General features: G+C 43.9%; 6 protein-coding genes, 1 long non-coding RNA gene and 3 other non-coding genes across 22 annotated transcripts; 2 read left to right on the top strand and 8 right to left on the bottom strand.

Moving 5' to 3' along the window:
- Positions 1–4,035: 4,035 nt before the first annotated feature.
- Positions 4,036–27,009, bottom strand: LOC125434036 (somatomedin-B and thrombospondin type-1 domain-containing protein-like). Its single transcript, XM_048499080.1, has 5 exons — positions 26,351–27,009; positions 16,732–16,926; positions 13,970–14,048; positions 11,940–12,116; positions 4,036–4,847 (listed from the first exon to the last, which is right to left on the bottom strand). The coding sequence occupies exons 1-5, from the start codon at positions 26,577–26,579 to the stop codon at positions 4,730–4,732; spliced, it is 798 nt and encodes a 265-aa protein (XP_048355037.1). The 5' UTR covers positions 26,580–27,009; the 3' UTR covers positions 4,036–4,729.
- A 29,466-nt stretch (positions 27,010–56,475) lies between these two features.
- On the bottom strand, positions 56,476–61,364 carry LOC125432378. The gene is made up of 5 exons (XR_007244460.1): positions 61,266–61,364; positions 60,143–60,255; positions 59,289–59,416; positions 57,483–57,585; positions 56,476–56,613 (listed from the first exon to the last, which is right to left on the bottom strand). It is a non-coding gene; the product is annotated as an uncharacterized LOC125432378 (long non-coding RNA).
- LOC125434091 lies at positions 57,342–57,432 on the bottom strand. The gene has a single exon (XR_007244733.1). It is a non-coding gene; the product is annotated as a small nucleolar SNORD12/SNORD106 (small nucleolar RNA).
- On the bottom strand, positions 59,547–59,638 carry LOC125434089. Its single transcript, XR_007244731.1, has one exon. It is a non-coding gene; the product is annotated as a small nucleolar SNORD12/SNORD106 (small nucleolar RNA).
- On the bottom strand, positions 60,336–60,428 carry LOC125434090. The gene has a single exon (XR_007244732.1). It is a non-coding gene; the product is annotated as a small nucleolar SNORD12/SNORD106 (small nucleolar RNA).
- A 3,220-nt stretch (positions 61,365–64,584) lies between the features above and the next one.
- On the top strand, positions 64,585–75,302 carry LOC125433531 (retinol dehydrogenase 10-like). Its single transcript, XM_048498114.1, has 5 exons — positions 64,585–65,034; positions 69,773–69,871; positions 71,050–71,195; positions 73,319–73,450; positions 74,940–75,302. The coding sequence occupies exons 1-5, from the start codon at positions 64,585–64,587 to the stop codon at positions 75,004–75,006; spliced, it is 894 nt and encodes a 297-aa protein (XP_048354071.1). The 3' UTR covers positions 75,007–75,302.
- A 2,192-nt stretch (positions 75,303–77,494) lies between these two features.
- Positions 77,495–119,258, bottom strand: STAU1 (staufen double-stranded RNA binding protein 1). Of its 9 annotated transcripts, none has more exons than XM_048496489.1 (17): positions 119,126–119,192; positions 111,174–111,244; positions 105,672–105,948; positions 102,593–102,717; positions 101,615–101,771; positions 100,262–100,465; positions 98,257–98,395; positions 95,793–95,958; positions 90,846–90,944; positions 89,469–89,699; positions 87,918–88,061; positions 85,041–85,187; positions 84,139–84,211; positions 83,531–83,847; positions 80,579–80,701; positions 79,109–79,194; positions 77,495–78,562 (listed from the first exon to the last, which is right to left on the bottom strand). In XM_048496489.1, exons 3-17 carry the CDS (start codon positions 105,874–105,876, stop codon positions 78,475–78,477), a joined length of 2,304 nt encoding a protein of 767 aa, XP_048352446.1. In that variant the 5' UTR covers positions 105,877–105,948; positions 111,174–111,244; positions 119,126–119,192; the 3' UTR covers positions 77,495–78,474. The 9 variants fall into 9 exon arrangements, with proteins under 9 accessions (XP_048352446.1, XP_048352447.1, XP_048352448.1 ...); XM_048496490.1 differs by having other exon boundaries at positions 105,672–105,944; positions 119,126–119,191; XM_048496491.1 differs by lacking the exon at positions 111,174–111,244 and having other exon boundaries at positions 105,672–105,944; positions 119,126–119,258.
- An 8,107-nt stretch (positions 119,259–127,365) lies between these two features.
- Positions 127,366–160,698, bottom strand: CSE1L (chromosome segregation 1 like). 3 transcript variants are annotated; one of them, XM_048497612.1, is made up of 25 exons: positions 160,590–160,698; positions 154,046–154,141; positions 152,674–152,816; positions 151,432–151,533; positions 149,980–150,125; positions 149,736–149,826; positions 148,716–148,823; positions 147,533–147,625; positions 147,153–147,320; positions 146,931–147,060; positions 144,145–144,210; positions 143,292–143,494; positions 141,697–141,781; positions 141,043–141,104; positions 139,997–140,133; positions 139,563–139,666; positions 138,281–138,378; positions 137,565–137,715; positions 135,783–135,991; positions 134,819–134,916; positions 134,581–134,666; positions 133,456–133,537; positions 131,915–132,061; positions 131,458–131,689; positions 127,366–129,678 (listed from the first exon to the last, which is right to left on the bottom strand). In XM_048497612.1, the coding sequence occupies exons 2-25, from the start codon at positions 154,128–154,130 to the stop codon at positions 129,589–129,591; spliced, it is 2,916 nt and encodes a 971-aa protein (XP_048353569.1). In that variant the 5' UTR covers positions 154,131–154,141; positions 160,590–160,698; the 3' UTR covers positions 127,366–129,588. The 3 variants fall into 3 exon arrangements, with proteins under 3 accessions (XP_048353569.1, XP_048353570.1, XP_048353568.1); XM_048497613.1 differs by lacking the exon at positions 160,590–160,698 and adding an exon at positions 160,536–160,554; XM_048497611.1 differs by lacking the exon at positions 160,590–160,698 and adding an exon at positions 160,051–160,219.
- Positions 160,699–164,320: 3,622 nt separating this feature from the next.
- ARFGEF2 (ADP ribosylation factor guanine nucleotide exchange factor 2) lies at positions 164,321–224,879 on the bottom strand. 3 transcript variants are annotated; one of them, XM_048496913.1, is made up of 39 exons: positions 224,530–224,879; positions 216,104–216,134; positions 213,178–213,301; positions 212,548–212,694; positions 211,629–211,808; positions 210,205–210,424; positions 207,233–207,304; positions 206,785–206,948; positions 204,636–204,766; positions 201,615–201,849; positions 201,282–201,381; positions 199,404–199,543; positions 198,461–198,569; positions 197,323–197,524; positions 196,454–196,565; positions 195,114–195,319; positions 194,278–194,362; positions 193,608–193,779; positions 190,692–190,843; positions 190,227–190,355; positions 189,372–189,530; positions 187,909–188,056; positions 186,151–186,250; positions 184,617–184,657; positions 184,347–184,516; positions 182,762–182,913; positions 182,461–182,633; positions 180,459–180,619; positions 179,539–179,669; positions 179,302–179,431; positions 178,352–178,487; positions 177,353–177,491; positions 177,215–177,269; positions 176,850–176,964; positions 175,149–175,279; positions 173,960–174,128; positions 172,182–172,320; positions 170,671–170,788; positions 164,321–168,638 (listed from the first exon to the last, which is right to left on the bottom strand). In XM_048496913.1, the coding sequence occupies exons 1-39, from the start codon at positions 224,681–224,683 to the stop codon at positions 168,462–168,464; spliced, it is 5,409 nt and encodes a 1,802-aa protein (XP_048352870.1). In that variant the 5' UTR covers positions 224,684–224,879; the 3' UTR covers positions 164,321–168,461. The 3 variants fall into 3 exon arrangements, with proteins under 3 accessions (XP_048352870.1, XP_048352871.1, XP_048352872.1); XM_048496914.1 differs by lacking the exon at positions 207,233–207,304; XM_048496915.1 differs by lacking the exons at positions 164,321–168,638; positions 170,671–170,788; positions 172,182–172,320; ... (2 more) ...; positions 176,850–176,964; positions 177,215–177,269 and having other exon boundaries at positions 177,384–177,491; positions 178,366–178,487.
- A 48,622-nt stretch (positions 224,880–273,501) lies between these two features.
- On the top strand, positions 273,502–539,717 carry PREX1 (phosphatidylinositol-3,4,5-trisphosphate dependent Rac exchange factor 1). Its single transcript, XM_048496371.1, has 40 exons — positions 273,502–273,861; positions 384,930–385,001; positions 392,586–392,708; positions 400,840–400,944; positions 405,730–405,831; positions 422,648–422,809; positions 426,343–426,476; positions 431,152–431,267; positions 432,144–432,293; positions 439,026–439,173; positions 449,151–449,251; positions 450,724–450,827; positions 451,872–451,921; positions 454,284–454,359; positions 458,524–458,596; positions 462,803–462,945; positions 474,212–474,304; positions 484,887–485,035; positions 485,908–485,993; positions 486,302–486,438; positions 494,455–494,629; positions 498,412–498,599; positions 500,719–500,880; positions 502,403–502,613; positions 503,887–504,163; positions 506,585–506,791; positions 516,274–516,362; positions 517,846–517,928; positions 519,380–519,470; positions 521,691–521,819; positions 523,183–523,224; positions 523,741–523,958; positions 527,697–527,796; positions 528,400–528,543; positions 529,682–529,796; positions 531,063–531,129; positions 532,460–532,638; positions 534,519–534,621; positions 535,954–536,021; positions 538,214–539,717. Exons 1-40 carry the CDS (start codon positions 273,697–273,699, stop codon positions 538,254–538,256), a joined length of 4,980 nt encoding a protein of 1,659 aa, XP_048352328.1. The 5' UTR covers positions 273,502–273,696; the 3' UTR covers positions 538,257–539,717.
- The last annotated feature ends 36,999 nt before the right edge of the window (positions 539,718–576,716 follow it).

Genomic DNA, 576,716 nt, shown 5'->3' with positions numbered 1-576,716 from the left:
AAAACCTGGAATGGGCCCTGCTTCAAGATCTCATGTAGTAGCCCACCATCCATTACATATTCTCACAGTTAACCAATCCTTTAGATATACATAATTGTATATCTTTACTAAGTAAGAAAGCCTTGGAACATCAGGCTATTGACTTGGCTATCACCAATAAGAAACAGCCTTGAAGTTTGGGGTAGAGTTGGATACAGTTTTTAGGAATAAGTATAGAAGCAGAAATACTACGATTGCAGCCCCCAACCTCTTTGAGCCTATAGGCCCCTTTGATATTTTGAGAGGAGATTGCAGGCACTGACCCAAAATGGAAGTGAAGCCAGCCCCAAAATGGCTGCCACAGAAGGTGGAACCAAATGCAATACCTCCCTCTTTGCTTTGCGAAAGAGTTGTGTGGCCACCGGTGCAAGAGTCCAGTTGTTGCCATGTCGAGGTTAGCATCACCTGTATTTTGGATGGAAGTGTGGTCCAGCCACTGCAAGGACAGAAATCCTGGAGAAGGAGTGGGTGGACTTCTGTTCCTGCACACTTAATGCAGCAGCTCCTCGTGAAACAATCCAGCTCTTTGGACTCTAGAACTAGAACAAAGTTTCTTCCTCAAAAGAAGCTCATGACAATGATCAGTCAGGCCTGAAAGGGGAATGGAATATCTCTGCATAATAACCCTGGACTTCGCTGGTGGGCTCCCATCCAAGTACAAACCAGGGACAGTGATCTGATGAGATTGGACCAGCCAGGCCAGTGAAACACGTGCCTGACAAATACAGGAATTGGACAGATGCTTCTGGCTTCATCCACTGACAGAGGCAGCTACTTTCACACCATTACCAACTTGTAAAAGCGTTGTGCTATTGTCATGGGAACAGTGGCTAATGCTAAAAATGAAAACATAGCGGGAAGCTGGCTGGTTTGTTTACTTTAGAGCATACCGTCACCTCCCAACAATACTTAATTCCAAAGTTTCCAACATCTTCCTTTCAAATCAAAGCTTGTAATTTTTTAAAAAATTATTATCATTGTGGAAAGGACACAGCAGGCCAAAAAGGATCTCTCAAACGGTGGTCGCAGGTAAACACTTGATCTTTACAAACTTTTCCCCTCTATGCAGTCCATTCCTTTAATATATACTTTCCATATAAATTGCCTAAAATACCTATCAGGTATTTTAGCTTACAGAGCTATCTTGGCCTTGGCAATAACAGGGATGACTACTGCCCTCTTCTGGAACATATTGCTAGATTTCACCACAATACCAGTCCTAGAGACTAGGGACCTGTTTTACACCCATCACGTAGCATCTACGGACAATGAGAAGTCATCCTCCAAGCTGGGTTTTTCTGGACTGTGCAGCAGCCAGCAAGAACCCAGTGCTATTAGCAGTTTTTAAAGTCTACAGTACTTTAAATGTGCAAAAGGTATTCTAAAGCTTAGGTCTGTTCTCTTCACAACTCTGTCATGTCAGTTACTTCAATTTGCAACTGCATAATAAAAACAACACACAATTTCAGTTGTGTGGGGAGATCACAGGGTGAATCATTTTGCAGGGCTGTATCATCATGAAATGTATGCAGAGACTACTCTTCAAAGTGTGCCAATTTAAAAGTTATTGCATTGAAAAGTTTGAACCTGATATCACAGATATTAGTCTGACACCTTAACCACTACACTACACTGGCACCCCTATTGCAGGTGGCCACACCAAAACCCACCATAAGTCTGACCCAAGGAAAACAGATCAGGAAAAGTTTCAGAGGGTAGCTGTGTTGTTCTGTAGGAGAAGAGCTAGCAGAAGAAGAGCTAGTCCAGTAGTACTTTGGAGATCAACAAGATTATTGGGGTATGAGCTTTCGAGAGATAAAGATCAAGGAAAATGTTTCCTGACAAACAGCGAGCTGTTGACACAAGAGCTCTTTTTCAAACACAACAATCTTTCAAGTGCATTTTGATGCAGCAGAGCCCTGGAAGAGGCCTTCTGGAACAGACTCACAGAATCTGACCTCTCCAAGGTTCATGGTAACTGAGGAGGCAAGTCACCCACATTTACCTAGAAAGTATCCAACCAATCAGTTCTTCCAATGAAACAGCATTTGCAGAAAAGAGAGTGGTGATTTTCACTGACTCCCCCATCTTACTTCTATTCCCCTACTTTGCCCCCATGCTTTTCCTGAGAGTCCACTGACCCACCCCACCCCCAAGAATAAAATTTGAAAGGATACAAAGGGCTACAGCAGGAGGGAAAAACATGGAAGTCCTGCTCTGTGAAGTCCACAGAGGATTGGAGACATGCCACGAAGAAGGCACCAAACCTGACATTGTAGGTCAAGATGTATTTCCAAATCCTGACAGAAACCAGTAAATCCTGACAGAAACAGGTAAACTGTCCCCCTCACAAGAGAGAACTGGCAGGGATTTAACCCCTTCTCTGTTCAAATGTCTCTTTCTCGCAAGTTACTGTTTACAAATCTTCCACTTTCCCATAAGAGATGGGGAATTTTGAGCTTTGAGTGCCTGGGCTTTCCTCCTAGAATATTGCTATATTCACCAAATAATTTATATTTCTTACTCTGGCTAGATGTAATTAGATGTTTTATAACAGTTCCATTCTGTATCAGTGCATATAACCAACTTTCAAAGACAGCAAAAAGGTTTAAGGTCACTGTCCTATGATTCATAGAGATGTTCAAACTTTTAACGCATTCTATGGTCCAATTCAAGTACACACGGTTATGGATACAGCTCAACTCAGCTGCTTTATGGCCTCATATTGAAGTCCCAAGTGCATAAAATGTGCACGTAACCTTCTTTTTAATACTGGGAAAGTTGCCAGAAAAGCTAGATTGGACCCTGCGAAGGAAGGTGTCTCTATCACTAGTAAAAATAACCAAGCATAGACAGAAAGTCTTTTTAAATCATTCGTATTTGTGACTTTTCCCCTCAAAATCCCCAGTATTGAAGACAGAAAGTACTTCTAAGGGTTTCCAAGTTCCAAATTAGAGGGGGGAAATAAACATCTCACAGCTACAATGGATAAAATTTCTATTTAAGGTAAGCATTCTACGCACACTTACAGGGGGTGAGTCAGTTAAGCGGAGCTTCCTTCCAAGCAAGAACATGCAGGATCAGGCTTTGATTGCATAAAGGCCTTTTGCAAGTAAGCCAAACAGCTGGATCTCTCTTGCTTCCTTCTCACCAAATAACCAGAAAAAGAGTTTGTTTTTATACCCCAGTTTCTTCTACCTTTAAGGAATCTCTGCCTTTCAGGAGCTTATAATCCCCACAACTGACACTTTGTGAGGAGGTGGGGCTGAGAGTTCTGAGAGAACTCTGATTAGCCCAATGTCACCCAGCAGGCTTCATATGTATAAATGGGGAACTGAACCCAGTTCTCCAGATTAGAGTTGCCACGCTTATCCACTAAACCGTGCTGTAACCAGAAAGGCAGCATAGATATACAACAAGAAAGACTGATATTTTATTGTCCAGCCTAACAAGTGCACAGAAGAGGAGTTGGATTTATATCCCCCCTTTCTCTCCTGTAAGGAGACTCAAAGAGGCTTACAATCTCCTTTCCCTTCCCCCCTTACAACAAACACCCTGTGAGGTGGATGAGGCTGAGAGAGCTCCAAAGAGCTGTGACTAGCCCAATGTCACCCAGTTGGCATGTGTTGGGAGTGCACAAGTTAATCTGGTTCCCCAGATAAGCCTCCACAGCTCAAGTGACAGAGCGGGGAATCAAACCTGGTTCTCCAGATTAGAGTGCACCTGCTCTTAACCATTATACCACGCTGGCTCTGCTGGGCATGATCCAAGCCCTCATCTGGAAATCTGTAACCTCAATCACTACACAAATGAAGTACTTCTATTATTAATTCTGCTTCTGATGTTTATATAGAAGAGACAGAGGTACCTGGGCCAACAGCACTGATTAGTAGTCTGCTGCTTGCAAAAGACTACCCACCACCCAGTAGAGGGCACACTACTGTCTAGAGATGCTGCACCAGTATCTCTCTTTTTTTCAAAGAAAAGGCAGAAGGGTAGAAATACTCTGTTCATTTAATTGCTTCGAGACACCTGTTGCACCAGGAAGTAGGCCACCTGCCAGTTCTTACTGAAAGGGATTTTGGAGGCCCTTGTGATGCTTTTAGCTCTCCTGAGAACAACTCTTTGCAGTTTCACCCGCAGGGCAAGAAAGAAAAGCAGCACAATAGAAGCCCTTGATGCAGCTGAGATGTTGGGGCAGAAAGTGGTCAGTGATGTTCAGTGAGAGGAAAGAGCCCATGAAAACCTGGAGCCAGCACTAGAACTTGCATTGCCCCCCCCCCCCCCAAAAAATACGGCCAAAATCACTGCTGCAATAATAAGGACGAGAAACTTGCTTTTTTTAAAAAAAAAATGAACAATGTGCTTCTCAATGTGCAGAGTTTTCCCCCCAAACTTCATGGCTGGCAGCTCCTCTGCGTTTATGATGAATGCACACACACTCGATCAGTCATTAAGAACAGGATCTGTCAGCAGATTTCCACCTCTGCGGTCCAGAATCTTTTAACCGAAGACTCTTTGAGATAAAGGCACAGAGAAACTTCGGGTGTCTGGAAAGCTCCTTCAAAGTGGAAGCCCTCTGAACTTCTAACGTGTCAGTCAGCAGACCTGCTGCAGCTGTTCGTGGCTGAACCTCCATGAAAGAGAACTGTCAAGGAAACAGGAGGCTGAGAAGCAACTGGGTGAAAAATCAGATGAACAAGAAGCTGTGAACCGAAGGGCAGGAGCAAACGTCCAGCTGGCGAACCCGCTCCCAGGTTCCTCTGCATCTGGGGTTTCCCACTGCCTGCCAGTGTAGTTGCTGGTTCCTGGAACGAAAAACAAAACCAAGTCTTGAAGTCGTTACCGTCTTCCTTTCTTCAAAGGCTTCCTTCTCACCATTGGGTCAGTCAGGAATTAAAAACATCGGTCAAACACACAGCTAGTAACTTCAAATAGTGACAAGAGTGTAAGAGAGTTCAATGAATCCTGATTATCAGTAGTTAAGAAATCTGGAATAGGATCTGGGATAGCTGAGTCTGAATACCCTCCCTGCCATGGAAGGTTATTGGGGGACCTTGAGCTAGTCACTCACACTCAGCACAACCTCCTTCACCAAGATGTTGTGTGAGGGAGATGTGGAGAATGATGTTGGAAATTGTTTTGGGCACCCATCAGGAATAAATGAACTAAACAAACCCACAAAACAAACCTTTAAGGTTTGGTGAATCCTCAGACACATGAGGATCTTCTAGAAATTCTCTTGGCAGAGGGTTGGATACAGTGGTAGATTTCCATTACCAGAAATTGGGGGGGGGGGTCATCCCTTCTACCACTGCAGATTCACCACTCATGGTGTTTCTGGGGTGGGGGTCTCCCTTGTCCCCAGAAGCAGTATTTCAGGGAGCCCTTTGAGCTACAAGATGGGGGGTGGCATAAATTCCCATTCTGCTGATGAAAATCCCTTCCACTGAATCCAACCGAATCACTGTTACTTTGTTATGGATCACCTAGCACCATTTAAAAAATGATATTAACATCATTGCATTTTAAAGGCTGCCTATTTATTTGACTTTAAAGAGGTGCCCTTTGAAGAAAAGTTTAACTGCAGGAAGAGAGCCAACAGCAAACAAATTGTATGGAATTCTCAGAATCTACCTTTCACCTGACTGAGGAGTCAGGACCACAAGGATACAAGAGGGAGGAAAAGCAGAGGAAGAAAGCAAAGAACAATGCACCATCAAGTTGCAACCCACTCATGGTGACCCTACTCACAGGGTCTTCCAGACAAGCATTACAGAGTTGGAAGAGACCACAAGGGCCATCAAGTACAACCCCCTGCCATGTAGGTACGCACAATCAAAGCACTACTGACATATGATCATCCAGCCTCTGTTTACAAACCTCCAAAGGAGACTCCACCAGACTCTGAGGCAGTGAATTCCACTGTCAAACAGCCCTGACAGACAGAAGGTTCTTCCTAATATTTAAGTGGAATCTCTTTTCCTGCACCTTGAATCCATTACTCCGTGTCCAAGTCTCTGAGGCAGCAGAAAACAAGCAGAAAACTCTTCGACATGACATCCCTTCAAATATCTAAACATAGCTAACATGTCCCCCTTTAACCTTCGCTTCTCCGGACGAAACATCCCCAGCTCCCTCAGTCTCTCTTCATAGGGCATGGATTCCAGACCTTTTACCACTTACAAAAGACTCCTGATTAGACAGGTTTGCTCAGTAGTCCTGGTCCAGTTGTAAGAGCCAGCGTGGTGTAGTGGTTAAAAGCAGGCAGATTCTAATCTGGAGAACTGGGTTTGATTCCCCACTCCTCCACCTGAGTGGCAGAGGCTTATCTGGTGAGCCAGGTGTGTTTCCGCACTCCAACATTCCTGCTGGGTGACCTTGGGCTAGTCACAGTTCTTTGGAACTCTCTCAGCCCCACCTACCTCACAAGGCGTCTGTTGTGGGGAGAGGAAGGGAAAGGACCTTGTAAGCCACCTTGAGTCTCCTTTCAGGAGATGGGATATAAATCCAAAACTCTTATTAGTATTGTTTGTCTTGAACTGTCTGCTATCAAGTCTGGCCTCCTTCCTTTCCAAGTCAGGAGACATATGGATCACATCCATCCTGCCCCTTGCTGAAGAATGCATGATCTTCAAGGCGCACGGTTCCTTCACCCATCCTAGAGACCTTCCCACCTGCTCTCTCCCTCAAATAAAAAATCAGGATTGACACATCCTTATGCTGCCCCGTCCCAGAGTTGAATGGGTCAGTGCTTCAGTGCCTATTTCTGGAAGGAAAAGGAAGATGATGGAATGGAATATTGCAAAGAAGCCCAGTTGCGTGAGAAGCGACCTTGGAAGACATTCCAAGCGTGGCTCAGCGGATTCTACACCACTCTTTGAACTGTACAGGCAGGAAGCTAAAATTAGAGCAATCCATTAAGCCAGCTTCAAAACTATTCCCAGGAGACCTGGTAAAAGCCATCATTTGGAGGAGACTAACTTGTTTAAATACACACACCAAATAAGCTGAATGTCAGTCCAGCATACAAACCAAAACAGCCAAAGAACAAACCTCATATTTTGTTATACTGAAGTGTGAGACAAATTCTAAATGGCAATGGGAGAAATCTCTTTGCTTGCTTACAAGGAAGAAGGGTATTTGAGGAGAAGCCAGGATTGGGAGGCTCCAGCTAAAAATAAAGGCCTCAAAGTACTAAGGAACAAATTAAGAAGAACGATTGGATTCTTTAAGTGGAGTTTAGTCCAAGTCATCAGCAGTTTTAGAAAAATTCCGCCATGATTAAAGCAGCTTAGACATTTTATGGAAGGCCTGTTGGCCATGTTAAGGGGTGAGGGTGTTGCTCTTCAATTATCAGAGTTGAAAATAGATTAAGACTACAGAGGATTTCCTTTTTCTCACAGCTGCTTTTCATTTGGACCTGACCAAGATAACAGAAGCGCCTTTCTGCTGTGCATACCTGCTTTTCAATGAGAAAGGACATGTAGGTTTGGCAAGGTAATATAACAGAGTAACTCCTTGGGCAAGCAACTAGACTACCTGCACTTTAGATCTTTTCCCAACTCATGGAAATATGCATGCTACCTGCATAGCATATGTCTTTCCTTCCACATGAGCCTCCCCTCCCCTTGCCTTGACATCATGAAATCTAGCCGTGTTTTGCATTTCATCCTTTTCCCAAATAAGACCAAAGGGAGACATAGCAGGGCCTTTTTTGTTGTGGCATACATCCTTTGGAATGCTCTTCCAAGGAGCTTCAATCTCCCCTCTGTATATGTGAGCAAAGGTAGATAAAGGCTGGTTGGGCTTGATGGCCCTTGTGGTCTCTTACAACTCTATGGTTCTACAGTCTTGCAATACAGAATGTATTTACAACCCCTAATGGTTCTGGTTTATCATGGGAAAGTTCCTTCAGCCGGGGGAAAGCACCACTATTAGTGGAACAGGAAACCTGTAACTCTCAGCAGTTTTTGGTCTTGCTTCACCTCATGTTTTTATTTGCCTCCACGGCTTTCTGAAAACAAACACACTATGTCAAGTTTTAAACTTCCATTTACATTTTCTCCGTATTTTATGGCTTTTCCTGACAGTTATAGCTGTGGTTATTGCGCTCTATAAAATAAAACCAACCCCCAACAACTTTGTAGCCTTTATACATAACAAAAAGCGATGCTGAACAGCCTTGTTAAAAAGTCACAGATAAAACCCTGCAAAAAAGGCTGGGTTTCAAAACAGTAGTTTTGCTATTTAAAGTTTATTTACAGCCCCAATAGCTCTGCTTAATGTTAGTTATTAAAACAAGTTGGTTTATGTATTTAAGGAGCTCTGATACAAGGTAGCACCAGCAGACCAGGTGCTCAGGAGCAGCAGCAGGCCATTGCTTTCACATCCTGCATGTGAGCTCCCAAAGGCACCTGGTGGGCCACTGCGAGTAGCAGAGTGCTGGACTAGATGGACCCTGGTCTGATCCAGCCGGCTAGTTCTTATGTTCTTAAGGTACCCGAGAAAGACTGATACAGGGGCCCTTTCCACACAAGCCTCTAAAAATGTTTTGCCAACATTTTCAAAATCCCCCATTTGTCTGCACTCATCCCCTCGAAAATACTTCCCAGCTGTCCTTTTGTGGTCGTTCCTTTTTTTTTCATTTCTTTTTAGTTTCATAGCTACAAAGCTTCAAAGTCTCATGCTGCAATTCTCTAGGAGCCATGTTTATGAAGCTATGTAGACAAGACCCCCCCAATCTTTTTTTAAAAAAAACCTGACTGACATACAACGCAAGACAGCCAACGAAAGCTTAGAAAATGGTGCCAACAATGCTGAGAGGTGTTTTAAAGAGATCACACAGCAAGTAAAAACATTTTCAATATGTTTTCAAAAAAGGATCGCCAGGGAACAATATGCAAACAAAAACATTTTCAGGCTGGAAACAAAATGTTTTGGGCTAAACCCGTGCAGAAATTCATGGAGGAAACGTTTTATTTCCTGCCTCAAAACATTTTTATTTGGTTTGTGCGAAAAGGGCCACTAACAGTGAGAACAGAACTGGCTTCCAAGTTGTTATGGGCTAATAATTGATCTAGTTGAACTGAACATTTGTGATCTACAGGAATGGCACACACATACCTATTTTCAATGTCCGCACAGGAAGTGACAACTTGCCATTTAGTAAATGAACCACCACAATCTGGACACTTTGACACGGAGCATAACTCAATGACAGAGGACCCACTCCCCATGCAGAAGGTGTCAGGTTCAATTCCCAGCACGTTCAAGAAAGATCTCAGCTTTGAGATACTGGAAAGACCATTTTCTGCCTCAGCCCTGGATAACTACTTCCAATTAAAGTACAAATGATTGAGCTGAACGGGCCAAGAGTCTTTATATAAGAAAGCTTTGTACATATCTAAAAATGGGAATAGGAATGGTTTGGGGGATAGGTTGGGGTTCAGTGGCAGAATATGATGTATGGAAGATGTCCCAGGTTCCATTCTTGATACCTCCAGGTAGAAGATTAAGTAGCAGGTGCTGGGAAATATCTCTCTTGACCTGAGACCTTTGAGAGTATACAATACTGAGCTAGAGGACCAATGGTCTGAGACAGCATAAGGCAACTTCATATATTCCTTGAGCACCATACAGAACCCACAATGCTTTTCAGTGGAGTTTATTCACCCATTCAAGCTCTAGCCATCAAGTGTAGTCTGGTGATCTGAATGAATCAGTCCTGGAATCTATTCCTTGGGAGGGATGAAGCATAAGAATAGAAGTGACTTTCACATTAGTAGTGAACTTGGTAGAGCTACTGTTATGAAAAGAACCTTACTTTTTAATATTTTCTTTATTTTCTCACATATAAATCAAACAGACACAGCATATAAACAACTTCATTCTAATAAATACAAAATACACCACATGACACAGCATATATTGACTTCCAGCTAACTCCTCTTGGATTGAAAATTAACTCTAGGTTCATGCATATGGCTAAAACATTAGTTCAATAGTTGTTTTAGATATTTTCTAGTGTTTACAATCTATTGTTTTCTTTAGTGGGGTGTTGTGTGGTTTCCGGGCTGTGTTCTAGTAGCATTTTCTCCTGACATTTCGCCTGCATCTGTGGCTGGCATCTTCAGAGGATCTGTTTATTTTCTTTCGTTTTCAAACCCTGCTATTACTTCTCTATTTAAAGAAGTTTTCAAAAGATATTTCGCAAAAGATTTCCGGTTTTCTACAAAATTGTCCAAACTATTGTCCCTTAGTAGCTTGTCAGCTTTGCCATTTCTGAATATTCTATAACTTTCAAAAAAGGATTCTTACATTTTACAAAGAAACAGGTCTATCCTGTTTTTACTTTCAAAGGAAGCACAAAAACCACATTGTACAGAGATTAGTAAAGTACATGAGGCTTTATGCTTTTAGGCTTTATGCCATCATAAGCTGCTCTGAGCCCTTTGGGGGTAGGGTGGGGTATAAATATAAAAATGAATGAATGAATGAATGAATGAATGAATGAATGAATGAATGAATGAATGAATGAATGAATGAATGAATGAATGAATGAATGAATGAATGTCCCAGATTGAGTGGGTGGGGAGTATCAACATACAGATGTCACATTCTGTCCATCTGCCCTAATGACCCATCAACTACCAACCTTAGTAGAGATCACAGAAAATCTCCTTAGTCTGACACCCAATACTTTCCCCTGAACCCAAAACAGCTGAGTCTATTGTAGGACACACGGCTGAGAATCATCCAATATTTTATTATTGGCCTCCAGCAGTCGTTTGTAGTTGGCTACACCTACCATGGCAGCCATTTTGTGGTGCCACTCACTCACTATTCTCAAATTTCAGAAATACACCCGGGCTCTGCAAGGTTGAGGACTTCTGTCATTGGTAAGGGCAAATCACTGCCCAAATCTCTAAGCTCCAAGAGGGCTGTGGCATGGAGAGACACCCAACAGATTCAAACATGGGAAACCCAAACAGCTACCAACTTCATGGCATCTAAGGTGTTGGTATTGACCTTTAAGGCCCTTTACGGCCCTGGCCCCTGCCTGGTGGAATGCTCTTCCTCCATCTGTTAGGGCCCTGAGGGACCTTGGGGAGTTCCGCAGGGCCTGTAAAACCGAGCTGTTCCACCAGTCCTTTGGTGAGGCTGGCCGCCGAATCTGCCCCTCTTTGCTGTTCCTGTCGCTCCATATGTCAACTGCTGATTGAATATCGGCCAGTCCCCTCCCGGGGGTTAACACCGGACATCATATACTTATTTTAATTATAGAAGATTAGTGCTGCTAATGTTTTAATGTTTTAATTTATTTATTGTTTTAATGGAATTATATGATGTATTGTGTTTGATTGTTTTGTGAACCGCCCTGAGCCCTAAGGTAGGGCGGTCTAACAAACAAACAAACAAACAAACAAACAAACAAACAAACAAACAAACAAACAAACAAACAGTAAAACTGTGCAGTGCTTGTGCAGAATGGGGACAGGAACACAGGAGAGAGGCTTCAACATTTCCTCCTCCACTTGTCTAGTAACACTGTCCAAGCTAAAATAATGACTAGAAAAAAAGGAGGCAGCTGGGCCTGAGGTAACCTGAGACACTTTTATCCCTCACGCTCTATCATGAGGTAGCCTTGCCATTTCCCACTCAGACTTATGAGGGACACTTATGGCATTTCTCCCCATAATCTGTGGAGAAATGGGGACAGGTCTGGTAGCACCTGGAACCAGTATAAGATACACATATCCTCTTTTCCATTTACAAGAGACTGCCCAATTGGACTGTTAAGGCCCTATATTCCACATCCACAAGTTAGGCAAAACTTTAGTGACAAAATTTTCTGGCACAAGTTTAATACCAAACAAGAAATGATTCTAAAAGCTTACTTTTTGGCTTCACTGCCATCTCCGGAGCAGTGCAAACTCCGGGAATCCAAAGCCGGATGCTGGCACTCCACACAGACAATGTGTCCTTCGCTGAGATATTTCATCCAGTGAGTGTACGAGCTATTCCCATGCAGACAACCTTTTGTGATTGCCAGGAGCTGAAATTCAACACAGTACCTGCCACAAAGAGAAAGGGAGAACGAATAATTCTATCAGACAGCAGAACTAAGTGACAAGCCTGTTTCTAGACCATACCTCTTCAACCTGCAGACAGACTGAATAGCTAAATGCTGTTCCATATTTAAACACTTTGCACACAGAAAACTAGATGCCACAGAGAAGCATTCTAGCCTAGATTTCTCCAATATACTAGTTTAAGCACAAGAATTTGAATTTCTTTTGTTTTCACTGTGGAAATGCTGCCATGACAAAGCAACCATATGACACCCACACACATACCCCTAGCCAAAAGTAGTACAGTCCAATCTGAACATTACCTGTACAAATTAGGACTCAGATTCAATATCTGAAGGAGGGATCTTTGCATTTGTAGCATCCCATTTTAGAAGGTTGATTCCTTGCTCAATTCCATAATTTTAAACTGCACATAAAACATAACAGCGACACAATGTTTGATCCAAACGCTCTCTTCTTTTGGAGAAAGCTTTCTTCTCATACTATTCATTATGCAAAACAACCACATCTATTCTAATCTCTTTCAGGTCTGAATGAGTAACTATAGGATTTCCGAGAGGTGGAGTAGCAGGGTGTGTGTGCGTGACGCATTAGTCAGGCGCCCCTGCGTAGGTGTTCCGGGGGCGTTCCAGGGGTGTGGTGGGGTGGGACAGGGCGTTCCGGGGGCTCAGAGGGGTGCGTGGTGCATGTGTGCACCGGGCGCACTTCCCCCTGGTGCCGTCCCTGGGTCTGTCCTTGTCTCAGCTCCTCCTTTCCCAACTATCATTTCATAATGAGTTATAAAAGTGTCAGTTAAGTGACTGTGTGCTCTACTGCATCTGATGGAGATCTCACTCATGAAAACTTCTGCTGGAATAAATGTTGTTAACCTTTAAGATGCCGCCAGACTCCCATTTTATTCCGCTAGAGACAGTAAACCATGGAAGCCCAATTCAATGTAAATAAAACATGCAAGAATGCCACCTTAAAAAGTAAAGTTTTATGTGAGGAGTCTGTTCATTGTGGGCTTAAAGCAGGACTCCTCAATCGTTTTGAGCCTGTGAGCATCTAAGAACTTCTGACACATGGTGATGGACACAACTACAAAATGGCTGCAGAAGCTAGAGCCAAATGCAAAATGTCAGAGAGTAATAACTCTTCAACATTTCAGGCAGAAGTTCCATTGTTTAATAATACTTTCTTGCATACAAACAGCTTATTTTGAGAGCCAGTGTGGTGTAGTGGTTAAGAGCAGGTGCACTCTAATCCAGAGAACCTGGTTTGATTCCCTGCTCTGCCACTTGAGTTGTGGAGGCTTATCTGGGGAACCAAATTAGCTTGTGCACTCCAACACATGCCAGCTGGGTGACCTTGGGCTAGTCACAGCTTTTCAGAGCTCTCTCAGCCCCAGCCACCTCACAGGGAGTTTGTTGGAAAGGGGGGAAGGGAAACAAGATTATAAGCCCCTTTGAGTCTCCTTACAGGAGAGAAAGGGGGAGGTATAAATCCAAACTTCTCTTCTTCCTCTATTCAGCCACATAGTAAAGATCTTTTTATTGTGATGGCAGTTGCTATCAAAGAAACTTTTTAAAAAATCTGCCCAGCCAAACAGCTCTCTAATGGCCAATCAGAAGCCTTACTGGGCAAAAGCCCCACCACCTTCTAAAAACATTTGGGGAGCCTCAGGAAAGGTGGCAGAGGGCACCACGTTGGGTATTGCTAGTTTAGAATTAGGGAAATCCACATAAAGCTGAACTCTATGAATCGAGACTTGCATCGTTCTTTATGGACCAGGAAGCACAGCACATGAGCCCAAGTCCTGAAGTGAACAGCAACTGGTACCCTGGAACACTTACCCAGCTCTTTCATTTTCATTAGACGCTGCACGCTTCTTCCTTGCTTTCCCATAGCCTCCAGTGGTAATCAATGCTGGAACTGCTCACATCAAAAGGAGGAAGAACAACAGATGTGATAAGTGACAACAATGCCCCAAGCCTGCAAAACAGCAAAGATTGTGGTGCTTGTAGTCTCGAAAGCCATGTTACTTTCCCTCTGGCAACAACCTAAAGGTGGTGCTCTCCCCCATTTTCACATCTCCACAGATTATTTCTCATTCCACTGGATAGCAATATGTCTTCTCCATCCCACCCAGAGGTAGGATCCAGCAGGTTCTCACAGGTTCCCGAGAGTAGGTTACTAATTATTTGTGTGTGCCGAGAGGGGGTTACTAATTGGTGATTTTGCCTCGTGATTTTTGTCTTAGTTACGCCCCTCCTCTCAGCAGTAGCGCGCAGAACTTGAAGCAGTCTGGCAGAAGGTGCACCGGCGTGCGTGGCAGCCCTGCAGCCCTCGCGTGCATCATTGCCTAAGGACAGAACAACAGTGGCTGCATCCTTGCCACAGCCCCGCCCAGGAATGCCCCGCCCAGCCCCATTGGCGCTACGCCACAGTTTGAATCCCACCACCATGGGAACCTATTACTAAAATTTTTGGATCCCACCACTGATCCCACCCCACACCTAAGCCTTGCCAGCAACAAAATGCCTGTTTATATTTCAAAGGCGGGAGAAGGAAGCTATTTTAACAACAATTCTCAGCAGGTCTGGCAGAGAATACAACACTATTCAAAAATATACCACTTGAACTCTTCTCCGGCTCACAGATTATAGTTTGGTTTCAGCAACAGAGGGCTTTAAAACATACGCACACAAAAGAAGGGAAAGAAAACGGTATATCTTTTTACTCTAGATGACCAAATCATTGTAATATATTGTTTGCCCTACCAAAGAACCAGGGGTGAGGAAAGATGGTATGTGGGCCTTGTTCCCTCTCAGTTCAGTCAGAATGCCAAAAAACAACAGTGTGTCATTTGGGTTGTGTTACTTGGTTTTACTGAAGCAAAACTAAGGCATACAAGCAGATGAGAAGGTTTGATTCAAGCTCCCCAGCATCTTTTCTAGAACAATTACCACCATGTAAAGGACATGGTTTGGATAAAGGCAATCCAGGAAATGGCGAGCAGGTTTAACCTTTTCACCCCCACACAGATTCACAAAAAGATACACACTATAAGGTTGTGTGTGTGTGTGGTTGCCTGTTTCTGCACAGCAATTCCAATATAGCTTGGTGGTCTTCCATCCGACCCTGCTTAGCTTCTGAAATCTGAGCTCAGGTTAGCCTGAGCCATCCAAGTCAGGGCTGTGTACACTTATAGCCCTTTAAAAAAAGGCAGATATGGTAAGTTTTGTTTTTTCATTCAAAACATTAACAATGGCATGGGATAGGTGACTTCAAGTAGAAGGATTGAACTCTCCTCTATCCTTTGCACAGGTCCTCAATCCAAACCATACAAAGTGGTAAACGTGCTTTAAAAGATGCCTGGAGATTTATGATCAACCTCAACCTCTGGAGAAAAAAAAATCTAGTTCAAAGGCTGTATGAGCAAACAACTCAATTCATAAAGAGAAGAATAGATACTACAGTGTCAGAAATATTCCAGGTCAGCACAGGCCTTCAAAGGTATCCAAGAAAGTAGGAATGAGTCCTGTATTGCTTAGGAGAAGCACAAGGTAGACCTCACACCACCTCCTTACTATATTCCACAAGACTAATAAATGAGAATCTCCACTTTTAGCCAATTCACCAATTCCACACATTGAGTAACTATAACCAGAGATGTACCAGGGTAAATGGCGGCCAGAGACAAATTGTCTCTGGATGTCCCCCAGCTCCGCCCCCCGCCCTGCTGCCGATGATACATGAGCAGGGGCGAGGGTGCTGGAAGACAATGAGGCAGCAGGACTTCCTGCTGCCTCGTGGGCTCCAGGCACCCTCGACCCCACCCATGTCATTATGGACATGGGTAAAGTCTAGGGTGCCCAACCCCCCCCCCTCCCCCTGCTGGCTGGGCTTCCAGCTAGCAGCCAGCAGTCCCTTCCGAACTCCCCTCCAGGCAGGCCAGAAGAGACTGTAATCATCAGTCTTGGAGGCCTGCTTTTATAAACACTGAGGCCAGGGGTGGGGCTTGGGGAGCAGGAAGTCCCACCCCTTCCTGCTCCCCAAGCCCCACCCCCAGTCTCAGTGTTTATAAAAGCAGGTCTCCGCGGCCGAGGACTACAGTCTGTTCTGGTCTGCCTAGAGGGGAGGTCAGAAGGGACTGAAGGCTGCCGGTTGGGAGTCCAGTCAGCAGGGCGGGGGGAGTGCTGGGGGAGCACCGGGCACCCTAGATCTTACCCATGTCCATAATGACATGGGTGGGATCGAGGGCACTTGGAGCCAACAGGACTTCCTGCTGCCTTATCATTTTTGCGTGCCCTCACCCTGCCCATGTGTCATTGACATGGGCAGGGGGCAGGGGTGCTTGGAGACAATGAGGCATCAGGAAGTCCTTGTCCCTAGGTAGATACGCCACTGACTGTAACAGATAACAAAAAGCAAGAGGTCTGCACACTAATAGTTTGATATCCAAGAATGACGTTCTCTGGGTACCCTTGTGCCAATCACTGTCCACCTGCCTAAGCTACCTCACAGGGTTGTTGCAAGGACAAACTGAAGAAGGAAACAACTATTTCTGTCACCCCCTGATCTCTGAAATGGTAACTGGTCCCACCATACTTACTGAAAGACTGCTTGCATTCTTGCCCCTGCTGGTTCCAGTATTCCAAACAGCCAGCCTTCTCCTCCAGAGTGGGACAGGCTTCCCCACCGTTTCTCGGTTCCTGGATGACACGCCTCCTTCGAACCCGATAGGTCGCCTTGCAAGGCTCTGCACAGCCGCTCCATTCACTCCATTCGGAGACCACACAAGAAGCCACTGTGGAAGCGAGGCAGGAAAAAGAAAGATGAACTAAAGACTGCATATTGCCTCAATTCCCAGCTGTGTACAAGCTGCTCCATAATAGGCAGCACCCACACAATTGGGGAGACCTTAAAGTCAATATGTGGCACCCCCTTCAGACTTTCCTTCTTCCTATAGGGGTGTGGGGGGGGATTACTGCATGTGGCTCCGCCTCCTGGGGCAGCCATTTTGAGTTTGGCTCCACTTCCTATGACACCCAATTTGAGCTGGTGTTCACTACCCCTCAACATTCTAATGGTGCCCGCAGGCTCAAAAGAGTGGGCCCCTGGGTTAGGGGGCAGGAGTTCAGGGGATGGCCACCAATGTTCTATTCACCTCCATGTAATTAACCGATAATGATGATGCAAAACTTAGTTTCATAGTTGCTAAACTTATATTATTTATGGATGTTTCAAATCCTGAGATAAACAAATAGAAATCCGACAGGCATTTTTATTAAAGCCAAATAACACACTTCCAATCCACTTCCAATGCACTTTAGTGACTTTTTGAAAAGGGTTTTACCATTCCACACAGTAAAATCCAGTAGGAAAGAGAACTGGAAGTGCATAACGTTTTTCTCACCCTTAATCCAAGGAGCCTGGGATGTATCATACATGAGTCTCTGCAGCATTACCCTCCTTGTGTAACGCAGAACAACCCAGAAAGTCCAGCTAATCTAAGAAATAACCAGATAGCTCTATGAGTTTGAGGACAGAGCTGGGATTTGAAGTCAGGCCAAACCACTATCCAGCACTGCCTTGTAGCACAGTTCTCAGTTCTGGGCATTGACACGAGTTGACAGCGTAGGCGCAACTGAGCATACACAGAGTGCGGCAATAACCACTGGAGCCAGGGAGTTCACTCAAAGAAAGGATGTATTGGCATTGATACAATATATACAGTTTAAACGGACAGAGCCTTCGGCTTTGGTCCTGTCCCCAGCAAGGAACATGCTTAACTGAATTAGCTTACTTATATACACTATGATACATTAATTAGCCTATGGCTAGTACAGTCAAAGGTCACATGACTCATATATATAGCTGATGCAATCATGCTTAGTCATTCCCTTTGGCTGACTGCTAACAGGTGACTGTAGTTAGTCCTTCAGCAGTCCACTGAGGCAATCAAGGGTTTTGCCATGCAGCTGTTATACCTTCAGCTCCTGACACCCCTTCCCAGATGCTTGCCGAAACCTACATCACATTTTTGTTTATCACATTAACAGTTTCATTTACACATATATCAATTCGTGTATGCAGTACATTCCATAACATGGCTGACTTACTTCAGAGATGCATCTGTTATACCCAACAACTCTGCTCTCTTTCATGCCTAAGTAGGAGGTTAATGGCTTGCCTCAGGATGTCCTTCTGCCTTTATTGTCCTGTGAAGGTAGGAAGCTTGCCTCTCTATGAGTCCCAGGTTTTGAATCATCTGTCTGATGTTTTGATAGCGCATCTCCTATGTACTTTGTTCTTGGTCTTGACAGATTCTCATTTCTTTAAGAGACCGTGAAGTACAACTTTGAGAGTCATTGGAATAATATGCTTGGTTTTGGCACCTGGCGACCCAGGTCTTTAGCTAATTCAGACTTCATTGCATGTCTGCTGTGCTATCAACCATTCACAGTTTGCATTCGGCTCCTCACAGCTGCTTTGTGCTACTAGTTTTTGCTTAAATGATGCCCATAAAATGGGTACACTCCGCGTAGGTTATCACATACCCGGTACAAGATGTATTGTTCTCTCTTCATTCGCAAAACTTGCTATCTGCATATCCAGCAATGTTGGTAGTTTGGTCTGGACACAGCAGTAAACCTTTTAGACATGGTTGCATTAAGGTATTTCTGTAGCAATTCCTTTTACCCCAGTCCAGTCTGTTTCAGTTGGTTGTTGGCATCGCTTCTACTGAGTACGTGGACAGTGGCATGTGAAATATCTTGGTCTGCTAATGGAAGCAATATATTGCAAAGACCCGAATACACTTCTGTGGTAGACCGGAGTCAATACATTCTTGTGTCCCGTCTAGTTCTTGGAAACCTTACTACCATGCGGGTGTTTGCTTGCTGAGTGAGTTAACTACTTTGTGTTCTCCTTCCAAGAGCTCTTCTTTATTTTACCCTCTTGGTGCGGTGAAACCCTCAGCAGTTTGTACTTAATTCCATACTTAGGTAGGATTTTATTTCACCTAGATCACACACTTTAATGTGTTTACTTAAAGTCTGTCACTTTGTTCAGTTCCTTTTCGGTTTCTGTTAGTATTATGATGCCATCGACTCCATTGCACTACTAGGAACGTGCTTCAGCACCTGGTTTCCCTGTTTTATAGACACACAGGAATCAGTGGCACAACTTTGAAACCCTCTCTTCTTTCACCAACAGGTCATCTAAATGGTTTCCTCCACATATGTGCTGATTGTTTTAAACCATAAAGAGCACGCTTCAGTAACCAAACCTTATTTGTTTTACACCTGTAACCAGGTGGTGGTCTCATATATATCTCCTCATCCACCTGCATTCAGGTAGGCGGTACACACATCTAGTTGCTTGGAGACATACCCCTTTTGTTCAGCAATAGCCAAACACAACCTGATGGATTCATACCTAGCTGTAGCAGCATAGGTTTCAGCAAGTCCTCAGGAAAATTTTGTTTGAAACCTCTAGCCACTAGTCTGGCTTCTTTAAAAGCCGCTTCACCCATTCGCTAAAAGCTTTCTTTTGCAGGACTCCATCTGGAGTCCAATTAGAAAGTTCTTTCCTTTCTTTGGCATATCAACCTCAGTGAAAACATCTAGGTCGATTAGAGATTTGAACTCTGAGTTCATAGTTCAAACCATCGCTTTTGCTCAACTTCATCCCTGTGCAAAACTCCTCTTGATAATTGTTTGGTTCAGACCATTCATCAGTATTTGTACTTGTAAAACATCTACCTTCCATTCCCTCTGTTTCCTCTCATTTTGTGCTCGTGTGTCATACCCAAACCTCTGGGGTGGTTTCCTTTTAGTCACACCGCAGACCTTTTGGGGAATTGGTTCTTTCTCCTTATCACTCTCTTGAGTCTGATTCGGCTTTAACAGGGACATCTAGACTTGTGTCTTTCTACACTCTACCCCTCAGAAGAACTTTCACTTTCAGTTCTTTGTCTCATTCCTCTCAATATGCTTCTATCAGCATATGGCAGAATGACAGATGGACTTTCTTGCTTAGAAAGCAGGGAGTCTAAACTTGCTATGCAGCCGGGACCAAACCAGAATGCTTCTCAAACTCAGCACTTCTGGAAAATAGTACCTGACCATTTGGTAATAGGAACCTGAAAAGCCTTCATACCTAATTTGGACACCCACAAACTGAAGCCTTTGTGAGTGCACCTTTCGCTTTCTTTTCTGTGGTGGTGTAACAGAACATTGGCATATGAACCAAAAGTATAGCAGTGGTCTAACTTTCTAGGTGTTTTACCATAGAGCTTCCTATACTGACGCTACCGAAGCTTCGCTGAACAACCTGTTCATGACGCACGTACAGTAAGCCCATGCCTCCCACTTGCAGAAACTATCCTTTGCATTTAAGGCCTCTAGCATGGCACAGCGCACCATTTGTTTCAGTACACCAATCTTTCTCTCTGCTAAACCCTTTTCAGAATGCAGCTATAAGTATTTTCAGGACACTGCCTTTATCCTTATTCCTTTGTTTGTTTAGCCACTCAGTAAATTGGTTACTTAGAAATTCTCCTCGCACCATCAATCTGGATTATTGCACATCACATCCAGTTCGTTTACAGATCCTTGTATGCCATAATTTAAAACACATGGAAGGCTTCACTCTTTCTTTTTAAGAAATAGGAGAAAGTGAAGCGCGGTGGCATCGCCCACAATTGCTAAACACATATTTGGCACCCCCGATGGAAAACAACACCATACACCAGTGCTATATCGCGAGTGCACCAAAGTTTAAAAGGTCCTTAGTTACCCCTTTGGGCCTTTGTCTTGCCACTGGATGCGTTTTTACTCTTCCCACTCAAAACACACACACTTTGCACCCCCCAGAAAGTAATCACATTTTGGCAAATTGCACACCACACATTTGTGCTGTTTGTTTGAGTACTTTGAAGCTCACATGCCCACATTTCCTGTGGAAGTTGTGCACACAATTAGCTGGGCGCAGTGGGCTACCGCTTCTTATCTCTAATAATACAGTAGTTGGAACATCACAGGTCACAGGCGTGTTACTGTCCATGTAGTCAATTTTATAAAGTCTGTTACTTAATACACCCTGTGCCACAATGTCCCCATCCCTGCCTATAGAGCACCCTGTCCCAGTAAAAGTACATACATACCCATCCAGTGCTAACCTGGACACGCTTTAATAGATTATGCGCCATACTTGGTATGTGTAACACGTTCTGCAGGTTAATCCCCATTGCTTGTAAAACACTCCTCCTTGGGACTGTACAACAGCTGCAGAGCTGTCAGCAAGAGTCACTTCCTCCTAATATCCGTGTCCTCTTCTTCTGCAGCGAATCCTAAGTCTGCTCCTTGCTACTTCATATGTCTCTGTATGACCCGGTGTCCAAAAGCCATGTAGATTTTGGTGCTTGGGTACGCTGGGCTAAAATTCAGAAAGGCTATGCTTCCTTTCCCGGTCCTCTGCACAGCCTGTTGCTGACGTCTAGGTCACTGTCGCCCTCGCTGGTATACAGTTTAAACGGACAGAGCCTTCGGCTTTGGTCCTGTCCCCCAGCAAAGTGAAGTCATGCTTTAACTGAATCTAGCTTACTTTATATACACTATGATACATTAATTAGCTCTATGGCTACAAGGTACAGTCAAAGCGTCACATGACTCATATATATAGCTGATGCAATCATGCTTAGTCATTCCCTTTGGCTGACTGCTAACAGGTGACTGTAGTTAAGGGTCATCCCTCTCAGCAGTCCACTGAGGCAATCAAGGGTTTTGCCATGCAGCTGTTATACCTTCAGCTCCTGACAGGCATAGCATGCCCAACAGCTTCGATACTGCAAATCACTTTTTGCAGGGGCCCACGGGACAGGACAGCCAGATGTCAACACTGAAAACATCTTCATATGTAACGGATTCATTAAAAAATCCAAAAGTAGTGGAAGTCCATGCAAAAAAAATTGAAGATCAAATGTCCATTTGCTGCTAAGACAATGTTATTGGGTATCTTTCCTGAGAATTTTCTAAAGAAACTTTTTCCAAAGAACTTTTTTGCTAACAGCAGCCAGAATAATAGGGGCAACCAGTTGGAAAGCCCAAAAAAGTCCAAATACAAAAATTTGGAAGGAAAAAGAAAGAGAGTATGTTACAGTGGCTAAACAAACAAATCTTGTAATCAATCAAAATATGAATTTAATGAGAAGTGGGAATTGTATTTTTATAGGTGACTGAATCAATTACCTAAAAATAATAACAACAAAAATACCAATGGAGAATAAAATTAGAATTACAGAAAATGAATGAATGGGTCAATATGTTATTAATACGTTAGCAGTTAAGGCTATAAATAATTGTTTATTTGATAAATACCAGTGGTATTACCAGTGGTGTTAAATAATTAAATAGCAGAATGTTAGATGAAATAAGTTAAGTATGATGAAAGGTTCTCTCAAATTTTATCATGTCTATCATTTTACAGAACGTTAAGATCCATTTATTCTTATCCTGTTTGTTATATGGTTTGATGTTCTCTTTATAATTGTGTTCTTTTGGTGTGTGTTTATATACAAATAAAGATTAATTAAAATATTATTCAAAAACACTGAAAACACACATTTCAAAACAGTCCCATTAATTCAGTTGAGGTTAATTTCTGAAATAAACTCCAGGTTGATAGAAACAAATGAATCAATTTCTCTTTAAATTATTATGCTTTCAAATCTGCTAACTCTAATACTACTAAGACACAGTGGTTGACTTACTGGATGTAGAAGGTATGATCAAGTGTATTTAGTCTAAATCAGAACCAAGATCTGCTGAATTAGCAATCACACCTTTCATTTCCTATGAGTTATTGCCTTTGCTTACCAAAAAAATAAGTTAAAATAGTAAGGACTCCAATTTCAATCACAAACCAAGGTTTGAAGGTTAGTGATAGTGCTGTGATAGCTCAGTTATCTCCACAATGGCCAAAGAAGAATGCATTCATTTCTTAAAGGTACAGGCATTGCTTCTATTATTTGAGGTGGTTTTAAACTGCCAATTGCTTTTTTAAAAATTTCAAACTTTTTTGCAACATTGGAGCTTTTTTCAGGTTCATAGAAAGGTCAAGGTGTATCTAGTCTCTAGATTTAAGTATCTACAGATTTGGCCATACTGAGAATTGATAAAGTTCACTGGTCTATAGTATTGGTTTTGTATCCTTTTGTTTAAACTTGTGTTGGGGGTGGGGTGTTAATGTTAATGATGCATACTTAGTAAGTGCTACTAGAACTCAGGAATTCTAGATGTTCAGGAATTCACAATTCCCCATCAGTTTTCTTCGGGTCAGCATGGCCAATTGGCCATGCTGGTAGGGGCTGATGGGAATTGTAGTTCCTGAACATCTGGAGAGCCGCAGGTTCCCTACCCCTGTACTAGATGAAAGGTTAAGAACCATTAATGTCCCACTTGGAAAGTGCTCACAGTCTTTCATTCAAACACTGCAACTTCAGCAAAGTGTCACAAGATGGCACTACTTTAGAGCCTAGTTTTGATACTAAATCAACAACAATGAATGGGGCTTAAAATTAATAAGAGGCTACGGTGTCGGAAGAACTAATGAAAGCTTGTGTTTTGGAGAGAGGAAGCTGGGTTTTCCCCAAACAGGATGTTGAAAAATCTCTCACCTGGCTTCTTTCCTTACTAATTAATTATGAATTAATTACAGAGCACCTGTCTCCTCCTGGAGGATGTTATGGACATGTGGCGATGAAGCCAATTAAATCTTGGAGAAGTGGTTTTTTTTTCCTGCCCCAGCCAAATCCTGTATCAAGCAAATAACTGAAAAAAACAGAGGAAGTGTCTAGGTCTTGTTGCTCAAAAAGAGGCAGATAATATCTAGGTGACATTTCAGAACCAAGAGCCAGTGACAGATGTTTATTTTCATAATTAATATGGCACTACATAATGCTACTAGGGCAGTTTAATAGCCAAAAGCAAGTAAGACATCCCTGAAGAGAAACCGTTTTCTCAGCAACTGAAGAAGTAGAATACTGACAAAGCTCACAGAGATGCTGGAAGGATTTCTGAAATCAAGTGTGAGAGGCGTTTTTGAAAGTTCATCAAATAAACATCAAGTTTTGCACTGTTAATTGTGAACGGATTGTGCCTGACAAAGGCTCCCAAGGCAAACTGTCTAGTTGGCTTCCGATCATCACACAAAATGGGGAATAAGAAGAATAAGAAACATTAGGCTGTACAAAATGCATCCAGTTTACAGAAGTACCCAAAGCAGCATCCACTGTCTCTAGGTTTTACAGCACAATTCTAAACAGAGTTAACTCTAGAATAAAAAGAAGAGGAGTTTGGGTCTATACCCTGCTTTTCTAAACCATAAGGAGTCTCAACGACGCTTACAAACACCTTCCCTTCTCTGCTCCACATCAGGGACCATGTGAGGTAGGTAGGGCTGAGAGAGTTCTGAGAGAATTGTGCCCGGCCCAAGGTTACCCAGCAGGCTTCATGTGTAGGAGCAGGAAAGGAAACCTGGCTCACCTTGGTCCACCACTCACGTGGAGGAGTGGAGAATCAAACCCACTCTTAATCATTATACAATGCCAGCCCTCCACACCACATTGGCTCTCTAGACCAGTGGTTCCCAACCTGGGATACACATCAGAGGTGGGATCCAGCAGGTTCTCACAGGTTCCTGAGAGTAGGTTACTAATTATTTGTGTGTGCTGAGAGGAGGGGCTGTGTGTGCTGAGAGGAGAGTAGGTTACTAATTATTTGTGTGTGCTGAGAGGGGGTTACTAATTGGTGATTTTGCCACATGATTTTTGCCTTAGTTACGCCCCTCCTCTCAGCAGTAGCGCACAGAACTTGAAGCAGTCTAGCAGGAGGTGCACCCAGCGTGCGTGGCAGCCTGCGCCTGCGTGCATTTGTTTCCCGCCCAAGGACCGGTGCAGCAGCTGCGTCCTTGCCACAGCCCCGCCCAGGAATGCCCCTACCTTGAATGCCTCGGGCCAACCGCCCTGTCGCTACTTCCCCCCCACCCAGCGCCCCATTGGAAGTGTTGGTCCACAGTTTGAATCCCACTACCATGGAAACCTGTTACTAAAATGTTTGGATCCCACCACTGGTACACATACCCTCAGGAGTATACACCAGAGTGTTTGGGGGTATGGAAAAACAATGTGTAATGGGTTTTCTAATATAGGGGTATAATTTTAGGGAAGTGTGTTGCTGAGGGGTATGCAAGTGAAAATGGATTGGAAACCACTGCTCTACACTAAGCCCTTTGATTTCAATGGGCATAAATTGGGGTAACCGTGGCTAGGATTGGACTGTTACTTGCCTACTCAGAAAGCAACACCTGTACAGGACACAGGTAACACTTAGGTTGGAGACTAGGCTTCTGATGAGCCTTCCCACGCTCCTTAGCACTTTCTTACACTTTTATTAATGGATTAGCTCTCATTGTTTCTCTCAGAAAGGTTCCAAGTTAACATGTTTAAGTTTACCTAAAGTAGAAGCTACACTATGCAGACTTTCTTGGAAGCAAATCCAAGGAGTATCAAATTCACTTCTGAGTGAGACAGTGCTCCATTCCCAATCAAAAGGGAGACGGCAACCAAGCAATCAGGAGACAGACTGGGAAGGGAAGTCACAAAGGAGTCAACAAAAGATTTTTGAGTGAAAGAGATCCCTATCAAGTAAAACCAATTGAATTCATGTCACAGGATTCCCCATTGCTATGTAGGGGTGTGAAAACTGGGCAACGAAGAAAGCTGATAGAAAGAAACTTCATTCATTGGAAAGGTGTGCAGGAGCCGGGAGGAGAGTATTATGGGTGCCACAGACAGACCAAAAGACAAATCAGTGTGCTGGAGATCAAATCAAGCCTGAACTCTCCCTAGAAGCGAAAGTGACTCAACTGAGGCTGTTGTACTTTGATCACATTGAGAGCAAACAAGAGTGACTGGAAAGGGCAATAACGCCAGGAGAAGTCGAAGGGGGCAGGAAAAGAGAAAGACCCAACATGAGCCGGGTTGACTCCATCGAGGATGCCCCCAATTTGCAAGACCTGAGCTGTTAAGGAGACGCATGGATTTCTAGGATCAAGTCAGAAGCGACCTGACACCTTCACACACCCAAGACAGTCACCAACGTACCTGCAGGGCCTCTCCACCCGACCCGACCCCCACCCCCCAGATCCAACCGAAAGAGGCGACCCACCTGGACACACCTCCCGGTAGTCGTGGCAGCAGTCCAAGGTGTCGCGGCAGGCGCGGTCGCAGAAGCAGGGGCCGTGCGAGCCGTCGGGTCTCCAGCCGGAGCTGACGCACGCCAGGCTCCTGCCCGGGCAGCACTGGCCCAGCTCGGCACAGCCGCCCTCGGCGCCCGACGCGGCCACCAGGAGCCACCCCAAGCCCACCGCCACAGGCCACCAGGGGCGCGCCGGCATCGTGGGGGCGCCTCTCCCGCGGGCGGCTGCCTCAACTCCCGGAGCCGCGGCGCAGAAACGTCCCGTGGAAACGCGGAGGGGGGCGCGGCTGAGCCAAGCCAGGGCACCTGCGGCTCCACTCCCAGTCTGGGCGCGGAATTGGAAGCAAGCGGCTCCTCTGCAAACTCCACTTGGCCGGAAAGACCGGCAGCCGGGAGGGGGGCCGGGGGGAGGGAAAAAGCAATGCCCCAAACTGCAAGCGACCTCCCTGGCGCTGGGGTGGCCGGTTCGAGCCCCACCCAAGTCGGAACGCCCGGTCTGCACGTGGACGTTTCCGAAAGCGCCCCAGCAGCGCCAGAAATGTGGGCAGCCCCCCCGGCCCTTAACCCGCGATTCCGCGAAGCAACCGGGCGCGCTCCTCTCCCGACCCTCGTCCTTCCCGAACCGGCATTTAAAGGGTCAGGGCGCGCCTGGGAGAGAGGGCGCCTTGGCGTCGATCCAAGAGAGGGGCGGCCCTGGTGGGGAAAACGTGCCACCGAGTCCGTATTTATATTTCTGGCCCTACCGCTGTCTGTCTGGTTGGGTGGACGGGTCGCTCGCTTGCCATGAAGCATGAATGGCTGCTTACTGAACAACCACTACTCCCTACTCCCCAGGGCTTTTTTGTCAACCCCATTTTAAATTGCTCTGCTTTGGGGGGTTTTATGCCCTCGCCTCTCCCGTGTCTGGTAGATGCCAGCTGGCATGTTCCTACCTAGGCTATCATTTACTGTGCCCTAGCAGAACATCCTTCCTATACCCGAGAAGCTATGGGTGTCGGGCAGCCTCGGCATTAGGTACATCTGTGCATGCGGCAGAAGCTGGCTGAGCGTCAGTCCCTTCCTGCTGCTGGTCCTACTGATCTGCAAGTTTCCTAGACCAGGAATCCTCGTGGATGTGGCTTCAGATCACTTTAGCAAGCATGTCATTTTCTTGTTGGAATATTTGTGAGGCTAATATATGCATCAGGGTCAGGATCCAAAGATGCAGGGTGCATCCCGTCTGTGTGTTTGCCATGGCTTTCCCAGAAGGCACGTTTCTTCTGCCCACTCCTGCCTGGGGGAAAAACCTCTCTCAAAATACTTCTAGATAGAACATCTATGTTCCTTAACATATACTCGTTTCCCCGCACCAGATTTTCAAGGTTGTTAAGATTTCAGCACTTTGTTTTCAATGTTTTGCAAGTCACCTTGAGTGGCAGAATAAGTTCATCTATTAATGGTGCTTTGATCAAAATGCTCCTGAGTTATCAATCCACAGGGTTTTTCCCCCAAAAAAGATTTGGTTGTCTAAAAACAGAAGTACTAATAAAAACAGAAGTATGTTTTTTTTTAGCTTTGAGCTATTGCTCTTTACCTATGCAAATTTAATCAAGCAGAACTCATATGATTACTTGACTGCAATTTTTCTAATTAGATGGCAGCCCTAACAAACATAAGTAGTAAAAAACTACTTTTAAAACTCAGGGGTCGTTCCAAAAAGCAGGGGGGGGGGGTTGAACTGTGGAGAGAAACTGCAGCAGTATCTGTTTGCAGCCCTGCACATGGCCCACCCACCCTAGCGGAGGGAGAGGGAGGGGTGGCATGCAAGGGAGGGAAGGGGAGGGGGCCTGGCATCTGGACCTGCCCCACCCACCTTTGTGGACGGAGGGAGAGGGGAGGGAGGGGTGGCATGCAAGGGAAGGGAATTGAAAGGGGAGTGAGTGAGTGAGGGGTGGCATGCAAGGGAGGGGAGGGGAGGGTGGACCATGTTCAGATGCCGGGGGCCCTCCCTTGCATGCCACCCCTCCTTTCCTCCCTCTGCTCCCTCCCTCCCCTTCCCTTGCATGCCACCCCTCCCCTCCCTCTGCTAGGGTGGATGGGCCATGTCCAGATGCCGGGCTTCCTCCCTTGCATGCCACCCCTCCCTCTCTCCCCTTCCCTGTACAGTTATCTCTTCCATATCACAACTTTCCCTTTTGGGGTTTTGATATATTGCAGGTCAGCATAAGAAATTAAATGGGAAATTTAGGGGAGTTTTGCGGAAGTGGCAGATGACAAATGAAGGCTAGCAGATGACACAGAAAAAGTTTAGAAACTCAGAAATGCGTAAAATATATGTTTAGTACTGTGTAATATCAACATATTTTTATATTTTAATACTGTTAATATGCACAATTTCTTTTTAAAAAGAAAAGGAACAAACTGAGACTTATTCTCTGGTACGAAGGGAGGGCCCAAAATGTTTAGGCGGATTTCCAGATCGCCGGGGGTGCTTTCCCCCTAACCCCAGCGATGTAGAAGGGATAACTGTATTAGTTAAGTCATTTGAGAATCTGGGCACTGACACTAAACACCTTGGATTCTATTATTGAATTACACAGGGCCACAGGTAGAAAAGGAGGTAAACAGGCAAAACTGTGGGGGAGGAAACTGGGCTCAGGAGGAAACTGGGCTCAGAAGCACACACCCCAGAGAAGATGCTGAATATCAATTAGATTTGAGTCCAGTAGAGACCTTAGAGCACAGGTGTCAAACTCGTGGCCCTCCAGATGTTATGGACTACAGTTCCCATCATCCCCTGCCAGCATGATGCTGGCAGGGGATGATGGGAACCATAGTCCATAACATCTGGAGTGCCGCAAGTTTGACACCTATGCCTTAGAGAAAAAAAATATGGTATAATGTTTCCAGAGTCAAAGCTCCCTTCATCAAATACATAAAAATATTGTTGGTTGCTACTGGACTCTACTACTGGACTCTAACCCAACAGTTCTACAGCAGTCCTAAACAGCTATCCTCTGAGTTTAAATGGTTTTCCAGGACTGGAAGATCCTGTTGGCACCCCCTTAATACACAATCAAATGGAAAAGTTGTGTTGCAGGAACACTTATTGGGCTGGATCCAGGGGATGGGATTTCCAACAGGATGATACTTTCTCACCTTTGCCATCTTGCTGCAACCTGAGGGGGTATCTCAAAATGCTGTGCCTGAGGGGAGCATCAGGGATGAACCAGTTATGGAATGACAGGTTCACCCTGCCCCCCTGCCCTCCCCAAAAAACCCTGTTTCTATTAGTGGAAATTTATTGCTGGATCTTCTTCATGCTCCTTGATTAAGAAACAGATTTGTTAATTCATTCCAGTTTGATAGCCGCTCTTCCCAGCTGAATGAAGTTGCCTTGTTTAAGTGTAGCACAATGATGGTGTATCCGAAGATACTAAAATGCTCCTCCCTATCCCCCAGTTTGCAACTAAACTTTAGGGCATCTGTTACTTAACACCGTGATGTCCTCACTAAGGCCGGGTTACACCTTTTTGGTCTTCCAAAAAGGCAGGGCCACCTCTGTTTACTAAGAGGGAGTAGAGCCAGCGACAGCCATGACCTTGTTTCAAAGCACTGTGCTTGTTTGCTCAGACCACACCAAGCAGCGAACAGACCGTTTTATCTGCTCCTTCAGCACATGACTTTTACTGCCTGCCCCTCGGGAGTTTCCCTTCCTGCCTTAATTTGCACAGTGGTGGAATTGCCGGTGACCCAGTTCCCAGTGGCTCACTCTGTCCCCTTTTGTTAAGCTTATGGGCAGGAAGATCTTGGCGGCTGGGGACTGGAGGACACAAAGGAACACTTTTTCTTTAGTTTCTGGCTGGAATTTCTGGTTGTTAATTGCTGGTTGGTTTGAAGGTTGTTGGTTGCTACAGGCAAACTCCGCAAGCCACTCTGTTAGGGACAGCGGCATCATTTTATGCATTAGAACAAAAGCGGGCAGCTTGGTCCATTGGCAGCAAGCATGCTGGAAACGTAGCCCAGAAAATGGCTGGCAGTCAGTATTTAATTGCATGTGACACCATCGTTTATTTCCAAAACAGTCTTATAACTGTGAGCTTTTTGTCTTCTCTTCCTGAGCAATTTTACTGGCATGTACCTAATTTTTATCCTCTCCTTTCTCTAACGAGCTCAGGGTGGCATGGAGGGTTCCCCCTTCCCCTTTTGATTCCCGCATCCTCCCTGCGAAGTAGCCAGGCTGAGAGTGTGTGACCAGCCAAAGGTCACCCAGTGAGCTTTGTGGCGGATTGAGGGTTTTAATCCAGGGCTCCTAGAGAAACTTCCTAATGCAAGTTTGGAAGGCAGATACGGCCACAGGGTATTTTCACACACTTTCATCCTACAAGGCTCTGATCAGCTTTGTTTCAAACCAGTTCCCCAAAATGCGGTGCATCTTGTGTTTATTCTCTGACTTCTTGTAATCAAAATATAATTAATGTACAGTGGAACCTCGGTTTTCATTGATTTACAGTAAGGTGCAGGGGTTTGGGGAGAAAAATCACCCGGACAAAGCTGTTGCAGGCTGTGTCTGCAACTTGTTTAATGACAACGGCTTGCCCCATTTCAGACAGATCTTAAAGAGGCATCAGAAACAGACCTTTTTGGACAGTTTTCTGGTGTGACATTGGTTCACTGGCTCTGAAGCTGGTCATAAGAACATAAGAACATAAGAACAAGCCAGCTGGATCAGACCAGAGTCCATCTAGTCCAGCTCTCTGCTACTCGCAGTGGCCCACCAGGTGCCTTTGGGAGTTCACATGTAGGATGTGAAAGCAATGGCCTTCTGTGGCTGTTGCTCCCGAGCACCTGGACTGTTAAGGCATTTGCAATCTCAGATCAAAGAGGATCAAGATTGGTAGCCATAAATCGACTTCTCCTCCATAAATCTGTCCAAGCCCCTTTTAAAGCTATCCAGGTTGAGTAGTATCACCACCTCCTGTGGCAGCATATTCCAAACACCAATCACACGTTGCGTGAAGAAGTGTTTCCTTTTATTAGTTCTAATTCTTCCCCCCAGCATTTTCAATGAATGCCCCCTGGTTCTGGTAGTGTGAGAAAGAGAGAAAAGTCTTCCTCTGTCAACATGTTGTACCCCATGCATAATTTTATAGACTTCAATCATATCCCCCCTCAGACGTCTCCTCTCCAAACTAAAGAGTCCCAAACGCTGCAGCCTTTCCTCATAAGGAAGGTGCTGCAGTCCCTCAATCATCCTCGTTGCCCTTCTCTGCACTTTTTCTATCTCTTCACTATCCTTTTTGAGATGTGGCGACCAGAACTGAACACAGTACTCCAAGTGCGGTCGCACCACAGCTTTATAAGAGGGCATGACAATCTTTGCAGTTTTATTCTCAATTCCTTTCCTAATTATCCCACAGCATAGAGTTTGCCTTTTTTTCACAGCTGCCATACATTTGGTTGACATTCCCATGGAACTATCAGCTAAGGCGCCCAAATCCCTTTCCTGGTCTGTGACTGATAGCACTGACCCCTGTAGCATGTATGTGAAGTTTGGATTTTTTGCCCCTATCAATGCATCACTTTGCATTTTGCTACATTGAACTGCATTTTGCCATTTCTTAGCCCACTCACCTAATTTATCAAGGTCGGCTTGGAGCTCCTCGCCAATCCTTTGTGGTTCTCACCACCCTACATAATTTGGTATCATCTGCAAACTTGGCCACCACGCTACCCACCCCTACTTCCAGGTCATTTATGAATAGGTTAAAGAGCACTGGTCCCAAGACGGATCCTTGGGGGACACCACTCCCTACATCTCTGCATTGTGAGAATTTCCCATTTACACCCACTCTTTGCTGCCTGTTTCTCCACCCGTTTTTAACCCATAGGAGGACTTCCCCTCTTATTCCTTCATTGCTGAGTTTTCTCAATAGTCTCTGAGTGAGGAACTTTTGTCCAAAGCCTTTTGGAAATCCAAAGTAGACAATGTCCACTGGTTCCCCCTTATCCACATGCCTGTTTACATCCTCAAAGAACTCTAGTAAGTTTGTAAGACAGGATTTGCCTCTGCAAAAGCCATGCTGACTCTTTCTCAGCAGGTCTTGCTTTTCTCCACATGTTTTATAATTTTATCTTTATTGACAGATTCTACTAATTTACCAGGAACAGATGTCAAACTGACTGGCCTGTAATTTCCCGGGTCCCCCCTAGATCCTTTCTTAGAGTGTGGTGTGACATTGGCCATCTTCCAGTCTTCAGGGATGGGCCTGATTTCAAGGATAAGTTGCATATTAAAGTGAGAAAGATCAGCAATTTCATGCTTGAGCTCTTTAAGAACTCTTGGGTGAATGCAATCTGGGCCAGGGGATTTGGTAACATTTAGTTTATCAATGGCTGCCAGAACTTCTTCCTTGTCTACCACTATCTTTGTTAGTTCCTCAGTTAAGCCTCCTAAGAAGCTTGGTTCAGGTGCAGGAATTTTCCTCACCTCCTCTTGGGTGAAGACAGATGCAAAGAATTCATTCAGCTTTTCTGCAATCTCCCTGTCATCTTTTAGCACACCCTTTGTTTAGCTGTCATCTAATGGGCCTACCGCTTCCCTTGCTGGCTTCCTGCTTTTTTGATGTAGCGAAGAACTGTTTTGTTGCTGGTTTTGATGTTCACAGCCATGTGTTCCTCATAATCGCTTTTTGCCTCCCTTGCAGCTATTCTTGCTTCTCTTTTGCCACCATTTTGTGTTCTCTCTGAGTATTCAACACATCAGTTAAGTTGGACTTCCATTTTCTAAAAGACATCTTTTTTTTCCTAATAATTTCCTCAACGTCCCTTGTTAACCATGGTGGCTTTCTTTTGGACTTTAGGCTGCCTTTCCTAACCTCTTGAACACATTCCAGCTGAGGCTTTGTGACTGTGTTTTTAAATAACCTCCAAGCATCTTGGACATTTTTGACTCTCTTGATTTTCCCTTTCAGCTTCCATACGCACTATCCCCCTCATCTTTGAGAAATTTCCCTTTCTGAAGGCAAATGTAGCTTCACATTAGTAGTTGTCACTTGTTAGCATGCTGAGATACTGAATCTGACAGCATTGTAGGTAAGCTCCCATTCCCTATCGGCTCAACAACACTGACTTCCCGCACCAAAGGTCCTGGGTCCCCACATAGAATTAGATCTAGGATCCACACATCTCCCCTGGTTGGTTCTACAACCATCTGCTCTAAGCCACAGTCATTTAGCATATCAGGGAATGTTCTCTCCTTACTATGACCTGAACATTACATTTTTCCAGTTTATATGGGGATAGTTAAAATGCTCGCCCATTACCACGACATTTTTTTGCTTTTGTTGGCCTCTCTAATTTCTTTTTTCCATCTCAGAATCCTCTTAATAGCTTTGGTCAGGGGGGCGGTATCATATATTCCTAATGTTAAACTATGCTTCACCCCTGGTATTGATATCCACAGTGCTTCTGTAGGGGAATCCAGCTCCCCCTGCATTGTCTATTTTATGTGACACTATGCTCTCTTTGATGTAGAGAGACACTCCACCCCCAATAAGCCCTGTCCTATCCCCTTCCTGTAGAGCCTGTAACCTGGGATAACAGCATCCCACTGGTTCTCCTCATTCCACCATGTCTCTGTGATGTACTATATCAATGTCCTCCTTCAAAACTCTGTGCTCCAGCTCCCCCATTTTGGGTCAGATGGCTACTACTATTAGCATAGAGACACTTTGTATACTCTGTCTCTGTCCCTAATATGGGATTTATGTGTTTTGCCCTCTAGCCTTTTGTAGACACTATCACTTATCACATTGCTGTGCTTTCTTCACTTGCGTAAACTAGGTTGATTTAAAAAAACCTCCTTCTCTGTCACTGCATCCCCATGGACTCTACGTATTCCGAACCGAAGTCACCTCAGCTCCTGTCGGCTTTCCCCCAGGGATCAGTTTAAAAGCTGTTCTGCCATACCTTTTTTTAATGTTGAGCGCCAGCAGCCTGGTTCCTCTTTGGTTAAGATGAAGCCCGTCCCTTTTGTACAGGCCTGCCTTATCCCAAAAGGTTCCCCAGTTCCTGACAAATCTGAAACCCTCTGCCTTGCACCACCTTCTCATCCACGCATTGAGACCCTGTATCTCCGCTTGCCTAACAAGCCCTGCGCGTGGAACAGGTAGCATTTCAGAGAATGCCACCTTGGGGGGTCCTGGATTTTAACCTTTTTCCTAGCAGCCTAAATTTAGCTTCCAGAACCTCCCGGCTACATTTCCCAATGTCATTGGTACCAATGTGGACCACAACTGCTGACTCCACCCCAGCACTGTCTAACAGCCTATCTAGACGTAGCGTGACATCCGCAACCTTCGCACCAGGCAGGCAAGTCACCATGCGGTCATCACGCCTGTCACAAACCCAACTCTCTATATTCCTGATGATCGAATCACCCACTACAAGGAGCCCCCCACCACCCCGAGGGGTATCCTCAGTGCGAGAGTGGTCCTAGTGTTATTGTTTGTTTCTGTTTTCAGCATTAAACACTATGTTTATTCCCCCCAAAATGTGTTTTTGGTATGTTTTTTTGGAGTGCCTAAAACGGATTAATTGGATTTACATTGATTCCTATGGAAAAGTTTGCCCCGGTTTTCATCGGTTTCGGTTTTCATCGATTCTTTTTGGACGGATTCCCAACGAAAACCGAGGTTCCACTGTAATTGAAATATGACAGAAAGAACAAGAGCCTTGAGTCTGGTCAATACATGCAGAAAATAGGGGGGAACGAAGTAGTCATAGCTCAAGATGGTTTGCTCAGGCATCAGCTGTGGTCTTTTGCCACCACTGTACTTCACCTTTGTTTCTACCCAGGAGCCCAGTATCCTGTATCACACAGTGGCCAACCAGTTGCCCTGGAGAGCCAACAAACAGGACTTAAAGGCCAAGGTCGACCCCTTATCACTGCCTTTTATCACTGGTACTCAAAGGTTTATTGCAACTAGATGGGGAGTTTCCTTTTAGTAATCATGGTTGGTTATGAATCTTATTCCTTTTTAAGAATCCATGCTTGTGGCCATCACTATGTCAACTGGCAATGATTCCACAATTTAATTACTCCTTAATTATTAATAATTCTTAAACCAGAAACACAATACACCATAATAAAAACTACATTAATAGTTATTTACTACACCTACGACTGACCAAGTAACAAGTAACGACAGATGTCTACAAACATAACAAAATGCAGTCTAATCGTAAATAGCCAAAATGTTAACAACAGTGTTTACAGAAGTGTGACAAAATGTTTGAAGTAGGTACAGGAATCTGGATGTAATCTCATTTTGAAAATCTTCATCAGCCAAGATATACTGAATATATATCTTCATATACTGAAGGAATATCCTAAGATATGAGAAAGGAGCTCTACCAGTGTAATTGCTTGTGAAGATTTTATAACGGGATAAGACGACAACCTGTGGAACATCATAGGTCAAATCCCATACTGAGGATAGCTGGCCTTCAACAGCAACCCTTTGGGTCCAATCCATGAGGAATAATTTAAACCAATCCAAAGTGTATTCTCTGATACCTATTCCTGCCTCATTTCAACAAGGTAGTATGATCCACTGTATCAAATGCAGCAGATAAATCCAGTAGAAGCACCAAATAAACATGGCCTTTGTCTGCATTCAGACAGAGATCTGGGCACCCAAAGCAGGGGTGGAGTGGATGTTCATATGATGTTCATATGGAAGGAGGTGATGCTTAAGGTATGCTGGTCCGAAAACATATAGCATCCAAAAACATCCCAATACCATTGCTTTGAACTGGACTTAGAAACAAATTGGGAGCCAAAATAGATGGAACAGGACAGGAATGATTTCAGCCTCTATGTCCCATACCAGTCAACATGCTGGTTGCAGCATTCAATACCAACTGTCGGAAGACGAGACCTATCTGGGAAGGCTGGGTCTAATGCAGCTGAATATACAGGACTTCAGAGGTCTTTGTTCCAATGCCCAAAGATTGGGCAATAAGCAGGAAGAGCTTCAGCTTCTCATGCAGACAGGGGGACATGATTTAATCAGCACTCCAGAGACTTAGTGGGATGATTCTTACAAGTGGAATGTAGTAGTGGATGGATACAAGTTTTTCAAGAAAAACCTAAAGGGTGGAAGAGGAGGCAGCATGGCACTACAGCCACCAGCACTGTCTCTGTTTGGCAGCCTGGCATGAAGCCAGACTGAAAAGGGTCCAGCGGGCACAAGTTGTCCAAGAAGGCCTGGACCTGGTCTACAACTTCTCTCAAGTTATCGTACCCAACAGGACAAATTAGAGACTGGGTGATAACAGGCCATTTCAGTTTTCTGTGGGGATTCTTTTTCTAAACAGAAATCAGATGGCCATCTCTTTGAGTCACTGAGAGAAGGTGCCCCAAGTCAATGACTGACTGATGATACACATCAACTACTTATTTATGGGGTCCCTACATGGTTTCAGCAACCAGGATGGACAAGGATCCAGAGTACAAATGGCAGCCTTCATAGATCCCAGAGTCCTGTCAACATTCATCATAGGGGTTATTCAACATGACCCATAAACAAAGCAGACGGTGTGTTAAGATATTTCTTCTGGATGATTCATTATTACAACCAACATCTAAGTCACAGCATATTCAGGAGATTTTGTCAAGGAAAAAGAACCCTTTGCAAAGTTATCGCAACTAATTTCCTGTTCCTACAACAATAAAAGAGTCAGTAGATGTCAAGATAATAGTGTAGGGTTCCTTGGCATCTACTGACTCTTATTGCTGTAAGAACAGGAAATTAGCCATGATTAACAATTTCACATTTGAGTTCTTCAGACCTCTCAAGTGTACGCCATCCAGATTTAACAGTTATTTGCCCAGTAGTCCAAGACATCTCCTCTCATCACCTCCATTTGACTCAGCTCTTCAGACAACCTTCCCCAAAACACTTTCTCTGGTGTGTCCACATGTCCCACATTTTCCACAATGAAAACAGACTCAAATAATTCATTAGGTTTCTCTTCTTTCACTCCTTTCTCATCCAGTAGCAAGTTACACATACCTTTTAGGGCTCCCTGAACCCTCACAAGATTTCTCCCCCAATGGCAAGAGGCCAATCTCTTTTGACGAGCACAAATCTGAAGAGAATTTAGGAATTTTACACATTGCTTGCTGTGCTGCTTTCAAAGAGGCCAGGGGAAGTGAGGAAATAAGAAAGATTAGTCCCTCCAGCTCTCCAGTGAAGGTGGGCAGCTGGCAGCAAGCAGGAAGCGAGTTTGACACAAAACCCCCAAGTCTGCCAGCTGAGGTGACTGACTTAGGTCACCACCTTCTAAAGCAAGTTCTGAAAGGCATAATTAAAGCAAGCAGCAACTGAAAGCTGGATTCTTCCCACTCTTGCATCAGGTTGGGGGTGGGGGGGTGTCTAATATCATCCAGCCCCATTTAGCCATTACTTGAGGAGGGAAAGCTTCATTGATTAGCCCTCCTCAAAAACAGTAGTTTGAAGCCTGATCATACTGGAGTCAAGAGGACTCCAATGTTTCATTCTCAGAGATGTGGAAAATGGGTTATTTTGATATTTCTTCCATTTTTTAAAAAAAAATCCCTTCTCTTTGCCTGTACAGTGAACAGGATTCAGTTCAGTTTTCTCTTTCAGTTTTCTCAGACATTTCACTCAATTCGAATTTATCCACTCAAACCAACACTAAAACAAACTGAGAACAAATAGATAAGGAAGTCCTATGTCACAGGATGCAGTGTAACTTAGAATATTTCACTGCAGATATTAGGAGTCCTTTTCTCCATCTGACTGACTTAGAAAACAAAAGTTCTGAGATCTGCAAGATTTGGTCATTGATCTGTGCACCTGCCCTTGCCTTTTCAAAATCGCCATCTATTGAATTATCAGGTTCCCCCGGATAGAAAATTACAATTAAAAGGGGGAGGGAAGGAAAGGCCAGAGGGCATTGAAACAAAAATTCCTTTGAGTCTTAGAAAAAAATCTGTAAATTGGATTTGTTAAATAAGGCTTAGGAAGTTTCAGCATTTTCATTGAGGGCACTTCATCCACCCCAAATAAATTATTAAGGGCTGAACCGTATGAAACTGCATTCCTTTGAACCCTACACATGCTATTTAAAAGCATTTTTAGTCACTTTGTCTGCTGCCTTGCACTTCTGAAAAAGAGAAAGACAGTTTTAAGCAGGTGGATGCAAAGTTTTTGACTTTTGAACACCAGAAATATGGTTTAACACACACTTGTAGATCTTTGTGGGAAAATGGGAAACTTGCCTTCCTTCTGAGAGAACTACTGCAGACTGATTCTTCAAACAGATATAAGCCTTACTGAATTTGATGGATCTTAATCTCAAGTAAACATAGAATTGCAGGTTTCATTTTATTTTTAAAGAGCAAAACCTTTCCAAGATTCTTCAGAGAGAGGCCCCTTTTCTTTCTGTTCAGAGGAAGCATGTTCCTCTTAGATATCCTTCCTCCCCGCTGGAAAACATGAATGCTCTTTATCTAATAGCACTTTTCATGCAGTTACAATTCTATTTTTGAACTATTTTATAAGGCCCTCCTGAATTCTAGAGATAAAGAGAAAGGAACACATGCTTTTTAAGATCTGAAATTCCAAATAGAATCTGCCACATTTAAACAAGCTACTGATTTGATGAGATCATGGGTAGAGCAGATCTAATCTGCTACACTCAGGGTCCCCAACCATTTTGAGCCTATAGGCACATTTGGAATTTTGGCATGGCATGGTGAGTGCAGTAACAAAATGGCTGCCACAAAATGGCTGGGGCAGGATGTGTAGCCAACCACAACATTATTGCCACAGCTTTACTTCAGTAACCTAGCATAGATACTTATGCTGTGGTGACAGCTGCTGCCACAGTTGCATTTGAAACACTCTGCACAATCAAATTTTTCATAGTTATTCAGAAGCCTTGCTGGGCAAGAGTCCTATCTGGGCCCATCCACTTCCGAAATCACTTGGCAGGCACCAGAAAAGCTGTTGGGGCACCAAGGCGTCCTCCGTCACCACGTCGGGGATTCCTGTCCTACACCAAAATCCAACCAAGTGAGGGATGCTTCCCAGCCCATGATTATCAACATAAGGGCATGAAGAAAGTGGCAGTAGAACGTGCTGGTTTTAAGTGATGAGGAATAAGGTCTGACTCCCCCATTCCACATCTTGAAGCGGACCTCCAGGAAGAGTGGCTACTGACCAAGGAAATACAACATGGATCAAGGTTATCAGCAGTTTCTGTTAAATAGATGGAAAAACTTCAGGTAAAGGGCAGCTGATCCGCTTTTGTTTTCACTGCCATCTTTCTTTTACGAACAACTAGGATGCAGTATCTTCAGATTTGTTCCGTTGGGCTGGACAGCCTATTGACGGTTCAATTCTGAGCGTATATAGAGCTACATATCTCTGCAATGAAGAGCCTTATCTTTGATGCAGAGATTTACTCATGTAACTCTATGGTAAACAAAGCACTATCTCCCACACATGCTGTAACAAGAGCCCTGTGGTACAGAGGGGTAAGCTGCGGTAGTGCAGTCAAAGCTCTGCTCACGACCTGAGTTTAATCCCCCTGCAAGTTGGTTTCAGATAGCTGGCTCAAGATTGGCTCAGCCTTCCAGCCTTCCAAGGTCGGTAAAAGGAGTACCCAGCTTGCTGGGCATAAAGTGTAGACAACTGGGGAAATATATGGTAAACCACCCCATAAACATAGTTTGCTTGGTAAACATTGTGATGTGACATTATCCATGGGTCAGTAATGACCCAGTGCTTCCACAGGAGACTGCGTTTCCCTTCATCACACTGCTGGATGGACCATCTTTGACCTTTGCAAGAGACACATTTTTCTTGCTCATTAATACATGGTTGACTTCATTAGCTGCCAACACAGCAGCCAACGAATATAATAACAAAGTTTTGTTTGTTAAATCTTACGTTTTTTAATCATTTAACGGGATACACATGGCTTTTATTAAAATCAATGGAGGCAAGAAACTGTGGACTGAAAATCAAAAGAAGTCCATCAAGGAGCCACATGGCTTGCTCTAATTTTGGTGAATGGAAGTTTGTAAAAACTATGAGGGTGGAAAGTGCCATCAAATCACAGCGAACTGTAGAATTTTCAGGGCAAGAGATAAACAGAGATGGTTTGCCATTGCTTTCCTCTTCACAGCAACCCTGGACTTCCTTGGTGGTCTTCCATTCAAGTACTACTCAATGCTGACCCTACTTAGCTTCTGAGATCTGATGAGACTGGGCTAGCCTGAGGCCTCAAAGAAAGGGCTATAAAACTATACTGGAAGGTTTTTTCCTCCAGGATTATCATACTGAATTAACTGTACAGCATTCCTCCTTGCAATTCATGAATAGTAAGTGCAATAAATGACCATGCTGACAGTTTTCAGAACACAGGTTTCCCAACATGTGTACCATCTGTGCAAAACATCACCACACCATTTCTCCATATAAATGAGCACTGAGAATAGAAGCCATAGATGCCAATCAAATCACACTTGGAACTAATTTCCTCAGATCTTGCCATGGACATAAACTTTGTTTACCCATGTGAAAAGGCAGATTTACCCAAGTGAAAAGACAGATGAAGCAGATATGGCTACTGCTTGAGAAAGCTGAAAACTGATAAGAGTGGAGAGGTTATTTTGCCCCAAGGCTGGTTCCCTGCCTTCCTAACTGCACAATTTAGCTCAACATTTGTAATCAGATGTGCATGTTTGATAATGCACAAGTGAATAACTGTGGTTTTTCTTTCCTTCTGAAATACCTATAGCCCTTGTGAGAAATCAAATTGTCTCTTCCTGCACATGCACAAATGATACACCTAAAATTAATTAAATTGGACGTTCTTCTAGCACTTCATTATGGAAAAAGGTTAGTATGATACCACAAGTCATCCATCATTGTTTTAAACAAGCACACACAGAGAGGAAGCAAGAATCCACAGAGTAGCATCCAGTTTATCCTTGAAGAAATGGCACTCCTTTGACTATCAAAGGGGAGGCTTCTTGGATTTCTTCAGGTGTATTTATAGCACACAGAAAAACACAGTTCTGGAGATATAGGGTCAGCTTTTCCACAGTGAAAGATTTGTTACGTTCTGTACCACAAGGATGTTCCATTTCTGAAAATCAAGTTCTCTTTCACCAGAAATACTTTAACGCCGTTATGTGAAGGGGGGAAATTCATCATAGGAAGATGGATGTTCCATTTCTGGTATCTGAAGAAGCTTCCTCATCAAAGTCACTTATGGTCTCTCATAAACATTGAAGTATATCCACCAAGATTCTCCAAAAAAGCTCTGTGGAAATATTTTATACTATATATATATATAATATTCAAGGTAGTTCTTTGCAACTCCTTCCAAGTTCTGCCCCACAGAACCCACAGTTAGAGGTTACACTAGCACAAGGTATTTTCAGCCATATTAAGCAGTATGGGACTACACTGTATGCACATGTAGTGCAATCCAATGCATATTGAGTAATATCTAAGTCCCATTTCTGAGCATACATGCTTAACATTGCTCTGTAAGGAACTTTAAAGACAGCAGGCTTCTTATCATTTTGGAATTGCTATTGTACACAGATGGACAGTGGCCGCACCGGGCTCTGCCCTTTTCATAATTTGCCCTCAGACCTCAACACTTCTGGCTGAAGAATGAGTAAAATCACTGCATGTTTCATTTGCTAACTATTCCCTCAATACTGTCTGGCTGGAAGAGCCTTAAAGAAAACAGTCAAAGAAAAGATGTCAGTGACAAATGGGGTCACCAGACTTTAAATAATTACATTCAAAAAGAACTAGAGAACTTTTTAATAACATGTTAAGTGAGCAAGAGTAATTGGCATTATAGCCACAAATTGCATTACTGCACCTCTGAACAGCGTAATTCCTCCTTGTTATCTCTGTAGATAATTGGGGAGGGAGAGGGAAATCCCTGAGTCAGTTCTCATGTTGTAAGAGAGAGAAAGAGAAAAGACCCAAAGGAGTTCACAGGAACAAGCCAGCGTTCACCATTCCCAATTATTTATAGAGATTTCAATGTGAAATTTGTTCTCTGCCAGTCTTTTATTACTAGAAGTGCACTTAGAAATGGAATACAAAACATGACTTTGAAATTGTTGGGGTTAACCAATCTTCAGAGAGCCAGAGTGACGTAGTAGTTGGATTAATATCTGGAAGGTCCAGGCTTGAGTCCTCATGGTGCCCCCAAATCCCCCTGGCACCCACTTTTTAGAAAGTGGGCAGGGCTTCTGATTGGCCACTGGAGCCCACAGACTCAAAAAGATTGTGAACCCATGACCTAACCTATCTCACAGGGGTGGGGTGGGGGATGGATGGATGGATGGATGGATGGATGGATGGATGGATGGATGGATAGATGGATAGATGGATAGATGGATAGAGAGACAGACAGACAGACAGACAGACTGACTGACTATGGGTCCAGATTGGGGAAGGGGATCTGCTATAAATATTTTAATTAATTAATTAAAGTTGCGCTATATTATGGCCAGTAAATGCAGTCAAAGAAAATTCAGATCGCAGGCCATGCAGGTAAATTTGCCAACTAGATGGGGAGGGGAGAATCTTGAAACTTTAACAAATGTTTATTTAGTGTAAATTGCCAGTTGAAGCTTTTCATGGCAGGGAATTTCCTCTGATAACAGTTTGCAGCTCAAACTGAGAATAAAATTTGAGAATAAAAAGGGACTGCTAAAGGAACCAGATTAAAAATTGGCTATTCTGCTAATCTCGTGATTAAAGATTAAAATTTGGTATCTGGGGGGGGGGGGGACAATTTTGAACCTTGAGAAGATCAACTTTCACTTTGCCATTGATCCATAGATTTCTAGCTCACATGACTACAAAAATGGAACTGAAAATTACACAAATGCCTACTAAATATATCAAAGACAGGAGTAATCAAAACTGGGGGGGGCTGGGGGGGTTGGTATAGACTTTTACCTTATTTCCACCAGTAGCACAAACAAAATAGTTCCTGGACAGGTTGCAAAATCCTGTTTTCTGTCTGAAATTTGGGTTCCTTTTTCTGTTTTTTAGCCCCAAATATGTACACCCCCTTTGTGAAACCATCACAACCACCCATAATGGGAAAAAAAAATTCAGGTGGGGTTTGGAAACAGTTTCTGCAAAAGCAAAACAAATGCAGGAAATTCATCACCGTTAGGAACATCCTGATAAACTGCTTTTTGGTTATGATTCCCCAAAGATTTTTTTAAACTGAGCTCTTTGTAAATGTTCCCAATGTTGAGAAATTGAGTAGCTGGTGATTATTTTAACTAAACAAAGCATGGGAGTTGGTTCCACAGGAGATTTCCTCCTCCGCTCGCATTGGGTTTCAATAATAGCTGTGTTCCAAGCTAGATGACATGAAGATTACATGGGGGTGGCTGAGAGGCCAGATTTGCCATTGTCCCCATAAATATTCCTCCTCCTATGCAGTGCTTTCTTGAGAACGCAATGTCCTTATCATTGTGGGTTGGTCTGCCAGATCATCTCATTTCCCAGCTGCATTAAAAGGAAACCCAAACTTTGCTCTGAGTTTAGTACTTGATGTAAGAATCTTGTGTATCCCAGTATCCAAAGTGTAACACTGGGCCTTTCCCCACTTACCTTAAGCCCCGCGGTACTTGAGGAGAGTAGCGTGGGGTCCCCCGGCGCTCCCCAAGAGAGGGGTGGCGACAGCGCAGCCGCCCCGACACTGCCACTGTCGCGCCCCGTCTGCGCACAGCATCCCTGGCGCTCTTGCAAAGGGCGCCTTTTGATGACCCTGCGCAAAGCATGGGGTCGTGGGGACGCCGGGGCCCGTGCCAGGGATGCCGCGCGCTGAGAGCAGCCCGCGGCATAGGGGGGATAGGGGAGAGTGGGGAAAGGCCCAAACTCTCCTTGGCTTTCAGAAGATGTCAGACTCTGAGCAGTCAAATTTTGGGATGGGGAGAGCTCTGATCCAAGTGGATCAGAAGTACATGCATGGTCAAACTAGGAGGTGCCAAAATGCCCCCGTTACATGTCAACTAGTCAATAAGGGAAGGATTGTGGTTCAGTGGCAGAGCATGTGTTTTGCGTACAGAAAGGTTCAGTCCCCACATAAAAAGACCAGGCAATAGGGGATGAGAGCCACTCCCCAGCAGAGAATATACTGACATTGATTAAAATGGCCAGGCCTCCCGCCCTTGGGCCTGCCACTCCCGCTGCTGCTTATCAAAGGAGCAGGAGTAAATCTGGAGCAAAGCTTCCACATCAGTTCCAGCAACAACTTGGACATATCACCAGATGGGGTCATGCAACTGTGATGTCACTTCCAGGTTCAAACTGGCAATGATGTTGTTGCACCGTTGACACAACCCTTCTTTTGTGTTTGCTTTACCCAGCATCTTCCATTGGTTGCCAGTGTGTCGGCTGGCAACATTAACCTAGTCTGACTCAGTGTAAGGCCCCTTCCGCACATGCAAAATAATGTGTTTTCAAACCACTTTCACAACTGTTTGCAAGTGGATTTTGCCATTCTGCACAGCTTCAAAGAGCATTGAAAGCAGTTTGAAAGTGCATTATTCTGCATGTGCGGAATGAGCCTAAGACAGCTTCATGTGCAGGATGTTGGATTCAGTGGACCATTGGTCTGAGCAACTTTGACTTCTAAGGCAGCAAACAAAAAAGGGGACCAGGAATCTGATGAGAACGTCACATGCATCTTGCTATTACCAACTCCTCACAAGCTATGACACAGTGATTTTTGCAATGGTTCTGCCCTGGAAGCAGGTAGACCTTTGGCACCCTTAAAGTCATGGAACAGAAACCCCCCCCCCCCCCCCCCCCGTCTACATCTTTCATTATCTCCTAGAGTGAGTGGAGGGAATCAGGAGTAAACAGACTACAGGGCAGAGAGGTCAGGAATGAACCACGTTAAGATAAGAGCTTTCTCTGGCTTTTATGATCAGCCAGAGTCTGTTCTGGGAGAAGTGCTAAATGCAGCTTTGCAGGAAACGACCAGGAACTGGGAAAGGCAGAGAAATGCTAAGGATGCAAGAATTTCATGGGAAAAATACAACTGGTAGGAAGGAGAAACATGTCAGATTTACTATCACTATTCCCACAATGTCCATAAAGGCAGTCTTCAAAGCCTAAAGAACACTGCTCTCCATCTCATTCCCACGCTTCAAAACACCAAGCCAGGATGTGTTTGTTTTGCCTTTTTAAGCAGAATACAGATAACCTTGGGCTGGTTGGTTGCTTGTTTTGTGATGGTGCATTTTATGGAGCCATGTACGGTTGTCAGATCCAGCTTGAGAGACTCCTGGAGATTTGGAGATGGAGTATGGGGAAGACGGGGGCCTCAGTAGACTATAATACTGTAGAGTCCACTTTCCAAAGCATCAATTTTCTCCAGAGTAACTGATCTCTGTAGACGGAGCTGGGCTGTAATTCCAAGAGATCCCCTGGTCCCAGCTGGAGGCTGGTGTTCCTAGGATCATGTGGCTCATCATGGCTACTATTCTCTGCAGGTTATTAATAGTGATAATCACAGCTATCTTCTGCCCAGGGAAGTTAAAATGGCCCATGAGAAAGCAAGGCTGAGTGGCAGAGCCAGTACTGTAGGGGGCCACTCAGCTGAGCCCCTTCAGTACTAGCAGGACTTGGCTGTTCTTGCTGCTGGCTGCTAATGGTCACGCAAGGCATCAGCCCACCAGGAACATTCCCTGTAAGTCACATGGCAGTCTGTTCCTACTTCTGTATCTTACCTCCTTACAAAGTCTCTCGGACCCAATCCAGTGACTAAAGATACAACTCTTAACCTGGAAATAAGTCCTATTAAAAACAGAGGGGCTTATTTCCAAGTAGACATTGTGTGACAAAGCTGTAATTCTATGTATGCCTGTCTGGGGAATAAAGGCCACTGAAATTAGTGAGACTTTCTTCAGAGTAAACCTGCATGAGAAACCCCGCTTGAACACAATTGGGAATAACCTACTCATTGGCAAGATAAACAGAGTGAAATTTTGAAGATATGGACAATATATGTGGACTGGATGAAAGAAGCTGGAGTCAATGAGGAGATATGGGAGAAGAGATTACAAAGAATGAACTTACTGCTGTTTGTTTGATAAAACTATGAAGAAAATACAGGGGTGAGGGGGGGAAAATGTATTGTTTGAAAACGAATGAAGAAAAGTATTACCGTAATATAAAATGGAATATTCAAATGATACAATACATTTTTTTTTTAAAAAAGGAATAACCTACTCATGGCCTACTCAATTGGGAATAACCTACTTCAGGGTCGGGGGGGGGGGGAGATCCACCATTGGGAGCAATGTGGGTTTGCCCCAGCGAATTTTCCCTCCCTGGGGCACATGCCTGCATGTGGCTGCCACAGTCCTTCCCAGCAAGGAGTCACAGTGTGGAATGCCACGCCAGTGTCCCTGCGCCCCTGCCACTGGCATAGTGGGGGCAGTCTGGGGGTGTGTCCGAGGCTTTGGACTTAAGCCACCAGTCCATTAAACCCAATGGGGGCTTTCTGTTGGTGGGGAGGCTGGTTTGCGTTTTTAGCCTCCCCAAACTGCTAGGAAGTCCCCTCGGGGGTAGCAGGCCAGCATGGTCACAGCACCACATCTGGGCATCTCACTGTTTGGATGGAACTGCCTCTCTCAACATACTGTCAAAACTCCCAGGACCAGCAGGCCGACCTTAAACATTTATATACTCAGAAATGTCCCACTGAATTCAATAGAACTTGGGGGCTTTCCGCACTGACAGAGTTGTACTGGTTTCTATCTAGGTTCACCTCAGTGTATCCGCACAGCAACTGAGCTCAACGTTGTTTTGTCTCAGCCCCCCCCCCCCTCAGAACTGCGACTGTTGCAGTTATGAACTGCACCTGAAATAAGGTTGATACCGCTTCGAAGTGCGGACGCATCGAAACGACACCTCATCCATTCAACCAATCAGGCACCGCTTTTGTGGCATGCGCAGAACAGGAGAGTCATGCCGGGCATGTAACTGTAAACTGTAAACACTGTAAAAAAAGAATGCTCCCGTTTCCCATGGTAACACAAGCTCCAATCATGATCGAGGAGCGAAACAGGCACCAAGATGATCCTGCCCACTTAGCTCGGTTCCAGGGGGCCAAGTAAGTTGCTGTCCGGACAGCCTGGAATCGCCCCCCACTGAAGGGAACCGAGTCGACCTTAGCTCCCTTCTGTAGTGCGGGAAGCCCCTTACTGCAGACTCACAGAACTTAACAGACTTACTGCAGACTCACAGAACTTACTGCAGACTCACAGACCTTAAACTTTTTTTTACTGTACAGTACATTTATTTCAGTGGGACTCTGTTGTGATGAATGTTTGCAGGATTCAATTAAAATTATTTTCTCTGCAGCCCTTAAAGCACCGGCAGAAACTGCTTTGTCTCCCTTGCACCAAAAGATTCATTAAAAGCTCAGACCAATGGCAAAGTGTGACAAGCCTTTTTTTTTTCTCCCCTTCTAAGGGAATGCACACGGCTTCCTCAGATTTTGGGGATTTAAGTTTGTTTTGAACTATAACCCTTCCCCTCAGTTTCCAGGCATTCTACAGGTATGAGTGTGTATAGGCTTTGAGTTCACTATTGTGAGATATGTTTTGTGCACAAGAAGATTATTGAGATCACTGAGGCTGGATTAATAGATAAACAACGAAGAAGTTATTTATTTACAGGTTGGTTTTAAAGGAACAAACCAGCAGCACAGGTCTCCAGCTGGACAAAATGGAAACCTGGCTGAGGTACAACAATTCAAACTGGTTATGATTGCAGAGCGTGCTTTCAGGCACAGACTTCCAGATTAGCCACCTGGTTGGGTCTTCTCTTACACGTCGGATTCCACCCACACCTGACTGCCACAACCCCACCGTCAAACAAAATTGCATAAGGTCTGCCGGAGACAAGCCTAAGGATCAAGCTCTCTCTTCTATCCCAGAGAAAGAGCTAAACTACTCCGCCACTGTTACCAGGGAGAGCTATCCTTCACTCTAGAGACCCCTTCCGCACATGCAGAATAATGCACATTCAATCCACTTTCACAATTGTTAGCAAGTGGATTTTGGCCCCTTCCACACATGCAGAATAATGCACTTTCAATCCTCTTTCAATGCACTTTGAAGCTGGATTTTTCTGTGCGGGATAGCAAAATCCACTTTCAAACAATTGTGAAAGCGAATTGAATGTGCATTATTCTACATGTGCGGATTCTGCACAGTAAAGTCCAGCTTCAAAGTGCATTGAAAGTGCATTATTCTGCATGTGTGGAAAGGGTCTCTGCCTTGCTCTTTTTCCTGAGCTGTCGCTGCTCTCTCTCCCTTAAGCCCAACTCTTCTTATCCTGTGTTCCCTCCAGCATCTCATCCCACTTTCTGAAGGTAACTGTGGTCGATTCCCCACCCACCATTAGATGCGCGCTCCTCACGGCAAATACCCCGGGCTCCCCACTACACCAGCAGTGACAACGCAGCGACAACACAGTCACCCCGATTCTGCCGCTCCGGATCCTGGTCGGAAGTACACCTTTTTGAAACCGTGCGCCGAACACAGAGCAGGGGTCCCCTCCACTTTCACTTTTGAAGTGGGGCTGATTTTCCCTTCTAGGACAGGGCAGCCATCTGCCTATCACAGTAAGGTTAGCTTTGAAAGAATATATATTACCTCAGAGATTTTAATTCTCCAATATGAATTTTTTAAAAATCCCCTTCTGATTAATCACTGAGGTATTTATTTATTATTATATCCTTCTGTACTGTGACAAGAAAAAAGCACAACCCTGAGAAAGCGAGATTAGAGATGACTCAAGAGACTCAAATGCCTGCATCATTCACAGAGAGAGGACAGGCCGGTAGATCAGCAGAGCCGCTCAGCAAGGCTATGCACAGAGCACCCCCTGCAGACTTGTTTTTAAAGACAAAGAATTCCATTCCTGGCCATTCATGCAGAATAAAACATTTCAACCGACAAATTCTCCTTGGGGAGCGAAGCCTACTGCAGGTCAAGGCATCCCTTCAATGAAACCTTGCTTTATTTTTATCCACCCTACTCACTGGTTCATTGCCCCAGTGCCAAAGTCCAGTGCTTGAGCTCAGCCACGGAAACACGAATGAAGAGAAGCATCACCATACAGCTCGTGGCCCACCAAGCTCAGCGCATCTCGCCAGTCCATTATTGTGGGCTGCTAACTTCTTAATGGACCCCTTGGAACAGACACAGATAGTTGACTGAGCCTCTTTGCCTTGGTAGGTCTCTGGTTACAAAGGCAGGAAAGTTGCCAACTTAAAAAAAATTACCTGTACTCCTTTAGACAGCAGTGTCCACACGTTGCTGATTATTGCACTATTGCTGCACTATAAAAACCATTCACAACTGGGCTGGTTTGTCCACACAGGCTATCCAGTTGTGAATGTGCAGCATTTTGTGCAATGTTTTGTTTTTATTTCATTTAATATCCTGCCCTCACCAGCCAGGAGGCCAGGCTCAGGGCGGCTAACACACATACTTAAAAACAATCATATAATTACATGCTAATAAATTAATAGATTAAGAAGAAGACGAAGAGGAGAAGGAGGAGGAGGAGTTTGGATTTATATCCCCCCTTTCTCTCCTGTAGGAGACTCAAAGGGGCTGACAATCTCCTTGCCCTTCCCCCCTCACAACAAACACCCTGTGAGGTAGGTGGGGCTGAGAGAGCTCTGAGAAGCTGTGACTAGTCCAAGGTCACCCAGCTGGCATGTGTGGGAGTGTACAGGCTAATCTGAATTCCCCAGATAAGCCTCCACAGCTCAGGTGGCAGAGCGGGGAATCAAACCCGGTTCCTCCAGATTAGAATGCACCTGCTCTTAACCACTACGCCACTGCTGCTCCTAAGACCCTCCAATATCAAAAGACCCTCCAATATAAAAAATACATAGATGGCAATTTAACCATGCCATACCGACATCAGTCCCATTCTTCACAATTCTGGACCTTGTGGATGAGAAAGGAGGGGATATAAATTCGGGACCAAGATTTTACAATTTGGGATTGATGTCTTCAGGCTGTGGGCCTGCCAGAAAATTTCAGTTTTACAGACCCTGAGGAATTGACTAATGTCACTCAGGGTCATGATGTCCGTTGGGAGTGAGTTCCATAATGCAGGAGCCAAAACCCAGTGTCCAACTGTGTGCCCCGCCCCATGTGGAGTTCAGGGGTGGGTCGTGCATTCATACAAGATTTCTCCATTGTGGCCTCCACCTTATGGAATGGCCTGCCTGAGGAGATCAGGAAGGCTTCCACTCTTCTGCCTTTCCATATACTACAAAACTGATTTATTCAGGAGGGACTGGGTATGTTTAGTTTGGTGAAGAGAAGATTAAGAGGTGACATAATGGCCATGTTTAGATAGTTGAAGGGATGTCATGTTGGTGAGGGAGCAGGAGTCATGGATTCAAGGTGAAGGAAAAGAGATTCCACCTAAACATCAGGAAAAACTTCCTGACAGTAAGGGCTGTTCGACAGTGGAATGCACTGCCTCGGAGAGTGGTGGAGTCTCCTTCTTTGGAGGTTTTTAAACAGAGGCTCGATGGCCAACTGTCAGGAGTGCTTTGATTATGTTTTCCTGCGTTGCAAGGGGTTGGACTTGATGGCCCAATGGGGTCTGTTCCAACTCTATGATTCTATGACTTTTTGGACAGGTAAAAGAGCTGAGCAATCCAAAATGGTTTACAAACTTCTACCATATTAATGCATTGTTCACTGAAACCCATCCTGAGTCCCTGTTAGAAAAGCAGACTAAAATAATGTTAATAAATAAAATAAAAATAAATGGCAGTATTTCTGCAACTTTAAAAAATGGGGAACTTATAGACAGGCCAATTTTCCTCACTTTTGACGTACCACAGCTGCTTCTTCTATGTGTGTCATTCTCTCCTCTAAGTGCAGCGCTGCATTGCTATGTGCTATTACCTTGACTGGAGAGAAGTTGACACTGCAAACTCCAAACCCTATGATAAAGGATCTTTCCTGGAAAATACCTTGTTAGATAGTACAAGTGTTAATATGCTCCAGCTGAAGGCATGATTCAGGTTACAGTTGCTAATCAGAACAAAATCCTGGCTCCAGCTAATTGGGAAAAGCTTTAATGCACAGTAATGAATCCTGGCCCATTCTGCCCTAAAGCCCATGACAGCTATATTGGATTGACTTATCCCTCCTCCTCATCTACAGAGGCTGTTTGTTTAAACAGAAACATCAGTTAACCTCAAAACATAATTCCCCTAACTACCAATCAAGGTATATTCATTCAGTGTTCACCAATGGGCTCTAAATTAACACCACTTTAAAGGTTATGAAAGATGCTGATTGCTTAAATATTTCCTCCGCTTGTTGGCTGTTTGCTTACTGTACCTTAAAGCCAGGCACCCGCCCACAGCAGTACTTCAAAACAGAAGCCAAGCATGTAGCAGCTCAAATCATATCCTTTTGCACTCCAAAACTTGCATTATCTTCGTTACCCAGGCTGCGAAGCTGACATCATGGAGAAAAAATAAAATAGCCCTATTTAAAACTATTTCAGTGAGACCTGTGGCAATTTGCCACATGCTGAGTGAAGTATGCTGGAGATTTCCCATTACCATAGTAACAGGCATGCATTTGAAATGATACCCCCATCTCACTGGTGTAGCATATTAGGCTGGGATGAGGGCTGAGGTAAATTTGGGGACCTTCATCTCCGCTATGGTGATGGACAAATCACTCCATCACACACAGCCTCAGCTCTACTTCTTCACAGTGCTACAACTACACTACAGGCATTTGCGCACTGATCACCCCAGCTGAGGGAACAATTTTATTTACAACACATCTGCCAGGCAATAGTTTCTCAAAGTACTTTACTTCAGTGAAGAGACCTAGAAGCCTGTCCCAGGTTTACAAGTTTAAAAATACAAATCCCACAAGGGAAGGGAAATGAAAGTTGACAAGGAAGATTAGCCTAACATGGTCAGCACTGATATCCAGTCTGGTCTTCTCTTTGAGGAAGATTCTTTTTGGATGGGGAGGGCTGCTTGACCTCATAGTGGCCCTTGGACCTCTAGCCAACAAGGGGCCAGAACATGTTTCCCTCACCATCTTCATTCCCTGGCGCAGCCTTATTGACTATGCTGGCCTACCTCAGGGTTCTTCAAGAAAGAAAACATTAGGAACCAATAGACAGACCTGAATGCAACCAACACTCTGAAGTAAAGGGTTTTTTAAAGGTGGATAAGCTTTTCCAGTCTGCCTGGTTATCACCCAGGATCCACCCAGCCTGTCCACCTGCATACTTGTCACCAGACAGCTCCCTGGCAGCTGCTCATAAGTGATTCCCACAAACAATGCAGCTGCATAGTCCTGAGCTGTTGCAATGACAGAAAGCCAGGCTAAGAACCAATGGAGCACCTGGAGTCATGTATTTTATATTGCATGTGAAAGACAATCCAGATTCATCAGCTGAAGCAGCTTCTTGTAAACCAGCTTGAACCAGCCCCAGGAACATCAATTAGTTTTTCAACAGGATTTGCTTTCACGTGCAGCGGGTAAGGTAGATTAGAGGCTTGCAATGCATCTAACAAAGCAGGGTTCCCCAATCTTTTTGAGTCTGGGGACATTGATGGGTGCAGTCACAAAATGGCCGCTGCAGCTGACCCTTCAGTCACATAATCAACCTGCACAATCAATGGAATCTCCAGTGGCCAATCAGATGCTATGCTGGGAAAAAGCCCCACCCCCCCACACACACTTTCTAAAAACACTTGGCAGGTGTTAGGAAGTTATCAGTGGTTCCAGGACACATTGAAGACCCTCCACCAGAGCATTTCCATAGGTAGGATTTGTTCTCATAGAGAATGCTGTCACCTCTCCCCTCCTTCTGCATCATAAAATACCCTCCCCAAGAGAGAACAAGAGACCCAGGAACAGCATTTCATTTTTTGGCTAACGCAGAAGGGTGGGGGTGGGGGGAAGATAAGAAAGACAGAAATGCTTCGGTTTGTTAAAATGCTCTGGTGGCTCCAAACCTGTGTTGATATTTTCTTCCATTCAAGAATTCAAAACCCAGTTTTAGTATGTGAGTGTGGGAAGGGGGGTGGTTCTGGATTATGAAATTCTCAAAGGAGAAAGGCCTTCATGTGACTTCCTCTTCCTCTCTCCCCCCACCCTTTAAAAAACCCAGGTAAGGGATTTCAGAGAAATTTGGTGCAAGGAAGGTCTGAGGAAAAGATGCTTAGAAACCCAGTCCACAATATACACTGAGCCGCATAAATGCCACTAGAATGCAATTCTAATGTTGTTGGCATAAGAGTCTGTACAATGTCTGGGCTGTGCAGAAAAGGAGCTGTTGCCACGTTCAAACTGTCAGCAAGCAGATGATGGAGAGCCAGCTCCCAGTTTGCTTAGCCACACAAAACACGGCAGTCATCTGCTTACCCACCATGAACACGTGGCAGGGCCTGCCCTGCCAGCTCATGGCTGTCTTGTTCTCAAACATCTTCAGAAGCAGCATAAAGGGATTGAGACAGATAGATTTCAATTCCTTCCCCCACCCGCCAAGCAAGGCTGGGATGCCTGCTGTTAAGTGGGGATAAACAGGATCACATGTGCTAGAAGCAGTTCTAAACCAGGGGGCCTTCACGACCAGTCTTGAGCTAAGTTTTTATGAGGGGTTGGGAATCCTGAAGGACATCTGCAGCGCACAATTTTAGCCTGCCTCCCCACCACCACCACCACCCCCTAAGTTCAGTCCCAATGGAAGTCATTTGCAGGTAGCTGGCTGAAGGTTGACTCAGCCTTCCATCCTTGTGAGGTCTGTAAAATGAGTACCCAGCTTGCTGGGGGTCAAGTGTAGACAATTGGGGAAGGCAATGGCAAACCACCCCATAAACAGTCGGTCTAGTCAACGTCATGATATGTCACCCCATGGGTCAGGAGATTACCTGCACCAAGTCTCCTAACCATAATACCAGGAAGCTGTACAAAGAATACACTGAATTATCATTCCAGGGTCCCAGAGCTCAATGTATGCATTGCATATAGTGCGTTGTAAGGTTAAGTTTTGGACTACTGTTTGGGAGACCAGAGTGTGAATCTCTACTCAAGCCATGTAAGCTTGCTGGGTGACCTTGGGACCAGTCACACAGTCTTATCCTAACCTACTTCTAAGGGTGGCTGTGAAGATAAAATGGAGAACAGTTTAAGCCGCTTTGAGTCCCCATTGGGGAGTAAGGTGGGTGCAAATGAGGTAAATATAGACAAGCAGCTTATTTTATGCAGCATTTTTATCCTGTCACAGAACTCAAGGTGGCCTGCCTTTCTCCATGTTATTCCAACAACCCTTTGAGGTAGGCTGAATGTGAAAAACAAGACCCCCAAGCAAGCTTTGAGAAAGTGGCGATTTGAAGCTAGCTCTTCCAAATCCTAGTCTGAAACTCAAAACTATACAAGACTGGCTATTGCCAGCATCCTCATTTAAATAGGCTGTAAAAACATGGGCTGGAAAGAACTCCACCTGCGGAAGTAGACAGTATTACTGGTCACCTACATTAGAAGGAGACACTCAAATTATCATCTCATACAGATACAACCTGCTTAGAAAAAGACAAACATGGGTATGTTATGAGGCAGGATTATGAGCGCATATCTGAAAAATCAGGCAAGTTTTGTTTTCTTCAGTTCAGACTGCAAATTGTGCCTACAGCAAAGTCTTCTATTCTTGGTTTTGCTGCATCAACATTGAAAAATTAAACCTCTATACCCTTGAGAATTTTTGTATTTGCCGGAAATGTTCCCTGTAGTAATAACTCCCTTGTATTTATTTGTGCTAAATGGGCTCCAGAAAGGGAAATCCTTCAGAGGCCCACAGGGGAAGACACATCAGCTGAGAAAACAGGGTAAAGGCAAAAGGTTGCAAGGCAATTGGAACAACCAGTCTGTTTCTAATCTGTAAACACAGAACTTGTTCTAGGTGAGAAGTTATTCTGCCCACGCATGAATGCCCAAAGGAAACCCAACCCAAGCAAAGAGGCCATTTTTAGACCTACATATTTCATTTGTAGTTCCTCTCCCAACTGGGAGCCCAGCTAAGAAATGCAGAATCTTGCATACCTAAGAGGTCCAATCTATCCATATTTTTATTCTTTCCTTTGTTTTATCCTTAATAAGGTTGGGAGGTACGTGAGACTAAGAGCAGCAGGACCTAGATCAAATAGTGAACACAGCAGAGGGTGGGTTTCAAACACAGGCCTTGCTATACCTAACCTGGAACGCACCGCTAAAGCACACTGGCTAGATGGATCACTTTTTGCTCCATGTTCCTTCACTCGCCTGGTGGTTGACTAAAGTATGTGTACACTTGGCCAAAACCATGTGACTTCAATTAGGAACACAGAGTTCGAGACATCTGGGCAGCGGGTGGCTTGAATACAGCTCAAAAGGCCAGAGTAGTGTAGTAGTTAAGAGCAGGTGGACTCTAACCTGGAAAACTGGGTTTGATTCCCCACTCCTCCACCTGAGTGGCAGAGGCTTATTTGGTGGACCAGGTGTGTTTCCGCACTCCTACTTTCCTGCTGGGTGACCTTGGGCTAGTCACAGTTCCTCAGAACTCTCAGCCCCACCTACCTCACAAGGTGTCTGTTATGTGGAGAGGAAGGAAAAGGAGCTTATAAGCCTCCTTGTCTCCTTACAGGAGAGAAAGGTGGGGTATAAATCCAAACTTCTCTTACATTTCTTCCCTCAGCCAGCAAAAAACCAGGTAGGTAGACTGTCCCTTGGAAACCTGTAATGCTTTATATGAATACCTGGGGACTTCATTCCCATCAATCAACCCCCTCACCTTTAACTAAATAGATAAACCCACCAAGAGCCTACAGTTACAGCAACCTGACCAACCAGTGCCGAAATGCCAGCTTACTACAAATCCTGACAAGCTGTGTTTAGGGTGTGTGAGAAAGAATTGGCTTCCACCACTACTCATTAACTACTTGACTTCGCCTTGGTGAAAATCATGTATTTATTAGTGTTAACAATAAGTGCCTGACATTTCAACTTCAGGACCTTTGACATCTCAGCTACTTTCAGGAGCACCTTGAAGTCCAGGCTGGCCAACAGACAGCATCCGGAATCCTTCAACCTGTTAACAGAAACAAATGCAGTTGTGTCAGTGTAGGCAGTCACTATAAACAACTGGACAGATCTAAGAGAGTACGGATTACTTCCTTTTCCACCTGCACAGTCTGACAGCATGTTTACGTTGCCTGAGCAATGGAAGACACTGCACCTCAATTCCACGCTTGTATTTTTAGAGGTGTGATGACACTCCCCTATGCTAGCAGTTCCCAAACATTTTAAGTGTTATGACTCCCAAGTCTTTTCTTGGTATGACCCACTTAAAAGAAAACAGTATGCACAAATCAATAAACCCGCAAAAGCACGGTTCACTTTTCACATCCCACAGTTGAGAAACACTGCTTTACACCATGAATGAAGACGTCTTTCCACCAGCCAGGAAGTTAGAATCGCAGCGAAAACCTGTGACCTTATTCTCTCTGATAGCACAAAGGCCAGTCAAGTTATGGATAGCTATAATTTCAGCTTTCACAGTAGAGTCCATTCTACTGCAGAAGCTAAAATTAGTAACAAGGAGCAGAGCAGACCCCTCTAGTGTACCCCAGATATTTGGGAGTGTTCATATCAGACAACCAAGAGTTAGAGATCACTTATGCTCCAGGCAAGTATTAAGGTTCTCTAGGAGTTATCGGCTGTGCAGCCAGAGTAAATGCGCATCAGCCTCCGCCTTCAGAAGCAGATACTACAAGTCCAACTCGAGACTGGGGCAGGTGACACGGAAACACATGGGTATCAGTGGAATCAGACCATCTGGCTAGAACAATTTTGGTCAGCATTGCCGATATGATGGGGAAAAAAGCTTCAAGTCATCACGTGCCACTGAATGTTACCCTGCAGCACCGTGTCCTACCAAAATGGGCACTTAGCATTTACCTTAAGTCACCAACACCTTCAAAAGATGTTCAACGTGAAGACTCATCCAATCTCTTAAGGCAATCTTTCAAATATCCACGTCCAAGCAAGCACACCTGTACATCTGCAACACAATGGTAAGGCATATCAGACACTGCCAATCCACTAGGTAGCAGCATATTATACAGTACAGCAAAGGACTGGTGATCTGGATCTAGGAAACTCAAAATAAACTATCAGCAAACCATAACACCCTCTCCCCCCCACTCCCGATCACACTATTTCCTTCTCTGAAAAAAAAAACCCCTACATTAATTCTGCATTCTGTTGCAATTCCAAGGTTTCAGTCTCATGCACTTATTACACCAGTGGTTCTCAACCTTCCTAATGCCGCGACCCTTTAATACAGTTCCTCATGTTGTGGTGACCCCCAACACTAACATTTATCCCTTTTACAGATGGAGAACACCGATGCAGAGTCTTAGGCGACCCCTGTGAAAGGGTCGTTCGACCCCCAAAGGGGTCCCGACCCCCAGGTTGAGAACCACTGTATTACACAGAACCCAGGGAGATATCCTCCCTCAATATATTGGATTGTGTAGATTAATTTCTATTCTATCATTCTTAGTCCAGGGAGCTCAGAGCAGCAGACGTAGGTTGCCCCACACTAGGTTAGATCAACCGTGTGAAATTGGTTTGGCACAGACCAGGACTGACCCAAGCAGACATTTTCATTTTCCTAGTGCAAGTCTGACACTATGAAGTTTAGTTTCTAAGGTAATGAACTGGTGTTTTGAGTCGTATGTCCGACTGGAATAGAGGGCTCCAAATGATTCAGTTCCCTTCCAGATGTAAACATTCTTTCACCCAATACCCTAATTCCTAAAGGATTTGGGGGAATACAATTCTAAAAGGTACACCCACTGAAAAGCTTACCACCTTCCCAAACCACTAGATGCAGCGCAGCTCAAGGGTACCCAACATGTTGCCCAGGGATGCCATGCTACTGGCTAATGTGTTTCCTGGCATCCACTTGCTTCTCATGTTTTGGGGATAAACCCACAGTCTCAAATGAAAAATACAGAGCCCTGCGTGGCTTCTTACAAGCGGATTAGTAAAAAGCCATGTGACAGATACAAACAAGTTAGACTTTCAAAACCTCTCCCTGTGGTTGTACAGCTAACAGTCTTTTCCCTTTAGATTCTGAAAATAAGCAAAATATAACGGGAGTCAGCCACACCTTAGAGATGAGGGAAGATTTACTCCAGCATAAGCCTTTATGAGTCATAGCTCACTTTTAACTTAGAATGATGTAGTATATGAAATGGAGTCTTGGAAAGGCACCTCACTGCACACTCAAACACTCTAATCCTCCCAGTAAAATGGTTTGTCCAACACCTGGGTAGCCATTTTTGAGCCTGCTCCTCTGGCAGCCATTTTGTGGCAGCTTCCCTTAGAATTCCACAAGGGCCCACAGGCTTACCAAGGTTAGGCTCCTGGTGTAGTAGTTACAATTCTCAGGCTAACATCTAGCCTGACACCAGTTCATTACCTCAGAAACTAAACTTCAGAGTGTCAGACTTGCACTAGGAAAATGAAAATGTCTGATTGGGTCAGTCCTGGTCTGTGCCAAACCAACCCCACACACTGTTATGAGGCTCTGGGTGTCTTCAGGCCAGTTCTCAACCTAACCCACCTCACAAGGTTGTTATGAGAATAAATGGAGGTGAATTATGAACAGGGAGGGTCCCAAGGAAGGACACCTGCTTGCACCAGAAACTAACTCGGATTAGTCTACAATACATTAACATTAACAGAAAGGCTTACATCCATGTTTCTTTCACTTATGAGGCTTCTCAGTGGAACAGGAGGTTCTTCTTTCATGGCTTAAATTGCCATCTCTTCTCTGTCAGTCCACTTCACCTACTCAACCCGATTTGCCACTATACCCTATCCTGAAATGATGTGGAAAACCAGAAAACACCAGAGAAAATCAGGAAACTTTACCATTTCTTAGATGCCACAATGAACATTTTGCTCACTGTTTAAAATACATTAAAATCACACAGCTGTTAAAACAATTACGCTGATGTATCAGACAAGATCTGGCTAAAGCAGCAAGAATCAACAGGGTCGCTCTGCTGGGGAAAAAAGTTTTAGTCATCACATACATCAGCTTTTAATGCACATCACAGAAGGGATGCCCTGCTCAAGTAGCAAAGTACTTGGCAAAGACAGCTTTCTTCATCTGGCTTGTATGTTTAATGCCCTCATCTCCAAATGTAAGCAACAAACAGTTTTACATGTAGTTCAAAACTTGAAGAGGTCAGCTTGTACCCATGTGCCTCGTTTCCCATGCAAATAGCCCATAAGGACAGTCTGCAAAAGGCGGGTACCATGAAATTAACTCGATTCCTGATATACTCTGGCAAGAAATATATACAGGCACTGAACACAGTGCTTTTATTATCACAGAACAGGGCACAGCCAAAAATATGTCCCTTAGAAAGGTGTAGAATGTACCCCCTCATTTTTTAAAAAGACAGACAGCAAAAAAACAAGTTTGCTTGCCTTAATGTTAACTGTTACAATCAAAAGTTATTCTGTGTGAACTATGAGATTTACTGTATTAAAAATGAGGGCTTCTAAACCTGCTTTTAAAACAGGAACCAAAAACTCACCCATCTTCTCAGAAACAGATCAGCAGCAGAGGATCCCATCACGTTTTTCCCACTCCAATGCAGTCACTACAGTTCACACGGCCATTCAGCATAGGAAGGAAAACCCCCATCATCTGGAAATCCAAGGCATTAGCCATTCAGAAGACAGTAGGACAGAAGCAATCTATACCACCCCCACCCCTTGTCTCTGTTCAATGGTGTATCAGACAGATTCTGGCTAGCAGCAAAGAGATCAACACTTTCGCTCTGCTGGGGAAAAAAGTTTGTAGTCATCACACACACCATTTTTTGTAACTGTGACCAACTAAGAATCCCAATAATAATAATAATAATAATAATAATAATAATAATAATAATAATAATAATAATAATGAAGTAGTAGTAGTAGTAGTAACAGATGGTGCAGTAGTTAAGAATGGTGGAAACCCAAGTTAAAATCCCAACTCTGCCACAAACTACTCTGCAAGTAGCTTGTGCATTTTAAAACTGGTTTTAATTGTTCATTGCCTTGGGGACCCCAAGCTGGGTCGAAAGAGACATGTGTTGACCAAGTAAAGCACATGGGCTCAGCTTCCACTGGGCATGCTCACTCAGTTACACTTACTGAACAGAGTTGTAACTAGAAAAAAATGGGGGGGAGGGGAGAGAGAACGTTCCCCTATCCCACCATGCTCCTTAGAGAAAAGACAGGTTAAAATGTACCAAATAAATAAAATAAAATAATCACTAGGAGGCCCTGACATGCAAAGCAGGAGACAACAATTGATTCCTCCACGCATAAAAAGCCAACGCAGGGCAAAAGAGGGCAATAACATTCAGCAGATAAGGAGAGCGACACCTCTCCTCAGTGACTCTCTAGGGCCCCTTCCGCAAGTGCAGAATAATGCACTTTCAATCCACGTTCACAATTATTTGAAAGTGGATTTTGCTATTCCGCACAGCTGCAAAATGCATTGAAAGCGGATTATTCTGCATGTGCGGGAGGGGCCAAAGGCTCTTTGGTTGTGGAGCTTGGAACTACACAAGCCTTGGTTTGGGAGCAATAATCTGGCCGCAGTCCCGCTTGGAAAGGTCGAGGGGAGCAAAGAACAACCAGAAAGAAGCACAGCAGAGAAAAACCCACCACGGGACCGGATGGCGACGGATTGCCCACGCACCGCACTCAACCTCCCGCTTCGAAGCTCAGCAGAAAAGGACGCTCGCGTCCGGTCTGAGTCATTATATAGCCCCGGTGTGTCTTTAGTACGCATGCTCAGTTGAGGCACTCTGGGAAATGTAGTCCCAGGAGAGCCGTAGCCACGTGTTTCTTTTGCCCTGGCTAGGAGAGCCCGCGTGCGTTTTTTTCCCATAGCCAACCGGAAGTGAGTGAGGCTCGCAGGAAGAGGAGACGAAATGTTGTCCTTGAGATGTATTTATATTTTTTTTAACAATGAGACATGTTGATTGCAAACCTCGTCTGTACAAACTGAGCAGGAGCCTGCTGGCCTGAAGAAATAAGTTGATCAGGGTTAATAATAATTTTGTTCCACTTCCTAGGGATTAATAGTAAATCTGTGCAAGAAATTCTACCCTTCCAGATTTACTGTTTATTTCTTTCGAGAGATTAGAAACTAAGGATTTGTTTGTGGCTGTCTCATGCAACATCAAGAAGGACCCCCTGACTTAGGGTTGCCAACTCCAGGTGGGGCCTAGAATTACAACGGGTCTCCAGACGACAGAAATAAGTTCTGCTGAAGAAAATGTCAGTTTGGAAAAGTGGATTCTATGGCATCATAATAAAATGAATTGTGGGGGCAGGTTAATTCACCACACCGTTCAGGACTGCACTGGAGGTGTACACGTGCCCCAGAACCGAGGTTTTCTAAACACTGACACCAGAGTAAACAACACATGAACAAGTCAGTACAGTTATCTCTTCCACATCGCTGGAATTAGGGGCACAGTGCCTCCCGTAATCTGGAAATCTGTGTAAAAAAAATTGGGCCCTCCGTACCAGAGAAGTATGACTTTGTTATTTTTCTTTTCTTTTAACATTTAAAAAGAACTGTGTATATTTATGATTTAAAAAATAAAATAAGTTTACATAACATCGTGTAAATAATATATGTGTATTTTGTGAATTTCTGAGTTTCTCACATTTTCTGTGTCATCTGCTGGCCTTCAAGTGTTGTCTGTGGCTTCTGCAAACCTCCTCCAAAATTCCCTTTTGCCAACCCAAGGAATAGAAAAACCATGTCATGGGGAAAGTCATGACATGGAAGAGTTCATTGTAGATGTTTATGTGGAACGATAGTTAACAGGTAGGGAAGGAAAAACAGTGGCCCCAAGGGACAGTCAATGGGCAGTCAAAGGAGAGAAGAATGGGGTGAGAGGAGCCAGGCAGCCCAATCCTCATGGAGGGTGAACGGGCTGTTGGTGTGGTGCCAGGCTGTGCCAATGCACTTGCCCCCTCCGCTGGCACAAGGGGCACCCCCTCCGGCAAAGAGGGCAAAGGTGGTGGCTGAGCACCCCCCATCTTGATGATGAAACACGAAAGTGGGTGCCTCTGCAAGGGAATGCTGGTGTCCAATTGGATGCCAGAGCAGTGGGGTGATCCCCCCGGGCTTTCCAGCTGGGAACGCTATTGCCAGGGCTTCAGAGTTACACCAGTGGTGTAACTCCATTAAACCCTATAGAGGGCTTCCAGTTGGCAGGTGGGGGAGGGGTGTTTCTATTTGTTGCCTCCTCAAATTACCTGGATGCTCTCTGGATGCAGCATGGCAGCTGCGCCATCCTCAACCTCCTCCGGCTGTGGATTGCAGTAAGAAGTACAGCTGGCTGAATCTCATGGGATCATTTGGATAAGGTTGTGTTTTCCTTAAGTGCCTTCAACTGATGCAAAAGGAAAGCATCACTGTTGGAACAGAGCCACAAGATCCAACTCAATAACTATTAAAATCCTCTACCACCTGAAAAGCTTTCCTCCCTCAGCTTCCAGAGGAGTTTGTCCTCAATTAGAGTGCTCAAGTAAGCCTCAAAATTAGACCTCGAAATCACTTCAGTTTAGGTCCTGTGTCTACGGCTGAACTTGTTTCAAGAAGGATAGCAGTTTTTTCTGTCTCCCTCACCTCTAGGTTCAGTTCCAAGAATCTCAAGTTAAAAGACTCAGTTATGGTTTGTGTGTGTTTGCGCCCGCGCATGCACTGTCAAGTCACAGCTGATCTATTGCAACCCCATAGGGCAGGGGTGGCCAACCTATGGCACTCCAGATGTTCATGGACTTCATTCCCATCAGTCCCAATTGGCCGTGCTGGCAGGGGCTGATGAATTGTAATCCATGAACATCTGGAGTGCCATAGGTTGGCCACCCCTGCCATATGGGTTTCATGGCAAAAGCCATTCAGAGGTGATTTGCCAAAGCCACAGGTGGTTACAGCAGATTAGCACATGCTGAGTCTTTCTATATGTTGCACATTACAACACAAAACTATATTTATGTGTACATGCAGAATGTAGTCCCTCATTACTAATGATCTGCAAGCTGTGGTAATTTCACTAGGATTAGAGAAGTACAGCAGTTTCTTTCTCAGGTTACAAAACTTGGTCTGTTGCAGCAAAAAACAAAAAGGAGTCTACTGGCGCCATAAAGACTAACAGATTTATTGATGGCCATAGTAACAGATTTATCGAGCTCATGAAAATTTACGCTTCAATAAATCTGTTAGTCTTTAGGATGCCACAAGACACCAGCTGGATATGTGGGATTTACAACCCTGTTGCAGAAACTGAGTGCTGAAGTTTTAGTGCAGATCCTGGGAGGAAGGGGGAAAGAAAGAAGGAAGGAGCTGAAAACTGGGGAATGGGAGGACTGAACGATTTGGGAAAAGGAGGAACAGGACAGGGAGATGGTTTGGGGCATGTTGGCAAGGAGGGATGGAGAAATGTGTTTGAAGTTGAAGGAAAAGAGGATTTGGGGTGACTGGGTGATAATGGAGGGAAGGAGACAAGTGAAACGTTAGAAGCTGAAAGTACCAGACCATGGCCACACAGCCCAGAAAACACTCAATAGCCAATGCAGATATTGTCCAGCACTACTCACCCCCATCAGAGGCAGATTGGAATGAGGCAATGGCAAAAAATCATTCAGTGACCCTGCAGGCAGACCCCTCATGGGCCAGTACTTTGCATGTTTGGAATCCTTTACTGTTGGATTCATTTATATCACAAATTGTGCTGGTACAATACTCTAGTGTGCCCAGTGTTGAAGACTGGGAGTAAATGACCTAATGCTCCCTTTGTTATCCAAATTCCACCCACTTATTACAAGCAGTTGCTATAATCTCTTAAATCTCTATTTTTTCCAATAAGTACAGCTTTTCTGAATTTCAGATGTGTTTTCATGCACCAGCCCTCCAGAGCACTAGCAATTATTGCTGCTGTTTTCTGCCCAGAGATCGGAAATAATGGCTGTGCTTACAGATTTCCTTACTCTCACAGTTAAGGTATTTGGATATATCATCCATTCTCTGCTTCAGTGGGTAATGCAACCCCTGGAGAAAACTGTTGCTACTGAAATCTGCTTGATAACAGGCGCAGCAAGGGGTCATGGGCGCCTTTTGGCACTGGAATTTGCCCAAAGGAGAGCTACCCTCGTCTTGTGGGATGTCGACTCGGAAGGTAATGAAAACACAGCGCAGAAAGTGCGTGAGCTGGGAGTCAGGGCTTACGCTTATACTTGTGACGTGAGTCGACAGGAAGAGGTCTACGCTGCTGCTGAAAAGGTGAGAAGAGAGGTTGGAGATGTCACCATCTTAGTCAATAATGCCAGCATCATAGCTCAGAAGCCCATCTTGCAGTGCCCAGACGAACTTTTGGACAGGACTATGAGGACTAATTGTCATGCTCATTTCTGGGTAAGTGGCATCCCTTGAGACAAAAATGAAAACATTTTGTTTTTAACTCTTCCAGGTTTCTAAATTCATAATTCCCCACACTGAAATGCCTCCTAATGTAGCCATGGTGAAGAAAACCAAGTTTCCCTGTGAGCAGAAACATGAAGTCGGAGCCTACAGCTTTAAGACCCCAATTTTGTTCATTCAGAACTAGCCCAGCCTTGGAAGTGCACCTCCTTAACCCCCTGTGGTGGGTGCCAAAATGTCAGAGTGATCTGAGCCAGTTTGGGAATGTGCAGGAGAGCAAGCCGCTGCTTGATGTGGGTGCAGCAGGTACAGGGGGCACTTTATTAACAAGACTGATGTCCTGAATTTCGGAGGATTCGACTAAGAACCTCGCAATTTACCATAGACATCCAGGACACAGATTCAACTGGGATGGTACAGGCATTTGTGGATTGTTGGCATGTGTTTCTAATGTATGATGGTGCCTAAGCATGTGAATTTGGGAGAAAAGGTGGCATACTATACCAGTGGTTCTCAACATGTGGGTCGCGACCCCTTTGGGGGTCGAACGACCCTTTCACAGGGGTCGCCTAAGACTCTCTGCATCAGTGTTCTCCATCTGTAAAATGGATAAATGTTAGGGTTAGGGGCCACCACAACATGAGGAACTGTATTAAAGGGTCGCAGCATTAGGAAGGTTGAGAACCACTATAGCCCAATCTCACCAGATCTCAAAAACTAAGAAGTGTTGGTACTTGGAAGGGCGACCACCAAGGAAGACTCTGTAGAGGAAGGCAAAGACAAACTGTATTTGTTTCTCACTTGCCTTGAAAGGTCCTTGCTGGGGTTGCCACAAGTCATTTGCTACTTGATACCGTGTTTCCCCAAATATAAGACAGTGTCTTATATTAATTTTTGCTCCCAAAGATGCACCATGTCTTATTTTCAGGGGATGTCTTATTTTTCTGTGTTCTGTTCGTCGGGCATGCTTCCAAACAAAAACTTTGTTATGGCTTACTTTCGGGGGATGTCTTATATTTCGCACTTCAGCAAAACCTCTACTATGTCTTATTTTTAGGGGATGTCTTATATTCGGGGAAACAGGGTATCTATGCAAGAATGTGGTTTTAGTGGCATGTAGTATCCAAGCATCTATGGCATTTATGGAATTGACTGAATTACCTCTAGTTTTGCTCTGGGGCACACCCTTAGGAGGCAAAGTGGAGGTCTGCAGTGGGAAGAGAATTGGGGGAATTGCCACCCCCTCGTCCTCAAACAAACATGCTATTCGATCAGAAGAACTGTATGTGGTGGCATACTGAACATTATCGACTCTGGGTCAGCTAACGTAGAACACAAATAAATAATCTAAATTCTTCCAAATTAAAAAAACAAAAACCAGCATCTTGTTCAGCCCTTGACTGTTCAGTTGTTAAATACTGCACAGCACACGATGGCAGAGGCCTGCAGAGTTTTAATCCCACCAAAGCAGCAAAAAAGGAAACCTCAGTCCTATATTTATATACTCCAAAGCAAGTCTCAGTCAGTTTAATGGCATGCATTCTCTAGAGAATTGGGCAGTTGCACAGTTTAGGAACCTATAATTTAGAAATAGATTCAGACCTCTTTGAAGAGAAATCGACAGAGCCTTTTTTTTAATGACTCACTTCATTTTATAGTGGGATTTCTACTAATCTTTCTTTGCCTTCCTCTATTGTTCTCTGCTCTTCTTGTGTGGTTTCAACCTTTTTTGACCACATTCCAAAATACACAGATTGGTGTATTGTCGAAGGCTTTCACAGCTGGATTCAACTGGTTGTGGTGGGTTTTCCGGGCTGTGTGGCCGTGGTCTGATGGATCTTGTTCCTAACATTTCACCTGCATCTGTGGCTGGCATCTTCAGAGGTGTATCACAGAGGGAAGTCTGTTACACACTGTGTCTAGTGAGAAGGGAATGTTTTAGTGGTGTATAAATTGTCATGTCCCCAGTAGGGGAACCAATCAGTTAGTGTTTGGGTGGAATTTGCTATGCAAAGGTGTGGTTGATAGTATTGTATTGAAGTTGGGGTTTTACACAGCTTGGATCAGGGACTCCAGAAGGTCAGTCACACATGGTTTAAGCCCTGTTCCCAACCATGTGGTGCTTGATTCAGATAAAGACAGTGGCGTATGTGGAAAGACTTAAGAACATAAGAACAAGCCTGTTGGATCAGACCAGTGTCCATCTAGTCCAGCTCTCTGCTACCCGCAGTGGCCCACCAGGTGTATTTGGGAGCTCACATGCAGGATGTGAAAGCAATGGCCTTCTGCTGCTGCTGCTCCTGAGCACCTGGTCTGCTAAGGCATTTGCAATCTCAGATCAAGGAGGATCAAGATTGGTAGCCGTAGATCAACTTCTCCTCCATCAATCTGTCCAAGCCCTTTTTAAAACTTTAAGCTTTCCCCCTCTGCCATATTCTTAATCTGAAGCAGTCCCAGAGAAGAACACTGTTTGGAGAAAGTCCACCTGGTCCGAGGGATAATGTCCATTTCCCCAACAGGTCCAGGTGTATCTGTATATCTTCCCTGGATTGCTTCAGGTTGGGAGAACATTGCCAGGGAAGGCCAGGAATTGAAACCCTTTGCCCATCTGCATGGTGGTCTTGATGTTAATCAGGCATCTCAGCCATGGCAACTGAGAAAACCTCTCAAGCCATGAGTGATCGCTGACCTACCCTGTGTACAACCCTGAGTTACAGGGTTTGGTACATAGAGAAGTTATCCAAAACAGTATGATGGTTTGCAGTTTATCCAGCTAGTTTCTGCTTTCTAGCAAGAATGATGATTTTGCAGCAAATGATTCCAGAAAGTAACAAATCAATCAAGTCCTGACAGAACACAGAGTGGCTTTCACTAATATTTCCAAAAAGATGAAAAGACCATCAGGCAGCAGAGGATTTTAAGAGGATCGGAATGAAGGCTAATCACGTTCTCCTCTTTAGCCTTGTCACATGGGCTGCTAAACCCAAAAGCTTCCAAGAGAACTTTGGGTGGATATTTTTCTCAGCAGAAACAGGAGGAATGGAAAACATCTGGCTGAAATCAAGGCAATACAACCGACTCGGTCCATCAATGGCTCAAAACACGGTGACTGAAGAGAACCTCCCTACTGAAAGGCAGCAAACCTCTGAATACCGGTGCTGGGAGACAGCAGCAGGGGACAGCCTCAGCATAAGAACCTAAGAAAGAGCCAGCTGGATCAGACCAGAGTCCATCTAGTCCAGCACTCTGCTACTCGCAGTGGCCCACCAGGTGCCTTTGGGAGCTCACATGCAGGATGTGAAAGCATCTGAGGCACAAGTGTCAAACTCGCGGCCCTCCAGATGTTCATGAACTACAATTCCCATCAGCCCTTGCCAGTATAGCCAATGCTAATGTTGGGAAGGACTGATGGGAATTGTAGTTCATGAACATCTGGAGGGCCGTGAGTTTGACACCCCTGATCTAAGGCATGTTTGCCTTCCAGGACAACTGGTTGGCCTCTGTATGAAACAGGATGCTGGACTACATAGACTGGTTGGCCTCTGTATGAAACAGGATGCTGGACTACATAGACTGGTTGGCCTCTGTATGAAACAGGATGCTGGACTACATAGACTGATCCAGCACAGCTCTTGCATTCTTATGGATTGTTAGAGTGGCACTGAGAGTTAACGCTAGTCTAACGCCATTGAAATCAAAGAGGAATTCTGCCTAACAGTGTATGAGTAGTTGGGAGGGTAACCCTGTGCTTGGGGAATCCTTGGGGATTGGGGGATAACACCTTGGGAGGGCAGAGTTTGAAGAGGGCAGGGATGGGGATATGATGACATAGATCATGGGTAGGGAACCTGCGGCTCTCCAGATGTTCAGGAACTACAATTCCCATCAGCCTCTGTCAGCATGGCCAATTGGCCATGCTGGTAGGGGCTGATGGGAATTGTAGTTCCTGAGCATCTGGAGAGCCGCAGGTTCCCTACCCCTGACATAGATCTACCCTCCAGAGCTGCTGTTTTCTGCAGGTGAACAGATCCCTGTAGTTTGGAGATCAGTTGTGATTCCAAGAGAATTGCAGGCTCCATCTGTAAGTTGGCATTTGTAACTCGGGCTGTACCTATGGCTGCCATCTCCAGATTGGGACATTCCTGGAGATTTTAGGGGTGCAGTCTGGAAAGGGTGGGTTTTGGGGAAGGACTGCAGTGAGGTATAATGATATGGAGTCCCCCTTCCAAAGCAGCCATTTTCTCCAGGGGAACTGGCCTTTATCATTTGGGGATCTCTGGTAACCCCAGGAGATCTCCAGCCACCACCTGGAGATCAGAAATCTACACTTAAAGACGTTGCTCATGTGTTATTTGAGAATAAACTGGGTAGATAATAGCCAGTAATTCACCTGCCTTGTATTTACCAATAATGGCATTTAAAACAGAATGGGGGAAATCATATCACTTTTGCAAAACTTGCCTTGGAACATGATTTCTAAATCTGCAACTGTAACAAGCAAATGTTAAGTATGAATGCACAGTAAGGCAGAGGCATAGCTCCAAGGGGACAGGGGGGGGGTGCGCAACGCACCAGGCGCGTGCCCCTGTGGGGGTATGGCGAGGGCGTTCCAGGGGCATTCCGGGGCAGGGCAGGGCGTTCCGGGGCAGAACGGGGTGGAGGATGCACCAGTGCACTGGGCGCTTTTCCCCCTTGTTACGCCTCTGCAGTAAGGACTTTTGTTTCCTTGCAGACTGTCAAGGCTTTCCTTCCACAAATGATCAAGAGGGGACATGGCCACATTGTCACAATCGCAGGATCTCTGGGGCTGTTTGCAACCGGTTGCATGGAGGTTAGTAACTTAGAGCCAGATAAAACTTAGAGCCAGATACCCCTAGTCCAGTGGTGGCGAACCTTTGGAACTCCAGATGTTATGGACTACAATTCCCATCAGCCCCTGCCAGCATGGCCACCACGGCCCTAGTCTCTTGCAAAGTGTCACTTTGTCTGAAACAAGTCCACGTTTTGCTATCTATAGCCCTGTCTGGTTCTGAAGGTCTAGGATCACTGATGATCAATAAAAAGGAAAACCAAAAAACAGCAGTGGCCAACACCATCCAGGACATCCAAAAAGCAGGAATTATCAAACAGAAAAATATCTGAAACACATGAGCCCCAGATAGAAAAATGTAATGAAGTACAAACAAAAGCTCAAGTGTAAAGTTACTAGATCTGACAGAGTAACATTGATCCACAATTTATATGAACATGCACAATGAAAAATGCAAGATAATAGGACAGAATCCCTGGTACAAACTTGTTTCAATATCCTTCTGATATCTCCTTCAGATTGAAGAAGGACCATCACCAAACAATGATAAAGTGGAAGAAAGCCGTTAGCCCTTGACAGTCCGTACACATGTGTCAGGAAGGACAGAAATTATAATAATACTAGATATCCTCATAATAATCTGGCCTCCCGTGGGCACAAGGGGAGGAGGGGGGGGAGCCAGACACCATCCACATTTTTAATTGGGTTCTGTTTTTATGTATTTAGTATTTAAATTATGTTTTAATGTATGTTTTAACCTTGTTGTGAACTGCCCTGAGCCCTCAGGGGGAGGGTGGCATATAAAATTAATAACAACAACAACAACAACAATAATAATAATAATAGATGACAAGGTGGAGAATAACACTATATTATCTTATCAATACAGGTCATTTCCTCTGATATAAGTCAAAACCTGAGCATTCAGGTCACCTCTGCCTTCACAAGCAAGGTGGAACTGCTCTGGAGGACAAGCTGGCTTTGCTTGATGTTTGCAGTTTGCCTGAGGCACCCATTTGTAGCACAGGAAGTGATGTGACACTGTGTAGGAATGGATGAATATTTTCATACCAAGTGTTTTGATTCACTCTACCAAGCTGATCAGGGAAAGAAGGGAACTTTAGCCTTTTGTAACCCAAGTGAAGCCTGGGGAGAGGATGTCTATAAATAAGAAATGGCTTTTTTCTTCTGCCTTGCAGGGCTATTGTGCAAGCAAGTTTGCGGTGGTCGGGTTCCATGAAGCGCTGAGCCATGAGCTGAAAGCAAAAAGTGTCAACGGTGTGAAGACGACTCTGGTGTGCCCTTATTTTGGCAGCACTGGGCCATCAGGCTGTTTTGGAATCAGGTAATCACTTACAGCCCTGATTTGGATGGCCCAGATGACCTTGATGTCATCAGATCTCGGAAGCTAAGGTGGGGCCTTAATTAGTACTCAGGTTGGAGACCATCAAGGAGGACCAGGGTTGCTACGCAGAGTCAGGCATTGGCAAACCACTTCTGAATGTCTCTTGCTTTTGAAAACCCTATGAGGATTACTATAAGTTAGATGAAACTGGATGGAAGATTCCACCAATCACTTACAATGCACTCACATCCAAGCGGATCCTAACCAATCAGACACAGAAGTCGAAAGCCTCTGGGTGGATTCAGGCCACCCTTGTCTCCACTGAGTGATGATTTCAATAGACGCTATGGGATGAGAAGCCAGAGGGATTTGAAAAGACCCAACTGCCTGAAATAGAGGCTCAGTTCAGCCACTGCCCAAAACTATGGTTTACGGTAATTCAATTATGCAGTCAGTTACAAGTCATCAAATGTGGCTGCATAGGTTTATTATCCGCCATTAGTCTTCATTAAGATTCCTTGTGATATCTGAATGCCAACAGGTTGGGTTGCTTTCCAGAGACACCCTCCCAGATGACAAAGCAACACAGTTCCGAGCTCTAAATGCAAGACACAAAATCCTTTTTTCACTCAGTTGGAAGAAATCAGGAGCCATTTTCTTCTTTGCGAAGATGCCTGTAGATTAATAAGACTTGTTATGTATCAGCTTCCCCCACAAGGACACCACAGGATCTTTTGGATATCAATCAAAGGATCTTTATTTGGAGACCCATTAAAGAAAATGTTAAAGAAAGGGTGGTGTAACAACAAGCAGCCCTATATACCCCCCCTCATTTTTCTCAGCCCAAAAAAGGGATGGTTGGTTCTTAGATTTGGCAGAACTCTTCCACCCACACAATACTATTTACCGGCCCTTTTCTGTTCTATTAAACACAGGCAGGGAAGGTGCTGTTTAGATCCTGCTTTTGATATGATCTGTGTTCCTGTGTCGCTTTAACAATTCCTTGGAGCCGCCATACTCAGAACTGAGTCAGCAGATCTGCATTTAGATACCTTCTTTGGTTCAGCAGTTTCTATATTGCAGCAGTTAATCACATTTTTAGTCTCACTGTAGGAATTGCTGCCAACTGGTTAATCGACAGCACTGAAAATGAAGACTGTGCTTCACCTGATGGATGGAATGAAAATCAGAAATCAGAAAGTGGGTGGCGGGGGAGATACCCTGCCGCCACCTCAGGCCCAATCAGTATCAGTCCCAGTATCAGAGCCCAAATATGGACATTACCTCTGGCTATCAATACCCTTTTTAAATGACCAAAACCTTCTCTAAAAGGGTGTTGGTAGCCAGAGGTAATGTCCATACTTTGGCTCTAAAGACTCTAGTTTTGTTTATGACTCCAACAAGATGGCCCCTGGGAGGAGGGTGGTGGAACAATGCCCCATTCTCACAAAGGCATTGGGCATCTTGCTACCCTATCATTCCCTGAGCCCTTTTAGCCCTTTGAAGTTTTTTAAAAAAGATTTCCAGCTGGGAAAGGAGGAGGACACCAAAACTGCATCACATATCTGCTTTTGTGGCAGCAAGCTCCAGGCAAAAGAGCTGCCTGTAGAAGCCATTTCCCCTCTGATTGCTGCACCTATCAGAGCAGAGGCACAGTTTTGCATCTTTCTTTGTGTAAGATGCTGTCAAGTCACAGCCAACTTATGACAACCTCTTGATGTTTTCAAGGCAAGAGACTAACAGAGGTGGTTTGGCATATCCTGCCTCTGTACAGCAAGCCTGGATTTCCTTTGTGGTCTCCCATCCAAATACTAACCAGGGCCAATCCTGCTTAGCTTTTGAAATCTGACTAGATTGGGCCAGCCTTTGTCATCCAAGTCAGGGTATTCTGACGCAGAAGCAAGCAGAGATTCCCGTACACATTTGATGGAAGTGCTCAATCAACCTGGGATGTATAAAAAGCATTTAGAACAAAAAGTATGTTTCCAGCTTCTTAAAGTAGTTTCTAGTTTCTTAGAAAAAGTAGTTTCTAGTTTCTTAAAACAGTGAAGAAATGCTTGAAAATATGTGCTTATTCTACATTTTTATACCACTTGCTTTCTCCTTTATCCCTGTACTTACAGGCAAGAAGGTGAAGTCACAATTTCTCCAGCAAATCCAGGTTTTTGGGTGAAGTCAGCCGTGCGAGGAATTCTCCGTAATCAGCACATGATCTGCATCCCCAGAGTGGTGTATTTTGCACTGATATCAAAAAAGTAAGCTGCCCTTTTAATAACAGCAGACATGTTGGCTTCTGGCCATACAGCATGCAATGCATACATGAGATCTGCTACATTTTTACTAGTAAAATACATTCATTTTACACCAACCGTATGAAGTAGGTTTGCAGAGCTCATCTGTCTAATTTGCAGTTCTGAAAAAGGGGAATTTCAAGATCAAGGGATTAAGATGCCAGGTCTGTGTGCTTGCATCAGCTAGCAGCTGTTACCTAGGGGCATTTAAATTGTGTAGTCGTTCTTGAGCGATGGACCAGGATTGCAGAGGTTTGAGGTTGGTGTGTTTGTCTACAACAGAACAACTGGATTCAAGTCCAGTAGCACCTTAGAGACCAACCAGATTTTAAGAGTCAAAGATCTCTTCATCATGTCTCACGAAGACAGATTTGACTTGTATTGTCGAAGGCTTTCACGGCCGGAATCACTGGGGTTCTGTGTGGTTTCCAGGCTGTATGGCCGTGTTCTAGCAGCATTCTCTCCTGACGTTTCGCCTGCATCTGTGGCTGGCATCTTCAGAGGATCTGATGTTGGGAAAGCAAGTGGAGTATATATCTGTTGGAGTGTCCAGGGTGGGTGGAGAAACCTTGTCTGTGAATAACAAAGAAGGCAACCAGGTCAATAGTTGAGGGCATCTGAATAGAAGTATGAGTAACAATGAAGACTATAGCATGGGCGTAACACTGGAGATAGAAAGGTCACTGGTAGGAGCATCTGAATAGAAGTATCCTGGCCTTTGTTTCTTTTGTCTATGGTCATCCTGTGTTCGTGTGGAGCTGGTTACACACTGTCTTGACTCTAGTATTTTTCAACACTGGCAGCCAAGTTCTGTTCATTTTCATAGTTTCTTCCTTCCTGTTAAAATTGTCCATGTGCTTATGGATTTCAATTGCTTCTCTGTGTAGTCTGACGTAGTGGCTTTCAGAGTGGTCCAGAATTTCTGTTTTTTCAAATAATATTCTATGTCCAGGTTGGTTTATCATGTGTTCTGCTATTGCTGATTTTTCTGGCTGAAATAGTCTGCAATGCCTTTCGTGTTCTTTGATACGTGTCTGTGCGCTGCGTTTGGTGGTTCCTATGTAGACTTGTCCACAGCTGCATGGTATGCGATAGACTCCTGCAGTAGCTAAAGGATCCCTCTTATCCTTTGCTGAACGTAGCATCTGTTGAATTTTCTTAGTGGGTCTGTAGATTGTTTGTAGGTTGTGCTTCTTCATCAGTTTTCCTATGCGATCAGTGGTTCCCTTGATTCCCAACACTTCCAACAGTTTCTGGGAACAGATCTAGCTGACTAGGCCCTTCTGTTAACAACCCCCTTGGCCTGCTGTGTCATGCTTTCATGAAACAGAAGGGATCCTCTAACAGAAGAGGATGGAGATAGGGCCATATGCTTCCTTCTGAAGTCTAATCTATTACAACAAGCAGTTATTAAGTTTTTAAACAGAGTTGTCCATTTCCCCTTCTTCCTCAGCTTCCTGCCTTGGGATGTTCAAGTTCTTGTTCAAAAATTCCTGGGATTGGACAAGCACATTTCATGAAAAGAAGCAAACTGTATTGCAGGAAGATGAAGATACTTCCATTTCAAAGAACAGCTTTTGAAGCAATATATTTCTAATTGTGAACTCAAGACAAAAATATGTCTGGACAAAATTACTTAAAGCCGCGCAGCATTTGGCATGTGAGACTGATTGGCACATAAGTGGTTTCCAGAACATTCTTCCTTTGATCTATCAAACAGGAGGTGGGCATTTGCCACAACAAATGGGACAAAATTCAGATTGTCTTCTAAATTTGTACCTCAGTAAGAGTTATATAGCAGACAGAATAATATTGAAGGAACACTTTCTCTTAGGATTATTTTGTTTGACCAGGGGTGTCCAACTCAGACACTTCAGATGTGTGTGGACTACAATTCCCATCAGCCCCTGCTGGCATGGCCAATTGACCATGCCAACAGGGGCTGATGGGAATTGTAGTCCATTAACATCTGAAGTGCCAGAGTTCGACACCTCTGGATTAGTCCATTGCAAATTTAATTGCCATTATGGTGTAGTGGTCAGAATGCTGTGCTAAGATCTAGGAGATCAAGTCCCCATTTGGCTATGGAAGCTCACCAAGTTATCCTGGGCCAATCATGCACTCTCAGCTGAACCTACCTCACAGGGTTATTGAGAAGATAAAATGGAGCCCCTAGGATCGCCAATGGGAAGAAAGGGAGGGTTATAAATGAAGTAGATTTTAAAAATGCTTTCTAGGAAGCTGGCCTAAGTAATAAATCTTTCAAATCCAGATGGCTCATTTTAAGGAGGAATTCAACATCCCATTATCGGCAAAATAAGTGAATTGATTTTGATTAATGGCAGTCATGGAGGCAGCCTAGAAAAATGGTTCAGTTGAGTACATCATTATATAGTAATTCATTCAGCATTTTTTAAAGCTGACTGAAAAGAAAAGGAATATTGTCCATGACATTAATTCAGTTTATTAGGGAGGGATGTAGCCTCATGAATCCACAAGTTGTCCTTGCATTTTTAGCAGGTTAGAGTATACTCCTTGGGTATTATTAAAATGGCCAAAGTGACTAAAATCACCTCTTGGTACAATTGCTTGGTACAAGCAGAGGGGGACAGATTCGCTGGGACTGAGAAGGCCCACAGATGCAAACTGGATTAAATCCTAGTCAGCCATGGACGGGTAAATCAAGATGACAAGATCTGAGAGACCTGGCTGGCTAAGATTATTAATCCATCCTAGACGAAGATAGTGTGTTGGAAGAGGCCCAGAAACTGCCATACAAGTCAGCAGGAGGCTGCAGATGGGGGAGGGGGCTTCTGTGCATGCCAGATAACATTTGGATAGATTAAAGACCTCAGTGCTCAGTCAACTTGTAAACAATGGGTAAGAGAGTGTCAGTGTAGTGTAGTGGTTTAAGCATTGCACTAGGATTTGGGAGTCCCAGGTTCAAATTCCCATTCTGCCATGTAAGCTTGTTGGGTGACCTTGGGCCAGTTGCAGACTCTCAGCCTGGCCTACCTCACAGGGCTTTTGTGAGGATAAAATCGAGTGAAGAAGTTGTAAGACACTTTTCCTCCCAATTCCACCCCCCACAACAGACACCTTGTGAGGCAGGTGGGGCTGAAAGAGTTCCGAAGAACTGTGACTAGCCCAAGGTCACCCAGCAGAAATGTAGAAGTGCGGAAATGCATCTGGTTCACCAGATAAGCCTCTGCCACTCAGATGGAGGAGTGGGGAATCAAACCCAGTTCTCCAAATTAGAATCCACCTGCTCTTAACCACTACACCATGCTGTAAGCAGGTTATCACAGTACCACTTGTGGATCCCATCTGTAGCTCTTTAAAAACATTTTCAAGTGTTCCATCATTTAAGGCCCCCCATTTTGGTAACATGCAGTTCTTCCCCTACGAAACTAACATTAAATAAAAATCTAAAAAACAACCTAGAAAAGAGCAATCAAAGTCAGTCTGCTGTTTCAGTTCCAATATTTTACACATAGACCAAGGCCTATGAGACTTTATAGACTGTGAAAAAGCATGGAATTTTGTGAACAGAGAAGTTTCCCCAACTGTGTCAATGTCTGGATCAGTGCTGTGTGCGTCGAGATCTATGCAGGTTCTAGTGAGAATGGAACAAAGCCCAGAAAGCCCAGAAGTGCAGCGATGAAGGCCACCAATGACTTACCACAAGCAGCGCTGTGCCATCTTCAGCCCCTTTCACCTGTGCACATTGAGGGGAGGCCCACCTGGCTGGAACCCTTGCAGAAAAGACCCACGTGATATCCCCCTGCAGCCCCATCTTCCCCAGGCACCTCCTGATCTCAGAAGCCACTGGAGGGGGGGGGGGGTTCTCCTATGAACGAGGAGAGGACCCCCTCTGTGATCTCCGCTCCATTCAGAGCTGTTCCAATCCAATCCCATCATCTTCATTTCAATACCTGCACGGGCTAGAAAAGATAAAAAGCAGACCCAAAAGGCAACAGCTACTTTGGGAATAAAGGATGTGCCCACTTTGACTTTTCAGTATTTACCATTTATTGGTGACAAACACTACGTTTTACTTACATTCCATGGGGAGAAAAAATTCCAGCGTAAACAATGAACTGAAGCAGTACTTAAACTTGCGAGGCTATCGTGCTTTACCTGGACCATATGCAAAAACTTTTACTGCACCCATCGCTGTGTGCAATAAACACAACATCAAAAGCAACACAGTTTATATATAAACATAGGTAATTTTTTTCAGCCCTACATGGAGATGTAATTAAACAGTATAAAGCACTCAAGGAAAATCAATCTGCAGTTTTATATGCACTACACTGAGATCATATCCTGTAATGTACCGAGTTTGTGTGCCTTTATAATAGACACACGTACACAATTTTTTTTAAAACAAAGATTATCGACCATTTCAACTTCTGTTGCATTCCAGTTCCCCGCCCCTCCCCTGCAAAATATTCTAGAAATCAAAATGATCAAATGAAGTTTAAAATTCCTAAAATGTGTAATTATTCATTCAACCGTTTGATAATTAGGCCAGGCTTGTCTAAGTGTGACGTGTTCTCTTTTCTCTCCCCCCCGCCCCTTATCACTCGCTCTCTCTTTTTTAATCAAATGGCAGGCACACCGTTTGTTTCCAGTGAAATTTTTCACAATTTCATTAAAAACAAAAAGCCGAACACATACATGGATATGATCTTCCCAAGTTAGTTCATAGGTTAAGAGTGTCAACATCAGACAACAAAGTTTCTAAACTGTGCTATTGTTTCTAGGTACAATTAAGAAACTTGTTTTCAAATGAAAAATTTATAGTGTCATTCAAAACAATGCAATGAAACTAAAAATTTATCACTGTTTGGAAAAGCAACGGTTATGATTTAGATACTGCAGTGAATTGTAGCCACTGCAGTGCTCTAAAACAGTAAGGTTACATTAATTAGGAAGCGTTTGATTTTCTCTGGTGCTTTCGGGTTTGGGTCCAGTCAGCCTTTTCAGGCAGTGGTGTCCAGTGTTTGTCCCAAAGTATTTGAGCTAGCCGGTTTCAGGAGAGGGTCACTTTCCATTTCTTGCTTCACGCATCTAGAAGATGAGAAAGAAAAGAGAGGGTTTTTTTTTCTATAGGTCCACTGACACTTGCCCCTGCAGACGAGCAGTTCCAACAAGCTTGTGCCAAAAGAGAAGGCAATACAGAAAAAAAACCCTCTTGACTGCCTTCATCAATTTATTTCAAGTGTGCTGCCAGATATGAAATTAAGCAGCTTCTGGCAAGAGAAACCTGCTCTGCTAAGCAGACGCTGTATAATTTACAACTCCATCAAGCATTTCCTGAGAGTGGGGGGATGGGTGAAAGAGTATTTTTGCTTAGAGCAACACATCCGAATGCTTCGAAGAAGCAGGAATCATAAACATTTTGTCCTGAGAAGCCACCATAAGACAATAAGGACATGAAGTCAGCTCTCCCGCCCTCACCAAAGTGACGATACAGCTCAATTTTTGCAGCTTCAATGTAAATATTGAAAGTATTTAAAACATATATTTTTATTTGCTGAGTGTTACAAAATGGGTGCTGCTTTTGATTCAGAAAACACTTAGAATGAAGAAAAACTTTAACAATGTTTGACTCACACAGACATTGGTCCATTTCCTGTTCTTGGCATCTCTGTACTTTGTTGGTCCAACTCAGACAGCAATTTTAAGATGTTTAATGCAGCCTGGAGCAAGAAAAAAAGGCACGTAACATACATGCATGTTAGCATATAACTGGGACAGCACTGAGCAATGTCAACTTGAAATTGCTCAAACAAACACAAACAAGGATATTTCAACAACAATTTCTTGGGAAAATCCACTGGAAAACTCTTGAGATGATTCGGAGAGTTCATGCTAGGCAATGAATGAATTAATGAAAAGAGCTCAAACTGGCCAAGTTGCTCAAAGTCTGCTTCCATAAACCAGCATTTAGGGTCTACTAAAACAAAGTTAAGTAAAGTTAAATGAGCAGAGGTGGTTTGCCACTGCCTCCTCTGCACAGCTGCCCCAGTCCCCCCTCCAAATACTGATCTGGCTTAGCTTCCAAGCTCTAAAGAGACCGAGGGCACTTCCGCACATGCAGAATAATGCACTTCTGATCCACTTTCAATGAACTGTGCAGCTGGATTTTACCGTGCGAAATAGCAAAATCTGCTTGCATGCAATTGTGAAGGAGGACTGAAATTGCATTATTCTGCAAGTGTGAAAGTGCACTGAGCTAGTCTGTGCTATTAAGGCTGCAACCCAATTTGCCCTGTTTGTCAGGGCTTGGTAGCTCAGCAGAGTTGGCCACCAAGGAAGACTGGTGTTGCTTCACAGTGAAGGCAATGGCAAACCACCTCTGGTCATCTCATGCCTGGAACACCTTGTGCAAGCAGTCACCATGAGTCGATTGTGCCCCGATAGCACATTTCCCCCCCTGCTAAAACTACATCATGACATAGAGAAAAGGATGAAAGCAACATGTATGTTCCTACTCTGACACATATAACTGGATTAATGGTTTGGATGCTAGGAAAGATGACCATACCTTAGTTCAAACATGACAGAAAGGGGAGGGAGGGACAGTACAACAATTTGTTCTTTTCCACTTCACAGTAGTGCCTGCACTAGCCTCAACTCTAGACAGATGAAAATGTGTTGAATATGGCTATGGTGGTGCTGAATTTGATGAAGCGTCATGCTATCCCACTGAACATAACAGGACTACGTGAAGATCCCCCCCACCCCCGGTAATCAAAATTGATGTTAGATTTGGCATTAGTTTATAAGAAATGGGTTGCGCTGTTCACAGATCTCACAGGGGCACTGCATTCCAGACTGTTCCAAAATGTCAACAATATATGGGTGTACTTGATTACACTTAAAACGGCCTCACTCAAGTTGCCTTTTATTTAGCCAGGATATGTCACCAGCAATAAGATCCCAAAACAGCAAAAAACTGGAGATGACCAAGAATGATGTACTTCCCTTTAATCTGAAGGTCAAATAACTGGAGTAAATGATATCAGCCAATGAGACTGGAATCCCTGCAAGTCGGTTGAGACACTATTCCAGTTTCCTTACCATATCGTGGCAAGATTCTACGTCCTTTCCAATTCCATGGCTGATCAGGGGTGGCTGAGAGGAACAATTTATAAGAGACACAAATTCATTCTTGTTGTTTTTGGGGAAATCTTTGTATTCAACCTAAGAGAAAGCAAAAAGCTTTTAGTTATTTAGCTTACTTTAATTTATACCCCCACCTTCTTCCTCAATGGGGAACTAAAAAAAAAAGTTTAGCGAAATAGCTTCCTCAGCTCTGCTTCATCCTCACAACGATGCAGTGGAGTAGGTTAGGCCGAGAGACAGTGACTGGCCCAAAGTCTCCCAATGAGCTTTGCCCAGCCTTACTTCTCCAAAGCAAGGAGGAGGAAAGACTCCTGTGGTCTCCTTTCTCTGATAACAGGAAGCATCACCTCTTCCCCAAGCTCTCTTTGTATGCTGTCTGTAGTGCTCAAACAATGGCCAGCTCTAAGCAAGCCCAACAGCTGGACTCCTGCTTGTGAATTCACACACTGGTGTTGCTGATGGGTCCCCATCTGGGCTCCTCTTTCATGTGGAAAAAACTGCACTGAAATCCTCTCAGAGGCTAGTTTCTAATGGATCTGTTCATTTTTTCCCACCTGCAGCCTGTGAACTTGCTCACGTGTCCTTCCCATCCAGCCTCTTATGAAGAGTCATGATAGCAAAGTCTTCTCTGATCCATCCCTCTGCCCTTTCATCACACTCCCCCAAGGCACGCCACCCTCATTATTAGTTCATCACTTCCAACCTTCACTTTTTGTCTTGTCCGAAAACAGAAGCTGAGACCCTAACTATGTTTTCTGGGGGAAAGGGGGGGGGCTGTATGTTTTGGTCAATTCTTCCCTTCTACTGCAGACTCCCTTGTTGTGCCTGGGGGGCAACAATCCTCAGAGATTGGAATGCAGAGGGGTACAGGAAACATCAGGAGGGGTATGATTTTCTAGGTACTGCCCTGTTTGCACTCGATAGGAGCCAATTCAGAGCCTATAGGCCCCTAAAAACATGACTTCTAGGTTCTACCTTAAGTCCAGATTAAAGGTAAAGATAGTTCCCTGTGTAAGCACTGGGTCATTGCTGACCCTTTGGATGATGTCACATCACAGCATTTACAAGGTGGTTTGCCACTGCCTTCCACAGTTGTCCACACTTTACCACAGAAAGCTGGGTACTCATTTTACCAACCTCAGAAGGAAGGAAGGCTGAGTCAACCTTGAACCGGCTACCTGAAACTGACTTCTGTCGGGACTGAACTCAGGTTGTGAGCAGAGCTTTGCCTGCAGTACTGCAGTTTACCGCTCTGTGCCATGATGTCTAGAATGTTTTAGATGTCTCTAAAAACAGCAGTGCTTTTAGAAGCTTCTGAAGTCTTTAATGGGGGAAGTATGAGGAAGTACAAAAGCAGTAACTTCTAAATGATGGCGCTGACATTCTACCATTGTACAACATGTCCACGCCATATAGCTTAACGCATTAAGTGTGGCAATGAAAATGGAAATCTGAATTGCAGGGGACTATAAAGAGAGAACAAGTCATGTCTATCAGGAAGTCTCAGGCAGCTGATCTACAACATTAGGAGATTCAAACAGCACATCTGTTTCTAGAAATGTACCAGGTAAACCAAAAAAGGTTGAGTGCACAAAGAAACAGAAAAAAAGTAGTATGATGCTACACTAATATCAAATATTAGCACAGCAAGACACTCACACATGTATACTGGTGATTATCTGAACTAGAGATACCCAGCTGTAGAAATGTTTGAAGGCTGGTTTTATACAAGGAGGATTTAATTAACTCCGAGAAATTAATTTGGTTATCTTGCCGGTCCTTGTGATTGTTATGTCTTTTATGGTGTCCGTTAGATATGACTGTATTAATTGTGGTCATAAGCCACTGATGAAGGTTTTGTGCTGAAACACATTTAGTATTCTGTTTTATTGTCTTTGGCACTGTATGTTATTTTATTGCATATGCACAATTGTTTCCTGTTTTAGAATCCTTTATACATTAAGGAATCAGTGTTATGTTTTGTGCACGTAACTGAATTTGATCATTTACATATCAGAGACTACTTTTTCAGTTCCTTGGTGCTCTCAACCTTTTTGAGTTTTCTATCTTTTGTAGGTGGGTATTTCCCCCCCTTTTCCGTGTCTAAAAACGTACCCCTGTGTAAAAAGTCATAGCAAAGAAGTTCATTGGGGGGAAAGGCTCTTTTCTGGCTCTACTACTTTACTTCATGTGGTAATTCTCTCTCCTCAGCCCCAAACTCCTGGGGGAGCATTCTAATGGAATGACTTTGTATCCAAAATAGTACAGGTCCAAAGAGAGCTAACCAGGAGAAGAGTTTTGAGATTGATACCCCCCTGCCTGCGCTTTTCTCTCCTGCAAAGAGATTCAAGGCAGCTTACAAACACCTTTCCTTCCTCATCCCACAACAGACACCTTGTGAGGGAGGCGGGGCTGTGAGAGTTCTGAATGAACTGTGACTAGCCCAGGAGGAATGTAGGAGAGAGGAAGCAAATCTGGTTCACCAGATAAATTTCTGCCGCTCATATGGTTCTCCACATTAGAGTCCACTGCTCTTAACCGCCACGCCACGATGGCTCTCAGCCACAGAAATTCAACTGACTATGCAGACTGAGGTGTGCTAGAGAAAACATGCATGCCCCATCAAAGGCACAGCAGAACTAAGCACTTTGGATACCTACAAAGGACTCCATTTGCTTCCCAAAAAAAGTACGAGGCATCATGGCCTAAGCTACACTGAAAGGAATGGAGTCTATACCACTGAAGTGCTCCAAGGGTGAGCTGTAGAGTTTTTAGAATGTTTTAAGCAGACAACTGAGCATGGTAATCGCCTTCAGGGTTACCTGTACTTCTCCAGGTGAGGCAGCCATTTTGTGGGAGACAAATCCTACAAAGACACTAAAAGCATTCCTCACGCAGCCTCTTTACCTGGATTCCCTGAACGCTGGAAAGGTAGTCCAACTGTTCTGAGGGTCTTGCGAGTGGTCCATGGGGTACATGGCCTGAAGCACTGTTTTTTAAAATGGTCTCAGCGGTAGGGGATGTGCCACCATATAACAGCTCTCTAGCAATCATGGCTGTCACTGTAGCCTTGGCAGGATTTGGGGCTGCCCTACTGAACTCTTTGGTGTGGTGTCCTTGATTCACTCCTACAGCCTGTGCGACCTCGGGGACCATGGGAAGAATGCCAGCAGGGAGCTGCTGATGGCTGAGATAAGGCATCCTGAACTCGTCCTCTTTATTACCTATGCAGAGACAAAATTACGGAGCAGGATTGTAATTAACTGGCAATTTAGCCGTCATGCACACAAATAGCATATCACTGAAATGAAATTCTAGAATCTTCCCTGCCCCTCAGTGAGGTAGCAGCACTCAGTATGGAAGCATCGGGAACATAGATGATCTCTAAACTGCTTCTTCTCAGAGACTCAGCAGAACAAATTATGCCAATAAGGTATGGCTGGTGTAAACTTCAAGGGATCTGCCATCCACGCAACAGTAATACATGAAAGACAAATAAAACTAGAATCACTTACTAGCAGATGTTTCTTCAGAACCAGGTTCAAAAAAGGTTACTTTTCTCCCATCAACTGGCTTTTTTACTGGTGTCTACCAGGAGAAGAAAAAAGGAACAATTCCTTTTAAAAATCTACAATCCCAACCACAGAGAAGTTACAACACTGCAGAAAAAAAATCCCTAAAAATATAGTTTAACCCCGCATGATGAATCCTAGAAGCCCAAGGTCATCTGGTCAAATAGACAGATAAGATTTTCATTGGTCCTCAGAATATGACAACAGCAGTTTTATATGGTTGGACTACAAAGACCCCTTGAAACAAGATGTCATCCACAGAATGGCACAACCACCGTGTAGATAATTGGAACAAATTGTGTGGACAAAAGCCATCCCATCCCCCTTCCCCAACCAACTTGTTCCAGGTGTTCAAGGCCATAAGGAGGCAAGAAAGGAATTAAAATGAGAAAGCCATGAACTAACAGTGCAATTGTAAGGAGAGTTACTCCAGTCCAGGAGAGTATTGGCATGCTGGCAGAGGCTGATGGGATTTGTAGTCCATGAACATCTGGAGAGCCGCAGTTGCAGACTCCTGCTCCAGTCCAACTCCATTCATTTCAATGTGTTTAGACTGGGGTAACTCTGCATAGGGTTGCACTGTAAGACTCAAGGGGACCGTGGCACAACCCACAGAAGGCCCACTCCCAAAATACAGCACTTCTCAGCATAGACAAGATCAACTCTACATTTTAGTCGAGCACAGTCGTTCGGATCCACCATCCAACCCAGCTTACTGGTGGGCTTCACCCTCCATCTCCTCTCCCTTTGACTGTCTGTGGCCTCTAAGTTCTCTTGGCAACGTACGTCACAGTTTCAGCCCACATTTACAGAAGCATTGAGGCCGCCATTTAAGAACACAGTACCTTTTCTTCTGTCTTTAGTGCTGGCTTTGGGGGTTGTGGTTGAGGGACTTTGAATCCTAAGACCTCCAGCATGTTTTCAGCTGCGTTGCGCTTCGCTACTTTCTTGTTCGTCCCCATCCCGTCAGCTGTGTGCACGCCAACTTTCACCTGCCACAGACACAGACAACGTGGTCAGAAAGCCTTTTAAAAAAGAGTGTCAGCATTATGAGCAGCAGCCTAATGGCCCGATAGCCAAGTTTAACCTTTTTTTACCCCCCCCCCCCCCCCAATTGCTACAAGGGCCGCTATTATTTAACATCTATATGCGACCCCTTGCTCAGTTGGTACGGAGCTTTGGGCTGACCTGTCATCAGTACGCTGATGACACTCAGCTCATTCTGTTGATGGAGAGGGGAACGGTCATCGCCCCTGCGGCTCTCCAGCATTGTTTGGAGGCGGTTGCTGGTTGGTTGAAGCAGAGCAGATTAAAACTGAACCCGTCAAAGACGGAGATCCTCTGGCTGGGGCGGGAAGGAGGGGGTGGGGATCTCCAGACGCCGACATGGGAGGGGGCTACATTGGCACCGGCCTCCTCCGTTCGTAGCCTGGGGGTCCACCTGGATTCGTCTCTTTCAATGGAGACCCAGGTGGCCCATGTAACCCGGGTTGCGTTTTTCCATCTGCGCCAAGCCCGGCGGCTGGCCCCCTTCCTCTCATCCGGACTCTGGCCACCATGATCCACATAGCGGTCACCTCCAGACTGGATTATTGCAACTTCGCTTCACGCAGGCCTTCCCTTGCGTCTGATTCGAAATTAAAATTGGTCCAGAATCGCGCGCACGCTTGCTCACAGGAGGTGCCGCCAGAGACCATATCTCGCCTGTGCTGTGCCGCCTGCACTGGTTACCGATTGAATTCCGAATCGTTTTCAAGATGTTGGTTTTGACCTTTAAGGCCTTGCGCGGCCTGGGACCCTCGTACCTACGGGACCGTCTTGCCCCATATGTCCCAAATAGGCCTCTGCGCTCAGCAGAGGCAAATTTACTGGTGATCCCTGGCCCCTCAATGATGCGGCTGGCCTCCACCCGGGCCAGAGCCTTTACAGCTCTGGCCCCTGCCTGGTGGAACGCTCTTCCTCCAGCTACGCGGGCCCTGCGGGATCTTAATGAATTTCGCAGGGCCTGCAAGACGGAGCTGTTCCACCGGGCCTTTGGGGAGCCCGGCCGCTGATGCCCCCCCCCCCTTTCTAAAATCTGTGGACCCTGCCGTTCCCCCTCCCTCTTCTTTCCTCCCCCCCTCTTTTCTTAGGGGACTACAAGTAGGACGCCATCGGTAATTTTGATAGATGCTGCATTTTAACTTATAGAGCCATACTTAATAACTATTTAAAAATTTTGATTTTATTTGTGCTCTATCTATTTGTTTGTTCGCCGCCCTGAGCCCTTCGGGGGAGGGCGGTTTATAAATAATAATAATAATAATAATAATAATAATAATAATAATAATAATAATAATAATAATAATAATAATAATATGATTTATTGCAGGCACAGTGGCCTAAGATATACAAAACAATCTCTAGTAAAGAACTTCCTGGATTTGAACTGAACCACATCTGGGTGCACAATTTCTGCATAAATGGCATAGGCTCCAATCCCCAGAATGCGATTGTGGAGCTGACAGATAAACAGTCAATCACATTTTTGTTCTTATCAGGGTAATTCCTGGGAATTATTAAAGGTTACCAACAAAACTGATTGAATGGATAATTAATCTAGAAATGAGATGGTAAAACTTATTTTGCTCTGTCCTATTTTATAGATCAAGGCCTAGCAATATTTTGTGTGTGTAATGTTTTCAGTTATTGAATTTCAATTTATTGAATCTGACTGAGCAATATTGTGTCGTGGTTTTCAGGAACCGGTTTTAAGATTTACTGAATAATGCTTTTTCAAACATCTGCCTATGTCCTATGAGAAGGACAAGCCATAATATAAATAATAATTCAGTGAGTATCCCTCGAGAATTTTCCTTTGCTGCTACAAATAAGTTATCATTGGCAACTTTCCAGGAAACAGTGTCCAGAGAAAATGACAATGATGTATTTCAGTTCTAACGCACGTGGCAGCGGGACTTCGTGCCTTCAGTTGATGGAAGATTGAAAATGAGAGGCGTAAGAACTAACCCACCACTTGCTACTAATATTGCAGTCTGCTGCTTTAGCTACTAGTTTTTGAGTTTTCAAGGCAAAGCAGAACTTCCAAAAGACTCCATGAAGCCCTCAGCTGCCCCAGCAGCGAGATGAAACTTTCCAGTGTTCTGTTTGAGGGCTGGACCGCAGCACTCAGGGGCTGAACCCCTGAAAAACAAATTATTTGTACATATCGTCCTTCATATCCAATCAGGGAGAGAGCAAAATTCGAGCCGATATCAAAGCAGGATGACAAAGAGGGACCAGAAAAACAGGCTAACCAAGAGCCACGGACAGAATGTGATTCAGCTGCTTAGTAAGCTCTGCCTGAAAGTAAACCTCTACTGGAGCCTCAACTTTGCCGTTAGAGGAATCTATACTGTGGATTCCCTAACGGAGGACATTTGCCAGGATAGCGTCTCTATCTGCAAGGGCATTTTTAAATTTTCCAGGTTGAAAGATTATTTCTGGTTTGAAGGTGAGATACGCTAACTGCTGTGCATTTTAGAATTTTTGGGGGGCAATTGTTATGCAGTGTTTTGTTGTGACCTTATTGTAGGGGCCTTTGAGAGCCCCTCTGGCCAAAAAACAAAATGTACACATGTAATAGTTACACAACTGAACACACACCATCATCCTTGACATGGCATTTTACAGCATGAAGCCAGCGGTGGAAGTGAGCAGGGAGTGGAACTCCGTGCACAAACCTGCATAACGAACTCCCGGCGCCTGGGAAGCCCCCGTTCTGTGATGAGCATGTATTCTGGCTCCTTCTCTTTCTTGGCTTGCTGTATCTGAGCCAGTCTGCTAATGGGGTTCATACCTTGGCCGTATTCAGGGCTTCTCTGTAGCTGAGGATGGGAGAAAGAAAAGAAGAAGCTAGTCAACCGCAGCAATTCCAAGATCACAGAGTTAGCTAGAAACTCTTTACTTTGGACCTCCAACATTTGAGGCTGTCCAGACCTGGATGGCTCAGGCTAAAACAAGCATGTGGGATTCCAGAAGTTCAACCTTAGTACTTGGATGGGAGGCCACTAAGGATGGCCACACAGGGTTGCTACACAGAGGCTGGCAATGGCAAACCACCTCTGTTTTTCTCTGCTGCTCCAAACCCCCCCCCCTCCTGTGGCCATCGTAAGTCGGCTGCGACTTGGCAGCACTTTCCACTACTGTATTTGACGCCAAAAAAGGCCAATGATACCAGCCATACTAATTTCATGACATCTCCGAACACAGCTGTCACGAGAGAGTTGAACACTTACACATACACACGAACACTCCCCCCTCTAATGGAATGCCCATCAAAATTGAGTTATGTAAGAACACGTGGTAAACAGGACAGCGGCAAACACAAGTTTCTAAATGTAAACAAGGTTAAAAAACCTTGCTTTCTTGTTGATACAGGATAAATATATAGTATCAGTTTGCATACAAACCTGTCCAATTGCCTAGTCTTTTCGCAGAGCCTGTTCCCGCCAAAGAGAGATGGGGGTGGGTTGTTTTACAAATATTAGTCATGATCTTACAAAAGAATCGTATCATTTATTACAGCCTAAGCAGCTAAAATAGCCCAAATTAGCCTGGGCTCATCAGAGCTAAGCAGGGTTGGCCGTGGTTAGTACTTGGATGGGAGACCATCAAGGAAGGCCAGCGTATCAATGCAGAAGGCCACGGCCAACCACCTCTGCTCCCCTCTTTCCAGGGACACCCCTGGACGAATCACAGGCAACTCGACAGCACATTATTTTTTCCAGCTTCCGTCAGTCAGAACTCTTTTTATCAGATCCATTTGCACTATTAGCTGCTTGGATTAACATTCTATGAGAGCAAGCAGGGTGAAGTGGTTAAGAGCAGGTGGATACTAATCTGGAGAACCGGGTTTGATTCCTCACTCCTCCACTTGAGTGGCAGAGGTTTATCTGGTGAACCAGATGTGTATCCACACTCCTACGTTCCTGCTGGGTGACCTTCGGCTAGTCACAGTTCTCTCTGAACTCCCTCAGCCCCACCAACCTCACAAGGTGGCTGTTGTGGGGAGAGGAAGGGAAAGGAGCTTGTAAGCCATGTTGAGCCTCCTTACAAGAGAGAAAGGTGGGATATAAATCCAAACTCCTCCTCTTTCTTTTTCTTCTTCTATACATTGGATGAATTGAGCTCTGACTTGGCAAGGTGTCACTGGACTCCTGCCCAATCTTGTTTCCAGAGGCTAACACAACTCCCCCTTTCTCATTTTTGTAATAACTGTTGGTTCAACTCACTTTTACTATTGATTTTGTTTTCTTTTTGATCCGCGGCTTCATTTTCTCCACCGTTGGAAGGGGCGGCAGTTTCTTCAGCTCTTCCAGGACTGCTATGGCGGCGTTCTTCTTGGAGATCTTCTTGCTCTTGCCCTCGCCCTCGCCCATGAACTCGCCGACCGAAACTTTAGTCACAAAGCTCTTCATGTGAGGCGGGCCGCTTTCCCGGGTCACCTGTTTCAGAGGGAAAAACTGAGTGAAAGCGTGATAAACACTTATTAAAAATGGTAGGGTACAATAGTTGTAGCAAACTTCACTCACATGAACTACACTGTAAATCTGGAGAAGGACGGGAGCAACAGGGGTGGAGCAAATTAAATGGGGTCAGCACCGCTGACAAAAATACAACCACCTCCTGCTTTAACTTGAAACCCCCTCACAGCATTTCCTATGGTCCTTTCTTTTGCACGTTAAAAATGCAAACTTCAAAAAGGGTTAATGTGTTTTAGGGGCTTAATTCTTTGTATGGAATTGTTCAGTTAAACAAGTGGACTATACATCTCCACTCCCCCCACCCACCCACCCTTTTCATATAATTGTGTCTACGTACAAGCGTGTATAGAATATAAACTTAACGCATACTAAGTCTTGGCATGCAGCCATGCTTAGGTTAAGCAAACACCCCAAAATTAAATGGCAGGAAAGGAGCTAATGCTGCTAAGCGCTAAAACTTAGCTCCAAACAGTTCGTAAATACACACAACACACTTTCAGAAAGACAGCATATTCTTAAAAATGAACTTCTGTCAGAAGTTGGGCATTTTAGAATACCCGACTGGGATATTTAACTCTTCCCTGTCTTTAACCAAGCTGCATTCAAATTCAGCCATATGAGATAACAGCTGCAACGAAACCACATATCTCAAGCTGAGCCATTATTTCTCTAAACCCTTTGCAGGCTTGTAATACACGCTCATGCACACAACCTTCTTATCTCTGAGTCAAGAAAAGAAAAAAAATCCTATTTTATTTCTGAAGCAGTATAAACACGTAATATCCAGTAATGGATTTGAAGCCAGAGTTTGGCCCCCGGCAACCCTGCTAAAATGTCTGTCTCAACCCCCCCCCCTCCCTGCCCCTCGTACACACTTGGTCCCTGGCCAAAGGTGCACTGGGTAGCATTCTTCTGTAGCATTGTGGAATATAACTCATGTTACCAACACTCAACCTCTCTGTTCTGTTTCTGATACATTGTAAGGACCAAAAGAAGAAGAATCTGGAAACACTAATACATGGGCTTAAAGGTCAAATTTATCTGACCCCAAATGTCCTCCCCAATCCCCCACTGTTATTTTACATTCTAAATAAAAAACTAAGTTCAGAAATTAACTAAACCTACCTCAAAATTCACAGGCAAGTTCCTTTTAAGTGCAATCTCAAACACTTGGCTGATTTCTGATTTATTGAGATTTTCATCATCTGGTTCTCTCCCATTAATCTATGAGAAGAACAATGACATTGAGGAAGCGTCTTCACACCAGCTCAAGGGGTTAGTACTGCAAAGGTGATTTCTTCAAAACCCAGTTAAGTTGCACTATCAATGCTGGTTCTCAGCACAATTGCCTTGGCATGCGAGCGAAATGTCTGAAACTTACCGACGTGCCTGAAAACCGGTGTGGGAAAAAAAAGGGAGTCTAATCGCTGAAAGACTCAGGGACACTTGTTAGGAAGTCTTAAGTTCAATGTATATGCAGGCAGTTACCAGACGGAAATGTATAAACGGGACGGGCAGGAAAGATCAACCAGGATTTTAGCATACGCTATGTCCAAGATAGAAAGCTGAAGGCGGCAACCCACCTCTTTTTTACAGGTCAACAGAGGTATAGCTATCTCTTTGTGATTCTCAGAGCTGGGATCTATTGCGTCACATAGGGAGCTGCAAGAAAAGGCTGCAGACAAGAGACTGCCGTGCCAAGCAAAAGGAAGGAAGTGTAAAATCCCCACTGGGTGCATCCAAGCCCTTGGGCAAACCCAGCACAGATGTCTGGATCTCAGCTACAAGACCCAAGCACTGGATACTGGCTGAGAGGGTACGATGGGCCCAAGGTCACCCAGCAAGCTTCCAAGTGGCAAGTGGGGACCTGAACCTGGGTTTCCCAGATCATAGATCCTTGCTTTTAAAAAACAATGGTCAGAGCGTTGATGTGTGTGCCCACTGTGCCAAGCTGCTGTTATTGTTTGTGCTTGCATGGATTCTAAAGGGCTTTAAAATGGAAGGGAGGAGGAAAGGGACGTCAGCGGCTTTGGGTCTCATGGAGCCAAACACGCATGTGGTCCGAAATATGCACCGGGCACCCAACAGTGGAAAGAAGTGTAAAGAATGGGCTTCCACCCGTTTCAGACTTCCCAGATTCAGACTTCAATGACTTTCTTGAAGCAGAAAGCAGTTGCCTAAGATGCAGAGAACAAGAGGATGTGGAGACTGGAACCGTACCTTGGCCCTCTCAGAAAGGAGTCCCCCAACACCGCTTACAAGTTTCCAAGCGCTATTCCGCAAACATGATGAGTAAAACCCTTCCACAATGAGCTGCACCAGACCATAGGTTCTGAGCCAGATAACAGTGTTGCAAAATGACACAGTGTTGCAAAATGACAGAAGAGTGATTGCATAATTGGGAGTTGGTGGTTCAGAAGAACCATCTGTGTTAGGAAGGGCTGTTCTGATTAGAAGAAGAATCATAGAATCATAAAAGACAAAGAGGAGTTTGGATTTATGTCCCACCTTTCTCTCCTGTAAGGAGACTCAAGGTGGCTTTCCCTTCCTCTCCCCACAAAAGACACCTTGTGAGGTCGTTGGGGCTGAGGGAGTTCAGAGAGAACTGTGACTAGCCCAAGGTCACCCAGCAGGAATCTGGGGAGTGCAGAAACACATCTAGTTCACCAGATAAGCCTCTGCCACTCAAGTGGAGGAGTGAGGAATCAAACCCTGTTCTCCGGATTAGTATCCACCTGCTCTTACCCATTACCCCACGCTGGCTGTACTGAGCTTTCCCCCCTCACAGTTTATTTTGTTATTCAAAGATGTATTTTGCTTTTTCTGGTCTCGGGGGAGGGAACTCTGTAAGTTTCATTCATATTACAATTCAAAGGTCTTAGGTCTGTTTTAAGCAGGCTTCCATATGGTAAGCTGGTACCTTTGGAATTGGTCCCCTACCAATGTCAAGTATTTGATGGATGGTGTATGTGAAGAGTAATATTACAAAGGTGGGAGGAGAACTGGGAGGGCGCTGGTCCCAAATAGCAGAGATGGGAAGTTGGACAGCCATCTTGCCTTCAGGGTCAGCATCTCCCAATCAGCACACCCTCACCCTCCTCTTTTGAATGAGTGGCTTTAGTTAGTAACAGTTCAGGTAAACATACAGAATTAGATTCAGTTGAAAAACAAGTCAGTTACTTAACGCTCGACGTGAGCTATTCTCGTGGTGCCAATTTAGCTCAGATTCAAACACATACAAACTCCTATTAGTTCATCGAGCAAAATAAGGTTTTTTTTAGACCTAACTAAAACCATGCATGCAAAGAGGCCTGAACACACATGCTTTGCTACTAATTCATAGCAAGTGGCTCAAATGTTGATGAGGTGGCTTATGTGGACACATCAAAGCATGCAGAGAAGCCTTCCACCTACAGCATCCCAGGGAAATACGTATAACATGTAGTGATATGCAGGACATGCAACAAATAACTTTCAAATAACTATCATGCAAAATGAGTCAGCTGCAGCCAACTGGAGATAGCACGGAGGAGAATGGCAGGAAAGTTAAAATAGTTGGGCGTTCATCTACAGCACAGGTGTCAAACTCATAGCTCTCCAGATGTTATGGACTACAGTTCCCATCATCCCCTGCCAGCATCATGCTGGCAGGAGATGATGGGAACTGTAGTCCATAACATCTGGAGGGCCGCGAGTTTGACACCTGTGACCTACAGTTTTGCTAACAATAAAGTCGTAATTCTTCCTTCTATCCTATACCCAATAAGTAACCTATAGGCTCTGCTTATAATCTGGCCTTTTTATATTTTGAAATACTATAAATCATTTTTTGTGAGTACAGTGATTTTGTGCCAATCAGTGTAAAATGCAACTTAAAATCTACTCTGCCGTCAAGTGTATATCTTCAAACCTAAATTTTTAAGATTTACAGATCTGGCTGCCTGATGAAGTATTTAGGGGGAAACTCCACGGCTTGCTCACTGCTTTGAGACATTGGGGTTGGGTCTGACAAAAGGCACTGCTGTTTTGTGGGGGAAGCAGATGAACGTGGCTATATAGGTAATCTTCAGTCCTTCTTTAAAAGCTCATTTTACTGTCAATAGAAAACCAAGACTGCAGATGAAAGGGAAAGCTTAAACATCAAGCTTTCCAGAAGTGCCTGTCCAGCCATAGTTTGGGGTAGAGACTATTATTTGCATATAAAGCCCAAGCTTCTGATCTCTCGTTAAAAGGATTTTCAATAGCGATATTGGAGCCGCTGCCAGTCAAGATCAATAGGAACAGGCCAAACATCTCTGGCAGAGACCAAGGCAAACACCGCCAGAATTAAGCAATTGAAAATCCTTTCACAGATTCAAGAGAGTGATGCCAGCAATTCAGCTCTGCTGCTAGGAAGCAGCATTAGACTTCACACAGCACAAGGGTGAAACAAAACTCTCTAGGAAACTATGATTTCAAATCCACTGAAGATTTTCTGAGAAACAAGCATGGAACTTTGGCCATGAGAATGGTGCAAATCAGGACGACAGCAACTGGGTATCGCTTAAATCAGGGGTGGGCAACTATGGCCCTCCAGATGTTCATGGACTACAATTCCCATCAGCCCCTGCCAGAATAGCCAATTGGTCATGCTGGCAGGGGCGGTCGTGATCCATGGTATCCTGAACCATACCCTTAACTAAATACTATCCCATGAAAAAATGAAGGATCCTCGCACCACTTTATGATTGTCCCAACCCTGGATATTAATAATAATGTCACTTCTCTACGTTGAATTTATTGCCATTATAGCCACGATTACTGATGAGCCTTAAGTGTCCTCTTCATGACTCCAAAATGTGATAAAAAACTTGGTGCCCAAAAAACAGGGTTTAAACATGAAGCAGATATCAGAACTGAACTCGGCTTGCATTAATTAAACTACTGGGTGTCGTGTGTGGATTCACAGCAATTTTCCTGAGGCAGTGTAATTAAGCTAAACCAGGGGTCTGCAACCTGCGGCTCTCCAGATGTTCATGGACTACAATTCCCATCAGCTCTTATAGCATGGCCAATTGGCTATGCTGGCAGGGGCTGATAGGAGTACAGTTCATATTTATCTGGAAACTACGTGCTATTAGCTATTAACTCAGGCATCTGCCAGAAAACACATGCTGCATTTGTGGTTGGTTTGAGATTAACTGGAGCACAGATCTCTCTTGTGACAGAGCGAGTAAGATGTAAACACAGCACGGGAGGAGGCCAGAAATGTACAGCTTCTGCAAACGTGCAGGGGTCTACACTAGAACTTGCAGGGAACACCATTACTAATTCAGTAGCAATTTTTTAGACTCCCAATATTGTGGTTACCCAGATTTGGCCGTAGAGTACAAATTCATATTATGCAACTGCAGTTAGAGCCCTGTGGGGCAGAGTGGTAAGCTGCAGTACTGAAGTCAAAGCTCTGCTCATGACCTGAGTTTGGTCCTGATGGAAGTCAGTTTCAGGTAGCCAGGTTGACTCCGCCTTTCACTCTTCCGAGGTCGGTAAAAAGAGGACCCAGCTTGCTGGGGGTGAAATGTACACAAGTGGGGAAGGCAACAGCAAACCACCCTATAAACACAGTCTTGCCTGGTAAACGGTGTGATGTGACATGGGTCAGTAATGACCTGGTGCTTGCACAGGGAATACCTTTACCATTTAACAGCAGCTAAACTACTCTGACCAGAAGTCCTGCAACAAAGCCATTTCATCCCTACCAATGCCCACTGGACATCCTGTTGACTGTTCAGCAGCCAATGCAACAAATTCCATGGCTGCATGTACCTCCAGTTAGCTGCAAGTGCCTCTGAGTTTAGAAGGCTGAACGAAAGCTAAAACGAGAGAATCTGCTATGGAACATAAAGCAAGAGCCAAGCAACAGCTAGCAGAAATTCCGAAGGGACGAAAAAAGCGACTCGGCATGCAAGCCTTCAATCACTAAAGCCATGGCTTTTGCCCACATCTGGAAAGCAAAGAGCACGAGCGGTCAACAATCTGCAAAGTACACAGACGAGTTCTGAGTGGAGCTGGAGGATGCTTCGGAGACGCTACCTCTGGTTTCTCAGGCAGGGGCTCGTTTTGCAGGATTTTCAGTGCTTTGGCAGCTGCGTCATGCTTCGCAGCCTGTCTCGTTCTACCTTTCCCGCGAAACTGCTGTCCCCCAATAGAGAGCTCCACTTCATAGAGCCAGGGTCCCACAGGAAACGGATAGAAGTATCTAAAAATGGAAAGACTGAACATTTCAGGTTTTTGGCAGACAACGGGGATTATCTTGCCAGTAGCCAGAGCTCAAACACAGCCTAAAAATGGAAAGCCAGTACTGAACATGAGACGCTAACTACTAGTCCTCAAAGGTCTGACTGCTGGATTTCCTAGAGCTTACAGTGTTTACACTGCATGACCAGAAGTGTCAAAATTAAATCCAAAAGCCCAGATTAAGGCAAATTAAGAGCTTATACAACTCCACCAGCCTATGACTTTCCACAATCAAATTTTAAAAAGAATATTATATGCACAAGTCTGAACTATTTCAGCCTGTTCTATTTAGGCTGAGCAGCCCTAAGGAAGAAGAGTGACAGTGTTATAAAGAGCAACAATAATGCAGAGCTCCAATAATGCAGAGTGTCAATTTCACTTTTCAGGCTTTTAAATGTCAAGGCGCCAAGGCAAAAGAGGTTTTCCTGGAGGCTGTGGTGCTGCAAGGGAAAAGACGGGAGAATGGGAACATTCTTGCACAGTTCATCTGAGCACAGTAGGAAGGGGGCAGCAGGCAACCAATCAGCTTGCTTTGAACAAAGATGAAAAGCATCTTAAGAGCCTCACGAGGAAGGCAGGTGGATGCAGGAGAAACTCCCTATTTACTGGTCAGGAGGCAAAGTGCTGAGTCTTCCCATCCCCAGTCACTGCAAAGCAGAAAGCTCTGCCCAATGTGTGCATGTTTGCGCTCCGTACGTTCATTACAAACTCAGACAGATTCAGCCTCTGTTTTTGCCCACGTTCTACCTCTCCGGCACAGCGATATCCTCTCAATAGCTTGGGAGCCACACGTTTCTTGTGGTTCTTCTGAACACTGCACTATATGGCATCAGTCCCTATTACAAGGAAGTGCACAAGACCTCCTGGGGCTTCTGGCTGACATCATAGAGTCGGAAGGGGCCACACAGGTCATCTACTCCAACCACCTGTTCAATGCAGGTTCTGCCTACAGTATCCCAGACAAGTGTCTGCCCAACCTCTGCTTGCGGACTGCCAGTGAGGGGGAACTGACCATGTCCCTCGAAGTCAATTTGGGTTGGAGTGGGAGATTCAAGATGGAACAGAAATTAAGCTCTGACTAACTTTGCAAGTAAGGGCTGTTTCAATTCTGTGCAGTTTTTTCTCTGTCTGGTCGGGCATATGGATTTTGCTTTGCTCACTGTTGGGAATTTACAGACAGACTGTTCTACCTGTTTGTTTTAAGGACTACTTCACATACTTTGCTAACAATGTTTAACGGACTCCCCTGCCTGGGCTAATGACTTCTTTGGAGCCAGCTGCACTCTAGGCCCTAAAGGATTAGAGGGAGGCAATGCAGGAATGATTTTAAAAATTATTTATTACAAAGCTAAAGAGGCGAAGTTACCGAGAACCAACACTTAGCAGAAGCCAGGAGCTGATAGCAACGGCTTTGGCAATATATGTGTTTGGTCTACAGATATTTTACTGAAAACTGAAATCTGCTCAGTCACTATACAGAATAAACAGTATCTACAGGATTAAATAATCAAAGAGAAATAAACAGAACAAGACCTAACCTGTTGAATAGCTTGAAAGCTCCGGTAAACAATCAAAGCACCGGAGAACCAATTAAAGTCTGTCAGGGACGCTGAGATGAAATCAAGAAGTCAATTCCACTGCTGAATCACTCTTAATTTTTTTCCCTAATGTCCAGGTGGTTCCTTTCTGCTGTACTTTGAAACAGGTGCTGCCCGTGAAACAGGTACCTTGTCAGGCTCCCAGGCCTCATGCCAGTGATGGAAGTATATGTGACTGTTTTGGCTGATGGTAACTGCAAGCACAGCTCTCTGCAAGCCTCGGAGAGTACCACTGCCCTAATGGCTCTCTGCAATCTGTCTTTCCTCTTTGCATCCTTCCTCCCAAGACACTTTAAAGCAGGGGTATCTGACCTATGGCCCTCCGATGTTAAATTGGTTCTGATTCCCAGCAGCCCAAGCCAACATTACGAGGCTGATAAGTCGTAACTCGAACCATCAGCTGCTTTAAAGCCTTGTCAGCTCATCAATTCATTTTCATCTTCACTATGGAATCTTTGGGGAAGCAGAGTCAGGTTCTTACAGCAGCCAGACTGCACCAAATACTGGCGAATGATTCAAGTGGTGTGTGCCTAGATTTCCACGCAGGTCAAGAATAGAGTTTTCATGTTCTGGGAGACAACTGGAAATATTTCTTCAGAAACCTCAAAAAAACTGTGAAGTCCAGACGTCACTAAAGAAGAGAGAATTACTGTGCGACCTACCGTGGGGGATATGTGCCACCTCTCATACTATAGTTGTAGGTGGATCTCATCTCCATGTAGGGATCTATAGGCTTGTACATAGGTTTCTTTCCCAGCTTCATACAAAGCGCGTTCAGTTCAACTGTGGGGGTTACACTATCTAAAGAAAAGACAGAGGGGCTGTTAAAGCTGAATGTTTAAGAGACCAGTGTTATACCGTGGATGTTCAGTCCCTTGACAGTTAGCAGTAACACGACATCAGAGAGAAGCATCAAGTAAAATAAAGTAAAACATTGTGTATTAAATGATCACAGAAAACAATGCTGCAGAATCCTGAATCTAGCTACTAATCATATTTGTTAGTCAACTTACAGAAGCCAAGTTTAAACGCAAATAAGGCCCTAGGAACTTACTTTCTGCGGCAACCTGCTGCTTGATTTGCATTTGCAAACAGGGACTGAGAATAACCAACATTTGACAGGACAGCCCACTTACTGTGTATACAAAAAGTGAAAATGCAAGCATAAAGCAGACAAATTCTTCAAAGTGGAAGTTTACCAATTCAGGCAATTTGCCTTACACTTGCTTGGTTTAATCACAGTGTTTTCCAATTGTCCTTATGGTGCCATGCTGCTTGGGCTAGTCTTCTACATTCTGTATTTGCTGGACTGCCAGTTAGCTCTCTGTGATTTGTGCATTGCTTTGTACAATGTAATCTCCCTCCTGGAAAGTTACAATCAGTGGCCAGGATGCAAAAGGCGATATATGGTTTGGATATGCACACGAACGACCAGCACAGAATGCCTCAACACCATACACTACTGACAGTCAGAGGACCCCAAGAAGACACAGCTCTTGGCAGGGGAGAGAGGAAAAACACATTTTTCCTTGAGACTTGCCCGGCCCCTATGCTCCTTGAGGTACTAGGTCCGTGGTGGCGAACCTATGGAACTCCAGATGTTCATGGACTACAATTTCCATCAGCCCCTACCAGCATGGCCAATTGGACATGGGCTGATGGGAATTGTAGTCCATGGACATCTGGAGTGTCATAGGTTCGCCACCACTGTGCTAGGTCAAAACATTTCTATTTACAGACTTTTAACCAAGGAGTTTCTTCACGAGGACTATTTTATAAATATCACTTTGGACAGTTCTGTTTGTTGTATGTGCTTTTATGCTCTGACTTGTCCTGTTTTAATTAGCATATTCCTATTCTGCTGGCTTAGTTTGATTTATTGCCTTGTTTTATTGTCTTAACTGGTTTTGTTCTGCTGTTTTAGCTGCAAGCTATCTTGAACAGGTCTGGCGAGCACACACATTTCCGAAATACACAACTCCCTATCCAGAACTTCGATACGTGCAGAAAATGCTTCAGGCGGGTGCCAGCCAAACTGTGAGACTCCCAAGAATCACACCAAATGACTCTGGATTGGTTTTGCCTTGATTTAATAACGCTGCTTATATGAGATTAACGCTCACTTGCAGTCTGTTGCTTCTGTTTGGGGAAAGCGCAGCGTTTTGCCATCCATCTTCTTTCTCCCTTCACAGATGCTCTCAATCTCCAGAAAGAGGACTACTGAGCTTGTAGGGCACACATGGATGAGCAACCATGCAGGTGGGAGGGCTGTAGTGAAGCAGGGGGAACGGAGGAAGTCTTCCCTCTTTGGAGAGAGCCAGCGTGGTGTAGTGCTTAAGAGCAGGTGAACTCTAATCTGGAGAACCAGGTTTGATTCCCCACTCTGTCACTTGAATCAGATTAGCCTGTGCACTCCAACACATGCCAGCTGGGTGACCATGGGCTAGTCACAGTTCTTCGGAACTCTCTCGGCCCCATCTACCTCACAGGTTATCTGTTTTGAGGGGGGAAGGGAAAGGAGATTGTAAGCCCCTTTGAGTCTCCTTACAGGAGAGAAAGGGGGGATATAACTTCAAACTCTTCTCTTCTTCCCTCTTTCACACTCAGTTAGCACTTATGAGATACAAACCACGGTGGCTTGTACCTGGTTTTATGCTAAGGTATTACCTGGATGCATTTTAATTCTGTAAGCATCTTGGGTGATGTTTGAAACAAAGGCAGGGTAGAAATTGTTAATCTGGCTTTGTAAATCCCCAAATTGGGGTCTCCGTCTTTGAACAAAATGGCTTCTCTGTGAATAGATTTTTCCTTTAAGTCGGAGTCTCTCAAACGTATTTTTTGGAAGACCGCACACGGTTATTGACTTCGACCCTATTTAAAGAAAAATTGCTTAAATAAATATAAAAATGCCTGCATCGTTTCAGATGCTGAATACAGGACAGGTAGCAGGAATCCGCAACAGAACTATTTTTTACCCACATAACATCCCCCCCCACTTCTGACTAAGAGAGCCAGCATGGTGTAGTGGTTACGAGCAGCTGCACTCTAATTTGGAGAACCAGGCTTGATTCCCTGCTCTGCCAGGTGAGCTGTGTATGCTTTCTAGTGAACCAGATTAGCTTGTGCAACACATGCCAACTGGGTGACCTTTGGACTAGTCACACTTCTTCTGAGCTCTCACAGCCCCACCCACCCTGTAGAGTGTTTGCTGTGGGGGGAGAGGAACAGAAAGGAGATTGTAAGCCCCTTCGAGTCTCCTTACAGGAGAGAAAGGGGGGATATAAACCGAACTCTTCTTCCAAACTATAATTAATGGGTGACCTCAGTTTCACTTCTGCTACTGGAAACCAGAAAAAGGCCTGTGCAAGTAAGTGCTCAAACAGAAACATTCTGGGGGCTAGAACCCCCACCACAAAGGGCTTTGTTCTAAAACAGGGGTTTGCAACCTGCGGCTCTCCAGATGTTCATGGACTACAAATCCCATCAGCCATGTTGGCAGGGGCTGATGGGAATCGTAGTCCATGAACATATGGAGAGCCGCAGGTTGCAGACCGGTTCTAAAAGAAATCACAGCATCTGTCAGTAATTCCTCACAACTGTACCGAGAACATCTGGCTGGCCTGACAGGCGGCAGGTGCTGGCGAGATGAACGTTGCTGAAGCAGTTGGTACGGCGCGGAAGGACGTGGGCCTGGACATTCGTTTGTGGAGGACGGAACGTTTGGCGGGAACGACGGTCTTTGCGACCATCAATCTTTTCATTTGTTGACACCATCAGCTGAGAGCCACTGAGCCTTGGGAAGTGAATTAGCCCTTACACATTAGCTGCTGTTCCACTCTAGATGTTTGCCTCCTTTCTCCTGCACAGTTGCGAAAATACTTGCCGTCAAATTTTCACACTCTTCTTTTTTCTATAGCAATAAAAGTTAAAGCCAGAGCTTCTCATGATTTTAACAGCAGCCTCCATCCGCCACAGTGGAGCCTAATGCTGTTCAGCCCTAATTCAGCAGCAGACACACACCTGGGTTCTTTCCTTCATTACGTGATGGGCGAGCTGTAGGCTTAGGAAACCTCGTCCCTTCCAAAGCTTTGGCAGCAGCTGCGTGTTGAGCTTTTTTAATACTAGTTCCTTCAGCTTCCCAGTGCTGGTCCCCAAGAGTCAGCTGAACTGTAAACACCTAGGAAGGAGAAGGAAATCCTCATTGTCACAACCTTCTGAAACGTTCCAGTATTTAGTCTAAGGTTGCAACGAGAAAACTGCAACCTAAGACATGAATAAAATGGAGTGGATCCAGTGGATGGTCTCCCCAGATTTTTTTAGGGTGAAGTGTCACTGATTTTACCCCTGCAGCAGACCTCTAACTTCCCATCCTGTTCCCAGGTGTCCTTATCCCTTCCCCTCTGGCAACATTTAAGGGGGCATTTTACTCAGCAGAAGGAAGGCGGGGCAAAAAGCAGAGCCTCACAGACAGAAATGACTTCCGTCCATAGAAATCCTCCACAGTATCCAATCCAATACTCTGGCGACTTGGTAGCTATGCACACCATAGCTGTGATAACTTCATTAGGTAGAATGAAGTGTATATATCTGATTCATTTTAAGCATCTATCCTGTCCTAACCACGGACTTTGAGGCAAGCGATCACATATGACTGAATACAAACGCATGCAGTTCCAGGGTCATGACCTGAAAGCAGACAGCGAACGACCAATAGGACTTCCAGGTCTTATGCAATCCAAAAAGCTGCCTGCAAATCCTCTGGAGCAGTCGACACAAGCAGCTCCAAGCTGAAAATCTGGAGAAGCCCCACTGAAGCTGCTGCGCTTACACGGGGTCAAGCGTTTTGCACTCTGCCTTTGGGCAGTGTAAGAAATGCAACGAGGTGAAAACCAGAAGTGCCCACATCGTGCTGATCTTGCCTCAGTAACATCGTGCTTTTGGGATAAGCTTGATCTCACCCTTTCAGGAGGAGCGTGAAAGAAAAGAGGCAATATTTACCTTTGAGTGAGCCGGACCCTGCTCACTCAAAAGCTTATACTCAGGCTGAATCTTGTTGAAACGGGCTAACTCATTCACAAGACACATTGGGGTTTTCTCTTTGGGGTTTGCCATGTTAGAAGGAACTGCAAGGCAAGACAAAACAGCTTCTTTAGTATGGAGAAGTAACGTGAAACAAGGATGAACGGCGGCGGGAGATTTTCTTGATTGGAGTAAACTAGCATTGTAAACTTTTGCTTTCTTAACCAATAAGATCTCCGAACATAACAGAAATATAGTAATTCGGTTGTGTTAAAGACTGGTTTACTCATTTCATTATATAGAGAGTTTTGTATTCAATCTTTAGTATGAGAGCAAATAATATTGCTGAATTAATATAGCTACAGAAAATGTGACCAATACTAAGCGTTTGTAAACAATATACTTTTGATAAGTTAGTGGCACTGTGCTTCTTTTGTTTCAGACTTTAGTATGTGGAAATAAAACCAATTAGTGAAAGTTCAAGAATTTGCCTCTTCACGGCAGTGTTAAGAGGAGCTTAAATAGAAAGCTGGAACATACCGTGCAGACACGGTATGTGGAACATATTAATCAGCATTCCATAAGAGACGCCCAACATATTTACTCTGAGGCATGAGTACAACGGTTTCGGAAGATCTGTTCATTTTGATGCCCAGAATGCCAGAAAGAAATAACCTTATGACCTGACAGAGTGAACATTACAGTTGCTAGAACGGGCCCATAAGAACAACTCATCCAGCCAGCTTTGCAAGGAAATCTCCAGCGAGAGACTGATTTTGAAGTTTAAAGGCTGCGGCCTCATAGTTGGCCTTCAGAGCGTGCTCTGTTCAGAAGTTCTCTAAATCATCATTACTAAGTCATGTCTGGGGGGGTGGGGCGGGAGAGGAGTCAGTCCTGATTTGAGAGTCCTGCTGTTCCTTTGAGTATTCAGCTGCTCTGCATTTCTCCATCTTCTTCATTACCTATTTAAGGCTTTTAAAAACCACAGTGGAGATTCAGATTTTATGGTCCATCCCTGCAGCTTCTAATCTGACCCTCGCCACACCGCAAGAAAAACCTCTTTGAATCCTTCAAGCCAGGCGTAGAGCCCCTAGTTAAACAAGTCAACCAAATGTCATAATGTTGACGAAGGAACAGGACCCATTAGGCTTTACAAACAAGCGGGGTCTGCAACCTGTGGGTCTCCAGATGTTGATGGACTACAAATCCCATCAGCCCCTGCCAGCATGGCCAATTGGCCATGCTGGCAGGGGCTGATGGGAATTGTAGTCCATCAACATCTGGAATGCCATAGGTTCACCACCACTGTATTAGGTCAAAACATTTCTATTTACACAGACTTTTAACCAAGGAGTTTCTTCACGAGGACTATTTTATAAATATCACTTTAGACAGTTCTGTTTGTTGTATGTGCTTTTATGCTCTGGCTTGTCCTGTTTTGATTAGCATACTTCTATTCTGCTGGCTTGGCTTGACCCTTGAGCCAGACCAACCTACAGACGTTCTGCTGAGCAGTTTCCAATTTACCTGAGAATTAATTAGGCATTGGAGCTAATCTTGACAGTTCTAATGGCATGGAAAGCTGGTCATTGATTGTCTCTGGCAAAGCAGAGAATGGAGGATGCAGAGTGTAATGGTCAGTGTTGGGCTGGGATCTGAGACATCCAGGTTTAACACCTAACTGTGCAACGGAGTGACCTTAGGCTACTCTCTCAGCCTAACTTAGCCCTCAGGGTTGTTGTGAAAAAAACATGCACAGGAGGATAAGGGGCTGGATTCAAACAAAACTGAATTTCCACCAACTGCCCTTTCCCACTGCAGATTGCCCTCACAGCACTTCTTGGGGGCCCCGACCTCCCAGGAGCAGAATTTAATAGAGATCAAAGGGCTGCAGTTGACTGTGGGAGTTAGCAAAGTCTCTTTCTTCTATTGGAGAATTAAGGCTGGATCCAAGCTAATGTCTGCTGCCTTGAGCTCCCTGAAAAAATGGGGGGCAAGGCGGGAGGATAAAAACATACTTTAAAATAATATGTTGCTTTCCCAAGTGGTTACTGGACACAATAATTTTGGGCTTATCAAGAGCCAGACTTCATACATGAAGAACAGCAGTCAGAAGAGCTGCCATGTTGAAATAGCAATACCAAACTACAGAGTCAACAGGCGAATGTTATGCCTGAAGACCATCCTGTTATTTCACTGTGCTGCCTGAATGTCAACGCAGAGACCTCCAGGGGAAGGAAGAAGAAGAGTTTTGGATTTATACACCACCTTTCTCTCCTGTAAGGAGACTCAAGGTGGCTTGCAAGCTCCTTTCCCTTCCTCTCCCCACAACAGACACCTTGTGAGGTAAGTGGGGCTGAGAGAGTTCCAAAGAACTGTGACTGGCCCAAGGTCACCCAGAAGGAATATAGGAGTGCGGAAACACATCTGGTTCACCAGAAAAGCCTATGCCACTCAAGTGGAGAAATGGGGAATTAGACCTGGTTCTCCAGATTAGAGTCCACCTGCACTATACCACGCTGGCTGTGTACTTGGCCTTCCCTTCCTTGCAAATAGTTACGCTGCAATCCACCTAAAATAGTCCATGGATGCCATAAAAGGCCCATGATGGAATAAGAGACACAAGAGACCAAACTCCATGGTGCAGTAGACACTGAAAAATTTCCAAGGTCAATTAGAATGACAAAATGTTTCACAATGCATGATTATTCCCAAAGAATCAGACATCCCCAAACTGTTAGGTCAACCAGTACGGATCAAAAGTGACAGTCCCTTTGAAAGAGTTCGACCCTAGATATCTGAAAATGCTGCACTAAAAAGTAGGCAGGTTCTAAAAGCAGTGAATCTATAAATGCATGCTAATGACTGGATTTGCTCTCTCACTTTGTTCTAATTTTTAAAAATCACTTATCAATTTAGAAAACTTAACCAGTGGCTTATAAACACAACCAGTGTACAAACTGGAAATATTCCTATCACAATGTTTGACATGTATGTTTCAAATAAAAGTTCATGCATTAAGCACAGCAACGCACAGCAAGGACACTTTTGGGCTTACCTGCAGCTACACTGATAGATGTAACAGATGCAGAGGGTAAAGCAGAATTTTGAAGAGGTCTACCTGCATTTTCTGAGGGCAGAGAACTAGCGGGAGAAGGAATACTCAAAGGTTGTGCAAGAGACTGGTTCTTGTTTAGTATTTGGGGGCTGGACAGACTGGCAGAGGCGTTCTGGATTTGAACTTGAGACATGTTGACTTCCATCAAAAGCAAATCACTGCAGGTAAACTTGGCGTTGAATGCAGGTTATTTCTGTACAAGAGCTTGAATTTCTACCTTAGAAAGAAAGAAAGAGAATTAGAGGATTGCTTCCCTGCACCCACCTTTCAGATAACATCAGGTGGCGGCATCCCATTTTCTACATTCAATCATATATATTTCAGTCACACAGAATTTATGTTAGAATGCAAGCAACTCAATCATACACAGCAGCACGATGCAGAGGCTATCGTTTCTATTTGCTCATCAGTATTCTCTAATGTCTTGGTACCATTCATAAGACCACTTACAATACCGATCCCAAAATGATATCAAGCTACTGATGTCTACAGCCAAGATTTTTGTCAGATGGCATATCTGCCTCCGGCAATTAAATGTGTAGTTCTCAAACAGGTAAACATTACAATTGCTCACAAAGACAGCTGCTAGAAATATGATTGGAGAAGATATGCGATCTCTTTTTTTAAAAAAGGAGACGTGGGAAAATAGCATGCAGACTTGAAACCACCACAGCAGCTGGCTGTTTTCAAAGCTTCATTTCAAAACACGCAGTGATCCCAAGAGTAAAGGATTTATTTCTATATGTGTGTATTTGTAAAGTGTCATCAAGTTGCAGCTGGCTTATTATGACACCCCCGTACAGTTTGCAGTGCAAGAGATTAACAGAGGTGGTTTGTCGCGGTCTATTTCTGTATAACGTGCTTAAAATCTTGTGAACACCAAGCCACTTGCTTCACGATAAACGCTTAACTGTATTCATTCAGGGACACATCCTATATTTCTGTATAAGACGAATGTTCCATGCATGCAACAGGATATCCCTGTTGGTACTCTGTTGATATCCCTGTTGAGAATCATGGAATGAGATACTGATTGAATAATTTCCATCACAGATTACTATTAGAACAGAGGATTCGTATGTCGTTAACTCAGATACTATCATTTACGCAGCCTAAGTAATGGCTACCAGGGAACAGTTGTGAACAAACACCTTGTTTCCTGTGTTCTCTTACAGAAGTTTTAAAAGCTTCTCACATATACAAAGCTAGATGATACACGTTTCAAGCTTTAAGAAAGAAGCAATTGCAGTCTAGGCTAGAATCTAAGGGCAAGTAAAAGCCATTTGCTGAAATATTCTGCAGGCCTTCACAATGAAGTCACGACCAGGTAACTAAATTTAGAAAGGATCTGTCACAGACAAAGATGACTTTAGTAAAAAGCTACTACTTCTGGAAATATAAATGTGGGTATCAGGGGGAAAAAATTAAAAAATGTTCAAAACAGGTCTCTGGTGTATCTTAAATAAATAGTTCCCCAACTGTGTACATAAAAATTCCAGAGCTCCAAAAGACCCTGTTCCTCAGATCTGCAAAGGTCGAACTGCAAACAATGCTCCGGAATTTGAGAAGTGATCAGACAGAAATTCTCAGGAAGTGCTAAACTCAAGTATTTGACTGTGTTTTGACCCTGTTTGTGGGCGTCAAAAAGCAGAAACTCTGCACTTCCTCACTGTGCTCCTGTTTCTGAGTCTGGACCAGGGGATTTTCATAAGGACAAGGTACTTTGTTTTCCCAGTTCACTGCAATGCAAATTCTTCCCTAGCAGAGGCCAAAGCATCCTCTGATCATCTGACAACTTGACAGCTTCCAGTGCCACTGTATCTTATATTATGTGCAAGAACCAAGTCATCAAAGGCAGTTTTCATAAACCCTCTCAAATATTGCCTTTTTATCACTTATCCAGACAGCAAAGAGTTCTACAGTTTGGTTTTATTAAGCCCATGTTCATAGAGTGCGCAACTCACTATTTTTATTGATTCCCAATTTGGCAATAATATTTCCTGCAACTTAACAATAGTCTGATGAAGTGCAAAAGCGTAAGGCTTCTGTTCCACACAGGTCCAAACAGCTGATTTCCAAAATGATGAATGTCTCTCCCTGCAGCAGGCATAAGCCTACGAAATGTCCTAGTAAGAGAACCCACAAGTTGTATGCTTCAGTCCAGAGGCAACAAAAAGCCAGCCACATCTTTAAAGACTGCATCAGGAGGAGTTGGGAAAGGAGACAGCAAAAGCTTAATTAAAGATGCAGCCACCGAATGGGCAGACCACTGCCAACTTCAGAGACAACTGAGTAACTTTTGGAAAGTTCGTTTCTTGGATGCTCAGCGGGAGTTGATTTCTCATGAGGACCGCCCCCCCACTGAAAAGCAGTAAAACTTTTCTCCCCTCTTGCTGAGCATCACCTCCAGAAACAAATCCAATGATGCAAATTATAAAACCTTAACAGGAATTTCACAGCTTTTCCTTTGAGACTGAGCACAGTGTAATATACTATATAAAGGAAACTTGCAAGATAAAAAGTAAAACCAGACAGGTGAACCCTGGCTAAGCTAAACTGTACTTCTAACAAAGCAAAGGAATGTACTAACTAGACTGCCTAAGACATAAGTGTCAAACTCACGGCCCTCCAGATGTTATGGACTACAGTTCCCATCATGATGCTGGCAGGGGATGATAGGAACTGTCGTCCATAACATCTGGAGGGCTGCAAGTTTGACACCTGTGGCCTAAGAGAAGGCTGCACCTGCATCTGCCCCTTCCCCCAGTTCTGCAACCTTTTTCAGAAAATCTGGACTTATTCCATCATCTCAACATACAATTCATGTTTTCCACCTAAACAGCTGTTTAGAATGAGTCACAACAACACCAGGAGCAGGAGAACTGAGTCACCTGGAGGCAAAAAGCAAAACCTGATTCTCAGATGAATACTGACTGAAGTTTAATGCACTTTATCCTTGAACATCTATGAGAACCAGCATTCACAGACCATAATTTCAGCAATAATGTCCACCATTTACAAGAGTATTGCCTCAATAACTGTAAGCTTCTTTTAAAAACACAATTTTTTCCAGATTAATATGCATGGGCTACGGAATTTTCCAGTTAAGTTTGTTACTTTCCTTTTAGCGTGCAACCTCAGTTATACATATAAATATCTATTTCTTTATAGGCTCAACAAATACCCAGACAGCCACAGCACCTAGAAATTTGCACTGAAGCACCTGGTATTGTCAAAATTTATATTATTGTACTATCTCTTGGTAAACCTACCTCATATATCATCATTCGACAATATATTATGTATATATAGATTGATACATACATGCACACTATACGGAGATATACAATATATTATGTATATATTGTGGAGTGTATGGCGTTTTCAAGATTTCTATTCTTGAAATATTTCTTGGTAATACTCATCTTTTATCATTCCAAGATACATGTTTTGTTTAAAATATTGAATTTATTTTTAATAACTAAATTGTCACTGATACAATCTTTAGCATATGGGAAATCCCATCCTGGCTCCAAGTAAATAATAAAGATAAAGCTGTTCCTTGCTCATCCTTGTCTGCACACCAGGATTTTTTTGTATGTTAACTTTACACACCATTTAGTGATTATGAATTCATTTCTTAACCAGCTATTTTCCACATTGGCTCCCATAGTCAATAGAATTGAGGGTTTTTTCTTAAAGCAGTAATAGAATTACAACAAACTGAGGAGAAATTAGATTTAGGATTAAAAGTCAGCTTTTTGTTCAGGTGAGGACAACCAATGCTACCCCATATTTATTTATATCTTACAACACTTTTGTGATTACTTCAATAACAATCACAAGAAACAGTGAAGAGTTTAGAATAAGGTTTCACTGTAAAAATAATTAGAAAATAGGGTCATAAAAATGCACCACCCACAAACATGAAAAGGAGTCTGGCTCCTAAAGGCAAATAATTTTTGCCAAGGCCTGTATACGCCACACACTCCTTCCAAACACAGTTCTACTTTTTTTTAACAGGCACAAATCCCAGAATACCGTATATACTCGCACATAAGTCGAGTTTTTCAGCCCTTTTTTTAGGCTGAAAAATGCTCCCCTTGACTTATACGTGAGTCAGTGACTTCCCCCACTTCGCAACGCTCCCCCCACCCGCACTTACTTTAACAAATGGAGGGGCTTGAGAAGAGGCCTGCTGCCTGTGTTCCCTTCCAGGCTGAAATGGCCTGCTGGGAACTACATTTCCCAGGAGACCCAAGGAAATGTAGTTCCCACCAAGTCGTTTGAAGCCTGGAAGGGAACACAGGCAGCAGGCCTCTTCTCAAGCCTCCTCCGTTTGTTAAAGTAAGGGGGGGGGGGGCGAGCTGGGAACCCCCTCTGCCCCAGGGAGCTGTCTTCTCCCTAGGGCAGAGGGGGAATGGCAGCGGCGCCCTGCTCTGTGCCGCTGGCTGATGCATTTCCCACCCTCGACTTATACCCGAGTCAATAAGTTTTCCCAGTTTTTTGTGGTAAAACTAGGTGCCTCAACTTATACTAGGGTCAACTTATACATGAGTATATACGGGTAGTTTTACAGAAAATAATCAGACTCTACCAAACAAACAGCTGCCAAAAATATCCAGAAAGTGCCTACAACTCCCAAGCCTTGGGACCATCATAGTCAAGGCCCTAGAAATCAAAAGTAAAATTTCACTAAGTTTAAGATATCTCGTCCTTGTCTGGCAAATACTAACTCAACAGGTTCAAGGATAGCTGTTGTGGGTTTTCTGGGTTGTGTGGCTGGGTCTGGTAGTTTTTGCTCCTAACATTTCGCCCCATCTATGACGAACATCTTCAGAGGCATGCTGCAGTAAGATGTGTTTCTCTCCATGGAAAAACCCACAACAGCCAGTTAATCCTGACAGTGAAAACCTTCAACAATATGCAGATTTAAGGATGCTTTGGACAGGAACCGAGCAGGGGGCAAAGGAACAGCACATCTGGGTAAGAGGACTGCAACCGAACATAGGAAACATGAAGAGCAGAGAGTCCAGAGAAAGGCTGCCTGAAGGAAGACAAAGGCATGCAATGGGCTAGAAAGCAGGGACTTAAGAAAGAAGGGTGTAAGGGCAAAAAAGACCCATCATATCTATTGAAAGAAGACTATGGACTGGACATCATCTGTCACTACTACAGAGAGCAGAGAGAAACAAGGTTTGGAGCTTGGAAGACTATGATCTCTAAAAGACTGAAGTTGTGGATGAAGAAGGGCAAAAAGGTCAATTATTTCACACAAGTCGGATGCTGGATGGAGTTTTGACCAACACTAACAATGAGGGTTAGCAAACCTTTAGAAACGGAACGAAGAGGTATCACAGGTAGAAAGCAGCAAGATCCCTTAATGTCTGCCATTAAAAGGTTGCCTTAGCAATTTACTACAGTCATTACAAGATTCTGTACCTTTAGGTGATCCAGGGACAGTGTACTTTTGGCTTTAGTTCCAAGGTGATTATTAATATGTTGGAGATTGCCTAGAACAAAAGAGGGAGAAACACCTCATGTTAGAAAGCTACTTGGAGAAATTAGAACAGCACGCTGGAGCCAAACAGCTTTTCCTGTTATGAGAAAAGGAGGAGGGAACTTTCCCTGCATGGGTACAAGCTAAGCAGAATGGAGCATAAGGCTGGCTCTTCCCACCCCAATATTTTAGTATTCTACAAGTCACAACTGATTGATGGTGACCCCATAGAGTTTTCAAAGCAAGAGATGTTTAGAGGAGGTTTGCCAATGCCTGGCGCCACATCACAACCCTGGTATTCCTTGGAGATCTCCCATCCCAAAACTAGTCAGAGTCAGGGCTGAGAATGTGACTTGCCCAAGGCATAGTAGAAATTCAAACTGGGGTTTCCCAGATCTTAATCCAGCACCTTAATCACTACACCACACTGGCTCTTTCATTACTGTCAACAGTCAGGAGCAATGGACAAGTAAGTTCTTCCTAGGCAAAACTTTCAGAGCTTACAGAGGAACAGATAAGACATGTTCTTGTTATACAACCAAATGCATATTTTTTTCTAGGTGGCCAGTACAGTCCCTTCCAACTCTATGATTCTAAGCAACATTCAGCGAGCCCTGTGTACAATGGGGATAACCAAGAACAAACATGAATTTTAAGTGGACATTTTTTCGTCAGGAATACTTAAAGCATTATATTTGCACCAGACTAAAGTCCTGTACACCAAAGGTGCTGACTGAAACAACGTGCTTATACCAAACGTTGCTGAGGTAAACTGACAATATTTCATGGTTGCTGTTCAGAACCAGCAGACTGTTGATCCTGAAGAGAGAGATCAACACATATTCCCGAAACAAGCCACCCAAACATTTTTGCTCAATTCAGGTTCCAGCCTTCTTAATGATATCCAGATGGTACCTACTAATAATGCTTTCTGCCCTAATTCATGAGTTTGTGTACGTTGGTCTAAAATTCATTAGTCTTCCACACCCATGATGCACGTGTGGTGTCTCAAAGCGCCCAGTCGTGCTTCTCTCTTCAAATGTTTTGAGCTCTGCGCAGTCATCAACACCTTCCTATCTGTTCAGAACGCCTTCTACCAACACACACACACAAATGGTACTCCTGGATAGTTTCTGCAAATGCAAAGAAATCTGGCTGGGGCTTGAGTACCATTCCTACTGTGCGTGGTTATAAAAAGGGAATGTCCATAATGGAAGGCAGCCCAAGCAAGCCATGACTAGAACACACTGATACACAACTCTGGCATAAAACCTCCCCATTCTGAAAGGCAAAAGCTCAGAGTGAGATGGGGAGGCAGGCTGGAAATTTTATGGGCCAGCAGGGAGAACAAATCAGGGAAGACACAGACATGGGGAAATGATAATGCATCACAACAACTGATGCCTGCGTTCTCAGATATAGCAGAGCTACCAAGAAATGTGGATGGAAGACACTGGGAAATAATCTGATGGTTTAGTTCATCTATGCAAAGCGTTCTGAAGGTGCCACCTTGCCAATGGGTAAGGTGGGCAGCTGCCCACTCATACACTTTCTCTGTGGTGGCTTCCTCGTCATAGACAAGTCCGCTGAATGTCTGAAACATTCCCACTCTTCCAACATGCCACAAAATGTGCAAAACCAAAATATTCAAAGGGGCCGTGTCATAAAGAGATTAGAAATGTAGTAAAATAGAACAGTGCAGGAAGGTGCCCTTCACAACCGAACAGTTTCGTAGCCCCACATTGTAAATTTCGTTTTGTTTTTATAGCACTGTCTCCTATATTTGCAATTTTACTTGCAGCATTGCTTATAGAATACCTTGGTTTAAACAATGTAATGTTCTCATTGTTTCCTAGCTCTAGACATACTGCATTGTTTCTTCTGGGGTCTGACTGCATTATTTCATATTCTGTAATTCGCCTTGAGTCTTAGTGAGAAAGGCAGGCTATGGAGACAAATAAAGACAAATAAATATCAAACTGTCCAACAGAAAAATAACACTTTTTTTCTTTTCAAAATAAGTTTTTTAAACAAAGTTTCATTTAAAATTATGTAAGAGTCTTCAACGGTAAATAATTATAATACCTACATATATTGGAGACGCATAACATTTTCTAGAATATTTTTTTAATCAAAATGTTTTGGCATCAATATGCTATACTGTATTCAACAATGTTAAATGGTTTAGTGTGTCCAATGTTATAAAGTTTAACCTGACAACCAAATATGCTGGTAGTCTTATTTCTTATGACTGTATCAGAGTGCTTCTGCCCAAACAATACACTTCGTTTACTACATAACTGTTTTCTACCTTCCATTTTTATTTTTCCTGCTCCGTGAAATGTCGTCCCCCACCCCCTAAAAATGATGTGCTAAGGCAGCATAGGGAATACCAGTTTGCAACTCTCTCTGAAGCACTGTCTAAAGTTGCAATTTTTCTTATAGGAACCAAGAGAGCTATAAACATAGATTTAAGCAACACGAAATGCTCTGTTTATAACCACAAAAAAATTGGCAAATTTGAATTTAAAATATGCCAAATGCTACAAATACATTATTTCACATAATGATTCATTTTATATTGTCAAATCAGTAAAATAAGTTTCCTTTTGATAGGAAAATTCTTGGGTATATTTAAGTTTTTCCTAAGACCCCTGACTTTTTCAACAAACCCCCTCCTCCCATTGATCCCCCCCCCCCCCGGTTTCAAAATTTTCAGAACTCTGACATCTCCAGACATGACTCTGAGCATGTCTAACGGGTACATCACAACACAGGTTACACAAGTGACAACACTACTGTTTTCTTTTTGTCTTCCTTTATAGCTTATGCTTTATTTTAAAGTGTGAAGATACACAAGAGGTAAGGAGGCAAGACGCAAGAGAAAACAGCAGGAGAAAGCAGGAGGAAGAGTGGGCCCATGTTTCATACTTGACTTGAAAGTGGGTCCCAGGTATGAAAAAAAAATCAAAACATCTACGGGAAAGGGAGCAGGCTTGATGAACAGTCAGTTCATTGCTTTTCAAGTGTCAAGCTGCTGCTCCTTTCTACTAAAGACACCAAAAGTGAAAGATATACACATAAGGTAAATGTGCAACTTGTACCATAAGGTACAGCTTATTCAAAATCAACTGCCTACTAGCAGCAACATCAGAAGCTTCTGGTAGTACCGTGTTTCCCCGAAAATAAGACCGTGTCTCATATTAATTTTTGCTCCCAAAGATGCGCTATGTCTTATTTTCAGGGGATGTCTTATTTTTCTGTGTTCTGTTTGTCAGGCATGCTTCCAAACAAAAACTTTGCTACGTCTTACTTTCGGGGGATGTCTTCTATTTCGCACTTCAGCAAAACCTCTACTACGCCTTATTTTCAGAGGATATCTTATATTCGGGGAAACAGGGTATTACGGCTGTATATTTTCTGCCCTGTAATCTCATCTTTCCCCAAGGTCTTGCAAAATAAGTGTACGAAGACTTTCCTAATATATAAAACAGTTTGGAAAGTCAGACTTGATGTAATTGGACAAGTGCCTTAACATCCACCGAGTATACACGGCAGCATTTTAGTACAACTCTTTCCCGTAGCGGGCATAGAAAAGTACTGAGAAGTTCGTCAAGAAGCTTAAAGGCGTACAGATTTATTGTAGCATATGCTTTTGCGTAAGATAGCCCACATCATCAGAAGAGGATCACTAGAACCATCCATGAAAGCTTATGCTGCAAGAAGTCCATCCCTCTTCGTTTTTATAAGCTCACACAATCCGGGAAGCTCTATTGCACAAACTTCAGTGAAATGAATGGGCCACATCAATGCTTTTGCACAATTGCTATTAATTAAGGATTTCCCAAAGGAATGCATTCCATAGATGTATTAAAAAGGGGACGGCCACAACAAAATCTACAATACACTATCCTGGTTGCTTCGGCTTCCATTTTTTAACAAATGGGGAAAAATTCTGGTCTGCCAAACACTATGATAGCAGGATAAGTATATTTTGAGAGACGCTGCCAATTCCTGCATTGATTGCACACAGTAATGGTACCTGCATTAATGCTTTTGTTGTCTCATGAAAACTACTACCTAGCAGCACACAAATGGAAATGCTTTGCACTATATAAGGCTTTCCAACAGATCTTTATGCTAGCAATTCAGGAGCATCTGTAGCCAGGGGAACTGTTGCTCTCGCTCATTTAAGACCAAGTTTGCAAAAACGTAAGTGCGAAGGCTTTCTAAATACACATTTGCCCAACTTGATATACGACAAGTGATTTAACAGAAGGGGGCTCAAGCTGGGTCCTGAGTCTTTCGCACAGTTATAGGGAAGGGCTGAGGCTCAGTGGCAGAGCATTTTTTTTTTGCATGTGGAAATTCGCAGGTTCAATGTTCCACATCTCTATTTGAAAAGCACCAGTAGGCAGATGAGGCAAAAGACCTCTACTTGTCAACTCTGAGCAGCAGACAATACTGGCCTTAATAGATCAAAGTAAGTTGCATGTGTGCATATGTCAAGAGGACCACTGATCTACGCGGTCATACAGACAATTCACGTGGACATGAACCACAACTGTACACTAGTCCACATTATCACGTCCACGGTTGTAAGATCATTCCACAATACTGCCTGTGAAAAGAAAGTGCTCATGATACAAACTAACTACACTTTGTTTTTCCAGTTGCTCAGGTGAAAAAAATTGTACTGAAAGTTTTACTGAACAGCAGAAAACTGTTAAAAATGAAAAAAAAATCTGCCACACCATCACTTTCCTGAAGAATTCACACATGCCTGGGAGTTTGTAACATTTGCCAAAATTATCCAGGGGGTCCACACATTCCCGCTCATCCCTCCACTGTGCTGCACATGCAAGCAATCCATCACCAAAGAACTTTCATTCATACAATCAACAGCAAATCATCAGGTATTGTGACATCAAGAGGTAAGTAATCAGATGACATACATAAGCTGTGTGAATCAGCCTCATTAAGACCTCACCATGTCACTTCACAGTGTCACAAAAATGTCAGATCAAATAAGGTTTGCTCCTTTCTCCCAATTCCTTTTGTGAAAGAAGTATTTTTTTTCCTCCGTAGTCCAACTCAATGCATATTTTTGCTTTTGTTTGACATGACCTCACTTATTCTCACTGACTCTTCTCCCAATTCATGTTTATTTGTCTATGCATTCTGTTCTACTTATTTTTGTGTGTGTGTGTTTGCATGTTTTTATTGTTTGATGCCTTGGGGAGCCAAAATGGGAGAGAAATGAGACTCAAAAAGTGTTTTAAATAAACATTCTGGAAGCAAGTTGTCACAAAGGCTGATTTATTCAGTATGCTTTCAATGAGACTTCCTCCATAATACACTGCTTAGGATGGCAGCCTTACACGGATAAAGGTATTTCTTTGTGATCAGATATGAGTGCTTGCATAACATGGAATAAAGGGCTGATATAGCCAAAGTTGCAGAAGCTCAGCTTGCTGTGCACACTTGCTCCTAAAGTACCATTTAGTTGGTCTCCAGTTGTAGCGCAGGTAAAGTGCAAGAACTAGTCCACTGGAGTAAAGTTTGAATTCGGAGACATTTGGGGACAGGTTGAACTTTTAAATGGCCATTAACTATAACCTTACTGAGAACAAACAGTAATAACCTACAGACAAAAGACTGGGATACAGTTATCAAAATGTAAAGGTTAACTTCTAAATCAGTCTGTTTTGTCAGTTATGTCTTTTGTAAAAAATACCGTACAGTTTATGCCACATGGGCTGATGGTTTTAATATAGCAGCCACACTGGTCTCTTCATTACCAGTTATTCTGACACAAGATCTGGGCATCACGACACTCTTTAAATACCACATCTGCATGACTTCTTAGCTGTCACACAGAACCCTTTAATTGCTTTCATAGGGATCAAATGTTCTCAAAAATGGTGTCAAACAAAGTTTCAAGTATCAAGACAGCTTTATTTCCATGCAACCTGAGATATTAAACATTTCCAAGGTCTCACATTAATTGCAATGCACGGCGGCTTCCTTCAGCTACACTTTTTCCTTTGCACTCATTCACATTACTGAAAGTGATGCAATAGATGCAAATGCAAGAGGATTTAAATTTCACAAGTGATTTCAACTCTACAACTGCAAGAACACCACATCAAAGCCCTTTCTTATGTTGCTAAAGTTAAGTAGCCAATTAGATTTGTGGGTATATAGTGGGGTGGGAAACAAATCATTACAGCCATTCATTACTTGCATTAAGTAGCTGAAAGCACTGTTTGTGACAGAACTGCGAAAACTCTTCCCCAACAAGAGTAAAACGTGAAGCTCCTTCCAGGTTACCCTGAGGATTGCAGGCAAAAGTTCAAGAAACAGATTTCGGTTTTAGATCCAGCATATATTCTTCCACACCTGCAAATTCCCTTAAAACTGCTACATCAGCACCTTTAAGACTTAATGTGTTTAATGTCTCCCTGACAAGAGATCCTACAAGACCGCATGCTTGTACTTATGAAGAACACATTGTACACTATTAATGCTAATCGCAGACTATAAGCAGCAAGTGATTGGGAATAACAGACAAAAAGCTGTCATTTTACCTTTGAAACACCTTTTTGCACAGGTATTTTAAGCAATATGGTGTGAATCCCTCCCAACTTTCTTCCACCATCCCAAATGTGCCAGAGACCCCAGCTGGAATACACATTATGAAGAAATGAAATAAACATGTGGCGGTGTGGTGTGTCAAAACAAGATCTGGGAGACCCAGGTTTGAATCCCTGTCTTGCAATGGAAGTGCACTAGGTGAGCCTGAGTCAGTCACTCTCCCAGCCTAACATACCGAACAAGTGTAAGCATAATACAGAGGAGAGAAAAACAGTGTGAGCAGCTTTGGGAAGAAAATCAGGATATAAACACCTAAAACCAATCAATAAAAGCTCAACAAACCCAAGGGATGAAGAACCAGTCCAGATCTCCAAATTCTTCCCCCTTGATCCTGCCTTATTATAACCCCATTATGCCACAGAATGCTGTTGGGGGCCATTTTTGCACCGCCACCGTGCTTCTCAGCTTGGTTTACTACCAATACTTTCTCATTCTTAGGATATATATATATTGCATTCATCTATTGCAGTGGTGGTGAACCTATGGCAAGGGTGCCAGAGGTGGCACTCAGATCCCTCTCTGTGGGCACATGCAAACAGAGTCCCCCCCCACACACACACACACATCTAGGCTGGCCTGGGCCGCTGGGCTCGATTATTAACATTAAACCTAAGACCTATTTTTGGGGAAGCAGTGTAAGTAACCCTGTTAAGCGCTGTTAAACCCCACTGATTTCCATGGAAAGAACTAAAGCGTGATCCTTTACCTGGGAGTAAGCTCGGTTGCTGGCAATGGGGCTCGCTTCTAAGTAAACCCTCCTAGGGTCGTGATTCACCCGTTGGAAGAGTTGCACGGTTGCTTCAAAGCAAAGCCACCAACTACCATCAAGCTTACTCCCGAGTAACACACGCCTCGGAGCCAACCGTTTTTTCCTAAACTAAAACCTCAACATTCAGGTTAAATTGCCGTGTTGGCACTTTGCGATAAATAAGTGGGTTTTGGGTCGCAGCTTGGGCACTCGGTCTCGAAAAGGTTCGCCATCACTGATCTATTGCAAAAAACACACATGCATTTGGGACCCAAGCTAAAGTTTGGAGAAAAGGGCACGATCCGTAACTATGGAGGAGACCCGCCAGAGTAGGAGACTTGCACAAGCCCCCGTGAGCCAGCGCTCCCCTTCAGCCCGCCCCCACTAGGCCCAGCCTGAGCGCAGGCCCGGCCGAGGCCTCTCGCCTCCCCCAGCCCCGCCGCCCCTTCCCTTCCCTTCCCGGGCTGCTGGCCCTCCTCCGCCCCTCACCTGGCGGCTGTCTGGGCTGCGGCTCCCGGGCCGGCTGGAGTGGGCGGGCAGGCGGGCGGCTCAGTCCATGGGCAGCTCCAGGCAAGGGGGGCCCGGGGAGGGGGGGCGGCCAGCGAGTCGCGGCGGCAGCGGCGGACACAGGGCAAACACTAAAGAGAATGAGCGCGGCCAGCTCCGGCCGGGGAGGAAGTGACGGAACCGCGCGGGGGGGAGGGAGGAGCCAACCAGGCCTCTACAGCTATTCCAAGCACCGCCCACCGAAGGCCCGCGCCACCAATCGCAACCCGCGCCGGCTTCCACAGAAATCGCCGGAGGACTACCATTCCCAGCATGCTCGGGGACCCGGGGCCTTCTCGCTCTCTCCCCCGAACTACATTTCCCGGCAGGCTTTGCGCATTAGGGGGCGTGTCCGTGTTCTCCGGTTCTCTCGACGTGTTGTAGAACCCTAAAGTGCCCTGCCCTGCCAGTGGAGATAGATTTAAGGAAGGGTTGCAGCAGGAGTACTAATTTTGGTTTTAAGTGAAAGTTAATTTTTAATTGTATTTTGTTTAGTTTGGATTTGATTTTAATTATTAATAGCTGTTTTAATTGTTTATTAAATCGAGTTTTATAACGTTATGTTTTATTGTAAGTCGCTCTGAGTCCTTTCGGGGAGACATATAAATCGAAATAAATAATTATACTAGGCAGTCGAGTTGGGGTGAGGCGTTCTAGCTCAAGCTCTCAGAGACCCAATACGGGCCATGCAGGGAATAGGTCCGAACAAGAAGAGTAGTTTGGATTTATATCCCCCCTTTCTCTCCTGTAGGAGACTCAAAAGGGCTTACAATCTCCTTGCCCTTCCCCGCTCACAACAAACACCCTGTGAGGTGGGTGGGGCTGAGAGAGCTCCGAAAAGCTGTGACTAGCCCAAGGTCACCCAGCTGGCGTGTGTGGGAGTGCACAGGCTAATCTGAATTCCCCAGATAAGCTTCCACAACTCAAGCAGCAGAGCTGGGAATCAAACCCGGTTCCTCCAGATCAGAGTGCACCTGCTCTTAGCCACTACACTGCTGCTCCTGGTAAATGCCACGAGCTGTGCATTTACCTGGGAGTAAGCTCCCCTGCAGCACACATGGAAGCCATGCCTAGCTCGGCTTTGACTGTCAAGTCTAGTCCTAGTGAGAGTCTCAAAATTCAGTTTGTAGGAAGTTTTAATGCGCTGTCCATCATCTGTCTGCTTGGGAGTAAGCCTTGGCCTTCATATGCTGTGTAGGATGAGATCGTAATGAAGTGGCTAAGATGATAAATGCACAGGAGTAAATATTTCGAGATGCAATGTGGTGCAGCAGGGTGGGGTGTCACTAAGATCTAGGAGACCCAAATTCCAATCCCCACCCTGCGGTGGAAGCTTACTGGGTGACTTTGGGGCAGTCATGCACACTCACCTCACAGGGTTGTTGAGAAGATGAAACAGAGGAGAGGAGAATGACACAAACGGCTTTAGCCGTTTAGGGAGAAAAGCAGGGTATAAATAACTATTGCAGTAATTATCTGTAGATGAAAACTGGAACAACACAGGGAGCGTTTAAAACACAACTTGCCCCCTAATCTGGAAACTGCATTGTATTTGGTTGCAGACGGAGACTAGGGGCCCATGGAATGCAGTGGGGATCATTGCCTCATAAATGTGTATTGGATGACACTTGTGTCTTACAAACGTGTCTGTGGTTACTCAGAAGTTAATCCAGCTGTATCTTTTTACCTTCAAGTTAAATAACTCGCCTTGGACAGATAGAACAGATCCAACTGAAACATCTGGATAGCTTCAAAGATGAAATGGGGTTCTGTGTCACCTGAGCAGCTTCCAAACTTTATGCTAGCATCAGTTCTCATGGTTGTGAATCAGAGATCCCTTCCGTGGATGCACTGTACTGTACAACTGATTTTTTTAAAATATTGGCAGGAAGAAGGTGCTGGAGTGGAGGGAGATGATATAAAGAGTAATGGGTCGGCAAGGGCCATACCCAGCTGTTGTTAGATAGGAAATGTAGGATTTAATCTAGTGAAAGAAAAAAGCATACAATACGAGTTACAGAGGGACACCTGCACTAATTGACATTTGTAAGAAGTGGAATTATGCAAGACTTATGCACCTATAGTAAGTGAGGAATTCCAGATCCCTATTTGAAGTAGCACTTTTCAAAACCCATAATAAGCATAATTAATAACTTTGTTTTAATTTACTGTCCAAGACAGCAGCCATCACTTGTTTTAGTAATGCTGAATGCTGTCACACCAAACCTCTTCTTTTCTGGACACTTGTTGGATTTTTAACATTCAGAAAACATAAGCAGGAACCCACAAGGTTTTGCAGGGGCAGAATCTCATTTTCCCTTCCCCCGCTATTTCCTTTACCCCACCTTTGAAAGCCCTATAGCCCCTCCCCTGTCCCTGCTTTCTTCTCTCCTTTCCACCCAACAGCTAACCTACCTATCTGCTCCTTTGTCTTTAGCTTTCCCTCCTTACAATAGACTCTACCTAGGAAAACTGTGGCGCAGTTATCTGGAGCTGGCCAATGGGCCGGGCCCAATTGCATAGTAGGGAAGCCTCAAGGATTTGTGGGCGTACATCACATCCCCCCTCTTCCTTTTACCTGTGAAGGTTAGGCTGAAAATCACTCAGTGAGCTTCCACAGCCAGAGGGGGATTCTAACCTGGGCCTCCTAAACGCTGCTTTGAAACTCTAACCTCTACACCCTATAGGTTTTCATAGGGTGGCTTCTCTTGAACAGCAGCAAGCAGCTAGGCCTAGTTGTTATGCAGATTGGGTAGTATTAATTCCCCAATGGTTGCTTCCTGGCCTAGGGTTGCCATCCTCCAGGTGGGACCTGAAGATATCCCAGAATGACAGCTGATCTGTCCCCTGGAAAAACTGCTTCGGAGGCTGGACTCTATGGCATTATGTTTGGCTGAGGCTTCTCCCCTCCCAAATGCTGCCCTCCTCACACTCCAGCACAAAATCTCCTGACTTGGAGCTGACAAACTTAGGTCTGGCCCCAGTGATTCTCCCTCGAATGCCAAATGCCTGGTCCCTGTTCCCTCCCCCTGCCTTCTACTCACAGAAACCCAGTGCTCCTTTTATCCTTTTCAGTTTTAAACCCCTCCCCCCATTTTTGCTTGTTTTTAAAATTTCAGAGTTTTTTTGCAAACCTAAAATATTTGTTTTACCTGTTTTACTCCAGTCACCATGTTTAAGTATCCAAAGATTTGGCTGACTTCGTTATGTGATTCAGTCTATGGACTGACTTGATATGTTGCGGTTCTCTAAAGCATCTTTTAAAAAAATGTGTCGTGACATTAACATACTTGAAATTTATACCCAGAAGAGAAATGAGTAGATTGATCTGCTGGGAAAAGACAGTTACTTCAGCCATTTTTTCTCCATGCAGCTGCCTCAAAACACCCACCCACAATACCAAATAGATCATGGATTCTTGTTAAGTGCCCTTTGGGCATTTGTACACTTCTGCACCAAAAGCAACTGGGAATGCTGGGTCTTGTAGTCTCCACCAGGAAGGCCTCGAAGCCGCTGAGCTAAGCATGTTGCTCTATTTAAAGCAAGTCAGTTGATGGCCCCCAGGGGGCTTCCAAAATTGCTTATGTGGCAGTTGGGTGAGTGTTCTTGCAGGCTGTGTATTGCTGCATGTCCTCATAGTGCTCACAGTGGAAAAGGATCAGCACTAGATCCTCAACTGCCGAAGAATCTCTCTCCCTGTTTGTACATTTCAGATTCTACACGAGCCACAGTCTGGTGGCACCTTTGAAACAAACAGCATTTTATTGCAGCCAGGAGCTTTTGGACTGGACTTGCACAGCCCGATCCACAGCGCTGGGAAGCAAATGATGTGGAGACCAAGTAGTTTATTCCCTAATGAATGCACTTACTTGGAAGTAAGTGCCTCCAAATCAACAGCATGGGACTGATTTTCAAGTGAAAATTGCTTTCTTTTTCAATGAGGCATGTAAATGGTGGATAAGGGAAGCGGGGGTGTTTTCCAGATCCAAAGTCAGAAGGAAAGGGAATCCCATACTGAGTTGTTAAACCCAGCTCCAAACTCTGTCCATAGAAGGCTTTGAGTTCAATAAGTCAGTTGTCTTATGCATATTTACCTGCAGTGAGCTGTATAAAGAGAGCCAGGGTGGTGTAGCGGTTAACAGACTCTAATCTGTACAGCCAGGGTTGATTCTCTACTCCTCCACATGAAGCCTGCTGGGTGGCCTTGGGCCAGTCACAGTTTTCCTCAGATCTCTCTCAGCCCACCCAGAGGCAGGCACATTACCTCTGAGCATCTCTTCCCTTGAAAACCCCACAGGGCTGCCATAAGTCAGTTATGACTTGATGGCACGCATGCACGCATGCACACGCGCACACACACACACACACACGCCCTAAAAAACACAGCGAGACTTACTTCTGTGTAAAATCTTTAGAATAATAATAATAATAATAATAATAATAATAATAATAATAATAATAATAATAATAATTATTATTATTATTATTATTATTATTTATTAGGTTTATAGACCGCCCCCTCCCCCCCGGAGGGCTCAGGGCGGTGAACAGCATATAAATAGAGCATATATATCAGATTAAAATCCGTTAAGTATAAATTAAGCATAAATTAAGTATAAATTTATAAATTAAGTCTAAATTAGTACAGGTTCTAATAAATATAAACCCTGCCCCATTAAAAGTACACTGTTACGTTGCCTGCACGCTCACATTCATTGAAGAATGTACAAGGAATCGTGCAAGTTCAAATCTGTTCAGGATCCCGTTTCACAACCTGGAAGCCCTGGATGATCAAACAAACCAAGTATATGTTGATACTGCCTTCTAGTGCAGTTTTTGCTGCTTCCCTCTATTCACTGTGGCTATGCGGCCATTGGTGGACCTCTCCTCCCTTTTAAATCCATCTGTGCTCCTGGCCATCATTACGTTCACTGGCAGTGCAAGGAAGTCCTAATTATCTGACTGTTGCTGATTTCCAAATAAATGTGCATAGGAGATGCTGGAAGCAGGATACTTACTACTTAGATAATTTCTGCTAAAATTATCTAGTGCTTCCAGCCCTCAGATTCTTAACATTCTATATTCTTTCTCATTATTGTAAGTACCGCCTTGCTCGCATAGTCCTCTTTCCTGTGTGAACATGTTTAAAGTACACAGCCCCATAGTTCCCTCATTGTCCACTTTATGCATCTGACTTAGTTCTAGAATGGCCAGATCTTGTATTCTTAGTAACCATTCTTTGCATCAGGTAGCAGTCCAGATGCCTAGGCCAGACACCTAGCTGGCTGCACAAACTGGCCCTTTCAAAATGTGTCTGACAGAATAATGAGGGCTACAATGTTTAATCAAACTGATTAATCAATGAAAGGCCGTCCACATGATTACAAGTACTCCCAGAGGGGCTGTGGCTCAATGCTAGAGTATGTGATTTGTATGCACAGATGCACAGTCCCAGATTCAGTCCCTGGAATCTTCAGTTAAAAGGGTCAAGTAGGAGGTAAATTTTAGAATGTGAAGTGAAAGGTACACTTAAAGCAATTGGAAGAAAGAAATCAACATGAGTAAGGAAGGGGAGGAATTTGGATTTATATCCCATTTTTCTCTAAGGAATCTGAAAGTGCCTTACAAACTCCTTCCTTTCCTGTCGCCACAACAGACCCCTTGTGAGGTAGGTGGGGCTGAGAGAGTTCGGAAGAACTGTGACTAACCCAAGGTCACCCTGCCGGCTTCATATGTAGGAGCGGGAAACAAAATCAGTTCACCAGATAAGAGTCTGCCACTCATATGGAGGAGTGAGGAATCAAACCCAGTTCTCATTCACTCTTAGGCCGTTTCCGCACGGCCATCGAGGCGCCTCCACGCCAGCAAGAATTCTGCCGGCGTGGAGGCGGAGGCCGTTCGCATGCAGGCATGCGGACGGCCTCTGGAGAGGCCGGCAGACGGAGCCGCCTCTTCCCCCCTTCCCTTTCCCATTTACCTCTCGTGTCGCCGTCCTGCGGGCCTCCTCAGCCCCGGCCACGCTGCCCTCCGACCTCCAGGGGTCGGAGGACAGCGAGGGAGGGACTTAGGAGGCCAGCAGGACGGCGACACGAGAGGTAAATGGGAAAGGGAAGGGGAAACAGCGTGTTCCCGGCGGTGCGGTTCGCACCGCGCCGCCGGGAAGACGCTTTCCCCTCAACAACAACCCTTTGAAGGGTTGTTGTTTAGGGCAACCTGATGCCGCCCTGGGGGAGGGGGAGCGCAGTCAGGTCGGCGCTGCTGCGTTGCAGCAGCGCCGCCTGTGTGAACGGCGGCCTGGGGGCGGCGTTTTTACCGCCCCCAGGCCGTCGTTTTTGGCCCGTGCGGAAAGGGCCTTAACTACTATACCATGCTGGCTCTCAGGATAAATGGGATATCTAAAGAGCTATTTCAAGTCACAGAAGTAGAGTCCATCTGAATCTTAGCAAGAATATGCCAACAAATAGGTAAAACAAAACAATGGCTTATAACTTGGAAATGATCCATCTACATTCTAACTTAAAAAAAAGAAATTGTCATATATTGCAGCAATTACCAAAGCATTGCATTAATTACCCATGCAAGCAAAGTGGTGATCAATATTTTACAAGGAAGACTCTTACTACACATGGAAGCAGAAGTGCCCAAAGTTCAAGATGAATTTAGAAAAAAAGCCACTACAGATCATTAAGGCAAAGCTTTTGACTGTGTGGATCATTAAAAGCTATGATTTTAAAAGGAATGAGAGTGCCACAACAACTGACCATTCTAATGTACAACCTACTCTGATTAAGAGGCTGCTGTAAGGGCACACCATGGGGAAACAGAATGGTTTCCAATTGGCAAAAGTGTCAGACAAGGATGTACTTTATCTCCCTATCTGTTTAATCTGTACACAGAACATGCTGAAGAAGGGAAACTGGATTAGACTTAGATGGAGGAGTAAAAATTGGTTGAAGAAACATCAACAATTTGAGATATATAGGTAACGCCAGGCGATAGGCAGAAAACAGTGAAGACTTGAAACTACTTCTGAGGAAGGTTAAAGGGGAAAGGGCCAAAGCAGGATTGCAGTTGGACACCAGAAAGACAAAAGCAGTGATTACTGAGGCATTAAACAGAAGTGACTTGATGGCACACAGACACAGGAAGTGATGTGAAAGGGAGTCTTCACCAGAGTAAATAATACTTGACAGACCAACGGTCCGACTCAGTATGAGGAAGCTTCATGTGCTCACGTTAAGCTCCTTTCCTGCTCCTCAAATGCACCAGATTTTTTCTTCTTACAAGAGGATAAATAGGCACAAATCTCAGAGCTATCCTTTGCCAGAGTCAAAGCTGATGCTCACCTTGAGTAGAGTCTGGAAGACTCAGGTTCAAATCCCTGCTCTGCCATGAAAGCTGTTGAGTGAACTTGGGCTGCATTTGCCAAGAAGCCTGGATAAAGATCTCTTGTTCCTGTAATTGAGGCTTACAGCCCCATCCAAAGCCAAGGTGGCAAGGGGTTGTGACACTCCTGCGCCACCTCCAGAGGGCTTTCCAGCAGCATGGGGAAACACCTTAAACAAAAGCCCACCTACCTGAAATAAAGAGTTATAACACTCTTTTGGGTGGTGTAAGTCAACGGCCCCAACCCTAAAGCCCCGCCCCACCACATGCTGTCATCTGAAACTTATTGGTCAAGTTATTATATAATGCAGAGAGATGTTTACCAGCAGTTGATTATTTTGCAAAAGGGAAGCATTCAAAGTTAACAAGAAGCATTTAACAGAAAGTACCTTATTTATCTTATGTATGATCAGGACTGTCAGGAGAACTTGACATAGGAGGTATTTAATAAGCCATAAAAGCCAATCATTTCTCGTGTGTGTTTTACTCTGCCAAAAAACTGGGACAATTTCTCCTGAAATTTGGCACATTTAATCCCCCGCCCCATGCATGGCAGAAGAGTTCAATTTCCAAAAATGTAACGGCACAAAAAGTTTCAGCTCATGCTCATCTTGTAAAGACAAGTGTAGCAAGCTCCGCCATTTCAGCTATGATTTTTTGAAATCTCACCAGATTATCTTGCTCTCCAGATAGATTCTCTTTGCCAGACCTTAGCCCGATGGTACAAAATTGCCTGAATTTTATGATGGATGCGATCGCAGAACACTGCTGAACCAACATGCCTTCGAGTCGTTGCGTACAGAAAATTATTTTTATTCTCACCACATAAGATGCAGTAGTGATTTGCTCAAGGCCACCTTGTGGCTGAGGGAGGATTTCAGCCCATACATGCAACAACAGGTCACCTTATAAACATCCTGAATGGAACAGGTTGTGCAAATACAATCACATTATGAAACACTGATCTTTGCATGTGCAACCAAATCAAGATGGTACAATCTGAGGAAACCTTTTTTTCAGGGAATTAAAGAGATACATGCTTGCAGATTCTTTGGGTAGTTCCAACTTCTGCTGCAAATAAGCATTTTTGGCATTCATACTTCCGTCAAAACTCTTGTCACCTTTACAAAAAAGGACGAGCAGTAACAACTACCCCCTCCGCCCCACCTGCTGCACCGGTGAGCCAGCAGCAATGCTCACAGTCACAGCATCCTCCGTAGCAACAGAAATTGCAGCCAGCCACTTATCTGTGGCTGTTGCTCAATTCCCACATTACATTTGTTTATGTAAATATGTACCTAAGAAAGACTAAGGAGGGGAAGAACATTTCATGTAAACAGTCCTCAAGTTTAAAGCTAAAGCTCTGTATATCACAGGGAACTAAGATACTCAAAATCCTACACAGAGGTTCATAGTCCCATCTCTTGCTACGTGGACTGTGCTGAATCAGAACCAGCCACTGGCACTTCCTACTTTTAATCCCAAGTTCCCAGCAGAAAAGAATTTCAACATACATTCTTTAGAAAAACGGTTGATTTCTTTGTCATATTCTTCATACATGAAGAGCTTGAGAACCAAAGGCCCCCCCGCGATAGATCCACTTACCTTAACAGGATGGCGGTATACATTCACCACAACATTCAGTCGGCCTCAGGATCCTAATAGGAAAGCGACATTGTTCTTACATTCAAGGAATGCCAAACTTCTAGCTCTGCTATTTATATTGCACTTTTACTTTACAGAGAGCTTCTCGGTCTTTTCATTCATTAGAGGAGCCACCAAGAGACTAACAGTTCCTTCTCCCCCCACCCCACCCCCCGCTTTTCTTCCTCTCTTTCAAGAACCCCAAACCAAACCAGCTTCATTGGATGAAGGATACTCAAGTTTGGGTCCCCAAATTTTCCTCCACTGTTTCCAGTGGAAGCAAGGGGGCAGCCTTTTTGGGGGGTTCATAAAATTGGATCCCCTGACCCAATCTTCATCAGACTTAGGGGGTTCTTGTAAGGAGAGTCACTTGCAGCTATGCTGCAAATGTGGTGGCTCTAAATTAAAAGAAAAAACACCCACTCAAAGCCCCACCAAATGACCCATAAAGTTTAATAGGCCTGAAATTGTTGGGTATTTGGAAAAAGCCAACCAAAAAAAAAAAAACCTCATATCATTATGGGCTTTTCATTTTGATTTTTAAATTTTTTTTTTCAATCTATTAAACTCAAAACCGAAAAAACACTGGGGGGAAAATGGGTGCATACCCTTATTTGGATATTAAACTGAAACATACCAGCGAATATCAAATATAACTAAACATAGTTGCTTAACAAGAACCATCTGCATAGATTAGATTTCATAGACATTTATTATTATAGCTATGCATTGCCTGGAAAGACTCGAATGTTTCAGTAAAGGAGTGCTCCTTACACTTGTCAGTGGAAATCAGGATGCTATGAAGGTACTTCTTTAAATACAATTTTAACTTCGTAATGAATAATGTCAGGGTGGCAAACAAAGTTACACACACTGCGTATGGCATGGGGACCAGCGGCATCATTTGCAGACAGTTACAATTTATTCTAACAGAGTAAGACATACGTTGCTAGGCAGACCCGTTAAACAAAAGCTTATTTATTCACAATTCAGATAAACTTTGAAGACACAAACAGAACTAAAAATGACAAAAGGGGGGGGGGGGGGGATTTTTAGTGACACAAAATGAGTTTTGCAGCCAGTGCTCTATACATTTTAAAATGTTACCCAAAACACAGCAGATGTGGAACTCCAATCAATCCCAAAATGAGAAACTCCTATTACTGTTCCCCTCTGATAGCAAACCGGGAACAGGAAAATCACTTTTGCTTCTTTATCTATGGTTGTGTGAATGAAATCTTTCGTCGAGCAAACGATTCGGCGAAGTGCTTTTGAAGGAGCAACTTGCTTTGTCCTCTCTCAGCTATGCTTAGGAGACAGTCAGTATCAGCGGTCTTTGACACCATTTTGAAACTCTGGCACCGGAAAGGAAGCGGTCAGAGCAACGTGACACTCGCAGCCTGTAAGTATCCTTGGAGGAACTGCAAAGCTTCTGCATTCAAGCTTGTGCTCACCATTGAGGGCACCTGAAAACACAAGGCACAACTATTAGTACGCACATTCAAAACCACAGTGATAATGGCAGCTTCGGCTGTGTGCTGTACACAACTTAGCTATCCCAGTGGCAAAGCATTAAGCAACACATAGCGCGGTATTAAAATGTTTCACACGTATGGGTTTGGCCGACTCATTGAAGCATGGCTAGTTTGGATAGGTTCAATCGGTGTCTCGTTTTGTTTCCAGTCACTAATCCCAGAAGCTCCTCTGATGTTTCCAGTCTCTTCAGTGTGATGGCAGTGGCAATGTTGTCAGAAGAGTAAGAAAAGGTTAGGTTCGGACAAAAAGAGGAACAAGGAACAGGTGACATTGCATATTATACACAGTGGTTGTGCCTGTTTCTTCCTTGCCCTACTATCCAAAGTTGACCTTTTCTCAGTACAGTCAGCATCACACCAGGTGGAAAGTTATGCTGATCTCCTACTCTAAAGTAACTGAGGAAGTAGGCTAAGGATGTGACAACTGGACAGAGTCTGACACCCCCCTCAAAAAGTTACTTGGGACGAAACTAGCCAATCCAGGTGGTGACTGGAGTTACATGACATTTTCAGCCTCAGATCTTGTGCTATTGCGGCCAGAGTTTCAGACTAGGATCTGGGAGGCTCAAGCTCCAATTCCTGCTCTGCTAAGGAAGCCTGCTGGGTGATCTTGGGCTAGTCACACACTCTCAGCCTAACCTGCCTCACAGGACTTTTGGGAGGATAAAATAGAGAAGGAAATGATAAAAGCCACTTTGGTTCCTGATTTGGGGGGCAGGGAAAGGTGGGGTTACAAGATCTTTGGGCATCGAGGCATTTCCCATAGAAATTTTCTTTCTTTGCCATGAAATTATATCTGACTTATAGCAACCCCATAGAGTATTCACGGAAAGAGACATTCAGAGGTAGTTTGCCATTGCCTGCCTCCGCCTTGGGCTAGTCACAGCTCTTCTGAGCTCTCTCAGCCCCACCCACCTCACAGGGTGTTTGTTGTGGAGAGGGGAGGGAAAGGAGATTGTCAGCCCCTTTGAGTCTCCTTACAGGAGAGAAAGGAGGGGAGATATAAATCCAACTCTTCTTCTTCTGGCAAGGGTGAAATAGTCAGGTGGGCCTCCCTTTCTGATATCAATGCCTGCACAGGAATATATGGGTGGATGTGCTCTCTCAGGTATCCAGAACTGAAACTGTATAGGACTTTATAGGTTAACACTAACACTTTGAATCGAACCCCATTCATGATGACCCCAGTCTTCCCGAGGTAGAACCACCCCTTCCAGCACCGGGTGTCCCTCGTTCCTCGGACTCAGGAGCTCGGCACAAGGAGTACCTCCATCCTATTGGGGTTCAGTTTCAATTTACTGACTCTTATTTAATCCATGGCAGCCGCCAGGCAGCAATCCAACGCTCAGGCAGCCTCACCTGATGTAGCTGGAACCGAGAGGAACAGCTGGGTGTCATCTGTTTACTGGCGACACCCCACACTGCATCCAGCTTCATATACATGTTGAATAACATGGGAGACAAGACTGAGCCCTGAGGAACTCCGCAAGAGAGCTCCCAGGGCCCAGAGCACCTGCCCCACATCTCCCACTCAGTCCAGTCCCCACAACCCAGGTTGCCTCCCACCCTGACTTAGTCTTTGCAACCACTAGGTGCCTTCTGCTTTCTAGGAGAAACATAGGAAGAGATCAAATTATTTCCTCCGCAGTTCCCCTCCACAAAATGCTATCCCCCAAATGAAGATTACAGGGAAACTTTGAAGTCACTCACCCTGCCTGGACATGCAGTAGATAATTTATGAAGAGACTGTGCAAGGTGGATTTTAGGGTTGTTCACCATTTGGCCCACTGGATCATGTTCTTTTTTCCCAGCAAAAGCGAGCTGGGAGAATGCAGTCTGGTATCCGGGTGTGTCTTCTATGTCAATGAAGTGTTCTTCATCGGGCAGGGTGTCATCTTCAGGCAGCTCGAAGAGACCAATGAGGGCCTGAAGAAGAGGTGTCCTAAATGGGAGACACATGGGCAGTTCTTTTGGTGGATTTTTTAAAAAGGTTCACTCATTTGAGTCAGAGAAAAAGGAATTTCAGGAGTAAATTTAAGCAAGGGAAGAATTGCAAAATCCCTTCTACGTTACGGCTGGGTTGTCATTGGTTTTCCAAAGGCGCCAAATATTTATTGCACTACAGCTGCCACAATAATCCAATTAACTTTATCAAGGGAGCACTTACCAGAGTTTTGTGTACTCCGTGTCCATCATAGGAGGACATTCGGTGAGTATTTTCGTGATGCCAACTGCACAGATTTTCTTTTCTACCTGTCCAGACACTTTCTGTATTTCTGGTATTATGATCTTCTCCAAAACCATTCCAAACATTCTGTTAAATGACAAAGAAATACAAGAAGACAGCAGACAGAAAATTAACCACAGGAGGTGGTCAAAGACATTTGTTAAGTGACGTGTTAAAAACATTTAGAGACTGTACAAGTTAAGGTCTGCATTATTATTTACTCAAATATCTCAATAAAAATATTCAAATAAAAATGTGCAGAACATTTTTATGAAGGAAGTCTTTTCAAGCCTGAATCTACCCGAACGGACGCTACTGAATACTATTACTCTGGTCCTATATTAAGAAGCTGGGAAACTCCCACCACCCACCCGGAATACTAACGCTAGGCTATAGTTGCTGACCTCCCAAATCTCCTCTGTTCCTGGTAGACACAACAGCTTTTATAGTGAAAAGAAAAAAGTGGCAAAGTTTACAACCAGGTAAGTGGTTGTAACTCCGAACTCATATGACTTCTTGGCACAGCCTCAGCATAAGGCTTTTAAAACACTACTCCTTTTAGTTCCTGCAATCTGTTCATACTAGTCAAATTGAAACAAATGAGTGAAAATATATTGCTTAATTGTATATAATATTTTATACACAACAACTGTGGCTGAAAAATGAGCAAATGACTTTGTTTTTAGCAGAGTCTTGCTTCTCCCCACTATTAATCAGAAATATTGTTGATTACAAATATTTAATTCAAATAGTTCCCAACATGGTCACATTTTAGTTTGGGCAAGAAAAGGACTTGAAATAGAAGAAGAGTTGGATTTATATCCCCCCTTTCTCTCCTACCAGAGACTCAAAGAGGCTTACAATCTCCTTGCCCTTCCCCCCTCACAACAAACACCCTGTGAGGTGGGTGGGGCTGAGAGAGCTCAGAAGAACTGTGACTAGGCCAAGGTCACCCAGCTGGTGTGTGTGGGAGTGCACAGGCTAATCTGAATTCCCCAGATAAGCCTCCACAGCTCAGGTGGCAAAGCGGGGAATCAAACCCGGTTCCTCCAGATTAGAATGCACCTGCTCTTAACCACCACACCAGTGCTGCTCCAGGCTACAGAGTAGCTGCAGTGGAAAGATTATAAGCATTTACTAGATGCAGCTGTGAGCTCAACCTCATTTTCTCAGAAGTGGGTTTGATTTTCAATAAAGAGGGGGCAAGCACAGGACAAGTGATGAGGCCCCTATTCCAATGGACCTCTGGCTGGCAGGAGTGGAGCGAGGGGAAACTGCGCCCCAGCATGCGCACGCCCTGCTCCCCCCCCCTGGAACACCCCCTCCATGCCCTAGCTGTGGTGCCCACCTAGGGTGTTGCGCTCCCCCCCCTTCCCCGTTGGCGCTATGCAACTGCTGGCTGGCTGAAGAGGGCTCCTGAGAATACAGATATTAACCATCCCTTAATAGGAAGCAAAAGGAATTTTTAAAAAGGCACTAACTTTGGCTGTATACTGTCAAAGATTTCTTGAAGTGCTATTGCTCCATATCTTACACAGTACAAGTTGATAAAGACTAGAAAACCTGTTGAAAGAAGGAAGAGTAAATTTAAAAAAGCTGCACAGGACATTTCTAAAAGAGCATGAGAGTGTGGTGCTCATTCTCCCGACACACACTCGTTCTCTGGCAAAGCTGCTACCACTGATCAAGAGTGGCGGACAGCCACGATCCCTCCCCGGCCCATCATAAGAACTAATCCAGCACAGCAAGATTTCAAGTAGCACCCTTTCCTTTGCTTTCCAAATCCCTTTCAAGTAGCACCCTTTCCTTTGCTCCACTTCACAGCCTTTCACCTTAGGTAAAATCAATGAAACATCTTAACAGCTCAGACCAAAGGCTGAAGTGGATGCTAAGTGTGTGTGTACACACACACACACGCACGAACACAAACACACAATTACACAGGGTTTGTAAGACAGAGCTATTCCACCAGGCCTTCAGTTTAGTGGAGCAACAGAGAGTTATAGGTCTATTGTTGGGTGGCCTCTCCCCTCCCTCCTTTCTGTTATCAAATGGGGGACATACAAGAAGTCCCACCCTTGGTTAAATTCTAGTGCAGGGGTCTACAACCTGCGGCTCTCCAGATGTTCATGGCCAATTGGCCATGCTGGCAGGGGCTGAGGGGATTTGTACTCCATGAACATCTGGAGAGCCGCAGGTTACAGACCCCTGTGCCATCCATATGTAGTTTTACTGGATTATGTATTTTTATATTGCTATTTTATATGGCATTTATATATCATATGTCTATCTTGTGAGCCACTCCAAGACCGCTTTGGCGGGAGAGAGTGGGGATATTAAATCAAATAAATAATAAATGCACACATACACATATGGATGTAAGCTCTACTGCAATTAACAGCATTTCTAGGCAAACACATTTCTAAGACTGAACCATGCTTTCTGCCACCCTATTCAAACTCATTTCAGTCTATGACCCCACTAATTCCAACTGAATTAGAACTGAATTGTGCTCCAATCTCTTACGTGCAGGATTCTTCCTTACAGAAAACTGACTCAACCCAACAGTCTTCCCTGAATTACAGAACAATTGACTCAGAGCTTACTTTTGATAAATTTTGTTGTTTTGGAATTCTGAAGCCTTTGGAATAGCAGAATGAAAATCTGCTTCCTGTACTGATCAATGGACTCACTGGAAAAATAAAAGGAACACACAGAGATTCAATCTAGTACACCACTGAATTGATTACATCTTAACACCCCCCCACCTCTCACAGTATCTGGAGCCAGCATCATTAGAAATGCTAACAAGCAAAAGCAGAAATCTAGGAATTTACTACTCACGGAGGCATATGTTCTATAATACTGTTGAGAAGATAGAATCCTTGGTGGTCATTAAGTTTGGAGGCAATAAGTTTCTGGAACACTCCTAGTAGTCCAGGCTGTAGATTTAAAGACAAAAGTGTAATTTCTGGTTATTATTCAGCTACAAAGAAAGATCAGAAACAAGAAAAAAATCATTCCAACAAAAGATATTTCCTGCTAACTTTTTTTTTTTTGCTTTCAAATCACAGCTGACTAATGAGGACCCTGTAGGGTTTTCAAGGCAAGAGGCCTTCAGAGGTGGTTTGACGTTGCCTGCCTCTGCATCATGTGCCTGATACTCCTTGAAGTTCTCCCACTGAAATATTTGCCAGGGTCAAGGGTGAGAGTGCGTGTCGGGCCAAAGGACACCCAGTAAGTTTTCATGGCCAAGTGAAGCTACAAACCTGGGTTTTCTAGATCCTAGTCTGACACCTTGACCACTACATCACGTTGGCTCTGCTGTCCTCTGCTCCTGTGTCCTGAATGGCAAACTGCAGCTACCATAGCACTTGTCACGTCTAACTGCAGTTTTCAATTCAGACTAGAAGGACCAGGGCTTACCACTGTTTTCCATGCTGGACACTATGCCCAATGATTAACTACAGATGGAAGGTGTGCATTACAGGAGAGAAGGGAATGCATAAGCTCATGGCTGAAGCAGTCCAGAAAGGAACATATTTGAAGAGTATCTGCTCCAAATGTTTCTGGTTTGCTACAATAAAGTACACAGAATTTGCAGATTCTATGTTTGGGGACTCCATCTGGCATTGCCTTTTGTTTCATGGTGCACTTCAGCAGCTAAGCACAAACATAATTTAAAACATGAACTAATGCGATCATGATCTGGCTACTCAATAATACATGAGGTGGTCTGCATATCTTTTCTTTAAAACATGAAATGCAATATGTTTAGAAGTCTGGTGCTGGAATAAAGTATACGTACTATTTTGTCAGCTGCGGCAGTCGCTATCGTGTTGGCACCTCTTTCCAAGTAGGCCTGAAGGAGCCTCACCAGAGGGGGAATGTTTCCTGATCTCTCCCATAACACCGGCTGAAGCAGATGCGGGAACAAGGACATGTAGGATGATGGAATATCATTTTTATGCATCTCCAGCAGCAGAGACATCACTTGAAACACATACGGGATGAACTCTGTTGAAAGAGGAAAGGCCGTTTAAATTACATACTAATAAGGGGAGAGTGTTTATGTTAGGCACATTTACAACTTTCCTCTTGGTTGACTCTGGGATTGTGGAAGTCAAGGTTCTAGGCATGAGCGTACCTGATGAGACCAAAATGCCCAGGTTGGGAGAGATCATAAGAAAAAACAAAACAAATTTAGTGTACGCCATCAGAGGAGGCATCTCACTGCTTTGCTTCCTGTTCAGGAGTTGTGGTGGTTTCTTTTGATTTTTCTCCCCTGTGATTGTGAGCAGGTTGTTTAAAACATTCCTTGTACAGAAAGACAGTCTGGTGCAAGGGTATTGACCTAGGTTTGGAATTAACTGGGTTTGAATTTCCACCTTAGCCATGAAGTATCCTAAGTATTTTAAATCTTTCTCTGCTAAGCCCACCTTGAGTGGTAAAATGGGTGTAAGGAGGGGGAGAACTATGTATGATTTCCTGATTTCTTTGGAGGAAGAGTGGGATGAATATGAATTAGAGCAGAGGTCCCTGAGAGCCCTTATTTACAATATCTTCCTGTAGAGGAGCTGTAGCTCAGTGCAGGACTCCCATTTGCAAGGCATGACTGGTACTCAGCCCTCAAACCCAGGCAATTCCAGTTAAAAGGACCTCAGATAATTGAGGGTAGAAATGACTTTTATCTGCCCGAGATACAGGGGGAAAAAAGAGAAGAATTTGATTTATGCCCCTCTTTTTTTCTATTGCAAGGAGTCTCAAGGTGACTTATAATTGTTCCCCCCTCCCAACACACACCTTGTGAAGTAGGTGGGGCTGAGAGTTCAGCGAGAACTGTTACTAGCCCAAGGTCACCCAGCGGGCTTCATGTGGAAGAACGGGGTAACAAATCCAGTTCACCAGATTAGTGTCTGTCGCTCATGTGGAGGAGTAAGGAATCAAACCTGACTCTCCATTGTTCTTAACCACTACACCATGCTGGCTCTCAAAGCTGTTGCCCAGCAAAGTAGACAATGCTGAGCTTCATGATATGTTATATTACAGCTTCCTAATGATATTCCTAAGGATAAGGAATAACAAAACACCAAAACAAATACTATAACTCATTCCTTTTACTGGACTTAGCTTATGAGATGATATCCGGGACAGGCATGAAACACTTATCAATCTAAAAGTAAAGAATTACTCTGTAGATCGATGTGAACCAAATTAGATAAATAATGGCTGGTATCCTCAGGTGCTGTTCCACCAGCAAAGTGGCAGCTTCTCTGATGGAATGGCTTTACCATCTGTGCAGGAGGGGAGGGAGAGTTTTACCAATTCCTCGCTGCTGTTGCTGCTCTCCCACCTTGCTCCTTTGGGGCTCATCTATCTGCAGCAGTACAATTCTGGGAATCATGGGAGGCCACAGTGACGAGGGATGATGGGGCTTGGGGTTGCCTTTCTCTATAGCACAATTCCTCTTCCACTGCTTAAGATCCCAGCCAATGCTATTTGAACAACAGGAAATTTCTGCAGCACCTGATTCAAGCCATCAACCTATTTACATATTTTAACTCAAGCAACTTAAATATTTCATTAGTACCTTGCACATCATTCTGCAGAATTTCAGTGAACACCATGAACAACGCCTCTTCGAAGCTTACAACTGCTGCGGGGTTGGCTTTGCAAGTTATCCTTATTGACAAGCAAATTGATTCAAACATGTAATGATTGAAGTGAGGCTTGCTTGGATTCTAAAGACAAGAAACGAAACAAACAGCACAAGGTCACTGATGTGGTTTCACATCAAAAAGAAACAGGACATTTTCTGTACTGTAACCGCCTGGAATATGAAAACTCTGCATCACAGGATACCAGGCAGATAACTACTTAACATTATTATCCCCAGGTTCCCCAAACCATGCTAAGGTATTGCTATACAGCCTAAATCATTATCTCCTCTCTAGACTATACTATTTTTAACAGAAAGAACTAACTTCATCCATCATGTGCTGGACTGTCTTTGTTTTAGAATGCTTCACTTGGGTTGATGAAGTTACAATTCTACTTAGTTCTTTTTGCATGAAGTTTGTGGAAACAGCACTTCCCTTCACTTGAGTCAAAGCAAATTCTACTTGTGCAAGGGTATTTGCAGATCTAGCCCCCTAGCTTGGTCCTATAATAACTGCACTGTACCCAATCTGGAAGCAAGGTCTGTGGTCTGTAGAATGAATATTGACAAGCATCTAATCCGGCTGACAAAGAGAGCAAAGGATGATATCATGATTAATAATGACAATTATTTGTAGATATATTTACCTTACTGACGGCAAGGAGTTTCTGGGTGAGCTGAGTGATGAGAGAAGGGATATACGGAATGATGGCTTCCTGAAGCAGAGAAAAGCTCCTCATGATGGCTGCAAATTCAGAGATCTGTATTAATATAGGCAGGAAGGGCTGCAGTGTCCTTTTATAAATGCCCATGTTTATGCATTACATGAAATTAGAAGCCTTATAGAATTTTGTAAAAGCAAAGGAAATTGTTCGAGCTTTACTCTGTGTTGAGGTTCAAAAGAGGGTCCAAACTGAAGTCCGGTTTTGAGGCTCAGGTCCAAAAGAACAAAAATTATAAGATGTGCTATTCCCCACCTTCTTACAGTCCTCAGGGAATCGAAACAAGAAGCTCTGGCTGGACCACAGGACCACTAGCTACAGCAACTTCAAGCTCGTTCAGAACTTGCTGTCTTCAGCTTTAGCTACTTCCTGTTTGATTGACATGTCACCACACCCTTATTGATTATTATAAAAAAGGGGGGATGAAAAATGCTCTGCTCATCAAGGAACATGGTAGAAAAGTTTTACATGGTTGATTAAGTCTACAAACCTATCAAAGCTATATTGGCAAAATAAGATGTATTCATACTCTGCTCCATGACTGAGGTACAAGGGTGACCAGCTAACACACATGCAGAAAAAAAAGAGAAGATCGCGTCCAGAGATACTCCCTAAAGTTCTCAGAATGGGCTGTTCTAACAATCTGTGCCAGAAGGAAGGGAACAGGCTGGTCTCTAGAACTGGCGTTCCTCTGGCCGGTGGGGGAGAAAATGCTTCCAACCCTTGCTAGTGGACTTTTTGCAGGTAGGTTCCGAGCATTCGTTGAATGGGAGATGAGACTGTTCTGAATTTTTTTCCTTTGCATGACCCCAGGGCCACTAACAGTTGTATTTGGTAGAAAGGGACATAATGGGGTGTGCATATAGAAGCAGAAGAAGAGTTTGGATTTAAATCCCCCCTTTGTCACCTGTTAGGAGACTCAAAGGGGCTCACAATCTCCTTTCCTTCCCTCCCACCCAAACAACAAACACCCTGTGAGGTGGGTGGGGCTGAGAGAGTTACGAAGAACTGTGACTAGTCCAAAGTCACCCAGCTGGCATGTGTTGGAGTGCACAAGCTAATCTGGTTCACCAGATAAGCTTCCACAGCTCAAGTGGCAGAGCAGGGAATCAAACCCGGTTCTCCAGATTAGAGTGCACCTGCTCTTAACCACTATACCATGCAATGCTCCCTGAACACTCCTTTTCATTCTAATATAACCTCTTACCTTTCATAATATATTCATTTTCAGATGACCCTGGAAGCGTCAGAGCTTTGAAAAGGTTTGTTAGCAGGATTTCAACATACGGTGCCATCTCTACAGCTGTAATTCTGCAGAAAAAAAGGCAGTTGAGTTCAAGCATCTCTAGAAATGTTCAATTTGCTCAGACCACCTCAAGCTCTTTCTAAGGAAGGAAGTCTATTCCAAGTGGACAAGCGAGAATGAATGACTCCTTCAACTGAAGGAATTACAAGAACAAAAATTGAGAAGGTCAACTAAAAAGCCTCTCTAAACTGGAGCATAGTCAATTGTTCAGTCAGCTTGAAGGAAACTGATTTTAAAAGCAATTGAAGATACTTAAATTAAAAACAGGAATTTTACTGGAACAACCAATAAACAGATGAGCATTAGAACAGAAAAAAAACCAGATATCAACTTACAATGTTGTGTTGTTAGCCCCTTTCATTGTAAATAATCTTTCAAGGGCATGAGCTGCATATGTATGAACTACAATACTTTCTGCTTGAAGATGATTGATTAGGAGAGGAATAGACACCAGAAGCTGATCTTTAGGAACCTAAAAATAGACATACAGGTTAAAGTATCTTAGAAACAGATGGCAAAAAGCATGGAAAATTAACTCAAACTAGTCAGTCAAATCAAATCTCATTTACTATATTTTAATACCTGTACCTGTTATAAGAACTGCCTCCAAATTTCTTTACATGATAATGGAGAGAAAATACCACAGCCGTCTTTATAGACACATCTTTCCTAAACCCTTTAAAATGATAGCATGTATTCTATTAAACCATGATCAAAGTAGGCCCAAGACAAAGTAAAATTCACTTGGCTGTTGGTTATCAGCTACAAAATAAGTTACCAGGTAAGTTGCAAGCAGCAAGATTTTGCAGAAATTACACTTAACCCCTCCATCCTGACAAGTCAGGACTGTGCTGTCCAGTGTGGAAGTCACATGTAAAGCTACCCCTCCCCCCCTGAAATTAATGGTGGCTAGTGTTTTATATGCCAGATAAGACAGTGACCCATCAGGAAACTATTTGAGATCCAAGTAACACCAGAGAAGATATCTGAATCAGCAAATAAATCCCGCAGCATTAACACAATGGGTTGCAACCACAATAAATCAGCAATGTTCACAGGTTCCTCTCACCAATTGAAGATCCCACCACAAGACCCTCTTCAGAATCCCGTAACCCCCAGAATAGCATTTTGTGGAACTCTGTGGGCTGCAGTGGGGAAAAGGAGGAGGGCAGTTCCATTCTACTGATGGAACACTTAGACTGGATCCAATCCAACTGTTCCTTTCACAATAATCCATACCATATTGCAAATAAACATCCCATATGAAGGCACATGGCATATCTTTTAAAGTCCATGTGGAATATTTCACACATGGAATACTCTGTTGCATAAAACTATCCTACTTAGATATTTCAGAATTCAGACTAACAATGCAACTTACTTGGTTCCTGAAAATCATGATGTACTTGATACCATCTGCTTTAAGTACAGGAAATTCATTCACTGTAAAAACAACAACAACATCATTAGGCGTCTATAAGGCAGGATATAAAACTCAATTACATAATATAGCACTTGAAAAAGTAACTCAAATTAGAGAGCACAATTCCAGTTTACAAACAGAAGCAACTTTGTGGAGTCTCACTCCAGACACAGAAACTCACTTAGATTTATCCATTGTTAATGTTTTCTGACTTTTTTGTACAGATCTTTGCTTGATCCAACTGGTAATTTGTTGACTTGTTATTTAGTTTACATACACTTCAGCTGGCTTTAATTGTTACAATTTGTTTTACACTAGTTTTGTTAGGCGACATTTAGCCTTCAACTAGTAGACATTAATTTTAAATCCCACAATCCACACCCAATTTGCTTATCTTCACCCCTTTCTTTATTTTCTAATCAAAGAAATTATGAAATATAATTACAGCTTCTTAAAAAGATAAACCAAACAATCTTTCAATGTCTTGTTTAGTTCTGAGTTTTTCTACTGCAGTTATACAGGGATCTACAGGATCCTGTAAGCAGGATCTACAGAGGTCCCTATTTATATTTACAGGTTTGAGAGAGATAGGACATAGAATTCTAAACATACCATTAGGAGACTTAAGATCTGGTAGAATATGGTTCACAAAGAACTCTGTCAGATTTACAAGTTCATTGGCTTGTGTTATTCCATGCTACAAAAACAGAAAAAGAAAAGAAGCGTTCAAAATACTTTAAAAATAATTTCGAGATTGGGTTATCTGGGAACACAACTAAATAGGCACTGCTAAAGAGCTCACATACTTGAGTTTCTTCTTATGCACTTCCCCCCTAAGTTTCCCCCTAAGGAGAGGGAGTGAGGGGTGGCATGCAAGGAAGGGGAGGAAAGGGGAGGGGCCCCTGCATCTGAACATGGCCCACCCACCCTAGCAGAGGGAGAGGAAGGGGAGGGGTGCCATGAAAGGGAAGAGGAGTGAGGGAGGGGAATGAGTGAGGGTGGGCGGGTGGCATGCAAGGGAGAGGCCCAGCATCTGGACATGGCACACCCACCCTAGCGGAGGGAGGGGAAGGGAGGGTTGCCATGAAAGGGAAGAGGTGTGAGGGAGGGGAGTGAGTGTGAGGGTGGGTGGCATGCAAGGGAGGAAAGTGAAGGGGAGGGGTGTGAGGGGTGGCATGCAAGGGAGGGGAGGGGGCCCCGGCATCTGGACATGGTTCACCCACCTTAGCAGAGGCAGGGGAGGGATGGGTGGCATGCCCCTCAACCCAGGCAGTTGAGCAAAGTGCTAAATATCAGAATCATAACAATATCAGTTCTTTCTGACCTCTTGGAAGCACAACAGTGTAAAGTACTTTTTAAAAGGTGATTTGAACAGCTGCTCTTCATGAAAATGGATGAGACACAGATTCAGGTATCATGAACAATTATATTTTATGCTAACTATGGTCAGTTTGTGAAAACAGGATTCGGTTTAAAGATGATCGTTCAAATCCTGGTTTACCTCAACCAATACTCATTAAATTGCCTTAGCTTTTTAGTCTGGGAAGACATTACCAGGGTATAAATAAGGACATCTTGGCTTGTTAACCACGGGAAACCATAGTTAAGACTATCTGCAGTTAATGAATGAACGTCAGATTAAAGCGTGACAAGTTCTAACTAACCATGATTATTGGTTCAGACTATCCCATTAACCATAGTTTAATAAAACCATGGTTTCTCACGATGCCTTAACTTAACTGATCTCCGGCTCTCTCCCTTATGACATTTTTGGAAGTCTATGCTACTTCAGTGAAGGATGCAATGAATAATGCAATGGAGTTCCACTAACAAATATAATTGTTTTGTTAGATTTTAGAATGTGTAATTCAACCTTTGTGACTTTCTGTATTTTTCTGCTTGAGTTCTTTCTTTCCCCCTTTTTAGCATCAAATCCCCACTGGGTCATAGAAGCTTGTAGGGTGGTCTCAGGCCAATTACACTCTCAGCCTAACCTACCTCACAGTGTGGTCGTTACGATAACATGGAAAAAATGAACGGGGGAGAAAGGTGGGATTCAAGTGAAGTAAAACAAAAAAATAATGTTATATAGCAGAAGTCTAGCATTATATAGCAGAAGACACTTAATATTAAGCAATAGTTTGTTTAAGGGCCTAAGACAGGTAGCCTTTGACGTACTTCGTAATTCTTTTCAAGATCAATGGTACCTTTTGTGTCTGAGCTTTCGAGGCCAAGGACGTTACAAGGTAAATAGCAGCATCTTTATGTTTCCAGTTGACAGACGGATTCTTCGCATATTCTTGCAGCATAGAGTTAACATAACCAGAGAAGATCCCTGTCACAGGTCCTTCAAAAAATTTGCATAAACCCCTTACTAGATCACAGGCTGCTCGACGTCTGGTATCGATATCTGTATAACGCAAAAGTGGAAATAAAATGGCAGGTTACAATCAAGGCAGTCTCATCTTGATTTTGAAGAGCTATTTGGTGAATATGTGGAACTCAGATCCATTTTATTGTGAACACCAGACTAGGGTGTGCATTCAGATATGCTGAACTGAAAAAAAAACAGCTATCCAGATGAAACCAAAAAGCTGAAAGCTGATTTTTTGGGGGCTTTGTTCAGTTTTCATGTCTATCACGAATCAATCACTGATTCAGGGTGTCTTTCTTCTGTCTCTCCAACAAAGGGTTATTTGTCCATTATTTAATCACTATTGCTAGCAAAGAATGATACGACCACTCATCACATGGTTCTAATCTGCCCATTTTGGGCAAGATGATGGAACTCCAGGTCTTCCTGCATGGCACGTTTACTCTGGACACTTTTCTGTCTGGTTTCAGGCTGGGCTATAGAACAGAGATGGCACTGGTGGCTTTAGTCAAAGTTGACAAGGATCAAAAAATACATCCATTCCAAATCTGATGTCTAAAGGACAGCAGTATTTAACACACATAACTGACTGACTACTCTAGAGTCAGAAGATTTTCAATTTTCAGTATCAAAGTTCAGCCAACTGTTTCAAGTTCCTTAGTGTCAATATAAAAATCTGTGATTACCAGAGCCTTCTAAGTCTCTCCGAATATATTCTTCAGAATTATCTTCAAAAGCTTCTTCATCAGCAGCTGCAAAAAAGGTTGCAAGACATTTATTTATTTTATATAAAATAAAAAATACACTTTTTAATGAAGTTTTTAGGATCTAAGAAAAGCACTGAACTGGGGCTGAAAACCATAAATATTTGCAGCAGAAACTGGTAAAAACAAGACTCTTAGGTAATATTTGTGGTGTACCATGAGCCTATGCGGGACTTCGACTTGCACTTTCAAGAGCAGTCTCTCTTTTGCTGCACTACAAACTGCTTCTGAAAGTGAGATATGATTCAAAAGCCCTTTGTAACCAAAGGAAAAAAAATCATTCATCTGGACTCCTGCAAACAGCATGAGCCTCGTTAGCTCCTGGATTCAACTGGAAGCATTTTGTACAATACTCAATATGCTTTGATGATGGCTAAGAATAGAAAGATTTCTGAAAATAACATGCTGGGGGTGGGGGGGGGGGGGGGAACAGAATGATTCAACAACTGTTACTATAGGTACATTTCATAAGCCGAAAGCAAACAGTTTTAAACTGAAGAAACAAGGCTTTGGGGGCAGGGAAAAGGTAAAACTCAGCTTCTCTAGGCAGGTCAAGTAACTCACTGATCATGATTAACACATACAAAAAAAGGAGCGTTCTTGCTATTCTGCTCAAAATTCATGTTGTAAGCCTATTTAGGACATTGGTCAGTATGAAGCTACCACACAGGCTATTTCTGATATGATACTCGCAGTGGTGTTCCTGCCTAGGGACAGGGGGTACCCTATGTCCCCGGGCGCCCCCCCATTTGGTCACGTGGGGGGGCGCCAACATTTCAGGGTCGTTCGTGTTTTTTTTAATTTTTAAAGTGTTTTTTCACGTTCCGGCCTGCAGGGGGTGCATTTTTAATGGTAGCAGCACTAAAATTCCAGGGTACCATCCAGAGACTGTCCTGATGATACCACCCAAATTTGGTGATGTTTGGTTCAGAGGCAGCAAAGTTATGGACCCCCAAAGGGGGTGCCCCCATCCCCATTGTTTTCAATGGGAGCTAACCTGAGATGGGGGCTACCCATTTGAGGGACCATAACTTTGGTCCCCCTGAACATAACTTCAGCAAACTTTGGTGGCATCATAATAATAGTTAACAGATTATACCCTGAAAATTTGGTGTCACTAGCTTTAAAAATACACCCCTTCCAGGCACCCCAAGAAAATAGCCCAAGATTCTTTGTTTTGCAGTGACTTTGCTCCATTGTAGCTAATGGGGAATTTCTGAGTGTGTAGGCAGGCTGCACATTTTTAAAGATAGAGGCGGCAGACTTTCAGGGTGGCTCCAGGAGGGCCTCCTGGTAATAGCATCCAGGTTTGGAGACCTTTGCTTCTGGGGGTTCAATTTTATGGGCCCCCAAAAGGCTTATTTTTCCCCCGCTCCTGCACATGAAAGCCTGTGGGCTGAGTTCTCTCAGAACTCTCTCAACTCCCCCCCCCCCCACTCCAGAAGCAAAGCTCACCAAGCTTGGATGCTATTACTCAAGGCCTCTTGGAGCCACCTTGAAAGTCTGGTGCCTCTATCTTCAAAAATGTGCAGCCTGCCTCAGAAATTCCTCATTAGTTACAATGGAGCAAAGTCACTGCAAAACAAAGAATCTTGGGCAAATTTCTTGGGGTGCCTGGAAGGAATGTATTTTTAAAGCTAGTGACACCAAATTTTCAGGGTATCATCTGTTAACTATTCTTATGATTCCACCCAAGTTTGGTGAAGTTATGTTCAGGGGGACCAAAGTTATGATCCCTCAAATGGGTAGCCCCCATCTCAGGTTAGCTCCCATTGAAAAAAGTGGGGATGGGGGCATTCCATTTGGGCGTCCATAACTTTGCTGCCCCTAAACCAAACATCGCCAAACTTGGGTGGTATCATCAGGGCAGTCTCTGGATGATGCCCTGAAATCATGGTGCCGGTAGCTTTAAAAATGCGCCCCCTGCAGGCCGAAAAAACACCAAAATACCCCCCCCACACCCCAAATACCTTGCATTTGCATTTGTTCATTTTTGGGCAGGACATAATCAGACAATTTTTGTCTGAATGTGCCCAAATTTGCCCAGATTCCAGCTGAATCTGGTATTTGTTTCATCTGAATTTCCAACCCTCAAAAGTGATGCTGTTTCAGGGTGGGGGAGAATCCACCCCCAAACAGCATCACTTTCAATTTGGTTTTAACCGGGGACCCCAGATTCTCCCTTTAAGGTAGATTTAAAAGAAGAATCTGAGCTCCCTAGTTTAAGCACCATTGAAAGTGATGGTGTTTGGGGGTGGATTCCACTGGAGGTGTTTTGTGAGAGATGATGCTGACATTTGTTTGATAAATGTTTTGCTGGGGGTGATTTGTGAGAGATTTACATGCTTAATACCCACTTGCACTGGCTTGTTGTTTCTCAGGCTAACAACCTACCTCATAGGGTTGTTGTGATTAGGAAATTAGGAAAAGAGTTGGTGGGGAGAGAGCCATGTATGTTTTGATGGGAGTGGGAGGTGTTTTGTGAGCTGGTACAAAAAAATCATTGTTTGGTCATGGTGGGGGAGGGTGGCCGCCCATATGCTGGGGGGGGGGGCGCCAAACTCAGGTTTTGTCCCCGGGCGCCAGTATACCTAGGTACGCCCCTGGATACTCGAAGTACGTGAAGCCCTCTCTACAAAGTATTCGGCAGTTTCTGCTTCCTAGAGAAATCATTAAGCTTCCTTTTTTAAAAATAGTAAAAATATTACCTCTGAATTCCATGTTGGGAACAATGACTTTCTCGCAAATACTAGTCAGTGTATTCTGGTCTTCAAACAGATGTGTATAATGAGGTCTCTCACAAACTGAAGCCAGAAACTGGATTGCGTTGCTTACCAACTGTTGGACAGACAGAAAGTGAGTTTAAACAAGTACTTAAATAGTTCATCTCCATTTGCCTAGACAGAAAAGGACCACCCAGTTAAGCTCACCAAATCATATTTAACTTCTTGACCGGTCGTGACCAGTAAATTCCAGATTGCTGTGACAAAACGTGGCAGGTAAGGCTGAAATTCTTCATCATATTTTTGAGCATACAAAGCAGCATTGTCACAAATCTGGGATTTCAAAAGCTCTAGTAGACCAGCTTCTTCTTCATCCTGTTAATAAATAAAACCACACCCACAAAACTTTATTATTTATTTTTGCCATTTTTACCCTGCTTGCTCCATACTATGTTCCCATCACAAAATGTTAAGATGACAGTAATCAATTTGTTAGATAAACCTGAGCTATTGAATAATGTGTACATTAAAGAATTACATGTCCCTGTTGCATGGAAACTTTACAAAAGGTTCATGAAGTTACTTACATCTGTCTGTAAGAGTTTGTTATCCAAAGTTAAAAGGTTGTGGAAATTCATCATCCAGGTTTCCATGTTATCTTCAAAAAATTCAGGAAGGTCCTAAGAAAATTAAGATCCAGGTTTTCCATTAATTTGTTCAATTGGATAAATCTAAGGATAAATGTATTTTGGCAGGCAAACTGTTAAAAGCAAAAAAAGACCGAAGTAGTTGGAGGAAGAATACCAATGCGCTCACTTGTGGATTCATGTCTAGCTATACAGGGAAGGACAACTTTTGAATTATAATATCACTGTGTAAAACGAATAGGCCCAGCATCCGCAATTTAGCAACTCTGACTTCCAAAAGCCATTACTCGTCTTCTCCTGTTGCTTCTAACCACAAGATTAAATAAGCTGACTCTGATCAGACAGAAACAGAAGTATCAACAGAAGGAGAAACATCAAGAAATTATATTTTAAATGCCAAGAGGGAACTTGTACACTCTTCTAGATTTGCGAACACTTAAATTATGTATCCTACTGCATTTACAGCCCAATCCCTGGGGGGAGGGGGAGGAGAAGAGAATCCCGCTGTGGAGTCAGCACACTCCTGCGCCCCTGTGAGCGTCCATTCCACCAACACAAGGGAAAAATGCACCAGTGGATGGGAAATTTATGTGCGTAGCCTGGTGCTGTGCAGCTCTGTGGTACCCAACCTGGAAGTTGATCTGTGTTGCCCAGGCCCGCCAGGGCATAATGCTGCATAATGTTGGCATGGCTGGTTGAGTTATGGGGAGCAGGACCAACCTTAGTTACCCTCCAGAGCCCGGCTGGGCCCCATGCACCAGCGGAGCCACCAGCTGAGAAACACTACGATTTTAATGGCATCTCTCTATTCTGTCCTATGAGGAAATTTTCAACTTTTTTGGGCTTTCCTTGCCACCAGAAAGCCGTTTGGAGGGGGCAGAGGGGAGCTGTCCTTGCCCAGTAGGTCCCTCTGGATTGGGCTGTTATGCAGTCAGGTTTTTGATAAATTAATTATTTAATCATTTTCAATCAGTGATACCAAGATCTTTGATCATGTAGCCACGCATCAGTGAAGTTGCTGCTTGAATTTTCAAGCACTTTGGACATGTTAGGAGGTGACTTAGAAGAGTAGATCTACCAGTTACCAGGAAAAAAAAACAAATTAAAACAAAAGGTAACTTACCTGAAAATTTAAACTGTAGAACAGCTTAGCAATCAGAATTAGAGAGGAGAAGAGTACTTTCAAAGCACTGGCATCATTGGCGTGAGTACTGCAAAGCTCAATTGTGGCCTGTGAATACAATATAGGGAGGAGAAATCAGTGTCACTCTTCTCCCAGTGATGATATACAGGCACCCAACTCTCTAAAATCATTTCTAAAACAAAATGGAAGGTGGGACTGTACCCCCCCAATGAACGACAGACTTGGATGAAAATTTCATCTGAGCAACAACATTAATTGTGCAGTCCAAATGAGGGAGAAGGGGCTGAAGCCGCATTGGAAGTGGTGGAAAGGCTGTGCCAGTACCACCATGCAAATCTGAACAGATGCCAGCACTGAAGGATTTACCCTGGCGACAAGCAGCACCTAAACCTGGAAGCTGGGCCCTGCTGCAAATGGCTGGTGCTGCAAAACTCCACACCAGTGTGGAAGGGAGCACCTCTGGAGGTGGAGCCAACTTTAGGAGGCTCCCAATGTACTTCCAGCCTGGGTTATGTCCCCTTCCAGGGCGTAGACTTAAGCCACCCAAAAAAATTGCACAAGTCATTCAGGAAAATGGGCTCCCTCTCCTCTGACACTCATGCTGCCAATTCCCCATTTGGAGGCACACCAGAGAACTGTCCCTGGCTGCTGCTATATTCCCTCTCCCTTGGGATTGGGCTGTAAGCCCCCCTTATATAAATGCATTGGCCTTACAAATGTATGTTTCATGCACCTGATGAAGCAAGTTCTGACTCACAAAAACTGATGCCAGAATTAATTCTGTTAGTCACGGCTTCATTTTGCTGCTACAAACCAACTTGGGTACCCATCTATCTAGAGTAATAAGTTAACATCTTAACATCTACAAAATAAAAGTAGCAATCTCAAGGCTAACAGCAGTATTGGAAGGATAGCTGTGATGGGAAAGTAAGTGTTCACAGGTCACAGATATTAAGAAGTCAGCTTTATTAAATGAACCCCAGATTCTCCTGATTGTACCTTAAAAAGGTTTGTCAGTGGCAGTGCAAAGGCATCAAGGACAAGTTTGATTTCTGTCCACAGTTCATTTGATTTAAATTCATGACGATACCTGTAAAAAAAAGAGAGAGGAAAGTAATAATGATCGTTTTAAGGATGGTAGATTGCCAATTGTGTAAAGGAAACGAGGCAGCAATCAAAAACTACTCTTGCTAAAACAAAGCTTTTACTTCTAAACTCAGAAATTCATGCTCCTTCCCCGTACCTTTTAAACAAAGAGTGTGCTGTGCGAAGGACTCCATTAATAACATGGAAGTCTCCGCTCTGAAAGCGATTCACCATTTCTGTCAGCAGGTCAGGCCATTTCTGAGGAAAATCTTCTCTACCGATGATACTGATGGCATCGCTTAACTGAAAAGAAGTATAGACATGTAGAGACTCGTTGGAAAGTATACGGTTGAACAGACAACAGATCTACCCGATATTGAATCACACCACTGATGCATTCAGATCAGGTCATTCTACTCAGACTAGCAACAGCATTCCAGGGTCTCAGGCAGAAGCCTTTCACATCACCCGCTGCCTGATCCTTTTAGCTGAAGATGCTGGCGATTGAACCTGTTATCTTCTTCATGTCAAGCAGATGTTCTACCAGTGAGCCATAGGCTCCTCCTCAAGTTGCCGTAGAGTTATTTTAACACAGGACTTTGATAAGAAATTGGACTTGGTGCTAAATACTTATCTGCTAATGAAAATGGGAGAAATACACCTACTGGCCCCCAGACTGTTTAGAACGCCCAAAAGTCACAAGTTCCCACACTTCTGTGCTTTGTATTTTTAGCAGGTTATCAGCCCAGTGTGAATATATAAGAGGAAAAAGGAATGCCAGCCTGCCCCTGAACAAAGCTTTCCTCCAACTCAGGGGTAGGGAACCTGCGGCTCTCCAGATGTTCAGGAACTACATTTCCCATCAGCCTCTGTCAGCATGGCCAATTGGCCATGCTGGTAGGGGCTGATGGGAATTGTAGTTCCTGAACATCTGGAGAGCCGCAGGTTCCCTACCCCTGCTCCAACTTAAGTGGTCCTTCCATTGGAGGACGCATTGCTTAAGCTGGAGGAAGCTTCAACCTTAGCAGAGGGGACTGGTAGGACACATGCAATAACATGGAACCACAACCACACCACAGCCTCAATCATCCCCAAACCCACAGAAATTGGATTCTCATGGCTGTTTGTCTACAACTTGCTGAGCCAAGAAATCATGGCTTTTATAATAATGAATAAGAGTTAGATTTATATCCCCCCTTTCTCTCCTATAGGAGACTCAAAGGGGCTTACAAACTCCTTACCCTTCCCTACTCACAACAAACACCCTGTGAGGTAGGTGGGGCTGAGAGAGCTCAGAAGAACTTTGACTAGCCCAAGGTTATCCAGCTGGCATGTGTTGGAGTGCACAGGCTAATCTGAATTCCCCAGATAAGCCTCCACAGCTCTGGCAGCAGAGCGGGGAATCAAACCCGGTCCCTTCAGATTAGAATACACCTGCTCTTAACCACTACGCCATATATTTGGAAAGATACACAGATGTTTCATCTTAGTTTGAAACAATATTTTTGTTTGAACCATATGTTATTGTATCTTATTTTGAGACGAGTATTTCATACCATACCCACCCTTATCCTCTACAGGCTTCTATTTGATGTTATTGTTTCCTTACCTGTTTTTGAATTTGTTCCGGACTGCTAAGCATCAGGTGTACTATGTTGGCTTTAATGGCTATTCTGTCCGCTTCACAGATTTTGTTTGGTTCATCTTCGATCTACAAACAAAATGTTAAGTTCATTTATTTATTTAAAAAAAATATCCTGCCTTTCTACAATGCTGAAAGTGGCTTACAAAATGTAAACATAGTTAATAACACAGTTAAAACACATAAAATAATGTGCATCAGGTTAACTGCAAGGGTTACAACATACACCATAACCAGATGCCAGAGATATGCATTAGTTATTTCCACCAAAAGTACACTGAAATAATTCTGCTTTGCACCTTTAATGGAAGAGAAAATATGGGAAGCTTGATGTACCATATCCAGCAGGCTGTTCCAAACTGGGGCCACAGACACAGAAAACAAGTGTGCATATGCTGTACATGAGTGGATCCCTCCAAATAGAGGGGATCACCAAAACCAATGAACTTGATGACCTAAGTTGGTGCACAGGTGGTCCCCTCAGTGTTGGTCCCAGGCTGTGGAGGGCTTTAAATTTAACAACCAGCACTTTGAAATGTGTCCAGAAACAAACAGGTAACCAGTGAAGCTGCCCAACCACTGGTGTTGTATAATCGTGCTGGCATAAACTGGTTAATAATCTAGTGCCAGTGTTCTGTGCCAACTGAAGTTCTCAAAAGCAGCCCCACATATAATGCATTAGAATAAATCTATTTTCAAGGTTACAGTAGCATGAATCAGCATTAGCAAACATCATAACACTAACAGCATCTCTGCATATAAATGTTTTCACAGAGGACACTCTGGACAAGCTTAATGCATCTCATGCTGAAGGGGTACTCCATACAAACAGTGGCAAATACTTTACAAGGTACTTTCCCAGCTAGATGGTCAAGATCTTTGCATCAGATCATTCTCTAAGTGGCAAAAGGATGCGTGAAACCTGCCTCCCTACTTCCAATCTCTGAATCCTAGTAACAAACCCCAGCTATGCAGTCTGCCCTGGGAAAATGAATGCATCAGGCAAGATGGGTGGAATCTGCTGACCAAACCAAGCAGGGTTCTGCTTGGTGCTGCCGTCACAAAAGAGAAACAAATGCAGTAAGCTGCTATTGAACAGCCTCAGTTGTGAAACGTCTGCGGTTATCCACAAAAAAAGCAAAGGGTATTTGAAGTTCCATAGGATCCAACTCTACATTATGCATAGGAACAATTCACCAAAATACTTACAATTCTCCAGTTCCTTTTAATGTAATTCTTGAATGTGACAGAGGCACAGACTTTGATAACATTATCTTGTGACTTCTCTAGCAGCGTTAAGAGCAGCAGTGGGTAATTTTGGCTTCCTTCGACAGACTCAAGGAATTTTTCCGCTGTGAAGGAATATCCTGCAGTTAGCAAAACGTTTTCACGATTCCAGTGATTTCTTCAATTACTGGCAGTTACCAGATGCTGACAATTTAACATGGCTGATAAAGGGAGGAAATGGGAAATAGTTTCATTATATCTATGATACTTTCAGTCTGACCAGTGCTGCATTTCTGCCTTGTCAACCACAATCAGTTCTAAATACAGATTTAGCAACTGCTTAAATTCGAATGCCTACTAATTTCAGAATTTAAGCAGCTTCTGAGTCTGCATTCAGAACTGATTGTGGTTGACAGGCAAAAATATAACACTGGTCAGACTGAAAGTATCATAGATATGATATTATTTTCTATAATACAGGATCATACAAAGAATCTTCTTTTAGTTCCTTCAGACTCTGAAAAGGAAGATCAACAAAACAAGAGCACCCACCCAACTCAAAATCTTTTTTAAAAATCCTAGTTCATAACTGGCTGATTAAAGCAACACCACATTAAGTAGAGAGAAGAAAGGCAGCAATTCACTAGTATACTTGAAGTCTGGAAATGCATAGAGTTCTGCAAAAATCAGTATGGGAATTCGGATGAGGAAGATGATTAATGAAACAAGTTTTTTGGGATTAGCACAGGGCCCTGCTGGATTCCAAACCATAGCCTGATAGTATCTTCTCTCACCATTGTGACAGTTACTTTTGGCACGGACAGACAGCCTCCTCCTTTGGCATACATAAAGTTGTGTTACTTTTTCATTTCAGCACCAGGCTGCTATTTCAGATAATAATGTTTTAAAAATAGTAATGTTCCAGAACGTTTCTTTTCATATGGAATGCTGTTAGTCTTTTTACTTTTGCCGTCAAGTCACAGTTGACTTAGGGTGACTTTGTAGGGTTTTCAAAGCAAGAAGCATAAGCAGATGGTTTGTCACTGCCTGACTGTCTCACAATCCTAGTATTCCTTGGGAGTCTCCCATTCAAATATTAGCCAGGGTTAGCTGAGAGTATATGATTGGCCCAAGGTCACTCAGCAAGCTTCGATGGTGCTAGTGGGGATTCAAAACTGCATTTCCCAGGTCCTAGCCCAACACCTTAACCACTATAGTGACTATACCATGCTAGCTCTCATTAGTCTGCAAAGGTCTTATTTTTGGGAAAATACATTATTTCTAAAATAATATATAGTGAACACTTAGGCAGAGAATAGCTAAACAGACATTTGGCAGAACACAAACTGCTTACCAGGACGCCTTATAGCAGGATCAGGATCCAACGTCTTCTTCAAATATTCAGTCAGAGTCTGCAAATTGGCATCACTCAGCTCCATAACTGTAGAACCTAAAAATTAACAAAAAATCCTTGACTACACTTTTAGGTTGCTAGATCTGCAAAACAACTAAGAGACCATTTTATGTACAGCACACAGTTTTGTTCTGAGAACATTTCCCTGTAATGCTAGAAAATATAATATACAGACACCTTCCTGCCAACAAAAATGAGCTAAAAATGTAATCAAAGCAGAAATAATTTGTCATTTAAATGTGTAGCTTTCATCTGTTGCACCCTGTGTGGTTCTTTCAATCCATATAGGCATCTAAAGCAAAAATTCTAAAATGCTGCCTCCAGGCTCTTTTAACAAAAAAGAAGCATCGATCAGATTCATTGATTTATGGAAAGCAGCAGACATTCCTGCAGGTCACAGCTACCATCCACTTTAAGAACCACAGGTTTAAAGAATCATTAGCAGTATTTTTCTGTCATGGAAAACTTTCAAGATACATGTTTCCTGTACAGCATGCTTCAAATACTGTGCCAGAAGCAAGGTTTTAGACAGCCCTGAAACCAAAAACTAATTTATATTTGTAGATGCAAAAAAATAGCCACTCATTCTACTGCACAAACAGGTTTTTAACAGTTTGAGAAACATTAGTTCCTTTATATGCACAAACATCATGTACTTGAAGAGTTCTCGAACTGAGATATGAAATCCACCCAAACAAGAATATTTAAACAGGTAAAATCGTAAGTCAAAATATGAATTTTAATTTTCACAAGTATTCTTACTGTGTATTTTCAGTAGTAGAACAGACTATCACTTCTAAAAAAAATACTACTGTGAAAACTATAGATACTTTACAGTATCAGTGATATAGGTTTTCCCCAGAAAAAAAAACTGATCTAGAGAATTTTCCACTGAAAATTGATTGGGATCAGTCTGCAAGACTTGAGCAAGCTGTCAACGACAGGGTCACCATAAATAGAAGCAACTTGACAGCACATAATACCAACAGGGAACATTTATTGAACAAACAAAACTAAAGAAATCCAGAAGGAAAGATGTGTTTGCTTGCTATAGCAAAAACACTGATTCATCTTATGACACCTTGAAGGCTAATGAATGTATTATGGCATCAGTTTTCATGAGTCAAAGCCATTTTACCAAACCCCCATGCGTACATTACATAACATGTAAACAAGACTACACACAAAAAGAGTGGGAAGAAATACTACAAACAGATGCAAAAAGACTCAGCATCCAAAAACGTCTGTTAAATTACATTATAGAGCACAAGAGAGAACAAGATCCAGTCTAGAGAATAAGTGATCCAATTATATATTAGCAAGGAAGTTGACTATGGGTATATACAAGATGTAATCAGCTAGCCAAGAAAAGCAATAACCATGTTAATCTGACATCTATATATCTGACAGCCAAACTGCAGTGTTTAAAATGCCCCACCCTCAAAGAAATAAAATAAAGGAATGCTGTTTGTGCCTGTGAAAACCAAACATATATACCTTGGTTCTGCAGAACAGGTGGTGGAGATTCTGGGCAGTTCTCAGACACCACAGCCACTGCAGCAAGGCTCAAAGGTGGGTGGTAAGGTCTGGAGTCACATAGAGATCAATGATGGGATCTGCCCTTACAAGTCTTGCAGGCCCCCATTTGTGTTATATCTTTCTCCATAAAGCATAGAGAAGGCAGTTGAGATTTTGTGCATGTGTACAGGCTTGCGTTTTTTTGCTGTCAAGTCACAACTGATTTACAGTGACCTTGAAGGGTTTTCGAGGTGGTTTGCCACTGCCTGCCTCCACATCATGACCCTGGTATTCCTTGGAGGTCTCCCATCCAAATACTTGCCAGGTCAAGGCTCAGAATGGGTGACTGGGGATTTGAACCTGGGTTTCCCAGGTCCTAATCCAATACCTTAACTATTACACCACGCTGGTTCTCATATATAGGCATAACAAGGCGCCATTCCTGGGAAAAGCGCCTGAGAAATTATTAGAACTTTGTAATTGCACAATTTGACTGGTGGGGCTTCATTATGTTACCAATTAGCATTAGTTAACAATGATGTTTAAATGGAAACATATGGCATTGGAACATTTTACACATCAATTTTATGCTAATTTTATGCAGAAGAAAAGTTTCAGAATGAGGGTGTTTTCCTGGTAAACTCAGGAACAAGAGCCAAAGAGCCACAGGCAGACTAGATCCTATATCCTTCCAATACATGGTACTGGCAGTCCTGGATTTTCCCCTGTCTTTGCATTTTTTTCAGTAGCCATCTATGAGCCTCAAAAAGGTCACACAAAACAAATTCCTGTATGGGTTTAAAGCCAATGCGACACAATTTTTTTTTTCCTTTTTTACATGCATCATTTTATAGACTTCAGTCATATCCCCCCTCAGACGTCTCCTCTCCAAACTAAAGAGTCGATTTCGATTCGATTTCGAATACCTTTAATGGCATATAGATTGTTTAAGATTAGCTTAGCAAGATAATAACAGCCTTTACAACTTTACAATTTCTGACGAGTTAAAATAACACCATTTAAAAATTTAGCCACCGCTTCCAACAGCTCGTAGTTGTGGCTGTTTAAAAGATATATAACCTTCTGTTTATCTGTAATGCCTTCACTTCCATGCAGGAAGGGGATTATGTGCTTCTTCCTACCTATCTCATAAAAGGGACAATCCAACAGCATATGAGATACTGTTTCCACAGAACCCATGCCACACGGGCATTTCCTTTCTTTATGTGGGATTCCAAGGTGGCGTCCAAGGCTAAAGGAAGAAGGCAGGGCATTACACCTAGCTAAGGTGATTGCTCTACGCCACCGGGCCTCAACCAGGAGATAAAGGTACTGGGCTGCAATTAGTCTATCCATAGGTATTCCCAGAGAGATCGGGGAACAGGTTTTATTAGCTCGCGACACAATTTGTCTGGATGAAAGGAAGGAAAGCCAGCATCATTGTCACTCTTGCCTCTTCTGGTGCTAGAGCATCTGTTGATGTAAAAAGGCAGAGGGGCAATCCTGCCAGCTTTCTACTCCTAGCATGTTGCATGGCTTTTTATGCACCCAGGACCCCTTCCTTTCAGCACTGTCTCTTTGAAACTCACAGGAGGTTGCCTCACCTTTTGCCAGCAATGCATAGTCAGGACCCAACCACAAACATCTGCATTTCCAAATCAGCCTCCATGCACAAATTCCCTGTTTCCTGAAAAGCCACTTGGGTAAGCTCAGGGCACCTTGGCCACCATCTACGGCATGGCACAATGGAATAGGAAGCATGCAGAGTTGGAAAGTTCATATGTAAAAATTTTTAGTTGCACACAAGGTTGCAATACAAGACAAGTAATTACAACATACTTGACTGTTATAATGATTTCATATTAAATAAAGATAAAATAATCAACATTAAGAAGCATATTACTAACCATAATTACCTTTCTCAGCAAAGAATTCTGTCAACCTGTCAGAATATTTTTTGGAGAATACAAAAGGGACTATCTGGGGATTCTGAGATAGTGCTGGGTAATTTGAACATTCATTTCAAACTCTGGTCTGGTGCAACTCAGAACTTCTTCGTCACAATTTACCCACCCAGAGCCCCTCGGGGATGGGGCGGGATATAAAACTAGTAAAATAAATAAAAACTAAACTAATAAAATAAATAAACTTTGTGGACTCCACAAAACTATCCTAGATTGCATTCAGCCCTACATACACTTGCTTGAAGTATTTTTTCTGCACTGATCAAGGTACTGATCTTAGATCACTGAAACGGTCAGATCACTACCTGCTTAAGACATTAACTAGTGTCTGTAAAATGCTTAGGACTGACTAGGCAGGCCTGCTCTGGAGATTTATGGATCCAAATGGATACTGGAATGCTTTAGGGAATTCTGAAGAAGAGTTTGGATTTGTGCCCAGCCTTTCTCTCCTGTAAGGAGGCTCAAGGCAGCTTACAAACTCCTTTGCCTTCTTTACCCCACAAGAGACACCTTGTGAGGTAGGTGGAGGTGAGAGAGTTCTGAAAGAACTGTGACTAGCCCAGGGTTACCCAGAAGGAATATAGGCATGGGGAAACAAATATGGTTCACCAGGTAAGAGTCTGCTGCTCATATGGAGGAGTAGGGAATGAAACTTAGTTCTCCAGATTAGAGTCCACCTGTTTCTAACCACTACATGATGATGATATGAGGAGAAGTAAACAAAATTGTTTGTCCCTTCTCCCCATTTTCTGTTGTAGCCACAGACTGCAAAAAGGGACCCAAACAGCTTTAGAAACCTTGGTAGATAATCTTAACTTTTATATCAACATACATAATACATACTGGTTAATCTTGTTTGAACAACCAACAAGAACTAACTACCAAATTCTCTTGTTGGAACTACCAACAAGAATCACATTATTCTCCCAATCACATATTGGAACAACCACCGAATTATCATCACTCCAAATTGGCTTGGCACTGGATTGAAACCTCCCTTTAGATGTTTGATCAGGAGGTCAGGATTAGGAGCCATGTTGCTACCTGCCTCACTGCCAGCCTTTGTGCTACCAGCTGAGGGTGTTGTTTTTTACTAGTGTATGTTTGCTCTTTATTGTTTTTTGAAGATCTGTTGTCTAGCATCTGACTGCAACAGCAGGGTTATCTAAACTGGAAGGGCCAGCCTCTTAGCATTCAGGAGATCTTATAAAAATTTGCACAGCCCTGCCTGTAGCGAAGAGGGCGTGAGTCTGGATGATGGAGCCCCACTGCAGTAGAGCATCATAGTAAACATCTTAAGATTTATAACCTATTATTTCACTAATTAATAAGAACAAGCAATACAAAACTAGTTCTGTTTGTGGAAAGAAAACATTCCATTCAATTTTGTTTATTTCTCCAGTGAATTCCAGACCTCATCACACAGAGCATATCTCACTATTTCTTTCATAAGCTTGTAAAGCTTCCCTTAAATTAATTTTTGTTACATTAAATTTTGCAGAATGGACCAGTCTAAACAAAGTTTTATTATTTTTAAAACATTTTCTGCACTATACAGGGAACTTCAAAACAAAGAGAAAAGAAGCATCCCAAGGAACAAAGTATCCACATTTCCACAGTAGGAGAAGTAATAAAACGAGGGACATAAAGGAAGAATAGTGCACAAGTGACAAATATGAACTGGTTTCAACTGAGGATGAGGACTAAGCAATAGGAATACTTAAAAAAAGTAATTGAGGTAAGATGCCAGCTATATTTCAGTAGATAACGTAAATGTGCGCCCACACAAACAAGCCAGAAAAACTGATTCAGTACTGTGCAGTAAATCGCTTCACCAGCATGATAACTGTACTTTACAAAGGCAAGGGATTTAGGGAAAATTCAGAAACAGTCCTCTTCAGGCCCAGACTCAATTAAAGTTGCATCAAAATTAATTGGAGCCGCTTCCAAATACTATAAATGGGGTTAATGCAACCACATTCTTAAAGTTGCTACCAGTGATTATAGGGAAAACATCAATGCTGGACTGTGGTTCAGGTACAGCAGTAATGCCCCAACTTTACATGCAGAAAGTTCCAGATTCACGCCCTGGCATGGCCAGCTAAAGGCAGGAGGAAGTAGATGAAGGTTGTAAGGAAAACTTATACAAGGGGTGAACAGTGCTTTACACACGCTAACCATTCAAGAAAACGGTGTCCTCTGACCAGACGTAGGTTGCCTTTCCCTTACTACTTGGCATCCCTTCGTTTAATATGGCCTTCGCTTGGGTGCGATACGCACATCTGCCCCCTCTTGGTTGCTATGTTTTTAAGGCCACCTTGTTATTAACTGGTTTTAACGTTTGTACTTTGTATTGCTTTTCTCGTTTTATATTTTTATATATAGATGAGCCGCCTCGAGTCCCTCGGGGGATTGGCGGGATACACATGTAAAATATAAATAAATAAGCAAGCTGCACCAAACCTTTGGCCAGCTCGAAATAGGGGTGCTTCCATAAAAGCGTCAACTCCTCCACAGCTGCATTTTCAAAGATATTAAGGTTCATTAGCTTTCCTTTACACTTGGCAGAGGAAACTTAAACAACCACCACCACCACCACCCTGCTTCTTTCGCGGGAATGAAGGCCTCCCCTCCCCGCATCCAGAGCCAAGGGTTCGCTCTCCCCGGCTCGTGGGTGAGGGAAGGAAAAGGGGGCAGGAGGGAGAGAGCCAGAGAGATTGGGGGTGTTCAGGCCACACTAGCCCGTCCCCTATTGACAGTCGGGAAGGCCAATCAGCCGGGCCCTTTCATAGCGGATTAGGCTCAGGAACCAACACCCGCGCGCGTAGCCCAAAAGGGGCGGGCCCAGATGGACACAGCAAGTTCAGATGCTTTCCCTCCGCGGCGCCGTGGGCCCGCAGCCCGACCGCCACCTCAGAGAACCCGGGAACCTCGCAAGGCCTCCCTACCTCAGCTCTGAGGGAACGAGAGGGAGGTTACGGTTCTCGGCGACGCGCGCTCACCTGACGGGAGTAGCAGCAGCAGCAACGCCTCCTACAGCTCCGCTTCACATTCAAACCTCGACAAGAGGGCGCGGCGACGGCGCGCTGACGTAATGACGTGAGACGCCGCGCAGCTTCCCCCCTGGGAACCAATCACAGGCCGGGTTTGCCAAGGGGGACCAGCCAATCGCAAGCGCGCTCCTGCCTCAGCCGGACGAACCAATGAACTCCCGCTTCTTCCCAGTACCGTCCCAGAATGCAACGGAGTATGGTCAAGAGAAAGATGGCTGCAGGGAGCTGTATCCGTGCTTGACTCTGCTCTAGCTTGGCCAGGCTTGCGCAGATGGCAGACTGAGGGCTGAGGGGGATGTGTTACTTCAGACTACAGTATTGGGGGAGGGGGTATATGTAATGATGTAACTACGGAGATAGTGAAGTTCTAGCCAAACCTGTTCCTATCTTATTTTATTTAAAACGACCGTAGACTAGCGTTTCTCACTGGAACCCAGCACACGTAGCAAAAGCTAGATGTATCTTTAAAAAGATACCACACTGACTCTTACTCTGCAGCTGGCACATTATGAAGTAGGAAAGAACAAGAGCATCTTAAAGATAAGGAACTTAAGGTAGCAATCTCTGCCAGGCTTTCCTGGGTCATAGCTCATTTCTTAAGATAGTTTGAATGTGAGTCTGTCTACCCTTAAGTAGGGAAAAGTGAATTCTGACAACCAGTGTCAATAGCAGGCATGATTGGATTGGGTGTGATATGAAGAGGGTGGTGGGTAGAAATCAACATTGGTAATGAAACAGAAATCCTAGGTCTTTACTCAGTCTCAGAGAATGCATAGTCTTGAGCTTCATTATTAGTTGTAATTCAGTAGATATCCAGGTCAGGGTGACCAGTGACCCAGGAGAGTTTAAAAGATTATTAGACAGATTCATGGGGAAGAGGTCCATCAATAGCTACTAACCATTACAATGACAGCTAGCCTTCATATCTAGAAACAGTAAACATCTGAATGTAACGAGGCAATAATGATTTTTTTGCCCTGCAGGGCAACTGGTTGGCCACTGTGTAACTAGGATTCTGAACTAGATGGACCACCAGTCTGGTTTGATGCAGCAAGGTTTTTAGGATGATCAAAGGGAGAACCTTGTATGCTGCCTCAGTTCCTTGGAGGAAGGAAAGAGTAATCATGTGACACGGATTTAAAAAGTGATTGGGGGTTTTTGGTTGGGTTTTTGTGTGTGTGTGTGTGTGTGCATGCATATAATCCCAAATGATCATCAATTTACATTCTAATGACAAAATTGCCCAAATCTTTGGATACTTAAATCTGATGTTTGGAGCTGTGAGCCAACCATATCTTTGTACAAATCTGAAAAAGGCCCTATGTTTGCAGAAAAACCTGAAATATTAAAAAGAAATATGGGGGGGGGGGGAGGGAAGGAGGAAAAAACACAAAATGGCAAAAGGAATGTCTGTAGCTTTAAAAAATGGAAGCCCTTATTGGTGCTAGGCAACCACAACATTTTAGGCTTGGTTTTTGTCACTAAAGGGCAGGGCCCTTTCCAGGGCTGTTTTGATCTTTGAAGGAAGACTCATTGAGGTCAGGACTAGCAGCAACCACTGGGTGACTTAACACTCAACTGCATCACTCACCTAGGCCTGGCTGCTTGCTACTGTTCAACAGGAGTCACCTTATGAAAGCCAAGAAGTTGTAGCAGTTAGACCAGGGGTATCCAACTCTGGTGCCCCAGATGTTCATGGACTACAATTCCCATCAGCCCCTGCCAGGCTGGCAGGGGGTGATGGGAATCATAGTCCATGAACATCTGTGACACCAGAATTGGACACCCCCGAGTTAGACCTTCAGAGCAGGGTCTGGGAGACCCAGATATAAATCGCCAGTCTGTCACGGAAGCTCAGTAGATGATGTTGTGCCTGTCACATGTTTTCAGCCCAACCTATCTCAGAGGGTTGTTGTGAGGATAAAGAGAAAAGAATGAGGTATTCTTTGGTCCCCCTTGTGGAGAAAGGCAGGGTGTAAATGAGGAAAATAAAATATATAGCTGAGGACAGGAAAGAGATAAAAGACAGTTGAGTGAGTGGCTGAGCAGGGAATGAGGCAGGAAAAGAGGAGAGGATATGGGAGTTGCTATGATAAGGGGAAAAATAAGAGGAATGCAGGGGAAATGATGCCCCCAAGAACTTGAGGGTTCCCTATCATGCAAATGTGCGTGGCCCCACACAACACAACCCTGCCATAATTTTCCTAGGTAGAGGCTGTGTGCAGGAGGGGAGGAGAAGCTGAATGACAGATAAAGTAGGGTTGCCAGCTCTGAAGTCACAGGGACAGATAAAGTAGGGCAGGGAAGTTCCTGAGGGGAGAGTGGGAGACTGAGGAGTTTGGGAGACTATCAAAGGTGTACCTAGGCAAACTGGAGCCCTGGGCAAAATCTGAGTTTGATGCCCCCATGGCCGGCACCCTCCCCCACCGTGACCAAACAATGATTTTTTTCCCCACCAGGTCGTTTCAAAGTCACCATCACATTATAGAACATCCCCCAACTCACAAATCTGAACACAGCAATGGGCCATGCCACACAGCAGAAATAATTTTTGGAAAACGTTTTCAAAATGTTTTATTACTGCTATGAAAACATTTTATGGTGTTGTATCCAGCCCCCCCAATTGTGGGAAACAGCATCACTTTCAATGTTATTTAAACTGGGTCCCTCAGATTCTCCCTCTAAGGTGGATTTAAAAGGAGAATCTGGGTTCCCTAGTTTAAACAAGTGATGCTGGAATCCACCCCCAAACAGCATCATTTTCAATGGTGTTTAATCTCGGGAGCCCAGATTCTCCTTTTAAATCCACCTTAAAGGGAGAATCTGGGGTCCCCAGTTTAAACATTGAAAGTGGTACTATTTTGGGGTGTTCTCCCTCACCCTGAAATAGCATCCCTTTCAATGTTAAAACTGGGGACCTCAGATTCTCCCTTTAAATCCACGCCGCAGGGGGTGGATTTAACAACCACCACCACCACCACCACCTTTATTAAGCTTTGAGAGAATAAAAGAAAGAAAACAAGCATTGGCAGGGAGTGGATTTAAAAAGAGAATCTGGGGAAATTTAGGGGGTGCCTGTTGTCAGGGTGCAATTATTAAGATAGCAGCACCAAAATTTCAGAGTATCTTCGTGAGACCCTACTGATGATACCACCCAAGTTTTGTGAAGTTTGGTTCAGGGTGTAGCCCCCATCTCCTATTAGCTCCCATTGGAAACAATGGGGGATGGGGGCACTCCCTTTGGGAGTCCATAACTTTGGACTCCCTAAACCAAACCTCACCAAACCCGGGTCATATCATCAGAAGAGTCTCCCAAAAGATCCCTGAAATTTTTGGTGCTGCTAGCCTAAAATCTGCATCCCCTGCAGACCAAAAACACTGAAAATACAAAATCCCCCACAAATGAACCTGCAATTTTGTCGCCCACCACAAGGTGGCGCCCTGGGCAGCTGCCCACTTTGCCCAATGGGAGGAACGCCTCTGGAGACTATAATGCCATAGTCCCTTCAGATGCAACGGCAAACTAGAGTTTGTTGCAAACCTGGAAATAACCAAACTAGGTCTCTTGCCACATAAGATGATTCACATGAGTAAGCCTGAAGCACTGCTGTGTCTGAATCATACCTGAAATTGGATTCAAACAGTTTATGTAAGCTTTAAATCACTACATTTAAAAAGTATTGCTTGTTTTTAAACTTTATTTACCACCTGATTAAAGCATGGAATACAACAGTATTATATATATTTTATGTAAAAAACTTTACATCACTTTTCATATTATATAATTATTCTGCTATTCTCTCAAAAATGTATACATCCATCGGGCAAGGAATGCTTTTCATTAACTTAATGATATTAAATGCACTTCATAATAGAAGATCTCTTAAGAAAAAAGTAGCTTGTAACTTATTTTAGGCATTATAGAGATAAAACATACATTTGCACAAAGTCTATTTTATTTAAAGTTGCAAAGATATGCTAGACAAAGTGTCAAGACAATGAGGGAATTGCACCTCTCACAGATGACTATTTTGTTGTTTGCTTCAAAAGCCATGGATCACATCTCATCATTTCGTTGGTTCTAAAATATTTCGGGGAAAACTTTTACTGGCCACTTACATTGGCTTACATTAACCTCAGCACTGACCAAACTGCCCTTATAAAATACAATGGACAAACTATTTTACCTAATCTGACTCCATCTTTTAAAAATTAAAACTAAGCCAGCTTGTGTGCAAATACGCAGGGTTATGACATCTGTGGCCTGTAGTCCTGCTGTGAAGTCGTATTAAAGGAACTGTACTGGGCATTTGTTCCATGTTTTACAATTTGCATAAATAAAAGCTCCCTTCCATATGGGATGCAAAAGAATAAAAAAGTTGCTTTGTGCCACCAGATAATAATGCAAGGATTAAAATTAAAGTTATCTTAAGGGCTTCTGTCATCAACAGGTTTGTCCTCTTCTTTCTTACCTGTTTAAGCTGCCACTTCAGTATTGACAGAATGAAAAGTCTTCATGTCAGTCTGGATATTCTGTAGGTCTGTATTTTAAATACCCATTTGTAGCATGGCTTTCAGTAACCAGAACTTGTGAATATTTATTCTATTTAAAATATTAAAAGGGTACTGTGTGGCCCACTGCAGTAATGATGCAATGATGGTTAAGAGATCAGGAGCAGGCTGTGGATTTCTGCATTCTTTTCTTCTCTAGTATAAATTTCTCCCCTTTTCTGCTTCAGTCATGTTTTGCTATTACAACTGCACTGGAACTAACTATTATCTGAGGTATGTGTCTTTGATTCACGGTTTGAAGCAGGTTTGCCAACCAGGGTTAGAAGAAAGTCTATTAATGTTCACTGTGATTAAGCACAATTGTAGACACAGCCTTTAACAATGATCAAATCTTTCAAGGACGGAAAGAGAGAAAGAGGAGATTGCATTGGCCAGGACAAAGGGCACCTGTGTGTCATGTGAGCTGATGGTTTTTGCTCTTGATCTGTCAGCCATGACTACATGGGCAATGGCATTGTAAGGTTAGCAGAAATGATTTCTGGGGAGAATTCATGTCATTGTTCGTGGAGCTTGGTGTTACCAAGGGGAAAAAAAGGGGGGAGAATAGAGTATACTGGAGAAACAGCCACTGTAAGAACACACTCAGACATTACATGTACTACAGCACCACTCTCTACAAATCTAATACACACAGAAACTTTCAGAAACAGTTGGAATAAGGCTGTTATGAAGTCTCTTTCCATTCCTGGATAACACACATGGTAAATCTAGAATTTACTTCCCAAGTATCTTTTAAGTACAGCCATTTGAAAATGCGACTGCTGACTGTTATACACAGCATTCCTAAGTAAATAAAGTCATTTAACTCTAAGGCTTTTAAAAGGCTGTACGCTTTATGATCAGAATATTCTACATATAAGCAAATATCTCATATATATATAGATATAAAGCGTCACAGTATTTTACATTGCAAAGATTTGGAAGATACCATATGTATTGCACTTCTCATTCAAATTTTGAAAGATTAGTTGTAATGCTGCCACGGTTCCTCAAGCGAGTCAAATAGATGCAAATTTGAACAAGTAATGTTTGACAAATAGGGATGGGACCAAGCTACAGTTTTTACTACACATTAATAACAGCGAAAAATAAATAAATAATCCAATTACAAGAAGAATGTGGAGCAAGGAATTAAAAAATTCAATATAAAAATAAACCATTTCTTGCGTTATTTTGTGAAAGACCTCTCTAAATTCTGAATTCTCACTTCTCTAATTGGAAAACATAAAAGTCTGAATTGCTTTCCTTGCAGAAGAAAGATAAACTCCTGGTTGTTGTTTTTTACTTAACCTTTTGCCTGTAAATAAATGCTACTACGATCCATTTCTTATAAGTCAGCTGTTGCATACTTTACATGGGACAAAATTCTGCATTTGTCATGTAAAATTCTTTGGTAAAGAAATTAAATCTCAGAAAAAGTTTTCATTCATCCTACTGATGACCCCAAAACAAAAGAACTGTAGAACAGATTGCTCGGCTATAAACAAAAGTTAAGTTGACAGAAAAAGAGAGCACCAGTATGATTAAAAAAATCTAGCCAACAATCTGGCCCTCCAATATCAAGCACGCTGGCTTCTAATGTTAAATTCATTTTAACTCAGAAGCCACCATTCTTCAAAGGCATTCACTTGAAAAGAACTTTGTTTAGAATTAAGATTCATGACACCACCCATTTTAACACTCTTACAGTCCTCATTTGGAGATATGGCTAGCATAAAATATAATTGATAATACTTTTGCAATTGCAGTTTTAATACACTGGGACAGAATCCAGCTTCTTCCCCTTTCATACAAATAAAATACTCATTACATCAGAGTGGAATACAAACCACGCAGGTGCTGCCCTGCTGTCCTTACAAAACGACTATTGCCTTCAGTGGGCCAAGGATACTAAAATGCGGACTTACAAAAGAAAAAACAACAACGTGCAGCTGCAAAATCAGAAGAGCTGAAAGAACTGCACTGATAAAACTCCAAATTCATTTCCTATTTACTCCCACGCACCCACCCACCCAACGAACAGGCTTTTGTTGCAGGTACATGTGCACTTATATTAATAAATCAGGTGGTCCCAAAAAGGAACCAGATTTTTCTTCTTCACACCACCGTTGATAATCAGTGCTATCTAAGCAATTAAACAACCATCTCTCTCAGCTCCACAGTAAAAATAGAATATATCTTGATGCACATTAAAGATGTAGATTGTTCCTACCCAAATGCTACTCTAGGTAACTACTCAAAAAGGGAAAGGGGTTTGATCAGCCAGTACAAATTTTAATTCATTCCATGTGTATTTCAAAGAGTTATTTATCATTTGCTTCATGGGATTAAATATAAAGAATCAGAAGAATTCCCAAAGCTCTCAATGGACTTTCCCACTCAAACGATCAGAGATTTCAAACTGGATTAAGAGCTATGATAATGGTCTTGTGCTGTTTTTTTTTATGGGGGGGGGGTTACTTTTGTAACTATATCTCTACATGTGACTTTGTTGAACTTGGAGAATAAGGTATAGATACTTTCCCAGTATCAAGGGGTGGTGAAAAAAGAACTATCAGCTACACACTGATCCAATATGGGTTACCCAAGCATCACCTTTCTGCATGTATTCTGTAACACACAGCTGGCAATATATATGGGTGCAGAAAAAGACTGCCTTGGGTTTTTGCTGGCTCAGACTGCCCAAATGCCTTCTTGCCATGTGTTTACAGAAGAGACTGCCCCAAACCATTTGAAAAAAGGACCCGGTATAAACACATAGATCATTTTAAAATTGGATGCGGAACAATAAGAAAAAGAGAATGATTCCGGCATGATTTCCCCCATTTCTTAACTATTAATATATTTGTAATATATCACAAACCTACACGTATTTATTCAATATTATCTGTGGAAATTAGTTTCCATTCATTAATCATTTCCAGCAGATTAAGGGGAATTCACTAGAAGGCATTAAAAGAGGGAACCGTTGCAAACAGATCTGAAGAGACAAGCTTAGTGGATAAGAATGACTGGACATTTACTGATTTAAATTGTGAAAATGCTAACAGCTATTTTTATAGGGCAGCCAGAATCGGAAAAGACAAGTTTTTCTTCAGAAACACCAGCTTGATCAGTTTAACCCTGTGGCTCTCAATGTTTTTCTTCTTCCTTTTCTTCAGACAGACCTAGTAGTGATGAATTTCTCTCCTCCTGTCATCATTCTTTAAATAAATTTCACTCAAGCTTTAGAAAAGAGCAGCCATGGAGCTACCATGCAAGTGAATGGGTCCCAGTTGTCCGTAACTGTTCTTCGGGAATCCAGATTCTGAATACTACCCCTATACGCAAGAAGAACTTCCGCAACACGGCTCGAAGCTCTGGGATCAGGTCAAACTGCATTATTTCACAGAGATAGGGATAATACGTTGACGCGTGAGCTTTAAACTTGGAAGAAAAAAGAACAAAAGCGGGGAATTAGTGACCTTACAAAAGCAAGAAAAAGGGAAAAGTTAACTTCTATTAACTTAGCTGTTACAGTAAGATTGTGGCTTAGCAATAGCCTGATAAGCTCCACAGAACTGTCACCAAGTGTTGAGTCCATCACGAAGCCTATTTGCTAGTTTCTTCTCAAACCAAGATCTATCTAGCGCAGATCGGCTAACTGGCAGCCTATGATCCAGATTTGTCCTCTTTCTTTTATACATAGGGTTGCCAGCTCCAAGTTGGGAAGTACCTGGAGATTTAGGGTTGAGCTTGAAAAGAGTGGGGCTGGGGATGAGAGGAACTACAATGCCCTAACGACGATAATGCCATATAATTCATCTTCCAAAGTGGCCATTTTCTCCAGGTGAACTGATCTGTATCACCCCGAGATCAGCTGTAATCCCAGGAAATCTCCAACTACCACCTGGAGGTTGGCAACCCTAGTTATAGCCCACCTTTCTTGCTGAGACCCAAGGCATATTACAATATCAGACCACTTAAGACAACCAATAAATGATGCAACAGGGTTAGAATTACAGAACAATGTAAACAACAAGGGTATACTATAAACAACACAGAAGGTGAATGACAGGGTACAGGACAATGCTGTAAAAGAAGGTAACGGCCACAGTAATCATTCCGTCTTATCTTATTATAGTACACCCTCCTGTCCTGTTCCATTCTACTCCAGTTCTAGTCTCTTTTGCACATTTCTTGGAACAACAGAAATGGAAAGCTCCTTCGGCTAAAAACCTTCACTCCTCTCTGGAGTACTCTGACTGCGCAACCTCTGCAGCTGTGAATTGCTGCTTCTTGGCAATCCAATGATCTAGAGAATGCGTTTCCGTAGTGTTATCTCAAGATGTTGTTATATACGAATGGTTTTAAGAACAGCTTCTCACAAGCAAGGTGGCTACTTCTGACCTCATAAAAATTCAACCTTCACATCTCAATGTCCAATATACAATGTACTTATTTTAGGGGCTGGAACAGCACTGTGGTTGTCATTCATTCTGCATCTTTTTACACAAACAAAAGTGATTTGGATGTTTCCATATTTTTATTCAGCCTCACAACAGCCATCGGAAGCAGGCAACTGGTATCCAGACTTTTCACACAGAAAGCTAAAAACAAGCTGGCTAGTAAAGCTGAGCGAAGTATTTTCACTGGGCTCCATGCTGCGACCCCACACCTGAGGGTCTAAAGAAGTCTGAAGCAGGTAACTTTGACGGTGCCCATTATGCAACTGAATGGGCTGACCAGCTGCTACAGTTTTGGAAGCTTCTCCTTGGGGCTTTGAGGCCATGCTGGATTTACCTATAGGCTTGGCAGGCTGAAGACTTGGGCCTCAAAATCTAGGCTAGCGGGCCTCCAGCCGAGGTGTACAATGATTGACACTGTCACATGCCTTTTTTACACATGCTGTCCCCATCCAAATCAGACCCCTGCACACCTGAGAACAAAGTTCCACAGAAACTTACACCTGATGCTTGATTATAAGTCCCCATGGTTATAACAAGTCAAAGGCTTCAACGTCTTGAGACTGCTCCACGTCTTCCTTTTCCCAACCCTACTGTCCTGCTTGCCTTGTCTCAGGTTACTTTCCCTTCAATCTCCTTTTCTTTCTATCCAAAGATTGCTCACTGATCATGACATTCAGTTAATAAAAACTTAGCTTTGGGAACCCACAAATGTTAAACAAGCATGTGCAAGATTGTTAACATAATTCTAAGAACACGATTTGCTTACTCGTGGGTTTCCTGCATGGAGTCTAGCCACTGCCCTTGAATATTCCTCCATCTGTAATCTCTGTATGTACGTTTCTCTATGCATTATGTGAAATTAGAATCTTTCTGCTTAACCTGAAGGTAATTAAAAAAAAACCTAGGCAGTAAAACTATCTTGCATATTGTCTAAGACGACAAGAAAGACTAATGAACCAAGAAGAGGAGAGACATCTACACAAATTCATTTTTATCATTTCATTTCTTACCTTTTCATCACTGACTTTAAGTATTTTTGTTAAAAGCAGCAGTAGGAGATTAGTCCAGGCCTCTCTGTGGCTTTCTGAGTTCACGGTAATAAAATAGGCCAGTGCTTCACTGCATACACTGTAGGAACATTATACACACTTTCACTCATATGAAAAAGAACAATAAATGAACAGCCTAGAAAGGTTTTCTACCTGCCCTCCAGCCCAGTAGTACATGTGCCTTTTGACAGGCGCAGAAGAAAACAATTCCTGGATTTTGTATTAAAAATGTTCATCATTTAACATAGTGTTGCCTTTCAAAAAATCCTACTGAGTTTGCAAGTATTGTCACTGACTCCATATAGGGGTGATTTCCTTCATCTGGCACACAGAAAACTTTCATGATTCTACTGAACAATGTGAGAGGTAAAATATATACAGCTTTCATTACTTTCCAAAGGAAGTAGCTATTTTCTGCTGTTGGGGTTTTTTTCAGTAGCTTTTGCTAAAAGTAGAAGCCTGCTTAATACCTAGGGCTATCTAATTAAGTCTGCAAAATGTCCTACCTTTCACCTTAAGACTTGGGGCTTTTCCATCATGCCCTGAAACAGGGGTGTCCAACTCTAGCGTTTCAGATGTTCATGGACTACAATTCCCATCAGCTCCTGCTGGAATGGCCAGCTGGTCCTGCCAGCAGGGGCTGATGGGAATTGTAATCCATGAACATCTGAAGCACCAGAGATAGACACCTCTGCCCTAAAACATCTCTTGCCGCATCCCCCTTTTTTTCTTTTGAACATCCAGCCTTTTGAGTTCCGGAGAACTTCACAAACCTGCTTTCCATTTGTGACATTTGAGGCTAGTTAATAAAAGATAGCCAGTGTGGTGTAGTGGTTAAGGGAAGGTGAACTCTGGAAAACCTGGGTTGATTCCCCACTCCTGCATTCCTGCAGATGACCTTGGGTTAGTCCCAATTCAGAACTCTCTCAGCCTCACCTATCTCACAAGGTGTCTATTGTGGGGAGAGGAAGGAAAAGGAATTTGTAAGCCTCCTTACAGGAGAGAAAGGGTATATAAATCCAAACTCTTCTCCTTCTTCTTCCTCTCCCCCCCCCCCACCCACACACACACACAAGTAGATCAACAAGGGGACCTGTGATTATTGTTCTACTTGGATACTTCTAACAGACCAAAGTTTTCCTTTTCCATCTCCCAACAACTTTGTCTATTACACTGGAAATTAAATCTAACAGAGGTACACTGAAATGAGGGACGGTGGCCTCTTGTAGAGTAGTATGGGAGCGCTAACTGTCCTAAGCTAACCTATGTGACCTTCCAAGCTTCACATCCATTAGCTTCAACAGAAGTGTTCGATCTGCATACATATCCTTTTACATGTCTTGACTATGTTCCTACAGTGAAATGAATAAGAGGGTCTAGACAAAGAAATCTGTTACAGGCACTGAAATCCTGCAGCCATAAGCACCCACCAGCTTGTACCCGAATGCCGCAAGAAAAGAAATAATTCTTACTTCAGAAGTCTCTCTTGTATAGCATCCCAAGAGTCTCTGCGGTTTTCATCGACATACATTCGGAAAAGGATTCTCAGGCAACAAGCCAAACTGCTTGTCTCTTGTTTTAAAAGATTGGGTTTTGATTTACCTTTGAATCCTAGAAAAACGAAGGCAGTACAAAGAATGAGTTGAACTAAGGCATAATTAAGGCAAAACCAATTTCACATCTAAAAGTGAACAGAAGTAGTAACCTGGTTATGGAGACAAAAGGGTCCCACATCCGCTTTTTCAAGATTTAGAATGTTGACGTTTTACTGCAAAACCTAGCCACTATTGGCACTGAATGGCTCAAAAAATAGGAGCCCTGGAAGTCGGGCACCAAGGCTTGGATTCTGTGGCCAAGCTTCACACATGCTTAGCTCCAGACACGGAACATCACTTCATCTGCTGCTAGTACGTCCAGTGGTACCACACTTATTGAAAACCACTGACCTTGCACAAACAGGAGGGGAAGCAACCTGGGCTGTGGCCAGAGAAAAGCACCTTCTCCCTTTGTCATCCTTGATCCCTCTGCTGGGGTCCCACACCAGTCAAATAGTAAAATTATAATAGAAGGTGGGATCCAGGTACTGAATTGAACTGTGGGCCTGCGAGAGTTCTTTGCTGGTATGTTTTAAGTTTAAATGATATTTTGTAAGTGTAATTTGAAAGCATTTATAATGTTTTATGTTTTGTTTTATCGAATGATGGACATTGCCCTGAGCCTTTTAGGGAAGGCCGGTGAATAAATCCAACAATCAATAAATAAAATAAAAATAAGATTTAAGCCAAGCTCCTTTCATATCACTAGGACAGTTGGCCTGAGAGAGTAATTACAAAGCCTGCCAGCCAATGAGCAGAACCACCACCGCAAAGACTCTCATAGCCTAGATCAGTGGTGGTGAACCTGTGGCACTCCAGATGTTCATGGACTACAATTCCCATCAGCCCCTGCCAGCATGGCCAATTGGCCATGCTGGCAGGGGCTGATGGGAATTGTAGTCCATGAACATCTGGAGTGCCACAGGTTCACCACCACAGGCCTAGATTTAGGAATCACAAGTGATGGAAGTGAGCAGGTGGAAGAAGCTCAATGTCAATAAATGAAAAATCAGTGGCAATAAATTGAATCTGCTGGGTGGTAGACATACTTATAGTTAACATCTTTGGGAACACATGGCAGTCCAAAAGCTTTTTTTTAAGCGGAAAAATGGGATGCGACATCTGGTATATAAGAAATAGTTGTGGGCATCACAGAATGAAGTGGTCTAACCCTTTAGCAGTCCACGGGTTCTCTGACTTAAAGCACCCTCAAGCCGTTTATCTACCCTCCAGTGTTTCACGTAACTGGTCAGTGCAAATCCCACAGGGAGAAGAGAAACATGGGAGTCACAAGGCTTGGTTTAGGGCTTAAATTAAAATTCCATAGATGTACAGAAAAATAAGCTTGGGGGGCCAATCTCATCCCCACAGTCTACAAGGGTGGCTCTGCCACCTTCATGCTTCAGTTTCCTGGAATTAAATCTGCAGAATTCTTCAGTGACACAAGGAGCGTGAATACCTGTTGCATGCAGCCATCACCACACTAGGGTGGTAAATTTGCTGAACATTCTAAATTATATATCTAACAAGAAAACCAAATGCCATTAGATTAAGATTTTAGATTTTTTCAGTTTAAGATTTCAATCAGCATAATTTGTAGGATCATGTCACAGGGAAACTTGAAACTTTGTACTTTACACTTTCTGTGCACTTACCAGCTCTCCACAGGACAGTCCGTTGTTCGTAATTTGAATTAAAAGCTTTTGAGAATGAATGAGACTCTTGCAGACAGTCCAGCAACTTGAAAAGATGTTGTGAAGACATGTATTTGTACATTCCTTGATCTTCGGTGTCAATGTGGATGTCTGCATCTAGGGTATCCCTCTAAAGAAAATCCAGTTGCGTGAAGCATTGTCTACAATCACAAGTCGTCTAAAATCCAAATACTTTCACCCTTTTCTGACTACTTCACAGTGGTGGTATTGTGGGGGTCAGCCAAACCTTAAGGATGGGCCCCAACATCAATTAGATAGCATGCAGCTCATCAGCACCCTCTCCCCCCCCACACACCCCTGACTCTCAGGCAGCACAGGAGATCAGTGGCAACAACACTGTGGTAGAGGTCGACCATGCAGTTGTTTGAATCTATCCCTCCCTCCCCTTAAAGGAGGAGTGTAGAATGCACAAAGGAAGCAACTAAGAGTCAACCCTCCAAAATCAACTGGGGGAAAAAAGCGTTTGAAAACCAAGCAACAGGAGTTAGAACCATGTGATGTAGTGTAAGCTGCAATGCTGCAATTGAAGCTCTGCTCACAACCTGAGTTCAGTTCTGACAAAGTCAGTTTCAGGTAGCTGACTCAAGGTTAACTCAGCCTTCCATCCTTCTGAGATTGGCAAAATGAGTAACCAGCTTACTGGAGATACCTTTTTAATACCTTTTAAGAAAAACTTGTTATAGTCCAGCAGCTATGATTTAGTGCACTACTGGATGGAAGCTCTATACTCACTAAAGCAAACTAAATCGTTGTTTCAGGGAGACCATTAGAGCAGAAGAGAAAGAGTTTGCTTTTATATCCTGCTTTTCTCAACTGTAAGGAGTCTCAAAGCAGCTCACAAACTCCTTGCCTTCCTGTCCCCTCAACGGACACCTTGTGAGGCAGGTGGGACTGAAAGAGTTCCAAAGAACTGTGACTATTCCAAGGACACCCAGCAGGCTTCGTGTGGAGGAATGGGGAATTGAACCCAATTCATCAGATTAGAGTCCACTGCTTTTAACCACTACACCCTGCTAATCTATAAGACACTTTCTCTTTTTTTCCCCTTGGCTGTACTTGGAAACAAATGCTACCACTTTGGCAAACATGCAAGACGTTGTGAACACATAACATATGGGAGGTTTCTCACCTGAGCTGCAGCCAAATGCTCAGCATCTTCCTTCTTGCTAGTTGCTGGGTAAAATACTATGTTGTCAATGGTCTGAATCAGTTCCAGTTGCACCACACATTTGATGAGGAGGCTGGCAAAGAGTTTCTGGTCTGGGAAAATATCATTGTTTTAGTCCAAACACAATTTCCATTTGTACACAAAGAGCAACAGAGGTAGGAACACAAGCCACCAGACAGTTTCTTCCAATCAAACCCTTTCACAAGCATGCCGTGTACGGCATCCTTCTGCAACAGGGACCCATGAAGGCCCTGATCTACTGCCTCCCCCCTCTCCTTGAACGACTTCCATGCCACTGATGACAGTACCGTTTTATGAGCACTTCATGACACAATACAGTCTCCCTTGGAATTAAAAGTAGAAAAACCATCCCGAGCACAAATTTGCATGCCCTAGGTAGCAAGCTTTTTCTTAAAGTGATCTCGAGGCTCCTATTCAGTTTTGGGATGAGTAAGTCGGTTGACCCAAATGACCTAAAAAAGACTGGCCTACTTAAAGGGCATACTCAGGACATGTTGTGGGTATGGAATGAACCTATGGGCTTGAATCCTATTGATCATGAACAGATCAGAGATCACAGACCCAGCAAGGATCTTTGCCACCTTTCACTTCTCACTGGAGTACCTTGATATCCGGCTTCTAAAAGCCACTCCTGAGAGCAAGGGGGCCCTTCAAAAATGACTTGGGATGTGGTGCAAGAAGCCAAGATGGTGTAGGTCTCCAAGGCTGGGACTGCAGTCTCTTCTGGCCTTCCCGGAGGGGAGGTCAGAAGAGACTGCAGGCTGCCAGCTGGGATCCCAGCTGGCAGGGGGAGGAAGGAAGAGAGGGGGAGTCCAGGATGGGGTTGAGGGAAGTCCTGCTGCCTCGTCGTTTTTGCGTGCCTCGGACAGGTTCAAAGCATGTGAAAATGACGAGGCGGCAGGACTTCCTGGTCACGTGGGGGGCCGATTTTGCGCCCCCACATGACCAGAAGAGTGGTGCCTGGGGACAAGGGATACCCCTTGTCCCTAGGTTGATACGCCACTGCCTGTACAATAAAGTACAACTGTGAACAAATGCAATATTTATGTGAATCAGTAAAATGCATTCAAGCACAGCAAAGCTGACAAACAACACAAGCCTTTCCTAATAAACAATAAGAAACATCTACATAGGGAAGGTGCATTATTACAAGTCTGAAGTGCATTATTACAACAGAATCCAATCCAAGAGAATCTAGAACGAGTTCCCAGATATGTACTCGTTTTCGTGAAGTCAATGTTCACTTCTTCAGCAATATGACCTTGTGTTGTTTGCCGGCTTCGCCATGCCTGTATGCATGTTACTGCTTCACATAAATAAGGTTTTTTGTTCATATTTGTACTTTATTATGCAGCAAGGGTCTTGTGTTTTGTGATGTTTACTCTGTTGCTTGCTGCTGCGTTACAAATCAGACAAAAAGTATGCTGGCAAGATGTTGCTATTGTTGTGGATGTCTACGGCTGAGGATGCGAAGTGTACATGTGTACACTAAAAGGCCAGAAGATCTACATAAAATCATAGTGTAGGCCGTTAAGGCCTCTTCTTAGGGCATTACAGTGGAGTAGCTTGTAAGGGAGTCTGAATTTAATTCAGGTCATTTTTGCATATGCAGATGCTGAGGAAGTTGATGTGCAGACTTACTCGAATAAGGGCCACCTTTCCAACTTTCATCTGTGGGATTTGAAAATTGGCTTTGACCTCTTTCTGAAGCATTTTTATCAATGCTGCTTAAAGACTGGCGATCCAGGTCCACATCCTAGAAACAAACAGGGTCTGCGTTATTATTTCACATATTAGCCACAGCTTATTTCTGTAGTTGCTAGACAAATTATTTCTGCTATCACCAAATTCAAGGGTTTTTTTTAATCCTTTCCTTTTATTAAATTTTTATAATGAATTGAGGGTTTCTATAAATACTTTCTATTTTCATATTAACTTTTCTCAGTCACAGAGGTCTTTATTTCGCATCCTTTTTCCCAGTGGGGATGAGAAGTCAGAGCGCCTACCAAGTGCTTTTCAGACGAATCATCTTCCATTCCTGCCGGCCTCCATGTCAGCAACCTGCAAAGGAGGAAACACATCTGATTATAACAGCGATCGTGAGCCACCGGGCAATGTTCTGCCACATTTGGAATTCTACTCACACATGAGGAATTGTAGTTTTGAAAATCTCTAGCATACAATTGCAGGTCTGGTCCCAAACATCTGGACTGAATTTTTCCCCATTTAATATTACCAGGCTTTCTAGGCAGTTGGTACCTGATCGAGCCAGCTGCTCATTATCTGTTGGGGGGAAAAAACCCGGGAATTAGATTTTTTTTTAAAAAAAAATGCGTTTTAACAAGATTAACATTCATTGTGACTATGTACATATTTGGCCAGGATCCAAAGGCATTTGCAAACAATCTGACCTGAACACTGGCTATGCTGACACACAGTGCCAACTACCAGCTGAATCAACATAATACGGCAAAATGAAACCAGGAGCAATTCTCATCTCAGTCCCCACTTAATTGGAGCTTTATGTTACATAGGGACCAATACGAACCAAGGTTTCCTTGAAAAACCCCCACAAGTTTTAAAATCATAACTTGGCTTTTATAAAAATCCTGATTTTTCAAGCAGTTGTGTGTTCCAGATGCTGAGTATTGGCTCAAAAATCCACAGAAAAGTTTAGAGGGTGATTTTTGTTCATGCCAATGTTTAAAATAGCCCTAATAGGACTGTAGGAACTATTTAGCTTATCTACTGAAATTCCAACGACATGAAATACATTTAATAAAGTTTAGCATTGAAAAACCGACAGCTAACAGGTAACTGAAGGGATGAGAAGCTTTTAATATAAAATTCCTGATAAGGAAAATCAAAAAATTTAAAAAAATAAAAAAATTGTATCAAAATAATAATAGGGTTTTTTTTCCAATCCCAGGTTAGAAGCAGCACCAGAGATGGTGTAATAAACAGGCAGCTAAAAGCATCCCTTAAGTAAGGTAGTTAAAAAAGCTTTTTCCCCGCCCAAAGAGTTCATCGTGCAAAACCATCAGGAAGGGTTGGAGAAGACAGAGATGAAGATACAATGAATATATACCTTCCCGCAAGTGGTATTCATTCAGAATAATGTGACATGTATTTAAATAAGCTACCTTGTTTTACACACCAGTGTAACTGTGCAAATATGTCAGAAAGAAGAATCTCATTCAAAGCTTCGTAGAACTGTGTGAACACGTCACAGATGGCGTAAAGTGCATGATTACACGTAGTGGTCATCCATTCAGATTTCTGTTGAGAGAAGAAGCAGGTCTGAATTCTTACCGAGATAAAGAGGAAAGGATTATGAACGATCAATTTAACGAAAATCTCAAAGCAGCATATAAAATACACAGACCCCCCCTTCTGTTTCTTCTTTTGTTGTCAAAAAATTGTGTTGACATTTTTTGCTTGTATTAGTCTGTCTGTACACTGCACATAGCACAACTGAAAACCACATCAGCTAAAAGGCCGACTGAGGAACAGGGTATTTGTCATATTCCTTAATGTGGGAGAAGTTCAAGGACAAAATGGGGAGAGAAAGTCCAGGTGTCAGCATTGTTTTTGCTGGTCATTTCTTATTCATTTATGGTTTTTACATATTGCCTTTTGACAAAATTATCATGCTGGGCACTGTATCACACAAGAAAACACCAATCTCTCCATTAAGAGACCTTAATTTCATTAACCCTGAATCAGGCCAGTTCAATCATATCTAGAGAGTGAAACAGGTTAGTGCTTGGACAGGAGACCACCCACAGGGGTGGCCAACCTCTGGCACTCAGATGTTCATGGACTGCAATTCCCATCAGCCCCTGCCAGCATGGCCAAGAGGTTGGCCACCTCTGACCTAGGAAGCTGAGGGGTGCTCTCCAGAGACAGGCAATGACAACCCTCCTCTGTTCATCTGTTGTCTTGAAACCCAACAGGGTCCCCATAAGTCAGGTGCACTTGATGGCAAAATAATAAAATAAACAATTCTTCAAAAACTGGTTTTGATTCCTGGTCTGAGGAACTTAAGAAGGCTGATTTACAAGGATTCCTTTTTTCCAAGAGATTTCAGTACCTCCGTTTGCTGCTCTGGTAGCTTCATGTTATCAAATATCCTAAACACAATACGGAAGAGATCCTGCCACCAATGCCTCTCGAAGGTATGCCCGTAGCTCTTCATAATTTCAAACATAACCGTTAGGCCTCTACAATATGGGGGGGGGGGGGAGCAACAAGAATGCAAGTTAATCGGGAAGACATCTGAAAACCTACAGAGTCCCAAAGACCCAAGTGTTCCTTTTTGACTGTTTACCTTGTGCGTACATCTAGCTTACACCGATTAATAATACAAGAAAGCTCAAATAAAATAGGAAACCATCCTCGGACCCAAACTCTATCTCCAGGAGCCACGTTCATGTCATCGCTTGTGTATTCTCTCAGAACCTGTAAACATATACACAAATACACTCAGAGAGGTGTCAAAGCAATCCAGTTTAGGTAAATACTTGTGCTACTTAATCAGGCCTTGCTGCAGTTCAATAGCTTGGTGAAATGCCAAAAGTTCAGCATAAAGTGAAGTACAAGATTGAGGAACTCAAAAGAAGTCACCCTACAAGATCCACTGCATTTTTATTCTACCTTTCCTCCGAGGAACTCAGGACAGTGTATGTGGCTCTCTACTCTTCTGTCTTGGGGAACTGTTTTGAGCACGTCTACTCAAAAGAGACCCCAAATTACTCCAAGAGGCAACCTTACCCTCATAACAGCCTTGTGAGATAGGCCAGTATGAGTGTCAATAACTAGCCTCAATTTCCCCCAATGGAGTTCACCGTTGAAGTACAATTTGACCCTAGTTAGATACTCTAAGTATTACTCTGCACTAGCTCTAATTTTTTTTTCTTAAATGTTTGGTATTTAGTATCTTTGCTCTCCTGGAGATGCCAGTAATTTTAAATGTAAAACCCCAGATATTTCATGTGGTAATGTTAGATTTCTCCCATATATGTTCATCTTAGCTGCGCCTGGACAGGAGAACTATGATTTCTTAGGGTTATGGTGAACACAATATAACAGTGTCTTACTAGCAGTAACAAAAAAAAAACCCATTATATCAGAATCTCCAGTTAGAAAATTAACTCATGACCCTCTTAAAGTAGGTCAGCAGGGCATTACTAGTTTTAAGCCTCTGCAAAAGCTCAGAAATATAACCAAGGGGAAAAGAAAAAGAAATACCTGAGGTCTTTCTGAAACATATTTAGCACAAAACCGGATCAATCTAATTGCTTCCATACAGGTGTCTGGAAATGCAGCGTTACAAGCAAACTCTGATAAACATTTCACGGCATCCTGGAAGGAATCTATTGCTGCAGGAAAGTGCTGTTGAAAAATATTGGCTGAAAGGTAGAGAGAGAGAGAGAAACAATCACCACCTTTCTGACAAGGTTTTTAACACATCACTTGACTTGAATCTATTTTACTGCAGACCCAATACAGCTACTGTCTGAAACCATCTTTCAAATTTATTTCTACTGTGTTGGTAAAACCTGGTAGACTGGATGGCACAATAAACAAGGAGGCCCAATCAACTGGGCTATAAATGACATCACTACACCAGCATTTGCCCTTCTGTGTAACACGTACTGATGTGAACGTGTCACACTGTTGCAGTTCTAGCTGCTGATCAACTCAATCTAGCCTGCACAGGACTCCCCAACTTGCAGCCCAAGTATGATTGGCTGCCAGGGGCCAAATGAATCATTGGTTTTTACTTTCTGCCCAAGTGTGAAATACAATTGGGCTGTCAAGAACCCACAGGTGACACTTAATGGCTTTATTTGGCTCAGATCACATGCAGTGATATGCTTGAACTATAACAATGAATTGTACCATAAAACTACATTTGCCTGATTTTTTTCCTACGTGACTTGACTAGGATTAAGCATTTAGAGTCATGGAGGAAAACTCCAAATGACAATAGCCTCAGGGGAGCCATTTTCTTAAAAAGTTCTTCAACTAATTTTTATTCATTTATTTGATTTACAGGCTGCTCTTCCCCGTCAATAGGGCAGCTCGTAACAATTCCAACATATGACAATAAAATCAATTAATCATACACAATATGTTCACATAACCATGTTCTTGTGCCCTCACTAATAGGTGGAAGTCAACTGGGATGGAATAAGCAAACATAAAAAGACACAACCAACATCCAAAGAAAGGGAAGGGAAGGGAAGAAACGGCAGAGGCAGGGAAAAGGAGGTCAGTCAAGTTGGAACCCACTTCTGCCCTCAATCACAGGCTTCCAACCAAGCGCTATAGTTGGGCGCCAAATGTCAAAAAGGTTAACAGCAATTGCTTCTAATGACTTTCACTGTCGTCTTTAAGAGGTAGATTAAAAAGCCCCTTATTACTCTCAAGTGTTTTATGACGGCGGCAAGCAGCAACTATTGATTGGGATGTGGGAAACTGTGGCAGGCAAATGAAGAGAGGAGGAGGAGATTTTGCTAACAGGAGATTTGCTAACAGTGACCGTACAGCAAACAGCTCTGCCCATTCTCAGTATGAGCACTACCCATGCAGCATATATGAGAAGCAAAGGCTTGCAAGCTGCATCAGGCCAGAGTGGTAAACACACAACTTTGGTGACATTTCTGAAAATTGTGCACAAGTGCATTGTTGCCACAAGCACAGCTACAGTTGTGGGTGAATTTCTGAACATATGTGATGACAGATTATCCTGCTCTTTCAAGTGAGATACCTGAAAGGGAGCAGGGAGAGAAGGGAGAGGATACATTTCTCCTTAAAATTAATATCTTTGATTATAATGATAAAATTTCACCGCTTCCCATAAGAGAAGAAGAGTTTGGATTTATATCCCCCCATTCTCTCCTGTAGGAGACTCAAAGGGGCTGACAATCTCCTTGCCCTTCCCCCCTCACAACAAACACCCTGTGAGGTGGGTGGGGCTGAGAGAGCTCCGAGAAGCTGTGACTAGCCCAAGGTCACCCAGCTGGCGTATGTGGGAGTGCACAGGCTAATCTGAATTCCCCAGATAAGCCTCCACAGCTCAAGCGGCAGAGCGGGGAACCAACCCCATTCCTCCAGATTAGAATGCACCTGCTCTTAACCACTGAGCCACTGCGCTACTTGAAGCATATGCTAGAAGCAAGTTAGCTTTTGACTCTGGCCTCTGTGGCTTTCTTTTGTCCCATCAGCCATGCCTCACTTTACTTACTAACTATGTGCCCTGTTGTCTGGAATGCCAACTCCACAATATTCCCATCATGATCTGATGCTGCCTGATGAAATACTGCAAAAATATTTTTCCACCCTGAGCGGATATTAGCAGCCTGAGAATTCACCATCTGAGTGATGCAGCAAATCACCATGTCACGAATCGTCGGAGATCTTATTTTCAGAGAAAGAGAAAGAAAAATAGGCTAAATTATTTATGCAATTGTGCCTGACAGCAGAACAACAACACAATGCGCATGTAAGAAAGCAAGTTGTCCTTTCGAGCTGTAAGGGGTACTTACCTGTTTTTCTTCATTATGTGCTCAAAGGGTCTCAGAAAGTCCTTCTGGAACCGGAAGTTGGCCAGCTCTCCCTTTTCAAGAAACTTCATTGACAGCTGTCTCAATGAATCAACTGCAAATATGGCCACATCTTCATTAGGATTACAACCAACCTACCGATGAGAAAAAAGGGTCCCTTCAGAAAAGATGTATGCTAAACCCTCGATATGATTGAAGTGATGTCTCTACAACCCAATCACTAGGCAAACATTCAAAGACATCAGAGCTAACCTAAACAGGGGATTCTAAAAAAAAAAGTGAAATGAAACTCTCTCACCCTAATTCTGAGGTCTTTACCGGCAGAAGCCAGCTGATTTCAGTGGGGCTTATTTCCCTGTTTATTATCAGCACACAAGTCTACAAAAAAAAAACTTAAACTTTCACATATAAGAATTTGCTTAAGCCTTAAGGCAAAGGATCCAACTGGTCTCAAGCAAGATCACCAAAGGAAAACACACAAAAGCAGGACAAAGGCCTCACAACAAAACAGCAAGGCAGATCCAGGGTGGCACAGAGACTCTCTGCCTCCACCTGTAAGGCATAATATCGTGCTTTCTCTCCAGCTGTTCAGGCCTATTGAGGCACTAACACACACTGAGAAGTTTCTACATTGTAAACAATTTGTTTTGCCCATTTATATTTCAAACTATAAGCTTCTCAGTCTGTGAGGCCATGACACCTTCAAAATGCTAACCATTTTCATCTGCAGCTTCTTCCAACTTCCTGAAGTGTAATCCACAAAGTGCAGCGGAATAAAGCTATGCCCAGTTAGTTACGCATGCAGGAAATGGGCAAATTAAGGGCCTTGCATCACTGGGGATCTTCAGATGTCCTGCAAGATCTTTCTAATGACACTGAGGTTGTAGAGGTTTCTAACTATACATTTCCAGTCACATTCTACATATAGAGTTGGATCCAATCATGTTCTCTATGGGTCAAAAAAGGAAGAAAGGGTTCCAATTAACCACTAAAATGGTGATGTCGAAGATCATGGGACCCGCACAGATAAAAGTCACTTGGGACAGGGGCTGTAGTAAGGAGGAAAATTAGGCAAGATTGAAGAAGAAAAATAATTTGGATTTATATCCCCCCTTTCTCTCCTATAAGGAAACTCAAAGGGGCTTACAATCACCTTTTCCTCCTCCCCGCCCCAACAAAAACCCTGTGAGATGGGTTCTGAAGAACTGTGACTAGCCCAAGGTGACCCAGCTGGCATGTATTGGAGCGCACAAGCTGATCTGGTTCACTAGATAAGCCTTCACAGCTCAAGTGGCAGAGTGGGGAATCAAACCCGGTTCCCCAGATGAGAGTGCACCTGCTCTTAACCACTTCAGTAAAAAGGTTTGCTAAATCTATCAGTGTATTTTTACCTAGCACTATGAATAGCAAATCCAGTTTTTATACAACAGAACAGTATTCCACAAGAAGTGGGAACAACTTTCTGCTAGAGTGGACGGAAGCTTGAAGTTATGTGACTGTGTACACCAGTTAACCTTGGCGTCTGAAGTGACAGTGAAGAGTCCACTCATTCACAGGGTTTACATACCTTATTGAAATGATCTCCAATCACATGCCATATCCTGGACCACTGCAGCCTAATTCGACTCATATTGTAGTAGGAGATTTCAACAATCTTCTGTAAGCTGAACATGCGAGGATGGTGAGGGGAAGCCAACTCGTCCATGGAAACAGCACACAGCCATCGAACAAAGTCAACTGAATATTTTAAGAGTAGAGACAGGTGTCAATAAAAGTCAGAAAGAGTCCAATGCAACCTGCTCTTCATTTCAGTGTTTTTTTTACAAAGCGTACATACCGATTGCATTTCCATCCAGTCTTGTTGACCCAGTAAATATTCTGTGGACAGACAGTGATAGACAGAGTCAATGTGGGAAAGAATAGAATACAAAAACTTATGGTGAAAGCATGAGGGGAGGTATCTAGAGCAGGGGTCTGCAACCTGCGGCTCTTCAGATGTTCATGGACTCAGGCAGGAGGAGGACCTGAGCATCTAGGCTATGGATCATAATTCCCATCAGCCCCTCACAGCTGGGCGGCCATGCTGGCAGGAGCTGATGGGAATTGTAGTCCATAACATCTGGAGTGCCAAAGGTTCGCCACCACTGGACTAGAGGATCATGACCAGAGTTCTACTCATGGGAGGGGGCTTTCTTGCCTCCTCCTTCATGCTGCAAGCCTCTGAGTTCCATGCAAATCTGCCACTGTGGTTAGAAGGACCTTCAGAAACAGCAGATGTAGTAGAGAGGACTGCTGCTGGAGGCGAAATGGAAACAAATCATATTTGCAGGGTAGGTGTATATAAGATACTGTTACAGAAACTACACCTTCGCATACATATACTCAATACATGAGTCATAACAAAGTGAATTTCAAACTACATTCAAACAATATCTCAATTTCTGTTCCATTAGCTAACTTTAGAAATTATTTCGATGAATTCAACAGGTGAAGCTAAATTTTGAGGCTATAAAACCTCCAGACATGGTTTTATTTTTTTATCCTTTTTCAAGCCCATATAGGTTGTAATGGTAACCCAATAGAAAGCAATGTTTCACAATGAAGGCTCTTCTTAATTTCAGACCTAATGATGTTCTCTGTGCCAGCAGGTTCTAATCAGAGAGAATAATATATCCTGGGGGAAAAAGAGAAAACTATATCCAGAGGTTTTATAGCCTCAATATTTAGCTTAACCTTTTGAATTTATGGAAATTGAGATATTGTTTGAATGTGGTTTGAAATTCACTTTGTTATGACTCGTGTATTGAGTATATTTACGTGAAGGTGTAGTTTCTGTAACACCCTCTTTATACAAGCAGAAGTATCTTCTGCTCACACAAGTAGGGGTTCAGATCCAGTGCAGTGAATGTTGCAAGCTGACTGTTATAACATGGAATTTCATGCTGATCAGAACCCCCCCTCCCACTATCTTAGATGAAGGGGCATATATCCTTGGTTGGGGGAGAAGATTAGTTGATATACAGCGGTGGTCATCTGTCTTCTGTTTTCCATTCAAACTTTTTTAGCACCCTGGTCCACTCTACACACAGCCCAGGGACCAATCATGGAATACTGCTAATAATAAATATTTTATTTATATTCCACTCTCCTGCAGAGCTCAGGATAGTTTACAACAAAAAAACCCTGACCTTCAGTACAACAGATACTACAAAACACAAGCAAATATACAACTCTAAAATGCTGTATTTTGATAGAATTAAAAAAACCTTTTTGTTTGAGTCCCAGAGTAGAACATATTGTGATAATGAGGAGAGTACAGCTTCATACTTTAGTACAAAGTAAACACACACACATATACAAACTCTAGTTACCTGTCCACTGCCACCACCACACTTTGTGAACTGGTTTCTCCAACAGATTCTTGAATACTGGCTATTTGCCTTTTATCAGCTCCTCCGCCCACAAGGTTGCCTATTCAGGAAGGAAACCCCCCCACACACACAAAAAAGAGCCATTAAATTCAATAAGGACATAATAGTATCTATTATGATTGCATTAAGGTGCATCAGCATGGTGAATGACAAACAAAAATGTAGAATAAGAAGGACAAGGTCATAGTTCAGTTTTAAAGTAAGAACTGCAGAACTGGAAGGCTAAGATTCAAGTCCAGAATGTCTTTCTGCAAGAGTTACAAACAAAACCAATCATATGACTGCCAACGGATGAATTACCCACAGGCCCCAGGGAAACCATGGACCCTCCACACTCACACACCTATCGGACATAATAACAAGTACTTTGCTAGTAGAGGTGCTCTTCAGATGGTAGCAGTATGAAGTGGGCTCATTCATCCCTTCTACCATAACATTAAACAGTCTTGGCTTCATGCATGCAGAGTAAACTGACAAGATCTTTCTCACACACAGACCAGGGGTTGTTGCTCACTCACTACTACTATCAAGAACAAAAAGCATCAGATTGTTTAAAAATCTATTTTTAAGTAATGACATTTTAATTGTTTCTAGATACTATTTTATTTACAAATCAATTTGCTTCTAAAAGAGGAAGTCCAGCTCTGATTTGAGTATGCTACAGAAATGCTACGTAGAACCCAATGTGTAACGTCAACTTGCAAACAGAGCCACTTTTTGAATTGTTCTTATGCTGTCGCCACAAAAATACACTTATGCTTAAAAATGGTAGGTATCTCAGTCATGTGGACCGCCATAGGATGGAACATTACCAAATTCCTGGTCACAATAACTTTTGAAGATCAAGGTAATATTATATAGAAAACAGAATACCCAATGTAAATGAAACAAAAGTCTGCACGCCTTATTCAGGTAATGGAATTGGGATTTTCTGGATTGACAGGGAGTGATTTAGAACTGAAATACTGTATAAAGACATACTGCACACCTTGTAAAGCACCTGATATATATGGATAAGCAATCTACTATTTTATAATCTATCTTTATCCTCTTTATGAAATGCTTTATGTGATGTAAAAGTTTAGGGATCCTTTGTTCACAAATGGTGAACCATCCTCCCCACCCCGGTTCTATTAACTGATCCAAAGGACTGGTCTCTTGTTCAGTTCTTTAATGTTCAAACTAGCTGAATTTAGTGAACTAACTTCATTAAAAGTAAAGGTAGTCCCCCTGTGCAAGCACTGAGTCATTAGTGATCCATGAATGACTTTGCATCACAACATTTAGTAGGCAAACATTCGTTACGTGGTAGTTTGCCATTGCCTTCCCCAGTCATCTACACTTTACCACAGTGGTTCTCAACCTTCCTAATGCCGTGACCCTTTAATACAGTTCCTCGTGTTGTGGTGACCCCTAACCCTAACATTTATCCATTTTACAGATGGAGAACACTGATGCAGAGAGTTTTAGGCGACCCCTGTGAAAGGGTCATTCGTCCCCCCCAAAGGGGTCACAACCCACAGGTTGAGAACCACTGCTTTACCCCCCAGCAAGCCTGGTACTCATTCATGTCATTTATTATGTAATACCAACTCTCCCTGCACGAAAGGCCATTGATGCAATCTGAAATAAAGGAACGCATCATTCATCACAATGACCGAAGACCTTGGAGAAAAGAGTCAAGGATGTGCTTCTTACCTAGTCCAAGCCCCATGAACTCTTCACTTCCAGAGGTGAAACCTCTGAGGCTCCCTTCTCTTTCCCGTCCAGACCCAGAGAGGTAGCGTGTTTTCACTCCAGTGCCAATGAGTTGTGCCAGCTCCAACTGGCTGATGCATTTCAAGATCTAACAAAGTATATACAAATTCAGTACCAGTGTGAGCAACTACGAGGCTGCATGGTCAGAAGCTCCACAGAGTTCCAGTGCAAACACAAAATCCCACACATATAAGACTTCTCCATTCACTTCAGCATGGAGAGACAGGTTGATGCACATAATGCCCTTGGGAACCTGCTTGCTTGGAGGGTTTTACACTCCCTTTTCACAGCAAGTCACAGCTCTGACATAAGCATACTCCCCTGAGCCTCTCCTTGGAGTATAAAACAGTTACCACCACACGCTGGGACACTATCCCACTGGCAGATACAGGGTCCCAATGTTAACAGATTTCCAATGGTTAGTACAATGTCCTCTGAAGCTAACACTTATTTAAAGGGCAGGTAATACGTAAACATGATTCCCCTGTTCCACTGTAGTTTTTCTAGAGGACTAGCAGGAAGAATTGATCAGCACTTCAAAGACACTAACATGTTGTTACAGTAAAAGAAAATTACTATAGATCAGAAAACTTTTGTTTTTATTTGAGAAGCATCTCTCAAGATTCTTCAAGCAGAAAACTGATAATTACTTGGATTGTTTATTTGCTTGGATTGTCACCAAACATTTTTTAAAAAAGAGATTGCTAAATAAATAACACTTCAAACTTGACATGATGGCAACTTGGGAGGAATGTCTGGATTTTTAGATGCTCTTCATATAAGAATTTGTCCAGGGGACAGCAAGGAATTTAATTTCAATCATAAACTGCTGGAGTAAGTGGGGATTTAATTACTGTTATGCAAAAAGCAGCAGCCTGAATTAGCTCTGACTAAACCAGCTTGCATAAACTAGATACAAATTTCAAATCAAAACGCTAGTGATAACTCAAAAATTAGAGACAACACCAAACTTGTAAATATCAATGCCAGAAAAGTTATCCAAACCATCACACAGTTCATAGTTGAAAACCACTCTCCAAAAATCATTCATAAGAACATAAGAACTAGCCTGCTGGATCAGACCAGAGTCCATCTAGTCCAGCATTCTGCTACTCGCAGTGGCCCACCAGGTGCCTTTGGGAGCTCACATGCAGGATGTGAAAGCAATGGCCTTCTGCTGCTGCTGCTGCTGCTCCTGAGCACCTGGTCTGCTAAGGCATTTGCAATCTGAGATAGGCTGAGATTCCCTTAAAGGACATATACAAACAGAGCAATAGATGGTTTCACCAAGAGTTCTACAGCCATGGATACTGATTAAACTAGGCCCCATAAGTGACCAATTAACCCAAGGCAGAGTATTCTGGAAAACTGATAGCACAGTCCAAATCTCACATGGGGTTTACCTCATGCCAGGAATTCCCTAGATAGTTGCCATCAGTGTGAGCCACAGTAATTAGAGTCTTGATTGTATCTATGTTCTTTTGTTTCATTTCTGTGATGCTGGAACTGGCAGTCAACAAGGAAAAGCGGGCAAGAGCTTGCACGTAAGCGTCTCTTTCAAGCTAAAATATAAAAAAAGCATTAAAAACAGAAATATCCATGGGAGTGCACAGGACAAAATAAACAGGATGTAGAAATTTGAAAATCTGCCCCCCCCCCCCAGTTGTTAAATAATGTGGGGGCAAGGAAGACATAGACTGAAAACAGAGTACATCTGAATGGAGAGGGATGTCAACCAGTCATCATAATAGGAATACGTTGGAATGACGTAGTAGGGGTGGGGAGTGGGGGATCTTTTCATATTCACCCAAACTAGGCTGAAGAAGTGCTATCCCTTAGAAAAGACAATTGAACAGTACTGATGATACCAGTTCTAAGAACAGGCTTCTAGGCACTGGGTTAGACACAGATTAATTTTTCCAGTCGCAGTACTGAACTTTCCTGTTTGCTATTTCTCACGGATCTCCATGAAACATAGATCCTTGGGGATAGGCGACCCCAAGAAATGACATGGGGGGGGGGTCTACAGAAGAAAGGGGGAACTAGTAACAGTTGTCAGTTTGGTGTGGACCCATACACACCAAGTTTAAATACACATGATGCTCGGAGATCTAGATTTTTAGACTGAATTATTCTTCCTTAGGGAGGCCATTTACTGCAACTGGATAAGAAAACCATGCTTCTATAAAACTTACACAACTGAATACCATTTTGGCAATAGCAGTAACACTAACACTGGCCTCCTGCTACACACCAACCTGCATGCCAAAAATGCAGGCGATTCGTATAGCACATCGTATTCCTTCCAAGCACAAGGACGCAACTTCGGTGTCATCGCAGTTCTGAAGGCCGACACTATAAGCAGCCAGCAATGGAGTCCACACGAGCTGAAAAAGGCAGAAGCAGCAGTTGTACATTGTTTGATTACAATTACAACTACATTTTACCTTAGACAAGTACCTAATTTAGAGATCCGCTTTTACATGGCATCAATCAAGAAGTATCACAATAATTTTAACAAATGCAAAGATATCTTCCACTTGCTCTCAAGCCGTATCATTCCACTGTTTCTAGTTCTTCTTCCAGAGTAGTGAAATTCATCATTGCAGATCCTTGAATAGCTACAGGTTTTGGGGTTTTTTTGCAAATATGCCTTCAAGAGACACAAAATCACGCCATCTGGCATGTTGGAAAGTTACCCATGACTTTAGGTCCATACTCACTTTGAACATGGGCCTGACGTGGTCCAGGTGAGTAGCGCTAGTAAAAGGGGCCTTCGCATGGCTTACTGCCTCCATCAGAGCTTTAGCAGTCTTTGCCATCTGCTCCATCTCCAGGTTGTACAACAACCGTCGCTGCTTCTCGCTGGCTACATCTAAGAAATACACACAAAGCTATTCAAGTATGTCATTCAGGCAACACAGGCCTAATTTCTAGACAAGTCACAATACGGACTTCCAAACAAATGTTGCTTAGCGTATCCTAAAGCACCTTAAATGCATTCACATTTAATGGGACACGTTTTGTGCTGAGCATCAGAGGCGGAGCTACCAGGGGGCTGGGGTGTGTGTGCTCCACCAGGTGCATGCCTGGGAGGTGGAAAATCCCTAACACCCCCCCCCCCCACACACACACACACTTACCTTATTAAAACAGTGCAGGTGGAAAAGCGGCCTGTTCCCTTTAGGCTGCAAATGGCCTGGTGGGAACTACATTCCCAGGAGACCTTGCAAGCCCCAAGATCTGATGGGAAGTGTAGTTCACACCAGGCCGTTTTCAGCCTGAAGGGAACAGGCTGCTTTTCCAGGCTGAAGAAAGGTAAGTGGGGGGGGGGCAGGGCGGGGGCAGTAGGCCGCCGTGGAGGGTGAGCAGAAAACACAGTGCGCGCACTGGGTGCACTCTGGCCCAGCTACGCCTCTGCTGAGCATATAACAGTCTAAGAATATAAAGCTATTTTATGGTATTTCTCGGGTGAGTTTCAGTGACATAAATACAAGGCTGTCAACGTCAGCATAATCTGCTCCTTTGTTTCTTTTCCCACTCCCTGCTGAGAGGGTAATGACTGCCATCAAAGCCTGCCTGTCTAACTAACAGCTAGGAGCAAACAAAAACCACACAAATGATGTCTGTTGTTTTCCTCTTGGAAACTGGAATATTATCAAATGTTAGTATTTTCACTATGCACAGTTAACACTATATACAATTATTGTAGCATTAATACTTTTAAAATATGTTTCTTATAAAATAAGAGACAGTTATATTGAAGTTGCCATCTTCTCTTTAATGCCAAAATTCTTCACTTACACATAATATGAGATCCAACATGTTATTTTGCCTGTTCCAAAAAAAGTAGTTCTTGGAAACACTGAGTTTGGATCCAATTTTTCCCCCAAGTTTGTACACTCTCTCATATTATATGGACAAAAAAATCCCTGGGAGTTTATCCAAGCTGATGGGCTTGAAATAAAAGTCTTAAAATAGTAAACCATTTTCATTTTTCACTGGGACTCCAGTTTGACTTTTTTCTGTTACAGATTTCAGGAAAAAGGGGGATAGACTTCCACACCCTTGCTTTCTCCTCTTCCAACTAAGTGTGCCACTTTCATTTAGCTACAGATAGGACCAAAGAAAAATCTGCAGTGACTGAACATGCAATGGTTTCTATCAGTATTATGGTTCTCTTTCCCTGCTGGTTCCCTTAATTCTGTTCTGTGGAGACATACCAGAAGGGGAAATTAACCAGAGTTAAGTCAAGTCCATAGAATCCATACAGAATAACTTGCTTCCATTAGCATTTGTTTTGTGCTGCTCAGATCACTCAGGGGTTCTGCTGAGGCAGCAGCTGGCAGCTCGGTTTTCTAGCAGAATTACAGGCATCAGCAGCAAACAGACTTACTTCAGTCTCACTGTAATTCCCACACTTGTAGAATATGCCCCAGATTCTGATACATTGACATAAGGGACCATCGTTTATGACTGGTAGGAAACAAAAGACCAAATTTGTAACGGTGCACTGGGGCTTTCACTGATGCAAGTCTCAACTAGTCTAACACAACTTATTTCACCCAGAAGGATTGGTGGTATAATATGCCAGCTTAGTGTCCCTTTCAAATAACCGCAATGTACAGCTAACACCTCCCCCTTATCTGAGCGTCAGCCTACCTGCACATTAAAATAAAGCGTCAGTTTTATACAGCTTATATTCTACCTCCACTCCTTTTCCTCCACTGCTGCTGAGTAACAATGATTGGGAAAGTATTTCAAATGTTGGGTCTTACTCTCATTTCAATATTGTGGGAGCTTATATTTGAGGCATAGTGAGACAGAAGTCCAAATGACCTAAATATTATTTTATGTCTTGTTTAATCCTCTCCTATATTTCTCTTTCATGCATAGGAATGTATGCTGTCACAATGTATTGTCAAAGGCTTTCATGGCTGGATTCAACTGGTTGTGGTGGGTTTTCCGGGCTATGTGGCCATGGTCTGGTGGATCTTGTTCCTAACATTTCACCTGCATCTGTGGCTGGTATCTTCAGAGGTGTATCACAGAGGGAAGTCTGTTACACACTGTGATACAACTCTGAAGATGCCAGCCACAGATGCAGGTGAAACGTTAGGAACAAGATCCACCAGACCACGGCCACACAGCCCGGAAAACCCACCACAACCAATATGCTGTCACAGTTGAAATTATCCTATGCAAGCTTCATAAACATAGAATTGTAGCATTAGAGAAACATTGTTGTATGAACTACCCACTACACTGCAAGATCAAATTAAACAGCATGGCCAATCCACTCTCATTCTAAGGACCCACGATTCCTTCTTAGAGAAAATACAAGAATCAAGAATATGCATAACTTCAGCCTCATACAGTCTAAACACCTTCAGGGCTGTTGTTTGTGTGACTGGCCCAAAATCATCCATTGAGCTTAAAAACTGAGTGAGGGCTCGAACCTCAAAATCTCCCTTGATCAGGCCCAATAATTTTTATGCCAATAAAGGCTTGCTTGCAAAAAAAAAGTCCAGTAATCACTAATCCAATTCTACTGTGTGCCAGAAGTAGGTACATCAAGAAAACAAAACACTGCAAAGCCTGGGCTTTTCATATGTCAAGATTTGCTGCTGAAATCTTACTTGGTTTAGTGGATTTAGTTGCAATTGCATATTCTTTTGTATCCTTCATTGATATTTTCTTTCCTTCTATTTCATCATAGATAGTAGACAAATAATCCTCTGGAAGGTCCTTACTGTCATTGATGCCACGATTCATTTTTATGTATTGCTCTTTAGTCATCTTGTTCTTCACCTTCAAGGCAAAAAGGAACTTCAGCAGGCGAGTTCTGAGAACTGTGCAGAGACCCATCTATGCATCTAACAGCCATGTGTGCTTTGCCCATACAGTGCAGATTAAACCCACAAACACTTATCGTTGCTAAGTTTAGATATTTATGGCCCACTTTTCTCCCCAGTGGGGACCCAAAAAGGTTTATAATATTGTTCTCCTTCATTTTATCGTCATAACTGTCCTGCGAGGAAGACCAGCTCCTGGTCGCCCCTTTGGGTTAGTGAAACAACTGATCCACAACCTCTGCTTCGTGGGCAATCAGCATTAGGTAATGCTTGGCAGAGAGAACTAATACCTATAGCAAATGCAAAATGTGAGGCAAAGACTTCACCCCTGGAAGGGGTAGCTTTGGTAACAGAATGCTGTGGTGGAGGAGGAGAAACAGAAAAGCGAACAGTGAGCTAACGGGTGCAGGGGAAGCAATCTCCACATCTTATTAGTAACATTTAAAAAATATACCTGAGGACTGTGCAAGTCTGTTGTCAGCATTATAATAGAATATGCTAAAACGTAGGCAGTGTCAGCACTAGCGAAGAGAGTTTGTCTGAAAAGGAAAAAACACACATATTTTTAGAACCCTGGTTCTTGCTCAGTCGTCTCATTAGAGATTCAATTAAGAGAAGACATACATGAATTCAATTTTCTTGAAATGTTCTCAGTGGCATGAGTGTTATAAGATACCCAATCTCCTGAACAGCTCTGATGTGCTCTTTTGTGAAACTGTTGCAAATTTTATACTGGAAATTAGTAATTTTAGCAATTTTACCTGTATTTCTTAACCTTGTTTTGTTTTAAAACTTTATCCCGTTTTATATGCCAATAAAGGCTTGTGTTGTAAAAAAAAATTAAGAGAAGATATCTGTAGGAAAATTCCACTGCAGCCAATTCCTAATGAAAAAGAGGAAGTGCAGCTGTTCACCCAGCTGTGGGTAGTGTCTGCTCCCAAAGTTTGTAATGATATAGCAAAGGTCAACAGGGAACCTGCTAATTCTAAAGTTCTGCAAGGTCAGGAATTCAGATATTCATTCAACCTTAGCGAAGTCATGATATTCATTCAACCTTAGCCATGATATTAATTCAGCCTTAGTGAAGGGTGGGGAGGTGCGGGGAGAAGAGAAGTCCTCTACCTGCCAGATATAAAAATTACTTTAAATAACTACAAATGTATTTTCTGCCTGGACATTCTGCTCAGGATGCTCGTTATCAAAGGTAGCCTAAGAATCGTCTACTCCAAACTGAGATTTCTAAAGATGAACACGTTTCAATTATGGTCTGCCTGATGAGTTTCAAGTTACCCTTGGTTGCATTCAATGTATCTCGCAGCAAATTTTTCCATGAGCCTATCAATCTTCTGGGCTTCGCCAGGTAACCTAAATCCTTCCAGAAATATCCGCAAAGCAGAAACAAAGTCCTTTCCACAGAAATCAAGCTGGTCCACGTAGGAGTACATCACTTCCTTGTTAAATTTGTTGCTGTCCCCCAGAAATTCTCCCACTTGGCTCTGAAAGGAAGACAAAACAACACATTAAAAAAACCAACTTGTGAAACATTTTCAAGCAACTGACACTGATAATTTGCTTCTCGCTGACATTACAAAACATATTACAAAGCCAAGTCATCGTGCTTCACCATCAGTACCACCACAACGTTCAAAGACATCAGTGGAAATTAGGTGATGTGAAGGCAGCTTCTTTTCACATGCTCTCTGTACAGAAGCACGGGATTAATAATACAATAGCTTCATTGGAACCTGATCATGGATGTTCATTCTCCCCACAGGACTGCTCTTCTTCTTAGCCCCCCTCCCCCCCATCCTTTGAGCCTTTTTCAAATCTCAGCATCATCTAAAGGCATCACAAGTAACTCAAGAACTTGCTTTAGTAGCTTTTTCAATGTTTTACAGACTAGCAGGAAGACTAGCCCCAGACGCTCCTACCGCCTACAGAATTCCTTTGCATTTAATCCATTTCAATTAAATTTGGAAAAACACATCCTATAAAATTTATATTTTAAAAACAGAATCTTTATTTCAAAAACGGGCCTGACATTTGAGTAAAAGAAAAAAGTTGTAAAGCAGAACTGCACGGTGCGTTAACAAGCTCTGTGAGGCTTCAAGCAACAAAGCACAATAATCCCTCTAGTAAACAATGTTGCTCATGCGCCTGCAGAAGGATGTAGCTAGATATAATTAGAAAGAAGAAGAGTTTGGATTTATATCCCCCCTTTCTCTCCTGTAAGGAGACTCAAAGGGGCTTACAATCTCCTTTCCCTCGCCCCCGCCCCCACAACAAACACGCCGTGAGGTGAATGGGGCTGAGAGAGTTCTGAAGAACTGTGACTAGCCCAAGGTGACCTAGCTGGCATGTGCTGGAGTGCACAAGCTAATCTGATTCCCCAGATAAGCCTCCACAGTTCAAGTGGCAGAGTGGGGAATCAAACCCGGTTCTCCAGATTAGAGTGCATCTGCTCTTAATCACTACACCACGCTGGCTCACTGATATAATATTTACACACACAGCCACACATACACACACACATTCCTCAGGTAATATGCTGTGTGCCATTCATAGAGATATACACCACTGTTGCAAGAAAGACTCAGATGAGAGGGGGCTAATGCAAGATCCAGTCTTACAGAACAGAGGCGTTCTTCTTGGTGCAGAAACTGTGCTATATCTTCTACCGTTACGCCAAGCATTCCCTGCTCCTGTAAGTACTGCAGCCCTCTCTTCGATTTTTTGTTAAACCTACAATGAGAAAAGAAAGATCAGTCAGACTCAGAAAATAAGTCACTGGTACTTTCAAAAGGCTAAAACAAATGTGCATCTTGAAGTATGCATGATTAGAAGTTATGAAGAACAGATTTAAGACATGTGCTTGATTCCCATCAGTATGTTTCAACATCATTTCTTTAAAAAAGGAATATTACTTCTCATAGACACAATATCTCAAAGAAGAGAAAGCAGAATTAGAGGAAAGCTGTACAAAGTCAGCTCAGTGAGTTGCAATTACTATTGTATGAGATACAAGTTTTAAAAATTCTACACATTTCCCATTTGGTACGGTAAAACTAACTCAATGTTAAACCAGCTAGGGAACAAGTAGAAGTTTCCTGTGAGCTTCACCACAATCTTCAATCAGTGGCCTGTGAGAATTTTGTCATTGATTTAACAGTCTCTTTAAGCTGCATAATATAACAACACATAAAAAATGTAAGAGAGAAATAAATCTCTAACATGCCAGTTGAAGAATTTACAGTAGGATACTTTATACAACAGCAGCAACACAATCCTAGAAGTTCGTTACTTCAAGAAGTTCGTTCCATGGAACTGAATGAAAGTTATTCCCCAGTAAGTGTGTTTAGGATTCCCTGTATAACACCAATATGGGGACCACTTCACCTATTTCCTTTACCCTTCCACCCACCTTTCCATTTCACTCCAGAAAAACATACCCATAAGAAACACACTTTTCATTCTATTTCAACAGTAACTTGCAACTCACAATTCAATCCCATGTTCAATGATCTCTTTTTGTTGCTTGATAACCTCAAATTGCTCGGGGTCATCGTGGAGAGCGGTCTGGGTGCCGACACTCCCGATTCCTGAGGAGATCGTTGAGTCCAAGGAACTGGCACTGCTTCTTCTTCCTCCCATCTCCAAACATTTGCCTTCACCCATTTCCTGATCAGAAGACTTATCAGGACCTACATGTGAAAGGGAAGTAGAGGACAAATTCTTATTTTTAAAAAGTCATTAACAAAATAAGTTGGCAGAAAACAGACACTAACTAATTTTGCATAACCGAAGTAGGCCAATTATGCACAGGGCAGCTGCTGTGTGATAGGGGCAAATGTGCACTGCCGCAAGATTTCTTGTACGGACATATTTCCTGAAGCCCCGCTTTCACTTTTTATTCTCCCCGCGGCAAGCGAGACCACTTCTAGCATGAATTTAATTTTGCTTCACGGACAGAGCGGGCAGAGTTGCCAGTGAGAACAGATTTGCCTAGGACCTCTTTCCTCCACCCACAGGTAGTCTGCCTAGTCTCACCCTCTCCTCCCTCATGCTGATTTGCTCGCTCCCCCCCCCTCCCTGTTGCCAACTCCGCTTTAAATGCTTGAATCGATACACTGATAGAAACAATACAAGCAAGGCCTCTTTCTGGCTCTACCCTACCTCCCGTGCTCTGCTTCTACCTTTTCCGATGACCAAAAGGGCGTTTTAAAAACTTTCTTTCAAACCAACCGCACAGTGAATGACTACTACTATTATTCAATGTATACACTGCTCTCTCAATCGAAACAGGCTCAGAACAGTTTACATCAATCATCAGTCAGAATATGAGATACCTCAGGGCAAAAGGTACCTGTTTTTTTAATCAGGAATAGGTCTTATGCTGCAGCACCTAATCAGGAAGCTGCAGCCTATATAAGCCCCAGTTGCTTCCTGATGCACATTTTGCTCACCGCTCTTCAGTATTAGCTCTTTTTAAAATCACATCACAAAGTTTGTCCCAGAAACGATAAAAGACAAGTTTGCTAAAATCAGGCCTTTGCAACATTTTGGAAGATAGTCAGAAGATCACGAGCACCTTTATTTTAAATATGCTTTTGGATGCAGAAACCACAGTAATATCTTACCAAGGCTGGCCTGATGGTTGGGGTTCACATATAGATCTTTGCTCCATTCTACCATGCATTTTAAAATAGAGACTAAACATTCAAGGCCTTTCTTCCTTAGGCTGAGTTCCTGTAATGAAACAAAAATAAAAACACAAGTAAGAAGCAACTATACTGCCAACAGGCCAAAGACTTCGAGTACGAAGGATTAAAGGAATAGGTTCCATTCCTTTAATCAAGCCACCCATAATTGAGAGTGCAAGCCATAGTATGAACTTCCAAAAATAGAGGGGGAAAAACACAGTCTAGATATGCTTCCTTGGTTTTCTTTTTTGCATGCTTAAGGCTCTAGATTTAGAGGCCTCCAGGAGCAAGGCTTCTTAACTATGGTTCATCATCACCCCAAACTACAGTTAACATAAACATAGCTGTAAATCAAACATGACAGCATGCCAGATTCAAAACATGGTTTCTAATTTGCCAGTCAATCACAAACCAGGTTCTGCTAATGCGTATCTAATTAAGTCATGGTTAAGCCTTGGAGTTTGGCATGATGTCTGAACTGGACCACAATGTAGAACCATAACTTTTCATGGATATAGGAATTACCAATCAGCAATCCAGCAACAGACTGTGATTTTGTTATAAACATACAATTAACCTGGAGGCAGACCACACAAGTGAGGGGTGTCTACCCATTCCCCAGCCCAGCCACAAGTAATCACCATTACACTTCATCTAGTAGTCCTATTGCTGCTAACCCAAGCATGAACTGAAAACTGTCTTTAAGAACAAGCTACAGAAGTTTCCGGAAGAACTAGATGACACTAATTCAAAGAATCAATAGTGCTAGATACAAACGCCTCTAGCAGTGCAATAAACAAGGTTGCTCCAGACTAAGTCCATTAATTTCATGGGCTTTGACTGTGCAACTCTGCACGGGATATTGCTGTAAAAGCCTTACTTGTAGAGGTGTCATTCCTAATTCATGTCCACTCCGTCCTTGTGCAATTTTAGACAGGTCGTTTACTAGCCTTTCAAAAATATTAGCAGCATTCAAATCACAGTCATAGTTAACATATATGTCCACTACACATTGGGCATCTGAAACAAAAGATTACACAAGGAGAACTCAGTGACCTGCACAAACCCAATAACACTTCACAAATAGTGGGCTATTTTCTATTTTTTAATCTAGGAAATGTATGAAGGGATAAAACATACTGTCAATAATACAGAATTTATTTTTTAAACATATTTTTCTTCCGCTCTAAAAATATACTCAGCACTTAATGTTCAGAAGGATCATTTGATGCTTGATCGTATCTCCAAGACACTTTATTTTCACTTAACCTTCCTCTATTATCTGCAGAATGCTCTGAGCAGACTTCACCTACCCTCATTATCTGTCATGAGGATGAATGCTGAATGATCGTCACTGGAGAGGGAAGATTCTGGTTGAAGAGGGATCCAGCTGAGACACTGGGGGTTTGGGAACAGAGCCTGGCGAGTACAGAGACCTCAGTGCCAAACAGTCCACCCTCCAAACCCTCCATTTTCTCCAGGGGAACTGATCTGTACAGTCTGGAGATGAGCTGAAATTCCAGGGGATTCCCAAGCCCTACCAAGAGGCTGGTATCCTTATGAAGCACTCTTTCCCAGGCAGTAGACAAAGCTACACTGCTTCTGTTCTGTCTCACTCCTCTTGCACTGGACACTGTTAAGGTGTTGCTGCCACTAATCAGGATTTAGGATTTTCCTATAACTTGAAGAGGGTCCAGCTCCCTCCCACAACTAATTTCCTAGGCCACACCTCCTTTCACAAGCAGAGTGCAGCCTAGATGTGCAACCAAGCCTGTGAGGTCAAAAACCCAGGCAGAGTTTTAAAAATATTTATTAAAGGATTATATCTAACAGAAAAGAACATGCAAACAGTATTGAAATTTTAAACTAACTAAAAATTGGCCTAAACTGTAGTTATAAAATTTTCTCTCCCTGGGTAAATGGACAGAAGTCCTTAATGAGGCTACCTTGAACTGATCTCTTGTTCACCCATGTTACCTTGGTCCAGACCTCTGTTCCAGTCAATAAACCCACTGTATTAGGGAAGAGATGTTTCACCAGGCACCTGTCCCCTTTTTCAGAGTTGGTTATAATTTCCCTTCCAGAAAGGGCCAGGGCCAATCCTGTCTTCCTAAATTTCCCCTGGGAGCTTTGGGCAGGAAAAGAGATAAATTCTCCATTAGGCACCAGCCCCTTGGTTAAGGAGTCTAAATAAAAAATAAGTTTTCCTGAAGACCCAGGAAGAGCCACACAATGGCCAAAAAAGGGAAAATTACAATGATCAAAAGCCGTTCCTTAACAAATTTCATTTCTTCATGTTCTACCTTCTGCAGCTCTTTCTCAAACTTCTTATTCCCTCTTGTTTCCCTCTGCCTAAACATCCTCATAGTTCAGGGATGTGTTGTCTGGTCTAGGCAGGGCTGTCTAAGAAATACCTCAAGCACATATTCCATGATCTGTTTCGAGGATTTTACACAGGCAGTCTTTTTGTCCAACTGTACTTAGAGAGACGGACATTTATATCGGGTTGGATTCGACCACATTTTCCTCTGGTGGGAAATGCTATGCCAAGAATAATTGGATCTGTATGGCTAAAAGTTATGTGAGATGGGAAGGAGAGGATTTGGGAAAAACTGAGAAAAAAAGCTGTCTGGATCCAACCCATTGCATCTACTTTTCCATTCCCTCCGGTATTCCTTCTACATTTATATTTTTAACAGCTAAAAAATGAAAATGGCCTCTTGGTGATAGGAAGATGTTTATTTCTAAAATAAAATACCTGCAGAAATTCTAGTCAAGGTCTGAATCACCATCCATTTGTGCTCAAAAGAACTGGAAGAGGTTTCTAAAATGTTCAAGAAGATTTCTTTGAAAAACACCTGTTGAAAGCAAAGGGAAGAACAGATATGATCTCAATAACATGAGTCTACATCATCAATACCTTGCTATCTTTTCTGAGTCAGTCATCCATTACAAGAAACCATTTGCCGCTTAGTTTCAACCAAGTAATATGCCAAATTGATAAACATACTAAAACGGTAATACGTCATGTCATCTTTTTTTATACGTCAGAAAGACTACCAAGTATATAGAGACAGAAAAGCTTTCTTACCTCAATCTGCATTTTTAAATGGGTCTTAAAATTAGAAAGAAGGGTGAGGAAGATGGCAAGAGACAGCTCAAAGACATCAGGAACAGAAGACACCCCGTTTTTGGATAATGCTACACAGAGATATTGCTTGATTGCATTTATAAACATTTCATGCGTCCGGAAGACTGGGCCAGCATTTTGCAAAACTGAGAGAAGCAGCTGGAGGGACACTATCTTAGAGCGTAGCTCATGGGACCTGAAAACAGTAAAGAAGAGAGTTGTCATGAACTATTTGTGCTCTGTTATAGATTGCTTCAGTCTGACAGTGTTCTGGACTATGCCTCAGTGTTCAATAATGGATATGTTCTTAAGCCTTTTCAGTTCCATTGCATGCTATTATCCAAATGTATATGCCTTTTACTGAGACCCCATGAAAACCTGCATCCAAGAAACAAAGCAATCATTCAAGAATATCTCAGGCTCCTCCACCTTCTATCATCTATGACTATGTTAGATCCGAGGGATCTGGCCAATTACCGCCCCGTCTCGAATCTTTCGTTTCTGGGGAAGGTAATTGAGAGAGTGGTGCTGGAGCAGCTTCAAGGCTTTCTGGATGACACATCGGCTTTTGACCCCTTCCAGTCCGGCTTCCGTGCTGGGCATGGGACGGAGACTGTTCTCGTCGCCGTCACAGATACACTCCGTATACAGCTTGACCGAGGCGGATCGGCGCTGCTGGTATTGTTAGATCTTACCGCAGCGTTTGATATGGTCGATCATGACCTTTTGACCCACCGCCTGGCCGCCTCCGGAGTACAGGGCATGGTCCTTCAATGGATTGTCTCGTTTCTCCGGGGCCGGAATGGCAAGTGAGTGGCGGGGATCAAAACTCCCAGAAGTGCCAACAACTTGCGGTGTACCCCAGGGGAAGCTATTATCCCCGCTATTATTTAGCATCTATGTACGACCCCTTGCTCTCAGCTGATGCGGAGTTTTGGGCTGGTCTGTCATCGGTATAGCGGATGACACCCAGCTCGATGCAATAAAATGGAGTGGGGAGCAGCCGCCGCTTATAGCGGCTCTACAGCGTGTCTGGAGGCGGTTGCTACGGTTGGTTAGCGACAGAGCAGGTTAAAGCTGAATCCATCGAAGACGGAGATCGCGCTTGGCAGCGAGGGGGAGGGCGGGACTTTTCAGCGGCATGATTATTGGAAGTTTTGAAATTGGCGCCGACCCCCTCTGTGCGTAACCTGGAAGTCCACCTGGATTAGATCTCTTTCTATGGAGACCCAGGTGTATATAACCCGGGTTGCCTTTTTCCACCTTAAGCCAGGCCCGGAGGCTGGCCCCCTTCCTCTCCCAAGCGGACCTAACCACTGTGATCCATAGCGGTCACCTCCAGGCTAGACTACATTGTAATTAAACCTACGCTGGCCTTCCCTTGCTTCGATCCGGAGATTGAAACTGGTCCAACATGCATCGGCGGTACTGCTCACAGGAAGCGCCGGTTGGGACCATATTCAGCCTGTGCTAACGACTACATTGGCTCCCAGTAGAGTTCCGGATCGTTTTCAAGGTGTTGGTGTTGACCTTTAAAGACCTTACGCGACCTGGGACCCTCGTATTATCGAGACCGCATCATATATGTTCCACCGCGACCTCTTCGTTCGGTAGAGGCCAATCTACTAATTGGTCCCCGGCCCCTCGATGCTGCGGCTAGCCTCCACACGGGCGAGGGCCTTTACAGCAGCCCCGGCCTGAATAAGGCAACGCTCTCCCACCAGCTGTTGGGGCCCTGCTTGAGGACCTTGGTGAGTAGCAGGGCCTGCAAGACGGAGCTGTTCCGCCGGGCCTTTGGAGAATCCAACCGCTGATGGTTGCCCCTTCCGCTGGCCCCCTTCGGCTGGCCCCCTTCCGCTGGCCCCTTTGGCTGGCCCTTCCGCCGACCTCTACATCTGGGCCTATAACATCTATACCGACCTACCGTTCTCCCTGGGGAATTGGAAGAATTTAATAATATTAGGCACCGGGCGATACCTACACCTATTACTATATTTATTTTACATTTAAATGCTAATGTTTAGCTAGTTTTCGCTGCTTTTATAAGTTTTAACCTGGCCCGCGATGTTTTAAAATTGTATGTATCATCTGCTGTACACCGCCCAGGAGCCCCTGGGAGGATGAGTCTAGAAATAAAAGTATAAATAAATAAATAAATGATAGAAAGGTGGCATATACATGTTTTAAATAAATTAACATCCGTACATAACATACTCAAGTCTTCCTTTTCTGTGGGAAGCAAGAATAACACACACATCCTTTGAGTCTGTAAAGCCAAGCCAAGCAATTGGCCCCACTAGAATTTCTCAGAAAATATTTCATGGCTTAGAACCCTTGTTATTTGGAAAACCATAATTTAATAGTTTCATTATTGGGGAACGTTAACAGCACCAATGACATATCCAAGCAGTCACAAAGCATATTAATTCTAAATTGATTTCCTCATAGAGTATCATATTTTATATGGCAACAGACAGAATTCTACACTTCACATGAGGAAGGTGCAATTCTCCCAAGTTCCTCTCAACTCCTATGGCCATTTCTGACCTCTGGAGAGCACAGTCCCGAGGTCTACATGGAGTTTCGCCACATTGGTGTGTGTGTGTGTGTGTGTGTGTGTGTGGCTAGAGAGGGGAGTGACAAGGAATTGAAATTGCTCCTGCTTCCCATTCCATGCATTGAGGGGAAAGAGGACCACTGTCCTTCCTCATTCCAGTCTACAGACCACAATGTTTCTCTTTGAGGATCCAGTGACCCCAGGAGTGATCTTTGCAGAGGTCAGAGGGGACTTTAGTGAAGGAGAGAACCACAGGAAACGTGCACATCCTTTCTGCAGACTGCCCACTATCTGGCCCTTCCAAACCAGCTGCTGTGAACCCATACTTAAAACCAAGCTTCCCTCAAACAAACTATCTTGTTCTTTCATTTTGATCTTAAGTATTCTGGATAGGGTGCATCTGAGGAAGATTTATCTTTTTTTACTTGGGATCTGGTGGGCCGTCACCAAGCGGTTTCATGGAAAGTTTGCACAACGACCGGAACACAAGGAAGGCGTCCTTCTGAAGGATATGGGAGAACTTGGCAGCTGCTTGTGGTCCAGGGACATCTGTTTCCTAAAATGCAAAGCCAGAAAAACAATTAGCTGTAACAGTAGCTATAAAATATGCAGATGTTTAAAAGTGGGGAATTGTGGACAGCGCTGAGATGAAGCATGTTAAGTTTTAATGGATGGAGAGAATGCGGTATTTGTAGCCAAACAGCAACACTATTGTCAGAGAACTCAAGAACTCAGCTAACCTGGCTACAGACTATTAAACACAATAACTACAATAGCCCTTGACAGAGAAACAGGAGGGGAAAACACAACTTTAAGCAGTAATTTACTATAATTAACAGCACTACACAAGTTATTCAGATGAGGCTTTGGAATGGCTCAGACATAACATGAAACTATGATTTGGAGCTGCATGAACCAGTCCTGTGCTTGCATGTTCCTCTTCTCTTCCTCACGCATGTAGCCAGAGTCAATGTATTTTAATGCAAACCGCAGCCTGGCTCTGCATTCTAGCCATCACACTACAGTTTGTACTACTGGAATTGATTTGCAATCTAGTTTGGAGGAAGAGCAACTCATCCTTTGGCAATTTGGATGCAACACCAAACAATAAGGTGAGATAACACACACTCATTACTCAACCCCGACTGCCTAACAGGAGGGAAACCAATACATAAGCACAGGGTTAATTTGTACCTTGTTAAGTCATGTCTGGGTGCTGCATCTTTAGCTTCCAAAAAGAGCACTGTGAACAAGGGCTAACAGCTAAATAATTAGCTCATGAAAAGACTGATTTAAAGATGTATTAGAATGTGTGAATTTTAACACATACATACTCAGAAATACATTTTGGCTCAGCCCTCTGCCAAACAAGTCGCTTAACCACTTCAACCAATGAACGATCTGGTTAATTTAACCAATTAGAAATAAATATGACACACACAAAACCCTTCATGGCCTTGGATCCTTTGATCTGCAGGACCACTTCTCTTTTGGCCCTCCACAACAACTTTGCTAATCTGAAATGGGCCTTGCACTGGTGCCACCCTGCAAATGGGCATGATCAAGAACTGGCCGAAAACACGCAGTCTCTGCAGTGCCCTTCACCCTATGGCATGGCCTGCCTGGGGAGAGGTCAGGAAGGCTCCCATGCTTCTGGCTTTACACAAACTATGTAAAACAAAACAGGTGAGGAGGGCATTTTTATGAAGGAAATAAGGTTTTACCCTAAGACTGATTCTGCTACGATCTCCAAATCTCAAGAGCATGGATGTGTGTAACCAGAGCACATAAAAACCTCACCAGACTGCTCAGCGGAAGTTCGACAGATCAGGATTAGATCTGCTAACCAACTGAAACATTGAGGAGGAGAGAAGTACTGATGCAATTGTGAAATCTGATCTAATAAGATTTTATAATTATCCCTGCAATATAAACCCACGATTCCTGACCAAGAGAATAATGTGGGTGAAAGGCCACTTCTGCACAAAAATCGCCTCAGATGAATTCAGGCAATGATCCGTTTTGGTAACTACTCTTTATACATTAGCTAATGTGTCATGGTAGAATCTAGGTGTGTGGGTGAATAAGCCTGCCTTGAATCTTCTTGAGAAAGGTGGATTATAATTGCTGTACCTGAAATAAATGTTGGCATTTGATACAATAATTATAATGAAAATGCCCTGTATTAGCATACAAACCTTTCAAGCAGTATACTTTTTCAAGCTTCATACGAAAATATACTCAGTCCAAAAACTTAAGATGCTGATGGAACATGTCTAGATCTGGTTGTAATGCATAATGAAACTACTTTTAGCTAGGCCTTTCAAACATTCTAGTTTCATTCACCTCTCCTGAGCTCCTACCAATCCTTCCCAGAAAATCAGGAGCTCAAACCAGAGGTGTAGCAAGGGGGGAATACTACGGTGAACTGGTCAGATCCTCCACCCTGCCAGCGTCACCTTACCCTGCCTTATAAGGTACCTGCCCCCACAGGGAATGCGTGCCCTGATGGATAAAGCCCGAGATTTACTCCTCTGGCTTAAACTAAGTCAACTACATACTTATGAATCCTACCAGGTTATCTGTGGAAGAAACTGACTGTCTATCATCTGGAATCCCATTTGCTTGTGCATTTTCATTAGTACCACTGGGAGAGGCAGGGGCTACAGTTTCCAGTTCAGACGACACTCTGCCCGATTCAGAAACAGCCTGCTTTTTTGCTTCTTCTTCTAAAGAGGCTAAGAAAACAAACATTTTACTATACGCTTTCCCATAAATATTTATTTTTTCAACAATCTGAGACAGGTTAGTTGGAAAGCACTGACAGAATACAATATTGCTAAAGAATTAGAAGACACTTCTCTTTTATGACAGAGTTAAGAGATTACAAGACTAACATAGAACTCTACAAGGCATTAGCTGTTTTCTTATTTAACAAATTCAAGACCTATGGCTTGGGAGAAAAGAGGCTACTTCCTTAAAGGAATGAAGAAAGCAACAGACTTCCCCAAAGAAGTTTTACCTCTAACTGCTGAAGTGACCACATCCTCCAAGATTTCTTTAATAATCTGTTTGCATCCATCAGTTTCTTCTTCTGATAAAATATATACCAAGAAGTCATTTGAAAATGTTTCCAGTTTAGTTTTTTTGTTTAAAAGTTATATTCAAGTATTAAGTTACATACAACACCACTTCACAGGTGAGGTCAGCATGAACCTCTGATTAGGAAAAAACTGATCAGAACTATTTAGATCATTAATTTATTTATTACATTTCCACACTGTCGCTCCAGGGAAGCTGCCCATGGTAGCTTACAAAATATAATAAAAAGAAACACCATAAAAGCTGATTAAAACCCACCATTAAAAACGATCAGCTTAACATTAGTCTCATGCCATTCCAAGTATAAAAAGCAGACCAGAAAAAATGATCATATCCTTAATTAATAGCCTGGGTAAAAAAGGAGAGTAGTGCAGGTGCCAGGTGAGCCTTAGAGGGAAAGTCATTCCACAGGCAAGGTGCAACAAATGGCAAGGCACTGCCTCACGATTCCATATATCTCACCGCTGAAGATGGGGCCACAGAGAGCACGGCTTGTGAGAAAAACTAACAGACCAACCCAGAAGAGAGGGGGTGAATCCCTCTCTGGAGGTGGTGCAGTCTTATGCTGGTAGATTTGCCCACCCCACGGCACTACCCCAGCAGAGGAGCAAATCTTCCAGCGCCCGCACTGAGGGGTCCTGGGACACCCGGCTGTGGCACCCAGCTCTGGGTTGGCACTTCCGCATTGCCCTGAGTTGTATCAACATAGTGGGGGTATTCCTGGGGGTGGAGCAGACATTGGTTGACTTCTACTGCCTTTTCAGTCCCTTTATGCTGGCAAAGCTGGCCATGATTTTGATGGGGTCTCTCCACTTTTCCCCTATGACTTAAAAAACTTTTTTTCTTTTTACTTTGGCGGGGGTGGCAGTGCCATCCCTGCCCACCCGACAGCTCTGAATTGGGCTGTTAGGCTGGACAGTATAGGAGGCTAGATGATATAGGAGGAGATACTCCTTTAAGACCCTTGACCCCAAGCCATTTAGGGCCTTAAAACATTCGACTTTGAAGTCTGCCCAGAAACAAATAACCAGTCAGATCAATACTCTACTATTGAGGGGAAGGTTTTGGTGTCAACCCTTAATTCATTCATTGGTATTAGCTTTAAAAAAAACCCTTTTATTTTCACTGTGGTATCAAAAACCATAATTTAAGAACTTCAGTACAAATACCTGTTTTAAAGAGGTCACAAATATCAGTCACAAAGTAATTTCTGTTACCAAGAATGGCCACTAGAAATGGCCCTACCACTACACCAGTGATAGTCTGTTGCTTGTTACTATTAGAAGGCACAGTGGGCATTTGAGCATCCTGAACAAACCAATGAGAAACTCATGGAGCAAACAGTCTGGCAATTCAAAGTAAGAGCAGCTCTTTTTATTAAGTCTTCTTCATGTCATAATAGAGATAATCAGGGATCAGTACTAGCGATAAGCCAAAAACAAGGGCTTCGATCCTGCAGACATTTTCCTCTGGGGGTAATGACTGTATCACCAGCAAAGCACCTTATGGAGTGGTCTGGTACAAAGCATATTGTATAGTCCCCAAACCTGCTTTTCTACTAGAGCAAGGTGCTGCAATAAGAGGACAGGACAAGTTGCAGTTAAAGCGCAATCACCCATGAGTGTGGCATCTTGCCATGCAAGGAGGGCCATGTGTTCTACCCTCCGCTTTCCTCTTCAGTTTCATTCCAAACACAACCTGGAACGATCAAGCTTTGAATGGCAATGGCACCCAGACAGGGCTGCCTCAGTAAACTGATGTTTATTCCTCCGTAAGCCTGGATTCTTTGTACACAAACACTTAGGCACCTCCCTATGGCTATCATAGCCAACTAGAGCATGGTCATTCCAGGAAGTTGCAAACGGAACTCCACGGAAGAGAAAGGGATGCGCAAACAGGAGTGCTGGCACATGGGAACAAGTTGCACTAGTGGGCAAGAACACTTCAGTTGCAGATTGTACCAAATCTGATTGAAGCCACTGATTAACCTCAGGAGTACAGCACAGGAAGACACAAACATTAAACAGCTAGCGCCAAAGGAACAGCACTGTCACATTTCTCCTCTGTTAATATTTCATAAGGCCAATGCTTGTACATAAAAATGGTCTGAACTCTTGACTCAGTTGCTCTCCCCACAGTATTTTGTTCTATAAGTTGAGTTCTAATCCCAGATACCACCCAGATGTAATACACCAAAGCATCATTTCCACCTGATTTGTTTCATGCCTTACTGAATGAATCACTAGTTCCAAAGCTTAGACATAATGGCTTTGTTTTTGAAGCGTGCTTACCCATCTATAACCATTTCCCCTGCTAACACAGTTTTTTGTCATATTTCCAAATATAGTACTGAAAATCCAATAATAATTGGTTACGCTGGAGTAATAACATTTCTATCTTATCTTCTACTTTTCCCCCATGGCTACCTATTCTCCATGCATTTTTTTAATATTGTCAAATACTGTTCACTTCCTATTTGACACCAAAAAAGCTTGGAGGAAAATATGAGAATCTATTAACTGCACGTATGGAGAAACTGCCCTGTTTTTAATTACTAGGACAGGAGAAATAGCTAGTGTACTAATTCAGAGCAGTAGACAGGAATTAAATCTATTAGCTTACTAGTAGATGAACAAAAGTTTATGCACTGCGAAAGCTTTTGCAAGTCACAATGTGTACAGCAATAAGGATTAGAGGCAATTTTGCTTGTTCTTTGGTGAGTGGGTTTAAACTACAATAGAAGAAAAACTAACATCGTAACAATTGTTAAAATAAACACTATAAAAGCTCCGAGGTAGGCAAAAGTCTCCTGGGAGGACATGTAAGTCAGCACTCTCCATCTTAACAAATCATTTTACTTTAAGTCAGCACAAACGCCACGTGCTTATTTACCGAATGCTGGAGGAGTCAAATCGTTCTTTGGCTTCTGCTCCCCGTTTTCGGTACTTTCTGGCTCACCGTTAGCCAGATCGGCTTTTACAGGAGTTGAAGGTTTGCTCTCCTGCAGGTTATATTGCAACCGGCCAAACTTTGGAGACCCTGACGCAGAATAAATCATGGGAGAGTGGCATTTTTGTGGATTTGTTTTTTCTAATTCTCTAGCGTCTTGTATCTAAAAAAAAACCAAGGCAAAAATGCTCCTTCAGTGTACATCACAGTATATAGCAAAGCAGTTTATAATAGCAAATACTAGGGCATACCTCAAGTATGATGGGCGGGGTGGCATGTTAGTCCACTTTATGTAGCCCAACAAGTATTCTGACACCTTCATAACTTACAAATCTGTCCTAAACGTCTATCAGCCAGAGACCACTGAGTGAGGTACACTTGCTTTCCAACCCGTAACTTGACACATGGTGGAAAGGTTTCACTAGTCATTTGTGTTCGGATGCAATTCCTAGTGAGCACTATCATGGTCAGCCCAATTCAGCCTCTCCATTTCATCAGCTCTCAAAAACTGTTTAGTTTCAACACGTCCAAGATGGTAGTAGATATTCTGGATAGCATATATCACGGTTAGCCCACTCTGGACATCTTGGAAAACTCATAGCAAATCAGAAAAGGAAGGACTCTGTGTGCAAGAGGGAAGTGGAGCGAGCAGAAAAGCCCACAATATTTCCCTAGTCATCAAAATTTATTCGACTAATGGAGCCAAAATGCACTGCTAATTGAGCTGTTCTTTCTATCTTACCCCAATCAGCCCAGAGGAGATGCAGTAGTCAAGGGCCCTTTCCGCACAGCAAATTACAAGTAGTTTGCAGGCAGGATGCATGAATGCCGATCCTACTTGGCCTGCTGTTTGCACATGGCTAACGGCAGTTCACCAATGTGAGACAACCAAAGCGCATCCCAGCCAGGGTATTATTGGTGCCTTTGCACGGAGGTGTGTCTTCCCCCCCCCCTTACCTCCCACCAATGCGCAGCTATGCAGGCAGGCACACATGACCCCCAGAGCCTTCCTGAAGCCTCATGTTCCAGAAGTGCCTACATGGCTCTGCAGATGAGAGCTGGGAGGTAAAAAAACCAAAAAAGGCACAGCTGCATAACATGCCTCCCACCCAAAGCTGTTTGCTCGGTCATGGCTGCGAGGCGTATTAAAACAAAAGAATTGCACAAAACGCGATTCTTGAAAAACCTGAGTTGGGGGGAGGAAAACAAGGAGTGGATTCGCGTTAGGTGTTTGCAAAGCTCCCCCACCCCCACCCAGGGTTTTATCCTGCCCTTAACCCGTGTTTATTGGCCTGTGCAGAAAGGGCCAAATATATGTTTTCAAGATGGTATGTTAAAGGTAAATTGATAAACAGGTTACTACATACAGCTTGGTTTTCCATCCTTGTGAAAATAACATTCAACATCTGAGTGAGGGTAGCCTTGGCAGTTGTTTGATTGATGAGATTTTTACTGGCTAGATAGATATTATAGCAAGTTCTAACGGTCTGAAGAATTGTTCCCTCGTGAATTTCTATATATGGGGATGTGACAGCAGTAAGAAGAGCCTGAAGAAACAAAAAAAACACCAGAGAACAAGGAGTGAAGAACAAATCTTACATAGCTATGTGTATTCACAGCAACAGCATTAGCAATATACAGTACTTCTAAACAAGAGCACAATTTGATCCAAGTATTAAAGAAAAGAAATTCATGTCACAAAATAGTACTGGATGCACATCACACCCATCTTTCTGGGGAGTTGGGGATCGAAGAAGCACTATGGAAAAGAGCAGCCTATTGTTAGAAAACATACAAGCACTTTCGGGATATCAATAACAGGTTAGCTCTCCTATCAATGAACTTAATAGGACCACGCTATCCTATAAGGTTAGCAAGTGCCTTTTTTTGTACAGCAGTGGAATTTTTACTGTAAAGGTAATTAAGATTGATTTTGTTACTAGCTCAGAAAGAGTCTTAAAATAGTAGAGGCGAGGCTGCAGCAGGACATATAATCTAACCACTGCACGTAGTCAGTCAATATCCACTACACAATGAGAAATCATTTTGAAGAGATAAGGGACAGGCTCTGAGCAAATAAACTGGGTCCAGAAATCCACAGCACAACATGCAACCAGCATTCATATTTAGCAAGATGTCAACTCAGTGAATACATACAGCTTGGTTCCTGAAGGAATAAATTGTCGAATCTTGCTCAGTTAGCTTTGGGGATTCTCTTACTGAAATATAAGAGCTGTTTCTGCAAGCAAAGTTCTCAAATCAAACAACAAAGCAAAACCAAAGTACCTTTATTATTTGTAGCTGCACACCTTCATCAGTTTGGGGACCCTGAAAACAATTGCAGATTGTTTCAACTATCCTGTCTATCAGGCGTTTTCCAGGAGCTCCACTGTCAGGTGCATTACCAGTGATATGTCCATATGCAATGAGTTTCTAGGCAAAAAAGAATAAACTGCATTAGGACCATTTTCAAGCAGTAAACACTTTAAATCATTTAAAAGATCCAAAATGTCAGGAAAGTTTCCATAATATCTTCAAAGTGTGTGTGTGTGTGGGGGGGGGGGATGATATCTAAAATGAGCTGAAGCCACTGACAGAAAAACTTAAAAGCCCCCAAAAGTATAATCTGATGTTGCCCCATTAGAAGTGCTCATTAATGAGAGTAGTGCATGTGCAAAATGGTTGCGTGCTCGTAAAGCTAAAAGTAAAAACACTGATAAAAGCCTATAAAGACGCAAGAAACTCCAGAAAATTGGGGAGAGGGAAAGGAAAGTAATAAAAGCAATCCAACTTTTTTATCTCACATTTGTTGACCAACAGTACATATGTATACATAAATCATATTTTGTTTTATTTTGTTCTAACTTAAATAAAATTGCAGCAAAGTTTGATGGCATCTTAGTTTAAATGGGATACCTGCAAGCAGTCCAAGGAGGTGCTGACAATCCGCGGGGACTTTGACTGGCAGGCCAATTCAAATGGCAGGAAATATTTATCTGCTTCAATGAAGTTTGCTTTTGGGGTAGTTACATTGCCTTGGCTAATTAGAAAAAAATGAAAATCACTATGATTATGATTTGCTAGACAGTTATCCTCCAATTAATTTCTCAGCCAAAGAAAGGTAAATAAAGACATTTTAACCATACAATTTTAAAAGACGGAAGGCACTCTTAGAAACTAAATGTGCATAACTAGTTCCAAGTCGCACATGCAGACTACACAGAATTCACTGTACACATCTTTTACTGACAAACAAGGCCATAGACTTTCATACTTGCTTGGGAATAATTTAGTCAGCAGGCGAATGAAGACCGGAAGACCAGGGCCACAATCCCAGATGTCCATGTTTGTTCAAAAGCAACAGACACACATGCAGATGCTCTCACCATACTCTCTGCACAACTACAGCTTACTGCCAACTTCCATTGTGTAAGATGACACTCAGCTTAACTCCACCCCAAGTGTATTTGTTGGTTGAGAAAAGTCTATAGAAAAACTACTTGATTGCAGAGTTTTCAGGACCACAGAGTGTGATTAACTGAATGGCTCTCAAAGAGACAGATCAAAATTTTCATTTCATGTCTCAATTCAGACTCTCAAGGAGACATATCAGAATTTTCCTTTCATGTCCCAATTCTGATATTTTTATCACAGTGGGAATCCTTAAGTGTCGGTCAACATTATTCCTTCACCTTTTTTAGGTGAAAGATCAATAATTTAAATATGTTTATTAGTTCCAGGATAATTCGGAAAAGGAAATCTTGTATGAATCCTGCAACTCCCCATATTACATGTATGCAACATGGGAATTCTCCTGGATGTCACTACCATGCCCCAAATCCTCTTAAAACTTAACAAAAGGATTAACAAACATATCTACCAACAGACAAGCAGGAGGGTGCAGGAAGAATTGAGAAAATAAAGGTGATGAAATGTCAAGTTACCTTCAGATCAAGAACCTTAATACTACTTGTGGCTTCTGTGAAAGTGGAACCATGCCTCATGATTTTCAGATAATTTTAAGACAGACAAGGAAGTGGGAAAGCACCAACACCAATTGCAAAGGTTTGCCATGTGAAAAATGACCAACATGGTTTTCATTTGGCCTTTTTCTGTGTTACAAAAGGGCTCTTATCAAGACCCTTCCTGAAATATCATTAACCCTGCATCAAGAGCATTAAGGAAACAGAGATGCAGGAAACCACAACAGAATTAATTTTAAAAGCTGATAACATTACAGAGAAAGCCAAACATCAACAGCCAACATGGTTAATTAAATTGTACACCGCCCTGAGCCCTTCGGGGGAGGGCGGTTTAAAAATGAAATAAATAAAAAAAATAAAAAAATAAAATAAAACTGTAGACTGATATCTGATCAGGCCAATTAAATACATGCCTTGTGGCCAACATGAAAAAGAGTTACAAAAAAAAAACACCCCAAGATTTTCTACCAATACATAACAGCCAGGTCATCAACACCACTGAAAGAGAAATCCAGTTGAAAGAAAAGGAAGTGGTAAAAACAACATCTTTAGGATACATGGGAAGTTATTTTGTGTAACTGAAATAGAGTGGCTGTTTTACCTTGACCACTTGCAACTGTAAGAATTGCTTAAACCAGAACACATTCTCCACAGTCTCCCAAATGATGCAACTGCCTCCACTGCAGGAACTCTGGATGTGAACTTACCACATCCCAAAGTGTCTTTGTATTCATTCCTCAGGACCACACACATCAGCAAGACTGACATGTGTATTAGATACATCTGTAGAACATACCCCAGACAATGCATCATTTATATATCACTGGTATATTAGGCCTTAGGAAGTTACCGTATTTACTCATGTATAAGTCGAATTTTTCAGCACATTTTTAATGCTGAAAAAGCTCCCCTCAACTTATATGCGGGTCATTAATTTTTTTGGTGTTTTTACTTTGCTGGCCAGCAGGGGGCGCAGTTTTTATGCTAGCGGCACCAAAATTTCAGGGTACCCTCAGAAGACACTCCTGATGATACCAACCAAGTTTGGTAAAGCTTGGTTTAGGGGGTCCAAAGTTATGGACCCCCAAAAGAGGTGCCCCATTCCCCATTGTTTTCAATGGGAGCTATTAGTAGATGGGGCTACCCTTTTGACTTCACCAAACCTGGCTGGTCTCATCAGGAGAGTCTCTTTATGATACCAGCCAGGTTTGGTGAAGTTTGGGTTAGGGGATCCAAAGTTATTGACTCCCAAAGGGGGTCCCCATCCCCCATTGTTTACAATGGAAGCTAATAGTAGATTTTCCATTTCTGATAATATCCCTCTTAAAATCTAAGTTGGGTTACATTTGGACATACAGATGATGATGAGGAATCCAGTTTTGAAGGATTTTAACTCTTGTGTTTTAGCATGGTTTCTGGTTGAGCTAAGGTTTTTGTACTTTTAAAGTTATTGTTGAGACCATATTGTTCTTGTTGACCCTCTTTTCCACTTACAGAGCCAGTTTACTGTTTTTCTTTGAAATAAATATTCAAAAACATTTAACCTACTGATGCCTCAATTGATGTAATTGTATTGGTATCTATTTTTATTTTTGAAATTTACCAGCAGCTGCTGCATTTCCCACCCTCGACTTATACGCGAGTCAATAAGTTTTCCCGGTTTTTTGTCATAAAATTAGGTGCCTCGACTTATATGAGGGTCGACTTATACACGAGTATATACGGTACTTGAAATACCCAGATCCATGCAATCTGGACATGCCTTTGCACGCATAGTACAAAGCATATTGGTACCTAGAAGGCATGCTTACGATACTTGGCCTTTGATTCACAGCCTCCAAATTACAGCCCATACTCACCTTTGCTTTTCGAGTTCTGCTTTTATTTCATCTGGCAAAAGAAAAAAAATAGAACAGTTTATGTTGCAGATTCACACCCTGAACTAACTGATGATGCTACACAAAACAGCCAGTCAAATCCACCATGGGGAGGTGGGGGGGGGGAAGAGGTGCAGTGGCTGGGGGTGCTGTAGCTGAGCTCCCTCCAAAGAGGAATGGAAAGTGCACAAATGAGGAGGGAAGGAAAGAACTATCCAATGGCCTAAAACTTATCATTGGAGTACGCCTGCCTAAGCCACCAGCAGCAGCTAAAGGCTGAAAGCCCTCAGGAAGCTGACTAAAATCTGCTCAGACCCAGAAACGCTCCTGGAATGTCCCACTGGTACTGTCGTGGGTTCCTGTGGCTGAGGAGTGCTGGCACAGTGGCAACATTCGCACCTGGGTGCCCTGGAGACATGCGCTGGTATTAGTACCCTTCTCAACGGTGTAGGTATCACTTATGTCATCGGGGAGGGGGGATGTCACACTGTCTCCACAGCACTTTTGCCCCCCTGTGGATTGCATCCTTAGTAACTTGTACTACACACTACACAGACTAGCGGTATTTGGATTTGAGACTCATTTTTCCCAGATCTTTTTAAAGAATCCTTTCACAAATACAGGAGAGGAAGCAACAGACTTTTAAGCCTGCTTAACAGCTACTCATTAATAACTCTCAATAGCTAATGCACAGTTTTCATGACTAATTTCTCAAAATGTCATACAAGATTCTCTCAGTGCTTGCACATCTTCAACAGGAAGAACCAACTGGTAGCAATCAGCCTACAAGATTATCTGGTTCATGATGTGTGTGCTACAAATCCAGGTAGAGGAACATTATGCTATGCAAACTGCCCAACTCAACCGAGTACAGATAACGACATCATAGCCAAAGACAAACAAGACACAAACCTGTATGGCAGAAATAATTCTTCCTGGAAACTATGACAACCTATCCAGAATGAACCAATCCCTAAAAAGCATATGAATCAACACAAAAAATCATATGGGCCTTGTCTTAGGAAGCCCAGAATACCTGTGTTTGTTGCACAACTAGAAAACAAGTATTGGTAGTTTTTAAACTTTATCCTATTACAATTCTAAGCAAACGGAGTAGAATGAATCTCTCAATATGTTTTTAATGAAATGGAGCCACGGGTGGCATCATTTGATCAAGATAGGGGAACTCTGTGATGGCAGGGAGAGAAAGGAAGGAGCAGATCCACATTTTCCTTCCTTTGTGTATGCACTTTCCCTGACATGGCTATTAATTCAAATGGCCCACACAACTTTGGGAATAATCTTTATGTGATTGAAACGGAAGAGAAGAATGCAGGGGATTCAGTTTTCTGATTGCAGTTCTCTGTGGCAGTTCATCGAACACAAGTCACTTTAGCCATATCTGCCATGTTGCACTGAACTTCTGCACCCTCTGGGAGATAATATCACCTGCACTTAAGAAATATAACGCTTTTTAACACTTAAGCCAGGACTCAACTAAGCTGATAGCTTAACCAACGGATAATGCCCACAGAGGAAAAACGGCATCAGACAGAATGGAGAAGGCATTGCATAAGACTTCCTGTGCAAATGTTGGCTTCAACAGCCAAGGATGTTTAATATCACCAGTATTCTCCATGTGGCTAAACAAAGAAATTCTGGCTAGGGCAATGTAGACATATTCTTCGCGTATTATGCTAAGATCTCTACTGGCTGGAAATCTCCCATTATTTCAACTGATCTCCAGGTGACAGAGGCCAGTTCACCTGCTTTGGAAGGTGGACTCTGTGGCATTATTCCCCAGTGAAATCCCTCCCCACCCACCCCAAATCCTGCCCTCTTCAGGGTCCACCCCAAAATCTTCAAGTATTTCCCAGCCTGGAACTGGCAACCCTATGCACTGATCTTCTTAGAAGAAGGGCATGATAAAAAATATGATAGTCAACCACCTTCAATGAGTAGGTAAGAGTATAAATGTTTATCATGGCTTCCCTTTTCAGGATCTATCCTGAAAAGTGTGGGAGTATGAGGGAGGGAGGGAGGGACTGGTTTTTGTTAGGAAAAAATGGGGAAGCAGGAAAATGTGGGAACAGCCAATTCTCTGTGACCTGCTTTCTATGTACAAGACTCACTGGTCAACTCCTGCTTCTGTCTTTGCATCTTTAGAAGCTTAAAATCAAATGCTTCTCCAGCAAAGAACTACTTAGAGGCAATCTGCTTTACAATTTTAGTGTGGCTGCTTCGAATTGTTATCCAGTAATCCAGCATGTTGGTATGTTCGAATTGTTATCCAGTAATCCAGTATGTTGGTGTTAGGGCTTTTAAAGCTGTAAGTCTATTTTCTAATTCTATTTTTTAATTGTTGTGAAAGAACTGGAGTGGAATAAGAAAACAGTACCACTGATGTGTTGAAGACTAGGATAGTCTGCAACAGGCTAACACCTAGTAGGTCAGGATAATAGGCCTGTTAGTTGTCAAATATCAACAAACACATAGAGTTCAGTGGATGATAAATCATAGCAAAATGCTTTTCCAGAAAATTAATGCTGAAGTAGAAACCACTGACTGACAAACTGAGAGGCAGCCCAAAGCAAGTTCTTTGCAATAATTGTAACATTTCCCATTCCTATAAGGAATTGGGTATTTTGCTTTCATTAAGAAGCAGTTGTTCAGTTTGATGCAAACATGTTTTATGTTAAGATTCAAAAAATTCCATTTAATTGCATTTTTCTATTTACTGCCTAGAAACTGTGAAGTCTGCTTCCTAATCTGCACAAACATACACAACAGCAACAAAGACATAAATTAACTAGTTTCAAGTGAACGTAGTATCTTTGAGGTTCTATTTACTGATATGGTATTTCTGGGGTTCTATTTATGCCCTCCTGCATCCCCTTCCGAGTCCACCTGGGTCACTGCCTGTGGAATTTCGAAGAGTTTCTGTAAGTAGTTGTGATACAATTTGGGGGGGGGGGGGTCAAAACAGCAACAAACTTCAGTTGGAACACTCAAGTCTTTAAGAACACCCAAAATGTAAGATATAGCACTGTAAGAGACTTCAGGAAGGATCCAAACAGCTTTCCTTTCTTCCCTGTATCTGGAGAACTGCAAATAATACAATTTTGCAATCTCAGCTTTAAATAATGCCTTAACCCATAACTAGTCATTTGTCGTGGGGCAGAACAAAATGGCATCAGAATGGCAGCACCTGAGACAAGAAATTTTGTAAAAGTCAAGCATCTCAACCAGAGCCACAAGATCAAAGAGTACATTTTTTCAGGCCACCACCAACACCTGCTAAGAAGTTAACTATGTTAGTTTATACCCTTATATAAAGCAGTGGTGCGACCGCACTTGGAGTACTGTGTTCAGTTCTGGTCACCACATCTCAAAAAGGATATTGAAGAGATAGAAAAAGTGCAGAGAAGGGCAACAAGGATGATTGAGGGACTGGAGCACCTTCCTTATGAGGAGAGGCTGCAGCGTTTGGGACTCTTTAGTTTGGAGAGGAGATGTCTGAGGGGGATATGATTGAAGTCTATAAAATTATGCATGGGGTAGAAAATGTTGACAGAGAGAAATTTTTCTCTCTTTCTCACAATACTAGAACCAGGGGGCAGACATTGAAAATGCTGGGGGGAAGAATTAGGACTAATAAAAGGAAACACTTCTTCACGCAACATGTGATTGGTGTTTGGAATATGCTGCCACAGGAGGTGGTGATGGCCACTAACCTGGATAGCTTTAAAAGGGGCTTCGACAGATTTATGGAGAAGTCGATTTATGGTTACCAATCTTGATCCTCTTTGATTTGAGATTGCAATGCCTTAACAGTCCAGGTGCTCGGGAGCAACAGCCGCAGAAGGCCATTGCTTTCACATCCTGCATGTGAGCTCCCAATGGCACCTGGTGGGCCACTGCGAGTAGCAGAGAGCTGTACTAGATGGACTCTGGTCTGATCCAGCTGGCTTGTTCTTATGTGTTCTGTCATTTTAGAAGCCTGCTGCACCCCATTCCTATTTACCAACACTATGGCACAGTCTTAACAAAATCATATTTCTATTCTATTAAGCTTTATAGAACTATAAAGAAAAAGCATGTGAAAAAGGCACCTTTTGTATGCCATCAAGATTGACAAGAGCATGCTTTCTATCTTTTAAAGAACTGTTTCTATCGTAAAATATCCCATAGTTACGTTTACAATTTTTAAAGCACAAATGAAATAAACATGAGATGTCTGAAAACTAGCGATGCAATCCTATGCAGAGTTACTCCAGCACAAGCCTAATGAAATCGCTAGGCTCAAACTGGAGTAAGCATTGGACTGCATTGTAAATGGTCTTCGAGTAAAGCTAGATTCACACAAAAGAGAGGGGGCAGGGATTGGATCAAAATTAAGCTTGCGAACAATTTTTCTGAATATCATGACTACATGCAAAATGGCATTGAGTGCTGCTGATGTGAGATCACATGACAAGAATGGAAGTACGCCATCTTGTTGTTCTAGTGGTGTTAGACAGCAACCTATAATCAGCATACAATCTATTCTTCAATGTAATCAGCACAGTTCATTTATAAACTTATTGTACCCTCTCACTTTATAGAATATGGAAGTACTCAGAGTCTCATTAAACAAAATTTAGTTTAAAATAACCTAATAACATGAATACATAAATTTGCTCATTTCTGGGTTATTTCTTTATCACAGTATAGCATGATCAGTAAATGGAATTGAGAAGCTTCACTGACTCTCAACTATTCTCATTAAGTTCAGTAGTGCAAAATAGATTGGTTACAATCAAAATTGTGGGAACTGGATCTCCAAGAAGTCGGAAGTCTTCAGGCAGTTTTAGCTGGCAATGCAGCTGTGGGCCTGAGCGCAAACATCAACTTTAGTGAACAATTTCAGCCAACAGCGTGACCAGGACAATACAAAATGTTTTTAATTTAAAAAAGGATGAGAAAATTAACAGAGAGGATAATCAGAGCATGTTATGTGTGGGTCGGAAAAAGGTTGCATGATAGTAAAATAGAAATAAATATAAGGCTTCAGTGGTCTGCAAAAGGTCTTCTAAAAGGTGGCTGGTTTGAGAAAATACATAAAAGAGGACAGAGGACAGGGAAAGAAAACCAGGCTGCTCTAGGCAAGAAAGCAGCATATACTTGAAGTCTGCTTAGAAATTTCTGTCCCATAAGCAAATATCTTGACACTCATTTATCCACAAGCAGCTTATATATTACTATGTATACGCATTCAAACAAATTTCTCCAGCATCTTGCTGGCTTCCACAGCAAACAAATTGTTACCTTTCAGCTTTTTACAAAGTTCTGCTTGCAAGTTAAACTGAATCCTGAATTAGATTTGTGAAAGCATCTTTCAAAGTGGGTTCTAGATCAACCCAAGCCTGAACTGTCCATAGAAGATAAAATGACTCCTGAGGCTATCATACTTTGGTTTTGTTATGAGAAGACAAGAGTCACTGTAAAAGACAATAATCCTAGGAAAATTCAAAGGCAGCAGATGGATTGACTCGATCAAGGAAGCCACAGCTCTCAGTTTGCAAGATCTGCATTTTGGAAGACAGGGTCACCATGAGACAGAAGTGACCTGACAGCATTTAACACACAAACACACTTAGGACATTAAAAATCAATTTTCTTCAACAACTCTCTATCATCACATGGCAACTGCCCACAACCAACCATTTTTTCATTGCTGCATGAGTCCAAAATCATAACTTGCAACCATCCAAATAAACTTTTAGACATATTTTTACTTATCACATGGCAAATACTTGTGGCAGGAAATCAGCCCCATATGCTTGAACAATTAAGAGACCAGTTAGGTCATGTTAAAAAATTGCTTCTCTCACACATTTATGCTTCTCAAAAGCTCAACTGTTTTTCTTCCAGCTTCTCCTGCTGCAATATATCCAATTTAAGTGCCTTGTTCCCACCTTAGGCTGTCGCTAGCTATTTCTTTGGCTGCCACTATGCCTCTTCTGTCAACTATCAAATGCCAGCTCTTCATCAGCAGGATTCCATGCTTTGCTTCAATCCAGTACTTACAGATTAAAGCATTATTCATTCGTAAGTAAGACTCCTGGCTGTTGTTTTCTACCCTGTACATTATCGCAGTGACAACTTCCAGGTGGCAGGAGATACCCATTAGAAAGGAACCCTTTGGATGCTCTGGTTAATAATACAAATACACTGTCCTAACACATGCATTTTATCAACACTGACATCCCTTCTTTTTCTCTTCCCACTGTTCAAACATATGAACACAAGGGGCTGCCTTGTACAGTCAGACCACTGGTCTATCTAGGCCAGTAATATTTACTCTGGCTGGAAGCAGCTGAGTGTCAGGTACAGGGTCTGATACTCTCTGATCCTTTTAACTAGAGAGGCCAGGGAATGAACATGAGACGTTTTGCATGTAAAACCAGATGGCCGCCTCTGAGACTTAATTCATGATACAACATGGAAGCACAAATGCAGTTCTCTTTTTCTGTCCATCACCCCTGAGGCATAGTATTATTATTATTAATCCTTTATATAGCACTTGATATCCTGTACAAATACCACGATTTATTACTGAGACAATAACAATTTCTTCATATGGTAAAACAAGAATGGATAAAGTTCAGCACTCAGAATTCTTTATAGCAATCTCTTCATCCTTACAAAATTTATTTGGATCAGGCCATAATAATTCCCATTATACAGGGTAGGGAACTTGAACAAATGGCAAATTCAACAGTGATCTGCCAGAAACCAGCAAGATGGTCATAGCTGAGCTGGCACTTTAAAACACATCACAAATGTCCAAATTAACTGGTTAAAAACTTGTTAATGGTGTGATTTAAATACTTGGCCTACCTTAAACAAAATATTTCTCAACAGCAAGTGATAAAAATGTCAGTTTTTAGTGCTAGTAAAGGCACTTAATGTACTTTAACTGGAAAGTCTGTAAATTTTCCTTTCATCCCTCTACGGGAGAAAATGTAGAGCCATAATAAGTGAATAAAGACACTGGTGATAGTGTCGGTGGCAGTTTCTTAATGCTCACATCCAGCAGCTAATTCCAAGAAATAATGTTGTAATTTCTTTCATCCTACTAATCCTTAAAGAAATTATCATTCAGGATGCTAATGATAAAAGTAAACTTCATTCTAAAACAAACCAATTAAGACTGCTTGCCACAAATCATTCCAGAAAATAGGACTGGATTAATCAAAACCTCACCAGACAGCACAGTTCTCAGTTATAGAAAAATGTTTCACTTATAGCCAGTCTAATCATTTTTTATTACTGACTGTGTAACAAGGTTTGCTTCTAGCCCCAAACCCTCTGCAGAAGGCAGCACTGCTTGCTACTATCAGATAAGAAAAATGGACCTTGTCCTTCCTTTTGGGGAAGGGGAGGAACCCTTCCTGTTTCTCCTCACAAGCAACCCGGATCAAAGAACCTGTCAGACACTTCCTGTCAGAAGACAGGTAGTTAGATCACCTGCTCATAAGCAGAGGAGGATCCAACGTGGCAGATAAATCTGCCGGGCAGTAACTGATGACAAGTCAATCATAAAGTACACTCAGCTGTTTATTAACTTGTACTCATCTGGCAACTAGGAAATCTGTACATATACTATTAGAAAATGCCTGGGGGGACTGACAGGACTTCTCCAAGCACCAAGACTACTATACTAACTGTAGAAATGGTTCATGGGATTATGAAATTTTGAGAGCACAAGGCCTAAAAGATGTTAAGAACACACTACAAGCGATTTCCTTACCAAAGGAGAACAGTGGGAAAGAGTCCTGAATCCTAGGGATGCTTCATTCAATTATGTTGGGTTATGCTGCCAATGTGCTTCGGTCAAGTCAGAGATCCTATTGCACCACGTGGGATTGGACTCAGCAGAACTGATCCTTCCAGCAAACATGCTTAGGATCAGGTTGAAACTTTCAGATAATCTGATTGTACAGCTATGCCAGCAGCCCCAGCCAAATCCCCCTTCCAATGCACCAGCTATGTTATTATAGCAAGAATAATTCTGATAGAGTTTAGGGTGCCACTTGAATTCTTATTATATGTAACTGGGAAACTAAAGGAAAACATGTATTTAAAAGCACACAGGTCAGTGTGAAAGGTTCTTGCTTCAGGAGAGCAAATGCAGGCTCGATCCCGAGTTTTAAGGGGATACCTAGCTGGTCCCCCGCACCTGCTAGGGCAAATCTGCTCTTACTCTGAGGGAAGTGACCGTTGACAGGTCCTCCTCAGCGGCCTCGCTCCAAGAGGGGCGGTTTCGGGCCAGGGGTAGGAAGGAAAGGGGGCGGCGAGTGGTGGCGGCATTTGACGGGCTCCCCCGGAGGGGCCTTGCCTGAGTGAGCGCTATTCGCACTTACCCAGCGCCACTTGGCAGGCTCTCCGCAGCTGTCCGTGCGGGGGCCGCTTCGCCTCCTTTTCGGAGAGGATCTTCTCCAAGGCCCGCGACACGAACATGCTTTTGGTGCGGGTGTCCTGCTCGCGGGCCGAGGGCTGCTGCTGCTGTGGCTGCATGGCCGGGACGGGTCGTCGAGCCAGGTGCCGGTCCGCCGACGGGCGGGAAACGGCCTTCAAAGACTCCGGCCGCAGCCGGGCTCCACGATCCGGAAGAGACGCGACTCCCTCTGAGGGAGTGGACGGCGACACGGCGCCGCCATATTGGAACCGTCACGTGACCCCCCTCTGTTTCTCGAGGCTACCTTATCGAACGATTCTCGCCCGGTGAGAGCAAGTGACGCTAAGGGGCGGTGCTTGGGTGTTTAGTGGGAGGGACAGAGGCATAAGGGCGGGGCTTGGTTCCTTGGTAGAAGGGAGGATTGGGGCGGAGCTTGGGTGCTTGGTGGGAGGTAGGGATAAGGGGCGGGGCTTGTCTCATTGATGGGAAGGATGGGGGGCGAGGCTAGCTGGTCCACAGTCCCAGTCTTTGCGTTCCGAAGTTGCCGTCACGCGGGGGCAGAAGAATGCGCAGACTTTACTATTGCGGGTTAGGATTTGCACTGCTGCAAATGCCCCTCATTCAGTTTGATGCACTGAGAGAAGTCTCTCTATTGAGGACTAGTAGCGAGATGAAGCAAGTTGGGGGTGGGGGGAAGTGGTAGATTTTGGTTCAAACTTTTGCACGCTTTTACAAGCCTCAGACTTCATCCTAAACAGATGATAGAATTGACCTACTGTTTACGTCTTAGATCACCCAGGCTAATCTACCATACTGGATTGTAACATGGAGGAGGGGAGAATGTTGTAAGCCTGAATCCTCAGTAGGGGAGAAAAGAAGGTTATTTCAACAAACTATATAAATAAATAATTGTGACGATACAACCTTCAGTTCTGCTTCTGCAATGGAGGAATACACTGGCCATCATAAAGCTGGTGTAAAGGGAAACCAGGACTGTAATGTCAAACTTTAACATGATATTGAAACAATAATAATTTGGCAATGAGACAGGTTAGGGGACAGATATACACATGTGTGAGTGTCCCCTTCTGCCAGCCACTCGTGCAGTTTAGGCCATTTTGACCTCATAAGAGCTTGGCTACTTTTTTAGATCAAACAAGAAACTGACACTGCCATCTGTTCATAAGCTCTTTACTTTTGTCAGGCAGCTAACAGCACTCCCACAAGCTTCAGCCCCTGCATCACACCAACCTTCTCCCTCTTTCCCTGCTTCCTTTTTATCCCTCTCAGGAGGCTCCCTACCACCTGGGAACTCCCTGCTCCAGCCTTCTAGTAGCCAGCGACCTGTCTGTTGTGCCCTGCCAACTGGCTCTTCAGCTTTCCTGGCCTTCCTCCTTGACTGAAGCCTGGTTGGGGTTGGCCTGGCTCACCTCACTCTCTAAGGCTGCAGAGGACTGTTGATTGCATCTTGGCTAGGGCTGTTCTATCTCTTCCCTTTCCCCTGGAATCTCTGAGGCTTGCTGTTGCTACTGAGACCCCTCACCTGCCATTTTTTTTTTCTCTACTACAGGCAGGGTCTCCAGGAGCTCTCCCAGATGGCTCTCCAGTGAATCCAGAACTTCTCAATGTCTGCCAGCTTGGCCATGCTGGTAGGGGCTGATGGGAATTGTAGTTCTTGAACATCTGGAGAGCCGCAGGTTCCCTACCCCTGCTCTACAGTTTTCCCCAGCTTTTGGCTTCCTGGAGGTCCTGCCGGTTGTGGGGTGCTCCAGAGTCCCTGGACAGTGTCTGTGACAAGCAGAGGTGTGAACAGGCTGTTAGCTGCTGGGAGGTAGCCCGTCCCTGGACAACATGTATTAATTTTCAGATTGTTTTAAACTCCACTTTAAAGATTAACGGATTTATTGTAGAATAACTTTTGTCAGATTCATGAAGTTATTCTTACATTGACACAGAGACTTATACATGGGGGAAAACTGAGATAACCTAGGATTTTGCGGGAGAAGGGGTAGGGGCGAAATCAGGGAGAAAGCTATGGAAGTGGGGGCAGGAAATGTGGGAGGGTTGAGAAATGAGAAGCTGCGGAAAGCTGCGGAAAGCAACCCCAAATCACCACTGCAAAGTGAAACACAGTGTGAACAATACATAATCCAATCCACGCATTCCCTGGGACTGAATACAGACTTGTGTTCCTAATTCACTGTAAGAGTTAATTTAGGAAAACCTGAGATTTCCCACCCTTTATGGGTGTGAACAAGTGTAGCGGAACTAGTGAATGAATTTTTCTTGCTCAAGTTTGTGTATTTTACATAATTACATTTCACCCGGTACTCTCTGGATTTCACAGGCCCTTGACCCTGTTCACTGGGGTTTTTTTCAGACTTTCTACATAACTGGTCTGCTTGTGAGGATCCACTGCATTGTCCTTCCCTGGTAACCTGGTGGTGAAAAGGACCCTCACGTCACAGTTGACTTCAGCAACTGCTTAGGATTTTCAAGGCAAGAGACTTTAGAGTTCACGCCTGCCTCTGCATCATGACCCTGATATTCCTGAGACGTCTTCCAGCCAAATGCTAACCAGGGGAGCAGCAGTGGCATAGCAGGGGAGCAGCAGTGGCATAGGAGGTTAAGAGCTCGTGTATTTAATCTGGAGGAACCGGGTTTGATTCTCCGCTCTGCCGCCTGAGCTGTGGAGGCTTATCTGGGGAATTCAGATTAGCCTGTACACTCCCACACATGCCAGCTGGGTGACCTTGGGCTAGTCACAGCTTCTCTGAGCTCTCTCAGCCCCACCCACCTCACAGGGTGTTTGTTGTGAGGGGGGAAGGGCAAGGAGATTGTAAGCCCCTTTGAGTCTCCTACAGGAGAGAAAGGGGGGGGTATAAACAGGGGCTGCATCGAGGGCAAAACCTGCTTTACTGGGACAAAATCCTGAGTTTGGCGCTGGATGCATATGGCCACCCCTCTCCCCACCATGACCAAACAAACGATTTTTGTACCCAGCTCACAAAACACCTCCCACTCCCTATCAAAACATACATAGCCTCTCTCCCACCAACTGTTTTCCTAATTTCCTAATCACAACAACCCTATGAAGTGAGGTTGTTAGCCCTGAAAACAACTCCAAGCCAGTGCCAGCGGGTACTAAGCATGTAAATCTCTCACAAATCACCCCCCAGCAAAAACATTTTACCAAACAAATGTCAGCATCATCTCCCTCACAAAACACCTTCAGTGGAATCCACCCCCCAAACAGCATCACTTTCAATAGTGTTTAAACTAGGGAGCTCTAGATTCTTCTCTTAAATCCATCTTAAAGGGAGAGAATCTGGGGACCCCGGTTAAAACAAAATTCGAAAGTGATGCTGCTTGGGGGTGGATTGTCCACCACCCTGAAACAGCATCAATTTTTTTTGAGGATTAAAAGATTCAGATGAAACAAATAGTGCAGATTTGGCTGGAATCTGGGCAAATTTGGGGCACATTCAACAAAAAATTGTCCACCATTATTTCCTGCCCAAATATGAACAAATGCTAATGCAAGGTATTTGGGTTTTGGGGGGTATTTTTGGTGTTTTTTGCCTCAGCGCAGTGAGGAAAGCCATGGCACCATGATCTGGCATCATCCAGAGACTGTCCCTGATGATACCAGCTCTGTTGGCGATAGTCTGGGTTCAGTGGCATTGGATGCCCAAATGGAATGCCCCCATTCCCATTGTTTTCAATGGGAACTAACCTGAGATGGGGGCTAACCCACTATCCGCAGGAACCATAACTTTGGTCCCCATGAACTTAACTTCACCAAACTTATGGCTGGCATCATAAGAATAGTTATCAGATGATACCCCTGGAAAATTTGGTGTCACTAGCTTTTAAAAAATACATTCCTTCCAGGCAACTCCCAAGAAATTGCCTAAGATTCTTTAGAGTTTTGCAGTGACTTTGCTCCATTGTAGCTACATGGGGAATTTCTGAGGCAAGCTGCACATCATTTTGAAGATAGAGGCGCCAGACTTCTCAAGGTGGCCTCCAAGAGGTCTTGGAGTATTAGCAACCCAAGCTTGGTGAGCTTTGCTTCTGGGAGGGGGGAGCTGGAGAGAGTTCTGAGGAGAACCTCAGCCCACAGGCTGTTTCCATGTACAGGAGCTGGGAAACAAAATAAGCCCCTTTTGAGGCCCCATAAAATTGAACCCCCAGAAGCAAAGCGGTCTACAAACCTGGATGCTATTACCAGGAGTAGCCCTCCTGGAGCCACCCTGAAAGTCTGGTGGCCTCTATCTTCAAAAAAAAAATGTGCAGCCTGCCTTACACACCCTCTGTGAAATTCCCCTAATATGGCTACAATGGAGCAAAATCAACTGCAAAAACAAAGAATCTTGGGCAAGTACCCTCTTTGGGATGCCTTGGAAGGGATGTATTTTTAAAGCTAGGTGACACCAAATTTTCAGAGTATCATATGTTAATCTATTCTTATGATGTTGCCACCCAAGTTTAGAAGATATGTTCAGGGGACCAAAGTTATGGTTCCTCAAATGGGTAACCCCCATCTCCTGTTAGCTCCCATTGAAAACAATTTGAGGGATGGGGGGCACCCCCTTTGGGGGTCCATAACCTTTGCTGCCCCTGAACCAAACATCACCAAATTTGGGTGGCATCATCAGGATAGTCTCTGGATGGTACCCTGAAATCTTGGTGCCGCTAGCCTTAAAAAACGCGCCCCCTGCAGGCCGGAACGTGAAAAAACACTTTAAAAATTAAAAATCACACAAATGACCCTGAAATGTTGGCGCCCCCCCCACGTGACCAAATGGGGGCGCCCGGGGACAAAGGGTACCCCCTGTCCCTAGGCAGGAACGCCACTGGGTATAAATCCAAACTCTTCTTCTTCTTCTTAGCTTACAAGATCCAATGAGATTACCTATCCAGATCAGGGCCATGATCACCTAAACCAGAATAAAAGATTGTCAGCTTTTAAGATGCCATGAAACACTGACAGTTAACAGTACAATCTTGCCTAATTTGGACCAATACTTTTAAACTAGTTACAATCTGCCAAAAGTGTGCTCATGTCAGCCCTGAGGATCCTCAAACCAAGCCTTAATCAGTGAGCGGCTTCTGACTGGATTAGCAGAGTAATCCTATATAGAGCAACTCCTATTGAAATCTGTTGAAACTAATGGGAGTCCCTCTGCATGGAATTGCACTCATCATTTTGGCCACAAGCCTGGGGCTTTATTTTCTGCTCAGTTTTGGTTGACTAGTACTAGTCATCAATTCCTCCAGCTGGATAGCAGTGAGCTCCCTGAGCAACTGGCAATGTGATTATCATGTGCAGACCATGGCCCCTTCTGCATGGGCCAATAAACCTGGGCTGGGGACAGAAAAAACCCAGTGGTGGTGGTGGTTGGGAATTTGCACAGCTCCTGCCCCTAAAGCAAGGCTGCCCTGTGCTGTTCCCGCCCCCCCTCCAAAATGGATTATTCGAAAATCGTGCTATCTGTAAGCGAACGGCTGCCCCAGGAAGCGCTTTAATTGGTCATGCTTCCCATTTTTTAAAGGACCCCACCTCACAGCTGTGTAGCCATGTGGGGTCTCAGGGATGGCAGCATGACTGTGAGGGTCCATGCCAGCCTGCTTGCGCAGCTATGCAGCGAGAGGCAAGGAGCAAACAAAAACCTGTGCCTTCGTTCGAAGGTGCGACAGCAACCGGCATTGTTTCCGTGGGCTCAGGTCACTGCCTGCATGGAGGCATGCAAATGGAAAAACAGGAGAGTGGATTACTTTATCCCATTTGCAACCCACTCTCCCTGTACCATGCAGAAGGGGCCCAAGTCTTGCTCCCCCCCTCCCCGAAAGTCAGTATAATGAGAAGAACACCAATCCAAGGTTTTGCTCTCTTCCAGCTGTCTGTAGTGTAGGGAGGAACTGACTTTGCCTTCTGGACTCACCTTGCTGTAAGCTGGGTCCAAACCATGGCTGCTTGGACCTGGCTGGTGGTAACAGGGGGAAACCAAGGGTGCATTTTTGTTTTGGGGTGTAAACACGCCAGAGGCGTATCTAGGGGAAAATGGAGCCTGTGGCAAAATTTGAATTTTCTGCGCTCCTCTCCCCACCCCCCACCCCCCACCCCCACCCCGACAACCAGGTCTACCAGCCAGAGCCAGCAAGGCGATCAGGTCTACCACTTGGAGCCGGCGTCCAGGTCTACTGCTTGGAGCCAGAGCCAGATTCCAGGTCTACTGCCTGGAGTCGGCGAGCCAGCCTGGGCCCAGCGTCTCCCCATGTGATTAGATGGCGTGCACCTGGGGACATGGGATACCCCATGTCCCTCTGGCAGATACGTCCCTGAAACGCACTGTATCAGCCCTGCCCACACACTGTATCCTTTCTCAGTCCCCAGTTTTTGCATGGTGTTCCAGGTTGCCTATCTGGCTGCTTGTAACCTTGGCTGCAGTTCATTGTTGTGCTTGTAACCTTGGCCAGATCAGATGTGAAAGTGAGTAACCTGGCACCACTCATTATCTTTTGGCTTGACCTGATTCCCAAAGCTGGAAGGACAAAGTGGCATGGGGGATGGGAAACTTATAGGCTGCCTTAAGCACCTTGGAGGAAGTGTGTGAAGGGTGCAGAGAAGGTATAATGTAGGCTAGCAGTGTTGAAGATTAAGGAATCTTAAAATAAGAACCAATAGAGAAGAGAGTTTTATCAGTAATGGTACTAAAGATCCAATTTTATCCAAGTGGTTAATGACCAAGTGCTGAAAAATTGCTTTTAGAGTTAATATTTGGTGCAAAAGAAACTGGGAGCCCTTATGGAGTAAGTACTTTGTAATTTGGTGAATGTTTTCTTTGTGCTTGGTGTTGGAAAGATTTTGAAGCATTAATAAACATTTTTAATCCTAAAGAAAAACAAAGCAGATAACATTTCTGGCCCATTCAAGGATGTGGATAGCATTGTTTCCAAAGCGAATTTTCCCTCAGACAAGTTCAGCAAAGCAAAACAGATACAAATCTTCTTCTGAATCACACAATTGCAGTATGTAGTTCATGGAAGCTGTATTTGAACTTCTAGAGAAGGCCTTGATTTTTGTTCACAAGTACTGAGATTAGAGTTGCCAACCTCCCAGGGGTGGCTGGAGATGTCCTGGGATTGTTGGTGAGGGAGCAAGCTTGTTTTCTGCAGCTCCAGAGACTAGGATCAGCAGTAATGGGTTCAAAGTGAAGGAAAAGAGATTCCATCTAAACATCAGGAAAAACTTCTTGACAGTGAGGGCTGTTCGACAGTGGAAAATCGCCCCCCCCCCCTGCACTTACCTTAGTTTAAAAACAGCCTGGTGGGAACTACACTTCCCAGGAGACCTTGCGAACCCCAACTCCTGCAGAGAGTGGGGCTTGCAAGGTCTCCTGGGAAGTGCAGTTCCTACCAGGCTGCTTTTAAAGGCTGCTTTTAAACTAAGATAAGTGGGGAGAGGGGGTGATTTTCCACCCTCACCAGAGAGCTTCCAGTGCATGGTGCACACACACACCCCACCGGCCCCTTATAGCTACGCCTCTGTGGTGGAGTCTCCTTCTTTGGAGGCTTTTAAACAGAGGCTGGATGGCCGTCTGCCAGGAGTGCTTTGATTATGTGTTCCTGCATTGCAGGGGGGTGGACTTGGTGGCCCTTGAAGTCTCTTCCAACTCTATGATTATAACTGATCTCCAGACCACAGAGATCAGTTCACCTGAGGGGGGGGTCTGCTTTAGAAGGTGGACTCTGGCATGATACCCCACTGAAGCCCCCCCCCAACCTGCCCCCCAAATCATCAGGTATTTCCCAACCTGGAGCTGGCAACTCTAACTGAGATTAGAATGGGGTTTTGGTTATGCAGAAAAAAAATTAGCAAAGATCTTGTGATGCTCATAAACAAATGCTCTCAACTTGGACATAACCTGTCCTGACAGCCACCACTTCTTGCAATTAACCTTTTTGACTTTCCAGAGATATGCCTGTCAGGCTTCGTTTAATACCAAGCAACAACTAAGAAGTGATATAGCAAGATGTGGGAAATGACCAAATGCAGGCAGAGAAGTAGCAGCTACTACAGTATGAAATGCTGAGCACTTCTACAAGTATCCTTTTACAATTCTGAACCACATACTGTTAAATCTAGTCAATATTCAGCATGAATATTCCCACTTCCATCTCTCCTTTTCACCCAACAGCCAACCTACCTGCTTCTTTGATTTCAGCTCCCACCTCCAGTAGCCTCTGCCTGGGAAAACTATGGCCCAGTTGTGTGGAGCTAGTGACTGGGTCAAACCCAGAGGTGGGATTCAGGAGGTTCCGAAGGTTCTATAGAACCTGTTGTTAAAATTTAAAATATCACTTTTTAAATACTTAAAATGTTTTTATTAAGTATTAATATTTTAATACTTAAAATAAAAAGTGATATTAAAATATTTTTAATACTTTTTAACAGTAATTATTTTAATCCCACCACCTTCGGAACCTGTTGTTAAAATGTTTGAATCCCACTACTGGTCAAACCCAGTTGCATGAAAGAGAACCCTCAAGGAACTGCTGGGAACACATCACTTTACCCTGTACCCTCTCCCCCTCCCCCATGTGTTTCCCTTATCCCTGTCCCATACTCTTCTTCTTAGCCAATCACCAACCTTCCTTTCATCAACTTCCCATCATCAGCTATATTTAGTATTTGTTTACTTCATTTAAATCCCATCTTTCTCCATAGTGGGGACCAAAGCAGCTTACGTCATTCTTCTCTTCTAGTTGTTATTCTCGCAACAACCCTGTGAGGTGTAGGGTAGGTGAATGTATATGACTGACCCAATATCAGCTAACCATCTTTCATGGCAGACTGGTGATTTGAACCTGGGTCTTCCAGACTGTACTCTGACATACAGAGTACAGTCTACTGCACCACTACACCACACTAGCTTTCATAGAATGTCGAACAGTGGGAAGCTGCCAAGCCTAGGTGACTCATGCAAGTAGGCTGGTATCAAGGCACCCAGTGGATGCTGCCAGACCCACTTCCTGTAAGTCTTCCCTCAAAGGCCAAAACAGCCTGGAAAGGGTGTTGCTCCTCCAACCCTCTTTTACTGACAGAATCAAGCCTAGAATGCTATGGTTGCCCAGCAATGACCACTGAGAACTTCTGTTTCTTAAAGCTACAGGGACTCCTTTTATCATTTGGGTGTTTTTTTACCACCTCAATGTTTTGTTTTGTTTTTAGGTTAGAGATTTTTCTGCACACTTAGGGTGTTTTTAGCTATTAGAATATTTGACATTGATTGTAGTTAGTTATTTTACAGGTCTTTTGTGTGAGAGTTGCTTCTGTCTCAGACCAACTGCCCAATGAAGGCTGTATTGTGGGATACCAAGTTCAGTGGCACCTTAAAAGGCCAAATGTTTGTTAAATTTGCTGCATTACATTAGCCCAACTTTCTTTGCAACCTTCAGAAATTTTAGCTGTGTCTGAATCTGGTTTTCTCCACTTGAGGGCACCATTGGTCTGATTTCACTGCTCCAGTGAAAAGCCAGAGAGTCCTTTGTAGATTACATAGTGTAGTTCTACAGCTGTTACTGGTAAGTCTTATTGCAAAGGTCTATAGTCAATTTAACAATAATTATAATAATTATAATAATGTAGACGCAGAAGGCATAAGAGTAACTATAGTGATGTTAACTCCCTAGTAAATGCGCTTAAGACTACAGCATCAGGTATATCAAGTCTGAACAACATACAAGTTGTTGTTCTTAAACACAGTCACCAGTGCCTCCTTCTGCAAAGTTGTTGGTGCGTCTATCTTCTTTGGATTGCTCCAAACAAAAGATGCTGTATTGCTGTGGAAATTATGCTTGCGTGGAGTGTAAATCCTTCCATCTAAGTTGTTGTGCAGCTCATTTTGTTTATTGCACAGTTCATTTAGGGTGGACAAGGATACACTTGGTTGTGGTGGGCTTTCCGGGCTGTGTGGCCGTCGTCTGGTAGATCCACACAGTCCGGAAAACCCACTAAAACCAGTTGAATCCGGCCAGGAAAGCCTTCGACAATACAAGGATAGATTTGTTTCATTTCAGATATTTGTAACCCACTTTTCTTCTTCAGTGCCTTGCATAGTTAGAGTGTCAGGCTAGGAGCTGGGAAATCCAGGTTCAAATCTCCACTGTGCTGTGAAAGCTTGCTGGGTGGCCTTGGGCCACTCATGCACTCTCAGCTAACTGCCTCACAGGCAGAAGCGTAGTGCCAACGGGGACATCTGGGGAGGTTTGTCCCAGGTGCTGCGGGAGGTGGCGGTGCCAGGCAGGCTGCAGCCACCATTTCCCCACTGCCCAATGTCGGAGGCCGTCCCGGGCGCAGCTTTCCTCAGCTACGCCTCTGCTCACCGGGTTGTTGCGAGCATGAAATGGAAGAGAGGAGACTATTGTAAGCCACTTTGAGTTTCCTCTGGAGAGAAAATTGGGATGTAAATGAAGCTGATAAATAAAATTCTCCCCCGATGCCATTTTATCCTTCAGTCTTTAGTTACCTGACCTTCAATAACTCTTTTGTGGAAGGGGATATCCAGCAGGCTGGGTAATGACTTGAAAAAATGGTATCTAAAAGAGGATCCGTTTTCCAAGCTATGTCCTGATTTAAGACAGAACCAGCTGGAGGAAGTTAAAAAAGCAGAAACAAGCACATATCTGAAGAAGTGAGCTGTGACTCACAAAAGCTGCCCTGAAGTTTGGTTAATCTTTAAGATGCTACTGGACTCTTGCTCTTTTCTACTTCTGCAAAGCAGAAATAGAAGACTCACTTCCTCACAGTCTGAACTACACTGACAACGGGGTGAGACAGGAAAGATAGCCCCTTGAACAGAAAAAAAACGTTTATTTGGCTCAGAAGAATGTTTGAAGCATTGAACGGTATGGGAGTCTACCCTGACTTGCGTCCTGAGCCTCTGGCATGACAGTAGGGACAGCCCAGGCAGAAGTGATTTGTGTTATACCTGCACAAAAACAGATGGGTCTGGATTTTAGCCCCAAATTAAGCTGGAACTCTGCTGCACTGATGCCTGTTTCCCAGCTTGCAAGATCAGAAGTAAAACCACACCAAGGACCCTAGGGGATGAGAAGACGGCAAATGTAGCAGGGTATGCTTTTGACTTTGCACTACACATTCCATAAAGACCAATCCTACTGGTAGTATACAACAAAGATTCTCAACTTCTATGTATTCAGATTATCTTCCAGCCAGCCAGAGACAGCAACATTCTGCCAGATCCTGTGCTTTTGTTCACTTTACACTCGTCATGGTAGGAGGACAAAGCAACCGTGCAGATTGGTAGAAAGAAATAAGATTAACTGCCTGGGCATTTGGGATATCAGATACAAAAATGCTGAGTGCATTAATCCCCCTTCCCCCTGAAAAAAATCCCCACCTCAGGCATGTGCAAGACATCCCTTTACATACGACATCGAATGAACGCTTGGCTGCCTGCAGTGCCTGTGAATTGGATTTAGCAAGAGCTGTGTGCCCTGCATGCAGATGCAGCTGTGAAGAGAAATGAAGGAAGTGGTTGTCTAATACTTATAAAAGGCTGCTAAATCACAAAGAGCGCTGCGGAAACATCTGAGCTAGCCGGGACTGAAGACCAATTCAAAACAAAAGCCATGCCACTTTGCAGCCTCCACAATACCCCCACCCCCACCCAACAAAAGGAAAGAAAAGAAACCTGTTGTATCACAAAGATTTATTATAGATCCAAACTCAACTTTTTGAAGGGAAAGTCAGATGTACATCCTGTGCACACCATTTTCCTATTGTCCATATACTATTTCTCTGTTTTTATCTCACCCTTCCTGTAGGAAGAAGAAGAAGAGTTTGGATTTATATCCCCCCCTTTCTCTCCTGTAAGGAGGCTCAAAGGGGTTTACAATCTCTTTTCCCTTCCCCCCTACCTGTGAGGTGGGTGGGGCTGAGAGAGCTCCAAAGAACTGTGACTAGCCCAAGGTCACCCAGCTGGCAGGTGTTGGAGTGCACAAGCTAATCTGGTCCACCAGATAAGCCTCCACAGCTCAAGTGGCAGAGTGGGGAATCAAACCTGGTTCTCCAGATTAGAGTACACGTGCTCTCAACCACTACACCATGCTGGCTCTCCATATAAGGAGTTTGGGGGTGTCATATCTGGCTCCCCACCCATGTTGTTTTCCACACAACTACCCTGTGTGGTCCATTAACCCAAGAGAGACTGGCCCAAGGTTATCCAGTGAGCTTCATGGCTGAGAAAGGATCCAGGTCCTGACTATCTAACCATTATATTACAGGCTCAATATAGAGACCCAAAATTTTGTCTAATGTTGGTGTCAGACTGGATCTGGTTCAAATCCCTATTCGGCCAATGAAGAAAACTGAGTGATCCTTAAGCCAGTCTCTCCCAGCTTAATCTATCTAACAGAGTTCTTGTTGACCTACAGTAGGCAAGATAATTCTCCAAAAATTGCGGTCTCACCCAGAAAGTTTAGGTCAATATAAGTTTGCCAAACATGACGATTTCTGATTATCATGGGAGGGTAGGCATCTTATGCCAAGAAAGTTCCACAGATAGAACGGGATATATTCTGAGGCACCAAATCAATCGGTTGAACTATTAAAACCTAAATTTGAAGCAAAAAAACAAACAAACCAGAACTATCAACCAAGGAACTGAAAGGGTCCTAATCATCCAATCATTTCTGTTTAGAAATTCTCAAGCATTTTAATTCAGGGCACTCTGTACAGGAGATCATCCCTTTTCAGTTTTCGTGTCTGAAACAAGGATTCTTGTGGCATTAGGAACATTTTAATGGGGGTGGGGGGGGAAGACATTTTAAAAGGAGAAATCTCCCTTCACCCTCCACACAAAACCATATGTAACAGTACAGGGAGCTGTTTCAGTTGGCAAAAACTGGACTCTTCTATGCATTTCTGGGAATCACGGCTGTTCCCTCCCTGCTGTGGGGAGGCAGGGAACCCCTGTCTATCCTCCTTGCCCTACCCCCCTCTGCACCATGTGGAGGTAGAAAGTCTCTGTCTAGCTTCCTGCCCATCATGACAGAAAGTGTCTGCCCACTATGGAGCTAAAAAGAGGAAGAGGGCCCACTGAGGCTTTCTCAGGGCTGCTGCTTGTCTCAGGTAAGTGGGCTATGGGGGAGAAAGAACTGAGGGCTGGTTTGTTCCCCTTCACCTCTGGCAATCTCTAGGCCAGGGGTGGCCAACCTATGAGTGCTAGAGATAGCCTGAGGACTGTGTTACTTTCTATCAGTTTTCGCCAGCATGGCCAATTGGCCATGCTGGTAGGGGCTGATGGGAATTGTAGTCCATGAACATCTGGAGTTGGCCACCCCTGCGCTAGGTGCACCTAATGGACAGGTTGTCCTGCATTGCTTGACACTGGTTTGGTTGTCTGTTCTCTCAAATTGCACTTTTGCACAGTGTGAAAGTTGGGCAATGAAGAAAGCTGACAGGAAGGAAGCAGAGTCCTTTGCAATGTGGTGTTGGAGGAGAGTTTTACACAGACTGTCGTCTGCCCCAAAGACAAATAAGTGGATTCTAGATCACATCAAGCCTGAGCTGTCCCTAGATGCTAAAATTATTCTGCTCTAATGGCAATAGGTCTTAAACTGCACAACAGTAATGCACAACAGCCAAAATAGTTAATAATACATTCCCCTTGTCCTGTAAAACAGGCACCCAATCTCTGTATAAATTCTGCAATTTTTATTATCTCTGTGTTTTTTGTTATTAAAAAATTGTCAGGAAGGGTGAATCCCTTCTTTCCATTATCAAATAACTCAACCAGCCTCTGTCTCTTAACTTCCAATAACGGACAGTGAAAACATGTGACTTATTATGCTGCTTGACCCAGAAGGGCAGATCCAGCTGGAAAATGGAACTTTATTAAATCTGCCCTTCAACTCAGGTGATGTCAGAGCATTAAATCGGGTCATCATACAAACTCCCTTATACTTGGGAAAGGTTAGCAGGTTAAAATACTTTGTGTGAAAATACCCAAAAGAAGGTGGAGTGAACTCTTCGTGCTCTATTGTGCATACTATTGTGATGTAATAAAATCAAGCTTTAAAAAAAAATCTGAGTCACTGCTCTTCTTTTTTCAAGTTGTTTTGTAGTATTCATTGAGAACACTAGCAGATTGGCCCTTACACCTACTATTTGTTTCCACAATGACTTATAATTATAATTCCCAAGACACTGCATGTAGAAGTTGGGATGTGTATTTAGCACCAGGCTTACCCAGCGCTTAAAAGTAGAGCACCAGGCTCCCATTTCAAAAGAATTCATTGCCAATTCAGCTTGTATTGCTATATTAGCAACACATTTTGTTAAACCCATGACTTGTATTACGAACTTATACAGAGTCCAGCATACTTTGGTCACATTATGAGAAGACAAAAGTCACAAGAAAAAAACAATAATGCTGGGAAAAGTTGAAGTCAACAGGAAAAGAGGAAGACCCAAGATGAAATGGATTGGCCCTTAGTTTGCAAAACCTGAGCAAGGCTGTTAATGACAGGAAAATTTGAGGAACATTGAGTTCTACGGTCATCATGAGCCCAAAGCATCTTGATGGCACGCACGCACGTGCGCGCGCACACACACACACACACACACACGGGGGTCCTAGCTCTGTGTTGGGAAATACCTGGAGATCTTGGGGGTAGAGCCTGGGGAAGGCTGGATTTGGGGAGGGATCTCAGCAGGGTACAGTGCCATAGAGGTCACTCACCAATGGAGCCATTTTCTCCAGGCTCCATTGTCTGGGGATCAGTTGTCATAGCAGAAGTTCTCCAGGACTAACCTGGACGTTGGCAACCCATATCTTTTGGGTGCTGTTCTTTTTTGGGGGGGAATACTGATCAATCTAAACAGCTACAGCAATCAATCTAAGCAATCTACAGCAATCAATTAGATCAATCCAAACAGCTACAGCAATCTGAACAGCTACAGCAAACCCCAGATGGTGCTTCATCTATCAGGTTGTGGTGGCGAACCTTTGGCACTCCAGATGTTATGCACTACAATTCCAATCAGCCTCTGCCACAGGGGCTGATGGGAATTGTAGTCCATAACATCTGGAGTGCCAAAGGTTCGCCACCACGGATTGCTGTATCCAGCTACTAGTCCTGTGTTTGCACTTAGGCCAGACTCCTGACACTAGAGCTTTTTTTGGAGGGTGTGTGTGTTTTTAAAGTTGATCTCCACAAATTCTCCTTGCCTGCAGAGGCTGTTCTTGGGGATCCACTATCTCTTTGTATGGCAGAGTGGAGTGGGTCAACACATAAGGATTAGGATTTGGGAGAGAAACCCCCCAAAGGTGCTGGTATTCAGGATTTCTGAATGGGGATGATGGGAAATGTCATCGAGTCACAACTGACTTCTGGCAACCCCATAGGGTGTTCAAGGCTTCCTTTGGGCCTCCCAAAGTGACTTTGGGCTTCCTTTGTGACCTCCCATCCAAACATTGACCAGGGCGGACCCTGCTCAGCTTCCAAGATCTGATGAAATCACATTAACTTGGGCCAACCAGGTAAGGGCATCATCTCATAAAAGCCCTGCTAGACACAATCTGCCCAGCAGGGCTTTTTTTTACTTATATCTTTTCCTCTTTCATGCTGCATGGATAGCTAGTTGTGACACTCTGGGAAATTTCTGATCAGTTGTCTGCTGATGTTGCTGTTGGAAGAAAAAAGAAGCCGTACGTTATGTTTTCAGAAACAGGAAGGACTGATGGAATTGCTCGCACACTGATGCTGTGATATTACAATTTTGCCTGTGTTCAGTTTATTTGGTAATGCCAAAAACTGCAAAGCTTATGATAAATTTTGAGGATGTACAAACAGCAACAGCACTATTGGTGCCCAATTCAGCACTGCACTCCCCCCCCCTTCCTGGGTTATTAGTTTAAAAAGCAGAAGAAACTGAGTAAAGAAAAAAAGAAAGCATGCCTTCTTTTCTGCTGGGCTCAACCCAAACAAGATGAAATCAACCCACAGCAGTCGGAGCATCCAGATACATTCAGTAATCTGGAAAGGTGTCCAAAACTTTTGTGGCTGATTATTCACCTATACACCTACGCAGCAGTGACGTAGGAGGTTAAGAGCTCGTGTATCTAATCTGGAGGAACCGGGTTTGATTCTCCGCTCTGCCGCCTGAGCTGTGGAGGCTTATCTGGGGAATTCAGATTAGCCTGTACACTCCCACACACGCCAGCTGGGTGACCTTGGGTTAGTCACAACTTCTCTGAGCTCTCTCAGCCCCACCCACCTCACAGGGTGTTTGTTGTGAGGGGGGAAGGGCAAGGAGATTGTAAGCCCCTTTGAGTCTCCTGCAGGAGAGAAAGGGGGGGTATAAATCCAAACTCTTCTTCTTCTCTAGCTAGAATACGGGAAGTTAGTGGCAAGTGCCTCGGTTTGCCTGTACTTGAGTTGGATGATAACAGGTGGTTGCTGATGAACATCTAAAAATCCAGCTGGCTTGTTCTTATGTTCTTATGTTCTTAAAAAGCTTCACCACACAACCAGTTGTAACTTGTACATTATTCAGTACTTGAATATGTAAGGATTTATGAATGAAGAAGATTTGAGGTTCTCCAAACACTAGAGAAACATAGTGAGATTTGAAAAGGAATCAGGCTAAGGAACTCTGGAGAGTAGAGTTGCCAACGTCAGACTGGGAAATCCTTGTAGATTTGAGGGGGGAGCCTAAGGATGGACCTTAATGAAGCACAGTGCCATAGAGTCCACCTTCCAAACCAGCCATTTTCTCCAGGGAAACAGATCTCTGACACCTGGAGATCAGTTGGAATTCTAAGATACCTCCAGGCAGATATCCTCATTAGGGGGAAGATAGGGAGCAAAAGCGCAGGAGAATCAGCATGGTGTAGATCTCCAGGTAATTCCCCCATCCACCTGGGTAATTGCCTCAGGAGCAATTACCAGAGCAGCTGCACATCACTCCCACAGGTGGATTCTCACGCACGCACGCACCCACCCCCCTTCCCCAGATGGTGCTCTAAAACAGTGAACATAGAAGGGTGTAACTCTGGTTAGAATTGCACAGTAAATTGCTTCCAGTATTGCAAAAACTGAAACATGTCCAGTGGTTTCTCAAAAAAGTAAAAACTTCTTGCACTATCTGGAAGTAGTTCCTCATGATTTCCCCAGTGTACTACTCTAGTCTTTCCCCATCACCTGCCTCTTGCTGAGTCAGGAAGGGCTTCTGATTTGCGTTCTGCATTCTTTGCATTCACTGAATGCTTTGGATTGCACTGGAAATCTGTCTACTTACTGCATGTTCTGTGAAGAAACAGCCTGTAGTGTAGGTTTTAAAGCAAGGCAATAAAATACCAAATTAGGGCAGGGCTATAATTCATGCTTTGCATGGAGATGCTCCTTGATTAAATCCCTGACACCTCCAGCTAAAAACATCAGAAAGTAGGGGATGTGATGGATCTCAGCCAGAAACCCCAGAAGGCCTATGCCAGTCACATAGGACAGTATTCACCATAACAGACGAATGGTCCAGTTCAATTAAAGAAAGCTCATCTCTTCATATGTGCATGGACACTGTTCTGATCTATTGTATTTTTCTTTATTCTGCTAAATCAGGGAGAACATCCCATTCCAGATGTTCATCTTTACCCTTCTGGACTAAATTATTATACCCCAAATCATATTATAAATTAATCCTGGACAGCTAGTAGGATGGGAGTGGTCATAAAAATATTTCAGAGCACCTGTGCTTATTACATTTTAACCACCACCACCCCTCCTTCAAGGCATTCAGGTTAGTATACAGCATTCAGAGTGGTGTTCCAGCTCGGGAGGGGGGAAGGGAAAGGCGGTGGCTGCCTGCCACCATAATCACCTGTCTGTCGGGGTAAGTGCCTCAGGGGGGGCAAATCCACTTGAACGTAATGTTTCATTATATCTGATTTTCACCACGATGACACAGCATGTTCAGGTAAGACTTCTGACATTTTCTGGTCCACCTGCTTATGAAGGTGTATCTGCCTGACTGTAAGATGGGATGAATAAGGAAGCACTGCTGCAATTCTGCAGGAATAAACCCCTCTGAGAACAGCCTCCTGTCATGCCCCCACAGAGCCTTTGTTTATTTCCCCTTTAGTTTCTGTACACAGTTGCGCGCGCGGGTATAATAGCTTATGTTTCTTGTACAGTATTCAGTGGGAGGTCCCAATTTAGTTCTGTCCCTTTGCTAGAAGCCCTAGGGCTGGTGTTCTACTTGTGTTAAGCATACCCAGCAACCTTGTCTGGACTTTTGGTGTTAGGGGCCACCGCTGGAAGTGACAGCAGTGTTAGGTGCCAACGTGAAGTTGGGTGACAGCAACAAGTTGTGACAGTCCTAAGATGTTATAGGACCTCCTCAGTATTTAAGTTAAAACAGTCAAAGATTTTATAGATTCACAGTATAGAATGTTATAGTCTCCCATACAGTAGTTTACAATAAATTCCAGACTCCAGTGAAAGTTTCTGCAAACAAAGTAACTCTTTATTTAGTTAGACCCGGAGGACAGGGTCTGTCAACATTAAGTTACAATTTAAAGCCAAGTATTGAACTGTTAACTGAATCAGTGAGTCTTACATCTTGCTTTACCGGGTGCAGGCACCTCAAACAAACCACCTGGGGAGCAGAACAGTCTAACTTTGAATGTTTCCCAGTTTCCAAAAAAGGCCGAATCTGAAAAGCCTAGTCGGTGAGAAGCAAGGCAGGAGCCTTTGCAGTAAAGCGCGAACAAAAGAAAGTCTGCTCCTCAAGAATAGCAGAGATTGGTTCCTATAGTTCTAAAAGAAGTTTCGGGCATAGGAAAGTTGGAAGTCTTCTTTAAGCTAGGGAGCACTGGCAGAAGAGAGAGATTATTCCTATAAGCCCCAAAGAAGCTTGGGCATAGGGGAAAGTTGAAGTCTTTGCTAGGAGCACTGGCAGAAGAGAGAGATTGGTTCCTATAAGCCCCAAAGAAGCTGGGCATAGAAAGTTGGAAGTCTCTTTGCTAGGAGCACGCAATGCAAGAAAGAGAAGAAACTCCACTCCAGAGCCAACAAGCTCTATTTCATGTTAAATGCTGGAAATAAAAAAAGCCCACTCACCAAAATGTCAGCAGGTTTACAAGAGCAGGTGAATATATCGCAGCCTGATGCTCTGAGGCGTGGCAAGACCTCCTAGATTTTTATCAATTTGGAAATTGCCTCTGCACAAGAAGAAGAAATATTGTTGTAAGGAGATTTCCATAAAATACATTACCGCTTTTGGAAAGCGTCAGCTGTTACATGATGTCCCCTCCCAGAGACATGAATAATGCTTCAGAAGCCTTGAATATCAAGAAGACAAAGATGGAGGAGGATCAGAGAGAAAAGGCAAACTTCTTTAGCAACATTATGTGTGGTTTATCTAGTAAGTTGCAGCGGCCAAAAAAGCAAGTCAACAATCAGAGATCCAGCACAAGAAGTAAAAAAAGAATCTCCACGGAGGTTCTTGGCCATATGGACCTTGTGGTAGAAGTAGTTCCAGGAGGGGATTCACACAGAGCGCTGAAGGTTTCAAAATACAAAGACAACTAAAGCAACAGGTGAAGAAGAGACTTTGCTGGGAAATCGAGCAAGTTTCATACAGCCACAGTCTCAGCTTTCCAGGAGCAAGGACGGAGATGAAGCTGCCTTCCTTTACATGATGTGGCAGCTCAACTCAACAAAACATATTCTAGAAATAACTCTGAAAGCTTCTTAGTGAATCCCCGCCAGGCAAACAGCACAAATGTGAAAGGAGAGATTCCTCTCTTTGTAGCGTGGATAAATGTCTTGTGGAAAAAACATCCATTTTCTGCTACTTCTAATGACTTTTAACCCCTGATTTTAAGTAAAATGAAGATGGAGATTCTTCTTTATTCAGAGTTCCTGAACGTTGAACTTCAGTGAACCACAAGCAGTTTCTGAATTCTGCAACTGCAAGATTGTTAGTTCTTAGTAGTTAGTATAGAAGTTTCATATAGTTATAGTTAGCATAGAAGTTTACAGTTAGCATAGTTGATATTATGTGATTAGGGATAGATGGGATAAAGCATTAAGAGGAAGTACAAAGCTAAGAATAGTTGGCAGTATAGTTAATGGAAGTTGATAAAGGTAAAACTTCCAGAGGAAGTTTTAGGCGGGAGTGTCATGCGCCCCACAGAGCCTCCTTGAAGTTTATTTCCCTTTTAGCTCTATAAGGGTTTAAGGCGGTTTCTTGTTAGTTAGTATTCAGTGGGAGGGAACCAATTTAGTTCTGTCCCTTTAAGAAGCCTCCTAGGGCTGGTGTCTCTATCGGCAGTTATTACCCAGCAACCTGTCTGATTTGGCAGTTAGGGGTCAACGGAAGCTGGGTGACAGCAACAAGTTAGACAGTCCAAGATGTTATAGACTCCTGGCAAAGTTTGCTAAGCAACAGTCAAAGATTTTATAGATTCACAGTATAGATGTTATAGTCTCTACAGCAAGTTTACAGGCTAAATTCCTAGACTCCAGAAAGTTTCTCTGCAAACAAAGTAACTCTTTATTATTTAGTTAGACCAGGGAGGAGAGTCAGGGTCTGTCAACATTGTTACAAATTAAAGCTTTCAAGTATTGGAACTCGTTTAAATCTGAATCTAAAGTGAGTCTTACATTCTGCTTTGGCCGGGTGCAGGCACCTAAACAACCACCTGGGGAGCAGAACACCTCCAGCCTTCTTCCAAGCACTGTTTTCCTCACCTGAACAGCCCTAGAGAGACACTATTTGTCCATTAGGAAGGAGAAGAATTTGGATTTATATCCCCCCTTTCTCTCCTGTAGGAGACTCAAAGGGGCTGACAATCTCCTTGCCCTTCCCCCCTCACAACAAACACCCTGTGAGGTAGGTGGAGCTGAGAGAGCTCCAAAAAGCTGTGACTAGCCCAAGGTCACCCAGCTGGCATGTGTGGGAGTGCACAGGCTAATCTATTTCCACAGCTCAAGTGGTAGAGTGGGGAATCAAACCTGGTTCTTCCAGATTTGAATGCACCTGCTGTTAACCACTACACCACTGCTGCTCCTTATTCTTATACTGCTGCTCCGATATTTGGTCATTGACCATAAATAAAGTATTCTATTCTACTCTACTGCTGCTCCTTATCCTGTTCATTAGGGAAGCTGACATGCACGGATGACTGTGTATATGCTTTCCTAACTGGGAAAACATTTTCTCCCTGGAGTCATTTCAGGTCAAGGCAACAGTGAGCAGGGAAGAGCTTAAGCCCCTTTTTCTTGTGCACCGTGGATCCAGTCGAAATTTGAGTTCCCAAGATGAAAATCTAAGCACCAATAGCCCTTGTGACGTCTGTTTGTCCACTATGTAGTCTTTGTAACATGTATTTTTAAAAGTGTTTGGATGCTTTAGCTACAGAGCTGAAGCAAATTCACATCAGCGGCTTTGGCAAGAATGGGTCAGTCTACTGCCAACTTCCAAGTGAGTTTTCTTTCAGAAGGCCAATGAATTACAATGAGAGCCAGCATGGTGTCGGGGTTAAGAGCGGTGGACTCAATCTGGAGAACCAGTTTGGTTCCCTACACCTCCACATGAAGCCTGCTGGGTAACCTTGGGCACAGTCCTCTCAGAACTCTCTCAGCCTCCCATGGATGCAGGCAATGGCCAACCACTTCCATAAGAACATAAGAACAAGCCAGCTGGATCAGACCAGAGTCCATCTAGTCCAGCTCTCTGCTACTCGCAGTGGCCCACCAGGTGCCTTTGGGAGCTCACATACAGGATGTGAAAGCAATGGCCTTCTGTTGCTCCCAATCACCTGGTCTGCTAAGGCATTTGCAATCTCAGATCAAAGAGGATCAAGATTGGTAGCCATAAATCGACGTCTCCTCCATAAATCTGTCCAAGCCCCTTTTAAAGCTATCCAGGTTAGTGGCCATCCCCACCTCCTGTGGCAGCATATTCCAAACACCAATCACACGTTGCGTGAAGAAGTGTTTCCTTTTATTAGTCCTAATTATTCCCCCCAGCATTTTCAATTAATGCCCCCTCTTGCCTTAAAAACCCGACAGGTTCGCCATAAATCAGCTGTGTATTGACAGCACTCTTCTCCGTCCCCAGTTGAATTACAATGGGATTTTGTATATGAACCAGAGCTAGATTTATGCACAAGGTAAGTAAGCTACGGTTTAGGGTCTCGGATTTTGAAGGCAGTTTCAGAGGGTCGCTGTGTTGGTCTGCTGTGGAAAAGATAGATTCTTGTCCAGTAGCACCTCAGAGACCAACAAGATTTTCAGAGTATAAGCTTTTGAGAGTCAAATTTCCCTTCATCAGATACTATTGTCTGCTGTATAGAAACTCCAGGTGGGCCCATGTACAGACGCCCTTTGGGATTCCCAGCTCCTCTCATTTAATATCTTTGCTCTTAGGTGGGAAAACAGGAAACACCTTTAATTTGAAGTGTCCGGGAAGTTGATATAACGTCAGGGAGGCCTAATAAGGGAATCCCTTCCATAATTCACAGTGCAAGCAACTGATGGTATCATCCAGTTAAAAAGGAAACCTCTTTCTACTGTGTAGCCTTAGGCAACCAGCTGGTGCAAAATCTTTTTGAAGCAACTGTTTTTCCAAAGGAAAACCAAGTAAGCAAACTGAAACAACAGGGTTTTTATAAAAAAAATGCAAAGGAAACATTTTGTCATCAACAGGAAATTCAAATGTTTTTTAACAGGGAGATGGTAATTTGATGCATGGATACTTGGGGTGGGAGGGCAGAAGCTTTTTCGGACTCTGAAGAGGCACCATAGAAATATCATAAATAAATAAATGACACAAATGATACCCTCCACATCTCCTGAACCAAAGTAATGTTAACAATACCTTTATGTTTCAGAATCAGGGTATAAATCCAAACTGGGGTGCTGTGTGGATTGCCTGATCGCTGATACCATCCATTTTTGGGCAATGCTGGCCCTCCTGGCCTTTGGGTTGGGCGCCATCTGTGCATGCATTTGGGCATGTAATTTTATTTGTAATTTCTGAAATTGCTGCTATAATGTATTTTAAAGAATTTTAATGTTTTATCGTTATATTGTATTTATGAGACCTTATATTGTATTTGTTTTATGTCTCATTGTACACCGCCCAGAGCCCTTCGGGGGGTTGGGCGGTCTATTAAGCCGAATAAAATAATAAAATAATAATAAAATAATATTTCCACTCCAGATTTTCTAATCTGAGGTGTAACTTGAACAGGTGAGGATGATTTGACTACTTTTGGCCATGAGCTTAGGGTCTGACTAAATGAGTACTCCATACTTTTAGGACCTACAGTTGTCTGAGACAATAATCCACACAGCCCCTGCTATATCACATCGTAAGGTATTCCTTACTATTACCATTACCTTCCTATTACAGTTATTGTGCCCACGAAAGCAGCAGTTAGGACACCCACATACAAGACAGAACTACAGCCTGAAAAGACCCCCATTATGAAGAAAAAGAGAACTTATCAAATTACTTCCTTCCCCAATTCTCAAAATGGCATGATGATGATTGAGCATGCTCTGGGATCTGTACATGTGCACATGCTTCTAGTACAAAGCTACCTTTTAAATGTGCACATGCTTCTAGTACAAAAGCTACCTTGAAACCTTACTAAGCAGACAGACAGAACTATTTTAAATCAATAAATAAAACATAATATGTTTCCTTCATATCTGCTGATTAGCAGACCAGAAGGGTGAGGTTACAGTGTGCAAAGCTAAGTCCAACGTGGTGAGTGGTTAAAAGTGGTTGACATTCAGAGACCTCTCTTCCAGAAGGATAAGATCATAAAATCATAGAACTATAGAGTTAGAAAAGGCCAAACAAGTTATACAGCTCAACCCCCTGCCCATTGCAGGATTAGCCTAAAGCATCCTTGGCAAGTGTTCGTCCAGCTGCTGCTTGAAGACTGCCAGTGAGGAGGAACTCACTAATTCCCTTGAGCCAGTGTGGTGTAGTGGTTAAGAGCAGGTGGATTCTAATCTGGAGTACCGGGTTTGATTTCCCGCTCCTCTACCTGAGTGGCAGAGGTTTATCTGATGAACCAGATGTGTTCCTGCACTCCTACATTCCTGCTGGGTGACCTTGGGCTAGTCACAGTTCTTCAGAACTCTCTCAGCCTCACCTATCTCACCAGGTGTCTGTTGTGGGGAGAGGAAGGGAAAGGAGCTTGTAAGCCACCTTGAGACTCCTCCTTCTCTACCTCCTCCTCCTCCTCCTCCTCCTCATTTTCTCTGCTTTCTGGTTCTGGGCCAGAGAATACTGAGTGTGTCTAGACTCTAGAGCCGTGGTGGTGAACCTTTGGCACTCCAGATGTTATGGACTACAACTCCCAACAGCCCCTGCCAGCATGGCCAATTGGCCATGCTAGCAGGGGCTGGTGGGAATTGTAGTCCATAACATCTGGAGTGCCAAAGGTTCGCCACTACTGCTCTAGAGTATAGAGAACAAATTCAACTGGATATTTTCGAGATAAATGGCAAGAAATAATTTATGGCAAGATAAACAGAAAAATTTTGAAGATATGGACACAGTTCGTGGATTGGATGAAAGAAGCTGGAGTCAAAGAAGAAATATGGTAGAAGAGAGTACAAAGAATGAACTTGCTGCTGCTTCCTTAAATAATTGAGATAGAAAATTGTGGGGGGGGGGAAGTATGGTTTGGAATATGTTAATAGAAATGTATATGGATAATGTACAAGTGTAATGAAATTTCAAACTATACAATGATTTTTTTAAGTGAGAATAGTGAGTGTGGTAATTGTAGGACTGTGTGGAGAGACAGACGTCTAAAACAACCTTTCTTTGATTGCAACATGCAATCTAGTTTGTGAGGCAATATGGTTTAGTGATTAGAATGTTGAACCAGGATATGGGAGGCCATGGTTCAAATCCTACCTGTGCCATGGAAGCTTGTTGGTGATCTTGGGTCAGTCACATGCTCTCGGCCTAATCTCCCTTGCAGGGTTGTTGTCAGGATAAAATGGAGGAGAGCACAACATCAGCTTCTTTGGGGGGGAAAAGTCAGGGCATAAATAAAGTGAATGAATGGATGGATACCATTCTCTGGATGAAAATGGAATTAGCAGTGTCTACTAACAGACAGATCAATAGGTATAATAATGAGGCTTTGTGGTTCAAAAAGCAACTGTCATTTTAATACAACAGTTCATAGTAGGATTTAAAGACGCTAGGATTATACTCATCAGCCCCGCCAGCATGGCCAGTTGGCCTTGCTGGTGGGGCTGATGGGAATTGTAGTCCATAACATCTGGAGTGCCAAAGGTTCGCCCCCACGGGCCTAATGGGTGAGAATCTGCATTGTACAATGTTGAGTGTGTGTTGGTCTTAGACCAGGGAGACCTAAGTTTGACCCCTTGCTTGGATTAGGAAGCTAATTGACTGACGTTTGGGCCCATCTCTCACTTTCAGCCTAACTTGCCTCATCAGGATTAGATGGGCAAATGGGGTAATCCCACTCTGATCTCTTGACAGGAAGAGGGGGATAGAAATGTGAGGAATGGATGATGTAGGAGAAAGCTGATTTTTCTTTTGGTCTTTGTTTGTAGCCCAAGATGCCTGAAGCAGCAGAAGGACAGAAATGAGAATTACTTCCTCAGGTGCCTTTCAAGACCTGAGTTGTGGCACCCCGGACAGCCTGATAACAACCCACTTTGCATTCCTTCCGGCATCCAAGAGAGGTGATAATGAGACTCTCTGGCAATCTTAGTGTGGAGTGGCAGCTACTTGATAGACTCTCAGGCATCTGATTGCCAACCAGACACTTGTGAATATTTAGATAAGTTTGTTTTAGTTTCAGCCTTACCTTCCTCCTAACACACATACGAGTGTGCAGTTCTGACAGTGTGCTTCTGATGCACAGTCTCTAGTTACTCTGGGTGCTTTTTGATGCAATAATGAAGAGGAGGAGGAGGAGGAGTTTGGATTTATACCCTGCTTTTCTCAGCCATAAGAAAAGAGTTTGGATTTATGTATTGTCGAAGGCTTTCACGGCCGGAATCACTGGGGTGCTGTGCTGCTAGAACACGGCCATACAGTCCGGAAACCACACAGCACCCCAGTTTGGATTTATACTCTGATTTTCTCAGTCAAGGCTCACAAACTCCTTCCCTTCCCTTCCTCTTCTCACAACACACACCTTGTGAGGTAGGTGGGTTGAGAGAATTCTGTGAGAATCGTGAACTCATGTGCAGGAGTGGGTGGAAAACAAACCTGGTTCACCAGATAAGACTCTGCCGCTCACATGGAGGAGTGGGGAATCAAACCTGGTTCTCCAGATTAGCGTTCACCTGCTCTTAACCATTATACCTCATTAGTTCACAAGAATAATACATATCATCTTACTATGATATGCATCTGAAGATGTCAGCCGTAGATGCAGGCAAAATGTTAGGAGCAAAAGCTACCAGACCATTGGCCACTCAGCTTGGAAAACCCACAACAGCCAATAATAATAGTTAACAAGAATAATACTGGTATTGCCTTAACAAAGCCAGTACACTGAGGGTAATTTAGGGAAAGGAAAAACAAATCATTCACCTATTTTGGGACCAGCAGCTGGAACAGTCCATCTTAGCCTGGACTTGTCAGATCTTGGGAGAGAAGCAGGGTTGGCCCTGGTTAGCAGTTAAATGGGAGCCCACCATGGAAGGAAGACTGGGATTGCTATGCAGAGGCAGATGATCGCAAACAACCTCTGCTCATCTTTTGTCTTGAAAACACCATGGTCCTGGGGTCACTGTGGTTGTGATTTTATGGCAAACTATTATTATTATAGTGTGCGTCCCATAATATTCTAATCCGCAAAAAAGTCAGTTCACATGATATGCTTTTTCTACTTGGAAAGCATTCATGTGCACAAAAATGAAGGCTAGGAACCTGCCTGCAAATGAAGGTCCCTTTCAGAAGGTCTTTTGGAAGCAACTTAAGGTAGATGAATACCAAAGAAAGTCTTGCTCTGTCAGAGCATGGAGCCTTTATTGGAACTTCTACTCCACAGACATCTGCCCAGCACCAAATCGGATGGTTTTTAGGTGCCAAGCAAAGATAGAGTTGGATCATATATGGTTATGAAAGCATAGGGAATCATGGAGACAGAGATTCTCCATTTCCCCTGGGCCATGATGCCCGAGAAGGCATTTCTGAGGGCTGTGGAACCCCTAAGGTGAAAAACCACCAGGCAGGGCTGTAGCAAGGCAGGACAATGAGATGAAATCACTGTTTACCTTTTTCTGATAGAACAAGCATGGTGCAGCACTCTTTCTGTTGGTGCAAGAATGAAGTGGCACAATTTTTGCCTAACCCTCTCCCCTCATTGAAGTCTCCCTCCATACCCTAGGATCCCTGGTAATGCCATTTTAGGGTGACAGAAGGCTGCTGTGGTTCAATACTAGTAGTGCAGTGGTGGCGAACCTTTGGCACTCCAGATGTTATAGACTGCAATTCCCATCAACCCCTGCCAATGCTGGCCATGCTGGCAGGGGCTGATGGGAATTGTAGTCCATAACATCTGGAGTGCCAAAGGTCCACCACCACGGTAGTAGTACCTTTCCTTTTCACAATTATAGCATCCTTCCCATGTTTGTATTCCCAATCTTGTTGTTAAATGGTTTCTCCTGCCTTGTTCTGTATTATTCCCCTGGTGTTTTTTTTACTGTGAATTTTATAAAGCACTAGTTGTCTCTTTCTCTGCGGCTTTATATATTGTCAATTTTTTCATTGTTTCTTGTAATGGCTTTATGGCTTTTTGTATTGATTGTTACACAGCTGGTTGTTATTCTTTTGTTTCACTTTTTTAAAGGCTGTGGCAAGCTGCCTCAGAAATATTTTTTGTGATGCCAGGATATTAATATTTTAAGTAAATGAGCACATAGATTGCACTCCATATGTATTCTCGAGGAAGCCATAGCCAAATCACTTTCTCTGTGGGGAAAAGAATAATGACTGAAGGGGTTGTAAGATACAACAGCAAATGAAACCTACAAGTGACCACTACAGCGACAAAAAGAGAAAAAGAAGCAGAGTTGGTGTTTATACCCTACTTTCCTCTACCCTTGAGGACTCTCAAATTTCTTACATTTGCCTTTCTTCACCCCACCCCCAATGACATATGCCTTGTGAGGCAGGTGGGGCTGAGAGAGTTCTGCGAGAACCAGGGGGCAGGTCTACCCAATGCTTCTCAGAGGGTGTTACAGCAGTCTTCCAAGTGACTCTCGTGTGCGTGCGTGCGTGCGTGCGTGCGTGCGTGCGTGTGTAGCTATGGAAATAGCTCCTCGAAAATGTGGAAAAGCAGAGAACTTATATATTGCTGGAGTCAGCAGAACAAGTTGAAAACAACTATGTACTTTTCAGACTGAAAAGATGCCCGGGATCACAGCCTGCAGAGCAAAAATCCTGGGGCCATCTTCAGCAAATGGAGACAGGGAGAATCCCTTCAGCAATGCACAAAATGTCAGGCGCAAGCTGAGGGTGAAACTGACCAGAGAGTGAAACAGTTGGGTGAGAAAAAAGCCTCTTTTCCCCTCTGATGCCTATGCTGTCCAGAACCAAACCAGCAGCCGCCTCGTTTTAAAATGTCTCCAGAATGTCTGACTTTGGGTGTGCAAAGTGAAAAGAAGCATTCACCTCTATTCAAGATGTCCCACAGACGTCTTTTTTGTGCAGTGTGGAACAGACCAAAGATAGCCAGCTGCACCCAATTCACATGGGCCAGCAGCAATGAGAGAACTGTTTCATCTATGGCTTCTTCTCATTTGAGTACAAGTAACAACCATGTGGATGAAAACAATGATGTTGTTCCTTCTCTTCAGTGTCACAAAGCTGACTGGGGGAAGGCCACCATGTTCGCATCAGAAGGCATCGCATATTTAGCCCCACCCATGTGGAAAAATACACTGCAAGGAAGTAGCTTGCACACCAATGTTGTTGCCAGTAAGCATGAATCACTTCTGAAAGCAGATAAGGCCTAAGAACAGTTCATACCGGGCTTCTAAGCAATAATACGGCTACAATGAAAGCCTGAGGAAATTGTTGCCGCACGAGGATGCTGAGGAAGGAAGTGGCTTCTTGGCCTCCCAGAGTAGTTCATACATACAGAGGTTCTAGTCCTGTGGATATAATCGCATAGATATCAGCATTAGACTCTGCAAATGCATTTGCATTGGGATAGAGAGTTTTAATAAGATATAATTTAATTGCCAAAGTTAGTGCTCAAATTGGGGCAACACCACTGAAAAACAAGACTCTCTGCTCACTGCCTTTTGAGTCTCCAGGTGGGACCTCTGAATCTCCCAGAATTATAGTTCAGACTACAGAGATCAGTTCCTCTGGATTAAATGGATGCTTTGGAGGTAGAGTCTATGACATTTTACCTCAGTGAAGTCCCTGTCCTCCTCAGGTTCCAGCCATAAATCTCCAGGATGGTTCCAACCTAGGTCTGATGACCCTACCCACCCCACATCCACCGCTTGAGACTGCAGGATAGGCAGGACAATCCTAACTGTCTGTGATGTACAATAATCTGCTTTTCTGGTTTGTGGAATGGATCCATAGTACCTGGTTATCTTCTATTCTCCAGAGCTCTCCTCACTAGTATTTTTAACTAAATTGTGATGGAGCTATTACAACTTGGAAAGATTTTTATGAGAGCGCCGATTACGCAGCTTCTTGTGCAACAGCACTTATGTGTAAATCTGACTCATGCTTTGGCAATCCCATCTAAACCAACATTATCAAAATGAAATCAGGGGTGTCTTCAGCTTGTTGCATGGTTTGATTTACTTAACACCCCTGGTGGTGTTGAGCTAAGAGTGAGAAAGGATGAAGACTTAGGATTCATTCATTCATTCATTCATTCATTCATTCATTCATTCATTCATTCATTCATTCATTCATTCATTCATTCATTCCATTTTTAGACCGCTCTCCCCCGGAGGGCTCAGGGCGATATACATCAATATCAAATATAATAATAGCAAATATAATAATAGCAATAAAACAAATATAATAATAGCAATAAAACAATCTAATAACAATTTTACATTCATAGAATTTAAACAACAATTTAAACAACAATTTTAGCTGGAACAGGTAAGGCTTTTCAGAACCAGTTCTAAAGGTGTAGGGCCAAACAGGCAGATGGTCCAGTTTTTGACAAATCCCAAGGGGTTAATGTCTCAGGAAGTGAAGGTGACCCCAAGATGAATCTTTCTGTTGAGAATGAATGGGGCTGGAATCCTTATGTTCATACCAGCTTCAATGGACGCAGCACATGATTTGTGGGTGGAGACATCATATCGTCCAGGCACAATCATTCTAACCCAATAGTAAATAAATACCTGTCAATGATATAAAAAGTTTAAAATGCTTCTGAACTATCCCAGAAACTGAATAATACGATCCTAAGCAGAGCTATACATTCCTAAGTCCACTGAAATCAGTGGGCTTTGAAGGCTGTTATCTCTACGTAGGACGACATTGCAAGAGTAGAGAGTTTTATCTCAAAAGGACAATTCTCACTTAAATTAAGAGGATGTACAAAAATGAGAGAGATTCTGTAACTTACAAAAGCTACAGAGCTGGCATGTTTTATGTCTCGGTACCGTCTCATGATCTCTTGTGTCTCTTTGTACAAGTCCACGATGCTTCTTACTGTGGCAGACTTCGCAACCCTGCAGCATTTAATTTACTATCTGGGACTTATTTTGCTCAGGCTTGTATAAAACCTGATTGATGTGGCAGAGCTTTGTGTCGTCCTTAGTTGATGCAGTGGATTTGACAGCATGGGGTTTCATATTTTTCAGGGAAATATCTGTAGAAGGGAAATTAGATATCACTTAATAAGACGGAATAATAATAATTATGCAGTGTTCATCCCAAAGACTGTGAACTGTTTCCAAAAAGTGCTATTCGAAATGAAATATAGTCAGTTTGGTGCCACCCAGGACAATATTCCAACATTAAATAGAACATGTGCTAAAGAAGATGAGTGAAAACCTATGGATTTTCTTCACAGTATAATGTTTCCAAATGGATTGGCTAGCAGTGGTCATTTCCCCACTGAGAAATTAAAGTCAGATACAACCAGGTTTCAAAAGAAACAGCACCTTTTCATCATGGTTTCTCCCTCCCCACTGCAGCGTATATCTAGTGAAGACCTCGATGTCTATCACAGATTCAAGCAATGTAACACTCCCCACGAACACATGATCTGCTCTTCCTCATCCTGATTGGCTGTTGTGTTGTGTTGGGAACTTTTTAGAGGGGGGAAGGGCAAGGAGATTGTAAGCCCCTTTGAGTCTCCTGCAGGAGAGAAAGGGGGGATATAAATCCAAACTCTTCTTCTTCTTCTTCTTCTTAGAACCTTTTTTTTTACGCAGCTACATCATTACGTAGATGCGTAGGCAGAATTTCCCCATCTTCTGATTGGCTATTCTGCTGGAGTGATAACACTACTACGCCCCTGATTGAAAATTCATGTTATTCTTCCTCTCATGTTATTCTTCTTCTCATAAACAATTTCTCAAAATCATTATACTGTAGCTTCCTATTTACGTACCTTCGTAGCCCTGCCCAGCATGGCACAAAAAAAGGCTGAGCACGCTCTGCGCACAGCCCACTGCAATCTGATTGGCTGGAAGGTTCGAAGGGCAGGAAGAATAAGCTGCGTCTGTCCCCCGTTTCTCCCCATCGATCCGGCTTCAGAGCATGATTGGGGAAAAGGTGCATTTCAATGCAGGTTCTGAAAAAACACGGGATAAGGGAGGAGCGGCTGCCAGAACCAGGATGAATCCGTGTTCGGCACTTAAGCAGTGGGGAGTTCTTGCTTAAACTGTGTTTTTTCACGTGAGTATCACGCAATAAATTGACTGTCGGGAATTGACCAGTTTAGAAGAGAATAATGAAGGGAAAAATAGAAGGAAAGCAGACTTCTTCTTCTATATCTGAAATGGTGCTAGATCATCTTGGCTGGCAGAAAAAGTAGGCTGTGTAACCAGCAGGCACCCACTGAAAAATTGGTAATGGAAAGTGATGTCAAATTGCACCCACCTTATGGTGGGGAACAGAGATGGTTTGTCATTGCCTGCCTTTCTGTAGCAACCCTGGACTTTCTTGGTGGTCTCCCATCCCAGTACTAGCCAGGGAGGAATCTGCTTAATTTACAAAATATGACTAGATTCAGCTAGCCTGGGCCATCCAGCTGTGGGCACTGCAAAATGGCCATTTGGGTTGCAATCAGCACATTTGTACACCAATTTCTGTCCATGAAATTAGCACTGTGACCCCCACAGAAAACTGTTCCAGTACATGTGAGATAATCCTTCACACAGTCATTTGGACCTCCTGCCTCAAGGCATGATCCTCCCTGCAACTTCAAGTCATGTGTGAATAGGCCATCAGTAGATAGCATTTCTTTATCTCTTCATAGCTGCGCAGACACACAAAGTTTTCAGACTGAAGTCTATTTTTGCAGTATACACAAGAAATGGATGAACCAGCCCTGTACACATTCCATTTTATCAAAGCCCACTAGGACAAAAAAATAGCAAAATAGTTCATACTGAAACCAATGTTTCCTGGCTACATTGTTTACTACTCTTTAGCATGTTATGTGTGTACAAATAGTTAAACACAGATTTATTTTTCTTGCAGCAGCTCCAGCATGGTCCCCTTTGTCATGTCTGCTAGTCACATTAATGTAAGATGTTTTCTTGAAACCGCTGAAAAAGGACCAAAAGCAAGTAAGCAAACCGCCTTTTAAAGCACAGCAGTTTTTGCAACCCAAATAGCCACATTTGTGCTAAACTCTACTTCCTGCTTTATAAAGTATGTAGGAATGAAGAGCATGCTCTTATTTTTTTCCCCATCCAGAAATAAAGCATGGCTATTTCCATCAATTCTTAAATAGGTTCAATTTTTTCCCCAGGTTTCCTTCCTCCTCTTATTCTGCTTTGGTTCCTTTGTGAAAGGATGGAAGTCAGACAGTCAAATTTTAACTTGATTCTACCTAGAAATAAAAGAATACTGCTTGCCAATGAACAGTGGAGGGATATCTCATTGTAAGGTATTGTATTATGTTTTTATCCACCCTTCCTCCAAGGATTTCACAATGGCATATATCATTCTCTCCTTCTCTATTTTGTCTTTACAAGGACTGTATGAGATAGGTGGGACTGACTGATTGGCTCAAAGTCACTAATGAGCTTCACGGCTGAATGGGGATTTGACCTGGGTCTTCTAGATCCTAGTCTGACACTATAACTACTGCACTATTGTGGCTATGGTGTAGCTAGATGTAACAGAGTCCTTGTGAGCACCCTGAAGATGCTGCCATCATGATTGTGCTCACAGTACAGTGCTCTTGTTCATGTACCTTTTCAAGTGCCGAAACAGCTACGGGGGGTGGGGGGTGGGTGGGTGGGGGAATTTTAGCTCTTGAAAATGTAGAACTAAAGTGCCTCAGCCCCAAGGATGCTACCACATCTAGTTTTGGGGGGGAAATTATATCCCCCTTTTTTCAACTGTAAGGAGTCTCAACGCGGCTTACAAACTCATTCCCTTTCCCTCTCCGCAACAGACACCTTGTGAGGTTGGTGGAACTGAGGGAGTTCTGAGAGAATCGTGACAAGCCTAAAGTCACCCAGCAGGTTTCACGTGTAGGAGCAGAGAAACATACCCAGTTCACCTGATAAGAGTCTGCTGTTCATGTGGAAGAGTTTGTTGAATCAAACCTGATTCTCCAGATTAGAGTCCAGAACTCTTAACCATTACACCATGCTGGCTCTATGCAGTTCTTCCCTGGAGATAACTCTTTAAAGGAGAGGGGTGTGGTGGTGCAACCGAGCACGTTTTTACATTTAAAAGGACACGGGTTCTGTTTCTAGCATCTCCAAATGGAGGGTCTCAGGGAAAAGGAGTTGGAGTACTGCTGCCAGTCAGGATAGGAATGTTAAGCTTGCTGTCCCGTTTCACTCACTATAAGCATAAGCATTTATTGTCATTGTGCACGCACAACGAAATACAGCAGCATTCCTCAATGCACACAATTTCAGACTCATACCCCATTCTCACTTTCCCCTTCTTCCACCCATCCGTACACAGCTCCAAACACATCAACACGAAGCCGCAGAGTTTAGCATAGCCACAGCTCTAGAGTAGAAGCTGCCTCTAAGCCTCTTTGTCCTAGTTTTGATAGCTATATCGTCTGCCGGATGGTAACAGTTCAAAAAGAGAGTGTGCTGGATGAGACGGGTCTCTCAGAATATTTTGGGCTTTCTTTAGGCTTCGGGAATTATAGAGTTCTTCCAAGGAGGGGAGAGGGCAGCCGATAATCCTCTGTGCAGTAGTGATCACCCTTTGGAGCGCCTTCCTATCTGCCACTGTGCAACTGGAGAACCATACACAGATGCAGTAGGTTAAGACACTCTCTATAGCACAGCGGTAAAAGGACACCAGGAGTTTCCCATTCAGTTGTTGTTTCCTTAAAAGTCTCAGATAGTACAGTCTTTGCTGGGCACTCACTGAGCCCTCCAGGGGCAGGGCAGTTTAGAAGTGGAATAAAACAAACAAACAAACAAATATAAGGCAACTCCACATGTTCGTGTGTGCTGGCAAAAGAATAAGCTGTGTTTTTGACTCCCTATATTCCATTCCTCATTTTTAAGAAGCAAAGCCCTGGCTACCTTACAGACTTGTATCGGTTGTATGCTCTTTTAACTCTTTTAGCAATTGTGATGAGAATTTTCTTAGAGATACCCTAGTCACCATCCTAGAGCAGTGGTGGCGAACCTATGGCACGGGTGCCAGAGGTGGCACTCAGAGCCCTCTCTGTGGGCACACGCAAACAGAGTGCCCCCTCCACACATCTAGGCTGGCTTGGGCTACTGGGCTTGATTATTAGCATTATTATTAGAATTAGCTAATTGACTATTAGCATTATTAGCATTAAACCTAAGACCTAGTTTTGGGGATGCAGTGCAGGTAACCCTAAGGTTTTCCTTTTTAAACCTCTAATTGATTTTCATATGCTAAGAATCCAAAGTAATAACCCTTTTTTACCTGGAAGTAAGTCTAGTTGTTGGCAATGGGGTTTAAGCTTTGAGTAAGCCCTCCTAGGGTCGGATTCACCAAGGAAGAGCTGCATGGTTGCTTCCGTATAAAGTCACAGACTACAACAAAGTTTACTCCTGAGTAACGCGCACCTCAGACCATTTTTTTTAAAACTAAAACCTCAGTATTCAGGTTAAATTGCCGTGTTGGCCCTTTGCGATAAATAAGTGGGTTTTGGGTTGCAATTTGGGCACTCGACCTCGAAAAGGTTCGCCATCACTGTCCTAGAGGGACTGATGAGAAAACTAGTTTGGGGGAGGAATCTTTAATCTTAAAGCCTTCGACAATACAATAATCTTATACGTTGTTAAAAAAAACTGCATCGAGATAATGTATGCAAAGCACTATGAATGTCTAAAAGCTGTGTAAATGCTCATTATCCACAAACATCCTGTTTCTAGACTTAGATAATATTGACTTTGTGGCTGCCTTGATTTAAATTCATTCCTGAAGTCAGGAAAATGAAGGAGAACTTTTCTTTCTTTCATTAAACTCTCTTATTAATACCAATGGTGAGAATGCAAATACTCTGAGATTGAGAGAAACACACTTCATTAACGGAAACCTTATGTAATGACATTCCTAGCGTGAAGCTACAAACCGCAAAATCTGTTTACTCCAGAGAAATCCCTCTCGGCTTTGCAAAGAATGCGCAGGAGATTGCTGCAGCCTCCACTTTGACCTAAACAAATAGGGACTTTCACTATTGTGACTGAATTATTTTCTTGACCAGCTGCTTACTACCTGGAAGAAAAGGCAGACAAAGGGAAGTCTTGCCTGTTACACAAGCGCCTGGATTTCTTTACAAGAGACTGTTCTTTCCTGGGCTTAGGCCCATGTGACAAAACGGCAGGATGCACACATGCCTTACAACTTCTGCTTTGGTCAAAGTGGCATCCTTCCTATTACGAATTGCTTAGGTTTGCTAAACAGGACTGATCTAGTTTGCCTTTCAGTTACAAATGTGTTTCTTTCCATTCCTGCTCAGTCCGTTTCCTTCAGGAAGCGCCTCCAGAGAGAGCACTGAAAGGGATGGCCAAGCATCCCAAGCAGTTATACCAGGCTAAGGCCACTGAAGTCAGTGGGCTTAGAAAGTTTGTTTATTGATTTATGTTTCAATTTATATCCCGCCCTCCCTTGCAGGGCTCAGGGCGGCAAACAATAAAGCATAACAATAATACAATAAAATCAACCAACAATAGCAGCAAAAGATGGCAAAGACCCACCCCCTTCCGTACCCACAGGAGGCCAAGATGGTAAGATGGCAAGCTGTAAGTCTGTTTAGGATGGCACTGTGTCAGTCTCTTCAAAAGCATTCTCATAGATGTAATATACAATTATTTTAGATGTACCCACACTAACTAAGAATTGCTTGTCATTCTGAGTGAGGGGTCCCCAAAGTACAGCCTGCGAGCCACATCTGGCCTGCCAAGTGATTTAATCTGGTCCACAGCTGTTTGTCCTCCTTCTCACCTCTCTCTCCTTCTCCCCTATCTCTGCTGCAGCACAACTGGCGGCAGAGAGAAGCCCATTCTGTGCCGGGCTCGGTCTGGGTGGGTCCAGCTTTAAACTGTCCAAAGTCCACATGACCTGGGAGGCAAAGCTTCAGGGGTGGAGCCATCAGCATAAAACTGGCCTACAGTTTATTTCTTGGTCCTCGGATATATGTAAACGATACAAACGTGGCCCTTGCACTGAAAAGTTTGGGCACCCCTGTTCTAAATAAACATACAGGTTTATATTAATTTATTTATTTGGGTGTTTCTATCCAGCATTTTTCCCCACTGGGGACTAAGAGCAGCTTGCCCCAAAAGGCAGAAAAAATTAACTTAGAAAAACCAAAAAACAAAGCAACATACATACATACATACATACATACATACATACATACATACATACATACATACATACATACATACATACATACATACATACATACATACATACATACATACATTTACTGGATCTACAGGGCTGACTCAATCAGGACTATAGGTTGCAAGTTGTATCTAAGAGCCAATGCCCAAGATCCCTATGCCAAACTGTGCACTGATCTACTCAGCAGATATTCTTGTGGCTTCCCAGTATCAATAAATCCATCCATCCATCCATCCATCCATCCATCCATCCATCCATCCATCCATCCATCCATCCATCCATCCATCCATCCATCCATCCATCCATCCATCCATCCATCCATCCATCCATCCATCCATCCATCCATCCATCCATCCATCCATCCATCCATCCGCAGCGTTAATTAGGGCTGCTAGCTCCAAGTTCAGAAATACCTGGAGATTTTTGAGGTATAGCCTGAGGAGGGTGGGGTTTCAGGAGGGGAGGGACTTCAATGCAGTATAATGCCATAGAGCAGTGATGGCAAACCTATGGTATGGGTGCCAGAGGTGGCACTCAGAGCCCTCTCTGTGGGCACGTGCAGAGTGCCCCCCCCCCACATCTAGGCTGGCCTGGGCCGCTGGGCTTAATTATTAGCATTAAACCCCACTGATTTTCATGTGAAGAACTAAAGCACGATCCTTTACCTGGGAGTAAGCTGAGTTGCTGGCAATGGGGCTTGCTTCTGAGTAAACCCTCCTAGGGTCGTGATTCACCCATTGGAAGAGTTGCACAGTTGCTTCAAAGCAAAGCCACCGACTACCACCAAGCTTACTCCTGAGTAACACACGCCTCGGAGCCAACCATTTTTTCTAAACAGAAACCTCAGTATTCAGGTTAAATTGTCATGTTGGCACTTTGCGATAAATAAGTGGGTTTTGGGTTGCAGTTTGGGCACTCGGTCTCGAAAAGGTTCGCCATCACTACCATAGAGTATGTCCTCCAAAACAGCCATTTTCTCCAAGGAAACTGATATCTGTAACCAATCTTAAGTAATCTCCAGCTACCACCTGGAGGTTGGCAGCCCTAGCCTTTATATGTCTTGCATCACATTCACACCCTTGATAAAATGACAGCCAGACACTCTGGTCATCTTTGGAGGCTCTGCTTTGGTTGCCCCTGCCAAAGGGTTTTCCTGGTCATGGTACCAAGTCTTTGGAACTTCTTCCCTACTGAAATTCACTTCTCTGCCTCTATTGGTAGCTTCTGCCAGCAAGTGAGGCCTCATTTGTTTCATTGCTTATATCCCTGATAATGGTTATTGGCCCTCCTCCCTGATTCTGGTGTTGTTGTTTTTTATGCATTTTAATTGAATTATTTTATAATTTATAATTTTATATATTTATAATTTTAAATGTGTTTAATTGTTCCAATGTTTTTATGTGTGCTGCTTTGTGAATGCAGATGGAAAGGTGATATAAAAATGTTTCAAACAAATGTAAGTAAACAAATAAATTCAGGGTGACATTGATTAATTTGATTAGGATAGTAGATATTAAGGCAAGGAAACAAATTCTTTAAGTGTTTCAAAGTTTAAAGAACTTCAAACCTATTACATTCTGGATTTTCTTTTGTCCTTATTGCCTTGTTTTGGTAATTCTGTAATCCCCCTTGAGTCTCAATGAGAAACATAGTAAGAAATAAAAAATAATCAATATGAAAACAGTAATTTCTGTAAGTTTCTTTTGCCAATATGGAAGAACAGTCTAGTCATGAATTCATTGGAGACCCCTTGAGCCTCTTTTGTATGACTAAAAATTAACATTGACATTAAACACCCACTTGTGCACTTGTAAGACAAACAAAAATGGAAGAAACTTGTTTTTCACCTGATTCACATTCTCTGTAAATTCCCAGGACAAGTTCCTAATGTCTGCTCCCTAGCATTTATTGAATAACACTTTATAGCAGCAACATATTCCCTCCAGGACATGTTGAGTTAGTCATGCAACAGACTCTTGTTGTTCTTATTAGTTTTATAATTGTTGCTAGTTTTATAATTGTTGCTTGTTAGCTTGTCCAGCTTCAAGGCCGAACTTTATGCTATGAGCTTCACTAGCATCCTCTCTTGAAATTCCTACCATCCAAGAACTGGCAGTTCAATGCAAGAATCGTTTCTAATGATTCCCTGTGTGTCTGCTAGTCTCCCTCTGTTTGCCTTTGGCATGGAAAGGAAAAATAATATATGAAAGCTGAAAGGAAGAAGGAGACAATAGACAATGTTTGTGGAACTTTTAGTCTTTCATCTGGGAAAGAACTAACCCACCCCCACCCACCCCGAAACAGATGGAGGAACAACACCACTATCTACAGCTTTAGGGAGATATCAGTGCCTTAATAACACAGGCAGCCAATGCTCCACTCCTTCCCTTCTTCTCATATCAATTTGCATGGCCAGAAACAAAGACCTCTCATACTAAGGAAAGGGGCAAAGTCTCCTACCCTTAATAGCAGGAAGCAAAGAGTGAGGAATTCATACGGCACATCCACGCCAAACACATTGCCTCTATGTGCTGGGGATTTTGCTAAACTATAGATGGCCAGTTCCCCTGTTCAGAAATGTACACTTCCAACTGACCGTATGAATTGTTACAATGAAATTCATGGCTTTATACTGGTACAGGCACCCTGGCTGCTTTGTGGAAAGACCTCCCCAGCACAAAAGAGTTGCATTTCCAAACAAAGCAAACAAACCGGGCAACAAATGTTTCCTGTAAAACGAACAACAATTTTAATTCTGGAAAACTAAAACAGGAGCTGCAAAATAAAATGACTGTCCTTTGAATGGGTACATGATTTCCTTGAAAGTGTTTCGATTGTTGTCAAAAGGAGTCAGAGCAGGAATGGCTTTATTCTCCTGGAGCACCAGACAATACCTGATACAATAAAAAAAAAGATTCTACAAAATGTGGCATTAAGACAGCACGTGGAAGTAAAACAGACTTAACAGTGATGAACTGTGCCCTTCAATTTCTGAACATAGCGCTGACCAGAAGCTGGGGGGGTGGGGGGGGGGGAAATCTCATGTTGGCACATTGTACATTTTCCCTTTTAAAATGAAAAACATTTTGCACACACTGTACAGTTTCCAGGTCAAAGCAAGGATTAGGTGGAACCTTAGGCTTAGTGTATTGTGACAATGGGAAATAAAAAAATGTCTCTTAAGAAGGGGGGAAAAGCAGGGGAGAAATTCATTTTTATGAGTAGTAGTAATAGTAGTCGTGGTAGCATTTTGTCGTGCCTTTTGTTTAAAAAAATGGTTCCCAAGCAGATTACAGCAATTAAAAAACTCTACAATATCAATTACAACAAATTCAAAAGCTGGGACTGAGGGTTCTCGGCGAGATTTCAGTCGAGGCACAATGGAGCAATTCCCTGTTGCTCCCTCTTCTCTCTCAACCCTCATCTCAAGTTAAAATCAACCCTTTGCAAATATTAGACAGATTTTGGGGTTGTTTTTTTAAAGCACCCATCAATAAATATGTAACCGTACGCCTGAGTTTATTTTTGTTCTTTTCAAATCCCAGTTCAGCAGTTTACCAGATTCCTGAAATCCTGAACCCATTTTCTGAGAAGTGGACAACTATGCACATGAAATTGTCTTCTACTGAATCTGATCACAGGTCTGTCAAAATCAATATTAATGTATTGTTGAAGGCTTTCACAGTTGGAATCACTAGGGTGTTGTGGATGTTCTGGGTTATATGCAGAGGCATACCAGGAGGAAATGGCACCCAGAGACATCCGTTTTCTGGGCGCCCCCCACTACGCCTGAGGTGGGGCCCACCCCCGAGCCCCGACCCCTCCCGGCTGCCAGGAGTCCCTTATGTCCTCCCCTCTGGGGAGGACAGAAGCAACTGGAAGGCTCCGTGCTGGGGCCTTTGTTTTTTTAAGCTTGGGGGTGGGGCTTCCTGCTGCCTTGCCATCTTCCTGGTCACATGAGGGGCTGATTTTGCGCCACCCGTGTGACTAGATCAGTGGCACCCAGGGACAGAGGGTACCCCCTTGTCCCTAGGGCACAAGTGTCAAACTTGTGGCCCTCCAGATGTTATGGACTACAGTTCCCATCATCTCCTGGCAGCATGATGCTGCCAGGGGATGATGGGAACTGTAGTCCATAACATCTGGAGGGACACGAGTTTGACACCTGTGCCCTAGGCAAATACACCACTGGTTGTATGGCTGTGTGCCAGTAGTATTTTCACCTGACGTTTTGCCTGCCAGATGCAGGTGAAATGTTAGGTGAAAATACTACTGGAACATAGCCATACAACCCTGGAAAACCCACAACACTCTAAAGATCAATGTTGTCTACTCAGACCAGGAGCAGCTCTTCAGGGTCTCAGGAAGAGGTCCTTCACACAGAGGTGTAGCTCCAAGGGGACATGGGGGGGGGCGTGACACACTGGGTGCGCACCCCTGTGGGGGTGTGGCGAGGGCATTCCGAGGGCATGGCAGGGGCGTTCTGGGGCAGAGCGGGGGCATTCCAGGGCAGAACGGAGCAGAGGACGCACCGGTGCACTGGGTGCATTTCCCCCTTGCTACACCTCTCACCTACTTCATGGTTGTTTTAACTTGTGGTGCCAGAGACTGAAAGCGGAGGCTCTTCCATGAAACTGAAGCTCCTGTCCTCAAGTAGGCAAGTTCCATGTACAACATGATCATTCCTCTGGTTCTGAGGGCCCTGGAGAATAACAGGAGAATAACAGGTTTCTTGCTTTTAATAGCTGCACACACATGAGCATGGGAAACTGCCTTCCACTGGCTCAGTCCCTCGGTCCATCAGGTTCAGAATTGTTTACTCAGCATTGCTTACTCAGACCGGCAGCAGCTATCCAGGGTTTTAGGTAGACCTACTACCTAATCCTTTCAACCAGGGATGGCAGGGATTGAACCTGGGACTTTCTGCATACCAAACAAAACACTCTACCAGTGAGCCATGGCCCTTCCCTTTTGTAGATGTGGTAGCAGATGCTACTGGGGTTTGTATGAAGAAAAATGTCCTGGCCTTTTCGCAGAGGCCTCATTGGATATAGCAGTCCAAATGGCCACAGCTTTGTCAGAGCTTAGAACTTGGAAGATAGGCAAAGTTGGCACCTTGTACAGTCAGTACTTGGATGGGAGATCTCCAGAGAAGACAAGGGTTGCTATGCAGAGGAAGGCAATGGCAAACCACCTATGCACATCTGTTGCCTTGAGCATGCTGTAGAGCATAGGTGTCAAACTCACGGCCCTCCATATGCTATGGACTACAGTTCCCATCACCCCCTGCCAGTATGATGCTGGCAGGGTATGATGGGAACTGTAGTCCATAACATCTGGAGGTCCGCGAGTTTGACACCTATGCTGTGGAGGGCATCAGTATGAGTTGGTTGCAGCGTAATCATACCTTATTCATTAACTGAATGTTATTTAGCAAGTTATGCCATTTATCGCCATGCTATGAAAAAGCGTCTGCTGTCCTTTGCTATATATTATGCTTCTGCTAAAGAATAAGGGCATTTTTTCTTCACTTGCCTGCTGTTAACCACACAAATTTCATGCCTCAGTGCGACATGACGGCTGATGTGCTAGACTAGCATTTGGGAGGCCTCATCTCTGTCTGAGAGCTAACTAACTGGAGCTAATACACTTTCTCAACCTGATCTCCCTCACAAAGTCGTTGCAAGACTAAAGGGGAAGAGAGGAAAACAGTGAACACTGCCCTGGGCTCCTTAGAGGAAGGGTGGGGCAAAAAAACCACCACCTCTCCTACCATGGATTACCAACTTTCAGGTGCAGCCTAGCATTCTGCCAGAATTACAACTGATCTCCAGACTACAGAGTTGTTCTCCAAGAGGAAATGGCAGCTTCGGAAGACAGACTCTATGGTATACCATAGATACTACAGTGGCACCTCGGTTTTCGTTGGTAATCCGTCTGAAAAGAATCAATGAAAACCGAAACCAATGAAAACCGAGGCAAACTTTTCCATAGGAATCAATGTAAATCCAATTAATCCGTTCTAGGCATTCCAAAAAACATACCAAAAACACATTTTTTGGTGAATAAACCTAGTGTTTAATGCTGAAAACAGTAACAAACAATAACACTAGGACCAGCTTCAGAGCCAGTGGACCAATGTCGCACCAGAAAGCTGTCCCAAGAGGTCTGTTTCTGGCAAGACATTGTCAGTAAACAAGTTGCAGACACGGCCTGCAACAGCTTTGTTCGGGTGATTTTTCTCCACAAACCCCTGCACCTTGCTGCAAATCGATGAAAACCGAGGCAAATCAATGAAAACTGAGACAAATTTTTCACTGGAAAAATCGATGAAAACCGAAATCAATGAAAACCGAAGGCAATGAAAACCAAGGTTCCATTGTAGTTGCAATCCTTCCCCAGACTCCCTCATCCACAGGCCCAGCCCTCAAATATCAAGGAACTTCCTGGGCTGGAGTCAGCAGTCCTATTTCCACTCCTGTTTCTTCTGTGCCTCTTCCTGTTCATTTCAAAGGCTCAGAGTATCTTTTCCCCACTTGTCAGTATTACAGAGAAAAAAATGCATGATGAGATGAGGGGAAAGGATGCAACATTTTGCCATTTGCACCCCCTGTGAACTTTATCGAAGCTGTAAGAAGAACACCCCCTCCCCTCGAACAAACTTGTTAAAGTTAAGAAACATTCCAAAACGAAAGCAGATTTGGGCTGGCACTTGACATTTGCAGACACTGATGACAGCCACTTTAGTAACTCTACTGGATTCCCAAAGCAAAGCCATGCAATTGCTTCTCATTTTGGAATTAACAATCAGAAAGGGCTTATTTAAAAAAAAAATCCTGCAGGAGTTACTTGGCAGCAACACTAATGAAAAATATATCCATGCAAAATGGCATGGTACTTAACAAACTGCTCAAAGAGCATCCTATTGATTGTGTAATTTGACTCCTGCATCATCATTTCCTTGAATACAACTTATTTCCAGGTTTTTTTTTCTAAAGGAGAGTTGCTGACTTCTAAGTGGGGAATGGAATCACAGGAATCACAACTGATCTCCAGACTACAGAGATCTGTTCCCCTGGAGAAAATGGCAGGGCAAACTATGGTAGGCAATAGATTCTAGGTAAAATCTTTTCACATCTTCCCCTCTACACAGGCACCATCCCTGACTCTCCAGGAATATCCCAAGTTGGAGCTGGCAACACTATTCTAAAGACAAATTTACACCTGCTTTAGGAAAGCCAGGTTTCAGAACATAATTAGAGCTTGCTGTATCAGATCGGTAGTGCATCTATTTCCAGGGGTGTCCAACTGTAGTGCTTCAGATTTTCATGGACTACAATTCCCATCAGTCTCTACTGGTATGGCCAATTGGTCATGCCAGCAGGGGCTGATGGGAATTGTAGTCCATGAACATCTGATCGCCACACTTGGACAGCTCTGATCTATTCCAACAGACTGTTTCGCATAGCAGCCAATCAGTTGCCCTGGATGGCCAAACTGACAGGGCATAGAGGCCAATGCCTTCCCTAGCTGCTGCCTCCCATACTAGTACTGAGAGGTTTTTGCCTCTATATGTGGAGGTTCTCTTCAGGTACCACAGCTAATACCCACTGATGAACTTCTCCTCCATCAATCTGCCTAATCGTCTTTTAAAGTAATCTATGTTTGTGGCCATCAGAATGCCCACTGGCCGTAAGTTTTAGCGTAAGTGAGCCAGCGTGATGTAGTGGTTAAGAGCAGGTACACTCTAATCTGGAGGACCAGGTTTGATTCCCTGCTCTGCCACTTGAGCTATGGAGGTTTATCTGGGGAACTAGATTAGCTTGTGCAGTCCAACACATACCAGCTGGGTGACCTTGGGCTAGTCACAGTTCTTCAGAGCTCTCTCAACCCCACCTACCTCACATAGGGTGTTTGATATTGGGGGAAGGGAAAGGAGTTTGTAAGCCCCTTTGAGTCTCCTTACAGGAAAGAAAGGGGGGATATAAATTCAAACTCTTCCACAATTTAATTACCACAATTTAATTACCTTTTGAGTTAAAAAAGCATTTCCTTTTGTCCATCTTGAATCTACTGCCCATCTTCATTGTGTACCTCTGAGTTCTAGTTTTATGACGGAGGGAGAAAAAGCTCTTTTTATCAACTTTCTTTACTCCATGCATAGTTTTATAAACCTCTGTCATGTCTTCCCTTAACTGTTTATTTCCTAGAGACTAAGAAGTTCACTTTAGGCACAAGGCTGAAGTGTTTTGTTTTGTTCAGAAGTTGTGTATAAAGCAGAAAGGGCTCATTTGGAAACTGGGCCAGAATTTTGGAATCCAAACCCGAGTAGAAAGAGATAACGTGCATTTTTGTTTTGTCACAAGCAAAGATGAAAGAAAATCTGAAATGTCACAGCAGAACTGGGATTACAATAAAAATGTGTAGTTAAATCAAGCTCTAAGGAAACAAACAGTGGAATCAAGATTCAGATCAGACCTATTCTTCAGGGCTTGCCCAAAGTCCTTCTTCTCTGCTGAGGCCTGCAGCATAGATGTTCTCTCCTACATCCCTCACCTATAATGCAGCATTACAAAGTAAAGAAGACTGAAAATAAGCAGCATTCATGCAAAAGCAAGTTCAGTGCCCCCTTAGCTCTGGGAAAGTGCCTGCTGTCCCCGCTTCACTCAAGAGATACGCAGATGTTATCCTAACACCCAACAGGTTAGTGGTTTGCATCCTTTTGACTCCAGAACAAAACATGGCTAATTAAGGAACCAGGATATGTGCCTGGAAGCTGAGGTCACAGGGAGGCTCTTCTTATGGTACCCCCCCCACCCCGCTGAGATGCCAGGGAGGGATGGGTGGGCAAGTGGGATGGCAGTGGCCAGTGTAGAGATCAATAGTGGCCAGTAACCCAAAAGCAAATTATATGCAGATTCATACCTGTGCACTAAAACAATGGCACAGGGTGATCCTGAGTATATTTAGAAGAAGAAGAAGAAGAAGAAGAAGAAGAAGAAGAAGAAGAAGAAGAAGAAGAAGAAGAAGAAGAAGAAGAAGAGGTTTTATATTTCCCCTTTCTCTCCTGTAAGGAGACTCAAAGGGGCTTACAAACTCCTTTCCCTTCCCCCCTCACAACAAACACCCTGTGAGGGAGGTGGGGCTGAGAGAGCTCTGAAGAACTGTGACTAGCCCAAGGTCACCCATCTGGCATGTGTTGGAGTGTACAAACTAATCTGAATTCCCCAAATAAGCCTCCACAGCTCAAGCGGCAGAGTGGGGAATCAAACCCAGTTCCTCCAGATTAGAGTACACCTGTGCTGCTCCATTGTGAGGCCCTGTGTGTGCCACTTCCTAATAAAGGACTTGCAACAACCAGAGCTTGGGCCGTGGAGATGCTATGGATTGTTAATCAGCATGAGAAGCTGCAGATTGTCAGTGATGCAAATGGGCTTTTTATGGTTGTTCTCTTTGTTAGTCTCTCACTGTGAATGTTGGCATAGTTTGGCTCTTGTAAAAGCTGGCTGAGGTCTGCAATAGGTTTACCACTTCCTCTCTTGGGGAGCAGCAGGAAGGAGCCCACAAATGTGCTGCTAAAGGCACGGCACATGCTTACCCAGAATTAAGCTACCCAGTGCATGCGTGTGATTGTCTATATAATGTGAAGATGCTGCAACAAGGCAGCTGATAAGAGGTCTGATACATGGCAAGAGCAGTGGACTGCAATCTGGTTTGATCCCCCGTTCCTCCAAATGAAGCCTGCTGGGTGCCCCTAAGCCAGTCACAGTTCTCTCAAAACTCTCTCAACCCACACAGGGGGAGGCAACAGCCTCTGAATGTCTCTTGCTTTGAAAACCCTCCCAAGTTGCCATAAGTCAGCTGAGTCTTGAGGGCACGTCACACACCATTGTATGGAAACAACTGCGTTCAAATGTTATAGTTATCGCATGAACCTGGTTATTCCTGAAATCTAACTCAGTCACCATTGAGGAAATTGCCCAGCTCCTGCTTTTGGGGAGGGAGGGACCTTCAGGCAAGTCGGACCTGCAAAAGAAAGGCAACCAGAAGCACTCCCAGTGAAAGGGGCACAAACTCCCCAGGTTCAAGGCTCAACATCTCCAGTTAAAAGAGTCAGGAAGACCCTGGAGAGCTGCTGCTGGCTAGAGTAGACAATGCCAAGACTGAACATTGGGTGCTGTGTGGTTTCCAGGCTGTATGGCCGTGTTCCCGGAAACCACACAGCACCCAAGGGATTCCGGCTGTGAAAGCCTTCGACAATACAAGACTGAACAGTTGGCTAACTGAGTGTAAAGGTGGCTGCCTCAGAGACTAGGGTTGATTCCCCACTCACGATTAGATGCGTGCTCGTCACTCCAAATATCCAGGTTTCCTGCAGAACTCCCCACTACACCAGTGCCGAACGTGCATTCACCCTGTTCTGTCGCTCCCTCCCCCCCCAGCACGCGTTATTTTAGAACCTGGAAGGAAGTAGACCTTTTCAAAAAACGCATGGGGAAGGTGTGTGTGTGTGTGAGTGAATCCAGATTCGAACTACCCGCCCTAGCGAGTGACGTGGAGCCTCCCATCCAATCTGGGCGCAGTGGGCTGCGTGTGATGCATGCACAGCCCTTTATTTTATTTTTTTTATTTCACGTAGCTAGAATCCACGTGGATATGTGGCGACCTGGGGCTGTTTAGAATGATTTTCTGCAATACAATGAAACGCTAAACGTCGTATCCACGTGGATACGAGGAGACAAAACAGCACAGAAACGGGGCATTGCGTGCAGTTCTTCTGCGCATGCTCGTGCAGACGTGGATCTGAAGTGCAAAAAAATAAATTCCCGCCCCAGCACAACACAGCAGCCAATCAGGAAGCCCCTGAGTAGATCTGCGAACAGTGAGGAATTCAGCCTGGCTGCTGCGTCACCTGTAGCAGGGGTCGTTTGGCTGCAGTGGGGATCATGAAACCGCGCTGAAAAGGTCCCGAATCAAACCAAACCAGTTTGTATCCACTTTCGTTGTTCCAGTGGGAAATCCTAGGACACAGAATAATAAGTTCAAGGTGAAGGAAAAGAGATTCCGCCTAAAGGTTTGGAAGAACTTCCTGTTAGTAAGGGCAGTTTGACAGTGGAATGCACTGCCTGGGAAAGTGGTGGAGTCTCCTTCTTTGGAGGTTTTTAAACAGAGGCTGGATAAACATATGTCGGGAGTGCTTTGATTGTGTGTTCCTGCATTGCAGGGGGTTGGACTTGATGGCCCTTGGGGTCTCTTCCAGCTCTATGATTCTATGGTGGGGCGTGCAGCTGTGACACCTTTCCCCGCAAATAAGTACTGACTCATCTGTACTGCGGGACAGGGGGGGGCCTTAACCCAAAAGGTCCTTGCAACTGGTGAATGCCCTATAGGCACATGGGACACGCGCTCTGTAACTTTCCCGCAGCACTCCGCGGGAGGGGGGGGGGGGCTGGCCGAAGCGGCCTTGCAAGGCGCGCACAGTTTGGCGCAGACACTGCGGCTCCGTAGCGAGTTGGAAGCACGTGGCGACTCTCGACTGAGGGCATCCAGCGCGCTCGCAGAGTCGCCCCACATTGCGAGGCAGGGGGCAGGCGGAGTGCCCAGCCGGGTGCCCCGTTGCTCGCGCAGGTGGGACAGCGCCTGGAGCTGGTGCGCTGCGCCCTTGGTGAGGCTTCCCCGCCCGCGCCTTTGTTTCTGCCTCGGGCTTCCCTCCCTGCTTTTGGCAGCGCAGCGGGGCTAGTCCCGCTCCGCCCCCGGCCTCCCAGGGCCGCCTCCCCGGCCGGGCTCGGCCACGCCTCCGTCCCTCCCCGCTGCCCAGCTCGGCGCGGGGGCTTCCCTGCCTGCCGCCTGCTCCATTCAGCGCGCTGCCCGTTGCCGCCGCCGCCGCCGCGTCGTCGTCTCGGGCATGTCCCGCAGCGCGGGGAGCGCTTAGGCGGGCCGGGGAAGCGCCGCTTTCTGCTCCGGGGATGGAGGGCGCCTGAGCCGGCGGCAGCGGCGGCGGCGGCATCGGCGAGTGGAGAGCGGCGGGACAGCCTCGCCATGGACGCGGAGCCGGCGGCGCCCGCAGCGGCCCCGGGCCCTGGAGCGACTCCCGCCGAGCTGGCCAAGGAGACCGACCGCCAGCTGCGCCTCCGCCTCTGCGTCCTCAACGAGATCCTGGGCACCGAGCGCGACTACGTGGGCACCCTGCGCTTCTTGCAGTCGGTGAGTTGGGGCTGGCCCGGTCCGGGCAAGGGGTGGGGGGTCACAAGGGGAGAGGGGGGCGTTGGGTCCCTCCTGCATCTGCGGCACCCTCTCTTGGCACGGTGAGTCGTGCCAAGGAGGACACCCCCAGGGGCTGAGTTGGTGTAGGCAGGGGGGCGCCCTTCGCCAAACCTCGTAATTTGGGGACGGGGTCCCTGTGTGAAGAAGCACTGAGCCCCCCTCCTCCCCCCGTAGGAATGGCGTGCTCCACTTGGGGATGTGTGGCCACTGAAAGAGTTAGGAGTTTGCTGCTGAAGGTGGCTCCTAGAAAGGCGGCATCACCTGTGGATCCGAGGCTGTCAGCCAGCAGCCCAGGATGGCACTGGATCAGTGAAACATGCCATGTCTTGATTGCCAAGGGAACTGGGGGCATGGAGCCCCATAAACTATTGTGCTCTGGCAAAGAAAACCTGCGCCTTACAGTGTGCTCTCTCTTGGAGAAGATCTGGGATTTTGGGTGGCACAGGACACTCTGTCCCCAGGATGGGGAACACATCAGCTCCCGGCATGACCAGAAGACACAGGGCAGCCGACCTCAATTGGTGAATGCCAAGTGGATGATTTCCAGGGTGGGATGTCAGCACAGCACAGCAGCCATTGTGTGGGTTTCCTTTGCCTTCCTGCGGTGGTGCTGGCCACTCTTGGCTTGTAGCGGGACGCAAAGGGTGGTCTTCCCTGTGGGTGGCCGGTGGCAATGGTTGTGAGCTCCAAAGGGTTAACTGCTGAGCCTTTGCTGGAAAAATGGACCCTGTGGGGTGATCGTTGGTGTTGTGTGTAAATATCCCTCTCCGGATGGATTTGTGCGCTTGATTGTTCTGAGGTTGTGCATCAGGTATCTAAAGTCGGCATAAGAGGGAGCTCTTCGCAAACAACCGTAGCATTGTATTGGTAGGGCTTGTTTTAAGGACAAAGCGATCACACTGCATCTTGCCTTTCAGATTAATTTGCCTTGTTTCCTTTTTGAAGTTGCTTTTGATTTCTGGCCCTGGAACAGCTCTAGCAGGCCATGTGTGTTTGTGCTCTTCTGATTTCTCCTGAAGTGAGTTTTTGGCTCTCTGCGATCCTCTTGCTTTTAATTTGCGGTTGGTTGAGAAAGTTAATTTCTGTCACTTACAGCCCAGATGAAAACAGCCTTTGAAGCAGTTTTTTCCCCCTTGTTCCTCATTGTAAAGTTAAATGCAGACTCGTGTTAGATGCTGGAGGGTGCTTTTTGGTCTGCCCATTGTAGGCACAATGAGTATCCTTAGGCAAACCGAAAAGTAAAAGTGACACTAACAATCCTCCTTGTAATTTACAGCCGTGGCATTCATTAGCGTCCCACCACATTTCTGTGTGCAACTTTGCACACAACTTCTTTGTGGCTTAAGTCCGTTCTCACACTGTTCCAAAACAGAGAAGGAACAGTTAGTTTTGAGCATTGCCTGCAAACATCCACAATTGTGCTACTTTTCTAGAGGGTCTTTGTTAGTGGTGCAGAGCGCTTGAGTTGGCATAACTCCTCTGTGAATTCATCTTGTCTGCCCTGTGCCAGCATCATATGCTCTGTAGATGCAAGATGCAAGGCTCTAAGAATCAAATCGCTGGAGTGCGCTTCTGTATTATGCACTAAGGAAGTCTGAATAATTCAAAATACATTTTGCAGAGGGTGTATCTGCATTATTTTGCCCTTGTTTTCCAAATGAGGCTTTCAGAGGAAGCTAATATTGCCCTAGTAACAAGGTCAGATGGCAGGATGCCCAGGTGCTCTAAAAGGAATACAAACCCGTCTTTTTCTGACTGGGTCCCCAGTGCCCAATTCAGCCACCTTTTTAGAGCTTTTCTGCCAGTGTTTCCTGAAGACCATTTTGCAGTTACTCTACTTTGTGTAAAGTGGGGAGGAGGATTACTGTGGGGGTGGGGGGTGGGGGTGCACCTTGCCTCTTTGGCCACCTGGAATACCAGTCTTGTCGAATATGCTGCGGGACATCTGAGCATTGCTGTGTCATCAGTTTGGTGCATATGGGCTCTGTACGCATGATTTTTACCTTTAAGGTCTTAAACAGCTTGGCACTCAGGTATTTCAGGGACCACATCCATCCTGCCCACCATTACTATCTTCTACACAAGCTGTGTCCCTGCTTGCAAAAATGGAGGCAGAAGGTGATAGTTTTAAACTCTGTGGTTGTTTTATGCTGTTTTTAAGCCCTTGGGGAGCTTTTTATGGCTTGCTTTGATGACATAGTTTATTATTGGTAATTATTTTGTTGTTGTTTTCATGATTTTATTGAAAGTGTGGCCTAGTGGTTAAGAGGGGTGAAGTCTAATCTGGAGAACCAGGTTAGATTTACCATTGCTACACATGAACTTGGGCCAGTCATAATTCTCTCCAAACTGTCTCAGCCCCACCTGCCTCACAAGGTGTCTGTTGTGGGGAGGGGAAAGTGATTGTAAGTGACTTTGAGACTCCTCAAAGGTAGAGAAAAGTGAGGTATAAAAACCAATTCTTCATCACCTTGTTTTTGTTTGTGAGCTACTTCAAACAAGTCTCTGAAGAAGTAGGTATACATTTTCTAAATAAATACAGTGTATGAAGTTTCTGTCTGTTGGTATCAGACAGGAAGGTAATAACTCCCCCCCCCCCCCCCCCAGCTTTTCTCATCACATATAAGCTGGCACATCTTCTGAAATTGGCCCTAAATGTTTCAGGGACAGAAACATCAATCAATCAAACTTTTATTGGCATAATGGGATAGAAGTGTGTTCTTTAAAATGGAATATGCTGTTCCCAGAAGTCAGATTCTGTCTTTGCGCAGCCAAATTACTGTGAGAATATTTGTAAACAAGACCTGAATCACATGCATACATCCTCAGGGGCTTTGGTGATCACTTGCTTCAGTTATTGGCCATTGCCACATTCCACAAGTTTTGCTTGTTACGTTTTAAGTGCCAGTGTGCCCTTGCAATTGGCCAGAAGGAGCAGCAGTGCCAGTGTGCCCTTGCAATTGGCCAGAAGGAGCAGCAGAGGGATATTTCCACACAGGAAGGAGAGGTTAAATTGTGAAGAAAAAAAACCTGAAGATGTGTGACTGTGTGAAAAAAAGGCAAACCAGAACTAAATCTACACCTTGGGAAGAACACATCTGTTTGTACGAGATGTAAAAAAAGCAACAAAGACTGGGATGTGATGGTTGCTGAATCTTACCAGCATAAAAAGAGTCCAGCTGGGTCAGCTAGCGGTACCTCAAGTTCAGCATCTTGTTTCATTCAGCGGCCAAGAGGTAGCTCTGCAGGGCAAACAGAACAGAGAGACCAGAGCATTCTCCTGATAATACCTCCTAACACTGGTAGTCAGATCTACTCCCTCTGAAAATAGAGGTTCTCTTTAGTCACTGTGGCTACTAGCCGTTGTTTGGCCTCTCTTTCATGAATCTGTCTGATCTCCGTTTAAAGCTATATGTGCTTCCTCTTCCTGCATGGTTATTGACCAATTTTTAAAACTCCAGTGTAGAAGCACTGAACACACATTTCCCACGAGTGTGCCAACAACAGGAGAGCACCTCACATGTAAAGTCTGACTGTTATGTGCAACCCCTTTGTTTCCCTTTGTTGATCTGCACTGAAGTTTTCTTCCTCTTTCTTCTGGTACTCCCTTTTGTGTTCTAAATCTGGCAGCAGAGACTGACTTATTCACAGGGGCTAGGGAGATAGTTGCTTGAAGAGTGCCACTAATTTCAGTTTTGGTCCTCTCTCTCAATAATGGTTGGATTCAAAAGTGTTTAATCTTTGAGACCACCCCTGTTGACTGCGTTTTTTGAATTTGTTTTTATAAAGAGCCTCTTCTCTTCCACAGACAAAGCAAATCAAGTGCATCTGACCCAAGTACTGAATATGTGACTTTTATCATTCCCCAGGCTGGAATACCAACCTATGATTCTTTGCTAGGAATGACCTGTGAACATTTAACTCTGACATGTCCCAGATGTTTATTTTGACTAGTGATTGGTCCTCTCATTGTGATCCACAGGAGGAGCCTTAGAGTTCTTGAAGGTGAACCAGGAACCCTCAGAGGCAAGGAGAAACATCTTTGTACTGATGGGACTCTTTGGTGAAAGAGGAGGCTGGGTAGCATATCTGTCTAAAAGATAGCTGTACAGAGGACCAACCTCAAGTGGGGGTGTGGGCATGTGGCTCAATGGCAGAGCATCTGCTTAGCACACAGGAAGACCCAGGTTCAATCCCCTGCATCCCGAGTTGAAAGAATATATATATATTCGCAGCCCTGAGCCCTATTGGGAAGGCCGGGATATATATATATAAAATGTATATCCTGCCCTTCCCAATAGGGCTCAGGGCTGCAAACAACATAGATCAGATAAAACAGTGCAATAAAACAATGTAAACATTCAGCCACAGCAGTTAAAACTTACAACAATAAAAGCAATAAGATAAACAGATAAAACCCTTAAAAGACACCCATGGGAGATTGCGATGTTCCAGTCGGACCAGCTGGCAAGATCTAAAAGCCTGGCGGAAGAGCTCGGTCTTACAGGCCCTGCGGAACTCCCCAATGTTCCGCAGGGCCCTGATCTTGGATGGGATCTCATTCCACCAGGTGGGGGCCAGGGCCGAGAAAGCCCTGGCCCTAGTAGTAGCCAGCCGGACCTGTCTATGGTAATAGATGATGTAAAAAACCTCTGTCTGAGACCCTGGAGAGCTACTGCCCATCTGAGTAAGCAATACTGATCTTGGTGGGCCAATGGTTGGATTCAGTATAAGGCAACTTCATATGTTTATGAGTCCAGGAAGGTAGAGTAAAAACAGGAAGCAGCGCTGGCAGGAGTGAGGTATCAGGATGGTCTTGCAGGGGCAGACCATAGCAGGAACAAAGCTGGTAAGAAATGAATCCCATCCCTGGATGGTAACAAATACAGCGTTTGTACAAGGGTCACAAGCCAGCAGTTGGCTTGTGTGAGATCACCACTTGTATGCTAACTCTCCCCATGAATGAACCCAGGTCACAAGGTAAGTGTGCTTACATGTAAGCATGTGACAGGACATGCGTCCAGTGCATTCACGGTCAACCCATGACCACCATGGCCTCTTTGATTGATGCACAATAGATGTCTTGTTTCACAGATGAGTGACTGGGGCAAAACTCGCTCCAGGGAAATACTACTTCACAATGACCCATGGAAGGACCTTTTGGGAGGAAGATTCGCTTAGGGGCTTCTCCAAATGGAAACTTTTATTTTCTTTGATTCTGGAACTGCTGCCAGGAGCCCAAACCAGTCCCATCCAGGAACCCCAGAGCCTCTGCTTTCTCTGCATTGTATTTTAGAAAAATTGGCATTGCTTTCACTAAGACTGCTCCTCGGATGAGGAAGTTCCACAGGCTTTTTTCAGAACACCTACTTCCTCTGTTTGAAGAATGAGAAGTAGTACCTGGGTGGAGACCTTGCCGGGAGTCTTGCTCAGCGCGGTGTATGGACTCTGATCTGGAAAACCTGCTGGGTGACCTCGGGCAGGTGACAGTTCTCTCAGAACTCTCTCAGCTCCACCTACCTCACAAGGTGTCTGTTGTGGGGAGAAGAAGGGATAGGAGGCTGTAAGCTCTCTTGAGTCTCCTTACAGGAGAGAAAGGTGGCATATGAATTCAAACTGTTCTCTTCTTCTTGGTCAGAGGGCTTCTTTGCCTTGCCCATCGAAGTACAAGCGGTGATTGGTAATCCACATTATTATGTGGATTGTGTTGTTATCGCAGCCTACTGTCCCAGGTTCCTTGTGAAAAGCTGGGTAGCTTCAAAGAAAATTGCTTCAAGATGCAGGTCACCACAGAGGCTGAGGAAGTGGTCGGGAATCACTTCTCACTTACATGGAATGAGGAAGAAGCACAAATTCTTACATGTTTATTTATGTGTCTTTCCTTTATGGAATGTTACATCATCTGGAGTTCGCTTTCTCAGGCTGCTCATGGACATGAATGCTTTGCCATATGAAAATGCTTCTTCCACATGGAAAACTATTACATGAAGGAGAAGTCTGGGCTGGAATAGGTTTGCCAACTCTGGGTTGGGACATTTCTGGATGGGAGATTTTGGATGTGGAGCTTGAGATGCCATAGAGCCCATCCTGTAAGCCATTGTCTCCAGGGAAACTGATCTGTGTAGGGTTGCCAGGTCCCTTCTGGCCAGCGGCAAGGCGTGTGTGTATGTGTGGAGAATAGGATTTCCAGCTCCAGAATGGGAAATCCCTGAAGATTTGGAGGGGCGGGGAGTGAACCGGGGGGGATTTGGAGGGGCGGGGAGTGAACCGGGGGGGCATAAGAACTTCTGTGGGATACAGTGTAGTAGGAGCCACCCTCCAAAGCATCCATTTTCTCCAGGGGAACTGATCTCTGTAGTCTGGAAATGAATTGTAATTCTGGGAAATTGCCAGATCATACCTAGAGGCTGGCATTTCTAGATCTAGATTCCTAGATCTAGATTCCTAGATCCTAGAGGCTGGCATTTCTAGATCTAGATTCCTAGATCTAGATTCCTAGATCTAGATTCCTAGATTCCTAGATCATCATCCAGGACAAAAAAGGAGCACCATAAAAACTTTGGTAGATCGCGCAAACAGAATCTGTGAACCCCACCTCCTTCAAGATGAATTGAACCACCTAAACCGGGCTCTACAGGCTAATGGTTACTTCTACTACAGACATCAGAAGAGCTGCAAGACCAAGAACAAGCTACATGAACAAAGATAAAGAGCCATCTAGAGGGAAAGTGTTCTTACCATGCAAACAAGGGAACCAACTGACCGCGATAGGAAAATCCTTGGATGAAGCAGGGTGAGATCTACTGCATACTCATGTAGCTGTGGACAAGCTCATACATTAGAAAACCACCAAACGCAGTGCCTCAGGACACACCTTAATCAAAGAACACCGAAAGGCACTTGCAGACTATTTCTAGCCAGAAAAATCAGCAATAGCAGAACACTTAATAAACCAACCTGGACACAGAATATTATTTGAAAACACATACATTCTGGACCATTCTGACAACTACTATGTCAGACTACACAGAGAAGCCATTGAAATCCATAAGCACATGGACAATTTCAACAGAAAGGAAGAAACCTTGAAAATGAACAGAATTTGGCTGCCAGTTTTGAAAAACACTAGAGTCAAGACAGTGACTAATCAGCTCCACACAAACACAGGATGACTATAGACAATCAAAGGGAACAAAGGCCAGACGACTTCTATTCAGATGCCTCACCTAGTGACCTTGCTATCTCCATTGTTACTCACTTGCTAGGCCACTCCTATTCAGATGCCCTCACCTATTGACCTTTACTCACAGGTGTATATACTCCACTTGCTTTCCTTTCCTACTATCAGATCCTCTGAAGATGCCAACCACAGATGCAGGTGAAACGTCAGGAGAGAATGCTGCTAGAACACGGCCATACAGCCCGGAAACCACACAGCACCCCATTCCTAGATCTGTTTAGTCTGAAGATCAATTACAATTCTAGGAACTCTTCAGGGCCCACCTGCAGATGAATCACTGTAGCCAGAACCATCCTGCTTGGTACCCATTTTCCTGTACGAAGCGATTTTTTTAAATGTAGGAAGGTGCATTCTACAGGCAAACTACCTAACTGAGAACCAGCCCTCAGTCATATCTTTCTACATCCTGCCCTCTGTGCATGCTTACTTGGAGATAAATTCTTCTAAGTTCAATGGGTCATTCCAAAACCTGATTCGACTCTGTAATGGCATAATCCTGTGTTGGAGGTAAAAGGGTCTGCCTTGCCTTGTGTGTAGAGATTTCTGGATGCTGCCTCCAAGCACCTTGATTGCGAGACAATATAAAAATAATGTCAATTTAAACGAAGACATTATTTTCTTTGGATTTTCTTTATTGGTGCAAAATAGACTTCAGAGTAAGGCTTTTTGCAGTCTGGGGGGGTGGCCCTTGTGAAACATTTAGAATTCACACTCTAGACTTGGTTCTCATGATGAATAATGCTGAGGAATCCAGCCACAGAATTCAGTAAGTAGCAGTGAGGTTCTGGGCTTCCTTGGTAATGTGAAAGAATCCTCTGTGTTTGATGTTACAGACTGGCTTATAAATCAGTCTCTATTATTGGGGGCATTTCTTAGAAGAAATGTGGCCATGTTGGAGTTAAGGGAATGTTTTCTTTTGTGTAGGCCTAAATACCTTTCCCCCTTTGTGAGGTGGTTTTTTTCCCCTCTCACACACAGAGGTCTTGTTTTTATTTGCTTTGTATAAAAGGCTCTTTGGCCTTTTAAAACTTCTGCCAGTCAGAAAAGCCAAAGATGAGACAGAGTGGGGTGGGAAGAGAGCAGGAGGGAAGTTAAAAATACTGTATTTTCTAAGACCTCTATAGAAACCCCAATATCAGTCATGGTGAAGAGATGTCTTTTCTTTCTCAGCACAAATAAAGTCTGATTTAAGTACCACACTTAAAAATGATTTAGATTAGAACAGCAAGGGAAAAATATTTATTTCCCTGAATATCCTGTAGCGGATGACTCAGGCTGCATGATTTTGTATTATGAAATTGTGCAAATTTTAAAGGTTGCAAATCACTGGTTATGCTTTTAGCATGCTTCAATTCTCATGTTTTGCTGAACTTTGGATTACTCTGTGGCTGCTGGTATCTCACTGGCCTCATGGGGGGCAAAAAACACTTCTGCTTGTTCAAAAGGGTGTATGTTAGTGATTTCCCCCAAGACTTCATTCCCCGCTGTGGTGTGGTGTGTCCCTCCACTGAGACTCTTAACTCCTCAAGACTGGTTTTTGAAGGGATGTTACAGGCTGAGCATTGGGGCCTGAAAACCCCTGTGTGCATTTTGAAGGCTGTATGCTTAACTTTTGCATCCCAACTTTATGCTATCAATCATTTTAAATTATTCAGTATTTCACAGAGAATACTTTCATTGACTTTTATTGAATGGAATTTTGAAAATCAGCATAGATTGAAAACTAACATGGAACTGTGCATGTCTACTCTGAAAGAAGCCTTACGGTGGGAATTGTGTCCTTATAAATGTATTTAAGATTTATAAAAATTTAACTGCCTTCACTTACAGCCCGCCTTTCTTGCTCAGTCAAGGCAGATTACAAAATATAAAAAAACAATTCAGTCAGACAGCATAAGGCATCCGATAGATAATTCAGTAGGACTGAGATTACAAAAGGGAACCCCGTAGTGCAGAGTGGCAAGCTGCCATACTGCAGTCAAAGCTCTGCTCGCGACCTGAGTTCAATCCTGGTGGAAGTCGGTTTCAAGTGGCTGGTTGGCTCAGCCTTCCATTCTTCTGAGATAAAGTAAATAAAGTACCCAGCTTGTTGAGAGTAAAGTGTTAATGACTAGGGAAGGCAGTGGCAAACTACTTGGTAAACATAGTCAGCATAGTAAACATTGGGATGTGTCATCAGCTCCAGTAAACATTGGGATGTGTCATCAGTCCAGTAATGACCTGGTGCTTGCACAGGGAGCTAACATTACCTTTAGGATTACAGAACTGGGGAAATGATGCTAAAACAAAAGAAAACAAAACGCTTCCCCCCCTTTCTAAGGTCGGAATTGCCAATCTTTTTGAGTCTGAGAGTACCTTTGGAATTTTGAGACTGGGTGGTGAGTGCCTCTCCAAAATGGCAGCTGCAAATGCAATACCTTCCTTCTCACTTTCCAAAGAATTGCGTGGCATCCAGTTTTGAACACACCCAGTTGCCTGGTCATTAGTCTGTCAAGGTTAATATTAACTATACTTTGGTTTGTGGCCTAGTCCCGGCACTGAGAGGACAGTAAGTTTGGAAAAGGAGTGTGTGGGCTTTGTCACCTAAACACTTATCTCTCCTCATGGAACAGCCTGATTATCTGGACTCTTAGTTTATTTAATTTTATTTATGTCATTTATTTATTTACATCATTTATGCGTAATCACAAGACTAGAACATAGCTCTACTTTGCAAAAGTAGCTCATAGGTCAGGCCTGAAGAAAGAATGGCACCACTAAGGAAATCCAAGGTGTTTATCCAGCTCTCTTGATTCTCCAATGGCTGCCTTGGAAATTCTTTCATTTCGGTATAAGCAGTGAATAACAAGCCCTGCCTTAGAGAGGCCGTGGCCACTTTCTGAAAAGTTCTGTGGGGACCATGGGATGTATTAGCAATGGTGCCCATTCGTACCATGTTGGGGAAACCTGTTCCAAGGCATGACATATGTAACGTGGGTTGCAAAGAAAGAAGATAATACGGTAAAAGGAAGTTGGTACATACAATAAGCATTGCAATGGACAACAATCCTATTTCCTGGAAATCCTACAGCCCAGAAACCACACAGCACCCCATTCCTATTCCCTTTTAAAAACAGCCTCCTGAGCTGTTTCATTATAACTGCAGTTGTTATCCCTTGATAAGAATATTATTTTGCACAGTCTGCAAGATGATAGAAGTCCAGGAGTCTGCTAACATTTTCATCTTAGCCACATTTATCTGGTGGATGGTAGAATGTCCTGTTGATTTCAGTGTGATTTACTCGGAATATATTTAGGTATGCATCCCCCCCCAAAAAAAGATTTTTAAAATCCTGAACTCATCAGAATGTAAAAATGAGTGATACTTGTTTACCACATGTTTTACTAGGGTAATCTGCTTGCAAAGGAGCAGAAAACCAGTTAAGCAAAGGAATTTTTCGCTACATACAACATTTAGGTTTTGTCCACTTTTAACCAAACCCCTTGTTCGTCTTTTCCATTTCTGCAAAGATAATATTACATACATATGAATTCACTATGTTCTTTATCTTAAAAATAGGTAACATATGTTGGGAGAACTTAATAATCTTGAGTGTGGGCCAGTGGAAGATGTTTGTGGTTGCAAAGGTTCCTTTAATGCATCAACTGTTTATATTTTCAGTTTGAAATTAAGGAAATCGTGTGTGTGGGGAGCAAAAGCCCTAGATACTAATGGAGATAAAGAAATGTGCAACAGAGAAGAGAATAGGAAATGGAACAAGTCACTGGTTAAGTCAAACTTTCTGGTGGGGCAAGATGGCTTTCAGTTTGATTGGAGACTTTCATAAATAACAATAATTTGGCAATACACTGCACTGCAAAAAGATAGAGAATATGAAAGGTGCTGGAAATAATTTGGTAATATTCTGTATCATAAAAGATAGAGAATATTAAGTTCAGTTATTTTTTTTTCAAAGCTACCAGAGTTTACCATTTTGTTTTCAGATTTATGGCTGGGTTTTTTACATAATATTTTGAACTGTGCGATTTAGATCTTCTTTGCCCAAAATAAAAGGAGTCCAGTGTCACCTTATGAAGACTGACAACATTTGTTCTAACACAGAGGTCCCCAACATGTAAGGTTGCTCACCACAGAATAGCACCTAGAGATCTCTATTACACTTGATCCCCAGATGACCATGACTTGTTCCCCTGGATAAAATGGCTGCTTTGAAAGATGGACTCCATGGCATTGTAGCCTGTTGAGGTCTCTCCCCAAACCCCACCCTCCCCAGGCTGTACCTTCAAAATCTCCAGGTGTTTCCTAACTCATAGCTAGTAACACTATCTACATGGTGGATGTCCTGATGCTGTCCCACACTTTTCCAGCTGGCCAGCAAGTGCTTTTAGAAAGTGTGGGGGCCATTGAGGTTTTTGCCCAGGAGGACTTCTGATTGGCTACGTAGTTTGGCAGCTGCTGCTACCACAATACAGAAAAGAGCAAGCAAGTACAGATTTATTTTCTTGTTGTACAACTAGGTGGTTGTACAACCACCAGCACCTACACTCTTTTTCTAAATTCATTAACCTGGGATTCTAGTTAAATATCAAAATGATAACCATATTAATATCAATATACTTTAGATGTCGAATACCAAATTGAAGGTCAACTGCAATCTTAAACAGAGGCCATTTCTGCACTGCACAAATAAAATGTAGACATTTTAAAAGGCTTTTTTTTGTCCGCATAGCGCGCACAGAAAAAGTGTTTCCAGGGAAATGGTTCTTTTTCCGGCCTCCCCCCCACCCCACCCTACTAGGACTTCCTTTCATTTTGCCGCAGCTTGCATCTGCCATTTCTTCCCACTTGTTGCTGGCCATTTAGTGAAGGTTTCCCTCAGAAGTTTCCTTTGATTGCATCTCATTTGCCTGCCATTTCCATGTAAAAAGTACATTAACAAAATTAGTTTTGACTGCCAATTGGGTGCATGTGTCGTTTTTCCTTTTTTGTTTGTTTTGAGGGAGCTGTCTTTGAAAGCACGACGATTCGAAATATGCATATATTGCAGACTGTTGAATTATGGGAGAAAATGGTGGGCACAAGTGGTGGCAAAAATGAAAGAACTTTAAAATGGGGCAGGAGAAAGAAAACGTTTCCGGTTTGTTCGCACAAGCAAGCAGGAGATGTCTTCAACCTGTTTTGAGGAAAAAAAGATTGGAAGAGAGATTGCTGCTCATGGTGGGTTGAGCAGAAATTAGACATCCTGAAGACGTCTTGGCGATAAAGCTATGTGAACTTCCTCCCCAAAACACTTATTTTGATGTCCTCAATATGTTTTATTTGTGTTGTGCAGAAATGGCCAGAGAATCACCCTTCTAAGTGTGCTGAAGTTGGTGATTAGAAAGGTGTTTAGAGTTGTGCTGCAATTAAAATAATGCTGTTGCTAGCTTCTTCCTCAGTTTTATTTGATTTTAATTCTTAATCACAGTTTTCCTTGAGGAACTTGGGGGAGGGGGCATACATTGCCCTTATTTTCTTCTTCCCACAATCCTCTGAGACAGCTGTTATGATTACCCAGCATCACTAGGTGAACTTTTGTGGCCAAGTTGGGGTTTGACTGCAGCTGGCTTTGATCTCTGTCTCACACAGGAGGTTGAAATTGGTTCTCAGTTCCTTATTTACACTTACCAGCTTCTTATTTGTGAATCCAATGGCAAATATTGAGCACAGTTTAAAAGCTCTACACCCCAAAATAAAGTTTGGACCACCACACATCATATATATCCACATTCAGGAGACTCTGCCCTCCAAGAGGACATATGCTGGTTCCTTATCCAAAGTCCAGTTCTTGTGCCAGCTTCTCTCAAGACAAATGCACATACAGACACGTGGCCCAGCCACACCTCAAAACAATCTATGGACTACCACACATCACATATCGCTACACTCTGGAGATTGTCCCCTGCAAGAGAACATATAGTTGTGCGTGGTCCTAACAGTGGTTCTGGCACCATGAGCTTCTATTTGGGCCTCCACTGAGAAGTCTGCATTGCCAAGAAGATTTAAATTAGGAACTGGAAGAGCGACATGCCCTCTGTATCCAAAATAAAATTTGGACCACTTCATATCATACACCCCCCCCCCACATTATACCCATTGTGTAAAAGTGCTGTGTTCCTGCACACACTGTCATCAGATAAAACGTACCCACATCCTGCTGCCTTAAAAAAAATATTTTGTTCAGTAACCCTGCTAAATATTCAGCTGCTTGGTGAATCTGTCATGAGATTCTGATGTTTGCAGCTCTTTTATACCGCTTTTCGGCAGCATCGTCTGCTGACTTCGATCAGTGCTTGGGCCCCTAAAGGAATGCTCGTTTCAGCTGCTTCTTGGCTAGAGTTTCCTCTCCTTGTCTGTTTTTTAGGCCCTATGGGTGCTGGCAATACAGTTTCAGCTTGCAGGGGAGGTGTTCCATCTGGTTTGCGTAAAAACAAGTTGTTTCCTTTCCTGCAAGGCGGCCCGGGGAGGAAGGGAGGGAGGTGGTGAAAGAGAGAGCAGGGCAGTTTGCAGCGAGCTTTTCCTGTTGTTGTTGTCGTCGTCGCGCTGGGTCAGATGCACGTGCTTGCCAGTTGCGACAAGGTGTCTGTCTGCAAGAGTTTCTCTATCCATATGAGGACGTGCTCATTCCAAAAAGACCTTGCCTGTTTTGTTAGTTCAAGGTGCTTCCTTCCTCAGTGGCATCCTCCCTTCCAGCATTGTCTTGTTTTAAATATGGGGCCTCTGCTGACCCAGGGGAAGATTCAGCCCAAGGGAGGGAACATCTCTGGGAAGCTGTTTAATTGCGGGAGGCAATTTAGATTTCCCTTTCAGGAAAACAACCTCCATGTAGGAAATTAAACCGCAGCCAGCCATTTAAAAGGGGGAGGATGGGAAACTTTCTTTGAAACATCTCGTAGATGTTCTTCAATCGCTCTTGCTGCTAATTGGCTCATACAGATTTGGGGCAGTATTTGGAAGCTTGCTGCGCTGCCGAAACATGCGCATCCTGAGCATTTGGTCTGTATCGGGTTCTTTTGTTTTTCAACAGAAGCACAAGTGAGTCTATTAAGGCCATTCAGCAGGGTGGATTTAAGAAACATGGAACAGATTCGAATGTAATATGCTGGAGAACACCACAGTCAAAAGGGGATGGCCTTGGCATTTCCAAATGAGATTTACATGTATTACTTCAGAGTTGAGCAGGTCTTCTTTCAGATCACACAGGCTGCGCTTGTCAGTCTGAAGGTAAGAACCTGTTTCAATGAAAGTGGTTTGAGAGAGGCTACGTTTCTTAAAGCGTGCACATATTTTGTTTGTTCCACAGGTGCCTCTACTCAATCCGGTTTTGCATTTTATTTGGGGGGAACAATATCTAAATGTGCAGAATCTGTTTATTGGAGGCAAAAATGGAAACAGCATACGTACCATGACCAGCAATCCAAAGTGCCGTTGACTCTCTGAAACAGACAATGCCTCTACTAAAGTTCATAGTCAGTCGTGTGAACTAAACAAGATATGTTGGCCAAAGTGCAGCAAAGTGAATGACAGGTTCACAAGGGACAGTACCAGAGGGTTTTGATACATGCCACCTGCACAACTGTACCAATTTTGGGTTGAGAAATACCTGGAGATTTTAGGGTTGGAGCCTCAGGAGGACAGGGTTTGAGGAGGGGAATTACCGGTAATTCAGTGGCATATAATGCCGGCAGCCATTTCCTCTAGGGGAACAGGTCCAAGTTTCAACCCTTTATTAATGTATTGCTTTGTTGGGTTTCTGGCTTGGTGCTTGATGTAATAACATGAGTGGAGCATTATATAGATCTGCAGCTGGAGGGTTTTGCATGCATACTAACTTGAGGTAGATTATACAAGGCTTTGGAAGTCACTTCTGTTGATGTTTGCAGGACTTCAGATGCTTCCTGCTTTAGCTGTTGATTTGCTTCATGGCCTTAGCCCCTCATATTTGTGGAACCACCCAGATTCTTATACTCCATTGTGATAGCTTTGCTCATCAGAACAGGCCCTCCTGGTAGCGTAGAGTTGCCAGCTGTAGATTTTGGGGGTGGAGCCTGAAAAGGGCAGGGTCTGAGGAGGAGAGGGACTTCAGTGAGATATTATAGAGTCCACCTGCCAGAGTGGCCTTTTTCTTCAAGTGAGCTGATCGCTGTCACCTGGAGATCAGTTGTAATCCCAGGAGATCTCAAGATACCACCTGGAGTTTGGCAACCCTACCTCCTGAAGGTTTGCTTTGCACACTTGTGCATTCTCTCTTGTGAACTTGCCTTATGGAATGGCTTGTCTGAGGCGGTCAGGAAGGCTCCCACTTTCCTGACTTTCCACGACTTATGCCAAGAGCATTTTTACATAGATAAAAGTACTTCAAAGTGATGAAATGTTTCAGAAAGATGCTTTAGTAAAAAGATGAGGACTGTGGACTACTTTACTGTGTGTGCCTGTTGATCATAGTGTACACTTTCTGCGTTTTTAAGAGTGTGTGTTAATGCTTATTCTCAGAGGTGGGATTCAGCCGGTTCGCACCGATTTCGCTGAACCGGTAGCTAACCGGCTGGAATCCCACCACCCCAGGGCAGCCACAAATCAGGCTGCGTGCACGGTGCGGCCTGCCAGAGTGGCTTGCTGATACTCCAGCAGGCGTCCCCCAAAGGCCGTGCTGCCGGCCCAGAGGCACGCAGCCCGATCGGTGGCCCCCCACCTCCTGCAGCCGCCACCTTGCCTCGCCTCCCCCGCCCAACATCGGAAAGGGGGTGCAGGGGTGCAGCAGCCAGGTTAATGGGCGGTGGGGGGTGCGGCGGGGGAGCGAATTGGTGGTTGATCTTTTAGAATCCCACCACTTCTTATGCTCTGTTCTAGCTTTGTTTCAGCTCCCTTTTCAGATTTCTGAAAACCCAAATCTTATGGCTTTGTTTACTGGATTTCCCATCCTGTTGATTGTATTTGACCTACAATGCATTTGACTCAGTGCCTTGAGTTTCAGCAAGAAAGGCACCTATAAAAGTAAATGAATAAATTTGTCTGTCTTACTGAGACTCAAGGCAGAGTCCACAACTAGAAACAATGCAGTTGGGGGGCTGTAAGATATAATTAAAAGCGCTGCAAATAAGGACAATGTAATTCATAAAATAGCCGATACATTGAAACTCTTCCTGAACATAACGTTTATGTTGGCTTTTTTGGGGTGGGAGTGATCCATGTGAACTTCAATAGTCTTGACCTCTACATGGGTAGAGGAAGTTGGGAGAACTCTGTGTGCACTTCTAATGACATAATAATAATTATAGTACTGGTTTGCAGTCATTTCCCATATTGGCTGAAAGGCTCAATAACTTTTTATAGAGAAAGCATAGGCAGTTCTGGATTTGGTTTGTTGTGGGTCATACTGCCAGGTTTTTTTTTCAAGTGTCTGGGTTTGATTCCTCCCCGCCTCCTCTGCCAAATGGAACAGATAGCATCCCTGCCTCATGCCGTGTTATGAGCGTTTGTTAATTAAGTTTTTTAAAAGGGCTGCAGGTTTCTCAGATTAAAGGGGAGCTGGGTAATTACTGCTGTTTAATAAAGTCTCCTTAACTGCCTTGTCAGAATGGCTTTATAAAAGCAGAGGCCCCCAGCTTTAGAGAAAAGATAAAGATCAGTGTTGGTGTGTGAGGTATCCTGTGGGTTTTATGGTTTGGCTGCTCTGAGCTGATATTGGGCTGCTCTGTTTATGCCTCAGGAGATCTCTTATTTGGCCTCCCCCATGATTTAGATTGGAATGAGGGATGTTGGGTAATGCCTCACCATATTATTTTTCTATTTAGCAGCCATGTTATGAACTTTGGCAATTTACTTCTCAGGGCCCAGCCCAAGACATTTTGCTTGAGGCAGAACGTTAAAAGGCACCCTCCCCCCCCTTCCCAACCCATTAATTAATTCCGTTGTTTCATGCTGCGTATGTTATTGTTTTATCTTTTGAGATGCTGTTGTCTACCCTCAGGGCCTTATGGAGCCATGTGGTAGGATAAAAAGACAAAAGAAAAATGTAAACACTAGTACAAGGAGAATACCTTGCTCACACTTAGCCCTTTAAACCAAGGAGCTTCAACTTTTTACCACTAAAAAGCATCCAAATTCAGAGCAGGCACTTAACAAAGAGTCGCTTCCAAGAAAATCCATCTGTGTGACTACAGCTTTAATCATAATTGACATTTTGGTTGATAATCTCTATAGTTTCCTCAGCCCAAACACTGGTTGTTGTGAGTCCTTTCTTAGGAAGTGGCACAAACAAGGCTGCAGGAGAAACCATAAGTATTCTCAGAAACGCCCTCTTCAAGGGTTTTTAGTTCACATTGATCTGTTCATGGTTTGATTACTGATCTTTGATTATTGACATCTGTTCACCTCTATCCTTTCCCTTTCAGCAAACTATCTGTAAGAAGCCCTTTGGTCCTTTAAAATTTTATCCACCATTCCCTTCATGTACTAGATATTCTAAAATCTCCCCTATCCCTTCAATAGACCTTAACTTAAAGATTTGATTTCTTTTTAAAAGAGGCACGTTTGCCTCCATACTGAGTTACATTTGGCTCTACAGTCCTAAGTTAAGAAGCCCTGCTCTAGATAGGGGTATGTGGATGAAGTTTATAGATTAGGAAACTCTAATCTACTCTGATTTGTGGCTGTTCTCCCATGTGTTTGGTACATTTGCTACTAGCTGGGATATTTTTAATGAGAGTTCCTGGGGACTGAATTTGGGGTTTCCTCCTTGCAAGATGTACTTTGTCACTGAGCTATGGGTCTGCCCAACTATGAATGTGAAATGTATAATTTTATTGTAAATGGGCACACAAATATTGATTCTACTTTCTCTCTCTTCAAGACTGATATTACTTTATCTTGCATCTTGCATATTTACTAGATCCCATGAAAATGGGTGTCTGTGGGGTTAGGGTTCAAGCTGGAGATCAGACTTGAATACAAAATGTTGTCCTGAATGTGCACATCACATGTCTCTGTCTGCAAGGGCTTGTTAAAATGCATTGTATTTTGCATTTTTCCTGTGTCCCATCTGAAGATCAAGGTGGTATTTGAGCTTGAAATTCAGAATTGTGCCTTGAACGTGTGTCCCTGGCGGCATCTCAGTCTTCAGTGGAGTTGTCATCACAGTGCAAGCAAGCTGGATAAACAAACTTACACGAGGAGTGTCAAATGGGCATCTCATTCAGCTAAACTTTGTTTGGCCAATAAATAAACTAACAAGTTGCACAGTTCACTGAGGAGTTCCCCAGGATGGTTTAAGCACTGGCTCCCATTTCATTTCTCCTCGGTAAAGGACATGAACCTCTATTTTCAACTTGCTTTTTCTGTAGTTTGGTTATCTGGTTTGTCTTTCCCCAGAGCTTAGTGCTGGAATGTCTACCAAATCCTTAATCTGTATCACATAATAATAAAAAAAAGGACTCTGATCCTGCTTAAGACCGTTTCTGTTTCATCAAAGCGAGCTCCCCGCACATATCTGGAATCATTAAGCAAGTCAGAGACTGTTGCCTTTAGGAAGACTCTGAGCCACGGGCTTCTCTTTTTTTAGAAAGTAGCTTCTCCTTCCCAGTTGTTCTCTTACTGCTGTAATAGCCAACTCCACCCCCTCTGAGCACTGCTGGAGTGCTTCTTGGCTGGGTCACATTCATCAGCCATAAGTGGAGAATCAGGGAGAGAAGTGGCTGTTCTGCAGCTACCCTGGTGCCTCTGTGGCTGATGTCAATGGCAGCAGCTGGAAAAGGAGTGGAAGGGATGTGCACAGCCCCACATGAAAGCATCTTTATACTCAAGTGTGCAAAACATCAGAATGGTTGAAGATGACGGCTGATGGCTCCTTCCAAAGGAAGATAAATTTGTAGGCCTCTGTAGTCTTTCTGAGGCCTGACTTTTGAGTGTACTTCCCCAATTTAAAGAGCAGTTTATATTTCTTTATCTGTAGCAGAGCAATGATAAATCATCCTTACTGTTTCCATTAAGTGTGGCTTACTTTTGGGGTGAGTGAGGAGGGTAACATTTTATGTTAAATTACAATTGAGATCCAGTGTGCTGTGGTGGTTAAAGTGTTGGACTAGGATCTGGGAAATCCAGGTTTGAATCCCTACTCATGCCATGGAAGCTTGCTGGATGACCTTGGGCCAGTAACACATTCCAGCTTCAAAGTGCATTGAAAGTGGATTGAAAGTGCATTATTCTGCATGTGCGGAAGGGGCCACAGTAAAATCCAGCTTCAAAGTGCATTGAAGGTGGATTGAAAGTGCATTATTCTGCATGTGCGGAAGGGGCCACAGTAAAATCCAGCTTCAAAGTGCATTGAAAGTGGATTGAAAGTGCATTATTCTGCATGTGCGGAAGGGGCCACAGTAAAATCCAGCTTCAAAGTGCATTGAAAGTGGATTGAAAGTGCATTATTCTGTGTGTATGGAAGGGGCCACAGTAAAATCCAGCTTCAAAGTGCATTGAAGGTGGATTGAAAGTGCATTATTCTGCGTGTGCGGAAGGGGCCACATTAAAATCCTGCTTCAAAGGACATTGAAAGTGGATTGAAAGTGCATTATTCTGCGTGTGCGGAAGGGGCCACATTAAAATCCTGCTTCAAAGGACATTGAAAGTGGATTGAAAGTGCATTATTCTGTGTGTGCAGAAGGGGTCTCAGCCTAACCTACCTTACACAGTTGTTGTGAGGATAAAACAAAGGAGCGGAAAATGCTGTAGGCCACTTTGAGTCCCCGTTAGAATGAAAGTCCGGATATAAGTAAAGTAAATAAAGCAGACATAGTATTGCTTTATCAGGAAGGGGTAGCAAAGATTAACGTGCTGCATTTCAGCTATATTATACCAAATAGAACTGCAACATTTCAGGTAGCCCTTGTAATCCATTTGAGCAGCTGGTTGCTAATGGGTTTTTTGTGTCATTTCAGACACAACCATTTTCACTCCTGACTGCTAACAGATCTTTTTTTTTTAACATCAGACAAAGCTGCTTGTCATCTGCAATTCAGGGCACAGTTGGTTTTTATGAAAACTACTTTCTCCCATTTTCAGTTCTTCCCTGCCCTTTTGAGTTGCTCCAGTGTGAGTTAAAAATGTCTGGAGCACTTCCAAAAGGTGTGTTCTTTTCAGGGTTTTTTTTGGGAACCTTCTAAGATTAGCGCTATAGTGCTATAGCACCATAGCAGTTCAATGCTTCTGAGTGCTAGTGATGTAGCAATTCAGTACTGTATCACCAGCATTCAGATGCATTTGATTGCTATGTTGCTATGACACTAATCTTGGAATTGTTTTACATGGGTCAAAAAATGTGCTGCTAAAAAAGATGGGGGGGGGGGAGAAATGCAAATAAGGCACTGTTTGAAATGGCCGGAGCTTTTGGAGACAGCTGAAAGATAGATTGAAATGAGACAACTGTTCCTGTATTACTTTACTCAGAATCTATCCAACAATGGATAAAATTAGGTTTAGAACGGTAGTCTCTTAGGGGTCAGAGTTTTAAATACATGGATTTATGGGAGGAGCCCAATATAAGAGGGTAGAATTTGCTATTGCGGCTCTCCAGCATTGTTTGGAGGCGGTAGCTGGTTGGTTGCGGCAGAGCAGGTTGCAACTGAATCCATCGAAGACGGAGATCCTCTGGCTAGACCGCAGGGGTGAGGTTAGGGATTTCCAGCCGCCGGTGTGGGAGGGGGTCTCATTGGCGCCGACCCCCTCTGTTCAGCAGAGTTCCTGGGGGTCCACCTGATTCGCTCTCTCCTAATGGAGACCCAGGTGCGCCCATACAACCCGGACTGCATTTTTTTCCCATCTTCGCCAGGTCTCGGGCGTGTTGGCTCCCTTCCTCTCCCAGGCTGGCATCTGGCCACTGTGGATCCATGCAACGGTCAAACCTCCAGGCTGGACTATTGTAACTCGGGCTGTATCGCTGCCTTTGGCGCTTTGATCTCGAAGTTAAAACTGGTCCAACATGCGGCAGCACGCCTGCTCACAGGAGGCGCTTCTCTCTCAGAGAACACATCCAGCCTGTGTTGGCGACAGCTGCATTGGCTCCCCCGGGTTGGAAATCTCTCAATCATCTTCAAGGTGTGGGCTCTGACCTTTTAAGGCTTTTGCGCTGCCTGGGACCCCTCGTATTCTTCGGGACCGCGATCACCCCCCATATGTCCCAACCTCGGCCTCTTGGCGCTCTGCAACCTTAATACTGGTGTGGCCCCCTGCCAGCCTTCTATGAGATGCAGCTGGCCTCCACGCCGGGCCAGGACCTTCCTTTACGGCACTGGCCCCCCCGCCTGGTGGGAACACCCCTTCCTCCAGTTGTCCGGGCACCTGGGCGGGACCTGGGTGAGTTCCTCGCGAGGGCCTGTAAGACTGTGCTTGTCTCCACTGGGCCTTTGGAGTGTCCAGTTGCCCGGGACATGGTGTGCCCCTTACTGCCCTGCCCTCTAGGGCAGTTACACTGTCAGACCAGTCCCTCATATTGAGGGGGGGTCCTGGCCATCCCCCCCCATGGGGGGGGTAGGTTTTAAATTGGGGTCGGACGCCTTTTATTATGTATTATGGTTTTTTGCTGTTTTATGAGTTTTAAGCTATTTTACGGGATGGAGCCTATGTGTTTATATTTGTACGACCGCTCCTGTTGATGTTGTAGTGAATGTTGTTCACCGGGCCCGGAGTTTCTTCGGGATCGTACATGTATACACACCAAATTAAATAAATAAATAAAAATAAATAAAATAAAAATATTGTGAATTCATCTTAATGGAGAAACAGCTGGATTTGGGGCCAAAACTATGAAGTTGTGCTGTATGTATGTATGTATGTATGTATGTATGTATGTATGTATGTATGTATGTACTTACTTACTTACTTACTTACTTACTTACTTACTTACTTACTTACTTACTTACTTACTTACTGCATTTATGTCCTACCTTTCTTCCCAATGGGCCCCAAACAGGCTTACAAACTCCTCCATTTTATCTTCACAACAACTTTGCGAGATTGTGTGACTGCCCCAAAGTCACCAACCCAGCTTCCACGGCAGAGTGGGATTTCAACCTGATTTATTTAGTTATTCAGTTAGAATATTTCTTTGTCACCTCTTCAAAGTCCTTCTCAAGGTGCCTTACGATTTAAAAACACAATATTAAAACACAAGCCGTTGGACACAGGCAGCTGAAAAACTGTCGTAATAACAGAAGTGAACCATTAAAGAGCTGGTAGATAAAACCTCTAATTCTCCCAAATCCTACTCCGACACTCTATTAAAGACCCTCATGTTCTTTCAAAAGCTGCATCCATCACATTCTAAGTTATCATTAAGAAGAAGAAGGGTTTGAATTTATATCCCCCCTTTCTTTCCTGTAGGAGATTCAAAGAGGTTTACAATCTCCTTTCCCTACCCCCCTCACAACAAACACCCTGTGAGGTGGTTGGGGCTGAGAGAGCTCCGAAGAACTGTGACTAGCCCAAGGTCACCCAGCTGGTGTGTGTTGGAGTGCACAGGCTAATCTGAATTCCCCAGATAAGACTCCACAGCTCAAGCAGCAGAGCAGGGAATCAAACCCGGTTCCTCCAGATTAGAATGCACCTGCTCTTAACCACTACGCCACTATGCTATAACAGTAACTTGCTGTAACTGTATTTTCTTATGTGATCAATACAACACAGTTATTAATACAATTCATACTATAGCAGCCATACTATATCCAAAGATGCATGGTGCAGTCCTGTTGGAATTTTTCTCTGCCTTCATCATCAAATGTTACTCTGTTGTTTTGATACGTGTTCTGGAAATCAAACAGTATAAATATAAAGTGTACTTTTTATTCCTCTTAGACTTGTATTTCCAAGATTGAATCCTAACAGTGCACGTTTCAGTTGTCTACAAAAATAAACTAAGTTGTCTCTACTCTTAAGTTTAGGTACAGATATTACAGAATTTTCCACCCATTTCAAGGATATTCAAAATCTTTCATCTATTCCTTTGTAGTGAGTATGTAAAATATAATCTGCTATTGTGTTAAAACAGTGGTTGGAACAGGTCTGAGAGGACCTGCATTCAAATGTTTATCCATCCATCCATGAAATGGAATAGCTGTCATTGGCTAATCACACCATCTCTGACTAGCCTACCTCACTGGATAGTTGTAAGGATAGAATCAGGGGGGAATCGCATGCCACACTGAGCTTTTTGGAGGGAAGGTTGGATAAAATCTGATAGCATTTAATAGTTTTAAAGACAAATAAATGAAAGACTTCAAAAGCCTTATGATAACTGTCTGTAGCTGTGAGCTGAGGCTCAGCAGTGCATAGATTTCCTTTAATTCTTCAGTTAAGACACGTAGGAGGATCAGGGCAAAATATGCCCTCCCTGCCTCATTTCCTTGTTCAGGAATATTTCTTAATGCCAAATAGTGTCTGCCTTGATACAAAATAATCCTCTTTTGCGAAGATGAGATTGCTCGCAAAGGCCATTTTCTCACCTCCTCAGTGCAGCTACATTGAAGACCTGATGGGTATCTCCCCAGCTGCCTTTTTAGTTGTGCAAAATCCTGAGCCTTTTGTTTGGGGCTTTGGATGACAGGAAAGAATGTGCAGTTCATTAGTGCTGGTGATTTACTTCCATCCACTTTTGTATTGGGGTGGGACACTTAATCCGTGTTTACACAGCAATCTTTCTGTTATGTGCCCTGAATTGACAGACAATCCCTTGATGGATAGAATCAGCAGGGTGGTACTGTTTCAGAGCACATGAGGGCTCATTGGTTTAAAATGTTTAAAAGCTGCCGTATCAGGTTTTACATCCCGTTATCTACCTTTGTGGCTGTCCTGGTTCCATCTTCTGCTCTCCTCTGTGGTAAAAATTTCCCTGTAATTTGCACCTTTTGGTCTGTTGCAGGAATTTACGTCTCACAGCAGGGTTGTCAAAAGCTGTCTTTTAATAGTTTTATGGCAATGGGAAATCTGACCAGCACTAATTGTACCTCTTGAATCTCTCTGCCTATTGTGACGCTATCCAAATACATGGAAACGTTCCTTAAGACCTGCAGCAAATCTAACCTGCTATTGGACAAGAACAGAGTGCAGAGGATAACAAGCGATAGTGTTGGATCCTGAACACAATAGCAGTGTGTGCTTGGCAGTGTCCTATGTGGTAAGTTGACATCTCTAGGCACTGCATGGACAGAGCTGTTTTCAACAATTTCCCCATAACCAGTATCCCCCAGACCTGGTTGTGCATCAAGGCACCATCCCTGTCCTAACTCTGGTTGTCAACAGTTTCATATCATATATGCGGAAAGAGACTAAACCACAGGCCTTATCAGTCCGATCCTTTTGCGGGGGATGAGTGGGCTGACGGAGGCAGCACAAGACCATGCCATTGTGTTTGCCCTCTCACCAGCTTCTGATTTAATCTAAATCTGACTTTTAATAGTTTTAACTTCATTGATTTCTGTCTGATCCTCCTTGAATAGGGTGAATAGTTTATCTTCCTCTGCCTTCTGACCTCTTTTCACATTCTAGAAAACTGCCGTCTGTCCTTCTTTACCTGAACTAATCTGTCTGTCTTTCATTAGATTACACTACTTGTTGGACAATCCTGATCCTTCTCTCTGTATGATAGTGGCAGACTTTCTCCTGGAAATTACTAAATGCCAGTAGATTTCCTTCGACCTAACATTTATTTCCTATATTGTAAATGCTTTTTAATCCGTTTTTATTATTGTTGTACTGTTGTCTATGCCAATAAAGGCTTGCTTGCTTGAAATACAGGCAGAAAGGGAAAGCACTGTGCAGAGAAATGCCAATAAACTGATTTTGATTTTGAACTGTCTGTCTTTCTTTCAAATGGGGTTTCCCCATTTTATGCTTTCCCCTGGTTTCTTTCCTTCATGAATTATGGTTCATTAAAAGTCTTTCCAGTGCCAAACCATATCATTTCCTGAATTCTGGAAATTGTTATCTTGCTGGCTAGTGAACTGGTAAGCATATGAGTAGGACCTCACTTGATATCCTACACAGATCAGCCTCCTGTAGATCCATTAGAACCACCTATACACAGGGATTGAAAAGAAATCAGTGAGATTTCATTGGTCAAAAAACTTTACAGCTTATTTTCCTTCTCTTTCCCTGCCTGATATCCTGTACTCTGTAGGAATGACTTCCTTAGTGAGGCCCAGGGGGCTTTTGAACTACAGACACAGACCAAAGCAAGAGAGAAAACAGCCCCAAGACATTCTATATCCCTCCTTCGTCTGGTTGATGCAGAGACTTTCTAATTGGGAGCCTGTTTCCCCCTGCTTACACAGCTGATGGCCAGATGTTGAGGCACAGAAAACGTGTAGCCAGCAGCTGAGTGGCAGCTTTTGATAGATCATTGGAAGTTTGATGACAGAGGAATGGGGACTTGGCCTGAGCATGAGCATGAGAATCCCGCACACCATTTTAATTCTGAGGGTTTGCGTTCAGGCTGGCTGCTGGATTTATGGCAAAGAAGAATAGAACTTCTTGCTTCTTTCACACGTGTGACTGTATAGGAGTTCCCCAGATTATTGGATCTCCTTGGATAGCTGTTTGGTGGAACACAAACCCATGAATAGAAGGCCAGTTCTTTATGGACAAGCACAAATTGTAGATTGAAGCGAGGACGGGTTAAACTGTGACAGATTTTGAAAATCTTGTTTGGTAGCCCAGGCAATGGTGAGTCACTTTGCAGATTTGAAGCTGTCTTACTTAGTGAGTCAGAGGAGCTAGCTGCATACTGTCTACCCTGATGGGCAGTGGCTCTCCACAGGACTTTGAGAAATATCCTTTCCAGTCCTGAAATCTCTAGCAGATCATAAGTACAGGCTCAGTATACAAACTTCAGTGGATTGTAATACTTACCCTCACTTTGAAGTAAGCCTTGGTGGTGGAAAGTGCCGTTAAGTTATAGCTAACTTCCAGTGACCCTTCGGGTTTTCCAGGTAAGAGGTGAACCGAAGTGGCTTGCATGTTTCTGTGTAACAACCCTGGATTTCCTTGATGGTCTCCCATCCAAATTCTAACCAAGGATGACCCTGCTTAGCTTCCAAGTTTTGACAAGATTAGGCTAGTTTGGGCCAAACAGGTCAGAACAAAGTGAACCTAGATCCTGCTATACTGAAATCCAAGGCAAAAAAGAACTTCTCTCTGTTAGCCTCCTCCTCTCCTTCTTACTTTCCCTTTGGTCTGGTTAAGTTGTGGCAGCAGGGAGGTCTTTGGGGACGCCTTAGGCCTCCCTCCCTCTGTGGTGTCTTGAATGCTGCTACAGCAGTTTCCCTGGTGCCATATTAATATGCATCCACATACTCTAGCTGTTTTTTTTATGAGAGCTGGTGGAGCGTGGCTGTGAGCCATGAAGTCAGGAATTCTCTGAATCTAATTTCATTTCAGAGCTCAACGTGTTAGATGGTCACTAGTAGCTCCACCTCAGCTTTCCAGCTACCCAGTTGGGGATACCCCTACTCTACCCATACAGAGGTGGTATAAGGTATGTTGAAATAATGCAGTCAGAGCTTTGAATTCCTTTAAAACTTCAGCATGTATCTGTGTTAGGGATCATTAGGAAAGGAGTTGAAAATAAAACAGCCAATACTGTAATACCCCTGTATAGATCGATAGTATGACCTCATTTGGAATACTCATTTGGAATCCCGATCACCGTATCTCCAAAATGACAGTGCAAAGCTGGAAGAAGTACAGATGAGGGCAACCAAGATGACTAGGAGATTTGAACACCTTCGTTGTGGGGAATGCCTGAAGAATCCGGGATTTTTCAGTTTAGAAAAGAGGCAACTAAGGAGGGACATGATCGGAGTTCAACAGTTCAGCATGTGGTAGAGAGAACTGACAAAGAGAACCTTTTCTGCTTCTCCCAAAATATTAGACCTCAAGGGCAGTGAAACTGACGGGCAGTAGATTCGGGATCGGCAAAAGAAAATACTCCTTTACACAGCAAATGATTAACGGCCCAATGTTTACAACTTGCTTGTTTTAAAATTGTTTTTAGGTGTTACTGAAAACAAAATTAAATGGATATACAGTGCTATGTAAATGGTAAGCATGATGGACAGTGCCTGATAATACAGCTGAATTCGACACCTAGACCCACAGACAGACACACAGACACACATTAAAAAGAAATAAATCAACTTGGAGGAAGTCCACTTGGTAGCCTGGTCCCACATGGACTCCTGTTGTAGATTTCTGTCTTAAGAGTTTCCGGCAGTTGAGTTGCATTTGGCATCTGTGTTCTTCACCTGCTGGAGACGGAGTTTGTATTGTGTTCAGCAAGTTCAACAGCTGCTTGACAAACAGCTGGAGCACAATTATTTGCATGACCGAATAGTTAAGGCCTAGAGCTCCCTTGCTGGAGACCCCACATGGTTGTGGCCTCAGGTCACCTTTCTACTAACTAAAGCATAAAATTAAGCATGTTAAACACTTCTGTTGCATGTTCACTTGGTAAAATAGGGGGCTTAATCCAAGCACAGATAGCCTACTATATGAAATGATACTATGTGTACAGATTTCTTTTAAGGAAATCAAAAGGTGACCTTGCTAACCTTCTTAAAACAACTTACAAGTTAAAACAGTTTCTAGCCAAGAGTCAGTGGCACATGGTATGTGCCCCAGGCTCCACTCGAAGGGCAGTTCTGTCTCTGCCTGCCTGCTGAAATTTGCCAAACTTCTCCTTGCAGAAGCTGCTGAGGGGGGTTGTGGTCACGCAGGGGTGCCAGGAGCATGGGGAGAGTGACTTGGAAAGCAGTGGGACAGGTCTCCAGAGGCATAGCTAGGGAAAATGGAGCCTGGGGCAGACTCCAAATATTCCACCCCCCTCCTCCCATGGGCCTTAGCCGGTCGTGGGGCGTGCCAGGGTGAGGCTAGGCAGGGGCACACGCAGTGGCCTCCGCCGGCCCTGCTGGGGTCGGCCCCGGCAGCTGCCTCTGCCGGGCCTGGCGGGACAAGGGGGGAAGGAGGAGGGGGCGATCCCCCCACATGACCCCAACAGTGACTGCCTGGGGCGCCTGTCCCCATCCCGTCCCGTGGTAGCTACGTCACTTCAGGTCTCTCATGTTCTGTCAGGCCCGCCTTACCTTCTGCCACTGTGGACTCTCAGGGAGAGGGGTGTGCCAATGTCATGTGCAGGAGAGCAATATTAGTGCTTGCCATAGGCAATGTTTTCCATAGACACACCCCTGTCAATGGTATCTTGTGTACATAAGCTGCTGCAGGTTGCTTGTGCTCCTTTTGGTAGGTTGTTCTGTGAACCCTATAGAAAAAGGCTATTTGGTAATTTGTACAGTTCAATCTGAAGTTGTGTTAAAAGAATGGGAGGTTTAATGAATCACTGTTGAATTCTGAGGCGTTACACTGAATTTATTTTTAATACTTATAAATTATGACTTGTCATGTGCAGGGATGGCAACATGTGGTTAAAAATGGATTTTGGGGCAGGGTGTGGTATGAAGCTAACATAGGCGGATTCTGCATGGGCCAAAAACAGCGGTGTGAAAACGGTGTAAAGTGGTTTAAAATGGTGTAAAAGGGCTGTTTTTGGCTCATGCGGAATCTGCCATAGTCAGTGTAGGAGCAGAATCTGGTGAATTAGAGGAACCTGACAGACCATAGAGGCATAGGTGATAATAGAATGGGACCAAATCTGTTAGATCATGGGTAGAATTTAGCAGAATCTGGAGTTGATTGTTTATTCAAGGCCACAATACTGTTTGACAAAGGCTCATTCCGCGCATGCAGAATAATGCACTTTCAAACTGCTTTCAGTGCTCTTTGAAGCTGTGCGGAATGGCAAAATCCACTTGCAAACAGTTGTGAAAGTGGTTTGAAAACGCATTATTTTGTGTGTGCGGAAGGGGCCAAACTGAGAGTTTATGTTGAGTCAGTAAAATATAGGCTGGTTTTAGCAACCCTTAACCATGACTCAGTGGAGATTAAAGTTAAACTGCCCCTACCAAAATAGAATAGTGCTGTGAGGTGTGCGACAACTCAAAGTATATATTAGGTTTCAGATGCCCTGTGATGTTTTCATCTATGTTGTGATTAGGGCTGCCAACCTTCAGGATGGGCCTGGAGATTTCCCATAATTGCAACTAATTTCCAGACTACAGAGATCAATTTCTGTGGAGAAAATGGCAGCTGTTGAGATCATCAAACCCCTACAAAGCTCCTTTGCCTCCCCAAATGCTGCCCTCCCTAGGCCCCGCTCCCAACTGTAGTTATTTCCAAACTCTAGTTATGATGTCTGTTTTACACATGGAACTTGCTTGGAAACATCAAGAGATGGGCATACATGTATAAATCAGTTTGAAGGTCATTTCTTCTCCTCAGGCGAAGATCTGGTGACTGTATTTCTCTGGAGAGGGCAATCTGGGGGAAAAAATCCAACCGAATTCTCAGCCCTGTCACCAAAGTACAATCCCAAGATTCCTTTGGGGTGAGCATGGAATCTAGGTAACATGGAGCCCCTCTGCACTGTAGGATTCGACCTTAGTTCGACTTGGGTCAGACCCGGGTACTCCGCACAGCCGCAGTGTTGGACTTGTGTCTGACTCGACTCACCCCCCCTCTCACCGTTAAATTTTTGAGCTCGACTGGGAGGTAGAACTTCCTGGCAAACTCGGGTTGCACTCAAGCCGAAGCTGGCGGAGTGCGGAATCTCCCTCGCCTCGACTCTGCCAGCCAGCCTATCACAGTGCAGTATTTTCGGCCATGCGCAGAATGGGAGACTCGTGGCGGCAGTGAGAAGCGTACCTTTAAAAAAATTCTCCTACGTAGCTCCTACATAGGTAAATGGGAAAAAAAGGGACGCACACTCACGTTTCCTGCCATAGAACGGCAGCCAATCAGGAATGAGGAGCGGAAGACGCAAGGAGGTGGTCCCGCCATCTGAACTCGGCTCCAGAGACACGAGTCAGCTGCTGTGCGGAGAAACAGAGGAGTCGAGCTCAGGTAACGATTTCCGTGGACACGAGTCAAACCTGAGTCGCCTTGTGTGTGCGGAAAGGATTTAAATTTGAAATATAAATATAACCTAGATTTGCACATGTCCCTTCTTTCTGGGGCAGGTCATATTGTGGTCCTTTCATTTACTAGGTCTCTGATCCTTAATCAATTTATTACATTCTGTACAGTTGGATTGCCCTGTCAGGTACCTCACTCTGGGCCTGCTCTGGGGCTTTCTATTGGGCTAGTAGTCGCAAGGTCTTCCACCATTGTCCAGCATGCATCTCACATTCCACCATTGTTCAACCCACTTTTCCATAGGCTCCTCCTTTTCCATGTCTTTCTCTCCACACCCTTTTGGTGTACTTGTGCTCAGCACATGGCCTCTCTTCCAACCTCATGGGCCAGGAGTAGCCCTGAAATAGCACTTCCAGGGCAAGGAGATCTCCCCAGAGAAGGCTTTCACATGGGATCCTGGTGGGAGATAGTGAGGCAACTGATGTCTGTTCTATGGGAGTCACTTGGAAGAAGAAGAGTTGGTTTTTATATCCCCCTTTTTCTCTTCCTTCAAGGAGTCTCAGAGTGACTTACAATCACCTTCTCTTCCCTCCTCACAACAAACACCTTGTGAGGTAGGAGTGCTGAGAGAGTTTTGAGAGAACTGTGAGTAACTCAAGGTCACCCATTAGGCTTCATGCGGATGAGTGGGGTAACAAATCCAGCTGACCAGATTAGAATTCACCACTCTTAACCCCCATTCTCTGCCACCTGTTCCACATTGCTGGGCCTTGTCCAGGAAGCTGTCAATTATACTCTTCCTTATCAGAAGGCATATAGAATTAGCTCTAGGCACAGCATGAACTATGGCTGCTAAATACCCAGAGAAAAAGAATCACATCCCTCTTTCCAGGTGAGGTTAGAGAAATCTCTCCTCTTGATTCTAGCCCCAGTTGTACACCTCGGGGTGATTTCTGTGCGACTTTAGAGAGGGACTATATAGAGATAATCCCCTCTCTGTCATTACCTTTTACACTTTTCAGGGTACAGAACAGAGAAGTCATTCTTAGATGATCCTGCAGTGAAGTTTAGTAATCCGAGAGTTTGGTGTGATAATAAAGCTTATGCAGCTCACGGACATTTTATCTCGTTGAAATGTAACAGTGTGAAAAAGCAAAAAGACACAGGTTCCAGGCTTGCAAAGAGGTTTCTCCCTTGCTTGTTTGGGGCCATTTGTTTGAATGCTTTTTCAATCTTAGCCCCAGAGGATCCCCTCTCCTTCCTTCTGAAGGAGTGGTAACAGCAAGCGGTTAAACGTTTGGTCTTGCTAAAGAACAGTGGTTTGTTCTAGCCCATTAATGCTTACAGCCCCCTGAATACTTGTTAAGTATTTCAAGGTGTTGCAAATGTTCTCAGTCCCCCCCCCCCCCCTTTCATCAGTGCTCATTTTGGAAAGAGTTCCAAGACTGGAAAGGAGATGAGCCCCATACATTAAATCAGTCATGGCAAGCCAATAAATTCTATACCTTTGTGACAGTAAGCCTTACTAAATTAAACAGGGGTTACTTTTGAATAGACCTGTTTAGCATTCCTCCTTAAGACAGCGGGTGTGTGTGTGTGTGTGTGTGTGTGTATCTCTGTTGTGTATGTAAGTACTGCCAAGTTGCAACAAGTTTATGGAGTCCCCAAAGAGGGTTTTTCAAGGTGGTGGTTTGCCATTATTGCCTTCTGCAGAGTCTTCTGTAGTGGGCCCCCATCCAAGTGCTGACCTTGCTTAGCTTCCAAGAAATGTTAAGATCAGGTTATAGCATGCTTCTTTCCCTTCCACATATCCCAGTTAACAGTAGAGAAAGGGTTACTAGGCTCCAGGTGGGACCTGGAGATCTCCAAGAATTATTGCTAATCTTAGACAACAGATATCAGTTCCCCTGGAGAAGATGGATTTGGAGTGCAGAGTATATAGCACTGGGCTCAACTCTGACTTGGAGTGGGGAGTATATGGCACTGTCCCCTCCTCCACAAAAAAAGTCTTTCTTTCCTCAGGCTCTACTTCCAAATCTCCAGGAATTTCCCAAGGTAGAGTTGGCAGCCCTAAGTAGATATATATGGCAGGCTTTGCCCCGATTCACCTAGTAAGTTCAAAAGGAATTTCGGGGATCATAAGTGGATTGATGCCCATTTGTGGTGCTGTTAATCAGGAAATGTCAATTTATTGTCCAAGGCTTTCACAGCCGGATTCAACTGGTTCTGGTGGGGTTACAGTGTGTAACAGACTTCCCTCTGTGATACACCTCTGAAGATGCCAGCCACAGATGCAAGCGAAACGTTAGGAACAAGATCCACCGGACCACAGTCACACAGCCCGGAAAACCCACCAGAACCAAATGTCAATTTGTTTTTTGCTCATTGTTTTGGAACAATTATACATTTAAGCCAAACCTGCATCTTATACCGACTTGTGTACACATTAGTGCGATGTTTCTTGAGCCATGATTTACCTTGGGTGGGTGGGTGGAAGTATTGATATTGACTTCAGAAAAGGAAATAGTCTGGCTCATTAATTGATGTTTTTGTACTTTTGCCTTTCTTGTACACTGAAATAAAACACTGTATTAAATATTCAAGTTGTGATAATAATGTGTCGTATCAGTGAAGTTCAAAACTCTCTGCGGTGTATTTGAGTTGCCTTTGATGCATGCATGTACTGGCAATGACAGTTCTGGCTACATGGGTTGCACACTGTTCTTTTTTTAAATGTCTGGTCGCACCTTTAATGTAAGCCACAAATAGTATATACAGGTTTGGGGTTTTGTTATTTTTGTCATTGCTGTAGGCGTAATACACCAGAGATAGCTTTCAATCCTGCCCACAGGTCATCTGTGTCTAAATACTGAACTCAGAATATTAATTGTTGAAGAAACAAACCAATGGAGAATCCTTCATTGGTGATTAGTCCACTGGGAGTTTGGTAAGATTGAAAATGTAGTTCAAGTCACCAAGCTGAGCAGTAGTTTTCATATCTAGGTCACCTGTTTTAAAAGGGGTTGAGTTTTACTGTTGAGCAAAATTCCATATTGATCCCTGATTAGCTGTAGTTATGGTACCTCATGATGACCTTTTAAGCAGCTTCAGTCAGAATGGACTTGGAAGAACATAAAGCATCCCTTGATAGACCAATTCTCTCTGGACACTCCACTGTCTAAATTTGGGAGCTGTCTATGTGTTGTAACTGAACAACAGTCATTAGCTGTGTGTGGATATATTGGGGTTTATTGTAGACTGGATTTCCCAAGTTCTCATTGTCTCCAGTGATTGTGGGGCCTATGGATTGGGCACTTCCCTGAATTCATTCATCCCTTAGCAACAAAGTCCACGAGAATGAGTCCTCAATTGTTCGTTGTGTTTTTGCTTTGCTCAGAGTAACTGTAAGTAATTTTGCTTATGTGGCAACTTCTAAAGCAGCTACTTTGCTTCTGTTCCCTGTTCATAGTACTCAGTGGCAGAATGTCTGCTTTGCATGTTGGAGGTTCCAAATTCAATCCCAGGCATCTCCAGTATTTTAAAAATTAAATTATTATTGTTATTATTTCAATTTATTCCCCGCCCTTTGCAATAGTCTCGGGGCGGGTGAACCTAAGGGACCAGTTAGCCAGAACAGATGATATTGATTTTGGTCAATCAATGGTCTACTAGTATTGATATGGTCTACCACAGGGGTCTGCAACCTACGGCTCTCCAGATGTTCGTGGACTACAATTCCAAAATGATGGGATTTGTAGTCCATGAACATCTGGAGAGCCGCAGGTTGCAGACCCCTGGTCTACCAATATGATATTGACCTTGGTAAACCAGTAGAAGGCCGTTCATGTGCTCAAGATTTGATCAAGAAAGTGTAGAGGATTGTCAGGAATTCTGTCCTGGTTCCCATGATTCCCTGTTTTAATTCAGCTTCAAAATCCAGGCAGTATTTTTGGGCAGTGACTCTGGTAAGAGCAAATCACAATGCCCAACAGGGAGGTATGGGGTTTCTTTTTGAAAAAGAAACAACCTGTATACTTAACACCAGATAGAGTGGGAAAAGAATATTTATTCATGAAAGGCAGTATGATTATAGCAGAAATGAAGTGTGCAGTATGCTTGTCTTTCCCAGCAGCTGTTGAGGGAGGAGAAGTCCCTTGTAGAGTAAGCCCAAGTCAGGCTGATGTACCTTGGGATATGTGAACTCTGAGCCATTTAGCTAGGACACTAGTTCAATCAAGTTGCATTAGTATCTACCGGTACTTTGCATTCTCCTATGTATATGAAATCCTTCTCTGTTTTCTTCCTTTCTCCTCAGCAAGTAATTTCATACATTTTCCCTTCTTTCTCTCTTTTCCCTCATGTTGCAAGAGAGGCGGTATCACCCCCCTATAACTCTGTTGTAGGAGGACTGAGTTATGTGTTGGCGAGCTCATAACAACAGGCAGCGTGTTTAACTGAATGAGGTGTGTGTTCGTATGTGTGTTTGTGACAGAGAGACAGAAGTGGGCTTGTCAGATTCTGTCTCAGAGCTCTGAGTGAGAGGTGGTGGCAGCTGCCTGTTGTGAGTGTGTGAGCTGTTGATCCAGGGGCAAGCAGTAGCCCAACAGACTTCTGGGAACCTGGGAAAGTAGGTCCCTTTTCCATTAACTGAAGCCACCTCTTCCATTAACTAACCCTGGTTCCATAATTTCTTCCCTTAGCTAGAGTTGGTGGAATAAACTGCGGTTATACAAAGGTTGCAGGTCAGAGAAAGCTTGGCTTGCTCAAGTCCCATTGAAAGTGATGGGACATGATAGTTGTGCACTCACTTCAGTCCCATTGAATTTATGTAGCAGAACTGATGTAGCGGAAGCTAAAATCTCAGAGTGGCGCGCAGTAGAAAAAATGCTGAGAATTGGAAGAAGGAAGTTGAATGCCAGAGCTACGTGTTATGGTGGATTTGCGGCTGCCCCCTGAAGAGTCTTCCTCTCTTCTCCATAATGTTCAATAAGGCGAGTGTGTTACGTAATTGAGTTTCAAGTTTCCCCATCTCTGCTCGGCATTGTTGGCTGCTTCTTGTGAGGCTGGGAAAACTCAAAATGCAATAATGTCATATTATAGATTTTGTGCTATTAAATTTTATGAGGAAAGACAGGAGAGGAAAATGTAAGGTTGCTGGTTTTGGTCCCATCAGTTGTAACGGTCTAAGTCAAGGGGGTGTTTGAGGAAGAAGGCTGGAACAAAATGCATGAAAACTCTTTTCCCAGCAAAGTGGCTTTAATAGGTTGAGGCATACTGAATCAGTGAATAGCGTGGCTGGATGCAATGTGTTCCAATTAAGAGCCAAAGGAACAACACATGTTGCTATCTGGGAACTCACAACTAGATAGGAATGAGAGAGAAAGGATCCAGGACCCCTAGCAAGAACTAGAAACTCCTTGCTAGAGATAAGCTTCTTCTGGGTACATTGCCTAAGCTGTAGACCCCAATCACCTCTCTGAAATATAATATCAGACCTAAGGAAGGGAAAGACACCTGGAAAGGTTATCTGAAGCAACTCCATAAAACTAGCTATAACATTGCATGTATCTGCAGTGCAAACAGAATTGCTTCTGTTGAAGCCACTAGAGTTCAGACTATATAGTAAACTCAGTGGCCCCTTCCGCACACGCAAAATAATGCGTTTTCAAACCACTTTCACAACTGTTTGCAAGTGGATTTTGCTATTCCGCACAGCTTCAAAGAGCACTGAAAGCAGTTTGAAAGTGCATTATTCTGCATGTGCGGAATGAGCCAGTGATAAGAAACACCAAAAACCTTGGATATTAAACCTGACTTCAAGTAAAATAGTGTTATACATCGTATGAGCAAAAAGCCTAGCTTAGGCCATTCTGTTTAGTCCAGGACTGCCTGTTCTGCATACTTGAGTCAGCACTCAAGGAAACATCACTCAAGACCATAGTAATAACCTTTTAAAAACCTGTGAACTGAGGATTTTCAGCCACCTTTTGAAGTCAAGTTGACAGCAGAAATGAAAAATCAACCACTTGGAATTTCTTTGGAGGAAGATCCCTAGTGTGATGTTCTGCTCCTCTTAAGGCTGGTTCACACATGGATGTTTATTAGTCTATGAATGTGCCTTGCATATGAGAATGATCTCTGACCAAACACCAAAGGCAGAAGTTTCTGATCTTGGCAGGCCCTCTCCGAAAGAAATTTTCAATGGACACAGTTCAGATGTTCATCTGAGATTCATCAAGTAGTGAGAATTCATTTGATGAGGCATAAGTTACAAGATGATCTTCAGATAGAGAAGAGTGTCAGAAGAAACTTCCTAATGGTAAGGAAAGTTCAACAATGGAACTAGTTACCTAGAGATGCAGTGGGCTATCCCTTGCTGGAGATCTTCAAGCCAAGACAGTTTTCATGTAGCTCTCTTTTGGGTTTTCGGCAATGAGCAGAGGGTTGAACTAGAGGATTACCAACTCTAGGATTTTGTGCTGTCTTATTTCTTGGCCTCTCTGCCTCATATTTGACCAAGTCTGGCATTTAATGCAACTGGTTATGTGCATTCCCCAGAACAGCACAACACACAGGAAATGGAGATAAAAGGAAGCAACCTAATGGAAAGAGGAGGACTTGAAAGAGGCAGAACCCCTTTCCCTCAGTTGGGGTCTCTGGGGTGGGGGGTGGGGAACAGGCCAAGTGCAGGAGAGTCACAGGATCAGCTCCATCTTGCACTTCAGGCACTGGCGTACTTGCCTAGGGACATGGGGTACTCCTTGTCCCCGGGCGCATCGATTGAGGTCACGTGGGGGGCGCCAAAACATCCTCCTACACAGCGAGTTATTGAGCAAGCCCTAGCAAGCAGCAGGCACTAGAAGAGCAGCCTACTGCTCCCAATGCCTGTCGTAGCCCCGCCCACTCTGTACGGTGGCCTGGAACGTCCAGGGGGTGGGGGAGAAATCCCACTAGGCTCCCAGGAGCAGGACTGGGGAGCTCCGCTTCCCCTCCCTCTGACCCAGCGTGCGTCTTATTAGCCTTCAATTAAGTGTGTAGCATACTACTCAGAAGCCTTCCTCCCCAGCAGCTGGGCTGCTGGCAGGCACAGAGAAGGCAAGCTGAGCAGGGAGCCCAGCAGCAGCAGAACTGAAGATGATGCTGACGTTTGTTTGGCAAACCTTCTGATGGGGGGTGACTTGTGAGAGATTTACATGCTTAAAAGTTCATTCCCCTTGCACTGGTTTGGAGCTGTTTCTCAGGCTAGCAGCCTACCTCACAGGGTTGGTGTGAGGACACAATTAGAAAAGTAGTGGGGAGAGAGCCATGTATGTTTTGTTGGGGGTGGGGAATGTTTTGTGAGCTGATGCAAAAAATCATTGTTTGGTCGTCGTGAAGGAGGGTGGCCACCTATGCCAGGCCGGGGGGGGGGGGGGGGCCAAGCTCAGGTTTTGTTCCCGGGCTCCAGTTTGCCTAGACACCCAGTCTTAGAGGAGGGACTACCTGTTGCATCTCTGCATGACTCCTTAGAGGCAAGAGGTTGACTCCACTGACTTACCAATTTATGGACAGTTCTTCTACACTAAAACTGAAGAATGCAAAGTGCTTCCACTTGTTCAGAGAAAGGGTGCTCTCAAACATCAAGGAAGCTCAGTAAGAAAAAAAATACTTAAAAGTCTCTTATCTGCTAACTTTACACACAACCTTGCTTTCTTCCATTTTTATTGTGAATCTCAAGCTTTTCAACGAGGCTGGAAAGGAAAGTGGAGTGAACTTGCCTGTAGTCTTCTGGAAAGAAGCTGGGCGAGTTACCTTTTGCATAGCTCAGAAACTTAGCGTCTTGCTCAAGCAATTGCATAACTAAAGCCACAAACTCTGGTCAGCAAAGCATGAACCAAAACTTTACTGTGTGCTGGTGAAGGAACCAAAATTTGCAGAAAGGAAGTTGCAGCGGCCACATTTGGAAGAGCGGAACAGTATGGCGTTTGTTTTGAAATGGAGCTTTCACACACATTTTCTTTTAATGTGGTTCTGGGAGAATGTTTAGGATGGCTTTGTATCAGGAAGTGGCCTAACCTGTTGGGAAATAACTCCCCCCCCCCCCCAAAAAAAAAAAAGCTCTTGGACTTTTGACGTTTACTTTGTGAAGCAGGCTAAAAATACGGGGGTGGTTGGAAAGGAAGAATGTTCTCTGGGGTCATCTATCTCTGCATGCCTGAAAGGTAGACTAACTTGTGGGTCATAAACAAAACAGCTGGCAGGCTTGGGAACAAAGCAGAAGCCTTCATTTTCTCTCACTTCCTGTCATCGACAACAAAGCAGAACAAAGGGTAGCCCATGAAGGCAACGTCTTATTTAGCAGAAGGGTCGTTCTGTTCACAATTCTGGCAACACGTTGGCAGCCTCTGAGGTGCAGGTTGATGGTCTCAGCTGGATTCTTGGGGCCTTAACAATTACATGATAGACTTGGTCACATTTGTGGTAGAGACACCAGGGAATGCCTAGAAATAAGAGAGAGACAGCTACTTTCTCACCCTTTTGAATTGTCTCTTCTCGTTGGTTTGTTTGGAGCCTGCATTGTACAAGAAGATAATGCATTTGAAGAACTTTGAAAAGCAAAGCTACCATAGACACTGTAAGCATTATTATATATTAATGTGGTCTCTGCAAAGGGCATATGCAAACATGATGTTTTGCAGAGGATGCTGGCATGAAAAATTGCAGTGTAAGCACTTTGTTTATATGTGACTCTGCTTGTTCCAAGGCATACAGTGTAGCCACCAGCCAGTGATTTCGCAATCTGATTTAGCAAACTTCATAGTTGAAAGTGGTTTGGTCCTGTCTTTCTCACCTAGAGCAATGGTTCACAATCTTTCTGGTGACTGCAAATCCAGATATGCTTGATATGGAGACTCGCTTAAAAAAGAAACTAGAACATGCACAAATCAATAAGACTGCAAGAGTCTGGGACTCAGTTTTGAATTGGAACCCAGAGGTTGGGAGTAGTCAGTGTGACCAGGGTGAAGGTTCATAGGTATTTCTTTGAATTTAGTGGCCTAAATTTAGTGGTCATAGCAATCAAAATGGCTCAAATTGGGTTTATGAAATATATTCAGAAAGCTTCGAGGTTTAACAAAAATATTAAAAATTGGCAAATGGTGGTTCCTTTAAGACCTTCAGTAAGGACTGAAATACACCTCTCTCCCTTTCAGATGAAATACACCTCTCTCCCTTTCAGAAATTCAAAGAAAAGTGTTGAAAACAACCTCTTTTCCTCCACATTTTTACACATCTATGAATGCCTTCAACCCTTTGCACTTCCTCTAATCCTGTTATTGTTCTTGATGCAATCTTCTCTATCTTTCCTGTTTCTCTAGGGATATATCTGAAGGCAGGGAGGCAAGAGGGAGGGAGGGAGACTGGATAGCAGCAGTAGAGTAATTGCTTAAATTAGGGCCTCGGCACACCTAAAGCAGTAATTGTATTTCCTTTTTAATTGAAGAAGCTCTGTGGACAGGCTTAATTTGTGGCACTGCTTACCCCTGGTGACTTCAGGGTGCTGTTTTCGATGCCAGGGTGCATCTCTGGAGGCCTGTGAAATTAAGATGCTTTAAGACAGCATCTTTTCAGTATGGGGACTCATAAATCCAAATTTACATGGTATCATCCAGGGCTGGCCTGAGGTTTTTTGAAGCCCTAGGTGAACTGTGACGGTGGCACCTATGTAATTAAGCATTCCATTTTCTACAGTGGCTAACCAGCTGGTTTTTAGAAACTAGCCAACATGGCAGAATGGGTGCAACTTCCCACCACTGTGAACCCCAAGCAAGTAGCATTTCACCATATGCAGCTTTGATATGGAGGTTACCTTCCAGCTTTTTACCACCATCTCCTTCTCCATCACTCCCTCTAATCCCCAAGATTTTAACTTACTCTGATGACCGACATGTTTTATTCAATAAACATGTATAGACAGCGAAGAAAAAAATACTGATTGATGTCCGCCATGGAAGAGCCGGTTTCCAGGGTCAGATCCTGGTTTTGAGGATACGAAAGAGAGTGATGGAAAGTGAAGGGGCTGCCGTTGAATAACATTTTCACCAGACCCTCTTGCAGAGGCTTCACCATCCACTTCTGGGTCCCAAACCACAGGTTGGAAAGCACTGCTTGAAACTACTTCATGTATTACACTTCATGCGGAATCATATAAATATATCAGTGCTCTCCTTTTCACAAGTTGCACCCCATGGAAATTGCTGTGGAGAGGCGATTGACCCAAGCTTCTTGACATACTTGTTTTCAGTGCAGGGGTGGGGGGGTTGGAACTCTGGACTAAAACTAGGGAGACTTGGGTTCAGATCCCTACCATGATATTCATGTGGGGCCAGTTTCCTTTTTCTGTCATCCTTAACCCTATCCCTTACACAGGGTTGTTGTGAAGAGAACAAGGAGAGACCCAAGGGCCTGAGTTATCTTTTGAGGAATAAAAATGGGGACAGATAATGATACGTTTAAGTGGAAAAAAGAAGATGCATAGCATAATTTCTGACATGTACAAACTTGAACTACAAGGAGGTCAAACTGAAGTGGGTTGGAGGGAGATCTTCACCACACAAGTTGCTGCAGCTATAATTTTCCACAACTCTCTAGTTCATATGAAAGCACGTGACCCTTCAAACTGTCCTCCTTCCTGTGCTGGTCTTCACTCAGATGAACTGCAGATATAAAAGAGCAGAACAGGAATGTACAATAGCAAAAAGGGACAAAGCAGACGAAGAAATCAAAACAAGGCACTCTGGCGCAAGCACAGCCTTCCTTGGGCCCCAAATCCTGGAACATTCCATGTTACGCTTACTTCTTGCCATATTACTTGCTACTCTGAGTGGTACTTTAAATGAAAACATTTTATTTAATGCCTTGCAAATTTTATTGGAATGGTAGCGGGGGTGCTAATGTTGGCACACAGTAGTAGCTATTGGCATGTGTGGATTTGGGGGAGAGGGTGCCAGGCTAAAATGGGGATGCCAGACTTTTTTAACTGTGCCAATTACCTGTCATTTCCACCCACTCACTCTCTCACACATTAATATTACATATTAATGTTGGGTCACAGCCAACCACAGAGTGAGCTCCAGGACTAACAGGCCCAGTAGATGCTGTTGTTGCTGAGACAAATGTCCCACCTGAGCTAGGGTTGCCAACCTGGAGATCTCCCATTATTACAGTTGATCTCCAAACGATCAAGATCAGTTTCCCTGGAGGAAAAGGCTGTTTTGGAGGGTAGACCCTAAGAAGAGTTGGTTTTTATACCCTGCTTTTCTCTTCATTTAAGGAGTCCCAAAGGAGCTTACAATCACGTTCCCTTCCCCTCCCCACAACTGACACCTTGTGAGGAAGGTGGGACTGTTCCATTGTAATGTATACAGTAAATTCACCAGCTGACCATGTGCCAAGTATTAGAGATTCCTGGTAAGGGAAACCTTTTCAACCCTGATTACCTATAAATTAAGGGCTGCTGATGGAAGGTTTGTGGATTTGGGAAGGAATTGGGCTGGTGGCAATAGTCCTACACAAATTACTAAGGAATCCCACTTAAACCTGTAGGATTTACTTCATCTTAATTATAGATAGCATCAGACTACACAAACAGGGAGAAGTAAAAAAAGACTTTCATACTTCTGTATAGATCACATTGATCCCTCCCCCCAGTTAGGATGTAGTTGCCTACCATGGTGCTTTCTTTAGAGGAGTTCTAGTTGGGCGTGGTGGGAGAAATCCCCAAATGCAAGTTTCAAATACCCTTTTTTTAAAAAGGTCTCAAATTCTGATGAGGAGTCCAACTTTACAGCAAGTTCTCTTGCCACATCTTTCTTTAATCAACACTGAAACAAGAGCTGTGTTAGATGGGCATTTCTTTGCATACCAGAACTCCCAGCCTGGCCAAAATCTCTCTGGTAGTTTGATGAAAACTAAGACTATAAAGGTTTGAAACAGCAACTGTTTTTTGTCAAATTTTTTCTTTTGAGGAGAGACTTTGGAAAGAGATGTAGACCTATTCATGGCTTCTTCATTTGCCAGATTCTAACCTTTGCCAGATTCTTCATTTGCCAGATTCTAACCATTTCACTCAGAGATCACTTTGTGTTAAGATCCCTTTGTGTACTGTCTCGTCCAAAGAGGTGCATAACCCCCATCTTATGGGACTAATAGCAGCTCCAGGGGAGAAGATGGATATGTATAAGTGACAACAAAGCTGGAGGGAAGGATTAAACACCATTCCCCCCACTAGTTCTGTTCCCATCAAAATCTGGGGCTCCCCCTCCTTCTTTCAGCCCCTAGCCACTTAAAGCAACATTTCCCAACCTGTGGTTCACGATTCAAAAGTGGGTCATGAAGGCTGTAAAAGTGGGTCATAGGCTTTTGCAGTTTTATTGATCTATACATTCTCGCTCCCCCTCCCCCCCTTGGTCACCATATCAAGTAAATTCAGACAGTGTGTGCAACTGTCAAGAAGCAGGCCCAGGCCCACCGTCAGAGCTTCCCTCAGACCTGCCCAGGAGTCACAGGATGCTCACTGGAAATCCCATGGTCCTGGCAACTGGACAATGACAACAAAGAGAAATGCTGCAAAACCAGCAACACAGTAAAGCCCCACCCACCAGTTCCCAATCTCAGTAGGACAGTAGCTGCAAGAAGAAGAAATGCTGCCGTGGCAGTAACACACTACCAGTGGTGGCGAACCTTTGGCACTCCAGATGTTATGGACTACAATTCCCATCAGCCCCTGCCAGCATGACCAATGCCACAATTGGCCATGCTGGCAGGGGCTGATGGGAATTGTAGTCCATAACATCTGGAGTGCCAAAGGTTCGCCACCACGGCACTATACTATAGGCCTTTCAAAACCCCTCTTCAATCAGTGCAACGGCTGCTGGTGGTTCAGCCCAGCCAGGGCAATGGGAGAGGAAAAGAGCACATGGTTCCTCTGAGGTAACGTGGGACTGCTAGGTCTTGCGAGACTTCAGGAGACTTGACTGAGCACACGTTACTTGTTGTACTGCACTCGTATTGGGCTTAGAAACAGGCTATGCAAGCAAGATACTGGACCCTTCCACACATGCAGAATAATTCACTTTCAATGCATTTTGCAGCTGGATTTGCTTTTTATGGTTAAGAGTGGGGCAAACTGCCCAGAGCAGGAAATATAGTACTTTTTCATGCTGTTGCTTGCTGTCTGCATGAAGCAAGTCAGATTTAATTTATCTATTTTAAATCCATATCACTGACTCTCCCTTTCCTGTATGACGGGTTCTGGATTTGTGACACGTGTGTTCAGACTCTCTAGAGTGGACGGGAACATTTAAAAAAGCTGTGGAGTAAGTGGAACCAAATGACTCTATAGGTCCTGGCAGTTCTTTGGAGTCTGTTGTTTTGGGCTGCTGTGACAGTGGCAACTAGTGTATGCTCAACCCAAACAAGCCAGATATGCCCAAGCAAAAGGGATAAAAAATCTAGGTTGATGAAGGCCAAAGAATGCATGCCATGCATTTTTTTAAAATGACTGTGCGAAATGCTATCATTTCCCTTGGGATAGTATAGAATCGTGGAGTTGGAAGAGACTACAAGGGCCATCAAGTCCAACCCCCTGCCATGCAGGAACACACAATCAAAGCACTCCTGACATATGATCATCCAGCCTCTGTTTAAAAACCCCCAAAGAAGGAGACTCCACCACTCTTCAAGGCAGTGAATTCCACTGTCGAACAGCCCCGATAGTCAGAAAGTTCTTCCTAATGTTTAGGTGGAATCTCTTTTCCTGCACTTTGAATCCATTACTCCGTGTCCTAATTGCTTCTAGTCACTGCCTTGAATTTGCAGTTGGTTCCAGATTTATTCTCCTTTTGAGATGTATTAAACTATGAATATTTATTCTGTCTGTACGTCTTTTCATCATTGCTGTTGTTACCACTTAGATTTACTATGGCATCCATTATTTGAGGTAGTGAGTGTTTGGCTCATTACCAAAGATTAATATCTATTTCTGCTAAGTTTGCATAGCCAGAATAACTTCAGATGCACAGCCCATAATGCTACAAATGTAAGAGCTGGGCGGGTCTGGAATGAGTTATGAAGAACTATTGTGCATACCTTTCCAGGAGTTAATATTCATGATGCTTCTATCCAGCTGCTTCATTTTTCCTTTCATAAATTCTTACTTTTTGTGTGTAGACTGACTGTGAATTCACTTATTTGCTTCATCTATCCTTATCTCTTATGCCTGTGTGTAATTCAACGATGTGGGAGGTAGAGAGGAAGGCCTTCAGCCCAATCCGGAGAGGGGGGGAATGGGCTCTTGGAGGCGGCACCTATGCTTGCAGGAAGGGCAAACTAGGAAGTGGGCAAGTGCCATGGAGTTCTGCAGTTCCTGACCTGGAGGATCCTGTGCCCTGCAGAGCTACACAGACCTAAAACTGTAGGCTTGTGCAACTGGGGGCAGGCTAGAGGCATTCCCGGGGGTGGAGCTTTAGTTGACTTCCATGGGATTTTGGAACTGGGAGTGCCCCCCCTGGTCCAGGCCTCAAACCTATGCAACCCCAAAGGGTGGCATAAGTCCGTTTAGCCCTATGGAGGGCTTTCAGGTGACTGGGGAGTTTCTGGAGCTTGCTACCTTCCTGCGCCACCTGGAGGCCCTCTGGAGGCGGTGTGGCAGTGCAGCAGCAGCGCCAACACTGGCTGCTGGAGCCCTATGGATTGGGCTTCTAACAAACAGTCACAGGTGAAAGTATTGCACAAAGTGTGAATATCTTTGCGATGATCTGCTATTGGGACACTGGCATTGCAGAGATGGGGGTAATGATGCATTTTCACTCTGTACTTCCTACTGGTGAAAATTTTGGCTTCCTTTTATTTGGATTGTGTCCAGACTTCATTTTTCATTACCAGCATGGAACCTTCTTGTGTCTTCTTTTGTACTGATATTCATGAAATTCTGTTCCTGGAGGATAGGGGGACTTAAGAAACGACATGGGGGGGCTTTGCTACCAGAATGGGGAAATCCGTAGAGATTGCTCTTCCACTTCATGTTTTTAGGAGTTAAAGGAAAGCTGTTGAAATCGGGAGAGTAAATTATCCAGTGTAAAGTGAAGAAAAGGGAAATGCATGGCGAATCAAGAAGATATATTCTATAAAACACCCAACTTCAAATCTCCACTAAGCCATGGAGTGCATTGGGTGACCATGGACTCATCACTCTCTGGGCCTAATTTATCTTACAGGGTTCTTGTTGGGGGCAAAATGAGTTCGAGAGAGAAAGAAATTTGCCTCCTACTCTCATCTCCTTGGAGGAAGTTGGAATAAAATGTCATAACTGGTTAAGGCAGATACTACACATAGGGAAACAGCTGTTTCTTGTTTATGCTTGGCTACATGCTGAAGGGAGGCAAACAGGCAGACATGTACAGATTCATGCGGTCCACCAGTGACCTAAATGTAAAACCTCTTATGAGTTAATGGGACACCTGCCTTGTTAAAAATCATGTAGCATTAATAAGATGAGCCATCTTGTCTACACAGCTAATGCATTATTTAATATTAGAGGAGTGTGAACATCTGCTTTATGTGTTGCTACAAGATGTTACCCATTCGTCCTTTCCCCCATTTAATAGTGTGGCAACAACAACACTCATAATTTTTAATGCGTTGATATTGCTTCAATGAAGTCTTTCCTTTGGGAGTACAAAATCTACTGGACAGGACAGCTATCTCCTTCTCTTTTTCTATCATTCGGCTTCAGATAATACTGAAAACTGTGAGTTTGTCCATTAGTCATATTTCTGTTAGAATTAAAAGTGGGCATTAGCTGTATTATTCACTGCACCGCCCCCCCCCCCTTGATTTTTTAAAGCTCCAGGGTAGAAGACAGCCATTCCCTTCTAATAATTTAATAATATTTACACCCAAAGTCTGAATGAGGACAAAACCTGGGCTACAAGAATATATTTGGACTAGAAACCATACAGAACATTTTCCCTCCCTGTACCTTCTGTTTTTTCTTCTTACACTTCCCTTCTTACTCTATTCTTTTGGAGAATTCACAAATGTGATGGTTTGTTTCACCGTTAACTGATCAGTGTGTACATGATGTATAATTGCTTCAGAAATTCCTTCTGAACACATTTCTGAAAGTGCTTTAGAGAAAGACTTGGTGTAGAAAAAGACAACATGTGATTCAGTACTGTATTCATGGGTGGTTTTCTATGAGCTATATTCTTAGTTTCACAGTCTGAATAATAGTGATTAGCCCAGTGTCATCAGAGCTTGGAAGCTAAGCCAGATCAGCACTTGGATGGGAGACTACCAAGGGAGTCGGGGGTTGCTGTGCAGACGAAGGCAATGGCAAACCACCTCTGCTCATCTCTTCCCCTGAGTGGGGTCACCATGAGACATTTGTGACTTAATGGCACACAATTATTATCATATTCTTAGTGAAAATCAGTTGCTAAATCAAAAGTGAAAAAGGATTGGCTTGCAAGTCAGTCCTATGCACAGTTACAAGTACACGCTTCTAAGCCCTTTGCCATCAGTAGATTTAGAAATATCTATCTCCACTCAGGACGGCAATGGCTCTGTCTGAGGGTTTGTTTAGAATTGGTCACCTGGCATCCATTAGGATCCAGAGAACTGTTGGATCCCAGAGATCAGGATTCCAGGTAGTCAGGAGAGGTCAAGATACGCAGGACCCCGGAGAGCTCCCAGTAAGAGTATTGTTGTCTAAACCATACATCTTAGTTGAGAACTAAAAATAAGCAGCAGAGCTACCAGCCGCCATGTAGCTTTTGTCTTTTCTGTTGAGAGCTTAAAAATGGGTGAAGAGGTATTCTTGAGTTGGTAGAGATGCAGATTCTGGTACCTTAGCTGAGGTGAGGCCTCAGAGGCAGAATCAAACATGAAGCTTCTTCTAGGTGGCCTTCCTCTGGATGTAGTCCACCACTGCTGGATTACTGAAGCATCCCCTCCCCTGACCGACATTGCAGAATCTCATTGTGGCTTGGAATCATTGGGCAAGTATTTGTAGACTGGTAAAATTCAAGCTTTGCAATGTGGCGTTGGAAAATGTTTGTCTTATACCTGTTGGCTCCGTATTTGCTCCCTAGCTAGAAACAATTGCATCATTTCTGTATCCTGAGGATTTCTTCATGTTCCTGCATTGGGTTTCCAGACAGCAGAAGGAAAGAGCTTTTGTCTCACGTGCTATCCAGCCGTGCGTATTTGCTTGTACAGCAAAAAGCTTTCTGACTAATAAAAACTTTTTTATTACAAAAAAACCCCCAGTTTCCTCATTTACAGCAATGTCACCCAAATTACTCAGGGAGTTTTTAATCAATATTGTCTGCTGTCAAGGGCACGTGTCGTAACTTCTTTGGTACAATGTTATCGTTATGTCACTTAGTGATTTGTATGTGTTTGTAAGATTGCTGTGACCTTTGGCCATATGACAGTAGGCATTATGAAATGACTGACCAGTTTGGTTAGGGGCTAAATAAATTGATCCATAAGGCTAGAATCAGACAACAAGAGAGAGAGAGAGCGAGAGAGAGACAGACAGACAGACAGACAGACAGACAGACAGACAGACAGACAGACAGACAGACAGACAGACAGACAGACTTTTGTCAAGCTGATAATAGAGAAGAAACACATTGTAATACACATTGCTGAGTACATTACACAGGCTAGTGTTTGTTATTTACCCATTCTTCATGGGTAGGAACATGAGACATTTCTTTAACAGAACTTACACTTTCTGAATTGGGCTGATTTTGTAGGCGTTTTTGCTGGGTTAGCAGAAGACGGGTGTATTTGTACCCATTGTCTTGTCACATTTCTTAATTTTACGACTTGCCCTAATATATTGTATTAATTATCATGAATTTCTCATCCATTTATGCTTCTGATCTTGGAAATGGCACTTTAGGCCAGGGTAATTAAAAAAATGTTTATCCTATTGCTATGTCACCCCCCTCCCCTGGGTGCCTCCCCGAATATTAGTTTTTCTAGTGGGAGAGGAACAATAGGAATGACCAGTTGGTAATGAATTCTGAAAGGGGAGGAGCCAGCAGGGATGATGGATGCTCATGCATATTTATTATAAATGGCTACAACACAAGAGCAGCCCTGCTGTGTCAAGGGACATCTAGCATTTGGCTGGTTTGTAGGTCAGTTTTCCCAGAACAATCTCCAGGCGTTCTGCATCCTCCATATTTTGAGAAGTGGTGCTTTGGCAAGATATGCAACATCTTGAGGATATTAGTTAGCTCCACAGCAAGTCATATTTCTTGCGACGAACGTATATATATTTCCCAGCATTGATACCCACTGGTTCACTTACATCAGCCAAAAATATTTTCAGTAAGAGTACCACATCCCTGCAATTGGTGGCTAACCAGCTTCAGGGCACATGTTTAGTTTGGAATATTTCTTCCACTTAATTTGACTGATGGTATTTTATTTATTCCCCTCTATTAACTGGAAATAAAATGCATTTCCTTTAACCGGTGGCCAAGCAGATGTTCAGTTAGTGATTATAATCAGGTAGCAAACCTAGGAATGTTGTAAAGGCAACAACAATATCAAAAATAACACAAAAGAGCAACAACATATGCATCGTGTATCTGATTCTGAACTTGGTCTCAGAGTTCAGTTCAAAAAAATCTGCAAAATTGGGACAAGTTCAGAAAGGGGGGGGGGGAATGGTCTTGCAAACTTGTGCTTTGTAGAAAAATCCCAAGAGTTAAAGTAAAATTAAGAGGTTTTCAGCCCTCCTAAATGAAGAAAAGATTTTGTGCCTTTGACTAAACTGCAACATTCAGTCAGTCAGTCAGTCAGTTTTATTACGGCCATTAGGCCAGCAAAAAAGAGTAGAGAAGAACAAGAAAAAGGAGGAACAATAAACAAAAGAAAAATCGAATTTGTACTGAAATCCACGATACAGAAATCCACACAAAAAATATCATCAGCTTGTAGCATTATTACGGTCACCCTCATGTGGTCTGGCTCTTGGTCCCAACATGGTTCTTCTCTTACTATATGCCAGCATACAAAATTTAGCTACCTGCTGAGATATAAGAGAAACTCGGTCTTCCAGCAAAATGCTCACAAGAACTGAGTCGGAATTAACTCTAGTTAAATTTCTGTACTGGATAAACAATGGATGAATTAAAGCCTCCCTTTCCCCTTTATGGAGTTCACAATGCAATAAAATATGTAATACAGAGTCCACTTCCCCTGAGTTACAAACACATAGTCTCCTATGTCGTGGGATTTTTTGAAATCTGCCCATTAGATTGGCTGATGGAAAAGCGTCAAAACGGGCCCTTGAAAAGGCCCAGCGGCATTTCGTAGATATTATATTGGACAGGTAAGGGGCAGCCGAGGTACCTGTCCAAGATTTTAATGGTTTATATAATGCCGGTAACAAGGAGAAATCTGTTTGCATTTCAATATCATTGAGCCGTTGATAGACCAAGGCTGTTGCTCTGCAATGATCCAGTTCCAATAATTGTACAGGATCCAAGCCACACTGTGTAAGTTTAAGTGTTATTTTTTCTAGCCAGCTTGGATATGGTGTTGCTGCCAGTAGCAAAGGCAATAAGCCCATGGGATGGGAGAGGACTTTAAGCCAGTATTTGATAATAAGCCTCCAAAAGGTTGTCTCGACTTTAACCAAACCTGCTTCTTGTCTTAAAACTACATTAGCTGTACATTTAGGAGTGTTAAAAAGAGCTCTGAGGAAAGTGGATAGGACTCTCTCTAATAGAGTGAAATCCGAAATTATTGCCAATGGGGCTCCATGGGTGAGTTGTGCCAGGGATTTAGCTTCAAATAATCTAATTGCCGCTAACTGCAACATTCAAAGTGAACCAAAATGCTATGAGATCATACCTAACATTATGGGGTGGCCTAGTAATGCCATACAGCTGGACATTTTTTTAAAAGTAAGGAGCAGCCAGGAAGGGGGAGAAAGTGGTGGTAGGAGAGAGTAAGAAGGTGGTGGTTGCTATGATGGGCAACCAAAAGAAGAGGAAGTGGGGGGAGGATCTGACAGTAATGGTGGGGGGAGGGGCTGCAGCAACGGTAGATGCCTGAAGAGGTCAGAATGAGAGGGGTCCATGGGTTTGGGGTCCCTTTTCTGGATTGGGGCTAAGAAGGGGCTGGGATTTTACTTAATTCGTATTTATTTATGTTGTATATAGTCTGCCTTTCTCACATGGACTCGAGGCAGGGCTATTACAAAGGAGGTGCAGAGAGGCTTTCCACCCCTTCGTGTGACTACAAATTGAAAGCCTCCTCCTCACCTTTTCTTTCAAGAAGAAAAAATGATGGGCACTCATTTTTTCTGTAGTGGGCTATGACAGTGTGTGTCTGCCAGGAGCAGCTTCTATGACACCTTCTCTTTGGAATTTCAGTTATACAGTGAAAACACTTTTAATATCTGTGTGTGTATGTATGTGTGTGTGTTGTACACACTTGCCCTCCATCCATCCATCCATCCATCCATCCATCCATCCATCCATCCATCCATCCATCCATCCATCCATCCATCCATCCATCCATCCATCCATCCATCCATCCATCCATCCATCCATCCATCCATCCATCCATCCATCCATCCATCCATCCATCCATCCATCCATCCATCCATCCATCCTCCCTCCCTCCCTCCCTCCCTCCCTCCCTCCCTCCCTCTCTCTCTCTCTCTCTCTCTCTCTCTCTCTCACACACACACACACACACACAGAGTTTTTATTTCCTTGATTGCACTGCTTAAATAACTTCACATTAATTGTATACATATGTCATTGCAAAGTCAGAGAATGCCATAATGTGCATCCCAGTGAGGTTGGTAGAAGCAACCTCTTCCAATAGCTGGAGCGGCCTGTTTCATGTTTGCTGTTGAGGAATCCTGCACACCTTTCAATTCTTTGACTTGGAACTGGAGCCCACTCAACAGTTAGGTGGTACCTTGTTTATTTACCTTGCCTTCCTCCCCAAAGGAGATCCAAAACATCTTAAATCATTCTCCTCCTCATCACATCTTATTCTCTGTCAAGTAGGGTAGGCTGAGAGGGTGTGACTGGCCCAAGGCCTCCCCATAAACACAAGCTTCCATGGCAGAGTGAGGATTCGAACCTGGGTCTCCCAACACTGTACCCATTACACCATGCTGACTATCATTGTGCATCATGGTGACAATACAATTTTTCACATACCATGGACCTCTTCAAGATCTCTGTTTCTGTTTTCTTGTATTATCAAAAGGTGTTCTGTGGGTTGTGAACACTAAGAATAGACTTATAGTTTTATTACCCAAAAACCTGTCCAAATCTTCACACCCTAGCAAGTCTTACAGTGTCATTACGATGATGTCTCATTTCTCCATGAGTCCTACTAGAATCAACTCAGTGTTCAGCCCTGTTAATTGCAGTTGGATTTAAGCATTCTTCAGCTCTTTTCGATTATTCACTTTCACAGAATATGTGGGAAGACTGATTGCTCTCTGGCATATTCACTCTTCCATTTGATCAACTACATGAATCACTGTTATAAGGCTGTAATCCTGTGCATGCATACTTAAGGATAAGTCTTGCTGAAGTCACTGAGCCTTTCTTCTGAGTAAACATATATAGAACTAGGCTGCTAGCTTGTAAATTATCATTGCAGAGATATCAAGGGACAAATAAATATTATAAATATATTTCCTCATTTACCAGGTAATATTTAAGCATCTATTCAGATGACCTGTAATGAGTCAATAGATGATTCAGATGGGAGATGAGCCACCATGTTATGTATTACTGAAAAGGAGGTTATATAAGGCATGGGAAGGAATTATTGGCAAATAACAGTTTAAGAAGACCAATCAAAGTGATATAAGAAAGAAATTGGTTTCATTCTGATCTGAGTGGGTTTGATGATCAAGAATTTCCAGTAGGCTTACTATGGAAATATGCCCCAGGTTATATGGCTAAGATTTAAAAACTCATTAGTTCAGATTTTTTAAAGTGTAATAGATTAATAAATCATGATCAGAAACAGATGTTCATGGTGGTATGTGAAGATGTTTGACATTCATGTCTACAACAATGAAAAAATATGGAATGATAGAGTTGGAAGAGACCACAAGGGTTATCTGGTCCAACCCCCTGCAATGCAGGAACACCCAATCAAAACACTCCTGACAGATGGCCATGTGTTTTAAAAACCTCTAAAGAAGGAGACTCCACCACATTCTGAGACTTCCATGACAGAACGGAGGTTCTAACCTGGTTCTCCTACATCCTGGTTTCACCACTAAACTACTACACCAATGCTCCACTGTGTAGTAACCCTGTTTACAAACTGTTTTTTCCATGCTCCAAGAACTGAAGCTGACATTGCGGCTGCTGTGTTAACTGTTGACACAAGTAGCTTACTCATGCCATTAGTGTCCTACCATAAGAATGAATTCGCACAAGATTGCGTCCTGTTTTCTGTAACCACTGCAAATTGTAGGGTTCTCCCCTCCGCCACACACTGTTTTGTCATTTCTGTCTAAGAACTCCACACTTTATGAATACATTCGTAGCACTGCTATCAAGCCAGCCTGCCTGGATGGGGTTGCAAAGCTGATCCAGATGGTGCCGCTTCTGAAATCTGTTAGCATGATCTGATACAGTGCAGCAGATGCCTGGTCAATGGCTTTTGGGGAGATCTCATATTTCAGGGCTGTGGTTAGAGGTACCTTGACAGATGCACCCTTCCTCAAGAGGAAACCTTGAACATCTGCTTTGATTCATTGTTGCTTTCAAGAGTCTGTCGGCTGATGTGCTCACTCAGCAGTGCTTAAAAAGTAATAATTGAATCCTAGCAAATAGTATTGTCAAAAACTAGCTTTCCATTCCCAGAAGCTTATAATTCTGTATAGTTGTTCAAATTGCATTTTAGCTAGCTTTTTCCAATAATGTTAGCTTTGCTTCCTATACATTTGATGTAAGGGATGGCTTCACCCCCAGGACAGTGGAAGCCCATGGCTTCCAAAGAATAACAAACATTTAAACCTAATGGCTTCAAAAGGAAGAGGAGGGAGATATTGTGGGAAACTTAATAATAGAGAAGTCATCTTTTAAAAAAATGTATTCATGGTATCACTTGTTGCATCACAAGTAATATTATGCAATGGTATTCCATGCAACAGTGATTGTATTTCCTGGGGGAACAATTTTGTGGATGCAGTATTGGCATTTTGCGAGCTGTGAAAATATGACATCCTTACAGTGGAAATGCAGTCTTGTTGGTCGATGTGCAGAGTCTGCATGACAAATAGGGAAGAGAAGTGCAGTGAATGAGCAGACCGAGTAGAGAGGCTATTGCCAACTAGGTAGAAACCCATACAAAAAGACTCACACTGTAGTTGTCTGAACATCAGCTCGAAAAAGAGGCCATTTCTTTAACAATGAATGTGTTGGGGGCAAAATGTCACGATGTCACTCAGAGATCTCTTGCCCTGGACTCTCTGTGCCTGCTATCAGCTCTCACCATATTCATTTCAATCTCCTGTGCCAACTTCACTCCCAAGGCAGCTCGGTGTCTCTTTGCCATTCTCAATATCCAGCTCTCTTGCTTTGTTCTACTGTCAAGTCTTCCTGCAGCAGGTGTGAGTAGTTTTTCTTTCCTAGATCCTCCTTAACATTTCCTAATAACAATGGGCTAAATCAGAGTTTGCTTCCACTTAACACCCATCGGAACCCATCCTTACTATATTTCTATGTCACACAGTTCCACTCACTCATTTCCTTTTTATTTTGCACAGTCCCTAACATATTTGGTTCAATAAGATATGTTTGCACAGTCCCTAACATATTTGGTTCAATCAGAAATGCTTATTTGACGACTTTAGGTCACAGCACCACAGGACAAAAAAGGTGCGTCCAAATCCTCACGCAATGGTGCTTCTTGCTCTTGAGTTGGTTGGCTTAAGTTTCAATGTAATAAATAAATCTGCCACCCAAACATCAGGGAGATGTATTGTCGAAGGCTTTCATGGCCAGATTCAACTGGTTCTGGTGGGTTTTCCAGGCTGTGTGGCTGTGGTCTGGTGGATCTTGCTCCTAACGTTTTGCCTGCATCTGTGGCTGAAGCGTATAACAGAGAAAAGTCTATTTCACTTTTCTCTGTGATTCACCCCTGAAGATGCCAGCCACAGACGCAGGCAAAACGTTAGGAAGAAGATCCACCAGACCACGGCCACACAGCCCGGAAAACCCACCAGAATCAGGGTCGAAATGGATTATTTCCCTTATTGAAAACGTAAGGGTTTCATGGATTGAGAGATAAGCCTTTCTTTTATTGTGTGCAACAAAGTGTGAATGATTTCCCCCCTTGCTTTATGAAGGAGATAATGTACATCAAGAAATACATTTCTGGGTTCCATAGCAGGGACCACTGGCATACTAGACATACAATCTGAGAGATCCCTATTTATCACATTGTTAATTGTTTCTGTCTTTGCTTCCATTATCACCAGTGGAAAAATCCTCTCAGGAGGCCAACAGCATGTTCCTTTACTAGTCACCTACTTTGTTATGTAGCATGTACTTGTTTATTACTAGGAGAAATAGAAGGATCTTCTGTAAGGATACTTCTAGTTCCGTAATCAGCCTACCATTTGAGGACTGGGACTACTGGGCGACTCCCATTCTCATTTAAAACAGATGCAGATGTATTCTTTGAATGATCAGTTTGTGCAACCAAAGGAAAGCCACGCCCAGAGAGATGAGCTTTTCATCGAATCCCAGGGCTGATCTTAGAACTTGTTGCCTGTGTTGTAAATCAGACAGTATGTCTACGTTTATTTTTGGAGGTGGAAGTCTCTTGCAGGCCAACTCCTGCCTCATGAAACTGTAATGTGAGATGCGGCCTATTAAAGTTTGTTTGCCTCGTATTCTGTGGCTTTCCTCATACAACCTTTCTAAGGGGTTTAAAACCCTCTCCTTAGTCACCGTTCCTTTCCAGAGGCTAAACTCCTCTTAAACTGCTGTTCAAACAGAACAACTGCAAGATAGCATTTGCCTTTGTTTTGTGCTAAAGGTTTTACCCAAGAAGATTTCCAGCAGAGTTCTAGTGCAATGCAGTTCCCACCTCTGAATAAAACAAATGGCTCATTTTCTCAGATCTCCAACATGAATTGTGGAGTGTATTATTTAGCAATCAGCAGCTCTGCCTTCACAAGATAAATGAAATTAATAAGGGATGTTGGGATGAAAGGAAAAGAGAAAAAGAAAGAAAAAAGGATTGTGGAGAGGATGGAATGGGGGCTTCATGGGGAGAAACGGGAGTAGAAAGGAACAGAGGAAGAGCTGTTCTCTTCCCCTTTTCTGGGGGTGGGGGAAGCCATCAAATGAAGCTGAGTGCAGCTATGTTGGACAGTTAATACCCATGAATTCGCAATTAAATGTGGAAGTGACGGACAAGAAAAAGGGTAAAAGGAGATATTGTCCCAGGCAGTGTGGCAGAGGATGCGGGCAGAAACTTGGGAAAAATTGGGTGCTGGAGCCATGAATAAACACTCAGTTTCCTGGGATTTGCTGTTGGTGGGTTTGGGGGGTAGGGCAGAACGAAGGGGTGTGTGTGTTACTCTGTCATTCAGAAATGTTGCCACGGCAGAGGCCTTTTGTCCTTCCCCGCTGGACAGTGCCACAAAGGAAAGCTTTATTCGGTTTTACGCTGCCAGCCGGGCCCTTTTCTAGCAGAGGGGGGTTCCTTCCCCAAGCCAAACTCTCAGAGCCTATCTGTGAAGTCTGATTGTTGTTTGGCTTGGAAGTGCATTGTTTGCAGCTTGAATTTTTCTTGATCTTTTGCCTAGATAGCCTCCACTGGTTCCTTTTTTTTGTTATTGAAAATTACATGCACAGTGTGCTGTGGGTGATTCTCCATTGCTATCCTGCCCCCCCCCCCCTTCCATGGGATGGAGACCCTTGGAAATAATCAGCCCTGTTGCTTAGCAGGCTTGCTACAAGCCTCTTTTAATGTTGTTGTATTTTGATTTAGGTCAAAGGGTAAAAGTTCAGGTTCTCTCCCTTCGTCACAATTGGCCCCAAACTGTATGTGTCCATAGAAACTTCTACTGATGTGGCGGGCGGGGAAGGAGAGGGGAGATTCTCAAACGCTTTATTCAGGCGCTGCCTACCCTGACTGCCAGTGGGTGGAACAGATATGCTCATTGTTTGTCCGAGGAGGGAAATTGACATAGATGCTTTGCAATTCTCTAAACTGAAAGGACATACTGTGTATTTCAGAGCCTTGTCAACCAACTTCAGACTTCCCTCCCAAATGTAGGTTCAAGAATCTCAGATTTATCATGTCTTACAAAATAGAATAATTGACGGACTCTATAGAGTTCATAGTCTAACAAGGTAAAATTTATCTGACAGAATTTAATTTTATGTCTGAATAGCCTTGGTAAAGGTGTTTTAATTTAGGACAACTCTCACCCCAAGCCTGTAATCTTAGCATTGAAACATAAGACCATGTCTGTAGTTTCTGTCTGGTTTACTACTGTGGTTTTTGGCCAATTCAGACTTGAGAGCATGACTTTTAATTTTTCCTACATATCCCTGTTTGTCTTCGTTATCTCTGTATTTTGCTATTTCCCCCTTGTCTCTGTTTTTCTTTGTTTTCTTCTCTTTGTATCTTTCCCCTCTATTTCCTTTCCTTTCATATTTCTTATTCTCTCTTCTTGTCCTATTAAATGAAAGTAAAGAAGAATTTAATAGTATGAGTGCAAATGTTGACAGAAGTTGTCAGTCGGGCCTATCCAAAAGAAAAATCCAAAAATCCAGAACATAATTCACATATCCTCTGTTAGGACCAGCCAAAAGACATAAAACAATGCCACTCAGTTGGTTGGTCTTGGGGAAATGTTGCAAATTCAATTAAGGTCAGGGTGTGACCTTCCAGTCTGCTTGGTTGGGCAACTGAAGACAAGTTTAAGACAATTCAGATCCTCTGAAGATGCCAGCCACAGATGCAGGCGAAACGTCAGGAGAGAATGCTGCTAGAACACGGCCATACAGCCCGGAAACCACACAGCACCCCACTGAAGACAAGTGGTTTACAACATGAGTACCTCAGAGCAAATCTTGGAATTATGAATTTCCTGTCACAGAAGTAGAGCTGAAACTGAGGAAAAATGCTTTTCCTGAGACACAAAATAGAAACTACTGGTAGTTCACATACAGTGCCAGATTCCTTCTTCCTGCCCACTCTTCCTCACCTTGCATAGTCGTAGTTATTTAGTGATTTCTGGTTTAGCATGAACCAAACTTCTGCTTGGTAAAACCAAGCAGAGCTCTCCAGGATGCTCAGTGGAGAAGAGGAGAAGGAATGAGTTGTGGTTGACCCCCTCTGTACATCAGAGGCCTTATTCACTGGCCAAACCACAGAGGCAGAAATGGGAGACCGGACGAATGCTGACTCTGTGGAGCTCCCCGTTGGGATTCAAGCCACTGTCCTTTTACTGTTTGCAGCTTTAAAAACATAAACCTGTCAGGATCAGACCAGCAGTCAGCTAGTTGCCTTGGAGAGTCAAGGTCTTCCTCTGGTGTTTCCTTCCTAGTACTAGTATTCAGATGTTTGCTGCCTCTTAATACAAAGGTTCACTTTAACTGACTAGAGGGTCCTTCGCACTTATCCCCCTTTTATTGCCACCCCTGGCCTTCCTATTTACCCCACTGGTTTCTTTTGGGAGGGGCAAAGTTATCAGGAGGCTTAGGTTTCTCTGTATCTTTTTGCAACTGCAACAGAGGGGGATTTTTCACACAGCACCTGTGTTCTTCTCATCCCAAAGAAGAGAAGCAGAAGATCGCTCTCTTATCAATAAGCTTTCTTTGTTGTGGCAGCCGCACGTAGATTACTCATTACTGTCGACTCTTGGTTGCCTGCTAGCAATTTCTGTGAGTTATCTGCGCAGTGTGAATGGCTGGCTGTCAGTGTTACTAAAGGCGTGATGAAGACAAAGCATATAATCTGCTCTTAATTATTTTTAGTTTACTTTCCATCATCCAAGAAAACATTCCAGATGGTTAGAAAATCAAATTACAGGAACAGATATTTTAAAAGGACTCCTTTTTAGACTTGCTGTCAAGTCACAGCTGGTTTATGGCAACCATGTAGGGTTTTCAAGGCAAGAGATGAACAGAAGTGGCTGGCCATTGCCTGTCTCTGCAGACCCTCATGTTCCTTGTTGGCCTCCCATCTCGTAAGTATGTATTAACCAGGGCCGATCCTGGTATTCCTTGGTGGTCTCCCATCCAAATACCGATCAGGGCTGACCTGGCTTAGCTTCCAAGATCTAAAGAGACTGGGCCAGCCTGGACAACCCAGTGAAGTTCATTATGAATGGATACCCATTACATGAATTTTCTCCTCCACCCCTCTCTATTAAAGAAACCATTCAGAAATGTAATAAGTACATTTCTTGTTCATAGTTGGGACAGAAAATGACTCGATATAGGGCTAAAGTTCATCATAATGATAGTTGGGATGAAGGCGTTGTCATTACAATGCCATCCTATGTATGTCTTTCTATGAGACAAGTCCCATTGTGTTCACGGGTATTAACTCTGAGATAAGTGTCCATAGGATTGCACTCTTCGGAACCCAGGTTAATGTATGGGTGTATATATTGTTTTGGCAAAGGTTCTGCAGAATTCTCAGCCTAGCATTGCCAGAGGAAATACCTGATTCTGTGTCTTCAGTGTATTATCAGTAAGCCAGCAGATCAGTTATATCTGAGGCTCATTCCGCACATGCAGAATAATGCACTTTCAAACTGCTTTCAGTGCTCTTTAAAGCTGTGCGGAATAGCAAAATTCACTTTCAAACAGTTGTGAAAGTGGTTTGAAAATGCATTATTTTGTGTGTGCGGAAGGGGCCTGAGTTGTGTAGAGACAATGTCCGCACCATTCATTGCTATTGCTGTTCAGCAGGGCTTAGCAGAACCAGGTCTGAAACACAAACAAGGAAGAGGAGGGAGGTCAATATGGGCTACTTTACAATTCTGCTCTTATTTATGGTTTCTCAAAAGCATATCCGACTGTGTTTGGAGTGAGGCCATAGTATAGTGATGTAACATCTGATTTACTTGCAGCTGGTCCCAAGCTCAATTGCTAGCAAATTCAGTAAAAAGGATCAGGTAGTAGGAGGTGGTGTTTAAATGTCCAAGACTCGTGCAAGGCTTTCAACAATAGGATGTTTCAGAGGACATTGATTCATAGGGTCACGATCAGTCAGAAGCGACTTGACAGCACCTAACACACACACAGAAGGTGGAGTTCAAGATCTTTTAAAATTATTTTTTATACAAAATTTCATTTATAAAAGTTAGTATAAAATCTTGACCTGAGACCTTTCATAGCCTCTGCTAGTCCTCAGTGGACAAGACGGACCTTAGTGGACAAGTGTAAAGCAGGTTTTCAGTGAAACTCTCTCCCAAGTGTGTACAGGATTGCGGCCTTAATATGTTTCTCTGGAAAGTGGATTTGAACATAAGAACATAAGAACAAGCCAGCTGGATCAGACCAAAGTCCATCTAGTCCAGCTCTCTGCTACTCGCAGTGGCCCACCAGGTGCCTTTGGGAGCTCACATGTAGGATGTGAACGCAATGGCCTTCTGCAGCTGTTGCTCCCGATCACCTGGTCTGTTAAGGCATTTGCAATCTCAGATCAAAGAGGATCAAGATTGGTAGCCATAAATCGACTTCTCCTCCATAAATCTGTCCAAGCCCCTTTTAAAGCTATCCAGGTTAGTGGCCATCACCACCTCCTCTGTGGTAGCATATCTCCAAACACCAATGCACACGCTATGCGTGAAGAAGTGTTTCCTTTTTATTAGTCCCCCCCCACCCCCCCCCCACCCCCAGCCCCCAACCCCCCCCCCACCCCACCCCCCAACCCCCCCCCCCCCCCACCCCCCCCCCCCCCCACCCCCCCCCCCCCCCACCCCCCCCCCCCCCCACCCCCCCCCCCCCCCACCCCCCCCCCCCCCCACCCCCCCCCCCCCCCACCCCCCCCCCCCCCCACCCCCCCCCCCCCCCACCCCCCCCCCCCCCCACCCCCCCCCCCCCCCACCCCCCCCCCCCCCCACCCCCCCCCCCCCCCACCCCCCCCCCCCCCCACCCCCCCCCCCCCCCACCCCCCCCCCCCCCCACCCCCCCCCCCCCCCACCCCCCCCCCCCCCCACCCCCCCCCCCCCCCACCCCCCCCCCCCCCCACCCCCCCCCCCCCCCACCCCCCCCCCCCCCCACCCCCCCCCCCCCCCACCCCCCCCCCCCCCCACCCCCCCCCCCCCCCACCCCCCCCCCCCCCCACCCCCCCCCCCCCCCACCCCCCCCCCCCCCCACCCCCCCCCCCCCCCACCCCCCCCCCCCCCCACCCCCCCCCCCCCCCACCCCCCCCCCCCCCCACCCCCCCCCCCCCCCACCCCCCCCCCCCCCCACCCCCCCCCCCCCCCACCCCCCCCCCCCCCCACCCCCCCCCCCCCCCACCCCCCCCCCCCCCCACCCCCCCCCCCCCCCACCCCCCCCCCCCCCCACCCCCCCCCCCCCCCACCCCCCCCCCCCCCCACCCCCCCCCCCCCCCACCCCCCCCCCCCCCCACCCCCCCCCCCCCCCACCCCCCCCCCCCCCCACCCCCCCCCCCCCCCACCCCCCCCCCCCCCCACCCCCCCCCCCCCCCACCCCCCCCCCCCCCCACCCCCCCCCCCCCCCACCCCCCCCCCCCCCCACCCCCCCCCCCCCCCACCCCCCCCCCCCCCCACCCCCCCCCCCCCCCACCCCCCCCCCCCCCCACCCCCCCCCCCCCCCACCCCCCCCCCCCCCCACCCCCCCCCCCCCCCACCCCCCCCCCCCCCCACCCCCCCCCCCCCCCACCCCCCCCCCCCCCCACCCCCCCCCCCCCCCACCCCCCCCCCCCCCCACCCCCCCCCCCCCCCACCCCCCCCCCCCCCCACCCCCCCCCCCCCCCACCCCCCCCCCCCCCCACCCCCCCCCCCCCCCACCCCCCCCCCCCCCCACCCCCCCCCCCCCCCACCCCCCCCCCCCCCCACCCCCCCCCCCCCCCACCCCCCCCCCCCCCCACCCCCCCCCCCCCCCACCCCCCCCCCCCCCCACCCCCCCCCCCCCCCACCCCCCCCCCCCCCCACCCCCCCCCCCCCCCACCCCCCCCCCCCCCCACCCCCCCCCCCCCCCACCCCCCCCCCCCCCCACCCCCCCCCCCCCCCACCCCCCCCCCCCCCCACCCCCCCCCCCCCCCACCCCCCCCCCCCCCCACCCCCCCCCCCCCCCACCCCCCCCCCCCCCCACCCCCCCCCCCCCCCACCCCCCCCCCCCCCCACCCCCCCCCCCCCCCACCCCCCCCCCCCCCCACCCCCCCCCCCCCCCACCCCCCCCCCCCCCCACCCCCCCCCCCCCCCACCCCCCCCCCCCCCCACCCCCCCCCCCCCCCACCCCCCCCCCCCCCCACCCCCCCCCCCCCCCACCCCCCCCCCCCCCCACCCCCCCCCCCCCCCACCCCCCCCCCCCCCCACCCCCCCCCCCCCCCACCCCCCCCCCCCCCCACCCCCCCCCCCCCCCACCCCCCCCCCCCCCCACCCCCCCCCCCCCCCACCCCCCCCCCCCCCCACCCCCCCCCCCCCCCACCCCCCCCCCCCCCCACCCCCCCCCCCCCCCACCCCCCCCCCCCCCCACCCCCCCCCCCCCCCACCCCCCCCCCCCCCCACCCCCCCCCCCCCCCACCCCCCCCCCCCCCCACCCCCCCCCCCCCCCACCCCCCCCCCCCCCCACCCCCCCCCCCCCCCACCCCCCCCCCCCCCCACCCCCCCCCCCCCCCACCCCCCCCCCCCCCCACCCCCCCCCCCCCCCACCCCCCCCCCCCCCCACCCCCCCCCCCCCCCACCCCCCCCCCCCCCCACCCCCCCCCCCCCCCACCCCCCCCCCCCCCCACCCCCCCCCCCCCCCACCCCCCCCCCCCCCCACCCCCCCCCCCCCCCACCCCCCCCCCCCCCCACCCCCCCCCCCCCCCACCCCCCCCCCCCCCCACCCCCCCCCCCCCCCACCCCCCCCCCCCCCCACCCCCCCCCCCCCCCACCCCCCCCCCCCCCCACCCCCCCCCCCCCCCACCCCCCCCCCCCCCCACCCCCCCCCCCCCCCACCCCCCCCCCCCCCCACCCCCCCCCCCCCCCACCCCCCCCCCCCCCCACCCCCCCCCCCCCCCACCCCCCCCCCCCCCCACCCCCCCCCCCCCCCACCCCCCCCCCCCCCCACCCCCCCCCCCCCCCACCCCCCCCCCCCCCCACCCCCCCCCCCCCCCACCCCCCCCCCCCCCCACCCCCCCCCCCCCCCACCCCCCCCCCCCCCCACCCCCCCCCCCCCCCACCCCCCCCCCCCCCCACCCCCCCCCCCCCCCACCCCCCCCCCCCCCCACCCCCCCCCCCCCCCACCCCCCCCCCCCCCCACCCCCCCCCCCCCCCACCCCCCCCCCCCCCCACCCCCCCCCCCCCCCACCCCCCCCCCCCCCCACCCCCCCCCCCCCCCACCCCCCCCCCCCCCCACCCCCCCCCCCCCCCACCCCCCCCCCCCCCCACCCCCCCCCCCCCCCACCCCCCCCCCCCCCCACCCCCCCCCCCCCCCACCCCCCCCCCCCCCCACCCCCCCCCCCCCCCACCCCCCCCCCCCCCCACCCCCCCCCCCCCCCACCCCCCCCCCCCCCCACCCCCCCCCCCCCCCACCCCCCCCCCCCCCCACCCCCCCCCCCCCCCACCCCCCCCCCCCCCCACCCCCCCCCCCCCCCACCCCCCCCCCCCCCCACCCCCCCCCCCCCCCACCCCCCCCCCCCCCCACCCCCCCCCCCCCCCACCCCCCCCCCCCCCCACCCCCCCCCCCCCCCACCCCCCCCCCCCCCCACCCCCCCCCCCCCCCACCCCCCCCCCCCCCCACCCCCCCCCCCCCCCACCCCCCCCCCCCCCCACCCCCCCCCCCCCCCACCCCCCCCCCCCCCCACCCCCCCCCCCCCCCACCCCCCCCCCCCCCCACCCCCCCCCCCCCCCACCCCCCCCCCCCCCCACCCCCCCCCCCCCCCACCCCCCCCCCCCCCCACCCCCCCCCCCCCCCACCCCCCCCCCCCCCCACCCCCCCCCCCCCCCACCCCCCCCCCCCCCCACCCCCCCCCCCCCCCACCCCCCCCCCCCCCCACCCCCCCCCCCCCCCACCCCCCCCCCCCCCCACCCCCCCCCCCCCCCACCCCCCCCCCCCCCCACCCCCCCCCCCCCCCACCCCCCCCCCCCCCCACCCCCCCCCCCCCCCACCCCCCCCCCCCCCCACCCCCCCCCCCCCCCACCCCCCCCCCCCCCCACCCCCCCCCCCCCCCACCCCCCCCCCCCCCCACCCCCCCCCCCCCCCACCCCCCCCCCCCCCCACCCCCCCCCCCCCCCACCCCCCCCCCCCCCCACCCCCCCCCCCCCCCACCCCCCCCCCCCCCCACCCCCCCCCCCCCCCACCCCCCCCCCCCCCCACCCCCCCCCCCCCCCACCCCCCCCCCCCCCCACCCCCCCCCCCCCCCACCCCCCCCCCCCCCCACCCCCCCCCCCCCCCACCCCCCCCCCCCCCCACCCCCCCCCCCCCCCACCCCCCCCCCCCCCCACCCCCCCCCCCCCCCACCCCCCCCCCCCCCCACCCCCCCCCCCCCCCACCCCCCCCCCCCCCCACCCCCCCCCCCCCCCACCCCCCCCCCCCCCCACCCCCCCCCCCCCCCACCCCCCCCCCCCCCCACCCCCCCCCCCCCCCACCCCCCCCCCCCCCCACCCCCCCCCCCCCCCACCCCCCCCCCCCCCCACCCCCCCCCCCCCCCACCCCCCCCCCCCCCCACCCCCCCCCCCCCCCACCCCCCCCCCCCCCCACCCCCCCCCCCCCCCACCCCCCCCCCCCCCCACCCCCCCCCCCCCCCACCCCCCCCCCCCCCCACCCCCCCCCCCCCCCACCCCCCCCCCCCCCCACCCCCCCCCCCCCCCACCCCCCCCCCCCCCCACCCCCCCCCCCCCCCACCCCCCCCCCCCCCCACCCCCCCCCCCCCCCACCCCCCCCCCCCCCCACCCCCCCCCCCCCCCACCCCCCCCCCCCCCCACCCCCCCCCCCCCCCACCCCCCCCCCCCCCCACCCCCCCCCCCCCCCACCCCCCCCCCCCCCCACCCCCCCCCCCCCCCACCCCCCCCCCCCCCCACCCCCCCCCCCCCCCACCCCCCCCCCCCCCCACCCCCCCCCCCCCCCACCCCCCCCCCCCCCCACCCCCCCCCCCCCCCACCCCCCCCCCCCCCCACCCCCCCCCCCCCCCACCCCCCCCCCCCCCCACCCCCCCCCCCCCCCACCCCCCCCCCCCCCCACCCCCCCCCCCCCCCACCCCCCCCCCCCCCCACCCCCCCCCCCCCCCACCCCCCCCCCCCCCCACCCCCCCCCCCCCCCACCCCCCCCCCCCCCCACCCCCCCCCCCCCCCACCCCCCCCCCCCCCCACCCCCCCCCCCCCCCACCCCCCCCCCCCCCCACCCCCCCCCCCCCCCACCCCCCCCCCCCCCCACCCCCCCCCCCCCCCACCCCCCCCCCCCCCCACCCCCCCCCCCCCCCACCCCCCCCCCCCCCCACCCCCCCCCCCCCCCACCCCCCCCCCCCCCCACCCCCCCCCCCCCCCACCCCCCGCCCCCCCCACCCCCCCCCCCCCCCACCCCCCCCCCCCCCCACCCCCCCCCCCCCCCCCCCCCCCCCCCCCCCAACCCCACCCCCCCCAACCCCCCCCCCCCCCCCCCCCCCGCGCCCCCTCCCCCCCCCCCCCCCACCCACCCCCCCCCCCCCCCAAATAATTTTATCTTTAATGATAGATTCTACTAATTTACCAGGAACAGATGTCAAACTGACTGGCCTGTAATTTCCCAGATTTTAGATCCTTTCTTAAAGATTGGTGCGACATTGTATCTTCCAGTCTTCAGGGATGGAGCCTGATTTCGAGGATAAGTTGCATATTAAAGTGAGAAGATCAGCAATTTCGTAGCCGAGGCTCTTTAAGAACTCTTGGTGGAATGCAATCTGGGCCAGGGGATTTGGTAACATTTAGTTTATCAATGGCTGCCAGAACTTCTTCCTTGTCTACCACTATCTTCGCTAGTTCCTCGGATTAGCCTCCTAGGAAACTTGGTTTCAGGTGCAGGAATGTTCCTCACCTCCTCTTGGGTGAAGACAGATGCAAAGAATTCATTCAACTTCTCTGCAATCTCCCTGCCATCTTTTAGCACACCCTTTGTTCCTTTACAATGTCTAACGGGCCTACCGCTTCCCTTGCTGGCTTCCTGCTTTTGATGTACTTGAAGAAGTGTTTGATGCGGGTCTTGATGTTTGCAGCGATGCGTTCCTCATAATTTTTTTTGCCTCCCTTACAGCTGACTTGCTTCTCTTTTGCCACCATTTGTGTTCTCTCTGGTATTCTTCATCAGCAAAACTGGACTTCCATTTTCTAAAAGACATTTTCTTTTTTCTGATAATTTCCTCAACCTCCCTTGTTAACCACTTAATTTGGCTTTCTTTTGGACTGGGTGCTGCCTTTTCTAACCTGTGGAACACATTCCAGCTGAGCTTTTATTACTGTGTTTTTTAAGTAACCTCCAAGCATCACAGTTAGTTTTGACTCTCTTGATTTTTCCCTTTCAGCTTCCTGCGCACTATCCCCCTCATCTTTGAGAAATTTCCCTTTCTGAAGGCGAATGTAACTACATTAGTAGTTGCCACTTGTTCGCATGCTGAGATACTGAATCTGACAGCATTGTGGTGGCTGTTCCCTATCGGCTCAACAACGCTGACTTCCTGCACCGGAGTCCCTGGGTCCCACATAGGAATTAGATCTAGGATCACCTCTCCCCTGGTTGGTTCCACAACCCATCTGCTCTAAACCACAGTCATTTAGCATATCCAAGAATGCTCTCTCCTTACTATGACCTGAACATGCATTTTTCCAGTTTATATGAGGGATAGTTAAAATCACCCATTACCACTACATTTTTGGTTTTGTTGGCCTCTCTAATTTCTTTTTCCATCTCAGAATCCTATTGTGCACTTTGGTCAGGGGGACGATAATATATTCCTAATATGAAACTGTCCTTCACACCTGGGATTGATATCGACATTGATTCTGTGGGAGAACCAACTCCCCATTGTCTATTTTATGTGATACTATGCTCTCTTTGATGTAAAGGCAGCTCTTTACAATCGCCCTGTCCTATCCCTTCCTATAGAGCCACTGTAGCCTGGTAACAGCATCCCTGGGTTCTGCCTCATTCCATAATGTCTCTGTAATGCCCACTATATCAAAGTCCTCCTTCAAAACTCTGTATCTAGCTCCCCATTTTAGGTTAGATAAGCTACTACTATTAGCATAGAGACACCTGTATACCCTATATATGTCATAACCACCAGAGATTTATGTGCTTTACCCTCAAGTCTTTTGTAGACACTATCCCTTGTCACATGCACATTGCTATGTTCCTCGCTTGTATGTGGTTGATTTAGAAAAACCTCCCTCTCTGACTGCATCCCCATAGATACTGTATTCCGAACCGAAGTCACCTCAGCTCCTGTCGGCTTTCCCCCAGTGATCTGCCACCTTTTTAATGTTGAGCGCCAGCAGCCTGGTTCCTCTTTGGTTAAGATGAAGCCCGTCCCGTTTGTACAGGCCTACCTTGTCCCAAAAGGTTCCCCAGTTCCTGACAAATCTGAAACCCTCTGCCTTACACCACCTTCTCATCCGTTTTAGGACCTTCATAAAAAAAAAAACTCCGCTTGCCTAGCTCGCCCTGCGCGTGGGGCGGGTGGCATTTCGCAGAATGCGCGGGGGGTCCTGGGCTTTGCGACCTGTTTCCAAACACCATGACTGGTGGCTTTGAACTTCCCGGCTACATTTCCCAATGTCGTTGGTGCCATTGGCTGGACCACGACTGCTGGGCTCCACCGCGGCACTGCCTAAAGGCCTGCCTAGGCGCGAAAGCGTGACATCTGCAACCTTGGCACCAGGCGAACTTGAAGTCGCCATCATCGCGGTCATCACGCCTCTCACAAACCCAACTCTCTACATTTCTAATGATCGAATCACCCACTACAAGGAGCCCCCCACCTCCCCGAGGGGTATCCTCAGTGCGAGAGGATAAAAGGAAGGAAGGAAGGAAGGAAGGAAGGAAGGAAGGAAGGAAGGAAGGAAGGAAGGAAGGAAGGAAGGAAGGAAGGAAGGAAGGAAGGAAGGAAGGAAGGAAGGAAGGAAGGAAGGAATTTGGAGATTTCCATCCTTCTTAGAGCTGTGAGTAGTGGCTGCAGGGGAGAAACAACAGTGTGGGCTATTGCCTCCATGATCTGTCTTGACATTCTTAACCCAAAATGTAATCAGCTCAAGGGCGGTTTCAAGAAGTGTGTGGAGATGCTTGGGTTTTCTTTTGTTCTCTTTTTACTGCTGTCTTCAGAGTTGACTCCTGTGCCTTCTGACACTTGCCACCCTGATGCCAAGCAGTGACAAAGCCATCAACACGTCTCCCTGGGGTCTTCTGCAATCCAGGATTCCTGCTGAGTGTAGACCAAAGTATTATCTTATCCCTCCAAAGTTCACTGCGAAGGAAGCCCACTGCTGGGAAAAGGCATCGCTCAGGGAAGGGAGGGGGGTGCCAAGAATTTAAGCAAAAGTCACATGGGATTGTGGCATAAATTTATACCACATGGGATTGTGGCATAAGGTTAAATAATAAATAAATAAAATAAATAAATAAATAAATAAATAAATAAATAAATAAATAAATAAATAAATAAATAAATAAATAAAATAAAAGCAAGGCCATTTTGCAAATCTGCTTTACAGTTCATTGCTAGCTATAATCTGGCTACTTGCGTATATCTAGAGCAGACAATGGGTTTCTCATGGCTTATCTCAGGGCTCAAAAAACCTTCCTATGCCTAGAATCTTTCTCCTAAGGCTGTGTTGTATTCCTGCTTGATTTATTAAGGGGAGGGCTTGTGGCATCTGAGGATCAGTTGCAAATCCATCTGCAACTGGAATGCAGAAGATCCCAGCTTCAATCCCTGGCATTCCCAGTTGACGACCAGGAAGTAAGTGATGTGATAAAGCTCTACTTGAAATCCTGGAGAGTTGCTGCAAGTCTGAGTAGACAGTACTGACTAAATCCATCCATTCAGGCTAAATCTGAATGACCTAGACACAGAAGTTCCTGTGTCTAGGTCAGGGCGGTCCAGTGGAGGGATTCCAGCTGCTGAGTTTGAGTGAGGCAACATTACATCTGGCTGCATCCGTCAAGAGCCTAGGTTGACTCAGGAGTTTTCCCTTTCTGTGGAGGCCCAGGTCACCAATATGGAGAGGATCACCTTTTACCATCAGACTGGACAGCTGTCCCCCTACCTATCCCTCCCTGACTTACCTACAGTGATCCATGTGACGGTCATCTCCAGGCTAGACTACTGTAACTCACTCTACATGACTCAGAAGCTAACACTGGTCTAAAATGCAGCAGCCAGACTCCTCACCGGTACATCAGTGAGACAGCAAATGACACTAGTGCTTCAGCAACTGCATAGGTTGCCGGTAGAATTCTGAATCAGGTTCAAGGTTTTGGTTATAACCTGAGCGAACGGGGCCAGTCATATATGCGAAGCTGCATTACCTCATATTGCCCACAGAAGTTGATGTGGTCAGCTGAAAAAAACACAAACTTCCTGGTAGTCCCTTGCCCCAGGGATGTGTGACTTCAACCAGAACCAGGGCCTTTTCTGCCTTGGCTCCAGCCAGGTGGAAAACTCCTGCATTTTGGAGGAGGCTCGAGAAAGGATTTGTAAGGTAGTATAGACTGATAAAATGACAGGCAGAATATCGCTCAGTGAGCTTTCATGGCAGAATGGGGATTTGGACCTGAGTCACCCAGATCCTCATTTGACAATGTCCACTAAGTCATGCTGGCTTTATCCTGGGTAAGGGGCATCTTTTTGGTGGGTGGGGGGCTATTTTAGGCATGAATTAGACCTTATCGTGTGTGGAGAATGGCATGAAGCTACTGCAGAAACGATGCGATCGCTTTATTTTTTTTTCTGGCGTTTTTTAATTTGAGAAATCCACAACCTTGGTGTGCTTGATGGATTAATGGGCTGTGCTTATGGGTATGTTTTGCACAGCGAGGCCTGGGAACCCAATCCCTGTTGCTACAGAGAAGCACTGATTGCAGATATTTTTTTTTATAAGTCCCACACTTGGCAGGGCTGCTGACACTTGAGGCCCTGATGATGTCAGTGTTACCTCTGCTGGCAGAGGCTGTTGGGACGCAAAGTAGCAATTATTCTGTGTGGCTTTGACAGACGACTGAACAACTGTTGTCAAGTTACACGTGTCACTTCCCCCAGTCCCTCCAGATCTTAAAGTAGTAACACCTCAAACTGCATGCGTAAGCACACTAGCGTGCTGTGAAAAAGCTGCTACCAAGCCTTGGGAAATACAATAATTAAATAAATAAGATTTCCTGTTAGCTCAAAGCTTCTGTTTATAGCGGTAGTTGCTTGATACCTGGCTGCAGGATTCCCTACTTTCTAGCCTTGCCGTCTTCTGTTTAGCCTTTGTTGGGATGGCTAATTCTGTATTTTTGTTTGCTTGATTTATTTTTGTGTTGGACACACTTTTGCTATTGCTCATGCAAAGGTGCAACAATCAGCTGCCCTCAAAGGAGGCTGCCCATTACATCTCTGGTTGATGCTGTTATGAAGTAATTCTATTGCAGCTGTGTACGATATGTGATTAAGCATTCAAAAAATGGACAGAACTGTTTACTCTGAGAAAAGGCTGCTTATTGCATCCCTGTATGTTCCTGGCTGTGCTGGTGACCAGTTTTAATGCAAGAAAGAAGGAAGGAAGGAAGGAAGGAAGGAAGGAAGGAAGGAAGGAAGGAAGGAAGGAAGGAAGGAAGGAAGGAAGGAAGGAAGGAAGGAAGGAAGGAAGGAAGGAAGGAAGGAAGGAAGGAAGGAAGGAAGGAAGGAATGGTTAAATGGGTAGGAAACATGGTTTTAAAAATCATTTTAAAAGCATGTCCTGCTTTTTTAAATGAATATTGGCATTTATTTATGTGACTGAATAAGCAACAGTTTAATTCTGAGAAAATGACTGTTCAAAAATGAATTTCCAGCTATTCACTTGGCAATGGCCATTTTGTGTTTTCACGGTGTTTTGCCAGAGAAGAGTGAGTGCTGGGAGCTGTTAGGTTTCTAGGGAGGATGGATTGCATGTTAGCAGCTGGAATTGACATATATCTGAGCCACCTTTGCGGCTGTCCTAAGCATGAAGCCATCTGGTGGAACAACTGAGGAGGGACGTTTCAGAGCCTGCCCAGCTGTCTGGTCCACCAAAACACTCTCCTTTCTATGATCACTGCTCACATTTCCCCCCCTGTTTTATAATAGTAGCAATTAGCATTTCCTGAAAATAAAAGGATTTCTCTTATGAAGCTTAGGGATATTGCAGGCTAAAACCTAGAACGAGACAGTATTAGTCATAATCTGGTTTAAATACACTGGGTTGATTTCCTGATGGCCGCTTGACCTTTGATTGACACAGACGACAACTCTTGCAGTGGGCTCTGGATGCTCTCTTTGGGATAATAGTGGGAGTATGTTAAAAATAGGCAAAGGAGCTAATTTAGTCCAGTTTTACACTACAGCTGAACAGTCTATCTATTGCCACTTATTCCCATGGTATTCCAGGAAATTGCTATTGAGAAGCGTGGGGCTCTCTGTTAGAATTTTCAGCCAATTCACAAAATTATAGTTGTTTACACTCCTAGTGGGAGAGTGGGATGCATTTCAAACAGGGTTATGTTGACACTTTGGATCACTGAGACCAGGACGTGAACACTGTTATGACAGCAACATTTTCTCAAGGGCTGTCGTTTCTATAGTACATATGTCAAGCAAGTGGCTTGTTATAAAACATTAAGATATGTAACCTTCTTGTGTATCCTCCAGACGTCGCCTCTATGAACGAATGCGGAAGGCATAGCAAAATGGACTGCAGACGTGGACTCAGCGGGTGATAACTTTGGCACTCGTATGCTTTTGTTTGTTTGCCCATTCATCCATTTATTCTAGAAGAGATGTATGAGTACAAAATGTATGGTTCTGGAATATTAAAGAGTCTTTCTCTGTGTCTTGCACATTTTTATCCCATCCATCATCCAGTGATTAGACAGTTGGATGAGGATCTAAATGGGGTGCGTTTAAATCCTCCTGTGAAGCTCGCTGGATGACTGTGAGCCAATCACACTAGGAAGCCTTCGACAATACAATGAAATTATTGTTTCATGTGTCTTCAAAGCTTTCCAGTAAAAGAATCATAGAATCATAGAGTTGGAAGAGACCCCAAGGGCCATCAAGTCCAACCCCCTGCAATGCAGGAACACACATTCAAAGCACTCCTAGGCTATTTCCGCATGGGCTAATAACAGCGCCCTAGGGACGGTGAAAACACCATCCCTGGGGTGCTGTCCGCACAGGAGCATCCTGGCTGGCCCCAAGCAGTGTGAAGGCACCACTTTCAAACCTTTCTCATTGAGTGAGGTTTTTGAAAAGTGGCATATTCCCACCAGCACAGTGCGAACAGCACCGGCAGGAAGACGCCGCTTTTCCCCTCCCCTCCACTGACCTTCGCATCCAGCACTGTTTTGGAGGGCTGGAGGGACACGCCCATGCTGCCCTCCAACCCCTGGAGGTTGGAGGGCAGTGTGGGTGTGTCCCTCCAGAGCAGCGCTGGATGGGAAGGTCAGTGGAGGGGCTGAACCGGAGGCGGCTCCAATCGGAACCGCCTCTCTGGTTCAGCAGATCTTTGGGGCTGCTCGCACGCTGCTGGTGGAGGTGTGTTTCCGCTGCTGTGCGTAAACAGCCCTAGTCTCTGGAGCAGCAGAAAACAAGCTTTCTCCCTTCAAATATCCTTTCAAGCTTGCTCCCTTTAAGCTTGCTCCCTTCAAGCTTGCTCCCTTCAAATATCTAAACATGGCTATCATGACACTTCTTAACTGGTGGAAACCTGAGGGGGAAAAGACATGGTTGCTTATGGTGAGGAACCAGTATGAGACAGGAATATTAGATGGGTTACACTGCACAATGTTTTTTCAATTCACAGAAGATCTTTAACAAATTGTGAGTACCAGATGAGACTAATTTGAATGGCAGTCTGTAGTGGGAGCTGAATGTTTTTGCCCCCCAGTGATGCTACAGTGTTGACAACTTAGACTTTCTTTTCAATTATTTTGTTTAAAAATTCCAGCAACTTTATTGTTGGGAAAAAGACCAGATCTATTCCAGTGCCTTCCTGTCAGACATTATCTAGACTAGGACCTGGCATGGTGGGTGGAGCAACAAAATGACTGCCATAAAATGGCTGCTGTAAGCGGTAGAGCCAACCACAAAAAGATTGCCTCAGCTTAACTTCAGTAGCTTAGTGTAGATTGCTGTACTTTGGTAGCAGCTGTTGCCAAAGCAACATTTTTTAAAATCTAGTCAATCAAATCTGCAACAATCAATCAGCCGCCTTGTGAGCAAAAGCCTTACCTGGCTCCACCCACTCCCTAAAAACACTTGCTGGGCACCAGAACAGGTGTCAGTGAGTGCCATGGTGCCCACAAACACCAAATTGGGAACTCCAACTCTAGATTGCAGTGGTGTTCTGAGTTTTTAAAGCCGTCTTCAAGTAGAGTTAGCAGCCTGCAGGTGAGATCTCCTGGAAATACAACTAATTTTCAGATGACAGAGATTAGTTCCCAGGAGAAAATAGCTGCTTTGGAGAGTAGACTCTATACCAGCTATTCCCAACCAGGGTTCCATGGTACCCTGGGGTGCCGTGAGCATGTCCCAGGGGGTACCACGGTAATGCTACCGCCCCCCCTCGCTTTTGTGGTGTCTCCCGCCGGCACCAGCAAGGACATGGAGCTGGCCCAGGAGGCAGGGCCTGCCGCAAGGTCAGCAGCCAATTCCCGCACACACACACACCCCCGTGCTTCCCTTCACCCGGGTGGTAAGCAGGGGCACTGGGAGGGGAAGGTGGGGGGATGGCAGAGGTACCATGAGATATGAAGAGTGAGGTCAAGGGTACCGTGATGTCGAAAAGTTTGTGAAACACTGCTCTATGCCATGATATCCTGCTAAAGCACCTGCTCTTCCTAAAATCTGTTCTCCTGGGCTCCACCTCCAAAATATCCAGGAATTTCCCAACCCAGAGATGGCAACCCTAATCTTCAAATCATCTTTGACGATCTCAGAACAAGGATGGGATAGAAACCAACATGCTTGGTGTCTCACTTTCCCCCTTAATCCTTATGCGAACCTGTCAGGCAGAGCAAACCAAGTCTGATTGCCAAAGCAGATGAGGTGGTTTGTTCTGTCCTCAAATATGCCTGTGCACTGGAAACACATGCGTGTATTTCAGGCCACATCAAAAGCTCAGCCATAAATAGAAGGCGTTTCTGATGCCAGGAGAGCTAACCTTAAATTAGAGGCGTGGCAGCTTCCAGAGTTCTGCAGAACCAATCATAGGGAAAGAGAATGGCTGTGTACTTGTGTTGCATTGTTGATTTTTTTTTTTTGCTTCACTAACATAATATCTTTATGCTCTTATATAAATTGGGTCCAGCAATAAGGTGCCCAAGTTCTTTTAATGCTGGGAATGGAAAAAACACTGAGCCTGCAATAAATGCTGCAGTTTTCACACAACTTAGATCAGCTTCCCCCATTAACATGAATTTAGGCACATTTTAAAAATTTCACATTTATCAGTTGACATTCGTGCTGTTTGCTGGGATCAATGAAATCCTTTGTTCAGATGATTTGCAGGTAATAAGGGAGAAAAGTAGTGCGGAAACTTCTAATATTAAATAATAGTATTTCATCTGCCTTTGGGGTTGATAGTGCTTTGTACCCACTTTCACCTTCATTTTTACAACAACCCTGCAAAATTGACCAGGCCTAGTCTCATATTGGGGGCAAGGGATTGAGGTGGAGAGACAGAGAGGATGGTTTGCTTAAGGGTATTCAGTCACTTTGTTGTTTGAATTAGCAACCGCCCAGATCACAGCTCATTTTCTTAGCCACTATGCTAAGCCAGCACTGAAGTATGAAATTAATCTCAAAGGAACTATAGACGTCAGGGTACTTCAGTTCCCAGGATAAGAATCTCTAAGACAGTTCTTAGTACCCTTTTAAAATTACAGTTCCAAGAACCACTTTGGAGGAGTTCCACCCACTGTGTTTGTTAAGTGCTATCAAATTGCTTCTGATTTATAGCAACCCCAACAAGTCATGATTTCCCAAGCTGGCTTATCATTGAAACCCTTGATCAGGTCTTGCAAACTGAAGGCCATGGGTTCTTTTTAGGGTAATTCCTTTTCATGTCAGTTCTACCTCTTTTCCTCCTAGCTTCATCTTTTCCTACTACTGTCTTTTCCAGTGAGTCTTAGCTTCTAATTATGTGACCTAAGTGTGATTGCCTCAGTTCAATCATTTTAGTCCACCATATTTGTTTGAAACTGTTTTAAGGTTTGCAGTCAAGATATAAAAAACTGTTGTTTATGAAATCAGGTCATGTTGTGTTGGTGGAAAGTGCCATCAAGTCGCAGCTGACTTACAGTGACCCCGTAAGGTTTTTAAGGCAAAAGAGGAACGGGAGTGGTTTGCCATTGCCTGTCTCTGCATAGCAACCTTGGACTTCTTCAGTGGGCACCCATTCAAGTGTTAACTAGCATTAACCTGGCTTGGCTTCCGAGATCTGCAGAGGTTGTGTGAGCCTGGGGCCATCCAGGATCATTGTAGCTTAAAGGATCATTTTGGCTTTCTGATTCTGAACACTTACAGCAACATGTTGCTGTGAGTTTTCCAGGCTTTGTGGTTTGATATTTTTTGCTCCTAATGCTTGTCCTTCATCTATGGCTGCATCTTCAGAGGCATGTAAGATGTGTTTCCCGCTGTGGCATTTATAGCAACAGTTGTCTGGGATCGGTAGAGGTCTTTCACAACCCTGTTACCTGAGGCCTTTTTGTCACCTAAGAGCCAGCGTGGTATAGTGGTTAAGAGCAGGTGGATTCTAATTTGGAGAACCGGGTTTGATTCCACTTGAGTGGCAGAGGCTTATCTGGTGAACCAGATGTGTTTCCGCACTCCTGCATTCCTATTGGGTAACCTTGGTCTAGTCACAGTTCTCTCTGAACTCTCACAGCTCCACTTACCTCTCTAGGTGTCTGTTGTGGGGAGAGGAAGGAACAGGGGCTTGTAAGCCACCTTGAATCTCCTTACAGGAGATAGAGGTGGGATATCAATCCAAATGCCGCCGCCGCCTCCTCCTCCTCCTCCTGCTCCTCCTCCTCCTGCTTCTCCTCCTCCTCCTCCAGGTAGTGAATGAACATGAGAAATCAGATGCGAAAAACCATGCTCTGTAACTGTGTCACAGTGCCTGCTGTGGTCTTGGAGATTATTGTTTCACTTTAAATAGGATAAAGCTACTCACAGCTGTCATCTTAACCTAACAAACAATTAAAATCCCTTCAAATGCTAGGCTGGCTGTTGTGAGCCGTATATACATAGGGTGGCGGCGGGGTGATATCTCATGGCATGTTGTGGTTTGGCTGCAGATTCCTGCTGTAGAATGCTCACATTTTCATTCAGGAAAGACTGTGCTGGGTTCTGTGGTAGAACAGAACCTTTGTTTGCACGAGGTCCAAGATTAAATCTCTAGCATCCCCAGTTAAATGAATTAAGTAATGGGGCTTGGAAAACTGTCTGCATTGGGTCTTGAAGAGCAGTTGTTGGTCAGTAGTATCAGGATAGTGAGGACTAAGGAATGTTCTGATTCAATGAAGACAGATCCCCCCCCCCCCCCGAATTATTACTGATGTCAACGGAACAGCTCCGTGTGTGGTCATTCAGAAATCCTCCACTGGAATCAGTCCTAACTGTCACCCTCCCATACAAAGATACAGAACTGCCTTAAACTTGTTTAGTACTTCGAGCTCAGCAATGTTTATTGTGACTGACAGGAGCTCCCTGGCAGGGAAAGGTCTTTTTCTGGTCCTCATTGTCTGATCTCCTTTATCTGGAAATGGCAGGGATCCAAAGTTGAATTGAAAGCCCGTGCTTCACTTGAAGGATGGTCTGTCCTGAGCCATGTCCTGCCTCATAAACTATCACATTGTTATCCTGCGCTTGCTCTGAGGAGTTAAGGATGGGCATGCTCTGGATCCAGCGATGCATAGGTGGAAGTGTATACCAATTTAGCATATTTCTGAAGGCTTTCTGGGCTGTGTGGCCATGGTGGATTTTCTGGGCTGTGTGGCCATGGTCTGGTAAATCTTGTTCCTAACGTTTCGCCTGCATCTGTGGATGGCATCTTCAGAGGGAAGTCTGTTACTAGACACAGTGTGTAACAGACTTCCCTCTGTGATGCACCTCTGAAGATGCCAGCCACAGATGCAGGCGAAACGTGAGGAACAAGATCCACCAGACCACGGCCTCCCAGCCTGGAAAACCCACCACAACCAGTAGCATATTTCCGTTTGCTGAAGATTTTGTCCCATACCTAGCGCTTTCCGCTCTGTATCTTATAGCACTCTGAAACTGCTTACACTGCATCTTATGCAAGCAGAAAAGCAGTTCAGGATACACTGTGTTTAACTTAGCGCAAGGGGCTAGCATGAAGCCTTTTGCACACTTCCTCTTGCTTAAGGAACCTACAAATGTAGAAATCCTCCAACAAATCCAAGCCACGTATGGCACTTTCCCGTGTTTGATCAGAGGCGAGACAGTTTCTGCCTTCATCCTCTCTGAAGGTTGGCATCTTGTCTTCCGTGGTTTTCTGAAGTTTTCTGAATTTTCACTGGAAAAGTATTCCCTTTTTGAATTAGATGCCACTCGCTCATTGCAGATGGCGGAAGGCTCAAGACAGAAATGCTTGTGCGTGGGAACTTGTGCAAAGGAGAGACCCGTAAGAAGAACAAAATTATAAGTGATGGGGACAAAGGGTAATTCTGCCTCTAGAAATGCCAGCAGCACAAGGATTTACTTGGGGAGGCTGTTTCTGGAAAACTCTGCCTTTTGAAGATGAAGGGAAGGAAATGTGGCTCAAAGCAACCTAATGAATAATTGCATGCCCTTATTTCATTCCTGATGACTTATAATGACCTTGTGCATTGAAAATGAAAGAATGGGTTTAAAACTGTATTTGTTGCAGAGCATTAAAGCTGTTTGCTCTTTCTAACACCACTGCACTTGGGACTTAATTACCCAGGCATGCACTGAAGCCAGAAAGCTTTTTCCCCTTCCCTTCCCCTCCTTTTTTTCTTTTTCGCAAAGCAGTTTAGCATTAATTTAGTTCTGTGGCTCTAATGCCTTGGAAAACAGCTTTTCATGTGGATCGTTGACTCAGCCTCCCCTGTCACGATGGGGGAAATATCTGGAAAGAGGTTGGACTGGTGAGTTACCCACAGCCTACAGTTTCTGAGTCCCAGCGGTATAAGATGTTTACCCCCTCAACTAGTCAGCCATAGCCTTCAGCATTTCAGGGATGAAAATAGGCCACATTCAAGAGCCTTTTGTGGGAAGCCGTAATAATTAAAAGTTGTGGTATAGATAAACCTCATTTTTGAGCAGTTCCATCTCCACCGATCCCGTGACCAATGCCACGCAAAACTCACACTGAGCAATGCTGTCCAAGTCTCAACTGCAGCCATCTACTGCATTACTTTGCTACTGGACTGAAAAAGTCTTTGTTCTGTAGGTATGTTATGAAGGTCTTGGAATCAACAGTTGAAAATGAACCTCCTCAGCATAAGGAACAGCAAGTTGTGCAATAAATGGCTCCAGTACTCATGTGTGTGCATACTCATGGTGTACTAGCATCAGCAGCCCCCGCTCAGAGATCTGAGGAATGGTTTGAGCAGTTGAGTATTGCACTGAAGTCCTCATGGTACATATTGTTTTAAAGTTGATTTCCGATGTTTGGTGTATCGTTTTTTTAATATTGTAAATTGTGAGAAAATCCCTCACATTTGTGAGGAAAGGTTGTCTATAAATATTTCCAGTAAGTGAGTAAACTAGTTTTAGTCTGTATGTGCATGTATTTTACTTTTTTATTCTGCCCTTTCCCTAGGAGCTCAGGATGTGCATCTGTTTTCTACATTTTTATTCTGCCCTGCCTCCTAGGAGCTCAAGGTGGGGGACACGGCTCTTATCTTCCTCTGTTTTATCCTCACAACCACTCAGCTTTGTGACTGAGCAAGGATTTGAACCCGGGTCTTCCCAAATCCTAGCCAGTCACCCACTCTCAGTTAAACCTCCTTTACAGGGTTGTTGTAAAGATAAAGTGGAGATAAGGAGAATGATGTAAATCTCCGGTTGCAGAGAAGGTGGTTTGTAATTGAAGGGAATAAATACCCTGTCATACATCTTTTGGGGCAGTTTTCTATGGCGAGGCAGCCCTGCACTGTCTTTTCTTGCCCTTGCAGCAAGCAGGCCTCCGCATTTGCAAATAGCGTCCAAGATGCGCTCATTATGCAGGGCTGCTCCTAGCTGAGGGAACCTGTGGTCCCTTGTCAAGGGCAGCTGCGCTGGCTCATTACAAGAACCTCAGTCATTAGTACATCAATTCAAAGCTCTTAACACAATCCCTTGTTCGCAATTATAAATCAATCTAAATCTCTTTTTTCAAGGGAACTGCCCACCCCTGTCTGCAGCTTCTTAGGCACATTTACCTCCAGAAGGGCTTACTCTAGGAATGCGAGGAGTCAATAGATATATGATTTGTAACAGCTTTTTTTTTTTCCCTCGTGTAAGCGTGGGTATGTGGAGTGTTTAAAAACAACATACCCACTGTTGTATTTTTCAGACTGAACTGTGGCAAAAATATGTTCTCTGGGAAAGGGATTCAGAAGAGTAAAATGAAGCAAAGACTTAATGCCCTGAGCTGGATAGCTCAGGCTAGCCTGATCCCCTCAGATCTCAGAAACCTGGTTGACCCTGGAAAGAGTTTGGATGGGAGACCTCCAAGAAATACCAGGGTCATGTTGTGGGTGCAAGCCATGGCAAACCACCTCTGAACATCTCTTGCCTTGAAAACCCTACCAGAGGTTGCCATAAGTAAGGTATGGTAACCTGCAAGGCCAAATGTTCTTGGTATAGTGAACCATCCAGACTGCCCAAAGGTTTTTTGTCTCCCTAACTGTGACCTCAGCACCCAACTAGTTCAGCGTTCCATTTTCTACAGTGGCTGAGATGTTTGTACGAAGCCAACAGACATCTCTCAAAGGCTCGAAAACTGCTCCTGGAAGTTGTGTGCAGTTAGTGACAAAAAGACTAGCCAGTCAGTGCTATGCACCTACTGCATTTTCTGTTTAAAACTTTCAGAAGGGCTTTTGGAGGATGGAGTGGGGGGAAGCTGAGTTCTGTAAAAGGAAGGTTGGACTGAACACAGTCAGAACACAGTCCCACTGTTTGAAACATGCTGTACCTGAACATTACAGATATAGGCATATTTAACGGAGAGTAAGCCTCTTTGAAAATAGTGAAATAATTCTGTGGGGAAAATGGCATAGAATTGGACTGTAAATCTGTAACCCTATGCATGCTTACTGGAGAACTTAGTGGACCTTACTTGTTAGCACAGGGCTAGGTTGCATGTAATTGATGGTCTGCATGAGAGAAGTACAGTTTATTTTGCTTCCTCAGAAGTGAGTAACTTTCCCCTTCCATTACAATGGAAGTTGAAGTACAGACACACATTACTTTTGAAAAATGATGCTCTTTGTGTCTATTTATGGAAAAGAGACATTCCTTTGAGTAAAGATCCTTGACTCTTTCCTGGAAAAGTTAACCTTTTTATGGAAGGATTTCAGAAAAAGAAATCATCACAGGTGTGAAATATGAACTCAGAATTGGCTCAGAGACTCTTATTCCTTGAAAAGTGATAGAAACTCTCCAGCCTGGCAGACACAGAGTGTTCCTGGCAATGAATTGGGAATTTTTTCCTTTTAGTGAAGATTTAGCCTCCCTGCATCCTTGACTTGAAGAGGTTTTCAGCCCAGTGTGTTCCTATTTGATTCCACTGGGACTTGCTCAGATAGGATTGCGGTTTTCCTGCTGCAAATTGTAAAACTGGTGACTTTAAACTAGTCACAGTTTTCTTCAAACTCTGTCAGCCCCACCTATCTCCTAAGGTGCCTGTTGTGGGGAGGGGAAGGAAAGACCATTGAAAGCTGCTTTGAGACTCCTTAGAGAAAAGTGGGGTATAAAAACCAACTTTTCTTCCTTCTCTTTTTCCTGAGTCATTGAGATCTTCCTGTTTTCTTCCCCAAAGCAGTTGCAATTTCATTTTTCCTGTATCTGTTTCATACACGCAACAGGTTGAGTCCAGTGGTACCTTTAACACCAATAAAATTGTATTCTTGGTATAAGCTTTCATGTGCATGCATCAGAAAAAAAAACCTTATAGAATAAAACTTTGTTGGTCTTAAAGGTACTACTGGATTCAAACTACTTTCTGTTGCTGTAGACCAACACGACTACCCAACTGAGTCTTTCAACAGGTTAGTTAGGCGGGAGGGAGGGGGAGGATGGGGGGGGGGACTGTGTCAGATATTCAGACCTAGACTGACCATATCCTAATCGATCACTCTAGCATAGGGCCTAATTGAGCCTATGTAGGGTGGTGAGAACCACAAAGGATTGCGAAGAGCTCCAAGCGGACCTTGATAAATTAGGTGAGTGGGCTAAAAAATGGCAAATGCAGTTCAATGTAGCAAAATGTAAAGTGATGCACATAGGGGCAAAAAATCCAAACTTCACATACACGCTACAGGGGTCAGTGCTATCAGTCACAGACCAGGAAAGGGATTTGGGCGTCTTAGTTGATAGTTCCATGGGAATGTCAACTCAATGCATGGCAGCTGTGAAAAAGGCAAACTCTATGCTGGGGATAATTAGGAAAGGAGTTGATAATAAAACTGCAAGGATTGTCATGCCCTTATATAAAGCAGTGGTCGCTAATCGCGACTTGGAGTACTGTGGGTTCAGTTCTGGTGTTCGCCACATCTCCAAAAGGACATCGAGAGAGATAGAAAAAAGTGCAGAGAAGGGCAACGAGGATGATTGAGAAGGAGTTGGAGCACCTTCCTTATGAGGAAGAGGCTGCAGCGTTTGGGACTCTTTAGTTTGGAGAGGAGACGTCTGAGGGGGGATATGATTGAAGTCTATAAAATTATGCATGGGGTAGAAAATGTTGACAGAGAGAAATTTCTCTCTCTTTCTCACAATACTAGAACCAGGGGGCATTCATTGAAAATGCTGGGGGGAAGAATTAGGACTAATAAAAGGAAACACTTCTTCACGCAACGTGTGATTGGTGTTTGGAATATTCTGCCACAGGAGGTGGTGATGGCCACTAACCTGGATAGCTTTAAAAAGGGCTTGGACAGATTTATGGAGGAGAAGTCGATTTATGGCTACCAATCTTGATCCTCCTTGATCTCAGATTGCAAATGCCTTAGCAGACCAGGTGCTCAGGAGCAGCAGCAGCAGCAGGCCATTGCTTTCACCTCCTGCATGTGAGCTCCCAAAGGCACCTGGTGGGCCATTGCGAGTAGCAGAATGCTGGACTAGATGGACTCCGGTCTGATACAGCAGGCTAGTTCTTATGTTCTTATGTTCTATGGGCACCTTTGGAATTCTGACACAGGGTGATGGAGCCAATCACAATATATGACAATAAATGGCGTACAATGAGTATGTATTTCTGGCATTCTTTCTCCTTTACATTACTTGCCATAATCAAAACAAAAAACAACAACCTAAGGAAAGTTACAAATTCCATGTTCATAGGGACTTCGGCATTTGTCTTTTTCATTGTGCAATTTGAAGTAGTCCTACAGCCAGAGTTTACATTCATTGAGATTTTGCTCCTTAGCAATCAAGAACCACATTGTAGGATTCAGAAACGTCCTCTAGCAATCTTGCCTTGCTGGAAATAGAGTATCCCTTGGCTAAAATCCTGTGCAATTTGCTTTGATTGAAATATTTCTACTTGGAACGCCAACGCTGTACTAAGCTGCAGCCACCCCTCCCACCCTATGCCTTTCACATCCCAACTGATTTATAAAAAGAAGGTTCGCTTTGGATTTTATCAGAAGGACTCTAATTGTGAAGTTCTGCCTTACATAATCTCTTTAATGGTAGCCACCTTGGAATTTTTCACATTTTAAATTGTGGCATAGTATGTTTACAACCTGAGAGGACTGGGTGTGGTGCTGCCACTGCACTACTCCACAGCCTCCAGAGGGCTTTCTGGCAGCTCGGAAAGGCAAAATAATAATAATAATAGTAAGAGTAATAATAATAATAATAATAATAATAATAATAATAATAATAAAACCCTGCCACCAGAAAGCCCCCTGTAGGGGTAAATGGGGTGGTACACATCAAAGCCTTGAGCCACGGGGTACCTTCCCACAAAGCCAGGATGGAAGCCTACTGCCAGGTCCGCCCCCAGGAACACCCTGGCTTGCCTCCTCACCACACAGGCATCCATTTGTACCCTAGTACAGCTCCACAACTCTGGATTTCACCACCACGGAGCTGAGGGGTGGCTGGCCGCTTTAAGGTGGATTTAAAAGGAGAATCTGGGGTCCCTAGTTGAAACAAGTGATGCTGGAATCTACCCCCAAACAGCATCATTTTCAATGGTGTTTAAATTAGGGAGCCCAGATTCTCCTTTTAAATCCACCTTAAAGGGAGAATCTGGGGTCCCCAGTTTAAACAACATTGAAAGTGATGCTATTTTGGGGTGGATTCTCCTCCACCCTGAAAGCATCCCTTTCAATGTTAAAACTGGGGACCTCAGATTCTCCCTTTAAATCCATGCTGAAGGGGGTAAATTTAATAATAATAATAACAATAATAACAATAATAATAATAATAGGCATTTTTGAGAATAAAAGAAATAAATAAAACAAGCATTGGCAGGAAGGGAGTGGATTGAAAAAGAGAATCTGGGGAAATTTAGGGGGTGCCTGTTGTCAGGGGTGCAATCATTAAGATAGCAGCACCAAAATTTCAGAGAATCTTTGTGATACCCTACCGATGATACCACCCAGGTTTGGTGAAGTTTGGTTCAGGGGGTCCAAAGTTATGCACCCTCAAAGGTGTAGCCCCCATCTCCTATTAGCTCCCATTGGAAACAATGGGGGATGGGGGCACTCCCTTTGGGAGTCCATAAGTTTGGACTCCCTAAACTAAACCTCACCAAACCGGGTCATGTCATCAGCGACATTACCCTTTTAACTGGAGGTGCCTGGGATTGAACGCAGGACCTTCTGCATCCCAAGCAGGTACTCTCCCACTGAGCTGCACCCCCCTCACAGTGGCTGGCATTGGAATAAATAGAGCAAGACATGCATTTTCCATATGTGTGCAGCTTTGGTATGTGCAAATATTTTCCCTTAAGAACCTGAGCTTCTGTTGGAACGTACCAAGGTTGTACACGGATGGAAAGGGAGCATTTTCCCCACTGGTACACACTTTTTTAACATGTGCACTGCACGCTTCATGCACAATTTGAACAACAAAATCAAGCATCTGAAGAGGGCTGTCAAAACTAGTTTCAAAGTGGGAACATTCTGTCCCCTTTGTTTCTGCAGATATTTAGTTTAATAGAATATATGTCAGCTCTGTCATTCCTTGCTCCTCTGTTGCCCCACAGCCAACGCTCCGCTCCCGTGAGATCAAAGCATGAGCAAACTTTGCTTCTCTGGTTTTCAAATGGGGGAGGGAGAGTATGTTACCTTGTGCAAGTACAGTTTTCCACACAAAACTTTGTAGGCTGTTTTTCAGATTAAACTATATTGACAGATCTGCTGACTGAATATACATATACATAACAGCGAATTTACGTTTATACATAAGGCCAATCAGAGGCGTAGCTCCAGGGGTGTGTGGGTGGGACACAATGCACCAGGTGTCCCCCTGTGGGGGTGTGGTGGGGGTATTCTGGGGCGGAACAGGGACGTTCTGGGGCTGGGGCGTTCCAGGGTGGGATGGGGGCAGAGGTCATACCAGGCGCTTTCCCCCCTTGCTATGCCTCTGAGGCCAATTTAAAAAAAACACTAAGGAAATGATCCAATTAGAGCAAAGCTTTTTAAATATCCCATTAATAATGACTGAATGATATCTATGTGCATGCTTAAATCTTGGAGTGAAATCAACGTGAACTTGAAGTTGTTTGTATTGTTATTGTTCCTTGAATGGAGTTCTCACCTGATTTATTTGAAGCACGAAAAAGCACAGAGGCTAAATAGAACTTTACTATGAACACTGAAAAGATCAGAGCAGCAAACCCAGAAAGTTTTTCCTCTTGAAAATTCAGAGATTTTAGACATTAAAGTCTTGCAGGATGAAGGGTGGGGGGAGGCTTAGTCGCTTCTGTGTTCCCTAGAGCCATAAATCTCAATTGGTAATGATGACATAGGGTGGGCTTTTGTTCTGATTTGCATTTGATCCAGGAATTTGTGGGCCCTGCCAAGTTCCTGTCTGCGGAGCCAACACAGAAGCAAATCACTGGTTCTTGTTTTTCATGTGCAAGAGCTGAATGTCAAATATCAGCTGAGGAATTTACTTCCTTATGAGATTGGTGAACTGCTTCTTTTTCTTCTTTGGAAACTTCTGAAGCTACACAAATGTGAAAAATGTGTGACACAGGGTCACAGCAGACAAGACAACATTCTTCCAGATTGGTGATTGGCTCTTCAGTTTTTGGGTAAATAGAGGCGGTGCAAATCCTGATTCAGATTGGAACTATGGGTGGGTCGATGTGGGTATGGTTACTCCCTCTTTTTTCTGATCCCAAAACATTTTAAGAACATAAGAACATAAGAACAAGCCAGCTGGATCAGACCAGAGTCCATCTAGTCCAGCTCTCTTATGTATATATTTTGTTGGAGCTGTTGTTTTGCCCTGTTTTGGGAAACATGCAGGTTCACCATAAGGTGCCTGTTATGTTTCCCCAACAAGGTACAGAGCAGCACTAGGAAGGACCGTTTGAGGCGAAGGAAAATATGTATTTGTGTGCATATCGGGGAGACTACTTCCCTTCTTGCCTGTGACCACAGTCTGAATTGGGGCTTCCTGTGACTGGTATTTACTAAGGAAAATGCATTGTCCCCTCTGTTGTCTATACTCTGTTTCAAATAAAGATATCAGTTCAGTCATTGAGGTGCAGCTGTTGAGAAAATTGTATGGTTCCACATCAGAATATAGTCCAGAATGAAGATGAGACTTATCATTCATTTTTATGAACTGCTTTTGTCAAAACCATTATTTTGTGCATTACTGAATGTGGTACTTTGATACAAGAGCCTTTATGCCAAAATGTATTTTTACTTTCAAACAGGTATGGGGAGCAGGGCTAGGTAGGCACTAAGACCTAGGTGGAATTCTACAACAAAAAGGTCCGGCATGTGGCGGAGAAATATCCAGTCTACTGATATCTTTACGTGAAACAGAGTATAGTCAAAATCCATCAGGAAATGAGAGCCTGAAATATCGTATGACAAAATCCAAAAACCATCAATATCCAAGATGATCCAAGGAACTGTGGAGCCTAAATCAAAAAATCCAAGTGGGTTTGATGATCTAATCACAGATGTTCCAATTGAGGACTGAAATCTTCTGTACTTTTACCCGGAAGCAAGTGCCACTGAAACCAGTGGGACTTGGAGTCAATTTACTACGCTGTAAATAATGGAGGAATTGTTATCCTGTAATAGTATGCCAAAATTTGAAGTCTGAAACTGACCTACTGATAGGATCTCTCTTATTTGGTATTTTATGATTGTGAATAAAAATGCTTCACTTGCAAGTGAGGTAGCAGAAGCCAAGCCTGGCGTATCCCTAGTGGCCATGAGTTGCACAGAATCATCACTGAAACTGCTGTTTTCCACCTTTGTCTCTCTTTCCCCACTTAGCATAGTGGTACAAGGTAGAATGTGGAGCACCAGTCTGGAAGAGGTCGGAAGCTCATAATGAAGAATGTTCACATATCTTGGTCATTGTGTCATTATTTTATAACTTTCTGCAAAAGGGTACCCTTGGGGTAGTCTTGTAATTGCTTTATATTCAGAGCTGAGAATCCCCCCATTGTGCACATGACATGCACGCTTTTTTAAAAAAAACACAATCTTGATAGCTAGCTGCTGTATAATGAAACAAATAACAATAAATGGAATTTGTTGAGGAATTCTCTTTTTTAAAAAAACCTACCACCACTGCACCATAGCATCAAAATATAATGACATTTTAATGAAATCAGAAATAATCTGTCTAAACAGCCCTGGGGTATTCCGATCAGTGATGAGTAATCCTTTTCAAGTGGCTTTGGCAAGCTGCTTTATGTACTTGGACGAAACAGATTCAGGAAATAATAAAGAAAAGGATGGGAGTGTAAAAGTTAGGGTGATTAGAAAATAGCAGAAGGGGAAACAAAACCCCCAGCATTTCCTGTCTGCCTTTGTACGACATTTAGCATTATTGTATGCAATTTCTTTTAAAATGAAAGGGCTGGTTATGAAATTGTAGCTGCCAGATGAGAATTGTGGGTCTGTGCTGGACTCTTGTGTAGTAGTGTACTTGCCTGTAGTGAACTGTGTGGATAGGGTAGGAAACTGAAGTTTGGGTAGTCTGTGTACTGGGAGCTGTTTTGCACAGTGGCCAAGAAAATGAGCAGAGATTTCGGAAGCATCCATTCCAGATCTCATCTCTGCAGGAGAAAACTTAAGTGGCCTTAGCCAAACTTCTCTTTGCCATCTTCAGCCAACTTCAGCCATATTATTGAATCAGGCCAGTGGTCCATCAAGGTCTCAGCTCTCCAGGGTTTAAGATAAGAGTTCTTTCTCATCATCAACCTGCATACCCTTTAAGATGCCAGGAATTGAATCAACAAGTTCTATGCCGCTGAGCCACAACCTTCAACAATATACGGATAGCACAGACCTTACATTCCAGGAAAGCTGCAAGAATTACAGCTTGATAATACGTAAAGCACTTTGCAAGGCATCCCTGCTACGTGTTAATATCATCTCAGTTTAAGCAAACACTGTCATTGAAACATATCCTTTAATACTGTCCTGGCTTCTGTACAGAAGAACCCAAGAGAAAAGAGATAAGATGAGAGAGTAAGAGTGTAATGGAGTTTCCTTCTTTACAGTCTCCCCTTGGGGATATGGCCATCTCTGAGGTCAGTCCTAGTTTTCCTGATCCTAACGGAAGAAACCCAGTCTGCCTTATAGTGTAAATTCTCTGCCTTTTAGGTGTGATAATGTAGCACAGTTGTTAAGTGGTAAACTTAAAAAAAACTGGTCAGGGCCATAAACTTCTCTAAACACTGGAGTGTTTTTTGGGGGGGGGGGGGGATTGATGACTCATCCCCATACCTTTCCAGATAAGAAGTAGCAATCAGGTTCTGTTTCATGGACAGAATGCGGTTGCAGTGACTGCAATACCTGTGAAACCTTTAGGGCGGAAGGCATTTCTGCACGCCCTAAGTTGGGCAGGTTGTGGCTCAGTGGTAGACCTTCTGTTTAGCATCCAGAAGGTCCCTGGCTCAGTCCCTGGCATTTCCAGTTAAAAGGACCACACAGCAGGTGATGTGAAAGACCTCGGCCCGAGACCCTGGAGAGCTCCTGCCAGTCTGATTAGACAATATTTTGATGGACCAATGGTTGATTCAGTATAAGGCAACTTCATCTTTAGTTAAAAGAATCAGTGACATGAGATCCCAGAGAGCTTCCTCCAGTCAGAATAGACCGTATCGAAGGCTCTGATTGTGTGTTCCTGCATGGCAGGGGGTTGGACTTGATGGCCTTTGTGGTCTCTTCCAACTCTATGATTCAATGGAACGTAGCCTCAAGTAATTACTAGTAAATACTTGCACTTTGCAACTGGACTTTACTGTGTGAAATGCCAAATTCCTCAGGCAAATTATTGTCAAAATGCATGCAAGTGAACCGAAAGTGTGTTATTCACCATGTGTGAAAGCATAACAGGGCTCGTGCCCCAGTTGGATGTAAAATGCTAGGGACTAGGAAACTGTATCTTGGGGAAATTGCTTCACTTTCCTTCTTGATTACACTTTTATAAATCCTGAATGTTGTTATACGATCACCCTCCCATATAAGGACTCGTGTAAAGGGATAGAATAACAAAGTGCAGTGACCGGCCTCCCTGAATCATTCAATAATTGACCAGGGTATTGGAAGAAACAGAAGGAAAGCTGTGTGAATCAACACTATGGTAGTGAGCTTTTGACACTGTCCAAGGGAGAGGACGGTGGCCGAGGTCAAAGCAGTTTCCTGGTTTGAAAGCTGGCCCAGTTCATTCTGCACGTTTGTCCTAAATATCAATCAATCGTTTCATTATTACAGGGAAAGGGAGAACATATTAGCTGGTGACCAATATTGCAGGCACGGCTGCTGAGACCGATGCCCATTGGGGCTGGCAGTGCAGGGAGAAGCAACTTGATCTGCATCGAGGGCAGCAAGAGGAATGACAGAAATAGGGTCACTCATGATTGCTTTATGTGATTACAAGTTGCATGTTATATAATCCATTGAGTGGCTAGTTGGTGAGCGAGCAGCACACAGCTGCTGAATTTTCGTTCTGCATTATTGCCGTCAAATGTGAAAGAACTTCGCCAGCGGTATCCAGTCTTTTGTGACTACAGGCACCTTTGGGATTCTGGAACAGGGCGGTGGGCACAACCACAAAATGGCTGCTGCAGGAGGTGGAGCCAATTTGAAAATGTCAGGGATTGTGGTTACCCATAATTCAAATAGTAACTCTTCAACTCTTCAAGCAGAAACTTTCTTTAACTGGATGTCTTTTGCAATAAACACATGTATAACTGCTCATATACCAACACAAAGGTATTGTATTGAAATAAACACATTATTTAAAAATATTTTCTGGCATACAGTTTACATTTAACCAGACACTGAAGATCTTTGTGCTGCAGTGACTTTAAGAATCTGCACTGTCAATCAGCTGTTACGTGGCCAATCAGAAGTCCTACTGGACAAAAGTTCCACTGGGAGCTGCCTTCTTGATTTAAAAAAACCCTCTTGTCAGTCTCCAAGAAATGTGTTGGTGGGTGCCATGGGGCCTATGACTGCTATGATGCAAATTCCAGTGTCAGGGCAAAAAACTTGAAAAATTTTGAAACGTGACTACAGAAAGAATAGGGTTTGAAAAAAAAACACATACTGAACCGGTGTCTCCCACCACTTGATTATTTGTGGCTAACATATTCCCAAACACAGTTTTATAACCTTGAGAACTAGAGCTGCAGACTTTTCAGGATGCTCCCAGGACCTTATAGACTATCTAGCAATGTCTCTAGCCTCAGGAAGTTCCCATGGACTGTCTATCACCCACCTGTGTGTTCACCTGGTAGGTTTCTTTCCACTGCAACTAGGGCATATGCATGATCTTGCAGGATGTAGGCCAGCCACATTATATCGGTTGTGTGATGGTCCTGCAGGTTGCTCATAGGGTTGTATCCATTCCCAAGGCCTAAGAATTGGAGGGTTGGGGTGGGCCACATGGCCAGCTGGACTGCTTTATAAAAGCAACTGTGTGTTCTCCAGAGCTGGGGAAAAAGAGTGACGCTTTCAGTTCCGTCTTTACCAAGGCTTGGTTAATTTCATTTCTGCTCTCTCAAAAGCAAAGGAAGTAGCATTATAAGACATGTTTTGTATTCGTCTTGGCAGTGAATTCACCATAAAATTTGAAGAAGCATCTTAACTGGGCTAGCTGCTAAAATGAACTGGACAAAGACCTCCAGACTTCCTGCAGGAGACTTCTTTAAAAATAGCCATGTCAATTTCACTGCAGATTTTGCTGAATGAAACAAAGCATCCATGCAAAATCCTGAGAAGCAACTTTGACTGACAGATTTCAAATAATTTTAATTACCAGAAAAAGAGAGAATAAGAAAAGAAGGGGATTAGCAAAATTGCCCCCTGGTACTTAGCAACTGTTTGCAATGTTCAGCAAGGAATTGGAGCCATATTCATCACAATTGCAAAATAACCAGGGATACTGGCCGGTGAGGGGGGTGATATCTTCCCAGCAATAATATTTGAGTACTAGAAGAATGAGAGATATTTGCAAGAGAAATCTCAGGCCATGGGAAGATGTATGAGTTGGGTACTGTGAAACAACGGCACATTTGTTGCTTATTTACAGATAAATAAATTGTCTCTTGAGGCTTTTATTTATTTTATTTACAAAAATGAATCTGCTGCTTTAGACCAAGGCTTCAGATTAGTTGACAAAGAATCATAAAATGCCAACAAATCACAATATCCCGATTGGAGAGGTTTACTGGTATACAAGACAAACAACAGATAGATTCCTATGCTTATCCAAGAGAAGAGAAGTTGCCAGACACAGTGAGTACAGACAGATTTACCTTTCCCAAAGCCACCTAAAATAAATAAGTTTCATCTATCCTTAGGAAAGCAGGCAGGGGGATGGTGCCAAATGATTCTCCACTTGAAGGGTGGTCTGAGCTCTTTAACATAGAAAAGAGGCCGTACATAAAAGACTTGGAAATACTTTGTTATCTGGCAGATGCGGGTGACTTACAGTGCAATCCTAAAAATACTTTCCCGGTTACAAGTTTGATTAAGTAGACTTCCGTAGGAGCCTGAGTAGACCTGCTTAGGAAGGTAGTGTTCTGGCAGTCTTAACTTTCACTTTAAAATATAAACACATATTTAGTGCTCATAGTTCTATAGAATTATACCCCAAAACAAGGGCATACAATGTATTTATTGATTAATTTGAACCCCACCTTTTTCCTCAATGGGGATTCAAAGCATCTTCCAGTCTTATCCTGTTCTCCATTTTTGCCTTACAGTGAACCCTGTGAATAAGTTAGGCTGAGACTGTATGATTGGCCCAGGATTACCCAGTGAGGATTTGAACCTGGCTTTCCCAGATCCTGGCCCACCACTCTTAACCACTATTCCACATTGGCTGCCATTGGCTTTGTGACTGCCATTGGCCCTTATAATATGTGGCTGCACTCAAGCACCCTGGCCATTGGGCTCTTAATATGGGCAGGGTCTCAGGTAGGATAGCATCTGTTTGGCATGCAGAAGGTCCCAGGTTCAACACCTAGCATCTCCAGTTATGGACCAAATAGCAGGAGATGTGAAAGACCTCCGCCTGAGACCCTGGAGAGCTGTTTCCAATCTGAATGATCAACACTGATCTTGATTGAACCATGGTTTGATTTAGTACAAGGCTGCTTCATGTGTCCAATATAATGTGTAAGGGTAGAGTCTACTAAACAGGCGTGAGAAGTTTCCCAACTGGAAAGTAACCTGCAGACTTATTGGTGGAGCAAGCAGAAGCAGTGGAGGTTTCAGAACAGCAGAGATGGAACAACTGCATTATAAGCCAGTAATAAAGAGTTAGGGAAGAAAGATGACATGGTATGTTCTGATCTTGTCAGATCTTGGAAGCGAAGCAAGGTTGGAAGGGAGACCACCATCTGCAGAGGTAATGGCAAACCACTTCATCTGCCTCAAAAACTGCTTGCAGTGGTTGCCTTAAGGACCTCCTCACCAGTGCAGTTGTCCCTGACATATGTGCACCAGTGCAATTGTCCCTGACTCCTCCTCCTTTCCTCTTTGGTCTATTTCCCTGAAACAGGTTATACCCCTTGGCTGGCTCCCAGCACCACTCTCACATTGTCCCCTCACGCAGCACCCTCAGTTAATCCTCCCCAGCAGTTTGGGAAGAACAAAACAAAGACTCACCTGGCCAGCAGCTCTGTCCTCAGCTCTGTTTCCTAGCCCAGCAGACTCAATTACACCTCTGGGAGGGAGGAACCTTGTAATTGAAAGGCTCACAGCCCACAGTGTTTGTTTGCATTCTGTTTGAAATGCTCTCAACAAATATTAAATCCCATGGTGTTATGGTTAAACCTTTGGACTAGAATGTGGATGATCCAGGTTTAGATCCCTACTCTGCATTGGGAGTTGGCTGGGTGACCATGAACTAGTTACATACTCTCAACTTAACCTACCTCATAGAGTGGTTGTGAGGATAAAATATGCTGCCTTGGGCACCTTTGAGGAGAGGTTTGTGGTGGTGAATAAAAACATGCTAAACAGATAAAATTTAATCTTCAATACAGAGTAATTCCAGAAAGTATGGCATTTCCAAAGAGATATTAACTTTGGCCGTTGGGGTTTTTCCAGGCTGTGTGGCCATGGTCTGGCAGGTTTTGTTCCTAATTTTTCACTTTCATTTATGGCTGGCATCTTCAGAGACATGTCACAATAAGATTTGTTTTTCTCCATGATACAGATATTAACTTTCATGGAATCATAGAGTTGGAAGAAACCACAAGGGCCGTCAAGTCCAACCCCCGCCATGCAGGAATACACTATCAAAACACCCTTGACAAATGGCCATCTAGCCTCTCTTTAAAAACCTCCAAAGAAGAAAAAACATCTTTTTTGCCAATTTTTTTAAAAAAGGTTTGTTTTTGTTCATTTTGAAATGCATTCCAAGTTTTCAACTATAAAACAGGGTCAAGAAGAGTGATTCTTTTTATTTGATTTTTGTTTTTCTTCCTCCTGTCTCTATTTATAGCATTTAGATGTTGGCAGAGTGGAACATACTATCTCTTCCAGGTCCTTCATTACAGGCCTGTAATGAGAACCAGTCAAGTCTTAAATGACCTTTAAGATTGTATGGCATTGCATTGCCTTCTTGCAAGCGGTGCTCTCTTTAATAAATAAAGAAGCACTATAACGATGTTTGTGCACCTGGCAAACTGGAGTCAAAGCATCTGCAAGGCTGTTTCTGCTCCAGTGGCCCAGATCCATAAGCCTGTTAAGTGGTCATCTTCTGTAGGTGATCACAACTTGCTCATGAGTTGCTTCACAAGCAGCAGTAGCATAGTGGTTAAGAGCAGGCGTACTCTAATCTGGAGGAACCGGGTTTGATTCCCTGCTCTGCCGCCTGAGCTGTGGAGGCTTATCTGGGGAATTCAGATTAGCCTGTGCACTCCAACACATGCCAGCTGGGTGACCTTGAGCTAGTCACAGTTCTTTGGAGCTCTCTCAACCCCACCTACCTCAGAGGGTGTTTGTTGTGAAGGGGGAAGGGAAAGAAGTTTGTAAGACCTTTTGAGTCTCCTATAGGAAAGAAAGGGGGATATGAATCCAACTCTTCTTCTTATTCCAAATGTGCTTACAAACCTGGCCAGTAATAGCACTGCATTCCTTCCCAAGAACACTTTGGTGTTTTTCCCCCCTTAGCAAATAATTGCTACCATGCTTGTAAGAAAAAAGAACTGTACAGATAACTGGAGAAGTTTTGGAGCCTTGCATTTTTCAACATTATTGTCCATGGCTAGTCTTTAATAATGGGATTGTCTACTTGGCATATCGTGAGTTTGCAAGCCTCAAAAGGCTGTTCCACACTTTTTTTACTTACTGTTTTTCTTTCTGGTGGAATTGCAGTAGGTGCCCCCTGTGACGCTGCTGTCCTTGGTCTGATGCAGCCACTTTGTACATGAACACAGCGAACTTCTTTCTACTGAGTCAGACTATCAAGGTCAGCTCTGCTTGCTCTAACTCACAGCAGCTCTCCGGGGTTTCCATCAGAGTACTTTCACATCATCTACTATTAGACTGTTTCCACTGGAAATGCTGAGGATTGAAGCTGGCACTGCCTGCCCCATGGCAGATGCTCTACTATTTTGTTAATTGCTAGATACGCCTCCCTCCCATCTGTCCTTCCTGAAACAGGTGCAGGGAGAGATGGAGACATGAGCTCAGGTGTGACAAGAGAAAATGGCAGATGGACCGGAGGAGTTCATGTGGCTTTTGTCTTCTTTCCCTGGAGGACGTCAGGGATGCAGGCAGTGATTTGTGTTGATGTCAGGGAGGGAAAGGGTGTGGCATAGTGGTTAAATCGAAGGACTCTAATCTGGACACCTGTCTGTTGTGGGGAGGGGAATGGAAGGCAATTGTAAGCCTCTTTGAGACCCCTTAAAGACAGAGAAAAGCAAAATATAAAAACCAACTATTTTATTTCACCTTCTTCTTTACTACTTAGCATGGCTTTAAATCATTGCTCCTTCCTTCCTTCCTTCCTTCCTTCCTTCCTTCCTTCCTTCCTTCCTTCCTTCCTTCCTTCCTTCCTTCCTTCCTTCCTTCCTTCCTTCCTTCCTTCCTTCCTTCCTTCCTTCCTTCCTTCCCTTCCTTCCCTTCCTTCCTTCCTTCCTTCCTTCCTTCCTTCCTTCCTTCCTTCCTTCCTTCCTTCCTTCCTTCCTTCCTTCCTTCCTTCCTTCCTTCCTTCCTTCCTTCCTTCCTTCCTTCCTTCCTTCCTTGCCAGGCTGGGCCACTCCTCTTCCCTGTTACCGGTCCAAGAGAGCAAAGGTTTCGCTAGGGCTTCTGGGTCTACTTCAGCCACCTTGCTGAGGGCCTGTGCTTTTGGTGCTGTGTTGGGCCATGCCTGGGCACAGCCCAGCCTGCCTTCCAGAGCTCTTTTGCTACTGTGTGGCCTTTGCAGCCCAGACAGCCACTGACCCCGGGCAGGGTTCCTCCCTGTGAGCTGCCTGACCTGCAGGGTCTGTCTGCCTCTGCCTGTTGCCTGGAAAACCCTGCAGAGTCACTGTAAATTGGCTTTGGCTCGGCATCCATTTCCACCACCAAGTGGTTACAACTTCTATGCCCATCGAAGTCACTGAGTATAATTTCGCTTTACTGTTTACTGTGTGCTGTTTACACAGGATTTGATGCACCAAGAAATTGATATACGTTCATGAATATAAACACAAATCTAAATGTATTCATGCCCAAATGAGCTGAGGTATTTTAAACTGAAACGGAGCATCTACGACATTATTGAAAAAGGATAGTGTCATAAGCTGTTCTTTAGCACACACCCCCTGCTCCAAATTGTTCTTTGAAAATGCAGTTACAAACAAATCACTAGCAAGTTCCCTGCAGAATTTCTACATCCATCCTTTCTGAATTTTTTTTAGCAGAACTCCTGTGGTGTGACCCCAGCAAACAGACTCTGTCCTGCCTTTTTAAGACAGTTATTGGATAATCAGCAGGTCTTTGAGATATTCTCCATCAATGACTTTGGCCTTTTTGCACACAGGATATAAGGAAGGCAGGTCTGGATAAAAGAACCCCTTTCAGGTAGATGCCCCTTTGCTTGCAAGCTGGAAAATGCAAAAGCCTGGTAGGGTGCCTTTGAAGCAAGCCACCTAGACTGTTCCTGGCTCCAGGTCTTATCTGAACTTGCCTGCCAGAACTTCCTGCAATAGAACAGGCTATAGTCAGCCAATACTATCTTGACATGAAAGAGAGGATGGTATTCTTGAAGTTTGGGGTGAGAGGCGAGGGGGGTGGGCTGTGCCATTAAAAAAATAGTTCTGCAGCCTGGTAGGATACAACAAGATACCAGTTGCGTTTTATGGTGGATTATTAATGGAGACAAAGGTGTCTTTCTCAGAGATTGTCTGCTCTGATTTCAATGTATGTGGGAAGTGTGATTTTATTGGTGCACTTCTAGGTTCCCCCCCCCCCCCCCATTTTTCTTGTATGTTTCTGAAACCTACTTTGCTTCAGAGTTTTGGAAATATTGTAGTAAAGCTGGGATGGCTGCAGTGCGAGTGGGAATTTTTGGATTTTTCCTAGAGTTGTTTTGCTTGTCACCTGGAAGCTGCTGCTTCACCCTTCCACTAGGGAACTTTTTATTTTTTAAAATTGGGACTAAATATTGTAGTATCGACAATATACTGTTGTAGTGATGGGTGAAGAAGGTTCTCTGAATTCCCAGCTTTCATTTTGAAAAGTAAGTTTCTAGCCAGGGTTGTTGGACACTGGGGCAACACATCCCAGTACTGATCAGCTGGCCGGCAGGAGACTTACCAGCAGCAAAAGTAAACCTAAGCCTGTGTTGCCAACAATGCTACAATATCACTTTCCCAGCACACATGGGAAGTGATGTCACATTGGTGTGGGAAACACAGGGACGCTCTGGTATTTGGGCAAGAACTCTAGGGTAAAAATGTTTTTTACCATAGGGCTTCTGCTCTGCCCAGAGACCAAAAAGTCTCTGTGTCACTAGGGATGTGATGATGCCACTTCCAATATGTGAAGTGATGTCTCTTTGTTGCTTGTGATGCCATTAGGCTTCTCTTTGTTGTCAGTAAGCTCCCTCCAACCCCCTACTGGCTTGCCAAGGATTACCTGGGAGCTCTGTCTGCATGTTCTCAAGGGAAGGGATTTTTTCAAAAAGACTTTAAAAACCCCAAAAGCTGGGAATTCAGAGAACCTGCTACACCTATTTCTACGAAGATATATCAATATAATTGTATTCTAGGACAGTGGTTCTCAACCTTCCTAATGCCACGGCCCTTTAATACAGTTCCTCATGTTGTGGTGACCCCCAACCCTAACATTTATCCATTTTACAGATGGAGAACACTGATGCAGAGGTCACGACCCACAGGTTGAGAACCACTGTTCTAGTGCCACTATTTTTTAAAATTTGCAAAAAGCTGTGGAGGCTCAGAACTGGGGATTGGGTATGAATATCATGTTAGGTAACCAAACATTAGGCAAACATTCATTCTCTCTCTCTCTCTCTCTCTCTCTCTCTCTCTCTCTCTCTCTCTCTCTCTCTCTCTCTCTCTCTCTCTCTCTCATATCTTTTATGTTGATAAATCTCATGTCGTTTTTACAGTTTGATTTGTGGTGCTTTTACTTCATGAGCCACCTGGTGCAGGTCTCAGGAGAGGCATTAAGTCCATTTTCTAAATAAATAAAACAAAAATAGGGAGGGATAAAGAGTATTCACGGAGACAACACCAAACTGTTGGTGCCTGATTGAGATTTAGTAGCATTCAGTATGACATCTGAATGCAGCCAGTGTTTCCTGTATTCCCCAAATGGTTTCTGTAGGTGAAAAAAAAAGTCATATGAATAGGAAAGGTCTCTTTTTCCCCTTGTGGAGGGGGAAATCTTTGCTGAGTTTTCTTTTGGATATTAGTGTTGCTTTCTCTGCTGCAGTCCCTGCCATCTTATCAATTCAAAGAAATAGGAAGGAAGCACTGGGCCACTGCCTAGCAACCCCCTGATATCCTGCCCTATGTGGAAATGGTGGGAAATCCCAGAGACGACAAGACAGCTGCCCTTTGCTTCCCCCCCAGCTTTTATGGGTATGATTTTCAAAAGGGAGTTTTGGAAGGTGTGCAAGAGTTCGATTGGTTGAACAGATGAATTCATTCATCATCTATAGAATGTGAAGCTGTCCTGTCGGAAAGGGTGTCCGGTGCCGATCGTGCAGCAACGAACCATTTTATGGCACTGTGTATTTCTCCCCAAAAAATCTGCTTTCTATGAATGCTTTACAATTTTCCATCAAGCCTGTGAAATTATTCTAATATTTTGCCCTTATAATCCACATATCAGGAGCTTAGAGTAATATAAATTAATTTCTTTTTCTGTTCCTTTTTTTTTAAAGGGGCAATTTGCTGCACACTAATAAAAGCAATTCTTTATCACACAGGTTTATCACCCTTAGCGGAGGCATTCCCTTCAGTGTGCGGAAGAAGAAAGCATACTTCTAACATGACACCTGCTTCCCGGGCTTTTTATTTTAATCATGAAGAATAATGAAAATGTTTCTGAAAACCAGCACTGTGCTTGATTAAATCACGGGGACCTTTTTAATTGGTCGACAGATCTTTAGAATTCATGCGTTGCAATCTAGTGGTGCTTTCCTACCATTTGGGCAGGGATGGAACGCAACATTCTGCGTAAAAAGTCTGTTTATTTAACTGGCAGTGGCTAGAAGCTCAGTTTGATGCAGGGAATTCCAAGAGGCTTGATGGATGTACCCACAGTCCCTGGCAATTTTGGAGTGTTGCTTTCTTTTTAAATCCATGGGTATTTTTCCACTCTAAATATTTCATTACAAATAAAAACCCTTCTCTGTGGGGACGGCCTAACTGTTAATCACCTGAGCCTGCAGCTGCAGTCCAGAGGCTTGGGATGGCTACAGTAGATCCAGTGTGTGAACAGGGGAGTGAAGCGTTAAACCAGCTATTTGCCTTGGCCTGAGAATCCCTGGTGGGAATGCTGGGGTTGGCAACCTGATCTGGGACTTCTTTCAAGGCGGGAGGCTGGTTAAAGCAAAGGCAGTATGCAGGGAATGCCGTGTGGGCAGTAGCTGGACCGAAGGAGAGGATGCTGACAGCTTTTGGGTGGCAAGCCCCCCCACAGCGAAGTAGTATGAATGCCGGTGGTGTCGGCACCGATGGGAGCCCCTCGTGTTCCTTTCTTGGCTAGAAGGTAGGTGCTACTTTCAGGCTGAAATGAAAGGGCCACTCAAGGAGAGAAAATGGAAACCCCAATGAATGGGCTTTTAATGCGGCAGGTCAGCGAAATGGATCATTAGACTTGCATGCTTAATGTGCTTTTTGCAGAAAGCGCTGTTTTTAATGGTGGGGTTGGGAAGCCTCATTTTGGATGGTAATCCTACCTTTTAAATCCATGGCTGACAAACTGTCTGCTTTCATGGTCAAACCAACCAGTATCCAGAGACCTCAAAGGAACTTCTTGGCTACCATGTGACATCCATTTGGAGGAGCACCAGCATTTCCTATATCTTTTACCAGCTGAAATAGGAAGGAAGGCAGGTGCCGGTGCCAGTGTATAACAGACTGTGATTCACCTCTGAAGATGCCAGCCACAGATGCAGGCGAAACGTTAGGAACAAGATCCACCAGACGGCAGCCACGCAGCCCGGAAAACCCACCACAACCAGATAAAATTGGAGGTTATTTTTAAAAAACCACACCACTCCTGCTGCCATGCAAACACCGTGGGAAACGGACCAGTTTATTTTTTTCCGCCTCGCCACCTGCAGCCAATCAGAACGTCGGAAAAACGGGACAGTTCGCACATGCGCAGCGACGTCAGCGAGGAAAATGAAACTAAACCAGGGGCTGTGCAAGTTTTTCCTCCCAGCCTGAACGCGCTGATGGGCTGCCATCTGGAGGGAGAAACCGAGATAGAAACATCCCGGTACGCATGATCCTGGTTTTCCCCTGGGAAATTTTGTCCGTCTGAAAACGCCAGGGGTTCCCACAATACATTTGCACCAACATGTTCGCCTCCACAGCTACATTTGAAGGATGAACTTCTGCAGTAAATGTGGGGAAGGTTTCTTGCATTTCTCCAGGGCATTTTCCACAATCCTGTTACAGTGTCACACAGTTAGGAGCTGTCTGGACATGCCCCACTATGTAAAGGAGAAAGAGGACAACCTCCCTGCAACTCAGACCCACTACAATATCTCTTAAATTTGTTCTCTGTCCATCCCTCTCTTTTTCCCTCTCTTTCTTTTGGGCTGAGCATCAGTATCTATTTTTCTTATGTGCAACACACATACAAATCTTGAGTCTGCATAGAAGAGATATCCAGCGCTGGGTAGACAATAGGTATCGCCTGCTGCAATAGGTGCCCTGACGCATGGGCTGTTACAAATGAGGTGCATACAAAAACCTGCCAGTTCTGAATTTGCGCATACATTGCACAGGGTGTACGAGACCTAGATTCCAGACTGGCTCCAGTGAATCACAAAGGCAGGAGAGTCACAAAAGGAACTTCAGGCATCCTGCCAGGGAAAACGCAACCAGCAGGAGTTCCCAGAGCCAGGCCAAATGCATGGGAATGCTGGGAAGAGGAGTTCCTCGATTAGCATTTCATTGCCATGTACACTAGCAGTCTTCTTTCCTCCCTCAGCGTCCCCTTTATGTTTCAAACAAGAATGGCCTGATTCTTTCCCCTAAGCAAGAGGAAATTGGCCCTTGAGGCCACTGTGATATGATTGTGTTTTTGAAAGAGCAGGCACATGGGGAAGAGATGCTGCAGCCCAGAGAGAGGGAATGTCTTCTTCTTCATGTGTTAAAACAAAGGAGGCGTAGAAGTATGGGAAATGATTTCAAGAAGGAGCCGTGCCATGGATAAAACGGAATGATGCACTTATATGGGATCCTCTAGTCCAGCAACGTACCTCTGTCAGTTGGAGGCCATCCAGAATTTGCTGTAGAAGATCTGCGCAAGTTGACTTTGCCACTATCAGAGCTGGAACTGGTTGGTTGGAAAAGGCTTCAAAATTGCATTGTCGAAGACTTTCACGGCCGGATTCAACTGGTTCTGGTGGGTTTTCCGGACCAGAACCAGGCTTCAAAATTCTTCCATCCTCCTCACAATACAAGTATGTGGGAATGCACACAGAGGGTGCAAGATGATATTGTTGGTGATGAGAGATACACATGGATTTCCTTTTCCCCCGCAGTGATTTATAGTGACTGATGATGCAGATTTTTTTTGAAAAAAATAGAATCCTGGTGGTTTTCCCACAGAGCACCTTGTCTGCCCCTGTACTTGACTGCAGGAAGTGTTGCATTTGAAAGGGAACCTTCGGAGGCTGTACAGAAATGTGAACCAGTGTAGTGGTTGGAGTATTGGACTAAGAGCTGTAAGCCTCAAGTTCAAATCCTCATTCTGCCATGAAGCTTGCTGGTGGATCTTGACCCAGTCACCCTTCTCAGCCTAAACTACCTAACATGGTGGTTGTAAGGATAAAATGGAGGAGGGAAGAATTATGAAAGCTCTTTAAGTAATCATTAGGCAGAAAGGTGAGGGATAGATGAAGTAACATGAATGAATGAATGAATGAATGAATGAATGAATGAATGAATGAATGAATGAATGAAATTTGAACTGCAAATAAGAGAGGAGTGTTTCTTTCCACAGTAAAACCAGTACCATTTTTATTCATCCCAAAGTACACTGTGAAACAGAATTATACTTGTCCCTTATTTTTAACTATTAAAAAGATTGCTGTTATTGGTATAGGTGACTAACAGTGCAGTCCACTGGGGGTGAAGGGGAGTTATGTGGTGGCCTTCTGTGGGGTTTCAGGAGGCATGGGAAGCATAGAAAACTAAAAACAAAAACACTCTGGCCGACCTGAGAATTCCTAGCATAATCCACAGTAAAACTTGGCATAAGTCGCCAGGCAGCATAGGGGACATTCCTGGGTCAAAAACTCTATGGAAGCCAACAAAACTCAGCTGCACCCCCAGGAATGCCTCTGGACCACCCACAACTATACTAGTGCAGGATCCCACAGTGAAGAAGTGTTGATTATCATGGCAGCTTCTGGGCTTGGGCGTTAAACAACTGTGTAGCACCTCGTCACCAGCATATCAGCCTTTCTGGTGGGTCATTTGCTTCTTACACTGGTGGAGTGGGCACCCATGTCACGCCGCTTCCAAGACTTCACCCTTCCTCCCCTCCAGTGAATTGTACTGCTGGTGTGTTATTTTAGAGTTTAAGGATTTGTTTTAATGTTACAGTTTGTTTAGTTCAATTGTGCTATTAGTGGGGGCTATCTACCCTGTTTCCCCGAATATAAGACATCCCCGGAAAATAAGACGTAGTAGAGGTTTTGCTGAAGTGCGAAATATAAGGCATCCCCCAAAAGTAAGACGTAGCAAAGTTTTTGTTTGGAAGCATGCCTAACGAACAGAATACAGAAATATAAGACATCCCCTGAAAATAAGACATAGCGCATCTTTGGGAGCAAAAATTAATATAAGACACTGTCTTATAGTCGGGGAAACACGGTATGTGCACTGTAGGTAATCGTTCTATGTGGTATCTGTCACTTATTGCTGTAAAAAAAATCCTTGGTGAATATCATTTAAATATATGTATTTTAAAAAGGCTAGTAAAATAAGATTGCTTGCAACTAGTTCCTTTAAAAAGAAATAGGGATCACATTCCAAGTTTTAAAAAAATGTTTATGATATTTGAAACCCTTTTTCAACAATTGGCACAGCAGAAGGAAAGCTTTAAATAATAGCATCCTTTACATAGTAGTGTGAATTTCGATTGCTGAATGGTCTGGTCTTTTAGCTTTCAGATGCTCAAATGTAAAGTGACTTCCAGTGACTGCTAATTTTCTGAGGTGGAAGAATCCACAGCAGGGAAATCTCAGCATGCATTTGGATTTCAAAAGCAGCCGAGTAAACCATATTAGCCACACATTGTCTTAGATAATAGAGAGATGAAAGCAATTCTCAGGTTCTGGACTTTCCTCCTTTAATCAGACTTCATCTTGTCCTCAATATAGAAAGTCCCTGTTTCCCTATTAGTATGGTTCCCCAGGAAAAAACTTACCAAGTTTTTTATGCTTTTCATAGAGATACAAGCCCATTAATGCTAGGGTTTCCCCACACATTTTTCCGGCCCACGGGGAGTTGTTGTCAGTGTGTAGGAAAAATGGTTGGAACTAATTCTTCTTTTAGAAATGAGAAATCTTCTTGCACAGTGCTTGCTTTCATTTGTTTCAGTAGTGCCACAGCAAATGCACATATCGACTTTGGTTATTCTCTCTGGATGTAGTGCTTCTGGTGCCCCGATACTTGCATTAATGTCCAGCAACCTCTTATTGGCTACTGCCCAGTTGCAGTGGGAGCTTTTCATCTGCAGAGAACATGTATGACTCATATAACTGGCCAGTTTCTGTTGGTTTGTCAAGGTAGTGCTTTGGAAAGTAGTGCTTGGATAATGAAAAAACAAGGTGAAACTGTACTCAAATACTGTTTTTGGAACGTTGAGGAATACAAAATGGCTGACGTGGGGTGCTGTGGCCAATCGCAAGATATTGGAAAGTTGCATGCTGAGCATCCTGCTCTGATTGCAGGCAGCGATTCTTGAATGACTGCTCTGTGCAGGAACAAAGTTATGCCTCTTGGGCTTCTCTAAAGTACTTCCTGTGAGAGAGTACTGTTTCCTTTGGGGTCATTGGTGTATGATATCAAACATACTGGCCACTGAAAGCTAGCTCAAGCAAGACTGGACTGTGGTTTCTGAGAAATCATCAAGAATAATCAAGGGATTTCTTCTGTGCTTTTTTTTGGCGGGGGACCACTTACTATATAAATAGTACCATTGTTAGTGCCTCAGGTAGGACATTGGTGCGAACTGGTAGTGACCAAGTGGTGTGATTAGAAATATTACATTGAGCCTGGTGAAAGTACTCTTTGTTTCAAGTTGGTTGCCATATCTTTAACTCTTCAACTGGAGATACTGAACCTGGGACTTCCTACTTGTTCTTCTGCTGAGCTGTGGCCCTTCCCTGCTCAGTTGATTCCAGTACTCAAATAGCCTCTACTTTGGAGACAGCTTCTGCAGTGAATCTCCATGCCTGATCATGTGGAGTGGTAATTTCACTTTCTCCCCCCACTAAAGGGAAAGGATTCGAAACTCCTCCACCGCATTGTTTCAGAACTGCTTTCTGCTGAATGAAGTGGAGCAACAAACATGAACCCCTGTTTTTAAGCCCTTGATGAACTGAATATGCAACCCTTAACAACACAACAACACTTTATATTCAAGAAGGCTTGGCTGTCTACCAAGCACTGGCAGTTGCTGTCAAGGCCAGAGGAAGAAGATGCCGTGTGGGTCTTTCTTGCTGGTCTTCTGGTTCAAGAGCCAAAAGACATACAAAACCTGTCAAATTGCTGCCATGTGGGATTTCTATTGTGGTATAACTGATGCTATGAAAGGGAATGCTGGCCCAGTAGCTTGTGAAGAGTGAAGACTGTTGACATTGGGAACCAGCAGGAGCCATCTGCATGTCTCGTGATGCCCTTAGTAAATTTGCACTTAAAAAAACCCCTATTGTTAGATTTTGGCATGTTGTTTAGTGTTCATCTGCGAAGGGGGAACCTTGCCATCAGTTATGTGTGGGCTGATACAATTGGCTTTGGTGGCACTGTTTGTGAAGGAGAATTTTTAGGCAGGGGATGATAGCCTTTGATGTCAAGGAGGGATGGGCCAGAATTGTGCTTCATGTGAACTGGCATTAAGCCAGAGAAGTCTTAAAGTGTTTTGGGGGAACAAGACACTCTTACAGAGTTCTGTATTTTTCTCTGATGAGAGACCACAGTTATTTTGTAAACAGCAGAGCAAAAATGGAACCTGTAACTTAGGCTCCTTCCGCACATGCAGAATAATGCACTTTCAAACCGCTTTCAGTGCTCTTTGAAGCTGTGCACTTGCAAACAGTTGTGAAAGTGGTTTGAAAACGCATTATTCTGCGTGTGCAGAAGGGGCCTTACATTCCTTTCCTATGGGCTCTGAAGGGAAATGCATTTTTTTCAGCTTTCACACACCTTAAAGATAAAACATTTTCTTCCCATAGTTTATGACACTTGTATGCAGGTTTTTCTAAAACTTGCCTTGCTTCAATTTTGTGTTTGGGTGTTTTATTCTTAAGGTGTGTTAAAAATTTTTTTAATGTTTGCCTCCAAACATCAAAGCCCTTATGAAAGGGATCAAAGTGCTACCGTAAGTTATCCACGTATCTGTAATGAACAGCCCCATGTGAATAGGTTTGGTGCCTCTCCCAGAAGGGAAAACAAGTGCACACATTTGAATACATTAAATATACAGGACTAATTAATTGTGATATATGCAAACTTACACAGATCTAGTTTTTTTTTCTTTTTTAAAAGAATAGTGTTTCAAATACTTGCCTTGAGGGTTTAAAATCAATTGCAGAAGTCATTGCAAACAAGCCAGAAATGCAATTCTAATGAAACACCGAGGGAAGAGGTACAGTTTTTCTTAAACGTTTGAATTTGCTTCCATTTCTGAATTTCCTCTTTCTGGGGGAGGGATTATAACTTTGTGGTAGAGCTTTGCAAACAGAATCTCTTGGATCCCATGACTGACATCTACAGTTAAGCAGATCTCAGATAAGTAGGTGTTGGAAAAGATCTTCCTAAGATATTGGAGAGCTACAACCAGTCAGAGTTGACTAGATCTTCGTGGTGAGACTTGGGAAGCTTCTTGCATTTGACCATAGTCATAGCCACACTAATTATGCAGCAGCTGTCTTTTGGAGGATGGGATCGTGTCTTGTTTTCTTTGGACCACATCTACATCAATCAGGCGTGTCCTCTTGCAAGGTAAAAGCATGGGGAGAGGACAATGGACGACAGATAGGGTTGCCAGCTCTGGAATGGGGAAATTTCTGGAGATTTTGGAGGTGGAGCTTGAGGAGGGCGAGGTCTGGGGAGGGAAAAGACTTCAGTGGGGTGTAATGCCATAGAGCCATGGTGGCGAACCTTTGGCACTCCAGATGTTATGGACTACAATTCCCATCAGCCCCTGTCAGCATGGCCAAATAACAACTGGTTCTGCCGAAGTGGTGCGAACCTGCTGAATCCCACCACTGGGTATAATGCTATAGAGTCCAGCTTCTGTGTTCTCCAGGGGAGCTGATCTCTGGCGCCTGCAGACAGGGCTGGAGGTAGGGGGAACTGTGCCTGGGGCACGTGTGTGGCCCCAGGCCACGCCCCCAGAACGCCCTCACACTGGCGCGTACCCAGTGCATCACGCCCCCTTGGCACTATGCCACTGCCTGCAGATCAAATGTAACGGAAGGAAATCTCCAGCTATCACCGGGAGGCAACCCTACAGATAGAATATTCCTCTTATCCAGGGGTCTTCAAACTATGGCCCTCCATATGTTCATGGACTACTATTCCCATTAGCCCCTGCCAGCATGGCCAAGTGGTAGGGCTCATGGGAATTGTAGTCTCTGAACATCTGGAGGGCCATAGTTTGAAGAGCCCTGCTCTTATCTCTTCTTTGAAGGCTCACAAATTCTTGAATGCAGAATTGGAAACCTACTGAAACAGCGAATTGGTTGTAATGAGAAAAAAAACACCCTTCTTCTCTGTTACACTAGTTGATCACCTGTGGTAATAACTTTCTAAATACTACTGGCTGTGTATACCCTGCTCACACTCTGGGTTGCAGTCTAAGAAACTATGTTACAGGGACTGCTTTACATGATAAATGTGGAAAAAACCCTTTTCAACTTTTAGGAAAAGCATTATGCGAATAATCTATTAATTTATTTGCTTATTTGCTATGGTTATACCCCCTACCTAAGATATTTATATCCCATCTTGGGACTCAGACAGTCACAGTCTGTGTTATTTGGCAGCCTTTTAGGATAATTCAAAACACACTAGTAAATCTTATGTAAATTGACCAGTTGTTCACATTATGGTTTGTGGTGGTGTATTTAATATGAAAGCAGTCTGCTGTGGATTGGAAAGTTGTTTATGTTCTTGCTTGAATTTCTCAGTGGCTCATTTCAGAGATGCCATGAAACCATGACTGATTTCAACTATGGTTAGTGTGAAAAATCAGGGTTTAGCTCATTCAGTTTAGGGTTTGCTTTGACAAACACAGGTTACATTAACCTCTCCAGCCCTATGTCGATGACCTGTTGATACATTGACTCTCTACCTGGGGGCGGGGGCGGGTAGGAGAGCAGGTGCAAGCACCCCGGCTCCACCCCATCTCTGTGAGATGGTTGAGCTGGCCATATGGCATGAATGTGCTGAGATATCTCTGTGCGTCCTCCTCTGCAATTCTGGAAGCAGTGCAGCTAATAGCAGGGAGAAGGCATACGTATGGGTGCAGATTACTTGACAATTGCATGGAGTTGGATTTCAGGCCAAACAGAGGACATTTCCATGTATTGTCGAAGGCTTTCACGGCCGGAATCACTTGGGTGCTGTGTGGTTTCCGGGCTGTATGGCCGTGTTCTAGCAGCATTCTCTCCTGATGTTTCGCCTGCGTCTGTGGCTGGCATCTTCAGAGGAAGATGCCAGCCACAGACCTAATGGCGAAACGATCAGGAGAGAATCTTTCTTTCTGGAACACCGCCGATACAACCATCCCCTTTCTTGTAATTTGAAAGTCCTTTACTGAACATTTACAAAGGCGTTATTTGTGGACAATGATGCATTTTTCATTGTGGATTTCGATATCGTTCTGTATTACACCAGTTTTCTATAATGCTTGCTTTCTTTTACATTTTACTCTTTCACTTTTGGTTTCTCCAGCTTGGGTCTTATGACATTGTTCCCTCTTGTTTCTTCGTGGGCATGGCAACGGTTTACCTCCACTGTGGCTCTTGCTTCCTTTGCTTCTAGTACATCCATGACCCTCACCCTGTGGAATGGCCTGCTTGAAGAGAGAAGAAAAGTTTTGGATTTATATCCCCTCTTTCTCTCCGGCAGGAGACTCAAAGGGGCTGACAATCTCCTTGCCCTTCCCCACTCAAAGCAAACACCCTGTGAGGTGGGTGGGGCTAAGAGAGCTCCGAGAAGCTGTGACTAGCCCAAGGTCACCCAGCTGGCGTGTGTGAGAGTGTACAGGCTAATCTGAATTCCCCAGATAAGCCTCCTCAGCTTAGGCAGCAGAGCAGAGAATCAAACCCGGTTCCTCCAGATTAGATACACGAGCTCTTAACCTCCTACGCCACTGAGGAGGTCAGGTGGTCTTTTCACAAACTGTAGAATGGAATGGTTCAGGAGAGCATTTCTGTAAAGGTAATAGGGCAATATTACAATGGCATGGTTCAGAGCCAGTGGTTAAGAGCAGGTGGATTCTAATCTGGAGAATTGGGTATGATTCCCCACTCCTCCACCAGAGTGGTAGAGGCTTATCTGGTGAACCAGATGTGTTTCCTCAGATTCCTGCTGGGTGACCTTGGGCTAGTCAAAATTCTTTGGAACTCTCTCAGCCCCACCTACCTCTAGGCGTCTCCTCCTCCTCCTCCTCCTCCTCCTCCTCCTCCTCCTCCTCCTCCTCCTCCTCCTCCTCCTCTACTTCTTCTTCAATACCATTTTCTGCATTTATTGTATCGTGTCTGATTCTTTTCACTTTGTTTCAAATTTCTGTAATTCTTTGTCAATTACATGGCTTCTCCAATATCACATCCTATCAATTGCACTGATTTGCACATTGTGTAATCTGTCTTGAATCTCAGCGAAGGACTTAAGGCGGAGTATAAATAAAACAAATAAATAAAACTTTAATCTTGCATACGCCACAATGTCTAGCGAGTAGCTCACAGGGAAAGCAGAATCTAAGCCTTTGTCTTTATGGAGCGACTTTTTATTTTTATTTCTGCTAACAATTTAATTTTGTTCTTTGAATTTCATTGATGAATGTGGTATAAAATACAAGGAAAATGCCCTTATGAGTGAACTTGCCATAAATTTATTTTATTCGATTTCATTTTATTTTACTGCATTGCACCGCATTGCATTGCAGAGTGGAAGAATGATGATTTGGGCAGATGGAGCAGAGGAGCAGGCAACTATCTCAGGTATTATTTGCAAGCATGGATGAGCTAGTCTCATGCTGTTGGGTGTTTCTGGCTACAGAGGATTGTCCTTTTGGTGTATGAGCCCCGACTCAGATTTTCCAGGCTAGACACTGTCAGATTTTGGAAGGTAGGCAGAGTTGGCCCTAGTTTGTATTTGGACTGGAAACCACCATGGAAGTCCAGGGTTACTCTGCAAGGACAGGCAATGGCAAATCACTTTGGTTCTTTTCATGCCTCGAAAACTCTGTGGGGTCCCCATTAGTCGACTGCAACTTGACTGCATTTTCCATCCATCTTCCAATCCCAGACTGAGTTTTGTAGTTCCTTGTTGGCTGCTGTCTGTTATATACTTCATATATGCGTCTCAGCCCACAATCTTCAGCTTCTCTAGTGTTACAGTCAGCAAGACAGTGAGAGCTCTATGCTCGGACCTGCCAAGTGTTTTCCCCCCTTTCTAAATATCATCTGCTGGAATCGGAACTGAAATTCCGGTTGCAGGAAGGAGTTTAACCTCACTGTCTGCACTGTCTGTATCGAACTATCTTGTCAAGCTATTGTTTGGCCCATAGCAGCAGAGTTGCAGGAAACCTGCTGCATAATGAGAAAAATACAACATACTGGATGTCCTTGTGGTATAGTTGTTAGAGTTGGAGTAGGATCTGGAAGACTCAGGTTCGAATCCCTACTCTACCATGAAAGTTTGTGTGGGCCAGTCACTATTGCTATAACTTGTTGCACAGTGTTGTTTTTATGAGGAGAATAAGGAGACTCTTTTTAAGTTGGTTTTGTACCTCAGTAGGGAGAAAAGCAGGATTACAATCCATGAAACATGGCTTGGGGGGGGCTAAATCTCTTCTGCTACACTTGTTGTAAATTGGAGTCTCACACAGCTGTTATTTAGCACGAAAAATTTCAGCTTGTCTATGCCCCATGCTTTTAATGTGTGGGGTGCAGCCAGTGCTCAGAGAAGGGCCTGACCCCACAAGAAGCAACTGGGAATGGGTTTTAAAGCTGTCTTTCTGAATCTAAAGCAGCATCATTTGTAGTGAGCAAGGTAAAATAAATCTTTGCACTTTCACGAGGCTCTTGGTGTGACAGTCCATGACGGAAAAATCACGGCAGTCCGAAAACCCGCTTTCCTGCTCCCATCTCCTTCCTTTCATTCCTGGAACCCTTTAATTAGTCCCAAGGGATTGTCTCCTGGATGGGTTCATCTAATTGAGCCTCACCTGCAATCTCTTTTCTTCCTTCCTGACAGAGAGGGGAGGGCAATTCCCTTCCCTTTATATTTTAACCCCACAGCACCAAGCACTATTGAAGGTTTACGTGACATTACAGACGTGCTCCGGGTATTTCACTGCTGCTTAGATCCAGTCACCATTGCTTGTAGCTATTCTCTGTTTCTTCTTTTACGTTCATGGTGAAACCCTTGGTGAAACCCCCTTGCTTGGCTTGTAAGCCTCTGGCTGACATCTGTTGGGTACAGAATGAGGGACTAGCAGGGCTGTCCTAAGCAGCGCCAGTGGGTTTACAAGGGGTTGACTATTCGTGATGACCTCATGTGTGACCCTTGTGTTATTCCATTGATCCTGTTCTTGTGCACAGTGTTGACTGTGACTAAATTGAGTGACTAGTAAGAGAGACTGCAGCAAGGTGGATCCGTATAGGCCTCCATTTCCAACTTACCTGAATTCTGCTTAGAAACCACTGCAGGGAAGTGAAATTATGTTCAGATCCTGATTCTGAACCTCAGCATACCTCGACTGCAGAGAAATTGCCACCCTCCCCCCAATTGTAGCAAAGCCTTTCCCCCTCTTTGACAGTGATCTCTTTGTGTGATGAGATCCAGGTCTCTTGCCTTCCTACTTAATCCTTGTCAAAACAGTCACATTTTTTGGGAGGGGGAGCCTCAGAAGGAATAAACAAACAATTGCTTCCTTTGGTGTGCTGATGGTATCTGATACGGAAGTAAAAAATGTGTCAGGAACGCTTCGGAGGGAAGGATGCTTGTTGCCTGGCAGAACCCAAGCAACTTTAAAGACATGTCGCTAGATTATGATGCTGAGTGTCCCAGTAATGAAGTGCAGCTCTTTTTGATAGTTTCAGGAGCATAAAGCTATCTGCCCTTTGTGCCCAAACGCTGCAGATTTGATCCGGGTGGCTGGATGCTAACGGAAGCTCAGGAGATGAGTGAAATTAAAGCAGTTTGACTATAATTATTCCTCCCCTTGTTTTCCCCTACAGGCATTTCTGCACAGAATTAGGCAAAATGCTGTGGACAAAGCTGAAAAATACATTACAGAGGAAAATGTCAAGGTATTTATTTCTTAATCTTCTTCTTTTTCTTTGCAAATTCTGGGAATGACAATGACATGGGCAAGTTCAGCATTTTGTATTCATTTTAACGGCAGACTGCTACGTAGCCACAACAGCACACTGTTATGTAGCCACAAAGTAAGAGGTTGGCTGCGTCATTTCTAAGGCATAGAGATTCTTCATCTTTTCTTGGCACAGTGATGCAGTGACAGGAGAAGGGTTACCTCTTCATTGCAGGCAGTTATGCTGCAGTCAAAGCCACAATTCCTCTTCTATGTTGAAAAAGTATCAAGGTGCAGCTGTGACCACCAATCCCGTGCGCCTTTTTCTCCTGCTCTGCTGGAAGGCAAGTGGGGTGCATCTTGGGATGACAGGTTGCAGCACGGAGGTTCTTTCTTCCACTATAGTCTGCTGTTGAGTTATGAGATGAAGTTTCTCTGTGCCTTCTGCAGCCCATTTTGCCACCAGCCCAGCCATACAGCCCTTGCCCTTTTCTGAGTCACATCTGGGGCCCCAAAGAGCCCTTTGGGGGTGGGCGGTTTATCAAGTTTAATAAATAAATAAGTAATAAATAATACATTGTAGGGAGTAAGAGAGAAATGGGTGGGAGAACTGGCAGCCTCCTCAATACACAATTTATGGAGGGACTATTCTAGGCTGTGATTTGCAACCTTAGATCCTGCTATCCATGTTGTCCCTGGGCACAGGAACCATTTACCTTCTTTTTTCAGTGTGGTGTAGTGGTTTTTATCTTCTGTACACTGCCCAGAGCCTTTCGGGGGTGGACGGTGTAACAAAAATAAATAAATATGAGCAGGTGGACTCTAATCTGGAGAATCAGGTTTGATTCCCCACGGCTCCCACATGAGCCAAGAACTCTTATCTGGTGAACCAGATTTGTTTCCACATTCCTGCATCCCTGCTGGGTGACCTTGGGCTAGTCACAGTTTGTTGAGAATCCTCTCAGTCCTACCTCACAAAGTGTCTGTTGTGGGGAGAAGAAGGGAAAGGAGTTTGCAAGCTCCTTTGAATCTCCTTACAGGAGAGAAAGGCGGGTTATAAATCCAGACTCCTCCTCCCCTTTTCCTCCACTCATTCCAAACTTTTCTTCTTCTTTTCCTCCATTCCATTTGGGTGATCCTCTCTAGGTCATAGGTTTGCCAACAGGTTTGTTGTTTTCCCTTTTTGGCAGGGTTCATGCTCTCGTGACAGCTGTGGGATAAACCAAGAGTCAGCCAGTAACAGTGACGTGTTTTCCCAAACCTGCAGATTCAGCAACTGGAAAGATGCTGATGAGCAATATTCCTATTGTTTTCGGTTACATTTATCGCATCCTAAACTGCTAAATATAAATGTCACCCAGTAATTCAGAATTCATTTGCTTTGAGCAGGAGATTTGAAATGCAGTCCTTAGCAGAGTGATGCTCTGCGAAGTCCAGTAAAGTCAACACAGTGAGACAGGTGTAATTAGGTATAGGACTGAACTGCAGTCTTATGCCAAGCAAATCCATTGATTTCAATCGACAATCTGGAGTAGAGAGCCAGTGTTGGGCTAGGTCCTGGTGGCAAACCTATGGCACTCCAGATGTTCATGGACTACATTTCCCATCAGCCCCTGCTAGCATGGCCAATTGGCCATGCTGACAGGGGCTGATGGGAATTGTAGTCCATGAACATCTGGAGTGCCATAGGTTTGCCACCACAGCGCTACTTGTACCATGAAATCTTGTTAGGCGATCTTGGGCCAGTCTCACATTCTCAGCCCTGACCACTATTTGGATGGGAAACCTCCAAAGAACATCAGGATCATGATGCAGAGGCAGGTGTAACAGAATCCAAAGGGGGAGGGGGGAGGATTCCCCTTTCACAAGTTCCAAGCCCTGGGAGCTATTATCTCAGGAATTATTCCTTATTGACTCTAGGGATCTCCCTAATAATAAGCACCAGAGCCCTTATCGCCTTACACAACAAAAGGTTTTATTTAAAATAAACAGTAACGTCAAACATTTCTTTGGTAGGGTTGAGGAACACATACACAAAAAAAGAACAGAAGTGCGTGTTGTCATTCAGACTGGTGTTTAGGCTCTCAAATGGTCCTATGACGGACAGTGAGGTGTTTGGGTCCCTGCCTAGAATCCCCATGTCTACTGACTTACACCAAGAAGGGTCACAGCTCTCTCCTCAGGAAGCTGGCATTCCAGTTCAAACTGACCAGTCTCCCTCAGGCGCTTCCCTGCGGCCATATCTAGGAGACCTCCCCTTAAGGAAGAGTTAACAAGCCCCGAAGGCACGTTCCTAGGGTCACCCTAATTTTATATGGCCCTGACAGGTTTTTGGGCTCTGACCCCTTTTTTGGAGTCTCCCTCTCTCCAACTCTGTCTAGAGAGAAACCCCCTCCCCTCCCCTCACTCCAGCTGCCTCTTTTTCTCCTCTCAGGCAGTTTCTCCCAGCCAATCAGGATCGGGCAGGACTTAACTATTTCAGAGCAGTTTCTCACTGGAAACCACTTCCCAAATATGGGCATTTGTCACAGCAGGCAATGGCAAACCACCTTCGAATCTCTCTTTCCTTGAATCCCTACAGCAGCGATTCCCAACCAGGGTTCCGTGGTACCCTGGGGTGCCGTGAGCATGTTCCAGGGGTACCGTGGCAACACTAATGGCCTCCCTCACTTTTGTGGTGTCTCCTGCCGGCACCAGCAGGGACATAGAGCTGGCTCAGGAGGCAGGGCCTGCTGCAAGGTCAGCAACCAATTCCCGCAGCCCCCCCCCCCCCAGTGCTTTCCTTCACCCTGGGATGGAAAGGTGGCGGTGATGGCGGTGGCAAGCAGGGGCACTGGGAGGGGAAGGTGGGGGGGATGGCAAGGGTACCGTGAAATATGAAGAGTGAGGTCAAGGGTACCGTGATGTCGAAAAGGTTGGGAAACACTTCCCAACAGGGTCAGCTTTATGAATTGATGGCAAAAAAAAAAAGTTTGGAGTGACTGTAAAGGACTGCCCTGTAAATGTGTTTTGTGCGTCTCTGTGATGTGCCTTGATTTTTCTGTTTCTCCTTTGCTGGAACACATTAGTACTAGAAATGAGAAGACCATATTTTCATGAGTTGAAGCAGGATTCGAATCCTCCTGCTGCTCATTTGAAATCCTTTCGGAGCTCACTATCTTGACTCTGGAAGATGTATTATTACTCGGGCTTTAATCCCATTTGCACTTCCCTGGTAGCAAGCTTCACTGAACTCCGGAAGAAAATGTTAAATCCTATGAACACTACAACAGGATCCTTGAGAATTCCCAGTAGCTTATCTGCCTTGCACCTGAGAACCCTCCACTTAGTCCTGTTTCCTGCGTATTCCTCCTCATGATTGATTAATGCTTTGAGTGCAGCTACCTGCCAAATTGCTTGATATAATCCAATTTTGATGCACGTGCAAATAAGAAGCACAGGCCAAGTACCTTTTCTCTTGCCTAACAGACATCATTAGCTTTTTCATTGCTGGTTGCTTACTAGGATGCGTATTATCTTATCTCTGGGCTTTTTCACACTTGCCTCGCAAGAGGAAAGCAGTAGAAGAAAAAGAGTTGGTTTTCTCAAGCTTTGAGGAAATTCACAGTGGCTTACAATCACCTTCGCTTTCTGTCCCCACAATAGACATCTTGTGAAGTAGGTGGGGCTGAGAGAGTTCTGAGAAAACTGTGACTGGCCCAAAGTCACCCCACAGGCTTCATGTGTAGGAGTAGGAGTCTGCCGATCGTGTGGAGGAGTGAGGAATCAAGCCTGGTTCTCCAGATTAGAGTCGGCAGTTCTTCACCACTACTCCACGCTAACTCGCTCTGCAGTTCTTAAGACTGACACTGATCAAGTTGATAGTGTTTAATTGATCAATTAAGGTGGTTCAGTAAGAGACTTAAAAAGGTTTATAAGATGCAGGCAAGAATAGATTTACAGTAGTACTCTGGAACAAGAAAAAGCCATTCAAATTCAGGGCAGCTAAACTATTCAGGCAGAACACAACCACTCCTCATGCCTTATGACCAGCTAAATGCCAGAGCCATAGTAGAACAGGACCGTGTTTGCTGATACCGAAAAGAGAGCAGAGAAGGGGCTAAGCGCTCGTCCTTTGGAGAGAGGGTCCACTGAAGAGAAGCCTCTCTCTTCGGTAGCAACCTACAAACGAATCTCAGATGATGATCTCAGCTGCTGATTAAGAATAGGAAGACTTTCAGTTTAGTGGTGAGTAGACTGGACGGTGCCAGGATCTTTAACAGCCCAAGGGGGGGGGCGGTGAAGGGACCCGTGGAGGTGGTGCGGACCTATGCTGGTGGATTTGCCCTCCCTGGGGCACTTAACCCAGCAGAGGAGCAAATATGCTGAGTGGGTTCTATGGCCCTCCAGGATAGCCAGACGTGGTGCCCAGCACTGTGTCAGCACTCCTGTGCTGCCACAACTGGAGCATGGCCGACCTTTGTTGGCTTCCACTCTAGGTTTGTGGCCATTTAGGATGCAGCCTTGGCTTTGGCATAACACCACTGAGCCCAATGGAGGGCTTTCTGGTGGAGGGTTTTTGTCATTGTTTGCTCCCTCCCAAAGATGCCAGAAAGCCCTCTGCAGTCAGCCGGGTGTCCTTATCCCTGGCTCTGGATTGGGCTGTAATACACACATCTTCCCAGCCCAAGACCTCAAACCAAATGCACTGATCCTAGCTTTTGAATTGGACAGCCTCAAGTGGCTTAATCAGTCTTCTGCTTTAGATTATCTTAATCTGAAAACAACTCAAAAACTTTGTCTAAACCTTTGATATTAATGATATCAACATTAATACAGTGATATCAATGTATTAAACCGGGCCTAATTTAAATTAGGCCATGGTTAAAACAATATTAGCAAGTTGCAGAGCTTCTGTGGCTTTGACAGCTGGCTCAACTGAGGAATGTCTTTGGCAGGAAGCAAGCAGGTGATGCTGGATGGAGGGCCCTGCCTGCCAAGCAGATAATTAAAGCTAATCAAAACCCATTAACATTGCTGGCCTTTGCTCTGCAGCCCAGTGCATGCTGACAGGGGGGATTGCAGGCCATAAAAGCATGTGAAATGCTCCCCTCTGAGGTAGGGTCATGGCATGAAATCAAGGTTTGGCTTGGCTGGGTACCTGCTCACAGCCAACTGGAGGTGCTAAACTGATTTCCAGTTTCCCTAGGGGAGAGATGCCCAGGGCCCGTGTGAGTGCAGGAGAATTGTGTTGGGCTGCATCTTCCTTTCCCAGTCAGCCCAGATGTCCCCTGCTTGCCAGTGACTCCTTAGCAAGGAGTGCTTGAGGGATAAGAGCACTCCTGTTACCTCCATCATTTACCACTAATGCCAGAGAAGCTACAGCCACCATTAAGAACATGATGGGAATGTGGCTATGAGAAGGGTTGCTATGATGGTGGAGCTCATGGAAACCTTCTCTCAAGGGGACAAACCAACCTCTTCAGTCAGGTCAGACTCCTCTTGTAATACAAGAACTTCCAAAGTCCTTCCCCATCATGTGCCCCCTGCCCCCAAGCTGAATTTCCAAGGGAGATAATAGTAGGAGTGCCCCAGAAATATGCTTAGGAAACCATTCCCTGATATCCAGCTTAAATCTTCATTGCCACCGCTTGAACCCTACTTTGTGGGCATGTGCTTTCCACAGGCCAACTAGTTTGGGCTTGGTTTCTTGACAGACTGTTCTCAGGCTGGTTCTGGTGGGTTTTCTGGGCTGTGTGGCCATGGTCTGGTGGATCTTGTTCCTAACGTTTTGCTTGCATCTGTGGCTGGCATCTTCAGAGGTGTATCACAGAGGGAAGTATGTTACACAACAGACTTCCCTCTGTGATACACCTCTGAAGATGCCAGCCTTCCTATTCAGCGAAAAGCGTTAGGAAACGAGATCCTGAACCAACAACCACACAACCAGCTCACAGAAAGCCAGATGAATCTGGCAGTGATGGCCCACCAAACAATGCATTGTTCTGGGGCTGCTTCTATACCAGAGGTAGGAACCTGCTGACTCTCCAGATGTTCAGGAACTACAGAGATTCCATCAAGCCTCTATCAGCACATGGCCAGATTATGGCCATGCTGGTATGATAGAGTGGTCCTAAGGCACATGCTGGAGACTATTCTATACTACATACCCCCCCATCTTAAGAAGTTTGTCCAAGTTATGTGGAACCCCCTTACTTGTTTGTTGGTTGCCTGTTTTTGCTGCTTTGGTTATTGCAATGGTAGCAGTCCATTTTACTATTAGACACAATGAAAGGCTTGGGACTTACAAAGGAGAAGGGCAGATAAGCAGCTTGGAACTCCCACTCTACTCCTCCTTCAAATCTCCTGCTTCAGATCGCTGTGAGCTCTGTAGGGGGTTGAGGAGATGGATTTCTTCCCTTCTCTACATTTTTCCTTTTAAGTGAGCTCTTCTTAGCATCCTTTCTGTTGCCTTTTCGGTTCTCATTGAGCTTTTCCTTTTCCTTTGATCAAGCCTTTTCTTTTGATTAGTTTTCAAAGTCAGTCCACAGGGTAGGTAAAGATGTCTATATTGCTTTGTGGATCGGAGTTGCCAATCTCCAGGCAGAGTCTGGAAGTCTTCCAGAATTACAAGTGATCTCCAGACTGCAGCAATTAGTTCCTCCGGAGACAACGGCAGTTTCAGAGGTCAGACTCTATGTTACGCCATAGATTCTAGATGAAACACTTCCCCAAACTTCCCCATTCACAAGTCTGCCCCCAAATCTCCCAAGAATTTTCCAGGCCAGAGTCGGTAATCCTCCCTGTGAGAAAACTGTGTTTGATATCTGTTTACTATTAGATTATGGGAGGAATGAAAAAAAATAAGATAGTTTTAGATCAGTGATGGTAAGACTGTCCTTTTTGAGGACTGAGTGCCCCAAACTGCCTTCAAACCCACTTATTTGCTCACTTAAAGAGTTCAACCTTGAATTTAGCTACGAATACTGAGGAGTTTTTTAGTTTAGAAAGAGTTAGCTTGGCTCCAAAGTAGCATTACTTGGGAATATAGCAGTAGTGGTTAGTGCGGCTTTGCTTTTAAGCAGCTGTGCAACTCTTCCAATGGAGTGAATCGTGACCCTAGGACAGGGTAGGAACCTGCTGTGGCTCTCAGATTCCAGGAACTACAATTCCCATCAGCCTCTGTCAGCATGGCCAATTGGCCATGCTGGTAGGGGCTGATGGGAATTTTAGTTCCTGAACATCTGGAGAGCCGCAGGTTCCCTACCCCTGCCCTAGGAGAACTTAGAAGTAAGGAGGGTTTAGAAGTAAGCCCTGCTGCCATCAACTGAGCTTACTCCCATGTAAAGGATTGGGCTTTAGTTCTTCCCATTAAAATCAGTGGGGTTTAACAGCACTTAACAGGGTTATCTATCACCCTCCCACATGACGAACTCTGTGCACGCGTGCCCACAGAGAAGGCTCTGAGTGCCGCCTCTGGCACCCGTGCCATAGGTTCTCCACCACTGTTTTAGATAATGTGTATAAACAGCTAGGGAGTATAATGGAATGCCCTGGTTAACGTACATTATTAGTTATTACTAGATATTTCTTTATGTTGCAGATTTTATTTTCCAACATAGAAGACATACTTGATGTTCACAAGGAGTTCCTGACTGCCTTGGAATGTTGTTTAGATCCAGAACCTCAATCTCAGCATGAACTGGGAGATGTTTTCTTAAAATTTGTAAGTACAATAAATACTGTTTGAAAAAACTGTCTTCCAATTCTATGATTCTATGAAAATGCATCTTAGCCATGTATATTTTGTATGCAAATAAATGAGAAAAGTTATTATATTTGTAAAACACTGTAAACCATTTCAAAAATGGGCTATTTAAAAATGTCATGAGGGACCAGATACTCTTGCTCTCATCCAGTGCCTTTTCAAGTGCCAAATACCCACCTCCCTCCCTGCCTTTTTTTTTTTTTTGGCTTTTGAGTTGGTGCCGTGAAGGGCTGGGGTGGGGGGAGTGCAGAGGGGCCTGGTCCCATAGAGCTGCAGGCCTGCTACATATTGGGCCCTCAGGGCATATTAAAATGGATTCAGCTCTATAATGGCAACATCTAATTGTGATCTGAGTGAGAAAGTGGACGATAAGCAAAATAAATAAACAAATTGATGAAATTGCTGGCAACAAATCCTTATTTGTGACCCTAAGAGCATCTTATTAAGGTTATAAGGTTCACTAGGTACAAAATTCCTACTATTCTTGTAAACTGCCGTGCTATGCATGTGTAAATTTTTTTCATGTATACCCAGTGTATAGCTGCTTCCCAGTTATGGCCAGTCTTAGGTTCTGCTTGTACAGCATATACAGCAATTTACACACTAATAGGATCATTTGCATGTGATCATCTGCTTGTGTGAAATGCAACCGTTGTCCTTGTGGAAATGGAATAATGTGTGAAATGGGCCTTAGAAATCCAGGGAATTCTCTGCATAAGAAGATACTGTTTTTAGATCCTGAAGACCATAGGGCTCTCGGTAAATGCAGGTTCAACTTTTCAGGGCTAACATCTGTAATTATGTAACTGATGATTTCCTCATATTGCAAAGAAGCCTCAATGTCACCCAAGAGGAAATTAAATACTTCACGCCCTGGGTAATTTAAAAGTGTACCTTTCATACTTGTGGATCTTGTACATGAAGGGCAGCTGGGGAGGACTTGATGAAAACCCTCTGGCGTGTGTATAATTATTGAACATATTGAATGATTTTGCCAGGAGGTGACGTAATCTAAATATAACCTCTAAAAGGTTGTTAAAGTCATGGAGCTAAAGTTGCAAGGGTCATGTGTACACACTTATCTGGAATGGGTATTGTGTTGCCAACAGCTACTGTATTAAAGCAACTGGTTTGACATAATGAATGCGTTATCAGGAGAGTGGGGGCTGTTGTCAGGGACTCCAGGTTGCACATGGGCAGGGGCGTACTGCCCAGGGGGACATATGGGGCAAAATGTCCCCGGGCTGTGGCCATTTAGACATTTTGGGGGTGGAAAATTGCCCCCACCCCCGTCCTTCCCCCTGGGTCCATACACTGACTTCAAGACCTGGTGCAAAAAAACACATTGTTTGGTAGTAGTGTGGGAGGGCGGCCGCCCATATGGGACGAGACTGGACAGAGTGGGGGGTGGGTGGAAAACTCAGATTTTGCACTGGTCTACATTTTCTCTAGATATGTCTCTGCATATGGGAATTAGATTCTGGTTTGTTCTGTGTTTGTGGCTCAGTTCATGTGTCACTTTTCAGTATTTCTTCCATGAGTGACTAACAGACATATTGGGGATGGGTGGTGGCTTAGTGGTAGAACATCTGCTTGGCATCAGAAGGTCCCAGGTTCAATCCCAGTTGAAAGGCCCAGGCAGTAGGTGATGTGAAACACTACTGACTGAGACCCTGGACAGCGGCTTCCAGTCTGAGTAGGCAATTCTGTCTTTGATGGTCCAAGGATCTGATTCAGTATAGGGCAGCTTCATGCGTTGAATATGTAAAGTATCCAGATCCTGATGTATGAAAAACAAACTCAGGCAGCGGCTATACACGTGCTTGTACCCAGTTACTGAATTGACTCGAGGTCACGAAAGGAAACCATTATTTACTCTCATACATTAATCTTCTGGTATTTTATTTATTTGAAATGTTCTTGGGTCACAGTCACTACAAAACTGCCTGTGGCAGCTCTTCATAATTTGAATCACACATTATAAAATGTCACTAATAAAACATGAAAACAATATAAAACATCAGATTAAAAGGAATTAAATCAACCGAAGATAGATTAATGGGATAGCAGATGAAACATGGGGGCAGGAAGTGGAGGAAGCAAAAAAGATGCAATTTAAAGTAGCTAGACTGATGTGAGGAAACTGGAGATATTTCCCTGTTTCTCTTCATGCCTTTTTCATGCCAAAAATCACAACTATCAATGTGCTTTGACCCAATCTGGAGGCAACGTTAGGGATGCCATATTTTTATATAGGTGAGGATTAAATTGGGATTGGATTAGTAAAAATGTAGAATGTTGTTGTGATAGTCTTGTTAGAAGCTGCCCTGAGCCCAGAGGAGGGCAGGGTATACATTTAATAAAGTAAAATACTACTTAGATATGCTTATTTCATTTTTTCCCCCATCACAGTTTTTTTTAAAGCAAGCCTGGGGATTTATCATGTAGCAGGTAGTTCTTCCCTAAGGTTCCATAACTGTAGGAAAGGAATGGGTTGGATCACTCTTTACAAAACAATTAATGGTTATTAACAAATATTTCACATTATGTTTCTATTAAAACAGTTAATAACAGCTGCTGCTTCTGTCAGGACAAAGATTCACTCAAGTTTATTTGGTGATAATTGATTAATAAACAAAGCTGATGGCAGGTACTAGTTAATAAGGCATTAATTCTTTTGTTTAGCATAACTCCAACCTTTTTTTTGGGATTGGTACATGGGTTGGATTATAGATCTTTTTGTGTTCTTTTTTTAAATCTTCAGTTTCCATGTATACAAAGTATTTTCCCCTTTTTATAGCCTTTCTGTTTTCTTCCTTTTATCTGTTGTTCCTTTAAAAAAAAAACCACCCCAAACAATAGCTCAACTATCCCAAGATTGCCAGTTCCCTCTTTTCTGTTGCATCACACATGTAACCCTGCCGTTTCCTGCATCTGGGGCCCAGGAATTTCTGCCTGCGTATTATTTCCAGTCTTTGACTCAGAAGAGCCTGAATCCGAAGCATCTATAACTCCAGAAGATAAAGCCTGCATGCCGGCTGCTTTTCAGCTCCTTTACTTCATTTGTTTGTGGCTCCTGCTTTATTGGGTGCCAATGTTTGGATGCAAAGATAAACAAAAATGGCAAAGCAGCAGTCTGAGCAAAGCAGTCTGAGCCAAGTCTTGAGGGAAGAGGAAGAACCAGTGTGGTGTCATGTGTAGAGCAGGACCTGGGAGACTAATTCAAACCCTTCCTGGTGACCTTGAGCTAGTCATTCTCTCTCAGCCTAACCTACCTTGTAGGTTGTTGCAAGGATAACATTGAAGTAGGGGGAAGGAAAGTATACCGCCTCAGGTTCTTGGAGAAAAGGTGGGCTAAAACTGTTATGGATAGATTAATGAATCGCTATAGAGCCAGAAGCAACACATCCATCCATCCATCCATCCATCCATCCATCCATCCATCCATCCATCCATCCATCCATCCATCCATCCATCCATCCATCCATCCATCCATCCATCCATCCATCCATCCATCCATCCATCCATCCATCCATCCATCCATCCATCCATCCGTCCATTCTATTTATGAGTCACCCTCCCCCGAAGGGCTCAGGACGATGTACAACAAAATTTAATAAGTTTTCAGATTGCCCAGATGTGAATCTTGCATTTTCCTCTATGAGTGGTACCCCTTTTGGAGTAAATGCACTGTTCATGCAGTTTATAGCCTTATAACCATGTGGGTCAGCTGTGAACTCAGGACAGATACACCACCCTGAGCCTTTGGGGAGGGCGGTATATAAATATAATAAATAAATAAATAAATAAATAAATAAGGAAGAGCCTCTTCACAAAATGTACATTGAGCACATGGAATTCACTGCTACAAGATGTGGTACTGGCTTTATAAAGGGATTAGGCAAGTTGGTGAGAAGTAGATGTCCCATTGGCTATTGGCCGTTATAGTTAAATGGAACCTTCAGAAGTGAGATAACTTGGATGGAGACGAATATGAGAGGTGATCTCAAATCCTCCCTGTAGTCATCTTGCTGGCCACTGCTGGAAAAAGATTGTTGAACTTTTCTGAACTAATGTGATGGCCAAGCTATGTTGCTTGGATCCAGCCTGGTTTTCTTCTCATAAAAAAGAGAGGAGAGGGTCTTCTTTGATCATTAAAGAGACTGTGCTGGGGATCATTCAACCTGCCTGCACAAAAGTCATTTAGCAGAGAGATCTAGTGAGAATGGGAACTGAAAGAGATTGAGTTAAAATGTTGGCTGGATCCAGTGCTATTTATCTGTTCTCCAACCCATAGCCTAGTTGCTGGAACCCAGTAAGGATGCAGCTGCAAAAGCTATCGCTGTTGTATTCAGACAAGAATAAAAGCCTGACTTCTCTTATGGTTGATTTATACTAGTTGCCAATCCCAGGGACTGATTTTGCACCCCCTTCTCTGTATCAGAAGCAGCAGCATCCATCACAAATGAAATTTGAAAAGATCATATGATCACACCTGAAGCTTGTACTAAATGAGACCATGGGTCTGCCAAGCTCAGCATGGTCCACTGTGACTCACAGCTGCTATCTAGGATCTCTGGTTCAGGTCTTTTAAAGAGCCTTGGATTTCAGCCATGACTTTCCGATCCATTCAACATGAAGAATGAATTATACTGTCTTACTCGCAATCATTTATGGGAAATAAATCAAAAGCTGTTAAAAATGAAGCATTGAAGACAATAATTTCTGTTTCCCAAGTTGGACTGAATGGCATATATTCAGTGGCTGTGTGGAATGGAGCTTTCCCATGTCAGAGTCACTAAACTTCCTCAGAATTTTGTCTCTGGCTTTCAGTGAACATTTAAGAATACCATAGGCTCTTTATGGACATATTACTTGCCACATGGCTGAGAAGCAATCTTTGCTTCAAAGTGAGGTTTTCCCATGTCTTTTTGTTTACATTTAGAGTTAATCTCTCCCAAAGTGTTTCTATCTGGGCTGAACTTCCATTCCCCCCTTTGTCAGCATGCATTTTGGGAGGTTGCCTGCCTTTTATCATGTGTGTGTGTGTGTTTGTGTATGTGTGTCTCATCTATCAACAGTATGTGTCTGATCTATCAATAGTTTGCTAGGCAGACAGATCTTTAGACTACCCTGCAGGTACCCACAAATCAGCTGGAAAGCAGTAACAACAATAAAGTCTTGTTGGAGAGAGAAGGAAAGGAGGAAAGAACGTGGTGGCAAGAGCCGGAGGAGAAGAGGAAGGGAAGGCAGGCAAGAGCGAACCCAGCCTTGTCAATTTCACCTGGTTTACCTCTCCAGTGATAGACTTTGAATGTGAAAATTTTAAAAAGCCATCAGGAATGCTAACACATATGACTCTTCTTTGAGAAGGGAGGAAAAAAGTTGTGCTTAAAGAGATATTGGAAATTGTGGGGATTCTCTGATCTGACAGCAGGGTAAGCGCCAAAGAGGGAAAAGCCTGTGCATAACTGAGAATCATACCTGAAGGGAATGAACACTCAAATCAAAGGAGACCACATGTGCATAAATTGCTGTAGTGTCAAAGGGATCTGCAATGGGAGGTAGAAATCCCTGGAAATTAGTTTTCCAAAAGGAAGGGCTTTCTCTAGCAAAGCAGTAAAAGTTTTCCTCCATAGTCTAAATAGTGAAAGTGTGTTACTGGATCTAACAGTGGAATGGAATCATTGAGTTGAACCTTAGTATTAGCTTTTGATTTTATAGTAAATGGCATTTAATTACAAGCTTGAATAGTCTGGTATGAAGAACATGTGTATCAGCTGCTAAGATGCCAGATGATCAGGAGCTAAATTAATATTTAATGCAGGAAAAATCTCTTAGTTTTCATGCTAATTCCATTCCCAAATACTCCCAGCAGGCTAGCTAGATATCCAACCGATCTCTGTCAACCATGAAAGCTTTTATTAGTCCTTGTCTCAGTTAGATTCAGGTGCATGGCAGAGTGGTTTTACCACTGCTTCTTTACAAAACGGATTTCCTTCTGCCATTCTCCTCCAGATGATGAGCGCCGACATTGTGGAGGGATGCTTAGATGCGATCTGATCTTTTGTATACTAACTTAGGAGAGATTTTGTCTGTCCAGTTTAACAATGATGTAGAAAATGTTGCCATACCTTTTGGTATTTGACATTTGCAGTGATGCAGTAATTTCAGTGTGAGAGAGAAAGAGAGATTGAATGAATGAATGAACTTGTTGGTTGTTTTTGAGACTATTTATCGCAGACATGATCTGCGCATGCTGAGTAATCTGTGTACAGCTGCAACTTCACTTATTTGTGTGTGGGGAGCAGGTCTCCTCACCAAATAAACAAGCCACATTTTAGACTGAGAAATGACTTGCCTCTTTGGCATTGGGAGCTGCTACATCAGGGCTTCAACCTGCAGCTCTCCAGATGTTCATGGACTACAAATCCCATCAGCCCTTACCAGCATGGCCAATTTGCCATGCTGGCAGGGGCTGATGGGAATTGTAGTCCCTGAACATCTGGAGAGCCGCAGTTTGCAGACCCCCGTGCTACATCAAGCATAGCCAAGCTGGAGCTGCATAGATCACTCCCTTCCCCATCAGCTACATCAGGACTGTGGATTTTGACCATGTGCTGTATTCTTGACACCTGAACACATGAAGCTGCTTATAAGGTCCATCAAAATCAATATTGTCTATTCAGACTGGCAGTGGCTTTCCAGGGTTTCAGATCCGTCATACCATCCACTGCCAGATCCTTTAACTGGAGATACCAGGGTTTGAACCTGGAACCTTCCACATTACAAGCAGATGCTTTTCCACTGGCCCATGGTCCTCCCCCAACCCTGATTCTTGGGGTTGTCCCCATAGTGAGTAATGTTCTACATATTCTGCATAGTGTATGTGGATATGGGTTTCTAGATCTAAGAACCTGCTTGCTTTCATTTATCCCCCTGCCCCGACTATCCTTTATATATATATTTTCTCCTTAATCAAAGTACCAGTTAGGTGTCTGAGGCCGATGCACCTCAACTCTGTTTTATTTATTTATATATTTATTTAGCATATTTCTATACCACCTCTTCAGAGTCCTGCTCAAGATGGATTACAATTAAAAACCACAGGTAATAGGGTTGCACTGTACAAAATGGTTTACAAACTTACTTGGAGAAATTATTTGGGACTGTAGTCTACGTTGCTGTATATAGCTTACTGGAAGTTGGATTCTGTTACATAATTTTTGCAGTGCTTACTGTGTCATGCTAATATTTATGCTATGCTTCAGTTCTGTCTTATAAATTTCTGGTTGGTTCCAGACTTCTGCAATCATAAACTCATTGTTTGCTGAGGGTGCCGTTTGGCTAGTTGGTTGTACTGATCTATAATCTGCCTTGCGTCCCTGTGAAAAATGTGGACCATAATGTAAATAAAAATAAATACAATTTTCACATAAATTGTTAAGACTTGAATTTGACTTGAGATGAAAATCTGAGGTACAGCACAGATTGCATCTTGTGAATCTCCAAAAAGCCAATGGTTTAGTACCAGGATAGGTCAGGGGAGTAAACAGGAGAGATCCCAAATATTTCAGTACTTCTCCCATGCACCCTTTCCCTTTGCCTGCAAGTTTTTCCACCAAAACATATTTTCCTTTAAGTGGAAATAATCCACACAGCATTGTGAAGCTCCAGTAGTTTCTGTAGACAGCCCGTCACAAGGGATTCTGTAATGTCTGTCTCCGATGAAACAAAATACCTGCTTACAGTTGAATGAACTGGAAAGCCCATCTAATAGCTTGACAATCACTTTAAAATACTGGAAGATCGATATAACTCGAGCAAGTCTTACTTCACCTGAAAGGCATGGGAATTTGGACAGCACCTTGGAAGCCTCCCTGAAATATGATGTGAACTTTTACAGGTAGCAGAGGACTGGCACACCGATGTTGGCACCGTAGCGCAAGGATCTCCCATAATGCCCAGTGTATGCAACTCATATTCCTTTGACCATTATATAACTCATTTGAAGGGGGAAAAGATATACAGATCCGTGGAATATCTTGTATTAATACCAAGTTTATCTATTCCTTCCCTCTCATTGCAGAAAGACAAGTTCTGTGTTTATGAGGAATATTGCAGCAACCACGAGAAAGCGCTCAGACTCCTCATGGAACTGAACAAGATCCCGCCTGTCAGAGCATTCCTCTTGGTAAGCAGTGGTGTCCTCAAAAGATCTTTGGGGCAGATTTAAATGTGCTGTTCAGTCGCTGTCATTCCTATTCAGTCGTTGTCATCCCCCCTATCCCTTTGTCACAGAAGCTACGAATTATAACTGCTTCTCACAAAAACATATCAGAAAGCTGGAATATGAAGAGCAGAGCAGTTTAGCTCAATAACTGTCTCACTGAATAACTCCCCCCCCCCCCAATCATCTGTAAGCTTCCTCATCCCCAGCCTATATAGGAAGGAATTTTGTTCTTGGGAAGGAATTTTGTGATGCAAATCCTGGGCTCCTTTGATGCTTCCTCTTCTCTCCATTTCCTGTAAAGGTGCCTCCCCTCTCTGCCTTCATTTCAGTCGTTTTCTCAAAACAAAACGAAAACCCGTTTCCCATTTCTTTGCAACAGACTGCCACAATGTAAAACTCCTACTGTATAAACTTTGTGTGAAAGACCACAGATTATTAGTAGAAGTGTTCTTGGGAGTAAACTGTGCTCACATTATTTCCAGATTACCACAGTATCTAAACTCTTAGGACGTCTAGTGAAGCAGGAGAAAATTCCTATTAGAAATGGTGGGGGGGGGGGGGGCATGACTGGCATCTTTGTCATGATGACATTGCTTCTGACTTGACTGAGCAGTGATGTCACCATTCTAGGTTACACTCTAGTATTAAACCACAGAGTTTTGGGCAAATACTAGTGTCCCCACCATGATGATGTCACTTTTGAGTTGCTCTGGAAGTGATATTTTTGAGCCTGAGACATCAGTTGCCCCTCCCCCTGCCCAGAGGTTCCCACCATCCCCATCTCCTGAAGTTACCAGGCCAGTTCCAACCCTACCAGAGAGCCAGATCCTGACATCCTTCTTATCCCAGAGTAAGAGTAATCTAGTCCCATTGTTCTGTTTCCATCAGCAACCAAGGCTTCTGATTCCCCAGGGAACCACATAAAGAGAAGCAGGACACACACAAAACCTAAGAAGGTCCCTGCTGGATCAGACCAATGGTCGGACCAATGACTAATCTAGCTCAGCATACTGTTTCCTGCAATGGCTGACCCAGATGTCCCTGAAGGCCCACTGCAGGGACACAGAGTCCAAAGGCTTCCCTATGGTTGTTCCCCATCATCTGGCATCCAGAAGTATTTTGCTTCTGAACAAGGAAGTCCCATTCAACCATCATGACCAATAGCTAAAGAGAGACATTTGCTCTCTGATTCTCTCTTATCCCCTTGAAGGTAGCAATGAGTTCTACCACCCCTAGTGACTTACCCCAAGCCTACTGTTCTTACATACTTGAATACAGGAAGATGCCTTATATCAGTGGTTCTCAACCTTCCTAATGCCGTGACCCTTTAATACAGTTCCTCATGTTGTAGTGACCCCCAACCCTAACATTTATCCATTTTACAGATGGAGAACACTGATGCAGAGAGTCTTAGGCGGCCCCTGTGAAAGGGTCGTTTGACCCCCAAAGGGGTTGCGACCTACAGGTTGAGAACCGCTGCCTTATATGGAATCATAACCGTGATCCAGTATTGTCTACCTGCACTGGCAGCAGCTCTCCAGGGTATTAGGTAGACATCTTACATATAACTTATTACCTGGTTGTTTCAATGGATGATGCTGTAGATTGAACCAGAACCTTCTGCTTCTACTACTGAGCTAGGCCCCCCTTCCTTCTCTCTTTATGTGTAACTTCTGTTTAATTGTTGTGGCTGCTGGACACTGTGAATCTGTCTGAAATTCTTGAAGAGAGAAGTTATTATGCCATCAATTTTATGCCTCCTCTTGCCACATTAAAAGGCCCTTCAATGCTTGGGCTGAATCCGATGAATGCTGATACCTGTGTTGTTGTTTTTTTAATCAGTTTTGCAGATACATTAATTTAGTTGACAAAAGGAATTGATTTTCCAGCTGGAGGAAATACCTGGTAATAAACAGCTAGGTGTATTACAGCTTGACTTACATGGAATCTTTTATTGGCTGCATGCACTAAAATTAACCCCTGGTATTGTCAGTGTAGCCTTAACCTGGATGGCTCAGGCTAGTTTGATCTTGTCAGCAATCAAAAGCTCAGCAGGGTTGATCCTGGTTAGTGGTTGGATGAAATCCAGAGTCACTATGCAGTGGCAGGAAGTGGCAAACCATTTCTGAAGTCCCTTGCACAGAAAGCCCTATGAGGGGTCACCATCAGTTGACTGTGACTTGACAGCGCTTTGCACATGCACAATGGTAATTTAAAGATAACCACGTTTCCCTCTTTGCACTCAGCTTCTTAAAGAACCTTTATGTTCTTTTTGGTGTAAGAAAGACCTTTGATCAACTGCTGGTTTTTGTATCCTCCACTGGATGGCTTCCATTTGTTTCTCCTTCTTGACAGAAGGCCAAAGGTGCAACTTGATGCTGACCACACCCTGCTCCCATTCAAGTTGGCAAACTGATCCAGGATGCAGATGCCTTAAGAATGTTGCCTCAGAGGAGTTTTTCCCCCCTTCCCTTCCCTTCCTTTTTTTTTAAACACCCAGCCTGATGAAGCAGTCTGGAGAACTTGAAAGCTTGCCCATTATACTGTGTTGTTTTGGTTGGTCCTTTACAAATGGAGTTGGTCTTTTACAAAGTTTAGCTGGGTTCTGTCCCATACTTGCCCATATCATGAAGGCTATTTCAGCACGGGCAGGGAGAATATTTTGCTGAAAATGAAAATCTTCCACCCTCCTCACTATTTTACTTCATGCCCCCCTTTTTTGCCATCCATCCCACTTATGACAATCTTGTAGAATTTTCAAGACAAGAGATGAACAGAAATGATTTGCCATTGCCTCTGCATAAGCAACCCTTGACTTCCTTGCCTCAGAGACTAGGACACGGAGCCTAGGACAACCCTTGCCTCAGAGACTAGAACACGGAGTAATGGATTCAAGGTGCAGGAAAAGAGATTTCACCTAAACATTAGGAAGAACTTCCTGACCATCAGGGCTGTTCAACAGTGGAATTCACTGCCTCAGAGAGTGGTGGAGTCTCCTTCTTTGGAGGTTTTTAAACAGAGGCTGGATGAGCATATGTCGGAAGTGCTTTGATTGTGTGTTCCTGCATTGCAGAGGGTTGGACTTGATGGCCCTTGTGGTCTCTTCCAACTCTATGATTCCATGATTCTATGATCCTTAGTGGTCTCCATCTAAATAATAACCGAGGCTAACCCTGCTGAGTGTCTGAGATCTGGGAAGATTGGGCTAGCCTGGCTATCCAAGTTAGAGCATGGACTACTTTCACACATCATGAAATTTACCCCCAACAGCTTTTTGGTTGGAGGAGAAAGGCCAAATAACTGTTTTGTGACTTGAAAACGATGATTTAATACTGAAAAAGCACCTCATGTAGGATTCTTAAGAGAAGTAATAAGAGTGTGTGCATTGTTCTGGAATGTTCTCTGGGCTTACTCATTAGAGTGGTAGAGATGAAAAGTTATTGATTGATTTAGATATTCTATACCCAGTGTGGCTTAGAACATGATTCTTTCCTCTTCCATTTTATCCTTATGATAACAGATCCAAGGTCATCCAGTGATCTTTATTGCTAAGTGGGGTTTTGAACCAGCATCTGTAGTCCAGCACTGTGCTGTTCTGACTGTTCATGTTTATTACCTCATTAATTCACTGGGCAGGGAAGACTACAGACTGTGTTGTTGTAGTTTGTCACTCTCCTGCCCATCAAATGATTTTTGTGGATGTTGGTGATTGTGGGCTGTATTTCCTTCTGTCATTCCTTCTTCTCACCCTGCCCTCTCCAATCCTATCTCTCATTGTAAAGTCACCATCTGATGAGGTCACATTAGAATAAAAAGGGCTTTTTGTATGAGTGGAATTGGCCGAGGCCCTCCCAGTGTCTGAAACAGAGACCCGTCTTGGAAAATGTGGGAATACTTCAGTTCTGAAAATGGTGCGTTTTAAAGGGCCAGTGTGGGGGCAGGAGAAAATGACAAGAGGACAGAAATGGCTTATGAGTCACACAAAAGCAGTGGAAAATTGGACGGAAGGTGATGTCTGGCAGTTCTGGTTGTAAACATTCTAAAGAATGGGCGCACTGGAAGAAGAAGTTTATGACCGGAGTCTGGTCAGAGCATTTCTGAAAGGAAAAATGATTCAAGCCGCACAGCGTCCTGCCTAGGTGATTATGTCAGAAGTCACTCTGGAAAATTCTCTTGTGAGAACCCAAAGCAGACAAAATGTGGCAGACGAAGGTCTGGAAAAGATCTGTCTGCCATTCTAAACTTAGGTGTTCAGTTTAAATGTAATACAGTATCTCCATTGGGTGGAATGTATGATCAATTTAGCTCCTCGTTTAGAACATTCACATAAGTTCACAAAGGCAGAAGTACATTTTTTGTGTGAGTGCAACTTAGTAATTTGTGTTTCAGAGTAGTATTTGGGGGACCCAGGTCTGAATGTCAACTCAGCCATGAAGTTCACTGGGTGACCTTCCACTCTCTCAGCCTTAGGGCTGTTGCAAGGGCAAACTGGAAGAGTGGAGAACCATTTATGCCACCTTGGGCTCCCTGCAAGAAAACTGATGTGGGCAACCTGGTCTCTTTAGACTTGAATCAGTTACGATCATCTTTTCATTTTCTTCTGTGTAATGAATTGATATTTTCTCAGCTCACTACTTGTATGGGACTTCGAAGATCTCTGTGCATCTGTAAAAATGCCATTTGTTATCTGGGAATGTTTGGAGGCTCTGTGCCGAAGGTAACGTTATTGCTCTTTTCTCATTACAGAGCTGCATGCTTTTGGGAGGGCGGAAGACAACAGACATTCCACTTGAGGGTTATCTGCTAACTCCAATCCAGAGAATTTGCAAGTATCCACTTCTTCTGAAGGTAACACACAAAATGAATTTGTTTTGGTAGTAATGTTCCTTCTTAATCTCTGCCAAATCTCAGGCGTGGCTGTTGCACAGTTCTGTACTTCTATGTGTGAATAACTCTATTTACTATCTCTCGATGTGCAAATATGGTGACAAGCTGAGGCATGCAACTTTGCATACAAGAAGTCTGAGGTTCATATCTTTGGCATCTTAGAACCAGCATGGTACTGTGGTTAAGAGCCTTGTTGAATCAGACCAGTGGTCCATCGAGGCCAGGATCCTGAATGACACAGTGGCCAACCAGTTTCTCCGGAGGTTCGATAACAGCATACAGTGTGAGGCCTTCCTCTCACTTTGCCTACTGGCCCTGGTATTCAGATGTTTATTATTTATGAACTCGGAGTTTCCTTCAGGCACCACGACCAGTGGACAGTGGTAGACCTGTCCTCCATGAATCTGTCTAATCCCCCTTTAAAGCTACCTATACCTGTGGCCATCACTACATTCTCTGGCAGTGTATTACACATTTAATCACTCACTGAGCAAAGAGGTATTTCCAGCCTGAATCTATTGTCCATCAACTTTGTTGGATGTCCTCAAGTTATAGTCTTTGGGAAGAGGGAGAAACATTTCTCTCTGTCCACCATGTCTACCCCTTGCGTGATTTCATAAACTTTTATCATGTCACCCCTTAGTCATCTCTTTTATAAACTGAAAAGCTCCAGACTCTTTGGCTTTTCCTCATAGTATGAAGTACCCCTACCCTTTTAACATGTCTTTTGTCCTTTTCCCAGCTCTGCAGTGTCCTCTTTGAGACAGCGTGACCCAAACTACATAAAGTATCCCAAATGAGACTTAATATGGGTAGATTGCTCAATTACAATTTGTGCAAAGTTACTAAATGCTTTGATGTTTTATTGCAAGCTCACTTGAATACAGGATGTGCGACTGAATACTATAAAGACACCCCAAGGGTAATTAGGATTGTTCTGCTGACTCTTCAGTACATTCTGTGTTGTGACTGCACTTGTTCATGTTTACATAGCAAGAATTCATCTGTATTTTACTCAGAAAATATGTATGTGATGAGGTTGCCAACAAGTATGGAGAAAAATGTCCTCCTGTCCCTTTCATGGAAGCTTGATGCATAGAAATGGGCAGCTGAAGCTTTTCATGGCATGGAGGCAAATAACATCACCTGGCAAATATCCCATCAAAATTAAACCCCTATTAAAGTGGTGGGGCATTTTTCTCTCTCTAAGGGAGTTGGCAACCAAAATATGTAGCCTCTCAAAAGAACCTTGTCTCTTCTGATGCAGAGTCGAGACTTGGTTATTCCTGACATTTGGGGTGAATTTGATTTAGCCGCAGCCTACCTTGAGGTAGTTGGGTCAGGCACTTTTGTGCTTGATCCTGCCTTTTCTCAGCTGTTTCAGTTTGCTGTATCTGTTTGACACCGAGACGGATTGTGATTGGAGAACTGATATAGCAAAGTAGCTGTGATATGGAATGCTTCTGTTCAAACCTAATCAGGTAGCTCATGGTGTACAGGTTGAAGCTATTCCTTGACTCTTAGTTCAAGACCTGCCGTGGGTCCTGATTCTAACAATCTGAGAATGTTCAGTGGCAGAATGCATATGCTTTGCTGATGATCTTAAACTCAGTCCCAGCCATCTTCATGTCATGGGACTGGACAGCAGGCCGTGTTTGGTCAAGGAAGAAAATCACATCAATAAAGCCAAGGAAAGCCTTTTCTGTCACAGGATGACCTGCTGCTATATGAAAACCAGGTTAATTTCTTATTTCAGCAGGAATTTTTTGGCCTTTAAATTTTTTTTTTAATTTAGTAGTGGTTTTATTTGCTTGTAGTTAGGTTATGAAGACTGTCAGAGAAACCAGAGAAAATCCTTGATGAGCCAGTTTGTGCCGCTTTCAGATGTAGCTGGACAAGCCCTATAATGGGGACAGGGGTGCAAGGGAGGCAGGCCATGCCTGATGCCTCTGTGAAGATGTATTGCTTGATAATAATAAGTTAATGAGTAATGACACTTCACGTAGGACAGTGCTGCGGGATGTCCCATTTAACATACCAAGTATATGAGTCACACTGTGACAAATCTAGCCAAAGCCTTGCTTTAAAATGCTGCCTCAGATTTCACAACACACACAACTTAATCCTGCTGTGTATACTGACCCTGGACTAACTGGGAAGTGGGGGGAGGAATTTGGTGTGTCTTCATTCCATGGATTTGCCTTAGGATTATGTATCACACTTGGGGGCTTTCTGAAAGCTTCCAGGATGGGGCAAACAAATCAGAGGAAGCAGGGATTTGATAAATGTGCTCTGTGCGCATTCTTCTGTGGTGTTTACTGTGGTGTTTACACTGCATTCTGTATCCATTGCTTGGTTTGGTTCCATTTGTTTTTGCCAGAGAGTTGAAGCTCCGAATGGAGCAGTCTAAAAAACTGAGATTTTTAAAATTCACCAGTGATTGGTCTTGATCAGATATTTTCATTCTTAGGCAATCATTTGAATCAGAACACAACAATCTTCATTAGGCATTTAAAATAGGCTCTAGAGCGTTACCAGACAATTTATAAAGTACAAATCAAGAGTACATTCAAAACGCAGACAGAAAGACTGTATATAGCAGTATACATTACTTAGAAAGTTCTGTCACTTGTAAAATAAATTTTGCTACTTTTTCCAAGAGCACAACATCTGTATTGTTTAACAGAAGCTCCACAACAGAACTGTCAGAGTCTCTTTCAGATTTGTCTAGCCAGGGCCAGCCTGGGAGAGAAATTCATAATGCCCACATACCTCGGACAGTCGAGCAATCATTTGAATTGTGATGATGAGCTACGGGTAGAGGATGTTGGTTTTGAATGCTTCCCAGTAAAAAAAAAAAATCCCCTTCGTAAAAACCTTAACACCTCTTGGGAACAGATTCCAAGCTTTTACAGCCACACTAATTTATTTTTATTCGTGAGTATTTTGCATTAATGTTGGACAGCAAGAAATTCATGAGACAGATTCTTGTGGTTTGTTCAGGTGTCAGTGTCAAAACCACCCTATCCACTGCAGATGAGCTTACCTATTCCAGAGGACCAGACCCTCCTACCAGTATCACCTCTATTTGATCTGGATTTGGCATCACCCTCAGTTGAAAATTATGTTACCTGCGTTTTTCTATACAGGTCTTGTAAATTTAATTTGACAGAAAAGCTTACTGCATCTGGACTTGGGCAGAGTGTGACCTTGGAAGGTATTTCCTCCATTGTTGAAGCTCCTTTGGGATGTACCACAGGAATCTTACAAAATAAAAGTAATAAAAACAAAACATGGGCAGCCCAGTCAACAGGGCTCTGGTGGCTGGGGACAGAGTCACTGCCATGCCACTGTGCTGCCTCCAGAGTGCAGGGAGGCAGCAAAACATAAAAATCCCCAGCCACCTGTAAAGCCCTCCATAGCCTGAAACGGGGTTATGCCACCCTTTTGGGTGGCATAACTATGAGACATGCTGGGGCATTCCTGGCTACAAAGCCTGGGTGGAAGCTAACTAAACTTGGTTCCACCCCTGGAAATACCCCCCCCCCCCACACACACACACACACTGGCATCTCCTTGAAAACCAGAGTAGCTACGTGGCAGTGCCCACTTCTGGGTTTTTTTATTGATTGATTGATTGATTGATTGATTGATTGATTGATTGATTGATTGATTGATTGATTGATTGATTGTTTCAATTTCTATACCGCCCGATCCCCGAAGGGCTCCGGGCGGTGAACAACAAAATTCAGAGACAAGCAGGAGCAATATCACACATACAATATAAATACATAGGCTCCATCTCATGTCAACAATAAAATAGCTTAAAACCAGCAAAAACAGATTAATACATAAAATAGGTGTCCAACCCCAAATTTAAAACCTACCCCCAGAAGAGGGGGGGGGGGTCGGTAGGCCCCTCAATATGAGGGACCCTGATGTAACAGCCCCGAAAACAAGGGGCAATAGAGAGCAGTAGGGGGCACTTACATCAGCTGACGAGGACACTCCAAAGGCCCGGTGGAACCTTACACGATCTGTCTTACAGGCCCTCGCGGAACTCCCGCACCCAGGAGTCCCGCTTGGGAGAGTCCCTGGACAGCTTCAGAAGGAAAGGGTGTTCCCACCAGGCTGGGGCCAGTGCTGTAATACTGTAAGTCACTGGCCCTTACTCGCGTGCGGGAGGCCAAGCAGCATCATCCGAGGGGCCAGGGGCCACCAGCAGATTGGCCTCTGCTGATGCGCCCAGAGGCCAAGTAAGGAACATATGTGGGTGATCGCTTTTGGTCCCAAAGGTACGAGGGTCCCAGGCCACGCAAGGCCTTAAAGGTCAAAACCCACAACTTGAAGATGATTCGGAATTCAACCGGAAGCCAGTGCAGCTGGCGCAACACAGGCTGGATGTGTTCTCTAAAGGCGCCTCCTGTGAGCAGACGAATGGCACGCGCATGCTGGACTCAGCTTTTAACTTCGAATCAAGCGCAGGAAGGCCCGCGTAAAGCCCGAGTTACAATAGTCCAGCCTGGAGGTGACGTTGCATGGATCCACGGTGGCCAGGTCTGCTTGGGAGGAAGGAAGGGGCTGGCAGCCGCGGGCCTGTGCGGAGATGGAGAAAAAATGCACAGTCGAGGGTTGTAAGGGCCACCTGGGTCTCCATTGAAAGAGAGCCCGAATCCCAGGTGGATTTTGGGCCCAGACTCTTGAAAGCAGGAGGAGGTCGGCGCCAATGAGACCCCCTCCCACACCGGCGGCTGGAAATCCCCAACCTCTCCTTCGCGGCCTAGCCAGAGGATCTCCGTCTTCGATGGATTCAGTTGCAGCCTGCTCTGCTTCAACCAACCAGCTACCGCCTCCAAACAATGCTGGAGAGCCGCAGGGGCGGCAACTGCTCCCCCCTCCATCAACAGAATTTTGCCACAGTGGGGCTCCTGGATGCCGGTGTCTTTGCCCTCTTGACCATTGGGGGTGCCCCTTATGCCTGTAGGGGGGAGGGCAAAGTCACTGATACAGTCCTTCATCACTCCCTGACACTGTTCCCCCCTCAGATTGGACTTCAACAGATATTAATTAAAATTCAACATGAATACCCACCCCCAGCCTAGGATGAAAGCATATGTCATAAAAACAGACCACTGACAGCTGAAAATAACAGTTTCTAGACTAAAACTCTGTAAAGAAAATCACACTTGGATGAACAGAAATGTTTTAGCCCAGCACCTAAAATAATTCAGTGTAGATGCCTAGTGAGCCTCGAGGGGAAGGACATTCCACAAGCAAGGGGCCACTGTTGAAAAGGCCCTGCCTCTGATTACTACCCACTTCACCTCTGAAGGTGTGGGGGCACAAAGAACAGAGTCTGGCAGGCAGGTCTTAACTGGCTGGCTGGACAACATGGCAGGAGGCAGTCCTTCCGTATTAGCTGCATGTCTTATTTTGTTCCTGTTGTGTTGTTTCAAGTTACGCAAATCTGCCCGGTGTCTCAATGAGAAAGGCAGAGTATACATTAATTAAGCAAATAAACAAGTGGCGAAGTAGTGATTTGAACCTGGACCTCTCTGGTCCTAGTCCAACATGCTAACCATTATTCTACTCTGTCTTGATTTGAGGATATGTGGCTTATAAAAACAACACCAACACCTCGTCGACAGGGCTGCATTTTAATGAGCTCAATGGTGAGGCAGCTGTTGTGTGATTCAAGCCCCAGCGGAGCCTGAAATAGCCATTTCTCCTAAGAAGGGGCAGCTTGTATGAGCAAAAGGAAGACTTGGAGGGGGGAGCACAGATTCCTGCCTTAATAACACCCTTTGGGTGGGGATTAGCAGGGCTTTCTTCTGTTTTCTTGAACTTTACTTTAATAGTCGGGTGTAGGCCATAATAACCACGCCCTAGGAGTCAACTTGATTGACAGCTGTGCCGATGGGGGGGGGGGGATCAAGGCCGCATGCTGTGATATTTTTTTCTCTGTCCAGGATTTTGTGGGCACTATTCAACTCCATTTCAAGGCCATTCTTTTGGTGGCCATGCCTTGCAGCAGTAGGAGCCACTTTAAAAAAATGCAGCTGATAATTATAAACTACATCCTGGGCTGGGAGATTCTTGAGCTCCCAGGAAGGGATAACCTGGAGGCAGAAACTGAACTGCCAGACTTTGAATCCATTTGAAAGGTAATGCTAAACAGGGTGGCATTTGCAAGCTGTAATGATTGTAGGTGTCAGAATTGAGAAATGGGTAGGAGTACAGATAACAAGTGTGACGGAAATCTGACAAGGTGCCCTTTATCCCCCCCTGGAGTGATTTAAAGAGACAGGATGCCGCTAATTAGTTAGAGGTTAAGGTGCTAAAAAAAGGTAGTCTTCTCAACTCTAGATTTATAGCTGTGTGAGCTCAGAGCCCTGCAGGAAAATTAAAGCGAGTCTATTTTTGATTCGTAACAATAGTTTTTCAGCCCACGATAATTCTGGCTGTTAATTTGTTGTGCAAAAATAGCAGAAAAAAATAGCTTTAAACAAGATCTATTTGTTTCTTTGGTCATAGTTCCTGTATGAATCTTGGGACACACCTGGATATCTCCACTGATTATAGGCTATTTGCCCACCAAGGCTAATTTTATTTCTCTCCCTCTCTTGCTGTAACCCCAAAGTGTCTCCTGCTAATGGAGAAGAGGGGGTTTCTCTTATTCTGGGGTAGTGATTCCCTGATCTCCAGGAGTAAGCATGGGAGGCTGGTGGTGGTCAAGAAAGTCATGTTTTGTGGCCAGAAATCCTGTGGAAATGTTCCTGCGGATCTAAGCCAGGTTCCTATAGTATGAATTCAGGGCCTGTGCTTAGTGAGCAATCTTAAGCATGCCTATTGTAAGGCTGAACACCCTCAAACTAAGTCGACTTTACTAAAAGGAACGAACTTTATTGAATTGTATCGCCCTAGCTACAGGGTGCTGAAACTGAGGGTTCTTGCCAGTGGGAGGTCCTTGTACAGTGGGTGGTTCTTAACGATGGCAGGAATGGGAGTTGTTGGGGAAAACGAAACTGAAACTTACTGGAAGTACAGAGGTTGGGACCTGGTCCTGACACCTATCCAAATTGTACTCGGGTCTGTTCAATGGGACCTACTCCCAGGAAAGCATTCTTAGAATTGCAGTGTTAGCCAAATGCGTTAGTAAGTGGCTAGCATTTTTCAGTTCACCACCAGTTCACATTTTCAGCCATCACTTCAGTTGGTGGCTAGCATTTTTCAATATTCTCCCATAGTAAGGAAAAGAAAAACTATGAATATATTACACTGCCGTGTCAAGAAAAAAAAAGTTAAGCAGAGTTCTTCTTGATGTGTTCCACAACTGCTCCACCTGAGTGTGCCAGTCTTATTGGCAGATAGCAGTAATGTTATCAGCATTTATAGTTTGTGTACCCACAAACCACTTAACATAGCAGAATTGCTTCTAGGCCAGTGATGGTGAACCTTTTTGAGACCGAATGTCCAAATTGCAACCCAAACCCCACTTATTTATCGCAAAGAGCCAACCCGGCAATTTAACCTGAATGCTGAGGTTTTAGTTTAGAAAAAAACTGGTTGGCTCCCTCTTCCTCTGCCCCACCTGCTCGAGCAGGGGCTAGCCTGCTCTAGCCATCAAGTGCTGCACGCACCGCTCTGTGCCTCTCTAGCATCTCTGCCTCCTCTGTGCCTCCCCCCGCCCCACGGCAGCAGCCACCTGGAGCATAGGCATCAGGCCTGCCACCCGGGACCTCCCTGCTCACCACGGTGCGCGCACGTCGTACTCAGTGGCCCAGGCCAACCTAGGTGTGTGTGTGTGTGGGTGATTTTTCACCCGCACATGATGAACGTTGTGTGTGCATGCCCACAGTGAGGGCTCCGAGTGCCATCTCTGGCACCCGTGCCAAAGGTTCGCCATCACTGTTCTAGGCCAACTTCCCCACTATATATTAGCACAGCAGCTTACAAATCCACTTTTATTCACATGCTGTTGGGAATCAAGCCCAAAGCCATTGTTGGGTCAATGGCAGCCACTGACATAGCCACTGACCCAGCGCCCCATTGTTTCCATTTTCTGGGCATCTCAAATAAGGATGTGCTGCTCAAGGAGGTGTCTGTGGCTCTCCCCAGGGCAGAATACTCTCTGATGCAGCTGCTTGGACGGTTTAGGAGCCTCAGTATCTGCACTGCTCTCCACTGGGACTTTTGCCAAGGAAGGGAATGCCACTGAACTTTTTTTAAAAAAGGCGGATGGATTATTGTATATACTCATGTATAAGTCGACCCTCATATAAGTCGGGGCACCTAATTTTACCACAAAAAACTAGGAAAACTTATTGACTCGTGTATAAGTCGAGGGTGGGAAATGCTGCAGCTACTGGTAAATTTCAAAAATAAAAATAGATACCAATAAAATTACATTAATTGAGGCATCAGTAGGTTAAATGTTTTTGGATATTTATTTCAATAAAAACAGTAAACTAGCTCTGTAAGTGGAAAAGAGGGTCAACAAAAACAATATGGTCTCAACAATAACTTTAAAAGTACAAAAACTTTAGCTCAACCAGCAACCAAGCTAAAACACAAGAGTTAAAATCCTTCAAAACTGGATTTTTGGTCAGGGAAGGAATGTTTATGTTAGCAGTACCAACATTTCAGAGTATCTTTAGGATACCCGCCTGATGATACCACCCAGGTTTGGTGAAGTTTGGCTCAGAGGGTCCAAAGTTATGGACCCTCAAAATGTAGCCCCATCTACTATTAGCTCCCAATGGAAACAATGGGGGATGGGGACACCCCCTTTGAGGGTCCATAACTTTGGACTCCCTGAACCAAACTTTACCAAACTTGGGTGGTATCATCAGGAGAGTCTCTTGAAAAATCCCGAAAATGTTTGTGCTACTAGCCTAAAAACTGTGCCCCCTGGCGGCCGACAAAGTAAAAACCCTAAAATATTTTTTAAAATACACCTGACTTGCATATAAGTTGAAGGGGCTTTTTCAGCACAAAAAAATGTGCTGAAAAATTCGACTTATATGTGAGTATATACAGTAAGTGGTTGATTTTGCCCACCTTGCAAATTCCAGAATTCTGTTTGTGTGCATGTTTGGATAAGGTTATACACCATGCTTTATCAGCGTGCTGGTTAATAGCATGATTTGTATAAGCCAAATTCAAGAGATCACTGTGAAACAGAGTGATTATTATTGTTACCCTAATGCACGTTGGATATGGAGAGAAGCTGTTTTCCTGATGGCTAATTAAGGTTGCTTCCAGTGGTATCAGCAGAAGCCGTCTCCTAGTATATTTCAGGGAAATGACCCATTGGGATATTCCAGCATCAAGGGTACATATCAAATTACTTTCTACATGTGTTTTTTGACAGTGGTGTAGCGCCAACGGGACGGGGGGGCGCCCTGGTTGGGCTGTAGCTGGGGCATTCCGGGGCGGGGGTGGGCAGTGCTGTGGCAAGGGGCGCAGGGCTTGCGCCTCAGGCACAGTTTCCCCTTGCTCTGCCCCTGGTTTTTGAGGATGTAGAAGCTGCTCTCAGTGAGTGCCTGCCTGAACTAGGATATATTTGTTTAAGCCCTGTTCAGGTATGTTTCCGGAGTCATTTTTTTCTGCATTAATTGTGCTGTTCGAAATCCTGTTGAGCTCATGAATGTGAAACAGGAAATGAGATTGATTTGTGCAATCTCTCTTTCACGATTAGTCCTAGATTGTCAGTGAGTTTGTTTTGCAGTAGTACGCTGTGTTTTATTATGTGAAGTAGCGAGCAGAGTGAACATTATGTTATGCAAATTATGTGATATGCTCTCCAAGGGGAGCGTACTGAAAGGCAGGGAGGAGGTTTTATGTGAATGGTTATAATTTTCAGCAGCAAAAATATGTGCTCTGCTCTAATACAAAAATGAAGACAATAAATCCGGTGTTGAGGAAGGCACAGAGGGTGGTGGCTGTGCAGAGAGATGAAAACAAGGCACACTTCTGTTGAACAACATCCTCTCTTCCAGGAAATTAGAATGCTGTGCTAGTTTTTGAAGCCTTTCTTTCTTTCTTTCTTTCTTTCTTTCTTTCTTTCTTTCTTTCTTTCTTTCTTTCTTTCTTTCTTTCTTTCTTTCTTTCTTTCTTTCTTTCTTTCTTTCTTTCTTTCTTTCTTTCTTTCTTTCTTTCTTTCTTTCTTTCTTTCTTTCTTTCTTTCTTTCTTTCTTTCTTTCTTCATCTGTGTTTTGAGGACTAGGAAGCCTGTGGAAAAACTTACAGTCAAAAGTAGTTTGGCACTTACTGCTGTTCTCTCCATTCAGAAACAATTTATACAGTTCAGGGTGTACTCTTTTCCTGCTTCCAGATCTCCCTTTCTTATGCAGTTACATTTGTATAATGTTAATCTTAAACAAGTACACTTTCCCCTTATAGGACAATAAAATTGTCTTTTGTTTTAAAAATTGGTTTTCCTTCATGGTAAATACAGGACGGGCAAGGTTAACCTGGGTTTTTTTACCGGGGAAGGTAGAGTGCGTGCTTCAGAAGCCCCATCACAATTTACCTCAGGTTTGGCTAGCTGTAAATAGTGATAGGCGCTGAATGACCAGTGTGTACATAGTTTTAATTTAATTTTAAAAATTTTTATTTGATTTAATACCCCGCCCTCCCCATCCTAACCCTGGCTCAGGGCAGCTTAATATATGCGGTTCAACAGGAATCATAATAATTATGATGAATAATAATCATCTGTAAAACTGAGCTGTTCCACCGGACCTTTGGGGAGGCTAGCTGTGGATTGTCCGCCCCCTCCTGATGCCCCATGTACCATCTAGACATACCATCTGCGGCAATCTGCTGGTTCCCTCCCAAGGGGGTGTGGAATAGGGAGTCTGAGATTCGCACGCCTCTTTTGAAATATGGGCTTTTGCGTGTTATGATGTTGCTACTGTTTTAATGGATTTTAATGCACCTTTGATTTTTAGTGTTACATTATGTTATATTGTTTGTTGTTGGTTTTATTGTGCACTGCCCTGAGCCCTTCAGGGGTAGGGCGGTCTATTAAATTTAATTATTATTATTATTATTATTATTATTATTATTATTATTATTATTAATAATAATAATAATAATAATAATAATAATAATAATAATAATAATAATAATAATAATAATAAATGTGGTTCAACATCAATAATTTAAATATTTAATAATTAAAACATTTCATATACATTTCCCTGATGGTGATTTAGATCGAGATCATTTGGCCACATTTTGTCCTCTTCTGCAAGTGTGTTTGGTTGTGTGAGGGGAGGTGTAGTGTGAACCGCAGTCCTCAGTCAATCCCAAAATAACATATATGTCACCATCAAGAAGATAGAGACACTGTACAGAGTGGGGAATTTTCCCACCCAAAATGTATTAGTGCTTGCTACTGACACTCCAACTCACCACCATCACCACAAAACAAAAAGCAGAAAACACACATCCCTGGCAGATTCTAAATCCACTGGGCTGGTTCATTCATTCTGGAGCCATGTAATGAGAGCCAAGGTCCTAAAGCCCTCTGATTCTTGCCCAAAGGCTTCTGTCTCTGGTCTTTACCTGTGGTTTTATCTCTGCAGATAGAAAGGGTACAGAGTTGACAGCCTTGTTCCCAGGTTCCCCTACTTGGCGGAATATAGTATCTCCAGTAGTTCCCATCTTTTTGTTTTGAAACACCCCCACCACCCAGTACATTAAAGGTAAGAAATGTACTTTCACCTCCGCCTCTAGAATAAATCAGCTCTTCTGAATGTACATATTCTCCGCTTGTTAGGATTTTCTACACAAGTCAGTAGTGCAGGTGAGGTGTCAGTCATGACAACTTTTCTAGCTTCTTAAATATTCTTCAAGATTGCAGAACTTCCTATGACTGAGATTTGTAGACTTTCTGTTCATGAGTTACTTTGCTCCCACACAAAGAAAATAACCACGAATAAAGAAAGTGGTATAAGACAAATCCTGATCTGGTCCCAAGAGTATAAAATGAGTTCAGTTTTGCTCTGTGGGACCACTTCCTGGGGCCTTTTTCACTTGTACGTTGTCAAAAGGGGAAACAGAAGTTTCTTCCTTTTGATGGTAACTGATGATATGTTGCAGCAGTGGTATCTTAACCAGAGGACTATATGAAGCTGCCTTATAGTGAGTTGGACCTTTGGGTGTCCAAAAAGGTACTGTCTACTCTAGCTGGCAGTGGCTCTCCAAGCTTTGAAACATAGGTCTTGCACATCACTGACTATTTGATTCTTTAAGGGGAGATGGCATGGATTGAAACTTTGACCTTCTGCCTGTGAAGCCAGTTGTCTTCTACTGGACCACAATCCCTCCAATGTGCTCTTTCAACATTATCTACCATCTCAGAGTGTGCTGCTGTTGTGGATATTTTTTAACTAGGGAATCAAACCCCAGTTTAGCCTCAAGAACTTTCATCATGGGGTTGCCCTTTCTATAGACTTTACTTTGTAAAAAAAAAGCAGAATTAGGTTGGAGAGACAATAGACCAGTGGACCTTGGCCAGACAAGATAAAAGAGTTCTTGTTTTTACAGAAAAATCAAAGGGTGTTTGTATTTTGTAAAATAACACAAGCTTTTTGAAAATGATAAATTCTTTTCATTATGGAAAGGTGTCGTCGGCCTAGGTAAGAATGAAGAAAACTTCAGATTTTAAAGTTTCCTGCTTTAGACATAAGTGGAAGTTTGTAGGTTTCAAAGGGGGGTGTGTGTTTGACTTGAATGCTATACTGCACCTTGTGTGACCTCTCTGGGGTATACGTAGACAGAGAGGAAGAGCATTTGTCTGCACAGTCAAGCCCAGGACCAAAAGAGGAAATTGGATCTGCCTTTGTAATTGCCATTGGATCTGCCTTTGTAATTGTCGGCTGAGAGTTCAGCACCAAGGTGGAAGCTAGGCAACCTAGGTTGTTTGGGGCACAACCTGTTCTAGTTAAGCACCAGTCGCCCTGCTCCCTTAATGGATATTCCTGTCTGTCAGCACAGAGCATTTCTCCCATATCTGGGGAAGAACATCCATTGCAAATCACAGACGCTATTCCCTTCCTACTTCCCTTTCTGGAAGGAAACATTTGTGGCTGATAGTTTCGCTAAATGGCTCCTTTTGAAATCAATTCACAAGCAAGAACAGTGACAAAAGGAGAAAAAGAAAAGAACTGGAGGTGCGACGGGGGAAGGAACTGATTGTGTAACTGATTTTATATTGTGACCTGCCCCGAACCCTGCGGGGATAGTGCTGGATACAAATCCAGTGAGCAGAAGTGGCATAGTGGCTAAGAGCAGTGGCTAAGAGCAGGTGCACTCTGATCTGGATTTGATTCCCAGCTCTGCCACTTGAGTTGTGGAGGCTTATCTGGGGAATTCAGATTAGCCTGTGCACTCCCACACATGCCAGCTGGGTGACCTTGGGGTAGTCACAGCTTCTCGGAGCTCTCTCAGCCCCACCTACCTCACAGGGTGTTTGTTGTGAGGGGGGAAGGGCAACCAGATTGTCAGCCCCTTTGAGTCTCCTACAGGAGAGAAAGGGGTGATATAAATCCAAACTCCTCCTCCCCCCCCTCCTCCTCCTCCTCCTCCTCCTCCTCCTCCTCCTCCTCCTCCTTCTTCTTCTTCTTCTTCTTCTTCTTCTTCTTCTTCTTCTTCTTCTTCTTCTTCTTCTTCTTCTTCTTCTTCTTCTTCTTCTTCTTCTTCAGTAAACAAACAAATGAACTTAAAAAATGATGTTGAATCTGCAAATGTTTGGCTTTGCAAAGGATTAAAGCAACAATGTTGAATTTGCAAAAATCAGTCCTGGTCCTAGAAAGATGTGTATTTACATTTAGTCATGATCCTATTGCCAGTCATGTGAGCCTGTGAGGCCATGAGAAGAGAGTATAAAGGACCAGAGCACCAGTGCTTGCTGGTCCCTTGAAAACACGCTGAGCTGGCTCAGTATTTCAGATGCTCAGGGTCTCTCCCGGTTTCCTTTGGTTTGGAGTAAGCCATTTACATCATTGGAGGCTGTCACAGGAAACTGAAGAAGCTGCAGGCACCCACAGTGCCTGAGCCCAGTTGCACCGTGAACTTCCTTCCTCTGTTCTCCACGGCCGAGACCATTAAAGAGAGTGGCAGCATCAACCCAGCATTTTTCCATCCAGGCTGTTCTCGGTGCCAATGGCTTATGATGTAATTGCATGCATGAGCTTGGATCCTATGACTGTATTCCCCATGCACTGGTTTGCTGTGACTGCAGAAGAAACTTCCTCAGCTGCTACCATTTGTATTTCAATGAGCCCTTGAGCGAGCAGAAGTGTTCTCTGCGGGAGGGCTGTCTAGCATGCAGGGATCACAGTCAAAGGATCCAAGTTGCAGATGTTGCCACAGTTGCAGTCTTCTTCTTTGTCATCATCATCTTTTTTAAAAAGTGAAAATTACTTAGCACTTGTGTTGAAAAGCAGGCTCGATATAAATATAATTTTAATTTTTTTAAAAGCCTACTTCTGACATTGCAGCTTTTTTATGGTCCAAGCAAAGAATACCACTCAGTGTGAGATTAAACAGATGAGGAAGGCTGAACAGATTTTGAAGGTCAGACGAGAGAGCACACTTAGCTCTCAAGTTCATGTTGTCAAGTGGACTCCTTTGTAGCTGCAGATAAAATGAACATTTTGGTTGGATTTACCAAAAGACTTTCTTGCAGAAGTGTGAAAAAACCTTATGCTAGCGTTTTGTGCTAAGTTAAACATAGCACTATCCAGAATTATTTTTTTCTGCTTCTTTAAGACACTGCAAGGAGGGAAATGCCATGGGTTGCATAAGATTTTGTTCTGGAAAAGCTGCAATAAGTGTACAGTGGAACCTCGGTTTTCATTGCCTTCGGTTTTCATCGGTTTCAGTTTTCATCGATTTTTTCAGTGAAACATTTGTCTCGGTTTTTCATCGATTTGCCTCGGTTTTCATCAATTTGCAGTCAGGTGCAGGGGTTTGTGGAGAAAAATCACCCGGACAAAGCTGTTGCAGGCCGTGTCTGCAACTTGTTTAATAACAACGTCTTGCCCCATTTCAGATAAATCTTAAAGAGGCGTCAGAAACAGACCTCTTTGGACAGCTTTCTGGTGTGACATTGGTCCACTGGCTGTGAAGCTGGTCCTAGTGTTATTGTTTGTTACTGTTTTCAGCATTAAAACACTATGTTTATTCACCAAAAATGTGTTTTTAGCATGTTTTTTGGAGTGCCTAGAACGGATTAATTGGATTTACTTTGATTCCTATGGAAAAGTTTACCCCGGATTTTTACCATCGGGTTTGAGGGTTTTCAATTCGGCGATTCTTTTTGGACGGATTACCAACGAAAACTGAGGTTCCACTTTATTTAGTTTTCCACTTGCTGACAGGGCTGCTGCCACATATGTAGGACAGTGGTTGTCAAATTTCCAGGCCTGGGATCCACTGAGTATAGGACCGATTGTGCCTGGCAGTCTGAAGAATAAATGAATATATGTACTTCTCCAATATGTATTCAGGTTGTAGAATCAGCATTTTCTTGGGGCAAACCTGATAAACTTGGCTCAGAATCTGAATTCCTTTTATTTTTAGGCAGATTTGTTCCCTCAGAGAATACACTGATCTGGTTACCTCTTAGTTACTTGCTAACTCTGTAATGCTAGTTCACCAATCACATCTAAAGTCCTTCTCTGGAAATGTGGAATGAGGCAGCTGCACAGTGATTTTGCCATTTGGTCACAGAGCTATAAGCTATCAAAGCTAAATTTGAAAAGCAATAGCAGTATTGGAAGAATGTGAAACATTCCAGACAGGCTAAAAATGTTATATTTTAAACATCCTATTCTGTACCAAGAGGAAAGAAAGACGTTTAGTAGGACCTTATTGAAAGGATTTTTTTTTTAATTCAGAAGTGTCTGGTCATAAAATATTGTTGGTCTGAAAAAATGATTAATTCTGGGTTGAAGCTGCCAAATTCTTTGCCAGAACTTTGTCATTGTTGATTATTGTCAGTTGCCAAAGACTTTCCATGAGTTGATTTCCAGCAAGGCAAGCTTAGGTTGGCTGCTGTGATCTGAACCACTTGAACTATTCTGGCTCATCAAGTCTTCAATTGCAGCTGATTATTTCCTTTTAATTATTATTAGTGGAACTCACTGATGTTGGAAATAATGGTAGAGAGATTAATCTGGAATAGAGTAATGGAGCTGTCCTCAACCAACATGGCTAGTTCCAACTTTTGGGGAGACCCTGAGCAGACATTGGCCATCCCCCCTTCTCTGCTCTTTACCAAGTCCATTGCTCACACATTCCACCCCACCTGCCTGTGTTCTTCCCCTGCCTGGATGTATGCTTTCTCTAGTGGTGTTGAGCAGCATTTGGAACGAGGACATAAAGCTAATACCTCATGAGTGGGTAGAGAAGAAGCAGGTGGGGGAACATGTGGAAACAGGAAGTCAGCAGGAGAGGGTCCCACAAAAATCCCTGCACCCTGGCAGCTGTCCCACTTCAAGGTATGCTGATGCTAGCCCAGTCAGCCAATAATGTGTCTATACCTTGTGATACTCAGCAGCACCTTCCTGCCTGAATACCTCCCTGTCAAGGACTGTGTTTGACAGTGGAGACCAGACAAACCCAAAGCACTCTCTACAGTTTTATATTAAGCAGATGTAGGTCATGTGAATTGGCCCCTGAACCCAGATCGTCATGGTGGGAAGGTAATGAAGAGAGCTGTAACTTAAATGTATTCTTTGTTTTGTCCTTTCTTTTCTAGGAATTAGCTAAGAGGACGCCCACTAAACATCCGGATTATCAAGCTGTCCAGAATGCACTGCAGGCAATGAAGACGGTTTGTACCAACATCAATGAGACCAAGAGGCAGATGGAGAAGCTGGAAGCTCTCGAGCAGCTGCAGTCTCACATTGAAGGATGGGAGGTATGGATGGTGGTACGTGGTCCAATAAGGGTTCCTTCTAAAGTTGCAAGTCTGTCCTTGATGAATTCCCAGTGTAATTCTAATCAGGCTCATCTAAGTCCACTGAAGTCTGTGTAGCATTGCTCAGGAAGTAATTTCCTTCAAATGGGATTGACTTCTGAGTAGACATGTGCAGGGTTATGCTATTTTGAAGGTGTGGGAAGAGGCTAACATAGACATCTACACATTGTGCAGTTCTTTTTGGGATTACAAGTAGCCTTGGAGATTCGGATGAAACAAATACCAGATTTTCCCGAATCTGGGCATATTTGGGTGAACATTGGCTGAATATGTCCTGCCTGAATATGAATGAATCCGAATGCAAGGTATGCGGGCTTTTAGGAGGGTATTTTTTGGTGTTTTTTCACATTTCATTCTGCAGGGGCGCATTTTTAAGCTAGCGGCACCAAAATTGTAGGTTATCCTCCGGAGACTGTCCTGATGATACCACCCAAGCTTCAATTTAAATCTGGCCCCCTCCGACAGGGCCAAGAATCAGATACTACTTAATGATTGCTGCCCTGAACGGACTGAAGATGTAGTAAAGTTTTTAGTGCGGGCTTTGTTAAAACATTAGTCACTTTGACTTTGATCTTATTTTGGTTATTCCTGTTTTTAAAAAATTAACTTATGCCTAAAAAAAGGTGATTGATTGATTGAAATTCGATCTTTGTTAAATGCTTAAAATAAACAAAAGAACTGTCTCTTTTCCAATTTATACTTTTTAAATGTCTGATCACCTGGAGATTATTTTTATTCACCTCCTGTGATCAGTTGAGCAGTTATTTAATAGCCTGGCTAAAAGGAAAAGGAAATAATAGGTGATCTATGGGATAGCTGCTATTAATAGATTCTCCAGAGCTTGGTATATTTGGGGATTTTGCATCTGTAGATTAGTAGGCGGAAGCACAGAGAGTGAGAGAGTGAAGGATGGTACATTTTTATTCTACTATCTGGAACTATAGTTGTTAAATGATTTCACTGACATACTGGTGTTGCAAGAGCTTTGGGACTGACTGTTAAACTATCCAGGCTGATCGTTGCCAGCTGTGGAGATTCCTTTGCTGCAGCCATCTTTCAGGAGATCATGTAAACTTCCGCCTGTTCAGACTATTGGGCATGTTCCATGACTGCCGCTGTTGTTTTGTTTTAGACTTGCTCATTTTTCCTCTCTTAAGGATGTTCTTGGCGTTCCTCTGGGGCCACGTGAGCAGCTATGATCCCCAGCTGCGTGTGTGTTTTTGAATAGCCGGTTCAGCAAACAGAGCCTAAATATAACGTTCAGGGTAGCAAAAGCCTCAGATGCAGTTGACGAGCCAGTCAGAGAGTTTGTTATGTTTCGGCGCTTGAAGGGGTGGGGCAGTTTTTGAACTCAGGAGCCCCAGTGGCCACTTTGCCAATACATCCTTGGGCTGTGTGTGTGTGTTGGGGGTAGTGATGTTCTGTAAAAACAGTGGTCTAACCCCCTGACTGCACTCCTGCAACCAATGAAGTCATCCATGCTTCAACTTATTTCAGGATCGCACCCCCATTTTACCAGTTATTCCAGGGAAAATTTAATCAATGCAATGCAGAAGAAATGTGTTTTTCAAGCAAATGTAAGTTCTAGCCAGCATAGGTATTGTCTTTCCATTACAAACACAGGAAATGTGATGACTAATTTAAGCACTGCATGACAGTATGCCCATAGTCTGTTGGGATGTTGTCTTTAATGTTTGTAGTATAAATGTAAACACAAGACAAATGATTCTATTTTTCCATTAACAAACTGGTTCAGCAAAAGGAATAATCTCAACCTACGTTATGAGTCCTCTATTGCTGTTATTACCATGTCCATCTTTATGACCCACCCTCCATCCCATGGATGGCTGTCCCCTCCACATTACAAAAGGATCATTGGTTCCTTTTGTAAAAAAGTCAACTACCCTCACCCACTTTCTTCCTTTACTTCTTAGCAAACATAGCGGACTATGCCATGTCTCCTGTATTAATTTCAGCAGAGTTCCTGTCCCCATATTAAGAAAAGAAGTGGCTTGTTTTAAACAGGATTGAGGTCCAAGGATGTCCCCATTGTTAATACTTTGGATACCTAAGTGGGAAATGAGCAATTTGCTTCCTGATCTTTTAATCTTAGAGCATTGCTTTCTCTAGTTTGCCTGATTCCTTAGATCATTTTATTAGGCAGGCCACCACCACTATGTAGGTGTCTGGGGGTTTGTTTTTGTGACACACTTATGTGTGTGCGATAAGGAAAGTGGTGGCCAGGGCTGAAATGCCATAGCCTTCAGGAACATTTTGTTTTGTAGGAGTATCGAGGACAATACCTGCTGCAAGCATAGAGTTCAGTGGTGGCTGTGAGGAGATTATCTTGCCAAAAAGGTCTGCCTGGCATCAACGTTTATGATCTAGCCACACTAAGACATTTTTATTTCACTAAACTTTTGATTGGAGGGGTGGTAGCTCAGTGTTAGTGCAGTCCCAGGTCCAACCTCAGTCTAGTATCTCTAGTTTACAGATAGTAGGTAAACTGTCAAGCAGATGACATGAAAGTCATCTGCCTGAAATACAGCAGAGTTGCTGCCATTCTGAGTAGGCAATACTGATCTTGATGGACCAATAATCTGACTTAGAAAAAGCAGTTTCATGTGTTGATTTTGCAGCTTAGTTAGCATTTGTCAATGTTTGCTAGTCTTCATTGTTCAGATCAGCTCTTCTTTTGTTTAGCTTAGTGCTGGGCATTTAAATGTTTATATTTGATGGGTTGACTCTAAATCTTGCTTTCTACTTTTGGGAGGTCTTTTGGAAGAAGGGAGCAATTTTTCATGCAGCTCCCCCTTTCCACTTCAACTCTCATACCATGCCCAGTAAAATACCTGGGGTCCCTGGCCTCTAGGCCAGCATTGAAGGATGGGGTGGCCTACAACAGAATTTCAGAGGTGTGAAAATCTCATGCCACAAGTTCTGTTCCACATGCGGCACTTTGGATCCTCCCTCTTTTCATAGAACGGGCTGTATTTTTATATACTGTCTTGTTTTCAGATAAGAAGGTTATTATTAAAAAATGCCCACGTAATGGCAGCTCTCACATGGTGTGATTTAAAGCAATACAGCATAACCTAAATTTTTATGGTGCATTTCTCCTTCATCAATTAATCATTTGAATATCTTAATCAGGTACTGTTATTACTGTTATTTTTGAGTTGATGTAACAGCCATAATTCTGACATGCAAATTAGCCCCCAGACCTGCTGTAACAACTTTCTTAAACTAGGAGAACATTTAGTTTGGAAATCAGTAATAAACAAAACACAAAAAGTCCGGTGTGTGGGGGAGGAGGAGGAGATTTTGGATGTATTGTAAGGATTTCACCTTGCAATCAAAGCACCCTTCTGCGAGATGGAGGTGGTGAGCATAAATATCAGCAGTACATGGAAATTCTTGATTGCAACTTTAATTAGAGGGAAGGTTAAGCAAACTGTCATTCTGTGCTCTAGGGATCCAACTTGACAGACATCTGTACCCAACTCCTGCTCCAGGGTACCTTGTTAAAAATCTCGGCAGGAAACATCCAGGAGAGAACGTTCTTCCTCTTTGATAACCTGCTGGTCTACTGCAAGCGGAAATCCAGGTGAGCCCCCTTGTTTGTGTCACTTTGGAGATTCTTACCATTTTCCTGTCTGGATGATTAGTGCAGATTGCGTAGACCTCGGTTTGTTTACTTTTACAGTGCTATATATAGTCCATGCTCAACAAATTGGGAAGAACTGATCTCCATAGTGTTTGGAGCTGCACTGGCGTCTTCTCCTCCTACCCACCAGCTAGAAGGCTGAGCAATATTTGCTGCAGCTCACCAAGGAGATGGTGCTCAGCCAGTACAGAAAGAAAGGACTATTAAAACTCTTAGTTTCTCTATTGACAATGTCCACACTTTACAGGGTTCTCACGCTGTGGTGTAAATGGGAGGAAACAAAAATTCTCTGAGTTCCTTTTAGTGTAACTAAAGAAATATGAAATAGACGAGAGGAATCTTTTGCACAGCACCACTGAGGAGGCTTCGCAGAATGCTGCTAGAATGACAGGAACTGATGAGTTGCAGAGCAAAAGTGATCATGAATCCCGGCCCTGTGCTGAGCCATCCGTTTCCCAGCTGCGGACCTTCTCAGAACAGGTGGCTCAGGCAGGAGCAATTGGAGTCTGGGCACGTCGCCAAGAGTAATTTGGAGGCTTTTTCAAGCTTGGTGTGAGAGAATGCAGGGGATTCCTGAGAATACCTCGGGCAAAGCAAGTGACTGTGAAAAGGAGAAGGATGCTACTATACGCAGTATTGAGGAGGCAAGAAAAGAGGGTCATTTGGCCATCTGCAGCTTTTAATTCTTACTGGCTTTTCCTTTTTCTTTTTACCCTCCAGCAAATAAGTACTTTTCTTATCTTTTGAGAGAATCAGGAGATATTGAGATTTTATCTCTGATGCTTCACTAGCGAAGCCTTGGAAGCAATATGGAAAGAACGTCACTGATTATTATCTGGTCAATTTCCATATTTATTTTTTCCATTTCTCAAATTTGGCCATTTTAAAATGCCAGGCGTTTTGTATTGTCACCTTCCTGCATACATCCTACATCCCATTCTGTATGCAAACCCTCGTCTACTTGAAATCATTATTGAACCCTTTCTAGCTTTCTTCATTCTTCTCTTGCCTTTTCCCCCTCTCTTCCTCCTCCCTTTTTGAGTCTTTCTTGTTCCGCTTGTAGTTGGGATTAATACAACCCCTCCCTTTCTGCAGGTTTCCGGGAACACCAAGTTTTAGGAAACAAAGTGTTCTACTGCCTTTTGAGAAAGTTGTCTTATGTGTTCAGAGCAGGCACTAGTGAGCGAGTTTGCTGTAGTTTGGCTTGGATTTGGACAAGGCAGCTCCGACACTTTGTGTTCCCCAAAGGATCTGTGTTTATATTTCCTTAATAACTGCAGCAAGAACTGTCCAAATCATCAGGATCTGATTTTCTTTTTTTAAAAAAACAGAGGATTCTAAGAAATCTGAAGTTTATCTAAATATATATTCACCACATCCAAAGTTCACACACCGTTGACACACCTATTTGTACAGGTGTGCTAATTAACACATCTACCTAGGCAAGTGTGCCCATGCTAGACACAATTAGATCGTGCACATAGTTAGAGTTGCCAGCTAAGTGACAGTGAGCAATGGTGGTTGGGAGGCAGTGCGTCCCTTGCTATATTTTGAGTCCTGGCAACTCTACACATAGCATTTGCAGTAAAACATGACTGCATGTATACATGTGGGCTGCATACAGATGTGGCCTCTGGCTTGTCTGCTTTAGTTACCAATTGTCATGAATATATGTATATGTGTATGTGTGTGTGTGTATACACACACACACACATACATACATACATACATACATACATACATACATATCATCTATCATCTATCATCTATCATCTATCTCTATCTCATCTATCTCTATATCTCTATATCTCTATATCTCTATATCTATATCTATATCTATATCTATCTATCTATCTATCTATCTATCTATCTATCTATCTATCTATCTATCTATCTATCTATCTATCTATCTATCTATATCTATATCTATCTATCTATCTATCTATCTCTATCTATCTATCTATCTATCTATCTATCTATCTATCTATCTATCTATCTATCTATCTATCTATCTATCTATCTATCTATCTATCTATCTATCTATATCTATATCTATATCTATATCTATATCTATATCTATATCTATATATATATAGATAGATAGATATAGATATAGATATAGATATAGATATAGATAGATAGATAGATAGATAGATAGATAGATAGATAGATAGATAGATAGATAGATAGATATTTGCTATATTCACTGTTGTTTCCTGTCTTGGGTGATATTGGGAGAAAGCCAGGATACAGAAATATTCTAAATAAATACTCATCACAAATATTTGTGTATGCTCCCTTTATTCTGTGGTGTGACTCTTTTAAGAGCTAATCGCTTCAACATTTGGAAATGAGAAAGCGTGCATTACTGCTTTTTGTGAGCATTGAAAGGTTGACCTTCAAGTCACTGTACTGCAAAGAAGTTCAAAAGGAGGTTAGAAAGAGAAGCTGTTGAGAGTTCATTAGCGAAGAGAATAGGATGTCCTTACCTCTGAATTAATCACTGCTCTGCTTTCCTCTGTGCTCTTGACTTCAACTACATTAGGATTCTCATTTTTGATTATGGAACATGCTGTGATTAAAGAAGCTTTCCCTTTCATGTCCCTGGGTCCCAGTTATGGTTTATAGATGGTTTATAGATTCTCATTGTAAAGCCCGCAAATTGGTCACTTGACCTCTGTCCTTGTTCTACATGCTGCCAAAATTATAGGAGTCAGACAGCTTTATTCTGTAAAAAAGTCAGGCAGTATCTTTGGGAGAATCATTCTGTCTGGACCGATTTCCATCTTAAAGATGCTGAGAGAGCCCCTCAGGTTACTGGAGCTTAGGAAGCAAAACACTCTGATACTAGCTCAGAACTGTCAGCATGGCAAAGTTTCTATTGACATGTGGCCCAACAGGGGCTGCATGCTTAATAAGGGAATCGATGCATTTGTAATTAAATAGTTGCATACCCACAAAGAGCTAAATATAGCTTTTGTTGGCATGCTGAAGGCTTTCGTGGAGCAGACTGATTGTTCCTCACGTCAGCTAGATTTAAAATAAGAGATGTAGTACCACTTGCTTTTCTTCGGAGGTTGTGTTGGTGACATTGGACTGTTCTTTTTTAAAGAATTTTTTTAATGAGTTTAGTAATGAGTCCTCACTTGTTAGCAAACCAAGTTAACCCTCAAACAGAATTTCTCAGAATGGTAAAGGCTGTAAAACTAAAAACACTAAAATGTATATGCACATCTTTTAAAAATATATATGATATTTATTACCATTCTCAATGCAGAAGAGGGTTGTGTGGGAGAAGGGGTGGAGAAATTCTAGTAACACCTAAGGCACAATGAGACCTATAGTTTCTGCTCTCCTCAGGGAGCCAGCACTGGGAGTAAACAGCTCTCCTGCAAGCTTATGATATAATATGCTAAGTTTCTTGCTACTGATAAAATATTTCTATGATAAGGAAGCTCTGTTTGTGATAGAATTTCACCCAGCTTATTGTACGATAGCTTCAGCTCTCCCAAGAAACATACTGATAATAAAGGAAGCAGCCGTGAGTTGATATTTAGATCATGTCTGTTCAGATGCTTAGATGCTTAGTTGTGCATTGTTTTTACATGAATCCCACCTCATAATTGGGATAAATGACCTCCAGGTTTGGATGGAGGTTTCCTGGGATTATAGCTGATCTCCAGGAGACAATGAACAGTTCACCTAGAGAAAATGGCTGCTTTAAAATGGTGATCCCCAGCCCTCAACTGAAGGTTGGTGGCCCTCGTTTCCCAGGAGCAAATGGCTGCTTTGGAGTGAGGTGTCTATGGCACTATATCCTGCATAGGTCCCTCCCCTCCCCAAACTCCACCTTCCCCAGGCACCGTCCCTCAGGTCTATGTTCCAAAAGATAAAGAGTAAACTAGGGCTGCTAAATTTAAAAAAAAAACCCTGCTTCCTAACGAAAATATATATGGCATTCTACCCTGCTGAGGCCCCTTTCCTCCCCAAATTTTGTCCTCCTCAGATTTCACCCCAAAATTTCCAGGAATTTCCCAACCAGGAGCTAGTCAATGCATCCTCCTTCAAATGCCAAAATAGGCCAGAAAAGCGCCCTTCCCCTCTCCCTGCCTTTTACTCATAAAAACTGTGATCTGGAATGCTGTGGTTGCCTAGCAACAGCCACTGAGGGAATCCATTGCTTAAAGCTACATGCATTCCTTTGATCTTTTCTGTTTTTTTAACCCACCCCCTGGTTTTGTTTTGTTTTTTAAAAAATCAGGTTTTTCTGCAAACCTGAGGCCCTTGTCCAGTTTGTAGAAAAATCTGTCTTGCCCGTTTATGGCTCCAGTCGCCAGATTTAAGTATCCAAAGATTGGCCGATTTTGCTATTAGAATATAAGATACATTTCAAATAAGCACAGGTTGACGTGGGGTGGTGGTTCGGTGGCAAAATCCTTTCTGTCATAAAGCAAGGTAGGGGTGGGTAAATTTGAGGATGTCCACTTTCAGTGGTTAGTCATACAGCGGGGGAGAACAAAAAGAGGTTGGGGAAAAGGTCGTAACAAAAATGCATGTTTTTGTTTAAATAGTAGTAAAAAAGTCATTTGGAGAACCACTTTTTTTCTCATTGCAGAGTTGCTGGGAAAAAGACATCTAAACGTACCAAGTCAATCAACGGATCCCTCTATATCTTCAGGGGCCGAATAAATACAGAAGTCATGGAGGTTGAGAATGTGGAAGATGGGACTGGTAAAAGATATTTAAACACACTTTTCTTAATGGAATTATGTTTTTTATTGGCTAAGATAACCCTGCATCCTAGCCTCTACAGTTGAGAATCATGAATCCAAATGTGCTTATAATGAAGGGATTTTTGTGGGGTCCTTTGTTTGTTAGCTGGTTTGAAACCTTGTGTAGGATCTTTCTAATAGACTGCCTTTTAAAAAGTTGCTGTGCAGATTTGACATCTTCTCTCAAATCTCAGTGAGAAAAGTAGACTATAAACATTAATGTAAATATAAATAAATAAAATCTGCTACATTTCATGTGTCACGATTTTCCTTTACAGTTGTGAATGGGTAAGACAGGGGGAATGGACTTCATGCAACTCTTAGATTATCACTAAAATGTCATCTATGATCTTTGGGACGGGAGGGTTGCTTTCTGTAGATGATGGGGAACCCAAGATGACATCATCCTAGATGTTCCTGGTCAGAAATAAGTTTTGTTAGAGGACCACTTTGAAGAGGGAGTGGAATCCAGCATGTCAGTAACCTCACTACCATTTCCCCTAGTAGGTGGTTGCCAAGTCTCAAACCACATCTGGCCATCTGTCAGGACTGCTTTTATTGTGTGTTCCTGCATGGCAGGGGGTTGAACTTGATGATCCTTTGGATCTCTTTCAACTCTATGGCCCCTTCTGCACACGCAGAATAATGCGTTTTCAAACCACTTTCACAACTGTTTGCAAGCGGATTTTGCTATTCCGCGCAGCTTCAAAGAGCATTGAAAGCAGTTTGAAAGTGCATTATTCTGCATGTGCGGAATGAGCCTATGATTCTATGATTCACAGCCACTGTTTCACAAAGTCCTTACTCCTCTTGCTTTCTCTTGGAACTTTTGCAGCAGATTACCACAGCAACAATTACACTGTGACAAATGGCTGGAAGATACACAACACTGCCAAAAACAAATGGTTTGTCTGTATGGCCAAGACGGCGGAGGACAAACAGAAGTGGCTGGATGCTATAATCAAGGAACGGGAGCAGAGAGAGTGTAAGTTTGTGACTTGTATTTTTTTAAAAAAAATGTGCTGAATGAATAAGGAGAATAAGTGGTTGTGTGCTCTTTTGTGGATGTGGTCTTATCCATCTGAGAAAGGAAGAAAGATCATTTCTAAAAGTCTCTCTGGGTCCTGTGATATCTTTTTAATGCACCATGGTTGAAAAATTGTACTTTTTCCACTTTATTGCTTGGAAATGTCAGTGCTCAAGAAGTACTGTGGTTACAGGCATCACACTACCACTTCCTGTAATACTTTAGAACTTGTTTTTATATAATGAATTTGCAAGGCTCACGTTTATAAACAGAATTGTTGAGGAGAAGATCCAGCCTTCACCTTTTCACCACAAGCTTACACGGGTCCCAAGGAGAGAAATTGCATCTTTCTGGAATATAGATGACAAATAAAACATCTGTGGGAACAAGCAGAGATAGATCAAGAGCAGTATCACTTTCTTTCCTTTCAGATGTCAGAGGAATATCTGCCTTTAAATCCAAACAGTTGTTGCAATTAAAATTATAATTACCTCTAAGCAATTCTTTCTCACTTGAGCAACCATACCAAACAAGCAGAGTGCAAGGTGCCCTGGGGGAGAGGTGGTCTTGCCAGTATGCTTGTCCTAGATTGTCAGGGTCTTAGGAAAAGAGACTTTTCTAATGTTTTTTTACTGGAGAAACTGAGACTTAAGGGGGTACCTTTTGCATACAAAGCACTCACTCTATCACTGAGCCACAAGCCTGCCCCCAATTCAGTCTGCCCTGACAATTATTGCAAAACTGGGAATGCAACATGTAAAGATTCTGAAATGTTAATTTTCCCCTGCAAGTCTGGTGAAGAGCTTAGAATTGGGGAACTCTATTCTGGTGAACTGGGTTTGTTTCCCCACTCCTACACATGAAGCCTGTTGGGGTGACCTTAGTTCTCTCAGAACAACACATTGGATTTACCATGAAGGTGTCTTCTCTTCAATGGGGTGAAGTCAGCCAGGCTGGATAGCTCACACCTCCAGCAATGCAGGCACATTTGTATAGTGTCTCCTGGACTCTAGGGGGCTGGCTTCTCCAGTCATCCCAAAGCCCTAGACCCCTAATACTTCCCTATAGCTCACATTTTATTATTTCCAACACCCTTTTGGGTGGGATCTGAATGACTTCACCCCACTGAAGAGAAGCCATCTTCATGGTAAGTACGATGTGTTGTTCTCCTTCAGTGGGGCTTCAGTCATCTTGGCTGGTTATATACCCAAGGTAGAACTCAGGGTGGGAAAAAAGGGGGAAAGAGCAGTAGATGATTGTCCAGTCCTTGTGGTTCTAATGCACCATCTGAAATAGGACTCCTCTCCCCACAGAGACCTTGCCAACAATAATACAATGGCTGCATCAGGGCAAGACTGGCATACAGCATAATCAGATTTCATAAATCTCAAGGGCCCTTCTTTATACTGGTGGCCCTTAAGCTGTTTAAAGCCAAATCAGTACCCCAGTTAGTTTATGGCTTCTTTTAGACCCTCCATCTTCCTTATTTGGTTCACTTAAGAGAATCCAGACCAAATTTCTTTGGACTTTGTTACAAGTACTCAACTGTATGCCAAACATGTGAATCAGACTTGAAACTGGATGATCAGAGTTGAGGCCAAGATTTGCATTATATCAGTCTTTGAATGGCTATCTGGCAGCCTTAACCCCCAAGGGCTATTCCCGCTAATTCTCCAAGATAATTTCCAGTTGAGCTGGCACAGGGGTGCTCTAAGCTCCTTACAAAGGTTAGGTCTTTTTCCTCAAACCCTTTTAAATCTTGGACTTGAGCAAGCAAGAACAGTAGTCAAACAGGGAGTATTTGATATAGAGAGACAATTGGATATTTTGTCTTCTCCTGGCTATATCTCTCCATATGACTTGAGATTTACTGTACCCCTGGCAGCCCACTTGTTCTTTCTGGAATCTAGTAAGGCAAGTAGGGTGTTTACACTGGCCAAGTGGCCAGTAGCAATATTTTGCCATCTGCTGTATTGGTGGGGAAATTTGCAAAAGTTCCCTATGAACAGAGGGTGTGTGCTTGCTCACAAAGAGAGATTGAGTCAATTGAGCATATATTTTTCAACTACATCCTCCATTACAACATTTAAAAAGAAACTATAGGTCCTTTATTGGACAGATTACCTGGAACATCAAACACAACCAAACTAGATTTTCTTCTTTTGATCACAAACTCTCAAAGATTGCATACTGGTGCTCAGTTTTCACACAGCTCTGTAAATCCAGAAAAACTTGGGAGGGCTCTTGATATTGAGAAGTTAAGATTTGATGGATGGATGGATGGATGGATGGATGGATGGATGGATGGATGGATGGATGGATGGATGGATGGATGGATGGATGGATGGATGGATGGATGGATGGATGGATGGATGGATGGATGGATGGATGGATGGATGGATGGATGGATGGATGGATGGATGGATGGATGGATAGATGGATGGATGGATGGATGGATGGATGGATGGATGGATGGAGTTCATGTTGCCAGTTGTGAGTATGTTTGTCTTAGGCTAGGCTTTTAGCTGACTCTTGTAGATATATTTATTGATCCTATAAAAGGGATGCATCTCTGCAACATTGTTTTAAAACTGCTTTGTTACTCTAATTGTTGACCGTATTAATAAATGATGATAATAACCTCGACAGCAATCTCTAGTCCCGACTGTAATGCTTCACCCACATGGAGAAGGGCATCTTTGTCCCCTCTCTGTTGATTTCCTCAACTGGAGCCCCTGCTGAGAAGGCTGCAAATGTTGCCACTGCTCTAGTATAGTAGCCTGTCATGCAAAATGGCACTTCTAGACCCTGAATCTCACACCCTTTATGTGTTCTGAGCTTAGCCCAGCCGGCAGTGGAGACAGTTGAGGCCTTCTTCCTATGATACTTGGTTCCTGCAAGATCAGCAATATGTCAGAAGGACACAAGGCCTCTGTTTTTACCACGCAGACCTTCAAAGCCCCTTGGATACCTGACTCATGTCGGACTGTTTATTTTGGGCGTCTTGTTCTTTAAGCAAATAGTTGCAGGGTTGCCTAAATTTTGTTTTAAAAAATAACTGCTTTTTGAGTTTTCTTGGAACTTTGTAAAGTATCCAAGAGATGTATTGTCGAAAGCCTGGCTCCCAGTACTTAAAGAATGGACTGATGACCCCACCCGCAATACAATGCACTGAACCACACCTTTGCATAGCATGTTCCACCCAAACACTTAATGATTGGTTCCCCACCCTGAGACATGGACAATATACCCCACTAAACTTTCCCTTCTCACTTAGACACAGTGTGAAACAGGCTTTTCTCTGTGATACACCTCTGAAGATGCCAGCCACAGATGCAGGTGAAACGTTAGGAACAAAATCCACCAGACCACAGCCACACAGCCCAGAAAACCCACCAGAACCAACTATCCAAGAGATAGCCAAGAGTGCATATGTTCAGTAAGGAGCTGAAATTGCTGAACAAACAAAAGAGGAATAAATTTGATCAAACAGAGAAAGAGCATATTTCAGACAGCGATGGATTGTGTTAGATAGTTAACTGTTAGCACTTCTTGCCTATTATCAGTAACTGTTCATTTACATTTTTTTAAATGAAAAGGGACACCCCCCCCCACCCCCACCCCCGGTCACGTATTGCTGGTGCTGACATTTTCAGTTTATGGACGCAAACACAATCCACTTCCCCCTTCTACAGTCAGTACAAGGGATAGTGTAATGATAAAGGAAACGGACTATAGAACGAAGTGGGGGAATTAAACGTTGTGATCAGTAAAATGTGATGTAGTGGTTAGAATGTGGGATTTAGGAGCTGGGTTCAAACTCCCCACAGCCATGAAGTTCAATAGGTGACATTGGGTAGGAGCTGTGATAGGGTGTAATTGTTGTGAAAAACCTGAAGCTGGAAACCTGGAGAGCTACTTCCAGTCAGAGTGGAAAGTATTGACACTGGTAGGCCAGTGTTTTCATACAATATAAACGTGTCCAAAAAGGATCTGCGTCAAGGTTTGAGACCTTTACAAGACAATGCCACTGTTGGTCCTCTCTCGTTACCCTCCATCCCAGAATGACCTGGGGAAGAGATACATTGCTTTCTTCTGCTTACCTCAGAGCTTGATAATGTTACAGGCGTGGAGAGGCATAGCATTACACAGGCTGCTTTCTCTCACAACCTTACTTCCTGAATTACCTTTGGCAGAACTTGGCAGCACTTGTCAGCAAGCATAGTTGAGTAACTTCATGGTATGGGGAAGATGGCAATCTGCCAGGCTGCTTGCTCTGCCAAAATCTTTTCACCAGATGTCAGATAATGAAAGCAAATGTAGGTTCTGCAAAAGAAATATTACATATTCTTTTTGTATGCTTGTTTCAGCATTTAGGAGTACCTAATGTTGGGGCTTACGCCGTATGGTGAGCCTTACTGCTATTTATTTGTTTAATTAATCAATGAATTAATTTGTCTGTGTATTTATTTCCCGCACGCCACCAGAGTCCCTGGTTCTGTTGTAAAAGTTCTGTTAGTCAATTCCCCCCTTAATATTAGGTAAAGTAAACTTATTTGCTTACATATTTACCTCACCATTCTTCCCAGTGGAGACCCAAAGCAGCTTACACCTTTTTCCTGTTCTTCATTTTTACCTGACAGTAATCCAGTGAGGTAGATTAGGATGAGAGAAAGAGAAAATGTTTCTCAAGTTTACCCAGACAACTTCTTTGGTAAACAGGGGAATTGAACCTGGGTCTCCTAGATCCGAAGACTGATATTCTAACCTGTAGGCCATTCTTGAAGTTTGCTCCAAGGCTCTTTTTTTCTATGCCTGGCCTGAGGACAATTAGTCCTGGTGGATGATTCCTGTTTGACCTTTGTTCCATTTGAGACTTGTGCAGCCTTCTGAATTCTACCGTTATGCTTAAGTGTGGCCTCCACACGTACGCCATGTCACCCATACATTAAGATCCTGTTGCCCATGTGACCTGAATACATATCTAAAATCCTTTCTGTGGATTCACTGTATGTGTGAAGAATCTCTTCAAAAAGACACATCCCCAGTAGTAATAAGTACTAAAGGGGAGAGGATCTAAAAATTTATAATGAAAAACTGAAGTAACCACTTTGCCATTATTGGAACAGGAAAAAGATCTTGTGTCTAGGACACAAGCCCTTACTGTAGAGTGCTCAGCTGTGTCAAGCCCTGGACAGCAACTTGCTCCGATGGTACCCTTTGAGAAGAGATGTGAGACGGCAAGACCCCAACCAGTTGCCACAAAATGGCTGACTGCCAAGTCCCTTTGCCAAAGATTCTGCTATTTTTACCTTAGAAGAAGAAGAGTTTGGATTTATATCCCCCTTTTCTCTCCTGTAGGAGACTCAAAGGGGCTTACAATCTCCTTGCCCTTCCCCCCTCTCAGCACCCTGTGAGGTAGGTGGGGCTGAGAGAGCTCCGAAGAACTGTGACTAGCCCAAGGTCACCCAGCTGGCATGTGTGGGAGTGTACAGGCTAATCTGAATTCCCCAGATAAGCCTCCACAGCTCAGGCGGTAGAGCGGGGAATCAAACCCGGTTCCTCCAGATTAGATACACGAGCTCTTAACCTTCTACGCCACTGCTGCTCCTAAGGTTGGCAGTTAGGGAGTAAAATGGTTCATATTATATGTCCAAATTTCACCCACAGTTTTTTATTTACTGAAGTTAACAAGCTTGGTCATTATCTAGGCCTGTTTGACTTACATTTCCCATCTTGCTCAAAACAGTATCTGTGGTGGTCTCTTGATTTTTTGTTTGTTTGTGTGAGAATATGTGAGAGAACTTTGTTGTCTGCAGAAATCATGTTCATTCTTATCTTATATCAAGGGATCATTTTATTCAGTAGTTAATTTCGCAAAAAGACTCTAGAGGATTCTTAGTTTGTTGTATCAAAACTGTCTCATGCTGCCTGGTAGAGTTATTGTGAAAGATAAAGATGCATTACCTTCTCTCTGTAAGTGGCCGCTTCCACATACTAACTACACATATCTCCATAACCTCTGTCACACTTACTATGTGAATCATCCTTAACTGTGTAGAAAGTTTCTATACCAGCTTCTGATGCTTTGAGGGCTATCTAGTTCAGGTGAGGAGTCTGTGAGAGAAGCCAAACTAGGTGTTATGAGGAATGAGGTATATTTTGGGTTAAGTATTGTGCACTGGCCATCACCTGGATGGCCCAGGCTAGCCTGATCTCATCAGATCTGGAAAGTTAAACAGGGTCGGGCCTGGTTAGTATTTGGATGGGATACCACCAAGCAACACAGAGACAGGTAATGGAAACCATCTCTGTTAGTCTCTTGCCTTGAAAACCCTGTGGAGTCACCATAAGTCAGTTGCGACTTGACGGTACTTTCCAGCACCACTTGTTTATTATCAGAGCACGGACCTTGCATTACAATAGAACAGAACCCATTATACCCTTGGAGAACAATCCCTCATAGAGTTCATATGCAATCTCTCACTGTGCCACTGAAAAATCAAAGCTCTCCATCAAAACTGGAAGGTTAATTTCATCTTCCATGCTCATGAAACTAGTTTCTCTCTGGGGAATCACACATCATCTTTCTGTGATCTGCCTATCTGCATGGCTTCAGGTTTGGCTTTTAGCAGATTTGTTGTTTGATCTGGGAAGAGTTTATGGGGAAACCCTGCTTCTGTATTCCAGGTCTGAAGTTAGGCATGGAGCGGGATGCCTATGTCATGATCGCTGAGAAAGGGGAGAAGCTGTATCACATGATGACGAACAAAAGAGTGAACCTTATCAAAGACAGGAGGAGAAAATTAAGCACTGTTCCCAAGTGCTTTCTTGGCAAGTAAGTCACCATTTGGGTTGAAAAGGCTCTTTCATACCAATTAACAGAAAGGACTGCGGGTTTTTCTGTGGATGGTTTTGTGAAGCTGAATCTGGGATGCTTTGATGGTACTTAATTGGAAAGATCTTTAACCTCTATTACAATTAGTTTATTAAAATTAATCATTCATTCCTTCTTCGTGCTCTTGGTGTATGTGATGGTAGCAAATATGATGGGGGGATGGAAAGAATAAATCACAAGTGTTGTTTTAGATCAGCAGGAAGAGTGAAGAGAAATTACATGCACAACGAATCCTGGAATTACAAGTCTGAAAGTGTTTTTGACAGTGCATCTTCCTGTCTTTTTTACCTCTCCTCTTTTGTATTTAGAAAAATATACTATTTCCATTACTCTTTGGACTTCCCAAGAGCTGTGTCTGCTTCAGTATCAAATCCAGATGCTCAGATTTAACAGGACGCCTCCTGTCTTGGGAAAGACAAAACACTTTTTCAAAAAAGGGGGGTGACTATCATAGCCAGGCCAGACTTTAGGAAGTTATTTTGAAGGGACAAGGATTTACCTCAGAAAGACAGTCTGCATGGATGGATACAGAATGCAGTTAGGAGGCATTTGGCAAAAAGAGATTTAGCTAGGGTGCTCATGCCGACAGTATGCTTTAATATATGGCACAAATCTGTGGAGTCACTGGAGGTAATCTGAAAGGGCTTTTCCATGTTGGCCATTTTGAACTAAAATGATCATCCAGGAAGTCTGTTCTAAGGGCAGCTTATCCAGCTGTCTTGTCTCCCTCTTGTTTCCTCGAGCATCTTAACAAGGCTGTTTCAGTGTTGTGGAGCAGAAGTGAGGCTGTGCCCTCCTGCCCGTCCAAAGGGCAGACTCGAAAGGAAGGCTGGTATTTTTGGTCATGGCAGAGTCACAGAGACAACTCTGATAACTTGGGGCAGAAGGATGGGTAAGATGTTCCATGTTTGGCAGACTGAGAACGGTACATATTGTGGAGCCTGTTTTGAACATTGGCTGCATATTTGTTCTATTTGTATTACAAATAAAGCAAGCACTATAGCCCGTCCAGGATAAAGATAGCAAGAAATTTGTGAATTCATCTGCCATTTCCTGTCTTTGCTCTACAATGTCTTTGCTCTACAATGCTCCGCTTGGATCCTGGTTCCTACCTAGTTCTGTCTCCAAGGCTCTAGGACCCAAGGGAATCATTGTAGAACAAAGACAGTCCAGGAAATGGGGGATGAATTCACAAATCTCCTGTCATTTTCATCCTGAACGGGGTATAGCTGCAGAATTCCACGTTCTGCGTTTTTGTGTCTTGTTTCTTGGGGTGGTGGTGGTAGATATTTCACCCTGGTGGTTTAATTGTCCGCTCTGCCTGATATCTTGTTCTCACAATACCCATAAAGCTGCTGTCACAATGCATTTTTACAACTTGAAGTGAATCTTCATCCTTCCACGTTTGATTCCTGGGCTCCAGATATGAAGCTATCAGCATGCCTTAATCTTATCCTGTAGCAATCTTGCTATTTCTGGCATAGCTCCCTAATCCCTCTGAGGAAGAAAAAGGGGGAAAAAAACAGAAGGAAATTCTTTGTGGATTGCTAACTATAGCAACTCTGAGGCTATTCTTGTCTTGACCACCCAGCAGAGTTCAGCCGGTCCACTTCAATCAACTCAACCAAGACCCCATCGCAGTCCTGTCATTTCACATCTGGCCTTCCCTTAAACAGTCCCCTTCTCCTTCTCCCAAGCTTGACCTGCATATTTTCTTGCCATTCCAGACTTAAATACCAGACAAGGCTCTTGTTATGCATATCAGATTGTGCTCGTGCAGTTTGTTTGACAGTTCTGAGTGTATACATTGCTGTCGGCAGAGAATTTGGTTTTGGCCCCAAAAGTGTTTGCTCATTTTGTAACAGGCTCACTTAATTCTCTCCTGATCCCGACTTCTTCAGTTTCGGATCAAAGTTGAGTCTGACGTAAGGTTTTCCAATCATGCATGTGACTGCTGGAAGTAATTCTCTGGGCACATTACCATCGCAGTGCTGTTCAGCGCCACAGTCCTTTGAGCCCTTCCAGTTTTTCACCAGCCTTCCTATTCTGTTGAGAGCTGTAGAAAACTTTGGGCCGTTGCTTTTTGCTGACACGGTAACAGCTTGTGAGAATGCTTGCAGAAGTCACATTGGAATTTGTGATCCATATAATGTTTTGTAGGGATCATCCTATGAACAGCTACACATTCTTCTGTAGAAAAGTTATAGTTATAGTTCCATAACTCAGTAAAGAAACTTCAACCTTCTCTCAGTATGGATAAACTATGTACATAGATTATACTTTAATGGATTCTCTTTCTACATATAACTTTCTCAGTTGGTTTTAATGTGGTTTGTATTATTATTATTTTTAATTTATAGTTCACATGCTCAGCTTTCCTAAATACAGCTTACATAATAATTAATAAATTTATCAACAGTAGAGAGCACCCTTCGAAATACCAACGAAGAGAATAACAGATAGGTTCAAAGGATGTAGTGATAGCATCAAAAGGGGGTTAGATAACTCATGGAGGATGAAAACCTTTAAATCCCAATGGCACTCTCAGGAAAAGACTTTGGTCTCTTTGCTATAATGGATGCTGGATGATGCTGGAACACTAGGCTCTTCTTAGGTTATTGTGAGCCAGCGTGGTGTAGTGGTTAAGAGCAGGTGCACTCTAATCTGGAGAACCGGGTTTGATTCCCCACTCTGCCACGTGAGCTGTGGAGGCTTATTTGGTGAACTAGATTAGCTTGTGCACTCTGACACATGCCAGCTGGGTGATCTTGGGCTAGTCACAGTTCTTCAGAGCTCTCTCAGCCCCACTTACCTCACAGGGTGTTTGTTGTGAGGGGGGAAGGGAAAAGAGTTTGTAAGCCCCTTTGAGAAAGGGGGGATACAAATCCAATTCTTCTTCTTCTTCTTCTTCTTCTTCTTCTTCTTCTTCTTCTTCTTCTTCTTCTTCTTCTTCTTCTTCTTCTTCTTCTTCTTCCTCTTCCTCTTCCTCTTCCTCTTCCTCTTCTTCCTCTTCCTCTTCCTCTTCTTCTCCTCCTCCTCCTCCTCCTCTAGTGATAATTTAGGCTCACCTGTTTAATCTGCTAATTTATTTTACTTATGTCCCACCTTTCTCCCCAATGGGGACCCCAAATGACTAACATTGTTCTCTTCTCTATTTTATCCTCACAACAACAGTGTGAGGTGGGTTACGCGAGAATGTGTGACTGGCCTGAGGTCATCCAGCAGGCTTCCAAGGCAAAGTAGGGATTTGAACCTGGATCAACCAGATCCTAGTCCATAGGTTTAGCCACTATCCTGTGCTAGCAAACTAGGAATGGAAGTACAGGGGCATGTGCTGCTACAGCACAAGAAACCTTCTTTCAGTTTAAAGAACCTTCTACTTATGTACGGGACTTTTCTATTGAAGAACCAGTTTAATTGAAAGAAGTCTTCAGACTTTGCTGAGTGGGGTGAGAGGGTGGATAGTTGCCAGAGCTGGGGCTCTTTTTAAACAAAATTCTGGGATGAAAAAGCAATAATACTTCAAGAAAGCCAACAGACGGCATGGTAATATTATGTACAATACTCGAAAAATAGAAGGAAAAAAAGTTCTTGCTACTGACATCTGCCCATTCTTTGGATACCTTCTTTTTAATCTGCCTCTAGATGCGTAGACTTTGACAGGGTCAGTTAATTCAGCCATATCTGCCATACCTCAAATGTGGGACAGCCATTCCTTTGACAGTGGGAGAATGCATTTCCTCTACATTCGCTCACCCAGTTGCGAGATTTGGACAGACAATTTTGCTGCTGTAATGGAATGTGAATGAGACCCCTTTGGAGATTAAAATGCTGTCTTTCTGCACATTCTTTGATTGTGTCTTAAGTGCTGAAATAGCATTCAAAAAGAGTCAGTTTCTTGGCTGATTCCCAGCATCTCCCTTTAAAAAATGCACCAAAACAGAAAAAGTCTCCAGGATATTTTCTGAATCGTGCACTTATTTGCTTGCAGGGCAAAACACTAATTTTGCTGGGTACCATATATTTCTGATGTCTGAAAAGTAGCACTTTTGGAAACTATATTTCTAAGGTCCTAGAAATTTGGAAAACAACATGAATGCTTCACCTTCTCCAAAGCATTTTGCAACCTTTCTGCATGGTCAACTTACTCCATATTTTCTTGGGGGTCGATCCACAAGCACTGGAAGTGTGGTTGTTCTGTGCATTTGCCCTCCCTGTACACTTTCCACAGTTGGAGATTCAATTTATTTTCTTCCACATGAGCCTTCAATAATGAAGATTTTTCTGGGAGGGTGCTGCTGTCATGGTGGCATCCCCTCCCCAGTTTGCTAAAAATCTCTCTCTCTGTAAACTAAGTCTCTAATGCTTTCCCTCAAAAAACGAAAGGTCCAAAAATGCCCACAGAAATCAAGGAACATACCTAATTTAAAAGCCCCATGCAGAAAAAGCCCAAGAAAAAAGTAATTTTAAATTATAGAAACTCTAGACAGTGTTGGATAGCGAAGGACAGTTTTCCTCTAAGAAACTGGAGGTTGGTTCTCCTAGTGCCCTTTTTTTGTTTTAATATTTCTGAAAATGTCTCTTACTTTTACTACTAAGCGCCTCTGAGCGTCTCCCATCAAATTTCAGCAAAGTAATGGCAAATTCCTGATGAAACTGTAAATTAGTTTAACACTAAGCAATACAGCAGGAAAAGTAGCAGCGCCGAAGTCGAGAGCCTTTCTAAGCAACTAAAAACTCTTCCAAGCTCCCAGAGGCCTAGTTCTCAACAGCCTAAATAGGGTTGTCATTCCTCCAGTGGGAGTGGGAGTTCCCTGTCTCATCTGGTGTTTCCTGCTGGCACTCTAAATGATGCTGATAGAAAAATAACAAAATCACACTTGGCCAACTGGGTGACATCGTTTTTTGGAAAATCCTGGAAGTGACATCACAGCTCTCTAGGAACTGGCTGAAACTTCCCTGGAATTGCTGCCAGTCCTCTCTAGGAATTGCCAATTGGCCAATTCCTAGAGAGGCAGGATGTCATTTTGGGGTTTCTTGTCACCCACACACACCCCCACACACAAAAAATTAGTAGAAGAAATCATCTGAATTCCAGTTAGGATGAGATATTTTGAAGGGGGGGGGGGGCAAAAGAACAAACTGATGCTTCCCCATGTTTTACACACACACACACACGCACGCACGCACGCACGCACGCACACACACACTTTATAAAATCCATAACTCTTTGAATGACAGCATAAATTACGTTGACTTGTGTGGACTGTTAATTAATAGACTTTCACATTATTTTATGTATTTATAACGTTTGACTAATCCCTCAACCCCTCTGCTTACATAAAAGCCCACCCCAAAGATAAGGTTTTCAGCCTAGCATTTCCCAGACATTTTTGGTGGATGCAGTACACATAATTTTGACATGGGAAACACCAAACACACCTTATGCTTCTTAGCCCAAGTGAAGCTTTATCTGGTAATTATGGTATTGGAAGCAAAGATGGCTAAACTGAAGCTATTGTACTTTAATCATTGGAAAAAAACTCACCAGAAAAGACAATAAAGCTAGGAAACCTTGAAGACAGTAAGAAAAGAGGAAGTCCCACCTTGGGATGGATTGACTCAATAAGAGGAACCTCAGCCCTCCATTTGCATGACCTGAGCAGCACTGTTAAAGAGAGGATATCTTGGAGGTTGTTAATTCAAGGTTACGGGTGGGGGGGGGGGTGTATGTCTCCCATTTTCACAGACTTTTACATCTTTAAACATCTCAGGAACTTTTGGCTCCTTCTCATCTACATTCACTGTAGACTTGTCCAACCAACAGCCACAACTTTTGCCTTACCAAGGGCTGCGACTCCCCTCTGATGCCTGGGATCTTCACTCCCTCCCCCCACCTTCTGACAGCAGCCTAATTGGCGGTGCAGAATGCGCCATCTTGGTTGGCCAATTGAGCTTCCCCCACCTTCTAATAAAGGTAAAGGACATTACTGACATCACACCATGTTTACTAGGCAGACTGTGGGGTGGTTTGCTATTGGCAAAAGTCATCTACACTTTACCACCAGCAAGTTGGGTACTTCTTTTACCAACCTTAGAAGGATGGACGGTTGAGTCAATCTTGAGCCGCCTGACTAGCAGCAGCCTAATCAGGGAATGGGGCACACATGCTGCAGAACAAACCTTTCTCCTCTGGGCAATTGAGCCTCCCCTACCGCCTAGCACAGGGGTAGGGAACCTGCGGCTCTCCAGATGTTCAGGAACTACAATTCCCATCAGCCTCTGTCAGCATGGCCAATTGGCCATGCTGGTAGGGGCTGATGGGAATTGTAGTTCCTGAACATCTGGAGAGCCGCAGGTTCCCTACCCCTGGCCTAGCAGAAGCGTAATTGGTGGCAAGGGTACACATGCTGCAGAATGAGCCATCTCTGCTGGGCAGTTGAACCTCCCACATTATGTCATTTAAAGTCCTCTACAACACTTTTTAAGTGTTCGTTTTGTTTCTGAAAGGACTACGTAAGACTTAGATGAATCAGCTACTCATAAACACAGGCTAAAAATATGAGGTTCAGGGTTTTGTAATTGGATGCTTGAGAGCTGGTTTTGATAAGCAACAAACCTACGCAAGCTGAAAGAGTTATGGCTGTTTTATTGAATACAGATTTCCTCAGCATTGTGCTTCTTTCAGTGTTTTTTTTGTATGCATTGTGTGTATTTTGGCTAGTTGTGGGGAAATCGCTTCCCAAGTTGGCAAACAGTAAACTCCCTTCCAGCCAGCAATAGTGTTACACTTATGCAGGGTTTTTTTTCTGTCTGTTTCTCTCTTTGTTCACTGATACATACAAAGTAGAGAAGAGAAACGTTATGATGCAGTAGGAAATTTTAAAATTATGTTTCACTCAGAGATCCCTGCATGTTTCACACACTGCTTCATTGGGGGATCTAAAATAATATATTAAAATGTTTTAATTTTTTCATAAACATATAGAAATCTAAATCCTGTAGACAGTTCAGTTCAGTGCTAATTTAGCATGGCAGTTCTATTGTACAGGTGCTATGCAATGTTGTTTTCCCCATTTTTTCTTCTCTGCTTTGATACTGTATTGGTTTGTGCTCCTTTTGCCATTGCTACATATAGTCATAGACTATACAGATTTGAATTCTTAATGTATATTGTGCACTGTGTTTCCCTGTTCACTCACAATTAGTGCAGAACTATAACTAAGTACCTAAAAGGTCAAGAAATAAAGGGGTCACTAAATATAAAACTACTAAGTATCAAAAACACATATGTATTTATTACAAATTAAAATTATCTACATTTATAAAAAGCCCACTGTATACTGTAATACAGTGTTTAGCTACCAGACTACAAATACAAACTACCAGAGGTGGCCAACCTATGGTGCTCCAGATGTTCATGGATAACAATTCCCATCAGCCCCTGCCAGCATGGCCAATTGACTACACTGTATGGTTGTATTATTTTTGACTATTGAGGAGGGAAACGTGTCTGTTCTTAAGGGTCAAAAAAGTGTCCGATAGGACTCTTATGTCATTGTAGTTGTGATATTGTGTGACCTTTTATAAATGTAGAGGATTTTAATTTGTAATAAATACATATGTGTTTTTGTTACATAGCAGTTTTATACTTGGTGGCCCCTAACTATTTCTTGACCTTTTAGGTACTTAATTCTAGTTATGTAGGGTTAAGTTTGTTTCCCTCTTTTTGTGTGTGTTGGTATAGAACTGTACCATGTAAGACACCTAAGATTACCACCAGAAATTTGATTTCCCCCATCTCTAATGTAATATGTAGTTATGACATAATACGATGTAATAATATAACATGTAGTAATATGCAGTCTCCTAATACACTGTGCATTTGTCTGCTTCTAGTCCAATCATTGGCTAGCAGAAGAAAGGGGGGATCATGGATAGGCAAAGGGCTGTGGCTCAGAGGCAGAGCATCTCCTTGGCAGTCAAAGGATCTGAAAATGGGTGATGTGAAAGTTTTCTGCCCAAGACCCTGGAGAGCTGCAGCAAGTCTGAGTAGACAATAGTGACTTTCACCCACCAAGGGTCTGGTTCAGTGTAAGGTCGCTTCATGAGTTAATGTGTTTGAAGTGAAGCCGTATGCATGTTCCTTAGCACTGCTGTACTGATGGGATGGAGGCAGAGTGATTTCACAATCTTCCTCTTCCTGACTAAAAGCCCTCTAATACACACAGTCACTTATCCTTCCTGGTATTGTGATGCCAGGAATGATCTTACTGATGTTGGACTTCAAGGAGGAAGAGGAATGCAGGGGAAATCCACGCAACTTTTATGAGCAATTGGTTGGATATAAGCCATTGGTTTTCCAAAAAGAATCTACTTCCTCCGTCACAAGGACAGCTTTCTTTAGGAAACGACAGCTTTCTCCCTCTTGTTCCTACTGCCTCATTGCAGCCCACCAACCTGTATGACTGTTTTTCCGCAGGGAGCCTCTAGCCCAGGGGTAGGGAACCTGCGGCTTGAGAGCCGCATGCGGCTCTTCTGCCCTTGCACTGTGGCTCCACAAGCCGAGCCACCGGCCCCATCCTTGCCCGCCCTGCAGGCAACAGGACGGGTGCACCAACTGCCCATGGTTGGCTGGGCCGTGCCGTGGGCTTCCCCTCTCGCCCACCCCGTTGGAGCGGGGCGGGCGCATCCATGCACTTCTCAGAATGAGCGGAGTAAAAGGTTAAAAAAACCCTATATAAAGTGTTATCTTTATTTTTAATGTCAAAAATTATTTGCGGCTCCAAGTGTTTTCTTTTCCTGTGGAAAACGGGTCCAAGTGGCTCTTTGAGTGTTAAAGGTTCCCTACCCCTGCTCTAGCCCGTCAGGAATGATATTTCTGGGATAGGAAGGAGCTGTATGAATTTGCCTTCCACACATGGGTTAGTTCAGGGGTCTGCAACCTGCGACTCTCCAGATGTTCATGGACTATAATTCCCACCAGCCCCTGCCAGCATGGCTAATTGGCCGTGCTGGTAGGGGCTTATGGGATTTGTAGTCCATGAACATCTGGAGAGCCGCAGGTTGCAGACCCCTGGGTTAGTGAATACACACCACTACCCACCAAACTCCATACCAGAGGCTCAGTGCTAAAAAATGGGGAACCCCCAATTTTTTCTTTGTGAAAGCTCTCTGATGTTGTTTTTTGATGTTTTGTTATTGTACCCCTGCCCAGGGACTTCATTGATGGGCAGGAAATAGGTAGACAGACAGATAGACAGACGTGTTAACTGAAAGCTGGTTGAGTCTACCTTGATTCCTTGTTTTGCCTCCAAGCAAAGGCGTAGCTCCAAGGGGACAGGGTGTGTGTGTGCGCGTGACGAGGGCATTCCGGGGCGGGGCAGGGGCAGAGGACGCAATAGTACACCGGGCGCTTTCCCCCCTTGCTACGCCTCTGCCTCCAAGTCTATCAGAGGATATCCCAGAATGTATTGTAGTGAATGCTCATTCAGTTCCATCCATCCTCATATTTGTGATTTGTAGGGATAATCCCTCTGAGATTGTTTTCAGAATTCACACTGTGGGCTGAGGCACAGTCATACAGGAAACCTCCATGTGGACCACTTCTATTTTAAAAGAATGTCAACAAAGTCCACTTTTTTGTACACATGAACACTTTGTGGCCATTGTGGTGCAGTGGATCTGTCTTTTATTGTGCGTCTGAACAACTAAATATATAGAATTCAGTGAAATGGTGGGAGAAAAATGTCTCTGGGTAATTCTTATCTCAGCAGAACATTTCTCCAGAGGTCTGGAAGAGCACTGTTCGTCCTTTCCCATTTTTCAGAGTCTAGGATGCACAGCCATTGGTTTGATTTGCTTGCCCAAAGGGAACAGGGAACTGGTTTAAGTACTTGCACTGTTTCTCTTTACAGTGAGTTTGTATCTTGGCTCACGGAAATCGGAGAGATAAGTAAACCAGAGGAAGGGGTCAACCTGGGACAAGCTCTGCTGGAGAATGGTATCATTCATCATGGTGAGTTCTTTGTATTGCAGAAAAAGATCCTATCGGGTGTAGTAACTTACAAGAGGCAGGAGCCTTTAAAACACATGCATAGTTATCACAAAAAAGCGTAGGCATTTACAGCCTCTATAACTTTTAGTCCGAATAGCATCAGTGGGAATAATATCCTTACTGTGACCAACACTTCATTTATCAGTATCTGTCCTAAGCATCCCAGGAAAAAACCTGCGGAAAAACTTGCTTTTTCGTTTTTTTCCAGGGCTCCTTTTCCCAGTTTTTCCAGTGGAAAAATTGGAAAGTTTGGGGAGTCCTGGAAAAAACTCCTATGAAATATTTTAGAATGAGTGAAATGCTTTTAAAGACAAGGTAGGCATGTTATAAACATGAGCAAGTTCGTCAATACAAGATACAGTTCTGCACCTAGAAAGATTCCTAATCTTCATGAGGTGAGCCTGCAGGACTTTCATAGTTTCTGTCATCCTTTTGACCAGACTCTTTCCTTGTGACTGACCTTTTCGTCTCTCCCTCCAGCCTCTTTGACACCTACACCCACAGACTGTAGGGTCGACTGTAGGGCAGTTAGCTTATTGCCCTAAGGTAGCATAGGGTACATCAGCTTGCAATTTACTCTGAAGAGTTGGGTAAATCTGCAGTTTGACGTGGAAAATTGTGGCATTTATTACTTTTAAATTCCATAAATATGTCAAATATTGTAATTTTATATGGCAAGTTGGAAATGCTGCATTTTATGTTGTGAAAGTAGTTCAAGTTTGGTGGAACACTAAGTATCTACTATATTTCAATCCCCCCCAGAAATGGGGGGGGGGGGTGTCTGACTTCCAAATCTCCAGAAATTTTACATGTGCAGACATGTTAATAAGTTAGGAAATCACATATCAAATTTTGGAGGGTTCTGTAGAATGCAACAACAGTGCTCCATACAACATTATATTGATATATATGGAGTATTACACTCCAGTAGGCTTATTTTCAAGAACTTTACATGTACATGCTCCCAGTTAATAACTTTAATTACACAAGACTGTACAGCTTTTGGATTCCCAATTTGCCATGGAGCTTTGTTGGATGACCTAGGGCCAGTCACATGTTCTTGGCCTAGCCTACCTCAATGGGTTGTTGTGAGGGCAAAATGGAGACAAGGAGAATGTTGTAAGCCATTTTGGATCCACCTTGGGGAGAAAAGTGGGGTACAAATGAAGTAAAATAAAGAAACATTGGACTAGATTCTCATGTCTTGCCCAGGAAAAAAAATATTTGTATATATTGGGGTGGGGGTTATATTTTCAGATGAACTCCACTGCTACTATTCATCCAGAATACAGGAACTGTGAAATGTGGCTCTTATTTTAAGAAGCTTAATGGAAAAACCGAATGACAGTTGTATTTATTTAATGTGTACTACTTAGTGAAAGTAAGACTTGGCAAGAATCTCTCAATGACTGATTATTGTTCTGTTGTTTCAGTTTCAGATAAGCACCAGTTCAAGAATGAACAGGTGATGTACAGGTTTCGTTATGATGATGGGACTTTTAAGCCAAGAAGTGAGCTGGAAGATATCATGTCCAAGGTAGCCATCTTTTCCTTCTGGTATTAGAGGCAAACTCTGATTGGCCAATTATCTACTGCCGGTATTCCCCACCCTTGACCCTCTCTGGCTCAAAAAATCACACCAGAAGTGCTCTTGCTTTCTCTGGGGAAAGTGAGAAGCACGTGTGGGGCAAGAGGAAGCCCATCGGGGCAAGAAATCTGGCCCTGACGCACCTCCTCTCTTGGCATGCTACAAACAGGAAGCGCATTAGAACACGACTTCTTGCCCCAACACGCTTCCTATCTAACCACGCACCTCTGCGCCAGTGGGTAATCGGCCAGTGACTGTTAGAAATGAACAGTATTGCCAAAGGTTTTCACCGCCAGAATCAACTGACTGTTGTGGGTTTTATGGCTGTGGTCTGGTAGTTTTTGCCCCTAACATTTTGCCTGCATCTATGGCTGGCATCTTCAGAGGTATATCATGGTGAGAGGTTCTTCTGTGATGGTTCCTTGAAGAGAAACATGTCTCTCTGTGACCTGCTTCTGAAGATGGTAGCCATAGAAATGGGAGAAATGTTAGCAGCATGGCCATGGCCACACAGCCCAGAAAACCTCCAACATACAAATGAATAATAGAATCATAGAGTTGGAAGAGACCCCAAGGGCCATCAAGTCCACCCCCCTGCAACACAATCAAATCACTCCTGTCAGATGGCCACCCAGCCTCTCTTTAAAAACCTCCAAAAAAGAGAGACTTCGCCACACTTTAAGGTAGTGCAGTTCAAAAAGTCAGTGACTTTAGAATGGTGTTAACTCTAGTCAGGACTGCTGTTTGTGGAAGACTTTAAACTATAGATTTATTCTGCTTAAACTATAGATTTATTCTGCTTCAGCATATTTAAAAGGAAGGAAGTGATATGTGATACTTGTATCCAAGTTTAGGATTCAGCTTTGGGATTGGCAATCGGCAGAATATCAGTAAAGCTCATTGCTTCAGATTTGCTAAAGTGCTTCTGTGTGTGTTTTGGATGACCGGATGCCTCCTTTGAAATTAAATACCCATATTTGCTTTTCTCCACAGGGCGTGAGGCTGTATTGCCGGCTGCATAGTCTTTACACTCCAGTGATTAAGTAAGTTTGTTATCATAGTGCCCTCATTTTTTTCCCTGCTAATTGTTTTGCTGAGATTCAAAATATTTTCCAAATAATTAAAAGAAGCAAAGATCTTATGTTTCCTAAAACAAATACTGGGGGACAAAGTGTGACTTCTCCCAGAGGCAGCCTGTTTTATTCAAGTGAAGACAGTTAAGTTAGGCAGCGCTTACCTGATCTAGTGACTCTCTTGGCCTGTTTATCCCCATGATGGTCCATTCTCCAGCTTACTTTATAATTCTTCTGCTTCTAACTGTGCATGCAAAAAGAGGCAGCAGACATATTGACCTTGTGCTTCATGCATGCTTACTAGGAGCTGTTCCTTTCAAAGCCCGGAAGAAAAAAATGGTGGCTCTATATGGCCTTGTGACTTGATGAGGTAGGGCTTTGTGTCACACCTGGGTTGCAGACACGTGGGCTGAAGGCTGCTCTGGGTTTATCATCTCTGGTGGAATTAATTAATCCACTTCTGGAGCTCCTATCAAGCAAGCTGGCAGATACCACAATTGTAGGATCAAGGAACTGTGTTCCAACAGATTCTCCCCCTCCGTGAACATCAAGAAGAGGAGGACTATAAAATAACCATGAAGACGTTCACCACTTAATGGAAGGTCATCAAAAGGGAACCCAGAGGCTAATCAAAGAATAGAATACAATCATATTAGATTTGAGGGCATCTGCTTATCCTGGTTTTGACTGTAGCTGCCCTACTGGAATTTGCCTGATTGTCTTGGGTTTTGAATTACTTAGCTGACATCCTGTTTCAGATAAACAAAGCTATTTCCCTTTCAGTGGCTTTGTCTGAGAAAGGATTTCTCTTTTTAAAAAAGCCCCTCTGATATTTAGGAAGGAACCAGCCATGAAAGATACACATGAAAAAGGAAGATATTAGAGTCCCAGTTTCTGCAGCTGACCTCTTGTTCCCCAATTATTTAGCAGATGTGATGATGTGAGTGACAAATCCCTGTCACGCTTGTAGCATCTGGAGCACAGAGATGTTTCATGCCTCACAATGCTGCCTAATTGAAAACACAGTTACTCCAGGCAGAGTGACTGAGCTGTGGGAAAGGAGAGTGGTGTGTGAGTGTTAGTATATATGCCTGCTCGTGCACGTGCATGCTTCATCCACTAAACAGGCAATTTTTACATAAAGCAAAGAAACGCAAAAACTGATAATCCGTTCAGTGGAGGAAATGTTCCTGACCCTTGAGGGCATGCCGTTAATGGTTTGTTTTGCACGCCTCAGCCTTCTTCATTAGTCATCAACAAGCAAGAACAACAGTTGCTGTCCTCATCTGAGGAAGACAGTAGAAATTAAGGCACATGTTGGTTAGTAGACACATCTCTGGGCTCACCACAAACACCCAACATAGATTTCCCTCTCTCCACATTCCTATCCTGTACTTACAGGCTTGTGAGTTGTGGAAAAAAATGTTTCATTTTAAAAATAACATAAATAAAACATATCATGATAACGGGCTTACATGAATTGTCGAAGGCTTTCACGGTCGGAATCACTGGGGTGCTGTGTGGTTTGCAGGCTGTATGGCCGAGTTCTAGCAGCATTTTCTCCTGATGTTTCGCCTGCATCTGTGGCTGGCATCTTCAGAGGATTCAGATCCTCTGAAGATGCCAGCCACGCTCTGGCTTATCAGGAAGAGAATGCTAGAACTGGCTCCTTATTCAGCTCACAGCACTAACTGGATACAGCTTCCCCTGGAATTTGGGCACCTCTAAATTGTAACTCATACCCTTCCCCCCACCAATATCATATGCTATTTCAGCCAAGAAAATAGCACTGATCTTGATGCATATCATGAACTCTGAATTTGCATGACAAATCACACAGCCTCTCGCTTTTGACCCTTTCCACATCCCTCTCTTAGGCCTGGTCTATTTTCTCCCCCTCCCCAACCCCCAATGCTTGGGCCATGAGAGAAACCAAAATGTTCTGAATCTCAAGGTGATCTTTTGTCCCAAGGGCTTGATTTGTTAAAATTAACACATCGTGATAATATATGTCTATATGTCATACAGCACAGTTGCAAAGTAGTTTATTGCAGGTAATAAATTTAAAGTGAGCAGACACTAAGGTCAGGTAATGTAGTGCGATCTGCACTCCCCAGCTCAGCCCTGCTTGGAAGGTCCACTCACCCTATCAACAGTTAATGCAAATGAACTCCACCAATGACCTTCGTGAAAGGACACTGTAAATGCCAAAGATTATTGCGCTGAGAATTATTGTACTCTGTGATGACTCTCCTGGGTTTCAATGTGGTCATTTATACTTTGTTCATTTGTCCACTCAGCCATATTGTTAACAAAGCTGTTTCTGATTCAGAGACCGAGACTACCACTTGAAGACCTACAAGTCCGTAATTCCAGCGAGTAAGCTAGTGGATTGGCTGATTGCTCAGGTACGGACACAGATGCTGGTAGTTTGTGACTGGGTTTCATTTTCATTCTAATTACACATCTAAACACACAATGCGTCCAATTCCCTAATGCAGCATTAATTTGGTTAGCATTATTCACGTGAAACACTCAAAGTGCAGATTGGTGTTGTTGGAGTGAGCTTTAGATTTGTGCATTCCCTCTTGTCCTTGCATTTTCTATTATCTTCCTGCATTTATGCAAATCTTAGTTTGGTGTTACATCCAATCCAGCAAACTCTGATTTGCTTTTTCGTTCCAAACCAGAATTGGATTTTTGCCAAGGCAAACCCCCAGTTTCCCTTTCATGCTGTCCCTGACGGGATGGTGAGAAAGTTGCCCTTAGCTAATGGAATTCTTTCAGTCAGCAGTTACAGTCGTCAATAGTTCATTGGTTCAAGAGTTCAGGATTCCACAACCAATCAGATGGCTTCTCCTGTTCCATTATCTGGCACTGTTTTTCCTACCAGAAATGGCACAAGAGTGTTAGTTGTCCATATGGCCCCCCCCCCCCCACCTGTCATTTCAGGTCAGAAAAATGACACAGAGGGGAAGGCAGAATCCTCTCCTCCCCCCATGCCATGTTGGTCCAGACCAGAATCAGGTCCCTTCATGGTTTTTTAAAGAAATTCCTGAGTGGGAATTTGTTCTTTTAAATGGTGGGCTGTCCCAGTGAACTCAGGGAAGTTTGTCTTGTCTTGTTTGACCCTTATGCTAAACTTTGCAAAACAAATAATTTTCCATTCCCCTGCTGTGGGTCATTATTCCAAACGCACTGGTTTTGCTCATATTTCAACCATACAAAAGCCCTGTTCATGTGTTACAGTGCATGTACATATATCCATTTGTAAGCAAGAGCCAAAACATGTTCACTTTACAAATAAAACCGGGGGCCTGCATAAATGTGGGGTTTCAGTCACAAGTTCAGCTGTATGTGTGCTGGCTGTAACACGAGAATTACTCAGTGCATGTATACAGAAATACCAAATATGCCCAATTTACTGTAACTTGTGAACAGTGCTAATGACATCCTAGTATTTAAACATCGTAAAGTAGTCATTCTCTTAACATCCTTCTGTTTTTGCATTGGGAATAGTTGTATGTTATATCTGGAAATATGCAAAGAGGATTTGGAATATTCTATTTTTAGCCATTCCCTTGACCTGATAATTGCTGTTTTGCAAGTGATGAGATCAAAGGCCAAGCTGCAGTACTGGAAGCAGCCAAGTTTGCTGGAGAGCTCCTTTCCTCTAAGAAGTTTACATTCAGTTATAAACAAATTCAATTCCCAGTGCCTTTAAGAATGGTGTCAAAAGGCATTTCCTCTTCCATTTACAGTTTGAGGGTGAATTTAGATTGTGAATTCTAGTCTTTGTGTATTATGAACTCACCATTTCCTCTAATAAAATAACTCATATTGAAGAATAAAAGTAGCCCGGTGGCAGGATGTTGAAATGAAAGAGATGTATAATAAGCTTAGATTCTATTCCATTCTATTGCATGGAAATTTTATGCAATATTTATTAACATCTTCTGGTATGCCAGTATTGGAGGTTAGGTAGGATGAAATTGGATGCAACCTTTGTGCAGTATGCCTTCAAGGAGATAGGAGTTTTTTTTGTCAAAATTAAAAGCAACATTCAGCTATTCTTATTGTACAAACTCATACTGGTAAGATTAAGGCTACAATCCTTAGGATGCTTTCCTAGGAGTAAAGCTCCTTGACTAACATGGGATCTACTTCTGAGTAGACCTGGTTTGAAGTGACCTCTAATTGTATCAGAATGCGGGAAAACTGAAATGAAGCATCACATGTTCCGTGATCCTCCGTGTTCCTGTTTCAGTTGTTAGTTTGAAAAGTAACTACAGAGTTTCTGCAGAGCCCCCTCCTTCTCTTGTGCTTCTAGGAAGTACAGAGCTTCTACTGGGGGTGTTGTGTGTTTTCCGGGCTGTATGGCCGTGTTCTAGTAGCATGGCCGTGTTCTAGATGATCCTCTGAAGATGCCAGCCACAGATGCAGGCGAAACGTCAGGAGAAAATGCTACTAGAACACGGCCATACAGCCCAGAAACCACACAACACTCCAGTGATTCCGTCCGTGAAATCCTTCGACAATACAGAGCTTCTACTGCTCAATCATTTCCAGGTACTATCTCAGTTCAGCGGGCAGAGAAGAAAAACAAATTCATGTTGCCAAGCTGTTTTGTTTCCTTATTTCCTTCTGGACTGGGTGCTTTCCTTTGTTCTTCGTTGCAAGGAAAAGCATTAGCTTCAAAGTTAAAAAGAAAACAAATTTAGTGTACTAGCTTAATTTCCTTGTCCTTTATTGTAATTTGCCCTGAGACAGTCATAAAGGATGAGGAATAAATTGAAATAATTATAATTATAATTGTCTTACATCTTAATGAGAGAGGTGGACTATAAATGAAGTAATTTAAATAAAATAAATACAATCCACTATCTATGCTGACATCCAGTATAAATGGAAATGGCTGAAAAGAGGCTCTTCCAGCTACATGTTTCTGTAGTAGCTATCAGTATCTGCAACAGGCGCATGGAGCCTTTGTTACACTTAGTGCTTCTTTTCAGTATACTTAATGTCACAGTAAGAAAAATGTTTGCTAGATATGTTTGTTACTGCCACACTAGGTTCTCAGCCTACATAGTTTGATTAAGTTACTGTGTTCCTTGCTAGATGTTTTTGACCAGAATGATACCAGGCTACACATAATTAGAAACTTTTGGAGGACTGTTGAACAGTAAAGAAAGGAACCCAATTCTGTTTAATCCAATCCCTTGCTTAACTGATAAGGACACCCTTTCGTTATTCTTCCAGTTGGTTTTCTGCCTGGAGGGATCCAGAAAACAGATTGACTCAACAAAATGCACCAAGTCCCCATCCTCTCTTCAGGATCCTCTGTCCAATTTGATGGAGGAAAGATTCCATTCTTGAGGATATCAGTCAGGCCTTTAAGCATTAGTGAAACCTCTCTGCTAAAAATAGTATATATACTCATAACATCTGTGGTGTTGATCATTGAGTAGAAAATACACGTCTGTTCAAAGAACAACACAACTCCACACTACCCAGTGTTGTTTCCTTAGTTGGGGTGCAACCTCTGTTATCTCCAACGAACCGGAAAGTATCTCCAAGTTCATATTCAGAGTAAAAGCCTTCCTGAACTCTATGGGACCTCTCTTTTTCAGAGCAGAGGGAAATGCATTGGTATTGTAAAATTGCTCAGTTCACCTCTCCCAATTTATCCATGTTCATTTCCAGGTGGCTGCTCAGATGGAGTCACTGTGTAGCTACCTTGAGCTTTAGGCACTGAAACAAAACATATTGCTCACTTTTGCGGGTTGTTCAAAACTACCTGCTGTGTCATTCTTGGAAGTTCTAGGTTCGAGTCCAGTAGCACCATTAGAGGCCAACAAGATTTTGGGTATATGAGCTTTTAAAGCGTCAAACCGCCCTCTTTGGATATTGTACTATCAGAAGAAGGGTACTTTGACTCTCAAAAGTTTATACCCTAAAAATTTTGGCGGTATGTATGGGGCTAGCCAAAGTTAGCTCCTCCACTGCATGGGCTGTCTCCTGAAACTATTTTCCTGGAAGTACACAGTAATATAATTGAGAGTTATATTTGCTTTTTTTTCAGTCCTCATTCTGAGGGGAGGAGGAAACAAACTCTGAGCAATCCAGGAATTGTATCTGATCTGAACTTAGTGAATTCTGAATTAGTCCGTCTCCCCACAACCCTGCCGCCAATCCCTGCATGAATTAGCTGCCTCTCCGTTCTGAAGAGGTGTTTTATTGTCTGTAGCCAATGGGCAGATAATTCAGACTATTGCAACTGCTAGTTAAATAAGGTCTCAGCATTAAGGTAATATGCTATGTTTGCACAGTTGAAACAGCTGCTTCCGAGCTCCTGGCTTTTGTGCTTCCCATTTCTGTGGGAGGGAAGCAGTGCTATATAGAGGAATGAATGGGATGGAGAGGGAAGGAGTCCTGTTTTAATTACTTACTATTGTTTCTTTGCAAAAGAGTGCTATGCTAATTTGAGAGTGGAGACCTGGTCACAAGCCAGAGGGAAACGGTTTGAAATAGGAAGTGGACTGAGGTGTAACATTTGTCCTCACTTGTTGCCAGGAGACTGTCAGACAAGGGAGGAAGCTGTCACAATGGGTGTTGGACTCTGCAACAATGGCTTCATGCATCATGGTAATTCATCGGATACCTCCCAATCGTGGGCAGTTAACAGGAACTTTGCCTTGTCTCGTAGTTAAAAATGCAGCAGGGGCCTCCACTCCAAAATATTGTCTCCAGTGAAAAGTACTGGACTGGCCAGCAGGGGACTGTGAGAGATGCAAGGAGAGCAAAGCCTTCATCTGACTATGTTGCCGTGATGTGTGAGAACTGTAATAGATACAAACACCTCAATACCAGGGACTTCCAAAATCTTTTGAGCCTGTGGGCACCTTTTAGAATTCTGACTCACGATGGTGGGGCACCATCATTAAGTAAATGAACTGTGCATCTTCTGTTGTTTGGTTTCCATTTCCCAGTTAGTTTACAACTTCCCATCATGGCTTGAGTCTAGTTCTCTGAAGTATTAACCCTGTATCTGGATCTGTTCTGCTGCACAGATGGGGGGTTCATAGCATGGAATGCTTTTCCATATGAAAATAATTCCCCACAAAAAATCGAGAGCATATTGAGGAAAAGGCTAGGCTCATGTATAATTAGTTCTTGGAAATATGCTCACATCTTCTATGTTGGAGTTATAAAATCTTTCCTATATCCTGATGGTTTCCCAGCTGCCAATGAAGATCTTCCGCAAGTGAAGACTGCTCTCCCACATCAGCCATTTCTCCACCCCTTTTCCTTTGTTCATGGTGCAGCAAACCTAAGCCATAATGAGACTCCAGCAATCTCTCTGACAGTTTGCCAGAAGGCTTTGATTAATTAATGCACTATATTTTCCTCCCCTCACCTCCGGCTCTCTCCTCCTGCAAAAGCTATTGTTTATGCATTTCTGGATACTTGAGGGCCAGGTGTATGACATAGCCCTCTGTCTGAACCTGACAGCAAAACCCAAACCTAAACTTCTCTGTGTGAAGACAAATCCTTAATGGTATTAAAATGTCTTTTTTCTAAATCAGTGGGGACTCTTGAGAGGGGAGGGTGTGCTTAGTGGAATTTGTGCTATAAATAAGAAGAAAATCAGAAGGTGTTTTAATAAGAAGAAAAATTATCAGGAAATTGCACACCATAACAGAACCAACGATCCATCTTGTCCAGCATCCTGGTCAGGACATCAAAAGTTGAAATGGAAAGAAGATAAAGAGGAACTCAGATGTAACTGAATTGTATGCAGAGCCTTCTACAAGATTTCTATAATTTTTTCAGTCAGCTCCCATCGTAGCAACCTGACATAGGTCCCTTAGAAGAAGAGAGTGGCTGTTGAGACGTGACATAAGAACATAAGAACAAGCCAGCTGGATCAGACCAAAGTCCATCTAGTCCAGCTCTCTGCTACTCAAGAGTGGCCCACCCGGTGCCTTTGGGAGACTCACATGTAGGATGTGAGCATAATGGCCTTCTCTTGGCTGTTGCTCCGATCACCTGGTCTGGTTAAGGCATTTGCAATCTCAGATCAAAGAGGATCAAGATTGGTAGCCATAAATTGACTTCTCCTCCATAAATCTGTCCAAGCCCCTTTAAAGCTATAAAGGTTAGTGGCCATCACCACCTCCTGTGGCAGCATATTCCAAACACCAATCACGTTGTAGTGAAGAAGTGTTTCCTTCCTATTAGTCCTAATTCTTCCCCAGCATTTTCAATGAATGCCCCTGGTTCTAGTATTGTGAGAAGAGAGAGAAAAATTTCTCTCTGTCAACATTTTCTACCCCATGCATAATTTTGTAGACTTCAATCATATCCCCCCTCAGACGTCTCCTCTCCAAACTAAAGAGTCCCAAACGCTGCAGCCTCTCCTCATAGGGAAGGTGCTCCAGTCCCTCAATCATCCTTGTTGCCCTTCTCTGCACTTTTTTCTATCTCCTCAATATCCTTTTTTTTTTGAGATGCGTGACAGAACTGGACACAGTACTCCCAAGTCGCGGTCGCATCACTGCTTTATATAAGGGCATGACAATCTTAGCAGTTTTATTATCAATTCCTTTTCTAATGATCCCCAGCATAGAGTTTGCCTTTTTCACAGATGCAATGCATTGAGTTGACATTCCCATGGAACTATAAAATAAGGCGGCTAAAGCCCTTTCCTGGTCTGTGACTGATAGCACTGACCCCTGTGGCGTGTATGTGAAGTTTGGATTTTTTGCCCCTATGTGCATCACTTTACATTTTGCTACATTGAACTGCATTTGCCATTTCTGAGCCCACTCATCTAATTTATCAAGGTCCGCTTGGAGCAATCCTTTGTGGTTCTCACCACCCTACATAATTTGGTATCATCTGCAAACTTGGCCACCACGCTACCCACCCCTACTTCCAGGTCATTTATGAATAGGTTAAAGAGCACTGGTCCCAAAACGGATCCTTGGGGGACACCACTCCCGACATCTCTCCATTGTGAGAACTTCCCATTTACACCCACCCTTTGTTTCCTGTTTCTCAACCAGTTTTTAATCCATAGGAGGACTTCCCCTCTTATTCCTTCATTGCTGAGTTTTCTCAACAGTCTCTGGTGAGGAACTTTGTCAAAAGCCTTTTGGAAATCCAAGTAGACAATGTCCACCGGTTCACCCCTGACCTCTGTATTCAAACTAGTTCAACAAATTCCAGCCAAGTAAATGATTTTAAAAGTGGCGAAGAAGAAATGCAGCTGAGAAGTTAATTTAGTGCTATGGTCATTCTCTGTCTTTCTGTGGAGCTGGCTGGCCTTTGGAAGCCTCACAATGGTCCTATGTTTACTCATTGGAATTTTCCCAAGAAGTAGATGAAAAGCAGCCGTTGTTTGTGTCCTCCCTAGGATATTTTGGATTCTATGTCAGCAGCACAAAACGTAGGCCCATGCCTGTCTGCTGGGACAGAATATCAGGCCTGCTGCGAGAAGAACAAGTTTGTTCCATTGGGACCAGTAGGATATATGATGTGCTCAGATAAAATGTCTCCCGAGATGGAGTGATGGGGAGGTGAGATCAAGAGTAGCCATTTCTGGTGCCTACACCCAAGTGTGTCATGGGCCTTCACTCTAGTATCCATCTGTTTGTCCTTTTTGCCTTCATTTCACACGCACATTTGTTAATAGACAGTTCATTAGTTGTAAAAAAAAACCCCAACAATCATATGTTTGTCATAATGGACTATCTAGTTCAGCTTTTTCTGTTCAGTCACTGGTCACCAAAATAATATAAGCAACAGGTTATATTGGCAATGCTGTCTGCTTATTAAGTCTTGAGTTGTAGTGTCAAACTTCCATGGCCTGAAAGAAGAAGAGGAGGAGTTTGGATTTATATCCCCCCTTTCTCTCCTACAGGAGACTCAAAGGGGCTTACAATCTCCTTGCCCTTCCCCCTGAGAATGGAAGCTCAAAAATAAATAAATTATAGGAGAACTAGAACATAAAAACAATCATTCCTTCATCTGGGAGATTTTGTTATAAGGAGAATGTAAAAATGTTTAAAAAGAAGCTAAGGGCAGGGTTTTTTTTTGTTGACATCTGCATAGTGAAATAATGCAGTAAGCCAAAATGCAATGGCTTGTAATCTTTCCATGATCAGGTCGTAGCACCTTTAGTCAGTAAATAAATATAGGAAAAGAGGAGGGGGTAGCTTTCTAAACCCTTCTGTATCCATTGAAGTCAGTGGTTTGGGGAGTGTATACTTCTACTTAGGATGGCACTTATAGCTCCTTACTGTTCTTATTTACTTGGAGGTAATTGCCACTAAGATGAATGGATTTTATTTTCAAGCAAATGTGTACAATTACAGCCTGAAAGTTCAAGGATCAAAACAGAATAGTAAGTGTGGTGAATAATATTCCCTAATTAGGGAATCTTACCAATTTCATGCCAGTTTTTTCTGATAGGCATAGTACCAATGAGGGACTTGATTCAGAAGAATTTTATTAACTTTTTAATACTGAAGCAGGAATTTTCCATTGGTGGGATACAGAAGCTGTACAGTGCTCTGTACAGTGCCCTCCAACCAAAATCAATCCGTTTGTGTCATGAGTGTAAGAGAATGCACCAAGAGTCATTGCCATATTTCTCTATATCCTGGGAAGGATATGGCCAATGCGTGTTGAAACTTTAAAAACAAAAAAAAATGTCGAAGTCTGGGGTTATTATTGTTGATTTGTCCACAGTTTATCATATTAAAATTCATGACAGTTGTTATAAGTCCTGTTGTGCTTTTCCATGTTCGTGACTCATTTATCTGTTTCTCACTTGTTGGCTTCCAGTGCTTGAGAAGAGTGAATTTAAAGATGAGTCTCAGTATTTCCGCTTTCATGCCGACGAGGAGATGGAAGGTACCAGTTCCAAGAGCAAACCTTTACGAAATGACTTCAAGCTTATGGAAAACATCTTGGCCAAGAGCTTGCTGGTAAGTGACTGATATTCTCATTTTATGGCTAAAAATGCCCAGCATTATGAGAGTGTGGAGGAAAAGTAAGGACTCCTGAAGCAAGACATGAGTCTCTCAAGGGTTCTGAGATGCATTGTACACCCCGATGTCAGTGAAAGTTAAGTAGTTGCTTACTCATTGCTGGTTGCTTACTCATTGCAAAAGTATCATTGAGAGTTGTGCTTTCCCCAAGTTTGAATGGCATCTGCCGCAGAGGCGTATCTTAGAAAAACATAGCCCGGTGCAAAATCTGAGTTTTCCGGGGGGGTCCCCCACCCTGGTATGGGCAGTTGTCCTCCCCTACCACGACCAATGTTTTTTCATACCATGTCTTGAAGTCATTGTTTGGACCCGGAGGGAAGGAGGAATCCCCCCTCTCACGTGACTAAATGGCCGCAGCCTGGGGACATTTGACCCCATGTCACCCCTTGGGTTGTATGCCCCTGCATCCGTGCACTTACATGGATTTCACACCAGCCTTTGATGCTGGATGCTGGCAAGCTCCCAAGTTGATTACTCAAGTCATGAGGTTATAACAGGAGTCCCATGGCACAGAGTAGTAAGTTGCAGTGTTGCAGTTGAAGCTCTGCTCATGATCGATGCTGATAGAAGTCAGGTTCAGATATCCACCTCAAATATGACTCAGCCTTCCATCATTCTGAAGTCAGTAAAATAAATACCCAGCTTGATGACTAGGGGGGCAATGGCAAATCACTCTGTAAACATATTCTGCCTGGTAACCATAATGATGTGCCGTCACCCCATAGATCAGTAATGACCCAGTTCTCGCACCTTTACCTTTTTAGCTTACAACACTTACATTATGGAAAGAAAAAAATAGTAATGGAGGGTCATCTCATCTTTTTAAAAAAGGTCCAGTCTGAGCCCATTCATTTCAGTAGACTCAGACTGGAGTAAATGCATGGGAATTATGTGTTTGACACCTAGCTTTTGTACTTAGAATAACAGAAAGACAAAGTCACACCCCTTCATCTTCCATTTATTACTGCGTTAGTATCACAATACCATAGGACTAGAGATTTCATATTATTAAATCAATGACTGTTAACACAAACCAAAAATTCCACGAATTTAAAAGCACTTCTGTCTTCAGTAGAGGGAGCAGCAATTTCCAGTAGTGGCCCCTCCCACTTCAAAACCCTCCTTTTTGTTTCATTCTGTTCCTGAAGACCACCGACTGCTAGGAACAAGTTTGGAAGCTCAGTGAATTGCAGCAGGGGGTGGGGGTGGGGTGTCTTGTTCCACAAGGTAAGCTTCATCGTCGGATCTTGGTGGATACAAACATTTGAGATTAAACTGGTTTATGTGAAATGAAGATTTAACTCTAGAATACAGTTATTGTAAACACACTGCCCAGAACAGGCCATTTCCATATATAGAACCTATGATGGACCAGAATTGGCTTCATTGTTTGCAAATATTCAAAAAGCCAGATATCATTACTGTTGTTTTTGTGGTTGTTATTATTATTAAATTCCCAAACACACTTTCAGATCTAACTTCTACATCCTAATCTAGTGACTTAGATACTATGATTTTGATTCTGTAAACTCTTACCCTGTTCTTTCAATTCTCTGAGTGGATTTATCTTAGTACGGTAAGTGTTCATCACTGTGGTTTGTCTACAGATTGACAATGGGCCAAAGTGAGTACCACTCTCATCACTTGCTGAATGTAAGAGCGGGGAGAGTGCTCAGGTCAGCAGCAACTGAAACAGCATGCTGGGAAAGGCTCCAAAAGTCCATTAAGGGGAAAAAATTGTTTCCCTGTGGATGCCTTCAGCTGCCCATGACTTGCTGTATATCCTATTAGTGCAGCAGGCACGTAAATCAACATTTCTTTTAACAATGCAGATTATAACTAACAAAAAAAACCCCCTTCATATTATATCAACTTAGTTTGGATCTGTGAGCAGGGTACCACTGGATTTAACACTGCCATCCCAAGCAGAGCTACATCCTTCTAACTGCACTGAAGTTCATGAGTCAGAAACTGGCTTGCCATTCCCCATTATGGGCAGGGAATCCTGTTCTCTGGCCCTCATTTTCTACTGCTGCTCCAAGAGGTGTGGACCACATTCCCTGTAAGCCACACAGACACCATATTGGTGCCACGCAGTTTGGGCGGCCGCTGGCAGGGGGAGCTCCCGCAGGCGGCTCAGTTCCACATAGAGTTAGGGAACTTCCGCACTGCGGCTAGTGGGCCTACTGGTGGTGGAAGAATTTTTTTTAAGGCCATCAGGCCAATTGCATGACATCACTTCTGGAGAAATCAGTCCTTGTTAGGAATCCTGGAAACTCCACAATTTTATCTTAGAATTTCCAGGGATTTCCTGGAGAAGCGCGACATTACTTTCAAATTCTCCAGAAATCAATAGCATCCTATTACTGATGGCTGTCCCCCATGTCCCTGCTGTCCCAGATCCCCTTGGGCAATCCTAGAGGGGTGTAACTCTGCATAGAAGTGGACTATAATTTATTCATTGTCTACATTCAGTTCTTCAATGGAGCCGCCATACTTCAGGTCTGAATATGTTTGTCATGTCTTCATAGAATCATCTTAATACAAAGTGCCTATTGAAGTTACACTCTTAGCCCTTTCAGGTCTATATTATTTGAAGCTAATCGATTTCTCCTTTTGTGTGTGTGTGTGTGTGTGTGTGTGTGTGTGTGAGAGAGAGAGAGAGAGAGAGAGAGAGAGAGAGAGAGAGACATCCAAACATCTTCCCAAGAGATTGCTGTTCCACTGTATTTCCCCCAGAACTTGGATGGCAGCATTATGTTACTGGGAAATTCAGTGAAAATATCCCAAGTTCCTCTTTATTTTTGTAAATGTAATTTTATTATATTTATACCTCTTCCATCCCTGATAATAGCCAGGCTCAATGCGGCTTACAAACAGTTAAAACCTTGTATAAATACAATCCTTGTATTTTCAGATAGTGAAAAATAACATTTCATTCAGCTTATGGATATCTCCATTTCCTCATTAGGGACAAGGTATAAATATAGGGAGGGAGACACATAGTTTAAATATAGCAGAGGTGCTCTGTAGGTGGTCAAAGTGGTCAGGAGGCCAGCAAGATGATACAAGAACAATGCATGGATGGATGGCCTCAACCGAAATCTCTGTCTTGCAGGCCCTGTGGCATTGGGTCAGGTCTCACAAGGCCCTGGTGTCAGCAGACAGAGAGTTCCACCAGACGGGGGCCAGGACTGAAAAAGCCCTGGTTCTGCGTGAGACCAATCTAATGTCCTGAAGCCCTCAGTGAAGAGCAATACAGGTCTCTCTCCCACTCCCCCATTAGAACCTGTCTTTTAGTTGCTGAAGTTTTCCATTTTCAGTCCTTGGACTCACTGGGTTTATTCCCTGTAGGATGACAGCATCAGTTGAATGATCACTGAAAAAGGATCGTACCATATGTGCAGGTGCAAGATAATGGCTTAGCTCTTGAATAACTAATTTGCATGCCGTTTGCTGGCGAGTCACTTCCTGGCTATGCACAGTTCCATACGTCCCTGTGGCAACTTGGTTGGCATGCAGCCATTTCCCTGTGGCTTCTATGTGGGTCATGGCCCCACTTAATACCTCTTGCCCATCTCTGTTGTTGGACGCTGTGATAAAGCCTAGACATTGCACATTATATTTTCAGGCACATAAGATGCATACAGTGCAACGGAAAACTACTTTGGATAGCCCTGATCGGCTGCAAGTCTCTATTAAGAATAATGTATAAGATAAATCTATTCTGCAAAGATCATTTCAAGTTCTTGTGTTTCTAGTCTGGAGTGCTGCCTTACAATTGCATCATCTTTACTTGTATATTACTTTATCAGTGCTGATTTTAAACTAGAGTAAAGGTAGATTCCCTTACCCTGGTGGGTTTTGAAATGTGTGCTGTGCTTTTGCAACATATGGTGCATTGCATAAGGCCAAACTCAACAGCCTCTCTGTATTCCCCCTGGTCTTTTATCCTTCTTCCTGACCTTACATATGGAGGAACAAACAGCAGACATTTTCTGCCAAACAAAATGCCTGGATGCCAAAGGAAAATTATTCCAGTGTGAGGAAAACACTCTTTAAACAAATGCTTAATTTCATTTGCTTACAAAATTGTTTCTGTTCATGATATTGGCTCCTGACCAGCTAAGAAAAAATACACACAATTCTGTGCAGTTTAGAAGAGAATTAAACCTGAGGCCTACATCCAGATGCTAAAAATGTAGCAATGCCCCGATATTTATTTCGCGATTTGTAACTGGTGGACTTTTTGAAACCAGGAATTTGGTCTGAGGGGTGGGTGGTTCTTGGAAGTTTCCTTCTGGAAAGAAAAAAGTTGATTCCTATAGAGCTGGCAATCTCTGAAATATCTATGAGAAACTGAACATGTTATGTTTTGCTTCTCTCTCTTAAGTGGAGCATTCCACGGGGCTTTTCCATGCCACATTTTAATTCTAATGAAAAGCAACTGGATGTTGCCTCTAAATTTCAAATATATTTATACCCATAGACGTGTTTCTTCTGATCTCGCAAGGGAGGTCTGCATGCAAAAGCAGGTTCATACATATGCTGGCAAGGTAGATGAGCACCTGGTGGACATCTGTTTCGCCTTCAAGGTTGTTCATCTGGGCCCTGTTAGACCTTTGGAGGCAGATGGGAGTGCACATCCTCAGTTAGAGCCACTTCCATTTGCACAAAAGCAGCTTATATATAGCTAGATAAAACAGAAATACAGTGGCTCCTTGAAAAAGAACATTTATTTATCTATTTGTTGAGTTTCTAGGCCACACTCAGTTAAAAGAGGCTCAGAGTGGTTTGCAACATATGGTTCCAATAAAATCATAATCATGGCACTCTAAAATAAAACTTCAGAAAGAATGGAACTGTCCAATAAATTAAAATACCATTACCTATACAGCCTTGTTGGAAAGGAAGGAAACAAGAATAAAACAAAAAGCTAACATGGATAGACGCTGTCACTACCCTCAACTGTAGTGGAACAACTCCATCTTACAGACCCTGAAAAACTGCAATAGATCTTGCAGGACCCTGGTCTCAATAGACAGAGACAGAGTGTTCCACCATGCTGGGGCCAGAACTGAAAAGGCCCTGGCTCTGGTTGAGGACAGCTAGACAATTTTCGGGCTAGGTAAGTTGTTATCTGCAGAGCATAATGCTCTTTGGGCGGGGGGAAGGTGTATTGGGAGAAGTGGTCTCATGGATACAAAGGTCTGAGACCATGTAGGGCTTTAAAGGTTAGTACTGAACCTTGAACCTGATTTCAATATGAGTTATGATAGATAGGTGAAGGAAAATTGTACTGGGGAAAGTTTTTTTATTGTGGGGGTCAATTACCCCAAGAATCTAATGCTAGGTTTGAGTCCCATCGTGTAGCTGTAACTGTAGCTGTAACTGATTTGGGATGTTGCCTCTTGGGATGCTGAGTTTTCCCATGATACAGGAAGGAGATGGTTAGGTACCATACTTGTATCTCATTCTTTCTTCAAGGAACATAGAAATGTTTTATGTTCATTAACAACGAAAGCAATGGATGAGGCTTAAAGGGTGCCTTTGGCAAGGCACCCCAATTTTGCTTTATGGCTGAGCATGGATTTGAATTCCTGTTCCTTTGGTCCTAGTCTAAAACATGATAAAACTCATCTCAGAGAAAAGTTCTTGGCACTCTAGATGAGACTTGGAGATCTCCCAGGGTTGCAGCTGTTCTCCAGATTAGAGAGATCAATGCCCCTGGAAAAAAATGGCTTCTTTGGAGAGTGGACAGTATGCCATTAAACCCTGCTGAGATCCCTCCCCAACTCCAACCATCCCTCCCCAACTCCAACCACGCCTGTACTTCCAAATCACCAGGAATTTCCCAACCCAGAGTTGTCAATCCTATACAGTGGAACCTCGGTTTTCATTGCCTTCAGTTTTCATCAGTTTCATCGATTTTTTTCAGTGAAAATTTTGTCTCGGTTTTCATCAATTTGCCTCAGTTTTCATCGATTTGCAGTAAGGTGCAGGGGTTTGTGGAGAAAGATCACCTGGACAAAGCTGTTGCAGGCCGTGTCTGCAACTTGTTTAATGACAATGTCTTGCCCCATTTCAGACACATCTTAAAGAGGCGACAGAAACAGACCTCTTTGGACAGCTTTCTGGTGCGACATTGGTCCACCGGCTCTGAAGCTGGTCCTAGTGTTATTGTTTGTTACTGTTTTCAGCATTAAACACTAGGTTTATTCACCTAAAATGTGTTTTTGGTAGGTTTTTTGGAGTGCCTAGAATGGATTAATTGGATTTACATTGATTCCTATGGAAAAGTTTGCCTCGGTTTTCATCGATTCTTTTTGGACGGATTACCAACGGAAAACTGAGGTTCCACTGTACTTGGGCGGGAGAGCAGGAATACCAGCTTTATAAGGCCAGCTGGGATCTTGCTGGCTTCTCATATCATCCAATTCCCGCTGGGCTGGAAGCAGCAATGCACCTCCCAGAGGTCTGCAGTTCTAGCAGAACCAAGAGCAGTTAGTAGTTCCCTCTGCTTGCAAGCTGCCATGGAGATTCAAGGGAGAGTCTCCGGTCTGAGTTTCCTGGTATTTTATGCTAACGTCTCTGCTACTGGAGTGCTTCACATATTTTAAAAAGCAAGTGATTAACAAGTTTGGAATCACTAGACTCAGAAGGGTGTAACCCTGCCTGGGATTCCTCTGTAAGATTCCTTTAATAGCATATAAACATTATTCTTATCCATCTCAAGCCTTAGGAAGAGAAGGGATGGATGGATAAATACAGAGCTTTCACATTCTTTTGGTGAAACGTCCTGTAATGGGTAGCTTTACACACCCTTATAACACTGCGGGTGCCCCTTTTGCTTTATTTTTAAAGGCAGAGAGGATAAAAAGCAACATCCTGTTGTTTTCAGCTAAGCTGTTTCAAGTTGCAGTGAATTGCCAATAAACATCACTAAAAACTGCTTGGCTTTATTAAACTTCTCAAGGGTTAAGGTTTCTGGGGAGTGGGGGGGGAGTCTTCCTTATGTGACTCCAGCTGAATTGTACAAGATAATTGCACCCTTCCCTTTGGTGTTTTGGAAGAAACGTGCTTTCCAGACGAGGCTAGCAATCCCACAGCCTCTCCAAAGGAGTACAGAGAGCCTGAATCCTGGTCCCAGTTGGTCTCAGAACTTACTGGGCCATAAAGCCCTCCTTGTGCTAGAGGATGAAGCTCTGGCCACTTGTAAAATGGGCAAGGACAAAGCTTCACTGGCGAAGTACTGCGTTCCAGGGAACTCTTTGTACTCAGCATCCTTTTGTGCACCATTGTTCCCAGTCCCAGGATGTTTTGTTAATAAAGTCCAATCTCAGCACCAGCCTTACTGAGCCGCCTCCCCTCAATTGTACCATCTTCGGAATAGGCTTTCCCCCCTTACTTTAAATTATAGGTAGCCCAGGGACAGTGCCCCCTTTTGCTTAAATATTCTAGTTCATGCTGGGAAGAAGGCCCAGTTTCTTATATCTTGTGCTTATGATGAACTACTCCAACAAAAGGAAGCTGATGAGCTAATCAAACTCCTTTGAACTTCGTAAGGACTAAATTCCTAACAGTGTAAAAGTAGTTAGAGTAGGGTAAGTCACTTATGTTGCCTGCGACTTAAAAAAAATTCCTGGTAGACTACAGAAGGGAGAAAAGAGGCTTTGCATTTAAATGGTAAACTTGTCCCTTGCAATATGATTCTGCTTCAGCCCTCATAAAGGCTCCCAATTAGAGAAATTCCAGAAATCATGAATCTGTGTGTGTGTGTGTGTGTGTACTTGTGCATGTGTGTACATGCGTGTTGGGGGAAGCATAATTTGAAATCATACACTTGTTTTTATCAAAATTAAATTTTATTTTGTTGCTCTAACAATATAAAATGCACAATTTATCTTTAGCCGAGGATATAAAAATCTACTATCAGGCATGTGTCCTACACTTAGCATTCCACTCAGGTTTCTGCAAACAGAATTATGACTATATTTTAGGGAGAAAGCGAGAATGTTTTATTCCGTGCTACCTTAGCATCTTATTTTTTGCCATCTGAGAAATGGAGGGAAAGCTGAAAGTCGAAAACAAATTTTACAGCAAACTAAAAGGAAGTGTGTTATTTATTACTTATTTATGGAATTGGACAATTTTATATGCTTCCTCTCCAGACCTGCTCAGCTGAAACTGTCACAGCAGGACTAGCAGCATATTTTGGTGTCAGATTAAACTCTGTAACACTGGAAAAACTGCACTCTTCAGTAATATATTATCATCACACTCGCCATCATACTTGTGGACAAAAGTAGTTTCATTTAACAGTTTAAGCATTGAAACTAAGTTGTATAAGCATAAGCATTTAAGCATAAGCATTTTATTGTCATTGTGCACGCATTGAGCACGCACAACGAAATTGCAAAAATTACCATTATCATTAACATCTAATTCTAGAAATTGTCTTATACTTAAAAAAAAACACCGTTCATATTTTATTTGAGTCCCACCTTGTCTTTTAAAAAAATGAAATTCATTTCAGCAGAGAAAATATTTCATTTTTTTTTTTAAGGGCTGCCAAATTTTTAAATTTGTCTCCTGGAACCTCTGGGAAATTCCCTGGGGAGAGGCAACATCCCCCCTCTATTTTCTCCAAGTTTTTTTTTTCCTGGGGTTTCACAACTGTACATACAATTTGAAATAAAAATGCTATCAAAAGCCACATTAAAAATCTTTAAAACTATAAAAGTGTATTCCTAAGTAGGGTTGTACCCTTTTACATTTATTGAACTCAGAGCAACTCTTCTAAGAATTGCACAGTACATCATGAAAATAATAACTAAACAATTCTCAAATTAAAACTCAGCTCCCCCAATGGAATAGAAAGTTTTTTACTAGTTTCCTGGGAATAACGACACAGCTGCTTCCTGAGGGCTTATTTGGAGAGAGACTTCCATAATGTGGGTGTCACAGCTGAAGCCTTGGGGGTTTCTTTTTTTTTACTTTAATTTTGATGAAGGCGGGGTTTGAAGCAGATCCTCATTGGGGAACATTTTTCTAGGCAGATCATAAGTTGCGTGGTGGCAGGTGGCAGGACTATACACATGCATACATGAACACAAAAAAGCTGCCCTATTGAATCAGATCCTCAATCCATCAAGACCAGCATCGTTTACTCAGCCTGGAAGAAGCTCTCCAGGCTCTCAGATAGAAGTCTTTCACATCACTTACTTCAAATCAGGGGTCCCCAAACTTTTTAAACAGGGGGCCAGTTCACTGTCCCTCAGACTGTTGGAGGGCCAGACTAAAAAAAACTATGAACAAATTCCTATGCACAAATGATTGTAAAATGTTTGATTTCACCTTTCAGCCTTTCTGTCATGGTCTGTTTTTAGAACAGTGACCAAAGTATGTCAAGTACAGGGTGGGCTCCAAATATTGTTGAGGAGGCTGTGGAATACCTTCCCCTGTAAAAATAAAAAAGCAGAACTTTCCCAATGAAGCATTCCATCTAACCCAGGATTAGGTATCTTCCTGGGTCCTTCCTCCCTAGCAGCCAGCGAGCAATTCACCAGCCTGGCTGATGCCAATGGGAGTGAGGCAGAACAGAAAGCCTGAGAGCAACACATGGAGTAGCCGAGAGGGAAGGGCGGAGCAGGAGTTGCCACGTGTAAGGTTTCCAACTCTGGGTCAGAAAATTCATGGAGATTTGGGGGTGCCATCATGTAATTGCAATCAACAGCCGTTGGGGCCGGTTCCTCCTCTCCCTCGAGCCCCCACTGCACATGGGGGGCCGGATAAATGCCTTCAGGGGGCCACATTTGGCCCCCGGGCAATAGTTTGGGGACCCCTGCTTCAAATGGAAGTGCCACGGGGCTTACATGTTCCTGCATGAAGCACTGATTTCATTCATTCTATATAGGAGAGGCTGTGGCTCAGTGGGAGAACAACTGCTTGGCATGCAGGAAATCCACTGTCCAATCCCTGATCTCTCCAGATAAAAGGATCAGGTAGCAAGTGATGTGAAAGGGCCCGTTCTGTGAACTACTGCCAGACTGAGTAGAAAGTACTGACCTTGATAGATCCAGTGGTCAGATTCATTGTAAGGCAGCTTCATGTGTCACCCAGCAAGCTTCCGTAGCAGAGTATCAAAAAGGATATTGAAGAGATAGAAAAAGTGCAGAGAAGGGCAACAAGGATTACCAAGGATTACAAGGGCAACAGGGTTACCTACACGTCATGTCCAGCAGCCCAGGCCAGCCTGGATGTGTGTGTGGGGGGGGGGATTCCCCCCCATGACGAACTCTGTGCGTGCGTGCCACCTCTGGCACCCATGCCATAGGTTCGCTACCACTGATCTATGTCTACCAATCTTGATCCTCTTTGATCTGAGATTGCAAATACCTTAGCAGACCAGGTTCTCGGGAGCAGCAGCAGCAGCAGCAGAAGGCCATTGCTTTCACATCCTGCATGTGAGCTCCCAAAGGCACCTGGTGGGCCACTGCGAGTAGAAGAGTGCTGGACTAGATGGACTCTGGTCTGATCCAGCAGGCTCTGTCTTATGTTTTTATGTGTTACCCAGCAAGCTTCCGTAGCAGAGTGGGGGTCCAAATCCATGTCCCCTAGATCCTGCTTCTACACTCTTAACCCCCATACCACATTGGCTCTCTCTGTTGTTCTCTTATGCCCTCTCTTTACTATTAAAGAGATTATCCCATCTCTTCGTTTACGCAGCAGTGCAGAAATGTAAACCAAAAATTGTAAACACAGCTCATGTCTACCACCAGGACACATCATTCAGTCCTAGATCCATTCTTTGGTAAGCTGATTGTCTGGCAGAGCAGTCCACTGTTTTGCAGTTCACTGCACGTTGAGTTGTAAAGCGCTCCCTCCTGAATTATCCTCAAAGAAACTCTTGATGCTGTTGGCGTTTATTCCTGCACATGTAGCATCAATCAGCGAGTACATCGCACTGCCAGCAAGGATGCCGTGAGCTCAAAAGAAAATGGGCTACAGTTGTTTCTCATTGGCTTCTAGTTTCTGAACTTGATTTGTCTTTTTATATGGCAACAATGTAGTGGGGAGATAAACAACATATTGTTTTAAATGGCTACGGGGCGAGGAAGAAAAGTTGCTACTGAACCAGAGACCGGTTACTGCAAAACTCAAGACCTGCATGGTTTTCAAAGATGCTTTTTTTCCACCCCAGGTTTTGCCAGAAGAGGAGGACTACGGCTTTGACATTGAAGAAAAGAACAAAGTGCTTGTGGTGAAGTCTGTTCGACGGGGGTCACATGCGGAGGTGAAGCTTTCTAACATCTGCAAACACTTCCTTTTCAGCTTGAGAAAGGAGAGCAAATCCTTTGAAAGGGCCCCGAAATAAGCTCGTTTCATTTTAATGGCAGTGAGTAGGAAATTGAGGATTTTTCTTCTTTTTTGGTAGTTCCTCTCACAATAGACGGCCTTTGTGCATTGATAGGTTTTTGGCTTCTTTCTAACCACATTCTTGCGGAGTAATTTCATTAAGTGATAAGGCAGCAGGGCCTCCCCCCTCTGTCCCAGGGAGATGATGGCAGACCTCATGCTGAGTTCCAAGAGTCTGCTGTGTTCCAAGATGTGAAAAGCAAGGCAGAGTGGCTGTGTGGAGGCTAGTGTCAAATACCAGGCCTATGGGGCAAAAGAGCATTGAGCCAGATGGAAGTTGCAAGCCTTTATGTAGCAGCACCAGTCCTGGCGACTCTTTAATAGTGATCTGGACAGTGCTAATTGAGGACAATCCAGTGACCCTGCTTCAACTGGCCAAGCGGAGCTCAGTTTAAGGGACAGGAAATCTGCCTAGAATGTAGTGATGGCCACAGGAACAACTTCAAAAGGCCATTTAGACAGATTCCTAGAGGAAAAGGCTATTAGTGTCTGCTAGCCATGGTGACTAAAGGGAACTTCTGCATTCAGAGGCAGTAAACCTCTGAATATCAGTGCCAGGAGACAACATTATGGGAATGTTTCTGCCTCTATTTCCTGCTGTTGGACCTCCAGAGGAACTGGTTGGACACTATGTGAAGAAAAGGAGCTGGGTTTTATACCCTGCTTTTCGCTACCATTAATGAATCTCAAAGTGGTTTACAATCGCCTTCCCTTCCCCTCCCCACAACAGACACCTTGTGAGATAGGTGGGACCGAGAGAGTTCTGAGAGAATTTTGGCTAGCCCAATGTCACCCAGCAGGCTTCATGTGAAGGAGTGGGGAAGCAAACCTTATTCACCAGGTTAGAGTCCACTGCTCATGTGAAGCAGTGGGAAATCAAACCTAGTTCTCCAGGTTGGAGAACATCACTCTTAACCACCACACCACGCTGGCAGGAAGTTGGACTAGATGGATAACTGGTCTGATCCAGAAGGGCTCTTATGTTGTTATGCCTTTTTGTGCTCCTTGTAACTAGCAGTGACAGCAACAAGGAGTGGTGGACCAATAGACAGACAGAAAGAATAGTAGGGGTCCTAGAACAGTCACTAGAAATTAACTTTAAAAAAACATAAGAAGTTGAAGGTGATGGTCAGATTCTACCTCTGCTTCCTGCTTTCTTTGCCCCCCTTACCATGCTCTGTCTTCATGGTCTGTTCTTCTCTTTCCATCGTGTTCTCTCCTGACTTCTGCTTCCCACTCAGACATTGGTTACGCCCATCCTAATCTTCTGAACCCATGGCAGTAACTGCCTGGTCCAAGCCCCTAAGGGACAGGCAGAAATGTTGTCTTTGGCTTCCTGATTGGTGGCAACACAGGAGGCGGGAATATAATTTATACTTTTCATTGTGTCATGGACCCATTCTGCAAACCAATGTGTCTACTTTCCACCTGCTCCCTAGCGGTTTAAACCACAATTTGAAAACTGCAGCTCTAAGCAGTCAATTAGGAGTTTCCAGAAAATTGCCCATGCAAGTGCTGGGCAGGCCCAGGTCTGCTTTAGCTTTAGAAATGGGGATGATTCTTCAGAATCTGTCCTTCTCATTTAGGGTTGTGAACTCTGGCTAGAGAAATTCCTGGATTTCTGAGGGAAAGCCTAGGGAGGGACCTCAGCAGGTTATAAGGCCATGGCTGCTGCTGCTGCTGCTATTTTCTCCATGGAAACTGATCATTGTAGCCTAGAGATCAGTTGTAAGTCAGGAAAATATCCAGACCCCACCTGGAGATTGGCAACCCTGTTCTCACTTCTCATTTGGGTACATGGTTACGGGTGAGATTCCTTGTTTTTTATTGCTATATGATCTTTGGCAGCACCAAGATTCATCTATTGAGAGTAGCCAACGGTTTTATGAATATGAAGCTCTTGGTAAACGGCTGCCTGAAAAATAATCTCTCCATCATTTCTTTGGACAGCTGCCTATTGAACATTCAGTACCGGGTGAAAAAAAATCTTTGTTTTGAGACTACAGAAGCACACGATTTATTCAGGAATCTTTTTCTTGACCTTCCAAGAATCATTTGCTTTGACCATCTGCCCTTTTGCCCTCTTTGACCTTAAAATTTTGCTACGGATAGAAGAAGCATCCAAATCCCAGTGAACAAGGATTGCTGTTGGCTCCGATCACCAAACATTTGAAACGTAGCGATAATGCTGTTTATTGCATTCTTGGGCTCTTCAGTTGTGCTTTGATACTACAAAGCTATTTGGCATATGGTTCAGTGCCAGTGCAGCAGCTGTAGACCATTTGGAAAAACCTCTAGTGGCTCCTGAGGGGGGAACCAGCGTCATCTACTGAGTGCTATATATGCTCCCTAGCTTCTTCTGTCTTTTGTTTTTAAGTAAATCAGTGGAAACTTTTCTTAATGCCCTGATCTGGATAGCCCAGGCTAGCCTGATATTGTCAGATCTCAGAAGCTAAGCAGGGTTGACCCTGGCAAGTATTTGGATGAGAGACCTCCAAGGAATACCAGGGTCATGACATAGAGGTAAGCAATGGCAAACCACCTCTGAACATATCTTTCCTTGAAAACCCTCCAGCAGGGGTGTCCAACTCTGGCGCTTCAGATGTTCATGGACTACAATTCCCATCAGCCCCTGCTGGCATGGCCAATTGGCTGTGCCAGCAGGGGCTGATGGGAATTGTAGTCCATGCACATCTGAAGCGCCAGAGTTGGACACCTCGGCCCTACAGAGTCACTATAAGTCAGCTGTGACATGATGGCCAAACCCTTTTTATTTCGATAGACCTTAATGGCATTAAAGGGGGATCTGTAGAACAGAAATAAGGATGTAGGTAAGCGTAAATTATACCTGTGGGCTGTGTCTATTCCACACTTGAAAAAATGCAGTTAGGCAATCCATGTATTTGTAATAATTTGCATAGTTAGTCTTTCCTTACCTAAGTTACTGTGCAGTTTATATCGAATGCATTTTTATTGTACCTTTTATTGCTCAGAATGACATGCATGGTCTTCCCTTCTCTAGTTCATAACCACAACAAGCCTGAAGGTTAGACTGAGCCTGGCTTGGTTGGGTAACTGACCCCAAGTCACCCACTAACATTCACTGAGGTGTTGAGATTTGAATTTTTCAGATAACAGTTAATACTGTAACCCATCGTGGTAGAAAGCACCATCAGGTCGCAGCCAACTTATGGTATACCTTAAGGTTTTCAAGGCAAGAGGTAGAGGTGGTTTGCCTGTCTCTGCGTAGCAACCGTGGACTTCCTTGGAGGTCTCTCACCCAAATACTAACAAGGGCCAACTCTGCTTAGCTTCCGAGATCTAACAAGAGAGCTAACCTGGAGCATCCAGGTCAAGGCACTCGAATCGCTATCCTGCATTAAAGTTTATACTTCTGACTGCTATAAACCTTCGACTGTTTCCCTGGCCTCTGGCATTTCAAAAGATAGTTCGAGGATATCTTCCCAGCCACAAGGACAGGGAACTTGCTTTTTTGAGAATGAAAGATTTCTCAAGAAGCTGTATTGTGTGCCTTGCACAATATTCTGAACTCTTGAGAAAATACATATACCTCTGTTTGTAGACAAAATCTGAAGGATCCGGTAATGCTTGGTGTTTCATACAAATTCTACCATTTATATGTTCCTTCATAATATTTTATGCAATGGAAGAATAAATATGTAAAACATTACTTTATGAGGATGTGGGCTTTTTAAGAAATGAGCTGAGAGCAGGAATGGACAACTTGTGGATCTTCCATATAAGATACCTGCAGATACTTTTTTAAATGTGTTATACCAAATGTTCTCCATGGAGCAAAAATGTTATGTTGGAATGGGCTCCCAGGCCAACGCTTTGTTCTCTTCTTCTAGATATGAACTTGTTAAAAACAGGTCAGCACTTACATAAATGCTATTTTCCTAGAAACATCTGGCTGCTGTAAATGTCAGCTATGACTTAATATTTGGTCAGGCTCACTGATCTCAGTTCAGGATATTTTTTTTCATCTTTTTTCTCATCCTGAATCCAGGAGAAAACAGCACATTTCTGCTACTTTCACCTTTCAAAATTCTCTTATCTCTGGATTTAATAGCAGCTGGCCCTCCCTAGTCAGACAGAATGACTCTTTGTTTAAGTACCTCGATTGTATACTTCTGTGCCCTCACTGTCCCTCCACTGAAGAATGAGGGGATTTGCTCTTATTCCCTCCCCCCAAGCCAACCATCTGCTCCTGAGCAATCCTTTAATTGAATAAAACTGTGCAAAGCCACCACCTCTGACAATATTTAGTAGAAGACGTACAACTTTTCATGGTTGTGATGAGGTAGGAATCCCAGCAACAGTCATGAGCCAGTCCCTGGGTGATGAGGACTCTGAGGTAGAGCCTGAAGACACCAAGAGGCCAGAACTGGTTCCTTGTGAGGAAATTCAAGCAACAGAGCCAGCTGCAAGCCCTTCCCTGCCAACCAAGGCAGAGCCAGCAACAGAGCAAAATCCTTCCTTGCAACCTGAGGCTGAGCCAGATGCCATGCATCTGGGAGAGTCCTTAGCAGCCCCAAATGAGCTAAGTGATGAACCAACTGCATGGGGAACAGACACGTAGCTCAGCAGTAAAAGGAGAAGTGCCTGTATTGCAGCTCATTATGGCAAAAGGCCTCCACAGCTCAAGTGGCAGAGCAGGGAATCAAACCCAATTCTCCAGATTAGAGTGCATCTGCTCTTAACCACTATGCCACTGCTGCTTCTGTATAAGGGTGATAGGCTGAGCAGATGAGGGTCAAGTGATTCTGTTCCACAACTCCAACTAATGAGATATATAGGTTCAGCTGTTCTATCTCTGGGGAACATTAAGCACCCTCCCTCACACCCTCATTCGGCAATATGTTGAGAAAGCAGTCTTGCCTGGGTGGCTACTGACGTTGTGGCTGCTGGTTGCTTTGCAGCATCTACTTTTCCCCACCTTTGATTTTTATCAACCAAAAGCTACAAGTAAGCTTCATAGGCTCAAGAGTGTCAAGAACCAATGAGTTCTATTCTATTGTTCTTGTAGCAGGCACTCATAATTGGACTTTGGTGGGGAAGATTCCCTTGCAAAATTAAATAAATATAGGTAGATGAGCATCATTAAGAATGTCCCTACTAAATATTTCAAGTAACTCTGTGACTTCCATAGGTTGGGCTGTGTGAACTAAAAATGAAAATAGTGTTTTTGTATTTTCTGTGCCAGTTGTGTGAATCATTCTGCTTTTGCCAGTCAGAAAGAGGAGGAAGGCCAGGACAGGACAGTGAGGTCCATCTCATTGACATCTCAAAATCTCATTTAACCTCATTTGTTTCTGTTTCTGAAATTTCAGTGGACATTGCTTGCATTACTGCATCATATCTGTCTGCATTTGAAAATCTCAAAATGTGTTGTATTTAGAAATGTGGAGCCAGCTTTCGTAGGAAGCTGAATTAGTTCACAAGTTTCCTGTGTTTGCACAAAATCACAAAAGGCATATAGCCACCCATACAAAATTCTTCCTGTTCTACAGCAAAACATTACCTATGTATTGTCGAAGGCTTTCACGGCCGGAATCACTTGGGTGCTGTGTGGTTTCCGGGCTGTATGGCCGTGTTCTAGCAGCATTCTCTCCTGACGTTTCGCCTGCATCTGTGGCTGGCATCTTCAGAGGATCTGATGTTGGAAAAGCAAGTGGAGTATATATCTGTCCAGGGTGTGTGGGGAGTGTCCAGGGTGGGTGGGGAAACCTTGTCTATGAGTAACAAAGGCGGCAACCAGGTCAATAGTTGAGGGCATCTGAATAGAAGTATGAGTAACAATGAAGACTATAGCTTGGGAGTAACCCTGTAGATAGCAAGGTCACTGGTGGGAGCATCTGAATAGAAGTATCCTGGCCTGTTTCTTTTTGTCTATGGTCATCCTGTGTTTGTGTGGAGCTGGTTTGACACAGTCTTGACCCTAGTATTTTTCAACACTGGCAGCCAAGTTCTGTTCATTTTCAGAGTTTCTTCCTTCCTGTTAAAATTGTCCATGTGCTTATGGATTTCAATTGCTTCTCTGTGTAGTCTGACGTAGTGGCTTTCAGAGTGGTCCAGAATTTCTGTTTTTTTCAAATAATATTCTATGTCCAGGTTGGTTTATCATGTGTTCTGCTATTGCTGATTTTTCTGGCTGAAATAGTCTGCAGTGCCTTTCGTGTTCTTTGATACGTGTCATGTTAGCTGCGTTTGGTGGTTCCCTATGTAGACTTGTCCACAGCTGCATGGTATGCGATAGACTCCTGCAGTAGCTAGAGGATCCCTCTTATCCTTTGCTGAGCAGTAGCATCTGTTGAATTTTCTTAGTGGGTCTGTAGATTGTTTTGTAGGTTGTGCTTCTTCCTCTCCAGTTTTCCCTATGCGATCCAAGTGGTTCCCTTGATGTATGGTAAGAACACCTTCCCTCTAGATGGCTCTTTATCTTTGTTCATGTGGCTTGTTCTTGGTCTTGCAGCCCTTCTGATTTCTGTATTAGAGTAACCATTAGCCTGTAGAGCCCTGTTTAGGTGATTCAATTCATCTTGTAGGAGGTGGGGTTCACAGATTCTGTTTGCCTTGTGATGTACCAAGGTTTTATAGTTGCTCCTTTTGCCCTGGATGGTGATTGGAGTTTTTGTGTAGATATCTGTCTGTGTGAGTAGGTTTTCTGTATACTGTGTGTCCCAATTGTGGAAGCCAACCAGCAATTAGGACACACAGTATACAGAAAACCTACTCACACAGACAGATATCTACACAAAAACTCCAATCACCATCCAGGGCAAAAAAGGAGCACCATAAAAACAGCTACATTTGCTCAAGCAAAAGAATCTGTGAACCTCACCTCCTACAAGATGAATTGAATCACCTAAACAGGGCTCTACAGGCTAATGGTTACTCTAATACAGAAATCAGAAGGGCTGCAAGACCAAGAACAAGCCACATGAACAAAGATAAAGAGCCATCTAGAGGAAAGGTGTTCTTACCATACATCAAAGGAACCACTGATCGCATAGGAAAACTGAGGAAGAAGCACAACCTACAAAACAATCTACAGACCCACTAAGAAAATTCAACAGAAGCGTTCAGCAAAGGGATAAGAGGGATCCTCTAGCGAGTCTACATACCATGCAAATACGGCTGATGAACGACAAGTCTACATAGGAGATGGCGCGCACAGGTTATCAGAACGTAGCACTGCAGACTATTTCAGCCAGAAAAATCAGCAATAGCAGAACATATGATAAACCAACCTGGACATAGAATATTATTTGAAAAACAGAAATTCTGGACCCTCTGAAAGCCTAACGTCAGACTACACAGAGGTGAAATCCATAAACACATGGACAATTTTAACAGGAAGGAAGAAACTCTGAAAATGAACAGAACTTGGCTGCAAGTGGTGAAAAATACTGGGGTCAAGACTGTGTCAAACAAGCTCCACAGAAACACAGGATGACCATAGACAAAAGAAACAGGCCAGGATACTTCTATTCAGATGCTCCCACCAGTGACCTTGCTATCTACAGGGTTACTCCCAGGCTATAGTCTTCATTGTTACTCATACTTCTATTCAGATGCCCTCAACTATTGACCTGGTTGCGCTTTGTTACTCATAGACAAGGTTTTCCCCACCACCCTGGACAGATATATGCTCCACTTGCTTTTCCCACATCAGATCCGTTGAAGATGCCAGCCACAGATGCAGAAGTGGCGTCAATCGGGCCTCTTTCTGCTGACGAGCCACAGCACCCAAATTACCTATGTATACGGTATAATAAATCCATGTCAAAGGGATTTGTTGGAAAGCTCCAGTCTTCGGAGGTTTCATAGTGCAATCCCAAGCAAAATGATATCCTTCTATGCCCGTTGACTTCGGTCGACTTAGAAGGATATAATTCTGCTTACAAGCACTGTTAATTGTAGAATGGATTTGTAATCAATAAACTCAGAGTGTAGTAGGTTGTAATGGCAATAAAAGAGGGGTGCCGTTGGAAAGCATGTTGAGTGCTATCCTGCTTGGAAGAAGCAATTAACAAGCAAATGTCTGACAATGCATTGAACTTTGTCCAACATCATTTGGCTGTTGGCCATGTTGATAGATAGCTCTTAGAGAAAGCCCGTGTTTCATATCTAGACAATGTAGTGACTTGTTGGAAATATGAATTGCAGGAAATTTTCAGCAGACACAATAATGCAGACTGCCACTCCAAGCTGGTTCATATCTAGCGCCCATCATGAAGGCTTTTTATCAAATCCCCTTCCCCTCCCCAAAATCCCCTTCCCTTCCTCTCCCCACAACAAACCCCTTGTGAGTTGGGTGGGGCTGAGATAGTTCAGAGGGAACTGTGACTGGCCCAAGATCACCCAGCAGGTTTCATGTGGAGGAGTGGGGAAACAAACCCAGTTTACCAGATTTTCACCACTGTTTACCTCTACTTGCTACCCATCCCCACTCATGTTTTCTGTGTCTGAAATAACCCTAGGGCAGTGGTGGCGAACCTATGGCACGGGTGCCAGAGGTGGCACTTGGAGCCCTCTCTGTGGGTACGCGCAAACAGAGTCGCCCCCCTCCCCACATCTAGGCTGGCCTGGGCTGTTGGGCTCGATTATTACCATTAAACCTAAGACCTAGTTTTGGGGAAGCAGTGTAGGTAACCCTGTTAAGCGCTGTTAAATCTCACTGATTTTCATGCAAAGAACTAAAGCGCGATCCTTTACCTTGGAGTAAGCTCGGTTGCTGGCAATGGGGCTTGCTTCTGAGTAAACCTTCCTACGGTCATGATTCACCCGTTGGACGAGTTGCCACCGACTACCACCAAGTTTATTCCCGAGTTACGCACGCCTCAGAGCCAACCTGTTTTTCTAAACTAAAACCTCAATATTCAGGTTAAATTGCCGTGTTGGCACTTTGCGATAAATAAATGGGTCTTGGGTTGCCATTTGGGCACTCGGTCTCAAAAAGGTTCACCATCACTGCCCTAGGGAATAGCTGTTTACTCCACTGGAAAAAACGTATTGTGTACAGATGGCTACATATGAACTTCCAAGTTGGTAAAGCAGCAAAAAATCCAGTGGTCAAGAAAATGGCACGGGCAGAGGCCTAAGACCATTCTCCTCGCCTGATGTGGTCCTGATCCATATTCGATCCATGTTCACCTAGAAATGAGTCCCCAGTGAGGAATTCCCAAATAGAAACACATCTGACAGGCACAAGGACTTTATAGCATGCACATTGGCCCTCAAACATGTCCTGTTTAGATAGTTCTCAATGCTTACTTGCTAGATATTAAAAACAAGCTTGGGCTCATATTGGCAGAAGAAGTCCTTCAGGTCCCACAAGCAAAAGGGTAGCCACCACAGCTGCTGTAAAACAAGTAAATATGGTCATGGTGACCTGTATCAGATGCACTGGCGTAGTGAGGGAACATGGGCTGGTGCAGCTAGAGCTCTGGGTGAAACTTTTTTTTTGAGGGGGGGAGCATTGCAAGGCTGCACCATCCCTCACAACTGCACCCTGGCCCCAATATTCACATGGAGTTTAGGACAGGGGCACAGTAAAATGCCAGCAAATGGGGTTGGTCCCACCCCAATCTCCACATGGAGTTCAGGAGCAGCGCAGCCCATTTGCTGTTGGTCTCAGCCCAAATGGGTCCAGCTTTAAACTGAAGGCTTTCAGGCTGCAGTTTAAAGCTGGCCCCAAGCCTCGTTGAGGCCAGCAGCAAACTGAGCACCGGGGGCTAACCGGATCTAGTTTTGTACTGTTGGCCCCGCCACCCCCCCCCAAGCTCCACCAGAGGCCTGCAGTTTAAAGCTGGGCCCAGCCTGTTGAGGCCAGAATTAAACAGGGCTATGAAGTTCTGAACTCCATGAGGAAGTCAGGGCGGGGAGTCAGCTGGCCCTGCACACAAACTCCACCTGGAGTTTGGGGATGGGGCCAGCCCCTCTGGATGACTTTGTCCTCACCTAGGAACAGAGTGAGGGGGAAGTGCGCCCGGTGTGCACATGCGCCCCACACCCCTCCAAACCCCCGGAATGCCCCGTCCCACTCCCGGAATTCCTCTGCTGGTGCGCCCACCCCAGTGCGTCACGCACCCCCTGTCCCCTTGGTGCTACACCTCTGCCCTCAACCCAATTCCACAGGGTGCAACTGTGAGGAGGCAGCTGGGCGTGGTACCCACAGTGAGCCCCAGAAACCATTTTAGAAAGCTGCGCCCCTGATCAGATGTACTTTGAATAGCTGTTTTCTGTAACAGTTGAAGCATCTCCAAGGACTGCCCTACATAGAATATTGTAATAGCCAACTATTAATAAGCATCCAAAAAATTCTAGTTGGGACAGAGCACAACTTGAAGTCCATTGATCTAAGGTACCTTTTACCCTACACAACTCTAAATACAATGTATGGTCTTGTGTGTGATGTTTGTGTGTCCTTTCAGATGGCTGGCTTGCAGGTTGGACGGAAAATCTATTCCATTAATGAAGATCTAGTATTCCTGCGCCCATTTCTTGAAGTGGAAGCCATCTTAAACCAGTCCTTCTGCTCTAGGAGACCTCTTCGGCTTCTTGTGGCAACTAAGTCTAAAGAGTAAGACCCTGAGAAAATGGAGCTGTTGCTTTTGGAGACTTGTTCAGAGTTTCAGGGGTTAGCCTTGCTAGTCTGCAGTAGAAGAGCTCGATTTGAATCTAATAGCACCTTAGAGACCAACAATATTTCCACAGTATGAGCTTTTGAGACTCAAAGCTTCCTTTGTCAGAGACACGATGAAAAGAGCTTTGACTTTTGAAAACTCTACCCCGAAAATCTCAGTGGTCTCCAGGTAATACAGGACTCAAATCTAGTCCTTCAGAATTGTTAACATTCAGCTGTTTGTTTGTTTGTTTACTGCCTATCACAATGAGAAAAAACATAAACATTTTACAAGCCCATCTTATGGTTCAGTTTCTATAAATGCATACATGAAGACAGATAAAATATTTAATAATGGTCATTTATGAGCCTTAAAAAGGAACATAGAACAAATTCTTAATCTACTGGAATTAATATTTTTGGCTTCATCACACAAAGAAAATTGAGTTGTGGTACATAAATTTACTAGCTGTGAAAAACTGTCTAGTTCAATATCTTGCCCTGTGAGATCTTTAGAACTAATGGGTGCTTTTTCAATACTGATTATGTTTGTCACGTATTATTTCTGGTACATGACTTAATTTTCTTCCTTCTGGATTATAATAAACATGGTTTCAAGTGGTGCTTGTTTGTTTATTTGACTGTAGCCAGAGTATTTCTCATAGACTGCAACCCCTAGTCATTCCTTGATTATACAGACATGCATACATAGATACACACACACACACACACACACACACACACACACACACACACACACACATCCGTGTGTGTGGCACCTAACCATTAATGACAATTTTATTCCCCCCCCCCTCTGTGTTTTTTGCCAGAATTATCAAAATCCCAGATTGCAGTGAAATGCTATGCTTCCAGATACAAGGAGCAGCGCCACCATATGTCCATGCTGTGGGGCGAGGTAAGAAAAGGGAATGCAATGTGAGGGGTGGACATAAAATGTAACCTCTAAAGGCTGGGAGAAGGCTTCAAACTTTGCTGAAGGGACTGGTAGTATGCACACTAGGGGATTTACTCCTGTGCAGTACCTTGGAGACCAGGGCACTATGGAGGGTGGGCTGATACTTTCAGGTGCATGCTGACCTCCCATTGCTTCCAGAGTGTAGTGTCCGTGCGTGCTGAGGGCAGACTGAAGCGGGTAATGTTCTCTTTCTGGCTTTCTGGCTTGCCGTGCCTCCTTAACTCAATTCCCGTCCCCTTCTCCTTCAGGCTCAGAAGCTGCAGCAGTGGGGCTTCATCCAGGACAGTGTATTTTGAAAGTGAATGGAAATAGTGTGATGAATGAAAATTACACAGAAGTTTTGGAGCACTTTACGGCATACAGGAACAGTCAGCAGGAATGTCTGGTAAGCACAGAGTTGCTGGTTAGGGAGGTGATGTATTCTTAACATAATTTTTTTGTGGGCAGGAGGTGTGGGGGGGGAGAAAATGTAATTTTGTGTTGCTATGTGACTGTGTTCCAAAGAAACCAGCTTTAAATTACATTTAATCACAATTAAATTACATAAATATCATTCAGGAAGGGTGCTTAGAATCTACATCAAAGTAGAACTGGGCAATTTTTTTTTAGCCACAAAGATTCCTTGCAGACAGGAACAGATGCAGAGGTGGGATCCAACCAGTTCTCACCACTTCTCTAGAAATGGTTACTAATTTTTTCTGAGTTCCGAGAAGGGGTTACTAAATCAACCTCCCTGCCCAATAGGGACTGGAGGTGCATGTTTGCGGCGGTGCCACTGTTTGAATCCCACCACCATTGGAACCTGTTATTAAAATTTTTGGATCCCACCGCTGAACAGATGGTTTCCTTCTTAATAGTAGGAACAAGTCCAAGGGACAAAAATGGAGTTTGGTTCTGAAAGTTGAACACACCCCTAAGTCGAGGGTAGATTAAACCACCTTTAGGATTTTGTTTTGCATCATCTACAGCAATGCTTATTTTTCATCCCCTTTTTTTTCTTCTCACAAAGTTCAGTCCAGTTCATTTGCTCTTAAAATCCAGACTACACTTCAACAGTAATTATGGGTAGACTAAATTTATCCCATTGGTCAGTGGTTCCCAAATGTTTTACAAGTAAAACCCACTGAATCTCACCCTTAGGGGTTTTTTTTGCACAATCAAGAGAAAACTTTTACCAACTGCTGCAAGTTGCTTTAGAGTAAAAGTATTGGAGGCTGCATCTGTTTAGTATGTAGAAGAACCCAGGTTCCATCTCCTGATAAAAGGACCTCAACTAGCAGTTTGTTGGGGAAAACTGCAAAGAACATAAAATGTGCACATGTTGGCTCCTTTCCAGTCAGGGAAAGATTAAGAGGGGAGAAAGGTCCTGGGAAAGAACCCTTTCCCCACCCCTCCCTGTCCCTGCCTTTCCAAAAAGAGTAAGAGAGCATCATTGGGACCAGCATTAAAGAGGAGGTTCATGGCCAACTTCTGTAGCTGGGCGTGTCCATCCTTTTCTGGTTTGGGCTTTACAGGATGGATGCTTCCCTTGCTTGTGGTTACAGTGGGCCAGGCAGGTGTACCCCTCACTCCATTGACCGCCAATTGAGCAGGCACTTCCCCTACCCCGCAGACTCTGGTCCAAGCATGTCCTTACATTGCGGCAATGAGCTGAGCCCAGGCCAGGCCTAGCAAACCATGATCCAAGCAAGCCCTTTGCCATGCTGGGTGACATAAAGTCAGTCCAAGTTCCTCCTTCCCAGTACCTCTGACTTGTAGCAATGGCAGATTGGGCTAGGCTGTCATTGGGCCAAGGTGGTCCCGGTGTTGGGGCTTTGGTCTCTCAAGGCCATCAGCATACCAGGATTTTAAATGGGCAATCCATTTGCATAGATTATGTACATCCGCTGGTCATATGTAGAGAGGTAGTGGGGCTATCATGCTTGTCCCTGGGTACCCCTCCATATTTGCTTGTGTCAATAAGTGTCATGTTGTCTGTAGAAGGATAGAGGAAGGCAGCTTTACCATATGTGAAACCCCTTCCCCTCTCTCTCTCTTTCAGGTTTAGGTACACCTAGGTCAAGACATCATACTCACCACCCTTCTGATCTTTTTCAAAATAAATGAGCCATAACTGTTTCACACCTCAGATTCCCTCACCCCTCCCACCGCCGCCCCTTTCTCACATACATCAGCAGACTGTGTAACTCAACCTCCTTTAATAGTAAGCTCTCGCACACTGCTATTGGGGTTGGGTCTCCAACACTGTTCCATTCACACGCGACCATCATTTATTCATATCCTGTAGTACATATATAGACCAAGATATTAAATTGTGTGCGTGTTTCTTTTCTTTAGACATGAAGCTCACAGGGTTAAGCAAAACAATGTTAACTTTTATTTATGGTATTAACACAACACGGAAGAAAGTAGAGGTAACAGTTGCATTGAACTTTTGAACTGTGGCCTTTTCCTGCAATTGGCATCATTCAGTTACCAATTGAGTATTTTCAGGCCACTATAAGCAGCTCTTCTCCATAGTTTCACTCAGTCCTTTTCCCTCTCAACTCCCCAGCTGGCAACTCCCAACTGCTGTCCTTAACTACCGTTTTTCAATTCACTCTCCCCAACATTTCCATCAGCTCTCATTGGTCCCTCATAGGGAGAGGTCACACAATGATATTCCATTCATGTGTAATGGACAGAGAAGCTTGAATGGGGTTAGCCATTTACACTTTGTTCCTTTCCCATTTTCAAACGAGATGAGAATTCTTACAAAGCAGAATGGGACAACACACCTCCCCCACACACACACTTTTTGGTAACCAAAACACCACTACCAGCTCACAAAGTACGGGGCTGCAGTTCTCCCCTTTAAAAAAACCATTGTGAGACATGGCCGCAGAGATGTTAAGAGTCTTGATGAGGACCTGATGGGAGTCTTCTTAAGTATGTCCCCAACATACCACATTGGGGGAAATTGTGATGATTCACAGTCAGGGTTTGGGGGGGGGGGTCCCTTTAGTACATAACCAATTATAATCCTGTCCCAACCCTCTTTTTCACAACCCTCTGTAGACCTGAGTTGCTCCTTTCCATCTACATAATAAAACAAAGCTGTTTGATTAATTGAGCGGCTCTCAAATGAGACCTTCTGTTGGAAATTCACACAAGAAGGTCTGAGAGCATTCAAAGAACAGAAGGCAATTGCATTCACTTTCATTGCCAATTACATTTGCATGTGACAAGAACCTGAGGTTTTCTGCAACAATTGTGTCCAGCTAATGAGTACAGTTCTGGGCACCAAACTCAGAAGGACAGATTGGCATGGGTTCAGAGGAGGACAACGAGGATTATAAAGGTTTAAAGGAGCTGGGCTTGTTTTGCCTGGAAAAGAGACAACTGAGTGGAGGCACAATTGAGCTCCTCAAGCACTGGAAGTGCAGTCACATGGAAGAGAACAATGATTAGTCCTCTGCTGCTCTAGAAGTGAAGAGTAGATCTAATGGACTTGTGGTGGTGATGGTGGTGGTGGAAAGTGCTGTCAAGTTACAGCTGACTTATGGCAACATTGTAAGATTTTCAAGGCAAGAGGCATTGGGAAGCGGTGTGCTGTTTCCTGCCTCCACATGGGCTGAGAGAACTGTGACTGGCCCAGGGTCATTCTGCAGGCTTCATGTGGAGGAGGACAGGTGGAACCTGGTTCTCCATATTACTGTCCACTGCTCTTAATCACTATGCCACTCTGGTTCTACCTACTGACTCTGAGAATGGTCTGACTGATTTCCCTGGGAAGAAGTGGGCTGTTTCTCATGGAGGTCCTCAGGTAGAGACTGTCCAGCCATCAGTTGGGGATCCACTGGCTTTTGATTTCCTGTCCCAAGCAGTGGGTTGGACTAGATGTCACGTGAGGTCCTCTCTGTTAGTCTACATGCAAGGGGAATGCCTATTTGGGATGCTACTCATGTCTATTCAGTGGTCCTTATGCCTAGGAAAATGTTTTCTGGTTTGCAGTGATAGTCCCTGGAGGAAATAAGAACAGGAAAAAAATCGCAGTGGTAGTGATCTTGGGCTAGTTTCAGTTCTCTCAGAGCTCTCTCAGCCCCACCTATCCTACAAGGGGCCTGTTGTGGGGAGAGGAAGGGAAGGAGTTTCTAAGTCACCTTGAGTCTCCTTACAGAAGAGAAAGGGAGGAGGTATACATCCAGACTCCTCCTGCTCTCCTCCTCCTCCTCCTCCTCCTCCTCCTCCTCCTCCTCCTCCTCCTCCTCCTCCTCCTCCTCCTCTTCTTCTTCTTCTTCCTCTTCTTCTTCTTCTTCTTCTTCTTCTTCTTCTTCTTCGCGCTTGCTGTAACAGCCTCTTGTTATATAATAAAAAGGTATTTTTCCATGTGAAATGCTGCTGACACAGTGTGTGCTATGAATGTTCTATCTGGGAAAAAAATGTGTGTTGGATGCTGAAAAAACGAGTCACCTCTTTAATGTGCACAGTAACAGACTAATAAATGGCTAGGTTTGTGCTAAAATATGATCATGATTGAATTGTGAAGAGCACATAGATGTAATTTGGCCAGAAAGGAGCATGTGAGAGAAGGCAGCACTGAATGTTCCCTGTTCAGCACGTATCTCCTGCGTGCTTATTTTGCTAAAACTGTGCCCCTCACCCAAGACTTTATGTATATGGTGGGTTGATGCGTTAAAATAACACGATTCTGTATATAATTTGGATCTGAGACCCTTCTGTCCACCTGAAACTCATCTCTCTGCAACTGAGTCCAATTTCAGGCTAATTTCCTCAATATGCTTTTAAAAACATTATGCATTAAATGTGTACCAAATTACATTTCCATGAGCAGCAGCAGCACACAACTGTTTCATTGGGAACATGTGGAGAAATAGATGCACCTGCTTAAACACGATGTTCCCTTTTCAGGATCAGCATAAGAAGGGCGTCTGAGTGCTTTAAGTCTTTATCCCACTCATCCTGATAAAAGTACTGTTATCAGGGAGGTCTGACAGCAGATGTTTTACAGGTGAGGGTAAGGTCAAATATCTTGCCCTCAGCTGTATAAAAATCTGGGTCTGAGTAAAGGTTGGGATATCTTCCTCCCAAGTGGAGACCCACTGGGCCATCATCTGTCTTAGAAGAGTCAGAAACATTTTGCGCAGCTCTGAAGCAATGCAATGTGCTAAATATTTATTGAATTCACTGTCTGTGACAAGAGAGAACAAACAATGATGGTACTACATGCTAGCCGTTTGATTGCCTGTTGCCCTATTAAATGTTGTCAAGTTAAAGGTAGTCCCCTGTGCAAGTACCGGGTCATTACTGACCCATGGGTTGACATCGTGACACAGTGCTTACTTGGCAGACTGCATTTATGAGGTGGTTTGCCGTTGCTTCCCCAGTCATCTACACTTTACTCCCAGCAAGCTGGGTGTCAGAACTGCCATTTGCTGGGAGGGGGAAATGGTTGAGGAGAGCTTTAGCTTTTCGCAGGTGCCGCTTATCTGTTTCTCTGGCCTTGGAGCTCCATGGCTGGGATGAGCTCTCAGACTGGACTCTGTTTACTGTCTTGGTTCACATGTGGAGGTCGGGATTTGCTGCAACATATTATCAACAGTTTTGGCGCCCTTTCGCCAGAACTGTCTTCTGCTGTCCTTCTCATGTCTTCAATAAAATCCTTGAACCCATCAAGTGAGTTATTGTCTGAACAGGGAAATTGATACTGGGTTACCAACCTCGGAAGGATGGAAGGCTGAGTCAACCTTGAGCCAGCTACCTGAAAGTGGCTTTTGGCAGGATCTAACTCAGGTCACGAGCAGAGCTTTGACTGAAGTACTTCAGCTTACCGTTTTGGGCCATAGGGTGCCTATTAAATGCCTTACAATGATATACATTTGTGCATAAAATTATCAGTCAAATAAAATAATTGCATGTGACTGATAGAGAAGGTCATCACATTAAAGTTCCAAGAGAGCGTGTCTGGTTTACATTTCCTGACACAGTGGGAGATTATCTGTTCTTTCACTAACCTGTGTGAATAAGCAAGGCTCCAAGAAGTGTCACACAGCCTATTAGGGAAGAGATCATCAATAGGACCAAGGAAGGAATGGCTAGAAACAGGGGTGAGGGAACCAGCAGCTCATGAGCCCATAAGCAGCTCTTCCCGGCAGTTGTGCGGCTCCTGGCATGGCCCCTTCCTCCCCTCTCTGGGGCTTTTCCACAGCCATTTCCCTCTCTCCCTTCCCTCCCCTCCTCCTCTCTCCTAGTCACCTCCGCTCTCCTTTCCACCCTCCACTTTCCCCAGCTTCTTCCTTCTCCTCGGAGCCTCGTTCGGCCGCCCCACCCCCCTTAAATCCTGCCCCAGTGCCTTCTGGGGCATTTCTCCCGTCGTCCTGCAGCAGGGCCGGGCCGAGGAGAGGTGTTACCCGCCCGTGACTTCAGCTTGGCGGCCTGCCCATACTGGCCTTTCGGCCCGTTGTCCCACTCAGGCGAGGGCTGGGCACCTTACCTACGCCCGCCCGCCCGCTGGCGGGGCCTGCGTGGCCAGACCGAGGCCTGCTGCTGCTAGGAGGCTTGCGCAGCTGTGCAGCGCCTGGCGTCCGCCCGTCAAGTCTTGGGAGGAGCCTCCAGGCACCCCCAGGACACCGCGGCTCCCTTAGATGGGAGGCGTGCAGCCATCCCGGCCTGAGCAGGGCTGCTTCTCCCCTCCCCTCAGGGTAGAATCACTGAGAAAAAAAGCAGCGCCCGGCTCGAGGCTAAGACTACTGGCTGCGCTTCCCCATTCATCTTGAAGGCCTCAGATGGAAATCCCTCCCAGACTTGGCCAGTGGCATCAGCGCCCGGCTGACTCAGCGCCCAGCATGACTGCAACCTTAGACTTCGATCCTTTGCAACCCGAGCTAGAGACAGCGACAATGCCCAACCCGACCTGAACACAGTTTCTTCTTCCACTGTGACTCCACTGGCTGCAGTAACAGCCGATGGCCTCTCCCAAACCCAACCTCATTGAACAAGAGGAAAAACCTCCCTAGAGGCACTGGGGCTTTTAAGAGATGAGCAGCCAGAGAGACTCCAGGCGAAAAGCGACTGAAGCTGAAGTGGAGATGAAACTGATGTGACTAGGAGAAGGAAGGAAGGAAGAAGAAGAGAGAGAGAGAGAGAGGGAGGGAGGGATAGATCTGTGGAAAAGCCCCAGAGAGGGGAGGAACAGCAGGGAAGGGGGTTGAATGTAGTAGAGATGGGGGGGGGCTGAAAAGATAACTGAAAGCTGGGTAGAAATATTAGAGACAGAACAAAGGGGGAAAGGAGGAAACAGAATGGGAAAAGGTCACAATCAGAGGGTTTGAAGCGGACCCTGACGAGAAGGCAGAAGTTGAGGAAAGAGGAGAGTTGCCCTTTATACAAATCGTGTGTAAAGGTAAAAAACCAAAATACTCAGTGTTTTCTTCATTTTAAATGCCAAAAAGTATTTGCGGCTCCATGAGTTTTCTTTTCCGTGGAAAATGGGTCCAAATGGCTCTTTGAGTGTTAAAGGTTCCCTACCCCTGGGCTAGAGGAAGATGCCCCTGCTTCTTCTTGATGCTCAAAAGTATTCACACATTCTGCACGTTGCAATCTTGCATTTAAACCAAATTTTATTTCAGCATTCATACCCCAGTTTTTCCTCCACAATGGGGATCTGAAATGGCTTGCAACATTTTCCTCACTTCGTTCTATCGTGATAACAACTGAGTAGCAGTGTCTCACAGATCAGGATCCCCACGTCCTAGTCTGACACTCTTAACTCCAACACCACATTGGCTCTCAACAAGTAACGTTACTATTGGTAGATAATATCACCTGACTTGCGTGGCCCAGGTCAGCCCAATCTTATCAGAAGCTAAACAGGGTTGGTCCTGTCAGTACTTGGATGGGAGACTATCAAAGAAGTCCAGAGTTCACTTGCAGAGGCAAACAGTAGCAAACCATCTTTGAAAGTGTATTTCCTTGAAAACAATGTGGGGTTGCTTTAAGTTGGCTGCGACTTGAGGGCACTTTCCAGTGCGCCCCAGATAACATCAGCAACTGTGCAATTATTTGGAAAATGTGAAGAATTTAAGTTAGCCTAACAGCTGGCTTATGGTCTGTCTATCCATCCATACAGACTAGCACCATTGATGTTTACAGTACTTTCTAGAGTAACACAATCCAAAAAAGGGCCCGTCTTAATTAATTTACAATTCATGGAGAAGCCAGTAGATTAAGGGGAGGAAATGCAGGGGCAAAGATAATGGAAAGAATATGCATAAATTCAGTTGCACACACTTATAAGCATGGTATCTGTGGGGAAATCAGGCTATTACTGACTACTCACAATATGCTTCGTGTAGTTGCATTTCCCATTGAACCGTGCCTAACATGGCTGCTTTCTTTGAAGGGGTTGTATCAATGGGTTTATCGAACCCACGAAGACGCTGAAGAAGATAGAGCTCAGCAGTCAGCATCCAACTCCTACTTGAATGGAAGTCATTCTGAGTCTTGCAAAGGAGACCTCTCTTTTGAAGAAAATGCAGATCTTGATCGCTTGAATGACAGCCGGCAAGAAGAAGAAGGTATGAAGAGAATCCATTCCTTGTCAATGAAGGCAGTGATATAGAAGGCAGAATCCTTGGCTCTGTTCTGGTAGAGGAAGTGGCTGCAGCTCAGTGGTAAACTGTGTGTTTTGCATGTAGGCGATTCCAAGTTCAGGCATTGGCATCTAAATCTAAACTAGAGTTTCAGATCTCTTTACCCAAGACCTAGAGTCCCTTTACCCAAGACCTTAGAAAGAGACTGCTGATAAGAGTGGAGAGTACCAGATGAACCAACAGTTTGATTCCATATAAGGCACTTTTATGTTTGTAACACTTCAAAAATTTAGTGGAATAGATTTGTGAGAGAATATTGCTAATATTGTTTTTTGCTAAACCAGCATATAACCCCCCCCCCATATAACTGGAATGTCGGCTCCCAGCTCCTCCCCTCCCTCCTCCCTCCTCACTCTCCCAGGTCCTAGCTAGCATCTTGACCAGCTAGTTTCTCTTTCCAAACACAGGAACTTCCTTTAATACACAAGTGGCAGCATAATCAGCTGAGTTGCCAGGGTATGGCAGGAAGTAATATGACTGCAGAATCATGTGACAGGAAGAGGTGGCGTCTTGCCTGCACTGAAAAGGCTCCTTCTCCTTAATGGAGGGACCTTGTCATACAGCCCTACTACTTTTTTTCTGCATGCGTGCAGAGAGGCAGATGGTGTGATGCCCTTCCTCTCTGCGCATGCATGCTTAAAACAGGTTTCCAAACAGTATGTTTTGCAGCCTGTGATGCTGTGTGGGTAGTGTGTTTTTGTAAATATTGGCAGTTATGGTGTTGCCTGGTTTTAAATTGTTGAGTTTTTTTCATGAATGTAATTATGAATGTAATTATGTTGTAAAGCACCTTAAACACAGAACAAGCACAAAAAAATAGATGCATACATTTTACCATTGTTTCATTTTAGTAGTCTCATATAGTTTTCTAGTAAAAGAGAGGCTAGATTATCATTATTGTTAATAACAACAACAATAATAATAGCAGCAAGAGAGGTATTATACAGAGGAACACTCCTGACAGGATTCAGTTCTGCAGCTATCCCAAAACCTGTGAGCATCTTTGCGGTCCCTCATGCTGCTACTTTATATATAGACTTTATATACATGTGTTTTTTATTGACTTAGCCATGCAGAAAATCACTGAGTCTCTGGCTGTGGCTGTGCAGTGCAATTAACTTGGCAGCTCTAATGTCAAACCACAAACCAATGTCATGATCTAGAATCTTGACTTGTGGTCAGTGTACATCACACTGGGCAAAGCTTCTTACTAAATAACCGTATCATTCATGCCACGTAGGATGCCAGTTCAATCTGACTTTTTCTGTTTGCCCACATGGAAGTTTTGCAGCCAAGCTGTGGGATTCTCGATGAGAATGTTTTCCAGAAGAAGTGATTGCAGAGTGGTATTTACCGGCAGTCCAACAGCTGGCTAAATCTATAGCATGAGAAAGAGAAACCAGAGTGACAGGGGGAGGAGATCATATTACAGAACACACAGGTTGAATCTGAGTCCCTATTACAGATGCCAGTCTCCAGGTGGGACCTGGAGATCCTCCACAATTACAACTTATATCCAGATTATAAAGATCAAATCCTGGGGAGAAAATGGCTACCTTGAAGGATGGACTGTATGGCATTAATACCCCACTGAGTTCCTTCCGCTGCCCTCCTCAGGCTCCGCCCCCAAATCTCCAGGAATTTTTCAACTCAGAGTTGACAACCCGCGCTCCTGCTCTGTGTCAAGAATAACCCATCTTGTGGGATTTCTCAGTTCCTGAGTGTGGTGTTCCCGATTGAGATCAGAGTCTCCTTTTACCCCATCCTGAAGCAGTCCCCTTGCTCTCTTTTCCCAGAAGAAATCACCCCCCCCCCCCCGACAACACGGCATGGCTGTTATTAGGATTCAGTAGAATAAATGATAGGAAATTGCATTTCCCCAGCTCCTCCCTCTCCCCCCCCCCCCACCCCAGGGTCTAATAGCATCTTGACCAGCTAGTTTCTCTAGGGGAAATGGTGCTGGAAGGAAGGATTAGCTTCAACCCTGACACCATGATTTTTTGAACTTAGAATGGCGAGCCAGTCTTGACTGTGCAATATCATATGACTGAGGTGGCGAACCTTTGGCACTCCAGATGCTATGGACTACAATTCCCATCAGCCCCTGCCACCATGGCCAATTGGCCATGCTGGCAGGGGCTGATGGGAATTGTAGTCCATAACATCTGGAGTGCCAAAGGTTCGCCACCACTGTCATATGTGGTGTGGCCCACAGTATTGGCAGAATAGAATCCTAACTGATCTGAGGATCATTTCCCACCGTTGGGTCTAGCATCCTTTCTGCTCTCTTGCACAAGGAAAATCAAGGCTTTGTAAATTGCTTTGATGGTTTATAAATGGAACTGAGGTCACTGACATAATTTTAAATAAGTGTTGACTGAGCAGAAGCTTAACAGGGCTTTTAAAGTTCATCAGGAATATTAACATTTTAAAGCCTTTTGAATATTCATGTTTTCAGTCTGAGTCCTTGGCGTTCTCACAGCGTGATATCGTGTAATCTGATTGCACGGGCCTCCCCCCTTCCCTGCAGGGGTGAAATCTTTTGGTTGTGTAGAAAAGGAGGAAGGGAGTTGAGGGCTTTTCCCTTCTGGTTCTGAAAGTTTTTCCTCAGTAGCATTCCAGTTCCAACTTCTAAACCTTGAAGCTGTGGCTGGAAGTCCAACAATAGTGAAGTAGAGTGGTAAGATGAGGGTTTGCAATTTTGCTTACTTCTTCTACAGATTTTTGATTCCCAATATGGCACAGCTGCTGAAGAGAGGCTTGGACTTTTCCTCCTCTCAATAAGGCACACAAAATAAATACTGAGGCAGATTTTAAACTTAAACAGAATAAGAGGTTTATTACCAGAGAGGAGATGGGAAAGGGAGATGAATACTTTGGAGATATGGAATGGATGAGGCAAGTAAGGCAGGACAAATAGAGCTTGGCACAGAGATTCAGTATTTAATTTTTCCAGTGCAGACTTAATAATGCTTATTCAATTTAAGTACTCAGCTACAGTTCAGCTTAGATGTTATATAGTTCTTTCTTAGATGGTACAGTTCCTTATACTTAAGATGTTCTGGCTAATGGCTTGTTTCTAAATGCACGTTCTAATAGACTTGGTACATATACTCAGTACCCTAACATCCCTCTGTTAGAAAAACCCTCACCTAAAACATAAAACACTCTACTGAGGAAACACAAAGCAACCACAGACTAACTGGTACTCAGGAATCCTTCCCTCTCTTGAAGATATTCCTCACTGATTTATATCTTTATGGCCCTTCAGTTTGGCCTCTTTATAAACCCCTCTACCAGTTCTCTCTGTCTGTGTATAATTGTTTTCACACACACACCGCTCATAGGACTGTCATTAGGAAAGCAAGCCAGATTTCAACGCACTGACTGCCACTACTCTCCTTAGAGATATTATGTTTTTGAAACTTAGTTAACTTAGTTATCCAGACCCTTGGCAGCCTGCCTCACCCCTCCTTATAAAGCCTCCCAAAGGCTTCTGGGGCGCTCCTTTCCTCCAGCTGTGACTCCTTTGCCGGCTCAGCACACTGCCTCCTGATGGACCTTTCCCACCCTCGACTTATATGCGATTAAATAAAATTTCTCAGTTTTTTGAGGTAAAATTGGGTGCCTCGACTCATATGCGGGTCGACTTATACATGAGTATATACGGTAGATATTGTTTAATATGACTAAATGTTGGTTTTCAGATATGGCACTTCATACTTTTGGCTCTCCTCTGGTGATCAGTGAAGACACTCCTCTCGTCTCCTTAACTGTGGACAATGTACACTTGGAGCATGGTGTTGTATATGAATATGTCAGCACTGCTGGAATCAAATGCTTTGTCCTGGAGAAGATTGTTGCGCCAAAAGGATGTTTCAACCTCTCTGCAAAGGTTTCTACTTTTTGTGTCCTTGAGAGCTCATATCTAACACAGGAATAACACATTTAAATGGTAGTATATGCCAGACAATTAATTAAACATTTGACTGAATGTGCAGGTTTTGTTGTGCTTAACTTGAGAGAAAGAGCGTTCCAAAGCTAGAGAACAGCCATTAAAAAAGAACATGCTCCAGTTAGTTAAGTAAGTCTAAGCCCTCTGGATTTCAACTCTCATAATATTTCATTCACTGTTCAAAAGATATTTGTTTGGAGTTTGTTTTCAACAGGCCGTAGAGATTTCAGGACTCAAGAGAAGCGTTAGTCTCATTATGTGCATGTGTGTGTGTATTTGTATGAGTCATATTCTGTCTACTTTCAGTGTACCCGAAGCAATGTTCAACCTTCTGCCCTTGAAACACTACTAAAATAACAATTAAAAACAAAAGAAGTCAAAGAGTATACACAAGCGAATAATTAAATAGAAAAAATAGCCATAGCTACAGCACCAAAATGCAAGTCAACGCTTTTATGGATCAGATTTTTAGCTGCACCAATGACAGTGTGGCTGTTGGAAAAAAATTCTTCCTGATTAAGGCCTTTCCAGGCACAGCATTCTAAATGCTGGGTGCAGCCACTGAGAAGATCCTGTTCTGTGCCCTAGTTAGGGTTGCCAACTTTGGGTTGGGAAATTCACAGAGACTTTGGGTGAGGATGGGGAGGGGAAGGACCAAAAATGCCACAGACCTCACCCTCCAAAGCAGCCATTTTTCTCCAGAGAAACTGATCTTTTTTGTCTGGAGTTCAGCTGTACTTCTGGGAGAGCTCCAGGCTCTGCCTGCAGGTTGGCAATTCTCGCTCTAGCAGAATGCAGACCAAGTCCTGCAAATTGATACAAACACAAACTTGTGGAACCCGTTTTTTTATGCATTTTGTATTTAAGTGTTTTTTGAGTGCTTGGAACACGGTTGGGTAAGAAGCTGGTACTGTGTAATATAGTATCTCACCCCGTCATGCAGCCGACTGTCATAATCTAAGCCAGACAATGCTTCAAAGGAAACTGCCTTGGTAGGCCACATAAAGCTTGTTGCCATAGCTGAGATTACAAAGGAATGAATAAATGACTGTCAAAGTCTGGAAGAAAAAAATAGACTTCCTTTCAGAGCATTGTTGGGAAACCCATGACTGAGCTATGCCTTTTGTGTTTGGTTTGCTACTTCTAGAAGTGTTGACAGAGCAAACTGTAGTATTTACTGTGCTTGGAATTTATGCTGATCAGTAGGAATGCTTGCAGTGACTCCATATGGCACACTGTTAAGTGTGCCCAGTCTTCCAATTGGCTGATGGGTGTAGTGGTTTTTTTAATAGTGTTTAAGAGCATAACTCAAACGCATGAAATTCTGAGTATGCATAGTCTGAGAGCACATCACAGCTTTCACTTAGTCTTCGTGGGTATCCTGTGTAACCCCACATTGGGACTGCGCTTGTGCAGGCCTGCCACAGAAAGATTTTCAACAAATGGTTCTACTGAAGTTAGAACAAACTCAACTGACATTCGACATCTACCATGTATTGCCCAAAATGCTGTTTAGAGGTTCTTCATTGAATTTCATTTATTGAATTTATAACCCACTCCTCCCGTGCTATAGCAGGCTCAGAGTAGTTAACAACATAATCGTATAAATGCAATACCATTTTAAACACAATAAGCATGGTAAAACAGTAAAATGGTAGAATTATCCACAATAAATCCAGCATGGCACATAAACAACCACCAGGGTGGAACAATGGAAATAATAGGAAAGGAAGGGGAAGGTGAAAGGAAAAGGGAGGGGAAATGAGGTCAGCAAGATGACTCCAACTGCCCTCAACTGTTGGCCTGGTGAAACAACTCTGTCTTAACAGGCCCTCTGGAATATAGACAAATCCCACAGGGCCTTGGTCTCATTGGATAGAGCATTCCACCAGGCTGGGGTCAGAGCTAAGAAAGCTCTGGTTCAAGTCAAGGACAGTCAGACACTTTTCAGACCAGGGACACTCAGCAAGTTGTTATTAACAGCACAGTTCTGTCTGGGGGGACATATTGTATGGTGCTGCTACTACAAAAAAAAATAAGATTATTTATTTTCCTTTAGATTTTAGAGGCCTTTGCAAATGAAGACAGCTGTTTTGTGAGGAACTGCAAGAGGCTCATGTCCCTGAGTGGTGCTGTCGAGACCATGCCACAATATGAATTCTGGCAGATTTGCGACACAAAGCTGGACAGTATCAGCAGAAGGGTAGCCAGCTACCAAGAGGTAGGATCCCTGTGTGGAAAACTCATAAGAAGTATAGTATCCTTACTGTGGTGTCTTCAGGCATTATGCTTGCACATACCCATTAAAGAGGTTGGTTAATCTGTGTGCACATACATTTAATTATGTATTTACCCATTCTTAGAGCTTTCAAACTACTTTTTGATTTTTGTGGGACTCCAGGCTCATGTCAGTAGCTAGTTTTGAAATGCCCTTGCCCAGACCAGTTAAGGAATTTGTACGTATCTCAAATTCACCATCAGAGTCTGTGTCAATAATTTTCTTTTCAAAAACCCAACTGTTCACTGATCAAGTATTTGGGAAGAGGGAATGAGAAACTAGATCCAATGCTCCCCCCTCAACATTGGTAATATCCAATGGTATTATTGGTGCAAGAAACACCTAGCAACTAATATCAGTCAGCAGTCCGTATTGATTGAATCTTCCAGGTTGTCTTGAAGGTCTTCCCCATATAGAAGTTTCAGTGATGTAGTCTACTGGTTACAAAAAGTATTCATCGGTGTATCTGAGTTCAGGACTGAAGAGAACTTACTGGCCCTTTCTGTACAAATCCCCTAAAATGTTTGTAAAATGTTTTGGATCCCCCCACCCTTTTCACAGTGATGTATGTCTACACTTATCCCCTCGAAATGATTCCTGGCCACTGTTACATGATTTTTTTGTTCTGTGTTAAATCGATGGTTCAATTATTCACAACCTCATGCTGCATTCTATACTCCTTGTATACTTGATTCTTCTAAAATTCCCCCCCCCCAAGAATGAATAGAGAAATGCTGCAAATAAACAGGTAAGGGGGAATTGAGGGAGCTGAGAAAATGGCTCTGAGGAGAAAGTCTAGGGAAGCAGAGAAGTATGGGAAATGTCGTAAATACATCAACAACAATTGAAGTTGTTTTCAGAATGTTTCAACCAGAGAATTGTTTTAAAAGGGGATTCATTGGAGATGTTTTGAGACTGGAAATAAAACGTTTGGGGGTAAAAAAAAAAACCCAGCATGGAACTCTATGGAGGACATGTTTTATTTCCTGCATCAAAAAGTTTTAAAAGGTTTGTGCGGAAATGGTCACAGATAAGGTAATGGTGAGAGAAAGCACTCCTGCCCCAGCTGCTTAAACCAACTTTTTCATCAGCGAGACTGAATCCAGGAACATCTCAACCTTCATCACCTAGCTGAGCAATGACAGCCAAACCCCAACTGAAGTTGATAAGCCAGTCTTATCCAAAATATCTCCCCCAACTAATGTCATTATTGAGCTCCAGCTTGTTCACCCTCTAAATGGCCACCTTCAGACACTGATCTAAGCAGTTTCTTGCTCTCGTTCTTCATCTCTCCTAGACTCCAATAAGTATACTGAATATTTCTTATGTTGATTAAACACATATCTGTGTAGTTCCCAAGGAAACTACTTACAGTGGAACCTCGCTTTTCATTTGATGTTTCTGGCTAGATAGTTTGGGGATTGGAATGTCTGTGCAGTGGAATAAACTGTTTTCCTTTTCTCAGTTTGCAGACAAGTTGAAAATGAAGGTGAGCCCATCCTTCAAACAGGCCAGAATGGAGCCTCACCCCCTGAACAGCATGGATTTCTGCCCCACCAACTGCCACATTAACCTCATGGAAGTGTCATACCCCAAAAACACTACCTCAATGGGAAGGACGTTCAGCATTCGCCTGGGACGGAAGCCTTCGATTATTGGTCTCGATCCAGAACAAGGTGCTGACTAGCTCTTAGACCAGTGTTTACCAACCTTTTCGATGTCACGATACTCTTGACCTCACTCTTCATATCTCACGGTACCCCTGCCATCCCCCCCCCACCTTCCCCTCCCAGTGCCCCTGCTTGCACCACCCCCCACCTTCCCCTCCCAGGGTGAAGGGAAGAACTGGGGGGGGGGGGGCAGGAAGTGGCTGCTGACCTGGTGGCAGGCCCTGCCCCGAGCCAGCTCCATGTCCTTGCTGGCGCCGGCAGGAGACACCACAAAAGTGAGGGAGGGGGGTTTAGCATTGCCACGGTACCCCTGGGACATTCTCACGGTACCCCAGGGTACCACGGAACCCTGGTTGAAAATCACTGTCTTAGGCGCTGTATGGTACTATTGGGGTGTGATTCTTCATCACAGTTCAAGATCAAATCCAAGAAGAAAAAAGTTCGTATCAAGATGACAGGCAGGCTTTGAAGATGTCGTCATGACATCTAACTTTAACATAGTAACGGAAGGAAATAGGAAAGGGATGAACATGTATTTTTTTAAAAAAAAATATCTCCCAGCAGATTTCTCTTGTAAAATGGTGATTGACTGGAAGAATTGCTGTAAGATGAAGTAGTACCACAAAGTGCAAATATACTTTGACCACAAGGCTTGGAAGCTGTAAGCAGTCAATCAAGCAAGAACAATATTCTCTTGGCTTCTGCAGTAAAACCAAATCCCCGGTATATTGTCTTGACTTGATGCAAGGAGTTATTGATCTGCTGTCAGTGGAGAAGGGGGAGGACCCCAGGTTTAATCCATGGCTGTGGATGCACCACAAGCTAATTTTCAGTGTCACGAGCTGATTTTCCAGCGTGGTGTCGTGTTTAAGAGCAGTAGACTCTAATCTGGAGAACCAGGTTTCATTCTGTGCTTCACATGAGTGGCAGACTCTTATCTGGTGAACTGATTTGTTTCCCCATTCCTCTAAAAGAAGCCTGCTGGGTGACCTTGAGCTAGTCACAGTTTTTCAGAACTCTGTCAGCCACTCCTACTTCACAAGATGTCTGTGGTGAGGAGAGGAAGGCAATGAGTTTGTAAGCTGCTTTGGGATTCCTTAAGGTTGAGAAAAGTGGGGTATCAATTCAAACTCCTGCTCCTGCTCCTTCTAATTATTGCAATAAACCATTGTCTCCATCCAGGGCGTTCTCCTATGTGTGAAAAATAACTATGAATAACAAATTTAATCTGCCTTTGAAAAGGTGTTGTTCCTAATGAGCATTTTCCCTTGTTTAATAGCTAACTTAAATCCAGTCTCAAATACTCAGCATTGCATAACCACCATGGCTGCACCTTCATGGAATTGCTTGGCTCCAGAAGACGGAGACCTCAGTCTCCACGGACAGTATGATGGCTGCTATGGCCAAGAGAACGGAGGAAACACTCAGGAGGAAAGGGGTCTTAGCTTTCTGTTGAAACGAGAAGATAGGGAGCTTCAGGACTCATACCTACAGCTGTTCAACAAACTGGACGTTGCCGTCAAGGAAATGAAGCAGTACGTCTTTCAGATAAATAAGTAAGTTGCTTACATTTTGCATTTGTATATCGTTGAATGCAGTCCTGAATATTTCAGGAGTTTTAGCTTTTTTCCTTTTTTTTTTTTTTAAAAAAAGAGGCACCACATTTTTATGAGCAGGAATAAGCTGTCAGAAAGTAAATTCTTTGTTTGTCGGGGCAGTCTATTTGCACATGTGGACGATGACTCCTTTCCAAAAGAAAAAGACAGGGAACGAATACGGTTATAGAGATCCTCATCTATCTGTAATTCTTCTACGCACTAATTCAACACAAACATTCCTTGGGATTTTTAACCTTAATCTTCTCTACATCATCATCATTATCCATTATGAGCTGAGTCTTCAGGTGGTAACTATGGTGAAATGGAGCAAATATGAGACTGAGGCTAGTGCAGATGATCCTGGTTCCTTAGCTGTGACTTAGGCCCCTTCCACGCATGCAGAATGAAGCATATTCAGCCCACTTTCACAACTGTTTGAAAGTGGATTTTACTATTCCGCACAGTAAGATCCAGCTTCAAAGTGCATTGAAAGTGAATTGCAAGTGCATTATTCGGCATGTGCAGAAGGGGCCTTACAAAGTGGGACTAGTCCAAGGATTGTATAATTACTTTCCCCTCCAACACAGAGTTCTCCTATTTTTGCTGTTGTGGCTAAACACCAGCCAAAGTGCTCTGTTAACTTGGGTTTTAAGCTGGGTTCAGATTCTCTGTTAATAACAAACCCTAGTTAGCACCTAGTGTTAAGGTTGATGCTATCATAAACCTGAACTATGGCTAAGCCCAACAAGAGGTTGGAAATATTTGTGGCCGAATGGAAACTCAGCTCTTCATCAGATCTCAGCTAAACTGAAACAAAGATCAATTGCAATTTGCTTATCTCATTAATGTGCCTCATAGGTTTCAGTTGGGAGTATTTTTAGCTACTTTAATTTTTATCATAGAAGGTACACAGCTTTTTCCTTCTTTGTCTGGGTGGAGCTGTTGGTACCAGTAGGTCAAACAGCAGGATTGCCAATTGTCCATCAGAACCTCTGAGAAAACTAGCATGAATTCAGGCATTGTAAGATACCATTGAAGAATGGCAGTAAAAATGGTAAAATATCTCCCACTATTGGCCAGTAACAGGTACATTCATTATTTGATTTCATAAGTTTGTGCATGCCAGCTAGCATTTCCCTTTGTTCTCTATGGAAGTGTGTATTTATGGTATTTATTTCAGCACATAAATGAAATCATGAATGCTTTTTACAAATTGTTGGTGTTCTTCAGAGAATTGGACCCAGCTCCATCCATTATTTCTTTAAATATATTAGTCACTCTGTTCCAGGATTTTTATTGATTTGTGTCTCCTATGTTTTAGCGAAGACTGATTTTAATTGTATCTGGCTTTGTAGGCGTTTCTTTGTGTTCATTTTTTTCCTTTGTTGCTTTTTGTTTTTGTCCTTCGTTGCTTTATGGAATGCTGCTTTTTGGACCTTGGTAAGGAAGAAAAGAGGTTGATACATTTTCTCAGTAAATGCTTTTATACTTTGTATTGTAGGAAGTATTTTATTCACTGCTTTTCACAATGTTTATAACAGAGTCCCATCTCATGCTTAGGTCTGCTTGTTTTGTCCTCCGGCTTCTGTGCTGGCAAACTGTCTTTTCCAGATGAAATTAAGGGTACTGATTATAATCTACAAAATCCTACTTGGCTTAGATGCAGTGTACTTTACAGACCGCCTGTTTTGCTTTTCGGTTGCTCCTGGGATCTTTGAGATCTGCCAGGGATATCCACCTAATGATACCATCTATGTACCTAGTTCACTCAGCAAAGAATTCTCTTTGATGGTGGCTACCAAAAATATCTGTTTTTTTAGCTATTCCTGGGCTAAATACTGTGGTTTAACATTATTCTGGATTGCTACTGACCCCTGAAGGATCGAGCAGGATATATAAACCAAATCAATCAATAACAGAATGTGAAACCAAGTAGCCTTTAAACCTGTATATGGAAGCTTCCTTCTTACCTTCCTATAATTAAAAGGGTTTTTAAAGGTTTTCAGTAATCATATTTAAAATTGATGGAGCCAGTGCAATCTGTAATTTATTCACACGTAGTGAATCTGTGCTCCCTTGTTCGATTGTACTGGGATTCTATGTTGTACACCGTCCAGAGCCCCTTGGGGATAGGGCGGTATAAAAATCCAATTAATAATTAATTGATTGATTAATTAATTAATAAAATTGAAAAGTTCTGCAAATTGTGCTGTGTATAAATCAAAGGCAAAAACAGCAACAAGTACAAATTCCCTGCCTGTCAATCCACAGAATTCCTTGTCTGCACAACTTGGACAATATGCAGTACAAGTTAATGTTTTTGGCCTGGAACCCATTGTTTGTACAGTAACTAATGAGAGATACATTCTTCATTTACAGACTTTTGTCCACCATAACTGAACCCACAGCAGCTGAATTGTGTGATCCTCCATCCTCAGAGGAGACACCCCAATCTTCTTTGGTAGCTGAGGAGAGTGATATTGACAAAGCTGAGCATGGTGGGAAGAAGAAGGTTGGCTTCAAAGTGTCTGAGGAGGACCAGGAAGATTCGGGACATGATACAATGAGTTATAGAGACTCCTACAGGTGGGTTCTGTGCAAACAGTCTTTTGTAGCCATTTCCCTTGGATACTGAGACAGAAAAGGCCAACGTTCATGTTTAATCAAATGAATAGCCTGGTGTTCATGACATGCTATTAGAATTTGTCAGTATGCGTTATTACTTCATGCATCTAGAAATATACTACTAGACTTAAAACCATGCCCAGGAGTCTCAACAGACTGTCCCTAACATGGTGGAAAATGCCATCAAGTTGCAGCCAACTTATGGCAACCCTGTAGGGTTTTCAAGGCAAGAGATGAAGAGTGGTGGGTTGGCATTGCCTGCCTCTGCGTTATGACCCTGGACTTCCTTGGTGGTCTCCCATCCAAGAACTAATCAGGGCCAACCCTACTTAGCTTCTGAGATCTGACAAAATCAGGCTAACCTGTGACATCCAGATCAGAGCATCCCGAACGTGTGCAATATTAAAAGAAAACCTTCTTAACAGCTCTCCCCAAATTAAATTTGTCATTTTAGTTCTGATTCCCTTACTATATGACTTACTGAATGCATGAAAGAAGAACTTTGATTATTGACAAACGTATTACTGCTGTTAGATGAAATATCATTGCTTTACAAGCATCCAGTCTTGGTAAAATGGATCATAGCTAAATCCCATTAAATGCACAATTAAATGTTTGAAATGGGACTTCACTAACTCGGATTAGATTGTGATCTTTGTTCCTTTCTCATAAGAGCAATATACAGATCTTACATCCTTTTATACTCAGTTGTTTTGTGGATTGCTGCTCTGGGCTTATGTGTTGTGTTCCGGCTTCCACGTTTTTGTTAACGTTGCGGATGCCACACTGGGGCTATTACAAAGGCTTCCATACTACACTTATATTCCTTCTGCAGCTATGTGGCTATACTGAATCTACAGAGTGACTGGAGAGAGAACTTGGGAAGAATTGAATTTCCCCTGAGCAGTTGTGCATTTACCAGTCTCAGTAATACGTAACATTCCTACCAATACTGGATTGTGGAAGGAGTGACTTTTAAGTTGGAGCCCTTTCTCCGGAAAGGTTTTGTGGTTTTTTCTGTTATTGCCATTGTAAACTTGGGGACAGCATGAAAGTGTCTCATAGGCCTCTGCTAGTATTGTGGAGCACAATTTTCGGAATAAATGAAAGAATGATCATTCTAGTAAAAGCCTGTGTGTGCCCTGGAAATAGAATTCCATGGTATAGCGTGGTTGTTTATTTAAAGATCTAGAGAGAAAGAAAAGTGCTGACGCTGGGCTGCGTGGGAGTAAATCAGGCCCAGGACCAATGGGAGAGCAAAGCAGCACAAAAAAATAACCAGGGCTTGAGAATGGCAGAGGAGGGACATTAAGCAAAGATTAATTTAAGCAGCAATATGAAAAGTGGACTCACTGGAAAGAAGGAAATGTACCATTGGCATCAGATCACAAGCGACTAATGATGTACTTAATGATTGAGCTTGAGAAAGGAAAAGCCGTATGAGGCTTTGCATTTCAACGAATGCTCCCATCTAACCATGTTATGGCAACCCTTCCTCACCCTTGCTCCATGGAATTCTTCATGACTGATCCTGTCCCCACCCCTCAACAGTGCCCTGTTTCACTGTGAATGTGATTGAGAGGTGGAAATGCAACCTGTGGCTATAGCATTTTTGAGATAGAGAATCTTCTGTTTTTCCTCCATGTTTTATGCAGCGTTGTTGTTACGACTGAAGGTGTACATTTAGTGTATGCATGGAGACTGTATGAATGTATAGGAGTAGACTATACTGACCTACATGGACCAGTGGTCTGATTCAGTATAAGAAGAAGAAGAAGAGTTTGGATTTATATCCCCCCTTTCTCTCCTGCAGGAGACTCAAAGGGGCTTACAATCTCCTTGTCCTTCCCCCCTCACAACAAACACCCTGTGAGGTGGGTGGGGCTGAGAGAGCTCTGTAGAGCTGTGACTAGCCCAAGGTCACCCAGCTGGTGTGTGTGGGAGTGTACAGACTAATCTGAATTCCCCAAATAAGCCTCCACAGCTCAGGCAGCAGAGCTGGGAATCAAACCCGGTTCCTCCAGATTAGATACACAAGCTCTTAACCTCCTACGCCAGCTTTATGTATACATGTGTGTGTAATAGATACAATGATATTTATTTATTGCATGAATAAATAACTGAATCAGATCACTGGTCCATGTAGGACAGTATAGTCTACTCAGACTGGCAGAGTGTTAGAGTGCTTTCACACCACATATTTCCTGATCCTATAACAGGAGGTGCCTAGATTCGAACCTGGGACCTTCTCCATGCCCAGCAGATGCTCTACCACTGAGCCAAGTCCTTCCAACTTTGCAAACACTGGGTTGGGAAATTCCTGGAGATTTGGAGGAGGAGGAGGAGGGATGGGTTTGCAGAGGTTAGTATGATGCCACAGAGACCACCCTTCAGTGCATCCATGGGAAATTATCGGTGTAGTCTGGAGATCCATTGTAATTCTAAGATATCACTGGGCCTCACCTGGAGGATGGCAACTCTAGAGGTGGCCCTTGTACAAGTAATCTAAATCTGCAAATGAGGCCAGTTTTGTGCAGTGTGGTCTACACCTCAGTTTGCCAGGGGTTGGGGTTTTTGACTTAGTTAAGGTAGTACAAATTTGGTGATAACCTCCACTTATTGATAATTTATGTGCATGCACAGATGTCACAAAAATGAAAGTGTTGGCGCTCAGGCACTAAACAACACAAAATGTGGCCCCAAAAAGTAGCATTGGCAGGAAGGGGAAGCTGACGAGAAGCAGGAGCAGAGGCTCTGGTAAGCAGGAGAGGAGAGGCACAGTGAGAAGGTGAGGAAGCCAACAAGAAATCAGAGAAGGAAGAGGATTTCCGTTACCCCCCGAATTCCTCAAAAGTCCCTCCTCTTGTATTTCTTGTTTCCCAAACTTCTACTGATACTGCATAACTTTGTTTTATGTTGAATAATATCCTTGCTAACATGAAGAATATTGGGTATTTCTATAGTAGTAGAGAGACTAAAAAGCAAAAAAAAATTAACACATATTGGCTCCTTCTCTGTTTGAAAAGTAGTAGAAACCTAAAACGAGTGAAGCGGTTGTCTCTGATATGCTTCAGGCCTCAGTGTATTGCTAGCTAACTGTGTAGTAACAGACTAAAGATGTGCCAGTTGGGATTGGTCCTGAGAGTTGCTCCTACAGTACGACTTTAAGGGTATCTAGTCCCAGGGTTCATGGCAATTTGGCAGAGTTCACGAGTCTGTCATTGGATCGATTACAGCAGGGTCTCAGTTGATCATGGAGGTCGAGTGAGGTCAGGAGAGAGAATTTTCCCTTTATCCAGCGAAGCTCTGCAACTGGAAAGAGGGACTCTTTTGTGGGTTTTTTCAGAAGCAGAAGCTTGTAAGTTTGAGACTTGCCCGGCAGCTGTTGTGGGTGAAACTGGTAATTTGTTGTCCTGTGTGTACAAACACGCCGTCTACAGAAAACGCAGACTAATTGGACTTTAGAGTAGTGATTATGCCATCGGCTGAATCTTCGCATGACTCCAGTCTGGAGGCACCACCAGTCTGAGGCGCTTCAGAATAAAAACAAGTAAGCACAGCTCCCTTCACCAGGAAGATCTGGCGACCAAGAATGTGGTGAAACCTTCAGTGGCTTTGTGACTGGAATGGCATAAATTCAAAAGTGCGAGGAGAGTAGACAAAATAGGATGTACTGTATCTGAAAGGAGCTGCCAATGAGAGAGAGGTTTCTTAACTATCTGGTGAACCAGATGTGTTTCCACACTCCTACATTCCTGCTGGGTGACCTTTGGCTAGTCACAGTTCTTTGGAACTCTCTCAGCCCCACCTACCTCACAAGGTGTCTGTTGTGGGGAGAGGAAGGGAAAGGAACTTGTAAACCACCTCGAGTCTCCTGGCAGGAGAGAAAGGTGGGATATAAATCCAAACTACTACTCCTCTTTGTCCTTAACACACATGGGGTCGCTCCCCACTTACCTCTTCGTGTGCAACTCCGCAGCGTCCCCGCGCCGAAAAGCCTCAGCGGCTTATGACCACGGAGACTATTTGCTCCCCACTCATTTGCCATTAAGGAGCTAACGCGGGCAGCCAAGAACGGGAGTTTCATGGGAATAGAGGCAATGAAGCGTTTTCATTGGCTGGCACAGGTGTGCGTCATGGAGGGAGGGTGGGCCTCCATTTTCATTGGCTGGGACGAGGTCGTTTTTGATAGGCTCGGATGTCTGCACGTCATCAGAAACGCGCTGGAAGCTTTGGAAGCATTTGTTTGAGACGTCTGCACATGCTGACGTCAGCATAAAAATAAAGTGAAAATCAGTTCTTGCCGCCGCCACCGACTACTTGTCTGGTCTGGTCTGCAGCACCTCGCTGTGTGAATTCGCAAACTAAATTCACTGTGAATTTGCAGCAATAAACCGCTTGAACAAAGGGAACAATAATAGATCACGTCACAGTTGTGCTGCGATCTCTAACGTCTTCCTTATAGCTTCATTCCGCCGCGACCTCGACGGTGGCCCTCCCCAAACAAAATGGAGGATTTCTTTCCCTGATTGGCCGGAAAGCTTTCTGCGCCCCAGCGAATCAATCTGCAGCTGGTCATCTTCCGGGTTCCCCACCACCCCACCACTTACAGCTGCCAAAGCGGCGAAGGGTTTGGGAAAATGTTGCGCTGTTTTTTTTTGGGGAAGAGCAGATTTGTACGCCGCGCCAGGGAGTGAGGAAGGCGGCAATTTCTGCGCGAGCCAGCGCGGTAGGACGCTGAGAGGAGTGTGGGAGAGCGTCCTGGCTCCCCGCGTCTGAACAAGAGAAAACCCCGCGGCTAATGGTGAGTGGGGAGCGACCCATGATCTCCATTATAATGAACCTGATCACTGAAGCTCAGTACCATCTACTCTGGCTGGCAGTCACTCTCCAAGGCCTTAAAACCTGGGTTGTTTTTTTCAACTAGAACTGTCAGCAATTGAACTTGGGACCTTCTGCATCAAAAGCAGATACTCTCCCACTAAGCCATAGTTCAGTGGTAGCAAACCTTTGGCACTCCAGATGTTATGGACCACAATTCCCATCAGCCCCTTCCAGCATGGCCAATTGGCCATGCTGGAAGGGGCTGATGGGAATTGTAGTCCATAACATCTGGAGTGCCAAAGGTTCGCCACCACGGCCATAGTCCATCCCCAAACAGGTTCACTATTTTCTCTGCATGCCATAAAACTGCAGTGATGACGTAGAGTTCTTGGGCTGTTTGGATGCATTTGTAACAGCAGCAATTGTTTAAAAAAGTTTTCTTTCTATTTAAATTACCTGTAATTTTCTTCTCAGAAGCCTGAGTTGTTGAGCAGCAAACTAACAGATGTCTGGGTGCTGCCTCCCCTTTGCTCTTTTTGAGCTGCTTTTGAAAACCACAGTCCCCAAATATTTATTCTGGTGTCTGAGTTTTTTGTTTTTATAAGGCAGGACTGAACTGCTGCCTCTCCTGAACTATTTGTCATCACTGGAAACATCACATAGGGCAAGCTGGACTTTTCTGTTTTAAACATTGAGCTGAAAAGAAATGAAACAAGGAACTTTTCCCCATCCAGTGGAGGAATGAATGCATTTTACAGAATACCATGGCAGACTAGAGACAGATTCAGTAGCTATCAGAGATTTATGAAGACCTAATTTTGTGTTCCAGTTTAGATCAAACTAGATGCTAATTTTTCTTCTGTGTTTGTTGCAAAAGACTTGTACTTTTTATTTTGTAAATGTGACTGTTGAGCTGCTTTATAAAAGCAATTGCATGGGGAAGGGAGGCTATTTAACTCTTTCCTGTCCTCAGATTTCATACTAAAAAATATTGCCCCTTAGCTGCTTTTACCCCAGGGAAATTTAACTTGTAGTAATTCCCAAGCCAGAAATGCAAGCACATCGCATTAGCTTTTTGTGTGTGTGAGAGAGAGATAATGGCAGGGGAGGAATGGGTTAGAAAAAAATCTTCCAGTGTTTTTCTCCTTAAAAAAGAATCCCTACTGGCTGCATTTGGAAAAGAGGAGAAAAAGACTTCTATATGGCACCATTTGCAAGGAAATATAAATTCAGAGATGATACTTTTTCTAAAGGTTACATCTTACTGGTTTCTCCCTTTGTATTTATCGAGTTGAAATTTTACACATACTTGTTTCATTTGTTCAGTGATTTGTTCTGCCAAGCCTTTATTCTAATACAGAACGGTGTGGGGTAGACGATGCCCTCCTTAGGAGAAGAGCGTGTTGGGAAAAAATGTGGCATGAATGGTTTACAATCCCAGTGGCATGAGCTCTTTAGTTGTTGTAGACCCTACAGTAAAAGCCACCCTGATTGGCAATAATAGAGGGGACAAGAGCCCCAACAAGAAATGCCCCATTAAAGAGGTATTTACTATTTGGAGGATTTAAGAGCTAACATTTCCATGTTGGCTGTTTCTCACAGGCTCAGTTCTATTCTGTATAGAGTAGCAACACTAAGAGTTGGAATCCTCTCCCCCTCAGAAAGGTCACTAGGATAGGGTTGCCACCCTCCAGGTCAGGGCCAGAGTTCTCCTGAAATTATAACTGATCTCCAAACTGCAGGGATCAGTTCCTCTGAAGAGATCAGGACCTTAGGTGAATGACACTCTATGACATCACATCACAGGAGCTTAGGTGAGTGAACTTTTGACATCACATCCTTGCCGAGCTCCCTCCCATCCCTAAACTGTGTCCTCCTCCAGTTCTGCCCCCAAATCTGCAGCTGGCAACCCTACCTTGAGGTGTAAATGGCTTGAAATGGCGGCTCCCTTATAATCAGCTGAGGGACATATTTTGTTTTCCAAAGTGTAGAAGAAGAAGAAAAGTTTGGATTTATATCCCACCTTTCTCCTGTAAGGAGACTCCTGTAAGGAGACTCGAGGTGGCTTTCCCTTCCTCTCCCCACAACAGACACCGTGTGAGGTAGGTGGGGCGTAGAGAGTTCCGAAGAACTGTGACTAGCCCAAGGTCACCCAGTAGGCTTCGTGTGGAGGAGTGGGGAATCAAACCGGGTTCTCCAGATTAGAATCCGCCTTCTCTTAATCACTACACCATGCTGGCTCTCAGTAAATGTATCTACAGTAAGTGTGCCCGTGAGCCATCCTTCAGGTTGTTGTAAGCATATTTGTTTTGGTCAACTGAAGATTTTTCCAGTTTTTGTATCACATGGGAAATGGAGCTTTGTGTGAACTTAAAATGACTGCTGAGCCCTGAAAGCTACTGAGCAACAGCCAAGAGCTGTCAAATTGGGTGGCGGATAGAAAATCCCCAGCATGTTTTGCAATCGGCGCATTAAATAAAATAGGCCATGGCAATTCAATTAGAAGTGCTATTTCCTTTCCTTTCTAAATTTAAACCACCACAGTAGTGAGCTCAACATTCCTAGTTACAGGAATTAACAGCATTTATTTCGCCTAAGAGCCGAGCACTGAAGAAATAAAAAAGCACATCTTTTCATGGTTTAAATCTTCAGTTTTGGTATCATAGGATACATTTGGTACATGACACTCTAGTCTCTTCGAGGGAAACTCCTGGTTAACAGCAGACATATTTTAGCACCATAGAAATAATTTTATACATCATTTCATACAACGCCTACTCTTGCACTGTGTTTTGTTTAATAGGTTCTATGATTGAGTCTAATCTACCCAGGATGACATAGTGCGATCAAAGGCAAATTCCCAGTGGTGTTGTCACTTGTTTCAAGGTTTGGACATAAATGCAAGATGAGAAAGATTATTCCTTCTTATCTCTTTTTAGACTCAGACAGACAATTAAGCATACACAACAAATATAATAGCAATAGACAGACAATTAAGCATACACAACAAATATAATATACACAACAAATATAATAGCATACACAACAAATATAATAGCATACACAACAAATATAATAGCATACACAACAAATATAATAGCTATTCAAGTGTTTTGATGGTTTTAGGCCAGAAAAGGGATACCATGGAACTTACAAGAGCGAGCCAAGAATGTACAACCGTGAGGATATTTGCCTGCATTTGACATGCTTTGTTGAAGGAGAACTGATTCACGGTCATTTGATTTTCCATAGGAGTCAATCTTTCTCTCTCATCTAGCAGTCTTCTTAAAAGTGGTGTATCGCTTTCATAAATGCAGAGAAATGCAATATCTTTGAGAACCTATGTATTATGAGCAGAAATCAAGTAGAGATGGAAAGAAGGCTATTTTTAACATCACAATCTCTGTTGAGAAGTCTGGAGAATACCACATGGTGTTATTGTATAGTATTTATGCAACAGCAGTTATGCATTCCAACAGTTGTAGAGGCAAAAGAAGGACACCTGGTGTAGTGGTCAGAGTATTGGGCTAGGGAGACCCAGATCTTGCTGCAGTGGGTGACAGTTCTGGGAAACAATATCTGTCCTTCTGGAAGAAGTTGAAATGGCTCTTTTAAAACCCAGGATGAGTAGCAGCTGTTCTCAGACAATGGTTGAGGACCCCAGAGTGATGAGATTTGAGCTCAGGAAGGAAGAGGAAGAACTGGATAATCTGGGAGAGATGGCTTTGGGAGGCTTGATAGCAAATTAGAGTTTCTTCAGTACAATAAGCAAAATTGCTCTGAAATACAATCTGACTTCTTGGTAGTGCTATTTGGAGTATGAAAGGTGAGAGGTAAAATCAAAACTTATTCAGTATTAACCGATCTGAGATTACTCTGTTCCAGGTAGAGAAGTGGGACAATATTGTAGAATTACTTTGCATGCAGGTCCTGAAAAGCACAGTTGTGTTTGGAAGAGTGTGAGAACTGAGGTTCTTTTGTCTTTGTAGGATGTAGATGGGAGGCAATGGGGAGGCATCAGGGAACAATATTACTTCATTCATCTTAATATGGAGGTCATACTTTGGAGTCAAGCGCCTAAGGTTGCTGTGATGAGATTCCTCTTCTCACACATCATGAAGAATTAAGTTCACTGGGTTTAAAATATCGTCGAAGGCTTTCACAGCCTGAATCATTTGGGTGTTGTGGGTTTTCCAGGCCGTGTGAACACCGTGTGGTAGTTTTGCGGGTGAAACGTTAGGAGCAGGAGCTACCAGACACAGACACACAACTGGGAAAAACCGCAGCACGCTGGGGTTTAATTTTGAACTGCTAAACCTCTCCTGGTCTTTAGTCATTCACAGACAGCTTGGTAGCCAGGAGGGAACCACCAATGTCATCCATCTTCATCAAAAGAACAGTTCTTAATGCAGAGTTCAAAAAGCTGCTGGCACTTAAAAAGATGGTATCCTATTACTGTGTTAGATCAGGAGATCTAATGTCAGACGTGATTTCACAGAGATGGGCAGAATACAAAAGAGATCAGTAAAGGGTTGTGTTTTTTTTTAAAAAAAACACTAGCTGATGTTCTTCCATGAAGGCAGCCCTTTAATGTTTCTTTGTTCTCTTATTTTTTCCAGTGAGTGTAACAGTAATCGGGACTCTGTGCTATCCTACACCAGCGTGCGGAGTAACAGCTCATACTTGGGCAGCGATGAGATGGGATCAGGTGAGTAAACGGCTGGTTAGGGGTGCCAGCTCCCGACTGGGAAATTTCTGGAGCTTTGGGGAAAAGGTTTGCGGAGGAGCCGTAGATTCCATCCTCCAAAGCAGTCATTCCTTCTAGGGGAACTTATCTCAGTAGTCTGAAGATTAGTTGTAATTCTGGGATATCCCCTGTCCCCACCTGGAGGTTAGCAGCCCACCTAGTGGTCCATCTAGTCCCACATCTTATCTCAAACAGTGGCCAACCAGGTACCCTTTAGGGCCAAGCAAATAGGGTCGAGTGCCAGCGGTTCTACTGATGCTGGTAGTGCTGGTATTCAGAGGTTTTACTGCTTGTGAATTTTATTTATTTATATATTGGACTTATATCCCATCCTTTCCCATCCAGAGAATGTGATGGTTCCCAGCAGGAAAGGTGCTCCAACTCCTTAACCACCTTGATTGGCCCCACCTGTACTGTTTCTTGTTCTGCAGTGTTCTTTTTGAGATTTAATAGAGGCATTAATAGATGGAACTTGCATCAGTTGTAGTTTGCAAGGGCCTGCCTATTGAACAGCTGACCATCTTAATATGAGAGCCAGCCTGGTGTAGTGGTTAAGAGCAGGTGGATTCTAATCTAGAGAACCTGGTTTGATTCCCCACTCCTCCACCTGAGTGGCAGAAGCTTATCTGGTGAACCGAATGTGTTCCCGCACTCCTACATTCCTCCTGGGTGACCTTGGGCTAGTCACAGTTCTTTGGAACTCTCTCAGCCCCACCTATCTCACTAGGTATCTGTTGTGGGGAGAGGAAGGGTGTCTGTTGTGGGGTCTGTTGTGGGGAGTGGAAGGAAAAGGACCTTGAGTCTCCTTACAGAAGAGAAAGGTGGGGTATAAATCCAAACTTATTCTGTTCCCTGTCAGTGTTTCCACTGCTGCTACAGACCATATTTTTATTCATTCATGGCAAGAATTCATAATCTACCTTCTCCTATGTTAGAAAGCGCTCACAGAATCCTGGTACCAAAACTAAGGAAAAAAATGTGGGACTCCAGAATCAAGCATAGAGAATTGAACCCAGAATAAATGCTGTGTGGACAAAGCAGAAGACAGGCCTCTGCTTCAGAAATTCTTACTATCATTATGTCGCCACTGATGTAAAAGCTTATTCAAGGAAGGGGGAAGCAGTGTAGTGATTAAGAGCAGGTGCATTCTAAACTGAAGGAACCAGGTTTGATTCCCTGCTCTGCCGCTTGAGCTGTGGAGGCTTATCTGGGGAATTCAGATTAGCCTGTGCACTCCAGCACACGCCAGCTAGGTGACCTTGGGCTAGTCACAGTTCTTCTGAGCTCTCTCAGCCCCACTCACCTCACAGTGTTTGTTGTGAGGGGGGAAGGGAAAGGAGATTGTAAGCCCCTTTGAGTCTCCTGCAGGAGAGAAAGGGGGGATATAAATCCAAAAACTCTTCTTATTCTAACAAGACGGAAATCATACTTCTTTCATAATTAGGTGATGAACTTCCTAATGACATGAGGATACCATTGGACAAACAAGACAAACTCCATGGCTGCCTAGAGCATCTTTTTAATCAGGTGAGTGACATAAACATTTCCACGTGGAGCAAAGCCCTCGATTGCTTTGACTCCAGGCTCTTACAGCATTCCATCCTACCATCCAGGCGTGACAAATAGCAACAGGGCCACATGGAGGTGTTCAGGGCACATAGTGGTATTCATGGACTGGTAGAACCTAAGTTCTACATTGCCATGCTGAACTAGAGCAGTGCCTACTTGTGCCAGCATTCAGTCCAAATCTTTCCAGCTGTGCTTTTGGAAGTGCTTTTGCAGTGCTTTTGGAAGCAATGAGTTGGAACAGGGAGATGATAACCACCTGTCAGTGTTTGTCCAAGCGGTTCGTATTCAGCAGTATGCCTCATCTGAACAGAGAGGTTCCATTTACCTATTATATTTCACAGACCTAAACTGCGTACATTTGTCTAATCCTCTTTTACAACTCAGCTAGATGTGATTGCCACATTTGGCATACTGAATTTCACACTTATTCAGAGCCCTAAGTAGCACTTGCATCTGGGTTGTAAAATAATATTTCACTTGTCCTGTATTTGATCATGTCCTATTTCCATTCCATTTCCTAATAATAACAGTGTGGATAATAATGGAGTGACATGGTGTGTGGTTTGTTTTTCTATACATATGAATTTGGCGAACCCTTCTTCTCATCCCCATCCCCACCCCCACCATAGGCTGACTAGTGAAAGATTTCTGCACACAGCAGTCTAAAGAATTCCACTTTCACAGCAAACTTTAGTTTGTCATGTCCCTTCCAAAAGTATGACTTCTGGGGATATGAACAAACCATAATTTGTGGTTTGAACTTAATAACAAACTATGGTTTACCATGAAAGCCATTGTTAAATTGCTTCCTGCTAGGCTAGGATATAGGAGGCATGTTGCAAGTCTGATATGGGAGGGTTTGCGCAAGCACAAAGATCCCCAGAGTAATTGTTCTTTATTGCTACTTTATGGTTCAATATTAAGTCTTGATTCTGCCATGTTCTTCTTATTCTTTCCCATTCACGGACCTGCCATATCTTAAATTCTTACTCACTAGTAGTAACCGTTTGACATATTCTGTTACATTAGATGAAGAAGACGTTTTGATTGGACAGCTTTATGGAGGAGAAGTCGATTTATGGCTACCAATCTTGATCCTCTTTGATCTGAGATTGCAAATGCCTTAACAGACCAGGTGATCGGGAGCAACAGCCGCAGAAGGCCATTGCGTCCACATCCTACATGTGAGCTCCCAAAGGCACCTGGTGGGCCACTGCAAGTAGCAGAGAGCTGGACTAGATGGACTTTGGTCTGATCCAGCTGGCTTGTTCTTATGTTCTTATGTTCTTATGATTCAAGCAAGCATTGTGAAGTACAGCACACATAATTTGTTGTACAACCTGTAACTATTCATCTCACTGGAAACTCTTGGAGAATTTTAAAAATGACCAAGATGCTTCTTTCTATAGGTGGATGCTATCAATGCCCTTCTCAAAGGACCAGTGATAAGCAAGGCTTTTGAAGAAACCAGACATTTTCCAATGGACCACAGTTTGCAAGGTAACCTTCAAAAGGTTCATGAGCCCAAAAGAATCAGCATTTCCTAAAACATAATGGCCTGGTGAAGACATCATTTCCTCTATCTCTGACTGTTGTTAGGAGCTCAAGAGTGCCATAAACATGATAGTTTTTTCTCCTCCTCCTTCCTATATTCTTGAACGCGAATCTGTCTTCTTCCCTGTTGAGGACTACCCAAGGTGTGACATTTTACATTCACCAATGTTAACATGAGCCGTAATTGGCTTTAACCAGAATTTGTAATATCACTTCAAATGCTGATGTGAAGCTAACTATAATAAAGATGTTAAGCAAACGCAGGGCTGCACCACAAATTGCTGCAGAAAGGGAAAGGAGTGGGAATTCATTCACAATAGGAAAAGAAGCAGAGACGGGAAGTAGCAGCATGCAGTTGGATATTTCTGATTCAGAAAACAGCATGGAATTCCCTGCATTTTGTTTCGAGTATTTCTGATCTGAAACTAAACAGGGAATTTGAGGCACTGTTTCAGATTGGAAATATCCAACTATATACCTGTGTCAGGGAGACTGTTTTTTGACAACATGCCTCCAGTCACATGAAGAACATTAATTTAAATTACTTTTCCAGTTGGCATCCGAGAGCAAAGCTTTATCTCTTTCACAATTGTAGATAAGCTGTGGTGAAAAGAAGTATTTTCCCTGTTAGCTGAGCGGTGAATGTACTCCTGCTAGCATTCATATCACTTTTAAATGTTAGAATTTTTAAAGAAAAAATACTTTTTAATTTTTTTGAAGGCTGCATGCTCTGCTTCTGGACATCTCTGGCACTGTTGCATTCATCCAGATCTTCTCTTTTCCTCTGTCAGATGGCTGCAACTCTGCAGTTTCCATACATAACCCACTCTCCATCCTAGCACCCTGGTAGTGACAGGCTATTTTGCTCAAATTTCAATTTGGGTGCCCCTTTGGGAGGTGTGTGTGTGTGTGTCCACTCTTCTGAGTGACAGTGAAGAGCATCATGTCTTTTCCACAAACACCCTTTCTCCAAGCCATAGAATAACACACCATTGTAATTGAAAAAGAGGATCTTGCAGGCACTCTTTGGCTAAGCCTGAAACTTGACTGCAGAATGCTTTGACTACTCATGCAGAAAGGCCCCCAAAGATCCATGGAAGATGAATGGCCTGAAAAGTTCACAGAGGGTCAGTTGTGCTTTGCTGTGAAGCAATCCACTGCATCCCTCATGAAGTTTCTAAAAAAAAATTGCTGCTGCTTCTCTTCAGGATAGCTTTTGGCTTGGAATGAATGACTTCTCATCATCATATCGTTCTTTTAAATAAACACCATTGAGTGCATATAACAAATAGTGCATTTAGCTGATCTTCTAGAAAGGGGAGAGTTTTAAGGGTAGGGAGTGGGACTCAGGATAAGCTTGGGTGTGTTTCTCTCCTTCCCCCATCCCCTCTCTGTAGCCAATACGAAACCCATTTCCTGATCATGAGCTACATTTCCTTTTCCTCTCTGAATCTAAATTCTCTCTTTGCTGCATTTCAAACGATGTGGTCAAAAGAGGCTTATATGTTTGGTTAGACCGGCAAATTTAGAACGAGGAAGTTTCCTTTATTTTTATTTTTTTTGCACAGATGGCACATAGATGTTTACGATAGTAGTTGGAAAGCCCCTTTGCATTTAAGGAGTTCTTGCATAGATTTCATCCATTTTAGATGCACTGCAGACTCTTTGAAGACAGCGTCAGATCAGTGGAGTGGCTTACCCTGGAGCGCCTATATGAGCTTCACGTGCTGCCGCTGAAAATAACAGCCCAGTGTCTCATTCTCTCTTACCTCCTTTCCAGATTGCATTAAAGTGCCTGTTGTGCAACACCCTGAAAGCAACAGCCACTGAAATGGAATTTAAACCGTATTAACATCTTGCCATGTATTTTGGATTGCTATATGGTATGGGGAACAGAGGAGGAGAGCAAGCAGAGCTGCTGTTTTCAGTGGCAGCCACGAGACTCTCATACTGTGTAGTTCCTGACTTAGCATATGTTTTACTGCTTTCATGAAACTATTTATCTGCATGGCTTTACAGTACAGACTCCCTGGTGACATAAATCTTCCCTCTTTGTTGGTGCAATTAGACTTGGCAGGGAGTGCATTTATGTGCTAGCCCAATTAGCCCTCTATATTACTCTGGCATTGCTCAGTTGCTTAGACTTAAAGTGTCTTATTTCTGCAGAATTTAAACAGAAAGAAGAAACAACAATTAGGAGCAGGAATAAAATCCAAGTCAGCATCCAAGAAGACCCCTGGAACCTTCCACTCCGCATCAAGAACCTGGTTGAAACCATACAAAAATATGTGGAAGGTTGGTGAATGAGGAAACTCTGTTATTAATTTCATTGTTACACAGAAGTTACAGAGGATGTGGTCAGCAAGGGTGGAGCAAAAGAAAAAACACTTCAGATGACTGCTGCTGGCAAATTTCACACAAAATGAAGACTGCTGGCAGGTTTTTGCTCCTTGGTGTAACTGGTGTGTGTGTGTGTGCGTGCGTGTGTGCTTGCGCTTTTTGAGCTGACACAGACTCAAAATTGCATCATTGACCTGTATTAGGCCCTGGAGACTTCTGATAGGTGCAGTGGTTCTGTGTGATTTGTGCCCAGCAGGCAATTTGGGCAGAAATCCTGAATGCTGCTGTGTATGGGATCTGTACTTACCATGATGCATTAATTAATTTATTTCATTTGTAGAATGTCTTCCTTGTTGAGACTCAAGGCAGCTTACAAAACATAAAAGTAATATAACCATAACATAGTTAGGCGTCCAATAAAACAATGCAATAGGATTAGGATGATAAATTTAGAAGGCAAGACTACCCAAAAAAACTCCACATAAATGCCTGAAATACCATCAAATGCAGGAAATGGACTACACAAGTAGAGAACAAGGGAGCAGAAGCAAGATAATAATAGAGTAAACAAGGCAATGGAGGGCAGTGAAACGTCCTTTATAAAAGCAGCCTCTAGAACCATTCCATTCTATCACAGCCCTATTCTCCATCATTAAAATGACCGCCTGAACACTTCAGCTTTATACATTCTAAAGCAGGGGTCCCCAAACTTTCTGAGCTTTCAGGCGCCTTTGGAATGCTGGCACTGTGTGGTGAGTGCAGCCGCAAAATGGTTGCCACAAAATGGCTGCCGCAGCTTACTTTCAGTCAGACAGTGAAGATCCTTGTGCTGTGGTGGCAGCAGCAGCTAAAGTAACATTTAAAAATTTTTCCCTGGCCTATCAAATCTTCCATGGCCAATCGGAAGTGTGGCTAGGTAAAAGCTCCACTGAATCTACTCAAAATACTGGGGGGGCAGGGACTAGAAAAGGCATTAGTGAGCACAGTGGCACCTATGGACACCATGTCAAGGATCCCTTTCCTAAGCAGGAGTTTTGCTGACTTCCTCAGGCAGGCTGTTTCACAAGGTGGGGTCTGCAATGGAAGAAGCTTGGACAGGGCTGGGGATTGTGGAATCTGGAGCTTCAAATATGTGGGGTTTTGAACATGTGCAGTGTAACTGACCCCCACCTACAAGTAGCAATTTCCAGTTCATGAGCAACTGGAATTAGGAATCCTCTTCGCTTCTGGAAATGAAGCATGGGACAAAGTGTGGCTTAAACAGAAGGAGATTATTGCCCAGTTTTTATTTGTGCTTTATTTTCATTTTCCTTCCTAGATGGAAAGAACCAGTTGTTACTGGCCTTGCTGAAATGCACAGGTAATGAACTCTTTCATTTGCTGCTGTTTACGGAGCACTCCATCAGCACTTCTTCACTTTGGCGTGCAGATTTGTGTTTTGTGTTTCAGAGAAAAAGGCATTAAGCTGTTACGATGAATTTATTTTCATATTGCTGCAAATCTACTCTTGTCTTTTGTGTACATCAGATTGATGATACAGAACATCCCTTTTATAGGCCAGTCCTCTTTTTGTCCATGTTTGGTCATGATTTTTTTTTAAAATCTCAAACTGAATATTCTGCGGTCAAAATATAAACCCCTTGATATCCTCTTGGAAGACTTGATTGCTATGTGTACATCACTGAGTACATCAATTGGAAAGTTGGAACCCCCTGACAAACAAAGGAAGTAGAGAGGATTCTATGGGCATTTCTCCAGTGTCCACGTTGCTTGTTGACTTCTGGAAAGTCAAGTCAGGATAAGGAAGTTATTGCTTTGTCTCATTTTGTCCTTCTCTCTCTCTCTCTCTCTCTCTCTCTCTCTCTCCCTCCCCCAGACACAGATCTGCAGCTGAGACGAGATGCCATTTTCTGCCAGGCCTTGGTGGCAGCTGTGTGCACGTTTTCTGAACAGCTACTGGGTGCTCTCAACTACCGATACAATAACAACGGCGAGTATGAAGAGAGCAGCAGGGAGGCCAGCAAGAAGTGGTTAGAGCAGATCGCCGCCACTGGGGTGTTGCTCAACTACCAGTCCTTGCTCTCTCCCAGCGTGGTAAGAATGTGCTGCAGTTTCCTCAAACGAAAACCAAAACAAGGAACTGTGCAGTGTTCACCTTAGTCATCTGTTGACCAAGTAGGGAGGGGCCAAGGCTCTGTAGGGAATGCTCTACATTCTGCTCTGGCATCTCCAGTCAAAGGACATAAGGGAGCAGGCATCAAGAAAGGCCTTTCTCAGCATGAAATGAGTGGTGGGAAAGACCTGCTCTGTTGGCCCATCTACATGATGTGGTATTGTACCCACACCACACTTGCATAAGAGAACACCGGTTCTTGCTACATTTGACTGACCAGCTGGCATTCTTAATGAGACACTAGCATGGTGTAGTGCAGCAGTTCTCAACCTGTGGGTCGCGACCCCTTTGGGGGTCGAACGACCCTTTCACAGGAGTCGCCTAAGACTCTCTGCATCAGTGTTCTCCATCTGTAAAATGGATAAATGTTAGGGTTGGGGATCACCACAACATGAGGAACTGTATTAAAGGTTGGAAGCATTAGGAAGGTTGAGAACCACTGGTGTAGTGCTTAACAGCAATGAACTCTAGTCTGGAGAACTGGGTTTGATTTCCCGCATGAGCAGCAGAGTCTGATCTGGTGAACTAGCTTTGTTTCCTACTCATACACATGAAGCCTCTCAGCCCCACCCACCTCACAAAGATCATTTTGGGGAGGTGACTGTAAGATGCTTTGAGATTCCCCAAAGGTAGAAAAATGCTGGTGTAAAAGCCAGCTCTTTTCCTTATTATTCTCATACTATTATGGTGTATCTGAATTTGACTAAGATACGTCATCACCTTTTTGTCAAACCATTCTGAAAAACTTTAAAACAAAGGGTTTCAAAAAGAGACAGCTGAGTGCCACGGGGAAGCGGTTCCCGTGCAGCTGGGCCCTTTGCTGCTGCCGTTTTTCTTTTTCACCCCTGCATGACAAGCAGCATTTGTCTAAATTCCCCCTGCTAGGCAGCTATTAAAATAACAGGAGTTCTAAGCTTTTTTGGTACCCAAGAGGCAAAAGAAGAGCAATCCTTTTAAAAATTAAAAGTGGGTCCCCTGTTGTAGGTTGTGAATAATGATGGGCTGCGATTCAGAAAAAAAATTGAAAGCTAATGCAGATTACAGGGTAGAAAAGGCTGTGAATGAGAGTGTATTTTGTGTAGTCTTCTGTCCTCTGCTGGTAAGAAGGCGAACCTCACATTGTATAAAAATATCAGTGCAACTTGCAAAGAAACTCAGCTCACTGGTCAAAAACAGCGGGGATATAAACCGTGTCCCTGACCTGGATAACTGAGCAGGGTCGACCTTTGTTAATATTTGGACAGGAGACATCTAAGGATTGCCAGGGTCATGATGTGCAGGCAGGCAAATCATCTCTGAATGTATCTTGCCTTGAAAACCCCATGACTATAAGTCAGCTGTGACTTGATGGCAACGCCCCCCCCCATACATCATGACTAGACCAACACCCCACCACCAAACACCCTGTTATTCATTTGTTTAATAATAATAATAATAATAATAATAATAATAATAATAATAATAATAATAATAATAATAATGTGGATAGTCGATGTTGCAATTCCTGGTGACAGCAGAATTGATGAGAAGCAACTGGAAAAACTTACACGATACGAGGATTTAAGGCTTGAATTACAAAGACTCTGGCACAAACCAGCAAAGGTGGTCCCAGTGGTGATCGGCACACTAGGGTGCAGTGCCTAAAGACCTTGGATGGCACTTAAAACAATGGCGCTGACAAAATCACCATATGTCAGCTGCAAAGGCCACCCTACTCGGCTCTGCACGCATTATTCATCGATACATCACACAGTCCTAGATGCTTGGGAAGTGTCCGACGTGTGATGTAATACAAAATCCAGCATATTGATCTTGTTTGCTGTGTATAACTGTTTTTGTATCAATAAAATAATAATAATAATAACAATAATAATAATAATAGTTTTTAAGCCACACTTAACTTTGAGATAAAGTTAACATTTGCTTTCTAGTCTTTATTTAACATGTCATATTAGAAACAACATCAGAGCAATTACCAAAAAAAATCAATCTGTATAAATGATTGCAAAGGCAGCAAAAATGCAACCAAACCCATAAAACCATTGGAGTAACAACCATCGGATTTTTAAAAAAATCAATAGAACATCATAAAAAGCCCTTAGGATTTCTCATTAAAACCGTCAATTGAAATGTGTATTTACAATACCTCTTTGCCTGTCTTCTGACCATCTCGGAACTCAACCTTTGAAACTTACAGAAGACCCTGAAAGCTTTTTTTGGCCGGGGACATCACATTGCAGCTGCTCTTGGCAATCCTGTAGACAACAGACATTCAGGGTGGTTTGCCATTGCTTGCCTCTGGGTAGCAACCCTGGATTTCCTTGGTGATCTTCCATCTCAAATACTGACCTAGGATGACCCTGCTTAGCCTTTGAGATCTGACCAGGGCTAGTCTGGGCTATCCAGGTCATTAAAAGACAGGCAGACATTTTTATTTGTCTCCTAGAAAGCAAACATAGCATAACTAAACAAGCCAGCAAAGAAGTAAACTGCTATAGCCACGTTCTACTTAGATTACGAGATGCAAAAAGATGGAAGTGAATATTGAAACGTTGTTTGATGTTTTCTTGAACAATAACTATATTATGTCGTCAATATATATAACTGGAAATTAAGTTATTTGTCTAGTTTCAAGTTAGTCCCAAGATTTTTTTTTGTTTGAATAATTTTCAGCTTGGCTAGTGCTTGTCAGGTAGATTTTTAGTGATGGGAATTCTATCCGTTTTATTCCGGGTGGTGGATTTTGAAAAGTGTTGGCAATTTCAGTGAAGGATTTGATGAGAAAGTAGGGCAGCCAATGGGAGCAGGGAACTGGAGGGGCACAATTCCTCGTCACGAGGGTTGCCAGCTCTTGCTTGGGAAATTCATGGAAATTTGCAGATTGAATTTTGGAAGGGGGGGGGGGGGTTGGGGATGGGAAGAGCTCAGCAGAGATGTAATCCCATAGAGTCCAGCCATTTTCTCCTGGGGAACTATTCTCTGTTGTCTAAATATTAGTTATAATTTTGGGAGATATCCAGGCCTCATCTGAAAGTTGGTAACCCTTCTACGCCCTCTGGGAACACCAAACCCCCAGAAGGAATTGTGGATGGTGCCGGGCACACATCAGTGTGATGCTGACATGTTTATGTCACTTTCAGTAAAAAAAAAACCATAGAGTTTTTGTGAAATGCTGGAGCATCCCCTATTTCTTTTCCACTTTCGACCAGAAGTAATGTACACTTGTTGGTGTGATGCCCCCCCCCCCAAATTTCTCCTGCCAGTGCCTGAGGTACTGGAGAATAATGAAAGGGAGCCCAGCAAGAGAGGAAAGTCATATGATCTGCTTTGAGATGATATCGAAGTGGCATAAGTCTACTGAGGCCCATAGAGGCTTCTCATTGGCAGGGAGACTTTTTGAACCTGTTGATGCCAGCAGGAAGCCTCTTTGGGGGGCAGGGGGCACATCCACAGTGCTCGGTTCTTGGGTGGGGATGTTGGCCACTATCACAGAATCACATGACAGAAAATATCCTTCAGTGAAGCTTGTGTTACAGAGATTTGGAGGAAAAAATGCTCTCCTTTCCTTTCTGATCCCACACATCATGAGGGAGAGGAACATGTATGGGCTGGTGATTCTTTGCAATCTATGCATCTACTTCTGTTTGTTTCTCCCTTAGAAAGAGGAACGGACTATGCTGGAGGATATCCAGGCCACCCTTTCAGAACTGGACAAGGTTGCCTTTTACTTCAAGCAACTGGATGAGAGCTTTGTAGCAAGTGAGCCTATTCACCAGTTACTATTACTCCGTGGCTGATTTTTCCAGCGACTTTGCATTCAGCCCTTCAATGCGCTGAGCCATCTTCTGTGTGAAGCATTCTGTTTCTTTACTCTCCATAGATTGTTAATTAGAGTTGTGCATACTGCAATTTTTGCTAAACACCTGGCAGGAGTACAGTTAATTTTGAAATATAACTGTCTTCCGTTGTTGGCTTATTTTTATTGTTTTATGAGGTGTTATTCAGCATTTGTGGATACAGTGGATTTTTTTTTTGAAAGAGAAACCCATCCTTCACTGGCCATAGTTAGTAGAAGCCATCTACATTAATACTTCTGATTTGAGCATATCAATGTTATAAATATTTATGTTGCTAAACTAACTCTGGCAAGCCTCTTCAAACCGCTTTATTTTGGGTGGTGGATTTTGAAAAGTGTCAGGATGTTACATTAGCTGGACCTTTGGTCTAATCCAGCAGCCTTATTCTTTATTAAAAGACCTCTGTTGCCTGATAAAATTTTCAACTTTACAGTGTCATTGTTTTGGCCATCTCAGTTATCCGGTTTCCCTAAAACACTAAAATGCTCTATCCCCGTTTCTCCAGATACACATGTCTTCTATCATGTCGAAGGGAATCGACAGCTTCTCAAGGTTATCTTTTACCTGGACAGCTTCTACTTTTCCAAACTGCCTTCCCGATTTCAGAATGGCGGAAACTTGAAACTGCATGCGGTGCTTTTTACAAAAGGTACGGGAGAAATCCTTCCCCCTGTTCCTCCCCTTAAACCATGATCTGTAAATGCAGTTAGTGTACACCAGGTTTTAATTGCAACACCAATGAACAACACCTCTTTTCAATGGCCCCTTTGCAGGTAAGTAAAGAATGAGGCTGTGGGGATTAAACTTTGGAAAGCTTGAATCTGACGACTGGTAAACACCAACTTGGGAAACATGCTTGTAGTGATGAAACTGTGAGATTAACTGAACATATGAACAAGCTTTTATAGGGTTCAAAGTACATATGAAGGGTTAGATCTGTTTGTTAAAACTTGCTGAATCTCGTAAAGTGGAGAGGCCTGTTTTTAGAGCAGAAAGCAGGTGAAGTGGCAAACGTGTATACGTCCCCTGACCCAGAAGTAGACAGCCTTTTTGGCTGGAGTGCAAACAAAACCTCAGTGTTTCCCTGTGAAGATTTCAGTGTGCTGGTAAACAAAGGGTGGGAAAGTTGGAGATGAGAGTTGCCCTTCACCAGTCACACTGGGGGCATTCTGAACTTTAGTGGCACTCCTAAGAGCATCAGATTGCAGGGTTTGGTCCCTGAGGATGAGAATTGACTGTGCAAACAAAGTGGTCAGGCCTGGTGGTGGTTGTCTATTCCTTCAAGAACCCTCCTACCTTCAACCATACACACACACACATGAACACACACTAGTTTTGTCCTTGCTTGAGCTCTGATGATCCTCCCCTCCTTCCCCCAGGGTGGGTTGCCTATTACTAGATGCTGGGCCCCCTTCCCCCAGAGGGGTGGGACTCAACTAGATGCTGGCCTCCTCTTCCTCCCTCCCCTTCAACAGACACGAACAGATGATGGCCCCCTCCCCCCCAGGGGAATTGGTCTCAACTAGATGGCCCCTTCCCCCCCCCCCAGGTGGATGAGCCATGGCCAGATGACACCCCCTTCCCCTCACCCAGGTGGGTGGGCCATTACCTTAAATGGGAGATGTTTGGTGAAAGAGACTGCAGAAAGCACGATGGTAGATGTTTAGAGAGGATTCATTTTCAATTCAAGGTATAAAACAATTGAATTGTAATGGCTCTAAAAGTAGGAAAAATATATATGAGGATGTACCATAGAAGCATGACAGCTTTCATGAAAATCTTTACAGCCCTTGAAAACCTGGAAGGCCAGTCCCAGCCAGGTGGTTCGTCTCTGGAAGAGCTTCAGCAACACATTAACTCCTCTTCACTTGGGAAAGTACAGCAGTATTATCGCAAGCTCAGGTACAGTCACTCTCTAAAAGTACATTGCTTGTTGATAGAAAGCATCCTCCTAAAATCAGAATGGCTTCTTATTATCAGGATTGTTGTGCTTAGTATCGTGACCTATGTCCAACAGCACAAGTTTAAAAAATGAATAACCTTGCATAAGAGGGAGCAATGATGTCTGCTTACCCCCCATCCCCCATACTTCAGCCTAGTGAGCTCCATGAGATTTTGTTCCGGAGGTCCACTAACCATAATGTTCCGGAGGTCCACAACCATGATGACAGACTTGCAATAGAATGAAAAAATCAGCAGAGATGGCAGCTTCCTCTTAAGAAAACTTAAATGCTGTTGAGCCATCAGAATGCAGTTGGATGCAGGTAGCATACATAAAAATAGGTCCCTGCCCCAAGGAAGTTACCATCTAAAGCAAATATCCACCAATTGCTCTTGAATTGGTACGTTTAGACTGATATACTCACTATTAAAGATTTCTTCCAGCTTCACATAAAACAAAGAAAACCCTCTAAAGTAGCAAGAACAGAAGAACAGGCAAGTGGAACTGCATTTTTGTGGAAGACTATTCAGAGTTACTCTAGTCGGATGACATTGCTTTTAATGAGTTTAAATTGGAGTAACTGCATAGGAAGGAGCCGCGTGGTGTAATGGTTAAGTGCTTGCACTGCCAGTCACATGGTCAGGAGTTTGAGCCCCCTGTGGGCCAGATATCCTGGCAGCTGGCTCATGGTCAACTCAGCCATCCAACCATTCCTTGGTCAGTAAATGAGTACCTAGCTCATATCTAGGGGGTAAAGAATAGCCAGGGAAAGCAATGGCAAACTACCCCACAAAAACGGCTTGCCTATGAAATCACTGCTTGCAGTTGTACCCCAGGGTCAGACACAACTGAAGGGGAAACTTTACCTTTAACTACATAGGATTGCACTCCAAGAAAAGCCATTCACATGTTCACAGGCCAAGAAAGTCTGGTACCTGCCTTTGACGAGCCTCTCTTGCTGCTTCCTCGCAAAGGATGGAACCTGTACTTTTGTCAAGTGCAAAGCTAAGCACACATTTTTCTTCAACAGACACTTTTCCAAACTGTGGAAGAAAACAATAGTCATATAGAACCCTCAGTTTTTGACAAAAGTATGCTTATAATTAACCCAAGTTCCTTGAGTCCAGGAAATGAAATAGGTCAGACTCCATGCTTTTTGGGAAGGAGGAGAGCTTGAAACCAGACAACTCCAAGGCTTATGCAGTTTATTTAATGATTTGTTTCAGGACATTTTACCTTGAGAGATCCAACCTGCCTACAGATTCCAATACGGCAGCTGTGAAGATTGATCAGGTACAGAATCCATTTTGCTAATCAAGAAAGGTAGCAAAGTGAAAGTGACATAAATGGTCCCTTTGGCTGTTTTGATGTTTTTTTATTTTATTAATCTTGTTATTAAAATGTTTTGACAAGAATCTCTGATGTCACTGTTGTATTGAGAGCCTCTGGTTGTATTGTTTATTTTGTTTATAATCCGCCTTTCTCAGTGAGACTCAAGGCAGATTACACAGTGTAAGTCAGCTGACACATCCAATAAATAACGCAATAGGGTTTGAATTGCAGAAATTTGAAAACAGAGAAATCTGATACAGAACTGAAACGGAGTAGCAGCATTTAAACATGTCATGTTAAATGATGCAGAAATTACCTAGTAGGAACATATTGTTAGCCTTGCCCTTGACACCCCAAAAAGATCCCTACCCAGCCTGCCTCCCGCATTGCTAAGCCAAGTTATTTTCTCCATTGCTACTTAAAATAGTTGTGTGCTGTTACACTCTTAGCAGCTGGTGGAGATTCCTTAAAAATAAGTTCACATGATCGCCTCAATAAATCGCCTCCACACCTGTGAAAGCTGGGTAACAATATTCACAACCAGAGACAGAATACAGTAGTATAGCTTATACTATATACCATTCTGCCACCATTTTCTACCTTTGTGGCCTAAGGTTGTCTCTTTCATTAGCTCTGCCACATTTTCCCTTTGGGCCTCCCTGCAATTAGTACATTTTAGGCATACACATAAGATTAATTTTTTTAAAAAAAAAACCCTCTGAATTTGGCAGAACGTTGAAAATATTTGAATCCCTATCTATTTTAGCACTTTGGAAGTATTTAGCACTTTTACTATCTTGCTATTTTTTAAGGTGTGGAGTTACCATGGTTCACTGTAATATAATGTCTCTTTAATTGGCTTAGCGTTGCTGTCTGCAGGGTTGCTACATTTTATAGCAACTGTTTTGGGCTTTTGGGGATTTTTTGTGTGTTTATACTGCTCTGAGCTGAATTTTCTCATAGCTGCCTCACCTGAGCTTAATGCCTAGGAATAATTTACATAGAGTTTGGATTGGCTCTGGCTCCCTGGTGGGTGAGCTGTCAGTGGCTAACTTAGGTTTGTTACTGATCCATGGTGTGAAATGACCTTTCAACTGCCTGTCAACTCAACCCATTCATAAATCTCTCAAGGCAAATATCTGCATTCCAGCTCAGCACATTTGGAATTGTACTTGTGAATGGGTTGTTGGCATAAGGATCAGACAAGGTACAATTTCTGGCAAGTCTGTAAGTACAGAAAGATGAGGACATGACTGACTGACATAGACTTTTTTGTTGCATTCCTTTGCAGCTTATTCGTCCCATCAATGCAATGGATGAACTGTGCAGGTTGATGAAGTCTTTTGTCATCTACAAAGGCAGCCTGTCCAGTGGTTCTGTATCAGGGGCCGGACTGCTGCCCATATCTTCAGAGCTCTGTTACCGTCTTGGAGCCTGCCAGGTTGTCATGTGTGCCACTGGCATGCAAAGGTAGGGGAATTTCCAAATACATTTGTCTGAGTTGAATTATTTTTGCATAGGTGGATCACATCTAGTTTTCACTTAGATGACCCATGTGTGTTGGGATCTGTTTCACACTGTTCAACAGTTAGAACTTACTCATATACTCCTTTCTCTCTGAGATGTCATTTTCAGTGTGGGGGAAAATAGTTTGTAGAAGAATCCAACAATATGATTTATCCACTGGCCATCGGAAATGATACAGCTCCAACCCAGGTTTGCTGACCTCATGAGAACTAGTCTCGTTGTCTCGTTTCTGCTTCTCTTCTGTCAGGAGATGACTCTAGAGCAAACTGTTTTACGCTTTCCCCTTTGCTTCCCTTGAATTGTAAACAAGTGAAATAATGTCCGCTCTTTTGAATGACATATTGTCCCCGTACTACACTCTTCTCCTAACTAGTTCAGACTTGGATATTTTAAGTCATTTTAAACTAGACATCAGAACAAAACATCCAAATTGGACCTGACATTAAGTGATTAGTTTGCCAAGGGCATGGTTCAGTGTTTTAATGCTTATTATTTTAATGCTGTTTTAAGATACCGGTAAGTGAGTAGTGAAGTGCCACAGGGTTCTGTCCTTGGCCCAGTGCTATTAATATTTTTATCAATGACTTGGATAATGAAATAGAGGGCATGTTAATCAAATTTGCAGATGATACCAAATAAGGAGGGGTAGCTAATACGCTGGAGGACACGGGCAGGATTCAAAATGATCTGGACAGATTAGAGACTAACAAAATGAATTTCAGCAGAGATAAATGTAAGATTCTGCATTTAGGCAGAAAAAATGAAATGCATAGATATAGGATGGGTGACACCTGGCTTGACAACATTACATGCGAAAGGGATCTGGGAGTCTTAGTAGACCACAAACAGAACATGAGTCAGCAGTGTGATATGGCAGCCAAGAAAGCCAATGCAATTCTGGAATGCATTAATAAGTGTATAGTGTCTAGATCAAGGGAAGTAATTGTTCCACTCTACTACATGCATTTGGTCCAGACCTCACCTAAGAATTACTGTGTTCCAGTTCACTGGGCACTGCACAGTTTAAAGAAAGGACTCATTGACAAGCTGGAACATGACCAAAGGAGGGTAACCAAAATGGTAAAAGGTCTGGAATCCATGCCCTACAAAGAGAGGGAACCTGGGATGTTTAGTCTGGAGAAGCGAAGGTTAAGGGGGGACATGATAGCTATATTTAAATATTTGAAGGGATGCCATGTCGAAGAGGGAGCAAGCTTATTTTCTGCTGCCTCAGAGACTAGGACACGAAGTAATGGATTCAAGGTGCAGGAAAAGAGATTCTACCTAAACATTAGGAAGAACTTTCTGTTTGGGCTGTTTAACAGTGGAATTCACTGTCAGAAGGTTGTGTGGTGGAGTCTCCTTCTTTGGAGGTTTTTAAACAGAACATATGTAGGGAGTGCTTTGATTGTGTGTTCCTGAATGGAAGGGGGTTGGGCTTGATGGCCCTTGTGGTTTCTTCCAACTCTATGGTTGTATGATTCTAAGATACTGTTTTTTCTTATAATTTTAAGATGCACCTTTGTTTCTCTTGCTGTTTTAATTGATCTTTCTAATTGATGGTCATTGTTTATTAGAATGGGGGATTTTTCACACATGTTGTTATTGTAAACTGCTTTGGATGCTTTTAAAATAAAATGGAAGGATTTAAATTCTCTAAACAAAATAGTAAATGGAACTTCAAAATGTCCAGAGTGAAGCGTACAGAGTTGCTCTTCTAAAAAACGTGGTGACATATAAAATTTGCTTTGCTAAGAACATGTCATTGTATGTGAAATATAATTCTGCTTCTGAATGCAAAAATTTTTATATCCCATTCTTAGAAGTACATTGAGTGTCTCGTTGGAGCAGGCGGCCATATTAGCTCGAAGCCATGGACTCTTACCCAAGTGCATTATGCAGGCAACAGACATAATGAGAAAACAAGTAAGTATCAAGGAAAGAATCAGTGAATCATATCAGCTGCAATATATGGGAGAAATTGTGTATTCATAGCTAGGGAACAAAAGGTAACAGGAATGCAGGAATTTCACAGGCAGTGTTATCAATGAACATTACATTATTTTTGCAACCTCCCCCCATAGCAAAATGTGCATATTGTAAATATCTATAGACCTCCCACATATTTACTTTCTTCATTTATTTACTGACTTAATTTATACTCCTTTCTCCCCAAATGGGGACCCGAAGTGACATATATCACTCTCCCCTTCCTCCACGTCATTCTCATAACAACCCTATGAGGCAAGTTAGACTGAGAATGTATGACTGGCCCAGTGTCACCCAGCAACCTTCCATAGCAGAGCAAGGATTTGAACCAGGTTCTCCCAGATCCAGTCTAGGAGATGTTTAGACTGGAGAAGTGAAGATTAAGGGGGGCATGATAGCTATGTTTAAATAGTTGAAGGGATGCCATGTCAAAGAGGGAGCAAGCTTGTTTTCTGCAGCCTCAGAGACAAGGACATGGAGCAATGGATTCAAGGTGCAGAAAAAGAGATTCCACCTAAACATTAGGAAGAACTTCCTGACCGTGAGGGCTGTTCAACAGTGGAATTCGCTGCCTCAGAGGGTGGTGGACTCTCCTCCTCTGGAGTTTTTTAAGCAGAGGCTGGATGAATGCATGTTGGGAGTGCTTTGATTGTGTGTTCCTGCATGGCAGGGGGTTGGACTTGATGGCCCTTGTGGTCTCTTCCAACTCTATGATTCTATAATCACTATAACATGCTGTCATTCATATGTCAAGATGAGGAGAGGGCTGTAGTTCAGTCTATAAGGTCCCAGATTTAATCCCAGCTTCTCTGGTTTGAAGGATGAAGTAGCAGGTGATTTGAAAGACCTCTCACACTCCTGAGAGGTGCTGCTAGCCAGAATAGACAGTGCTGACCTTTAGCGTGTCCATGGTCTGACTCAGTATCAGGCATCTCCATGTGTAGGCAATGAAAAGGGAGAAGTCTTTAAATACACAGACCATGCAAAGTGCTTACTCACGCAGCCCCTGTACTTGCTGATTGTCTGCATCCCAATATATTATGGGAATCTCACAGTGTTGGGCAGTAGCTACTATAAAGTACTCAGGGAATCCTTTCAAGTTAAGTAAACACAGATGACTAATGCACTACCTCGGTGCTTTCCCAAGCCACTAACCGAAGTTAATGGATTTTCAAATAAAAATCATATATTCCTGGTGTAGTGTTTTCCCGTAAGGCTGAGATGTTTTACTGGTACTGTCAATCCCATCCATTCTTGTGTTTACTTTAGGGACCAAGAGTAGAAATCTCTGCAAAAAATTTGAAAGTGATGGATCAGATGCCGCAGACTGCACCCCGGTAGGTGGCTTTGTATATATGATATTTGTGCTGTATAAATAAATCTACAAGCACCAAGATTCATAAACACACCCAACCGATGGTGTGCTCACAAAATGCAGCAGAATTTTAAAAAGATGTTCATCTTTCACTCCTCATTAACCCTAATAGGGCTCTGGTATTTTTGTGCGAAATAAATCAGCGATGGTTGTCTTGTGGTTGTCAGAATGTTGTCAGCCTAGGACAGTGGAACTGACATCCTGATAAGCAAGTGTGGTTCATGATTCACAAATGAGTGTGACTGTAATCAGATGAATGAAGATCATTCGTGAGTGAAGACTGCAAGCTACGTGAAATGTTTAGAATTGCTTGATCATTAAAATGATTTATGTCAATGTGAGTTTTAATGAGCAAGTGAGAGGCATGGGTGTACAATTCCAAACTTTCAAAAAATACAAAACCAGATGCTCAGTAATGTGGGCACACAACTGTTATCTGAGGGACCTACCATCTTCATCAGAATGGAGGATCCAGATGAATAAACTCGTAATTGTTTGTCTTTCACTGTTTTGTTCTCACTAGTTGTGAAGATTTAGAATTAGTGGGTTTTGGTTTGGAGAGATACTTGTCCCTAACATTTAATTTGTAACTAGGCACCTCAGAAGTCAACTCCTTTGACCCAAATGCCCCCATTTCTAAAACACAGATCCTCAGAGAAAAATTACCTATAATAAACTCATAGTATTACTTATGAGAACATTCCATTAATCTTGAGCATGTTTTGTATCTAGGCAGCATCTCTGTTTATCTGGATTTTCAGTTTGTTTTAGTGGCTTTTGATTAGCTGCCGAGGAGAGGTTGAAACCCAGAAGGGAGGGACTGTAAGTCAAAGTTAGAGTACATAAAGGAGATTCCAATAACAACTCGATTTATGGCATCTCTGCTTGACACCTTGGAAGCTGTGGCTATGCTGAACTCCATCGTGTCACGTTGACGTGGCTGTGGCTGTGTAGGGATGGTTGGAAGGGGATTGTGGAAGATGGGGTGTGAGGACTGCAGAAATGTGCATTGAGGATTTGTATTTTTGTATTTTCGTTGTGCGTGCACAATGACATTAAAGTTTATCTTATCTTATCTGCTGTTATTTGGAGTAGACAACACTAAAATGTGGACCAATGACCTGAAGGCTGAACATATGAGACTAAGGCCCCTTCCGCACACGCAAAATAATGCGTTTTCAAACCACTTTCACAACTGTTTGCAAGTGGATTTTGCCATTGCACACAGTTTCAAAGAGCACTGAAAGCAGTTTGAAAATGCATTATTCTGCATGTGCGGAATGAGCCAAAGATTGTTATTTGAAACTGACTTTTTTGCTCTTTTAAAAACATATTTCACCCATTGCAATGTTAATAAAGAAGAGGAGCTGGTTTTCAGTAGCCAACCAGAAAAGAAGATGAAGAGTTAAACCCCCTCTAACTTCCTTGCAGGGACCCAGGGCAAATTGAGGCTCCGCAAGCTTGCACTTTGCTTTTTATTTTGGCCAAAATGCTTGATCATTTTCTTATGTATTTGAACCCAGGCTTACATGGGCTCATTCCGCACATGCAGAATAATGCACTTTCAAACTGCTTTCAGTGCTCTTTGCAGCTGTGCAGAATGGCAAAATCCACTTGCAAACAGTTGTGAAAGTGGTTTGAAAACGCATTATTTTGCGTGTGCGGAAGGGGCCATGGTAATACCATAAGAACATTTGTGGAAAGTAAGAGCATTTAGTACATGAGCTTAACAAGAGGTGTGTGTTAACATCTGCAAATAGATGTGTGGTGGATTCAGATCAGGCATGGTGCAAGAAGGATGGGCACCAGTCTTACACCATGCAAGTCCATTCAGTTACGGTCTGTTTCCTCCCTCCAAGGGATGTTATTTATTCTGCAAAAACAAATAGTAAGGGGTGAGTAGGGATCATGAAAAGGGGCAGGAGTATGGCTATTATTTCTGGATTTAAAAATAGTAGGAGGTCTGAATCTTCCATCATCATGCCTGTAGTGACCCTGTGAGAAGCTCTTAGGTTGAATCCCGTAGGAAATATACTGGTTGTCTTCATTACCCTGCCTCTTAAGAGAGGTCATTTGAAATGTTTGTATCCTTTGCTACATCTAGCCTGTTAACATTCACTTCGTAACACCGCCTTTTATGTTGCACGTTTGCAGAATTTACAAGTTGTGTCAACCGCCTTCGGATGGAGACTTGTAAAAGAAGAAGATGGAAATGCCTTTTCCTAGGATCACGGAAGTGTTCATCAGAACATACGGCTGCCTGAGCACTGGTCCTATCTTCTGCCCATGGTGCTGAGTCCAGAGAGGACAGTACTAGGTTCTGTGCTTCTGGGCAGTTCAATGCACTGAGAAACTGCCTTTCTGCTCATTCCTTGCATGGGATGCATGGTTGCCCTTTCTTGTGGGCTGCTGCAGGAGTTCTCAAAAACAAAACCCCCTGGAGTTTGGACCGAGGTTTGACCTTCTGCTTGATGCCAGAAGGGAAGAGGAGAAGAATATGGCAGAAACAGCAATGGAAGGATTTGGCTGTGCTGCTGACGGACTGTTGTGACTTTGAAATATGGATGGGCAAAGCAAGGTGAAGCACCTCTACCTAGCAATTAACATTTGGGGCTTTTGTCCAGTTTCCAGCACAGTCATTGGCCAGTGGCTTTGAGTCTCACAAATATATCATCTTGCACTTTGCAAATAGCACACATCTCTGGTTTGTTCAAAGGATTTCTTCTGGAGGTATTTTCTACTTCAGCCCAGTACGAACTGAACTCTACTCTGCAGAGTGTACATTCCATTGGACATACTACTAAGATTTTCCTTTAAACTTTTACTGTAAAGTTCAGGGTTTGCAATTAACACTTTTTACTAATGGTCCATTATGTATTCTGGAAATACAGTAATATTTTACACAGGAAACTAGCAATGAAGGATTCTTTTTTTTTTTAAGGGAATGACATTATGAAAAAGTAACACATGCAGTTGTGTCCTCTAATTGATCAGATGAGGGTTTTTAAAACAAGGAACAGAGAAACTATACTTATTTATGTGGAGTGGAATATCTGTTTTGGAAACATGTTGTTATATATACAAGATTTAAATAAAAAAGGAAAGTATTTGTTTCAAATGGGGCCAATATGCTGGCAAGTCTGCAGCAGTTTGCAGTTCTCTGAAAATAATTTTACGTTATTTAAAACCTTTCAGTATTTAAGTAGTCTTTAATATGTGTTATTGTTGTTGTTTTTGTAAAAAAAGAGAAACGAGGTTGTGTATATAATGTACGTTATAATTTTTTTCCTTATTTTAGAAATGTTTTCTCTTTGATCAGTATTATCATTAGCACTGTAATTTGTTTCTAAATTACGGGCTGCAATGTAATGAAAAAATATCAGCAACCTCAGGCCAGAAATAACATTGTTTTGGAGTGAGTGCCTTAAACGTTTGAATCCATGTTGATCAAGATACGAGAAAGGAAAATGGGTATAGAAAGCAAACTAACATTCTTCTATGTCATAATAGACTAAAGCCATAGTCTTCTCTAAAATGTTCATTACTGGGCATGTATAGAAGCTATTTTGGGTGACTTCTGTATCTAGTACATGGAAGAAGGGGTATTTGGATTTTGGCTAAAATAGGGCATTCAATAAACTCCAATGTTTCTTAACAATCCAGTCCTTCATCTTTTGTGTTACATTAAAACATTTCGGCTGTGAAAGGCATTTTAAAAAAAAACTTAAACAGCAGTGACGGGAGCGTGGAGGAATCCTCAACCGTATGTGTGTGTTTATAAGTCGTTGGTTTGAATTGTCTCTTTGGTGTGTAGCCTTCTGCTTTGTGAACAGAATGCAGAGTGCTCCCCCCCACACACACGCACACAATTCTCCTCTTCCAAAAGCTCAGCTCATCAGAAAAAAGGGCCAGTTTCATCTTTCTCTCCAGCCAACTAAACCCACAAGGCTTTATCCTGCACATGGGCCCACAACCCCAGGGATTATCCTTCCAGGGATCTGAGGGTGCTGCAGCAACAGAGGTGGACAGCTGTGCCAGAGGTGCTATTTCAGCCTGGGGGTGCAGCCTGTCCAAAACAGAAGCAAGCATGCCCTGAATCAGAGAACTGTGTTAGCCTTCAGTAGGATTTAGCACCCTTTGGCCCATCAGTTGTATTCAGATCTCTCAGAAACTGAGTCACATGACTCAGTGGTCCAGGGATCTGCTTTATTATCTCCCTGCCTGATTGTGGAGATCACTGGAATGCAGTGGCGTAGCACCAAGGGAGCGGGGGGGTGCGTGACGCACCGGGCGCAGGGTGTGGCGGGGCGTTCCTGCGCGTGGCAAGGGCACAGGCGCACGGTTGCCCCAGGAGCAGCTTCCCCTCGCTCCGGCCCTGCTGGAATGGTGACTGCACAGCGCATCCCAGATACCAGTGTTACTCACACACACTAGATGCACAAGACAGGAGTGCAAAGCATTTCTTGTACCTCCAAAGGAACCCACCACTTGCAACATGCTTCCAACTTGGAGCAACATTACTGGTCTGACCACACTGGCATTCACTTCAAAAAGGATATGGGCAGAATGGAGTGGGTGATGAGCATGACTGGGGCTTGGAGACCAAAGTCGAGACGAAGAAAGATTGAGAGGCTTGGGAATGTGCATTCTGGCAAAGAGGAAGTTGATGGGGAATATGATTGCTCTTTTTATGTATATGAAAGGCTGTAATTTAGTGAAGGGCAGGGAGCTGTTCTTGTTGGCAGCAGAGGATAGGACGCTTAATAATGGGTCTAAATTATGGATGGGAAAGCATTTTTTTACCGTAAGAGTAGTTCAGCAGTGGAATCGGCTGCCTAAGGATGTAGTGAGCTCCCCCAGTCATCTTCAACAGTGGCTAGATGAACATTTGCCAGTGATGCTCTAGGCTGATTTGGCATTGAGCAGGGGATTGATGGTCTTTGTTGCCACTTCCAGACAAAGCATCAGGTGTCCAAACAAGACCTTCCCTTGCCTCTTCTTTGGCCAACTGTTGGCCCTTCTTCCCCAGACATCCTTTCCCAGACACCTGCTTCTGATTTATGTATGAACTATGTCTCAGAAAAAGATGTTACCAGGTTTGAATATTCCTCCGCCACAGAACTCAACAGGCTGGATCTTCTTTGTTGCCTGTGTCCTAGAACCTAACAGTTTCAAAAAGGCAAGTATTGGTGATACTGTAAATGCAATGTACCTTGTTCAATAATGCACAAAATAATGGTTTTGACAAAGTCCAATCTTAAGGGGAAAAAATCACTGATATAACTTCTTAATGTAAACCTTAGCATTTCTGATGCATTGTCTCTAGTTATTATGAAGTCTTTTCCATACTTCATGGCCATTGATGGCCCTTGTGAGGGCAAAGAATAAATTTCATAAAAATAAATGAATATTTTCCCTTGCTGTAATGGTATTGATTCCAGATTCCTATTTTCTTATGTGACAAAGTAAATTAATTCATATGTTGGTGTCTAACTTACCTCACTCTGGTGGCAGCTTATCAAATTTGAGGATTCTGTTGGTTTCATGCTAACCATGACTCCATGCTCATTTTCTTCCCACAAAAGGTGACGACCCAAAGCTATAGGTGACTGGGAAAACATGGTTTCCATATCCCTCCAGTACACTGAACATGTCCAGGTCAGAAAACTCCTCTCCCCATTCATCAATGCATGTTCATTATTCCCAGCTGAAGGACTAAGAACAATGCTTTTGTCTCTCTGATACATGCTTAAGTTCATTCCTATCCATTTAACATCCCTTAAGTGTGTGTGGCTAAGCACCTGCAGAGGAATGCAACGGCAAACCACTTATTCTTCTCACTGGTTTTAAAAGGTCATTGCTAGTGTTGCCGTAAGTCAGCTGCAACTTGACAGCACTTTACACACACACTAGTCTGTAGCTATTGATTCAGATATTTCATTCCCCATAGAACAAGCTCAGAATCTGGGGGGAATCCTAGAGCAACTACAACACAGTGATGTCACTTCCTGTTAGATAGCAGAAAGTGGTGTTTCGGCATTGCAGGATGCTGTTTCAGTCACCTCCCCATTTTATGTCCTTGCCATATCAAATGGCAGCTGGAGACTGAGGCCATGGGTAGGAAATTAGCCAATCAAAGAAGTGGCCTGGCCTTTCTATATTGCACCCTTCTATAACTTTATCTGTTGATGAAGAACGGCTGGCCACGAACCCAAATGTGTTGGCCAGGTGTTTGGAAGCTATGGTGGAATGGTTGAAGAAGAATAGACTAAAACTGAATCCACGGAAAACTGAGGTCCTGCAGCTGGACCAGAAGGGTCCAGTGGAGGGTTTCCAGATGCCAGCATTAGATGGGGTGGTATTCCTGCTTTCTTCATCAAAAATCTAGTGTATTCCTGGAGTCCTTCTTATTTATGGCTTTTCCATATTTGTCAGTCTGGGTGGCTGGCTTCTTACCTGTCCCGCTCAAACCTGGCAGCAGTGATCCATGCAACAGTCACCTCCAAACTGGTCTGCTATACCTTGCTCTATTCTTGCCTGCCCTTGAGGTTGCTCCGGAAATTACAACTGGTCCAGAATGCAGCAGTTAGAATCCTTAGGTGGACTCCAAGATGAGTCCACATTTGACTTGTGCTCTATTGACTGCATTGGTTGCCAATTGGGCTCTGGACCATCTTCAGGTTTTTGGTATTAACCTTCAAGGCCTTGAGCAGTCTGGAACAGTCGCATCTTTGGGACCTTGACTCCCTTTATCACGTCAAGAAGACATTACAATCCTCTGGAAGTAACCTACTAGTAGTCCCTGGCCCCAAAAGTGCCTGGCTAGACTCAACCAGGGCCAGAGCTTCTTTAGCCCTGGCCAGGTGAGTCACCCTGTCTGCTGAGACCAGAGATGTAGGATGGAAATGTTCCATCAGATCTTTGGTTGAGACAACTGCAGTTTATTCCAGTGTTGGTAGCCTCCCAACTTCCTCCCCTCCACATCCAGTTTTCCTCTCCCTTCCCTTTTTATTAAGAAAAATTGTTTGAGATAGAAAGGGTTAGAAATTGGACAGGTTGTTTTAATAAATCTGGAAAATCATCTGAACGGTATAGATTTTAGCACCTTTATAGAATTATTAATTATTTTTTGTTTGTTTATGTATGGAACAATTTTAAATTGTTAGCTTCCTGCGCCCGGCCTTGTGCTGGGAAAGAGTAGGATATTAAATCCAATAAAATAAATAAACAATAAAATAAACACCTCTCATTACCTTCATGGAATCAACCAAACCTGTTTTACAATCCTGCCAGAAGCAGCTGTTTCTATGATGCCGAAGACTCACCCCGGTTTTAATCATGGTATTTTCTTGCTGTTTTCTTGGGCCTCTCCTATGTGGGAAAAATAGTATTGTGGAAGAGGACTATCATATGTGGAAACCTACCAGAAAAAACGCCTCTATTTCAACACAGACCTGATCGATTAAAATCAGCAGGGCTTTATTAACTCAATGGCTCCTCAACCTGCATTTGCCCACAGAGTCTGGTATTTGGTACAGAAGATTGGTTTTATTTACAACAATCCTTTCCCTTGAGGTTTGCAAGAGACTGCAGGAGTGCTACACAATGTGCCCCCATTTGCTTGGACCTGAAATCCATGTACAATACTTTTGATCCGACTTTGCTCTTCCATGTGCAAAAATCAGATTCCAGCCCAGTCTGTCATTGGTTAAAAATCATCCTAACACCCTTCAGGTTTTTCATTTCAGCACCCGGGGAACGTAGGGAAAAAAATGTAACAGTGCCATCCAAAACAGTGCTAGGGTTCCCAACCTTCAGGCAGGGCTTGGAGATCTGGAATTAATTGTCTTGGGTCAGCCTCCCTCTCTCAGCTTCACTGGCTGGTTGTGAGGATAAAACAGAGAAAAGCGAACCAAGAAGAACCCGAGCTTCTTGGAAGATGGTGGCATAAAAATGTGCTAGATGGCTAAATGGTAAACTCTCCTTAATAATGGCTGTGGCTGTACATAATAATTTTCTTGTATGTTTTAACAAACATCAACAACCTTTATTGGAATAATATATGTTTTATATTTACCCAAACTGTCCTAGGGTCCAAATTGCCTGGCTATGGCTCTGCAGTCGAGAGTTCTATCCAGTGGTTAAAGACATTGCCTTCTGAGCATGTGCCGACAGCATGCTTTGGGCTTCTGGTCTGATGCATACTTATAAACATCTGTTTCAATTGTAGGCTGAGCAAGAATTTCAGGGCAGCAGAACTCAACTTGCAATTTATCCGAGTTTAGCAAGTTGTAAAATTGTTCAATTGGAGTCCACTCCATGCAAATTGCAGTGAAATATTCTGTGAGGGAAGGAAGGGGAAGTGTGTTTAAAAATAAAATATATATGCTCGGCAGACTCTTCAAAACGTTAATTTGTTTTAAATTAGTTTTGTAAGTAATCATTAACGCTTGAATTATATCTTGATGCCTCTCAAAATGGAGCTTGTTTCAAAAGCGCTCTGAGGCCATAGAACAGTCAGAAAGAATCATAATTATTTAATTAGCTTCAAATTACTTGCTTAACTGCTCACGAGTGGCTCTTTAAAAATTCCCGATAATTAAAAACAATTTGATATGGCTATATCACTTGTTAAATGTAAATGTCAAACTTAAGAGCGGGTGTGGGGCTTGCAAATTTACCTCTGACAAGTCCTCGCAACTGAAGCCTCAAAACTCCAGCTATTATTGATGTTGTGAGTGAAGAGCGTGTCGGTGGCTGAGCTGCTGAATTCTCTGCAGTCCTTTTGCTGTGCTGGCAATACAAGTGGGCCTAACCTCGTGCAGGCAGTTTAGGATGCCTGGAGATGTTACAGAATGAGGGATTATCACGGTAGATGTGCAATGGCGTTGAGCTAGAGCTGTCGCTTAGCAGAAAACTGGTGTGGGAGTGGGATAAAGACAGTTATCGTTTATTGTTTATGTGCTACTTGTCAAAGGTATCACAAGGATGAAAAGATGCTCTAATACCTGACCTGATAAGAGCTGCCTTGACAGTGCATGAGGAGGGGGAAAACAGCCATGGAAAGGGCTCTGTTCTCAGGAAAGAGCCTCCTTTGCCATGCAGGGCCAGGCTAGCTCAAGCATGTATTTTCCCACCCACTATGGGACATGGGCTGCCCCTCATTTGGGGCCAGTGTGGCCCCAGCAGGGGAGCCGCCTGCAAGCCATTGACTCACTGAGATTTTTAGCTCAGTAACAATAATAGCCAGTCTCCCCGCAAGGTGTGAGTGTCATTGCAAGTCATTGTAGGACACACCACCTAGATTTCATGTCAATCAATTTGTCACCTTGACTAACACTGCTGCTCTAAAGGACTTCATAAGTTGGGTCAACCAACCTCAAGTGGGCATGAAATTGTTTATCACCTTTGAAAAAGCTAGATGATAGAAAAGCCAAGACTCCTTACTGGATGCAACTTTTGGGAAACCTAGCAATGATGGCTTTGTAACTGCATGAACACTTCTTTGAATCAATGCCCTCCTTTGTAGCATGTGTTATCTCAGGCAAAGAGTGTCTTTTGTGCCCCTCCCTGGGGCTAGCGGAGCAGTGCCTGAAGAGGGTAGAGTTATAGGGAATGTAACCTCCCATCCTCCATAATCCTCCACACTATGATCAACAACATAGAGAACTGAAAATTCCTTAAGAATCATGAGGGCAGTGATATCACTTCTGGGTGGAGGTTTGGGAGTGTGACATCACTTCCAGGTGATGTTTTAGGAATCACTTCAATGTCTATGGTGTTTACCATAGAGTTTGGGGAAAATCACCACCAACATTACCTCCCGCCATTTCTTTCCTTCTTCCCAGATCACTGAGGATAAGGGTTTTTCCACTATCAGATAGCAAATGGCATGTCGGCCTTGAGGTGAGCAGCTGCCAGGTTCCAGGACTTCCAGTGGGGTCCAATATCACAGGCCTCGGCTCCTACACACCCTTTCTGTACCTGTACACTCATGATTAATGGTCCAGTGCTTCCACTATGGCAGGAGAAGTCCCACCTTTTGGACTCCAGCCTGCCATTGATTCTCAGTGGAGCACTGGGAGCAAAATTATTGTGAAAAGTCGTGTTACATGACTCCATTTCTAGTTATATACCTGGAAGTGACGGCACAGCAACATTCTAGGCATTCCCCATAATTTTTACCGTAGAGAAGTAGGAAAATCCTAAAGTTTGGTTGAGATGCTGTGACATTACTTCCTAGTATGTAACCAGAAGTGATGTCACCATGCCCTGCTCCCAAAATCCCAGTCATTGCCAGCTGAAACTGACAAGCCTCCTGCAGTTGCTCTACCACCTGTGCTTCCAGCTGCATGTGCATGCAAGTGCATGCAAGTGGAGCACAGCAACAGCTCTCCTAGCCGCGTGCACTGCCCAGTGTTGCTGGAGAGAAAGGTCATGTGGGTAGAGCAGGCATCTGTGAGCACAAGTGGCAGAGGAGCTCCCAGACACAAAACAGATTGGGAACATGCACAAGAGCACACAAGGCTGGTGGGAATGACTAGAGTGTGGGAATGACTAGAGAGGCCCGAGTGAGGTGCTCGGAGACCAGGGCCTCTCAAAACCTGGAACTGCCCTTGTCCCTCTTCCATTAGTTCTTCTTTAAATAAGCCTGTGTCAAGCAGACTCTGATCCTGACAGTCCCTACCTATCTGCCAGCTGGAATATCAGTGGGTTGCTGTTTTGTCTGCTCCTAAATCTAACCTTGTCTGAACTTCTTGAAATTCAAGCAATAGTGGTGCCCCCCACCCCATCTTCATTCATGCAGAACTACTGCAATCATTTAATGCTAACAAAGCAAAGCGATAACTTCCCAGAAACTTTTCAGGCCCACAGAAGTAACATGAGCTTCCTGGTGCCCCATTACAGTCAGACACAAAACCACAAAGTCTCTCAGAGAGACACAGAGATGATTACGTAGAAATGAATCCCTTTTTCCAGTCACATAACTGGGTGTGTGTATGGGTAATGGTGGCTTACAATTTACTCTAAAGTTACACATGGTTAATCCCCTTTAAAATCAAAGTGTTTTCAGTGTGTGTGGCTCTGCTGGATTGCGGCCAATATCTCTATTACTGGAACCTGAGATACACAGATATTGGCATGTTATGTCTTTTCAATCCACTGCCAATGATGTAAGTGGCTTTTGGAGTTGTCACACTGTACATGAATGGATTGACTTCTCAACAGATTTCCCCTGCATTCCAGATTTCTCACTTCAGTTCCCCCTCCTGGGACAGTCTATCATTCTAATTCTGGGGAAATGGCTTCTCCAAAATTTGTCATTTGGACAATCCCAAGTGTATAACCTGCTCCCTCACTCTTCCCTTTTCCCTTAGCAATCATGAGTCCTCGTCATGCTACATAATTATTTTTAAAAAACAAAACCTGCAATGATGAAAAGGCTGGACAAGGCTGTCGCTCAGTATGGCACGATTATGTTTTGATCACTTGGAATATGTTTCTCCTTCTATATGTTGAAAGTAGTACAGATTTTGATGTCTCAAACTGCAACTTTAGAACAGGGCTGTTGTTGCCTAAATCAAAGTTGTATCCATTGAGGAATAATATTTTGGCTTGTTTCTGTTTGGTAATAATTTGAATGGCTTTTCCAAAATTTGTCATGTGGTCAATCCCAATTGCATAATCTCTCTCCTTTGTTGTATTAATTAGGGGAATACTGTGGACATAGATTATCTCGATTTCAGCGAGGCTTTTTATAAGATGCCACATGATATTCTTTTTTTAAAGTATATTTTAATTCATTTTTATACACAAACTCACACAGAGACCAAGACAGAAATGTGTATAAAAGAAAAATAACAGACAAACAAAACAACAAAACAAAACAACAAATTGGATCTTGACAAACAAAATAACAAAAACAACAGCAAACAAAACAACAAATTGGACCTTAATGTTTCACATCATACAAATAAGACATAATACAAAATATAAAACATCATATTATCCTACTGATTTCATCTAACATTCTGCTATTTAATTATTTAATTAACATCCACTGGTATATATCAACTTCACAATTACTTATAGCTTTAACTACTAACATGATAATAACATATTAACCTATTCATACAAATCCTCTAAATCTAATTTTGATCTCCATTGGTATGATTATTGCTCTAATTTAAAAACTGATTCAGCCACATATAAAGAATACAATTCCCATTTCTCATCAAACTTGTGTTTTGACTGCTTGCAAGATTTGTTAGTTTAGCTACTGTAGCATACTCTCACTTTATCCTCCCAAATTTCTGTTTCTGGAGGACTTCTTTCCAACAGGTTGTCACTGTTACTCTGGCTGCTGTTAGCAAATACAAATATGATATTCTCGTTGACAAAATGTGGTTTTGAATTCTATTACTGTTATGTGGATTTGTAACTGATTGACAGATCATATCCACAAGAGTACTTATTCATGGTTCCTCATTCTCTTGGACAGAAGTGACAAGTGGAGTTGCCTCAGGGATCTGCCCTGGACTCCGTGTTGTTCAACATCTTCATAAGTGGCTTGGATGAAGGAACAGAAGAAACGTTCATTAAATCTGCAGAGTACATTAGATTGGGAAGAGTAGCAAATACAGTAGAAGTTCAAATCAAGATTCAGGATGATCATGAAAGGCTGGAGAACTAGGCTAAAACTACGAGACTGGATTTCAACAGAGATAAATGTGAAGGTAGGAAAAGTCAAATACATAATTATAAAGATGTGGGAGACTTCTCTTGGTATTAGGGCATGTGAAGAGGATCTAGGGGTCTGAGTAGATCATACACTGAATACGAGTCAGCAGTATGGTGTAATTACTACAAAGGCAAATGCGACATTGAGCGGCATCAACAGCAGTGCAGTGTAGTATCACTTTATTCTTCTCTGGTTAGACCTCACTTGGAGTATTGTGTTTAGTTTTGAGTGCTTCACTTTAATAAGGATGTTTACAACCTGGAAGTTGTTCAGAAGAAGGTGATAATGATGGTGAAGGGTCGGGAAATGAAATCCTATGAGGAAAGGTTGAAGGAGCTCGATTAGGTTTAACCTGGAGAGGAGATGATTGATTAGGGGTGTCATATAGAGGATTGAGTGTGATTGTTTTCTGTTGACCTAGAAGGTTGGACCAGAACCAACAGGTTGAAATTAAAAGTTTTCGGCTAGGCATTGGGAAGAACTTCCTGACAGAGCAGTTCCTCAGCAGAACAGGCTTCCTGAGGAGATGATGGGTTCTCCCATGGAGGTTCTCAAGCAGAGGCTAAATGGCCCTCTAACAGCAAGATTGATTCTGTGAATTTGGGCAAATTGTGAGAGGGAGGGCAAGAAGTGTTGAGCCAGTGCTCTTGTGACCATTTCTTATATGTCCAGGGTAATGCTGGTCACCACTTTGGGTCAGATCTATATCTTTTTAAATGTTATGACCTTGTGAGCTCCCAAGGTCTCCTGGGAACCATAGTTCCTCAGGCCGTTTTTAGCCTGTACTATGAACAGGCCTTTTTTTCAGCCTGAAAAAGTTCTAGGAAAAGGAAAGGAACTAAGGTAGGTGTGGGAAGGGGGGTGGGGGGATGCTGCAAGGGGGCACCATGTGGGGCACGTGGGGGTGCCGTGGGGGAGGCAGGGGGAGGGGGAGGGGCACAGGACAATTTTCCATGCCCTTCAGGCGTGCGCTCAGTGCACGGTGCACCCCCCCCTTGTAGCTCCGCCACTGGTTATGACCCAAGAAACTACAGATGATTATGTGATTAAACACCAGGGGCAAAAAGTTCTCCCTCGACACACATCTTGCACTCATAATGATGGGCATGCTAGTACTAAACAAATAGCTCAATCAGAAGGTTCATCTGCAGATTGTGCCCCCTCCACATGGTGTGGGGGGTAAGCGCCAGATTGTGTCTTAGCCACCCACTCAGCCAGCTTTTCTGATCCATTTCCAGTGCAACTAGCTATGCATGCAGGGTCATAACATTTTAAAAGAGTCAGATCTAAGCCAGGAGACTCAGAATGCATTAACATATCTAGATACTACATTGGTCTGATCAGAAGACTACACCTTTGCGTGGCTGCTGCTGGCATCAATGGTGGGGAAAACTTGCCATGTGAACAAGGTCCAGTATACCCTTGGACTTTTTCCTAGTCCCCAGTGTTCATCAGCAAGAGATCTGTAGATACATCCTCGGATCCAGCCCCAATCTGTACTCTATATCTATAACACCAACTTGAATTTTTCAAAAGTCAGTGCTTTCTTTCAAATATGATGCAGTGGTTATGGTGTTGGATTAAGGTCTAGAAGGCTCAGTTTAAAATCTGAACTCTGCCATAAAGCTTAGTGGGTGACCACGAACTTGGCATTCTTTCTTGGCTTATGCTATCTCCCAAGGTTGTTGTGAGCATATAATGTAGAGAAGAGAAAATACCCTGTAGGGTTGCCAGCTCCTGGTTGAGAAATAGCTGAAAATTTGAGGAGTGGAGTCTAAGTAGAGCAGAATTTGGGGAGGGGAAGGGCTTCAAACGGGTATAATGCCATCGAATCAATCCACCTTCCAAAGTAGCAATTTTCTTACGGGGAACTGATCCTCTGAAGTTCGGTTGTAATAGTAGGAGATCTTCAGCCCCCATCTGGAGGTCGGCAACACTGTGTACCACTTTGAGCACCCTGAAAGAAGGATGGGATTAAAGTGTGTTGAATAAATACATGAATAAATAAAACAAATGTGTTGCTAACTGCATTTCAACAGATGTGAAAGCAATGCCCAAGACAGAACATACCCACTTATGCCGGCACAGAATTTTGCTCTTTGGCACTGAGGTTGCTCCATTTCTTTTAAAACCTATGCTGATCTTGTTGCTAATCTCATAATTAATCCAAAGAATTCATACTTAGAAGAGAACTGAAGTGACATTGTAGAATGTACGGCAAAGATGTGCAGGAAGTCTGCAGTTCATCATTTTTTAAGGCGACCAGGAGATGGTGCTAATTCCTTGCACATGTCCACAATTTTCCAGACTAGCACAGTGCAGCAGGTAGGCTTTACAAATGAATGCCACATTTGCCTCTTTCCAGCCACATGAAAAAATCCCAGCTGCTCCATGCAGTTAAAGGTATAGAGTACAGGTGCCAGCTCTGTGTGTGTAGGCAGGGTGGGGGTTCCCTTATTTTCACAATTCTACTCGATTGTCAGGTTCAGATACCCCGAGAAGTCTCCAGTGTCTTCAGGGACTGTAGAGAAAGGAAAATTTCACCAGATACAACTTCTCCTTTCATAATGGGAGAAAGTTGAGACATATCGCCCCGTTAGGCCCCTCCGCTCCTTGGAGGAGGACCTATTGGTGATCCCTAGCCCAAAGGCAATCAGGCTGGCCTCTACATGGGCCAGGGCCGCACCTGGTGGAACAGGCTCCCAAGGGAGATCAGGGCCCTGCGGGACTTGCAGAGTTTCCACAGGGCCTGTAAGACGGACCTGTTCCACCACGCATTTGGCCAGCCTAGCTAAGTACATCTGCCACCATTCCATCTGGCCTCCCGTGGGCGCAAGGGTGGGGAGAGAGGGGGAGTCCGACGCCATCTGATATTAATATTTATATGGTTCATGTTTTAAATATTGGGGTACTGTGCTGGTTTTATTGTGTTTTGATGCTTTGTTTACTGTGGTTGTTCACCGCCCTGAGCCCTTCAGGGAAGGGCGGTCTATAAATTTAATAAATAAATAATAAGTAAAAATGTGATGGAGGAGATTCATGATCAGATGCGTAAAAGCTGAACCCAGTTGTAGGGCTGGAGAGTGGAGTGGACAGCGGTGCTGGAAGAGAAGGCACTATTTGTCTGACTGGTGTGACTCTGCCTCAAACCAGCTTTAAGGTACAAAGTTTCTTTAAAAAGTCAGGGCCAGATCTGCATTTAAGGAGGGGAGAGATTCAGCCAATCAGAACGCAGGAAATGGAGGCTGCCCACGGATGCGTGGAAGAGACTATGGAAGAGCTTGGGGTGCTTATGGGAAAGTTCCGGGCTCGTGGGGGACCAGCTGGGTCAAGGAAAGAACTGGGCAGCCGTTGAAAGAACAAGCAGCAGGTACACTCCCGGATATGTCACGGGTCACTTTGACAGTGAAAAAACAGCCCATGTATGTTAAGAGTGGCGTAGGAGGTGGCGTAGGAGGTTAAAAGCTGGTGTATCTAATCTGGAGGAACTGGGTTTGATTCTCAGCTCTGCCGCCTGAGCTGTGGAGGCTTATCTGGGGAATTCAGATTAGCCTGTACACTCCCACACACGCCAGCTGGGTGACCTTGGGCTAGTCACAGCTTCTCGGAGCTCTCTCAGCCCCACCTACCTCACAGGGTGTTTGTTGTGAGGGGGGAAGGTCAAGGAGATTGTAAGCCCCTCTGAGTCTCCTGCAGGAGAGAAAGGGCGGATAAAAATCCAAACTCCTCCTCCTCCTCCTCCTCCTCCTCCTCCTCCTCTTCTTCTTCTTCTTCTTCTTCTTCTTCTTCTTCTTCTTCTTCTTCTTCTTCTTCTTCTTCTTCTTCTTCTTCTTCTTCTTCTTCTTCAAGTACTGTCAAATCCCCTCAGAAATGGATTACCCTATGAATTAATGACCTACCAAAATGTCCTACCATTACCAGTCTTGCTCATGTCCTGCAAAATGAGGGCCTTGGCTTCCTTTGTAGATTCAGTCCATTTTGTTGAGCCTTTCCCTTTCCCTACTGCCTTCAACCTTTCCTAGTGTAACCTCTACCTGTGGGTTCTGTGGGGCAGAACTTGGAATGAGTTTGCAACAACAAAATTTAAAAACAAAATGGTTTACTTTCTTAACATATAACATCAACATTTAACATCACATTTCAAGGTCCTGTTCAGGTTGCATTTTCAAGTCCTTATATTTACAGTCTACTGATACTGCCAAGTCCAATTCTTCTTTGCAAGTGGGTTGGCTCCTGAAGACTCCAAGGGCTTGATGAACAGGATTCAACATGATGAAGGTTTCCAGGAGAACTCTCACCCATTACAACCACAAAAAGAAACCCTTAACAAGGTGTTAAGGGCTTATACAACCAAGGTTCGAGTCTGGTAGCCTTGTATCTTCCAAACTAGCTCTGCAGCCTTCTGCTTCTTTGAGTCTCCACCCCTTACTGGGTCAACCCATTCTGAGCATGGGGGTTACACTAGCACTGTTCTCTTTTCCTGCAAAAAGAAAGACCTGCCATACCTATTAGTTTAAACAGAATCAAATATATTCATTTTTCTTTTATTTTGAATCTGATTTCAAATCAGCGCAAGGCAATTGCTGCAGTTTAATCTAGAAAATGTGTCAGTAGATTCTCGGATGGTGTCCTCTTAGCTGAAGTTATTGAAACCATACTGGAGTGTTAGTCTGCATTTTGTTTCATATGTGAGCTAAAGAGCTACATAGCCTGTCAGATATAACAACAGTAATACTAGTCATACTGTAATTTGCTCAGTTGATTTTAAAACCGGCATTATACATGGAAGATGTTGATAGATAAATACTGGGGCTAAAACATTTTAACAAATTTACTCCCTAGCTACACTTTAACACTGAGAACAAAATCAGGATAGTTCTTAAGATTACTCTTCAGTCAGGTTACCATAGAATACCAAGGTAAATGAGAAAATAGTACTTCAGTTTAGCCTGGTTCTAACCTACATCAAGGCATTCTACAATCAGTGTACAGCCAAACCATGTATTGCTTAGAAATATTATTTTAGGATGGGAGCATGTTATACAATCTTCATTGATAGGGACAGTTGTGTTTTTTTTACAAACACCCTGCCAGCTGAAACAATGGAGCTCTGAGATGCAGAGTGGTCAGAGGTGACTGCTAAAAGAGTAATCTCATAGTTGGAGGGAAAGAAACACTCATGTGAATTCACCTTTGGCCCTAAGGAAATAATCCAATTGGGGAAGCAAATGCCACCTCAGAATTTCATTGGGAAAGGACTGACCCTGTGTGCTGCGATATGAATATAGGGATGCTGCAAACTTCACTGCAAACATATCGAACAGCTGCAGTAACCCTCGAACTGGAGTCAGATCTGCTTGTCACTCTGCTGTCTGCCATGAACATCTGTCAGACATCTTCGCAGCTGCACAAGAGTTATAGTGGTGAAGTTTCATTTCCTTACCTTGCAGGGGGCTTGCTTCTGCGCAGCAGGTAAGATTACCGGAGGATTTGGATGGTCAAGTCAGGTAAATGCATTATGTGAGGGAGGAACTATATCTCCCATAAGGCTGTGCAAAATAATATCAATAATGCTAACTTAAATGAACACCAAACGGTCAGGCATTTCAAAACTACATTGTTTATAATTGCTGGCTGACTGGATGGATTTGCTCAGTATTTATTAATATGGTTAGTTGCAGAGCAGGGTATAGATCTGTTGGGGGGGGAGGAGGAAGTAAGGCCCCTTCCGCACATGCAGAATAATGCACTTTCAATCCAATTTCAGTGCACGTTGCAGATGGATTTTACTGTGCGGAATAGCAAAATCCACTTGCAAACAATTGTGAAAATGGATTGGAAGTGCATTAATCTGCATGTGCAGAAGGGGCCTAGGACTCCCATCAAACCATGTGGGAATGTGCATGTATGAGGTCCCTTCCACACATGCAGAATAATGCATTTTCAATGCACTTTGCAGCTGTGCAGAATAGCAAAATCAACTTTCAAACGTAAAAGTGGACTGAAAGTGCATTGTTCTGCATGTGTGGAAGGGGTCTTTAAGGCTGCCGATTGCACTGGGCTGGCCTGTACTGTATATGAAAAGTAACCAAATAAACAGGCTCAGCCAGCCAAGATGTTTGCTGAAACCTCAGCTCTCTGATTGCAACTGGCAAACAAGTTGCAGGCCAAACTGGTGAGTCTTCAAGTGCCCTGTGTGGGCAGCAAATCCTACTTTTGAAAGTCCTGGATGATTCAACTATTCGCTGCTCAGGGGGGTGAAATAAGTATATAAAAGTATACCACAATATGCATGCATGTACCCCAAAGAGACAGAGTCACCCTAAGATTTGTCAGGAGGGCTTACACCGCTCCCCTCCCCAGACTGGCATTATCAGGCAAAAAAGGCTGCTTGATAAAGGAGAAGGGAGACCCACAGCCTATTAGGATTCCACAGAGGTTGATTGCTATGCCTTGAGAGCTACTCGCAGTGGCCCACCAGGTGCCTTTGGGAGCTCACATGCAGGATGTGAAAGCAATGGCCTTCTGTGGCTGTTGCTCCCGAGCACATGGACTGTTAAGGCATTTGCAATCTCAGATCAAAGAGGATCAAGATTGGTAGCCATAAATCGTCTTCTCCTCCATAAATCTGTCCAAGCCCCTTTTAAAGTTATCCAAGTTAGTGGCCATCACCACCTCCTGTGGCAGCATATTCCAAACACCAATCACACGTTGCGTGTCCCCTGGCGACGTTGGGAATTCCTTTCAGTGCTGCAGTTAATTGGACCCATATAGCTTGCACTTACCTACAGCAGTTTTATAATCTACTTGCTCAATCCTATTCAAGTTTACTCAGAAGTAAATACTGCTGAGTTCAATGCAGCTTCCTGTGCACAGGCTGTCGTTTAATCAAGTGAACGTTGCAATCCTAAAAAACACTTACGTGGCAGTAAGGCCCAGAGAATAAAATAGGTCTTCCTTCTGAGCAAAGCTACTTAGGAGAGCTGGTTGCTCCCTGTGTAACCTCCTGACATTGGCTTGTATTGTCCTCCTCCAGTTTGAACAATTGTTACACCCTTGCCTGACACACGAGGGCAGCTGTTTCCTAGTCAAAAGAGGAGAGGCAGAACATGTCACTAGATCTGAGCAATTCCATTTGTGCTTCCTGAATTGCAGTGCACCATTGCATGGAACACACACACACATACACACCCTCTCAGGGCCGGGAGATTCTATTGTTAGAATGCAGAGAAGAAATTTTAGAGTTTGCATGGATAGTTGTTTGCTGTGAATGAACACACAGCTTCTGTTTATGCTTTTCAAAAAAAAATTCTATTAAAGTATGTTTGCTGCTTTTCCCAGCACTTTGTTTAAAAAAAAATGTTTTTCCATTTGCTGTGTGCACTTAATACGGTTCCCACTTATTGATTCCCAGCAGGCTTTTGTTGTCAAGTGCAACAATTTAATTTTGTTGGCATGAATATAGCATTTTTCTCTTCAGTTTATTTGCTCGCTTTTCAAGTGTTCTGTATTCCTGCTTAGGTTGGGCAATTTTGGTCATCTTTCTCTATATTCTTGAAGGGCACGGAGTTCATAGAAACAGAATGTGGGGGATAAGGAAAAGCTGATAGTGTGCTTTAAAAAAAAACATAATTGGAAGGAGAGACATAGTCTAGTTCAGGGGTAGGGAACCTGCGGCTCTCCAGATGTTCAGGAACTACAATTCCCATCAGCCCCTACCAGCATGGCCAATTGGCCATGCTGACAGAGGCTGATGGGAATTGTAGTTCCTGAACATCTGGAGAGCCGCAGGTTCCCTACCCCTGGTCTAGTCTCCATGATAACAGTGCCTCAAGATGCCTTTCTGTCATCACTCCACCATGACCTCTGCTTACAAAAGCTGCATTTAACTTCTGTAATTCAAGCCTAGAAGCCTACTAAGCAAAGGTATTTTTCTGCATCCTGAGGTAAAATGCCTGTTTCCTGAAGCAGAGCTTAATTTGAACCAGAGTTAGGATTGCCAACCTCCAGGTGATAGCTGTAGACCTCCTGCTATTACAACTGATCTGCAGGCAACAGAGATCAGTTCACCTGGAAAAAAATGGCCGCCTTGGAAGGTAGACTGTATGGCAGTGATGGCGAATCTTTTCAAGACCGAGTGCCCAAATTGCGACCCAAGACCAACTTATTTATCACAAAATGCCAACGCGGCAATTTAACCTGAATACTGAAGTTTTAGTTTAGAAAAGACGTGCGTTACTCAGGAGTAAGCTTGGTGGTAGTCAGTGGCTTTGCTTTGAAGCAACTGTGCAATCATGGGTGAATCACGACCCTAGGAGGGTTTACTCAGAAGCAAGCCCCATCGCCAGCAACCGAGCTTACTCCCAGGTAAAGGATCATGCTTTAGTTCTTCGCATGAAAATCAGTGGGGTTTAACAGCGCTTGACAGGGTTACCTACACTGGTTCCCCAAAACTAGGTCTTAGGTTTAATGCTAATAATCGAGCCCAGCGGCCCAGGACAGCCTAGATGTGTATGTGGTTGTGGGGGCGACTCTGTTTGCGCGTGCCCGCAGAGAGGGCTCTGAGTGCCACCTCTGGCACTGCTGTATGGTATTCCACTCTCCAAACCCTGCCCATAAAAACTCCAGGTATTTCCCAACCCAGAGCTGGCAACCCTAATGAGAACTCATGTTCTTTGTAAACTTGAATAAACTTGGGTGTTGCTGGAGTCTCTTGGCTCAGTTATCCCGTGCCTTGTGCCCTGGCCCCTGTCACTTTGAATAGGCTGGCCCATTAAATTTAAGACCATCCCAAGATATAGTTGTTTATTTTTGAAAATTGTATGGATTATTCCCACTGTATTTTCATTGAACTTTTCATTAATATTGTAAACTAGTTTAGGATGCTTTGGGGTAAAAAGTGGCAAATAAATATACAAAATACATAATCTAGTCCCAAACTTGTTTTGCATTCAATGGCACAGCTCAATGAGCAGAGGAGAAATGCTTGGGAGCAGAAAATTAGCGTCTATAGTGAGATAAGAATCCTAATGCTAATTTTCTACCCCCGGGCATTTCTGCTCTGCTCTAATCAAGCTGATTACAATATGCATTGTACCTTTGCATCATTTGCAAGCATTCTTTACAACACCCCTTCCATCTTCTGATTGTGAAATAAAGACTAGGAGATTTCCCCTCTTACTCAGGTCTAATGAAGGGAGCTTTGAGTCTAGAAGCTTATACCCTGGAAATCTGGTCGGTCTCTAAGGTGGTACTGGACTCAAATCAAATTAGTAGAAGTATCCTGTCAGATCATACCCCAAATTCAACTTTGGCCAGCCAGATTCCTTTGTTTTCAGTCCATGAAGGAGATGACCTTGATTGATGGTCCCCAATATCTAACATTCTGATGGTCCCCAATATCTAACATTCTGGTGGTAAACTGTCTTGGCTAATAAAATGATCTTTTGTAATCCAGGTTGTCTTTTTTCAATTTTGACTGGTGTAAAAAATGAACAACTAGAACATACAGTTTGTTTGCTTATTTTTGGTCTCTTCAGTGCTTGAATGCTGGAAATGAGGCAAAGCTTTCATACCAGAAACAAGAGAAAGCTTTGAAGGATCTGCTTTTCTGTGTTCAGTCTTCTGTCCTTGTTGTCCAAGAACACAGTTCAGGTCAGCTTAAATAGGCTTGGAAGACTTCATGGACTACATTGGCCCCTTCCGCACATGCAGAATAATGCACTTTAAATCCACTTTCAATGTACTTTGCAGCTGGATTTTACTGTGCGAAATAGCAAAACCCACTTGAAAACAATTGTGAAAATGGTTTGAAAGTGCGTTATTCTGCATGTGCGGAAGAGGCCATCAGCTCCTTTTCCTATAGTATTTTGGCTGTTCCATCACTGACTGCTAAAAGAAGCGATCAGTAAATACAGCTTTTGCTTCCTAAGCCCCTCTATAATTCTTGTCACAGGGAACAAGAGGAGATTGCAGTGTCCTATGATCAATGCCTCAGTCCTCTAGCTGAATAGATATTTCCCCCATTTGTTTGCTCACCTTGCCCTGGGAGATCAGTAATTGCTCTCTTATCATTGTTTTCCCATTTCTGTATTTAGCCTGAAGTCCAAGGGTGCCTATCCTTTAGCAAGACACTGTGAATGTCACCATCCCTCTTTGTTTATAGCCTTGATGTGGGTTGTGTCTCTGTAGGGAAATATGGCAGGCAGACCTGTGAAAATAAACACTGAAAATTGCCGCAGCTCAGACTGAGATTATGCACATGATTATGTCAAGGTGCATGTACCCTTGCTTCTACAGTTCTTCATCTTGTATAAGGTTGGATTGGGGAGGGGTAGTGGCTCAGTGGTACAGCCTCTGCTTGCCGTGCAGAAGGTCCCAGGTTCAATTCTTGATATCTCTAATTTCTTTAAAAGGATAAGGTCATAGGTGATTTAGAAAACCAGTGGTCTGCCCTGCTTGCACCCCAGAATGGTTTTTCTACAGTGGCCTGATTGCTAACGTGATGGTGTGTGAAATTGCCCTTGTAACTGAGATTCTGGATGACAAAGGATAATCTGCTTTCTCTCCATTGATAGCTGCGGCTACCCTTTCGTTCCCAATGTGCATTAAAGTCCCCTCCCCCACCCTGTTATCACAAGAACTTTAGGATTCTCCATCCACTCTAGTTTAATTCCATTATTTTGAGGAGTGATCCCCTCCTGTCATAAAGAGCAAGCTGTTTAATTAAAAATAAAAACCACCATGACCATGGCTAATACTCTACAGCAGCGATTCCCAACCAGGGTTCCCTGGTACCCTGGGGTGCCGTGAGCATGTCCCAGGGGCACCGCAGCAATGCTAGCAGCCCCCTTCACTTTTGTGGTGTCTCCCGCCGGCACCAGCAAGAATATGGAGCTGGCCCAGGGGGGCCAGGAAGGGGAAGGTGGGGAGGTGGTGGCAAGCAGGGGAACTGGAGAGGAAGGTTGGGGGAGGACAGCAGGGGAACCGTGAGATATGAAGAGTGAGGTCAAGGGTACCGTGACGTTGAAAAGGTTGGGAAACACTGCTCTACAGGAACAACACAATACTATTTAAAACCTTTTTTAAAAATAAGTCAAGTGTTTACAGAGGCCCCTCATAACATGGCCTCCACCTTGTTTAAAAGACAGGCAGTTGGCTGTGGTGGATTTTCCAGGGCTGTGTGGCTGTGTTCTGGTAGTTTTTGCTCCTAAAATTTCTCCCACATCTTCTGCTGGCATCTTCAGAGGCATAAACAACAAAAGAAAAGGGTGTAGCGGAATCGAAGTAAACAGCAACAATAACCTACTACACCTTGGCTACAAGCGGACAGTCAACATTACCCTGTTTCTCCGAAAATAAGACATCCCCTGAAAATAAGACGTAGTAGAGGTTTTGCTGAAATGCTAAATATAAAGCATCCCCCGAAAGTAAGACGCGGCAAAGTTTTTGTTTGGAAGCATGCCCGCCGAACAGAACACCAGAGCATGCAGCTGTGGAGCGGAAAAATAAGACATCCCCTGAAAATAAGACATAGCGCATCTTTGGGAGCAAAAATTAATATAAGACACTGTCTTATTTTTGGGGAAACAGTGGTATGTAATGCACAAGCCTGTTTCGCGGTTTCCAGCAACTCTGTCAGCATGACTTCAGCAAAGCTCACCCAATTTTTGAAAAATCCATTAGAAGCATAATCCATTAGAAAAATCCATCTATCCCATGCTTATATATTTTCTATGGAGTCAAACAGCTAAGCTTCAGTATTCTGCATGTCAATTGCTGGAAGCTGTGAAACAGGCTTACATCGGGATTCCCATGTTACCATGTTTATAGCACGGTTCCTGTTTTGACTGATTTACTCCACAGCCGACACAGGTTTTTCAAGTGGACTTTGTATATAGCTGGGCTTGTCTGTAACATTGTTTGTCTACATGTTATATGTTTTCTATGTGGATACTTGATTAAGTGTAAGGCAACTTGATGTCCAAGGACAACCTCTGGCGTCTATTCTAGTTTGTTGGCATTTGTTGCTGACACAGTGTTTTGGGACTGAAGTGACCATATCACAAGTATACAGGAATCACAACTGATCCAGACAGTGCTAAAGGAAAGTCAGTCACGGTGCCAGTCACCAGGGATGGGTAGACAATTTCAGTGATTGTCAGGCTGACAAGCTACTTTTGGCTTCTGCAACTAGACCAAAATGGTTTCTGTTTTCTAGATAAATGAAAAATTAGGAGATTGGGATTAAGGGAGGAGGAGAGATATAACAGAATCTAACTCAAATCCAATGACATGTCAGTTAATTCGGAGGTCATCTAGAATGCAGAGATGCATTCAATCCTTGGTGATCTATTCTCTGCATTATACCTTAGAGCAGGGGTGTCAAACATATGACCTGGGGGCTGGATCCGGCCCCTTGAGAGGCTTATCAGGCCCATGAGCCAGTTGAGACAACGCCCCTCACTCCCAATCTGGCAAAGGTAATGATCCCCTCCCAGGACCCAGCCTGACCAAGGTCCTTTCCACGCAAATTATGGAAAACAGTTTGAAAATGTTTGCAAAACATTTTCAATTCCTCCCATTTGTTCCCATTCACCCCTTTAAAAAGATTGCTGGCTGCCATTTTTATAATTGTTCCTTTTTTTAAAGGTCTGTGGATACAACGCTATGAAGCTTCAAAGCCTCGTGCTGCAATCTTCAAGGGGTCATGTCTTTGAAGATATGGAGACACAACCCCCTCCCCAATTTTTTTAAAAATTGTGAAAAATACAGCATGAGACAACCAGCATTAACTCAGAAAATGATGGGGAAGTCTGGCAAGCGTAGGAAACGTCTTAAAGACCTACACACAAGTGAAAACGTTTTCAAAGCATTTTCAGAAATGATCGCTAGGCAACAGGATTTAAATAAAACGTTTTGGGTTTAAGACTGGGCAAAACTCTTCAGAGGAAATGTTTTATTTCCTGCCTCGAAACATTTTATTTTGGTTACATGGAAAGGGCCCAAGTCTCATTTATGTCATAACTGGCCCTTGTAACAATTTAGTTTGACATCCCTGCCTTAGAGCATGTTATATTTATTTGATGTTAACCTCACCTTTTCCTGACCAAAGTCAGTCTCAGGATGGCTATTTGCATTATATTTGCATTGTTTTCTAACTCTGTAAACCTAAAACAATTGCATCGTTTATTGGCAGGGGCGTACCTAGGCAAACTGGCGCCCGGGGGCAAAACCTGAGTTTGGCGCCCCCCCCCCCCGCCCAGCATATGGGCGGCCACCCTCCCCCACCATGACCAAACAATGGTTTTTTGTACCAGCTCACAAATCACCTCCTACTCCCATCAAAACATACATGCCTCTCTCCCCACCAACTCTTTTCCTAATTTCCTAATCACAACAACCCTATGAGGTAGGTTGTTAGCCTGAGAAACAACTCCAAGCCAGTGCAAGTCGGTATTAAGCATGTAAATCTCTCACAAATCACCCCCAGCAAAACATTTACCAAACAAATGTCAGCATCATCTCTCACAAAACACCTCCAGTGGAATCCACTTTCAAAGGTGTTTAAACTAGGGAGCTCAGATTCTTCTTTTAAATCTACCTTAAAGGGAGAATCTGGGGTCCCCGGTTAAAACAAAATGGAAAGTGATGCTGTTTGGGGGTGGATTCTCCCCCACCCTGAAACAGCATCACTTTTGAGGGTTGGAGATTCAGATGAAACAAATAGCAGATTTGGCTGGAATCTGGGCAAATTTTGGCACATTCAGACAAAAATTGTCCGATTATGTCCTGCCCAAAAATGAACAAATGCGAAAGCAAGGTATTTAGGTTTGGGGGGGGGGTATTTTTGGTGTTTTTTTGGCCTGCAGGGAGTGCATTTTTAAAGCTAGCAGCACCATGATTTCAGGGCATCATCCAGAGACTGCCCTGATGATACCACCCAAGTTTGGCGATGTTTGGTTCAGGGGCAGCAAAGTTATGGACGCCCAAATGGAATGCCCCCATCCCCACTGTTTTCAATGGGAGCTAACCTGAGATGGGGGCTACCCATTTGAGGGACCATAACTTTGGTCCCCCCGAACATAATTTCACCAAACTTGGGTGGCATCATAAGAATAGTTAACAAATGATACCCTGAAAATTTGGTGTCAATAGCTTTAAAAATACATCCCTTCCAGGCACCCCAAGAAATTTGCCCAAGATTCTTTGTTTTGGAGCAGTGACTTTGCTCCATTGTAGCTAATGAGGAATTTCTGAGGCAGGCTGCACATTTTTGAAGATAGAGGCGCCAGACTTTCAAGGTGGCTCCAAGAGGCCTTGAGTAATAGCATCCAATCTTGGTGAGCTTTGCTTCTGAGGTGGGGGGGGGGAGTTGAGAGAGTTCTGAGAGAACTCAGCCCACAGGCTTTCATGTGCAGGAGCGGGGAAACAAAATAAGCCTTTTGGGGGCCCATAAAATTGAACCCCCAGAAGCAAAGGCCTCCAAACCTGGATGCTATTACCAGGAGGCCCTCCTGGAGCCACCCTGAAAGTCTGGTGCCTCTGTCTTCAAAAATGTGCAGCCTGCCTACACACTCAGAAATTCCCCATTGGCTACAATGGAGCAAAGTCACTGCAAAACAAAGAATCTTGGCATCATCAGGACAGTCTCTGGATGGTACCCTGAAATTTTGGTGCTGTTAGCCTTAAAAATGCGCCCCCTGCAGGCCGGAACGTGAAAAAACACTTAAAAAATTTAAAAACACACAAACGACCCTGAAATGTTGGCGCCCCCCCACGTGACCAAATGGGGGGCACCCGGGGACATAGGGTACCCCCTGTCCCTAGGCAGAAACGCCACTGTTTATTGGGTGTCTTATTTATTCTCTTCATGTATAACCTACTTGGTTTTTCGCTTCATGTATTACCTGGGTTCACTGTGGAGTCCCAGAGCTGCTTAAATAGTTCTTCTCTCCTCCATTCTATCTTCACAACCAACGGAGGTTAGGTTGAGAGTGTGTGATTGGCCCAAGGTCACTCAGCAAGCTTCCTTGGCAGGGTGGGGATTCCAACCTGGGTCTCCCAGAGCTTAGCCTGATGCTCTAACCCAGGGGTGGTCAACCTATGGTGCTCCAGATGTTCATGGACTACAATGCCCATCAGGCCCTGCCAGCATGGCCAATTGGGTTTCTAAACCAGGACTTCTTTCTAAACCAGGACTCCAAACCACAGTTTCAATCCAATTGGCCATGCTGGCAGGGGCTGATGGGCATTGTAGTCCATGAACATCTGGAACACCATAGGTTGGCCACCCCTACTCTTACCACTACATCACATTCTTTCTCTTGAGTCTCAGTGAGAAAGGCAGGATATAAATGAAGTAAAATAAAATATATGAGGCTCAAGTGGCACAAGTTATGAGGTCTCAGTCTTCCGCTCTCACATCTGTATGCTTTGACTAATAATGATTTGATCCACTGATTTAAGGTGGGAATGAATGGGAAATACAATACTTTACAGCCAAATGGTTCCTCCAAGACAAAGCTGTGATTCAAACTCTGCATCACTTTTAATTGACTCATTATATCAAGTATGCCCTTGAGAGGCCATAAGCAAAAAGGTATTGACCGTCAGCAAAGTCATACCCACATCTCCGTCCTTGATAGTCCTTATAATTCCTGAATGGCTCAATACCAAATATGAATAACATAGTAAAAAGAAATTAGGTGAAATAATTTGTTTCATCACAGAATTCTACCATGTCAGGACTACATTGATACCCTTGGTCAAGCTTCTTGAAAGCTATTTCTTTATTTGTTTACAAATTTTTAAAAATGCCACCTCTCCATAAAATCTGGCCAAGGCTGCTTACAAATTTAAACATATTAAAATGTAACACATTAACATTGTTTAATTAATTAAAGTTCAGTCACAGTTCTCACATAGTTCTCTCAGCCCGCACTGAGGCAGGCAGTAGCAAATCACCTCTGAACATTACTTGGCTTTAAAACCCTATCTGTAAATCTGCTGTGACTTGACCGCACTTCGCACACACAAGCAAGATATGAGGGGAAATATGTGATTCAGAAATTGTATCTGACAAAGATATGGGTGCATCAGCCATTTTGAAAGGGCCAAATGATATAGCAATTTGCCAATTTTTTTGCACCTTTGCTGCTATTTAAGATGACAGTAACTGAAGAGAGGAAAATCACAATGATGAGTGAGTGAGAAGAAAGAAAGAAAGAAAGAAAGAAAGAAAGAAAGAAAGAAAGAAAGAAAGAAAGAAACAAACAAACAAACAAACAAACAAACAAACAAACAAACAAACAAACAAACAAACAAACAAACAATAATTCTCCTAGCACCCTTTAGTTACACTGTGCCAGCATTTGAAAGGGCCGGCTGTGTTATGGTTGGTAACTGAATGCCATATCCCATAAAGGAGGATTTTGGTATAGGCTTGCCAGTTTGTAATCATAAGAACATGACTTCAACTCTCTGTTCCATGTTGTATCAATCAATGAAGCTGTGACTTCTGTTCATTATCTTTTCACTTCTGTCTGTCACCTCCTACTGCATCTGCTATATAACATATCTGGTGTTATCTTCTTTACCACAAGCAGCGAAGAAGACTGGGAGTGACGAAAAGTCACGGTTGCATTAGGGAATTACAGATTCTGAGTGCATTCTTTTGCTTGCAACCCAGCAGCCTCAATCTGGGCATTTGTTTTTCTTGGCAACAGTGGTTTCTATCTGTCTCCATTTTCCTGCAATTGTAGGAAGCGAGGACATTATAGAGCTTAATGGGACCCTGGAAACCTTTTTATAACCACAGCAAAAGGAACAGACAAGGGCGGAATAAACTTTGAAAATGAACAAGGCAGCTAAAAAGTCTACATCACAATTTTGAGGAAACTGAAAGTATCAGGAACAGTAATACAACCATTTAGGAAATGGCAGGTAATGAAGAAACATTACAGGAGATTCATTAAGGCCAAGGTTGCCTTTAAAAGAAAAGGCTAAAAGGATGATTTAAGTGTCACAGAGTCCAGAGGTTTGTCAACAAGGTATAGAAATACGAGAGGAAATGGATGAGGTTTATCTTTATTGACCCCATGGGAAGATTTTGTTTCCTTCTAAGGTTTTGATTAAAGAACCTGGGTCTACTTTTCTGAATTAGTCAAAATTCCCATATCCGATCAAAGCTTGCAAAAAGAGAGAAAGAAAGAAATTAACTTAAGTTAAAATGTACCTTTCTTTATGTCTATGAGCGGTTATTGGTGGTGGTGGTGGTGGTGGTAGTAGAATAAGTTTATTGTCTTGGCCATAGGCCTCACAATGTCCTCCTATTGGTAGTAGAAAGTGATGTCAAGTCACAGCTGACTTACGACAACCGGGCTGACTTCAAGGCAAGAGATGTTCAGAGGTGGTTTGCCATTCCCTGCCTCTATGTGGACTGAGAGAGTTGTGTGAGAACTGTGACTGGCCCAAGGTCACCCAGCAGGCTTCATATGGAGGAGTGGGGAACCTGTTTTTTTAATTAAACCCCTTGCTCTGAACCACTTCATCGTGCTATGAACTGTTAAGTGTACAGTTAAGAGGGACTACATCTGAGTACCATAATTTCTATTAACTTCTAAATAGCATTATAATTTTTGTGTGTGGGCCAGTGATGGGGGATGCTGTCCTTCCCATTTGTTAAGAGCTAATATTTGTGTAAAGAAAATTAGAGTTGAAGCAACCATGGAAAGGTGGACCTGTTTTTCATTTCCTAACCTTTATGTGGCTTGATTCTTAAGTAACAATAAACTCTCACTTGTCACTACCAGAACAAGACTGGAAGATTCTTGGGCCGACGTGTTTGTGTTCTCTCCTTCATGCTCTTCTCCTGGCACACGACTCAGAAATGCATGGTTTCTGCTTTAAAAGCTTTAAAGTACTTTGTGGTTACAGATGCATAACAAGCTAGAATATGTTCTCTTCTTTCAAAACCAGGACTCCAATTAGTTCTTGGGCTAGTCCCAGTTCTTCAAAACTCTCTCAGCCCCACCTACCTCACAAGGTGTCTGTTGTGGGGAGAGGAAGGGAAAGGAGTTTGTAAGCCATCTTGAGTTTCCTTACAGGAGAGAAAGGTGGAGTATAAATCCAAACTCCTCCTCCTCCTCCTCCTCTTTCTTCCTTCTTCCTTCTTCCTTCTTCCTTCTTCTTCCTCCTGCTCCTCCTGCTCCTCCTGCTCCTGCTCCTGCTCCTGCTCCTGCTCCTGCTCCTGCTCCTCCTCCTCCTCCTCCTCCTCCTCCTCCTCCTTCTTCTTCTTCTTCTTCTTCTTCTTCTTCTTCTTCTTCTTCTTCTTCTTCTTCTTCTTCTTCTTCTTCTTCTTCTTCTTCTTCTTCTATGGGTTGCCATTCATCACCTGTGACTTGACAGCATTTTACACTCACGCAATAGCTATATCACTTTATTGTTTTAAACCTACAGTAATAGAGTAACTATTGATTTTTGAAAAGCTGGACCAAGTCTTCTAGTGGTCAAAGTTGGGAAATAGTCGCTATGTGGTTTGAGAGTCTGAAAATCCAGTTTCCTTGTTCACACAGTGCCCAAAGCTGCTCTACATAAGATCTTTCTGGAAATATTGTACCAAAATAAGTTGGAGGAAAGAACACAGTGAGCAGTGACATAGGTATAGATTTTTATGGGGTGGGTTTGTGGGTGGGGCCACACCCCCACCCACCCCTGGGGGCATGGCCATGCTTTCCCAAACCCCACCCCGGCCTTAGTAATCCACCCCAAAACAGCATCACTTTCAATGGTGTTTAAACTAGGGACCCCAGATTTTCCTTTTAAATCCACCTTAAAGGGAGAATCTGGGATCCCCAGTTAAAACAACATTGAAAGTGATGCTGTTTTGGGGTGGATTCTCCATCTTTCAATGTTTAAACTGGAGAACTCAGATTCTCTCTTTAAATCCATGCCAAAGGGGGTGGATTTAAAAGGAGAATCTGGGGAAATTTGGGGGGTGCCTGCTGTCAGGGGTACAATTGTTAATCTAGCAGCACCAAACTTTCAGTGTATCTTTAGCAGACTCTCCTGATGATACCACCCAGGTCTGGTGACGTTTGGTTAATGGGGTCCAAAGTTATGGACTTTCAAAGGTGTAGCCCCCATCTTCTATTAGCTCCCATTGGAAACAATGGGGGATGGGGGCACCCTCTGAACCAAACCTCACCAAACCTGGGTGATATCATCAGGAGGGTCCCCCCAAAAATTCCTGAAATTTTGGTGCTGCTAGCCTAAAAACAGCGCCCCCTGCAGGCTAAAAACGGAAAAACCACTATAATACAAAAACCAACAGGGGTGGAGCTTCTGACATGTAATGGGGGTTTTTGAACCCGGGAACCCCTCCTTACCTACATCCTTGACAGTGAGGTAGGGGAAAACTCAGAAGGTAGATGTTTTCATGCAAGCAGAAGTTTGAGAGCACTTCATGCTACTTGGGAGGCAAGGCAGAAAGTGTCCATGCAGAAGTAGCCATGTATTGAATGTATAAATACAGCATAGTGGTTCCACTGGAGCTCATAGGTCTACCCAGCCCAAGCGAATTTCACTTGCTGATTAGCAATGAGCATCTTTTTCAAAGAGGCAATCATTCATGTCTTAGAAATGCTGCTGTTTTTGATTAGCAATTGTATCAACTATGTGAAATACCATATGGCCTTAATAGCACGGCTGTCACTATTCAGAAACTAGTTACTTCAGCTTTGGCGTGGGGCATCTGTAATGCTGGCTGTTTTTTTAGATTATCCTATAACATGGTGATACAAAAAGTGATCAACATTTCTACAGAAAGGAGGAGGTGGATTTTGGGCTGCAACTCAGTTCACAGTAAGGAAGAGTTCAGGTGCAGGGAAAGTTCTAAGGATGAGATTTGTGTAGCAGTGGAACCACACCTCTGGAACGTCCTCCCCCTTGAAACTCTCCTGGTTCCTACCCTACTCTCTCTTAGCAGGGATGAAGCGAGGGGGAAGTGCGCCCGGTGCATGCGCGTGCCCAGCACCCCTCCAAGCCCCTGTCCACCCTTGCAGTGCCCTGTCCCACCCCTGCCATGCCCCCGGAATGCCTCTGTGTGCCCAGTGCATTGCGCAACCCCCCCCCCCCCCTGCCCCCTTGGTGCTATGCCTCTGTCTCTTAACCACTGGGCCAAAGCATTTCTTATTACCAAGACTTTTAACTTATGTGGTTTGGTCTTCTCAAAGTGTTTAAGCACTTTGTTTTGTTTAAGCAATCTGGTTCTTGCTTGAGGAACATGTTTTGTTTGTTTAGGATCATTTATTTATTAATTAAAATTATATCCCGTCCTTCCCAGCCAAGGCCAGGCTCATCTTAGGCTTTTAGACATTCATCTTAGGCTTTTAGCCATTTTGTGCTTAGACACATGTTAGGCTTTTAGACGTTTTGTGCTGTTTTAGTGGTTTCTATGGTTTGTTGTGGTTTGTTGTAATTAAGAGCCGTGAACTCTAAACCGAAGAACCAGATCTGATCCCCCTTTCTGCCACATGATTCCCCTCTCATGCCCTCTCATGCCCCTATGCTATGTTTTTATAGAATTGAATCATGCATTCTGAACTTATTATGTACTGTTGTATTTGGTAATCGGCATGCTGAGCGCCATCCCAAAAACACTAGGGCAGCACTTGAAACATCTTCAAATTGACAAAATTAACATCTGTCAATTCGAAGGCAACCCTGCTGGGATCCGCACGAATACTACGCCGATACATTACAACTTCCTAGGCCTCTGGGTGAGGCTCGAATTGTAATGAAGGCCAACAACCAGGTAAAGATCTGGCAGCTGTGAAATCTACAATAATAATAATAGAGTGGCAGCCTGTAATCTGGTGAACACAAAGCAATGATTTTAAAATTTTCATAAGGCAGCTTCCTTTTTGATTCTTTGATTAAGTGACTAGTACCTTAATTGCATGCATGTATGTTGTAGGAAACACATCTTCTGAAGCATGAAGTCACATGGCGCTCATTGAACTGTTACTCTGCAGTGCAAGTTCCTTGGTGAAAGAGAGGTCCCTAACACCAAGCCATCCACAAAACGGAGCTGCCAGTAACAGGTTTAAACTGATGACCAATTACAGCTAGAACCAGCATTGTGTAGTAGCTGGAGCATCAGACCTGAATCTGGGAATTCCAGGTGTGAATCCATACCATGCTGGTGAAACTAACTGAGGGCCAATCTTTCTCTCTTTGCTTAAAGCTATCTCGCAGAGTTGTGCCTGTGAGGAGAAAATGGAGGAAAAGAACGATGTTGTAAGCCTCTTTGGGTCCCCACTGAAGATATAAATGGAGTATAAATAAATAATCAACACTTGGCGCTTGCTGAGGAAGGAAGCACAAGATAGAACCAAAATCAGTTGTTGCATTGTTAAGGTTAATTTCTAAAATAAAATAGCTTGATTTATTAACAAAAGAAGAGAGTAATAATGGCACTGAGAAAAGCAATTCTGGGTGGGTGGTAAGAGACTATATTCATAGTGGAAATAACATTCACTGGCAGGTACAGATTAATTTCCAAAGAGGAGATTAACATTCATTCTTCTAGGTTGTCATAGTGAGGCGAATTTAAGCAACAGGGAAATCTAAATAGTGCATTCAAACTAAACTATTCAGTAAACTATTGTGTTGGGGGAAAAGGGAAAACATTATGTAGCAGAACACATTTCAGCTGATTGAAAAACAGATGATAAAGAGACAGACATTCAAAATATGCATGAGAAACAAGTGTAGATCAGATGTCATATTCAAGGGGAACAGTCATCCATGGCAAACATTTTGGAAACAAAATTATGAAAGGAACAGAGCAAAGATAATCACAAGTTAGAGAAATTTCATCGGTTTGTCCATCCCTGGAAGATTAAACAGAGAGAGGGAAGGTGTTCCATTGGGAAAAAAATGAGTAAATAAATCCTGACTCACACACCCCACAGTGGGGAAGCCCAAAATATAGATATGGGAAACATTAAAACTGCAGTTCAGAATTGGAGTTAAGAACAAACAGACCAAAAATCACATATCCCTGGTATCCATCCTTCCTACACAGCTATGCCTAGTGCAGTCTACACCTTAGGAAGTGGTATATTTACTTTTATTTATGTATTTACAAAATGCATCTATGTCGTTCTGCCCTCATCAGGGCCAAAACAATGCCCTCATCAGGGCCAAAACAAATCAGCATAATAAGTCATAGCTACCTCCAAATATGAAAGAGAACATGGGACATTGTTGCTTGGTTGTTGTGGACATTGGAAAAAAGCTAAGGTCTCCTGAAATGTTGATAAAAGTACAAGACAAGCCAGCTTTCCAAGACAGAGACCAATGGAAAACAGCTACACTTATCAGCCTTTGGGAATGGGACATCCCCAGTCACTCCAAGGTGTTTCTACCTCATCAGGTAATGGTTTGCTAGCAGAGGATAACATCATCCTCTGCTGATAGACAATTAAAACCTTGAGCAGAACACAACATCAAATTCACCATGTGACCTGTCACATTGATGGGACAGTCTTGTGGTTTGCTTGGCAACCATGAAACCCTGAGTTGCTTCAGTCCAGGAGTCCTCAGCACTGATATCTTCAGAAAAACAAATCTGGGGATTTTGAATACCAAATCTGAGACAACCTCCAATAACACCAAGAAAATCTTCTATCTGTCCTGAAACCAATGGCAGGTACATGTTTGTGAAGTTGGAGCACCTGGAAAATGCAATAAAATATGTAATTTAGACTGCTATTTTAAAAGCTAAATTGGTATTTATAGTTTTAAATTGTGGGTTTTTAACTTATGTATTGTATATTGAACTAGCAGTAAAGCCTGTTGTACAAACAAATACAATGGACTCTAGGAAGCTGTTTGTGGGAACATTGCCCTCTGAGGGGGCAAATCCTTCTGCCTTTCTTGCCTACTTTGTTCTGCTGGCTCCCTCTCTTTTTTGGGGGGTGGGGCAGTGGGCTGCCAGGTGCATCTTCCCTACCATGACAGTTTGGTTGGGGGGTGATGGATGGAGAACAGGTGGGGCAATGGGGAGGCTGTTGGGGGGCCCGGCAGTGGGCCACAAGGCGCCACTTCCCTGCCACATCAGCTTGGTTGGGGTGTGTGTGGAGGGTGGATGGAGCAATGGGGGACGTTGGGGGAATGGGGCAGTGGGCTGCAAGGCACCGCTTCCTTGCTGTGATGGTGCTGGTGCAGTTTTTGAGAACCATGAGGAACCCTTAACCAGAGGGCATGCAGGACAGTTCAGTGTGTGCCCACTGGTTGAAGGTTCATCATTGGGGCAATTTGAATATTGGTGAATTACATAGGTAAAGATGTATTGCTGTTAGAAGCCAACTTGATCCTGACTTGGTTGGAAAAAGGTGAGGTATAAATTAAATGCAATATAAATTAGTTAATTCAAAGCCATTTGACCCCATTATCAATAGATACAATTTGTTTAGGCCTCGGTGCAAAAGTGTCTGAGAATGACAGAAATGTCCAACCTCACAGAACTGAAATTATGATTCCAGGATGGGAGTATAGGTTGAGGGCCAAAAGATGTTCATATGAGAAACATTTCATGAGAAACTTGTTCTGATTATTTTGAAACAGACTTTGCTAAGGTAAAAGTTGCAATATATTCTAAGAAGTTATCTTAAGTAAAGAGACCACTGTATGCTATTTGAAGTTATAAGGTGATGTCAGATAGCCAAGAATGTGCACCCTTATCAAGTGGAATAGTTTGCTATTCTTGGGAGATTATTTTAAAATCCTACAAACATGGGAAGTTGTACTGATTGAAAACTTCTTAGAAGAAGCTCCTAACCTGTGACCTGGTTACTTTTGGGGTAAGAAAATCTTATTAATTACTCTTATTAATTAATTAAAATGTTCAATGCATTGTCGAAGGCTTTCACGGCCGGAATCACTTGGGTGCTGTGTGGTTTCCGGGCTGTATGGCCGTGTTCTAGCAGCATTCTCTCCTGATGTTTCGCCTGCATCTGGGGGTGATGGATGGAGAACAGGTGTGGCAATGCGGAGGCTGTTGGGGGGCCCGGCAGTGGGCCACAAGGCGCCACTTCCCTGCCACATCAGCTTGGTTGGGGTGTGTGTGGAGGGTGGGTGGAGCAATGGGGGACATTGGGGGAATGGGGCAGTGGGCTGCAAGGCACCGCTTCCTTGCTGCGATGGTGCTGGTGCATCCAATGACAAACTGATCAGTTTTGATGTGGTGTCCCTATTCACCAAGGTCCCCATAGCAGACACCATGACACTCATTAACCAGAAATTCCCAAAAGACATCACAGCCCTGTTTCAACATTGTCTTACTACTAGCTACTTCCAGTGGGATAATGAATACTATGAACAGAAAGATGGGGTAGCCATGGGTAGCCCTCTTAGCCCGGTAATAACTAATTTTTATATGGAACATTTTGAGAAACAAGCCCTGAAAACAGCACCAAAAAAGCCCACCATTTGGTTCCGTTATGTGGATGACACATTCACCATTTGGAGCCACGGAGAAGAAGAACTAAATAAGTTCCTGGACCATATCAACAAGATCCACCCAAACATCCAATTTACGATGGAGAAAGAAAATGAAGGAAAACTGCCATTTTTAGATGTTTTAGTCATCCGCAAACCAAACCAGCATTTGGGACACACAGTATACAGAAAACCTACGCACACAGACAGATATCTACACAAAAACTCCAATCACCATCCAGGGCAAAAAAGGAGCACCATAAAAACTTTGGTACATCGCGCAAACAGAATCTGTGAACCTCACCTCCTACAAGATGAATTGAATCACCCAAACAGGGCTCTACAGGCTAATGGTTACTCTAATACAGAAATCAGAAGGGCTGCAAGACCAAGAACCAAGCCACATGAACAAAGATAAAGAGAGCCATCCCCTTAGAGAGGAAGAGATGTTCTTACCATACATCAAGGGAACCACTGATCGCATAGGAAAACTAATGATGAAGAAGCACAGCCTACAAACAATCTACAGACCCACTAAGAAAATTCAATAACAGATGCCTACCGTTCAGCAAAGCGATAAGAGGGATCCTTTAGCTACTGCAGGAGTCTATCGCGATACCACCATGCAGCTGTGAGACAAGTCTACATAGAGAACCTGGCCAAACGCATGGCGCTTTTGACAGACACGTGAGATCAAAGAACATCGAAAGGCACTCGGCAAGATCTATTTCCAAGCCAGAAAAAAATCAGCAATAGCAGAACACATGTCATAAACCAACCTGGACATACAGAGATATTATTTGAAAAGAACAGAAATTCTGGACTACACTCACTGAAAGCCACTGACGTCCAGACTACACAGAGAAGCGAATTTAGAAATCCATAAGCACATGGACAATTTTGGCAACAGGAAGGAAAGAAACTATGAAAATAGACAGAATTTGACTGCCAGTGTTGATTGAAAAAATACTAGAGAGTCAAGACAGTGTCTAACCAGCTCCCACACAAACACAGGATGACTGTAATAGAAGCAAAAGAGAACAAAGGCCAGGATAACTTCTATTTCAGATGCTCCTAACACCAGTGACCTTGCTTATCTCCAGTAAGTTACGCCCATGCTATAAAGATAACTTCATTGTTACTCATACTTCTATTCAGATGCCCTCAACTATTGACCTGGTTGCCTTCTTTGTTACTCACAGACAAGGTTTCTCCACCCACCCTGACACTCCAACAGATATATACTCCACTTGCTTTCCCAACATCAGATCCTCTGAAGATGCCAGCCACAGATGCAGGCGAAACGTCAGGAGAGAATGCTGCTAGAACACGGCCATACAGCCCGGAAACCACACAGCACCCAAATTAAAATGTTATTAATCATGTAATTACTCTCTTTTTATTATCTACGTAACATCTATTTGGATAGATGGTATACTACTGTGTGGATTTAGTTTATATTAAGAATGCAATAATTATGCTTTAAAAGACAAGCTTAGGTTATGCCGGTGGAGGCTCGGGGACTGCTCGCACGGTAGCGTGTGAACAGCCCCAACTTTCTCCCTAGCCAGAGAGGTGGCTCCGCACAGAGCCGCTTCTCCTTCGGTCCCCTCCACTCACCTCTCCTTCCAGCATCGTTCTGGAGGGCTGGAGGGACACGCCCACCCTACCCTCTGACCTCCTGGGATCGGAGGGCAGGGTGGACATGTCCCTCCAGTCCTCCAGAGCGATGCTGGAAGGAGAGGTGAGTGGAGGGGAGGGGGAAAGCAGAGGTTTTCACTGTGCTGGCTTGAAGACGCCACTTTAAAAAAACCTCGCTCATTGAGTGAGGTTTAAATGTGGCACCTTTGCGCCACTTGGGGGGAGCCAGGACAATGCTTCTGCGATGCAGCAGCGCCTCCTATGCAAACAGCACCCGAGGGACTGGTTTTTTCTCGTCCCTGGGGTGCTATTTTTTGGCCGAGTGGAAATGGCCAGAGATTTTCCAATAGTATTTATTTCTCTACCATTCCCAGAACAAACCTATACCATTTGAGAGATGTATCTCTGGCTAGAAATTAAATGATGTGATATAGGAAATCTAGCACGATGTCTAGGGGTTTTTAAGTGCTTGCCTATACTTAAATCAGCTATATAATGAGGCTGGGCAAAAATTGACATGCATTTCAACCATCAATTATTATTCATCAAAGCAGTGTTTACCCATATAGTAAAGTTACCAAAGTAAATAACACATTTTTACATTATTGTCAGAGTAAACGTAAGTATGAACATAAGTTAAAGTATGCTGTGCGTTGTCTATTTACATTCTATTTCTTACTACTTGTTTTCTGTCCTGACAGGAGCCTGTTTCTCCTTGTTTCACCCAATGGCTTATTCAAGGAACTTTATGTATTCAAATGCATTAAAAACCAAGTTAATACACAAAGCACATTCAATATCAAATTAGTTATTATTTTATAGAAACAAATCTTTTCTTACTTGTAATCTCTACTTATCTCCCCCTGACTTATATTTCCTTGTGAAGATCACGGCCTTCACCCTTTTCCCTTAGACTACACCTGAATCAAACCTGACCAGACTCACCTAGAACAATGTGTTTATACACACATATGTACCTCACTACAAGTAGTATTGTGTGATAGCACCCTCACAATGCAAGCCTACTCTACAACAGCATTTACTCCCAGCTAAGTGTGAATAGGCTTGCATCCTCAATTTATGAGATAATCTTGGCAAAACAAAGCAGATAGAAAATGTGGCTTCAAATAGTCCAACCATTAAGCAAGATATACACACATAATAGCGTCAGGCCATATGCACACACAACTCTTCAGCTTCCACCTGTGTGATGTTCTAATGCTGTGGTGCATATCAAACAGATGCCTGGACTTTATGATTAGCCTTGATTTCCCTTCATAGGACACAGGAGAGCCGTATATTGCAACACTCAACTAACCCAAAGGTCTCCCAGTAGTCTCAAATTACTTACTGCCACCTTCACGCTTTTATTCTGCAACCACCATGACTGTTCACAAACCTGCCAACAGATGGAAACAGAATTTAACAACAAGGGAAGGAAGCAAGTAGAGGAATCTTCTGGGGACAAAAAAAATCTTTATCATGCATATGGTCTGTGGATCAAATATGAGAGGCAATGATAACAGTGTTATTGTTACGGCTGGATTTCAGTTCCCTAAATGACTCAAGAAAGAGGGTGAAACTGAAATACCCTTGCGTTCCTTGCTTGTGTAGCTGTGGGATGTAATCTGGATATAGCTACTGCAAGGTGAACAATCTTTGAATCTTTATCCTTCCCAAAGAACTATTGTAAATGCCTATAATCTGCACCAGCCTAAAATTAGGAATTTTTGGGAAACACGTCAAGCTGTCTTATACTCAGTGGTG

Source organism: Sphaerodactylus townsendi, linkage group LG05 (assembly GCF_021028975.2).
Source record: "Sphaerodactylus townsendi isolate TG3544 linkage group LG05, MPM_Stown_v2.3, whole genome shotgun sequence".
Classification (NCBI taxonomy): Eukaryota; Metazoa; Chordata; class Lepidosauria; order Squamata; family Sphaerodactylidae; genus Sphaerodactylus; species Sphaerodactylus townsendi.
Note: the sequence above shows the minus strand (reverse complement) of the source record. Positions and strands in the feature narration are given on the sequence as shown.

Excerpts from the sequence above, each read along its gene's own strand:
- STAU1 (XM_048496491.1), bottom strand. The coding sequence starts at position 105,876 with ATGGAAGTCAACATGTCTCAAGTTCAAATCCAGAACGCCTCTGCCAGT. Across the intron at positions 98,396-100,261 it reads CAGAATTAAAATGCATCCAG|ATAGTGTAACCCCCACAGTT; the intron begins GTAATACCTTAG and ends TCTTTTCTTTAG. Across the intron at positions 80,702-83,530 it reads CCAGCGTTCAGGGAATCCAG|GTTGAATACAAAGATTTCCC; the intron begins GTAAAGAGGCTG and ends GCTTTCTCTTAG.
- LOC125433531 (XM_048498114.1), top strand. The coding sequence starts at position 64,585 with ATGGCTGTGCTTACAGATTTCCTTACTCTCACAGTTAAGGTATTTGGA. Across the intron at positions 69,872-71,049 it reads TTGCAACCGGTTGCATGGAG|GGCTATTGTGCAAGCAAGTT; the intron begins GTTAGTAACTTA and ends TCTGCCTTGCAG. Across the intron at positions 73,451-74,939 it reads TTTGCACTGATATCAAAAAA|CTTCCTGCCTTGGGATGTTC; the intron begins GTAAGCTGCCCT and ends CTTCTTCCTCAG.
- CSE1L (XM_048497611.1), bottom strand. The coding sequence starts at position 160,132 with ATGAACCTTAATATCTTTGAAAATGCAGCTGTGGAGGAGTTGACGCTT. Across the intron at positions 141,105-141,696 it reads AGATCTTAAGTCTCCTAATG|TGAATGAATTTCCTGTACTT; the intron begins GTATGTTTAGAA and ends TTGTTTTTACAG. Across the intron at positions 138,379-139,562 it reads AAATGAATATATTATGAAAG|CCATCATGAGGAGCTTTTCT; the intron begins GTAAGAGGTTAT and ends CTGAATTTGCAG.
- LOC125434036 (XM_048499080.1), bottom strand. The coding sequence starts at position 26,579 with ATGCCGGCGCGCCCCTGGTGGCCTGTGGCGGTGGGCTTGGGGTGGCTC. Across the intron at positions 12,117-13,969 it reads AATGAAAATGAAAGAGCTGG|GTACTGTGTTGAATTTCAGC; the intron begins GTAAGTGTTCCA and ends TCTTTGTGGCAG. Across the intron at positions 4,848-11,939 it reads GATGGCAGTGAAGCCAAAAA|GAACCAGCAACTACACTGGC; the intron begins GTAAGCTTTTAG and ends TTTTCGTTCCAG.
- ARFGEF2 (XM_048496913.1), bottom strand. The coding sequence starts at position 224,683 with ATGCAGCCACAGCAGCAGCAGCCCTCGGCCCGCGAGCAGGACACCCGC. Across the intron at positions 195,320-196,453 it reads AAGAAGAACGCCTCTGTTCT|AGCCAAGTGGGAGAATTTCT; the intron begins GTAAGACTGGAT and ends TCTTCCTTTCAG. Across the intron at positions 189,531-190,226 it reads CCTGCATTTTTGGCATGCAG|CTTGAAAGAGACGCTTACGT; the intron begins GTTGGTGTGTAG and ends TTTATATTTTAG.
- PREX1 (XM_048496371.1), top strand. The coding sequence starts at position 273,697 with ATGGACGCGGAGCCGGCGGCGCCCGCAGCGGCCCCGGGCCCTGGAGCG. Across the intron at positions 273,862-384,929 it reads CCCTGCGCTTCTTGCAGTCG|GCATTTCTGCACAGAATTAG; the intron begins GTGAGTTGGGGC and ends TTTCCCCTACAG. Across the intron at positions 385,002-392,585 it reads TTACAGAGGAAAATGTCAAG|ATTTTATTTTCCAACATAGA; the intron begins GTATTTATTTCT and ends TTTATGTTGCAG.